General features: G+C 40.3%; 13 protein-coding genes across 23 annotated transcripts; 6 read left to right on the top strand and 7 right to left on the bottom strand.

Annotated features, from left to right (window-relative positions):
* The first annotated feature begins 5,391 nt into the window (after positions 1 to 5,391).
* On the top strand, positions 5,392 to 13,605 carry tmco4 (transmembrane and coiled-coil domains 4). Its single transcript, XM_088291746.1, is given in 14 exon segments — positions 5,392 to 5,462; positions 6,003 to 6,153; positions 6,262 to 6,436; positions 6,928 to 6,955; positions 7,424 to 7,553; positions 7,681 to 7,778; positions 7,928 to 8,071; positions 8,191 to 8,310; positions 9,105 to 9,269; positions 9,396 to 9,532; positions 9,694 to 9,778; positions 10,380 to 10,497; positions 10,645 to 10,762; positions 12,024 to 13,605. Coding segments are annotated over 14 exon segments (2,010 nt in total). The 5' UTR covers positions 5,392 to 5,419; the 3' UTR covers positions 12,522 to 13,605.
* On the bottom strand, positions 11,719 to 19,221 carry htr6 (5-hydroxytryptamine (serotonin) receptor 6). Of its 2 annotated transcripts, XM_088291745.1 has the most exons (4): positions 17,854 to 19,221; positions 16,785 to 16,919; positions 13,952 to 14,290; positions 11,719 to 13,856 (listed from the first exon to the last, which is right to left on the bottom strand). In XM_088291745.1, exons 1-4 carry the CDS (start codon positions 18,739 to 18,741, stop codon positions 13,851 to 13,853), a joined length of 1,368 nt encoding a protein of 455 aa, XP_088147871.1. In that variant the 5' UTR covers positions 18,742 to 19,221; the 3' UTR covers positions 11,719 to 13,850. The 2 variants fall into 2 exon arrangements, with proteins under 2 accessions (XP_088147871.1, XP_088147870.1); XM_088291744.1 differs by having other exon boundaries at positions 11,719 to 14,290.
* A 564-nt stretch (positions 19,222 to 19,785) lies between these two features.
* On the bottom strand, positions 19,786 to 22,582 carry micos10 (mitochondrial contact site and cristae organizing system subunit 10). The gene is made up of 4 exons (XM_088291118.1): positions 22,297 to 22,582; positions 21,151 to 21,198; positions 20,970 to 21,070; positions 19,786 to 19,998 (listed from the first exon to the last, which is right to left on the bottom strand). The coding sequence occupies exons 1-4, from the start codon at positions 22,358 to 22,360 to the stop codon at positions 19,990 to 19,992; spliced, it is 222 nt and encodes a 73-aa protein (XP_088147244.1). The 5' UTR covers positions 22,361 to 22,582; the 3' UTR covers positions 19,786 to 19,989.
* Positions 22,583 to 23,110: 528 nt separating this feature from the next.
* Positions 23,111 to 25,753, bottom strand: sike1 (suppressor of IKBKE 1). Its single transcript, XM_088289582.1, has 5 exons — positions 25,285 to 25,753; positions 24,174 to 24,279; positions 23,955 to 24,097; positions 23,710 to 23,823; positions 23,111 to 23,506 (listed from the first exon to the last, which is right to left on the bottom strand). The coding sequence occupies exons 1-5, from the start codon at positions 25,441 to 25,443 to the stop codon at positions 23,378 to 23,380; spliced, it is 651 nt and encodes a 216-aa protein (XP_088145708.1). The 5' UTR covers positions 25,444 to 25,753; the 3' UTR covers positions 23,111 to 23,377.
* Positions 25,754 to 26,066: 313 nt separating this feature from the next.
* Positions 26,067 to 47,110, top strand: csde1 (cold shock domain containing E1, RNA-binding). Of its 3 annotated transcripts, none has more exons than XM_088289579.1 (21): positions 26,067 to 26,207; positions 32,161 to 32,850; positions 33,985 to 34,248; positions 37,148 to 37,346; positions 37,431 to 37,540; positions 38,657 to 38,743; positions 39,546 to 39,643; positions 39,729 to 39,810; positions 40,791 to 40,919; positions 41,008 to 41,133; positions 41,233 to 41,448; positions 41,587 to 41,727; positions 41,833 to 41,994; positions 43,288 to 43,395; positions 43,909 to 44,090; positions 44,189 to 44,301; positions 44,403 to 44,522; positions 44,610 to 44,788; positions 44,868 to 45,031; positions 45,158 to 45,290; positions 45,755 to 47,110. In XM_088289579.1, the coding sequence occupies exons 3-21, from the start codon at positions 34,123 to 34,125 to the stop codon at positions 45,800 to 45,802; spliced, it is 2,523 nt and encodes an 840-aa protein (XP_088145705.1). In that variant the 5' UTR covers positions 26,067 to 26,207; positions 32,161 to 32,850; positions 33,985 to 34,122; the 3' UTR covers positions 45,803 to 47,110. The 3 variants fall into 3 exon arrangements, with proteins under 3 accessions (XP_088145705.1, XP_088145704.1, XP_088145706.1); XM_088289578.1 differs by having other exon boundaries at positions 37,431 to 37,597; XM_088289580.1 differs by lacking the exon at positions 33,985 to 34,248 and having other exon boundaries at positions 37,431 to 37,597.
* A 307-nt stretch (positions 47,111 to 47,417) lies between these two features.
* Positions 47,418 to 50,132, bottom strand: rassf11 (Ras association domain family member 11). The gene is made up of 3 exons (XM_088289581.1): positions 50,078 to 50,132; positions 49,540 to 49,652; positions 47,418 to 49,453 (listed from the first exon to the last, which is right to left on the bottom strand). Exons 2-3 carry the CDS (start codon positions 49,640 to 49,642, stop codon positions 48,183 to 48,185), a joined length of 1,374 nt encoding a protein of 457 aa, XP_088145707.1. The 5' UTR covers positions 49,643 to 49,652; positions 50,078 to 50,132; the 3' UTR covers positions 47,418 to 48,182.
* Positions 50,133 to 54,267: 4,135 nt separating this feature from the next.
* On the top strand, positions 54,268 to 63,774 carry ampd1 (adenosine monophosphate deaminase 1 (isoform M)). The gene is made up of 15 exons (XM_088290380.1): positions 54,268 to 54,546; positions 56,899 to 57,064; positions 57,537 to 57,684; positions 58,381 to 58,546; positions 58,776 to 58,995; positions 59,181 to 59,310; positions 59,396 to 59,590; positions 60,121 to 60,252; positions 60,804 to 60,967; positions 61,088 to 61,214; positions 61,370 to 61,533; positions 61,667 to 61,787; positions 62,250 to 62,423; positions 62,501 to 62,611; positions 63,530 to 63,774. The coding sequence occupies exons 1-15, from the start codon at positions 54,525 to 54,527 to the stop codon at positions 63,683 to 63,685; spliced, it is 2,196 nt and encodes a 731-aa protein (XP_088146506.1). The 5' UTR covers positions 54,268 to 54,524; the 3' UTR covers positions 63,686 to 63,774.
* A 1,093-nt stretch (positions 63,775 to 64,867) lies between these two features.
* dennd2c (DENN/MADD domain containing 2C) lies at positions 64,868 to 84,397 on the top strand. Its single transcript, XM_088291461.1, has 19 exons — positions 64,868 to 65,161; positions 70,595 to 71,522; positions 72,365 to 72,489; positions 72,908 to 72,990; positions 73,380 to 73,526; positions 74,452 to 74,530; positions 75,534 to 75,578; positions 76,564 to 76,751; positions 76,888 to 76,997; positions 77,429 to 77,498; positions 77,981 to 78,058; positions 78,589 to 78,729; positions 78,915 to 79,063; positions 79,173 to 79,350; positions 79,731 to 79,772; positions 80,483 to 80,591; positions 81,404 to 81,646; positions 83,739 to 83,825; positions 83,904 to 84,397. Exons 2-19 carry the CDS (start codon positions 70,705 to 70,707, stop codon positions 83,933 to 83,935), a joined length of 2,724 nt encoding a protein of 907 aa, XP_088147587.1. The 5' UTR covers positions 64,868 to 65,161; positions 70,595 to 70,704; the 3' UTR covers positions 83,936 to 84,397.
* Positions 84,398 to 88,430: 4,033 nt separating this feature from the next.
* rnf223 (ring finger protein 223) lies at positions 88,431 to 95,321 on the top strand. Its single transcript, XM_088291492.1, has 2 exons — positions 88,431 to 88,695; positions 94,274 to 95,321. Exon 2 carries the CDS (start codon positions 94,351 to 94,353, stop codon positions 95,050 to 95,052), a length of 702 nt encoding a protein of 233 aa, XP_088147618.1. The 5' UTR covers positions 88,431 to 88,695; positions 94,274 to 94,350; the 3' UTR covers positions 95,053 to 95,321.
* Positions 95,322 to 98,080: 2,759 nt separating this feature from the next.
* Positions 98,081 to 125,906, bottom strand: ptpn11b (protein tyrosine phosphatase non-receptor type 11b). Of its 3 annotated transcripts, none has more exons than XM_088290755.1 (16): positions 125,764 to 125,906; positions 114,759 to 114,881; positions 109,855 to 110,049; positions 107,697 to 107,889; positions 107,511 to 107,630; positions 107,033 to 107,146; positions 105,641 to 105,737; positions 105,374 to 105,453; positions 104,993 to 105,148; positions 104,461 to 104,592; positions 103,938 to 104,092; positions 103,574 to 103,641; positions 102,880 to 103,031; positions 102,558 to 102,658; positions 101,022 to 101,149; positions 98,081 to 99,795 (listed from the first exon to the last, which is right to left on the bottom strand). In XM_088290755.1, exons 1-15 carry the CDS (start codon positions 125,775 to 125,777, stop codon positions 101,062 to 101,064), a joined length of 1,788 nt encoding a protein of 595 aa, XP_088146881.1. In that variant the 5' UTR covers positions 125,778 to 125,906; the 3' UTR covers positions 98,081 to 99,795; positions 101,022 to 101,061. The 3 variants fall into 3 exon arrangements, 2 of the variants coding, with proteins under 2 accessions (XP_088146881.1, XP_088146882.1); XM_088290756.1 differs by lacking the exon at positions 125,764 to 125,906 and adding an exon at positions 118,889 to 119,100; XR_015842527.1 differs by lacking the exon at positions 98,081 to 99,795 and having other exon boundaries at positions 101,093 to 101,149; positions 102,558 to 103,031.
* A 3,213-nt stretch (positions 125,907 to 129,119) lies between these two features.
* Positions 129,120 to 342,569, bottom strand: agrn (agrin). Of its 5 annotated transcripts, XM_088289716.1 has the most exons (37): positions 341,951 to 342,569; positions 339,439 to 339,700; positions 267,861 to 267,899; positions 238,771 to 238,986; positions 221,823 to 222,047; positions 219,321 to 219,545; positions 216,962 to 217,168; positions 206,211 to 206,432; positions 199,976 to 200,173; positions 199,557 to 199,757; positions 192,057 to 192,199; positions 191,603 to 191,708; positions 187,520 to 187,630; positions 186,302 to 186,466; positions 185,145 to 185,288; positions 183,171 to 183,295; positions 182,936 to 183,041; positions 177,559 to 177,975; positions 174,021 to 174,146; positions 169,285 to 169,412; positions 165,780 to 165,894; positions 165,020 to 165,139; positions 163,219 to 163,605; positions 160,125 to 160,317; positions 156,801 to 157,016; positions 155,539 to 155,768; positions 153,194 to 153,328; positions 149,152 to 149,242; positions 148,881 to 149,045; positions 148,645 to 148,756; positions 143,904 to 144,020; positions 142,512 to 142,695; positions 141,528 to 141,618; positions 138,357 to 138,389; positions 135,656 to 135,880; positions 133,448 to 133,551; positions 129,120 to 131,448 (listed from the first exon to the last, which is right to left on the bottom strand). In XM_088289716.1, exons 1-37 carry the CDS (start codon positions 342,170 to 342,172, stop codon positions 131,288 to 131,290), a joined length of 6,267 nt encoding a protein of 2,088 aa, XP_088145842.1. In that variant the 5' UTR covers positions 342,173 to 342,569; the 3' UTR covers positions 129,120 to 131,287. The 5 variants fall into 5 exon arrangements, with proteins under 5 accessions (XP_088145842.1, XP_088145846.1, XP_088145844.1 ...); XM_088289720.1 differs by lacking the exon at positions 177,559 to 177,975; XM_088289718.1 differs by lacking the exon at positions 138,357 to 138,389 and having other exon boundaries at positions 341,951 to 342,568.
* Positions 342,570 to 352,781: 10,212 nt separating this feature from the next.
* Positions 352,782 to 424,836, top strand: mtor (mechanistic target of rapamycin kinase). 2 transcript variants are annotated; one of them, XM_088289850.1, is made up of 58 exons: positions 352,782 to 352,913; positions 353,254 to 353,396; positions 353,555 to 353,663; positions 354,110 to 354,342; positions 354,593 to 354,793; positions 354,873 to 355,007; positions 355,145 to 355,420; positions 356,011 to 356,119; positions 356,715 to 356,898; positions 357,188 to 357,316; positions 358,111 to 358,355; positions 359,304 to 359,513; positions 359,579 to 359,784; positions 360,634 to 360,756; positions 360,876 to 360,959; positions 361,383 to 361,475; positions 361,944 to 362,078; positions 364,421 to 364,550; positions 367,731 to 367,981; positions 368,094 to 368,180; positions 370,016 to 370,183; positions 371,681 to 371,793; positions 372,870 to 373,032; positions 373,483 to 373,575; positions 373,893 to 374,039; positions 375,023 to 375,165; positions 376,242 to 376,404; positions 376,547 to 376,692; positions 389,960 to 390,035; positions 391,194 to 391,333; positions 394,936 to 395,036; positions 395,464 to 395,579; positions 398,955 to 399,032; positions 399,570 to 399,677; positions 402,413 to 402,538; positions 404,127 to 404,258; positions 405,963 to 406,078; positions 408,596 to 408,713; positions 409,353 to 409,550; positions 410,448 to 410,536; positions 410,704 to 410,800; positions 411,314 to 411,412; positions 411,519 to 411,641; positions 411,732 to 411,914; positions 412,104 to 412,238; positions 413,201 to 413,375; positions 414,166 to 414,301; positions 414,407 to 414,554; positions 417,320 to 417,442; positions 417,743 to 417,825; positions 417,902 to 417,974; positions 418,054 to 418,128; positions 418,260 to 418,395; positions 419,536 to 419,601; positions 419,680 to 419,760; positions 419,893 to 419,973; positions 421,630 to 421,735; positions 421,952 to 424,836. In XM_088289850.1, exons 2-58 carry the CDS (start codon positions 353,268 to 353,270, stop codon positions 421,965 to 421,967), a joined length of 7,539 nt encoding a protein of 2,512 aa, XP_088145976.1. In that variant the 5' UTR covers positions 352,782 to 352,913; positions 353,254 to 353,267; the 3' UTR covers positions 421,968 to 424,836. The 2 variants fall into 2 exon arrangements, with proteins under 2 accessions (XP_088145976.1, XP_088145975.1); XM_088289849.1 differs by having other exon boundaries at positions 352,784 to 352,921.
* Positions 379,985 to 382,552, bottom strand: angptl7 (angiopoietin like 7). Its single transcript, XM_088290960.1, has 5 exons — positions 382,099 to 382,552; positions 381,365 to 381,465; positions 381,085 to 381,279; positions 380,773 to 380,968; positions 379,985 to 380,655 (listed from the first exon to the last, which is right to left on the bottom strand). The coding sequence occupies exons 1-5, from the start codon at positions 382,451 to 382,453 to the stop codon at positions 380,486 to 380,488; spliced, it is 1,017 nt and encodes a 338-aa protein (XP_088147086.1). The 5' UTR covers positions 382,454 to 382,552; the 3' UTR covers positions 379,985 to 380,485.
* Positions 424,837 to 427,522: the final 2,686 nt, after the last annotated feature.

Below are 427,522 nucleotides of genomic sequence, written 5' to 3'. Positions count from 1 at the left end.
ACTTTCGCCGAAAGGAACAAGAAACCCACAAAATAATGAAGTCTTGCTTTTACCGAAACCACATAAGAAAGGTCAGCAATGGTGACTCATCTACTTCAGCCTGCTGCCTGTGGGAAGCGCCACAAACTGACTGCATTTGTTCGGATTTAACAGGCAAATCTCACACTCATCACAGTCTGCTACTGTGCTGAATGTCACACAAGAGCACAAATAAAACCTCTTTTCTTGACGCGCTTGTTGTTGTCATGCAAGCAAGCGTGAGGCATGGCTCAGGTTTTGTGGTTAGCTCGATAGCCTCGATCAGGCATACACATATATATTAGAAAATATTGAAAAGAAAATTGCAAAAATCATCAAATATTCACATTTGTGGGTGTCGAACTGCGACTATATGTTTAAATTTGTAATATCACCATTTGCCACTAGATGGCAGCCATGGATTTTTTTTTTTTTGCAATTAAACTGCCCCGCACTACCACATGACTTGGCCGAAGTAGGGGATTTAGATTGATATGCACGATAAGCACGGTTGCTATGCAGGATGAGCACACCCCAATAACTTTTGAGTGAGTTGATTTTTGTGGAAAAAAAAAATTCCACAAAATGAGCTCAAGCATGTAATGTTAGTTTGCTGGTCAACAGTTCTGTTCCATCCTTGAATGGTCATTTTCATGCAAGAGAGCCCTCTACACTGGAAATCAAAAATCAACAACCAAAAACAACCAATCATGGCTCAGCCTCAGATAACAGGTGAGCAGTGATTGGTCGTTACGTGAGCCTCGAGTAACTGTGATGTCATTTTCAGTCGACAGAAAGTGACAAAATGGCCGCCCCCTGAGATGGAGATGGCTAAAGACGGGTGGATGTAAGCTGCTTAACACACGCGTAATATTAATTAAAATGCCATGTTTAGAATAGTGAACATATCGCAAAGAAATTTTGCGCGTTGACTTCCCCTTTAACTGTTACTTTTTTCAAGATGTAGGAAGATTTTTATTTCTGCATTTAGAGTATACTTTTATTACTATTAATTGTTTTCATCACTGGTTTTGTGGGCTGTACAACAAGTTATAACTTGCTTCTACAAGCGCTTTCGAAAATTTGTTATCAGCATTATAAGGTGCAACTTTTCAAAACCGAGAGTTCCTGATGCTCTGTAGCAATTCAGGCCACAGAGGATAACAGCTGGATTGTGCATTCATTCTTCCTATTGTGATTCATCCTGGCCTTACTGCTGCTTCACATCCTGCACGCCCTCCACTGCAACCCCAGCTGCTTTCCACCCTGAGTGACGCTCTATACAAAACTCCCACACAAGCCCTCACATGTACCATGACAAGCGCGCATGTGGAATAAATGCACTCATCGACCGAGACATGCATACAAAAAAAAAGCTGAAGTCACTTTTGTGGTATGTGAGTGTGATTTAAAAAAAAAAAAAGGGATATGTTGTAATTACACGCACATTTGCAAAGGAATTTGTCGGGGCAGGTTGAGTTCAGGGCGGAGCTGGTAACCAATTAAAGGTATCAGATAAACCACGCCTTTCGAGACACTAAACTAAAGGAAAAAGGCGAACGGACACAAAAGGGAACAAAAGCCACAATCTCCCACCTGGTCAAATCTTGACTGTTGACCGACATACCAGAGCGGAACCCACAGGTGACGCTGAAACTCAAACTCGTACCCAAACGCCTCACCAGGTGTGACGAACATCCTGACGCCCTTGAAACTGACAGAAAGATGACGAGGTTTCCATTGGGCCTGTTAACACCGTCCCCCTGTCATCCGCTCAACGTCCGCCAATCAAGACTTCCTTGCCCTTTCACTTCCAGACATGTTGTCGTTTTTTAGCTCGCCTCTGTCATTTGTTTCCCAACTTCCTGCATTTACGTTATGTACACACACATACTCACACCCTCCAGGAGTGCCCTCAAGGTCAAAGAGTCCACTCAGTGTTGGTTTCAACTTCTGCCGATTGACAGGGTGACAGATGGGAGAAAAGGCTTGTCATTGTCGGCTCGTGATACAGGAAAAAGGGGGTATTTGTTTGAACCTGTCTGATTTGAGCCGAGCCTGTCTACCTGTCTGCTCACCAATGAGTAAACCATTGTGAGGCTGAGCACACACAAGCAGAGATTATGCAGTGGCGGAAGAAGGAGGTTTTGGTTGGAGTGCGGATCGATGGCTGACGGCTGACAGAGGGAGCTCTTGTCAAAGCATCTGTCTTGATACAAGAATGTTTGTAAAGCTTCTGTTCTTGAAGACAAAATCCATGCTAATGTCAACTGTGATTTTTCATTTTTTTTATTATTATTTTTGGGGGGTGCTACACAAAGTCTCACTCAGTTTCACCTATAGTTGATGTCTTTCTATATTAACTCATTCACTACCAGCGGAGAAAAAAATGGATATTTGACGTCTTTGGACATCAATGGTAATAAATGAGTTAATAACCCTAGCAGTGCTTTTATACAAATAATTATTGTAATTGACATTTGGAGGTACAAACAGTGTGCAGTGACATATCTTAAGATTGATTAGAGGTGTTTTTCATAGTAATATTAATAGTAATGACTTTACTAGTGTGTGAATGTAGTTTAGTCATTCTGCACGCTCCAACTCAGGCCCTGTCGCTGTCGAAAGACTACAACCCAGTCGAGGACCACTTTCATAATGAGTTATTCATCTAATGATTTAATACCTCCAAGTGATATGATGTAGTTTGTGGTAAATCCTAATCAATCTTGATGTTTTCGTGATAGGTGAATCCACTACTTATATAGTGTTTATTATTTCTTTATTCATTCATTTTAGTAGCAAAAGAGAATGCAACACACTGTTGAATTCAACAAAAAATAAATAAAGGTGACTGTACAGTTGTGTGCTGACGTTGTCCCTATAAAGGTAGAAAGAGTGCCTATTTTAGCAATTCAACTTTTTTTTTTCACCTTACACTGCAACACATATTTGACACTTGTCTGCCAAACAATCAGTGGACAGCAGCCCCCCGCCCCCCACAACACCCTTTACTGTAAACAAGGAGACGTACTCCGGTAATGGTCCCAAATGAAAGCATGCTGAAAAGCGGGATGATGCAGGTCAGGCATTTTGTGACCCACTATAATAGAAAGAAAAAGAAAAATGTGTAACGAATGAAATCAAACCGCTTTTTGAAACTGGGTTTCACTGGGCAGTTCTGCAGTATGGATCAGCACTCGTGGTCGGGCTTGTGTTTCCATCACATGGTGAGTAGGTGGGTTTGGTCAAGGAAGAGCTATGTAAATATGTGACACACAGACACAAAGTCTCCAAGTGTCTACTTCACTGATCTGTAATCTCCCTGACCAAATTTATATTATCTGACTGTGGAGGTCTGCTTGGAGGCCCTTATAAATGCACTTTGTGTCATCAGTTTGTCCTGCTGCCAGGAAAAGGACGGTGCCTCTTTTGCGTCAGTTTTAAAAGGTATGATAATCAAGTTGGTTGTGTTCATGCCCAAATTTGGTGCAAAATGACTTTTTTTTTTTTTACTGTTCCAAGATGCGATGCGTGCATCTGCAAAAACATTGAAATTTGGTCCAGCTCACTTCTGCACAGATTAAGCGGACGCCTTGAGTAAGGCTTGCACTGAGCATGAAAATAGAGACCAAGTGGCACTGAAATTGGAAACCCTTACCAGTTTGTCATGAATACAGAGCCGAATCTTAGAATTATTGTTTATTGTATTTCAAATAAGGTGTACAACAGTAACAGTAGTGTGTTTATTAATGGTTTTCAAATTCATAATCACCATCAATCATTCTGAACACTAGACATTTTATGTCTTCTTCTGTATATCACATATACACACACGTTTTGGCAAGATAAAAAGGTCAAGTCTGAGGACTTTGGCATCCAATTTGTCATTTGTGTCTGTTTCTCATCATTGGTTAGTTAAATGAGTAACACTAAGTTTTGTGTAATGTCTAAATCATCACAAGACAGAGATTCCAAAACATGAACCCACTGTGTATCATTTGCAATCTCAGATGAGGTGTTCTGCAACTGCTCAAATTGTGATATATTTCAGATTGTTCAGTTGAAACATAAACAGGATGCCTTTCTAAGATACACAAACTGCACATGTGGTTCTGGAAATTCTTCTTTGACAAGGTAGGGATATTATTTTGACAAAGTACTCTCAATTCACAGTCGTTCCACATGTCGTTTACTGCCTGTCTCCCTCACATGTGGGCTTTTACAGTTTTAGCACTTATTTTTGTTTAGACACATGATTCAGATCTGATCCCCATTAAACTGTCAAATGGATGGGAGCAAGGACAAGTGTATACTGTACCGTGCTGTACTGTACCGCGTTGCACTAAAGAGTGAATTTGGACTCCCTCCTCACGTCTATTTGCAGATCAAAACTGCCCCCTGTTGCACAACAGAGACACTTCATGCTCTAATTGTAGTTTTGTTATCTTATTTTGACTTAACATGCTCAAGAAAAGAAGAAAATGGGCATGCCCACTGCCCATGGAGCAATATTTAAACTCATAATATCTACATAATATCACTTTAGAATACATTTAAATACCCTATTGTCCCAATTACGCTTTTTCATACACTAAAGCAGCAAATATTTTGTTATTGCTTTGGACAATGAAAGCAATACAGGCACATAACTTGTACTAACACGTACCAAAATAAAAGAAAGGAGTAATAATTGAAATAATTTAATAAGACTTTTTCAATTCAGGATTGTCTTCTGTTTCTCCTGTTAGCAGGACCAAAAAAGTCTAACAGCTAGACCAGTGTTTCCCAACAAGGAGAAGCCATTGCAGAGAGTACATGGAAACATTCAATATTTTATTCCCAAATTGATGAGTATTTATTATATTCTAATTTTCATTTGATATAAATTTCAATTTAATTTAATTTAATTTAATTTAATTTAATTTAATTTAATTTAATTTAATTTAATTTAATTTAATTTAATTTAATTTAATTTAATTTAATTTAATGTATCTTAGTTTTGTTCAGTTTATTTTACTTTTGTTTACTTTTGAAAAATTTTGTACAAAACAAAAAAAAAGTTGTGAGCAACTGACGAAAATCGCCCCCTTTTGCTGGCTACGCCCAGTTTTAGGCCACGTGGAAGTACGTCACTTAAACACTTGCCAACTAGAGATGCTTTGAAAGTTAACGTAATTTCGAACATTCATTATGTGAGTTTATGCTTATATCGTTCAAAATAACAATGGTTATAGATTAAAGTTTTTTTTAACCAACCCGTTGAAATTAATATGTTCAGTGGCGCTTTGTATAAACCTTAATTCATGTGGGCGTATGGGTTTGTAGCATTTCCGATTTTAGTTGGAAAACATGAAGGCAACTAAAGTTCAACCGTGTGAGTTGTGACATCTCTCAACCAATGGAGGCAAAACACAGCAGTGCCGACGCTAGTTTTACTCCTGGTATGTGAAATAATCTGTTAACCTCCATATTACGACAGTAGAGTAAGTAGCGAAGCTGTTATAATATATTCAAGAGAAAAAAATAGAATCACTCGTTTTTCCAAGCGCCCGAGACTGCCCGCGCATCTGTTTTGATGTTTGTTTGCTAACTCGAGTGTTACTACTTGTTAGTGCCAATTCGCTGTCTTTCTTACACCAATTGTTTTCTAGTTGGATCTTACATTGTTTTAAATGAACACTTGCAGCGCTCTTGCGTTGAGAAATCAGGTCATCTCTTTAGAGAAGTAGCAACCTAGGTCAAGGGAGCTATTTTAGTTCCTGGCTGGAACATAGCCAAACCATTGTTCGCTTAAAAAGTGTTACTGATATATACATTAAGCATGATAAAATACATTGTCCTTAAAATAACTATGTCTGGTTTCTGTAATCCCCCAAGACTGTCCCTGACACAAAGCTTTCACTTTTTTCACAATGTAGCTGAATGTCACTGCTTATCTGGTTAATAATTAGACTACAGTGCCGTACTGTTTATCTCCACAGATCCAGGAGGTGCCGAAGCAACACAAGATGCCTCCTGTGGCCAAAGCCCAGAAGGAATTATCAGTAGACAGATGAGTGAACAGGGGCGATTTGCCTATGCGGCACTGTGTGGTGTCTCACTGGGGCAGTTGTTTACTGGAAATGAAAACAGGTAAAAACCACAAAATTGTACAGCGTACAAGTTAGGGCCAATGCAAAATCATATATGTCAAAAAGGTGTTACAACTACACATGTGTTTTTTTTCCCCCATGCATGCAGCGCATTCAGGGAACAGTACCTTCAGGGCCTGGTCAGTTGGCTGGACCTGGATGAATCTGTGATGCCTGTCATGGGTGCCTTCCTGTCAGGCCTGGGCTTTGAGGGTTCCGACACCTTCCTGTCCATCTTGCAAGCAGAATCACTGATGGCGACAGGCGCCATCCCTATCATACAGGTACCACTGTAATAACAAATGAGACTAATGTGAACAACAAGGTTTTATATATTAACCTTAATTTAATTTGAGCCATATTTTACTGGATTTAATTCATGCTAAAATAAGAGCAACCTTTTACTCTGCTATTTTATTCCGCTGTGCGGCAGCCTCCCAGTTTCTCCCTTTCTGTAGCCACATGCCAATATATAAACACAGGAGACCCTTGTTCTTCCTCAATGGCTGCTGTTTGTTAGCATGTCTCATTTTTCTGACTTGTTTAATGTGTCAGAGCTTTTGTAGTCTGCTACTGTGATATAAAAAATCAGCAGGGTAATTCACAACACAGCTTTCCTGCAGGTGACAGTAATGTGCACTGTTGTTGACTAATGCCAAAAGAAATTGAGAAGACATATTGGCAGTCTTTTGTGAATCAGCGATTGTACAGTGTTAAATAAACTCACAGTTAATGCACTTGTTCTGTCTTTAACATACTTATTTGTGAATTGCAGGACTTGGTGTCTTTCTCTGTTAAAGACGGTAAGAAACCTTACTAAGTATATTCCCATGGAAATTCAGTAGATTTTTGTACAAAAATTTTGTCTTAATTGTCCCCTAGGGAATAATGAAGAAAATAAAAAAATGTGTTCCACAGTCTAATTGTCTCTACCATGAAACATTTTGGCCAGTTTCTTTCATGTTGAACATTCTTAACACTCATATTAACATAACAATAAGTTAATCACTGCTAATATTACGAAATAAAACCCATGACACAATCATTCTTAATGTTGATTTGAAATGTGTTTTTGGCAAAGGACAAAGCTTTATAAAACTGAGTTAGAGTGACACATCTCAAACTCTAAAATTTTGTTGTTTTACTTTACTTTACTTGTTTTACTTGTGACTTTGCCCAAGTACTAGAGTGCATAATTTTACCAAAATAATATATGTAGCGTTTTTATGTTCTTGTAATGAACTGACAGTTGTTGCACATCATGCTTTCAGGCCATTACGATGCCAGAGCGAGGGTGCTCATCCGACACGTCGTCTGTCTGCTCCGAGTGTCTCTGCAAGAGCTGGAAGAGTTTGAGGAGACGCTTGGAGAAAGGCTGACAGAAGGAGGAGAGGAGAGCGAGTAAGTTGCAAAAAGAAAATAGCTTATATTTTCTAAAGTCTCCCTCCGCTTCACATCAAGAGTTTTTCACGGATTTAGCATTGATACAAAGTATAATTTATGCAACTGATTCCCATGCTTTGTTTAGGGAGGAATCATCCAGGCGACGGAGGAAAGAAAGGGGTCGGAAATTGAGACGCTACCTCCTCATTGGACTAGCAACTGTTGGTGGTGGAACTTTGATTGGTGATTTTTTTTAATTATTTTTCCATGTTGTTTAACATTTAGGGTGAGAGGTGGGGTACACAATGAGGAGATCATATGTCTATCACAATCCCAAGCATTGTTGATTAATGAGGACGACTGTTTTGGTATTTTGCATCCTTGTTTGCCAGGTGTGACTGGTGGGTTGGCGGCCCCCTTAGTGGCAGCAGGAGCCGGCGCCGTGCTCGGGGCTGGAGGTGCTGCCGCTCTGGGCTCAGCCACTGGCATTGCAATCATGGCCTCCCTGTTTGGAGCAGCCGGGGCTGGACTTACCGGTGGGTACAAATCTTGATTATAGAGTTTCATTTTCTATCCATTTATAAGTTGCACCAGCCAAAGAGGTTTTGTTGTCTTTGATGGGTTTTTGAAGTTTTTACATTGTGCTTCTCTTCAGGGTACAAGATGAATAAGTGTGTTGGTGCAATAGAGGAGTTTGAATTTCTGCCGCTCAGCTCTGGAAAGCATCTTCACCTTACTATTACTGTGACGGGGTGGCTCTGCACTGGTAAATACAGTAAGTGCTGATCATCGTCTCGTTTATATTTGCAAATATTAACACAATCACACTGATTAATAAGTTTTCATTCTTTTAATTAAGGCTTCGGGCACATTAGGTAAACCCGAACTCTCGAATGAGATCCCATTGAATTGATCAAATAGTCTGGCAACAAAAGTTAAGAATCACTTATTTTTGTGGATGTAGGTACTGTAAATTACAGTGGAGAGGTATTCAAAGTGGAACATGAGACCCACCGTTTTGTTGGTTTTCTTCCACCTGTTTTAGAGGACTCATTGCGACTGTAGATTGCCTTCACTTTTTATTTGCAAGCATATCATCTTGTTTAGTGAATGTCAACCATTTGACTATCTATTCAGAATGGAACATGTCTTATGAGAAGGACTGAATAAAAAAAAAAAAAATCAACCAGCAACCACACCCCCACCCTCGCCTCAATATTATGATTTAATATGTGATTATTTCAGTTAAAAGCTCAACATATTCTAAAGAAAATGTTTGGGTTGACTCCCCTTCAAGTACTGATCTAACATTACACTACACATCAATCCATCTCTCCATTATCTAAGCCGTTTATCCTCACGAGGGTCATTGGGGATTTGGTCAAATAAATGGATAACAAAAGGTAAAGATAGCAAAATATGTATTCTGAAATCCACGTATCAGCACAGTTATCCCGACCCAACAACACACTCCTTGTTGTAGTCCATGCTTCACACGCACTAGCTAAGTTGCAGTCTATTTGAAATTGCCACCCAGTCGACTTTACATCGGTTGCCGTTCTCATCCAGGTTCATTCCAGGCTCCTTGGTGCAGCCTGGGTGAGTGCGGCGAGCAGTACTGCTTGGTGTGGGAGTCGCGTTTCCTCAAAGACCTGGGCTCAGCCATGACCTCTCTTTTGGATGGACTGGTCAGCATGATGGCACAGGAGGCCCTGAAGTACACCGTTCTCTCAGGTAGGAGAAGGCTGAGAACATCATTGGCTGCCCGAAACATCTGTATTGTGACATAGAATGTAAACCCAATGCTGCTCAACTCTTACTTGGTGTTCAGTGACATCCTTCAACAATGTCGTTGTCCAGGTATCGTAACAGCTCTGACATTGCCCGCCTCTTTGCTGGCTGCCGCCAGCGTCATCGACAATCCCTGGTGTGTTTGTCTAAATCGCTCAGCAGAGGTGGGGAAACACCTTGCTCAAGTTTTGAGAAGCAGACAACAGGTAAGAAAGCTTTTATTTCTTTCAGCTGTTTGAACACTGGCAGTATGTTCAAGTGCATCTTTCTAGAACGAGGCAAATTTGTAATTGATTTCTTGAATTGCTGTGAGATTTATTTCTATCCATAATTATGTTGCAACAAATCAGGCTGTCTTTATTTAAAGGGGAAGAGGCCAGTCAGTCTGATTGGTTTCAGTCTTGGGGCCAGAGTTATCTACTTTTGTCTTCAGGAGCTCGCTAACGATCGAGGTATGAACATTTTGATTCTTCTTAAATCCAGTCTCTTTTCTACAGTGTGGTACTAACTCATGTTGACTTACTAGTTGCACTTCTATAGGCTAAACCGAGTACAATAAGATGCTATTTCTAACCCATGCCTTTTTAAGGCCACACAGCCCGAGGACGTGTGATTGTGCTTGACCGTTTTTGTAGTTGTTGCATTAATTTAGAGTATATTGTGCAAGGTGGTGTTTATCATTAGTAACTTGCTTGGAACTATCACGTTACAGTAACTGGATTACACTATTGCGTGTGTGTGGGCATCGTTGCCACATCGGCTTAGGAGCGCTTCAGAAATCCATTGTCAGTTAACACAGCTCATCACTACATCTACAAATACAAGTTAAAACTTTGTGTGAGTCTTTCTCAGTGACATCCCTGCTTATTTAAGCAAGACAATGCTAAGATGCATTTTGCACCTTACAACCGAGTGGCTTCATAGTAAAAGATTGTGATTAATGTACTCGACCGGCCAGCAGTCCAGACTTGTCTTCTATTGAATCATAAATAACTAGCAAGGAACAATCACATCACATTCACAGGAGAGTTGAGTTTTGTTTTGTCATTCCAGGTAGCGAAGGTGTTGTGGAGGATGTGGTCCTGCTGGGGGCTCCTGTAGATGGCTCGGAGAAGGCCTGGGAAAGAATGACCAGGGTGGTTGCTGGAAAAATAGTGAATGGGTACTGCAGGTAATCTGTGTTTACATATTAGAGTAGAGATGCTGGGTGTCAAGTTGTTATCTTTTTGGACTATTTAACAGCTGCTGTCTTGTCAGGTGAATTTGTGATTTCATTATAACCCACTTGAATTTTCTTTCTACCATGTTCACCTTTCAGAGGGGATTGGCTCCTGGGGTTCTTGTATCGAAGCTCAGCTGCTCAGCTCTGTGTTGCTGGGCTACAACCAATCAGCATCCAGGATCGTCGTATCATCAATGTAGACCTCTCCTCTGTGGTGAGTCATTTTTTTATTACATTTTTTTTGATAGAGTCACTGAAGTGTGAGGTTTTTGAGTGCATTCAACTAATTCTTGAGAGCAGTTCCCGCTGCATGACCATTCAACTGCAAAATGTCACATTTTTGAAATAGGTCAATTATGGCACTATGGATGGAATTTGAATATAATTAAACAGATTAAATAAATACTTATAATTGATTGAGATCATAAAATAATGCATCAATTATAACTGGTTTGGACTGTAGCATTAAAACGAAGTGTATAAGATCTTTCAAAAATGTAATTTGGCAGATAAATCCGTTCTCACGCGATTTGGGGATATTCAGGGGTGGGGTGGCCATCATGTTTGGCAGCAGCTGCCCTCTCTCCGTTGACCATTACATTTTAGCTTGTGACAGCCGCATCCCGTCGCTGACTACGTTCTGGAAAAAGATGGCCCGTCGACTGCAACTTTTTAGCGTAGTTTTGGACAGAAACAGACAAGTTTTCCTGGATTCGTATCAATCAACCAATGAATTAGAAAAGAAACAGAGATCAACAAAATCAATTTGATGAATGAATTGAATCTGAATGTCCCTACGTTCTTATGGAAGAAGTGAAAAAGGGGAGAACTTTTTCACCTAATGAGCAATAAATGATTATATATTTTATATTTATTATGATTATATATGTTTTATTTCTGTAATAGTGTGCTTTTACTTATTCTGTATTCCGTTATATTTCATTTTAACCGCACATTATAGAAATGTAAGTATAACTTAGTTTTGGGGCATGAATGGATGACTTGCATTTCCATTCATTTCAATAAAAAACATTAATTCATGAATGTTTGAAGTTACAAGCAGGCTCAGAAACCAATTAAGTTCATAATTTCAAGTTCCACTGCATTTATTTTCACTTTACAGGGACTTAAATCTGAAACATTTTAGATCTGTGAATTATAAATGCCAGAAAAGAAAACCTTGGTGAATGACGATACACTCATCTTGAAAAAGTATGCAAAAGTAACTGAACTAGCCCAAGTGTTAATACCACAATGATAGAACGCACTAATCCAACCACACACTGACCAAAGCATTAAAAAAAAATGAGTACAAAGATACGTAGACTCAGCACAGACCAAAAAAAGTATTGAAAAAAGTTTTCATAGATAAAGGTTCTTACATAATTGCAAAGAAATGTTGTTCATGAAGAAAAAAAAAGACATTTCAAGAAATAAATAAATTAAAACGTATTTAATATGTTTATGTCCTCCAGGTGAAAGGTCACTTAGACTATATGCGTCAAATGGACACCATTTTGGTGGCTGTGGGAGTTCCCACCAAAGAGGTCCCAGGATCCTCTTTTGTGCTTCCTCAACCTGTAACTATTACTACGGGCACAGCAGATGCCCCGGACCCAACACAAATCAAACAGCAGTTGCGGGAAACCCAAAGTCTAGTCCATGAGGCTGAGACTTGTGTTGCAGACATTGGTGAGGACTCTACAAGGACAACGGAGATGGCAGACGGCTGGGACATACCTGATATCTCAGACCTGTTGGACGCTCTCACTAGTGATGATAATGAGTCAAAAAGTCCACTCAGAGACGGGAACAATTTAGCTTTCTGTCAGGAGAGTGCCACGGACCATAGACTTGTTTTTAATGAAAGTGAATACCAGGCCGAGGCGGATGATGAACATGTCTCATGGACCTAGGATGATGCATAATGGACTGCAGAGCTCGCTCATGAACAAAGCGGACCGAAAACTTAAGAAGGCTGCACTGGGATCAGCTGCTTAATTCAAGATTTTTAACTATTTGTTTTTCTATTGAAGAATCTTTTTTTTTTAAACAAAATTCTCATGTCACGTGAGTCAGATTCTGTACAAAAATTAAGGCACTGGATGATGGCTTGACTTGGCCCCCAACCCCACTCTCCAACTCTCCACTGTCTGGAGGGTTGTTGAAAAAAATGTAGTTGAAAACCCCCCTAAATTCGTTCAAAAAACAAAGATAAATGGTGGTGAAGGGATGCAAAAAAATCCAGGATAAAATGGAAAATATACCAAATACACTTACCTCTTGCTAAAAAGTATAGTGTGGGGAGTCTCTGTGGCCAAAATGCACAAGTGCATTCAGTGAATGGGGCGACTGCCAACAGCCCCTCAAAATAGCCACACTCTCTTTGATTCTCGCCCTTTTTCTTGTGAAAAAATCATACAGTAGAGTATGCTGTACCCAATACTGGATCACAGTTTTTCCATTGTAGCGCTTCTACAGACGTGTGGTTCTCTTGGTTTACTGGTGTGAGTTGCCAATTGCATTTTTTATCTCCATATTGCATTCATTTGCTTTCAGCCTTAAAAAACATTTGACCAAGGCTAACCCCAAAATATTCCACTTGTTTATACGATATAGTGCTTAACCTTTTATTTATTTATTTTATTTTATTTTTTTGCATTTTCTGACCAAATGTTCTGAAAACATACCAGAAATTCCGATAGAGATCATGTCACTTGTGTAGAGATTATGAAGTTTTGTCTAACCACTAAAAAAAAAAATCCCGGTAAATGAAGTGATTTTTTAATTTTAATTTCTCCTAGTTAATTTAAATAATCCAATAATTAGTTCAAAATGAAAAATGTTTGAAAAAAACGACATTTTAAAACGACATTTTTACTTTTTTATATTACTAAATAGAGCAACAACAGTGTAATTATGCTTTTATGCACTTGTGTGTTCGAATTCACAGTGTTGTTGTCACCTATGTCCAATGCATTTCCAGTTACAATATACATTGTGTGGGATACGTTGCAGAAAGACAAATCGCAAGGCATAAAATGTTTGAATATCGTACGTATTGTTGTCTGTGTACAATGTTACATGCACTACCTTTAGACACAGGTCCTGGTTGGGTGGTGTGTGACTTTGATGTGTGTTTTCTGGGGGTATTTACTCTGTTTTACTGTTCTCCCGCCGTTTAGTAAATGGCTGACAAGTTCATCAACGCCTGTAGTTCTACTTCCCCACATTACACAAAGGATACAGTTCTGGCACACGTCACAGAAAAAGGCTCCAAGTGTTGAGAGGTTACAGTTGGACTACAACTACTTTGACCAGAAAAAAAAAATAATAATTGGCTCAAGACTATAACTCATTGTTGATGGTCACCCTTCCCAGTTATTCAGTTTAATGTGGCTACCTGATTAGGAAGTAGAAGAGGAAGTTCAATCCCAGCATGCTCGGCGTCCAGCAAATTCACAGCGTCTGTGGCGGTGGCAGGTGGAGGTGTGGTGTCAGATGCCAGAGGGGACTGGGGTTCGCTGCAGATGTTCGGCTCTCCCGAGTTGCGCAGGGACAGCGAGAGCGCTGGTGATGGTTGTCTTGGCAACCGTGAGGAGGAACAGGGCAAGAGCTTCCCAAGTGCTCGCTTGAAGTCCCTCATGAAGAGCGGGTAGATGATGGGATTCATAGTACTGTTGCAGTAGCCCAGCCAGGTGATGGCATCAAAAAGTGCCAGGGGGACGCACTCGCACACTGCCTGAATAAATGAACACAGAAAAATAAAGTTTTACCCTCCTTGAAGTTCAATAGTCATCGCTGGTTTTCTTAATTAGACAGCAGTGATGCAATATTTTCAGTTTGGAGTTCTGTGAAACAACTGTACTGTATTTGTAGCCTTATACTATTGTGTAATGCAAATAACTTCAATACCTCAAAAGGTAATTAATTATGAGTCACAGTGTGTGTTTTTTAAAGATTTAACATCGGTTTTGTGTTGATGCTTTAAAAGAAATTAAAAATATAAAAAATGCATTGCAATTATGGATAAATGATGGTGACACTCATTGGGTTAAAATTAAAATTGTATTCAGATGTTGCTGTATATTATGAATGTTTTTTGCGTGATTAAAAATTGCACATAAATTAAGAATTATTTAAATGTGTTATTCAACAAAATATTTTCTGGGGAAATTGCAGGAGCAATGGGGGAAAAAAGCTTTTTTGGTTGCACATGATTAAAATTTGTTAAACTAACACGTATCATTTGTTTATTCTCAAAATTATATCGGCTCTCCACATTTCAATTGTGCAACCGATGTACATGTTCGAATGATGTAAATCGAACGTATTTTTTTCAGTGAGTACACACATTTGTGTGAGCTTGTAATTCATAAACATTTAATATAACGATGACTGGGAAAAAAGGAGACAGCTGCTAGAGGAGCGCTTCCAATACCATCAAGATGAGATAGTAGCGGGGCAGTGGAAGAGAAAAGAAGTGTGTGTGTGTTTAACACACCACATTGAGTGTGAGAAGGAAGATGAGAACAGGCACAGTCTGCTGTGTGTGATGCAGTTTTGGGCCGGGGAGGTCGGATGGCGGGGGCTGGTTGTGAGAGGGCACAGATGGGAAATCAAATTGTCTGGATCATTGAAAGCTCGAAAAACAGCACAAGTGTCATCACCAATGAAGGTGGAGCTGTTTCGGACTGCCATTGCAATGAAAATCAACAAGTGAACATGAATAACAAGCATAAGTGGTGACGACAAAGTGTCGTTTTTCTTAATTCTGAAATGAGTCAGGCACTCATCTGAAATGCCAATCTGCAATGCATGTATGGCTTTGTTTGGTCGCTTGGACTTGATGCCGGGGCTGGCAAATGTAAAAATAGACTGGTATCCAAGGTTCTTGATTTCTTGCTTCTGCACGTATTTAATACTGAAACGGTCACGCATACATATTCATTTGAGAGAAGTGACAAAACAACCTCTGACTCAGTTGGACGCCACAGGCTGGAGGGTGGAAAATATCTTCTAATTTGCTGCTGTCTCTTGAACAACAGTGGAAACGAATCATTTTAGTAAGACTGCAGGGTTCATGTTGGGAGATAAGCATTTACGTTAATGGGTTTGAGTTGGCTGTGGTGATTTGAGGCAGGGTGTAGCTTTTAAAGGAAGACAAAATAAGGTAAGACGTCAAAGTAGACTTAGCACTAGCTCAAGCATTACTAGTACTTCTCTGCACATTTTGTTTGGTATATCAAAGATCTGTACTAAGATTAATCAAGTGTCTACATTAGGTATTTAGTTGTCTAATGACTTTTTACTTTTCAAACAACGTTTAAAACATATTTCCTTATTCTGACAACACGTAACCTGCGCCTCCTACCTGCTACTGGGGCATCCCATTGCAAGAGGGGGGAATGTGAAGAACACAATCCCTATAACAATCATTAGCTGGCTAATTTACTATTCAAATCCACTTTTCGTATTATGAACTTATTAAGTGTTTCGTCAAATTGAATTGGGTTATTGGTTTGACTTCCCTTCTGTTCTATCTGTCTGTAGTATTTCGTAGTATTTCCCCTCCACACCTCTTGTAATGGTATGCACCAATAGCAGGCAAATGGCGCGGGTTACGTGATGTCAGAATAAGGAAATACAGGCGCGTTTGAGCGCACACTATTGTCGCACGTCTCTTCATACACAAACAGGTAGTAGTGGCACTTGAAACGTTCTAAAGCAATTTTTGTCGGTTGCCCATTTCGTGAGTAGGTTCATCACACGCACGAGGGCCAATTCGTGGGCCGGACTAAAATCCACGTCCGGCCTCTGTTATTCGAACCCTTTCTTAAAATTTGTCCAGGCCCCCATCTCCGCCCCAAAAATGGGCGTCTGGCCCGGCCTGAAAGTCGGACCGTTCCGCCCCCGGGACAGACTGCCCTGCTCTGGTTGTTTCATTAAATGGTACAGGTGACTGGTTGGGGGTGCGAGTGTAAATAATAGACCCATCCAGGCACTATTAAGAGTGTTATGCAAATTTATGAGAAAATTGTTGCATTTGATGCTCCCATGGCACCACATGAAAGTAGTAGCTAACCGTCCAATCAGATATTATATGGTGCAGATCGCCACCATTAGTTGAGCATACTTGCTATCTGGGGATAGCTATAATGTGCTGTGACGTATTACCCAGCATTAATTTAGTTTGCATTTGCACCCAATGTGAGAAGCACGTGTTCTTTACTGACCTGAGCCATGTTGATGATGAAAAAGGGTAGCCAAGTGCAGAAGAAGAGTCCCAGAAGAACTCCAAGAGTCAGGCTGGCCTTCAGTGCCCTTCGACCCTGTCTGTGAGCCAGATGGCGCTCACTGTTCACTGATGGCTACAGTCAGAAGTGAAATGTAAATGTACTTCAACTTAATTTGTACAAAATATAAGGCCATCATTTATGTAAACAAAAAATGACAATTGTTGCCTTTATGGTTTCAATTTTTCCGTAAAGCAAATTGAATATCATGAGCTTTAGGTAAAAAGAATAATGCTTGAGAGGATAAGGATGTGTCAAAGTATTTTTTTTTCTTTCTTTTGCGTCGTTTTGTCAGAAGTACCAAAATAATCATGATGGGTTGACTAAAAACTACCAATTTAAAAAGTTGTAGCATAAACCGCTGAACTTACACTTTGCACTATAGTATGTTTTTTTTTTTTTTATCTTTGTTCACTGGCAAACGACTGTCAGGCTGCTTAGATGTCACTACAAAATTAGTGGAAACATTGTCTCCACAGTCAAAACTTAGGTCGGGGATAACCAGTGCTAATTTTAAAGTAGCAAACTACAGTAACATATACAATTGAATGGATAGTCATTGGACTCCTAGTAGAGCTGATATGGTTGCTTCTGTCAGCAAATTGGGGAAGCGAAAAAACAAAAAAAACAAAGGCAAAAATCATCTATTGAATTAATTTTCGTTTCAAATTCTAGTTGTCTATGTTACTCCACTGAGGTGGGAACTGCAGGAATTGTTCTCTCCTCTTGGACGGACTGACGCATATTTGCATCACCAAACCTGAGACGTACAGTGCCCCTAAAGGATAAAAAAATGCAGTTCTGGACGGGTTGATGAAACTCTCTACAGGTGGTGCAAATGGCTCACTTCTCTTGTACTCTGGCTGTCGAAAGTAGTACTATTGGACTGAATTGTATTTCTGGTTGTTTAGTTGTACTGTTCAGCTCATGAATGAGCACAGGCATGCAATATTAAATTATTTGCACTTAATCAGACAACTTGGACTAGTGTGAGTGCACGCTTACTTACCGGGACATTCTGTGGTATTGGAGCCTCCTGGTGACTGCAGTCATCTCCATCTTGGTGAGCTCCATCCCCGAGCGAAGGAGGCCGAGACGGTTCCCCGAGAGAGGGATGAGGGTGCGGTGGGTGACTCAGGGCCGCGACCCTCTTGGCTTGTCTACGCGCTGCCAGAAGAATTCGACAGTAGGTGAAGCAGATGGCACTAGAGGGCAAAAAGAAGGTGAGCAAGGATGCCACCAGAGCGAAGGGCAAGGTGACCTGCAGGCGACACTGAAAGTAAAGGCCCTGGAGCTGGAAGTAGGACGCTGGGTACGGCAAGTCCGAGTAGGAACTGATATTGGTGCTTCCGCCTCCCGGAGCCAAAGGCTGCCCGCTCAAGTGCCCTAAACTGTGCCACTTCATCTCGATGGGCAGGAAGGAGGCGAGCGCTGCCAAGCCCCAAGCCCCTCCGACGAGCAGCAGCGCCCGAGGCAGGGTCATCCTCTGCTTGTAGCGCAGTGGCGAGATGATGAAAAGATAGCGGTCCAAGCTGATCACACACAGGTTGAGAATGGAGGCGCTGCAGCACATGACGTCAAAGCAGAGCCAGACGGGGCAGAAGGCCGGCCAAAGCACCCAAGCCCCGCACAGCACGTTGAGCATAGCTGGAGGCATGACCACCAGCGCCACCATGAGATCCGACAGGAACAAGGACACCAAAAAGCAGTTGGAGGTGCACCGTAAAGAACGGTGGGCGAAAACCAACACGATGAGCAACACGTTGCCGCACACAGTGATGAGGATGACGATGGTCAGCAGGAAGGCGAGCAACCAGGGACCACCACCACTGATGTTCCAAGCGCTGTTGCTTGGATAGCTGCTGTTGTAGCTTCTGATTGAGTCAGAGTCGGGCATGATGCTGATTAAGTAAATGAAAGCCAGCACCAGATAATGTTGTCTCTTTGGGGAGAAGCCACACACAAACTAGGTTAACTCGATGAAGGTGCAAAAGTGGACATCTTCCGTCCATCGGGATGTGTCCTCTCGTCCTAGAGTTGCTTTCACAAAATTACTGAATGTCATCAATCCATCCTGACCACAGCAAGAAGCATGAATGAGCAACCCATTGGCCACGAGAGTCCAAAAGAGAAGTGTCATCCAAGAATAGGAAGGAGCAAAACAAGAAATCTTTCCAAATTCCACCTCACCTTACACTTGTAATTGTCTTCACAAGTCTGCGCTGCGCTTGTGCTGTGCCTGCAATTCTTTTCTATTCTGGGAGACGGAGCAAAAAGCGACACAAAATTCATCTCTAACGAGGTGCATAGGTATAACGGTCCTTGTAACGCTGCGTTTCGAGTCTCTCGCTCCCTTTAATCCCCGCATCGGCCACTCCAGCGCGCCTCCCCTCCAAAAGCGCACAGATTCTGAGAAGGAGGGTGTCAAAGCGTTGGGCTGTTAATGCATAAGCATGCACAATCACAGCCAAGACATACTAATTGGACAGCATAGGCACTGGTGTGGGTGGTGGGGCTCCATGTTTGGTCATGGCGTTCTGTACCAAAAGAGGAAGTTGGGATGTTTAATAAAAAGATTCATCTGCAAAGGGATGAGTTTAAAAGCGTTGATTTAACTGACATTGAGGTCATTTCTATTCAAAATATATTGTGATTCATGTTAAGATTTTTTGAGGGGTGTTCTTTATTAATCAAGGTTTTGCTATCCACTGATTTATCGAAAGACTAACTTCAAAACATGCTTTTGAAAGATATTCTATGTACTCCAATTTAAAATGCCGACAAAATTCAATAGAACGGATTGCATTCCAAATTGCAATTATGGTACATTGAGAAGCAATGTTTTAAATCGGTTGCCATTTTATTGAATTTACTCACGTCATACTTGTCGTGTATCTCTTTGTTTCCCTAGCATTTGTGTGGAAATAACACAAGCGTCACATTGTATTGTTTTCATACTGGTTTTATTACATAAACACAGACTGTCCTGATCAAGCATGTGTAATACAGAGTCACACCGGGAGAGCGTCTTCCAATAAGCAGACATTGCTGTCGAATAGGAGGACAGTGCAAATGGCGACTCTCAAAGAAGCAAAACAAAAGACGTTTTAAAAAAAAAAAAAGACAATCCTTTGGTGACTTGTGACTACTGGTCCTGTTGAAGAAAACAGACACTGGTTACATCAACTTTTCACATCGCCTCAACAAAAATAACCAGAAATCCGCCATGGGTTGCAATTGTAAGAATTTTTTTTTTTTTTTCAAAAGCTCGGCACATAATGAATGAATCAGAATTGAAGTACAAGATTTCCTTTTTGGTGCATAAAATGTGCAACATTTTTAAAATAATATGTGAACAAAAAAAAATAAAAATCCATCACCCTGTGATGCGTGTTCTGTAAACAACGTTCCAAATTTTCCAAACTTTAACCAAAACTGTATTTCCTAATTGAACTGGCTCAATGGCATGTTTTTTTTAAATACAGTTAGTCTTTCATTTGATATGGGACCACAAAAACATAAAAACCAGAAGCATTGCTATAGTAGATAAAATACAAGGTAGATATAAGTTAATTCATCTTTTTATTTTTTTTCATTACAAATAATTGACTAGAGTGGCGCTGGACATGCTGCTGTCTAGTCTATTGATTGGTTGATGAATGATTGAATGTGTAAATGCCACACTTTTAAATTCAGTGTGTCCCTTTCTTTTCAGTTTCAGTCAATCATACATACTATTCAGCCGGAGGCAAAACTGCACTGTTAGTTTGTAAAAAGATTAGAAATAGAGTCCATTTTTTTTTGTGGGCTACAGAATGGGAGGAAAAAAATGCAGCGGCACAGACCGAGCCCTTTATTTATTTGAGTGGATGTTACACTCAGTGATTACTGAGCGCAAGCAACTATTTAAGGATATATGGAGAAAAAAACAGGGATCAGTATCATGAAGTGCATGTACAACATTGTCAACAACAATTGCAATAATAAAAATATAGGCTTAAACTCTTAACTGTATTAATTCATGAGGGTCCATTCCGATATTTGTCAACGCAGATGTTTTTTTCCTTTTTAGATCGTGCCGATGTACCGCATGTTGTGATCTTTGTGAGCGTGTATCAAACTTACCTTCTTATGCAGCAAGTAATGTAACCTCATGTCATTCTGACAGTTGGCATATGCCATGCCAAGGCCCATCCCTGAGGCAAGTGTTATAGGCCATGTGCGTCCTGGATCACAGACAAGATGTATTGTAGGCAGCATCAGATGGGCAGTTCTTCAGGTACAGCAAAAACGAAATGTAACTTACGTTTAAAGAAGACGACAGAAAACACGATTCCCAAGCCCAGACCTGTGCCTAGAAAAAAAAAAGCAAGATCGTGAACATCCAATAATGACATCAATGATATACTAGCAACTCTCAGATGTTATCCATAACAATGAATTGTTGCACCACAACAATTAAGTATTTATTTAATAAGTGATGTTCTCAAATAATAATAATTACCACTTCAACAAGCAAATAGCTATTATGGTCTTCCTATGAATAAATGAAGTAGCAAAATGCTGTTGTAGTTAGGGCTGTGCAATTAATACAAATTTAACTGCGATTATTAAACTCAATTACAAAATTGGCATGATTGTAAAGTGATTATTATATATTGTATTTATTAATATATATAAAGAATTGTTGAAAAACTACTAATTTTACAATGTCTGACTCTACAGTGAGTATACTTGATTTCTATTGAAACTGTTTATTTAGATTTTACAATTTACAAAAGTTCTATGGAAATATTAGTGGATATAGTAAGTACTCCAAGACACTGTTTATACAAGAAAACCATACTAGAATTTACACATTTAAATATATATTTTTTATTTTGATATAAAAAAAATTTGATTTGTCTTAATATTGTTTCCATTTAAACATTTTTCTTTTGGTAGAAATCGTTTGAATAATAATGCTACAATAATCGTGATTAATATCTTTTTTTATATTGAAGCAGCCTTAACAACCCTAACAAATAAAATTAATTATGTATCTATCCACCTACCTTAAATGTTACTTTATATATTATCAATTAATTCAAAAGCAAATGTCGTCTCAGAATAACTAAGTTCAAGCCATGTAGCTATTAATATACGTATTTAATTACAAAAACAAAAGAAACACGATGTTAAAATGACCCTTACTTGAACTCCAAACATTGTGGTCTAATTATCCACCATTATCATATAGATTATGCTGTTTAATTTGTGTTATAAAGTTCCAAGAGATAAGTTATTCGTGTACAAATTAAAAACACGACGCTATTTGGTGGTCATTGCCTTGCCCTTCGCTAGCTAGCTACCTCACCACTCAATGACAACTGCTGTTTAAAAGCTGTTGCTCATTCTGTTCCACATCCTTGCCGTAATTACAGTTAACACAGAGAAATATGGGGATATTTACCAAGTTTAATGACACCATCCGCAAGGCAGCGGTCCCACTTCTTCCCCAGCTCTTTCTCAGACATGCTGAGCGTTTAGCTTGAAGCAGGCTCCAAGTGTCAAAAACTGACTCGTGCTGCTTTCATGAACGATTGTAAATGATATAAACGTAAAAAAAAAGAAAGCGGGTGATAGAAATGTGTACAAAGCTCAAGACCAGAATAACATAGACGTAATATGAATCGGGGGTGGAAAGGAGACCACACGCACCAAAAAAAAAAAAAAAAAACAGGTCCAAAATTTAACTAAAGCGTGAAGCCAAAAGCGCTGGTAGCGAAATAATCGCTTTTGCTTGTTCACGTGAATGCAGCACATAGTTCTCGCGATATTAATACATCATCATGCGCCAGGGTGGAACTCCGCGGACTTCGGAACTGCGAAAGAAATAGTTGCTGTCAAAAAAATTATAATAAAATACTGTCGTTTTATTGGTAAGACGTTTGCCACAAAAATTACAGCTTCTTTACCATAGTATTGTTTTTTCATTTCCTGAGACAACTAAGTACATTGCATGACAAAAAAAGTACTTCAACATGAATAAATGTGGCCATATTTGGGGATTACTACATAAACGTGCAGTCATCTAAGGCGAGTAGTATAAATGGTCCGCAGCGTGAAACTAGCATTTAAAAATAATAATAATAAAAATAAACCAAATTAACATGTACGTCGTGTTAGCATCAAGCATAGTCTAGTCTCCCCCACCCTTTTTCGGCTGCTTCAAGTAAAAAGTACAATATGGGTGATTATAAGGAAGTGAATAAAAAGCAAAGAGGTAGAAACAATCGTGTCTTTATAATTAAATATATCTTTGGCCTAAAACAACAATATTCCAATTTGCTCATACTGTACAATTGTTCTTTTCAAAAGTATTCACTAAATTTACATCAACTTGGATATGTACCTACTATAATAATGAAAAATCAACAGCATCCAAACTTGCACTACTACAAAAAACAAATGTGGTTTAACAGATCACCCATTAATCGGGAACATGACACCATGGAGCAAGGTCCTAACAGTTCCAGATGAAGCATTTTAGATTAATCATTGGACTCCGGCTGGGGTTTGTTTTCATGTATTGTTGTTGCTGGCTGGGGGCTTTCCTCTCTTGCTGCAGCCATTGAGTCCTTACTGATGGCCAGCAGGTCTCGAAGCTCCTTGTTCTCAATCTGACCAAGACAGTGTGAGGAGGTACAAATGGTGAGCGAGAACGGAAGAAAAAATGTATGTGGGGTGAAAAAAATGCTTTGTAACTACAAAAATAATGAGAATTTGTCTTTCAGGTAGCACAACACAAACACATCCTTTTTACTCCTCTCCATGCCAAGACCCGTGGGTTGGGTTTGTCACTGTTTGAGACAAATAGAGTTACCTCTAGCTGGGCAAGTTTCTCTCGAATGGAACAATAGCGCTGATCATCCATCTGCACAGCTCGCCTCATCACCTGGCCCATCTCGCAAATTCGCTCTACCTGGGTCTGCACTTCCTGGATAAAAAGCCAAAGCCATAGATCACAATGTAGTAAATTTTGAATTGGAAGATTACGAAATGAAGCCGCAACTGTATTTATCTTTGCATTGGCCTATAGCAAGATGTGAATACTGTAAAGATTTTTACCTTTGCGTGGTCCTGGTGGAGTGTAAGTACAGGTTTAGTGTCCAGCTCCTCTTTAGCCATCATCATCTGGAGCATGTGCTTACGGTAACGGCCCATGATCAACTCTAATGTGTACTGATGCTCTTCAAGCGACAACCAGAGCTCTGCAGACATTAAATACACATCAAAGGATCACATTGGGGATACAGCGAAAAACAGAGGGAATTTATATTTCCAAACCTTTATTCTCCTGCTGGAGTTCCTTGATTTGAGTGTTCTCCTGAGTCAAAAGGACATGAGGCTTGTACTTGATCATCTCCTGGACCTCCGAAGTGTCATCTGCATGCTGAGGAAAAAGAAAGAGAAAGGGTAATGTAAAGCGAGAGTGGAGACCATCCCAGCTCGCCTCAGCATGCCAATCGCAAGACATTTTGGCAGACAACTTTTCTAGCATCTTAGCACAATTCAGAAAAGAATAGTATTGTGATTGAAAATAATTCAGACTCCAAAGGCCCGTGGGTATACCAACTACTGATGGGACGAGCAACACTGCTGCGTCAGTTCTGTGACGAGTGCGCAAGTGTGAAACCCTGAATTTGTGCTGTAGTGCTTTAACACAAAAATCATGTGACCAATACAGGACATGTGTCGTTTGGATGTGTTACTCCAAATTGTATTGATAAGAAACCAAACTGTATCGACATGTTCTGAGATTTTTGGAGGCAGAACTGCTTGCTGTTGCTATACCTGTGTCATTGGCATTGCCTGGATCTGCTTTTTCATGGGTTGTACTAGAAAATCTTCACACATCTGGAAATATTTTTATATTCTGACACCAAATAAGGTATATCTTTACACCTTTGAGCATCGTTTAGTATTAGATCCAAATCTCATACATGTTATATGTTTTAACTATGAATGCTATTCAAGACAAATTCACTATATTTTGCATGACAACTCGTTTACGCATTTAAACAAAGAAACAAATTTTGAATTCTTCTCATAAACAGCACAACTCAATTAACAAATGGATCAAATGAAATTACACAAAGATGATAATAATATTTTAAAAAATAGCAATTGAAAATATTATTTCACGGGCTATTTTGGGATTTGCAACATGCAAGTTTTTCCTTTTTTAAATTTTGTTTAAAGCTACAATGATTTTAGATGTGGTCACTGTTGACTGACGAACACAATATCAATGCAGTGTCAATACTGCAAAATTAATTTGTCAATACCCTCGGTAAGGTCTCATCTGCCCGTCACTAATACTTACACTATGATTATTGCAGTTAACTTTGTTTGTTGCGGAAATATTTGTTTTATCCCTCAAATATGTCCTAATTACCTTGTCTGGAAGAGCATTGCCCACTTCTTTCATGCTCTGCACCCTCTGACTGAGGGCCCCGGACTGCTCGATGAGGCCCTCGGCGGCTGTGTCGTGCTCCTTTAACCTCTCCAGAAGTGTCCGCGCATCACACAACACTTTCTCTAAAGTGCAGGCCATCTGCCGTAAGGTAGGCCGTATATTTCACGCTGACAAACTACTTATACACCCCAATTCCCTTTGGCTAAAACAACCTCAGTGTTAAGCCGACGCTAGCGTTGTGGTTTTCGTGCACGAAAGGTCGCTCCGATTCAGTTGTAGCTCAGCGGTTTTCTATTACATACTAATATTGTAACCTTACAATAAAACGAGCGAGCTGATTGAAAATAAACCGCATAAGTTCAGTAGAACGATGAACACGGACAATGCACTCTGTTTTGCTGTCAAAACTCGTATCAGTACGCGGAGCATAATGATGACGTTGCTTCCGTAATTCCGTTTGTGTCGCTTTTTTTTAAATTAATATTCCCCCTTTATTTTATACAGTAATGTATCTAGAGTCGATAATCAAGGGCTAATAAAACTTCAGAAAACAAATTAAAAATGTTATATTATTAATCGTATCTTACAAATTTCAAATGAGATTGGGAAATCAGATTAAATGCATTCAAGTGTATTTTTAGAACAAATATATTTTTGGTATTACAGTCGATACAATATTAAAGTTTCGTGTCTGAAATGAACTGCACCGATACATGATTGCGAAAGGACTTTGAAGGGGAACACAAACAACAACAACATGTCGGGTAGAAGTTCCTCTTTCCTCTCTGAACTCTTTGGTCTTCGAACATTTGGCAAATATCGCGATAGGAGCCGTCAGACTCACTACGTAATGTGCCGTGCTGCTTCTAGCGGCGCTGGTGACAGTGCTGAAAGCTGTTGGGGTGAGTTTTTATAAATATTTACGGTTCCTTATTGGTTTTAAACACACATATTGGCATATCTAGTGAGTAGATACAATTTGTAGCAATGACGAGTTTAAAATAGAACTAATTTGCCCTCGCTTGGCCGTGCTTGTAGGGCCTTGGTGGGAGCAGACGCTTTCCCCTCGGCATAAATCACCCCACACAAGGACCCACCAGGTTAGCATAGCAGTATAGCTCGAGCCGCTAGCACCGGCTACGGCCTAACCACATTCCGCTGGTAAAACATTCTCGCTATTATGTCTGGATATCACAATGTAGTGGTGACACGACGATTGTGAAGTAGTTTGATTTGATTCCGTGTCGGTGACAATTGACTGGCAACAATGATCGATAAACCCGAGCCTGAGTTCCATTCTCGGCTTCTTTGTTGTCCGGTCCTCGTGTGGCTGGTTTTTTAACGGGTCCCGTTAACCGTAGACTACAGGAATCCTTAAGAACCCACGTTTGGGTACGAATAAGCCACCATTTTAGGCACTCGCTGTCTAAATCAAGTTGTAATTAGCGTGGTACGAGTAGTGTGCAACTAATTAATTAGGATTAACTACAATGAAGTTAATATTAACACAGAACTTGGATTTAAAATGTGAGCAACGAATCGCTTCAAGAAGTGTTTTGCCTTTTAGAAATCCCTTTATTGTCATTGTACTCAAGTGAATCAAGTTTTAGTGTGTGTCGTACCTTTTACAAGTACAGTAGTTTTCAGTTTACTGTGCGACAATGCAGTAAACAAGCATATCCCGTAACTAACTTATTTTGGGACACTGACAGCCCCACTGACGGTTTCATCGATCGGTAACGCCCTGGACATAAGCGCCAATATAGTTAGCTTAATGCTAATATGCGTGGTTCCGATTGTCCAGACAAGGTCATTGAGTGAACGCAATTTTCTTTGTTAAAGCGACTGGCAGCAACTGATAGCAAACCACTTGCTTAATGAGACGCATGTCTTTCTGGAAAGGCTCTTAGTCCTTGCACGGCTGCAGTGTGTTGCAACGTGTTTGCTCAGGCCGTTCGCAGGTCCAGCTGAGCATGGCGACTGCTGGGAAGTCACATGGCGACTTCTGTCAGAGGGCTTGTTGTTCTGGAGCAAGCGTGGGCCCACTGTGTGATTTGGAACTGTTTACATTGGAGCCTTTTTTTAAAACATTTTCCCCCATTAGAGGTAAAGGAACTAAGCAATCGATGTTGGGGGCAGAATTGAACAAATCTATTTTTTCTTAACCATATTCGATGTATAGGCCATGCTGCAGGATAAAATGTATGGTCATACTCATAAAACACAATGACAATCAGTTACAAATAAGAAAATAATTGAAAGCTTTTAACAAGGGCTCAACAACGATTTAAAATAATTTTTAATTGCGATCAATCGGATGAGGTGTTTGTTATTAATCATGTTGAATCCTGTTGTTAAAGACAAAATCCTCAGAATTCCCAATGGTGTATAGCACACTTTTATTTTAAATGCATAATCATATGAATTAAACTCTTTTCTGTCCCTAGTAACTTTACCTTGGAAAATGTGATTCTGCTCAAATTTGCAACGGATGCTCAAAATCATCCCAGGAATAAGCAGAGAAAGTAATTTGATGGTGGTTGGGGTTCATTGTTCTGTTACTTGGGGGGGCTACCAGAATGTGTATGCCCTAGTAGCTTTACATAGGAAAAGGGTATCTTTCTCTTATTTTTTTTTTCAGTTCTTAAAAATGATCTCAGGAATACACAGTAAGTTTTTGGTCAGGCTTCACCCGTTTGGTTTATATGTGCGATTAATTACTGCCACTAGAATATGTATCCTCTTTGTTTTCCTGGAAAAGAGGATACCTGCTAAAATTCACTACACTTCACGTTCACTACTACGTTATCAATAACTATTTCTTTGTAAAACGTTTTTATGCATGAAGTGGAAATGTTCATAACTAATGGTTTAAATTATAGTGAATAATTCGCTGAATGAAATACAGTCCGGACTAGTGCAAATATTTATTTATTTATTTTTAAATAAATTTTGTTCATAAGAATACAAATTAAACTCAAACGTATGTGTTCTTTGGATGAAACAGTCGCCATTAGTAATAGTTATAAAGCCTGCATTGTTTAGCGATGTGTAGTTTATAGTTGTTTGATGCATTGAATGTGCATGAGTTATTCAGATGTCCAAGTGTGTGAGTGGTCATTGAACGCATCCGTTGTCCAATGCAGAACGCAAGTGACTTTATTTAGTTTTTCTTTGGCTTTTGTCGACACAGCCATCAACAGTGTCAAAAACAAAATAGAATGCCATACTGTTACTCAAAACGACTTTGAATATTCACGCACAATCAAACAGTCAATATCCCTCCCAAGCAGTCTGTTTACCCGCCTTCTTGGAGCGCATGATGATGTTTATTTCAAATAAATGTGACCTGGTTGTTCAGACTGCGGTTGGAAAGAAAGAATTCTCCCTTACCCACACGTAGTTCTAATTTGGCCTTTAATGACGTAAAGGTCGCATTGACCTGAGTGGCCGTATTGCAGAAAAAATCAAATCTACCTGCAATGTGTACACAGCCTTCGGCGTTACTATGTGTTTTGTCGCAGCCAAGCACCACAACATTTCTGACGTTTGCTGTCAATCAAATTTCTCTATTTAAATAATGAGCACTCCAAAGCAATAACGCATCACCCCCCGATGTGATGGGTGGGGTTGTGTCCAGTGGTATGTGACACAACGGTAAAGCCACCTACATACAGTAAACTCTTGCCAATACTGCTAATCAGAGTTTGTGCTCCTGCTTTAGTTTAGCTTATCCACGAATAATTTTGTGAATTATTTTTCAACTACACAAATTCAAATAAAGGCTGTGGTTTTCAGTACCATGTTGTACCACAACATGCCTAACCCGGTAAATAATGCACTGATGATGTAGTCGTTTACTTGTCGTGCTCAAATGCATGTTCTATGGGTTCATTTCTTCGCGGACCTTGTGAAAGTTTGTCTGTCCCAATAACCACGTTGACGACCATTCCACGTTGTAGTCCACCTTTCTCCGAAAGTCAGCCCCTACAGGGTTCAGGTCTTTTTCATTTTCATTGCTAGATTATAATTTCGATTTGAATTTTTAAATGTGCTTTTAATGAAAAGTGAACCACATTATTCCTTTATGATGATGTCATTTTATATTTATTTTAAAACCCAAAAGTACACATTTGTTGTGGTGGATTCAGTTTGAAAGTCCTCATTCCTGTCAAAATGGTAAATCACAGCGCTCACTGAAATCGAAAGAGGCCACATTTAAGCCTTTCATAAGTTTTGATGAGATCCTTACCACAGCATGAACATTGTTTGATAAGCAACATACATGCACAAGCAATGCATATAATGATTTGGAAAAAAACCAAACAAAAATATGACCCATCTTTGACCTTGCCTCTCAGCTTGTTTCAAAGCTCTGTACAATATTTACATGACAGTCTCGTGTCTAACCCATTGATGGAATCCTTTTCCTGTTGGCCCAGCCCCCACGTACACTATGACTGAACATGTACTCTTTGGTATGCAAAACATGATTGTGTTCAAAAGTGTTGCGCTAGATCACATTCGGGGAATGCAGCCATAAATATCACGACCTGATCTGAAGTTAAGCACGAGGACTTGTTGCTCCAGGCTTCTTGCTGTACTCGATCTAGTCCGCTACAATCAAGGACATCAGAGGACCTATTTTTATCCCTGCGCGTTGGATTCCCCAAAACACGTATCGGCACAACCCAACAACAACACAATGTGACACAATATGCATGCTGTGGTGGTTTATAACAGTCACATTGTAGTAATTACTGTATTTTTTTCACCATTAAGTCGCTCTGGAGTATAAATTGCAGTTTTGCGCACATTTATTTGATTAAAAACCAAGACCGTAGACCTAGGCACAAAGCACACGTTGCTTCACTCTTAACTATTCGGATACGCAGTGCCGTTCAGTTATCGGTAGAGTCTGGTGTTGAGCGATATTTTGGTGATTGATAGGGTGGTGTCTAAAAATGGCAATAATGGTTATTGATCAATTCAATATTGCTATAGCCATCCATCCATTATCCAAACCAATTCCGGACACGAGGCTGCTGGAGCCTATTCTAGCTGAAATTTGGGCAGTTGGCGGGGTACTTCCTAAACTGTTTACAGGCCAATCGCTGTGCACACAAACAAATGGTAGGCTATAATATTTCTTGTAACTGCAACGGGATCAACATTCTATTAGTCATGTGACAGCCAATGAGACTCTTGAATTTCATTCATGGAATTGGACGATGCAACTTCTGACCACATACAAACATATTTATCCTGATACTAGGTGAGCGCTAACCACTTTGCAGGCCGCTGCTATTTTCCAAATCATTTGATCAGATGTTATATTTGTCAAGTAGCATGCACAGTATAATGTCGGCGTGTGTGCGCATACATCTGACATGTGATTGAAGTCAACCATTTTACTTGACATGGGCAGCTGTGACGGAGCAGCTCCATCAATAAGGACGGTACAGCATGGTCCCCGGGGACGCAATTGCGCACATGCATGCACCGCACATTCCCATACTGATGCATTCAATTCCATCCCGTTTAATACATACGCACCCACCTGGCACCACATCAATACCACGTCAGTCACAGTTTTAATAGAGCGACCGAGGGTGCACAACTTGGTAGTTTTATTATGAATGGGAGCATACATGGACACACACACGCGCGCACGTTCAATTTAACACTCACCAGTCACGAGACGCGGCAGACAACAGACACGACATAACACGACGTAGAGGAAGACCAAACAGTGGGGGAGCTTCCGCGTTTCTTAAATATGTTTGTTTCGCGCGACAATTATGTCAGCTGATGCCCAAGGGGAGGGGCAAATCATATATAGAGTGAGTTGTTTGGAAAGAGGGAGATGAGAGGGGCTGCAGTGAAGGGAGTACTGGAGAGCGAGACAGTGACGCATTTTGCAACGTAGCTGACATGGTAGTTGTGGTTGAACTCCATTCAGTGGTTTTGTAAATATATAGATAGACACCCATATTTTTGTAAATTACTGTATTGTCACTTTTTCTGGGTTTTCGGACTTTTTGGGGACTTTTCACTGTGTTGCACTTTGGAAGGGCTGCACAATAAGCATCACTGTTGCACATATTCTGGCTATGCCATTTGTTTTGGAGGAGGTAAAAAAGGAACCCGCGACAGCAGCACACATCAAACATCCTTGCTGGATTGTACATGGAAGGTTTTTCTCCCTAACTGCTACTTATTTGAACAGGCGGTACAACCCAAAATATACAACACACGTGATTTTATTTTTTTTTTAATCCAGTGAGGCAAAAAAGTCAAACATGTAAGATACCCACCTCAAGGTCTCGTGCGATGGGGAAAATCCCCTCAAAATTATGCACACCTTGTGTGCCAGGCTTTAATAGGAGTGTTGCCGCCGGTGCCTGCTCTGAACCGCTCTGCTCCCAATGACCAGTCAACTCGCAGTCTTTGTGATTGGCATCTCATTTTAGCAAATCGTGATTATATTGAAAATGCAATTAATCGTTCAACCGTTCATCACATTTTTTTACCTTCTGTTTACATGTGCAGTTCAAGTGATGCATAGAACCCATATGTGCAGAAAGCAATAATTCACACAACGCCACAAGCATCAACACCGGGGCAGTGGCGTCAAGGAACTAAATCATATTGATAGTACAAATAATAAACATGACTTGGCATGCCTAGAGTATTTAATTTACTATATATATATATATATATATATATATATATATATATATATATATATATATATATATATTACTGTATTTGGCTCTGTTTTGAATCTAAACATTGTGTATGTTGTAAAGAAATTAATGCATCATCCCTGTCGCTGTGCTTCTTTCCCAACAGTATGAAGTGAAACGGGACTGAATTTTTTGTACCATCCGCAACTGCTTCAAAGTTCAGATCATAAGAAAGAAACCGAAGAGAAATTTCCAAAACAAAATAAGCAACGTTGCAACTCCCAAGACTCCATTATACGTTGGATCTAGGATCATTTCAAGGGTTTAAAACAACACCTGTAACCAAATCCTGAATTTGACCAAATACCAACATCAGGCCAGTCTACAAAAGCAGAAGAGAAGCAATCCTACGCCCAACCTGTTGCGAGAAGACAACTGATCTGAAACCAGAAGTTTGTGCCTACTCAACAGCTTTGACAAAGCACACGTCCCAACGCTGCTCCTAGCTCTCCTCATCCTCACCGCACCACCGACTCGACACTGGGGTGTGGAGTGAGCTGCTGTCTGCTAGTTTATTTTTAGTTTTTTCATAACTCCCCACACTTAAACCCCCTCTGCTCGCCCACTTTTTTCATCCGTTATTTTTCGAAGCAGTGTTTTTCTACATTTTTCTTCTATTTTTTGCGCTACATTTCTTCTTGCTTTTGCTTGACGCAAGCATCTGCAACTTGTGCCACAAGCCTGTAACAAGTGTGTGTGTGTGCGTGTGTGTGTGTACGACCGTGTATGAAGAGATCTTCAAAATCTTATTAATCATCAAGAACCTGCAAATTACCTTCCAAGACAACTAATAAAGGTGGGTCTTCCAACACGTTATCCCGTACTTAGCTATACCTCAAATGTTTCCCCCTTTCAAGCTTTCTTTTTCTCTGGAATTTTAAGTTGTTTAAATCAATTAACTGGTGGTGGTTGTCGTTAAGTCACGTAACTAATACAATGGAGCATTTTTCAAAGGTAAGCCACCAATGTTTGTTTCACAAAAGTATAAAAGACAGTCACAGCAGTAATATATCTCTGTTTCTGCTGCTGAAGCGATGGTATTTATTGTTCTCAACGCATAACTACTAATTTCCTATTGTGGGATTAGTCTGGTAAGAGATCCCAAGTAAACAGTATTACAGTATTTTGTTTCTGTTAGTGACCTTGTAAATCAAGAATGTTATTGCAAGCCAAATGGGAATTCCTCCCAAAACAACTTCATACAAACAACTCAATCGTTAAATTAAGGTATTTTCAAGTAATAATAATTCCTCACGGAAGTGTCCTTGAGCAACACCTCAAACTACAACAGTTGCTGTAGCTTCTAACTTGCTCTCCTCAGGGAATTTTCCGTAGCGTATCAGTACAGTAAACTAGAAAAACATTCAGCTCAACGAGACCTTGGTCAAGCATGGCAACGCTTTCAGGGTATCTCCTTTTACTCTACACCCTTGGCTCAGTACCACACAAATCAATTTGCCTTGGTTTAGGGTTCTTACTTCAAAGTGAGAAACTCTCACTGTTAGCAAAAGCAAACAAAAATATTCATGCTCTACTTGGAAAACGCCTACATTGAATGGGTTCTCCCTTGAACCATGCTCCACCTTTCACCTAAATTGTTAAATGTTTTTTTTTTTTTTTATGCTTAATCTTTTGAGCAAACAGAACATAATGCCCAAAAATTTTTAATGGATATTTAGATGATCTCAACAGTAAACAAAAAACTAAAACACATTTTGTTTCTAATTTTGCTTAGGTTGATTGCCTTTTGTAGACACTGCCGTGCACCTATTGTTGATTCAAGCCATGTTCTCCCAAGTATTAGTTAAACATTCTGTACACTTCATTGTCAGGAAAGAGCCCAAACCTCCTTTCCTTGTTTTTGTGCAATTGTGGCCGGCTGACATATTTGCCTCACCCGTCTTGTTTGTTCCTCTCTTCGCCCCTGCAGACATCCAGCGGTGTATCATTGGGTGGTATCATTAGAACTAATCATTTACCATCAAGCAAAAAAAAACAAAAATCTAATTAAAAATACTTATCGGAATCAGCAAAAGTGCTCAAGTGTGTTTTGAGTTTATGGGAAAATATGGGCAGCCCCTGGAAAGGCTTTGTTGAATTTACCATGCCTGCGTCGCCACCCACCACGTTTGTTAGCGCTGACCTGAGCAGCACATCCCCTGTCGGACTCAGCCTGTCGCCATATGGCCGATCTGTAAGTTCCACTTTCCCACCTGTTTTCTAAAAAGCCCCACCGCCCTTCCATCGAATGCTCATTCACCCTTCCCATCGACCGCCCATCAGCCTGCCTTGCCCCCGCGTCTATTTGCTGTCAGTGGCCTACAACCTTCCATCCCCTCTGGGCTCCAGAGACTAGCCTCTGCTCAGGAGTATTATACCAAGGTGGCTGTTCCAACAAGAGTGTCAAACTTTTCACATTTCCTGTTCTCGCCTCCCATGTCAGTTTTTTCTCTCCCCGCCCTACAAATCAATACAGCTTCATCAATTTCATCTATACACAGGCAAATCACTGCCCGCAAACCAAGGCCAAGAAAATGAGACAACTGGCTGTTGGCCGCCGAAGATCGACTTTGTTCACATATTTTAATGGACAACCAAAATGCGATTCTTCCCATTCTTTGCAATAAGTTAATTCTTTACTGGGCCAACAAAAGAGGCTGATCTCAGACCCCCTCCTCTCCCCATAACTCATTACTCATCACCACCTTCCGCTATAGATGCACTGCTGTTTGCCTTATCATTTGATATTCCCGCTGTAGTGTAATAAATTGACTCTTTCAGTAACCTTTAGGACTCTGCTTTAGAAATGTTGGTGAACTGACTAAACCTGAGTTCATTTTTTTTCTGATCCATTCTTCCATTGTTTGGGGGAAAAACATCCAAAGTGATTGAAGGTGGTATCCTGTTTGGTATCTGTGATTTTTTTTTTCTCCTTTTGGCTTTCCACAGCCTTTTGCTATTGCTTACCATTAAGTTGAGCTGTAACGTGGCAATGTTGTCATATATTTGCCTGGAAGGAAAATGTAAGCCATATTTTGGCAAAGCTTGGAAATTGTGATATTCTGATTATCTTTTGGTACTACACAGCAGTCGCTCCTGTCTGCATAACAGTAGTTATACTTAAATGCTAAATGCTCCTCTCCAACAGCATAGCCAAGCGCCAGGCAAAATGTCAAAATTGGAAAGGGGTACTTCTGAACCCCCAGTGGCTCGCAACACTGGCCCATCCACCTCTACCGCTCCCATGTCTATTCCTCGCTCTTCTTCGGTCTCTTGCCGTCCCCAGTCAGGAAGTAAAAAACACAGGCGGACTCCCTTGTACCAAAGATCAGTAAGAGGGCATGCTGAGTGTCCCGAAGGATTTTTACAGTTTTATAACATCATAATGTGTCATGTGGCTTAACAGCATGGACTGTGTGTGGTGTTGTAAAATCTTGTTTGACAAAAGTGTGTGGGCTGCCTCTGTCGGTTTTGACTGGGTTTTTTTATTGAATAACTACTTGGGTCAGGGTTTCTCCAGCTAGAGGGGTTCACATTGACAAGGTTTTGAACATCATCATGTGGAGCGAGCGTATTTTGAGGCCACTAAACTACCTTATCAAATGAGAACATTCTATAGTGTTCTAATAGTTTTCATTGTTGATTTTCTCATTTAACAAGTAGGCTTGTGAACACATTTCTAGTATTTGTAGTTACATTTTTATCTATTTAACTCAATTTTATTTGTATAGTGCCAAATCCAGACAGATGTTTTCTCAGGGCATTTAAAACACAGAGCAGGTCAAAGACCACACTCCTGTCCTCACTTATTAAAAGACTAACCGATTCTCAACTTCCTCCCACATGAGCAAGCACTAGACCCAATTCAACAATCCCTCTTGAGAATCCGCTGGTTGGTTTAAAACAGACGTGGGCAATTCATTTTGCAATGGGGCCACATGAGAAACGAAATCTTGCTGAGTGTTAACCTCAACTTTGTTCCATATTATTTTTAATACATACACATAGCTTTGTGTGTGTGTATTGTTATAATTAGGCAATACACATTTTGAACAAAATTGTTAGTAGTTGTTAAAATGACGGCTTTACCCTTAATGTTATTATAACATTAATATTTTGCTCCAACATCTAATGTATATTAACTGTTCTCTGTCAGGACTCCCAAATATGTAAATATGCGGGAAGTATACAATTATTGCCTGTTATTGATACCATACTATTATGAAACTGTAGATTAGCATCCTGTGTCCTCTTACCTCCCTCCGTGCGGGAAATTAGAACTACTAACTTGAGAACAGCTGTCATGTTTACTATTCTTTTTTTTTTTTTTTTTTTAATCGCTAGCAGAATCTGAGTAGTTGCTATGTGATGAAAACAAAACTCCCGCTCGCTGGCTCACTTGTATTAGCATCCAGATGTGTACATAAAGCCCAACTTTCATAATAAAAGCATTTTATATTTTGCATTTTGCTTTGACTTAATGGTCACTGTACGTGCTGGTCAGAGACACGATAGACACGATGGTCAGACCCAGGCCCATGTCTAGGTTAGACAGCAGAAAAGGAGACATTTGTGGCCTGTCTGATACCTGGGGCATAAAAACACAAAAAGGTTCATCTGTGCATTTCCAGTGGCAAAACAAATGGGGGCAGGGGGAGTTGCCCCAGTTAAATTACTGTTTTTTCTAAAGTAATCTTACAGTTTCAATCTGCCTATTACAGGATGTTTGACTTTGTAGAGTGAGTGTAACATTAATTTTATTATTTTTTTTAATTTTACTGGAAACTGGAACTATATGGCACTTATTACTGTACTAATGACTTACGACTGCAAAGTGAATTGTAGTTTTTAATGCATGCTTCTTAAATCTTGTAATTTGGTTATGAGAGTAATGTCTGCTGTTGTGCAGTCAGCCTACTCAGAAGCTTCTTGATGAGACTTTAATCCCTTTCCTTCCCACCTTTTTAAGTCTGCTTTATGCATGTTCTTGTAAATGCTTTTTTTAAAATGATTTTCAAGGTTGACAGGAAACAACTACGTTTTCTTTTAGTATTTTCTGCGATGTCAACTCCAAATTCTTTCCTCTTCCCCAGATGAGTTTTGACCCGGGTATGCTCCATAACAATGGGCACACTGCATACGCTAATGGAACAGGTGCCGGCATTCGAGAGATGGGGGTGATCGAGAAGCTTCTGACTTCATATGGTTTCATCCAGTGCTCTGAACGTCAGGCTCGTCTTTTTTTCCACTGTTCTCAATACTGTGGCAACCTGGAAGACCTCAAAATAGGAGGTGCGAAATATTGGAATGTCACAAACGCCGGTGCTCATTTCTGCCTCACGACAACTTATTTTTCCTGTCCTGTTCTCTTTGCAGATGATGTTGAGTTTGAGGTGTCCTCTGACAGGCGCACTGGCAAGCCCATAGCAGTGAAGCTGCTAAAGATTAAGCCAGAGGTGCTGCCAGAGGAGCGCATTTCAGGCCAGGTGGGGCCAGACCTGCACGTCTATCCCTTTACTGTGCTGCATGGTTATATTCATCCAGTTAAGGAACACCGTTTTATATTTGGTTCTGTCCTTGTCTGTCGTCTTAAAATGTCGTCTTAAGTTGTTTAAGTTTTTCAAAGCTACGCATGAGATCACCAGACAATCCAGTATGGAAAGACAAAAATGCAGAAAGAGATAAAAACCCACAAAACCATAGCACGGCAACGTGTGCATTGAGAGCTACAATACAAAAGCTGTATTATAAATTCTGCTGTTATCAAGGTCAATCAAAGTCCCTTCATAGTTGTATTTTATTATTTTAATCTACTCGAGTCAAATTATTGAAAACGCCTCTCAGTAAAGGTACTAGTTACATGACTGTAACACGTCTGTCAATCAAAATTGAGCTTTATTTACATTTTCAAGGCAAGAATTTTCATACAGCTATATACATAATATTGTATTTGATCAATTTTAAGCCTAATGTTACATTCGCATGTTGTCCTTCATACTGGATGTTTTCTTGGGCTATGGGATGTCTGTGAGATGAATAGTCTTGCTCAAGTGGTCTGTAATTGTGGCTTAATGCAAATTTAGTTGGTTGCACATATGACATGGTTTGGTTCCTTTTGCATCTCAGCCGATGTGGTTGAATAAGAATCCATCAAAAAAAGTTGTCATTGACATTCAAGAGGACCTCATACTGTACTCTATACGATTGGTTATAGCCCGCGTGAGATCAATTACTATCTCAAAAAAAGGCAGAAATATTTGAAGGAGGAGTAGATTGGATTGTGCCCTGTGATTGAAGGGCATCGGATTTGACTAGAAATATGGGATGGAAGAGTTGTAGAACATCCCACATCCCTTCCTGTAACACCCCACAATCACAGTTGTACCCTTGAGCAAGACATTCAAATCCTCAATTGTTGTTCTGCTCCTCCATAGTTGACCACGGTGACCAGTGCGTCACCAATGGGGAGCGCTTGTGTTATCGTGATGGGTGGCAGTTAATTTAAGTGTGTGTCTATGTGTTTATGTTTCCACTTTAATTTCACAATCAAATTATTAAGATTGGCAAAGATGTTTGTTAAATAACGGCCATGTTTTGTATAGGTTGTCTCCTCAATTCCTGGAACTTTAGAGGGGAAGTCTGTTCCTGGCCATGTGCCCACTGGAAGTGTTTGTTATGAACGAAATGGGGTAATGTGTCAAGAATATATTTCCGGATTATCCATCTAACCAACCTAATTGCAACATGCAACAGGCAACATTTTTGTTCATGTTTTGATTGGTTTCTGTTCGGCCGAGCTCAGACTACACGAATGTAGCCCAATTTTTAACTCGACAAACATGTCGCAAACAAACATTTACTTTCATGGCAGATTTTGAGTTGTCTTGAAGCATCATACCCAGTGTAGTGTTACATAATCAACGATTAGTTGTCTGGCATCTGGGATGCGTCACGATCATGACAGAAAGTTTGGCGCGTCAGAATCGGGTTTTTTTGCTTTCCGCAAACTGTATTGGCATGATCTACGTGGCCACACGATTTGTTCCTCGACATTGACCAATAGTGAAATGGAGCAAACTGCCTGTAAGGCTCTCACCAGCGTGCTCTAGCCCCCCCAGCAAAAACGATGCTTCGTGTGCAAACAGTGAGATGGCAGACTTAATCTGGAGTGCAATTTCGAGTACTCTAGCATGCGTACCACTTATGTGCAGCCCTGTGTATAACTAACTACACTCCATGAGTCAGAGAGGCGTTTCTAATATTTTGCCCATTTGAAGCTATAGTAGCCAAAATAATAGATCATTTAGTACGTTATATTTTGTATATATGTAAAGGCGCAATGTTTGCACTCATGACGTGGCCGCATGGGTTCATGGAGAACTAAGCATGTCAACAATGGTATAGACGTGTAGAGATGTGGCACGTGATTAATTTATGCAGTCCACATCTCATCCCTTCAATCAAAGCTTGACTGTGGTGTGATTTCCACAGGAAGTGTTTTACCTGACCTACACTACTGATGATGTGGAGGGCAATACCCACTTGGACACTGGTGACAAAGTCAGCTTTTATATGGACACCAACAAGCAGTGAGTTCTGGCTCGTTGTCTTTGTCGTTAGTGTTTGCCTTTTCCAATAAGATTACATGAACTGTGTCCACCTCTTGTTTTTCAGTACTGGTGCGGTCAGCGCTCGTAATATTCAGCTCGTGACGAAAAAGCAAATGAGGTGCCAGGGTGTGGTGTGCGCTACAAAGGTAAATGTCGCTGATAACATTTTAGCTGTCTCACTAAACACTGGACTTAAATAGTCGGGTAAAGATCCTAGGTAGTTTCAACTACAGTGGTTATTTAGTCATATGCAAGGCTGAAAATAACCTTTCTTTGAGAGACCATGTCTCTCGGTTGGCCTGGGAACGCCTTGGGATTCCTTTGGAAGAGCTGGAAGAAGTTGCTGGGGACAGGCAAGTCTGGGCTTCCCTGCTATAGCTTCTGGCCCTACAACCCGAATCTGGATAAGCAGTAGAAAATGGACTGAATTTCTTTGCAGGTTAATCTCAAATACAGCAACGGTTTTATGAAACACTAACATTGCAATATAACAATTAAACAATTGATTTTCTTTCTTATTTCTGATATTCACAATGCAAATAGCAACAAATTGTATTTCTTGTCTAGAAACATTTTCAGTGGGGCAATGTCAAACACAAATATAAATTTCACTTCAATCTTGATAGTTATGAATGGGTTGTGTGGTCCAAAAGGAGATTTTGTTTGTTAGTTTCACCATCCCTGCCAACCGAGGTTGGTAACTTCCCAGTTTGCCTCTGGTATTCATGTCAGTAATGAAATTAGCAGTTACTCGATAGTTGGATTGTTAGATATGGTGATGTGGAGTGGCCTCTCTCATATCTCACACCACTTGCTTTTATCTTTCGGGCCATTTGCAGGCCCAGGAAAAAGAGTGAAAGCATTTGAAGGAAAATCCAACTGTGTTAATATGTTTAATATGCAGTGGAGGACACGCATTGAAATGATTGTAAAACATGTTGAGCATATCATACAAATGAAAATGTATTTCATTAGAAAAAACAGTGTTTTTGTGTGGATGCTTATGGGTGACGATTCAAAAGATATTTGGCATAATTCTGTAAATACCATGACTTATAAAGTTTTTGCAATTATGCAAATTCTTAGACATCTTTCTATGGTATTTAACCATCCATTTTCTTTTCAGGAGGCTTTTGGGTTCATCGAGAGGGCGGATGTGGTGAAGGAGATCTTTTTTCACTACAGTGAGTTTAAGGGTGATCTTGAGGCCCTGCAGGCAGGAGATGATGTTGAGTTCACGATCAAAGACAGAAATGTAGGCATCTTTCACCGTTTTGCTTGTGTGAACACATGATTCTTGATTGATCTATGCTGACCTCTTGAACCGTGTGATTGTATCCTAGGGTAAGGAGGTTGCCACAGAAGTCAAACTTCTTCCTCAAGGAACTGTAATCTTTGAGGATATCAGCATTGAACAGTTTGAAGGAACCGTCATCAAGGTCATCCCCAAGATTCCCACCAAAAACCAGGCAAGTCGATCAAAAGTTGATTGTAGAGTAGTAGTTTTGGGAAAATAATGAGTAGAACGCATCTTTTATAGTTGCTTACTCTTTCTTTGCCTGCCACAGAATGACCCTCTCCCAGGCCGTATCAGTGCTCGAATTGGATTCAGTGACAAAGAAATGCCGTTTGGCGAAAAGGACACAAAGTCAAAGGTGACTCTTTTGGAGGGAGACCATGTGCAATTCAACATTTCCACCGACCGCAGAGACAAGCTGGAGAGGGCTACCAACATCGACATGCTTCCTGACTCTTTTGATATCACTAAAGAGACTCGTGAAATGGTGAGCGAGACAAAGATGGTTGGCGGGAGGTCATGGGCAATTTGCGATGAGCCAACTGAATTTACATTTAAGAGATGCAAATCAGTGGGTTCATGTGGAAGCCACTGTCATCCAGACTGACGGCGAGTCTTGTTTCAGGGGGTGATTGCTGCTATCCGTGATGGTTTTGGCTTCATTAAGTGTGTGGATCGTGATGCTCGGATGTTCTTTCACTTCAGTGAAGTCCTGGAAGAGAGCCAACTGCACATCTCTGATGAAGTGGAGTTTACTGTTGTGCCTGTATGTTACGTTTTTTCCTGCACCGCTGTTTTAGGAATTGGCATGCACTTTGTAATTAATTTACAGACAAAACTCCGCATCATGATCTTATCTTGTCTTTGCCAGGATATGCTCTCTGCTCAGAGGAACCATGCCGTACGCATCAAGAAGCTGCCTAAGGGCACGGTGTCCTTTCATACACAATCTGAGCAGCGCTTTATTGGGGTGGTGCAGAAGGACGTGTCAGCCTCTGCTAAGAATGCCAGTCCCAGCAAGGGCAAGGAGAAGGTACTGTATCATGAATTTGGACCGATAGTGGTAATTTAGGCGTTTTGCTTTTTTAAAGGGGTACTAGTAGTTCATGTTCTTTTACCTTTTTGCTTTCTTTTTCAATGACCTCTTCCCTCTTCTTGTGGTTAGAAAAAAGACAAGGTAGGACTCAGGCTCACTGCATGCAGTAAAACGCAATTATAATACCGCAAGATAACCATTTTAAGCAGGGCTCCAGACATGCGCACGTAGATGAACACGGTCTCAATTCTTTGGGGCAGTCTGGAGCCCTGTTTAGGTTTCAGAATTTCTGTCTAATAGGTGCCTGTTCCTCTCGTTTGTTTGTTTTTTAAGGGTAAAATGGTAGACAAGGTTAGTCTTTGAAGACTCAAAGGTCGCTTCCTTCATTTTTTTTTTACTTTAGCAGTTGACAGCATGCATTTGGTCACCAATTAACTCTTATGGATGTGGCTGCAGAATTATTGATACTAGTGCACAAAGAAATAACTTCATCAAAAGTATGATTAATAAGAGAATATATATAAGGTCTGTGTCACTCCTGGGAGAAAAGTAAACACACTTACTTTAATTGCTATTGAAAGCCTAATTAAAAATGTCTATACATTTCAAAACTTGGTATTTATTTAACTACCAAAACTGAACTTAAATATGCTTAAAAGAGATACACAAATCATGTCACGGCCTTATGTAATGAAGACGACACTGGACAGCGCTAGTTTATGACATGTCGAGCAGCTAGATGTGCACAAGTGGCCCATGTCTAAATAACAAAGCAAGCAAGCACCCATTTAAAAAAATAAATAAATAGATGGTATTTCATTCGTGGAGTGGCACTTAATCATGGAGCTGCCAAAGTACACTTGTTGGACTGCAACAAAATAGTTAATTGCAAATTACTGTCTGTCACATATGGATGAAAAATTTACAATTTCATGCTCAACCACTCGAATCCATTGCCTTCCGCCAGTCTCCTTGACATATGGAAAACTATTTTGACAGAGAAAGACAGCTTCACTATAACAGATGATATCTGACATGCCTATATATATGTTATAATCATTTTTGACTCAGTGCAATAGGAATTTAGCTCACATGCACGTGTTCCTTATAACAAGCTCTTAAACCACATGATCCATTTGTGTGTTTGATGTGGCTGGTTGAGATTTTTTTTTTTGAAGAAATGTTGATGGCCGTTTTGATGCACACGGTCATATACTTACCCTCTGCACTCTAAAAAATAGTTAAATGTGCATAAAATACATTGGATTTAATTTGTTCTCCGCCCTGTAGGAACCCGAGGACGGAGTGATTGCGTATGAAGACTGCGGAGTAAAGCTCACTGTGGGATACCATATAAAAGACCTGGAGGGAGGATATCGCCCACAAGTTGGAGACAAGGTGTCAACTGATTAAATAACTTGAAATTATTTGCTGTAATGATATCCTGAGATTGCTTTTTTTTTTTTTTGATACATTGCTGATTCAGTCATTCTTGACCATATAGACAAACTACAGAATGTGTTAAATGGCTTTAGAAAAGTAAGTTTTAAAATTGTAGTTAAAAAAAGAAAGCAACAAAAGTATTTTAATGATAGTCCACACTTTCCTCTTGTGTTCTGTTGTTAAATATGTATTGTGCAATCAACGTTTCGGAGTTTTTTGCCATGTTAAAATGCATTTTCCTTGGCTCACCCATGTATGTGATTGTTCTGTGCATTTCTTGTGTGAATATGTTGGTCGTAAAGACCAGAAAAGCTGAGAGAAAGCTCCTTTTAAAAAGGCAAAAAAATGCTTTTTAATCGTGCTACTATGCAACATTTTCCACCCGATATTTTAATCTTAATCTGTATATTTAGCTAGATGCCCCTACCTCAGTTGTGGCGACGTTGTATGACATGGTTCAACCCCTAGGTGGAGTTCTCTATCAACGAAGTGAAACGAAGCGGCCAGCAGAGTGCCGTTTCCATCAGGGTTGTGAACCGTAGTAGTGCCAGCGGTGGAAAGAGACTGCAAGGCTTCATTGCCACACTGAAGGATAACTTTGGCTTCATCGAGACTGCAAATCACGACCAGGAGATCTTCTTCCACTATAGGTGAAATTTTAAATTGAATTCTTGTTTGGACGTTGAAGGCGTTCTTTCAGATGCTGTCACAAGTGATAAACTCATAAATTGTCTGTTTTTGACTTCAGTGAAATGTGTGGGGACTTGGATAATCTGGAGTTGGGTGACACAGTGGAGTATACTCTCTCCAAGGGAAAAGGAAATAAAGTCAGTGCAGAAAAGGTCACCAAAGTGGCCGCTGGTATGAGTTTGGATTTTTATTTATTTATTTTTTTCATTTTTACTTGAACAGTCTTCAGTGTTCTTGCATGGGATGAACAAATTGGGATGCACTCTTTTCAGTGAATGGCATTGGAGATGATGTTGGTACGACAGTGTTGGTGGGGAAAGTCATGCGTCCAATACGCAGTGTGGACCCATCTCAGACAGAATACCAAGGACTTATTGAGGTCATAGAGGAAGGTGGGTCTGATCTTGGATGCCTTTAAGAAAGGGTTTTTGTGTTTGTTTTTTTTAAAGAAAATGTTTTTTCATCTACACTTGTTTTAGGGGGAGGTAAAGGCACCAATTATCCCTTTGGAATCATGGGTATGGCCAACAAGGGTGACTGTCTTCAAAAAGGAGAACAGGTGAAATTACAGGTTTGCACAATATCCCAGACTGGACAAAAGATGGCCTGTAATGTGGTGCCCCAGCGTCGAGCTTTGGTGGAGTGCGTCAAAGACCAGGTTGTTGTCACATCCCAACACAATATGACAGGATTCTCGCGAGAATAAAATTAGTCTCAAGTTGGTGTGTTTCTCCTAGTTTGGTTTCATCACATATGAAGTGGGTGAGAGCAAGAAGCTTTTCTTTCACGTCAAAGAAGTCCAAGATGGCTTGGAGCTCCAAACTGGGGATGAAGTGGAGTTCTCGGTTGTCTTCAATCAACGCATAGGAAAATGTAGTGCCTGCAACGTGCGCAGAGTCAGGTAGAACCAAGCTGAGACTTTCATTCATCAAATTGTCCCATTGATCGTTTCTAAAGTGTAACGTTCTATATACTGTAGCGCCGTGCAAAGTTAAACCTCCATTATGTTTTGCCCCTGACATTGCAGTGAGGGGCCTAAACCAGTGGTGACTCCACGGCCTGACCGTCTAGTCAACAGACTGAAGAGCATCACTCTGGATGACGCCAGTGCACCTCGCCTCGTCATCGTTAGACAGCCGCGTGGTCCGGACAATTCAAAGGTACCTCAATCTGAAACATGACAGCGCAAAAGCGTCTTTCCATCGCTTATCTCTACTTTATTGCCACAACACAACCATAGAGAGGTGTTTGTGTTTGTTGAGAACTGTCTCAGGCACTGGGCGGATCGCGCCCACTCAATGCGATGGGCAAATGACCGATTTACATTTCATTCTGCCCAAAGGGAACAGGACTGCCAGAATGAAATAAATAAAAATTGAAAGAAAATACATTTTGAAACAAATAATAAAAACAATAATGAAATACTGAAATAAAAAATCTGTGTAGTGGGAAATATGTAAAATACATAAGTTAAGACCTTTTCAACGACACTCATTCCACGCATTAAATTATGTAACCATAATTGGTTTTCATGGTACTTTTAATGACAGAATCACTCGACTAGAACTTAATTTGTGTGTGTCTGCGTGATCATTAACATGCAACTCAATTGTCTCCCATTCAGGGCTTCAATGTGGAGCGCAAGACTCGCCAGCCTGGTGTCATTGACTGAGCAATACTGTTTGGTACTGGTAGAAGCGGGATGGGGGCAGTTTGGGGGGGAAGACTAGTGAACCCGATATGTCACGTTATGCTTAAAACCCAAAACGTATGCACACAATGCAGCAATTGGCCCACTTAATTCATGGAGCCATGGATAAATGTGGGGCAAGCTTCCCCTTCCCCCGACCCCGCCTCTATTGTATGATGTTCTTGATGAGTGCACATGAGATCTCTGAGCGTGTGCATGTGTGTTGTATCCTCGCTGTGAGTAGGGACAGGGCCTTGTCCCTCTAAATCAGACTGTGTGGCCATCTGTGCCCCCAATTGTTTTGGAATTAGTTTTGTCTGGAATTCTGCACCTGTAAATGTGTCCATTTGTTTTGTTGGCGTGAATGAGCGTGCACGCATTCGTGACTGCATGTCTTTGAGTCTCTTTACCGTATATCTTTTTTTCTTCCTTTTTCTTCTTTTGCGTCTTTACCCACAGACACTTGAAATGGTTTTGTTGTGAGATTTCTGCTACTGTATGCTTTCCTACAAAATGCATAAAGCAAAGTTCCCTCCATAAGGAGGATCATATTTCTCATGTGCGAGCTTCAACCGAGGATTTTTCTCTGCTCGTTTTTTTGGAGCAGGTTTTAAATGCTTGACTTGAGAGCTTTTTGAAAGCATGTAGTGTGTGTGTGTGGTTGTGAGTCTAATGGGATTTAGTTTTACCAATCTGGAGCCTTTAAATACTTTTTTTAGTATTCACAAGCTCCACTAAAGCAATTTCTCCCAGGTGCAGAATTCCTCGTGGCATCTGCAATTTTATTTTTATTATTATTATTTTTTTTTGCACATGCTGCTTTTTCCATATAAACTCAGTCTACTATGAGAAACAAGGTGCCTAAAAACAAAAACAACAAAAAAAAAACCTACAAGCAAAATGAAGGGAGGGTGGTGGGGCTTAAAAAGGCTTGTTTGTTTCCCAGCCAGCCACCAATATAAAGAACAATCTTTGAATGGCTTTCTTGTTAAGTAGAGATAATGATATGCATCCCAAACCTGTGGGTTCAACAATACTGTATGTAATGTGTGCTTTTTTCCCTTAGTTAAAGTCAGACTTCATATATAAGAACAAATTTATGGGGGGAAAAGTAAAGTATTGGAAACAAAGTTAAAAAAAAAAAAAAAAATAAAATAAAAAAGAAGCAGAATCAGGATCAATCAGTCAGCCGAGATCACTGGGTTTCAGTTGAGCCGCGTACAGAGGTTCCCATGTACGTTTGTTAATGGTCTTGAATGAATAAGCAAATTAAAGTTTTATGAAAATCAAGTGGTGGTTTGTTTTTTTTAACTTTCGTAAGTGAAATTGCAGTTTGCCTGGGATCAACAAAAAATAACCCCTGTGAAGTGAAATAAAAGAATGTCTTGCAAGATAAACCATATTTTTTACATTCAATTATTGCTCATTTAATTAATGATGATTTAATTCTATATTTAATTTGTACATGAAACAATGACACCTTTTTCAATTCTTTAATGGTGCAATGGTTCATTTAATCTGATTTATTCAATTCTATATTTAATGAATGAATGAAACAACATTTTTATTAATCATATCGTGGTGTATTTATTTAATTTTGGCACTTTCAGTCCTCCATATTCCCCATCCCCATGTCAATAATTTAGCCGATAATGATTCGCCAAAATCAGAGGACTGTGCTGGTAGCAATGTTAGCCGACGCTAATCTAAACCAACACCTCAGCTCGGCGTTCGTTGAGAGACTGTCTGGGGTCATTCTAATTAGTCTCAGTTCACACCTGATGTGTGGTCAGGCACAGTCCAACCCATATTACGATACAAATATTACTCACTTTTTCGTTAGTCCCTTGGTTCAATACACACACAAACAAAAACATTTCCCTGATTGTATACCAGGGCCCTGCATAGACAACATTCACAGAGTATTGGTGACCTTAGAAAACCGGGGCCGATCATTTTTAAGAATGAGGCCAGATGGGTCCAGAGAACACGGCCGCAAGGCGGAGATTGACCGGCAAAAAAGGGTCAAGTGCCCATCTCTGGGAACGGGCTTATGTGTCCACTTCTAGCCCCCCGGGGACCCCCCCTCCAAATTGGTGTAATACTACAATAGAATACACGTGTGGATTGGTAAAATTAGAGAGGATTACTGTAGCTATAACTTTAAGGTGGTAAATGCAAACATTTTGCGCAAGATTGAAGGGCACACTTTAGACGTCGGACGACTTGCAAGTGTACCTGTGGTGGACGCTGGGTCCTAGTGTCCCAAATTTACACAAGCGATGTGTTACAGCGTTCGTCCTTTCTGAACATGTCATGACAAATAAGAGCGTGCATACAAAAAAAATTGCCCCCTCCCTCATTAATCTTTGGCACTGCCTAAATAAATGGTAAGCTCCGAGCGGTGTATCTCAGTCGTCTTTTTGTTTGATTTTGAGTTTTGGCCTGCAGACCAGCATGCCCACCATTCCCTGAGCTCAGCTGGCCCGGTGGGCCGGCGCTCCTTTATCTGACTGGAAGGAAATAAAGCAGGCGAAGGGTTGAAATTTCTGGGCGGCCACTTCCTGTCACTATTTACATCGAGTTCTGTTTCAAATTGCCGCCTATTTGAGTCCTTGGTCGGATTGTCATCGGTAGTGTGTTGTCCCTCTTTGGAGTCAACATTTAGACCTCCACAGAAGTCCAGTTTTTGCATTTCTGTCTTGTAGTCCTCCAGTTTGGCCTTACAGTCCACAACCTTTGCTTTCATGTCATGAAATTGATTCTGCAAATCTCTCTCAAAATCTTCCTCTGCCTTTAATTCATTCGCCCAGAATTGGATCTGCTCCGTCTCCTCTTCAATCAGTTTCCACTCTTCCCTGGTCCGCCCACTTTCCTCCAGCTCTGAAATCTCATTATCTACGTACCCTATCTGGACCTGCAGCTTTTGAAGGTAGCTGAGCTGGCATATGATGGTTTTTCTCAGGTCATTCTTCTCATCTTCACTGTTAGAATTGGGGAAGCTATCAAGTTTCCCCTTACGTGTTTTCTTGGAATTTTTATTTTCTTTAACCTTCTGCTGGGTTCCCATGCAACAAGATGTCTGTTCCAAGTCGGACTTTGAGTTTCTGTGACCTCGGACTTGACTCTGCTCACGTGGACTCTTTCTCGCAGCAGAAAGTGTGACACTCAGAAAAGTTCGTTGATTTTTTTCCATCTTTTTCTTGCTGCTTTCCTGATCACATGATGTACTATAAACTTGTGTTTTCCCCAGATTCTCCAGCCATTCCCAAGCTTCTTCCATGAGGGTCAGGGACTTTCTTTTGGGTCTTTTCATGTGCTCATGGTTCTGATCTGTGTCATGCCTCAAGCAGGATAGCGGAAAGCTCTGGCGATGCAGATTCAGTGACCCGCTACGACGCCAGCCTCTAGCGCCGGTTTCTTTCTTCCGCAGTGGCGGACAAGGCTGGTGTCGGCCCACTTTGGCCCTGCTCATTTCGTCGCAAACTGAAGGGCCGCTGTGCAGCAAAGTGAGTTGGACCTCCTTGGCGTGCTCCCCATACTTCTTGAGCATCTCCAGTGGGCGCTCATCTGGCGCCATGCACCTCTCAAAGTCTTTGAACGTCTCGCGTAACATGTAGCGTCCAGGTTGGCCTAATTAAAAAATAGTGACAGCGTTTCGTTTTTAACTTTATGAGGCAAAAAAAAATAAATGTATAGCGCGCAATAACGGCACATACCCATGGACTGAGCCAACACTGTGACCACCTCTTGGCATGTTGTCTCCTCTGTAACTCCACAAACCAAACGTGGAACACCGTCCACAGACACTTTGAGTTCCATCGAACACAATCTGAAAATGAAAAAAATAATAATAAAGGAGCCAAAACAAACAGGGTTACTTTAATATTAACATTAATTGATCTAATTTACCCGATGTAAGGTGAACTGGAGTTCAACTGCAAATTTCTTTTTTTGGACAATGCTTCTCGTAAAATTACAGGCAATCTTCCTCTTATTCTTGATACGGCGTAGAATGATGAATGGTTGTAAAATCAGATTCCCTTAAAAGGTCAACTCAAATTAAACCCAATCCCATGGTGAGATCGCAAGTCTTCCACAAAATGTAAATGGAAATCTACCCTACCGTGAAAATAAATAAAACTCACCAGGTATATGACTGAATCAAATAAGTGAATCTCTAAAACATACTCCCATGTTTGAGGTTTCAAATTTTCAAGCCGAGAATATTTGAAGGAAATTCCTAAAGGGACTTACCGTTTTGTGCTGCTTGTGGTAAAGATGATCGGAACTGTCTGCTTGGCTGAGTGCTCTGCTCGGGAGGAAAAAACAGACCAATTACGAGTAATTACGACTTCCGAAGGCATTTAAACAACCCAAAGGCGGCTTTTGATCCCACCCATATTACACTCACTGAATTTAATTTGATCACATTTCTTACATTTACAATTTGAAGTCAAGTTTTTATTTTTTTTAAACCGTATTCACATTTACAACTATTTGTTCGTTTGTATTTTTACAGCATTTAAAACTTCTCAATCATTTACAACACTAAGCAACGGAGGAGTTGTTTTTTATGTATATTTCAAATGTGTTTTCTGGCTCAGGAAATTTTTTTCCATATTTACACAATATTCATTAAACTCAGCTCTTTCAATCAACAACAGTATTTTTTATCATTTATAAAATATTCTGAATAGTCTTTTTTTTTCCAGCTATTTTAGATTTTGTGATTTTAGTATTTTACGAGTTTCTTTAATGTTCCTTTTGTTTTATAGGTTATATATATATATTTAAGAGTCTTGTATGTTACAGCAACCTATAATTACATGAACATCTAGACTACCAGTCAAAAGTTTCTGTACACTTTTTCACTATTGAATGGATAAATGTCACCCAAATTCTGATTAGTGGTGTGCTTTTTAAAAATGAAACCTAGTTTTTCATGAACGCTTGGGTCTACTATGCTACAGTATTTGAATGTTGACTTGGTCATAATAGTGGTACTCTCTTCTCCGGTGCCAACATTATGACCGTTATTGTATTTGAGGTGGTGCTTGATGTAAAAAGTTGAGAACAACATACTATCCATCCGTCCGTTATCCAAGCCGCTTCTCCTCACGCAAGGGTCGTGGGCGTGCTGGAGCTGATCCCAGCTGTCTTCAGGCAGTAGGCGGGGTACACTCTGGACTGGTTGCCAGCCAATCGCAGGGAACACAAAGACAAACAACCACTCATGCTCACGATCACACCTCGGGACAATTTAGAGCAGGGGTCTCAAACTAAATTTACCTGGGGGCCACTAGAGGCAGACTCTGGGTGAGGCTGGGCCGCATCAGGTTTTCCGCAAGAAAAAAAAAAAAAAAAATCTAATCTTCTCAAATGTCTTTTTTTTCATTTTTTAACACAAAATAAGATTTAAAAATAAATAAGGAATTAATAAGAAAATTAATCAGTAATAAATAATAATAATAATAATGAGTCAAATGTCTGTATTAACAGTTCTTTAATCTTCTTTTGAACATGAATTGTCCTGAACATGAGTGGAACATTCATCAATCAAACCCCTACTAAAACATCGAAAAAAAAATTACAATCCTACCCTCGTTTTAAAGCTGAAGATGTGCCCAACAATAATCCGCGGTTCAATTTTATCCACTGTGACCAGGTAATCCTACGTTTTATGATTAGTCCCCGTCTGTGCTAGTGCTGATGCAAAGCTCCGTCAGACTGCACATCCTGTTCGCGCATGGGTCTCCTGTCAATCAAATCAAAATCTTGTCAAATAGCAGAGATCCTAAGCATAAACCAAAGTTCTGGGATGAGTAGGCCTACTTCTGTAGTTATAAAGCTTTAATTACACTGTAATTAAAGCTTTATAACTACAGACTGGCACTTTACAGTGTAAAGTGCCAGACATATCAAATTTGCGGGCCGCACGAACATTAAACTTTCATAATAAGGCGGGGGCCGCAAACTATCATCCCGCGGGCCGCAAATGGCCCGCGGGCCGCGAGTTTGAGACCCCGGATGTAGAGTGTCCAATCAACAAACCATGCATGACTTTAGAATGTGGGAGGCAACCGGAGTACCTGGACAAAACCCACGCAGTAATGGGGAGAACATGCAAACTCCCCCCAGGAAGGCCAGAGCCTGAATCTAACTCCGCACCTCTGCTCTGAGAGAGGGCCACGAAGCCGTCCCGCACTACATACTAGTTAAAAAAAAAACCGAATCTGTGAGCAGCTGTTGTTGGCTACTTGAGGGGGCAGGTGGGGTTACAAAGTAACATGATAGGAGGCAACTTGAACCTCAGAGCTCCATGTTGCCATGTAAACCACATGTCCAGCAGCACCTTGGCAACCATTTAGATCTAAAACTGACCATTCATTCATTTGCTTACCTCTTGTCCTTCAAATTCAAACTCACATGGAAACCTCGGCAAAGACCCCCGAGCGCCAGCCCCTTCACGCTTTTAGGCGTCAGTATCATGAGAACCCACGAAGATCGGATATACGATAACAATTTGTTGTCGTTGGATCAGAATTTTTATGGCACAGATCAACAGCCAAGTTTTGAACTCTTGAAGTATTAAAAGATAGCTCCTCCTTTCTCAGGTTCCACACTTGTACTACAGTGAATATTTTCTCTGCTTATGCTGCATATACTGCATATGCTTTAGGTGAAACCCCTTAAAAGGGAATTCTTGAGCATTGAACCAACTAAATGCTTTTTTTTTTAACTTGATCTCTGACCCGTTCCACTGTAAAACGAACTCTGACATTTAAGATCACATTCCCTAAAAATAGAAGTCCTGCTGACTGTCTTCACACGGCAACGTCTCATGATGGATGGCACAACAGAAGTGTGTTACATAAATGCTCAGTATCGGATGTTTTGTGCTACAGGAACCGTTCACAGCAGAAAGACTACAACACCACCTACTTTATATTTATCCATCCCTCTTTCTCTCTATTGAGCTCTCTAGCGCTCTAGCGATAGATGGATAGTCATAATTAATACCAGCAATTTCATTTTTGCCATCTGCATTAGTGGGCGGTACATCGGGTGACTGGTTAGCACGATGGCCTCACAGTGCAGAGATCATGGGATTGATTCCTGTGTGGAGTTTGCATGTTCTCTCCGTGCCTGCGTGGATTTCCTCCGGGTACTTCGGTTTCCTCCCACATTCCAAAAACATGCATGGCAGGTTAATTGGACACTCTAAATTGTCCCTAGGTTTGATTGTGAGCGCGGATGGTTGTTCGTCTATGTGTGCGCTGCGATTGGCTGGCAACCAGTTCATAGTGTACCCCGCCTACTGCCCGAAGAAGATATCTGGGATAGGCTCCAGCACCCCCGCGACCCTTGTGAGAAGCGGATCAGACAATGGCCGGATGGAGGGCCTTCTTCATGAGACGTTCCTCAGAGGAGAACTTCTCCTTTCTGCGGATTTCTGTTACGTCAGTGTAGTTCAGCTTGATGTGGTGGATCCTCTGTTGACAGAAAACATATCAATGAAGGTGCATTTTATTTAATATTTATTTTCTTAGATATTTAACCTAGACCTAAAGTAGCCTATAGCGAACATTTAAAAACAACACAAACCTATTATCCACCAGAAAAAAAATGCTTTATTCACCAAAATGACTGAATGAAGCGTCCTGCACACTAAGAAAGCCTGGGTGGTGGTTGTTGTTATGTAACAACCAAATTTTAGTTTGTCCATGTAGTGCAGTGACTTGTCATGCCTAGAAGTCAAACCCAGAATGCCTTTTGTCCCAATCAATCCTGCTACTACCCTATAAATATATATATATATATAATTTTCGAATGTCATGCAGGAAAAAGTAGTTTAATAGTCTATTATAATATTTGAGTGAGTTGATATATGTGGAAACATGCACAAAATGAGTTCTTGCATTTAATGTTGGCTCATGCCATTGTCATTCGTTAAAAAGAGTGAGGCCCACATGGAGCGCTGACGAAAATTGTCCCCCCATCGTTTATTTGTCTAAGCACTTGGCTGCGATGGTGGAAATCCGGTCATTAGGCTATTATAATTTTATATAGTATATAATTCCAAATAATATTATTTTGAATTTGATTATGTCGACAAGCACAAAATTCCTGTTGTATAATAAGCTTACAAATGAAAGTGGGTGATTTTTTTTCTGTCGCTCTAGGATCAACTTTATGTTTACATTACAAACGTACCCGGCATAAATCAAATAGAATTATAACACACTTTGCACATTTTTTTTAAACGAATTAAAAAATATATATATATTGTACCTGCTTTTTTAAGTCATCAACTATTACTTCCCGCTCGTTTAGCGGACTCGTTTCTCAATTTGAGTCAAGCAGCAACGTAAAGCGTATGATGCTTTCCCCATAAGTGCTCGCACTCTTACGCGTGTCTTTGTTACTTCGGCGGGACTGTGAGTGCGTTGGACACGCAACTTAAAATAGAGGCGCACACCTCTCAATGCGTGTGATGTTGGGCAGGGGGGCGACGGGTGCCTCCGTTCAGCGTGCACACTTTTCAGGCTCAGCGGATTCCGGTTACATGTGCGACCCCAGGCGCTTCATATTGCCGTGACCCACCACTTGGATTGCGCACTTCCACCAGCACTGCAGTGGTCCTGTGGCCGACCACCCTTCTTGATTTATTCCCGAGGAGACGAGCACGAAACGAGTCACTATGCCGAAAGTTTTGGTACCGGGTGAGTGTGAGCGATGTGTGTGCTTAATATGTATCAGCACGATTTTGGCAAAAGTGGAATTATAGCAAATGCTGCTTAAGTGCCCTGGAGCAGACAGGGGGCTCGGGGGTCCAAAAAATTAGAGTGTAATCTTGTGAATGCATATGTCAGAGGTCACGCCTTTGCTGTGTTGTATATCATCAACAACAGGCCAGATAACAAACTGCCGGTTCTAACTTTAGAAGACCAAGTCATTGTGTGCTATGTTGAGAGTCAACCATTAAGATGATGTGGCAAACTTTTCTTATCCCCCTCAGTGATTTAATGAGAGGGCAAAAAAGTTGATATGCCGTTAAACATGTCAACCTATACAGCACACTACTTTTATGGAAATATTCTAAAGCATAGAGTTTTCTTATAAAACTCAAAATTAAAGCCCTCTTATCATTAAAACGTGCCGGAAAGTGCACATTTTGGCGGTCACACTAGATATACTAGAGAAAGCAAAACTAATTCAGAATCACCGTCATCATGCTTGATGTCACACCTGATGTCAGCAAACTTTTTATCTGTAAGCATTGAACAGATAAAATTCCAAGTGTGATTTTGCCTTTTCTGTAGTTTTTTTTTTAGTGAAGCCACCACAGATCGATAACAGTGATGACTAAGAGGAGTGTGTTATTAAACACAGAACCCAAAATTTGACTTTATTAGACTTCATTTCAAAGCCTAGGTGATCAGTAAGTTTGAATCATTTAATTTTACTTGAAGACGCATCAAACGTGCCTGAAATTAAAGACTTCAACAACACATGTTAAATTCTCTTGACATCTCGACAAAAAGTAAAACATGAAACAAAGATGAATATCAGTGAAAGTCACTATGGAAGAAGCCGCTGCTTCCCCCCAAAAATTGCTACAGGTTAAAATTTGGCAAAAGACCACCGGGGTGTTCCACAGACGGACAGATGGAAGAAACCCACAATGCGGAGGAAAAAAAAAATGCACAACACACTAAAACCTTATCCCAACTGTAAATATATTGAAGGGGGCTTCATGGTTTGGGTCTGCTTTGCTAACTCAGGATCTGGACGCATTACTATCATTGGCAGAAAACTTTATTCCCTGAGAATTTAGAACTACCTTTTTGGCAATTTAAGTTTGACAGAAGACGAGTGATGCAACAAGACAACGCCCCAAAGGACAGAAGTAACTCAACAATAGAATGGCTTCAACAGAAGAAGAATCCCAGTCTTGACCTCAACCTGATGAGATGCTGATTTATTCTGCAACGACGAGGAACTTTTTTAAACCAAAAGTTAAATTACTTCTTTATGATCAGTTTTTACATAACAACACTTATTTCCAAAGTGTTTGGCATTCTTTTCCTTGCAACTGTAGGTTAACATAATTGCTTATGATCTTTTTCCTGGTGACATCACACTTTAGCACAGCCACAAAGTTCAAAGGACTCCATCTTAAGAGCCCCAGGGCTCAATTAAAAAACGGGCCGTCCTAATTTACTCAACTGTAGAAAGAAGTTCACCAAGTGTCTGTACTTGGAAGGGCTATTATTTTTTTAGGGAGGCCTTTCAGTCGCCTTTGCTTGGTCCCAGAAGTGCTCACTTCATCTACAACTCACGTCTTGTCTTTTCTTTGACTTGGTTTGCAAATTAGTTGCTTTTAATTTTTTTTTTTTTTTTGCCAAACACAATTCTCACTTACAAATATTGATTCTGTTATGTCATAAAAAACACAAGAAAATAATCAGAAATGGTATTTTGTTTAATCACATTAAACAATACAAAATAAAACTACAGTGTAATTTTTTGGGGGATTTTTTTACTGATTTTTTTTTTTTGGTGAATATGACGTTCTGGCACAGTCTTTACTCCTGGATCTTTCTTTATGAGATCACCACTGTATCTTTTTTTTTTTAACTCCTGCCTTTTCTAACAATCTCTTTTTTTTTTTACCCTGGGTGGCGCTACTATCTTGCCGGTCATGATCAGGTCAACATAGTAAGTATAGAGGGTGAGGTTCTTTTGACCACATGGGCCAAATCGTGGAATGGTTGTCTTTGGAGTAGAGGAGTGCATGTAGGCCTCGGCTTCATCAGTAGCAGGCATTGTGAGATTGGACTGAGGCCATCGTGTTGTGCATCATCTTTCGTTTCGTGTTATCTTTCTTTTCTCTCTGTTTATACTTTTTGTGTCATCTTGGCCACATATTGATGAAGTCTGATAAGCATCTGGTCAGAATTTTTGCTTGACAGGATTGCAATAGCGCTTTTGTCCTAGAGCTGCATGACAATATGTGGAACGTCAAGCATTTGCACGTGTTCACCGCCATCACCGTCATTGCTGTCCCCCAGAGACCGATGAGAAGATGCGGGCCTTCGCCGAGCAGATCTTTGCATCTGAGACCAAAGGCGAGGACATCCGCGATGAGATCTCCGTCTTTGACGTGCCTGAGGACTGTCCCATCCTCCACCATGAAATGGCGCACCACTTGCATGTTGATGATGATCCTGAGAAGAGGTGAGTTCTCAAATTGTTTGGGAACATGCTCAGTTTTGGAACGATACTTGAGCAACAACGTTGTCTCCTTCAATTTTAATGAATGTGACATCATTTCTCCACAAGTTTCAGCAAATATACTTAATTGTTCTGTTCAAAATAAATCACGCAGGGGCAGTGCTATGTGGTGACCAATGGTGGCCACTCACTGACCACCCCAGTGGCCAGTACTTAAGCGAACAATTTGATACATATTGTTGCGTACCTATTATATATACGGTATATATAACATTGTTTAACCGCCCCCCAAAAATCTTCAAAAAACATTGATAAATATCTAATGTGCACTTTTCACAAATTTAAAAAGAAACAAAATGAAAAAAATACTAGATGTGTAATGCAATAAAGAAAAAATGACCTTTGAAAACACACTTCAGTCAACTATTTATTGGTTGTGAAGGGAATATGGGACTTGATAAACTTCCATCCATAGGAAGAAGCGCTTTCGCACCATGGCCGTGCCGAGGGCCGATGCGCAGGCGGCTGCGGTCCCTGTGGTGTCGGTGGAAGTGGACACACCCACCTACCTGGAAGTGCCCGACTTCCAAAGAGTGGCCATCATCGGGGACTACGCATCTGGGGTATTGTACCGCAGTTCATTCACTTTCTGTGCTCCTAAATTGTTTGCATAAACACGGAGCCACCAATTCTGGTGATTGTTTACAATCCAAGACTTTAGTAGTTACTGTAAAAGGAGACATAAGCTATTCTTTTTATTGTTGGTGATAAATATTTAAAAAATGACTTCATACTTGTGCACCCATTTCCTGATTTGGCATATACATAAACAAATGTGAATTTCTGTTGCGAAACGATAATCTGAATCTGAAAATGGACTTGGCATTGCAGTTTCTGATCCTACATGCACATTGCAAATTGTGTTGTCCACTGACTCGTTGAAATCAAAAATTCTTTTGCGACTACGATATTATGTCATGTCAAAAATCTCTCTTGCCTCGACCAAGCAAATGTGTACTTCTGGAGATCTGTTTGTAGGCTACATGCAACCTCCTGTCATGACAAAAACCGTCATCCAGCTGTTCGCATTCATACAACTGAACACGATCAACTTTGTGTTCAACTAAACAGGCCCTGATTTCACACACACAGTAAGAAACCAGTAAATTGAAACAAGACGTCCGAGATTACGGGATATAAAAATAATGATGTGAGATGCTCTACAGTGAGATTTTGCGAATGTAAAACATGCGGTTTAACTGCCTCAATGACACACACACACACAAAAAAAAATGTTAATCTGTTTTTCTTCTCTTCAGGTTACAATGGACGATTTTGAGCTGTCCTGCAAAGGTCTGTACCGAGCATTGAGCATCAGAGAGAAGTACATGAGGCTGGCCTACCAGCGCTTCCCCCGGACCGCCTCGCAGTACCTCCGTGACATCGAGGGCGAGACTTTCAAGGTGGAGGACCAAGTGCAGCCCGGTGAGGACTTTTGCCCGGTCGTAGAATGATAACGTCAGAAAGTCAAACTTAAAAGCGGCCGAGTTCTTCATGCCGACACCGCACAGAAAAAGCCCATGACGACTCATTTGTTCTCCTTGGATCAATTTGATATGTTGGAAGTAATCTCCTAAGGCAAACAAAGTTTCTGTCGGCAGGTTGTCGGTGCTTCTATATGTTGAACATTTCCGAACATTTTTTTTCTTTCCAGCCTTCACGTCCCCACCAAAGGATGGCGAAGACCCGTTTGATGCAGCGAACCTGCCAGAGAATCTGGGCTATGTTGCGCGTATGAAGGATGGCGTCATCTATGTGTACAATGACGCCGAAGCTGCAGACAAACATCAGCCGCGAGACCTGCCATGTCCTAACTATACCACCTTCATTGACGACATGAACTTCCTCATCGCTCTCATTGCGCAGGGTCCCACGTGAGTCTTTTCTCAAGAGGGTTTTGAGTGTGTTCACGATCAACCAGTCACATTCAAACTCACATTAAATTGTCTGCCATCATTTAAATTTCCCGAGTAATTCAAAATAAAGTTCAGATGTTCTAGTCGACTTTCCTGGCATTTTTCCTTCCATGTACGATATGTGAATAGTGCCCTATTTTCAGCAAGACCTACACTCACCGTCGTCTGAAGTTCCTCATGTCCAAGTTCAACGTGCATGAGATGTTGAATGAGATGGAGGAGATGAAGGAGCTGAAGAAGAATCCTCACAGGGATTTCTACAACTGCAGGAAGGTAGCCATCAACTCAACCCAATCCTGTCTTTTATCCTCCCTTTTATTTCCGGTCAGTCGTCACGTGCAACGTTTGCGTCCTCAAGGTGGACACGCACATCCACGCTGCCGCCTGCATGAACCAGAAACACCTCCTGCGCTTCATCAAGAAGTCGTACCGCGTGGACGCCGACCGCGTCGTGCACAACCTTCAAGGCAAAGAGGTCACCATGAAGGAGCTCTTTGAGTCCCTCCACCTGCATCCGTACGACCTCACTGTGGACTCGCTGGACGTGCACGCTGTAAGTTATTGGCTATTGCTGGAAGTAAATACGTATCGAAGCACGTGTTGTAGAAATCGCAGATTAAGATTCATAGCTCGATGTCGTCTATGACATTCAGATGCATGACGGCTGCCGGCCGCTCTGCCCCCAACCACAAATAAAAGTACATTATGACTTATTTTTAATGTACATTGAATGAATGGCGTTTTCACAGAGATCTCACCAGAAAAAAAAAAAAAACATTTTGGGGCTGGTAGTAATAGCAAGGATTTGGCAACACTAAAAAGAAAAGTGAGTAGTAAGTGTGCGAAAAATGAATGGAAGAATGAGAAGAAACGTGTAAAGCACTTTGATACACAACAGCATTTCTAACCTTACAGTAAATGTAAACAGTTGTGTCTACCAAATTTGTATGCCACGGGTTATTATAACGGCGGCCAAAAGTCTAAAATTGACATTTAAAGACCTCGACGTTGGCCTGTTATGTTTTTTTTTTTTTTTTTTTTTTTTAACAGAAATGACTAAATGTTTTTTTTCCTCCTTTAAAGGGCAGACAAACCTTTCAGCGTTTTGACAAGTTCAATGCCAAGTACAATCCAGTGGGAGCCAGCGAGCTGCGTGACCTCTACCTGAAGACGGAGAATCACATCAATGGAGAATACTTTGCCACCATCATTAAGGTCGGTTGTTGTCGTAAAGAGTATTATACGCATAATATAATAGTAGTAATACGCACACTTATTATTCTCCACCAAGGCCCGTGTGTGCAAAAATCTCCACTATAAATATCAAAGTATGACAGAAAACTTTCAAATAAAAATGTTTTTTATAATAAAATTAATACATTTTTGCACGTATTTTTTACCTTTTTCTGTTAATGTATTTTTTTTTTGCTCTGAATTGCCATCATTTTTCTCTAGTACATAAGCTTTTCAGAATAATAATAATAATAATAATAATAATAATAATAATAATAATAATAATAACAATAATAATAATAATAATAATAATATAATAATAATAATAATAATATAGTAATACAGTATATTTAGTAATATTTATGAAATGCATAAGCTTTTTTTTGGGAAGACTTAAAGCCATCTCTGATTGAAATTTCCTTTTGAGCCATGTAAGCTAAGCGTGTGAGTGTTTATTGGCTTACCTGAAATAAAACTCCAAAACTGACATATCGAGTCTTTCTTCTTGATTGACTCAACATTTGATTCAACAGGAAGTAGCCAGCGACCTGGAGGACGCCAAGTACCAGTATGCTGAGCCTCGTTTGTCCATCTACGGCTGCACGGCCCTCGAATGGAACAAGCTGTCCAGCTGGTTTGTCAAGCACCGAGTCTACTCGCTTCACCTCAAGTGGATGATCCAAATTCCCAGAATCTAGTGAGTCCTCTCTTCCTTGCCATCAAACCCAGCTTCCTGGCAGATCTTCATCCCGCTGTGCACGAGCTACGTATGAATCCTCATTCTCATCTCAATGTTTTGCCCCCTCCTCTCCTCTAGTGACATCTTCAGAGGCCGGGACTTTGTCCCACATTTTGGCAAGATGTTGGAGAACATTTTCCTCCCGGTGTTCCAGGCCACCATTGACCCAAAATCCAACCCTGATCTCAGCATCTTCCTCAAGCATGTGAGCAAGAAGAAAAAAAAAATCTAAATTGATGGCTTTATACACACAACATCATCCACACAATTCAGAACAGGAATTAGCTACAGTTTGAAATGAATCTTCCAATCTTGTTAAATCCTAATTCCCTATTGGGTTGCGACCTTGACCTTGCGCAGGTGACAGGTTTCGACAGTGTGGATGACGAGTCCAAGCACAGTGGTCACATGTTCTCCACGAAGAGCCCCAAACCAGAAGAGTGGGACATTGCGAAGAACCCGTCCTACACTTACTACATCTACTACATGTATGCCAACATCGCCGTGCTCAACCAACTGCGAAGGTCAGTCACCTCAAGCCCTAACAATTTTTGGGTTTGTTTTTTACATTTGTTCTCAGATCTGTCCCAATTATAAAATCATTTTGCATTCATGATTACATAATTATTATTTTTTTTTGTGTGTGTTGTATTTCAGGGAGCGGGGGATGAACACGTTCATGTTCAGGCCTCATTGCGGTGAAGCCGGCGCTATCACTCATCTGTTGGCTGCCTTTATGACGGCGGACAACATCTCACACGGCCTCAACCTCAAAAAGGTCGGTTGGCAGCCAGGATGCAGCGTACACGGGTTGTTTTATTTCAATTCTATTGAGGCGGTGCGGAAAAACGATAACTCATACCAAAAAAGTGTTACTCCTCAAATACTTCTGATATCATCCTCATGAAGATTCTTTGAAAGCTTTTCACCATTGCAAAACAAATAATGCAGTCGAGCAATGTGCTAACGTTTAGAATGACGGCCAATGAATGATGCAAGGTTGACGATTTGCCAAAAAAAAAAAAAAAAGATTCCAGATGTTTATTTAGTGGGTCGAAGACAACAACGGTGCACTTGGTCAAATTTTCAATAATTTAAAGTGAAATACGACACAGTAAAAAAAAAAAAAATGAATATGCTCCACATTTTTAGAATTTACAGGGCCATGTGACTCAGCGTGACTCAGCAACTGTATGGAGGTCATTCTATTGCTGCATAACTTTCCATTTTCCTCAACCAGAGTCCAGTGCTGCAGTACCTGTACTACCTGACCCAGATCCCCATTGCCATGTCGCCCCTGAGCAACAACAGCCTCTTCCTTGAGTACGCCAAGAACCCCCTGCTGGAGTTCCAAAAGAAAGGCCTTGTGGTCTCCCTCTCCACCGACGACCCCATGCAGTTCCATTACACCAAGGTTTTTGACGTGGGCTGAAAAAGTAAAGCAAAACCACTGGATCGGTAGCTCACCCTGTAAATTTGTCTGACCTGCAGGAGCCTCTGATGGAGGAGTACGCCATCGCAGCGCAGGTTTTCAAGTTGAGCACCTGCGATATGTGCGAGATCTCCAGGAACAGCGTGCTGCAGAGTGCAATGTCTGACGAGGTAGAGGAGCGAGCGCTGAAGATACAAAACTAAACTGTCAAAATTTCCACTTGTGTTTTGATAGAGGCAGTGCAGTCAAACGTTGGATAAAAAATGTGGCCTCATGGTGACAAGCTTCCCAGTTTGTATTTCAGCTTTGCTCGCACGGTCCCAAAAAACAAACTATACAGATTATTAAAATTGTCTCTGATATTGATTAAAAAAATGTGAATATAAAATCCCTGAAGTTGAGCACAATTCAAGTCATATGAATTATTTGTTTTATTTTTAACATTCTTAACCATCATGCAAGTGTAAGCAGAAGTGAAGCATGTTAATAAGATTTAAATAATAATAGAAACTTTGAATTTTACTCATGACTAAGGCATAATGCAATGTTAATTTTCACAAAAGTAGAAAATTACTTAGCTACTGTAAAACCCAAGAACAACAACAACGATCATAACATTTAATCAAAAGTTGTGCTTAATTGGTATTTGGGTGCCAATTAACTATGTTGCTGTGAGTTCCAGAGTTTCATTTGGACAAAATTAAGTTCTATGCCACTTCTTGTGGCATCGATAGGGAATCCAAAAATATTTTGGCACTGTGTATTCCTTATAATCTTGAGGCCGCTCATGCTTTTGAAATAAGTGTTGGGAAAATGACATAGTCTATTCTATTCTATGACGGTTGATTGACAGCTGATTAGTTCAGGCTTGACCGTAATTCCCTATTTACTCCACCTTTGCTTTTAGTTTCACTTTCTGTCGGGCAGGTGTCCCAATATTTAAATACAGTCTCAGAGTGGGTCGATTCAAATGATATAATTGTCCAAAGGGTCTTGGTTAGATGAAGCAATAATATTTAGTGGCAACTAATGAGACTAATTGGCACCCAATTAATGAACATTACCTGTGCTCTGTTGTCTGTGCTCAGGAGAAAAGTCATTTCTTGGGTCAGAACTACCTGAAAGAGGGGCCGGAAGGGAATGACATCCGTAAGACCAACGTGGCCCAGATCCGTATGGCGTACCGCTATGAGACCATCTGCTATGAGCTCAACCTCATCAAGGAGGGTCTGAAGGCTGAATAAAACAAACTGACAAATGGTGGGCTGTTTTTTAATCTGGAGCACAGAACAATTGCCAGCACTGTAATGTGTAATGTGTATTATTGGTTGTCTTCCGGAACATCACGGGTAGAAGTACATTAAAAATGGACTAAAATGAATTGAAATGTCTGATGTTTGCACATGATCCAGGATAATACGGCGACATTATTTGCTTTGCAATAGGATCTTGTCCAGTATTGACATACTGACTCAACACTTTATGCTTTATTTTAACAACACTAACCAAATACATTTCAGTGTGACCTGAGAATTGTTAATGTTAATATTTTGTAATTATGAACCATTTCAATATATTTGGTGAAATCATGCACTGAACCTATATCATATATTTTAAAGAGGAGGTTAATTTTTAGATTAGCTGAATATTTTAGAATAACACATTTGCCTCATGGCAGGTGAAAAACCTCTGTGTGGAGTTGACGTGTTCTCCCTATGCGTGCATGTTTTTTTTCCCCCCCTCCGGTACTCTGGTTAATTCCCATATCACAATAACGTTCTCACTTAGGCATAGGTGTAAACGTTGGGTGTATTTAAAATAATTTAGCCTGATGAGACATTACAGTAACCAGTGTGAGACTACAACAATATCAAAGTGCTTGCTGTGACATTGGATTCGTACTGGATGATAATATATTTTTGTTTACATTTAATCAAGCGTATATTATTTAAAAACAGCTAACAAAAAGATGGAAAATATGTTATCCCCTACAGTCTTGGATACTAACAGAAGAACTCCTTTGACAGGAAGGAGTCATGACGTCACCACAAGACGCAGTGCAACTTTCTCATTTCATTGTCAAGCAAGAATTAACTCAAAGCCAGACAGAATGGAATTTTTGTCCGCTACGATCCGTTCGTTTGCGTTGTTTTGGTGAGAATGACTTGTAAAAAAAATAAATAACAGCGAAGGTTTTTAATGCCAAAACTAAATGACCTAATGAGAAAATATTTTTTTAAGCATCCCATGAATTCATGACAAACTTTTGCTCTCATGTGGAAAGCCATTTTAGGGAATAATTGCCATGGAAAACTCGGAAAAGTGAGATGAAAAACCGTGACATGAATGTTATTTTGAAAGGCGTCACGACTTATATATGGCTTTATTTTGAAAGCTGTAAACGGAATATGCGTGACATGAGCATCTTCAACTTTTGTAATTGTCCCCAATAGGAGGAGGGCGAGGGCTGTAAAACTCAATTCGTCTCTTCATTTTTTTCTGTTTTTGGGACACTCTTCTTTGTTGTTGTTGGTCTCCACGGTTAGAAGTGACTCGCATTCACAAAACTGAAGTTTGACCTTATCGTAAGTAGTAGCACTGAATGCAAAATTCCACGTTTCGAAACTTCTCATTGAACCATGAGCGCGACCAACGTCTTCACTTTAAATCAAATATTTGATGGACGAGGGAGACGATGAGTTTTGCACTTCAGTTCACCGGTAAGTCTTTCTTAATACTTTCTTTTGGAATTGTTGTTTTTGTCTAGAAACAAGACACGGTGATGTTAGTTTGGCGTTCTTCGTATAATTATTAGTGATGATTTATAATTATTAGTTTACAACTGTTGGCACTACGCAGCAGCAGCAGCAGTATCGTGCCCGACTATTTTCAGGATCAACAGAGGAATAACTGCTCACAACCTGTCCCGTCTGACGGTGTAGAAGAAGTGAATACTTTAATACGAAGCAACAAAGAATCCAAACTTTTTTTTTCACGTAACATAGACAGGCTACCATTTGAGAGCTCTCTTTAACAACAACAATGGGAGTTTACATACAATGTTTTGTTTGATTCTTTCAAGAACCAGAATATTGTGTTCTGGGACATGGAAAGGGAAGATCCCCCCCCCCAAAAAAAAGTTTCTCCCTTTTTCTGTTCTTTGGTGATCAGCAGCAGTGGAACATGGGATTGTTTCACCCAAAACACCGATTTCTGAACAAAAAGCGGAGTAAATGTGCTTTTTGTGAAAAACATCTCAAGCATTTTTTTTGCAATTGAGATAACCCAAACTATATAGCGCCAAAAACAAGAATACACGGTTTTGATTGCAAAAACAAAAAAAAAATTAACTCCATGAAGGTCAGCATCTTTTCTCACGATTGTGACACACTTTCTACGTCTACTGCAATATATATTCTGTTCATGCGTGGGTGAGCGATTAATTAAATTGATATTGTCATCACAATGTAGTTGAATGCAATTTTCAAATCTCAAAGCAATTGAAAATACAAACAAACTTAATTTTGGTCGTTCGGTAGGCTTAATTTTTTATATATATAAAAAAATGTATTTCTTTTCATGCCTGCATAAATTCAGTCAAGAAATGCAGTCCACACATTTAGCTAACTTCAAATATGAAAATTTGAAATGATAAAACCACAAATTGTATTGCATTATTGATTATCTGATTTATGATTTATTAATTTGAACTCTTTTAAGACTGCAACCAAAGTGTTTCGGAAGTTAACAACTGTAATAAAAACAAACAAAGAAATTGTATGAGACTGAAACCTTTGTTTACAGTATAAAATACTTGTGAGGATAAGCATTTCAGAGGATGAATGAATGAAATCTATTCTTTATCTCGCGCAGATTAATTATTGTGTTTGTTAAAAGAATATGTGGGAAGAGGAGCTTGCAAAAAAATGATTGCATATTAAATCACAATTACCATAAATGTCAATTGGATTAGTTTTCAAAATCATTCAGCCTTAGTTTATAACTTAAGCATACTCTGTTCAAGTGTGAGGTGCCTTCACTTGTCCGACTTTCAACGTGTTGGCATTTTCTCTCCCTTAAGAAAATGAGATTCACTGCCAAAAACGTAATCTTCTACTCAAAATCTGTGAAAGAGTGTTCCTGGTTTTATTTATTTTATTTTTTATTTGCATTTATAATTTATATTTGCACTGGGGATTTATTATTTATATTTGCACTGGGGAGGGGAAGATCTCGAATCGTGTTGTCCACAGAGTGTAATGAGTGAATGAGTGAAAGAATAGCAATTAAATTAATTTATCACCATCATAACATCTTAGCTTACTACAGAGGAAATTTCCAAAGAAACATTTTAAGATTAAGGTGAAGCAATATTAAAAAGGACAGTTGTGTTTGGATTTGAATGGATCTCAGTTTCTGCGCCGTGTGCTGTTCTTCATTTGTCTCTGTTGTCAACTCGTCACTTGAGCCTTATTTTTTTGAGCAACCATGACAGCAACATGTGTTCCAATTTCCTTTTTTGCACATGCATTTCTTATTTGATCGTCATTACAATTGTGATTGCGTCACAGAAAAGCCCAAGAAAAAGCACATGATACTTTCAGAGTTAATCAATTTAGATGCTCACTGAGCTGAACTCTTATAAGATACACTGGCATGATGACTTTTCAACCCCCACGTTTCTGAGACCTATCTTTCCCAAAAAGGCTGCGTTTGAAGGAGCGCTGGGAATGGGACGGCCTTCGCGTTGACTCTCTTAAGACTTGAAATTGCTTCATATGTTGGACGAAATTTCCTTTTCATGATGGCACCTAAACATACCGTATTTTCCGGACCATAGGGCGCACTTTAAAGTCCCAAATCTTCCCCAAAACAAACGAGGCGCCTTGTAAAGCGACGCACCCATTATATGGACTGAGCATCACTCTCGACCATCGACCCTTTTACTAATTGGGCTGTTCAGAGTGCATGTTAGTCATTTATGTTATTGCAAGCAAGAAACGTCCCAGGTTTAGACAACAGACTGCAAAAAGCCCAAAGCACAACAGCATATCTCTCTAAACAGCCATGTGATTGGCTAAGGCTGAGTGGCTCCCAAGAAGCCATTGCTAGAATCTTTTTGTGTTATTTTTATTTCTTTTGGGTATATAGATGGCATGAGAGATACATGTTTTGTGTTAATCTTATTTCTTTTTTTCATTGTTTGCTTGTATGCTGAGTTTTTTTGGTTTTGATTTGAAACCGTGACTCTAAGGAGTGTGGTGACCAGTGAAGTCCCTCCCCTGACGTAGTCTAGTAAACGTATTGCCATAAAACCACGTATTTGGTAGAGTCAGTGTTATTGGCAGTGATTCCTTATAGCTTCAGGACATCTGTCAGTGACTTGGGGTGATACGTCTGGCAGCGGTCCCTTCAGGGATTGATCCTAGTGAGCCAGCTCGCGCGAGCTCAGCTAGCGTGAGCTCAGCTAGCGTGAGCTGAGCTACCGCGAGCTGATCTAGCGCGAGCTCGCGCCTTGTAGTGCGGCGCGCCTAGTATATGCATTAAATAAATAGCACCCTCAGCTGGTGTTGCGCCCTTTGATGCAGCGCGTCTTATGGCCGTAAAAATACGGTAAACATTGCTAATTTGTCGTGTCTGATAAATCACACATTTCCTTGTCCTCAGTATTATTAGCCCATATTTTTTACATCGAGGCCATTGTCACATGGTTCAAATGTATCAGATCTCAACATAGCTCAAATAAGTGGTTGCAACATGTGCCCCATAATTATGGATAGTCTGCTGATCCGTCTTCCTGCAGTGCAGGAAACACAGCTCAGACCTTCCTGTGAAAATGCGCAAATAATGCAAGTGGGTCAGTTTGGGAGACACATTGTCATTGCACGCCACTGGAAGCGCATTCCAGTGCAAGCGCACATTCGATTGAGGTCAGGCCAAAACAAAGGCGACACTTGACTGACAGAATGGCTCTGGTTAAATCTATTCCCCAAATTCCTTCATTATAGCGCCACTGGAATTTAGCACATATCATTATGAAGATCATGAGTTGTGTTGTGGAATTTGGCAAGACAAGCCCCCCCTCACAACCCTCCCCCACAAGTGTACACTGACTACATTGATGTCATGGTGAATGCTGCTGATGAATATGTTTGTATCTAGAGGACCTAAAATATAAAATCATAAATGTTCCTGTCACAATTGCAAACTGAAACATGAAGAGAAAATTGGTATACTTTTTTTTTTTTTTTTTTTTTAGCGCGCCACTCAATATCTTCTAATCTGAGCACAAAAGACTCAATTCATCATTCTTTTGTCATTTCAAATGAATCTTTTTTCAAGAGCCTTTATTCTGTTACCAATTTGGAGCTATAACTGGTTGAGCAGACAATCGTGGCACAGATCAATAGTGAAGAGAGAGATTTTGGATCTGGGAGAATAATACGAACACTAATAGAAATATCAATAAATAATCTCAATTGGGAGCATTGCAAGACGCCGCTGCACTTTTGTTCCAGAATAGCAAAAAAAGGACAATCAGATAGAATGGTTTTTTTTTTAAACGCTTTTCCCCTTCCCCTTCAGTAGGCTGTCGATGCAAACTGCACTGCAGACTTGGCGGTGAACCGAGAAGAGCTAGTTAGTAAAGAAACACCGTTTTGCGAAATGTATTCAGGATTATGAATAACGGGCCACTTTCTCCAAATATCAAATGTCATTGTCATTTGCTTTGTCTCTTCTGTTAAAACTGGAAAGAAAACCATTTTCTTTTAAAGCCAATTCACCCAGCCGCTGGCTACATATATTTGTCACGTGGTTTAAAACGTTTGCCAAAAGTTGCTCTTCGGTAGTGGAACCAGGACCAGAATTGTAGCTGCAGTCCTGAAACATTACTCGTGAGGAGTTACGTTTTGTTTTGTTACCTTGAGACTTGAACTTTGCAATATTTTAATATGAATATGTACTGTCTATGGTGCAAACCTTAACCTCAGGGATCACAATTTGTCCAATTACGACTATTATAACAAAAAAATTCTACCTCAAATAATTTTTTTTTTAGTGTGCCCTTCAATGTTCCTGTATGTAATAATTGATGCAACTTCTGGCATTGCCTCTCTTGATGTTTGTTTTTTATAGAATTTTTTTATATGGATCACTGCAGTTTGATATCCAATATTGTACTCTGACGGATATGGGATGCATTTGTGTCACGTGCACTGTTTGCCAACCAATCACAGGACACATTTCGATTTACATTCGTCACACTCACAATTTTTCAGTCTTCAGTACACTAAACATGCATGCTTTTGGGGTATGTGGGAGGAAAATGGAGAAACCAGGACAAACCCACAGTCACACCTGGAGAAGTTAGAAACGGCACAAAGGAAAAAAGTGCAAACCAGTGGGTCACCATACTGCTGACCGGTTTGTACCTGTAGTTTATTTGATCACGTTCCGGTTTCCTTTTGTAACAGATTTGTCATGAAGTAGTTGATGTGTTTCTCATTTAAGATTATTTAAAATGTTCTGGAAATATTTTTTCCCCTTCATACTGCAAACTACTTGGCAAAATACAAGTATCTTGAGGTCACGTAGTACAAGCATTGGGGACCTCAGACGGCCATACTCTTCTTCGTCAAAAGTGTGGTAAAAATGTTTCCATCTGTCACCTACAGTTATTTATCACCGACTCTTTTTTTATGCGCTAGCATTCCTGTGCAAAGTATTTGCCAACACTTGCACATACAGTCCTCTATTTTAAAGCTCCCGCATGTGAAAGTGAGCCCTGAAAGCACTAAATAAGATTTGATGTTCTGCTGTGTCATTGGTAATTCCGATTTGGTCCGTCTATGTGGGTAAAGACAAAACCGGCCGAATTCGCCCGAGGCCTCAACGAGGCTTGGGTCAGCTCAAGACATGACACGCAGTCATTGTCTTCACTTGTATTTTCTTATTTTTACTGCTTTTATTTGGGGAACGAGGCCTTGACAGGGGTCTGTCCTTCCTGAGCCTCTTCCTGGCTTGTAGATGGCCTCACATGTGTTCACTCTGCTTGATCCTGCAGTGAGCTGTCTGGACTTGTTTTAAACGCACCGAGTGATCAATCGGTGATTTTTTTTTTTTATGTGTGTGTGTGTGTGTTTACTTTTTAGGTTTACAAAAGGAGGGAAGGAGACTCACGCAAGAACTAGAAGGCACATTAGGACTGTGCGCACTCACGAATGGCGAACCGGAGGCGAGCTGACTTTTACCCCCGCTGAACATGCTGGCTCTGAGTGTGGAGCAAGGCAGGAGAGGGCGTGCTAATGTCGATCGTCTGCAGAAGGGGCCTGCAGTAGGATGGCAGGACCGGCATTCTCCCGAGCAGCGACGTAACATCAGGGAGAGGATCTCCCAGTGGGAATGTCGCAGTAAGGATTTTTCCATGAAAGTCAACCCTCTGAGTGGCGCCCGAATTCCGTCTGATGATGTCCTGAGCAACGGGTGTTCGAACAAGGGCCTCCATCCTAAAGATCTTGCTAACGCTAAGAGTTTCGCTTTAGATTTTCGGGAATCCCAAGCACAGTCGAGGAAGTGCAAGATTGGAACAAAGACTGAGTCCTCGCACAAATGCTCCGCAAAGTTTTTCACCTCTAGCACAGGAAACAAGCCGACACAACAACCGCTGTTGCCTTTCATAAATTCCAACGCAGACAAAATCACAGTTGATGGCGAGCTCAAATCAGACTGTCTCTTGGATGTCGATGTCGAGTCCAAACATCTATCGCAGTTAGCCGATGACGACGACGACAACATGCCCGCTGGGAACTTTTATACATCTCGGGGCTTCTGGCGGAGTCTTGAAGGGGACCGATTTCTTTGGGAGAAAGGCAGAACATCCTTGGGTGAAGCTCCTCCAAAACCACAGCGGACGTTTAAGTATCAGGGAGCTCAAAAGGACGTGGTGCCACCTAACGGCAGATCGACTCAAAACAAGCAACCGAGTTGGAGGGGTCGCAGGGTTGCCCTCCCGCCAAGCTTCCCACCCCCTCCATGTCCTGTCGCCAGGACCAATGGACTTTCAAGACGTAAAAATAACAGGTGGGTTGATGTACAAAATGAGATTGCCAATTTAAATTTTAATCAGCATAAAACACTAACTCAACTGTTTTTTTTTTGTAATTATTCCCTCGTGTTATCCTTTTTGATTCAATACTTTGAATACTTAGTCTTTTTCAGTTGCACCTCACCAATGTTTTTCGTTTTGTTGCTATCAGCAGAAGTTGGTGTTTTAGTTGCTTTAATGCCTTGTTCTGACAGAAGTGCTGGTTTGCACCCAAGTGTGATGTCACATGGTATCTGCCAGCATTGTTCCCTATTTTTTGATGAAGATGTAGCGCAGCGTCGTCGTCATCTCCTGGCTTGATCGTGCCGTCATTGGCATTCACTTACGTAACTGTTGATCGGGTAGCACGCCTCCAAGTCCTGACTCGTTTGAAAATGTGACCTCACGTAACGATCACACCCGTGAGACTGTGACAGAACTATGCTTGAGGATTAGCACGGTAGGATATTTCGTGACCGACACTCGCAAATAATCGGAGATTATAGCATGATTGCAGCATAGAAATACTGTAAAATAATACTTGAATATACATGAGGGCGACTTAAATGCTTGAAGGTACCACACAGTTATTAATCATATATACTGTTTTAAATATGGGCAAAATAGAATTTTTCAGAAGCATAACACATTCCGCCACACACAATTGCAGCTTGTTTTATCGTAATGACCGCATAAATTATTTCTAACGTGACGCTTCAGTATATAGGTCAAGTCTATTTATGATCATTTTCTAGTTTTCAACATAAAGATTACCGAGGGGGAAAAGTGCTATTTTGTTTCTGCGGATCGTCTTTGACCACTTCCCATAATTCTACAGGAGGTCCTTCGAGTACGAAGACGCGCTGTATCCCACTGCGAAGCGAGGCACGCTGCAAAACCAAACTCGGCACTCAGGCCTTCACCATGCATATTCTGATGACAATATTTATGAAGACATTGTCTGTAAGTTGAGCTTGTGTGTGTTTTTACTTCTAAGTTAGTGATTGTCGTCTTTGTTTGCATAGTCGTCCGCCACAGAATTTCTTTGGTAGGCAGAACACGGAGAGCTTTTTATTTAGCTCTCACTTACATGTTGTGTTACTTGAGCTCTCATCATGGTTGTACTATTTTGTGTGTTCTTTTTGCGCAACATATCTATACAAATACAGTAACGTCAACAATTGAAGGAGGATCTACTCAAATACACAGCGTGTACGTCATGTTACTTGACTTTACTCTTGGGCCCTCTGCTCATTATTCTTGGCAATTGCCGCTTTCCATTCCACACTTAACAAGTAACACATTGGATTCCAGGCATTTGGGTTGATTGTGTTTGTATTATGTGTGTTTAAATTTCTCCCATTACTTGGTTTCTCTTCAGGTGACGTGACCAGAGATGACCCCTATGAGGATGTCAGGTTACCCCCAATGTGTCTTCCTGTCACCAGGCCACAAAACATAAAGGTAAGGAGGGAATACAGTGAATAGATTCCATTTTGCAGATTTGGTTTGTAATATGCAATACAATACATTTTTATGTAGCATTTTCACAACAGCTGCAATTGGAGCATATGCTCCATTATCTGCTGAAAAACTGAAAAACTCACTTATTTGCTGTTTTTGTGCTTGAGCCCCCCCCCAAAAAAAACTGAAAAGTGTTTTGTCACAACCTTGTGGCATTTATAGGCAATTACAATCCTTTTTGCTGAGCGTGTTCTTCTGGAATTTTTGCTATTCGCCGCAGGCATCCAAGTCTATGCCCAACAAATAATGTCGGTTCACTGTAAAGCAATAGTTCCCTACAGATTCATTATGTTGTAATTACATTGTAATCCGAACAAACTTTGTTACAGCCCGACATAAAAACCCAAGCCATCCAAGGGGGCTCTCGCAAAGTGGAAAGGAGGACAATGCCGCCATTAAGATCAACCATTACCGATGCGACCAAGTCTGGGACCCCCCGACGCATAAGTGCTCATAAAATTCAGAAGACTCCTCTGGTAATAATAACGGCATTTGATTTTCACATTGTATTCCATGTGCCATTCAGTCAGTGAGGCAGTGGTTTTGTTGCAATGTGGTCAAACAAGTGACGTCATTTGCTTCGGTGGAGGATATAAATGGAGGCGGTGTTGTATGTAGACGGAAGTAGCCAGACAGTGAACACAAGAAATAGTGGTTGAGCAGCTTAAGAGCACATTTATGCGAATAAAGACAACATATGAGGCATGGCGATCGAAAGTGACTTGACAGAAATGGTCTTTCCCAATAAGGTAAAATAACAATTTACTATTTAAAAGAGACCTATGTTGGCTGCCATCTTTTAAACCACTTTATGGAACCATAATCATATGTACTTTTCCAATTACAAAAGTGTCTGACGTTGCTATACTCTATGAACTATTTTAAGGGGTCTGTAATTATGGGGCACCTGCCATGACTCATGTTGTGTTAGCCCTATTGTCAGTGCTAATACTACTCGGACTGAGTTCTGTTCAGGAGTCAGTGTAAATGTTGATTTCAAGACATGACGTTATAATTCAAATGAGTTGTTTGTGTGAACAAATACATTCATCAACTTGACTATTTTAACATTTAACCATTTAACAAAGGCACATTTACCACTGACCATTCAATTCAAGCAGAATCTCTTCCCCAAATGCTGGTTGACCCTCTATTTTTATGATATAAAATAACACACAATCAATGTGCCCATTTGAACTTCTTTCAACTTTCAACTCCACTCTGGAGTCTGTGAACAATCAGGAATCTTCATTTTCTGGGGCCGGCTTAACGTGTTTTTCAATGTACTTTGAAATAGTTTTTTTTTCGCCAAATGCCACATGTGCCATGCTTCTCTTTGATTTTAATTTAGTAATAGCCACCAAAGCATGTTCACCTGTGTGTCTGTTTCCTACCACACAGTATGTCAATAAGATCGAGACGATATTTGATGACAAGCGTGGGAGGAAGCGAGTGAAAAACCAAGGAGTTCCAGTGCGAGGTGACCCCTCCCCCCCCCACACACACACGCACACACACACACTAATGTGTTGTTCTCAGAAAGTATGCTCCAGCATTGTGACATGAGAGCCCAACAATGAACGTATTAAAACCGAATAAAAAAAAAAAATCATATATGGTAAATCAAACCTGCAGTGTGTGATGAATAAATATGATAGACCTTTTTTTTTTTGCAAGAAATTGTTGAATGTCGTGGTACGCCATAGTTTCATATTGGAGTGCTTGTTACCTGAGCACCAAGCATTGAGCAGTCGAGTAAAAACATATTTTTAAATATATTATTTGTACACTACCTTCATGCAAAGATATTGAGTTGTAAAAGTGTTACAAATGGCCCTTTATATGTAGAAAATTACCTCTGAACTGAATGATGAATAATCATTCATAATTATGTTACATCCACGGATTGCGTGGACACCACAAGTTAGCTTTTCACTTCGCAAAATGCTTGTTTTTGAACTCTGCACCATTCAAATCTTGTTAACTCAAGGCCAAGAATACACTGAAGAAATAAAAACATTTTATTGTACGCGTCTGACCAATAAAACCGGACACCATGCTCAACACAGCTTACTCTGTCGTTGTAGAATAAACAAAAAGAGTTTCTTAATAAAGCGGGGTCATGATTGCTATATTTCAGCACTCAAAGTACATTCACACACAAACGACAGCACAAATTTCAGAAGGGTTGTTGATTTTATCACTGTAGTGTGTTTGCAATATTGCAAAATCTGGTGATTAAATTATAAAGGGAGAAAAATATTAACTCTGGAAGTGGGTTGACGTTCGGCTACACACTTGCAGCTTCACTTCCTTTTAAACCGCAAATGTACTTCAAATTATTTTGAGTCGATTCGCTCACCTTTTGATAAATCACACACTCGGTCGGCCAAATGCAGTCGACGACGCTAGGGATTCAATTGACTGTGACTCCTTTCCGCACCGCCGCATCTTACTAACCTCTCCTTTCTTCAACTGGCCAGGCGAGACCAGTGGGACTGAGAGTGACCCCGAAGACAATGGCAAAGGTAAGACACTGAATTTTCCATTCAAGTGAAGGATGAAATTATCATTGACACCTAAAGTATCAGCAATCCAACAAAATGACTTCATTTGACAAACAAGTAGGATAATATTAGCTGTTCTGCCTCAGTTAATGTCTCATGCCGTACTTCTTACGTTCCTTGCAGAGGCAACCACAACATACCTTTATACTGTATGTGGTTGTAGCAGAGGTAACACTATACTTGTATGGGCATGAAACAGATTTATTATAACTGTGGCTTCTTTCATCCCAGCAAAAAAAAAAAGAAAAAAAAAATCCCCCACTATATCGTGGTTGACCCATTATGGTTCTATCAGATTTTTGCGTGTTAAACATTCTCTATCGGGGAAATTCTTGGTATATCTCGGTTTATAGCAGGGTTTTTTTTAGGAGCAAGATGCATTTCCCGGCTCAATGAAAGAATATACTGTTTGCCACTGTGACCGGCATACTCTAGGCTAGTTCATCATGTGAATTCTGGCCAACCGCAACACAGACGAGCAAAAAAAATTGCAGACTCATAATCCTGACAGTTGTCCTCTAAAGGTCTTAAAATGCGACAGAGAAAAACATTTCTACCTTTTCTTTGGTAAGATTGGATTTATAATTGGTGTCACTGATGAGACACAAATGTCATACAACTTTTAAATATTGTGATTGTGATTTCACCTCCTAATGAGAATTTCGTGAGAAGTCTCAAATGATCTTTAAATGTTTGAAATTAAAACCTCTCTACCGTTCATCATTTTGATGGTGATTGCTTAGTAGTACAGCATTAGTCCCCGGCTTGTTTTGCTGGTCAAAATTGCTTTAAATGTAGAATAAGAACCAACTTGATGTGCTTTGACCTAAAAAAAAAAAAATAATCAGAAAAAATATTTTCTGCTGATCACAGTAAACTACATTTTGGACACAATTCCCCAAATTTCTTGTTAAAAAAACCGTTAATGTCGTTGTGTGGTGTCCAGCAGGCTTAAGGAGATCCGTTTTCAAACAGTCGACACTGAAGCGAAGGCCAGGCTATCGCACGTTGGAGAAAGATCTGATCCAGGCACAGCAGCAGCAGCTCTTCCAGATCTTTGTGGTGGTGTCTCTGAGGAAAGGTTCCCCAGCCAATACATACTCCCCTGAAATAACGCAACAGTTCCCAAAAATGGTTTGTAACGTCCATGTTTCATTGGTAGTAAGTAGAGATGACCTTTGATTGTTTGGGAATCGCTTATCTGACTTTCGACCAGACACCGCAGAATGGATTGCTTCTGGATTTCAATGCATGAATTGTTCCATTTCAGTTTGAAAAGTCATCCAGGCTCTCCAAGGAGGCCGAAGATCAGCTCAAGGTCATTCCCAAATTCTGCTTCCCTGACATACGTGACTGGAAGCCTTCAGCACACACACCGAGGTGAGCGATAATGAAGCATGACGTTTGACATTTCTGTAATGTTGGTCCACAATGAAAAAAATACTTTGTTGAGATTCCCATGAAATTACAAAAAAATGGTGTTACTTGTGAAATTCTAACATTCTGTCTTCACTTTATTATGAAATGTCAGATGACCAAATGAAACAAAGGGTGTTTGCAACATTACAAACATTCCTTCTCATAGTTCTAAATTGGTCCGTTACGACCATTATTAGGTGCACCACAGTGACCTTTACTTCCCCTTTGTGCGCTTCCCAAAACAACAAAATCCCACCATTCATCCGCATTCAATTTACTGTATCTCACTTGCTTTATGTGTAAAAAGACACGTCCAATCCTCATTAGTCCATTCGGACCTTTAGAGGCCAAGTCATGCCTGACAAAAGTGTTTCTGTATCTTCATTTTCCAGTGAAACCTTCTCCTTCGTCCTGACTGGGGAAGACGGGAGCCGCTGGTTTTGTTACTGCCGTAAGATCCTGGTGAGTCACTTTAGCGTGATGTTTTTGTGATGACATGGCTTCCAGCCACACGCTTGCGCAACTCTGTAGGCTCAGTGCGTGTGAATCGTGGAGCAAAAACCACATGACTGAAAGTGAGAAGCATTTCCCGTCTTTTGTCTTGCAGGGAGCCGTCAAAACACTTTCTCCCCCATGCTGTCTTTTTGGGTTGAAATTATGCGGCCTTGCTGTTGTGTTGTGTGGCTTTGGACTGTTGTGTGCTGGCAGAGATTTTTTTTTTGAGTTTTACAGTTACATATGATTGCTGCCTGTGTGGTTACACGACTCTTGTTAACGCCATAGACGTTTTTTTTTGTTGCCTTTGACTATGAATGCTTTTAAAGCCACCTTTCTGTGCTGTAAAGTCTCATGTTGTTAAACATAACTGCGTGTTCTCAAGTGCTGACAATTGAGCATTGCTACCATGGGTGTGTCTGATATATGAAACGTTTGTCTCCTTAAAGCCCAGCGGAAAGGGCAAAAGGCTCCCTGAGGTTCATTGTGTCGTCAGCAAGTTGGGCTGTTTCAACCTGTTTGCAAAGGTAAAGCAAGCACACACTGCAGCTTTGAGTGCGTTTCATTCAGATTATTTATTTTTTTTCTAGGGCCATCAACCATTTGATAGGCGTGGCCAAACTACGGCCCGGGGCCACATGCAGCAGCCCGTTAAATGTTTTAACCCGCGCGCGAACTTGAAAAAATTAAATAACTAAACCTTGTTCATGTTTTATTTTCCCTGTAATTCTGAGGTGTCCCCACTAGGGGGCGCACTCTAAGACATATACATCGTTGTAATGCATTTACTCACTTTCATTTAAAATTAAATGTATTTTTTTTCTCCGATGAGGTGAGTTACCAAAATACTCCATCCATCTGCTCCTGGTCCGGCTCCTCTGTCAAATTCTAGAACCCATTCTGGCCTGCCAATCAAAAAGTTGCCCACCGCTGGGCTAGAAACTAGGCTATCTCACATTTTCATTACGAGAATGCGGAATTGCCTGTTGTCCCAATAGATTTGAAGTGACAGCAGTACCCGGAAGCACCAATAATTTGCCTGCCTCTTTGTGTGTAGATTTTGGAGGAGGTGGAGCGGCGTCGAGAGATTTCCCCGGCACTAGTTTACCCCTTTATGCGAAGTGTGATGGAAGCGCCTTTCCCAGCTCCAGGCCACACAGTCATGGTCAAGAGTTTCCTGCCTGGCACTGGGAATGAGGTAAGCCACAGGAGGGAAGTGTTAATTAGCAGTTTTGTTCCTCTGTGTCTGAGTTCTGTGAGGCTGTCCGTGTAAGGGTACATTTACACTCTGTCCTGTCGACCGCGGCAGCCCCATTTGCCCGAAATGTTGTGAGCCGTGGGATTTTGAGAATTTTTTATTTTTTTTTTGCACTCTCTTTGCAGGTGCTGACTTTGTGTCGTCCGGTCGACTCCAGACTGGAGCACGTGGACTTTGACACGCTGCTCCAGTGTTTCAGCGTGGGAAAACTCCTGCAGGTGTTCGCTTCGCTTCTGCTTGAGAGGAGGGTCATCTTCGTCGCTGAAAAACTCAGGTGCTCCCCCACCTGCACACGCGTCTGTGTTCTTTTCTCAATTGACCCTCCTCGATGAAAGACATCTCTTCATCTTGCTTCAAAGCTTGTGTTTCCTCTGATCTGCTAGTGTGCTGTCCCGTTGCGGCCACGCAGTGCTGGCGCTGCTGTACCCGTTCACTTGGCAGCACACCTTCGTGCCTGTGCTTCCTACCAGCATGTTGGACATCAGCTGCTCCCCCACGCCTTTCCTCATTGGGGTGCTGGCCCCTTGCTTGCCACAAGTGCTAGAACTCCCGATAGAAGAGGTTGGTCACAATTTATTATCAATGTTACTCAACTGTCTATAATATTGTCTTCAATTATTGCTCTTTATGAATCTATAAGGGGTATCGTTTTTGTCTCATTTTTATTGACGGAAACAATAAAATGTTGCTTTAAATTCAGTTTAAAAGGTGGCTAGAGAAAGTAATTACCGTACTTGTTATGTCCGACAATAGAAATGCAGGTAGCAGAATTTGTTTCTCTCTCTCTTCCTGTCACATGAAATGACAGACAAAACAGTTGAACCTTGCGAACTTCAGTGACAGTCTAGCTTTTGTGTTTATTTTGTTAACTTTGAGTCTTTGCCTTCCCTGGATATGAATGTGAATCTTTTTTTTTTTTTTTTTTTGGACAACTTTTGCAGGTGCTCATTGTGGATTTGTGTGCAGATGAGTTTGTCAGTCAGGTGCGTAAAAAAAATATTTGCCTCCTTTGAGAGTTTCCCCACTTTAATGTTTAAGATCATCAAACAAATGTAAAGATTAGACCAAGCTAACCACCGTAAATATAAAGACATTTGATTCATTAAGGGAACAAAAACTATTCAAAGCTGCCCAGTCTACAGAAATGACTCCTAGAGCACCGTGATGACTCATCCACCAGGTCACAAAGGAACCCAGGACCACGACTAAAGAACTGGTGTCTTCCCTCACCTCAATTAAAGTCCTGCGTTCGTGACTTAAAAAAAAAAAGAAGAGATGGGCAAAAACGTCATCCGTTGCAGAGTTCTAAGGCAGAAACCACTGCTGACCAAAAACAATCTTACTGTTGCGGTTTTTATGGCCGAACAAAATGATGGTTTAGAAACTGCTTTTTGTAGGGTTTTTTTTGTGGTCTTTGACTAATTTTTAAATCTGTTTGATGATGGGAAACTTTTAAGCGTGACAGACATTTAAAAACATAAAATTGGTATGGGGCAAACGCTTTTTCACACCACTGTAGACTGCACTGTATAAAGCGCAAAAATGTTATTATTATATGTGAATCTATAAGATACCAAGACCCACTTGAATCTCTTTACTTTTATTTGGCAAAATAATATTACATTGAATACAACAAAATCAAATGCGGTGTTACGGGAAAGGGAAAATAATCTTATGCCCCCTCGCTGTGCAGCTCGGAGATGAAGACTGCATCCTGCCTAGTAAACTGCAAGCAGCATTGCAGCAGATTCTAGAAGAGCGGGAAGAAATTCTTAAGCAAGATGACGGAGACACTGCTGAAGGTTTGTGTAATGCACATCACAGCAATAGCATTACTTTTTAGATTCGTGAGTCACATTAAAACACTGCCAGATCCTTCATTGATGCATTTTGTAAATGAGTCGAGATCCTCGGTCGAACGATTCACATCCATGTTCATGAACATGTCTATTCATGTTTTTAACATTTGTACACAAAGAATATTAGGATTAAAAAAAACTACTGAAATCCAAACTATAATTGAAAATCGTTTTCGACGAGTGCTTTAAAAAAAAAACAAAAAAAACCAAAATGAATAAATATTCCCGGTTATATAAAACTAACAATAATCAGGGGTGTGGCGGCCATTGGGTGTTTGCGAGAGCTCCCTTACGACAGGTCCATTCCAGGCCGAATTGGTCACGCATCAATGGTCAATGCAGGTGTGGCCTTAAATAAATAAATAAACTCCCCAAAAAATTCAAATTGTTTTAATTGGTTCTCAGGGCGAGTTTCTTAGTTTTTATTAGTTTTTGATTATTCAAAAAACAGTTTAGTTTTAGGTAATTTCAGCATTTTATTTAATTTTTTTGAAGTGTTTTACATGTACATGTGATCAAGATTAAAAAAAAAAAAAAAAAAAGACCATGGTAAGTATTGTGCAGTAAAAATTAAACAAAAAGAAATCAACACATTGTGATGACATAGGGTACAATTTACATTTTTAAAAATCCATAGACTTTGAATCACACGAAGTGACGTGCATACTGCTTCTAAAATTAAATGTCGGCATTCATGGATGTGTCCTAATTCAAATAAAACTAGGATGCCTTTAATGCTTTGGTGTCTCATTCAGATCAGCCGGTGGACGTGTGCTCCCTGGTGTCGGAGGCCTTTGTGCGTTTCTTCGTGGAGCTGGTGGGCCACTATCCTCTCCACATGGCCGAGTCGTCCAACGGGAGCAGGGAACTTCAGCGTGACAACTTCCGCAAGTCTCACCCGTCGCGCGGCGTCCGTCAGTTTTTGCAGCTCTTCATGGAATCTCAGATGTTTGCCGGCTTCATCCAGGACAAGGAGCTACGGAAGGGAGGAGGAAGAGGTAATGCTGACCGTCTATTATTTATAAAAAAACAAAACAAAAAAAAAACAAGGAACTATTACAAAAAAATTTGAGTCACCATGTTAGTTTAAAAAAAATATGGGCCTCATTTAGTAAAGTTAAACCAGGATCATGTCTGACCAACAGGCCAACCACCCCACTGTATTTTCACACGTTTCTGCCTGAATGCAAAAATACTGGAGGAGTAGATGCAAAAAGATCTATTTAGGATGCGTCTTGTGAGTTACTGTATCAGACAAAGAGGTATTGTGGTTGCTGATTTTGCATCTTTAAAAGCAGCACTTGTGTAGCTAACCAGAGCTGCGGCTGCTGTGGTAAGGAGAAGGCGTAGGAAAAATAAGCAATGAGTAGTAGAATGTTTTCTGCTCTTGTGAACATTTTTCAAATGCTAGAAACAACAATTAATAAGATGTACTGGATAGTCTAATGAGCAAGGCAATTTTGGAGCTTCCAAAATGATCTAAAGGCTGACTTGGAACCAATCACATCCGATTACCACTCAGGATGAGTTCAAACAAACCTTAAAAGTAGAAAAGCGCAATACAAGTGAAAGAGGTTGCCGGCGCCCCCAAAATTATGTTTGTTTGTGTTTAACCACCTTTTGGTATTTTATTTATCAAAAAACTGCCACGCACTGTGCTCAGGCCAAAAGTATGGCTCATAAAACTTGTGCTTTGGTGCCATCTTGTGCCATCTTGGTGCCAAGCGCCTACGTTTAATTGACGAGAAGAGCTTCATGTATTTAAGTAAGCCATAACGTTGTCTAATAGGGGAAGCAAATGTGGCTGACCACAGGACACTAGTTTCAAAATCGGAATCACAAGAATGAAAAAAAAAGGGCCTGTCCAAATTGTTGTGGGCTTTTCCAACCAAAATATACATTTCTGGGTATAAGCAAGATTCAGCAACGAAGCCATAAGTAGTGGAAACGTCTTGCCTTAAAAATGACAACCTCTCAGGGAAAAAAAAAACTTCCCCTCACTAAAATTTCTAAACGCTGCTTTGTTCAAGTTATATTATTACTTATATTGCTATCCTACGCCATTGCACACTAACTAACATCACCCAAAACTCATGTTCAACCTTTCATTTATTATGCTGCAAATAAAATTGCCATTTATTACGCTGTCATTGATTTAAATGGTATAAACATAGAGCCAGCGTCAGCCTTTGCACATCAAAGTCTGCAAAAAGCCTTTTACTGTAATGTCCTGTGAATAATACGCCTCCTTACATCATACGCCCCGTCAAAATGATCCTTAATAAGCTGTTTATTCTCTGTACTTGTGTTTCAAATGGTCCCCAGATTTGCTGGTTTCCTTTATTGTCAGAGTGAATAATAGGAATGAATAACAATATTATGCATACCAATAAAGTGTAAATGCTTTGAAATCCAGGTTAAAAACGATGCTCTTTTTTCTCTTGATAAATAATGTTCAAACACGTTTTAAAAACATCTTTTCCAAAATCTTCTTCTTTCACTGTATGCACTTTTAGTAATTTTAGAAAGATTGTTTTTATTTAATTTTTTTACGTTTGAATGTCTTTAACTCTTCTGTTTGTATTTGCTTTTATAAGTTGTACTTTTAATGATGTGAAGCACGTTGAGTTGCTTTGTGAATGACATGCGCAATATAAATAAAGCTGCCCGGGGCTCCAGACTCTCCCACAAATGGTGGTCGTCCGCCCTCAAAATTTGTACAATTTTCCTCCCGTTTCTTCCACCCTTAAAATCTTCTATTGTACCCCTAAGCTTCAGGTTAGGGGCCACCTTGCTCAGAGTTAAAAAAAAATCTATAGCCTTGCACTGCCTTGCCTACAGATGCTTCCGGAAAATTTTGGCACTGACTAAACATCTTAAGAAAAGCGCAATGGCACCATTTGGTGGCTGTAAAAAAAAAAAAAAAATTAACATGATATGCGCAGAACATGCGCAGTACTTAGATTTCATCATGAAACCAATGCTGAGAACATCCGTATGTTAAGTAATAAAGAAGTTATAAGCTCTCATTTCTCTGTACTTCACATCCCCATAATAATTCCTGCCGTAATGTTCGTCTTTCCTGTGCAGGACTTTTTGAAACAAGAGTGGCCGAATATTTGGACTCTTCTCCCGACCCGGAACCAAGCGGAGTCAACAAATTTCTTAAAGGACTGGGTGAGCCTTATTCTTTTATTCTATTATTATTCAAAACGTAACTGCTCACCACAGCTTATTGTTATTTGCCTCTTCCAGGAAACAAGATGAAATTTCTACAAATCAAATGAAAATAATCATCCAACATTTGCAGTTTAATCATAATTTGAGGAGGGACAAGTGACTTTGTAAGAAGTGATTCATTCAAACTGGAAAAGCCTCCTCGCTTTTGTACGTTGATGAGCGACTCAGTACAGAATGTCTCGGTGGATTTGCAACAAATATTCCTTCGAACTGACCTCCAATAAGTTGTTTTCATCTTGGAGAGTTCTATTTGAGTTCAAATGTGCATGCAAGTATAAAGTGGCGTCTTTCGGATTAGCCTGATGCATGTTTTTGTACATAGTCATGTAAGGCACAATCTGTGGAGAAGTGCGTTTATTTGTCTGCCGTCTTGTCTGATCAGAACATTTCAGTGTTAGACTGATTCTCCTCTCCCTCTGCGGAAACTGGATTTGTACATATTTATTGTTATTTTTTTTGGTATACATTTTGCACATTAAGAACCTGTGAAAACATGTTTTGAGACTTTTTTTTAAAAAGATGATTAAATAGTCAAGGGTCCCGCATAAGCGGGCTACAAGAAAAGTATTGCATTCATAGTCGTCTTTTATTTGTGAATGCACCACCATCAAATTTCAAAAAGCTGCTGATTCATGACTCACTACACGATGCTCCAGTGCGCCAATCTTTCACCAGATTTTCACCGTTGTGATCACTAATGCGGCTTTTTATAGAAGTGACTTGAATGTATTAAAAATCCCCGGATGCCCGAGGATTCCGGCACAACAGGTTACATTCTGAAGCCTTGCCCTGTTTTCAGCTCGAACAACCAGTATCTTCAATTGCTCTGTAATAAAATTGCTTGGATAATTAGATTTTAATTAAAGTAGCACAAAAACATGAACTGAATGCAAATCCGTTTTTAGCGCCGGGATCACCCGCTTCAATCAATTGGCAGTTGACTAAAATATTGTGGTTGGGAGACGCTCCTGCAGAACCACCTGTAACTGATCATTGTGAAGGAACCCTTGACGGGAGAACTAATAATCATTATTACAGTCATCATAATATCATTTTTGGAGAAGAACTGTCTAGAGGTATAAAATAGGTGGATTTGGTTTGAAATTTCTCTTTCCACTTCAAAATGTCAACAATTTATAGTAAGCCGTGGTGTTCGTGGGAAAAAAGTTTTTTTTTTTTTTTAAAGAACATTTATTAAAATGAAGTCACTGTACCATTTTGCATGTTTTCAACATGAACGCGGTGTTTCAAAATAGAAACATACAAAAACTTTTACTTAATGATGCAATTCAAATTTATTGCACATAAATCAATTATACATTTTTTGTTTGTTTGTTTGTTTCAAAGTTTGAGGCGTTACCTGCCCACACAATTTTGTGGTGATTTCAGTCAAATTAAAATAGAGGTCAAAATCTGCAAAAGGATTTGAAGCGCAACTCCTCAAGGAAATGTTGTTAAGTGAACATTTTCTGGTTGAAACAAGTACATTTATGTACAATAACATTTCTAACTTCATACGGCACTAAAATGTGCTACATTTTATTAAAAGCTGCCAATGAAAACGTCAGAATGTCTTATTGAGGGCATTGAGATTATGTAACAGATTCAATTGTGGCATGAATTTAGCAAAGTTTGTGATCATTTATTTTATTGACCATTGAAAATAGTCGATTTAAGTGGCACATTTGTCTTTTTATATGGTTAATAATTTGGGAAAGAAGTCGAAAAAACAAAACAAATTTTCAAGTCTTTCTTATGGCAAGGGGAAGGGCGGAGATTTAAAGACTATTATGCATGGGGCGGGGTAAGAAAAGCATCGTCACCTCAATGAATGATGAGTGCCAATGTGGGAGGGGTCAATTGCTGGAATACAATCCGAATATTGTTCACGATAGTCGTGACATGGAGCCAGAAACGTGAACTTGGCAAACAACCTTGACTCATATTAAGGTAGCCATGCGCACCTCCCATGCCTTCCCCGGTATCTCACTCAGGGCAATATTGACTCACATGAGGATATGTTCCCTTCCTTGTCTGGAAGGATGTAAGCAAGTGGAGGGTCAAAGTTTATTTGGCGAAAAACGTGACTGTATTGCAGACCCATAAAGATAAGTCGATGGCCTAAAGCGATATCGAGTAAATGGCGCACTCGAGCCTTGATAGCTCATAAACGATTCTATTTGGATGTTTGTTTGGACCCGAACATGATCACGCTTTCAGACGAGCGATTACGTTTCTAGGCCACAGCCTTCGTCTGGTTATAGTTGGATGAGCTTCAAAAATAATTACCGTGTTTATTGTTGAAAGACAGCTGCGTTAAAATGGATGTTTGTCCGCAAGAAAATAAACGACTACTAATTTGATTTTTGACCGACACCATAGAATTAAAAATGACCCAATCCCATTCTTTCAGGTCCATTGCTCTGATACAGAATGATGATTCTTTGTGTTTTGATTCAACCGGATCAGATCAAATCGGTAAGATTCTCGATTTGGAGTGGAACAACATCTTCATCATTATAACCACCGAATACAGAAAATGACCTCTTGAAATTCGAAGAAGTCATGAGTCAGCTATTCATTTTCAAAAGTCGGTCACTGATGGTGTGGTAGTGCGCTCATCGAGCTTGTATGCGGGCAGCGTGGGATCGGTTCCTGCTGTGTGAAGTCAGCTGGGACAGGCTCCAGTGTTGACGATGACACACACATTTTCCGTAGCATTTTTTCCTCATAAGGGTCGTAGGTGAGTTGGAGTCAGACAGATACTAGATGACGTGAAGATTTTGCAGTCCATCCTCTCACGTGCATAAAACGGGCATTAAAGCAACTCATCCTGATGAATGATTGAGTCAATAGAAAATATTTCACTTCTCTCAGGAATATGTCATTGATCCAAACTGGTGATTTTCCCGGAAGAGGAATCACGGATATTTTTCAAATTGTTCCTCAAAGCGGCTGTGATGCAGGAAATTAAAAGACTTCTCTGCTGATATGACACTGCATTATTTGAGATTGAGTTGATAAGTAACCAAGCCGTAGTATTGGACACACGGACAGTATTTCCATTTGTGGTTACCATGAATTAAAGGAAGAACATTCTCTACATCATGGCAAACAGGGTCCTCGTCACCTTGGGGCTGTGTGGGGGTGTGTTGGGGTGCGTGCGTGTGTGTGTGTGAGATTTAGCGAAAATACAGTGGTGCCTTGACTTACAAGTTTACTCAAAGCACTCATATCTCAAATCACACCTCCCCATTGAAATGATTGATAATTACAATATGTTAAATATTATTTATATCACATTTTATAATATATAATGTATTTATCAATTAAAGGTTAGGTTGAGCAGCAGGTGGAATTTTTTGTTCTGAAACGTCATAGATACAGTATAAATTACAATATGTGGTCGAGCTGCGCAAGCTTTTATAGGTCAGACTTCAAAATAAAAAATATCAATCAACTGATGTGCTAGACAAAAAGTTTTTTTTTTTTAAATCAAGCCATCTCTGATTGTAAATTTCTGTTGACCAAAGTATTTGTTGCTTTTCAGAGATAAATATTACATTGTCTGTCTTCAAGTTTTGCCGCACTGTTTGTGTTTAAATATTCATTAATTTAAGTGACTGCTGCAATATTGGTTCTGTTTCTTTGCTTCTTTGTATGTTGTCTTGAAGGTTAGCATCAAGAGAGCGGCCTTCCACACGTAATATTTTTGAATTTAAGATTCAGCATGTAATTGCCTTTGTTTCACAAGAAACCGCTTGAGACAAAGACTTGACGTCTTTTATGAACAATCTGCTGCTTGTTCTGAGGTTTGCTGGCTAAGACAACCGGTGACGACAGCCTATGCCGTCCGACAGAGTCGGGGTACGCTCTGGACTGGCTAACACTCACACTTACACACAATTAACACCTAAAGGGCAATTAACAAGCTCCACATAGCGACATTAACAATGGAGATTCAAAGCCTGATGTACACACACACCAAAAAAAAAGCTTGACTCAAGCCCTCTGGTTTGTTGTCATCCAGTCAGAGATCAACTTTTGTTTAAAAATAAAATTGCTGTAATTGATCATCTTCGCCACTAGGTAGTGCTACGGAAGACGATTAGGGGCAGTGAAGAATTTAAAAAAAAATAAACGTTGACAGGATCTGATTTTATCCTCAGAAGTCCTGAATTCTGACTTTCTCACTTTAATGTGGGAATAGAACTTTAAAGTCAGAATTATGACTTTATTCTCAGAATTGTGACTTTGAAGTCAGAATCCTGCCAACCTTTTTTTTTGTTTCTTCACTGGCCCCAGTCCTCTTCCTCATAGAGCAACTATAATCTTCTGAAAAATAGAAAAGAAAAATTCAGGAGCTAAATATAATAAGTTTCTTGTTTTTTTGAGTATGCTAATACTGATCTTTGTGATTCGTGTTTTTTTTTAAAAGAACCCATCATTTGAAAAAAAAACTTCCTTCAAGCATCGAGGGGTGGGGCAGGCTTGGAGTGATAATCGTGGGAAACCAAACGTGTATTTTAGTGAAGACTTCCTCTCCTGCTTCAAGTTGCCACCTCAAGGACGGGACACAGTTTGGAAGCATTTGCATAAAGAGCTAAAAGGGGGAGTTGTCAGGCCAGAAGACGTGATAGAGACCAACAAGCACACGCAGGAGGAAGACAAGACAGGAACACCCCACCTAACCCACCCAACAGAACTTGTGCAGAAAAAAAAATTAACAACAGAAGCTGAGACTTGGTGGCACAAAAATGCTTCTTCATTTTCTTTGAGGGGACGCCAAAGATGACTTTGCTTCCAGGTAAAATATTCTTCATACATTGTCGGGAATGACTTATTTGCAGTGTTTTGCAACTTTATTTTTGATAAATCTCAATTTTAATGTAAAAAAAAATGTATTTAGTAGCTGTTGCCGACTTTGAAACTGCACCAAACTGTACCGCATTATACTGAGCTACATGCAGTGTAACCTCCAAAGTCGAATGCCTCAAAAGTGGCGCAAGCTGGTGTTTTACTCAAAATATACCAAGTACAGAAAGTCAAACCAAACTAAACCATGCGTGACATGCATGAAAAGCTCAACTTGGCGTGCATCTAAAGGACGTCACTCCACGTTTCTTTTATTTATTTATTTATTTATTTATTTATTTATTAATGATGCCACCACAGAAGAGCACTCGTGAAAGCACTCGTGTGATTACAATCACAGAATCAGAAGAGTAACAATTAAAAAAAAAAAAAAGAAAGGACACACATTACCAAATTAACATTCACACTCATATTAAAATCTATGGGCATTTAAGAGTCTTAATGAAGCTAACATGCATGTTACCAGGACTCGGTAAACAAAGATTTGAACCCTGAATCCGAAGGGATTTTCTCTTTAATTGAAACTTAAAAATTCAGCTACAACTTTGCAATTATCACTAATTGTGCGCGGGCATTGCATCATTACGATGTCACCATGACGTCATTATTGTCATTACTATCTTGCTGCCTCCAAGCTGTATACAAGTATTTGTTGCAATTCTTTGCAAGTCAAAAACATAAAAATGAAAGAAATTGCTGGGATTTTACAAGAACGAGCTAGACTGTGGGATTGCAAAAAAAAAAAAAATAGAAGTAATGGGGGAAAAAAAATGAAGCTTGTGCAATTTTTTTTGACTCCCCTGGATGGCACTCTGTTCAATATAGGAATTACAGTGACTTGACATTTCGAAAACTCCATTCAAACCAAAAGTACCATTGAGAAGAGTCAAAATATACAACAACTGGTTCATGAAGCAATTTGAAGCTCCATTTTCCCACCACTAAAAAAAATACCCGTTCTAAATGGTTTGTGTCCCTATGAAATTCCAAATGCAGAGCGGAGCATCAACCTGAACCGACTGCCTTCTATGTGTATCGCTGAACGCTGAATATTTTCGCTTACCTCTTGTTTGTTGTGAGTGCTGACTCATCAGAGTAAATGGTGAGCCTCTCGTGTGCAGTTTATCAGCGCGTAGGTGCCGGACTTCCAGATGATGAAGCTGGCAAAAATACAAACAAACAAACTTGAGGCTAGAAACATGACATTGTACATTCGCAATGTCAGTGACACATTTTGGACTTTCCGCTTTCCTGACAGTCATCGTTTTAGTCTTCTTTATTCATTTGGCAAGAAAGTGTTTTTTTCTTGTTTTTCTTTCTTTTCCAACTTGTACATAACAAAAAGGCAGAAACTCCAGAAGTGTGCAACTGCCAATGTGGAGTAAAATTTTTCAACTGGTAAATATGTTCGAACGTACTTGTGAGCTAAATGCCACAAAACGTAGGATTTATTTCCAATATCACCATGACTGCCTACAATATACCAATCATTTAAAAAAAAAAAAAAGTAAGTTAACAATTTAAACATCATTTTACGCTTTTATTATGTCTGCAGTGCACAATGTATGTTCGTTATCTTTACCCATAATGCCACGTGGTTTTGTCTTGCACAACCCGAACTTGGCAAGTAAAAAAAGTATTTTTATATCATCTTTCATTTTTACTTGATGCAAATAAGTTAAAAAATCTGTACAGTAAGCAAATGTAACTTTTTTTTTTTTAACTTTTCTGTTCAGTACTTTTCCCACATTTTTCTTTTTTTTTTTACTCGCGCACGTGCAAGTCAATCACACCGCCACACAAAAAATGTTTTTATGATGAATGGTTAACTAGACATTCCTTTAACTTTGTTCCTTTCAATGTCAGCTTTGAAGCAGCCAAGAGTTTAAAGTAGCACTTCCACCCGTTTCTCACCACGATGTCACTATACTTGAAGGTGACCGTGTTTACTTTATGCAAACTGTGCAAACTCAGCTCGAATTCTATTTCTCCCTCCCGCTACTTAAGTTGAGGCTCTTGAAACAATAGCGTGAATCCGGTTCCAACAGCCCTGAAAACTGACAGGTTGGGCACCTCCACCTTAATCATCCTCACGTTTGGCAGTTGAACCGACGGTTAGGCTCGAATGACACAAAACAAACGGAAAAAAAAAAAAAAGGATTTGAGATTTGAAGTGTGTGTCTAGGTCAGTGGCGCAGGGAAAAATGCACATCAACACATGCAAGTGATAAGACGGCGATCTCGAGACTTGGGAGTTAATATTTGACGGTGCTGTATGCTATTCGGCACTTTGGCCCAAATAAAAACGTAGCCGGTCTGTTCGACAGCATCTCTGACGGTGCTCAAAGCAACCGTCTCCACCTTAAGTCAATAGTATTTAAACATTTGAAACCGGAATCCATTTGCGCGCCAACAGCTCATCCTACGTTTTGAAAAGCAGGCTTTTGATAGTGAACAAGTGTGTCAGTTTTTTGCAGGTGTAGACAAGCTTTACCGGTCATGTGGACCCCACTGTAACGCGTCAGTTGAATTACGATTTGTGAACGCTCACAAAGACTTTCTATTTTCAAGTTTAAGATTCTACAGCCAAAAGACAGAGGATTTGCTGGACACTTCATTCCGTCAAAATAGTCTAAAAGTGACAAAATTATTCAGCATTTAAAAGTATGGGAATAAGAAAAAGACTAAGTAATGTGGGGAAAATTTTAATGACAGTCACAATATTACAGCACGACTTTTTGTTCCAATTCCCTCGTAACACTGTGGTTATGTATTCCCCGTGACGTATTCAACGTAGAGCTGAAAATCATTCCATGTATTTCCTATTAGATCCAACAGAAGCGTATGCAAAATCATTTGCAGATGACACAGACTTCAAAGGCGCAATTTGTTGAAGTTTGAACAAACGAGGAGCAGTTTGTGCTAACCTACATTCCCACAGCCGAAAGATTGGAGAGCTGTCAAGCCATTACATTTTTTTAACTAATTAATCGCAAAAAAATTCATAATCTTGAGTTTCATCTCTTTAATTTTGACAGCCCCAATATATATATATATATATATATATATATATATTTATTTTTTATTTTTATTTTTTTTTTTTACATCAAATGTGATTAATTAGTTTTTAACTTTTTCCTAAAACTTTACTTTAAGATGACCTTTAGACAGTGCGCTAATAATCAAAGCGACTCATGCCGGAGGTACAATGCACTGCACATTGCTGTGTTGTTGTTTTACTTCTCGTGATGAAGGCAGACTTCTTAAACTGACGCTCGTATTGTGTGCAGCCAGTAAGTGCATAAAGTCCCGTGTTAATAGAATGGCCTCAAAGGTCAGACTGTGTTGCTATCACAACTGCTTTCACTTCACTGGCTTCTGACAACACGAGCCAGTGTTGTTATTTGCTTAGTGCGCAGTACAGGGACAGTTTGTAACTCAACGCCGCACATTTGTACTCCCAAATTTGAATCTTCTTGTCTTTGCAAATACAATTCCAGAAATGCTGCTGCTTCTTACTTCAAGGGACACTTGATTGAGCTTAACGTTGGGACTTTGATAATAGATATGCTTGTAAAAATGACATAAGAGCTCAAATGTACGCTCCTGAAAAGGCTTTTTTGGATGAGATTCACGATAAATTGGCACGCCCCTTTTTTGGATATTATGTGCGAAAGGCTGCCTATTTTAAGTCATGGAAAGGTTAAAAGTAGAGATGTCCAAATCCATTTTGGGGACGGTTGCTCTCGTTTTTTTGACATTATTAGCGACATTTATACAATGACTTTGAATGGAGGAATTGTGAAGACATGGAGGGAGGGCATGGGGGCGTGGCCATACTGCTCATTACCATGAAGCATTTTTGAATTCCTTAATTTTCTATTGATTTCTCCAAACAAACTGTTAAAATTGAAAATCCGAGCCAATATAATTTTCCTTGTAAAAGAAAAATAGAGAAATTGAGCTCGCTGTTGAAAAATGGAACAACAATTATTAGCCAATAATGTAGGTCATAATGATCGTCACACTGCAAAGGAACGGTGAAGAATTTTCAAAACTATGGTCATCTCAAACTAATGCTGACCCATTGGACAAAATGGATGAACATGCCGAGGGCTCAAGTTTGTCAACTGATGTTGCCGACTTGGATGCGTGGCAAAACATCTTCGGAAACAAACAGAGCGGTAGAGCAGTCCAGTTGCAATCCTGGATCAGTGAGTCTATCAGCAAAAATAGGAGCGTTACACTGAAACAATTTCAGTTAAAAAAAAGTCTGCCGTACTGTATGTGAAGACCTAATTCATTTTTTGAAGTTCCTCCCAGTGCTTGAGGAAAAGCGCCAATATTTTGGTCACGCGAATGGAAGCTAGCACAAACTGCTGCTAGCTTGTGGAATGTTTTCAAAATTGTGTCTTTGAAGACCGTCAAATCATTTTGCATACGCTTCTGATGGAGATGATTGTAAATAACGGGAATTAATTAACAGCTCTACTTTGTCAGGCAATATTATTGATTTTGAATCTTTGTAAAGTCTCGATCCAGATGCAGGCAACTGTCATTGCATCATAATGGCGTGTTTTTGGGCTCAAACTACTGGAGACAAATTCCTTGTGTCTTCTTCCATGCCATTCTGGTTCTGATTCTTCTTGTGATTTATTTCCACACGTCCTCCGTGAAAAATGGTGAAAAGAATTTCTGGAGTTAAGATGCAAGCACATACCTTAAGAGTCATAAATAGGGAGAGAGAGCGAACGACAGAAAGAAAGGACAACGCAGGAATTCCAAGGTCAGATGGAGCGATTGCGAGAACAAGTGGCGACTTTGTTACGGTCAAGAAAGGCGCACCTGCTGGAAGCAACAGAAACAATACGACATTTGAACGTCACGGAGGTAACGTGGTAACGTCGGTTACCGGAGGCTGGAAGAAAGAGTTGACAGGCGAATGATCTTGCAAACTAATACCGTCAGATAAACAGGAATGATCAGGTGTGTCGGATCCATGTGCAGTACTCCAGCTTTATACTGGTCGTAAGAAGAAAAACGAGTGATATTACACGTTATGAAAAAGGAAAAAAAAAATGAGCTGTTGATGTTTTATTTTAAAGGTTGTTGAATCTGTTACGGGTTAGACAAAAACCTCCCAATCAGAATAGCTTTACTTTCATTGTACCACACGGTGCAATGAAATGGAACCGACACAACCCGTCCAAAAGACAGAGAAAAACCATCACCAACACGGGAATACAGAAAGGAGAGTCTGCCGGGTAGAATAAAACAAAAACGTAAGAACGGGGAGAGGGGAAAAAGCAACCCAGATTAAGCACATGCAAGGGGGGCACAGCGTGAATTTTGAAAAAAAAAATAATAATAAATCAGACGTTCCATCTTAATTACTCACAAACAAAAAGAATGTGTTCAACTGTTCATGACTGGAAATGATGCACGTTTGAGCAATTAAAATGTTCTCAAAAAAAGTGTAATATTAAACTAACTTCCTTTGTTATCTTAAGGGTGATTGAGGAGTCAAGGACAAAGCAGGAGGAGGAGCGAGTTCAAAATCGCAGCAGTTTGGACTCTATTTATCAAGATGGAACAGTCTCTGCAAATTTGGCACACGCAGGCGGAGCACCAGGAGGCTCCAGGCGAGCCCCAAAAGAAGATGTCCACGTCGAGCCAGCTGGAGTGCCCCATCTGCTACAACACCTACGACAACGTCTTCAAAACGCCAAAGTTGTTGACGTGCACCCACACCTTCTGCCTGGAGTGCCTCTCGCGCCTCATGGCGATCTCGCCGGCCGAGGAGGAAGCCGTCGATCGGGGGGCATTGCACCTCTTTTGCCCGTTCTGCCGTCACAGCACCACATTGCCGGACGGGGGGCCCCCGTCTCTGCCCAGCAACCACGAAATGCTGCACAAGCTGCCCGGCCACCAGCATCGGGAGGAGCCCGTGTGGTTGGACGGCGAGAAGTTGTGTTACAAAAGCAACCGGCCGGCGTCCGACAGCCTCTCGGCCTTGTGCGTCTGCATCGACATTGGCGCAGACAAGGGGGGCGCTGCGCCCATTCAGACCCCGAGGCCGAATTTAGGCCTGCTGGACCGGCTGGCAGACTGGAAGAGGATGATGCTCTTTGTGGTGCTCATGGTGCTGCTGGTCGTTGTGGTGCTGTGGCCGCTGCAGTGTGTTTTCAGCACGGGAAACATGCAATGTATGCAGATGGGCCGCCCCAACCGCAACGTCACGGCAACAATGGTCCCCGCTTTTGACCCACTCAGCAGGCCTGCGCAATGAACAATGACCGGCTGGACTTGATTGTGTATCGTTTGCACATCACATCACAGTGATCGCCTGAAGAATATATTTGTAAATAGTTTTGCTTGTGTAAATATTTTTACTTGTGCTGGTTGCACTGTGTTTTTTTCCCCATTTGGTTTTCATCATGCAATACGTGATTGCTGTCCTGAAGTCTTTTTTTTTTTTAAATGATGGATGATAACACCCACTAGTGGTAGTATGAAAAAATACACCTTTTCGGCACAGTATATTGTTGTTCAATGAAAGGCTCATTTGTCCGAATTGTATGAGTTCGAAAAAATTAAATAACGGCATATATTTTATTAATCCCATGAAGGAAATTAGGAAATAAATTATTTTCACTTGTTTGAAGAAATTGAATAAAAAAAATTTAAAATTCAAAACGACCTAGAAATAGAATTGGAGAGATTCTTTTCACTGTAGAGCACAACAGTTCATCATTTAATATCTTGACTTTTTTTTTTAAATGAGCCTGTAAGTGGACTTTCTCTTCGCTGCTTTCCTTTAAATGCACTTTAATCAACAATCTGTGCAGATTCGTGCAGCTATTTCTTTTTAAAATAACAATAAATTAAATGAGAACTAAAATGATGTTTTGGCTGGCTGAGATTTCATTCCCTATTTGGCCATACATCACATAAAACATTTGTGGGTCACCAACTAAAACAAAATTCAAACATGCAGTAATATTTTTCTTTGAAAATTTCCGTTCCAGTGAATACTAATAAGAGTCAAGCAACAATCTTTCCAGAGCTCCATCTCGGTGGCTTTAAAGAGGTAAACAAGAGCATGACGTGAGTAACAATGTGATATGTGAACGTGATCATGGAAAAGTTCTCATCGTAAAACAGTCATTAACTATAATACCCTCCCAAAATGAACCTTGGACTCTGGACGAAACACAACAAAGGCCTTGTCAGGAAGGAGCTAGAACAAGTTCCTGTATGAAGCAAAATGGGTTTTTTTCTGAGCAACCCATCATGACGACAGATTTTATAATGTAAGTCACGAGTGGAGCGTATTAAAAGGACAACTTCCTGAATAAAGCAGAGGGGAATGAGCGTAAATGGGCTTCAATGCTAACTGCAGAGGAGTTGAAAAAAAAAAATGATTCAAAAAATTGCTTCACATGAACAAATAGTGTGGCGCAGCATGACGCAAGGACAAAACAACAAAAAATAATAAATTGAAACAGATGTAAATGCAAGAATTTTGCTCATTTTAGTAAATACAGCGAGATAGAAACTGCTGCTGCTTAAGGGAGTCCACCATGAAAAAGACAGAGTCGGGCTAACATATACAGAAGGTTTATTGTAACAAAGCAGATTGTTGCCACTCGTAGCAACTTTTTGCATCCGCGGGAAGCGGCCTGTACAGCTCGAAGGCATCTGAGCAGAAGCCAGTGCAAGAACAACACGCAGGACTCACCTCAGACATACAAAAGGAACAAGGAACCAAAAGAAATCTCTTCAAGTAAATACACAAGTGAGAGGATACGCAGAAAGTACACTGCAAACCCCCTTGTACACTGGTTCAAAACAGCCGGAGGGAAACGGAACAACAAGAATAATAATATACATTCAGACAAACACAATCAAATCAAAATAGTTGAACATTTGCCAAAAAAAAAAAAAAAGTTTCAGCAGTTTCATACTTTCAAGTATTGATGTTACAACATGTCATAAAGAAAGAGGCAAAGTGGAAGACCAATGAAACATGAAAAAGATCAACAATGTGACAAGATTCATATATGCAGGAACAAAACCAACCATTTCCCAATGAAGTCAGAAGTCAAGGAACACAATTTAGCCACAGTTTGGAGGCGGAAGTGGGAGGGGCTTTGTTCTAACACACACTAGGAAGCAATGCCATGAAGGTTGTAAACGTAGAAAAAAAAATATGTGAAAAGAATTTCAGTATAACAAGGTGACTGTGAATGCAGCACGCGTTAGCAACTTGATCATTTTTAATGTAAGGCTCTCTGACACAACGAGCCTCGTTGGACTGGACCTCACCCTCAGAGAAACGTCGTATTCTTTTTTTTTTCTAGCTTCACCACTTCATTTTAACACTAATCAGGCCTGGATTTACCAACAACGCCCACAATCTCTGAGTCGGCATGCAGTTTACCGCTTGCCCGTTTGAAATTTTTGGAAATCAGGCCCTTAAAGTCTATTAGCAGAGATTAACACTCACCCAGTGTTAACCCACCCAAGCACAAAATGGAACAACCCAGCGAAACATGCTTTTTTTTTTTTTTTTACTTTTCAATGTCAAGACTGTGAGTTAAGATGAAAATATATTTTAATAATATATTAAAGAAAATATTGCAAAAAAAAAAATATATCAGAAGTGAGTTTTAGTTGAAGTGTCAAATTCAAGTGTATAGATCTTGAGCATCAAATGTTTTTCGGTGAAGTTAAAATTATGCCAAATCTTTCTTTTGGATGGGCCCGTCAAGAAACCCGATTCATTTCTCTGAGTTATTAAGAATTTTAATGACAAAACGTGGTGTGTATCAGTTAAAGAGTGTAATTTGCTGCTGATCCAAACTGGACGCATTTCATTCTGGTAAGCTTTATTTTCTCTTTCACGGATGTTGAGTCGGGTCACGTTCCACTAACATGGTTTGCACTTGTTTTTTGCCGAGGATATTTTGGCAGAGGCTAAAAATATCTCACGGCATGGTGGCTTGAGCGCTCCCAACGGCCTTCCTTATCGCATCAGTGACGTGGCCTTTGCGCGCTCAGCTATCATCAAGCCTGGATTACGGCCGTCATCTAAATTACTTTTTGGAGACAAATCTATTCTTCAATCTCGGGAAAATAGCCATCTGGTGCGCCGTAATCGCCATCCCTTTTCCCTCGTCTCCTTGTGACCCTCGCCGAGGGCAGATGTTGAAGCGCGTCAGACTTGATGATTAACAAGGACAGCGAGTCAAACAAAATCCAGAGAAGGCTATTTCGCATTCAGGGATTCAGTCATCCCTTCTTCCTGGTTATTATTGGTTATTATCTATCAGGAATTTATGCAGGACCACACTAAAAACAAAAATGGTAAAATGTAGAGTCAAAGCGTGAGTTTGCAGTTTTCAACCTGCCAGCAAGACTTGACCCCCGCATCTCCAATCAAAAGCCACACCCCTCACTGATATTAGCATGCCCGTTCATAAATGAGACAATCTTAACCATGGTTGTTTCAGTGCGAGCATTTTATATTCATATTGGAAGAGCTGCCAAAAACGAAATGTCACCGGTTTGAAGTTGTATTTTTTAGGAATGTACAACAGAAAGCCAGGTTGAACGGCTGCACCGTGAGGCCGCTAATGAGTGACATGACCCCAACTTCTACTGTCTCTGATTGGCTACTCTTGTTGCAGCATGACATGTTTTAAATACAATTGAAATTAAATTTTCGGAAAAAAGGGGACCAGAGTGGGTTGATTTTTTAAATATTATTTTATTAATATTCTACTGCCATTATTTTTGCTGCAAACTCCACCTTAAAGTCAAACTTGACAATATCCTCACCAGTGCTCATTTGAGCACATTTTACCAAGTATACAGTTATAATATTACGGTTTCCTTCTCTAATTTTATTTTCAAGTCAAAAATAGTTTTTCTAGCAAAATAAATATTTTCTGGAAATACTGCAACTTTATTCTAATAACATTATGCCTTTTTTCACAACTAGTTTCATATAATGTTAGAATTTGAATGGCTTTTCTAAATGAAATATTTTTCTCATCACATTATTATTATTATTATTTTTTTTTTAATATAAAATTGTAAATTTTTCATGCAATACTACAATTTTATTCAGGTGAAATTATGACCTTTTCAGAATATTTTGACTGACTTTTCACAACCTATGAAACTTTTTGTAGTGGGTGTTCACACAACATTTTTCTCATATTGCAAGGACTTTTTTCCAAGCCATAATTATTTTCTCATATATTATTTGTCATTTATATTTTGTGTAATATTACCATTTCAACCTTGTGAAATGATTCTCTTTTCCGGACTTTACCACTTTTTACTCAGAAATTCCAGTATAGTGCTTAAAATTGATAAAATTATGACCATTTCTTATATTAGCACTTTTTATGCACATGGCATTTTATTTTTATTGTAAATTTTTTGGTCTGAGATATTAACTGCTGATAAAAACACATTTGGGTACCAGTTCCAAATATAACTCTGGGCATTTAAAATTTCGCCGGGTCACAATTATAAGAAACAATACAAGAACAGATGTTGATGATATATAAATAAAGATGCAGTGTTGAGACGACAAAACAGTAGCAGCCCCAGTTAGGATGTCTCTGAGTTTAACCTTGCTCTGACCTTCTCTCGGCTCCAATCCATTATTTTTGCGGCGGCACGACCACTGGTTGAACACTCATCTTCCAAGTAAGAGCGGAGATGTAACAGCTTGATTACAGACAACAAGGCACTTTCATTGATTAAGTGAGGGAAAGGCTTTTGGGAGGCAGCAACAGAGCCGCAGGAAAAAGCGAGAGGGCCGTGGGGGGGGGGGGGGGGGCAATGCGTGACAAGTCCTCCTTGTTGGAGATTTTACTCCGGAGGCAGAAGTCCAGCTTGAGAGGGTACGCTCACCACAGGCAGGGTGCACTCTCGTGGGCGTTTAGGCAGTCCACTGTGCTCCCGCCTCCCCCACCGGAGGGATTGTGTGCAGCAGATGAGGCCTCCGCTGACACTGAAGTGATCAGACAAGACAGACAAGTGGTGTTGAAGGCCGCTGTCTCTTTGAATTAAGAAGACGCATGAAACCGACATCCCAGATGAGGCGAAGACATGCACTCGGCCTTAGGATGAGCAAACATGGCGCAAATTAAGACAGATTTCATCTTTGTCAAGCCGTGTTAAGTAGGGCTGAGGAGCCAGATGGGTTAAGATTGGCGACAGTGCATAAAATGAGTCGCAGACAATGTTTCTTTGTTTTTTCTTTTTGCATTGTTTTCAACTAAACCATTCAGCTGCAAATTGTTTTGTTTTGTTTGGTCATTGTTGTTAAATTACAATTCTTATTGCATGGCGCAAAGTAAGTTGTATAAGTCTGTGCAGGTTAATTTACTGGACGATTCTGTCGATCTGCACAGTCCAGATTATTAAAATCGTATATTGAATGTCCAACTTTATAACCAGACAGAATGAAATTGTCTTAATAGGGGTGGGCAAACTTTGGTGTTCGAGGGCCATGTTGAAGTTTTACAATGTCTTATTTACTACGCTACACGGCTTAACAGGACAGCAACCAGAAAATCGCAAAAAAGCAGAAAGAATAAATTACGCTATGTTATGGTGCACGTGAGCCTGCAGGAAAGGCGTAGAAAGTTACAATTATTACCATACGATTTCACAAGTGTAGACTTATAAGGTCTGCACAACAAATCTCTTCTTATTTTTTTAATCGATTTAGCTTTGCTTCAAGATTTGACAATCGATTTAAAAATACCATTTTTAAAATAAAATTTACATTTGTGTTTTGCCCCACTGAAAATGAAAACGGAGACATAAAAATACAGTTTGCTGCTGTGTACAAATGAATTTGAATAAATAAAAAACATTTTTCATATAAAAATGAACTAAATAATCCTTAGTTATATTGTCATACTTTTATTGTTTAATAAAACCAATTCTTCAGGTATTTGGGATTAACCTGTAAGAACATTTCTCTTCAAAATGAGAAATTTTCATTTTTCCGCAAAGAAAAAAGCTATTTCATGCCTTGAAGAGTATTGTTTGCTTTGACATTTGACACAAAAGTCATCCCAAACCGTTCCCGGATTTAAAATATGATATGAGAAATGATTTTCCTATTTGAATGGAAACAATTAAATAGACAAAAAAAAAAAAAACACAGCAGGTTTTCATAATCACTAGATGTAGTCTTCCATAATCCAAATAGCAAACGATACTCACAGAGAGACTTGCAGGAACGTGAAAGTCCGCAGCACTGGTTTTACCTCCTGGTGTTACTGCTGAACGACGTCTGCGGGCTTTTGAAGTTGATGTTCTCGTACACACTTGAAGAATCATCGTTCGTCATTCTACAATTTATACGCAGGGACAAAATGTTGCTCTGTATGCGATTTTTCACTCTCGATTTACATGTAAAACTTTCAAGTGACACATTCATTGTTACGGCGACCGTCGTGACAATGAGTGGCTCGGATATCTATTTACATTTTCTTTTACATGAAATGATGTGCAACTACATGTTGGGACACAAACAACTTGTCATTAAACATGATTACTCAAAGTTATGTAATATGTATATGACAAGCATATGGAATGCACTATTTTCTCGATACGTTCAGATCGTTTTGATGTTTTGTGACAAAACCTTAGTCTGACACAGCAGATCGGAATTGACCAAGACTTTGACAACACCCCATCAAAGTTCAAAATGATCATTCTTTTCAACTTCCCAATCCATTTCCATCTTAAATGACAATACTTATTACCTATTTAAACAAAAGCAGGATAAAGCAATTGCTGCGTGTGACCTTTTTTTTTTTTTTCTTCTTGCTGTTCAAACTGGGGCGAGATTAGTCATATTTGGATATCGAAAGAAAAATCAAAATAAAGACAAGCGATTCAGTTTATTTAATGAATTTTGGCACTAAATACTTTTAGTTGTGCAACCTGGTGCAGGGCGGGCATCGTTTTCTCACTCACTTTACACATTTCAAAGACGCACTTTAAAGTCCCAAATCTTCCCCAAAACAAACGAGGCGCCTTGTAAAGCGACGCGCCCATTATATGGACTTAGCAGGTTTAGACAACGGACTGCAAAAAGCCCGAAGCACAACATGCACATCTCTCTAAACAGCCATGTAATTGGCTGAGTCTGAGTGGCTCCCAAGAAGCCATTGCTATAATCTTTTTGTGTTATTTTTATTTCTTTGTTTCATTGTTTGCTTGTATGCTGAGTTTTTTTGGTTTTGATTTGAAACCGTGACTCTAAGGAGTGTGGTGACCAGTGAAGTCCCTCCCCTGACGTTGTCTAGTAGACGTATTGCCATGACACCACGTATTGGTTAGGGTTTGTGTTATTGGCAGTGATTCCTAATAGTTTCAGGACATCTGTCAGTGACTTGGGGTGATATGTCTGGCAGCCATCCCTTAAGGCATTGAATCCTGGTGAGCTGGCTACAGCTAGCGCGAGCTTGCGCCTTGTAGTGCGGCACGCCTAGTATATGCATCAAATATGAAAATAGCACCCTCAACTGGTGTTGCGCCCTTTGATGCAAGCGCGTCATATGGCCGTAAAAATACGGTAGGTAAGTCAGTCTCTGAAAGTTTTCTGTTGCTCGACACATCACAAGGTACATTATTCTTTTTTTTTGTCTTCTCTATGCTCTATTAAACCATCATCTGGACTTCTGCATGGATTTGCAGACATTCAAACTATGTCAAAGGTCAATTCAATTCAAGAGTCGGAATTGTACTTACACAGACGAAGAGCGTGACGATGCCATGTTGAGTTTGGACCTTGAATTGGCCATCGGAGGATATTTGATGTTGGAGTACTCCCTCTCTTTCATCTTACTCTTCTGCAATGTAACAACATCATTATCATGCCGCTTGACTTCATCATCACTCACTGAATTGAATTAGATGGGAAAGATCCACAATGAAAACAGCGGTGAATCACTTTGGAGACCTCCTGGCATACTTATCACGTCCAGCCCGCGTATTTAGCTGTCATAACATGTACGGGTCTGTTGTGAATATTTTAAAGCTTAGATTTTTGGCAAGCAACTCAGCAGAGTACCTGCTCTTCCTCCAGTCTCTTCTGCGCTGTGTCGATGTACTGCTGCACGGCCATGTAGATGAACTTGTACTGGGCCTCTGTCTGCACCATGCCCGACCTCTGCTGCCGGACCCTCTGGATGGTCTTCGGGATGTCAATATCACAATCAAGGCCTGAGGAGTAAACACACACGCAGTGAAAACACAGACAAAGTTCATCAATAAGAGAAATGGGTTCATGTCATTTCATGTATTCTATATCATTCGTGCAGGCAGGATGTTTGATTGAAGCTCAAGATATGGTTTGGATGTGATTCAAAAGCAAAAAAAAAAAAAAAAAGAAGTAATAATTACATTAAGTTGGCCTGCTACTTTAATGATGCAAATAAAATCGCAGAACCGCTGACACTGACTTGACTTTATTAGGTCGGAAATTGTAATAGCAGCAGTTATGAAGAGCATAATAGCGCTTGGGTTTTTTTCCCGATGGAAAGGATGCACTTGCGCTTTTCCAAAATAGTTTCAGCAACAGTCATTGGCATTTTGTCAAATTAGAGCTGTGTACTTCACTGGTATTCTTTCTGATCCGATTAGTCACTCAGACGACTGGAAGTGATAAGAATACTTAAAGCAAACACCTTTGAAATTCTGTTCCGGTAGCATTGACTTGTGATAAAACAGTCAAACATTTTGATCGTAAGAAAAGGTGATCCTACCTTGCCGGTTTATAATATCAATGAGGATGTCAACGACAATAATGGTGCCAGTCCTCCCTATCCCAGCACTGTGGAAATAAACAAGAACGAAAGCTTACACTATGCATGAAAAAACTAACCGTGTGAACACAGCATGAAAAACACATTTGGCTGATTTCAGAAAGACTTGGAGTTACTTTGAGCACATTTGCTAGGCTCAAGTAGTCGTAGACAATGACATATTTCATTAATATTGGTCATGAGATCAGCTGGGGTTAAGAGGTTAAGAAAATGGTCCCCGAACAAAAGTGCACAAGACTGGACAAAGTCTGTAAAAAAATACACAATGACCCCCCGTAACTTGCCCAGAGCATTTTGTTGTTACCTGCAGTGGACGACGATGGGCCCAGATTCTGGACTGGTCCTCTGGGTCCGGTTGATCTCCTCAAGAAACCAAAGGACCCCCCCGGGCTCGTTGGGAACTCCATGATCTGGCCAACTCAGGTACTGGTAATGCCAGATGTATCGCAGAGGTTCCCTCTGTGAGGAACAAAGTAAGTATAAACCCAAAACAAAAACAGAAGGATAAGGGCATTGGATCAATTCTGGTCTTTCAGTCATTCTCATGAAAGAAAATGCAGTCGGTGTAGGAAACCCAAAAATTCGAATTACTTTTGAAATAGCTTCAATATCAAATTAAACTCGTGACACAATTCAGCAAGAATTGAATTCAGTATTGTGAAAAGGGTGGGTGTTGTCCGGTATTCTTCTATTTACTATATCCTTGAGAGGAAGCAGGCAAACTCCACATAAGCACATGCACGTGTTGAAGGATTTTGTGTAACGGGTTAGATAATCTGACCCCAGGTCAGTGTGTCAGCATTGATTGAGGGCAGAGCTTTCCCTACCCGGTCCAGACGGGCCACCTCCAACTTCCTCAGGATGTAGTCCTGAGCTGCCCGCTCGTCCACGTTTCTCACCAGCACCCTTCCAAACTCCATGGTGGCGTGAAGGTCGGGCCAGTAACGCACACATTTGTTCTACATGGAAGGAATAAGAATGAGGTAGTGGTGAGACGAGGGTGGTTGGGTCGGCGGGTGTTTGTAGGAATTAGACAACCTTAAGAACTAGATCCACTCAAGCGGCTTTTGCAATCTGCTTAACTGTCATACTATCCTTGTTAGCTGTCTCCTCTTCCTTATTTTGGCGCACACACACACACACATACGTGTGCACACATATATGCAAAAAAATAGTAGTAGGTAGAAAATGCACAACCAAACAATCACCTATGATATTCCAGTTTTTAACAGTTTTTTTTTTTTTAAAACAATTGAATCGCAGTTAAGAATATCCACTTATGGAAATTACGCATGCTCTTCATTGTCGAATTTAGTCGACAATTCAATTACAACACGTGAAAAAAAATAGCGACTATACCCGTCCTCTTTCCATCTCCTTTGTGGTCATGACGATGACGTGTGTATTCTCCTGATGCACCATCTTCCAGAAGTCACTAACTGTGTTTTGTAGGCACCCTTGGGTGGCGATGAAGAATTTGTCGTCCTCCACTTGGCGCCCTCCGTCATACGAACCCTGCACGAAAGAACGCGAAAGATCTTGACTCTGGCATTATAGAATTATTATGAAACTAAATTGTGTGACTGTTCCTGGAGTTCATGTTTTACACTTCATGCCAATAGGGGGCAGCGTATAACCAAGATTAGAATGCAGCAAGTTTGACCTGCTGGACAAAGTAGCAGGTAGGAAATGGATGTAAGTTGACTTTCAACTGCCTCCAGCTACACAAAGCAGACTCACTCTAATGTAGTTGGCGTTAATGTAGTCTGAACCAGGAACATCTGGATCTGCGTCTCGAATTTCAACTCGTGTCGTGTCAACTGAAACAAAACATTTGAACGTCATTAACCGACAGTGCAGCTCTCTGTGACCTTACTGATGTTCTGTGGCTGTCTGCAAGTTATCGCAGCCACATCAGAGGCCTTGTCTGCTTTGTCTATTTGTGTCACGCTTTCTTCCCACAGGAAGCCGGTGAGGCAGGAAACAGCAGCATGCTCTGCGACTCACAGGGGAGGATATTCTTGTATCTGTTTTTACTCTTGTTTTCTGGTTTCATGCCTTCCTTCCGGGGATACAGCAGCTTGCACTCTTGTTGTTGAAGAACCTGTGGGGATCAGAGTAAGAGAAATGGTGTTTTCGGTCTGATTATGTGGTATGTAGTGGGTGAAATGTGACAAAACTGTCATATTGTCATACTGACAGAATAGGACACCTGGGCCACACGTGTATATACACAAAGTGAAAATGGAAATAAATCGAATCGATCCACCTGCCTTCAAAACAGCCCCCCCCCAAAAAAAATCACCTTGCTTCCATTTCTACGGAAAGTGGGATTTTCTGGAATGCTGGGCATCGAGGCTAAATATTGGAATGGACTGGATGTATTGTGTCATTTTCCCCTATTTTCTTCACATACAACCAGTCCATGGTGTAAAAAAAGTTGTGTCTGGATAAGATGATCAGTTGAAGAATGAAGGCTCGAAAATTACGGTAACGGGTCTTGCAGTCCTCATACTTTTGTCCATATAGTAGTAGACTGCATGTGTGCAACATTCTGCGCTATATGGCCGGAGGAAATCACATGGTTCATCTGGATTTCTAACTTTAGTGCAAATTTCCGAGATAGCTACATAGATACACTTAATTATTGCTGTGAGAAAAAAAAAAAAATAAATAAAAAATCCCGCCCAAATTTTTTTCCATTATTGTTCACGCGCACATTTTGATTCCATTTTGCAAGTGGGCTTTAATTATTTGGCAATAATGCATCTCATAGTTATCTTAGTGACAAGTGTAAATATAAAAAAAATGTTTAGCTAATGTAAACAGTACCGTGAAATCGGGCTGCACAATAAATCGAAAAAAAAAAATTCGATATCCCGATAATGATCTGTGCAAAATGGACATTGCAGAGACATGCAATGATTTTCTTATCTGAATTTGACCAGTCAAATGCAAACTTGCAGTTGCCACCTCATAGGACATATCAAGGGGAATTACAATTAATTAGGCCCAATCTTGAGAACACGACGTGTAGCGGTCCGATATAAGTAAATTAGGCTGATCTTGAAAGCGGTTGAAAGAAAGTGGTTCCTGTAACTTTAGGAGGTAGAAATATTTTGTGGATATAAGGCGACGCTCCTCAATTTCCTCTACAAAGATGATGTCATGTCATTGCCGTGCGTAATAAATGAACTGTCTGCTTGGCTGAATCGCCATAGCATGCAAGTATCGCAACAAATGTCCACTTTATGATTCATGTTTCCAGTGGAATTAAGTTAAAGTCAAATGTAAAGGCAACAAATGCAAAAAAAAAAAAAAAAAAAAAAAGTCAATAAATGGAATTGAGCTGCACTGTGAACATGATGAAGCTCAGTCTATAGTTTAAAGACAACTCACCTCAAACTCTTCCCAAAATCCTTGTTTGGGCTTCTCTGAATTGTCTGCTACCTTGTTGAGCTCTCGCACTCGATTCTCAATGTTGGCTGCGTTTATCCTCGTGGCATTGAAAGGCTGTTTGGACAAGGAGATAATCAAATATTAAACAGAGCAAAACAAAGACAGCTGAGATCCTCCGCAACCTTAAACAAGGTTCGCAGTCCAAAATGGATGAATTGAGGATTATTTTTGGGGGGTTTATTTGGCTAATTATTGTATTTGAATATGTGCATGTTTAATAGCTAATCTTTTTTTGCGCTTTAGTCAAAGGGTTGAAGGAATGACGACGTCCTGTCCACATTTTCTTTTTTGATGGTCAACTATGTCTTCGATTAAAAGTTCATTGGGAGGATATTGAAACATAATCACAATAAAGCGCGTATCTCAGATGAAAGATTATGGAAAGAATTGATAGTGAATTACTTTTTGTTAATCAAACCTGTTTGAGGTGCACTACGACGCCGCTCTTCTCCACCATTGGGTTCTTTTTATAGTGATCCACCAGGTCCGCCAAAGTGTCAAACCTCTCGCCGCCGCCGACGTCATATTTACCATCGTGCTGGAGAACACCAAACATGATTAGGACAAATTACTCCACTGTCACTGCGCCATCACGCCGAGGTACCTGGTATCGGATCATCACGTGGGTGACCTTGGTCTTGCGGTCGACGTTCTCGTGCTTCTCCTCGTGGGTGAGAACCGAGAGGACAAAGTCGCCCGGTTTGCTCTGGCTCTCTCGAACCAGGAAGCTGCCAGCTTTGCCTTTATCCGTGAGCAGTTTCTCGGCGTCTCGGCCAGAGAGGTGGCCGTGGTACCACCTGGAGAAATCACATACCAACGCGTAAAACGACAACAACACTCAATAGGAAACAACTTGGAACTTTGCTGGTGTGATGTGGTCAGAGGGATTACGTAGAGTAACGACTCCAGTAATGCTTCATAGTACAATTGAGATCAAGAGTATTTTAATTACACATTATTTGACATGAAACATGTTCAACAACAATGCGACATTTCTCTTAAGTCTACCCGCCCCCCCACCGCAAAAAAATAGGTTGTATTATTTACATAACATGCTCATTGTTGCGGTTTTAGGTTGCGTCACAGATGGTGTCGTGATTCACTCACTCTCTCGAGTCGAAGACTTCCGTTCGAGCAGCACGTGGTCACTTCTAACTCATTGATGGTGTGAAAGGGAGTGTGGATGTGGGTGGTGGTCTGTTTTTTAATACACCAGGTGATTAATTGATGCCCAGGCCAAGGTGTAGTCCGCCTTTTGCCCCACCGAGGTCAGCTGGGATAGACCCAGAACAATATAAGCAGTACAGTATACAAAGGCGTTATGAACATTTGCAATGGTGGCCAACTGCACTGCATACTGAAAGTAGTTTCTTTGGTTTGATCAAGCCACAGAAAGGTTTGCCAGTAGTGGTGTGGGATTTCCAAGTGCTCTTCAGCAACTTCACTTTTGTAACATCCTTTTCTACCTTCATACACATCAACAATTCTTAAATTGTAGGTCTTCTGAGAGCTCTTTATGCCATGCTGTCAGGCAATGCTTCTTGATAGCAGACAATTTGAAACAAGTGTGTGTTTTCTAGCGGCCAGAGTAGCTTTAAAACCACACATTGTATCTTGTCTCATTGACTTGACTACAAATTGGCTCCGAGTGTTTATTCTTGTTATTCAGATGAAGATCAAGAAATGGAAGAAATTTCGTTTTTCCTCCCGTTGTAAATTGTTCAAGTGAAGCTCAACTTTTATTTACAATGCAGCATTTTACTGGCATTATCCCCTACTTTAAAGCAAAGCCATGTTATATTACGGTAGACATCTTTTTCATGTTTTTCAAGGTGAAGTCTGCCGCTGCACAACAAGATAGAAAATCGAAAAAGCGCAGCCTGAGGCAAGAAGGTGTTTTCGTGGGAAGACAAATGATCAAGACAAGCAAGAGGATTTGAGATGAGGAAGGCTTAACAATGTTCTTCCTTCCTGTGGGGGAAGCGGCCTCATAATGTTGCTGCGGGGTGTAACAAGTCGTGCATGCCGATTCCTACTTGAACATTAGCGCCATGTCTACACGGAAACGGAGCCCAGTTCGTTCATAGAGGAAAAAAAAAAATCTCTGAATGGTTAGGCTTAATTCTTCATTTCATCAAAATATATTTTGGGCTTTACAGAATGACTTTGGTGTGGAACAAGCCCCATCAAATACATTTAGGATGAATTAGAACCGAGATTATGAGCCAGCAGCGCTTCTCTCAGGTCCATCATCAGTGACCTCTGACCTCACAACTATTTGTTCCCCTGCAGGAGAGGACAACAAAATCAAAAGACACATTCTGGGAATCCTATTTTTTAGCAGTTTAAGAAATACACGTGATCCTGAATTTAAAGTCCAATATTTCATCGAAAAAAGAATTAATTTATATCCAATTTATATTCCATCTCCGTAGAAATGACGAGCCGGTCTGAGGTTAAAGTGCAATCGGGCAATGAAAGGAAAGTGCGCTAAAAGCCTCAGTAATAACACCTCTTAGATGGCTTAACTGCCTCTTCAACTGTAAAAGCAACACTGTGAAATCTACGGCGTGAAAAATGTAACCTCATTCCAATAAAAAAAATAAACTTTCTGCAGACAGAAAGAAACTTCCATGTAGTTTTAATGGGTTTATGTAAAGTAGCAAGACATTCTGCTGACCTAACTGAGGGCTCCGTGGATGTTTGTGCATTACTGGATGCAAATAGAATGCAATTTATCAGTGTGGGCGTGAAGCGGGCACCTCTCAGACGTGGGGTCTTTGCAGTTGAGCGGATACTTGAGCTCGATGACATGGCCGTTCCTCTCGCGCAGCAGGTCCTGTTGTTCCGTGTAGTACTGCACCAGCTCGGCCAGCGTGGCAAACTTCTCGCCCCCGTACAGGTCATAGTAATCTCCGGAGTTCTGGATCTTGATGTGGGTCACCTCATCGTTGCGCCTTAGTGGGCAGAGGGACACAGTTGTTTTATTTCAGAGGTACGCTTATGGCCTGCAGACGTGTGAAAATAACTCCCACACATGTGCCTGCATAAGTAAAATATAGATCAGATTTATTTGCCAGCGCCCACTCGCACGCTACAGTTGGACGGGATGAGCTTGTCAAGCCTTCTGCTGCTTTCCAAGGCTTGTTTTGAACAAGTTCATTTAAAAAGGCTTCCAATTGTTCAACTCTTTAGCAATGCAAGCTATAGTTTTGCGATACAAAATGTGGCGTGTCTCATAATGACACCTTGAAAAGCAAAATTGTGAGCAGGCACAACGCATTACGTCACATACCCACAGGTGGAAATGAAAATATCCGGTTGACGGCGCGGGAATGTAGCAAAAGCGGGGGAACATTTCTGATTGAAACACGAGGCGAGCACGATGGCGTATCAGCCCTAATTATGAGTACTGCGGCTTGTTTATTACCGACTTAATCGGAATACAATATACGTCCCCACATAATTACATCATGCTTTTAAGTTTTGCTGAGTTGTAGGCGCGAACTGTGTCGCACTCCAAGTGGCGATATGTTGGAGGGTTTTCGGTGACGTGAGATGAAGGCAATCTGTATTTGAGTGTCTTTATTATGAGCACAACCCAAACCCCTCGTAGGATAAAGAATATTTGTCTTGTTCCTTGTCAGCTGGTCCAAGCACTTAAACGCACAGCCTTGAACTCACATGTTACATGCTTCAAATGTGTGTGTGTGTGTTTAATTTTTTTAAATCAATCCCTTATGCATGATAAATGTTAAGTTTAAACTAAAATCGACATTTGTGTTTCAAAATGTTTCTAGACAACAGAACAGTCGGCTGCTGTGCACAAGGAGAAATTAAGGAATTTTCTCCTTCGTATTCATAAGTGCTCTTTAATCAACCAAGCAATTTGGTTTTAACGATATTACTTGGCAGTTTCAAGTGATTTCACTGAGCATTGTGGGTCTCAACAAAATTGACTCTGTGTGTACAAAGATACACTGGCTCCAAATCATCTGGAGAATAGATGTTAAAATTCTGCTACCGACAGACTATAAATCACTGAACAGTTTGGGTCCTGAATACATTAAAAAAAAAAATGCTGATGGAATATAAACATAGTCGGCCTCGGAGATCTGGAGATTTGTCTTCATTAGTGGAGCCCGAGTTCAAAGTAAACAAGGTGAAGCTGCATTTGGTTGTTATGCTGCACGCAAATGGAATAAACTGCCAACAGCAGTGAAGTCAGCCTTGAGAGTAAATATTTTGATAATGGCAAATGGTCTGCAGAACTCATTTTGTCACAAGTTGAGAAGTGATTGCATTGTCAATAACAACTCCGTGCAGTCTGCATATTAACAAACAGAAGGGAAACAATGCAACTGTATATTTGTGAATAGGGTCAGTCATTACACAGACTTATGCGCATGCACAAATGCCTCAGGTAAGGTAAGATGAAGAAAAAATCTTCTGGAAGAAGTGACTAAGCAGTGAAGGTCTACCTCTGATTGATTGATTGATATCGCTCGCTTTTGTGTTTCATTATCCTTTTGTCCCATGAGCTATCGCTTTTCTGTTTTTGTATTTCCCGGTAATTGCTTAATAGCTTTAGTATTGGCGGTTGGCACGGTGCAAGAAATCCATAGTCCTGTTCAAGTCCCACTTCGCTGCTCAGGCATGAGACTGCTTTTTATCTCACGGTTAAGCACCGTTATCAATGGAAGAGCCAAACATAAGCGGTTACGTTTGATTTAGTCCCTAATTACTTCACTAAAGTATATTACAATGCAAATTACAGAATGGACACGCGAGTATTTCCCATACATTATGATGAATACGTCATTCCCATGTAAAACCGGGTATATGGATCCGATAACTGTTACCAAACCAACCACGAGGAACACACCAGGAAATAAGGAGAATATCATCGTATCAACAGCGCTAATCACAAAGAAAATGTAGGAGTGCGGGAAGTGGAACCCACCACACTCACCACGATGTAAAACTCCACTTTGGCAAATGCCGAATTTGGGATCACCGTCACCGTGACAACAACCTGAGGTGGACGCAAACTGTTGGCATGATGATGTGTTCACAACGTGAAATTGACTCCAGGCTAGCCATAATTGAAATTCAGTAAATTAATGATCTCCCAATTTCTAGTTAGGCAACGTGAATCATATAAATAACAACAAAAATAAGAGACCTGAGGTACTTTTGCACCTCGTTTGACACGCTCATAATGGACAAAGGTTGCATTAGGACATCTTTTACATCACACGCAAACCACGTTTAAATGTATTTAGTTTGTTTAGTCTACACGTGGGTTTATTTGTTGTCTTCACACCTGCCCACCCAGTGAGGTAATGAACTAGAGTTTGAATAAAACCAGTGCTCGTGTGAAAGCACCCGTCAGCGGCGATAGAACCGAAAACTTTCTAATGCACGCCAAATTTCTTCAAGCAGAAATTAGAATAATTTTGCAATTCTCACTCTTTTTAAACAGCCTTAATATCCAGCAGTCATACATAATTAGTAATAGTGTCTATACTTATACTATTTTACAAATTATCAGGTGGTTTGCAAGCTTAATGTTTAATTACAGTTGAACAAAGAGCAGACAAAATGGGAATTGTTTGATTGCAAACTGTTATTTCGTGAAAATAAATCAAACAATATTTGACCACTTTTGAACAAAGTTGGGTGCAATTTTTAAAAGCAATGAATGACAGATTTTCTTTCCAAATGCAAAAAAAAAAATCAATGATTTTCAAACAACAGCTGTCCACAAACTACAGGCTAGTTACCTTAAGTGTCATGAGATGAACTAGCCAAAAGTCAGCAATAGAACGGGGAAAATGAATTCAACTTTATACTTAAAGTTATGGAAAAAAATCTTTGTTGCGTTTTTATTTTTTTTATGGAGAACAGGAGTACACAGAGACATTTCACCAAGTGAAAATATGAGTCTTAAGAATGCTGCCTTTGGCTATAAAATGTGTCAGTAAAATGTCCCAAGTCAATGTTCAACGACTGTAACAGCAGGGCCACATTTAGCCACATTTAATTCCTTTCTTATTTTTCTCAAAAGGTTTATAGTATTTTTTATTGGGGATTTTATTGTGAAATACAAGTCACGGAAAAGAAAACGTTACAGAATAATAAAATGCATATCAAGAAAAAAGGTGCTTGTTTGAGGAAGTAGCAAATGTTTCGAATGGGACAATCTTTCCCTTCAATTCGAGCCAAGAAAATCCCCGAATGACTTTGCTAAAATACACAATAAAATGTGTCTGTTTCATAACATCATGTCATGAAATAAACATTCTCTGATCATTGAGCATGGTAGTACAAACACGGCCCACAATTCCAAACAGTAATATCAGCACAGATGTTAAGGCTAAGCAAACTTGTGCTTCCAACATTCCCACTTTCACCCTTTGGGTTTCGTCAACCTGTAAATAGATTATATCAAAGAACTAACAACGCAATCATATTTGTGAAACCTCTTCTGCGTTCCTGTTCACGTATATATACACAATGGTGCAGAAAAGAGCAAGGGGAGCAAAAAAAAAAAAAAAAAAGAGAGGAAGAGAAGACAGAGCGAGGACACCAACCTCCCACAGTGACTATTACCATCTGAACTATCATTCAAAGTACTCATACTGGATAATGACTAATTAGCTCATTAAGCTCTCCATGCCTCTGATAACAAACTGAATGTGTGTGCACGTGTGTTTCGAGATGGTGTGAGTACCGTACATTCATATTAGTGCAATATCATTTCTAATATTATATACTATGGGATTATGAACTCTGCACCTGAAATGCATTTAAATAGTTGTATGTGGATTGCCTTTCTTTATGTGAAGAAAAAAGGTGGACTTAAAGTGACACGTTTGCATGCTACTACACCCAAGTTGATCTTATTAAACTTCAACAGTATACGGCACATTTTCCGTTTTCCAGAAAAGTATGCACAACGCACGCACGGTTGTGAGTCCAATTAACCACAAGCACAGCAGATTATGTCATCCGCAAGGGTGGACCTTGCAGTTTACCTGGATGAAGGTGCCATTGTCATGCACGGACCCCAGCGAGTCTATTTCTGTTTCCAGAACATCAAGAGCAGCATGCACTTTGCCTGTCCTGATTTGAATGCAAATGAGGGGAGCCGTTACGATTGGTCGTGAATTGGCTATATTTCTTCCCACGACAGCGCAAACGCCTACTTACACCCAATTCTACTTGCGCAAAGTCTAGGAAGATACGAAGAGAGAAAACTCCAGCCATGTGCTAGACTTGAGCTGGGCATGAAAGTAGAGCCTCAGGAGTGCCATTTATGACATTCTGCAGTACATACACTCACATTTGGAGGATATATTATTTATTCTAAGGATGTGGGGTCTCTGAATTTTGTCGTCTGAGTCAAGATGTTGGTCACACTGGAAATATGCCTAATATAGTATATACACTTTAAATGAATAAACGGTACCTAAAAATACTCACAAAGTAATTTTCCGTGTCCTTAAAATGGCAAACTAGTCTCTCAGCCACATAGAACTGAGGTTTGTTTGCTCTCACAACTGAACTTTGCACCGTTTGAGAAACAGTGAGGCAGAAAAAAAAAAGACTTGTGATCGGCGAGAAAATGTATGTAAAGGAAGCAAGGGAAGACCAAAAATACCTGACTGAAAGGGTAAAATCCCCCGGATTGCTCTTGCTGGGCCGGGCCAGGAAACTGCCGTGGACACCCCGGGTCAACAGGAGCTGCTCTGCTTCGATTCCGGTGATGTTGGGGTGGAACCACCTGAACACAAAAAGCAAAATGGAGCTGCTGTCATGCATGAGGTCGGGGGGGTGTTTGGCCTTTTCTCTGGCATTTTCATGTTGATGTGATGTCATGGTACTGATGGAATCACAATCAGAAAAAAATAAATAAATGAAATGCCAAACATATAACCTGAAATTGTCCTTCCTGTACTCGGAATAATATGGCTCAATAATCAAAATGGGGAAATTGTGCATGAATTGGAATAAATCAGAGGTGATGATTGTGTTCAACTTCAGCCAATCCACTATGTGGCATTTTGCTCACTGTATCAGCTAAAGGTCACATGGACATACGAATTATCAAATCATCACATGCCTAATTTTGCTTAAAATTGTCAACGTCAGACTTTATCTGATGCAGGCCATGCTATAATGCCTGTGAGGTTAGCAAATCTCTCATTATCAGGTCCCGTCATTTGTGCTATTAAAACGATATAACAGGCCTTGATTGCAACCTTTATCTTCCGGGATGCCTCGTTAATTTCATGGTTTCGTCAGAGAGGATGAGGGTAACAACATTAACAGCTCATTTGGGATGTGGAGAAACTATGTTCAAATTGAGAGATAAACATTATTATTTCCACATTGCAGATGGGAGATGCGCACGGAACTGCACGGTTGATCAAAATAAAAATGTAGAGTCTGATACTCTTCGGAAATTCTAGTGTTGACCTTTTTTATTCACTCAGCACACAGACTGATAAGAAAATGCCTCCAAACAGAAAAAAAAAGCAAAAACTAACAAGAGTATTGAAATAGACCTGAATGTAAAAAATGACAAATTCTAAACCTTTTTCACAAGACATTTATTTTCAAGGGGACAACTTTTGTCCAGTTGGTCTGGGTGAGCGGAAATTAATTGCCAGACGCTGAATCTAATATCTGAACATATGTCTACAATGGCTGTTTATCTTCATTCTTCCGTGGCAGCAACATAGAGTGACAGGCAGAACAATTAAATGCTCTTCCACTAAATGGCAAAACAGGTTGTCATTCAGATTACAAAGATTTTCCACTGGCTACCATTATTCAATTATAATATCCCACTTGTGATGATTTGAAAACTAAACTCAAGCCACATGGGCTGGTGCACACTCGCCCCAAACAATATTCGCTAAATACAAGCAGCTGCAAAACTTCAGCTGACTACATAGCAAAAGTGTCCATTTTGAAGTTACGTGTGTGCAGATACGGTATAGCAAGCAAGAACATCGTGAATGGTTGCCACATGTCAGCTGTGCAGACACAGCGCTCACGTTTAAGCTGGGATCATTAGGTTAAACCTCCTTAATTACTATAGGCCGTTGCTGGCTAATTTAATGCATCATAATCTATGTCAGTTCCCATTTGAGGAAGAGAATTGAAAATGAGAACGCAAGTCAGATTTAAATTTAGTTTGCAATAAATGATGTGGATTGGTGTGATGGTCTCCATTTTGTTTGTGTTCAAGAAAAAAGATATTGGGCCTGATTTCGTAAGATGCCAGTAAGCGGGAGCAAAAATTGTGCATTCACTCTCAGTTTGTGCATTGTTGGTGGGCGTTAGATGGGCTAGGCTTGATCCGATTTTGACATTGGTCCTATAACCTCCCAAAAAAAGACCAGTCTTTGATTATATCGCTCAACATCCAAAATCTCCATTATTAGCAGACATATACAAGCAGTCCAGACTCTTGTGGTGTTTCATGTGTTTTGATATCGTCATGACCTTGTCTATGTATAAAATAATGAGCTGTTGTGCTTAAAAAGTCGTTTCGGGTCTGCTATACGAAGGCACGTCACTTAAGCATGGCTGCATAACAGAACACACAAACACACGCAATAACACAAAACAAGAATGGTTCGTTAAAAATGTATTTCAATGTATGCCACGTTGAAAATGTCTAAAAAAAAAATGAGAGAAAGAAAACTACAAGCAACAAGCATATAGTTATAAACACATGCACGACACGACATGACATTACACTCGTGTCACCACACAGCCTCGACTTTATCTAATGTGCAAAACTCTCATTCAGTCATATTTTTTTTTTTAAACTAAATGGAAAAGGCAAGAAATTTCCTTCTGAGAGATAAATGTAAATGTCAAACTGCATTTGGAGATAAACCCTCCGTTATCATTTTGCATTTGATAGACAAGACAAAGTGACAATGATGGCCTGGCCGTCGCTATGTGGTATGTATAAGTATCAACATGGATTACACTTAAAATACACATATTACAAGAAATTGCGAAAAAACGCGTTGACTGCTGGCCTATGAAAGCGAGACAATGGCAACGCCACAATCTGGATCATCTCACAATAAAGACCAGACATCTGTCCCGGAATGCACCTGACCTGTATCCTCATCAGGCTGGAGGAGGCAGCTGATGCAATTTCTGTCAAGTGAAAGTCCAAAGTACAGATTGCAGCAGCAACAGTACAAATGATACGTTTGCGACTATAAGGGGGGGGGGGGGATTAAAGTCTATGTTTTGTGGCCTAATGGGATAAAGGCCTCTGGTGGACTGAGAGATGACGCGGTGTGTGACGAGAGGGGGCTGGACATGGAGGACTTCAAAGGTTACGACTTTGATGACTGTAGGTTATACGCTGTGGTGAATTTTGACAGCAATTTAACGGAAAATAGTTGGGCATGCAACTATGTTTAAAGACACTGTATCTCAAAGCAACAATGCCAAAATGGATTTTATTAGTTGGCAGCGGAGGGAACAATTCTTTAACACCCAACTATTAAGCAACAAAGTTTGCCAAAATGAGGACAAACCAATATCAAAATGGCACAGTTCTCATACGTTATGAGTTATATCGCTCCCTAGTTTACATTTACACGCAGGCATGTCAAAGATGGTCAATTGTAAGTAATACCATAGTTGTAACATTTGTATTTTTCCTTCTGACATTTTCTTCTTCCTTTCCTTTTTGCTGCATGGATCGTTGTCATTCTTCATCACCCAGACAGCAGAGAAGTTTCTTTTCTGTTTTTGTTGGTCTCTCCAAGAAACCGTTCTTCATTTTCCGTAGTCTTAATTAGCACGGTTTACTCATCTTCTCATTCAGTAGGAACTTCATTGGAACTCTCAACTCTATTTCAAGATCTGTTTTTTTAGGCAGCAACCACCAAAACTTTATTTAATCTTGAAGCACAGTCACTATGTTAACGTCACAGGATTATCTACCGTGAAGATGTTTGGATCTTTCACATAGCAAATTTGTATTTTTTTTATTTACGTGTAACAACGGTTATCGGGATAATTTACTGAAAATATACTCTGCAGAGGAAACACTGAGAGGTCATGTGTGTCAGCTGGTGAACAGATTACTCATTGTCTTGTTTTTAATCCTTCACAGATATATACAGAGAAATAATAACTGTAGAGCAAATACAAAAATGTGGTCCATCACTAATCTATATTTAATCCTTCCATGCCAGAACTGCTGTCACTCATGAAATCATCAAAACAATGGGGACATGCTGCCAAAAACGCGACTCTAACACAATTGTACATACCTACAAATGAAGGTCAACCAGATTGGCGTCCAACCGAATATTTTGAGGAAAATATGGTCAGATTCCAAAACAGCAAACAAAAATGGGACTGGGAGTCTATTTCATCTGATTTAACGGAAATCACATTTCACCCGTAACAGACCACCAGGTGATTGTGAACATTGACTGGGAATTGATTCCAAACTAGTTGCACAAATATCTGATATGTAAAACTGTAATCTACAAACGCCTTGAAACAATCCACATACAGTACAGTATTAAAAAAAAAATATATCGCAAAACTTTTCCCACTGCTATGATTTTAATGAATAGTAATTGAGATAAAAGATCGAAATGACTCTCACTATTCTTGGTCACTATTCGACACTTGTTGTATGTTGCCATTAAATGTGACCAAAATGAGACAAACTAAATGCATTAATTGTGAAAGCAGGAACACGGGGGAAAGTTGAAGGGGATTATTTCTGCCTACCTCACCATTCTGGTCGAAGCCTTCCACAAGCCCCTTCCTTCTCCTCAGATTTTAATAATCCAGAACAGTAACACAAGTGAGGGCAAGTGGGAGTCAGGACAATAAAGAGACGAACTGACGGTGTAGGGGGGGCGGGTTTAAGGGGGTGTGCTCGTCCGTGTAACCGTGTTAGCTAGAATGCGACAGTGAGAGAAACGTGGTGCTTTGCGCAAATGTATGAAAGAGAGGGAGTGTGCAGGGGAGCACAAGGGGCGGAGGGTTTGTAATCTGGGATTTGGATGAACGTGAGCGAGCCTGATAGCACAACCCGTCAGCACTATCATCCCCCCCCCCCTTCATTTCCCCACCTTAGGCGAATGTGACAAGCTTAGGTCGACTGGTCAACCGCCTTCCTCTTGAGCGGTCAACAGAAAACAAAGCCCGGCCTCTGATCCGAAAGCCAAGAAAGCTTTCGCTGGCCGTGACAACGACCAGACCATGCCAGACCGGATCAGGGCACCAGCTCTCCCAGATCTGAAAGGTCCTGGCTCGGTCTTGTCGCGGGAGCAAACACAACAGCTGTGTCGCTCGTGCCTGGAGATTACATCTAATCGTGTGTGGCGTAGTTACACCAGATCATAGTCGGCCCTGGCCAAGATAACCCCCGGGCAATCCAGCCAATTCAGCAGTATGCCATTAGGCTATTCATTTTTCAGCCATGGGCTGAACGTGCAATTAAATATAGCAAGAAGTATCAGACTAGACATTTTCAGGCTGAGCTTTCTGTGACCCTTGGATTAAGGCATTATACAAGGCAATTGTTCTAACAATACAACCGTTTACTTGAGTTGACCACGCATGTAGAGCTAAATATTGAAATCCGAGAGGGAGAATTCCATAGACAAAATGTATTCTTTTTGGTCTTGATGCACACCTACTGTGCTGCGTCCCTCGCCTGTCATCATATTGGCAAGAGGAGGCAATGATCAATCCGCCTTAGAGTAGCCAAACATTGTACTCAAGTAAAAGTACGGTTACTTAAAAATACAGTGGTATGCCGTCAGAGACTTCATGGGTTACTGCAGCGCTTCTCAAATAGTAGGGCGGGCCCCCCTTGAGGGGGCGTGTGTGACCCGTGGGAACATGCTTTTTTTTTTTGCCGTGCTACAATAAAGTGTAATTGCACATCCAGTCCAGTAGTTGGCAGTGGCGCTCTCATTGACCATTGTGCACTGCGACTTAACTTTACGGTGTAAGTTTGTCTATATTATTTTCTACACTTAAAATATTTTCTTTTACAGACTAATAATGTTAATAAGCTTATTCTTGTAAGTTGAACTATATTTCTTTCTTTTTGTTTCCTTTATGCTAAAAAGGATACGATGTTAAGTAGAGGTGTACCTATAACTATTTTATAGACAAATGCTTTATAGTTGAGGCAGAGAGTGGGTGGTGGGGTGGGGACACGAATTGTTTTCTTCTTGGTGGGGGTGGGGCGTAACAGAAAATAATAGAGAAGCACTGCGTTACGGGTACATGAAATGGTAATCATTTATTAGCAACAGTCTTTTGTCTTCATTACATTGTGTGTCTTGGCCATGCGGCTACCAGTTGTTTGCGGTTTTTTCAGAGGAGCAGTAGTGGGCAGTCAAGGCCTCTTCTGCTTGAGCAAATGTAACGGAGTAACCTCTGATATGATACACGTCATCACTTATCAACGTTGAGGTTGCATGTTAAGTTATTTCATGACATGTACAAATGTATCCTGTACAGTGGGCTAATAAAGGTTCTGTGATGGCGACCACCCCCGGAGTAATGTAAGGTGAAACAGTTAAACAGCATCCTGGAGCAGGTTGTGTTAGACCACTGCATGTCCACTATAGGCCCACTCTCACACTATCACTCCCTCCTCCTCAGATCATAACTTCTGGAGGCGAGTGAGTCAGGGCTTTCCAAGAATAGGATTTCCTTTGACAGCCACCATGCGACCCACTTCCCTGCAAAAGCCTCGGGCAGTAAACCAGACAAACAAAAATGAGCGGATGAGATTGCAAACTAACCTGGTTTGGCCTGATAAGACGGCAACAGAAGAGAGGGTAAAACCAAATATGTCATGGGATGGACATGGGCAGCTGGGAGCTTCAGGTTAGGCCTCAAGCCGGTTGAAGGAAAATGGGGCACAGTGTGCATCAGCAGCCGCTTAGCCTCTTACGTAATGTCTCAAGTTCAATAAAGCCTCGGCCGTCTATTTACGGCATGCCTGTCTCGGCCCGCCGACAAAAAGGTGGTATACTTAGCAGCCTCAGCATGGCATCAAAGTCCCCGCGAGGGCTATATTGGTCACAGACGAGCCTTGGGGTGTGGATTTTGCTAATGTTGTCTGTATTTTTAGCTGCGGTATTTACACGCAGTGCTAAACTCACACATCCCCCATGACTGGATGATTCTCAGTCTAAGTCCATACATTGCATAATTAACTAAATTAATCATTTGAAATGGGAATCTGGCTCCGAGTCTTTTAATCCTAATATATTTTTCCGTCTGTGCAGAAGTTAAAACACTAGAATTGGTGAAAGAATTTTTTTCCTGCGCATTTTTTTAAAAATTTAGATTGTGACAGAACCCCAGAATATCAGAATGTAATGTCAGAATGTGATATTCAATGAAGGATCACAAACTAAAAGTAAGTCTAAGACATGTTTTTGCTGGCTAGTAAAAAAGAAGAAAAAAAAAATTTGCTTATCGGCATTTGTAATTAACGACATTGGGAAAATTTGGAAAATCGTTAAATATGATTTGTGTTTGTTGTTAGTATCAGGCCATTTCATGGTTCAAAGATGATGACAATGATTGTAAGTTTCCATTTCATAAATTAGCCCAAGTTAAAAAAAAAAAAAAAAAAGAAAACTGTGAAGCTTCGTGGTTTGTTTTACGTAAGCACTTTGAAAGAAATTCACAAGAATTTCTAATCTTTCAACAAAGTTACATTTTTGTTGGGAAAGTAGCTCTTTCGCCGACCTTTTTGGTGCAAGATCTACTTTCCTTTTCACCAAAGGAGGATAGTGAAAGAGCCGTACTCAACACAACTATATTATTTGCCACAAGTTATGTCATGGGCAACATTGCATCCAATTTGGCTCTGGCCTTCCTGTGTGGAGTGTGCATGTTCTCCCCATGCCTGCGTGGGTTTCCTCCGGGTACTCCGGTTTCCTCCCACATTCCAAATACATGCATGGTCGATGATTGAACACTCTATGTCCTTGGGTGTGAGTGTGAGTGTGAATGGTTGTTTGTTTGTGTTTGTGCGACCTGTGATTGTCTGGCAACCATTTCAGGGTGTCCCCCACCTCCTGCCAGAAGATCGCTGGGATAGGCTCAAGCACCCCCGCCACCCTTGTGAGGAGAAGCGGTTCAGATAATGGAGCAATGAACTCAACTGATGCATATTTGAAAGCTTTTAACCCAAATGCTTCAGTACAAACTCACTGACAACAATTATGCTGAACTGGCTGACAGAATTTGATCAAATTCAAAATCAAATAAATAAATCTTTTTTCCCTGCAATGTTTTAGGTGTTATGAAATAAGAAAACAATTGGGACTAAATTAACAGTACAATATATTAAATACGATTTTTTTTTTCCGATTGGAAAACTTCATTGACGCATCTTTGGGAATCCTCCTGAACTCCACAGTGTACATGAAGTGCATAAAAAAGCATGAACAGTTGGTGGAGTGGAGAGCTCTCCTGGAAATGTTGCCAGCGTTATCTTATTCCTCCACACATACTGTTGTTTTCCTGTGGCCCGACAGTGAAAACTGACTCACTCTTCTCAAATGAGTCTCAGTGACAGACGCGGTCTGCTCCATTAACAAAGGGCTCTTGGAGGGTCTATATCGGTGGTTTCATAATGAACACAGAGCACCAATATGACGTTATTTCATAAAAATGGAGCAGCGTAAGCATAAAGGGGGATTTAAATGCGGTCCGACGGAGTGAGAAAAAAAGTTTCATGACGATTGAGCGGCACATCTTCAGTTGTTAATGTGAGATTTGAGATCAGGAAGTGAGGAGGCAGCCTCAAAGCAACACTCAGAAATGTCACGGCCGCTCACAAAAACTGTAGGAACTTGGCAGGGCAGAAAAAAAACAACTTTCCTCCTACCGATACTTTAAATCTCACTCTTTGTGTGTGTGCGCTATATCTGCTTTGAAGCTGATTTGTGATCCACAGCTCTGAAGGTCTGATATTCTGCAGTATAGTGTTTTCGCTCTGGGCTATTGCTCACGTCGGCCAGCTCTCATGAAGTTTATTTGGATTTTTTTATGATAAGTAATGCACTTTATAACTAGTAACAGTTGGCATAATTTAGGGAACCGAACAAGACCACGGAAAGTAAACAAACATGAATAATTTTTTAGCAAATAGCCGAGGATAGATTTCACTAGAAAAAACACAATGTTAATTCATCAATAGCGAACCGCAAATATTATCATCTATGTTTGTGATATTGACTCTGAAGTTGTACAATTTGGAACGCTACAAAAATCTGGGGAAAAATACAACTCTTAAATCACACAAAATGTTGTTGGAACCGCTGTCTTGCATAATTGTCGTTTCTTAATGTTGTTGTCTTTTTACGCTTGTAAGGCAGTTAAATAAGTTGCATTTTTATTTTTTGCTGTTACATTTAAGCTTGAAGCAGATTATTTTGCAGTGCTATCAATTTTGTGTAAAAAATATATAAAAAATAAATGTATTAAATTGAGTATTTTCAAGTCCTCAAGTACCTATGACAGTATTCAACTAACACTGACCTGTTTACTACCCGTACAGTGATTTGCTTTTTGTGTCAACTATCAACTCCAAGAGTGCAAAGAAAGCAATTTCTGAGGAGCGTGACACACACAATTGTCTCCAGAGCAGCCAGCTGCTGGAGTCAACATTTCCCAGGTCACCTTGCAGCAGGATAGAATGCTGATGCACGTGGACAAATAATTAGAACAGAGGTAAAGAGCAAGTGCTGAACATACTTTGCATCGCCAGCGGAGCTTGGATTCACAAAGTATTCATAACATAACAAAACATTTAGGACTGAACAGCACAATCCAAAAAAGCAGGCCAGTATTGATTGGATGTATAAACTTCAGAGTGCTACGATAAAAACTATCTGTAAGCGACACGATTCAGAGACTGAGGAATCCCAACAGCTGCGAGTATACAGGAAAATGTTTTACTGTTTAAATGACAATACATTGATTAAAATAATCTAATTGTGAATCAATTGCAAATTAATATCTTTTTTTTTAATCTTCTTCCCAAATATTCTTTGAACAAACAAGCAATAAATTAATATGTCTTACAATAAACTATCAGATTTATTACACTTAGATGTTTTGTTCTTATAGGTGAGGCCTACGCTAAAATAAAGCCAAATCAATCATGAATTAATATGAAAGACAGGAGATTTATCTACTTCAATGACAGTTAACTTAATAAATGCTCAGTAGTATTTCGTGCGTTCACTGCGAGAACAAAATTCTACCAAACAAGCGTGGCGTAAACATAAAGTCGCCAAATCGTAATCAGATTACAAAAATAATACAAATAAATCTGCGGCTTTATCACTTCAACCTTTCATCTTTAATAAAAACAATGACATGCAAACATGTGGACTGCACTTTTAACTAAATAAATACATGAATAAATAAAATATACATACACATTTAAACATTTAAGTGTGTATTGGTCAATCGAAATTATTATTTTTTTTTTTTCAAATGTGAATTTACGTTGTGCTGTCTATTTAGATTCAATGGGTTGGGTCCTTGTGACATTGTCAGTTGCTATGCTCCTTTATGTTGTCACTTTTCTTTTGTTGTATAGGATTGGGCACGGCCTCGTATCCCTCAGTATTTATGCTCGAGTTTCTTAGTGACATGTTGTAACGTCAGGCTTTCATCTGTGCCTTCTGCATCTACCCTTCCTCTCTTTGTTACTTTGTATTTTTGTATAGAAATACTGTGACTTTTCAACTTTTGTCTCCTGTCTGCATCTGGGTGACATACTCAGCCCTAGTTAATGGTTGTTTAATGTTTGTAAAATGTTTAATAAATGTATAATAATGGCAACAGATTGGTTTTGCAACTGGATGATTAATTTGACATTACTTCCAATGGAATTTTTCAAAACTCGGACCAATCAGAGGTCATCCGGCATTTGGATTGTGTTGGACCTTTAAGATTCCACTGTGAGTCACTCCCACCAACTGCACAATTATAAATCAGCCTCGCAAACAGTTTGTCCTTGACTGTGGGGTAACCGGACTATTTTAATTGACTTGGCAACGAAAGGCAAGGTACACCCTGGACAGGTCGCCAACTTATCACAGGGCACACAGACAAACTCACGTGCACACTCTTGGTCAACCAGTCTTCAATATTAAAAAAAAGTTTATAGTGGTGAAAATTGGTTGTCATCGGTACCTCTGGCAAAGCCAGGAGTGAGTAACAACAGATGTACACTCTGTCCATAAAATTAGGCACACTTGATCTGAATATTGTAATGAGAACCAAAACAACAGATGTGTCCACATTTTACTTCACGGGAATTTGGCATTTCTGCAGCTCTTGGATTTCTCTCATGATCTTTGTCAATTTTTGTTATATGACTATTAATATAATGAGTTGTGTGATTGTTATGAGTGACTTTGTCCCAATTAAACACGACCAAAAAAAACGAAACTGCCCCCTGACCTCGACCAAGTGCAAGCGCACTCTCGATCTCCCAGCCTCAGTAAACTTACCGAGGCTCGGCTCGTGCAAAGTGAAGCAGGTGTCAAACACTTCGGCTGTGACAGGTGACACTTTAAAAGCACAAGATAACAACACCTTACCTGCGAGATGTCATCGCAGTCCCTCCAAGCTGTCAGGAGTCCTCAAACGTTGCTCTTGTCCCCGCACAAAAGTGTCTGGATAGCGGCGGACACTTTCAGCGAGCTCCGGCTCGGGGCTATTTGGCTAACGGTCTCATCAAACTACACACTACAAGTATGGCGGGTGAGTTCCGGCTCTGATCTTCAAAACAAAACTAAAGCGGCAGCGTGATTCTTGGAGAAGCACTGTGCTCAACGTTGGTAAACTTCATTGTTAAAGCACTTGAAAAGCAGATTCAGCTGTAATAAATTACTTTACACGATATAAATCCAACATCAAACAAACAAGATCGTAAAATATTGCACTGTATTTATATCGCTTCTTCTGTTATGAACTACTGTAGTGCAACTTCCCGTATTGACCACCAAAACAAAAGCAATGGTTTTTGTTAGTTGTGTACTGTATACGTTTACCTCGAACCAAAAACCACTTCTGCTGAACTGTATCGAAGAAAAAACTAACATGTGCTACTTATATGTTATATAAGTAGTAATACACACAGGATAATAATTTCCAGACAGCCTAATACATATTTATTTTATTTTATTTTATTTTATTTTATTTTATTTTATTTTATTTTATTTTATTTTATTTTATTTTATTTTATTAGACAATTAATGTATATTATACGATGTAATATTATCTTTTTCCTGAGATGGTGAATTTTGAGTGCTCATTTGCTTTGGGTCGTTGTGGGGTGGATTACAAATAAAAAAGTACTTTCTAGGTATTGGTGCAGATCCTAAAAAGTGAAAATGTAACATGTTTAGTCTTATTCCATATTATTACACACATTCTTTTACAGGGCCAAGGTTTAATTTGCTTTTAGCTCGCACAGGCCGTATACAGTGTGGCCCACTGGCTACAGTTTGTCACGTCTGCCCTTAATATTTTTTTACTCATAATTGTGTGTCCCTTGCTATTGCGCTAACCAATTTATGTATGCATCGAAGTTCATAAGAGAACTCGTACATCAATTGAATGCTTAAAATGACTTTTGAGTGAGAAGGTCTTTCTGGAGTGCATCTTAGAAATAGCTCATCAGTTGAACCCAGGGGTGTCAAAATCCTTTTTGTCACAGGCCACATGGGAGTTATGGTGTCTTCTGAGGTGCATTATGACTACTGTCGGGCGGAATCCTTGTACCTCCCAATCACTAATCACGAGACCCCAATATTCAGCCATTAACACAAGCCATTTTCAGTACAGTAAACTGTTTAAAATGTGTAAAAATAACACACAAATTAGGTTAGAGGGTCACTGATGGTGTCATGGCCTGACTTGTAAATCTGGCGCGATTATTTTTAATTCACCTCTTGTAGCCTGTTGACCGTTAAACCGATAAAGACATAAATGAATTTTTCTCTCCGTTGTAAAATTGTCATCTGGTTTCAAGAGAAAAGATACCAGTTGCATCGCTCAGTTCTGCAGGATGGCGCTTGTGTTCACGGGCAGCATTGACGTCACCGGCCTATCACTACAGCTTAATCTACTGGGGGATGGACAGGCTTATGCAATTGTCTGTGAGCCCAAAGGCTTCACAACTATGGATTTATTTGCCTACCCACAGCTTGACCCCGTGTGCTGCCATAGCCCACACACAAGCGATGACAGGACACAGAGATGGAACATCTCCTCTCCTTGGAACTGCTCTCAGCCCAATGCAACGTGCTGCGGGCTGAAAGGATCTGCTCCCACTGAGTATTTATTGTTTACTTCTGGCCAGCAGTTAAAAATGATGCTGGCACACAATGGGATGACATTACTGTCTGATCAATACACGATGGAAATGGATGTGGTAAGAGACTAGCACTGACTGTATATTTGCTTTCCAACACTAAATGTGATAGATGCAAAGTCATCGCCATGCATCAGGGGATTTAAATCCATACTGTAGGTCTCATATTTGTTTCAAGAGGATGTGTTGCACCTGCGTAGGAAAATATTGCGCAAGATAATCCTGCGTGTGTGTGTGTGTGTGTTCGATGATAATCAAATTTATGAATCCAGCCACTGAAACATCTGATAATGTGTGGTGAATCCCGTTCCTTATTTTCACTTAACATTTTCACATTCTATTCTATTGGTGTACGGGTTTTCTGAAGGTTTCGGAGCAGAAACATTAAAAAGAACCAATACATTGCTGGCACAAAGAAAGATGCTGAAATGAAATGATACAGGCAATTTGAAATAACTTTTTAGGGACCTGCGAATATTGTATAAAAAGACGAGAGGTAACAAGAGGTGTACAAAGAAAATAAAATCACATTACAAACGGACCATGGGCAGGTGGTTATTAATAGCATGCTTCTTTAAACAGATCAATTTAGAATTTTTAAGTAACATTTGAATTGAAATTATTAACTCAGCTATGAGTGTAAAAGAAAGTAAATCATTAATAATATTAAAGGGATGATTAACCTAAAAGAATAATCACTTATCATTCAGGAAAATATAGGGGGGGAAATTACTGGATGTGACCAACAAAAAAAATAATACTGAGAATAGTGACTCATATTTGTATATTTGTTCATGCTGTTTTAAGCAGTGGCTAAAGCACGCACACAAAAAAGGTAAGAATAGCTTCAGGGTTAGCATAGATTAGCATTAGCTAGCAGTGCTACCATCTAAACTTCTGAGCAGCACACACTCAAATGTTTGGCTTAGTTGTCGATGAGGACGTGTGGAGCTTTTGTGTTTGACTTCGTCATGCTCCAAAGGGTTGCATTAATTGTTAAGTGTAATTGTTGACGGGGTGGCCATGCTTTCATTTTAAGGGCACTCACTTTATTTTCCACTTTCTGGGCGGTCAGCCACTGCTCATTATGTCATCAAGTCACATGGAAAATAAATTGTTTTGAATTGTGGGGAATAAATAGGTCAAAACAGCTTTTTATTCAAGAGGTTTCTGTTCTTGGTGCAGGTTCTGTTTAACACGTCGGGGTTGTTTAATTTTGATGACATTTCATCATCGACGGAGGGCTTGGCTTTGTTGATGCACAAATCCACTTAACCTCTTATAGGAGTGAACTCAAAATTACAAGGCAATTAACCTGGGTACAATTAAATAATAATAATATTTTAAGTTTTGATGACGTGAAATTTGGCTTATCGCATTTTACAGCAGAGAAGAAAGAATTTACAGAACTTTTTTTAAATTTTAACTTAAAGATATAAGTAAAAACAACTCAGAAACTTGTTTTGGCGGAAACAACTTGCTAGCTTTGTTGTGTTAACATGCTGCAGAAAATAAAAATCTTCATTTTGACATTGTAATACGGTAGGAATAAAATAAAAAACAATGACAAGAATGAAGTCCATTTTGGTTGACATTTTATTTCATGATGGTAGGAACACAAGACAAAGGTCATAAAGTTAGTAATGTTCAGGTCATGCCACTTTTACTCGGTGCACTGCCCTTTGACGAGGTTTGTGATCAGACAGTAGTTTACATCCACTTTGAGATATAAATAAGGAACAAAAGAGAGGAATGGAACATCCCCTTGCATTTATTTATTTATTTCTTACTATGACAATTTGTCATTATTACTCGTTTACGGGGACGGCGCTTATCAATTGGCTAAAATAAGGACGCTGCTTAGAGTCAAGGTGACTGGTGGCTTTCAAGGCAATTCCAAGTTGGCATTAAATCATGTGGCTTTATTGTTTGGTGTCACATACAAATATACATATATTTTTAGGTGTCACCACCTGAATTGGTCAAAACCAAAGAACAGCATGGCTAAAATAACATATAAAGAGAGCGAGGGCTGGAATTGAAACGGGTCGTGAGACACCAGAAGAGGGCTTCCTGATTTCACCTGATATTATGCACAACAGTTATATTATAGCTTTAGTGACATCCCTCCCCCGTGTACATTTATCAAAGTGTTGTAGAAGAGACATAGCTCCAGTGTATATTACTAAAAAAAAAAAAAAAACACACATTTCGCTAAATTTACACTTAAAACAGGTGGGCTGTACATAAAAATGGCTGCCAGATCATTTCAGAGGGGAAACATTGTTTAGAATGTAAAACGACCGTTTGCTACTCCACCACAAAACGAGCATGATTTGGATCTCCAATATATTGCCAAAGATGTCATATCAAAAGAAGATATCAGTCATCACAGCTTATTGTGGTTCAGCAACTCCTCATTTCATCACTGACTGTTCCACACCATGCGCTACTATAGTATGTTAGTTAGTTAACAAGGAATCTTCAGTGATTCGTGGCTGTTATGGCTTCAACAAGGGTCACAGTCTCTCTCAACAGCCAAGGACAGATTCTTCCAGGAATGTGGAATATAAAAAAAGGAAATCAAGTCTTTTGTTGTTTGTTTGTTGACTGTTGCCAGGCAGGATATGTCCCAAGATAATCGTCTGTTTCTCCTTGCATTGCTCCTTTTCTCATCCTCCATGAGAACAACTTTTGCCCTCGTGCACCATTCAAGGTTCCTGGTAACTTCCGGGAAAAGCTTCGGAAAGATACGCCAAGTGAGCCAATACTTTTGTTATTGTTAAGAAAATAAACAGAGATTTTCTTATTCGTATGTTTTTTTTTTTTTGCGAGTTATTGACAGAAAAACCAACACTGCATACGTCCATGCATTATTAGTGGTCATCATGAGTGATCATTTGTTGAGAAAAAAAAAAATGCAGAGTTCTCTCTGGGGAGAAATAACCTTACATATTCACAGTCTCTGGTATTATTTATAAACTCTATATTTATTTATAAGATTTTATTTCATGTCTTGAAGTGTTAGAGTCAGATGAGGTTTAGATCCTGCAAATATCAGTTTTAATTTGAAATTGATACATTTTTGGTGCTGTGAGTTGAAGAGTGATGAGAGCGGATGAGTTTATTTTTTTCTTTGTGTACTTTGTTTCTGTAGCAGCTTGACGGATCTCAAAGAGTCCCATAAGGGAAATTGAAAGAGCTGGGAGGTGGTGAAGGAATATATTATGGATGTACAGTATACTGTGTATATATATATATATATATATATATATATATATATATATATATATATATATATATTATTGTATGAAAAAACAATGTTTAGGGAATGTAAGCAACAGATATGGCACCATGACAAGGCTTTAAGTAAAAATCAACACCAGAGTTCAAGTAATGAGCAAAGTCAATGAGCAAACTTTTTTGTTACCGTGGCAACGGCTTTAACAGCAAAACTATAACACCAAAAATATGTTTTACGTTGATTTAAAAAATAAAAAGGCAATGTACATGTGAATGTGTAAATGGAGGTGCTGATTAAAAAGAAATGATGAAAAACAAAAAACAAGAAATTTGAAAACATTTTCTTCCCATATAAAAAGTGATGAAAAGTATACAAAAATAGAAAATAATTACAGCAGGAGACATGGATGCTATGGAAAGGGTGGGAGGATTTCTTGAGTATTGACTGATTTGTTTCCTCATTTCTCTCAATGTTTTTTTTTCTTTTTTGTTGCCATGCCTGCTTATTTGGCCGCCGGACAGTGTAATATTTGGGGGCTGTTCAAGGCGTCCTCCACTAGGTGGAGCTCTACGCCGTCCACCACCACGTCCTTGATGCAACCCACAAAGCCAGTGCTGTAGGCCTTGGGCAGCCGACGTGCAACCGCCACTTCTTCCAGGCCGCCTGAGGACATGAGCAAGCAAGATGACCGATAAGCCGCTGAACAGAACGCACACACACACACACTTAAAGAAACAATTGGTCTCTCTGACAATACAAAAACAGTAGTGGTGGGAGGTAACATAGTTTCTGAACTGGACAGTGGATTTTTCAGTCTTTAGTTTACACACCTATACTTTCTTGTCTTTGCATTTTCAAAATAGGCCACGCCCATTACTTTGTATCAATATACTTTTAAACTGAGAGGCCTCTCCTCTTGACTGACGTATGCGCTCCGGTATTAATCATTCACTCATTTAGATACGGGAGAGAGCTGCAGCAGAGACAGCTCTCAGTATGATGCAATGCACTGCACACTATAACCACAAAAAAATTAAATGAACATCTCAGGCAGGGCAGAATTTTAGATTTCGATATCTAAATTGGAAAGTAGCCTTTTTGAGGACAGTCATAATGTGTTTTAATCTCAGTGTGAATAGACTGAAATGGTTATTCTCTAATATGAAATAAGCAATCTTGTGGTTCAAAGCAATTAATTCACTCCATTGTGCTTTCTATTTTAGCACCTTTTCAATATAAGTAAAATTTTAAATGAATTCTTTCGTCCCTGGAGGAGACACAGTGACCAAATTGGCTGCTGTTTGACGCCTCCTATTCTCCCACGATTATGTTTGATGCCAAGTTACGCTTTTGAGTCAGCACAGTCAAACTACTCTTCTTTCTTGACGTATGAGCAAGTTTCCATTATTCATCAGAGTTTGTACATCCTCCTCATTACTGACGCCCCCTCCCTACTTATCTGCTGGACTCAGAGTTCACTTTGCCGTCAAAAGCTCTTTATTGCCTCTGTCCCGCCCATCTTAATCGGATTGTGCACCTTAGAAATCGGGGATCGACAGGCCTAATTTCACGCGCATTAGTGTCAAATTAATGACGGATGGTGAAAAGGGGATTTAAAAAGAAGGGCCCTTGATAGAAGGATTGGAGGATTATGTATTCTTGCTGCAGGGCTCAGTTCTCTCAACTGACTTTGTGTTGTTACCTGAGTGCAACAACACACCTCCTTTGTTTCTACCAAACTGCAAGATTTGGTTCAGGTCAGGACACATCATAATGCTTTTCTACAATGAAAAGACCCAAAATAGTTGAACAAAACCATTCCACTTTTTGGTACGACACAATATCGTTTGCGGTGGTCCGCTGTATGGCGCTGTTTGAGGAAAAATCTGGCATAATTTAAAAACCACCAATTTTACACTGTAAAACGAACAAAATTAATTTCAGAAAACAAACTTAATATATATATTTAAAAAATTTTGCTAATGTGAAAATAGTTTTTTTCTCTATCTCCAACAAAGAAACAAGAATTTACAGAATTAACTGTCACTTTTGTTGTCCCCCTCAACTGAAAGATACAAGTTAAAAACAAGTCAGGAAATTGTTTTGGAGCAAACAACTTGGTTGCTTTGATGTGCCATAAATGTCAATAATTTATATTTTAAAGTTGTTCCCACCTAAATGACTGTTTTAGTTACAAAAAAAACCTTTTTTTTTTCAAATTTACAGCGGAGATTCTTCGATTTAACAACGACATGAAAAAGTCAGGCTGTCACAAACTAATCTTATTGTCATCGATTATCCTATCGATTCCATTGATTACTCTGCGAATTATTAATTATAGTTTCAAGACAAATATTTTCATGCTGACCATTTTTTTCCCCCCGATAATTTTAACTATTCTTTCAAGTGTTGCTTGAATCGACTGGGAAAACTGTTGCACAAGCTCTCCGGTTACGCTGTCATAAATCTGCTTCCAATTTGATTTCCATCCACGTAGAAGTGTGCGATTCCATGCGAATGAATGGGCCACGGGCAAGAAAATCATTGGAGCTGGGTCAGCTGGAGCAAAGACTCCCCTCCCCTTGATGGAGGGCATTTTGCCGACATTCTCAAGATCAAATGACATATTTTTCCATTTCTCTATCCGAGTGTAGCCACCTACCCAACCAAAGCGCTCCGTCTGTGTCCAGCTGAGTTGCTGCCAAAGGCGATGATCCCGTCACTGCTGCCTCATTGCCGACTTGTAGCGATCCATCTCGTAGCGCTCTGCGGAGGACAGGGCTGTTGTTTAGAAGCATGCGTGTCATACTCAATCGCCGTCAAATGTTCTTTAATTTAATCGGAAGCATCATGACTCCACAGCTCCGCTGGCAGCACACTAATCACCCCCATAAACGCCTTTGCCAAGCAGCGTTCTAAATGGGCCCGCCTAGCAGCTAACAGATGCCGCAAGAGTAACGTTCATACAAGGTGGCCCCGTACTAAGCGGTAGCACACACTCAAGAATTGTGACGACGGGGATAATTTGAACCCACTAAAGTGTCATTCCAACAGAGGGGGCGTCATTAAAACGGCAAGCAACACAGATTGCGGCACTATAACTACACGTGCTTTGATTTACACCGCCGTCAACATCCAAATTGCGTCGTGTGCCTCTTAGCGTGCCAAGGATGAGACGTGAACCCATGCTTGGCTTGGTATGGATGTTGAACCATCAATTATTGCTGCTTTCTTACACAATGGAAGCAATGTAATTATCCCCCGCACTTCAATTCACAGCCATGTTGAAAGCTTATGTCCGGCAGGCTGAAGGTGATAAATAGGTCATGCTCCAATTTCAAGCAGTTAATTTATTTCTAATGACAGAATCCTTTAATGTCACATTGCCATGCACGACAATCACTGAACGCTTCCTTTCGTTTTTAAAGCCTTGGACTAAATGAGCTGGATTTTTGGCTTTGCCAATGAGGTTATTTATCTGCATTTTTTTAAACACACAAACCAACATTTTAAATAATCATATTATATTTAATCCTATTGAATTAAGTCTTTTGAGCATCAGAGATGGTGCTTGTGTTCTCAGCGCTTGGGAGGCCGTGGGTGGGAGATAGAGGACGCACTTCCTAACCAGATGCATGACAAAAAAGATATTTCAAATATAAACAAAACACGTGCATAAGTGCGCTTAATACATTTCACTTTTGATGGCATATCATCTACTATCTTAATCTGACAACAAGGGATTTGAAACAAACAAAATAATACACTTCAGGGATGGCACAAAACTGCTGGACAGCAAATCAACATTATGTGCAAGAACTCATTATAGTGCATTTTTCACTAAAATCAACTCACTCAAAATGTTAATATTACAGAGGAACTCTATACCATTCCATATTCCATAAAAAAAAAAGAAATATTCACGTTACTGCTCCGTATGACCAGGGCGGCAACGACAGGAGGGCCTTATTTATGTTAATAATAAAAATATTTCTTATGCATTTTTTAAGTATTTGTCTCTTTTTTTTTCCGTTATTCCCTCGGTATCAAAAATGGTATTGAGTAGCGAGTATTTTCCTGGGTATTGATATCGACCACACTACCATCTAGTGGTGATTGGTGTTATTGCAACTTGAAACAACAGTCGACATCTGTGTATTCACAAATCAGCACCAGAGGATCTACATATTAGATTTCCATCCCCCCTTCCAAAATGTTTTGATATTTTGTATTTTTGCTCCTTATTCTTATGTAAAACATAAAAACGTTTTACTTTTTAAAAACTTAATCAAGAGCCCACTCAGAGTGAGGTCACAGGCCGCCACCAGTTGCCCATCCCTGATATCGATTTTATGCATGTGCTACAGGAAAATGAAAAATATTCTTCTGCAAAACTGGATTATCCAAAGGGGAACGCACACGGCTCACTCAGAGGGTATAAAAAAAGTTCCAAGTTTGCCTCGCTTCATCTAATTTGTGGTAATCTGATTAATTGCAAATGTAATTTAGAACTAAATTCCCAAAGTGTGGCATCAGCTGTCATGCTAGGAGCGTGATCTTCAAGATACATTTGTGTGTGTTGGGATTCCGCCTCATGCAATTTTAATGACATTATTATTTCATTTTCCCATGTGGAGCCTAAGTGCTGCTGCATGTTCTTCCTTCCTCAACATTCATTAGTGCATCCATGGAATTTTGCACTCAAGCATGACCAGGCGCGGAAATAACCTTAATCTGAGACTAATCTGTCAACTCGCAGCGCATCGGAGGATTGATGCAAGGGATCGCAGCGACAGGAATAGAATATGGATGACGTGTAATCCCATCAAAGTGAAAAAAAGCCTTCCCTCGCTGACATGGCACGACTCACCTGCTAGCCTTGATGCGTATCCAGCGGTTGGTGTCGACGCGCACCGATGAACGCAACACCACCGGCTTGGAGCCCAGGTCGTACATCATCTGAACACGGCCGTCCACGATGGCCAGGGCGATGTAGTCGGAACGCTCCACGCCCTTGCCGCTCCACAGCACTAGGCCTTGAGTCGCCTCCGTGCGGATGCGCAGCTCAAATTTGTTCACCAGCAGAGCCTTTTCACTGGGGGGGGGGGAGAACAGCGGAGGCTTGAGTGACATGAATGGTGTCTTTCAGTCGCTGAAAAGAGTTCAAAGAGGAGACCAAAATAGTCCACACAATTAGGGCAAATGTCAATTAAACCTTGGAGTACGAACCACTGCCATTAGACTTCTGCTCAGTGAGCTTCAATAAAGTTTTGGGACTTTTTTGAAAACACTCTTTCCAAAGGAAGGAGTAGATTCAGCAATGCGTATTAAGAGGAAAAATGCCAGAAGAAAAGAACGATAGACATCAAAAGTTAAAGTGGACTTGCATTCAAATCAGTGTCAGTCACCCTATGCATCGCCACTTATCAAAGTTAAGCGAGAGCATTTCACGCGTAAGAATGTTCAGCTTCTTTTTATGCTAATGTAACAATTACGGAGTTAAAATGTTACTTAATAGATTTCCTGCACAGTTAATATAGGTTTTATTGGATGATTTTTATTTTTATTTAATGGAGGAATTTTTTATAAATCAAATCAAGGTTGTCTAATGTCCTGGAACTGGCATTAGAAGTTCCACTTTACTATATTTATTAAAAAAGAAAAATCTGTGGAAGATCGTGGCGGAGGGAATGTGGGACGAGGCAAAATGAATGGCGTTCGTCTTTAGTACAGAACAATCATTGTGTTCTCCGACTTAACTTGGAGTTTGGTTCATTTGAGGGCCAGAGTTCACCGACCTTGTCCCTGAGAGCTTTGCTCGCATCTTTTTGCTCCAATCTCTCGATCAAAAAAGCTATCAGATGGGCTTGTGTTTACCCGCCAAATAAATCCAAACAGTCCTTTGTGCACTTTCAATTTTTCTCACGTTCAAGAGACAAGAGCTTTCCGCCAACTGTTTGCACAAAATCGTAACAATTATCGCAAATGTCGTCTTTGCAAGATGAAGATTAAAGAAGGGCAACTAAAGATTATTAATAAATTATTTGAGCTCCATCTCAAAGGCCTTCATCGGTGTTGACGCGAGGCCGATCAGAATGCAAACCGTATTTGAGTTTAGAAGGGAGGCTGTTTGTCTACCGAGCGGGAGTTGTTCACAACCTCTATTCTTGTTTCTGTTGATGTGTCTTCAGTGGGATGTTTGATCTTCAGTCTCTTGCCTGCCAACACTTTGGGAGGGTGAAGATAAGATACTATCCTGAAGAGGCGCTGCATGGAACGGGCAAGTGTGCGCTTGCAATCACTGTAGTAGTATGTGTTAAAAAATAAATAAATAAGTGCGAGCCTGTGTTCCTTATGTTTTATAAACAGCTAAACATAAAACGTGAAAACTCCTACCTACCAAGCTAACATTTGCTGGCCTGAGTGTTCGTACGTACAGTTTTGTGTGCATGCCATCAATCAGCATCTGTGCAATTGTAAGCACATCTGGCACACAGCTATAATCCACCTTCCTCAAAGGGTATTTAAACACAAAGACAAGGTGAGGACAACAAACAATCCGCGGCACATGGACGAAAAAAACACAACAACAGCAAAGAGAGTGGGGAAAAAAGATTAGACGAGACAGACGACATGGCACGGGAGTCAGCGTGGAAAACAGAGGCTCATGGGAGTGCTTTTTGTGCGAGCGGGTTCACCATGAAGAGAAATGAGGCAATCGTTAGCAATTTGTCAAAGAACAGCAACAATGTGGTTCACCTCAACAGAAACTAATGAATTCAAAAAGTGTTGAATTTGATATTTATTCAAGTCTTGATACAAATACGATTTTATTTCCTTCTTGTGTCCCCAGCCCTCCCGATTTCTCCATTTAAAAAATATGTCCTGGATGTAAATGACATTCATTATCAGAATCTGCTGAGGTGACCAGAAACACCCCCCAAAAAATGGAATGATTTAAAAGTATTGTAATCTTTTGTTTCCATAAAGAAAAAAAACCAAACAAATAAAGCTCAGCGAATCCTCTTCTGGCAAACCCTCAAAGAGCTTACAGGGACCAATAAATCTCCATCCGAGCAGCTTGTCAGTGATAAGTTCAAGGTTATTAAGCGAGCTGAATATATCATGAATAAAACAACGGCGTGCACGCGGGGTTTGGAAATCTCATATTCGCTGCCGACTTCCGAGACTGCTACTGTGTTGTTGTCTCTGTTTTTATAAATGGTCGGATTTTATCTACTTGGAACACGTGTTCAAATTGTCTTAAAGCATCTTCCTCAATGGCTCTCTCCTCCTAGTTTGACTCTAGGTGGCAGCAGAGTGTAAAATACAGTTGAAGAGAGGGCCACGGAAGCTCTGGATTCAGTTCTGTGCCGCTATCAGAGTCATGGATTTGGATGAAATCAAGGTTAGGTGTGACTCATACTCGTAACGCTATCACGATGATTAAAACGATGCCGCATCCTCGGAGGGAGATTTGGCCTGCAGAGCCGATGGGGAGGGTTTGTTTCAGAACAAGAAGTGGAATGAGAAATAATAGACCGCAAGTCTTAAAGCTCTGAGAGACTCACCTCTGGCCAGACGGGTTCTCCACAGACTCGGGACTTAAGGGAAAGTGGGGGAAGGGGGGGGAGAAAGTCAATGGCATGCAACGTAAGCGGAGAGACCAGAAGGACAGAGAGGGAAGGAGGGTTGTTGCGACCTAAAGTTGAAAAAAAGCTAACGGTGCTTCACAGCAATATCCAGCATGGAGATTGTCGCTAGCGATCAAAGAAAGTTTTCGACAAGCGATGGGAATGTTAAAATGATTGATTGATTGTTGAGCCAGGCAATTTTCCAGAGCACATTTAGATTATTTGCATCGGATGCGTGATATTGTGTCATCGCTATCTTGAAGCAATGGCAAGAATTATTGCTATAAATAATACATGCTCAGTTAGTTTGCGGTCTAAAGTTGCATTCGAGAAAAATACAGTCATAGGAAAAGCGCAGTGGAAGTCGGATACATCGCAACCTGAACGTGATGTCACACAAAAAAAAAAATGCCCCGCACAGATAATGTCCATCCATCCAATCCATCTCTCCATTTTCACTTCACCGCTTACTTTTGTTCAAAGGAAATCAATGAAGTGTTTCAGCAAAACTTTATCTTAAACAATTATCCAACGCTGCCAAAAAGGAAACAGTAGCTTGTCATTACCGCTGACGGTCAAATTGTCGATTCCCAACAAAACAAATTCCAGCTTATTACCGTCGTCAGTCATGTGACGCTCATGCTCGAAAAAGACGGCAGATAAAAACAACGGTTGTTGTAAATACTGATGGAAAGAAAATAGAGCGAGCTTGGCTGGCAAATATTTTCTGGCATGCAGGCAGTGGCTTCAACTGGACTGCAACCTGACTGCAATTTTTATTTGATTCCACAAGAACCAATGTGATGCAGTTACTTCATTTTATTACCGTTGATTTGTGCAATCGAACGCAAACACAATTAGTTCACAATCTCTGGGGCCTTTTTGTTTTGCTTTGAACACAGCTTTTTAACAATTAAGAGTGTCTCATTTGTGAAATATAATTACTTGTTGGAAATGGACTTTATTATATGAAAACAGGCAGTTATGTACCACATTTCCCACAACGTGTAATCATTGTGACACTTCACCCCAATGTCCATCCTTTGTGCCTCATTCACACGGCGACCATGAAAGGTGGCTCTCTAGGGCACCGCGATTGGATCAAGGTTGCTAATGTGCCAAAATGCCCTGGGAACAAGCATCTTTTAAAGAAGAACATCAAGATAAAGTGTATTCATAGCCAGCGTCTGCACCAAGCACAAAGACCTCATTCAGCCCGCAGCCAATTTCCTGAAAAACGACTTGATACAAATGAGGCAAGTATGCCACAGTGTAGCATCAATTAACTTGAGCGGTGAATGAGACACACTGGTCCCAAAAAAATGGGGTCAAGTGCCACGGCAGTCATCGCCACATGTGATTTGTCATTGAAATAATAAGCCCGGAGTCAAATCGACCGAAGCTTTTAGATGCGGGCAACGCGGGGAAAGCCATCAAAGGACGCTCCGAGCGGTACGACCATTAACCCGAGGTGAACGTTTGACTTTTGCGCCCTCGCCGAGCCCTCAATGGCCTTTGTGAGAAATGTATTCATTTCCGTTACCAAATCAAATCAAGGCGAATTGATCCGTGCACCTGCAGAGCACTGTGGCCGAGCTCCGCTTACTTAGACTCAAATTCATCGGGGCTCTTTACTAAATGTGACATCCATTAAACTTTTGACAGTCTGGCTCAGAGGAGTCGCTGTCCCCCCCCCCCTACTGTTAAGTGAGATTGATGCCTGTGGATACACACTGTAAGAGCTCTCAAATGAGGTCCCATCTACAAGGGAAGGGGGCACATATGTGATTAACATGACGCTCCTGATATCAGAAAAACAAAACAAAAGGGCAACTATTGGAAATCTGGTCCGAATCAAGTAACGTTTTTCGAAATTGGGCTTCCCGTACTTACCAGGCTAATGATCGGGAATAAATGTCCAAGCGCCTGAAACTAGGTCAGTATATCCTCCTCCGGTTGGTTTTCAAGTGGGGGTCTCGTTCACGTTCCGCAATCCAGCTAACACCATTTAGTGCAGTCCATTTTGTTTACGACACATGCATAAAATATTGCACATTTCCAATAAAGCAATTCAATTTCTCTGGGGTACGGCCACAATGCTTATCATGCACACATTCATGCTTCTCTTTGCAATAGGGGCGGACGGGGGACAGAAAGGATCTAATGACACTGCAAAATGGCGTGAAGATAACGAAATCTGTCAAACTGAAATATGGAGCTGAATGGAAGGGATATTGGACTTGTATAGTTGGTTGGGATGATTATTGTCTGCATGGAGATGAGAACATGACTGGAAACTGGATGTTTTGAGTGTCTTCAGGTATGTTAATTTTCCAAAAATGAACCATTTGTTGCTGTTAGTTAGGCTTGATTTGAGGCTGGGCAATTTCCCAATAGACATCGTCTACTTACTCTGGGATCTCATTGGTCAGTTGGCTTTGGTGGGAAAGGAAAGACAGCGAGGGACATTTTATGTGAGAACAGACACACAAAGACGGAAGAGGTCAAGACTAACACTGGACAAAACAAGCAACACACAAAAGACAGACAGTGTTGGGGGAGCGCATTATGCAAACGTTTGTTATTTGGGGTTTGCTTTGACAAATACGGGACGTAGAGCCATTTATTTGCTTTCTATTCAGAGATTGTTTCAAATCCTCCCTGTGGCAAAATTCACTCTGGTGAAGTACAAACGTCAAACCAGGAGCCTAGAGGGACACAACCTTTTGTTTTCTTCATGTGTAATACCTCCTCTACGAAGCTCTTTTACACTGATGCTATCAGCTTTACCCTTTTGTAAAATGTCAGAAATTGCAGGACTCACACAGCTGTCATCATGCAAAAAGACAACATCGTTTACTCAGGGCAACACTTTGATTGTTGAACGTCTTGGTAATTACTGAAATTGTGTGAAAAGAAGGCCTATTAGCTCGCTGCTAGTCCCCCTGAAGCGTGTGAGCTGATGATATCATCAAGCTTGTCATCGCAGCTTAGTGAAGGTCGGGCGACACAGATAGACGGAGGGTTTATTTGGTTAATACGCCAATTAGGATGGAACTGAAGCATTCGGCGAAATAGATGGCCACATGCTCTTGTCTTCTTCCTTACCTCCTCGTGACGGCGTTGTGGTATTCGATGAACGTCCGCCCGTCAAAGGCAATGGCCTCTGTCTCGGTCCCGGCAGACTTCTCATAAATGGCTGCAAAGGAAGGGGCAGGATGGGAGAGCGGGGGATTGTTGAGTGGATGAGCTCACGCCGATCAATAAGAGGGAAGGTTCAGTCATCAGAGCCGACATGGGAGTGCTGGCGCATATTTAATTAACGTAAAAAGGACAGATGGCCACGTGCACAAGGTTAATGGCAGAGGCGGGAATGTTTTTGCAAGATACATTGAGCCACGGTTCATTTCGAGGTGTCAGGCATAAAAAGCTACATGGAGTCACCTGTTGCAAATGTGCCACTTGATTCACTTAGTCATTTCCCTAAGTGCTACTTAGGTTTAAGACCAAGGAACAATAATACCGGCTGGTAAGGATTAATTACATGTTATATTGCTTAATTATGACCTGCTTTTGTAGAATTCTACACATTGAAATGAATCGGAGCTTCAAACGTTTCAATAGACTTTCACTCTTCATTAAACCCAATGATATTAACTCAACTGCACACATCGTTCAGCTTGCGCTCATCAGAATTTTGAATTGTGCATCAATCCATTTTCTGTAGATTAAGTCAACCTTTTTTTTTTTCAATTCTACAAGAGCGCCATAAAAAAAGAAAGCCCATGCTGCACAAATTCCAAAAATAGAACAAATTCACTATTGTTTGTTGTTTGTGACATGGACATAGCAATAATAATAATAATAATACTAATAATAATAATAATAATAATAATAATAATAATAAAATAAAACAACAATAAAACAATAATAATAAAATAACAACAAATAATAATAAATAATAATAATGTAAAAATAAAACAATAATAATAGAATAATAATAAAATAATAACAACAAATAATAATAAATAATAATAATATAAAAAAAATAACTGCACCTCATAGTTCTCTATAAGGTGCCAAGTAACTTACTGTTCTGACAGTGTCCCCCGGAGTAGCCACTGAGACACACGCACTCATAAGTGTCCAGTTGGGGGTTGCAGCGCCCCCCATTGTGGCAAGGTTCCCGGGAACATGCGTGCTCCTGGAACATGGCCAGATTTTGCGAGCGCAGGGCGTTCTCTTCTCTGAGGATGGGCGTGCCCATCAAAATGATCTATTGCAAAAAAAAACAGAATGACGTCAGGCAGTCAAATCTGATAATGCCAAGCAAAGATTAGATTAAGCAACCCTGCATATCATTTGTATCCTGTCTGAGATGGTTTTAGACGATGAGGGACACTTTGAAATTGTTGGCGGAACCATAGAGCAAAAGCTATTCATCAACTGCACTTTGCTTTGCTTTGGCGGACGAGATATCATGTTTAAGTACAATCACATACACCACTGAAGGAGAAAGACTAACATGCACAGTGTTATCGGCATCGTCCTCAAACACCTTTTCTAAATAATTAACTTCTCTCCAGTGGCCACGCAAGACAAACGCCACATTTAGCTTATAATTTTCTCCAAAGTGTCAGGGGAAACTTTGTAGAAGTGAACTAATGACAAGTTTATGCAAAGAGTAACATCCTGCCTTTGTTCAGCTAGGCTATTTTTGTAATTTTACTGAAAAGCGAGAGACGGGAATGGAAAAGTTGGGGAAAGATCTAAGGGAAAATAAAAAAGGGACTTCAAAATGTGCATTCTATTATTAAGTACATGGCATGCTCATCCAAATGAGCAGAGCCACAGAGTGATCTTAGAATATATATATAAAAAAAAACATTAATATGACAGTGGATAAAGTGACAACTTGACAACGATTATACAATTGCTTGACATTTGTATGGGCCAAAAGAATATGCAAATGACAAATGTATGTATATGTCATTACAGAGTTCTGTGGAACCTTTTCAGAGATCTGTTGCCATGGGTCAATTAGTCGAGCCCAGAGTTCAAAGTAAACACGGGGAAGCTGCATTTAGCTGTGATGCTGCACGTGGAATAAGCTGCCAACATAAGTAAAGTCATCTCAGAGTGTAAATGCTTTTAAATCCATCTTAGATGAGATAACGGATGCAAATATAGGGAAAGAAATCACCTAGCATTGAGCACATATTCCATTCTTATTTTCATTGATGACTTATAGTCAAGTTGGCCACGTCTTAATGAGCACCTGGCATATACTTTTATTTGTTGTCATCACTCATAGAAATACGGTATTAATCTTTTTGATGCTAATGTGATATGTGAAAGTGCAATCATGACATCATAGTTCAAACTCCGGGTTTTTATTCGACTTCAGTGGCTCCACTGTAAAAACGCCAAAGGCAGAGGCAACGTCACAACAGTCCTTCAGGAAATAGACTTCCAAACATTTACCTTTTGGATCGTTCCCTTGAAGCCTTCTGTGAGTGCGGCACTGCGTGCAAGTCGGCTATAGTCAGGAGCCCCACCGACAAGTAGAGACTCTTTCAGGTTAAGGTCCACATGGAGGTTCTGATGAGACAGGATAACAAATTGCTTTCAACTAAGACAAATTAATGATGAAAAAAAAAATCCAAAGATTGCTTTAAAGTGTAATCTGTTCCTGCAGTGCATTTCTATTCAGGACATGATGGTTTATGCGTTCATATGTTTTGTGTCCTGTGAGCCTGAAATAAGTTGCATCCTTTTAGTTGATATATATAAAGAGGGTTATTAATGTAGCGCATTTGCACATATGCCTCTGTAATAAATGGATTCTGCCATTAAAATGATCCACATTCGTTTTGGAGCCCGCCGAGGCTATAACCGCACTTCCTCACCCTCGACTCACATCAGCGCAGTGGATGTATTACAAAATAATTAATTTCTATGTCAGCTGAGAGGGTGGTCAATTATCTTCTAGATGTGAGGCATTAAAAGCAAGTACAAAAGACAATCATCTTGAGATATGAATGTCTCTTAAAGACATTTCAGAAGAGAACAGCACAGAGTAGAACGCAGACCCCCACCAAGGCAGAACAATCCTAATATGCATCAACACAAAACAATTGTAAATCTTCATATCGTCAAAGTTGGCCATTGTGGTTGCATGCATTATTCAAAATGTTCAATCCAATGTTAACACAAATCTGCACCGGAATTGAATTGTTCAACCCGAACCCACTACCACATGGGGCAGGACTATCGGTCAGAACACCATATTATTTATATATATATTTCTAAAGCAAAATGGCTTGGCACACATCGAAGGAAAAGAAAAGTGGGCCACAAATTGCCACAGGAGAAACATGGAGTTAATTGCTGGAAAAATGATGGAAGAGGCCAAATAAACAGGCTTTGTGAAGGCGAGCTGCTTTTATTTTGGCGGGGATTTGGAGTGCAGGAGGCAGAGACGCTTGGCTAAAGCTGAGATTGTGTTGATGCATCCAACAGAGACCTATCGGGGGCTCAGGCCAAGGTGGCTGGACACAGATGTGAACGTATTCGCTCTGCTTCGCCAATGTTGTCATCCGCTGAAGGGCAGCAAATTGGGTTACACAATGAAAATTCCATACGCACACATACAAAGGACAGTTGCGATAATATATAAAATGAATATGAATCATTTATGAATTATTATTGTGCGATGCTCAAATTCTTAAAACGTGACTTGATAAATTTGTTTTGGAGTTCATTTGCCAGTTATAAGCTAAACACACGATATAGTGTTTAGGATACATAAGTACAAGGCTTTCTCCATCTTTATTGTTTCGGAAAACAATTTGCTGTCGTTGAAAAAAAAATATCTAACACTCAGCTTCAAAAAACAGGTGAGTCGTGATTGTTCGTTACCTGAGCGACTGTGATTTTTTCAGTCGACGGAAATGACAAAATGGCCGCCCCCTGCAGTGACTAAAAGCAATATCAATATGGAAGCCATGTTTACACGAGTCAAGGCGCATGGAACGTTTTATAGCAATTATTTTTTTGGGGGTAGTTTGACTTCCCCTTTGTAGTACAAAAAGTAGTAAAAAGTGCCAAAAATAATTCCAGTCCATATTTTAATTGACCCTTGCTTAGTCCACGGAAAGTTTATTTCTGCTAACTCCCAAATGAAATGGCAAGAAAACCTCTGCCTCCATTGCGTGATTATTTCAATCTATGAAAGCCATTACAAAACGTTCTAATTGGATACGGTGCACATTTTTCGGATCTATTGAGGTGCACTCATTTTTGCGTCATGACGCTTATTGTATTTGAGCTAATGGCGCCATGAGACAGAAAGACATACGAGTACGTTTTTTTTTTTTACAGCTTTCCTCCACCACAGATGCCACTGCAGAAAAAAACCCAACTTGTGTTTTTGTGACACTAAAGTGGGATATCATCCAAGGAAATAGTGTCGTTTACTTGGCTCTTGTGAGAGAGGACACAACTGGCTTGATGGAGTGTTTGCAGCCCGCTGAAGTTCACTGTACGTTTGGGGTACTGTGGGGCTGAGCGAGTGGGTGACGGGGGACTTGTAATAGGACGGAGGACTGTTTGTGTTTACAAAACAAGCGAGAGCAGATGACAAAAGAACAACGCGGATTTGCTCCTCTGTACCTCTAACGGACTTGGTGGATCCATTTTTCACCGTCTTTTGCTCTGACTGCCAACAGCTGCACGGCCCGATGTGATATCCCCACCTACGCAGGGCTAATGAAGACGTTTGTTGCCGCTTAAAAAAACAACGATGGCTGCCTCCGCTTCGTTCTTCCCTCCCACCTTCACACCCCATCCGCCCCCGCAGCAGATGGACTGAGGTGAAAGCCAAAGTGTGTTTTTATAGAGCTCCCTGCCTCAGTGCAGTGAGTGTGTGCGCACGCAGGCTTATGAAATGACAAGTTTTTCTGCAAAGCTGCCCACTGTTTTTCTTTCACGACACAAAGAGAGGTGGGAGTGAGAGGACATCGTGAATGGCTCCAAATGAAACATGGGCTAAGGTGTGACTTGTCTTATTACCTTGCGTGATTTCTTATATCCAGACAGCACATCATAGAGAAAGAAAACACAACATAGGGAGGAATAAAGTTATTAGAAAGCCGGTAAAAGTGCAGAGTGAGACATGCCGGAACCTACAGCAACATGCACACATTAAGCGCCTTCATGCACAGACAGGCCAAACATATGCCCAAAGTTTAGTTTTAAAAATGTCTGCTTTTTTAAAAAAAGTTTTTTTATGCCAGGCGTCACCAACATAGAGCCAGTGGCAGCAGGTGGTCCCAAAAGACCACATGACTAGATCGCTGGTCTGGCTAATAATAGCTCACAGTGATGGGATATTGTTATTTCCTGCAAGAGTCGCACAAGTGATCATTTGAAAATGGAAAAACTTGCAGAAATGTATAGAAATGAAGTGAAATCATTACCATTATCTTAATTATAATATAAAACAATCATTTTTCTTCTCTTCATTAACTCATATAAGTGAGAAAATTGTACTTTTATTGACTTGGTTTTTGTCATTCATGTGTCATGGTAGATTGTTAACTGGACAACATCTGTAAAGCTGAAGCTTACTGTCATGTTGACAGAGAAAGTCACGCTGCATGCAGTGAAGAGCAGCAGCTGATAAACAATTCAATAATGACCTGGAAATAATTACAGATTGATTGCCAAAACCAAAAATGTTATGGTGGCTGAAGGCGTTTGCACATTACCGTGTCTCATAAAATAGATCTTTAAATAAGCAAGGGCATAGCCTGAGCTGTACGAATATGAGACACAGCACACAGTCCAGCATTATCATTAGTATCAATCCTGTACATGCACATATAAACGCAAATGAAAATACTTGTTGAAAGATCATGCAAGAAGAAGAAATGTCATTAGGAATAGATGAAAACCGAGCCCTGAAACTGAAAAGTGGCCTTCAATAAGCCTCATTTGAGGACGTGCAGTCGTGATGTGAGGTGAACCAAAAATGTTATTTCTTCTGTCTGCGCCTTTGAAAGTATGTGCTTCATCATGCTGCCAGCCTGAGCTGTCCTTGCTATGATGTACCGTCCCAGCATGCAATATATCCTGTATATAAATATATAAGTCCATTCCGGCATGTGCGTACATTTTATTTGAAGAGTGCCGTCACTCGGCTCTAAAGCTCTTTAACTTGCTTCAGCTCATCCCTTACGGTCCCAACGGACCATCACCATCCTCCACTGCCTTCTGTGCGTTTCTCTCCCCTTATTTTATGAAAATTTTCTGCCTCTATTGCAGGAGTAAGACACAATTACCATATGGATGATGAAAGAAGGCGGCGGCAGGGAAGCAGCGAAGAGGAAAATTTGCTGTGTTGATTGCGAGGAGATGACGGGAGTTAACAAAATGCATGTTCATAATCACAAATTACACAGTTTAATGTAATTGGACGGCTCATGGCGACTTATCCGGCGAAAGGTTGAGCCACCATTTAAATCTGTGCACCTGCTAAAGAGTTTCATGATGCCGCTATCTGCCTCTTAACTGTCTGACTTCATAAAAGTACGGGTGCACTCCTGAGGCTATTTTTCTTTGGGGTGTCTAAGTTACCTCAATGGAATGAAAGGCTGCCCAAAAAAAAAAAAAAATGGAATTACAGGATTCCAAGAATCAAGACAGCTTGTCAAAAGCGTCCTCCGTTATCTGCAGCTCTACCTCTAAATTTGATGGATGTCAGACTCTGGCATTCTGCAAAAAGCCACAGGGGCTGGTTTTCAGCGTGGATTTCAGTTTAAAAACAGCCAGTTTGTTTACAAGAAACTTATGAAAACCATCTCATTGCCAAAGTTGTGAGTTTTAAAGACATGTATACACACGGGAATTACCATAAATCAGATGCTCTTATGCATAAATGTACACTACAACTGAGGGGAAAAAATGCAGCTAAACAAGCTGAATGGGGCGATTTTGCCACCTCTTGCTGCAGCGAGTGTTGAACATATAGCTTAAAAACATACGATCGCAAGAAGAACGCAAACAGTAGCAAGAGTTGATGGGGATTTTCCGTCATGACATGAGAGGAGCAGTTGATGTAACAACAACAGGAAGCGCGCCCCAAGCATGGCAAAGCATCACATCGGCCCAAAAGCTCAGCATGCTAAAAGCAAGACAACATCAGCACGAGCTGCACATTTACCGGCGCCTCTCCTCGAACGGCGTCCTTCTTGTTCACCATGATCTCGCCTTTGCGGTTGGAACGCTCCAAGCTGACGGTGTTCCACACGTTGAGTCGGATGGCTTCTTTACTCCTGGATAACAAACCCACCTCAATGTGTAAGCAACTAGGGCAAACATTATCAGGAAATGTACAAGAAAGTCAAATAAAATGTAATCAATTTGAATATCTTATTATGAGAGTCATTCTATGCCAACCTGATGGTAGCAGGCCCCTTGCCAAGGTCATAGCGAAACTCCAGGAAGCCCTCGCTGAGGGATAAAGAGATGAAGTCTCCTTTTCCGTCAGATTTTTGCCCGTTGTAGAAGATCAGGCCGTTGGAGTCATTGGCCATCAGAACCACTGTCATGCTGACTTTTTGGCTGTATGCAAAGCACATGCAGAGAGGTCAAACGTACGTCCAAGTGTTGCGTGTTGGTTGAGTAGCACAAATTTATGGATGCATGAAAAAAAAAAAAATGAACTCACCGCAGATCATGTCCGTAAAGATGCAGCCCCTTGAATTCCAGGTAAGAGTCTCCATTGAATAGTGGCATGTATGCACCTCGCCTCTCAGCAACTGGAAGCACAAAAAAGGGTACTTTCATTCTGCCTGTTTAAAGCAGAGCCAATATAACGTACGTAATAAGAATCTCCATAAGCGGACACGTGACAATCTGAGGAATGGAGGAAAAGAAGGAAATAATGATAATCAGAAATTTGGTTTGACAACTTCTGACCCTCCAAACAGCACATTTTGTAAAAAGTTGATATTCTAACTTTTATTCAAGTGAACACATTTTTACGTGTATGAAAAAAATGTATGTTGTCAATGTTCAAGTGACAAAAGCCAGTGTATAGAAATATTGAAAAAAAATACTTTAATTGCTCGCTTGAAATTCTCCCATTTTAATTAATTCTAGTTGATGTTTTGCATTATATGAATTAAAAAATACTTTAAAAAAATCTTTTAATCATGCTATTTTTCTTACAGGAAGTTAGGATTTTTTCTTGTGAATTTCATTTCCATAATTCTCAGGTTACAGATTATTTCATGTAATTCTATGACTTTATCAGTATAACCAAATTGTGACAGGCACATCCTTAAACTGTAAAAAAAACAAAACAAAAAAAAAAAAACGGTATCCATTTTGCATAAAACATGCAAATCCAGGATGAGGCACATAACTTCCTTAGCGGAGTTGAGAAAAACAAAACAAAACAAACAAAACAATACACAGCAGCCTGCCATGGTGTCACAAAACACAAACAAACAACATCTAAGGGCATCTGGAGTGCCAATGGAAAGAATGCCACTATTGTATTTTGGCAGCCCTTTTTTTTTTTCTTAAATAATACTCCGTCTGCAGCATGCTCTGTTCCTGGCTAAGACACAAGAAGAAAAAGAAGAACTTGAAGTGGCATGACGTTAGCTACGGAATCAAGTGCAACCAGAGGGTATGCGTTTGGGGATCTTCCTCCAGCCTGACGCATTCACAGTGTCAAAACACACACCTACAGCGTGATTCGTAACGGGCTGAAATTAGTAAGTGTGATGGGTCAGGCATGCTGAGATGAGAAAGCTCAGAAGAAAGACAGAATCGCGATGACGCACGGCAGTTGGAAACATGCAGACAACCATCACGCATGGAACTCATCTCTATTAATAGAAAACGGAGCTGCTTGGAACACAATTTCTGACAGCGGAGAGAGAAGATTGACTTATTTATGTATTTGTGCGTGTGGAAAATACTGAATGTCAAAAAGGGCTGAAAAGAGCGTCCTTTTTTGGCAAAATTTTAAAAATGACAATTTAGACTCTGGAAGACATTACAGTGATTCCTTGAGATACGAGTGACCGGATTTATGACATTTGAGATACAAGCCGTCATTTGGCTTTGACTTGCGAGCGCACATTTGAGATACGAACACTGTAATGTGGCAGTGAAGTCAGTTCAATGTACGTCGTTTGACGAATAAAAGGGCTCAATTATATTGAAAATAAATCTGTGATTTTTTTTCCTTATTGTGATTAAGATTTAATATGCTTTTTATTTTTTCAAGGTACTCTTCCGATGTATTTTCTAACAATAAAGTAATCTGTATTACAATAAACCGTATCATATTTGTTATATCCAATTTTTTTGTCTTATAGTTTAGGTTTAAGATAAAATGCATATAAAATGTTTATCTACTTTAGTTAGAGTTGTTAAGTGATGAAACAAATTTGACAAGCATCTCTTGTAAGCATTCACAAAATTCAGTGCGGCGTAATCACAAAACAGTAAACCGTAAATAAAATTACAACAATATTGTAAACAAATCTGTGGCTTTATCACTTCAACTTTTCATGCTTCATGAAACAATGATATGTAAACGTGGACTGCACTTCTTAAGCGGAGAACTTATTTAGACAAGATAAAAAAAAAATAAGGCAAATGAAGCATGATTGATATGAAAGTGCAAAATAACAGGAATCAACTGGCTTAATATAGTATCAAAGCTGTGAGAATTAACGACATTCTACTCATTTATTTCCAAATTGCGATGACTAACATGTTGCAGGGAAAAGTGGATAATTCCATTTTATTTTTGAAGCTGAGCATTGTCCATTTGCGATCCTTCCTGTATTTCTTCATCTGAACCATTATGTTGGGAGTTGTCAGACTCGACTCAAAGAATGATCAATTTATGATTACGGTGTGAATTCCCAGGATCAAGCAATGGAGGACAAAAATTCTTTTGTGTCATTTTTACGAAGGAACAAAATGTGTGGCTCATCAAACTTAACTTATATCCACCAAAGCACAACGCCACCTCTGATGTTGAAAGCCCCTTCACAATTGTACACTTTTTCAAAAGAAGCAACAGTCACAACTAGAGGAGTTAAGATGGACTTGAAAAGAGAACTGACTAATTCATTGTTTTTACCAGATAATATTTTCTTATTTATTAAGATTCAAACAATAATTAAAAGTTCATTTTAAAATGCCCGTTGTGTAATATAGTCAGGGTGACAGTTTCAATTTAGATGATACTGATTTTTATTTCCACTACTACCTATGGGAAAAAAAAAATAATTAAAAGCCAAACATATCAATTAATTATATAATTAATTAATCGTGGATTTGCAACAACTCTGTGCAAATCAAAACTAATTTCTGGCTAGATTACAATTTCCAGTGATAGTTGAACTAATGCGATTTTATTTGAACTAAACTGAGTGATCAATATTTGTTCTCCATCCGTACTCTGATCAAACTAATCCCAAATAACAAGGAGTGACCCGACTCTCCGCAATTGTAACAGCATTCGTCGCACTGAATGCGTGAACGTAATCACGTTACACTTCTTAACTTTTATTTACGTGAAACCGGCCTGCCTTCTTAACTGTTGTCAGTTCAGTTCTCATGGGCTTTGTCCACCAGGCTGCTGCTTTATCTGCGAGCGCCTGTCGGTGGGGTTGACTGACGCCACCATTAATCACAGCAGTCGGGGGGGGGGGGGGGGGGGGGGGGGGGGAGTGATGCGATTATTCATCTCATTGATTCCTGTGTAGAAAATAAATAAATAAAAATCACCTTTTGGGATGGGAGACGCTCTCAATGGGATGGCATCGATTTTGCCTCAACTCCATCTATTCGATTTGATTCACCTGCTAACAGGGACTCACTATTCCTGTTTGGCTTTTGTGGATTCCCAAATGGTTTGGGGTGCTGCGGTTCATGCTTCTCTTTTGTTAAGAATGTGTTATCTTGTTTTGCAGGGCACCAGTGGTTGCAAAGAGGTTTCGGATTTAGTCAGACATGGCAACAGTGACCATAACATAAAGAATGAAATATACATGCGAAAGTTAATCCAAGACTTGCATTCTTCCTCTGACATGCGGTTGGCTATAACAACATGCTGGTTTGAACATGACACCTGGGAGTGGACAGGCAGGGAGAAAAGGCTGCTGTTCACTAACAACCGTTGCAGTGTCGATCCCGATGGCCCAGCGGGGCCAATCATCTGCAGTAGGCCGTCCTTAGTTCCGACCCATCGTAGCTGTGATGCTCACCAACCCCGAGGGGCTCACACCATTTCCCCCTTCGTGCTCTGGGTAATTGATCTTCCCTTTTGATTCAAAATGGATGGAAATGTCACAGGTTGGGAAGAAATTTACTTTCCAGCCATCAGCCTCAGTTTGGAAATAGGTTTCCATCGTGGGTTGTGTAGGCAGGACGATGGTAACTGTGTCAGTTATGCAAATGGAATCACAGCGTGGCGACATTCAAAGCAGCCAACAAAGAAAAACAAGGGAGAAGAAAAAAAACAAGTTTGGCTTGAATTTTTTTTTTTTTGTGTGTCTTCTAGCTGTGCTTTTTAAAAACTTACCATTGACATTCCAATTGAAGAACGCCAAAATATGGATCTGTTATATACCCAATCAAATATTATGGACCATACTGTATTGAAACAAAATATATTGCTTGAAGAAAAACTGTCTATGATGCGGGTGAGTTGAATCATAATTTTCTGTAACCTTTACCTATCTCGCAGTGCTTCCCTTCACGTCCCATCGGACATTCGCACTTGTAGCCTCCCTCCGGAAGTGCCTGGCACTGAGAGGACGGGTGGCATCTGCTGGGCTCACACGGGTCATGGACGTCGGCGCAAGTTGGACCTAGGGATGCAAACAAATCCATCATGAGGAAATTGCCAAACTAATATTTCGACCGATTGGAGGAAAATTATGGGACAAAACAAGGGGGGGGGGGATTTTCACTGTAATGGAGGTCGTGCTCTAACAGTTTTCAAAATATTATGCATCCACTTTAAAGAGTAGAGGTCATCCGGATTATTATAGGTCAGTGTTGAATGGCTCTTGGATGATGGGTTTGCCCTCAACACCAGCGGAAGTCACCTGCTATTACTTTGGCAGTCAAAGCCTGTGGTGAGGAGCACTTTAATAATCCGTTTCCCTACTGAGCTCACAGCATCTTGCTATTTTTCCCCCCCACTGCTGTCTTTATGTTTGACTCTTCTCCAACACAAATGTTTGTTCACAAATTCACAGCAAAATATCTCAAAAGCATTTCCCATATGAAGGCGACCCAAGGCCATGCTTCTTAAAATAAGATAATCAAAAGAAACCCAACGTAAGCAAGGGCTCACGATGACGGCTTATGGTCAGAAAGTGAATAGATCTTGAATTGACTCAATCTGGAAAATGAACAGGTCACGTTTGACCCACCCTGCAGTAAACGGCATATATGGAATTCCTTCTGTTTGAAAAGCAACTGAAAGAAAGAGACACAATTATAAATCGATCAACAGATTTGGACTGGCGAAAGGCTCCATGGCACCCAAAGTCCGTTATCTTGTCTGACTTAACAATTAATGTTATTAAAGTAGGGCTGAAGTGTTTTCGATCAATGTTAGTTTATCTCTGACTGAATGCTGATACTATTGTTCAGTGGTGGAAATGTATCGGTTAAAATATACTTTGCGGAGCCACAGGATATCCCCATCGTGGGTATAAATCCCTTTAAGATTAAGGCGCAAAAGTTTACCCGAACAATTAACTTGGCGAAAAACTTTCTGCTACAGCCACAGAGCAACCAGCGAGAGGCACGCATGATTAGGCTGCACTGCTGTCTGCTCTTAACTGTGTTCTCTCGGAGCTGCTTGTTAGTTGGCTTCAGCTGCAGGGAGAGAAACAACAAGAAGGGATGTTGAAGTACAGATAGGCCAAAGGCCAATTACTGAGCATTTGCTGGACGTTTTCCTGTTCCTGCCCAGCCTCAACATTTAATCTCTTATGTCTGTGTTGGACCCCCCCCGACTTGATGGTGTTCGCAAACAGACCGCCAGCACTACTGGACTGGAGGCATTTTCAAGCTCACTTGGGATTTTGCAGCGTGACATGATCACAGTGAAACCCTGAAGTGAACGAAAATTGTCAACACAAGATTTCAGGAGCAATTCTTGTGAAAAGTTAAGAAATATGTTGTATTCATTAGTGAACTATTCGTCGGCAGCATGATAGCTGCTTTGTTGACTGTGCAGGAATAATAATAATAAAAAAAATAATAATAATAATAATAAATAACAATAATAATGATGATAATAATAATAATAATAATAAAAAAAAAATAACAATAATAATGACGACAATAATAATAATAATAATAATAATAATAATAATAATAAAAATAATAATAATAATAATAATAATAATCATAATCATAATAATAATAATAATAACTTGTGTGTTTCACACCAGGAAAACATCTTTTTCTTAGTATTCTGACCACACCATTCGAGATCAAGACGAGCAGAGACCAGAACTCCCTGAGACTTTTGGGAGTTGAGACCATGTCAAGACCATGACAGAGACAAGACAAAACCGAAATAAACCGAGACCGTGACAAGCCCAAGACCATGAAACTAATTTGAAAAGGTTGAACAGTTAGAGAGCATTCTCTCTTTTGTTTGAATTTTATTCTAATATATGACAGTCCAAAATATGGTGTCAATAACACTATTAAAAAACAACATAGAAAAATCTCTAATCCTAGCATTTCTTTTCAACTAAATTCTCGCAAATAAATAAATAAATATGATTTTTATTATTATTATTATTTTTAGACACCCAATATATTATCTGTTAGATGAAGCCAATTTAAGGTGGAATTAAATCTTACACCTCGCGACTCTCATCGCTTCCACTTCCACTTGTGTGCTTTTCCTTATTATCACATTAAAGAAGTTGAATAGCAGATGAGTGCTGGCCTCGACCAGCCTTGGAAAATCCTGAGTCTGGCGAGTCCAAGACAACCAAGACCGCCCCCCCCCCCCCACAATGTTATTAGTTCCCTGTCATCAACTCACCCCAGAATCCTTTGCTGCACTGGCAGTGGAACATCTCCGCCTCTTTGACCTGGCACGTGGCCCCATTCTTGCAGGGATTTGGCAAGCAGGGGTTGTTGCCACATTCGCCCACACCGCTGCCATAGAGATTATCAACGCCGTTCTCTTGTAGGTTGAGCACCCGGTTGTTGACATCCAGCAGACGGATGCAGCCCACAAGACCTGAGGCAACAGCAGTCCTCTCCTTAACACTGCAAAAACGAGAGGAGAGGAAGTCATCCCATCACACTCATATCGGAAACATCTTAAAATTACAACTAATAACAACTAATGGTCCCTTGGATAGCAATAAACTTCAAAGGATCATTTCATTTTGATGATCATATCTTGCAGAATGTCTTCATTTTTTGAACACTTTAATTTTAGAGATCCACGACCACAAGTCATCGTTTTAGTCAATGATGGCGTAGTGGTACACTCGCTTGAGTTTAGTGCAGGCAAACATGGGTTCAATTCTGACAAAGTGGCGGTGTGACTGTGAGTGTTAATGGTTGTATGTCTCCGTCCAGGGTGTCGTCCTTGTTTTGACCAAAGTCAGCTGGGTTGGACTTCAGGTCGCCACGAGCTCCAACAGGATTAGCGGTTGAAAAACATGGATCGATGGAAGCCACAGTTTTATTCAAAATACGTTCACATTTTGTGTGCTTGATTGTAACAGAGAGCTCAACATAATCCAAAAATGGTGTCCCAGTTAATTCCAACACATATATCCTTCTTTGGGTTCATGGCACTGTAAGTCATCATTTTCCCACTAGGCACAACAACTATGCTGTTATTGTTCAACCACTCACGTATATTAAAACGCAGAGGGAAATCTAGAAGGTGTCTGGTGGGACACATTGTTCTTATCAACAACTGATTGTCTAAATATGAACATCCAGACATTATTTATCTAACATTATTACTAGCATGATAGAGAGGGGCTTCTTGTCAAAGGGTACTTCATGAAGCAAATGTCAAAAATTATTTTTTTTTCTTCTACATTATAATATATTCCGCAATGATGTGGTTGAAGGCGCCATATTGGATTAAAATGTCAGAATCCATTAGCAAAATTGACAAAGCTAGGAAAATTGGACCTGATGTTCAGAAAGAGAGGGTCAAGAGCAAACGCTCCCAAATAAAACTCAATTGAGGCTGCAGTCAAAAGCTTGTGGCTTTCAGAGCTTATTCAGAATGTTGTTGCATGTTAAAGAATATGCTTAAAGCATGTAAAGACTTACTCCTGCTTCATTTCTTCAGGCACCCCTCCAATGAACAGATTGGTGTCCAGGTTGAGGCCGTCAGTCCCACGCGGACTTTCGCCTTCCACATGCGGCTCGTTGTCCACGCTGAGCATGGCAAGACGCCGATTGCGCGTCACCACCAGTTGATGCCAGCGGCCCTGAGTGATTTCAATGTTGCTGACCACGATGCCTGTACCTGAACCTGTGTTGAACCTGACGAAGATGCAACATGTTAAAATGATTTACAATAACACAATTTCACAATTTATTGACTTGAAAAGATAACAGAAAGAATTTTTTTTTTTTTTAAGTAAAATAAATAAAAAAAACAAACAAAAACAAAAATACATAAGGCCCAGCACAAGTCTATTGCAAAGTGCCTTCGAACTGTGTGCGTGGCTGGAGTTTACTTCCTTTTGGCATTTTTGTAGATGGGTGCAGTTAGAAATGGGCGTTTGCGCTGTTGTGGGTCCGAGCACAGACGACTGATTCCTGGTCAATTGAAGCCGGTCCCCTCAGTAACTTTAAATTCAGTGCAGTAGAGGTGCGCAATATATTGTACGTAGCGGAAGAAAACAGACTCGCTGGAGTCCATGCAGGAGATCCGTGTGCACGATGTACACTTTGAAAATATTCAATGAATTGATTTCTATAACGATTCAGGAGGTTCGATACATGCTGATGTCATATTTACGATCGTAGAATTTGTCTGCGCCTGGATCAAATCCACCAAAAATGGCGTTACACCACCTGCGCCAAAACTTAGACATACTTAATAATAATAATATTCCCTTTATTAGTCCCACAATGGGGAAATTCGAGATTCGAACCCAGGCCTCCTGGGGAGACTGGGTCCTGAACGCGGCGCCTTAGACCACTCGGCCATCCTGGCAGCTGGTCTAAATTCTAGTGTGCACCACCAGGAACATATAGTAGAAAGGGCCCAAATTCCTAAACACAGTAAACTAGACTTGCCCTGTGCCACATTTTATGTCGAGCGCACGTGCGCCTGTCTCCCAAAATAGGGCCCAAAGTGTTGCTTTTTACAGACTTCCTGTAGCGCTTGCAAACTATCTTCCTGTAATGAGGCAACTACTCACTTATACATTTGTCACAGCTTCTTTTTGAAACATTTCCTCTAATGAGGGTAAGGAGAAAAAAAGGACAGCAAAGAAAGAGTCATCCATGTGTACACACACACACACGCACGCACGCATACACCACAGACAAACGCACACACGCCCACATACGCTCGCACACACACACAGACGCACACGAAGCAACCCAAAAGCAATTATTTTCCACAAATAATTTGTTCATCTCCCCACTATTTGGATTTGTAGAGCTGTGAATGGTGATCTCAGCGCTATATTTCTGGAATTGAGCTCCGTTTTAAAATTACGAGTGACTAATCTGATCTTGATTACTTCCCTGTTGTTTGCACTCAGAATACGGTGTAGAAAGAAGGAAGGGATTTCAGGAGGCAGCAGGGGATGCAAGTCCCATTGCAGAAAGTTTTACATTTAATTAAAAAAGAAAAAAAGAAAATAAAGTTTATTGTAGTGGGAAGTGGGAACCTCGTGTAAAGCTACTTTGTCAAAATGGTGCCTTTACAAAGGTGTGTAGTTTTGAGCGACACTTTTAGGGTATAAATTTAAAGGGCCAAAATGCTCCCCTTTTTATTCACCGCAGGCGGCGGCCATTTTGCCACTTGCTGTTGACTGAAAATGACATCACAGTTGCTCAGGGTTTGGTCGTTACCAAAGCCCTGAGCAACTGTGATGTCATTTTTAGACGACAGCAAGTGGAAAAAAAGACCACGCCCCTGAGATGGATACAAACGCGTGGATTTCCATCTAATTTATACCTATGTACAAGTGTTACTCAAGACTACAAATCTTGCCCCTCTGAGAGGCATAAAAATGGATTTTGCTGCTTGATTCAAATTCCACAAACACCATATCAATCAGAATATTGTGTTTAGACTAGAGGGGCTGCATAGAACATATTATTGCAACAATTTAAATTGAAATGACTTAGCCATTAAGGAAATATTTATTATTGAGCTGGTCCTTTGCACACTACATAACACAGTTTCTACTATTTTGGGAACGCAGTGCAGTTCTCCATCCGTTTTAAACTCTACAATAACATTATTAACATATCAAAACTTGTGTTTTAGATCATTTGATTGCATGGGCAATTCCACTGAATTGTGTGGTCTTGCATTTATGAATCCTAATAAGACCTCTTGCACATACAGTATGCATAATGATTGTTTATCTCCCCAAACATGATTATGAACAGCTTTGCTTCCACAGCTTTAACCTGCAAATCTGCCAATAACCTTCTTTGTCAATATTTAGTTTTTCGTCAGTATTGTTTGCGCCTTGCCTCATCACCATCAGTGTCTTCTATTTGTTTTTATTCTTTGTTTTAATGAAAGCCAAAGTTATTGTGATGACCCACGCTCCTTCTCCGGGATTTATAAGCCTTTTAAATTTGTATTGGAACACTTTGGTTGGAGACATCATGTGCTCCATGTACTTTTAGAACAATTTAAACTGAAGTAATTCATTTAATGTTAAAGTAGACATTGTGCATTTTTTTTATTTTAAAAAAAGTTCATCTGGACCTTGTCTGGGAAACTTTGTCAAAATAACACAAGGATAAGGAATTATGGACATAATTCACCTCCAAACACACACAGACACACACTTCCCTCATTATTAGTAAGACTAGAATAAAGTAGTTTCATGGAGATCTTATTTGGGTATGCAAAGATTGAAATAAACTTTTTGAAACTAAAATAGTAAGCAATTTTTCTTCATAACTGCGACAATAGCAGAGAAAAAGAAATAACTGCCAGAAGCACAAATGGTTTCCTCTATTTCCCAGTCCATGTCAAATTAGGATTTGTGAGCATATAAGATTAATCATTTTCAAGTAACTTTGTTATTTGTCAGCAAGTTCCTGACGTGTTTTGTTTCTGAATGTGAAGATCTGCTTAGTACAGTGGGGGGAGCTATTCTTGTGGGATTCAGGACCACGGACCACCCTCAAAACCCTTAAATTAATTACTGATGAACTGTGACGTTTTTTTAAAAAAACATAATGTTTAACAACAATATTGTAATGTGTTTAATAAATTATATGAACGTGTGGCCCACTATGACATTCTTCCGCTTTAAACCATTCATTGCATGCAGCCCTCAGAGGAAAACGTTTGGACGTTTTGGTATTTGAAAATGTCAGTCAAAATCAGTAATGCATGACTTCAGGGATAATATACTGGCACTTGTTCTCTACACGATTGGTTACCTGAGCTCCACTTTGCCATTCACCACAGCCAGAGAAATGAAGTCCTTCTTGTTCTCCTGGCCATTGTAGAGCAGGATGCCCGTCATCTCGGATGCCCTGAACTCCATGGCAATGCGGACTGTGTGGTACGCGCTCATGGTTTGGAAGGCCAAGTAGGAGTGGCCTCCGAATGACGGGATGAAGTACTTGATCACTGCAGGGGAACAAAGTCAATGCTGTCAAACGCACTTTATTCCGGTGTAACAGGTGCTGAATGTGCATCATCAGGGGACAGCGACGTCGGGGCTTGATGATAGCTGAACAGTTTATTTTTAGGTATTATGATTGTTCTGGTTTATCAAAGTGGGATTGATGACAAGAAAAGAGGAACTGAGCCTTTCATTTGCTCACTTAGACAGAAGCAGAAGCATGGGAATCTTTTGTTTTTCCTGACTCTTGACAATTATCATTACCGTATCCTCATTATCCATTTTCTCCCTGGGCTCCTTTACTCTACATCCAGATGTCCTTCTGACTCTCAGCAGTTGATGAGCTCATTCTAATGAATTGATTGATCAGATGAATGTACGTACGTGCTTGGGAGTTTATTCAGAGGCAATCGTGCATTGCCGACTTTTTTAGCGTTCTGTACTGCGGCAAGCTAGAGCAGACAAGTCGCATTCCCACTAAGCTTTGAGAAAGCGATTGCCCAAAATGTCTTGCTTCATCTACACCAGGGGTGGGCAAACCTTTTGATTGGTGGGCCACAATGAGTTCTAAAATTTGACAGAGGGCCTGGACCAGGAGCAGATGGATGGAGTGTTTTGGTCACCTCACCTCATCTGAGAATAAAAATACATTTAATTTTATATAAAAATTAACAAAAGTATTACATCCATCTGGCACACCACAGTATTTAGAAAATAAAACATTAACAAGGTTTATTCATTTAATTTTTTATCAAAAATCGACGGGCCGGATAAAAACGTTTAACGGGCCGTATATGGCCCGCAGGCCATTGTTTGTCCACGCCTGATCTACACCTTGGGTCACAAGGCCTGCTCTAGAAATAAATCACTAGGTGTACAACATTGCGATTTTCAAGGAATGTTGAAGAAGTGATCATTGGAAGATGTGAACACTGTGGCAGAGATTTAAAGAAATACAGTTCTGTAGTGATATTTATCAGATTTCTATTTCTTATGAGAAATAATTACCGTAATTAATTTCTTTGCATAAATGACTATCATTGATTATTAATAATAAGATGTAATGAATACTAACATTATTGAAGTGAAGGTGATTCGAACAAATCTAGTCCATCGTGGACAAAACAGGACGGTCTTGAGACAATCTGGGTGGACGGTACGGGCAGGCCGTGATTGGATGTCCACTGAGATGTTCAAATTGTAATATTCATGATGCTGATGAGAAACTTAGAAAATCGTAGAAAACAACAGTACCTATAGCAGGCATCACCAAATGTCGTACCGCGGTTCGGACCGGACCCATGACCAATCTATGATGATTTTTTTTCAGGGCGCATTCGCAAACGTTGGCGCTGCAATTCTAGTAAATACGGAAAAGCCGTCACTGATTTGAGCCAATCAAATCTTTTGTTTACGATCCACTGCCAATTGCGCAGCAGACCGGAAGAGAGTGCTGCTGACAGTATGCCTTGCTAAAAAGTTAGCGAGGTCGATGCGTCTTGTTTTAAATGAATGGACGGAGAAATTTAGTTTCGTTCTGGCTGCAGCCAATTCAAAACCAGTGTGCATCATATGCTCCGAAACCGTCGCAACATTGCGAAGCGCCACTACGAAACAAAGCACCGCCCTTTTGTGCACAGTTATCCGCTGACGTTTGAGGTGAGCGCACGCAAAAACATCGAACTTCGAGTGCAGTACAACAGATTTTGACATTTTCGTTTAAATCCCAGCGGCATGCAAATGAATATTCAGTAAAAGTATCATGGATTTTGGGGAAACATAAAAAAACGTTCAAGTGATGGGGAAGTTGTGAAGGAGTGCTTAAATGCGGTTGCACAAACATTATTTAAAGGAAAACACAAAGCCCAGATGTGTGAAGTAATCTACCAAATCCCAATGGCCCTGACTCAGTTGCAACCCAGATTTAAGTCACTGGCAGGGCAGTCACAAACTCATTTTTCTCATTAAGAGAAGTTAAAAAAAATATTCAAAAGAAAAAGTGTTGTCAAAGCTCATTTTGAATGAGTTTTTCATGAGGACAGCCATTTTTATTGATTGTGTACTGAACATGTTGACCTGGTTTACTTGGATAATTAGGCTTTCCGTTTGTTTTTTTTTAGGCTGATAACTCTTTGCTTAGCACTTGATATATTTCTGCAGGAGATATTTTACAGTCTTTTTCTGGAAGTGACACCCTTAAATTCCTGGAGCCACATTTTCTTGAATGTGAAATAAACGCTTTATATTTGTTTGACTGGCAAAGGTGTTTAATGGGAACATTGCTAAATATTTAGTATATAAGTGCGCTCTGTTGAAAATGACTAAATATTGAAACTATATAAAAATGTGAACATAGGCTAGACATTTCGGGAAGTTGGACTTTGGTTTGGACCTTTTAATTGGAAGAAATTTTCGTCGTGGACCTCTGTGACTTTTAATTGAATACCTCTGACCTATAGTATGTAATAGGGCGTTTACACAACTTAGAGGCAGTCCGTAGTTGGACAGAAGCATGTATTTCCGACATCTCACACTCGCGGCCGACAACTCTTCTCAAGCTAAGCCATGAATTTGATTTACAGCGAGCGACAGAGTGACACATTCTTGCAAGTGCGGCGTTTGTTTGTTGTTGTTTGTGTAAAAGTGGCCATGGAAATGTGAAAAATAAAGGCTGTTCTAAAGAAATTCTTAAAGTCTGACTTTGCTACTGCTGGCCTTTTATTTATTTATTTTGTTTATAGCTTACTGATTAGTTTTTATACCAGGGTTTGTAAAACTTTAAGAATATGTTTTATGTAGACTATTAGGTTCTCGGTTTATTTAAAAATGGTCAATGCATTAGTAACAAACTGGAGTTAAAGTTTCAAACAAAAATGAAGCAAACACATATCCAAAACAAAACTCACCTTTTTCACACACAGATCCTCCTCGCCCGGCGGGGCACTTGCAGCTGAAGTCATTGCCCTCTTCCTCGCAGGTCCCCCCGTGAAGGCAAGGGTGGGAATCACAGGGTCTCTGATGCTTGTGTAGTCTTTCGCGGACGTGAGCTACGGTAGTGGTTGGCAGCATTCCCGTCGTCGTGATGATCGGTTGTGCTGTGGTGGTGATGGAGATCGGCGTACTGACGGGTCCGGGTGTCGTGGTGGTCCGTCTGCCGGCGCTGGGCCTGCGGGTCGTGCCCGGGGGCCGCCGCGTGATGTAGGGGGAGGTCACCAAACGTCTGGTGGTGGTGGTGGGAGCTTGAGTGGTGACTGACGCAGTGGTGGTGGTAAAGAAGGGCATGGAGGATAGGCCTGCCAAAGCAAAGGATGATAGGTTCAAATGCAAAGCTGGAGTCAAACGCAAAGTCTCCCACCAAGCATCCTCCAATTGGTGAGTCTACATGCAGCATGTAAACTAAGGATCGGGGGCCACATGCGGCCCGTTAAACGTTTTAATCAGGCCCGCCAAACTTGAAAAAATTAAATAAGTAAACCTTGTTCATGTTTTATTTTCCCTGTAATTCTGAGGTGTGCCCACTAGGAGGCGCACTCTAAGACATATATTTTGTTGTAATGCGTTCATTTTCATTTCAATTAAAGCATATATTTTCTCTATATACTGCATGTATTTTTTTTCTCAGAAGAAGTGCGTTTACCAAAACACTCCATCCATGCGCTGCTGGTCCTGCCCCTCTGTCAAATTTTCGAACACATTGTGGCCCATGAATCAAAAAGTTTGCCCACCCTTGATATAAACTAATAATGACAAAATGAAATAACACATTTCAATAATAATTCAGTTCAAATGACGCTGTTAATGGTGTGTATCCTTTATATGCCTTTTCTTCAACCTTACATTAAGTCTCCTTTTTGGTACTTGAGTTGTAAATGGTGGAGGTACATGGTGACCCAATGATGAGATGAGAGATGTTACGGAGTAGAAATAAATATATTGAACATAGTTTGTGGACTATAAGGCGCACCTGTATATAAGCCAGAGCAACTCTTTTCGGGGAAAAAAAAGATAGACGAGATATATACCAGGTTATAAGCCGCAGCTTTCTATGTTGAAAAAAATGTGTTGTTTACTGCATGTACAGAACGATTTTGTACGGTGAATGCACATAAAGGTACATAAACAGAATGTTCAAACATTGCCTTTAACACGGCAACAACTTTGCTAATTAAAACAGAACAGGCCAGAGAGAAAAAAAAAAAATCAAGCTTTATTTAGCGGATTTTCTGAATTACAGAACGAAAAATCCACAGAAAAGCTGCACCGTTGTATTAGCCGCATGGTTCAAAATCGAGGAAAAAAGTAGTGGCTTATAGTCCGGAAAATATGATACATTTTGTAGGTATCTAACACGTATTGGTAAACTGCTGGACATTGATAATATCATGCGTAACCCATTAATAAGCAATTCATGAAAGGAATTTTTAAGAAGGTTTACAAATCATCCTTCAGTTTTGTGAACTAATAAATTGCTCGTGCAAAATAACCAACCGTGGTGGTTAAACAGTTTTAAATCATTTAAACATATTTATGAACGACCCTCAATCATATAAAGTTACCAGGAAGCTTTGTCTAAACTATTTATTAACCAATTTGCCTTTTTTAATCACTGCCTTATTGTAATGTGGTGTCCCCCCCCCACAAAAAGGAACATTACTTCATGAATCAGTACACTATTCATTAACTCCTACACGCTCCTCGATCAATTACCATAGTTGTTGAAGCGAATATTTTCATCCACTGGATTCTTCACTGCGATGCTGGTTTCCTTGGAGACCTTCAGCTGTTTAAGCAGGGCTCCCTCGATGTCCTCGACTGTGTATCTTGTATCTATAATAAACAACAGGCACATCCACTCAGGGCAAGACCTCCAGAGGATCACTTACAGAATAGACACACAGGACTTGTGCTTCTTTAGCGTGGTAGTGGATATACCGGAAAAACCCTGCCTGTGAAATCAGGAGGGTCTCCGGGGACCACTTGTCCTCCACCTGCATGTCGGACTGCTTTTTTTTTTTTCATGTTCCGTATGAAATGGTCTCATAATGTTTGACACAGATGTTCGCTTTAGTGGCCATGGAGGGCAGTTGCTTTGACAATGCCCGTTAGCCCATATGAAGGATGCTAAGCGCAGTTCTTAAAAACTAAAATAAATAAATAAAGTACAGTACAGGGGCGAGGAGGATGAGCTTTCACTCATACATTTCTGTCACACTTTGATAATATTAGAAGCAAAAGTGACATGACAAAAACAATATGAGATAGTTCAGAATTCGGTGTGACTAAGGAGAAATTAATCAATTATTTGTAAGAAAACAGTGACGGCGTTTTGGATTTCACAATCAATTTTGCTTGGTGGCAGCAAATAGTGAAAGCCAATTAAATCAAATCAAACTAGTATGTTGCTATAACAGGCTGTCATAGATATAAAAAAAAGTGAAAGTCAAGAGGAAGACAGTTGTGATCTCACCTGGTTTGAAATTAGCCTCCACAAAGGCCAGGATGGAGTTGCTAGGTGCTAGGTTACGGACGCGAACGCTCATGAAGTCTCTGCGTACCTCCGACTTCCTGAAGAGGTCATTGAGCTAAATAAAAGATGGGACAATTGAGAGCATGTGAGAGGGAAAATTGACATGGAGAAAGGAAAGAGGATAATAAATGAGGCCGGCAACAAGTGCCAACCTATCACGAAGCCAATTTCATTTCTCAACAACGCTACTCTCTGCTTGCTGGAAAGTGTGTGTGTGTGTGTGTGTGTGTATATACATGTGGGTGTGTGATTGAAAAGAAAAAACCCTGATATTTTAGCTCAACCCATGACAGGGGCTAAAGCTTGAAGATAAATGTCGTGCTCCTGATTAGTTTTGCCCCAATATGTGGAAGAAAATTCAAGGAAGGTTGAAAGCTCCAAGTTTATTTAAGGCTACCATACTTTCAACTCTGAAAAGCTGTTTCTGCTCCGACAAAAAGAATCTAGGACAACATTTAGTCTTGAAATGGGAGCTTCAAAAATGTCTCGCTATGAAATGAAAAGGAGAGCCATTTTAATTTTCCTTCAGTCTTCCTCTCACTTTCTTCATCTTGCAGCAGATTCATCATATTCACTCACCTAAATACACACCACATGATCAATTAAGCTGCCACAGGGCACTTACCTCCCGTAACCCCTCACCAAATATCCATAGCATTGATTTGTATGAGGCATATTACGTTCCATTTATTGATGCTGTCAAAGAAATCTCATGTGAAACTCTTTTCATAGTGTGTGTGTGGTGTGTGTAAATAATATATATCGACTTTCTCATTTGAAAAGGTGAACGCTTATTCATATTCAGTAATTTCTCAGCTGTTTCAATCATTTTTGATGATTACTGTGATCCATCATTAACATGTCTTCAAATATTGTGTAGATGAAAATGCATCTATCCATCCACCCATTCATTTTCCGTAGCTGTTATTCACGGGTCACAACGTTAATTATTAGTAATAACGTACAAATTAAAGGTCATCTAACCAAATTTGCTATTCCGTATGAGTGTATCAAACTGATATCCATTCACACTAATTTCATATCAACTAAGAAGCTCTCAGTTTCAAAAAGGTCAGTGACCAGTGGCATGGTATATGTATTTAGCACAAATTATAGCATAATTAAAAAAGTGCTTCCATTTTTATTTATTTATTTTTTGCTAATCCTTGCACATAGGATAGCATATCCACAAAGTATTCTTTTGTTAAATTGTGAAAACTCCAGTCCTAGCGACATACTAGGGCACAAGAGTCCTACTTGATGGATGCCTGCCCCTGGTATAGAATTCTGGTAACAGAAACTCTAGCTTGACTTTTCCCCACTCAATTTTCAAGAGAGGATCTTGTATGTGCACAATGTGCGTGCTATGTAGATGATGGCGGGTGGCAGCAGAGACAAACAAGCTGCGTTTTAACAATGGCAGACACGCAAGTTGAGGTATCGTAGATTAGGTCCCACTAGACGTTTGTGACACGGATACCGCAGTTGGCGCCGATACATCATCAACATTCATCGGGGAGGCGACGCTTGATGACAGTAATGTTGATTTCAAGGGCCGATGATGACAGAGACAACACACGGGACATGTTTAAGCAGCTTGATTGCGTCTCGAAGGACCTCATGGCAAACTGCATCTGGTATTTTAATCACTATTTTCCTTTTTACATGACTTTTCAAATTACTTCACTGCTCATGTTCACACACGATTTACAGCTCTAGTTTTGGAAGCAATTGATTTTTTTCAGTTATTTGTGATTTTCACAATTCAATCTTACTGCCATGTTGCAGTGTGCTCTGCCTTTTTCGAAGGCGCAGGAGGCATTTGTCTTAGACTCAGCACGCCGGCACTACAATAAGTCTTGCGTGCAGCGTATTGAATTAAAAAGGGTAGGGTTCAATGAGCAAAGCCTTGCGAGAATCTCCTTTGTACCAATCCATCTTAAAGAGCCCACAAAACCACTCGATAGAAATGAACAATTTAACAAGAGTCTTGCTGCAAACAACAGTAACTTGTACCAGTCATTTTTGTGAGTAAATTATTAATTAATTAAAATCTAACCTCAGCAGGGAGAAGCTCCAGCAGCCCCGCTATACTAGTGAGGATGTGCGGTACAGAAAATGGATGGATGTTGACTGGACTACTAATGGATTAGTTCGATCGCTCTTAATTTTGAACCGACAAATCAGAGGTTGTGGTGCAGAAATTTTAGAGTTTTTGGAATAATGATACCACCGGGGAAAATGCTTTACTTTATTAAATGTAAAAAAAAAAAAAAATGGCTATCTATTGACCATTTATTTTTCCCCGAATATATCAAACTAATAACGTGAAGCGTACCACAAACACAATACATGAAATTTGCTGCCTGGAATTGATGAGGTAGATTGTCTAACCACCTAGAAAACTTTTACTGAATGCCCATTGCTATCAATGAATGTGTTCTATTATGTGTAAAGAAAACAATCCACAGCTTTTGTTCATTACTGTAGTCACATTCCTTGAAAAATAATACCAAAGAAATTTGTATCATTTTCTAGACAAAACGTCATTGTTTGATGTTAGTGTTTGTGAAAATAACACAACACCTGCAAACTCTTTATTGTGATTTTCATAAAATAATTAGCCAATATGCCTTTGATCAAACATCCACCAGGCAAGCATGTTGGCATAATGTGATATGAATGCAAACATGTTTTCGTCCACTCTCCATCAACCAGGTGCACCTGAATACCATTTAGCAAACCTCAGCAGCGTCAACACCTGCAATGAAACCAGCCTGAGTGGACCTGAAGGAGCTGGAAGAATCTGATTGATCCGCCTCTGAGTAGAGATTTGTCAAATGATGCTTTAAAAGATGACTTAGGGCTCTCTACAACTCAGAAGTTTTCTGCAGGAAAACTTTGAAGAGAGTTGGTGTAGTGGCAAAATGGAGGGAAGGGGTTCACATGCTAGCATTTTTCAATGTCAATTTGGCCAGGAAATGTTCTCGAAATGCTTTAAAGCACCATTTTTTTACCACTTGAATCAGCAACTGAACAAGTTCCAAACACAACTTCAGATGATGATACTATAAAGTTTTATGGCGGGGAAACCGTTTGCAAACTATTCTCACTTTCAACAGCAAATCAGCAATTTTGACATACTTGATGCCGTCCACTATTCATCATACGTTGAGTATTGCTCATCTTGTGTACCAAAACAGGTTGGTCAGCATGTGTGGTGTTTTTTTATCATAAAAGCTTTATTTATGTATCAATAGATAAAAAATGAATTAAAAAAATAATTAATTCATTATATATATATACATATATATATATATATATATATAATGAATTAATGATAATAATAATTATATATATATATATATATATAGAGAGAGAGAGAGAGAGAGAGAGAGAGGCTATGTAGCATGTAAGATGCAAACTTGTGATGTTCAGTACTTACGGCACTCTCGATGCTGCGGGCTGTCTCTCCAAAAAGCTCCGATTTGGGGTCCTCCATCTCGGGGGTGTAGACTATTTCTTGTCCCTCCACCTGGTCCAAGTGCAGGAAACCACTGAACTTCATAGTGGCTAGAGGGAAAGAAGATGAGATAATGAAACGTATGTATTTGCCTTGAGCACACTTCCCCGCTGCCTTCACACACTGTTCATTTTCAGCGACAGTGCCAGTTGTGGGTTAGTGATGGATTGTGTGTTGGCGTGACTCTGACAAAGGCAAGTTAGTGTGTGCTGCTGATTGGGTTTTTTACAAGACTGGAAGTAAAAGTAGGGGCAGGGACATATTTGGTGGGGAATGCTGTGGATGAGGAAGGGGAGGACAGTGAAATGTGAGAGGAAGGCAAGAAAGTGGAAATTTAGGCCATTTTCTTTTCTTTTACCAGACAGCGATTCATCCCAAAAGCTGGCTGAGGCATGGAGGGCTGGGTAAAAAGACAATATGTTATAGACATACACAACACAGGAGGGGAAAAGACCACAACGCTAAAGTTATGTCCTCCACAGTTGGCGTAGACACAGAGGACAATGACTAAATTGTGTAAAAGTTGTAACGATAAATGATTTTGAATTATACATACTTTTATTGGAGCACCTTTTGCTTCATGACATCATTTATTCTTTTTGACACGTAAAGAGAGGCTAAGAGAGAGGCTTGACTTGGCAATATTTTCCCACACTTATGCAAAAATTGCACTTCATGTCAAAGATTTTGAGGGCATCCCGTGTGTACAGAAGCAGATTTTCATTTGGGCTTGGATTCGGGCTACGGCTGACCCATTTCAATGATGTTGACTTTTCTCTGTTGCATCTTTGCTGCTGCTGATTTGCATGCACGTTTAGTGCGCTCGTTTTGTGTACGAAAGCAATACAAAAAAAAAATGTGTTTAAAATATCAGCGATTGTGTCACTCGCAAAAATTCCCCCCTCGGGAAAGGGATGACTCTCTGAATGCAACTTTGGAGGTGACGTCGCACAACATCAATCAGCTTTCTGCACGGTTTTACTCCGGAGACGAGGGCTCTAAATTGAGCGAGGATGTGTGAGATTCTGCGCCTCCACGCTGCTCGTAATCAACAGAACAAATTGCCCAAATCAATCATGGTTGCCTGTGTCTGAGCTTTGGCAAGGGGGGGGGGGCGGAGGGGCCCTTGTATGATTATCGTGAAAGATAGTCTTAATTGTCTCTTAAGGGCAGCAGGGCTGTGACTGATACAGCCTGGCTTAAATAGCACAAAAAACGGGCGGTAGACACCGCACCCTTCCTTCCTTCTGCCGCACTTTTACAGGTGGTGACTCATTGACTCACATCTAATGGTGTCCATAAAACAGAAGCAAAATGAACAAAGTTTGGCTGGTAAAATGAGCAGGGAGGGGAAAAAAAGCACGCCGGTTGAGAGAGTTTCAATGTGCGGGGAAGACAAACATCAGAGAGGGTGAAGATTGGAAGTAAAAGAGGAGCGACAGAGCTATTGGAACATCAGTTTCTACTGAACTGTGAAGCATAATGGATGTCGGATGTCCAGCAGTGTATTGAAGAGTTTAAGAGAAGCTGGAATTTAGCGCACCATTAATGCTCACACAAGCAATTGCAGGCCGTTATCTTTGATGTCATATTGGTGCGACTGCCTTGTTCAAATGTAACACGCTGAGATGGATTTCCCGAGAGGGAAGCCAAGAAAAGTGTTCCCACATATCAGACTGGCATTTCACTAATTAGATATAGAAACAGTCTTCTTCACAGTTTGATGTGTCAATAGAGTGGCGCAATTAGGAAAGTGGGGACAAGTTGGGCTGGATTTAAAAAAAACAAAAAAAAAAAACATTTAGCGTCTGGTGTCCATCCAGCATCATGAAGCACTTGAAAGCAGGCCCTTCTGATGTCAGTGAGCTCGGGATATTTTAGACGTATGGAAAAGCAATGAGCTGTTCAAAATGAATTTACCTTTTGAGACCAACATTTGAGCCGGGCTCACTGGGCTTCTCAATTGCAAATTAATCAAGCATAACATTCAACCACTAAAATAGCCGCTCACAATGCAAGAACAATTCATTTGTATAATTTGACAGTTCACTCAAGAAATGAAAATGTGATTTATTATTCTGTTTTCTGTAAAATGCTACATTTTGAAAATGCCATAAACCCTAATATATTTATTAAGAACTCAGTTTCTAATTGACCGGCACAATATCTATCTGAACAGTTGAAACGCGCATAAATCATCACCCACAATGCAAGAAATAATTGTAACAGTGTTGGATTCTTTTTTTTTTTATTACCAGCAGTGTAACATTTGGGTCCAAAAGTACAGTAAAATGCAGTTATTTCAATGACAACAAGCGCCCATGTCGGTGTATCCGATCTGTCGTTTTACAATAAATTGCAGCCTTGTCAGCAGATAGGAGATTCATATCATATTTCTATCCATATTAGAAAGTCGCCTGAATCTGAGTATCTGTTCTCCCTATGCTGCATTTTCCGAATGAATTTGACTGAAGGGGAGGCCCAAAAAAAATCGAGACTGTGTCACTTGAGCGACACAGCAAAAGTGTAAATCACACCACAGCCTTAGAGCTGTCATATTTTCCTTCCCGGGTGTTTGTCAACTTTTTTGTTGGGTAATGAATTGCCGTTCTTCTGAATCCATCCACCCATCCATTTTCGTAAAGAAACAGTTTTCCTCTTTAGGGACGTAACAGAAACTAAAGCCTTCCTCAAGCGGACGACACCCCGAACCGGTCGTCAGTTAATCAGACGTAAATTGGGAATCGGCAATTGAGTGGAATTGATCGCGTGTCAGCTGACGTAAAATCTGCTCTATTGATCGTTCTTCTTCTTTTAGTGGCAGGTTACACTGTTCACACGACTGTGACGTTGCTCACCATTCCGCCTGCACATTCCTTGGCTAAAACACACACCAAATTGTGGTTTAATATAATGTGACAAAACAGAACTGTATCTCGAGATGGAAATGCGGTTTAGAAAATAAACCGCCACATGTCCTTAGTGGCCACCTGAAGAGATGTTGTGATTGGTTGGTTATGTTTGTACTTTGGTGTAATAGGAGGAATTCATTTCAAAAGAGCCTGCGCGCATCAAAGAAGGTAAATAGTATTGTCGTCCAAACATGGTATGCGATGTGGGGCAGATGATTTTCCTGGTTGGACTTGGTACTTTGGGATACTACCGGGTAGAAATACTGCCCAAAATTAGCTTTTTATATTAACAGTGGTGAAACACTCAAAGAATTGAATTCAAGTAAAGGGACGGAGACGGCACAGAGCCCTTTATCTCTTTGAATCAAGTCTATCAGAGAGCGCTGATTGGAATGAAAGCCCTTCAGTAACCGATCCACTCTCATTCCAGTCCGCCGAGAAATGGAGTGTTACGAAGCAGGATTGACACTGACCCGGTGCCTCTGGAGAGAAAAGTGAGATGTAGCACACCAGGGAGATATTGAAGAGTGCCACTGACTAATAAGAAGTGGTGGTGAGTGTGAATGAGATTAAAACCGAAGAATAAAATGCGCAGGACGATCGAGAGTTCCCACAAATAGAGACAATGGCCTTCACTTCAAATGACAGCAGCCTCAAAATAAATTCACTTGGGGATCCGCGGTTTATAAATATGTTGTCAGACTGAGGTCATGTGACACTTTTTGCACTTAAATATAAGTGCGTACAACAGACACATCAGGAGAATATTTACGCAATAATGACAATTAATTTATAATAAATGGATTTTTAAAGTATCAACAATGTAATACGTATATCAGGCTAAAGTTGACAATTTGACTTTATAAGAAGCATTTCGCACATGTGAACCAGCTGCTCGTCCTTTCGGGTCTTATACTAAAACATATTTTTAATACCGTGTAGAACTGGATTCAAAATTTGACATGTGACTCAGATGGACCCAATTAACAAATGTACACTTTGCATCAGATATACGAAAAACGCCATTTGCTAACTTTCAAACTTACTTCGAATATTGCTCAATTCCATGAACTGCCACGATGTAAGCTTTCAATTAAAAATGGATCACGATTCGAGCACTCAGAAATGTTGTTAATATGTTCGACTAAAATTGATTTCAAATCTCAAACAAGCTCTCTAACTACGACATTTTATTGTCAATTTTTGAAGGTCCAACTGCACGATCCGTTCTCTTTTATTTCTTTGAACCGATCAGTTTTGTGAAAGGCTCATCTACGCTGTCATAACAAACTTTGGTCATATTTTCCCACGTGACATTTGTTTACTTTCTATCCATCTGCTCAAATTTGATGGAGGTGATTCATGAAAGCAGAAAAGATACCAGCTGTATGTCAGTTTGTTTACTGCAGATGGCAGAATATTAGTAACCTCAAAATAAACACAGAAAATGAACACAAAATCTCTTGAATGCATAAATTATAATAATGACAGATAAAAAAAAAACTACTTTTAGAAGGCATAAAATCCCCATATTTGTAAACATTTTTAACCATGCCTAGCACGGTTTGCTTATGAATCGAGATTGTGCAATTTCTGAAAAATAAAGGAAAAAAAAATCTTACTGAAAATGAGATTTGATACTCAATGAATAATTTGACTTAGCATTTTTCAGAACAGATGTGACAACTCTAACATAAGCGTATATGGTACGAGAATAATCAAAAGTGAAAATGACAATAAACTTACGTGGACAGTTCGTTCCATCCGGGCTGCTGGCCGCAGTCTCGCTGTCAGGGCAGCAACCAAATTCTGTGTTGTCACAGAACGACCTGTGGTCAGCAATGGGGATTGCGGTGTTTTCCATTGTGGGTCCTGGATGGCGGGGTGGAGTGCAAATATTAGAAACTCCATCGCACACTACAACCACAACAATAAAAATCTGATTGCATAAATGCCACTTGGAGACTTAATATCATTCAGTATGTCTTGGTGCATTTTTCGAATTTATTTATTTATTTTTTGGTGATTTTGCTTTTTTGTCTTATTTTAAGGCTGCTCGTTGCCATTAATAGAATTTGTATTATTTTCACAAATTCTCAAATGGGAAGCAATATATAAAGCATATATTTAGCACTGTGAAAACGACCATGCCCACCTCTGACGCTCCATCAGGAGCAAAAACAGCATGTTGTGTATTTTAGAATATAATAATATTACATGTACAATATTCAAAAGTCTACAAATATAACACAATAATAGAATACAATAAATGATTATTATGGTGTGTAATCACAAAGTAGGACGTCCTAATCCTTACTGATTTTTGGATGTAAATGATATAAAGTAGTTGTCTGATTTCCTTTTGCTGACAGTTCACCCAGTCTTTTCTCACCTTTTATGTCAGTTGTGAAGTTCTATAATGAGTCAAGTCAACTATTAGTTGACAAATTGGAATTGGAAAAATCCAAGACAGACAGTAAAAGAGTGTTTTGTCATATGCAGCATATCTGACATAAAAATGCCAGAGGTGCTTCCGCATAAAGAGATCTGACCGATTGCTGGTGTCAGGGCTGTCCCTCCCCCTTCTCACGAGGAGAAAAGATATACATGTACGCTTCCCGTATATGCGGCTGTCTTTGAACATAAAGAAATCATAAAAGTATGTGGTCCCGCTCCCTGACCAACTGTGTAATACACTGCACAAGCAGTGAACCTCCATCTTCTCTAATGACGGTGTCGGCGGCAGGGGCGTCTCGGCCGAAGCGACGCGGTTTATGGTCGCGCGGCGATCAGAAATAATCATGGAGGCAAACAGCTAACGGCTAAACAAGTCGTAAAGACGTCAAGAGACGGGGAGGGGGACGTTCTGCTCAAGGACTTGCGGTCAAAGGAAGGAGGGAGGAGAAAGATGAGGGGCTTATAGGGCACGTGTTGGAGTGTGGTCGGTAGATTTATGGGTGCTGGGCTGAAGAGGAAAGGACGGCGAGGGGAAAAGAGGCAAAGAGACTGCACGGCAACTCCATGGGGAGTCTTAGGAATAACTGTCACATAAACATGCACTAACACACGCACATACATTAGGTGAGGATTTCAATAGAGCTCCACTTCACAATGCGCAAGGTATGCACACACCCAACCGCCTGCTTGATTTATATACTATACTGCACTGGTACACTAATGGTTAGTTACCGCAAAAGTAAGGAAGCTTTCAGTAATTCAACAATTAATCTGTTTGGTAAAATAAAAAGTTGATTTCTAGGTTAACTCCACGCTAAAACGAGCAGAACTTCCATTCATTCATTTTTTTTATTCCAATTGTGATATTTCTATTCCCATTTCGTACGCGAGCTGACTTTGGGTGAGAGCTGTGATACACCCTGGAGTGGTTACCAGTCAATCACAGGGCACAGATTGAAAATTCACAGTCACATTCACACCTATGGACAATTTAGGGGTCTCAGCGAAAGCGGTTGGAAGCTGGAGTGCTCGGAGAAAACCAGGGAGAACAAGCAAACTCCACGCAAGAATGCCTGAGCGGAGTTTTGAAAAGAGAACCACTGAAGTGTGTATTGCTGTGAATATGTGGCACATTGTTGAATCCTATCATGTTACACTCTAAAAATATGCGATTGGATATTGTATACTCCCAACATTTCCACACCGTATTGGTAAAATCTGCACTTCACTAGACACACATAAAGCTGAATAGGAATAAAAGGTAAAAGGAAAAAAAAACACTCAGGCATGGTTGGCTACACTTTCATTCACACAGAGGCTCAAGACAGCAGGTCTCCATGGTAGACAGACTACATGCTTCTTGCGTCACCGAGCATTGGTCAGCAGCTGACAGGAGAATAAATCTAAGATGCTGGGAGAGCGGGGAGGCGAGGAAGACGAAGAAGAAGACCACATCGGGGGTCACGCTATTCCAACGATCCTTTACGTTTGTTGCAATCTGACAACTGAGGTGGCTGGATGGAAGGAAAACAAGACAGGATCTGATGGGAAGGCGCCAGTCATCCCCCAGGCACCAGGGCATGTCGGGAAAGATTCGGGACGACTTGTCATGTGACTGTGACTGATTGAAGGTAGCCTATACGCACACACTCGCACCTCAAACCGCCCAGTCATATCATCCTCTCAATTCTGGTTCCAAAGAGACCCCGAAACGGGCCAGTGCTTTCATCAGGCCAGCTCGAAACGTATTCTTTTGCAAGCTGGAAGAATGACAGTATGGGCAAGGGGGGCAGTGACAATGAACCATGCAGATTGCTTTCTCACTCAAATGGAGATATTATCAAAGAGAATCTAGAGAAATTCATGCAAGTAAGCAGCAAGGCTGCAAAAAAATATCGAATTGCTGTCACCTTTAATCCCTCAGGATGCACTCCATTATAATCGGGCATCATTTTGTAAAGAATATTGCCATGTGAGCAAGGCTTAGGTGCTTTGGAGAGCACTTCAGAAAACTATTATCAGTTAGCACAGTTCATTGCTAGAGTTAAAACTCTACCCTGCAGCACTGTATATTAACAACACCCAGATACGCTCTGAGCCCAAGCTCATCTATGATTGACTAATGCAAAGTGTGCTGTGGTCTGACAAGTCCACATTTCAAATTGGTTTTGGAATCAATACTGTGGTGTGTCAAAGACAGATATTTTGTTGCAATGCTTTTGTTCACTTTCATTTCAAATTAAATGCATTTTTTTCCTCCGACGAGGTGTGGTTACCAAAACACTCCATCCATCTGCTCCTGGCCCGGCCCCTCGGTCAAATTTTAGAACCCATTGTGGCCCGCCAATCAAAAAGTTTGCCCAGCGCTGGCTTAAAGTGATGTAACACAGTAGTAAATATTTCCCTGTCCATTCTTTTTTGGATTATGTTGCAGGCATAAAAAAAAGAGTCAATATTTTCCCCCAAAGCCCAATAAAATAATTTGTGTTGGCATTCTTTTGTTTAAATTCATGTTATCACCAAGAAAAGTGTGTAATTGATTTTAATCTGTATGGAATTTGTAGTTCGTGATTTAACACAGCAAAATCTGGCATTACGAACATAGTGATGTATAAATGCGCTTGTTGTAATTTGTCGGGCAGGTGTGGTCAACGATAGGACATTATCAAAGGAATAGGCACAGCTTCACGCAACAACAACATACTTGACTTGAAGTATTTGATGACATGAATATGTTATGATATGACATTAAATATTTGGTCCTTAATCACAATATGCACAGCTGCGAAAGCATTATGGGTGTGATCATGAAAGAGCAAGGATTTACCAAAAGGCTCCTCCGCCCCACTGGCCTCTGTTGGGACGCCGCTACCTGCTTCCTCTTCTTGCTCCTCCTCTTCCTCAGCTTGGTCATCGCCACTCGGCTCCCCGCTGCCCGAACCCTCGAAAGAATTTGCAGCAGCGGAAGGGGCGGGGCTACTTCGAGATGCGGTAGTGGTAGGGGCAAGGGTTGACTGAGATTGGATGTGGATGGAGTGGTGTTGGTGGTTTTTTTGCGCACGGTGGTGTGTGAGCGTGGGTGAGGGCGTGGTGGCAGGGGGCTGCACCGTAGTCTCAGCAGTCTCGGCCGTTCTCGGAGGCGGGATGGCCCACACCTTGTTATGATTTAAGGGGGCTGGCGTTGTGATGGTGGTGGCGGCAAGCGGGGTTGCAGTGGGTCGCTCAGCCCGCTCGGAGATGGTTTCTGGTGGAGGGAAGGGGAGGAAGCAAGGAATGGATGAATGATTGAGCCAAGATGGAAATGTTGGAAACTTATGACATTTACTGTAATTTCCCTACAGAGCAAAACTTACAACAGTGGTAGCAAAAAAAAAAAAAAACATTGTTACTGATTCCAAACAAAATGAGTCAGTGATGTTCAGGAAGGTCATCTATTCAAAAACCTTGAATGAAATACAGTGGACCTTCTAAAGTGGAATGCTTCTGAGATTGTAAAATTTGGAATCAAGCAAGGAGTTGTAGAAATTACACCACTACAGGGCAATTAAGACGGAGGCAATTAAAAATTTTGAACATAATTTGCTGACAGCTAACTGCACGATTCTCACACGATAAAATGATGATGAAGACATAAGCAGATGGTATTTTTGCAATACTGCAATAAGGGAAGAGCTTTTTTCATAAATACGAGGTGGACTCAAACAGACATTGATTTGGAAATGAGCTTCAACAAATGCAAGCGGTGTCGGAAAATGAATGCCATCCGCGACATGAAACCCCAGGAAGAGTAAGTGCTAATTTTGTTGTGTTAATGCCTTTTGGTTTTACGGCCTGAAGCTAATTGTTGCTACTAGTTGTGCCGCTATCCTCCTGTTAGCCGGCGCGGGAAGGGGGGTTAAAGATCCACGCCCGCCTGCTGGCCGCCGTCAGCCTCCTGCGACTTATTTGCGAAATATTTGCGTGCACATTCTTGCTCTCGTCCGCTTCAGCCTGTGTAGGTGAAGCATTGATCGGCATGATATTTTTTATTTTGTGAATCCTGGTTCCCGTTATTTATTTCTTCTGTGGTAGATGTCCCATAAAGTAATGACGAATACGGATGGTGCCAACAGATGACACACAGAGCGAAACGTTTCATCTGCACATTGTTCACACACCATCGCATTGAGTGTCTTTTCTGCCGGTTTTCACACTTACTATTTATTCATGCTTGTGTGGTGCATGTATGCCATCCCAGTGCCTTTGAATTTTCTATCCATATTCACATGCTGCCTTGCAGGAGTAAAGCTTTAATCACCAACAGCCAGTGCCGCTGGTGATGAATGATTGATAGAAATAGGCCATGAAAAAAAAAAAAAAAGAAAAAAAACCCAAGCTGCTTTGACTCAGGGCTTCAAAGGCGGCACTCCGCTCGCTGGCGCCAACGTCGTCAACGCCACCACAAACAGATGCACAGCAAACAAGCGCTCATTGGGCAAAGAATCACTCAGAATATGGAAGAGAGAGGAGGATTGCTGCAGAGAGACCATCATTACCCATGAAAAAAAGGACATAACTGGGTGTGATGAAAGAATGATAAATAGGACAAAAAGTCCCCCTGAAGAAAAGTGAGTACCGGTAAATAAGGAGATGCTACTTAAGCAAGTAAGCTGAGACAAGCAGCTTTTCTTTGCTTCCTCACTGCCCATGGGAATAAAATTGCATGTGGGTGACATAAACATGATCGTCATTAAGATTCGCCGAACATTATGTGTACAGCCTAATCACGCTGCTATAATCGCCTCCTTGACTGGAAGTTCCTCACTGAGGTGTGAAACGCGATACCACCTGGGACAGCAGAGGGCCGGGGAGAGGTGTCAGCTTAGAGCTCGGAACACTTTTTGTTATAGGGACAGATTTGGAGTGGGTCGCAAAAGAAGTTGAGATGGTATCGTAGACATTGTGGCGTTGGCGTTCCCCTTGGCTACACCTGTCACTCTGCATGCAGGCTTAGTGTCAGGTGGCTGGATAGCTGTGCCGATAATGGCAGAGTCTAAGGCAAGAGGGGAGAAAAAGATACACTGCACCTACAAGAGTAGTGGAACTCCTGCAGGAATTGCAAATGGGCAGAAATAAATATTGTATTTTCAGCAGCAGAAACTTCCCGTCTCCTGGGAAAACTTCAGCAATATTTTGCAAAGAGGTTGCGAGGATTGATGTCCGTTTATCCGGAAGGTCAGAGATCTTTAATGCTGGAGCTAAGTCAGAGCGAGTCTACAGCAACATCTGCTAATCCCAAAGGTGTTTCAATTGATTTTTCCACGTCAAACTACAGTCCAAGCATGTCTTTGCGTACTAGGGCACGAGATGCTCTTCTGAAACACTACCCACAAATATAACGGAAAATAAACTAAAATGTCTCGGTAGGATTACGACTGATCAGAGTGATTAATTTCAATCCTAAACCTGTCACTCACACACTATGACGACTTACTCATGGGAAAAACAAGCAATTGACATGATTAAAGTCAGCATTCATTTGTGTGTGTTTTGTGCCACGTTTTTTGTCTCTACAGTGGCAATAGTATGAGATGACTCACTGATCTGTCAGAAGGCTGTCATCAACTAAATGGTCAATGAAGTCAAACATTTCAACACCTCGGAATTGAAAATAGTGTGCATATTGTACGTACAAGACGGAAGGACAGACAGCCCAGCTGTTTTTCTCAATCAGCTTGAACACCCCATTTGTATTCATTTTTCCCTCTCTGGCCAGTTAAACAGACCGAGAGGAGAAAAAAAAAGAAAATCATTGTCATCACGGTTTGTCTGGAACCATGTACTTATTGTTGAAACATGGTTATTAAGATTGTTCGGAGTGTCAGCCATGTTCAGTTGAAAGGAGGAGAGTGAAGGCAAAAGACAGAGGCCAGAAGAAGAAGGGCGACAGAGTGACAAAGTAAACACGTTAACAAAGGCAGCAGTGGGAGAGAGGATGGCAGAGCAAACAATGGAGGAAGGATGAGGGATTGAATAATGAGAAATAAAACCTCTGAACACGTGCTGGTGAAGGCAACAGAAGCCTGACTAACACCCAGGCTGACAATGCCATATGCTAGCATTATTTGCCAATTTGCTGCAAACATACAGGTGATAACGCCATATGGCATTGCCAAGTGACTGGCCGCTTCCCACCAGGGGTATGATTCCTCACTGGTGCAAAGTCCCACCTCTGAAGAAGGCACATTAATATTTTTTTTTCAGGTATAGGACAGGAATTGCTTTATAGTTTGCGATAAAATGCTGCCTGAATCAAGGACTCGCGCCATCGATAATTTCAATTTTGTCCTTTCCATTAAATGGTAAATATCGTTCATTTATAGTGCACCACAGCTAAGATGTTTATATGGAACGCCCAAAAAAACAATAATCATGATGCATTGTGTTTATTACTTTGAAAAAAGTATCGTGAACGGATGGTGTTCGACCTTGGAGCCGCCACTGTACCTCAATCGTCACTCAAATCCATAAACCCTTCGTGTTACATCGGTGACAAATGCACTGTGGTAAGCACGAGCGTTCACAAATCCGGCACGTCTGCAAACTCTGCATGTACGCAGCAGGAGGGGATTGAAGGGCCGGGCTGGAGCACAGCAAGGGGAAGGAGGCACAGCTAATGCTAATTCGCACCCAGCCACACGTGAAATGAGCTCCAGATCGAACCCCTGAAGCTTACAGTAGTGGCGGAGATGCTTCCCGCCACGCAACCGCATCCGGGGGGAAAGAATTAAAAGATCCTTCGTCAGGGCGCCTGTCTGGTCCTTCCCTGAGGGCTTGATAGAATGAGACGGAAAAAAAAAAAAAAAAAAAAGAATCTGCTTGGAGGCGTCTTCTGGCCTTGCTTCCATGTGCGGCAACACTTGGCGAGGGATTACGCACGAGTCACATCGCAACTGCCAGGCAACGGAAGCAAGAAAAAAAAATGGTAGCCTCTTTTCGCTGGTAACACGGCTCTAAGCGATTCTGGCTTGGTGACCTGTTCGCAGCTTATCTTTGCTTTGACCGCTGTCCCTTAAATTTAAAGATCAACTGCTTGGCTCCTAAGAATGAGGACAAAAGAGCCTGACGAGGAGTCACTAATGGTGGATGAATTAGTTATCCCGGTGACAGGTGTGGACTTGGTCACCTGGCCTAAGTGCACAGAGAGATGCAGTGAACGGATCACTTTCAGCCAAGCATGTAAGACATCTGGCAGTGGCTCATGTCCAGAACCATACAGCTGGCCCTCCGCTTCTTCACCGCAACATTTCCATGCACTCCCAACGTGGCGAAATCTGGCAGTCAGCGTGACAACATTACCAGACATGAAAGTCATGACCTGCGACCCAAAACACTGATCCAATCAGTGCCCATTGGCATCTGGACAAAACGAGCGAGGAGCTGTGCCTTTCACTAAGCCTAACACCAATTTCTTCAGCAGAGTAACAAGCAAACTGTCATCACAAACGACTTCTTGTAGTTCCTGGAGTGACCAAGTAAGTGGATTCCATTTGTGACACAGTCATGATGTTGAGGAACTATGTTTGTCTCGTTCAGTTATCCGTAGCAGAAAGATGACGGTAAAACATTCACCTGCAGTTACATGAAAACGTTTACAAGGAAGCGATAGAACACATTTTTTTTTGCATATTGCTGAAACTGGTAGTTTTTTTTTAAACAATGAACATTGAAAAAAAAAAAACACTGTCCCTTCAAACTCAAAAAGTGAACTACTAATCTAGTCTGAAAATAAACAAAACAAAACACATTTTTAAAGAAATTTGAAATAAATTAATATGCATACAAATAAACAAATAAATAAATGTACACATGCATAATGTCCTGCCCATCCTAAATGTCATCATAGAGGTAAGACCCGCAAATTTCCACGGTTTAAAAGATTACACCCTTGGCAGAGGTCTTTGTTTTCTACATGGCTTATCTTGTTCAGGGTCATGAACTATCCATGTTGAACTACACCCTGGACTGGTTGCCATTCTGTCACAAGAATGGGAATTAACTCCACACTAGATGCACAAAGGTCAGAATTTAAGGCCATGAAAAGTTAGTATAAGGTTGGGGGGTGGTGCTTAGATGTGTCTGACGCCGCTGCTTGCTGTCAGCTGGGGAAGAATTTGTCCATCTGTACGATGTGTGTGATGCACAGAGGCTTCATCTGGGCTCACCTGTGCATTGTCCAAAATGTTGCACTGTGACATCCTTGTCCTGCCTACAGGCGATGGTCCTCAGCTGGCACTGGTCGCCATACGTCACCCCATCAGAACCGCACACCTGCTCCACAACGGCAGAGATGGAGAACACTTTAGTCCCTCTTGGCCCACACGAGCAACCCCTCTCATTTCAAGCTGTCACCCCCCACCCCCCAAAAAAAAAACACAGATACGGATTCAAAAGACACACCTTAGTTTTGTTCCTTTCATCACAGTCGGGTGAGGGGCACTCACAATGGGCCTGACCATTCACCTCAATACAAGATGATCCAAAACTACAAACTAACTCATCACATGAATTTGGAGCCTCTGGACCTGAAAAAGAAACGAGTTTGTATTATTGAGAATGAAATAAAACCAGATATTTGGCTTTTATTAAAATCTCCTCACTTTGTGTTCACAATGTCAACATGGTAAACAATAGTCTTGCTTTTATATATTCGCAAAATCAAAACATAAACAAGAGTTACACGGAGGTTTATGTAGGACTGTGCAGGAATGAGGAAAAATTCTTCAAAATCTAGTATTATGTATAAAGGTGCGGTTATAAGTTGGATTTTATTGACATACAAAGAGAATAACTTTGAATTATTGATAGGATACATTATCTATGTATTATAAACTCATATTGCCCAAGGCTTTAATACATTAATACAGTCACAAAGGAGTGTATTCACCTGTCAAGATACATAAATGAATAATTCAGAGTTTTCCTGTAGCACACTATTTCATCCAAGCAGCCACAGTGGATCAAAAAGAATGTTAGATTGTGAAAATGTACTCCACTCTGGAATATTTTGGATAGGCTTTTTTTTCCATGTTTACATTCAGTAAGTCTTCATATTTAAGAAGCGTTTGTAGCCTTGAAGTTCACTGCAGCACAATCCGGCAGAGCCTGGTGTGCACACACCAGGCCGTAAGTGAAAGGCCTTTTGCATCATAGCTACATCATAACAGCTTAAAATGCCGCCTGTCCTTGGCTCCTGCTTTCATGCTTCCACCTCCCAGTGCCTTGTCTTTTCATCTGACATGGTGAGCAGGGAGGGGAGCCCCAACAGTGCGCCCTGTTGCTGACTTGATTAAGCTTTTGACTTCTAGTCAATAGCTGATAGAGCATCTTAATCAAGCAGCTGCGTGCCCCTCCCGCAGTAGGAGCCGACCTTTCTATCAACCTACTTAGAACCCAGTCCGTTTTTATTACTCATCTGAGGAATCAATAGTCCTTATGCAGAAATACAAAATTAAAGAGTTTCTAAGGAGGACTTATATATTTTAGAAGGGATGTGTCGGATGTGTCCAGTTTGCAAATTCTAGGCCCATCTCAAACCTTCTCTTCGAAACCAATATTGTCGAGGAAGTGGTTTTCAATCAATTCAGCAATTTCTTGAACTCAAACTGACTTTTTGTTCAATTCCAATCACTGTAAAAAATCAACTCGTTAAAATACTAAACGGTACAAGATTTGGTGATAAGAAGTTTTAGTTTTATGACAGAAAAGAAACAAAAAGACAATATTCCAATCTACTGGGAAACGATTCATAAATGAAAAAATGTATACCAAGTTGATACATCCATCCAAATCGCCTTTTCCTTAAGAGGGTCGTTGGCATGCTGGAGCCTATCCCAGCTGTCTTCGGGCAGTAGGCGGGGTACACCCTGAACTGGTTGCCAGCCAATCGCAGCGCACACAGACAAACAACCATTCACACTCACAATCACACCTGGGGACAATTTGGGGTCTCCAATTAACCTACCTTGCATGTTTCTAGAATGTGGGAGGAGACCAGAGCACCAGGAGGAAACCCACACAGGCACGGGGAGAACGTCCAAACTCCACACTGGAAGGCTGGAGCCGGAGCCAAATCCTGCACCCGTGCACTGTGAGGCCATCATGCCCCAGGTTTACACATTTATCCAAAAATACAATTTTTAAGTTGCACGTGGACTTAAACTTGCAGATTAAAACAACTGGAGGTAATAAAATATTAATGAGTACTGTTTTGTGTCATTAAAAATGTATATTGGACTATTGTCCTCCTTGCTACTGATTATTGGCAGAGGCACAAAGTTATCCCCAAAATAACAGCGTTAAAGAACAAAAAGTGAGAACAAGTGTGCATTGCCATTTTTGTCAGTTTTGTTTCGGTAATTGCCTCTGTATTACCTTTGTCACAGCCGTTCATGCCCATCTTGCTTCCATCTGGACACACATTACACTTCATGCCCTTCACCCCGGCCTTACAAGAGCACAGACCCGACATCTGCTCGCAGTCGTCACGCACGGACCCGCTGGCGTCGCAGTTGCACGCTGCCCGTGGACAAGGAGAGAAGAAAAAGATTGATATAAGGGGTGGCTCAATTAGGGTTGAGGTCCGTAACTGTCCCGTAACTCACCCATTCTGAAAGCAACAGGGGAATACAAGTGTGTAACAACACGCCAGACAATCACCCTCATCCTGCCGTGCTCCTAAAATCAATGATGTGTGCTTTTCTTCGTCTTTCGGGATCGCGTATTGGCTTTCATCCCTTTCCCACGCTTGCTGTCGGCCAACCTTGTTAAGGGAGGCTGAGGAACATCTCAGTTTGTTGACTAGATATGATCTGCGGCAATAAAAGATTCTGAACTTTGACACTTCAGCTGCAGGAAACTGCATCACAAAGGAGTGAAGCGGACTACGTGAATACAAATGGATGTTTATTGGATTCAGTTTGCTAAAGCAAAGTTCATTTTTAATTTTTTGATTTTTAATCTAAATCCAATGTCAAAATCAAACTAAAACGAGTGTTAAAAAATTGTATTAAAGCTGAGTTTTTGATGCAATTTATTGGCTTATGGAACATCATTTTCCAAATAACACTTTTCAGCCCTTATTTGGAATGTTTTGAGGGAACATTCCTGTCACAAGCAAATGGGGTTACTCATTTGCTGTGGCGCTCACTGCTCACATCTACAGTGAGGTCATGCTGAGTGAATTTTTGTTACCATGACAACCGGGGTGGATCTTCTACATTAATACAAAGCAAGGACCTTTGTCAGCCGACCTGGCATGCCACGGTCAGAAAAGTTTGGTGTAGTGTTGGTATTATGTGCACTAAATCAGTCAAACTGTGGCCATATATATCAGCAAACGCGCTTTCAAATAGGCAGGTAACAAGATTTACGGGTTTTGTAATTTCTCACTTGATGGGTGCGTAGGTAGTCGACAGACTCAATTATTTATACAACCAATAAGACAATCAAATTTGATGCACTTGGCTCTTCAAAATGTCAGATGCCCCCAAAAAAACAAACCCCCCTTCCCAGTAAAAAAAAACGCTTACGTGTGCAGCCGCTCATGTTCTCCGTCACAATACCGCGGAAGTTCCAGAAGCCCGGCTCGCAGCGGTCGCACTTCTGTCCCCCGACACCCGGCTTGCAAGAGCACTGACCGGTGGCTGGGTCACATGTTCCCTTGTAGGAGCCATAGACGTTACATTGGCAGGTGCCTGAGGACAACACAACAACAATATCAAGGGCAAAATGAATTCCTCAACAATAGATTGTTTATTTCAGTGACTTCTTCTCCCACAATGTACGGGTAACTTAAAGGAGCGTTCTGTGGATTTAGCAAGGCTCAGTGTTCCACAAATAGATGGTGCAGAGAGTGAGCTAAATCTCGACTAAATCCGTGTTTATCCCTATTTCAAATTGTGTTTTTCAGCCACACTCCACACTCAAGTCGAGAATTTACAACAGACACTCATTGTCCTATTTTGCTAATTCAATGGGCCTTATGCGCGGCGACGCTTTCAGCATTTCCGGTGGAAAGGTCAGGTGGCATAACAGGATTTGCTGTCAATATGTTACAAGCGACTAGAATGCCATCGGACTGGAATACAAACCTCTGTTGTTAAATGTGTGATAACCCCGGAGATGTGTACGAGTAAAAATATTCAATAAATCAGTGCTAGTCAAAATGACCTCATGAGTTTTTACTTTTCAAAGATTGTACCTGCAACCAACACTTTGGTGTGCCACTAGGTTCAGCGTAAGCTAGGTTTTACCACCTTTCTCATGTTGTCACTCCATGCATGCAGTCCTTTTTGTAGTCTGGAAAAACCGCTAACTTACTTCACTCATTTTTATACGCTACATGACAGAATTGCAGTCTTGCGCTCTTATAAGGTCAAACATCCAAAATCGGAGTAGCTAGCGTTCTCGTTTGTAAGCAACAAGGACAGAGATTTAAGAACAAAGGCATGTATAAGCCTGCATTTTAAGAATTGAATTTGTGAGAAAGTTTGTGTGACTTGAACCTTGTTATGACTCCAACTCAGTTAAGTGTTGACCTTTCTAAATGCAGCAGAACCGCAAGGTTAGCTAATGTTAGCTGAAGTTCCAAATATTCTGGATCTACACCAAATTAATGACACCATCAATTCTTCTAGCTATCAAACAAATCGCCATGGTGACATAATTTAATCTGATAACATAATATTTTTACGATATGAACCCAACGAAAGCCAAAGGGTCATAACATGATGTAGAGGAGGACTCACTTGGACAGCCAGCCTGTGCGACTCCCATGGCGGCTGTGAAGTTGTCGGCACAGCATCCGTACACAGACAGAGAGCAATGTTGGGACACGGCGGGCTCGGGCAGCGATGTGGCTGAAATCACAGATGAGGTAGGGAACAAAAGGGAAAAGAGGATGAGGGATGTCACCGCGAGCTAAAGACGAAAAAAAAAAAAATTGGGTCGTCGCTATACTATATGTCACTATGGTACAGTAAGTTCTGACAATGAGAATGGCTCAAGGGCCAGACATAAAGTGGTGGGCTACTGGTAAGCTTTTAGATAAAAAAAATCCATTTGCGACTTCCGCGACAATGATTCAAAATCAAGGGAAATGATGCGATTACCTTCAGTGAAAACAAACAACAGTGCAACTGACATTTACTGCCTGCTTGGACTGCATGTTCTCTTCATTTGTTTCTGTCAGATATAACAGGATTGGAAAAACTGCCCCTCAGCCATCTCCACAACCTCGAAATGACACACACGCTGCATAACACGACGGTATTGCCAGACAGGTTCCTTCTATGTTCAGTGTGTGTGGTGCTTTTATTTCTAAGGATGCTGTAGCCTTCAAGAGACCAACTGGCAGCGATAAAAAACAGATATTACAAAAAAAGAATGACAAAAAGTATATAAGAGAAAAATGAAAAGTGCCCTCACCAAAATTATTCATTTCTTCGACCATTGTGGTTTTAGATACAATCCAGAGCAGTGAATCAACTGTAAGATTTGTGAAATAAATGATGCACCATCCTTTCATCCTTATTCTTATCATCCATCCATCCACCCCTTATCTGATCTGCTTCTCCTCACGAGGGTCGCGGGTGTGCTGGAGCCTATCCCAGATCACTTCAGGGCACAAAAAGACGAACAACCAGTCACACTCACAGTCACACCTGGGGGCAATTTACAGTGTCCAATCAAACTACGAGGCTTGTTTTTGGAATTTGGGAGGAAAAGCGGAGTACGAACCTTAGATCTCTGCACTGTGAAGCAGACGTGTCAACTAGTGACCCACCGCACCACCCGTATTCTTATTGATATGGTGTAATTTCACATGATGTGTCTCATGATCCTGCACAGTGCTGGATCAGCTTAGTTTGACATTTAAGCCTTGTGAGAGTGAATGAAAAATTTGGCCTATCAGGGAATTCCGCCTCAGACGTATGGACTCAAGTGGACGGGCATATGTGGATTCGTTTTATCATATTAACGCCGACTAATTCATTCAAGTGTTTCTTTTTTCGCTATAGCAGTTGAATTATGCCTAGCAACAAGTGCCCGAGCAAACGTAAGAAGCAAAAGGAATCAAAGCAATGATGTTGCTGAATTGCTGCGCCTGTGAAAAGGTAAACGTTTTCTTACAATGACAAAATAATAATTCAACATTTTTTTTTCCGTTGGTGTAATTGATATTACAGTATTTCCACTGGAAGATAAACTGGCATTTGAAAAGCACAACAGACAGTAAAAGTGTTGTAGTTTCCCTGGTATGTAGCCTATTTTAGTCTACTGTACTCAACGCATTTGGTTTCGGCCAAGGCAAAAATTTCAATCAAAATATTAATCTCTTGATTTGTGCCAAGTTTTATTTAGAGCAGGGGTGGGCAAACTTTTTGATTGGCGGGCCACAATGGGTTGTAAAATTTGACAGAGGGGCCGGACCAGGAGCAGAAGGATGGAGTGTTTTGGTAACCTCACCTCATCAGAGGAAAAAAAAATACATTTAATTTAAAATGAAAGTGAACAAAAGTATTCCAGCAATATATATGTATTTGACACACCACAGTATTTAGAAAATAAAACATTAACAAGGTTTCGTCATTTAATTATATTCAAGTTTGGCGGGCCAGATTAAAACGTTTAACGGGCTGCAGGTGGCCCCCGGGCCGTAGTTTGCCCACAACTGATTTAGAGCAAAATAAAAATGGTACCGGCAAAAAACATATTGCTCCCTCTTTTCTCCCCCTCAATCGCTTTTTCTGGGCTACTCATTTACCGCCGGGGGGCTGACGATACAGGGGTCATAAATCACAGTGGTTACTGGTGTGAATATGATGCTGGGCCTAATGGTGGTGACTGGGCTTGCTACTTTTCCAGTGCTTTCCAGCTCCTTGGATGGGCAATGGTCACAGTTCATTTCACTTGCCACTTTCCTCAGCTCAATTCAGCTATCTCGACTGAGCCTATTAGGTCGAGTAGAACTTTTAAGCTCATATGTTCTTAATGCCCTTCAAGGGTTTTCACTTTTCAGTTGCCATTGTTTGGCCCAATTGAGCTTGCCGCGTGACACGCTATGTTACGCTCACGTTGTCTTGGCCTTCTGCTTTGCTTCCGCTAACGTGTTGCTAATATTTAGATATAACCCTTGTTTTTCTATATATTCAGTGTCAACTTGTTGCATTTTTCTTCTCGGTTTGAAATACTGAGTGAATCTGCGGCAAATTGCTGACTGCTGATCCATGTAACACCTGTATGTACAGTACATCCTGTTTATTTCTGTTGAATCGTCGCACTCAAATTATTCTGATCCATTCAGGTGCACTTGTACTTTTTTTTCCTTCTTTTTTTTAATGAACAATAATATGCTGCAAAAATTATTTTCACTGTTTCTACAACCATGACAAATGAGTTGAATTTGTTTTATTCTATTTAATTCAATTAAAGTATACAAACATGAGGTGCAACTGCAGTCTTTGAAAGCAACGTTCTGTGTACATTCTCCTTCATGAGTTCTTCTCTTAACACCCCTTGTTGTGGTGGCTCCTTCTTTTGGAATAGGTAACGTCCAACAGAAAATAGCCTGACTTTCGGGTTTGTATGGTACTTACTTGTAGGCCTGCTTAGAAAACAAAACCTGTAACTACTGAATTTTTCACAAATCTTTGAATCGGATTTGCAAGGGTGATTTGAAATAGAAGCAAATGCAGCTGAGGAAAAAAAAAAAAAAACGTTCTTTGCACTACCTAAACAGCGAGGCTTCCAATGCTCTGCCAAGCATGTTTTGATGCTTCTTTGGGAGTTGAGGTCAAATGAAGTCTCTCTCAACATAGCTAAAGCGAAGGCCACGGAAATACCCCAACATCCCAGTTTCATCCCATTGTCCAATGGGAGAGAAGAGCCCAGCGCTCATGTGCCCATAGAGGCTTCTTTGGAAAAGGGATTGATTATCCATGGATGGAAGAAAAGCGTGACAGTCAGAGCCCAAAGAGGCTAGCTTAGGAAGCAGAACAATCTCCAGGGATGGGTGTGAAAACACCGGCAATTTTCCCTCTCTCCCTCCATCTTACTCTCTTTTATTCCCGAGGGGAATCAAACAGGCTGAAATGATCACATGAAATCCCTTAAGTGGCTTTTGCTCTGCTTCCAGTCACACGCTAAACGATGCACTCAATTTAACTTTGGGAGGGAGACAACGACGACCAATACGGTTTAGCGGCCGATCCGACTCATCTAACACATGAACACAGTTGCAGACAAAGAGAGGGTGTTGATCCTCAAGTCAGAAAACAAAATGACTCAATAACCTGCATAGGACGGCAGGTGCAACTCATGCAGGTTGGAAAAGGGTTCCTTCTATTGGTTGTTGCCGCTTTGACAAATGCATAAAAACAGCAGTCTGGTATATCATGAGCTTTTAATGGGAGCCAAAATCCTCCCATAAAAATTGCAAAATGTAGGAATAGTAGCAGAAGGTTTGCCAAGTTGCTTTAAGCAGAAGATGAGGAACAATTTTGATTTATTCCAGCGTGTCAAGCATTATCACACCAGGGGGTTGTTAAAGTCAATAAATTCGAATAAATAGCACTGGCAAAATTAAGATGCCTTTTTTTCCCCAACAACATTTCAGTAATGTGTAATTCCTGTGAACTACTGTAAATTCATGGAACACACCCACCTGAAAATCCCCAATACTTTGCAAGCCGACAGTTTTATAGCCTACATTCCGAATACAGCATGGAAATTTCCTAATCCTGCCCCATCAATGGATGACATGAGAGAGCGAGAGATGTGGGATGGTAATGGTGATGAATGCTGGAGATGCAGTGAGGGGATAAACAGACCTGCACACAATCCCAGGTGCTGAACTGTCAATTGCTCTTGTTTCTCACATCTGGCTTTTTTCAGCTCGCACTCATTGCTGTAACTTTTTCCGTCTGAGCCACAAACCTACCACAGAGAAGGACACAATCGATTATGAATGACAAATACTTTTGATGTTTACTATAACATTGTGGGAGGATGTTACAGAACCCCAACCAGCCCAAAAAATTGTAATAATGTATTTTTCATTTGGAATAATTATCATTTAATTCACAGCTAATGAGTGAGTGCTCAATCAATATTTAATATATTTAAAAAAAAAATAACAGTAAAATGAACTACATTAGACCACCTACATTTGAAAACTGACAATTCCTGTTCTGATTTTTTTAATCTAGTTTGACTGCCTTGCAAATGTGACTGGTAGGGTTTCGAATTTGTTTCACAATATATTCAAATTGATGCAATCATTACCTCGCTGTGAGGCACCGTGTGGCAAGTGAAGTCGCACACGCATCGGTCTTCTTCGGCATCTTCGTCCAACGAGCCTCCAAACATGCGACAGCGGTCCTGTTCGCAGCTCTCGGCACCAGAACCCGACCCTCCCGAGCCGCAGTCTGCAACAAAGTGTTCACAGGCGCATGTTAATTTGCAAAGGTGAGCTAGAAACCGATGTGTGTCTCATGCTGAAAGGATTTTTTGAGTTATATGGAAATGATGTGATAAAAATTGTCTCACTTTCAACATTTTTGAGACAATAAATGTACAGTTGTTAAAAGTTTTCTCGGAGCCTACATTCTACTCCCAAAGTGGATTAACAATCATTTTCCAGCAGGGAAATTAATTTCAAACAAATCAAGCCCCCTGCCACTGATTTCAGAGAAACAAGCTGGGCCTCCAACTGTGCCGAAAGAAATGGTGGGAAGGCGTGCTTTATGGCTGCTTGCTTTCAGATATGAGAATTGAACAAAATACAAGACTGAGGTAATTGAGTTCTTAATCTCTAATGAAATCTCAAAATATCCTTAAGAAAGTTGTCCCAGTAGGTCCTTCACAATGACCTTGGAAGAAATTTTATTGGTTCACTTCTATAAGTCAACGAGGTGCTCAGGTTGGCCATATGTTGAACAACGCCCCATAATTCAGACCATGACCGCGACCGGTGGGATCACAAAACTGCTGTTGCAGCTGCTGTATAAACTTTAGCACACGTCGATAAATCCAAGTCTTAAAACCGGCAACGAAGAGGGAAGAAAGAGAAGCTGCAGGATTGTTTGGGGACTCGTTTAGGGGAAACAACAAACCTAACGTAAAACTCCCGAGGGAAAATAGGTGAAAGCGTGTGAAGGCAGGGAATGAAAGCAGCCAGCTTGGGAAAGATGGAGGGAACGTCAGATGCAGAGAATATGCAAGACAAGCACCCATGGGGGACGAGAAAGTTCATTTGAAACATATTTGTTATTCAAAAAAAGAAGAGGAAGACATCCAACCAAATGCGCTCAATGCAGCAATCGAGGAATGCAAGTGTACCGTGCACCGTTTTGTTGAATGACCTTTGAGACAGAAATCCTTTGAATCACAATCAGAATGCCCTTTATTGTCATCGTAGTCAGTGAACAACAAGATTGTACAATTGGCAAGATTACACACAAAAGAAAATATACTAAAGTGATTGGCAAGAAACAAATTCACAGAAATTTCTGGAGACGCACTCCAAAATCGTTACCCGGATAAACTTAGCCAACCTTAACATAAGCTTACTTGTGTATTGCAAACCATGATGCAAGTTCGACCTTCTCAAGTTATACAACATTCTCCCAGGTACATTCTATAACAAATTAAATGAGCAGAAAGAGAATGGAATAACAGCAGAGAAATTCCAGGGTTCGCTGCATGCCCCTGCGATGGAGTCGGCGAGCTCAGCAGTACACAATAAAAGAGAAATGCAGACGAAGCCAATTGGTATTCCGCTCAAGCCTCCTTCCCCGAGACAAATAAATAGAAGAGATAAGACACAGGAATGGAATATAGAAAAGTGAAAAGTAAACGGGGGGAGTCCTAATTAGCTTTTGCTCTCTGATGTGCCCACCACGCAGCTGGAGAACCTTTCAATTAATGTGTGGCCGGCCAAGATGACTACATCAGCTCTCTGCATTGCCCATCCAGTCACCGATACTCAATCTCTTCAAAACCTTCCGTCTATTTAGCAAAGGGAGCTCTATTAAGATTCAGCGGTGAGCAGTGGGAGAGGAAAGAAATAGCACACAAAATACACAGAGGGGAGAACGAAATCATTTTGGGAGCATTTGACAATGTCAATAATAGAGGAGGATGTTTTTGTCTAAAATGTCTCCTTGAGGGGCGAAGCAATAGACAAGGAAATAATAGAGGCCAACGCGAATGTGACGACGTCTGCTCGCCCACGTTAGTCAGTCCAAAAAACAGTGGAATGTGTCTCGGCCGAGATAAACTCGGAGCACGTGCTTAAGCGGTGAGATGCGAATGCCTCTAATTGGTTGTTGTAGCGTCAACAAATTCTATTCAGATTTACCAGTCAACTGAAGCACGACGAGAGCTGAGTATATGTAGGTACCGTATATATTAAATTAGGGAGATACCTGTACTGCGCTCAGAAATTGGGGGAATATGCAAAACTCTCCATCTTGGTATCTACTCCGGTGTCCCACATGGCAGGCAATAAGGATATTCTCAACTATTCAAATAATGCCTCCACCAGGTATTGTTATGTCATAGTCTGACGTTAAGAATGTTGTTTTAATCTTCAATTAATGTCTTCTGTTGGAATTTAACGCAACAATCGCCTTTCAACCCCCCCACTGTACGTTATGCACGACTCTCACTTGCTACTTTTCCTGAGTGGTGAAAATACGCTAAAGCCAGGACAACCCAAGTGTGAAATTAAACAGGTGATAAATTCTCTGTAAGGTGGACAGAGGGGACACTGTCATTTTTCATTACTACTAAATTAAAGCTGAGAGAAAACACGGTGCAATTTATGCTAGCCGGCCTTGGTACTGTCAAGCAAGACTAAAGAGGAGTTGCAAAAAAAAAAAAAATCTGCCGTGGTCTTATCCTAGTTTTAAAGTATAAAAAGTGGGTACATTTGTCTTCGATGAGGAGTGTTGCTGTTGCCTGTAGCAGAGTGAGCAAATGTAGTCTCTGGACTTTTATTCTGTGATTGAGTGCTGGCGAACCCCATCCTGCAGCCAAATTAAGTGTTTTACTCTCATGTTTTCAACTATGTAGCGTTCAGACCTGCACCGAGTAAGTCGTTTTAGTACTTTTGTATGTTAGCATGCATCGGACCTAAAAAGATGACAAGACCGTCCTTTTGGGGTAACTGGAGTTCTGTGAAACTGATCATTTTAGCTGGCTAATGGTGTCAGAAGTCTTAGATACCGACAGAACATACACGCCATTAAGCACAATCCAAAGAAGATGGTCGACGTTAAATTTGTTTGTATCAGAAAATAATGTCTCCTGTAATAAATAATGTAATAATAAAAAAAAAACTTGCTTTGGAAAATACTGTACATCTTGATGTCTGGAGAACCCACTTTTATAAAAAACACAAAATTGAATCAGAGATGTTGTTTCTTGCCTCGACCTTTTTCAGGACAAATCCGCTCATAAGCCGTCATGATTCTAGGTGAGCAATGACAATTACGACAGTCGAAATTCTTAGTAAGGTAAGAGAACTTGTCTTTACAACAAAACATACCCGTGTCTGAAAACAAGAAATCCTGTGAAAGCGCTTTAAGCCATTCTTTTTAGACTTTTTTTCCCTTCAGGCAATTTTTTTCCATCAAAGAGAAAAATCACTTACAGCTTTTATGAAGGCTAAAACTGTCAGTAAGGTAAAACCTTTTTCCTTTACTAGAAAAAAAAAAACAATTGACATGAAGAAAATAAACTTACAACCTAACAAGAAACCCCAGTCTATCAAATGACTTTGTAGATAATACTTAAGAGGTAAATTGCGCGACTGAATAATACATTAATACATAGGGAACAAACTGCTTTAGAAGGAGGATTTAAAAAAAAAATCAAAACAGTGTACATTGCGATTGGCTGGCAACCAGTTCAGGATGTACGCCGCCTACTCCCCGATGATAGCTGGGATAGGCTCCAGCACACCCCACGAGGAAAAGCGGTACAGATAATGGATGGATGGAAAACAGTATACATGGGTGCGCGTTAATTAAGAGTTTCAGTGTAATATCTTTCTGTGTATAGACCAGTGGGGCCGATTATTTTTTTAGTTTTCAAATTATTTGTTGCATCTTAACAGTCCATCTCAATAGTCTGGAAATTACAGTGGTTCAAGTACAATTTTGACACTTTTAAGAGCCATGACATATCCTTGTAGATTTTATAGGCCTAAAAATATAACCACGCTCATCTTAGATGAGGAATAAGATGGGTATAATAGTCAGATTCTTCATTTCCTATTATTTTCATTGACTGTCACACAAGTGTTAAAGTAAGAAATTAATCCAACACTCTATGAACCAGTCAGCGACTAGCTAGCTAGCAGCTGATGTTAGCTGTCAACACCATTGCCAGTTTTTCAACATTACAATCTTCCCTATGCTCACTCATGGCTAACCAACCAAACAACGCACCAACCAATCAACACCCCAAAAAAATCTAAATTAGACTGTATGAGTTTAATCACCTTCAACGAAAATTCTAAGCTAACAATTTCAGAACATACACTCCCCGGACCGACTGAAAGAAACGTCTAGACTGCTCACACAGTCATCTAGTTCAAACTGTTGCTGACTGTCGAAACAAATCAAGGATAAGACAGATCTGTTAAATCTGAATGCTAATGCTAATACAATGCTAACAACAGTTGAGCTTCTCTCAACTGTGTGTTATCTGTGCAAGAAATTCATCTACCGATCATCAGAAGCTATTTTTTCCCTAGTTCCCACTGTGAACTGCCTGACTGATGATGCCTTCCAATGCTTGTAAATGACGCCGATTAAAATTTTTGAGGGCAGTGGAATTTTTTTTTTTTTTTTTGGAATAATGTACGCCCATCTAACTAACTGACTAAGTGAGTGATTGACAGAATGACTGACGAAGATCTAAACAAAGCTAATGATTATGATGAGTAACAATCCTACTGCATTTCTTACAGACAGGTTTGAACGACCAAACAAGAAAGCCAGGCCTCATGCTTCTCCCTGTAGAACTTAATCGATCACAGACAATTCAAGCGCTGTCTGTACCATTTTTCTTCCCGAGGGGCCTGATTTTTTTTTTTAATAGAAAATAGTGCAAAATGTAGAGAGACAAGGGTGGGCGACAAGCCAGGCAGCATCAGTGAGCGAACACAAAAAAGAGTCAAGATTCTATTGTGTAAGCCTCTGAATGAAAATGAGTAAGTGATGGAAAGTGGCGGATGCTCGGGGACAGTATGAACTAGAATGAAATAGAAAAACTAAACCATCAGGCAGCACGACCTCGTGTGGGGGCCCTCGGGGGAGGAGAAGTTTTGTCCGCCTGATGCAGGGCGACTACCAGACAATGTGGATGGAGCAGGAGATGAATGCCAGAGTGTGATGTGGGTTGGGGGAGGGAGACACTTGTGCATTTCTTCATGCTCTATATACAAAAAAGGTCACTCTCTCAGTCAATGAAATGATGTTAAATCTCCCACAAGAGGCTTTGGCATCATGTGTCGCCTCACAGGCCCCCGGCCAATGTGGTAGACAATGGCAATGAAGGAACCGAGGGTGTCGGAGAAAGAGTGAGAAAAAACGTGAAGAAATGAAACACCCGTGGCAAGCTGTAGAATGGAAGTGGATTCATCTCAAGTCTATTTGCACCATCCTCCACCTGCCCCCTCTTTTCTTCTCCGTAGCTACCACCCAACCCTCCTGCTGGCAGGAGTAATCTGCTCCCCTTCACACGTTGTCTGCTTGCTGTGATCACCCACAAGCCACGAGGGGGAACGGCGCGCCACCATCTGCATGACAGCCAGAGGACAGCTCGTCGCTCCCCGCAGAGTCGCGCTCGAGGAAGGGAATGTGATGTCGCTGCCTGGCTCTGTCAGCGCTGATCCAGATATGATTTGCTCACTGAGTTAGATCTAATTCATTGAAAATACAACACTACAGGAGAACGACTGACTGAGCTACAGGCCTAAGAACTCTCTAAGACGTACTTGGAAAGAGTAACTGGATAGCAGGGCTTCTAAAACGAGCCAGGGACAAGGGCCCACTTTATCAGTCAGAGCACAAACAAAATGACGGTCATCTACTATAAGAGCCAAAAGTGAAATTGGAAAGCAAATCAAGGGACAGCAGTTAAACCAAAAAAACAAAACAGTGATAATGATAGGTTCCACTTGAATATTTCAAAGATAACATTAAACTGTTATCCATTTCTTTATGATATTGCATATTTATACACCATATACCACAAAAGTTGTAAAATGGAACCCAATAATAAAGAACAGCAACCGTTTCCAAGCTCATTTGATTGTGTTGCTTTGTTTTCACATGCAGGGTGAACTAAAGGAAGGTACTCGATACACCTTTTGTAGGGATGGTCCAATTCGATCCATCGGAGTCCGATACAGGCAAAAATGAGGATAATTTTTATTAAAATGTGGCCGATCCAACCCATATGCCCACACTACATTATATATCCTACCCTCAACTTCGCTTTGACATGCTAGGAGTATGGGCTAGCGAGTGTCATACTGGAACCACAACTACTTCCTGCTTCTATATCTAAGAATTGTGGGAAATGTAGTCTTACTGGAATCTACTAGCAACTAGCACCTAGCGCAAGGTATGCGACACATTCAGCTTCCGATAACAAAATGGTTGTGAAATCCGGTGAGTGTATTGCCCTGTTTACAGGTGTTAAACTGTCATTTAGCATTGGTCACAGTATTAATACAATCTCCGGTCACCAGATTGACTAATGTTATTCAAACTTTTGTTTTTTTGTCTGTCGGAAGATCCCGTGCTCTTCTCCTTTCGGAGCAAACCACATGTAGATGTACGGTGAACAAAAGCAACAAGACACATGGCCTATCTGATATTTTGGGTCTAGTCTGAACCTAGCATAATCCCACTCCATCTAACAAATCTAGATGGTGCAATTAGAATAAACTATTTAACATACATGCTTCACAAAGATAATGTGCCTAATAACCCATTGCAGTGAACTTTTTTTATAATAGACCCGTTCATTTATGTTTAATTAAATTCAATTCAAAAGACTTTTATGTCCCCGAGAGGAAATTCTAAAGGCATAAGGAGCATCATTAAAAGAACAAGCAGAACACAAACAAACCAGCGCTGCAGTTAAAATATTCCAGATGGCGTCCAGTCCTGCACAAAATTACAAAGCTGCCCCCCAAATCATTCACAAAATTGTTCCGCAAAGAGAATTCTGTATTATATCAATTCTCAGACAGCCTAAAAAGCCTCTTTGTGGCAGTGAGCAGAACAGAGCAACGTCAGTTATTCGAGTCAATGCCAAGGTCACAATTCTATTCCTTGTATTCCTTATTCCTTTTTGCTGTCGTGCGGTTGAGAAAATATATTTAGTTTTATATTTGTTATATATTTCAACATATTTTTAGATGCAAACTAGCATCATGCATGTGCTTGGATCACCAAATTCACGCACAAAAGGAGTAAAGTGTGACAAAATTATTTCGACATGTCCACTTGACCTGCCCTTAATCAGCCAGAATGAATTGTGATTCCCCATGATGGGCTTTATTTATTGCCACACAGTTCCAGCTTATTCTCGCTCCTCCAGTTCATTAGCATGCGGCGGGTGGCATGTGAGCCCATTAGCAAAAAAAAAAAGACACAGATGACCGAATACTGTACGTCAGGTCAGCTGATTAAGATGATTACACAACTTCAACGGCCGGTTGGTTAACATAATGACGCTATTTCAAAGTCCATTTCCTACCTTCATCGCAGCTGCCGGCCTTAGCCACTTCCACTCTCTTCTTCTGAACGCACGATGACAGGCGGAGTTCACACTCATTTTCGTAGGTGGTGCCGTCACTTCCACACACCGGTGAGAATGCTTCACCGGAGCACGGTGGGCACTCGCACTTACTTTGGACACAGCGGGCGCCCCAGGCACACACGGTGTTGCCGCAGGTTTCTGAAGAAGACGCAAGAGAAGAGAGATTCATTGTCTGTGTAACTCAGCATTTTTAAGAGATTTCCGAGGCACGGAGAAAACCTTTTAACATTTGAAGATAATGAACATATTGTATCTACCGGACTGGTGACTCAATCGGGAAATATTATTTTCCTCAAGGACTCATGCACAATCAGTTCTCGGCTCGATCGAGTGAATAAAAAGCCTGCACTACTTACTGCACTCTCCCTGGCTGACCACTCGCAGGTGCATCTGTTTTTTGCAGGAGCGCACATGCAGCTCGCACTCGCTGGTGTAAGTCGTGCCATCGCTACCACATACGGGCTGGTGAGACTCCACACACTCTGTTGCGCAAACACACTCTCCACTTTGGGCGTCGCAGATTGCCCCGAAGGAACAGTTGGCGCAGGCCTCATCTACAAGGAAACAACATCAGATTCAGTGCAAGGCCGAGAATTTGTAATAAATTGTGTATTCTCAATGCAGCGGATAGAGAAATGTAGCGTTTCCACAGTGGTAGTAACACACAACCAGAGTCTACCCGAGGCAAGTTGTTGCTCATTTGAATAAGCACTTTAAAACAAAAACAAGTATGAATGACTGATATACTCTGGCTCTATTGAGATTCAGATCTGAGCACAAATCCTGAAAATTCCCAAAACCAGATTTGCCAGGACATTGAGGCTCAATAAACTCAGAAACAGGTAAAAGTTTTTGAATTTTCTCAGCAAAACAAGACCCATCCCATGAATCAATCTGAAGAGCCTTTTTAAGAATCGATTGGCCCTGTGCGTGATTTGATGATAGCTTGACAGAGCTAAACGAAGATAATGATATGACTGTCACTTGTTCTGAGTCTGATCAAGGTGTAAATGTGCAGCATGTTTGTAAGATCGTTTAAGCTTTGTGGAGCAGTGCAGTTTTCATCCTGGCCGGAAAGAATTTCTAGGTGCAGTCGACGGAGTTTGGTGGCTTTCATATTGCAGATGATGGTGGATTTGTTGGCTTCTTCAAGATGCAATCTCCAACTCTAACTGGTGTGGTGAGCAGACAAGTGTGAAACATTTGGGATAAAAATCCTCCAAATCTGATACGACGGTCTTCAGTCGGAAAAGGGTCGAGTGTCCCATCTAGGTTGGGGTGAGATCCTAGAGTGAGATTTGGTGGCTTGGGTATGTGATTGGGATGCTTCCTGGACACCTTCCTGGTGAGGTGCTGCTGCCATATCCCACCTCGAGATGTCCTGGGGACAACCCAGGACACGCTGTAGAGACCATGTCTTGTGACAGACCCGGGAACTTCTCGAGGTCCCTCTTGGAGAGCTAGATGGAGTTGGTGGGGAGAGGGACGTCTGGGCTTCCCTGCTTAAGACGCTGCCCTGACCCGACTCGACAGTAAATTTCAACTGGGAGTGCTAAATAGCTTGAAAGAAGCACGCCTTGGTTGGTTTTCTAAAAATATTGTGAGCAAGAGTCTTTTTGTTTCTTCAAAGTGATTTTATGCTTATAGTCTCACATGTCTTGACAGCGAGAGTGTATAGAAAGGCACTAAGGATTACTTTAAAAAGTGTGTTTTAATAAGATACTGTGTGTTTTAATGATCCCAGTATTTTTAAAGCGTCTGGGAAGGGTAAAACTATATGCTACTCTAGATCACAGGTTTTTACTCTTCTCCAGTGCGTCCTGAAAGTAACCCCGTGATAAACAGGGGTGTTCACTATAATGTTAGAAGCTGAAAGAAAAAATCTAAATAGAGCTGACTATCATCATAAGTACTCTCAGGTTAGTGCGATCATAAATTAGGAAGCGGTGGTGGTGAGTGTTGTCTGTTAGTCAGATGTGTATCCCGATAGCGGACTTGATCCTCAATGCAAAATGCATCACAAACAAATTGGCTTCATGAGAAGAGCAGTTAGACATGTTTTTCTGATTTTCATTGTGATTACTTGATCGTCAGGCCTATTTGAGCTTGTTGTTTTTGCTTATTTAGGAGCATTTGTCCAGAGTCCAGCCCCAGTTAAAAGAAAAAAATAAAAGTTACACAACAATAGAAGAACAACTACTGAAACAGCAGGACATTGTTTCACCAACAGAAACCGAACCCAGAGCAGCCTATTAAGTGGACTGATAGCCATCAACTATGTCATATCTCAGAAACAAAAACAGGAGAGAGATTGTATCCCATTTTTTTTAATCCATGTGGTGCAACATTAAAAAAAAAAAAAAAAACTTCATTGTCGGTTATTTATGTTGCATTTCGTTCGGAACTATTTTGTTTGTCTATGCCTAATGTTCATCAGCAGAAAATCAAGCAATTTGAGTTTTGATGTGTAATTGAAAATTTGACTGCTGCATGTAGATTTAAATCGACTTCCTAATATAACAGCAACAAATAAAGATGTTGGGTTTAATGACACAAAAAAAAAATCATGATAGCATCTGTAATTTTCATGCTGCATTTAACGCAGGTGTTCCCACAACGCTCATTTCCTTTAATACCCCCTAAAAGAGTTTATCAAGGTGCCCTCGAAAGTCCCTGGGCCTTGACTGGAAACCTCTGATGTTATTTATCCCACTCTGATTAATTCCTTTCTTCTATTTTGGTGGCAAAAGGTTTTAGCTTTGGATGGGTTGGTCGAAAAAGTGGCCTTCATTGCAACACGGATTAAACTAAATTCGTAAAAATAATACAAATACCCTCTTTGACTTTGTATTATTTCAATATGGAATGTAAAATCTCAGCCAAGGCTCAACCATTATCATACAATTTTGGTCATGCTGTTGGTGCAACTCATATACCACCCTCTTCTGTGTGCATCATTTGGAAAACCAGAATGGGGGGGACATATTAAGGTTGAAATATTAAGAAAAATAAATGTCATTCATATTGCTATAAGGTTGGACCCGAGCCAGGCTGATAACTCTTTTTTTTTTTTTAAACATCCCTCTTGGAGGGAAATACAATCATATTGAAGTTTAACGTGCGTACATAAACAAGCAGGAGGCCACACAAAACCTTACAGGAACGGTGGAGACTCTGGATTAGTATCTGATGAATTAAATACACTAACTGTATCGCAAACTATTATAAAAGATTTTGTTCCCTCAGTAATCACCATCAAATACTTGAAAAGATAATTGTTGCATATCAAATAAAGTTTCCCAAGATATCTTCTATAATTTATGATAATCTTATCAGAAAAACTGTAACCGAGATCTACCATTTTGTGACTCCCTTAGCGTAATTACATTTGGACCAAATCTAAGTGGTTTGAAACTGATTTAATTGGCTCTTGTTTTGCACAGGTGCCACATTTTAGAAAAAGAAATCTGGACTTTTCTCAACATCTCCTGTATATACAAATTAGAAAATTCTTCAATAATTACTAAAATCAGTTTCTTACTTTTGCTTCAAATTATTTCAACAGAATTAAAGACTGTGTCGATTGGAACCTCAGTTCAGAAATGTAATTTGTTCCGCCATCTCGGGACGGACATTGTGGAATGTGGCAGCCATTTTGGGCGATCTCAAGGGAAAAACGAGAAGACAAAACTTCACTAAACAAATCACTAGCAAGCAAAGGTGAAACCTAGGTAGACTTTCCCTTCTTTCAGTACGGTAAATACGAGCCAGCTAGGTAGTTGTCATTAGCTAGTCATTGCTAGCAGCTTCTCCTTCGGCGGTGGAAAGACTTCTTTGCTTGCCGAATACACCGTTTTTTTTGTTGTTGTTCTTTTTTTAAACATGCATTTATTATTCACTACCATAGCACAGATGACAGATTTAGCCAAACCAGACTGTGCAGAAACATCACCAACATGAACGCCATCACTTTGTTTCGCTAACAGTAATACTGTACATTTAAACTACTTGCACTATCGTTAACAGTGCTTGCCACTTTCTTGAGAGACATACTAAGTGATAATTGTGAGAACGACAATACATCTTAAATGTGTGACACACTTTGAGTACGTGCTGCGAAAAAAAAAAAAAACAACTGAGGCTTCTGTGTCTACACAGTTCATGAACCCAAATTAGCGTGTGAACAAAGAAAAAAAAATCTGTTCTGAAACTGAACTGTTTTTCAACAGGGAAGTTTGTAAACTGACATTTCACTGTATATTTAACTCAGCTTCTCCCTTTTTGCCTCATAAACATTGTTAGTCGAGGAAATAGCCAGTAATTATTAGCCGGGATTACACGGAATCACGTTATTGCGCTGAATGAAGTTATGCAAAACAGCCCAAAAATAACTCACATGAGCACAGCCAATGTTCCGCAGATGGCTAATTCTGGCAAATCAATGGCTGGACATTTTTTTTACAGCCATACTGCCAAAAAGCAAAGAACCAACCATCCACTGGGCTGTTGCTTTGTTGAATAAGCAATTACGGTATTCATTTGAGTGCAGACGCCTGCCGTTTACCTGTGGCGTGGCAACACATGTGTCAACCTGTTGGCCAATCACGGAGGGCTACTTTCTTTTCTTGTTGCCATGAAACCAAAGACATAAGATTCAATTTATAGCGAGACATCAATGGAATATGAGTGATGCTCTACACAGGCGGGCGTAGAAGCAGTAATACATGATAGACCTCGCCAACAAAATCCCTCGGTTATCTACTCAGTACAGGGAAACATCAAACCTGTCCTCATGTTGCAAAGCAGTCGAGTAATCACGCAAAGTAGTTCTAAATTTAAGGTGAATGTGAAAAGTGAGAATAATCCACCTGTATTGATCTCTTTGCCCTTTATAAGCCTTATTCTCCGCGATACTCTTCAAAATATGCAGAACAAAAATCCATCATAGTAAAATGCTGTGAACGGGATATTGAGTGTGGGTGGTGGGGCTGGAGGAAAAATAACTGCTGTACTTTAGCTCAGTGTGAGTGCGTGTGAGTGTGAAGTGAGAGCACCCCCCCCCAAAAAAAAAGAAGCAAGAAAAGAAAATACTCAATCACCAATGGAGCCTGTGGGATAATTGGCCTGCCAAGATGGCATCGAGAGTATTCACTGAGTGGCTTTAACAAGCTGTAAATCTCTTCTTGGGACCGTGTGTCTGCAAAGTGGATCTGTAGATATTTGCTCTACTTGAAACTCCATTGTCCCCTGTGTGCTAATGATTAGCTGATGCGCCGACACAGCCAGATAATGCCAAGTGACTCATGTAGCCAATTACACACAAGTATGCTCTGTGTTCTCTTTGATTGGGACTAAAGTGCAACACGCCACTTAAAGGTCAGAGGAAGAATTAAGTGTGTAGAAAGGCTGAGAGTCAAGAGTTCGGCCCGTGTTAAAGGACATGGTGTTTTTCTCCGCGATTGAGTCCATACCTTTGAAAGAGTTTGTTTTAATGCTACATGATCAGACTGCGGGGAAGTAGGAAATCATTTACATCTTGGCATGAGTAAGCATGCAGTGGCAATCGTGTTCATCGGGATTTGTTGCCATTTCCAGCTTTTGTTGGGTTGTAGCTGTGAGCCGGTGCTTTTTTTTTTTTTTTTTTTTTTTTAACATGGTTGGTTGCTACGGTTTGGTTCATTTGCTTTGAAATCGGGGCTACAATTTCACATTATTTTAACAATTGATTAATCTGTTGATTAAACTTTGTCAATTCATCAATGAACAAAACAAAACATGTTTTCCTTTCCATAAACAGGATGCCATTTCAAACCGACAATGTTGAAAATTCAAAAACATCAAGTAATTATGGTTCAGTCACTAGTTTGGTCCGAAACATGTCAGACAATAGCCCAAAAATGTTGATTGTTGTAAGCAGATGCTTGATTTTGATTCAACAGAAACATAATCTGCCTGCTTTTGTGGAGGACTATTTAACATATTTCCTGTTGAGAAGCTGAAATTTCGACGATTTGGACAATTTTTTCATGAAAAACGTATCTAAACGGTGAATTGATTTTGAAAAATAACTGTCCACTCATTTGATGATTGATTAGTGTTCCATTAATTAATTAATGGTTGCATCGTTAGCTTGAAATACAATCTTCCTCTTATCTTATCTTTACTTAGGATAACTTGTGTATTCACTGCAGATTGTGTCCATTCATTCACCGGGCAATTTTTAATATTGCTATGAATGTGAATTGATTCCACATCAGCTGCAAAGACAGTCAGCTTTGTGAACCACTACACAACCAAAAGCCCTTCATCATTAGAAAACTTCTAAATACCATACTTGTGATATTTTTAGGTGACATTTCACCGAAATGTTATGTAAGTTTAAGAAAAAGTAACAAGTTCAGCTGCCATTGCTAATTTTTGTATCTCTCTCTTTTGAAATGTTATATACCCTAAAATAGTACAGTATATCAATCAACTAACTAATTTTTCAAAATGTATCTAAATTATCTTCTGTAAAGTGACAGCATAATGTGTGAGTGTCTGAGCCTCTGAATGAGGTCCAAGCATGATTTTTAACAAGCAGATACTCACCACAGGGTCCTTTATGCTGGATGTGGATGGCTTTCTGTAGAGCGCAGCCCATCGCTCGCATCTCACAGGGGCTGCCGTAACTGCTGCCGTCAGAACCGCAAACCGGGTCTGACGTTTGCGGGCAGGCTTCCAGGCATTCACACACGGGCTCATCGTTTTTGACCACGCACACCGCGCCGTGATGGCACACCTTATCCAAGCAGGGGCTCGGCGTGTGGAGATCTGAAGGCCAACAATCCAAAAGACACAACGTTATTATGGAACGGTGATGCGGTTTGGTGAGTTCAGTCAGAGGTTGGAGAACGGTCTTGGTTGAGAACCGGCAAAGGGTGACAATTTGGAACTGGGGAAATGTGACTATGCAATACTACAGTTTTCTCTGGTGCTTCATGTTCCTGTCATTCCTTTTCTGCCTGCCCTGATATATCCTGAATCTTTGAGGAGTCTACTCAAACTGGTGGCATAGAGAACAGGCAAGCCCCCCCCCGCAAAAAAAATGCTGCCATTTGGCACAGAAGAGATGAAAAAGCCTCCAAACAATGATTGCGCAACCAAGTTAACGTCAGGATTAATTGACATTACCAGTGTGCCCCTTCAAAGACTGCCATTTGCATCTCAGCAAGAGCCATGGCTTCAGCCAAAGAGATTAAAACATATAGAGAACAGACAGAAATAAAAAAAAAAATAATAATAACGAGGAAAAGAAAGAAGAAAGAGGGCTCTGCTTAATAATTTAAAAACGGCAAGCTCCCGGGCAGAGGCAGATATGAAATGCGAACATCACAGGGACGTCTCTGCGCCAGTCTCTCCGCTCGCACTCCAGCACGGCTTCATTAAAACGAAGGCTGGATTCGGCACCGACAGTTCTTGGAAGATGGGTGTAGGCGGAGCAGACGCGACCTGAGTTGATCAGGAGAGCGGAAAAGCCGAACAGTCGTTTGAGCGGGGCCTTGCCGACCTGACTCAATCAATTCTTTAAAAGCTTACGAGTCAATGGAAGTATTAGATTGAGGTCTGACGGCGGGCTGGCGTGCACTTCTGCATCCAAAGTACGCGAGAGGCGACTTTCATCAGAGCCTTCAGCCATGAAGGATGGACCTCTCTGCCAAATGTGGAGTGTCTGCAGGTCAGAGCAGCAAATAAATCTTGATGAAAAATTGCCAGTGAAGCCACGGAGCGACTAAGGTCTTCATTTGAAGTCTATTTATTCTCCGCTGCTTTTGTTGGAGGGTAACATTGGCGTGACCATGAAGGGATTAAATAGCATCATTCTTGTAGCATGGTTGGAATCTTATGATTAATTTGTGTCACATTGGGAGTCTGCTAGCAACATTAAATTAACAACTGACAGACACAATGAGCATGCTATTCTCTTTTTAACGAAGAGTCTATGAAATAAACGTCAATGTCTCCAGACAATCTGTTTTTTTTGGGGGGGTGTTTCTGAGATGGCGTACTGGCTAACAAATTATGAGAGACCGAAGGTGCACATGAACACGCAAGCTGTTTAGCACAAGTTGAATTCAGGCTAGTTATGAAAAGGAATGACTGTTTCGCAAGCCTTTTCAAAGCGTGCAAGCTTAAGCTTAACTTGGGCCTGTGCAAAAGTTCAGCAGCCAAAGTCGCTAGCAACCGCAGCCTGCGATAACGCCTTTGTCTCTCATGTAAAAAAAAAAAAAGATAAAAAAGTATTTCTATCCCAAACTGTTTTTATCACACTACCACCTCCTAGGGGCAAGATTTTCGCCTGATTTATTAATGTGAGAGCGTGTAAGGGACAAAAAAAAAAATGAAAAAAAAAAGACGACGACTATTCCCAAGTGTAAAAAATTGGTGCTGCGCAGTCGGAAATTGAAGATTTATTTCCTTTTTCACTCGGATGGAAGCAGAAGCTTTGTGATTGTTCACAACATGGTCCTGTGGGATGGCAATTCTTAATATTTCCCCTCTTCCAAACCCTTAAATCCAACACCTCATCCATGTATGTGTGTTTCTGTTCCGGAATGAACCAAAGCAGCAAGTTATTTATTCATGAAAGTGACAGCTGAATGGGAACATCTGCACAGCCAAATACTTTGGCAGTTGAGCCAAGGCATTGTTGTTGCCGCTCCACAGGCTCAAGCATCGCTCCAACGTGACAGTGATGGAAAGCGAGGACATTGATAAAAACTTCTGGTCCACATTTAGCACCGCCACACAAGTTAAGGTCTTTACAATATATATGCGTCGCATTCATTTGAATCCAAAATGGCAAGTCAGTGAAGCCTCAAAATTCAGATGCTCGGGTTATATCATTTAAAAACTTCACGTGAGATGACAGACTAGTTTCACTGTATTTTCGCCATACTGCTGTTAACTTACGAACTTGCACACTTGCACGAGTGGCCAGCAAGGTTTTACGATGAAGACAACCTGACCTTGGAACTGCACTTGGGAAATTCCAGTTCTAAATAACTGCAAAGTGTGAACCCCACCATTCAAGTTCTAAAACCCGAAAACCAGGCAAGTGGGGATAGTGCAGTCCCATTAAACTCCTGTAACATGTCGGCAAATCGCTGGGGGAAATATTTAGGTGAGTGCTGCTCAATTCATGCATAGGTAATTGGAGTCCAACCTCAACCCTGAGGGTCCAGATGCAATTCAAATGGTTTCTGTTCGTATTAGGCAGTGCGTGGAATTGGCGCAGGCCAGGTGACGCTTGCGGCGGCCAACTGGCTGAGAGGAAGAACTTACAAGCACATTACAAGCCAGCGTTCCAACGGGACACAGCCAATCCACACCAAACGCCACCTTGTCTGTTTTTTTCTTTTAACTTGCCAGCCTTTCATCGAAATCCCTCGTCCCCTTTTTGCATTAAAAGACATTCGTGCGTGATATCAGTGGAGGAAAAGGCTCTATTAACATAAACGAGAAGACATACCCTGTGGGCTGTGTCTGTCGAACACTCCTGAATACTTATGAGGGGCAAGGGTGCCTCTCGACTAAGGCCATGGTGCATTTTGAGTTTAATAGAGAGTAGTTTCATAGGGAGAAGATTTTTAGATGGGCCAATAGAGCCGTTTTGATTTTGTCCAATGAATTCTGCCTGCACAGCAAAAATTGGAGTTAAAATTTTAGGGTTCAATTTTTGAAAGGTGATTTTAACTCCCGAAGAGTCATTTTAGTATTTAAATTGTGTCCAGCGTAGGAGTTATTTTACAGAGTTAAAACTAACACTGTCGAGATGTAATTAAACTCCGTCTTAACACTGGCACTTTTTTTATTTTGAGAGAGACGAGTCGGCATCATTTTTCTCCTCCTCTCTTGTCATAAGAAAGACTGACATTCATACAAAAGTTATTTGGGCCCACCAAGTCATTTTTACTCACAGATGAGACGAAGAGACTTCCCAGCAAAAACTGCTGTGTTAAAGTTTGGGTCTTATACATTTAAATTATTTTTACTTTAGTTTATTGTTTATTTCCGTCTTTGTATAATAGTACATTCCACAATGTATGCACTCCGACAGCCAATTGTCATATTGGGCGATGACAGAATGACACAGGCGGAAGTAAGACTTATTTATGACTAACCACTCCTGTTGTAGTTGATTTTTTTATTTATTTATTTTCTGGCCATGTTAATTAAATATATTCTGATCATCCAGTCTTGGGGTTGATTGGAGCAGTGACGAGGAACTAGGCACAGTGGCATGTTTCCCAACACCTGTCACACATTTCCTATAATTTGGAAAAGTTAAACCAGTCATTCAATTCTACTAGGCAAGTCTCACATTTGACTACGTAAAACAGCTTTTAAATAATGCTGCGGAGTACAGCATTGCGTACAGTGAAATGTGTCTGAGTTGAAAATTTCACAAAGAACATGCCGTGCAAGGGCAGTTAGTTATACAAAAAAAAAAAACATTCCGACAAGATAATATGCACGTAGGTGTAAAGTAGAAACGTTGAGGCTTGACCTACATTTTTCAGTTTTCACATCAACGGAGCCGCGAAAAACGTTTTGTGGTCACAGTTGGGTGTCAATTCAACGCGGGACTTTTTGCTGTGTGGTGACGAGGAAAACGCAATTCTTCTTATCTTTGCTTCTGTAATTCTTAGAAAATCACACAAACATTTTCACTTCAGTTGAGAAGTTTTATCATGAGTCACATCAAAATTGATGTCATTAATTGCCTTACCAACCAAAGTCGACAAAGTGTTCGGAGAAGAAAAGACTAAAAGTGCAATCAAATTAAACCAAATTTGCAAATGTGTGGCTTTGCTTGATTTCATCACAGCCCAGCGGCATGCAGCAACCTCAAATCAATTCTGGCACCCTGCTGACCCAAATAATCTCGACAATTTCTGCCTGCGGGGAATCGCCCGAAGCCCACGTTAAGTGGACTGACAGTCTGCCTGCTGTCAATCTGCTTCCCAGCGCACTTCCTCAAATTAACTTGATTAGGAAAAACAGCACTCAAGCTGATTTATGTACGCTCGCAAAGCTCAGCAATTGCTTGGGAGTCAAACCCTCAAGGGATGACTCTTGGTTACAAATGAAGACCATTTCATCAGGATTTGACATAGGTCACCTTCTAGATAGGCTGTGGCATAGCGGGTGCGAGCATCTCAAAACGGCAAACTTGCATGTAAAATACATTTTCTTCTCAGACACAATTTGAAATAAAAAAATAAATACAATTCTTGAAAAAACACTGGTCAGCCTCCAAGGTGCATTTTCCGCCCCCCCCCCTGGAGTACTTTACGGTTCGGCTTGCAGATTCCTCGACTGCAGATTTTCATTTGTGACCATAACTTCATCGATAGCAGTTTAAGCTCGCACTTTTGCGGGTTTCCTTGCTATTTTTCTTCCTTCTAAGTTGGACCAGTCAAGAAATTAACATTAAGGTATTGTTCTGGAATTCATTTTGTTGCCCGTACACTACTCTGACAGTGTGTGTTTAGAGAGCATTTCATTAATTCCCAAATGCCGCCAATACTCTAAACCAATCAGCAGCTCGTGCTTGAACTGATTCCATCTGGACTGCCTGATGGCACTGGCGCACCGTGTCCCCAGTTGGAGCACCTAGTGTGCGCACCGGCGCCCTGTTTTTATTGCGCTCTGAATAACCGAGCAACACTTTTAAACAACTTTCTTTTTAGAAACTCACAACGTTGTTCAAATGTGTGTGCCGTTTGGTTATTCAGAGTGCCCCCATAAAAGGAACCCGATGCAAGCCGGAAAGTAAACAACTGCACTGTGAAATTGTGAGCTCTGCCTCCGACAGCAAATAAGCATGAAAATAACTATCTTAAAATCTGTTTTACAATCCTGCCGGATTAACGTGCCTTTGAAAATTTGTGTTGTTGCTATTCTGTAAAGCCAAACTAAATTTGTCACCTTTAAAAGAAGAGAGAAGAGACGACAAAGAAGATGACGACAACGACGAACAAGAAGAACAACAAGATGACGAAGAACAAAAAGAACACGTCACCCGCAAAAAGTGAGGGAACGACGTTTCTTTGTTTACACTGCGAATTTATTCATCATGCATTCGTCAGAATGGAGGCAGCAGCAGCAGCAGCTCTAAATGCCAATGAAGGCATGTCTTTGACGCACAGTGACATGCTGCAGATCCAAATATCCTTCCCCCAAGCTGCGGGCGGTACAGACAAGAGCCAAAAAAAGCACATTAGGCAGAGTACATTGCACGCAGGTACAATGACACGTCGGGGACCCACTGAGCCATTTGGATTGTTAATGCCCGGTGCGCTGCGGGGACGTGGCCCACTTACTGGATCTTTTCTGCCAAATTCAGACACTCGTCATCTTCCATATTAACAGGCTGATGATGAAACATGTTGTCGATGAGCCGTTATTGAACTTATCTGGAATCAAAGATGACAAAACGTCTGCTTGTTTCGCATGCGTGTGAATGCTCTTGAGTAACCTCGCTAACGGATGTGAACTCGTCTATGAACCTCAAGCAGTTCGAATGCCGCAAGGCTTTATGGAGCATTCATAAATCATTTGACAATTCGTTGCAATACTTACAACGGATTGCAATGTGTAACGTGGACTGGCAGTCCAGCGGAATAGTGGTTAGAATGCGTGTCTCACTGTCGAGAGGTTTTCGGGATCTCGGCTTAGCGCGTCGGTATAGAGTTTGCTTCCTCTCACGTACCGTAAGTAACTTTACCCAGTCCAACTCCAACCACCTTTCACCTAAATCCTATTCAAACTTTGCAAGAAATGTCTTAAATCAATTTTTAAAAAAAATCCCTCAGAAATTTCCTGCCCCTCGGACATGGTGATATACTGAAAGGCAAAGAAAAATAAAGGTTGCGAGAACACATCTCGACGAGTAATTGGCCATCTAAGAACAGCTGAACAATTGTCACAATCCATCATTGTCTACTTTCCAGAACCAAGCTGTGCTGACATCGTAAGGACGGGAGTGGGGAAAAAAAAAAAGCATCTTTGTATTACCGCAGACTAACATTCATTTTTGTGTTCCGCACAGGGAAATGACTAGCAAAGCCATCTGTGAGGAATTACAATCCGTTATCCATAAATTAACCACAATAGATATGTCTCCCCTTCTAATGAGACGAACGAGGACGGAGGTTTTGTGGTTGGGATGCTTTAATCAATTGGACTTGGCTTGGTGTATTATTCGACTGCACTCTGGCAAAAGCTCAACATCAGCGTAGTCATTTTAACACGACAAATCACAGCGAAGGAGACGAAAGCAGAGTAGTTACGAAAGATCAAACACGTTGGAGAAGGCGTTTTGCAACAAGCCAATATTTTAAGACTCTGGGCCACATGGTTCTTTAAAAAAAATATTACAAGGGGTGCAAAATGTGGACTTCAAAGTGAAGTATCTTTTTTTATTCCGCAGACAAATAAACCGTGTGTATGAATTTGTAGTACATCAGATTAGCGTAAAGTGAAGCATCGTTTCAACCAAGCTTTCCCATTTGGCAATCAATTTATTGCAGACTCAAACCGACTTTACTTCGGCAATGGAATGAAGAATCGAATTTAGATATTCCTTGTCATATTTGTTGACCGCGCTAGAAAGAGTTTTGGACGTTTTCCTCAATTACATGAAGTTTAATGATGACTTGCTAAACTCATTATATGATAATATAATACAACATAATATATATATATATATATATATATACAATTATATCGCATATTTCACAACAGATGGAGCTGTAACAAAGTGCTTTCTATATGGTCTAACATAAATGAACAAGAAATTAGAAAACCAACTAAAACATATATACAATAGATGCCAGAAGAACAGCAGAACAGCGACAGCCTCATGTTGAGTCGAGCTAAAGAATAAAAATGTGTCTTCAAATGGGTTTTAAAAGTGGACAGAGAGGGGACTTGGCTAACATTCAATGGGAGCTCATTCCATAGGGAAGGACCGGCAACAGAAAAGGCACGATCCCACCGGAGGGACACGCTGTGCTTAGCTTTTGCTGTTGGGGAAGAAAGGGCTTCACTTTAGCCAGCTGCTGAGGCAGAAGCTGGATCGGACAACAGCACCGATTTGCCGATCTAATTGAAAATCACTGTCCAGTGTAAAACCCACGTTTGATGGCTTTAGATAAGATGTCAGGGGGCACTGGGACCGAACACCATAATTTCTGTCTTCTTTTCGTTGCGATTCAAGAAATTAAGCGACATCAGATTTTGACTTCCTCTAGACAGGACAAAAGTGTTCTCAAGGAGAAAGTGTCTTTTTTGGTTAAATTCCATTTTTTTCGTAAGATGGAACCTAGGTGAGCATTTTGGTAGAGAATTAACCAATTTAACAGCTTCAACGCAAGCATTGATCCTCATTTTATCCATTTCAGCAATTTTTCGTTTTCAATTTCATCCCTTGAACTAAACACTGTAAAATCAATTTGTTGTTCAGATATCACAAAAGCAATGGCCGAGCTGCCATTAATGTATTATGGTAACATAGCACAAATGTTAAAAAAAAAAAAACAACAACAACATTGCTTTCAAAAACTAATGAAATTGTTGAATGAAAATATCAATGTGAATTGATATTGACAAAAACACTTGAGTGACACGCATCCATCAGCAAGAGCAAATGCAGCTATCACCTAGTATGCATGCCAAACAAAGCCAAACGTTACCTCTTTGACATGAAACTCAGGCCTGGAGGCACTGATTGTGTTTGCGCACTAGGCTGACATTTGCTGACAGAGCTGCTGAACTGTCAAGACGCAAGCATCACAGAGGAAACCTCACATCGCATCGTGTCGCCGGCGCTCGTTGGGTTATGGATTGAGCGCGCACACACACACACACGAGGATCTTGAGCCTTTTCCAAGGCTGCTAATCCCTCCACTGTTTTTAAAGACACTAACCTAATCTGCTCTCAGTTCTATCAAGACCGAGACACAAAAAAAAGTGCAACTGTATATTGTGTGCAACTGTGCATACCGGCAGTCTGACGACGCTAACTGTCTCGGTGGGCTCCTACGCTCTTCTCTTTTGATGTTTAATTAAAAAACCGAATCAAGCTTTGACGTTTGTGGTGTTCTGTTTTGAATACTATGCAAATTTCAATAAGAACGCATTAAAGCGCACACACACACACACACAAACGAGCGGCACGATGCACTCGGGAAGAGGAGATATTGAGAGGGAAGTAGAGTAACGAGACAAAAATGTGGGTGGAGTTGTTGGAAGGCACAAAACAAAACACATCAGTGTTGGCCTTGTCATTCTTACTGTTTCATTAAAGCCAAACAACGAGGGACGCCGCCTGCTCATGCCGACTACCCGGGATCGACTTTGCTATTCAGTTCTGCTCTAACGCTGAACAGGAAGTATGTACATCTTAATGTATTCAACAAATAATCTGCTCCAATTTGGCCTTTGGTCCCGTGGGCTCGCAGGGTAGATGGATGAAATTTTCAGGAGAAAAAAGTGGGACAATATCTTGGAGTTAGAATTAATGTGACAGTACCTCATGAGAATCCACCGTCCTTGCTTTTTGAAGACACATATTCAAAAACAATGAGCAGCTTCAACAGTGGGTGTTTAAAGACTCTCTAACGTGAATTTTGAGATTCTTTTCGGGCTGGCAAGACCACTTGAGCGCGGCAAAGTCATAGAGAGAATGCAGAAGAGCAAGGGGAAAAAAAAAAAAAAAGAAAAGCCCAACATGGCCGCCTGCGTGTGGAAGAGTGAGGCCCTTTTTCGAGTGCCTCGTTGTCACAGGATAGAAAAGCTCATGGCTCAAACATGTAGTTGTGTGCAGGCATAATAAAAAGGCAAGATGAAGTAGAATCTATTTTCTGGGTCTATGTCGTCGTCTTTAGCAGTTTACAGCTGAGTGGGGCGTGGCTTCTGCACATTCAGCAGCCAATGAATTGCTTTTTGAAGCTTCTTTCATCATAAGAATATCTTCTTATGCAGAATCATAACAACGGAAAATAAATTTATTGGGTTATAGAGTGAAATGTACTGTAGTTCATACTAGTACTACAAAAACAATACCAAAATTGCACTGCAAAACAAATGTGTAGGTGAACTCAACATTTCAAGGCGACTTGGATAACAGGTTGTTTTTTGGGTTTTTTTTACGCAGTAGTTTCTCTCACATGACATTTTGTGGACTTTTGCATGCATTCCAAATCACATAAGAGGACATTTGGTAAATGAGTTTCATCCCTTTTTTCAACCATAAATTTAATAAATATTTCCAACTTGTATTGGAAATCATGCCTTTTTAATTGCAAATTGTAGCAATTTTAGAGCTGCAAAATTAACTGTGCACTTGAAAATGTTGTTTGGGAAAATGACGTGAGCTTTAGAAAAAAAAAATAAAGAAAAAACAAATCCGCTCAAATTCTTCCCCGGCTGATAACTCCTTTTGCCATTTTATCCCCGGCTAAGCTCAGTTTTATTAAATTCTGTGTTGCACTTGTATCTCCTTGGAATGAAAAGAGAATTTACTAGTTTGAAATTAAAGGGGGATTCATCCATAAAAAAGGAATGCGGCAGTGAAACCGCCTGTGATGGGCTTTCATTTTCAAAGGACTGCAGCTGCAAGGGTTTTTAATCAATATTTTTTTTTTTTTTTTGTAAAATGGGGAAAAGGCTTATTTGGATAATTTTGAGTTTTAGGGGCTGGCGTGCACTGCAGCATGCAGAACGAAAACTAAGAATTGGGTGGGTCGGTCTGGGAATAGAAGAGAAAAAGAGGCCGACTTCTCCAACCTCGTGGATCATATCAGTGCAGTAAGAGTGAAACAGGAAGAAGAGCAGTGGTACAAGACCCCTCCTGTTCGATCAGCTCGGAGCAAAGCGGAAGGCCTCACCCCCCAGCATCCATCTGATGAGGTCGCCCTTTGGGTGACCCCACTTTCCACCTGCAGCCAGACAGCCAGGACGACACAGCCAACATGGACAAAGACAGACAGACAGACTGACTGACGCACTGTAACAAGAAAGAACAGCTTTTTTTTTTTTTTTTTTTTTTTAGACAACACGCAACACGAGACAAAGACAGACTGAGTCGGACGTGGGTGAATGAGACATGCATGTCGTCGGAGATGGAGGGATGAGTGTCAAAGATGAACAAGTGAAGTGACGGCACAGGCTTGAGTTGCCCCTCCCCCTTTCCAACAGCATCATTAAACCATTTCGGACATTTGTGACTCAATCTTACGACGATAGGAAGTGAAAAGAACGACACTTTGTCCTCCTCCCTTCGGTCCACTCACCACAAGGCCCCGCATGCTTGACGGAGATGTGCGTCTTGCCCAGGCACTCGGCTTTGCGCCGCATGCAGTCGTTGGTGTACGTGTGTCCGTCCTTGCCGCAGACCGGCTTGTAGGTCCCGTCGCACTCGATGGGATCGCACGAGCAGCGAGTATTCAGCTGCTCTACCAGACACACGGCGTTGAAACGACACTCCTCCTTACATTCGTCTGCGACAAGGGAACAGGAATCCATAGTCCTTAGTAATCAGTCAGTCGAGTGACAGAGCTAGCATCGGAGATGGTTGCACAACAGAAATGTTGACATTTTATTTGGAACAAGTACACATGTATGGTATGGTATTGATATTGTTAATATTGATTAGAAAAAGGATACATACTTGCACATGTGCGTAAAATGTGCACAAATGCACATGCGGATGTCAATACTGTGAGGAGTTATGGGAAAAATGCTATGGTTTTAGCAATTAGTTTATACGTTCGAAAGACTTAAAGAAATACGACAAAGCCCATTCAAAAATGTTTACTCCATAATGGATGTTGCACGCATCCGTGGAAATGGATTTGATTGACAATTTACATTTTGTGTAAAGTTACACACTAAAAGTAGATGTATTACAGTATAGTTTTAGTAAAAAAAATATATATAATTTTTTTTCATATCACACTATTTTTGAGCACCCTCAAGTGAAAGTTCAACTACTTGTCAGCGGTAATTCTTACATTTAATTCATGTTTTTGTTTACATCCGTGCTGCTCAATTATTTTGTGTTATGCCCTCAGGAACAAGAACATAGTAAGCACCCCGCCAACTCGCCATCGCAACAATAAATAGCAACACTCGTCTATAAAATTGTCACACCTCTGCATAACACTGAATCCTTGTTAACATTAAAGTAATCCAAACAAGAAATCAAAATTTGCCAAATAACTTTAAAAACATTGTGCATACGCCCAGGGCACACGGTTGACAATTAGAGCACCACTGCCACCTACTGTAGGGGAAGTGAAATTACACTTTTTTTCTAGTACAGGAAAAGAAAAAAAAGGGGGTGTTCCATGAGGTCACATGTGCGCCTCACCAACAACTATTTGAGAAGTCTTGTTTATATACGTCTCCTCCTAGGTCATGTCGTCTTGTAGTCACGGATCCTCTAATGAAGAGCTTAATGTTAAACTTTACATCCCAAAAAAGTTTCATAACACTGTCAACTCTAATCTGTCTAAACTATTACACTCATTACTTTTCGACTCACTAAGCAGAACTTCTCTTGGAAAATGAAGAAAAAGATTAACTGGTCGTGTTAAATGGCAAATTTAGCGGTGAAGTGAGAAAATCCCATTTGAGGCCACTGTTCTCGCAACGCTCACGAGGCCTCAAAATTATTTCATTGCTGGTCCGTGGATCATATTTGTACAGCAATCCAATTCCTTTCCTCGCTTTCTTTAAAAGCATGTCATGCCACACTTAATTACATTGCTGCTCAATCTGAGCGAGAGGGCTACAAGGATGTGCAATAGCATGTCCAAATGGTCATTTTGATTAGTTACCAGCTTGTAATTTGCTAAGGGGTATGATTTCATGGTTTGCTTTTTCAAATTGAATTGTTCTTTCATTTGAAATAGGCATAGCATAAAGCGTTACAAGACAGGCATGAGTTGGCACACACATACTTGTACGCTACTCAGTGAATTCTGAAACATTAATTAGGTGAACAAACTAAAAAAAAGAAATTAATTAATCACAAAAACAAAACTTAACAGCATGCCGCGCTTTCTGTATCATTTCCTACTAAATTCACAGGGATCAAGTTGAACAATGAATGTTGCGGCGTTCAGTTTGTAGTCTCGACGTGTTTCTCAGCCTTTGACACAGTCAACTCTAAAAAGGAGACGGTCACTCTTTGTCTGTTCTTGTTTTTTGATGTTCAACACGCATTACAGTCTGCCCACGCCGTTGCCCGGAACTTACACCGCTGTTCCTGAGCTTGGCTCTGATGAAAACACAGCGGGGAAACTGGTTTTCTTCAAAGGGCTATCTGACAAACAGTACAAGCTGACAGATATTCGTTAACTATGGTTTCCTCCTCCTGTCCTACTTACACTGATAGTCAGCCTCAAGGCTCTTATCAGGCTGGAGGCGGCTAATGTTTGGATGGTACTGACCCGAAGGCCTCCGAACCATTTATCTCTACACCACTGAGAGGGGTTAGATTGGGGTGAGGTCTTAATGCTACCTCGTCAAATATTAAGCAGAAATAGATGTGTGAATGGCTGTGTGCATGAGACAGTTGTGAAGGGGAACGGCATCCTGGATCGGACTGGAGGAAGAGAAAGAGTGCAAGGTTAAGTGGGAGCTTACCCAGCCCTCTGCAGCGTCCCGCGTGAATCATCCTGAGTTTGATGCCTTTCCGCATGCCCGTTGCTCCCATGGCACACTCGCTAGGGTAGGTTTGACCGTCACTGGCGCATAACGGCTCGCTAGCCGGGGGGCACGACTCGGGCAGGCCGAAGACCAGCGGCTGGCGGGTGATGGCCTCGACTCGGCACATTGTGTTGACGCTGTTTTCACTGTCTTGACAAGGGTCTGTGGAGACACGCGTGCCTGGATGTTAACTTACGAGTGCAAGGTGGCAGGAAGAAAATACAGTGTTTGCAACGTGTCAAATATTGCAGATTCCACCGAGGTGAGGAGAAGTGCTGTTACCTGATGCGACCAATGAAGACAGACAGACTGATATCATGTTTTCAATAACATTTTACATTGGTGACTGGTAATGTCATCCTCATATTTCTTCATCCCTGTAAAACTGGTTGCAGTACATTGATTTGTTCCAAGGAAGGAATATGAGCTCTTGATTTGTGAACTAAAAACTCTGCTTCGGTAGCTCAGACTAAAAAATAAAAATAAAAATAAAAAAAAAAGCCCTTGTCATTTGGTGTTTCTGTCAAGTCAGCTACAATTCACTGGCAATGGAAGAAAATCAAGTTGAAAATATTGCAAAATTTGCTTCCAACGTGACAAGAGCATATCCCTGGGTGCAGGCGAGATGATTGGAAGAGGTGAAGAGTGGAGTTGAGCAAGTGGAGAATTGGAGAAAACTCTTCCATTACCGCCGCTCTACACATATATTATATTATCTTTAGCCTAGCAACCGTGAGCACCTCCGAGTGAGCTCTTGATCGTAAAGGAGACAAGGAAGGAGATAAAAGAGGCAGTCAGTTTGATTCGCTCCCCATTGCTGCTGCTTCTTCGCAGGCTATCCTGTTCGGCCTTATCGGCCCGGGATCATAATGGGATTGGTTTGTGGATGAGCAAGAGGAAGTTGTTACGCATCGAAACAAGACTCTGGGCTTTATCCTGCTCGACACATTTTTACAATGAGGCAAGACAAAGGATTTATGTTGCAGTGTGACATTAAAACGCAGCCGTGCCTCGCGCAAGACAGCAAATGCACCGAGTTGTATAATCCAGGAACGCCACAGGCAGGAAAATGAAAAAAGCAACAATGTTTGTTTATCATGTTTTTCATCACGCTATCATTTCTCACATATCTTCACCAAGCAATTAATTGGTTATAATACTCCCCCCCATTGAGTAAACAGCCCCGAAAAAGAAAAAAGGGCAAATGGTTCCCGAGTGACTGTTGGCAGCGATATGAAGAGCAGCAATGCAAAGAACGGAGCGGTGTGACTCGTGTGAGTCACTTTTCGAGCAGCACAATGCAGAGGCTTGAGAAGAAAAGCAAACAAGTCTTTTATTGCGTCGCACGTGGCGAGTCTGCATAACGCAGCGCCTCACTGCCAGCCAGGCCATTACTTGAGAGCAACACCATTACCTCGCATTAAGTGAGAAGAACAGCTTCCAGGTTCCCCGCTCTCCTCCAGCCGAGCAAGGAGGGTAATTACAAAAAGAATGGCCTGTTTGCTGCAGAAACTAGCGGCGCGGATAAATCGGGAAGCACCGATCCCTGTGGGCCGACTCGGGTTGGATTTATGCGACCAGCCTTCTGTCTGTAGACCTCCATATCCATCTTTCGCTGCCCACCACCAAGCTCTTCTCTGAGAGAGAAACTGCTGTGCTCTCTCTCCATCTGGCTCTTCACAACAAAAGGGGGGGGGGGGGGTGATGGGGGGGGTCGCCTTGGGAGTAAACCATTGCTAGATGAAAACAAGTATGTGTGTGTGTGGGGGGGGGGGGGCATTGCAGGCCGTGTGAAAATGACAAGTGCTACTTAGAGGAACAACAGTTTACACTACAGGAGTGCTGGTGTGAAACAAAAAAAACAAAAAAAAGGAATGAAAAATGAGAATTCGAAGGGGCACTTTGTAAGTACGGAAAAAATAATAGCCGGAGGTAGTAGATAAAGTGAAGAAAAGAAAGAACCAAAATGAGAGAAACACAAAACAATTCCTGCTCACAAGAAAATTCTATCATTCGTTTGAGGCTCGTGGAAATAAATAATAATAAAAAAAAGATTTCTTTGTGTGTTGTATGTATTTGTTTGTATATTTGTTCCACATATATCTTCAAGCTCTTTTCACAGTTTTATCCATTTCAATCATTCCACATCGCTAGCAAGTGACAAGTATGCCCCTGCATTGATTGCCCTAACCGCAGGTGTCAAACTCAAGGCCGGGGGGCCAGATCTGGCCTGCAACATCATTTTATGTGGCCCAGTTCTCCCGCAACCCTAATGAGGACCTTTGGTATGGAAAATGGATGGCTGGCTGTTGAAAAAACATAAATAAGAAAGTGTCATATCATTTTCCCCCTTCAGTCGAACTGCATTGAAAGATGACCAATCGGGCGCGAGGAGGGTGGCTTATGTTGAGTGTAATGTGACAAAGTCCAAACTCTTACCGCATCGACCTTGATGTTGCACCCTGATGTTCTTGTGGTGCTTGCAAGCATACTGATGCAGCTCACACTCGTTGCGGTAGTCCTTCCCATCGCTGCCACACACCGTCTGCTCCGGTTTGCCCTCACAGCCCAGCGGGCACATGCATTTAGCCGACAAGCCGTCAGTGGACTGGACACAGGTGCTGCCGTAGCTGCAGGTCACCTCAGTGCACGGGTCTTTGAGAACTGAAGGTGGAGAAAGACAGGGGGAAATAACAGTTTAAGGCCAAAACTGTATGATTATCACTCGCACTGCTGCCGAACAGTTGGACTTGAGGGCACTCGCTGTTACTGTAACAATGGACTGTTTCATAGCAAACGGTCCATCGTATTTAAGTGGCGGCGAGTGCACTTCGGAAGGCCCATTTCAGTCATTCAGAATGTCACGAAGCACTTGACATCCCTCGGAGGGGACGTACTGTCTCAGCTTTGTGTTTCATTCTGATTTAGGAGCTTTGAATTCCAAACATGCTTTTCTGCCATGCTCCAGCGCGCTTTAATCGCTCCGGCCGAGAAGGGACCCATTGAATATTTACCTTGCCACAAATGAGTCCAAGAGCAAGAAGAGAAAAATGGGAAAGGTATTCTCCCGGAGGACTTTGTTTTCACCCTAATTAAACCGTGTGCCACTTGTCGCCGAGTGATTCACTGGTGCAACTTTTAATTCTGCCGATGCTTGCTGCCACCAACGGGCGCCGTTCGAGGGGCTCATGAGCTCCCCATGAGGAAATGGAACACAATTGTCACCCCGCAGAGCAATTCATATTAATGAATGTCACTTTTGACAGAATGTACTCTCATTAAAAGTAATGCCGGTAGCACTCCCCGTTTCCAAAACCTTATGAAATTCTCCGTATTGCAACAAACCTAGCTGGAATTTATACACGGTGTTGAGAATTCACATGTACGCATGCACACCTACACACGTGTGTGGGCACGTGCGCTTCCTTAAATTGCAGCCTCCCCTTGAATAGAGACCACCTTCATTAACTCATTTACTACCATTGACGGCTAAAGACGTCAACGATCCGTTTTTTTTACTCGGCTGGTGGTGAATGAGTTTATTAGTTGGGTCATCCACGTGAACAAACAGATGGGGGAAGAAAATAAACCAGTGGTGCCTCTAAATGGCTGTAATTACGGAGAACACCATGCATTGTCTTTAAAGCTGAAGTTTAGGTTGGAGTTAAAAAATATTTAACGATGACACCAGTCATATTTATCCATGCACATAAATACCCCCCACTTCCATAAGATGAGGAGGGAGTAGTCTTGTCCCTCCTGTTTAAAAAAAAAAAGAGCTTCTTTTTGAAAACATGATCCCCTGCCTCTTGCCTACGGGATGAAATGACACCACTGTCTTTTTAATAAGAGCCGGAGATGTGAGCAGAGATACTTTATGGATGTGTAAGAAGAAAGAGCTTCTATGAAGACTGCTCTTAATCAAAGCATATCCCCACTCGTTCTCTCTCGCTCTCCTCATACTCAAGACACATTTTCCTCCCTTTTATTTTCTGCTCCTGTCAAGTCCTTTGGAGGTTTAGAGAGCACTAAGACTTGCGAACGAACACTTTCGCCTCATTTTTTTTTTTTGTATTTATATTCCCGCAGCATTTCAAAAGGAACTCTAGACCTAATTTAAAACTATTCAAAAGCAACTTTCAAATCAAGCATTAAATAGCAACTCTGACTTTGGAAGACTGATGAAAATCATATAGTCATTGTGAGGCATCAGCAGCGGCCGCTTGATGGCAGCCACTGTAAAACTCTCATTAGGTCGGAACAATGAAGCACTGATGATCCTCGGTTCCTGAAGTAATGACCTCGCTGAAGCTAGCGGAGCAGCGCAAAAGGTCATTGTAAGCCTCAGCAGTAAACAGTACATGCAAAACAAGATTTCCACCATGTTTCAGAACATTTTTTCATTGGGTCGCCAAAGTTGAGGAAACCCTGGTTTTAATGAAATATATTGGAACTCAAATCGCCTAGCCACATATAAGAAAATATAGAGGGAGGAAATTGAGGGGCAATTTTGAAGGAGCAAAATGAGATGATCCATGCTGCCAATTAAATGAGCCGCTATCACCGGGGAAAATCTCAGCGCGTTGAAACTGCGAAGGTAATGACAAAACTGAAGATAAGGAGACTGACAGATAGACTGCCGAGATAAAGATGCAAAGCAATGACATTTGAGCACAATTGAGGTGAGGCAACATCTCCAAAGTCAGGATGAAAGGTATCGTTTGAGATTGGTTGGTCTAAGGCAGGTGTGGGCAAACTATGGCCAGGGGGCCACATGCGGCCCGTTAAAACGTTTGAATCCGACCTGCCGAACTTGAAAAAATTTAAATGAATAAACCTTGTTAATGTTTTATTTTCTAAATACTGTGGTGTGCCAACGACAGCTATTTTGTTGCAATGTTTTTGTTCATTTTCATTTAAAATTAAATGTATTTTTTTTCTCCGATGAGGTGACGTTACCAAAGCACTCCATTCATCTGCTCCTGCTCCGGCCCCCGCTGTCAAATTTTAGTATCCATTGTTGCCCACCAATCAAAAAGTTTGCCCACCCCTGGTCTCAGGGCTGAAATGCACGAGCAAGTTTTTATTTTTTAATTTTTTTGGCTATCATTGTAAATATGATGACAAATTGTATTTGTTCTTAGTATCTCAGTGAATAATGAATGAATTGAGAATGACAAAATTAATACATATAGAGGATTTGGGCATCTTTGAATTCTGTGATCCAAATTATGATTAAATATACTTTTACAAACAGGTTCTGTTTTAGTGGTTGCCAGCCGTCCAGCGAGAGCAAGCAGCCTTTGTCAAATTTCCATTGCCGTTCGACTGATTCTTGGATTGACATTATTCTGATGTTTTCTGTTCGATAAACGATTTCCCAATCTCGTCTAATGAAGTGATTGTGAGCATTTACATGGAAATAATTCGGTAATGTTGTCACTCAGCGGGTTTAAATCACGTAAATCAGAGAGCCCACATTTTCACTCAGTGGCATCAATGGTGATTGCAAGATTTCTAGACGTGACGTTCACCAAATGCCAAAGTCGTATGACCACAATTCAATGAGATCCAATAAAACAGTTGTTACAAAAGCCTTCTTAAAATCTCCTTTGGTTAACTTTACAAAACGATATGAGGTCATAATTGTCAACTTTTGAATTTTTTTGTAATCATTGGTGAGATGTGTCCCTTTGTGGGAGTGCAGTGTGTCTGACAAGCCACACCCCCTGTCATTCTGCACTAAAGAAATAGACACATTTTTGGGGGCGATGACGTCATTCACTCACGCAAACCATCACGCACGCTAAATATATATTTCCCCGTCTGGAAGCGAGCAAGATTTGCCCTCCGCCACGCCAAATAAATCCCCTTTATCAAGTAGATTGTAGCGATACTGAAGCGTCACACTTCCGAGCATGCTTTGGTTGAGCGTGAAGGGGAGGACATATCGGTCCGCCACCGGTCGTATCGTCCAACCTCAAGCCGACACGGACATAGAGAGGTCCGTCTTGTCCCACTGAAATGAGTCATGCTGGAAGGTGACCGGCTATGCCATAGTTACTATGTATATAATAATAATTTCATAAGGGTAAACATAGCAACAGCTTGCAGCTAAAATATAGCAAACATTCAAATAATGAATTTGATCCCAGTTGTTCGCTTTGTTCTGTTTCTATCATTTGTGGATGACTTCATCTTACTCATATGACAGTTAAGAAAGTTAAAATGTCCCTTAAAACATAGCATGGAAAAGAATCTCATCACAATCCCATCATATTATCTTCATATGATATTGTTCTGATGATGTGTCATCAAATCGCTATACAGCGCTGTCACGATGAGTGGGAAATTGTGTCAAAATTGGAACAAATTGGAGAAGTGTTCTGGAACAGATTGTGACCCACCTCAGAGATTTAATTTAAATGACACACATCGGTGCTACTTTGAACATATTTTCATCAAAAGTACTGTATGTTCAAGTTTTCAAACATCATTTTGGATGAGGTGAGAAAATACACTTCAAAGCTTTTCACAGTGATGGTTTATGCGACTTACTTACAAGATGACTGGCAACTGAGAAGAACCAAGAGCAAGGAGAGGATAATGTCTTCCTCAAAAGTGGGGCAGAAGGGCTTTGGAATATGGGGGCGATTACTGTGATCCTCTCCTCTCCTCTCTACTCTCATCCAACCCCGGGCATCCAGGAGGCAGGTGGGTGGGGGTATTAGGGTGGGCTCAGCTCTGATCCACTGTTTGCCACTGCTACTTTATTAATGCTTCATTAGGGAGAGGAAGTTGTCAGCAACATGCTGGTGTGAGCTGGCTCCCTGCCGACACGGCCTCAACATCAGTCTGTGCGTGTGTGTATGAGTGTGTTTGTTTGTGTGTCAATGTGGAGACCGAGTGGCATTGCATGTGCCGGTGCACGTTTAAAGGTGTGTGAAGAGAGTTTGCAATGCGCATAAATGTGTCTTGTGCATGCATGCGAATGAGTGGGCTGCTTCCTGTAGTGCAGGCAGTGATGACAATGGGGGAGTGGGGGGGTTACTGAAAGGGGGGGGGGGGGCTGGAGCTAATCAAATGCAATGATGCGATGTGGGAGAACTTGGCAGTGTGAGTTCTAATCAAGAACCCCCAACCTCCCAACAGCAGGAGAAGAAGGGAAACGTGGCAACAAAGGTGACAGTGACATGAAAGAGACAAAGTCATTTGCGAAACATGGCGGGAAAGGAAAGTGAAAATTCACAGTTGTAGAATGACAACCTATAATATTAGGTAGACCTGCACATCTAATAATAGATCTACAAGTGGATAAAACATTCACAATTTCGGTAAATGACACTGTCATGTTTTTAATCAGGGATCATGGTCTGTTTGGATTTAGAAACACAAAAGTAACCGCCCCAAAAAACATCAACAAAATAAAAGATTTATTAGCTGAAAATTTATATTAAAAACAGTTTACTTTTGCTCATGAAAAAAAAATTAACAAATGTTCATATTTAAATTTAAAAAAACATGACAGTCATAAATGAAACGACAAATGGCAAAGGTGTAATGAGACACCATGTCAACAATGTCAAACAAAAGAACTGTTTTCTTTTGCTATCAAGTAATGACATGAATTATGATGTTGAATTCTTACTTGAATTTATTTGCTTCAGCCTTCCTTAACACTACTTATTGAGGCTGCTTTTTCTTTTAGAATAAGTACCATACAAAAAAAGAAAAGAAAAAGAAAAATACAAGCCCAGAGTTTATGCTTTAATGCTGTACAGAGATATGATATATATATTTTTTAATATTATTTATATTTATGGATAGATATTTTTTTTTTTTTACCCAGGTCATTTTTTTGGGATCTCACTAGTTTGTGCTGGTGGTCTTAATGAGCCTGGTCGGCCTACATTCATTTTTAAATATATAAAAATATATAAATAAGTATAAAATGTGCAAAAGTACTTTTCCCCTCAGGCTGAACTTTTCCCTTTTCTGGAAACTTTTTTATTTCTTGCTTATAATCTTACATTTTGGATTGCTCCCATTAAGTAGAAACGAGGTTGAAAGAGCACATACAAGAAAGTACAAATGCTGTTTGATTCGCCATTCATAGATTCTACTTACCGGTAGATTCTAGTACTTGTTTAGGTTTGGTTGTTTAATCAATAAAATGTGCTTTCCATATACTCTTGTTGTGGTCAGTTATTCTTTTATCATGGAAACATGAATACTTTAACCATTCAAATGCAACGGTGTGATTCAAATGAAAGCATTTACGAATGGACTGTATTTAATGAAAGTATTCTATAATTTATATTTTTATTGGACACATATTGCTCTGGAAACTGCAAACCAGAGACAGTCATTCAGTAAATTCAATCAAATTTAAATGAATAAAGTGAGACAAAAGAGAATGTAAAATGATGTCAGAGTTTGGGATGAAGCGAGAAAAGTAAATGTTAAGTCTGAAGGAGGAAAAGTGGAGAAAGGATGAAGAGCAATGCAAGCGGTAATAAGACTGAAAGGTGCAGAAGCGAGATAAGGGAAAGGGTCAGGGTGGTGTTGAAGTGGACAAACTCGGAGGAAATAAACAAAATTAATGTGGAAAAAAAGTAAATAAGGACGATGACATGAATCCAAAAGGGAGAATTGGGAGTAGGCTGAAATGACGAGAAGGCCAAAGTGTTAATATTGCTTCATCCTTCTCAACGTAAAGTCCACTAGAGGATAATTCTCCATGTTTGATGTCGTTCTTCAAACAGTCCCACTGAACTGGCACCCTTTTATTTTTTTGTTTTGTTTTTTAATCTCACTTTGCTGGCTTGCTCTTGAGAATGCCGAGGGAACCTTTGAATCTTCCTATGATTCATTTTATCTCCAACTAAGCAAGCTGGCGTATGTGTCTCCAACTTAATTTCGCTCACTACTTGAAATTTTGATTTACGTCTATTTAGGATTAGGTTTTGGGATGAACTTTATTGCTGTTATTGGACATGGAACGTTTATAACAGATGAAAGGATGGGATTAAGGTTTTTCCATATGATACTTTTGACACTAAATTTGAAAATAAATAAATAAATAAAACACTATTTGGTAAGATAACATATACATATTTTTTTAAGTTATGAGCCAACATACGACGTTAGCATCATTGCTACTAGCAAACATGCCTTTTTCAAATTATTAGTTATTAGCGGCTAAACGGCTAATATCTACGTGGGCAGACTGTGAAAACTGCAACATGTTTTCAAGCTTTTCAAGTCATCGCTTGGGTGCACTTGTTCAAATTATTGAACAGTTTTGTTGTATTGTCTTGTTTTTGACGGCATACCTTGCACAGCTTCTTTCACGTTGCTCTGGGGATAGCACCACACGAACCCCGGAGAAGGAACTTTGCTTGCTAGCTTAGCTTCATTTACAGAAGATTACGCCAAACCATAGCTGCCCAGCATCTGCGCGATTAGCGGCACTTCCGGTCATTTGTGACTAATACTTTCTGTTTCCAGCTTCTTCTTTCATTTATTGGCAGATTCTGTTTACTCCGATTTGCAAGTTAGAAAAGCTGTGCGGCCTTTTATCAAATGAGCAGTGGACTGGCAATGGTTGGGGAGCCACTGACATGGGGGACAGAAATCTTCTGCAGGGTGGCTTCCCATTAGACAGTACATAATCTTCGCAAATAATTAATATAAATTTATGACAAGAACTACATTAATCCCATTCTCTGCGATTACACGTAATGTACTCAATATGAATGCATTACAGGCTATGCTTTGAGTCTAATCAGCAGCACTTTGCTTCCATTTGCTCCGCAAGAATCCTCATTGAATCAACATTGATTCATCATCTGTGATAACACACAGGCAAACCATTTGCCATTTTATTCAAGCCGCTTTAAACATAATACACAGCACCTTTCTGACCTGAAAAATTGTAATCGTCTTTTCACGTTTTTTTTTTCCCTCACATTGGATGAAAAAAAAAAATATATATAAAGCGCAACAGAGTACGTAATTACTAATTTCTCCAGTCGTCAAGAGAGTGGCTACACAATGGCATCTTGTAAAAAAAAAATCATAAAAAAAAATCAATACAATGTAACTTTACACACGCACATACACCCCCACCGCCCTATACACGTACACACACATACACAACAACGTGGATAACCGTCTCGCCGACGGAACTCCTGCATTGCGTTTTGCCTCCATCTCACAACAAATAAAGTCGGCACGTAATCGGGGAAAAATTATAGTTAACTCGGCCATGTTAACTCTATGCCCTCTTTTTCTATTGTCTGCATCCGTTGTCAACATCCCGACCCAAACAGATACAGAATAATTCACCCTGACTTTTGCAAAATCAGTCAGTTTGCACATGTTCATGAAGTTGCAACTGGCACAGAGAGTTTTAAAGTAGTGCACATATGAGTTCATCGCATTTTGCTTATACACAGAATACATTAACGCAAAAAACTGCCCTCGCAGAGCCGAACATTTACAGTCTGTACCGTACTGTCTCAGACCAAGAAATACTGCCACAATTTCAAGCTTTCGTCTCTTTCTATGCTGGTAAGATAGTTGCTATGTCTTACCGCAATCTGTAGAGTGTAGATTGTTTAGGACGTTGGACCTTAAACAAGAATGTATCTTTAATCTGTGAGTGCGTGTCCACACGCATAAGGGTAAGACTCGTGTATTCATTCCATATATATTCCATCGACACACGCGCACACGGACAGACACACACACTGTTAGTCTGGCCATGATCTGGTTATGAATACCAAGTGAAAATCAACACCTTTGGGAAATGAGAGCGGGGAAATGGAGTTATATACCATGACCCCGTGCCCTCTTTGTGTTAGTGTGAGCATGCATAAATGTGTTAAATAATCCCCCAAGAGAAATATGATTAGCCTTGTTTGTGTATATCGCTGCATGCACGTTAGCGCTTGCGACAGCACGAGTAAGACATGAGGAGATGGTATCTTTAAGAAGCAAATGAGGAGGATGGGAGAGAAGAAAGTGGATCAGACGGCCGAGCGCTAATCTGCATGGCTAATTTCTGCTATCAAGATTTTTCGGGAGTGTTGCTCACTTTTCGGTCGCAGGGTACAGACTGACCTTTTCAAGACCTTTTGCTAGGGTGCTAACATTGCCTTGTTTTATAATAAGGAGAAGCTTATCAGTTATTGCCATGTCGGATGATTTACTTACTTTATGTAGCGACGACGTCTGTGATTAGAATTCTAGTTACCACTGTCTTTTTTTTGTTTTTGTCTCTCTCCATTTATTTGCACGTCATACTGACTCCAGCTGCAGTTTGCGCAATTACTTATTTATTTTTCTCATGAAAACACATCATATTCCCGTAATCCAAAAATTAATCGGTCGCCTCCCAATTTTTTTGATATCATCATTTTTTTTTTTTTTAATCTCTATATGCGTTAATCTTGCAACCAGAAGTTAGCATTCCAAAGTACGGAAACGCGGAAATGGTGCGACCATCTTAGGCAAAAGACAATGTGAAGACAATACCATGTTTGTCAGAAGGTCAGGAATAAAAATAAAAATGGGCGAGATGAAAGACATCAAATGGTGAAAGAAGGAGAATGGACGACTAATGGCGCGAGACAAAGAGGGACAGAGAAAGAAAGGCAATAAATACGAGGCATACTGTGCAAGGAAAGGAAAATAAGACAATGATGCATCTCCACCATCTAGCAGGGGGTGTTACCAAACCAATATCACAAGTGGGGAGACGGGGGATGAAAAAGAAAGGACTCATGGAAGATACAAGGCTCAGAGATACTTTTGCTTGGAGGTTTCCTGACCTTCGCCGTAGCCAGTTTAGAAGGGCATTCGAAGGGGGGGTAAAGCTGCTCTTTATACAACCCAGTTAAAAAAAAAATAAAATTCGATCCAAACCATAAAAACAAGAAAAGCAGCCGAGGTAACAACTGCTTGATTGAAGGTGTCTTCACTTGATTGGTTCAGGATCTTGGAAGAATTTGCCGTCTTTGGGGGACTCCGATTAAATGTATCCGTTTGTTTGGCTGCATTAGTGGAGATGGTGTTGTTCTCAAATCTTCCATCAAATGTGGAATAGGAACAGTAAGGAAAGCGGTATCTTTGGACTTGAGCACTCGACGCAACACAAGTTAACTGAAGTGTCGCCCGATGTTTGTGTTTCTGCAACTCGTTTGAATGAAAGGCCATCCTTTGGGAATTAGTTTTGCTACGATTCAAAATTTGAATAGCAGGTCACATCTGGTGTTGTAATGACCCAGATAGAACGTCCAATCACACAATTCACAACAGAAATGACATCCAGCTGGCGACTGGCAAGCTGTATCAATACAATTCATACATTGATGTATATTCATATGCACCGGAAGCAAGCGTCGCTGGATAGTTTAGTCGCATTCGATCGCATGACTCGCTGCACAGCGGGCACAAATTGTCGGCTAGAATTGGGGCCACCTTTTGATTACCCGCAACCTGAGCAGTAGTCATAATGTAATACATTAAGAGTTCCAAGTGGAAGTGAATCAACGCATAGCAATGTTGATGATGTGACATCAGCATAACAATGTAGGTCACATGAGGCCGACAGATTTGTGCATACTGCGGGTCAAACATCTTGCTGTGTGCAGAGTGGCATGCAGTCGCCGCAAGCGGAGTGTCATGCGCTGTCTCGAAAAAAGAAGCTTATTTCAATGACGGTGACACCAAAGTACGACATGTGGAGGATGACATGTGACTGCTTATCTGCTTCTTGGTCATGTGACACCGGCACAGTGCTATTGCTAGTTGTTCACGAAATATGATTCAGTCAACTAAAACTTTTTTTTTTAAAGGTATTTTTCATGCTTTTCAATGTTATTTGTCCCTTCAGTCACAGTACGTTTTATGTCATCTGAACAATAGCAAAATGAGAAAGAAAAGATATGAAAAGCAAAGTAAGGAGCGGCGCATTCAACCCGCCTCCAGCAGGGTAGCCTGGTTTATTATTTTTATGTTTCACTTTTGCAGCGGTCAACTTGATCATTTTTAATAAAACATGCCTGAGCTGCAACGCATTAAACCTTTTGTCACTCATCATCGTAACAAGAGCCATGTCCACCATGAGCTAATATAAAACTATTATACATCGTTTCAAAGTTTTGCAAATTAGCTTTCTGAGATGAACAAAGATATATCCATCCATCCATTATCTATACCGCTTCTCCCCACTAGGGTCGCGGGGGGTGCTGGAGCCTATCCCAGCTATCTTCAGGCAGTAGGCGGGGGACACCCTGAACGGGTTGCCAGCCAATCACAGGGCACACAAAGACGAACAACCATCCACGCTCCCACTCACACATAGGGACAATTTCGAGTGTCCAAACAACCTGCCATGCATGTTTTTGGAATGTGGCAGGAAACCGGGTTACCCGGAGAAAACCCACGCAAGCACGGGGAGAACATGCAAACTCCACACATGATGGCCGGAGCCGGAATCGATCCCATGACCCCTGCACTGTGAGGCCATCGTGCTAACCAGTCGTCCACCGTGCCGCCAACAAAGATATATGCAAGCGTTTATTCACAAGTCCACCATTATCGAATTTAAGTTTTCTCCTGTTCCTTATTTGAATGTGTTAGTGTTCAGCTATTGTCATGAATCAAATTTTGGGTACTATAAGATTTTCTGCTCATGTACAGTATTTATCCAATATATCTTATCATTCTTATTTCATATATCGGTTATCGAATGACATATCGGTAACTGCTTATCAGTATTGCTGGCCATTCAACATTTCTACCATTTTCCTACTATCCCTTGCTAATATCTCAAGTTGACAAGAAATAGACCACGCTTCTGTCTGGGCTGCAAGCAGTATGTGAGCAGATCGAGGAAGAGGTGAAGGACCCAGATGTCTTTCTCCACTCACAATGTGGACATATACAATAAAAGTGCTGCTCCAGGCGAGATATAACTATCTACAACTCATTGAGTGAGAGAGCATGCACTCATCGAGTGGAAGGTAGCAGAAGAGCAGAAGGCTTGTATGCACGAACGCTCTCACGCGCACACGCACACACAAAATCCCAATGCCATCTTCAGTCCAATTCATCCACATGCACACTTGTATTCGGCACGACCTGCTGTGCTTACACAAAGTAAAAGTAAGGCCGAATGCAAAGTCCTTGTTCCACAACAGTGACTGCACAAGATGAGTTCTCCAAGAATTCACGGCACGTGCGATGTGGGAGGGTGTACACTGTACTGTATATTTTTGGTGGCCAAATCAGCCCCGTTTTCCCAAGAATGAAAACCCGCATTACATAAATGGCATGGCTGTAAAGAAAGAAGAGGGAGTTTACAAAAGGAGCGATCGTTTTGACAACTTTACAGTCCCATCTAGAGACAAGCTAAAAAAAAAAAAATAATACGAGCAACATTAACTCCTGCTTTAAAAAAAAAAAAAAAAACATTTGCATTGACATAAAAATTTTCAAGTTGAGATATGGCTGCAAATATTCCACCAAGGTCGTTGTAATTCTACATGAGAAAAGAGCGACCTGGCGGTGCTGGGTTACTCTTTGACAACAACGTTATGCATTGACAGCTTTTTAACATTTCATCAACAGGAAGCACTTATTTTATTCTAATTCTGGGAAGGGGTTGCCTATAACATCTAAGTTCAATAAAGTACAAATTATTGTTTTGTGCTTTTTTCCCCCCTTTTCCTAAAAAAATCCCCGTACAGTACAAAATGATTGTATTTGTAAAAAAATATCCGACAAATAATTGAAAAGTTTTAAAGTAGATCCAAACTGTGTAGTGTAAACCAGCAATCAATATGAATAGGTAAATACAACATATCCACATGCATTACTTGTGATGGGAAAGTCGGACCCTGCCAACATGGCCGCAGCCGGACAAACATGACCAGTCTCTGTCTGTTGTTGCCGTCACTGCACATTAAACAGCCAATTACGGTCAAGTGCGGCCAGTTCTGGAAGTAACGGACTTCCATAGGCACTGTACAAAGGGGCGTTATAAATGAAATTGGAAATTTAGTTTTGATGCCGTATCACCCCACCCTAACACAAAAGTAGCTAATTTCACTTTTGTTTCTCTTTTCATCATTGCAGTCATGGTGGATCTACTGAGGAGCAATTGTGTCTATCTAACATTTTAATGTCATCTGGATCTATGAATGAGGAAAATATCAAATAATTACAGGACATATATCCTTATTTTGAAATTTTATAATATGGGCAGTACTTTTCCAGAAAATAATACAACATCTAGGGCATTTCATTTCTGATGTTTCTTTTCCTTTTTATTTTATTTTTTTCCAACTTGGCCGTTTCCAGCGCTCTACAGAGAGCGTTTCTGGTTTATCGTCGTTATCAGGCGCTCACTTTAAACATGGCCTCTCCTTTTAATTTTGATCATATCTGATGCCATTGTCTTTTTATTGCGTGGCCGTCAAGAAATGGAAACCAGATGATTTTGAATCATCCATTATAAACCAAATGAGGATAATGAAGAAGCCTGCCCAGTGCTGGCCAGAGCCATTAAGAAGCGGGCGATGTAAATATTACCTGGCTAAGTGAGGGCAAAGAGAAGCCTTCATCTCAACAATACGTGGCCCTCAGGAGAGGACTAACATTATTACCTGGACACGTTAAATGTTCTAATAGCCTCTTTGCTGAGATGAGTGAATGTGATTGTGACGATTTGTCCACTAGTCAGCTTAAGGGCATTGTGCAGTCAGAGCACCCATGTTGCCATGACAGTGATGATGTGAGGTCCAAACCAAGCACAAGTAGTGATGCACGGATGCCTTTCTAAGGGCGGAGGTAGATCTGTGAGGTCTGTATAAGGGGATCAGTAGCTTGGTAGTAGAGAGGGGGGAAAAAAAATCCAGCATGCACTCAAAATAGCTTCCTTGCATATTCAAATTCCTCCCAAGGCTTGTCATACTTTTTTCCTCATTTGACTTTATTCAGATTTCAGTCATGATTTGACTTGCTGATTATTTTAATTGCTGTATAAAAATAATGACAAAACAACAATATCGATAAATTAAGTAGTAATGCCATCAGACCAAAAAAAAAAAAACACAAAATGATGATTAAATATATTTGTTTAAAAACTGCAAAAATGTTGCCATCATTTCAGAAATTTTGGTTAGCTGTTCAAGGAGAGATTGCGATGTTAAGAATGGGGGATATTATTTCGGGCTGCTACTAATGGTTATTTTAACAATCGATTAATCTGTTGATTATTTTGTCGATTAGTTGATTAATCTGATTTAATACACCTTAATACCCTTATTCAAAAACTTAAATCAAATTATATTATGTCTAATGGGCATATCAGAAAATGCACAAACTAAGTATGATTCAGTCAGAAAAATGGCAAAAATGTTGATCATTGTTTTACAAGGCCCAAAAAAAGCATATGTTTTCAAAAGTTACATTAAAAAAAAAATACAAAGAAAATCAATCTGCTTCTGTAGAGGACTGCATATATCGGAGAATATTTGGACGATTTTAAATTAATGTCTGTTAATGATTAATGGATTATCAAAATACCGTTGGGTTCATTTAGGAATATATTGCTGGTTAATCCATTATCATATTATGTGTAATAATTGTGCAGTTTTGTGGAAAATGAAGAAGCCGAGTGAGATAGCGATAAAGGCAGCCTACAGATGCGCTGCTTCCAAATGGAAAGGTGACAATATGAGGAAAAATGTGCATCTTCTTTGGTAACTGCACTGCAGACAGGATTGACTCGTTGATTTGAATCAGACATGACAGCTTCTCAAAAATCTTGCCACTTCATTTACCTCCATGAAAAGCTGCCAGTCACTTTCAAAGCGGCGAATGAGGCCATTTGCAAGATAATCCAACTGACAGGCTACTTGGAATAGACCCCAGTCCGTCAGATTGTTCACCTTGTGCATGCTCTGTATTTTACAATCCTGATCTACGCTGATACGGCCAGAAAGTCTATAATCTCCGGCAGTGTGACCCGCCCAGACCTCTCAATGCTGTTTGAATTTTCAAAGAGAATAAGAAACACTTGACTTCACATGACCTCCAAGCGTCACATATTTTCCGCTCACACAAAAATATACAATGACACACACTTACAGTAGGCCGATTGTTGAATTCGAGGGAAATTATATTGATGCCAACTGATCGGCAAATTACGGAGTACAACTCAAGTCAAGCACACTGTGTTCCAGGAAGTGCATTTTCGATATTCAAAATCCATTTCCCTTTCAGAAGCCATTTAAATACAACGTGTCCATTCCATCATTGTCTGTGTTCGCATAACTTATTGAATGTGGCATAGAATAAATAGTTCAGCAAAAGGATGGATGGATGTATTAAAGGGGAAATCAACCCCAAAAATTATCGACAAGAATATGTTCTATGCAGGCTCACTAGTCTCGATATGACATTCTGATTAATATTACATTTGTGGAGTCTGATTTAAACAGCAAATTCCACCCGTTTTTGTCCATCTCAGAGGGCGGCCATTTTGCCCATTGTTGATGACTGAAAATGACATCAGAGTTGCTCAAGGCTCAGCTAACGAGCAAGCATAGCTCAGCTTCAGAAAACAGGTGAGCCGTGATTACTTGAGCCCCGAGCAACTGTGATGTCATGTTTATCAAGCATTAAAAAAATGTTCATGCATTTCTTTTTTCCAGGTGGAGTTGTGCAGGTGACGTCAGGCAACCTCGGCTAGATCTCAATGACTTGGACGCACATGCATCCAGTCAAAATTCTTCACCATGTCGATAAGCGACTTTCGCAACGTATAATTATGAACCATGTCTTTGGAAACTTTTAGCGCAATTGACTCCATAATTGACATCCACTGAGCTTTTATGTTGTCATCCACAAAAGAATGAGAAAATGATTCAGCTCATGTTGTCTGTGTCTTCGGCGAAATTAATGTCGCTTAAAAAATGGCTTTTGAACCTCAGCTCTCACCGTGGAGAGTACTTCATAGTACCGGTCTACAATTAATAAAATAACTGTGTCAATATTATGGTCACCTCCCTCACAACTTTATTTAATGGAAACGAAAAAGGAGTATCTATCCATGTTTTACATTCAATGTCTTCAAAGCCCCACTTGAGTACTGCGAGCCTGAGGGGGCTTTGAAGCGTTTGGTGCGGTTTGTTTTCCCCGCGGTCTAATTGCGACCTTTTTAAAAACAAGCATTTTAATCCCCAAATAAAATTCAGCAAGCCAGCCATCATCGTTATCATCATTAGGATTGTTGTGCTTGTTGTGCGTTGTTTTTCGCAGTGACCACATGCTGTTGTTGCCTGCAGTGATTGTTCTGCTTCTACTGCACATCGGACAGATTTGGCTCCCAAGATTTATTTTTTATTTTTTTTTGGTGGTTCCTCAATCATTGGCCGTCTTTTTCATCTCCATCTCCAGTGAATGTTTCAGCTGATGCCCGTTTCAATGTTATTGCTACCCTCCCTCGTCAGCGGCCTGGTTTCTCTTGCCGCCACTTTCATCTTCGACGTCTCTTCTCCGCCTGCGGTGAGCACTCACCGAGCTTGTTATTAGTAGCAGAAGCCAACCTGCAATGTAATCCCACCCTTGGAATAAGCAGTGGAACCACACTGGCTGGAATATGTGAGGCTGACAAAATGTTGGAATGGAAGACTTGGTTGGTGAGGGTACATGTGGCGTTTCAAATTTGGCTTTGTCGTCATAGTGGCAAAATATATGAAAAAGAGATTGGACATAATTGAGAAGTTGTTATGGAAGAAAGACCAAATTGCAACTGCGCTGGGTCAGGATAGCACGCAATGGGAATTCATTAGGACAACAATAACAAATCAAAAGCACCACTCATGGACCTGCAGTGCGGAGGAAAGAACAAAATGCCTTCGACATCAAAAATGCCACTACTAAACATCAAGATTTTTACTCTCTGGAATGATGCTATTAAATTTGACTGCCTTAATGTTATTTAAGTGCTAAAATGCTAGCATGTTCTCAGATTTTGGGGAAACTGTAACCACAACAAACATAGTTAAATTAAAACTAACCTTTTTGAAAAGGCAGAATTTCTCGTACAGTTCTTACATACGAGACCATTTAATTTACAAGCATAATTTTGTGGACTGTAGGAATTCATACAGTCAATTTTTGAAAAGAAATAAATACAGTAGGTGGCCCGTAATCTCAGGAGACTAGCAATTCGATTATTGCCATTGCAATCTTGCAACACCTCATTAATTCAAATATTAGTGGACCTCCCAAGTTGCGCACCACAAAATGACTTGTGTTCCATTAAATGTCAACTTTTTGGTTTGTCTATTTGTTTATTGGTACTTACAGCACGGCCCCTTCCGCAGAACCTTGATGCGTCGCTGGGTCTGGCACTGGGCTTTTTCCAGCTCGCACTCGTTGGTGTAGGTGGACGAATCGGAACCGCACACGGGCGCCACCAAGGATGGGCATTCACCTCGCTTGCACACGCACTCTGCGTTGGCCGGATCGTTCGGGTCTCGCTCGCACACGGCGCCAAAGCCGCACAGCTTCCCTCGACAGCCTGAAATGGAGACAATTAAGAAGGTCTTAGGTGTAATTTGGTTGGTTACAACAATGCAACACTTTGTCCTTAGTTTCATGGCCGGATAAAAATATGACACATGGCTGCAAACCGGCAGAATATAACACGTGCATGCGCTAGTCTTTCTATGTAGTGCGACCATAAAACACCAAGTTAGAAACTAATTGACCCGTGTAGTGGCAGCTCCAGCTGGTGCCTTGCTGCACTCACTTTGAGGGCCGCTTGCCAGCCAGCTGGCGATCCATCCTTGCAAAAAAAAAGAAAACAAATACTCTCAAAGGTACCCGACCTGATCATAACTCAGTGGACGTATTCACACTCACGAGAGTCTTCAAAACCAAAACATGAAACATGTCACATTAACGCACACTTGCACACACACAGCCACGTCTTATCACTGGCTCTCAGGCTGAGACTTGAAGCAGTCCAGCATGTCCACTTGGACCGGCTGCTGGGTTTTGCTCAAGTAGAGCGACTGTTTGATACATATCGCACATACCCACAAACACAGAGAGGGTGTGTGTGTGTAACCAGTGCAACTTCTCCCCAAGGTATCTTATTCTATCCACAGAGTGAGTTCCGTGTGTTTGTGGGGGTGTGTGGGTGTGCGTGTGCGTGTGTGTGTGTTGAGACATGTCCACCTATTCCCTGTGGGTTAATGCCTGACAGCTACCGGAGCTCACATGCTTTTGTATCTCGGGAAAAGATATATGTGTGTTTATGTGTGTGTGCGTGTCGGGGTGAGTGTGTGTGTGGTATGCATACGTGTGTCTTTGTGTTTCATTCACACACTCACACAGACCGATGGTGAGAGATTGACTGCCAAACAAACAACTCTGCGGCTGACTTCACTTTACACCACATAGGGGTGTGTGTGTGTGTGTGTGTGTGTGTGTGTGTGTGTGTGGCACAAAGTGTTAACTCAAACTCTGGCACGTTTGAGTGAGAGTGTAAGAGAACACAAAGAGAGTTTAAGATCGTGGTGGGGATACAAGTGCAGTGCAAAAGCCATGAACAGGTTGTATGCGGTTGACAACCGTAATGACAATTCTGACTTTTTAACATGAGATTCTCAGCATTCTTGTTCTTGGTGCAAAATCGAGCTAATATCAGACAAAAGTAGAAATGTGGTAAACTTTGCGACTGAAGAACAACAATACTGTTTGTGTATGTTTCAGTGGTGTGCAGTCAAGGCTTAATACTTAACACAGTCAGATGCACTGACCTACATTTACGACTTACGTGAAATTGCTTTATTTCATTTCCAACAACCTATTATTTTCAATTAGTAGAATGTGTCTTGGGCAGCTTCCCGCTGTGTGTTTGTTAGACTTGTTTTTTTTTCCTTTCAATCTGAGTTCAGCTTCTGTGTTGCCATGTCAAATGTCATCTGCCGACCTTGAACAATGGCTGTTTTTTTTTTTTTACCAATCACAATTAAGTGAGATTCATAATTACGCGCAGGTACATCAAGTAGACGAATATTGGACACTAATAAAAATTCAAGGGGGAATTTCAAGAAAAACGTAAGGGAGAGAAGCCGGTGATTTTTCAAAATGAAATATTTTTCAGCCTTGAATATTAAATAAACCGGAAGTGCTACAATCTTTTTTCTTCTTTTCCTCGGTGTGGCCCGCCACGGCCTTGTCCAAAGTGGCCCGCGGACCGGCACCAGGCCGCGGCCCGGTGGTTGAGGACCACTGATTTTAAGGACTTATGTCAAGATATCTCGGGTGCCTTCTTAACCCGCCTATCTCACTTTTGACTAAATTATAAGACTCTAAATGTGATCAGCACACAAACAACACTGCAGTATACGGACGATGAATCCAAAGAGGAATACAACAATGCTCATCTTACATGAGCATTGCCTAAAAAAAAAAAAAAGACTGCTTTCTTTTGACAGTTGACACACCACCTGGAGAGAAAAAAAAGACCAAGAATGACGTTTTGCAACCAAATCTCCTCTGCAGTGTTTTGCTGTGAATTCTGACTGTCGCCTCGAGCTGAGCTGAGTGAAGAAAGACTGACATTGAAGTTGCGGGCACGGTCAAAGCGAAGGCACAGTATCAGGTGCATTCAACGGGCTGAATGTACAAACTGAATACTTATGTCGTTCTTTCCAAGGTAGACCAAGTATTTGATGATTACGTTTCCTTCAGATCGAAAACACACAAGATACTTAGCTGCAACACCACATCTGAACAACAAGAGCCCCCGAAACTTTGTCAACAATAAATAAGAAATGTGCTTGCTCCGACCCAGTCAGATTGACAGGGGTGATCTTCTGTAACGTGTAAAGAATGTGAACAAAATAGAACAGGTCGACTTATTCAGGAGGAAGAAAGTTTCAGTTTACAAACATCCATCCATCGATTCATGTTCTACCGCTTATCCTGTTCAGGTTTACGGGTGAGCTGGGGCGAGGTGGAGTGAGAAGTGGAATATGGTAAATGTAACTGACAGAGAACACAAGCAAAGTCATATGTGTTATTTTTCACTTAGCAAATGAATGCTATACTAATAAAATACAAAATCAGGACATTTTTATCTGAATATTTTCCAGCACTGAATTTTCACACCTGTATGAAAATATTTTCTGTCTAAAATTGAGGATTTTGGCAGAGCGGTCGTCTGGACTCTACCCAATAGCCATATTTGCCATAAGTAGATAGTGCGTAAGGGCTTATCAATATGAATAAAAATGCTTTCCATCATAATGATTACATTTATTTCAAATAAATGTTCTATTCGACTTATTGCAATGTACTTTGAGGAGATGATACTACTAAATGTTCATGTGAACAGGCTTAACAAGAATGGTTACTCATGCCATGCATAATTTATAAAAGCTCTACAGCGTTTTCTACTTCTACAACAATTCTACTTGATTGATGATTCCCCAAAGTCTAAGAGCCTTGATCATTCAACCAACAAAAATCACAATGTTTTTTTCATTTTAAGCTTAAGGTCCTTGGAGGATGGATGCAATCATGCACCCCAGTGGACAAGATGACCAAGTACAATCCTGAAACAAGTAAAAGTGAGTATTGAACATAAAGGCGAAATATTTTTTCTTGGGGTTACTACCAGATGCGCTGGTTTAAAAGGGACAGTCCCCATTTTGAGCCTTGTGTCCCGAATCCTAGCAGATTTTTGTTTTATTACACTTTTATGCAGGGCTGGTCCCAGAATTTTTTTAAGCCCTGCTAGCAAGCCAATTATTTTGGCCATGTGTAGGTCAATGACACATTTCTCATAGTAACTGACACAATAAAATAATTATTACTTTCACATTCACATTTGCATTCCCTTTCTCAACCGCATTTTATGGATTACAGTCGTAATTTCACCATACCGGAAATAGAATTGTTTCTAAGAATCATGGGAAATGGAGTTCTAATAGCCGAATGCTGTGATCGTCTTTCGAGCGTCTAATGTTACGAAGCGGGACCCGCACGAGGTAAACGGCACAGCCAGCTTCCAATATCTGCCGGGAACAAGCAAAAAAGTTTGGATAATGCTGACTGCATTATCGTGTCAATGCATCGTGTCACGGATGCATTGACTTGTTTAGCACTGTTGAGCTGTCACCCAACACAGCATTTAGCATTAGCTAAAGTGATAACACCCGTCACCCGCTTGACTTGTGATTAAATGTGTTAGAAATAGCGAGTGAGTGAGAATTTATTGTATGTTTGATTTTCAATGTCCTGAGCTAAAGGAGAAAACGTGAACTATCTTTAAGTATATGTTAGTTATAACTAACGAGTAACCCTCCCTTGTTGTACGTGGTAATAGTGCACATGCAAACAACACACGCGTCCAAACGTACATGGATTCAGATAGCCAAATTTTATGCAAAGTTGACAGAATTAGCTGTGCTTGGATTTTCAATGTATGTTTGGTTGTGTGTGTGTGTTGGTGACGACAGAGTCTGCTGTGACTGGATGGCTGGACCATGCCGGGTTTACACTTTGCTCACTATTGATTAATAATACAAACTCGTACCCTTTCCGATGTGAATACAAGCTTTGCAAGTCTTTGTCCAAAGGTCTTACAGAGCGAAAATGAATGTGCGTATGCATGTTTGCTCTTCCATGCACTCACAGGGTGTAAGGTAATCTCCCTTGAGCCCTGCAGCGTTACAAGCTTCACTTCCATGCTGCTATTTTTTTTTCTTTTCTATTGGAGGCTGAGGTAGAAAATCCCATTGCAGAGAAAGACAGCATGTCCAGTTTGTACTTGTTAGAGCAAACATCTTTTGCAGGTGTTGAGGCTCATCCATGAAACATGATGGCTCAACGGCGCCTTAAGTATCGACAGAATGAGTCATGAAAGCAAAGGGATAGTACTGTTGTGATTTAAAACATGCCGCACAAGTGGCAAGATGTGCTATGATTTAATATCATAGCTGCAGCCAGTGTTGATTTAGTATTTTACAAACTTAAAAGCAAACATTTCCGGCTCAAATGGCACCGTAAAATACAGTGATTTATTTTTGATGGAAATTTGATGAACGGCTTCTATATTGCAGAGTGAAAATATACTTTTCAACACATATGTGCTCTATATTGCACAATTGGAAGTTGGATTTTGCATGACATGGCAGTGTGTGATTTATCTCCCGACATTATTTCATTCATTTTTCAACTTCAGACTTTTGTTGTGCTCTCAATTGTTGTTTTTGTAAATTTCAATTGTCATATTAGGATGTAGCTCTACTTTTCAATTTGTTTATTATTCCTTAATTAACCACTGTGTGCCTTTTGCTGAACTGAATTTATTTTGCTTCCAATTTGTTTAAATGATCTATGGCTCCAGGATTACAGTGCCACCTGCGTTTTGGAAGCCAGCGAACATGTGGCATATGGTGTTTTTTTTTTATTTAATCAAGGTGGACAACACTTTAAAAAACAAATAAATAAATGATTGAAATTATGTAAGCCACTCTGCCTGATCCCAGTCGAATAAAATTATTTTGGTCATGTGAAAACTTCAAAAGTCTGGTCAGAATTTACTTAATTTTGCATACAGTGTCAAGAAACATTTTGAGGAAGGTCATGACAAGAAAACATTTTCAATCTTTATCGCGATTAAATGCAGCAAGCAGTTTGTCCTAATTCCAACATTGGTTCTTCTAAGAATGCCTTCCATACAAAAGTAAAATTGCTACGGCGTTTACTTAGACAATCACGATATCTCGTTGCCTGAAATCATGATCCCGACCCATCCCTAAATGATACATCGTTCAGTATGCAGCTCTATGCCTTTTCTGACTTAAGCACACGGCGGGATATGCCCAATTGTGTGTTCATGCACAAGTGCATGCACTGAATAAAAATGAAATGCCTTTTAATGGACATACATGGCGGCCAGTCGTCTGGAATAATCGTTAGACATGTATTTACTGTATTTAACATCAGAAAGCCGGTACATGCTAGCTGGTGCAACCGCTGCCGCGTATGATTCTATAAAGCTCGGAAGGTTGGCCCTTAAATGTCTTAATCTAAGTGGGGCATTCTAGGTATTTGAAAGATTCCATAGTTTTATGTCAGACTTCAAACTGAATCAGAAAAGGAGTTGAGAAGACCAAAAGGAAGCAAGTGACGGTCATAAATAATTGAACGTCACGAACTGAGAGATGACAGGAGCCAAATATCTAAGAAGCACATGGGCAGCGATGCACAAATGGCAAATGAGTTGACGTCAATGTGAACCCCCATATTTGATGAGTGACACGTACACTGATGAACAACCTGCCAAAAGACAGGCGATCACAGAATGAAATTGGATGTTGTTTGAGTGGGAGACACAGCTCAGTGGCATCCAAGTGACGTCGCATCAATGTTGAATGAGTGTAAATTCATTACACTCCAGCACTCCTGAGGGACATCTACTTACTGCCCAATAAATGGAGCCACTCTTTTTCCCCCCAGCTGATGCTAAGTAATACAGAGGGGCTCTTTTAATGCTTCTTGTCTTGGCTCTTCTATTTATAAGCAGCGCTCCTATTAGTGGCGGTGCCTGAAAACTTGAGGCATTGGGGGGCGGGGGGGAGATTGCCATGACGACGGCCGGTGATGCAATTAGAGCCGCTTGCATCATACAGTCGGCGAAGCAATACTCTCGGTGGTGCACACAGGTGGTTTAGGTTTAAAATCACAAAACTGACAGTCACGTTCTGACTCCTTCTAATGCTTTATGGAGATGTAGACGGTTCATTGCAGCAATATTCATTATCTCGGCGTTTGTAAATTAAATTGACTCACAACTTTGGTGTAAAACTGAGATTTTTAAAATTTAATCCAGCCATGGTTGTTCTAAGTTTGTAGTGGCTTTAGAGGGAACAAAAATTTGCAGAGAAACTACATACATACGTCAATTCTGATTCAACTTTCTACATGATGCTCGTTCAGATTGACAAAAGAAAGAATCAGAATGAAATTTCATTCCGATTCGGCCTTTTTATTCCCAATGAGATGTTTAGATGGAGCCATTTCATTCCGCGAGGACATTCGGATTCATACACAACTCCTTATAAACCCGGCTCGTGTAGCCTCAAGAAATGTTCTGAATCAATTACAAACATGGTTTGATTTGATGAAAACTGAAAACAAAATCAGGCTTGATCTCTTGCGATCAAATTATATGAGATTTTTTTTTTTTCAATTATTTTTTATTTTGGACATTTGTCATTTATTTATTTGCAGTCGTGTAAAAAAGATCCAACAGAGTTTCCAATGAAAATTAAAGCGTGCATTAATCCACTTCATGATCTCAGGGACAAATAGGGGGTGGTAATAAATCTGCTGGGTGCCGTATACGCCTTCTGCCAGTTGCTGCAAGCGGTGACACCCATGAAGCCTCCATTGCCTATTACTGGCTGACTGCTCAACATGAGGCAGTAAATTAAAGATAAACACTTTATGATACATTTATTTAAGAAATTAGAGTATCTATGTATCACTCGGTCAAAAATATAATAAAATGGCCAATGGGAACGTAAGAAATTCCCGTGCATTTTTTTTTTTATCCAATTATGTGAACATTTGTTTTAAAGGTTTTGTGGCAAGATAAATTTAAAATGCAATCTTGTTTTTTTTTGGGGGGTGGGGGGGTGATAATATCATGGTTTATAGAATATTTAGGTTGCAACTTTTAACATAGTCAATGACTCACATTTTTTTCACTATGCAGATTGAGGTTCGGCATTCATAATGGTTCCACTTAAACAATTTCACCTGACTACAACACCCACTCTCACAAATGAGCCATCTGTTTCTCACTCAGCTAACGCGCAGGTTGAACACATTTACCAAACAATAGACCCTATACGCCGCACACATGGGCTAGATTGGACCACTGCAGTCAGTAAGGCAATTTCGGAAAAACAGAAGTAATCTCGGCGAAGGGGGAGAGGGAGGAATGGACTTTAGCTTCATTAGGAGTATTAGGAGAACATCACATGTAGGGAAAAAGAATTCGTGGATAAGAAAATTAGTTTGCAACAAGGAAGTCGACTTCAACTTTGAAAAGCGGCTCGTTGCTGACGTTCACTGTGCCAGAATATAATTCTGAGCATCAATACAATTAGAACATCTCTAGAATACATATCGTAGTATTGTGCTTATTAGGATACAGTGTATCTTTAAAAACAAACCCAGATTTGTCATTCCCCTACGCTAATGTTGTTTCCTATTGTTGCTGCTCAGGGATCCAGTCATTTCTATTTGTAGACTCCCTCGGCTAATGCTACTTCGTTCCTTTAATTATGTCCCACTGGCATGGAGTGCAGCTGAACACACCAAACAAAGAAACAAGGAGCATATGAAAACCTGCGGCGCATAATTATGTCTAAAGGCAACGGCATTAGAAGAAACATTCACACTATAAAAAGTTGAGGCTGAGCGCTTTGCAGTAAAGGGATGATCTTCTTCTAAATACATGTTAATAATCACAACATTGCTATAAAAATATTTGATGTGGAGACTGACAACCATGTAGCATTCTATTGTGGGGATATAGCGTTAAACATAGTCGGCTAGATGGGCTGCGTTTAGAGTGCCTCATTGTTGGCCACGAATGCACACAGAGAAAGGTGGCGCGCAGCATAACAGCTAAATGCTGCTTCGCCATGTTTGCTTTGAAACTCAACCCATTATTTGTGGTTTCTGGATCAGTTCATTTGTATTTTCAAGATTTCCTAATGCAAAAATTGTTTACGGAATGGATGATGGCGAGAATAAATAGACGGAGAGGAGACATCATTTATAGTCTAGTACCTCGCCGAAAACATGAGAAATAAAATAGTTACCTAAGCAAATGACCGGCATCAATCTCTTTCCTCATTTGTTGTTCTTCTAGTCTTGGAAGCAAGCAGATGCTGCGTCTTCATAAATCATCGGTGAAATATGACAGTGGTTGACAGCAAATAACATCTGCCTAATCACGCTTGTTATGGAAGAAAAAAAAAATGAAGGCTAAGACACACAGCTATATGTCTTTGATGAGCAACAGAGAATGACAACTGCGTCACATCGTATGGATTGCAATTATTAAAGTGTAGTAATCCACATGAACAATGTGTCGGTCTTCTTCCTATGGAATCCTGATAGTACAAAAAAATGAAAGAAAATAATACGTTATTATATTATTCCCACCTAGTGTAGGATGAGGATAAAAAAATATAAAATGTTCAGAGATCGCTTAAAATGATGAATTCATACAATCATAAGTTTTCACTGCATTGTATAATCATGATGACTGTCATTATAGAATCAAACTAAAATGAAATATAATTGTATATCACATGGACAATTCATCTAATTACCGACTAGAGTTGACCTGATATGATCATGCGATTTTCAGCTGATCGGTATTGGCTAAAAAAGATTGGCTTTTCACATTTTTTTTAATTTTTTTATTTCAAAGTCAAGAATAAAATATTTTATTTATTTACATGATTGGAACCCCTGCTTACTCACAGACGAGTAACAGTTACAAAATTGGGATAACTTAATTCAAATTAAAAAAAAAAAAAAGATAAAGACCATTGCTCTCTTTGCGCTCTTTTTTTTCTTTTTTTTGTGATGCATTACCAAGGCATCAGATCGAGACGCGATATCAACAGATACTTCAAAGCAAATGATGGTCTTGGGTGCAAAAAAAAAAAATTGTGATCGGTACATCGCTATTACAGACCAATTAGAACTTCGGATATTAAAATTTGGGTATTTGTAGTTGTGCCCTTTACTGGTGCTAGTTAATATGATGGAGCAGTTTGAAGTGAGTTGCAAAACTTGTTTTCAACTATATTGTCTTCCTGCTCTCCCGCGTCTTTTTTCTGAACGTTATCAATAATGCAGCCATGGATGACAGAACCCGATTCCGTCACCTCCTATCTCCTGCTCCAACTCAGCAGCAGTTAGCCACAGAACTGATTTCTGCGGCTCTGCAATATGCATGAAGGAAGCCAGCACTGCTGCCAGCACACTGCTGGATGCAATTATTCAGCCAAGCTGCTATTATGAGGAGAAAGAGTGCCTCTTTGTTCACATCACTGAGTGGGACATCACTTCACAAAGACCTCTGATGGTCGAAAATATTTTCTTGTCTCTTGCCTTGGGTATTTTTATTTTTTTATTTTTTTTACCCTTTCCAATAACAAGCAAGGCATTGTGAGCGAGTGTGAGGGACACTTTTTAATGAGGAACAACATACTTAAAGACATGCAGCAAATAGATGCAAAGATGCAGACATCAGACCAAAATTGAATCTGAATCAATTTCAAACTCCGTAACATGAAAAGAGTTGCTGCTGCGTGGTTTTTAAATATTTAAACAACTTTGAATCGAGCTTTGGAAGAGTTCCCCCTAGTGACTTCTGTCCAGTCGACGCTTGGCAGAGGGAAGCCGTGCCATCAGAACTCTCCTTGTAAAAGGAGCTGGACGGGAATCTAGACTCCCGCATTGGGCATATCAGGGCTCTCTTTTTATATATAAATATATATTATTTCCCTGGAAGTTTGGAGGCAGCCCAAATCAATAGCAGATGGCAGCAGGATGCAACTCACAGGAAACCCGGGGAGGGCTTTGGATGGCGAGCCAGGAAGCGTCCGTGTTCCTAGATGAGAGAGGCAAGCCTCCTCCATATGGTCCTCATCGCAATGCCTCAGCACAGCAAAGTGCACGCAGACTCATTAACACTCAGGATAGCTTGGAGAGGAAATGCTTCTAACTTGTGCATTAGTGCCACCATATGGGAAAAGCGGAATTAGGACAGGAGTTGCTTTCTGATGGCTCCATTACGAAGACAGTTTGAGATCCTGCAGGTAATGGACATTGTCTTGCATAAAATGTTTCCACCAAGTGGGACAATTCAGTAGGCTAAACCTCGTGTATGGTATGCTAACACGCAGACGCCCAAACGCTGTCAAGGGGAAAATTAGTAAGCCATGAAAGATGTGCTGTGTCCGGTTTTACTTAATTAATCTGAAAATGATTAAATATATACTCTAAATGCGCTCCATCTTTGTTTGTGGGCGTCGTCGACAGGGCTTACAAGTGGGGCACCAATTTTACCATCCATAGAACAATTGAATACCTTTCGGCGTTATTTTATTCCGAGTGGACTTTGAATGCATCGCAAACAGTCTGCGCGCACATGCACAAGATCAACCAGCAGATGAGACACATATGCTTGTCATGGCAGAGCTGACAAAATATTCAGCACACCAGCCTGCAAGAGGCGAAAAAAAACTTGCATGCATTCTTACAACAAAGATGGCATGACTCCTTCTTGTGACGGACTCCAAATCAGCCCTTAGATCCTTCAGAAGCACTGTTGCTGACAAGACTATATGTCGGGATAACGGTTGTTCAGTCAGCGTGATTCGTATTAGGTTTGACACATTATGTGGGCTAAATTGATTAATTTGCATAAGCTCCTCCCACAACACGCATAATTAGGTGTGCATCAATTTAGCAGATCAGATTCCACATCAGTTTGCATATGCAATCAAATGAGTTCCCCAGACTTCTAATTAATAGCTACGCACCTGTCTCTGGGGGTGCCTGATAGTGTCATGGTACAGATTACTACTTCGTTAACTCAACTTTATTCCGACAAAGGAAAATGCGATTCATTTTAATTGCCGCTGTCAAAAGGGTAAAGGCCACATTAGGATGCGTATTCATGCGTAAAATGTAGTCATCTCATCGGCAGTGCGCCAAAATAGTACTTCTGGAACTTTTACGATGAAATCACAATCTACCAAACGATTATTAAGTAATAAGGGGGACTCAATAGGTACACAGAAAGCTCGTTCACTTATGCATCAAGGGAACGTGACAAAAACGGTTATGTTAAGATCAGGTCTGGATGACCTGTGGCTGGCCTAGTTGTGGAGGCACCTCCAATGAGACCCATAATTCACCTCCCTTCTGTGCACCACCTCATTCAATTGCTTTAGCTCTCTGATCAATAGCCCCAACCAATGTGGCTACAAATCACTTCATTTTGTTCACCGCCTCCCTCTCTTTCATCAGCTTCTCTGCAGGGAAAATAAAAAGAGCCACCAGGGGGACGCAGATGGGAAAGATTGACCTTTTCTTTAAAGCCAGTTCAACTGGAGGACTCCAAAGAGAGCAATAGAGAGAATTAGAAGTGATTTTCATAGGAGCGAAGCCTCACTGTAGATCCCGTCACTGTTTGTAAACTTTTATCTCAGACTATCTCTCTGTTAATAGCCCTGAAAGTTGAATGTGGCATATAATTGCATCCTCCCAAAAATCAAAATGCGACATTGCCTTGATAACCATCACACTGAACTTATTTTCTGAGGTACCTTGAGGGCCTTCAGCGCACATAATTTACAAAAACACACATTTGGGGAGGATTGGTAACCGTAAGGGACAGAGAATGGGTGTGGATTTGAATTTATTGGCAGTATACAGCACACGCACTGCTGCCTTTCAGCGTAATATTGGAGCGATGTGAGACGCCACCAGCGGTCGCTGCGGAATTAATTGAGGAAGACACAAAAGTATCTCAAAAAATGGCTACACATTTATGCATTTCATTAGCAAGCTAGAAGTGTTTGTCGCGATATTTTCTCTGTGGGAAAAATGCAAAACGGGAGACAACTAGAGTTAGTGTGTAGTTTGGAATGTGGCACCAAATATGAGAGAGAGTGTTCAGCACCACTCAGATCATTTGTCTTCATTTTCTCTCTTATGAGCACTTAGCTCATCCTGACCCGCAACATTATGCCACCGCTATGTTAACTGCTGTGTGCGCGCACATGCACTTAAACTCTTGAACACACACTTGCAAGGACTAAGGAGCAATCAGATTCAACAAATAGGTACATAGTCACAATTGGAGCCACATCGGAGTAGCTAGCTAGCTAGCTAGCTAGCTAGCTAGCAATTAAGGACAATACTGCTACACCGTCTAATGAGATTCAACAGTGATGGAAACTTAGGTCTTATAATAATTAGTTAATAATGCAAGCCCTTTATAGACACTGTCAGAATGTTATGGAATCAATAAAATCTCAAAATTCTGAAACAAACAAGCTAACCACTAGTTTATTTTGTCACCCTAAACCATTAAGCATTAGTCTGACAAATGGGTACAAATCCAGTTCTTTAGTTCAGATCCAGATTAGGAAAAAAAAATCATCCTTTCCTTATATTGAAGCCACAACTATGTATTTCATCCAAATCCATTCCCAACAAATAAATAAACATGCAAGGCATAAAGAACAACGTGAGTTCTTGTCTGTTTTATTCACACCATAAAGAGCACTAGTAACCGCACAATATTAAACAATACCGGCAGATTTTTAAACGTATTTCTCTTTGCTCAACCTCCCTCGAAAATTGCTCCTTTCGCTGAGCGCTTCTGCTCACTAGGAAATAATAAAAAAAAATAAGAGACAAAGTGCTTTTTACTCTCGCACAGAAACTCATTTTCAATAGTGCCAATCAGAATAGATTGTCTTTCAGAAGTGCTGTTTGGTTACCCTGGGCAAAAAGATTTTTTTTTTTTTTAGCTCACGCATGCGTAGCGTTGCCATTAGACACTGCCATTTGTCTTTGAATGTGTCTCTGAGCTTGTGCTTGTTAATTATCCACTCCCAATATGTGCTCCATACTACGGAATTCTTGAACACATGGCTCGTCTGCTGTTTTCAAATAATTCAACAAACAGATTCTTCTTCGGTGCTTTCTCGGACCAGGCCGTCATTGGATGAAGCCAACGGATTTTTGTTCACATTGAATTTTATTGTTATATAAGGTTCAGCTAAGAACATTTTTGTTTGATACAAAATTTGGAAGCAAAAATGAACGTGGATATTTGTTTTTTTAACTAGAATTTATAACATATTACGTACAAATACATTATAAAATTTAGTACTAATATTATAAGCATTTATTGTTATTTTTCTTTTTTTTTGTGATCTACTCGGCGTATGCAACAGTTGCTTTAAATCTCAACTTCCCGGCCATTAAAAATGTACAAGTAAACATACCAGCGTGAAATAGAGACTGGCTCATTTAGCGGGTGCCTTTCTTTCCCACACCGCTCGTTTTGCTTCAGAGCTTATCTATCATACCTTACGTTGAGCAATTTATATGGAAAATACTTTTAATGTGCAGCAAAGTAGCACGTCGCCGGCAAACGAGACATCCGTTTAAAATACATGTCAGCAATGTTTCATCTATTAGAGGCTTTTTGGCTCCTCACCTCCCGATGTTCAACATATGGCGATGCAGATAAATGGCGCTCATTGTCTCTACAGCACCACGCTCGCTCGCTATGGCCGTCTCTTGCATAAAGGGGAATCTCGTAGAACGGGAACGTAGTCATTTATAGATTAGCAATTCCCCAGGAAGGTGCGCTCACCATCCATAGCACCAATGACACATCCTTGAGGCTGATTACGACAGCGCATCCTCTCAGCAAATCAACCGGGATCACGTCAGGCTGAATTAGTTCACCTGCAATTAGGTAGTTGCAACATATGCACAGGCCTCGTGGGACACTTTGGACTCCGCCTGAACTTTACCGTGCAATATCCAATTCCTAAGCCCACGTTTTGTGTGGAAGTCATAAAAACGGAACGCCACGCCTACCTCTGTGCGAACCTTTTGTTTCTTTCACACATACACAGCTTCTCTGAACAATTTGAACTGGCAAGCGCCTCTTAAGCGTCACCTTCCGAGTTCAAACTGTGAACATAGCCTATTCATTTTGTTTTGAATAGAGCAGCTAAATGGATGTGGCATACAACAAAAGGCAGTTGTGAAAGTGGGCAAGCTACTTAGTGCTGAAGCAACACAACAGAGACAAAAATACAAATGCAACATTGTTGTTTTGACTGCCACTTTCCATAAATTAAAGTTAAAAATGTCCTAAAAGCAAACAAAAGGCGTACGATCTATCGTTCAAGTAATTGTCACTTGAAACTTGTAATACTGAGCGCTATAGTAATTTGCAATACGTTGACAAATGTTGTTGGACAATGTTTACAATGCCAATGAAGTATTTTATATATTTGTTTTAATCAACTAGAATAGTAAACCCGAAAAAATGTGTCCCTCTCTAGCGCAAAATTGGAGAGTTTGGACGGCCATCATGCTCATCCCAAGACCTGAACACAGTCAGTCTGAAAGGATCAATTTTGGTCTTTGCTTTGCTTTTTATTTGGCTTTTGGGGGGGAAAGGAACAGCCTAGAGATAAGAGAAAAAGAAAAATATGCATAAGAAATTAACAGTAACCAGGCTCTCTGTCAAATAGAACTGCAGCATCAACAAGACGATGCATATTTTGTGTTATACTTAAAGGGTAATGAGATTTTATTTACACAATTAAGCATGGTATAAAATCAAACATTTGAGGTACACATGAGTCATGCATTATGATTTCGATTTCATTGAAGTTCTAAAAGCTCTGGCAAACTTTTGTGTAACAGTTAAGACTGGCAAAACAGTTTCTATTAATTCCTACGGGAAAACTTTTAAAATCAAAGAAATCACGGACATGAGAGGTTGCCTGGCACGACTAAAGGCTCATCTATTTGGACCAATATATTAATGGCATAATAGTTGAATTTAAGAGATGATCGAGACACATTCCAAAGGTTTTCACGATAATAACCAAAATCAGTGGTTCGGAAAAAATTCCATGAGAGTGAGTAGAGTAGACAGACAAAATCATACAATTCTAAATATACACAAAGGCAAGAAGGTCATACTCACCTTCCTTTGCTAAACAGTTTTGATCAGATAAAAAGCCAACTTATATATATAGGAGGACAAATGTCATCCGTTAATGAGGCTACCTCGTAAAAAGCCTTGGAGGTAAAATAAGGGGACAGCAGTAAGTGGTTTACTGATGCTTGTGCATTGAGTGTTTGTCATCGCACGGCGAGGCGGAGTGGCCTTCAAGTAAAGATTGCATCAGATTCACTTTGCATTTAATGGAGTGCCATAATGCATTAAGTACAATCTTTACCTTCTAAATATAGGCCGACTCATATGCTGAGCTGCGTTGGTTGTGGATATATGAATATCGGTGTCGTAAAGAAATGAGCGGCAATAACAGCCTATGTTGAAGAAGAACAAGTGAGCACGCAATTGTGCATGTCCTCCGTTTGCTGTGCTGCAGAACATAACCGTCAAACAATCCATTCATTGCGCAAACAAACCAACGAAGCATTCAACCGTACACCCCGAGCCATCAATCCATCACATCGGCTTTGTCCACCGTATCGATGAAATCAATCTTGTCATTTTATGTTATACATTTATTCATTCATCCTGCGATCATACTTCTATTTATCCAATGTGACGGATTGATTTTGTGGTCATGGTGAAGGATGGGGGGAGGATAGAGCTAAAAAAAAGGCATTTATTTAAACAAAAAACAAAAAGGCAAACAAGGCCCGGGGACTGCTCAAAATATAAAATAACAAGAGTCCAACAAATAAAAATTCTAAATAGCAAAGAAACTCAAGGAAAATAAAACAGTCACCGTGAAAGGTAAACATGACAATTGACAGCAAAGGAACATCAACAGGGAACCGACAATGAAAGAAACTCAAACTAGTCGGATTGTCCTGGTTTCGATCTCAAAGCCTTCGAGTCAAATGTAAACAACAAAAATGGCTGATTCTGATCAATTGTTTGCTGGTCTGGCTCATCACAACTCATTTTGACCTTCAGCAAACCTGACTCAGGTAACATCATATCTTCACAGTCAGTACAAATCATGCTAAATATTTGTTCAGAATCTTCTAAATCATGTTTTGCCCTCATAGTCTCTGTCTCCATGGTGTCGCCATTGTCAAGTGACGTCACATTAACGTTGGTCACTGAACTTCTTTTTTTCCCGACTTTGCAAAACAGACTCCCCCGTTTGTTCGACTGCACTTTTCCTAGTCGGAAGTTGGAAAAGTCCGACTTCCCACTTTCCTTGAATACAGCATAAATCCAAGCAAACTGACGAGACAACAAGGAACCTCGACAAGACATGAGTGGCTGGAGGGAGTTGATTGACACGAAGGACCCGGATGATGAGAACAGGTGGACTGAAAACGTGACAATGTGAGGCAAGGTAGCTTCATTTGTAGAGCACTTTTCATACACAAGGCAACTCAATGTGCGTCACAAATTATCAACATGACATCCAGTGCCCACCAAATACATTCATGAAGGCATCATTCATCAACAACCCAAAACTTGCATACATTACCCAGGAACCTCCCCTGACCTTGAATCCCCAAGATGACCAGGCTGCAATGAATGTGGAGTGGGCAACATTTAACACAATCTGGTGTTACACAATATTAGTTACAATTATTTAAGAGTCCATCCATCCATCCATCACAGCCTGTAAGATCTATACATCAAATCAATCAATGATGACTCAATCCATGAAACCCAACCATTCACGACTCCTCTCAATCTTCCCGTCCACCCATTAACCGTGCCTTCACCCGCCAGAAATTCATCACGCACCCACCACCCACTGACAATCGATGCAAATTCATCCAACCTAACCTTCTCCCACCTTTGCATCCATCACCGGAAGCACGTTTCATTCTGGCTTCTTTGCACTCACTCACTGCTGCGTACACATACTGTACGCAAACACATTAAACGGCAAGTGCAGGTGCAGGTGGGAGCTGTGGCTGGACCAGTCCATGAGGCTTTTCCTTGGGTGTGTGTGTGTGTGTGTGTGCGTGTGTGCGGGTATAATAGCAGCAGGGCCGATGGAAAGGGCATCATGAATAGTGCATTAGGATGGGTAGGGTCAGACTCTTCAACGTCTGTAACCTCTCAGCTGATGATCTCCAGCTGGTTTGGGAGGGGGGGTCTTGACTGGTCAGACATTAGTGCGTGTGTGCGTGTGTGTTTTTGCACGCCTGTGTGTCGTCTTTTTCTCCAAGAACTGTTCCATATTCATTTTTCACCCATAACCGGAGTATTGAGTGCCACATGAGGCCATTTACATCCTGAAAATTGGGCTGGAAATTATAGGGGTGAAATCGGGGGGTGGGAATGCGACCTTTGAACCTTGCTATGTATGTGAGCATTAGTGCGGAGGATTTGTTGAGTGTAAATTGAGGCTTTGCTCGATAACACAAACACTAACAAAGATTGTTTTAATAAAGCCCTCCTGGATCACGTTTCAATCTTCGGTCCGTCCGCTGATGAAAAGATGAATGGACACATATCACTCTCTTTTGTGAGTCTGATCTATTTCTCTTCTAATATTATTGTGTTCCACACTGAATAGTGTTTAATAACAGTCCAGGCAGGCAGGTAAACAGCTTCGACCGATCTGTTCCGTCTCAGAAATGAGAACAATCTGAAGCGGGTCAGAGTTGATGCCTTAGCTCGTGCTGGAAAATATACGCAGGAAATTACACCAATGGATGAAATACAAGAAAATTATAAAATTGCCATCCACAAATGGGGCTCAGGCTGCTTGCATTGTATGAATACTAAACGACAAGCAATTGTTTTATATTAGGTTATTTTTTTGAACCCAGAAGTTTTAAAATGACTTTGGGCGAGAGACCAACCAACGGCGGGGCACAAAGAACCATCCAACACTGACGTGCACATCAAAGGACAACTTCTAGTCTTAAACAAACCTATGCCTAAACCTCATAGATAACTCCTAGATAATCCAGACAATCATAAAACGAACATACAAAAAAAGCCAGCGCCCAGATTCGAACCACCAACCTCAGAAATGTGAGGCGCATGTGCCTTCTTTCAGTTTTGTATCTGCAACCTCATCCAGGTTCTTCGAGCCAGCTTGCTAAAAAGTTTCACGAGAATCGTTTCCAGTGTAATCTTCCTAACCAAAGAGTTATTTCTTTGCGCATGCTAAAAGTGAAATATAGCATGACCGTTTCACAGCACTGTATGTAATGATACTCCCTCATGCACAAACACACCCAAAGAGTTCTTTCTTCACTTTTCTTTGACACCTCAGTGTTTTATTATTCATCTTTCCACGGATCCTCTCTGCACTCAGAACTCTTCCAGTCTCCAACTCTAAACAGACTCACACACTCACGTACACACTCCGCCTTCAATAATTGATACATTTCCCAGCTCTCTCACTAAAAATAGCCTGATCATCTTTGCGTTATTCAGGATGCTTGCCTCTCCACAAAGTACCAAATTCAGACTGCATGGACTGAAATAATGCACAACCACATTTATGAGCAACACACACACACACAAACACACAATGTGAGAGATACAAGTCCTGAGGACAGGAATACTAATAACAAAATGTTTCCCAAGCACATCGAGCTCCTGTTGAGCCCTCGGGCAGGAGCACAAGAACGCAGCAACCCACCCAAACACTCACAAGCAGCCAATCAGACGCAATATTGTCTTATGCAACGCACGGGCAATCCTTCATAATCCATCACTATCCTTGAGTCTCTGTCCAGAGAGCTTTAATAATTACTGGCATAAAGATGGACTTGTAGTTCCAAAACTGCAAAATGTATTCAGAATTTGTATTCAGCCGGTTCAGCTCGGAGCCAGGCTGAAAAACATTTGGGAATATATTAGAGGACGCACTTTTGTTTTCCAATTAGTGAAGGTGAGAGGTGCTTTTTTTGGGGGGGGGGATAGATTTGTGTTGGTGGCTTTGTTAGTGAGCAAGATCATGCAAATAAATAGCGATAAATACGTTTTCTGAAAAACTTTGTGATGACGTTGCCCTTGAATTTGGGTGTAAATATATTTAAAAATCCAAAGGGAATAATTACTTGAACAGTTTCCCCTCCCCAGAACTGCAATCTTATGACTCCAACATTTTTTTTGAGGTTTTCATCATGACATTAGAAATGCTACTAGCCCGGGATGGGAAATAAATCTGTTGGTGATGTGTTCCTTTTTGGCATGCTACCTCTTTTTTATGGCTTTTGACATAGCAACTCTGTCTTTTTTTTTTTTAAACCCAAAACCAATATTTACAGCTTGATGAAAAGCAAACTTGCCAAAACTATCTTCCGATAATTTGTGCTTTGTCCATTAGTGGAATTGGACCATTATAGTCTAAGGAACCATATTTGGTGACTTCAACTCTTGTCAAATTGTACACCACATGCCTCACTACATTTCATTTGCTCCAGCCAATCAGCAAAGAAAACTAAGCATAACTATGAAAAAGTTGTACTGAATTATAACACAATGTATATTTGAAATTATATACATTTTTATGTGTAATCTAAGCATATTGGGTGCTGGAAAAAGCATCCAACTGTCTTCCATAAATGTACGAACATTATTACTGGTAGTATTAGTTGTAGTTGTGCTGGGAGTAGGCGCAGCAAAAGCGTTTGAAAAGTTCCAGAAAGAAATTTACCATATTACAAAAAAAAAAATAGTCTGTGTTGTGCAAATAAATAAAGTGATGAAAAGTAGACAGTAGGTCGTTAACAAGTATTTCAACTTGCAGGAAGAATCAATCTAACCAGCAAGGCAAATATATCGTGACAATCTGTGAATCTTCCAAAATGACTTTTATCTTCCCCCAGTCTGTATTTATGCTGCGTTCTTATCTCCGATGCGTCTCAGCAGTACTACAACGACGCATATTCATCCTATCTGATCCAAATGCATCGCGTTCTCCCCAACAACAATATCCCGGGCAAAGGTACACCGGTCACATCCAAGTGTATCTTGGCAAAACCTCCTGATATTTATTTTATTTTTTTATGTACGATGTGCACTTGAATCTAAAATTTGCTTGAATAAGCATGTCGAAATGTACTCTGAGTCAAATCCCCTCTCATGCACCTAATGGGCTGCATGTCATCTTGACAAGTGTCTCCGCTGACTTCTCTCTTCTCCTTGCTCATTAAAACTCAATGAAACTAAAATACTCCTTCAAAAAAAAAACGGCGGCGTTTTGACGGCAGCTCTGACCTTTACCACTGTATCTTTTCACCCTTTAGTAGATGGAGGACAATTAAATGAAACCTGTGCATGGTATCAACCTGCCACATAACTAGTACTGAGTATTGACTAGTAGCTTTAGTAGCTGTTTAAAAGAGGCAAATATTTTCTGTCTCTCAAGTGGAACTTGGTACTTGTAATGTGCCATTCCTTGCAGAGTTGCAGAGAAATTAATTAAGTAGCATTTGTGGCAGCATTTTGTGTGTGCGTGTGTGTGTGTGTGTTGCATTCTCCACTAATATATTGAATTAGAAAACACACACCCTCTACACTAGTGGTCATTCACATGCAAAACACACCTAATAGGGTATGTGCGGCGCAGATGAGTATGTCGATTGTTGCGCTTCTGTGTGGAAATATGGTGCCTTCAGCGTAAGCTAGATAAAAACATTTATGTTTATTAAATCTGATTGTTTATTGTAATACTAATTAATTTAGAGCAGGGGTGGGCATACTTTTTGATTGGTGGGCCACAATGGGTTGTAAAATTTGACAGAGGGGCCGGACCAGGAGCAGATGGATGGAGTGTTTTGGTAACCTCACCTCTTCGGAGAAAAAAAACAAACATTTAATTTTAAATGAAAATGAATGAAAACATTTCAACTAAATATCTGTGTTTGACACACCAGAGTATTTAGAAAATAAAACATGAACAAGGTTTATTAATTTTATTTTTTTCAAGTTTGGCGGGCCGGATTAAAACGTTTCACGGGCCGCATGTGGCCCCCGGGCCGTAGTTTGCCCACGCCAGATTGAGAGTATTGTTAGTGTTTCTTAAAAACTACACAGTGCATAGTTTGCCTTGCATTACGACAGTCGAGGTAATGAGAAGGCCCGAGGATTCAGACTTGCATGAACGTGAGAAATGCTCACGTACCCTTCTACCACAGCTGATTTAACTCTGACGTATTCAATTAATACCCAATATCAAATCATCGCATGTAAGTATCACTTGCAATCACACCCTCATCAAATTGAAAAAAATAAATAAACCGTGCGATGATTAAAATTAAATGGGGGGGAAAACTCAAACTCAGACCTCAAAATAATAAACTCGTTACTGGCGTTAAGGCGATGTGCTGACAGGAAGCAGCTGTTGCAAAATTGGAGCCTCCTGACACCAGTGGCTAATGTCACAGCTAATAAATCACACATTGAAGCACTCACACTGTTATTCCGCAAATTGTATGTGTGAGCATGTGCGCGCCTGTGCGAATCAGCTGTCCGGGAAGTCCGAGCAACGGCAATCTAGAAACACCACCTGGTCAAGCGCAGACCTCTGCCAAGGCTGCTCCAGCAATATTGCAGACTACAAATGTATCTGAACTGGGGTCACCATGGCAACAACACAGATACATTGCTTTTCTTATTACCAGCCTGGACAGCATCAACACCGTGCCAAAGCTGTTATTCTGCTGTCAAGTTATTACCGACCGTAGATTTCAAGTTACAGTACATATATATTTATATCTCCTTTAAGGTAGTAGTGCCGCTCCAACACAAGATGTGCTCTATCGCTATAATGAGCTTGGAGCAAATATCCATTTTCAGTAAGTGTAGCTGCTTCCTCTTCTTTCAAAGAGCACAGATACACAGACGGCACTTGCACTGCTGACACTAACTCCTAATTATAAAGACAGAGGGGGGGAGGCTTAAACTGGAAGAGTTTAGCACTACCAGCGTGCCTGCTCGCTGACTGTATGCGGGGAGCTTTCTATTTCTCAGGACTTGTTTTTATGCCTGTCACATTATGACCATGAGCAGCTAACTCTTCACAGAGTGAAGCGCAGTTTAAATGAGTTTGTTGGTGTTACAGCGCGGCTGTTTCATAGGGCGTACTTAGTAGCTCCATCAGCAGAGCTGTTTTTTCTTTTTCTTTTTTATTGCGTTTGGAGCGACGGCGGCTGTGTTTCCAACAACATTGGAGAAAGATCGCTGACATCGACTTCTGTTCCTTCTTAATTTTTTTGGAACATTGGCAACCGCTTTGTAATGTGCATTACCAAATGATGTATGTCTCGCCTATTCTCCGCACATTCAGCAATTTGTCAGTCTTCAGTGGCAAAAACTAACCACATGATAGCTGTGACGCTCACGAGCGGATTCAAGCCGAGCTTGAAACGCAACTCCAAATCCATATCAGTTTTAGGGGAACATCATTTTAGAGTACAGGTTTGTAACACACAGTAAGGTGCCATGAGTTCCACGCGTCCAGAGTAAACAAGCCCCAGGGATGTTTATTAAAGCCATTTTAGGCATGGACAAGCGGGTAAACAACATAATGTGTCTTGATCGTCGCCTTCGCTTCAGGCTGGCTGTCACGTGACAGCACACAATATGTTGCCCCTCTGCACAAATAGCAAATATATTATTTCCTTATTGACGTCTTTCTGTACACTCAAATGTGAAAAGAAAATGTGTAGCAGAAGCATTAGCATAATTGTGATTTAGCAGCGTTCTTTCCTTGACTTGCTCTTGCTTTTTTTGCTGCCATAAATATTGTTAGAGAGGGCAACAAGCAGCATATACTGGAGTGTGAGTGTGTTTGTGCTGTGGACGGGTTGAACGTAAATGGCGACAGTCACATGCCGCTGTGTTGTAATGGTGAGAGGCAGAACACATTGCGGTTGTCACGTTAGCCTCTGTGAAAATAATACAGTTCATCACACGAAAGGAAAGAAAATGATCATTGCGCCGTGAACAATTTCATTAATAAAGACAAAAGAGTAACTGCCATGTACGGTAGCAATCACAAAAAAATATATAAGTATAGATAAGGAGGATGAACAACCATGCCTGACTGCGTACGTCCTGAGACTTAACATAGCTTTAGCGTAGCTAAATGTTCAGAAAACTACAACCGGTCGCCATTAATGCTCTTGTCCACTTGAGATTTTCTTCAGTAACTGAAGAAGCTACTGACATGGTGTTTTTGATTTTGAGAACATGATTATGCTTTTTGCTCACATGAGCTCATGTTTCATCCAAAATATTGTGCAGAACACTTTTCATACTTTCACAGGTTGAAGTGGACAAGATTAGGAATGTTCATTTGAATTTTGGGAGGGGGGGGATCAGTCGCTGTTTCGGACAACAGAAGTGACAACCAAGTAACATTCCAATGCTTATTAATTCCCACCCTGCTGTGACGTGGACAGCTGAGAAGAAAATTACCAGCCGCGATCCAAAAAGAGCTTCGTGCCAATTCGTCTTAAATCTTATCCCCCCCAAAAAGCCCTTAAATCAGAGAATACACGCGCAGCTAGTTTTCACAAGGGACACGCTCATTTTAACGTCGCTCCAAGTAGTACATTGTGTACATTTCATGAAGGTGCCGAAATGACACAGTTAAATTGATGCGAGAATGTGTGCAGTCCAAAAAACTGTGCAGCAGCACACAATTTGAGACTTAAGCACCCGGGAGAATATGCCAACGATGTTTGTTGTTGACCTGAAGGGTTTTGTTGCTCATTCTGCTAGTTCAGATAATAATAATAAATATATTTTGGGAAGTAAACACCGGAGGATTATTTTAAATATTATACTGAGGTCTGAGTATGTACTACAGTTCTATGTATCCCCAAACTTGTATATAATCTCCGCCTATTTATAAACAAACCTCTTTACTTTCATTGTAACTATTAACAGAGAGCATTGAACTGCAGAGCTCTGTCTTTATCGCAAGACCCAAACCTTCAGGACTGTGCGTGCGTGAGTGTGTGAGATGAGTTTTCTTTTTTCCCCCACCGCTCTAAACGCTTAAATAACTTCACACTGCCTCATTATGGAAGACATTGACTGTGATGGAGGACTCCGTTAACAACAGGAAATCAGAGTACGATATATTGTTCAGCAACATGGTGACATGGCAAGACATTTCCTTCAATCTAATTATCATATCTTACCCTAATTAACATATTAACAATGACATTCGTCATTCTCTGCTTTTTTTTTTTTTTAACCACGTCTGTCAACACGACCCAGCAATTTAATTAGAGCCATCGCTGCCCGAACAACTCTCATTTGAATGTAATCAACTAATTATGATTAGTAAGGAGGAACGAGAGGAGTCGAGATCGCAACATGAATGAAAGAAAACTGCCCGAGAATATTAGCACTTGTTAAATTTGCTAACAACATATATATCAAGGTAAAATGGTTACTTTCACCGTGAACCACCATGTTGAGTGATAGAAGCTTTAATAAGCAGGTAGGAATATTTAAATATCCCACCCTTACAACTTTTGTTATTTTTCTTTAATATATAAATATATTTATGAACTAAATGATGAACAGTTCTATAGTTACCACAAAACTTCCAGGCTTCTGCAAATGTCAGGAGAAGACTACTAGAACAGCTAAAAATTAGTTTGGTGTTAATCATTTCACCTATAAGAGCGTGAGGACACATCTCACTAGTTTTTTTAACTTTACCTTTTGATTTTTTTAATTAAGTCATATCGGTGATATAGGCAACAATACCTTAAACCGTTTTGATTGGCGAGCCACAATGGGTTCTAAAATTTGACAGAGGGGCCGGACCAGAAGCAGATGGATAGAGTGTTTTGGTAACCTCACCTCATCGGAGAAAAAAATACATTTAATTTGAAATAAAATGAACAAAGAAATTACAACAAAATATCTGTGTTTGACACCCCAGAGTATTTAGAAAATAAAACATGAACGAGGTTCATTCATTTCACGTTTGGCGGGCCGGATTAAGATCTTTAACAGGCCACATGTGGCCCCCGGGCCGTAGTTTGCCCACGCCTGCCTTAAACTATATAGGTTGTATAAAAATATTCATCCGGACAATTAGCAGTGTTTTTCCTTTCTTATTGCACTTGCAGTATTTTGCCAGCGGATCTTAGTGAAACTCAGGAGAATGGACGACTAAAGCGATCAAAACATTTGTAGACATGTTTTGACATGCGAGGTTAATTCATTTGAAACTGACCGCTACTTCGACTCTAGTGAATGAACCTCAAAACATGACGCCTAGGATGGGGTCATGAAATGAAACAGATCAGCCCGACCAAGAGTTTTGTGTACTTTCAGAGGGCATTCAACTTTGTTTTAGTGGAGTCAAGGCCTCCACGGGGGTCAGACGTGAAAAGACTTTTGTGAATTTGTATTTGTGGTGGCACAGCATACGTTTGCCAACTTAATGTGAGACTTTCTCAGCCAGTAAACCCAGCCTGCCTCTGAGATGCAGAAGATATTTTGTCTCTGTTGTGAGAAATCTATGATGTGAAAAGATTTAATTAAGATAGGCTGAGGAGTCATAATTAATTCCGCTCCTCTGTGAATCTCGCGTATTGCCAAGAACATAGGAAAGACTCAAGCAGAATAAATTGCAATTTTGTGTACGTGTGTTTAAATGTGTGCCCGACCTCCTCCCGTCTGTGCTTTCTCATGATGCGTTTAGGTTTTTGTATTGCCCCTGAGCTGACAAAATTGGCGATAGTGTCGTGTTCAAAGTGCAAGCAAGCATGCAGGTACATTTTTTTTTTTTTGCAGGTGTCCCACCGACTTTGATCAAATCTAATTTCAGTCCTACAGGGTATACTTTGCCCGTCAGTCAGAAATAACCACTGCTGTTATACACCAAAACTGACTGCTGTCAGGAGAGCTGTTTGCAAAAGTTTGCAGAGCTCCAACTATAGATTTGTCATCCGAGAAATTAAAGAGTGATCGATCCATGAGTGAGATCGGCTGATCAAAATTCTCTTACCGATTAGATGCATGTTTAAATTTCAGAGCTTCAATAATAAAAGATGATTAATCTGTCAATTCTTTTTTTTTTTTATTAATTGATACAAATTTGATCCAAATTTTCCATTACTTTTTTAATGCAGAAATATTAGTTCAAATTGACAAAGCAGTGAATGCACAAACATTTATTATGATTCCGTTACTGGTTTGGTCTGGAACATGTGCAGTGCGACGGAAAGCGTGAAGGAACATTCTTTTCCACGGAAAGCACTTCGAATATAAAGTCTAAAATTAACCGATTCACTGCTAACCAACTTTCTTGGTGGCTTTTCCAGAAAAAAAGGATAATCTTGCATAAAACAACCAAAAATATTGATCTGCTTTGTACCAAACAACTTGAGAAGGCGGGGCAAACTGACCTAATTAGTGGATCGGTCACTTTTTCACCCAAATTGGGTTCTTGTGTTTTTAGATTGTATTATTGAATAAAGCTTTGCCTATTATAAACGATTCTTTCTTAATGTTCGATTCTTTATAACGTCAGCAATGTGTTTTACCAAAATGAAATTTAAAAAAAAATCCTTGAAAGAAAATAACCCCTAATCAAAACTAATCCAAATACTTTATCAAAAGCTGCAGGCAGGAAGTTGCACAAGTGCTGCACCCTGGAGGTTATTTCCACAGAACCACTTGCACCAAAATTAAGAAGCGAGCTCATTTGTTGTCGTCCATAAAGAACTTTCTAAAGTACACTTCTAATACCCCAAACTGGCTTTTAGCGGAGCTTTCTATCTTTGGCCAAACATCTAACAACTGTCTTATCATTAAAAGACAACAGGCAGTAAAGAACATAGCTGAGCCGAGCTAATTAAATGCTGTTTTGTGACTTTTATCATTGTTGGGACTGGTGATTATAGGTCATTCATCTGGCAGGGAGGGAGACTTCACATTCATCTGTGGGTGGTGCGCAGCATAAATATCGAAGAGCTGGAGTCATTTGTCCCCCAAGACCAAAGATTCTCGCGCTGTAATTCGCAAAAGAATTCCTTTATAATCTGTGAGGCGAAAAGGACGTCTCCGTTCCAAAACAAACTGGGCTGTTAAAAATGCACGCTCCCTGGTATCCTCATCTTTGATTTTATGTAATTAAGAAGCAAGGAGTGGAGTGTCCTTGGCGTGAGGACAGATTCTGCGGAAGCCCTGCTTGTGCTCTTTGGACCAGATTTGACTAATGGCATGGTTATATTAGCCGTTGGATGCTGGGGAGCGTCTTCTAAATCACCCCTCCACGACTACTAAACCTCCAAATAGTGGCCAACTCTTCTATTGAGGCAGACTGTAATTGTCTCACTAATCTCCCCAGCGTTAAATGACCCACAGAAACAGCGTCCCGCCGGACAGGCTTAATCCACTGATTGGAGGCTGGCCTTTTTGTTTTCCTTGGGATATTAAAAAAAAAAAAAAAAAAAACATAGGCTGCTGATGGAAAGCCTACAGAACTATTGGAAAGGTAATTAAGAGCTAGCAGCAGTTTTTAAACACTTGACTTGTGCAGAAACAAACGGTGCCCCCAGACACGGAAAATACATGGCGAACGCTGGGCTCGGTCCATCAGCGGGATTTGATTTCTTTTGTGCGGGTAAAATTAGATCAGTACAAGGCAGGCTTCCCAACTGAGACTCACATTCTGTCACAATATTTGCTTTTCAAAACGTGTGCAACTGTTTGATGTCATTAAAATGTAAATAAATGACGTTTGGCGCACAACATCTCAATAAGCAGAGCTAGGCGGAAGGCAAAGTCAAGAAATGATCAACTGATCTACTTGAGCTATCTCTCCAGAAGGTGAGCGGCCCATTAGCGCAAAGAGGACAACATCCTCTGATGGACAGCGTTCTGTCACGAAAATAAACTGGCCTGCGTTGGGCAGGATGGAGCACTTAATGTATCAAAGCAGCATTCAGCAGCATCAACTATCTGGCTGGAATCATTATACTCGTTCGCCCTTTAGGCCGCCAGCTTTGGTGCCTACCAATAAGCAGGATGATCCATTACCTTTAGAGCTTGCAAAAGCCCAGCCCAAGGCGTTGAAAAACTACACAACGAAAATCTATCAAGCACTAGCACACTGTGCTACAGCTGATAAATATTCATGCCAAGGCTTGCAATAAAGATGTGTTGGCTTATGTTAAACGTTGAAAAAAAAATGCAGAAAACAACTGCAAGAACACTATAAAATGGGATGAAATATATGCATGATGACCCTAAAAGTGGACAAATGCTGTATTATGCTCATATTATACGCGAGTATAGAAACAAGGCCCTGTTGACAAGTATTAAACAGAAGTCCAACTTGCAAAGCAGATCCCATTCATTTGATCTGAGATCCATTTAGTGACTTCAAGAAAAATGTCCAGATCATTTCCATTTGTTAGCACATTTACGTTTACAGCAAATATATCTAACTCACATTACCATGAAATGAAGGAGAAGGCAAAGAGCAATGAGGACGTAAGGTAATGAGATTGATCCATGCTCATGTACATTACAATGACTGCAGACAACTTTCTGGGCAGAGTTATCTGTAATATCTGCAAAAAAAATAAAAAATAGTGGTCAACAATGCGACTTACCATCAGGAGGCTGAGCAGGTGTAAAGTGAGGAGGCTTGTCTGAAAGAGATAAGAACAAAAATTACTTTTTTGAAACCGTGCAGCAAAGATTGTGTAAGTAAGACACATTTTGTCAACAAATGACTGTTAAGGTTTTTGTAAATGATATACTGGATCGGTGTTTTCGGGTTACAGGGCATGGGTTTATTTGATTGATGTGTCACAAAATGTTTTATTTTGGGGTTAAAAAGTAACATTTGAGAGATCCGCTTGTATTTTTCAGAATTGAACACAAAGAAGATGAAGAAAATGAAGAAGAAGCCTTTACAGCCACAATATGTCTGACTTCAGACACCAGACAAGGTCAGCATATCATGAATGTTTAAAGGACATTTGTCATTGCACAATTAATAAAGTTTGCCAACAATTTGACTCTAAAACATTTTTTCCATTATTTTCAATGATAAAAAAAACTGTTTGGAAATACAAATGAACCTGAGGCCGACCACAAGACACCAGCATGAATTATGTTCAACCTCGGAGGCATAATGGATCGAAACGTCGCGAAACAAAAAAACACGTGGCGTGCCCCTCAATGATGCATGGTTTAAAGAGCACCAGCTAGCTGGAGTGCAGAACTCAATAAATCCCCCATCAACACTCGGATGTCTGTCTCACTAAATAGAGCCCCCTAGTGGTCCGGGCTGCCATTGCAACACATTTCACACCCTGACACCCGTCTGCACTGTGAGGGTTAGCGAGGACGATAAAACACATCAATTAAACCACCAACATGACACATTTATGCTGGGATGCCCGGACTTTCCAAGAATCCTGAGACGGGGCCGACTTTTAAATGGAGACTGACTGAGAATTGCTTGTCAACAGCTGGGGGCTTCTGGGGAAGAAAGAGAGCGGGAACAACAAGAGGAGAGTGGAAAGACGATGCCGGGGCTTGAAGTGAATAATGAAGTGTCTGCTGAAGTCGTGTCCCAGTCACTCATGACGGGAGCCTATTCCATTGGGGTGGGGGACGCTTTCGAGAGAGGCAGACAGCGCTGTGAGATGGCGCGCTTATGGAAAGGGTCGGGTCAAAAGTCTTGGGACACACTTCTTTAGTAATTAAGCAAAGTTTGGTTACAATTCCCCTGAACACACTCCATTGTCACTCCATCTTTCCTTTCCTCGGGTTTTACCTGTTTGACAATTGTGCTGATATTCCAAAATCACATGACCACAGAAGATACACACAGACGTTGAACACTTTGAGCACACAAACACTCAGCGAGAAAGGCGACGTACAGTAAGAAGCAAGGAAAAGGGAGTAGAAGCAAGTGTTTTCAAAAACATATTAGACGTCGTACTTTCTTGACACAGTGGCTGCCCGTGTGAATGTCACCGCATGAACATCATTCGGCCAATACCGCTCGTGAATCAATACGTGTCTGAGTGTGACATTTAGCCAGTGAAGGGAACACGTTTGTTGATGTTTTTGTGTGCTTCACGTTCTCCTTTGAGGTGTAGCGAAACACGTTGACAGCGTGCGTGTGTGTACGGCAACAGACAGTACCGTAGTAGAATCAGTACAATCCAGGACACATTTTCAACCTCCAAACACACACACACACACACACACACACACACCGATGTGTTCATTTAAGAAGTGCCAACTGTGTGAGAAATTCTGTCTGTCTTGAAATGAGGTCATACATTATTCGCCCTATCCCAGTTAACCCCCCCCCCACCCATAAAATAATTTAAAAAAAAATGCAACATGAGGAGCTAAGCCTAGCACGGATTAAACAGCATAGAAACAAAGTTCGACTGACAGAGACAACTGTTTTTTGGCCAGCTCAAAAACTTGTCTCCATCTCGCAATAACATGAATCGTCTTCTAGATGCTTTGACAAAGCAGAAAATTGAGTAGACGCTGAACTGGAAAAAATTACTTTTAAGTGAAGGTTTTGAAATATAGGCATGGTAGCTGAGTTATTATTGTAGAAACTAGAGAAATGGGAAATGCTGTGATAAAAGAACCAATGTCTTCATTTATTATTTGAAGTCTCACTAATTTTTCTGTTCCCATTCCAGTGGTCACTTTCTGGAGCCCAATCAAGATTGTGTCAAGATCCACCATCCTCCCTCCTATTGGTGTCAAACTACTGCATGAGGTGCTTCAACAAAAGGGTGCGATAAAATAACAGTTTAAAGCGTCCTCAGTTGCGCCCCTTAGTCAACTGAAGGCAACTGTACTGCTGTGCAAATGAAGTTTTTCCGCTTGCGTTTTAGGTGCAACAAGTAAAAAAAAGAAAAACGGAGTAATCAGGCGAATGCGGGATTCAAAATGGTATAAACCTACAGTTGTTGAGGAAGAGGAGCACGGCGAATCCCAGCGTGGACGTGGCCAGCAGGATCAGGCAGATATTGCAGGGGATCATGAAGTAGCGCACCACCAGAGACACCTTGTGATGGTACCTCCGGTCCCGCTCCGGCGGTGTTGGCGAAGGATAATGGCACCCGGCCATGGTCCACTCCATTGACCCCCGTCCCTCCAGGGCGGCCGAGGAGACAACGGGGCGAGGAGGGCGTCGAGAGGCGCCCAAAGTCCCGTTGGAGAAAATGATGGCGGTTGAGTAAACGATGCCCAGTGAAGAAAGATCACCAAAAATGGAACTGTAATGGTCCGGTTTTCAGGGGCGTCTCCGGCTGTCAACTCTGACGGGAACGCAGTGATTGTTTGTGGCTGAGAATTGTGGCTGCAATCTTTCAGCTGTATCCAGGCAATGCATTTTTAAACACAATAACATCCACGTGAGGGGAGAAGGCTGGACAGAGGAGGACTTGTTGGAGTCAGCCCACCACCTGTCCATACTACCTCGTACTACCTACATCCTGTCGTGGCCGCTTGGGAAAATCCTTTCACTGTGGAATATGTATGAGTGGAGAGAATGTGTTAATACTTACAGTGAATATAAAAGTAGGACAGAAGTGAGTGGAGATAATGAGGTTGTAAATATGCGTATGACAGTGTTACACTGCTATGTCTCTGAGTTATTGAGAAAAAAATGGTTTCAATTGTAATATATCCACACGGAAAACTTCACCTCCGATGGGAATCCTCTCGCGTCCTTAAAGTGACCCTGACTGCTGATTTGTTGGTTGATCAGGGGGATTCCCTTTTCCAAAAAAGCCCTCTGCCTCCGTTTCAAAAACCCTTAGAAACGGAGCCAAGGTCTGGTGTTCACCAGAATTTCCCTAAGAGCCAGGGATGTTATTCCAACCTCTCCACGGAATTTCGGAAGGTCTCGCTGTGCTCATGAACAACAATTTGCTCCTCTAACTCGGCGCAGCTGTTTCATTGTATCCCGCGGACGAGCTGGTCACGGTGAAGTGATATACAAGCGTGGCACATGAGAACCTGACACCAGCGCTGGCGCGTGTTTGTTGCAGCCGATTAGCAGCTGGATGCCTTAAAAATCAAAAAAAGGAAGAACATATGCTATGGCTTGTTATTCTTCCTCTTCTGCACCTCTCCACATCTTAAGAAGTGTTCAAAAGCGAGAAAAGTTGAGGAGGAGAAACAAGTTCAACGCCCGGAAGAAGAAGAAAAGTGAAGCACGGTTAGAGGTGGAGATTTGTGGTGCTTCCCGACAGCATATTACTACCCCCAACTAAAAATCACAGCAATCAAAAAGAGAGGAAAAGACTCTCATTGCACCCTGATCCGATTAATCGTCGTGTTGGGCGAAGGCTCCTCACAGGAAATAACTTCTTCACTCTCTGCCCGCTTTCATCAGTTTATTGTCAGCTGTTTTTTTACGCTTCCCTGAGCATCCATTCCTTTGGATTGTCTGGGTCAATGCCTGGTGTCTTGCCCCACGTGGAACGATGTATCCCTTCTCTACGGTGGATCCTCACAGCGGTCAGCAGCCAAAGCGACAAAGCAGACTCTGGGTGTTCATAGCAGGCTTAATCCCGCGGCAGCAGGTAGCGGTCCCAGTGTCAACACCCTCAGTCGGCTGAGGCAGCCGCGAGTGAGCCAAGTCGGCGCACAGATGTGGCAAGAGAGAGAGCGTGAGTGAGAGATGGAGGGGTGGGAAGTAAACGATAGGGGAGGAGGAGTGTTGCCAAAAAGCAAAAAAAAAAGGGGGGGAAAAAAGCTCCTCACACTTTAGTCCGCTGTATCAATTTCTTCCCCAAGAAAAACAAGAGCAGCGTGTTGCTGGTTTCCCAAACACGCTCTTCCTGGGCGCACAAGCCCTGAGCCGGTGGAATGAATGAGTCCAGAGAGAGAGAGAGAGGGGACGTTGGACGAGAGGCTGTCTTAACAAAAGGGAGACGGGAGGAGGGGTCGGGAATCGAACGAGCAAGAATAAAGGCTTGCAGAATAGCGCTGTCGTCCTACGGGAGGGGAGGGCGGCAACAGTGTAGCGGCTAAACAAAAGCGATTCGAGGTCTTGGGAGATGTCAGCCAACTCCATTTGTTTGGAGTCTAATCAAAAGAATCTCTTGTACAAAGGTGTTTTGACAAACCATTAGAGCGAGGTTCGCCAATTGATTTTGATTAGCTCACTGACAGGTCAAAGCATCGGAAAATAAAGTCTGTCTTTTTTTTATATGCAGTAACATTCAACTCAGACGGACCTTAATTTATGACAAATAACCAAAAAATGCATTACATTTCACAGGAATTGTGCTAATTGTAACAAATTTGTGATTGTTTAAGAAAATGAAGACACCAGCTACCAACTTTCAATTTCGGTGCCATTTTGCCATCTTGGTACTATTCGCATTTGAGAAAGCTCACTTGGGTTTGTCTGACATTTATCTGCTAAGTCCGAAATTAATAATCATGCATAACATTCAACCATTAAAAAAATATTCATTTCCATCCTAGATAATAATAATAATAATCTTCATCAAGAAGCACAACAAGTTATCAGCATCAGGCTGATCCCAGCATTATTTGAATGTATCAGGTACTAGCGGAGGCAGCTGATACCAGCCATCGATACTCAATGCAAAAAAAAAAAAATATGCAATTTGCCCCTGGTTATGGGGCATGCATCAAACGGTATTCAATTTCTTTGGAGAACACAAACAAGCAAAGCACTCGACAGGCTCATCTGATTGCCATTCGGGGGTTCCGCAGAGGTGTGCATGAACCAACTTGTCAGCAACGAAATCAACAGCGCCTCTGCTGTTTGCAGCTAAGCAGTGCACTCCGTTTTGCCTCAACGCAAACAACAGTCAACAATTCTGCCTCGCCCTGATACAAATATTCCCAAATCATCAGGCTTCTCCTATTTACGTCTCGAGCTAAATACAAGAAGTGTGGAGGCATTTGCATCCATAACATAGCGTTAAATTTTTAAAAAGGTATTTTTAAAAAGCCATTCCTCACTGCTCGCCTAATGCGATAATGAGGTCATGCTATGTTTCGTCTTGGAATAAACTCAACGACAGCAGGCGGCAGATGCGAGGCGGGATCCAGCATCAATTATTTATGTTTCTTCACTCTCTCATGTTCTGTGTCTTCTCCAGCTCCATCTCTGCCTCCATCTTCATTCCTGCCATTCGCATCCCCGCCACACATCCCAATATACCCCCTCATCATCGAAATCCCTCACCTAAAGGTGTCTCAGCAGCCTCTTTGCTCCTTAACAGCCTAAACAAATAAAATGGGGGTGAATGAAAAAGAAAAAAAAAGGTCATTATTGTAGTTTGTTAATTGACTTCTTCACTTTTACAACTGTTGATATGCACGAAAAAAAAAAGGGGGAGCGACCGCATCCGGTCAATGAAATGCTTCATCCTCCCAGTAGAGGGTGACAAGGATCTGGCGGGAGCCCTCGTCCACATCAAAGCGGAGCCGCTTTGATCCATTTTTAATGCCACCAGCACCGCACAAGGTTAACATCTCTTTCATGAAGCCTTTGAAATTACAAATACTATTAAAGGAGCCAAAGGAGCTGCTCTCCCCCGGTTAATGATGAACATGAAGATGATGACGGTGAGAGGGGGCGAAGAAAAAGTTGCGCGCGTGTTCCAGTTTGAGCGCCAAGAGAGACATTTGTCGAGTTCAATAAGTGATTGGCAGTGATGGGTCAATAAGGCGCGTGGGCTGTGTGCGTGTGTGTGTGTGTGTGTTTGTGTGAGTGTGCGCTTTGTGTGTCAAGGCTGCTGCCGCTGCTTTACGACGCTCACAACAGCTGGCCGTGCTGCATGATGATTTCTTCAGCGAAATGTTGCAAGGCTTATCAGCAGTGGAAGCAAAACTGGCCTTTCAGAATCATTTTAAAGAAGACAATGACAGATGAGAGACCCCTAACGTCATTTGGATGACGTTAAACGCCCCCCGGTGCAAGTCATTCCATTGTGAGTTTCATCATCATCGTCGTCGTCATGATTCTCTGGGGGCACTCTGTTTTTGTTTTTTCGAAGGCAACGCAAGGAGGAAATCTCCGAGAATGAATGTTGTTCAATAAAATGATGTTTATCCGTTGCGGGTGTATATTTTCAACTTTAACGCATCAACAGTAGATTTTTAAACCTCCCCTAAATCGTATGAGAGGCGCCAAGGCATCGTTACGCGTTGATTTCCTCATGGTCAAACCAAATATTTGCAGGACTTGCAAAGCTGCACCCTGAAAGCGAGGATTTTTAAAGTAGAAAAATAAGTACATGAAGATGACTAAGCACACGAGGGATGTATTTCTTAAGAAGCAGCATTAATTTTCTGGGTTAGACCGGGTCAAAGCTCTTCCGAAAGTATGGAGTCAAACTCGTTTTGACGGGTCTACAGGCTTGCTTGTGGAAGATTCCATTTCGTCTGAGGTTCTGTGACTGTTCCGAAGCTTGCTAAGTTAGTTAATGCTACAACATCAATCCACCTCTCATCTTTCAATCAAGACCTCTAAGCCACAAATGATGCTTTTGGGGTCATTAGTTTGACATGTGCTGAATCCCTCGTGTGTATTCATTCCAATCATCGTTAATCTGTCCTACGACACAGCTTTAACCTCTGCTCAACTACACTTTGCTTTAGCCTATTTGAAGGCCTTTTACACACACGCACGCACTTAGCCATGATCGCTCATCTGTGTTAACTCTGCTCCATATACATTTTAGCCCGTTTATGTGTGGCAGCACTTCTGCTGCATCACCGCAACTTTTCCCACGTTGGATGATTTCTCATCCTTATGTTAAGTTCTTATGAGCAAGGTGGCTGTTGCCGAGGTTCACTGGGCAGAGGCGTAATCATATTAATCACGAAGGGATGTAAATTGCATGTGACTGTTCTCCCGTGCATGACTGGAAATTTGGAGGGAATATTTGTCGTTTTGTTCAATTATATTGTGCAAGGTGGTTTCTGATGGTAAAAACTAATTCAAAATCAAATTAATTTGCATATTGTTAAAAGGTTATTCTATTTGATTTGATTAAAACAAATTGTTCAAGGAGTGTTCAGACAAAACTTTGCCAGCATAGTGGCCAGACCCGCTTGCAACATGACCTCAATGGAATGTATTGGAATGAGTTTTGTAAACCGTAGAAATCTGATCCAAAAGACATTTTCTTAGTGAATGGGGCACAGCATGAAATTCCACACTAGGACTTTGTATGGCCGTGTGCATTTATCATCTTGCTTTCATTTGCACTTTTTGTGAACTGATCATGAACTCAAATTTAACATACTAAGTACAATCCTCAAAAGCATGAAACATGCTTAAAGAATAATACTCATGACGCAATAAATAATTTGGAAGTGCTCAGCATTAGAGCCGAGTAACGGTAAAAATAGAAATAACCACTGACAACATTTTAGCATCTCCCACTCATTAAAATGCATTAAATTTCATATACAAAACAAGCTAATGTCAGAAAAGAAGACAATAGCTGATATGACAAAGGAAGAGATGACACAAATAAAATGAGTTAACGGCGTATAAAACAAATTAATGAGGGCGACTGAATAACATTGAGTTTGAGAGACAGAAAGGTGGGGGAGGGGAGACTGATTGGCTGCAACAATAGCGAATGTTGACACTTGCGACTGGCATGTGATTGTAGAATAACTTTAGGAAGCTTCCAAGCTGGGAAACTAAAAAGGCTGGAAGGTCAGCACTGAAAAAGGAGGCTGAAGGACGACACAGAGGCCGGTTCTCGGAAATCAGTCAACGGCGATCTGGCACGACGTTGAATCCATTGAGACGACCAGTCATTCAAAACTGGAAGCTGACCTTCCAAGAACGAAGCAGCTAGTTTATCCATGACGGTTTAATACATCTGCTCTCGTCAATATTTATAAAAACACAGAAGGTGGTACCGTGTGAATTAGCTTGATTAAGCAATCTGTGGCAATTGTACTAGTACAATAATTGTAAGAAAAAGTGCTGGCCCCTGATTGGTAGACAAAGAACGCACCTTCCACGAAACAACAGGAATGGAAAGTAAAAAACACAAATTGCACCATGAAATGAATTCAGATGGATTCAAATCAGTGTTGACGTAATCTAGCACCTGATCAAAGTACCCAAAGCAGGCTAGCTAGACAGTTTAGCTCACTAATCACAATTATTCACTTCAACGAGCCGACAAGTCTCATCTTGTGTTCTAGTGTAGCGTGTTTTAAGATGGGAGATCAGAGCTATGCTCCCAAAATAGATCAAGCATTTCTTTGTGTCACGGATTCTCTCACTAGTTATTTAGGGATATACTTGTATAATTTCAAAGTGACCATGCCACCAGTCTCATTTTTGTTCAAACATTTTCACACGTTTGTAGCGCAATGCTAGCTGTATGCAGTCGTGTGACCGTTATGTCACAGTGTCGTAGAGTGACACAAGTGTGATGTTGGTTTCTTCTACGATGAATAAAGATCCTTAGCACTTGGAGTTTTTGCCCTCGCTAAATGACAATTTTAAGATGTGAATGGCTTAGTTTAATTGACATCAAAATGCCCACTGGGAAGCTAGCATGGCTAACCGCGATTCTCATTAACAACCAGCTTATTTTCGTACCCTTGGATATCTGAAGTCTGTCGATGCTCTACAGACCGTTCAAGTCGAAAGTCCTCTGTAAATTGGCCAATTAGCTATCAGTCAATTTAGACCTTTAAACATAAATGTGTGGTAGGGGAACTGTATAGTTCGTCTACCTGTTTGACAAATCAATTCAACCCGAACATCCTTAACTAGAAACGTACCGGATCGATCCATAAAATAATCACATTTACTGAATCTACGCCAACTTAAAGCTTCATATACCACCATGTGGACTTGAGGAGTTGGAGTCTTCATTATATACATACCGTGAGTCACCTGTCCTCTTAAGCCAAAACTGCTTTGGCCAAAGGAGTGTGCTTCTATTCACAGATGACAATCAGTGTGGATGCACAAAGTGAACAATTCTTTCATGCACAGCTCCTGTTTTATTTTAATGAGTGTCACGCCTGGCAAAATATTCTATTTTCCATTCCAATTCCATCAAAAGCCCTTATGTGCAACACCCCCCCCCCCCACACTCTTGCTCGTCAGTGTTGGTGCTTTCTCATTGTTTGCATGCCTGGATCTTTCTCTGAACATACACATGTAACACAACCATGCTGTATCGCTGATCATCGTTGTCCTATTGAAACTGACAGCGAGAAGCGCTTTCGTAGCAGTACCCATTCATTTGCATGTAGAGAACAGAGTCGCTCTAGTTTCCCCCACCCCGTGGTTGCTTGCTGCCTGTCGAGTTGGATCTTCTCAGATAGAGAGAGAGGAGCTATATTAATTGGCCAGCTATGTTGAGATTCAGTCTATAAATGAAACTGCCATAAATTTGACTTGCATATGCTCATGTTGCTCTTTCAAACGGGACCAGTCACTGTAGTTTCTGCGCTCATCTCTTTCACCCTCATAATTCCAGTTCTTTCTAATAGCGGTGCCGTCTGGCAGCATGCTGGAATTGTGCCTAAATGGGGAAATGGCAATTATTGTTGCGGCAATCGCAGAGACGGCAAATGAATGGCTTGTTTAGCTGCATTTATTCAAGCTTAACAAGCGTTGGGAAGGGTTAAATTGAAGCAATAACAGATACAGTACAAAAAGTGAAATACAGTGACCATTTGCGACTTGGTGTGAAACTGGAAATGGATTTTTCACATTTTACAAGAATCATTAGAAAACATGAAAATAAATAGACCATTTTTCCTCCATGCACAACGCATGCACTCGGTCAAAGTGTTCTCACAGGAATTTGCAGTGGGAAATCAGTGTTTTGCCCCTAAAAGCGCCCTTTTTTGATATCATCTAAAAAGCATTAGTGGTTAACCGACGGCGGTTCGAGCGTTATGGTTATGACATTAAACCACTTGCTTCATAAATATTGACTGAAGACGTTTATGTATTCAACTGTAGAGAAGCCAAGTTGTCCACTTGGAGGAGGATTGGATTTGTTCAAATGCACTTTGATATAATTCTAAACATTATGATAATAATAATAATTAAAGCAATATAAAAACTATAGTACCCACACAAAGCATCCGGAGCACTTTGTGTTTGAGTATTGTTTTGAAAGCAAGAGACATTTTTGGCATTGTATTTGTCCATATTTCTGTCTTACAGGGTGTAAGAGTTCCTCACATGAGCGAGCCATTCTTTTTTTTTTTTTTTTAGGCTAAAGAAATTCCTAAATTCTGACCCTTTGGTAAAGAAAAGCACAAAGCAAAGTAATTCATTGGTCAAAGGGACTTGCATTGGCTTAAATGTTGACATGTTGGTCAATAAAGGGAAATGTGATGTTTGACGTTTATTTATTCATTTCATTATTAAACTAGATGAAAGCATGTTCTGGAGAAATTGCGTGCGAATGCTGAAGTAGAAATTATGGAAGCATGTTGACTCATCTGGAATGCTTTGGAATCATGAAATAAGAAGAAACTAATATTGAATGATCTGGAAGGATATTGAACAATGTGGAATCGTGGAGATATATGGATTAAAAATGGAATTAGGTGAAATGGTATTGAACAATTCTGAATGATATGGAATGTTTTGGAATATTATGTCATAACGTTGAATGATCTGAACAGTTTAAAATTGGTCATAAATTGTGAAAATAGGAGGGGGAAGAAAATTACATTTTTGTTTTTAATTTTGAATTTTTGAAGAAAAAAAAAAAAGGCAGTTGGACTAAGATGAACAGTTCAAATTGGTTGGTTGTTGATCATGTCAGGCGAGCATGACAGTCACTACTGGATCTTTTTTTTTTTTTCAATAAGTCTCCACGTCTGCTGGCAACAGAGCAACCAATAATGGCGGCGAGAGACACTTGTGTTTGTGGACAACACAAGACTCTGTCATATATGAAAAGCAATCATAAAATCTTTACTTTAACTCAAATGTTACGCAGTTTTTAAAAAAAATATTTTATGTTACATGTAGAGGTGTCGCAGTTTTTTTTTTAATTAGTTTATTTATTTGATGTAGTAAATCAAAATATACAAATAAAACAAGCGGAGATATAAAACCAATGCAAAGAAATATATCTCAGAAATATCTGATTAAAGCGTGTCGTCACCAGCAGGCGCGCAGGCCCCTGATACAATCTTCCAGCCCGATCACAGAAAGAAAGAGGCCCCCATGCAGCCAACACACTCACATAATCCAGAGTAGTTCTTTAAGAGTGGCGACGTACTCTGAACATCACACAACAAAACACACAATGACTTTGCATTCACCAGAGAACAGAGAAACATCAACCGGCATGTCCCTCTTGTTATTCTACGAGGTGTTACGAGGTACACGATGAAGAGAAATGTACTGGGGGCAAAACTACAACAGGGCTGAAACGCATTTGATACAATGGGTGCTTTTCATGGTTTTCTCCGGGTACTCCGGTTTCCTCCCACATTCTAAAAAAAATGCACGGTAGGTTGATTGAACACTAAATTGACCCTCGCTGCGAGTGTGAGAACGGATGGTTGTTTTGTCTTTGTGTGACCTGCGATTGGCTGGCAACCTGATGCAAATTAGTCAAGCTGTAACATGCCAAGGAGTAAATATGGAAGACCCTCAATCCCCTGACTTGTTAATATTTGTTAACATGCCCTGCTCCAACAGATAGAGTATATGTCAAGTCTTTCATGGCATATTTTTGTAGTAGACTCCCTGCTACTGTGTAGTGGAAAAAAAGCCACGAGTCAATTCCGCATCCCCGACCTTGAAAAAGTTATTCGGTCATGCAGCTGAACTCAATATGAATTATTGATTTAGAACTTGGGTTCATTAAGACAATTATTGTTATGACCTCTAGTTTGTCCAACACACAACACTACTGTTGAATATGTGCAATATTTGGGGTGAAACTGTTTATTGATAAACCACGCTACAAATTCAAACGGTATAAATTAGCCACTCATATTAAGTACACAACACAGGAGCAAAAATATGGATGAAAAACTGAAATAATGGCGACAACACCGTAGAAGAAACAGAGGAAGAAGTCAAACATGTTTGTTACGGGGCTCGGAAACATCAAAGTGAAAACCGAAAAAGTGAGGACATTTGTCTTTTGTAATTGTAATTTTTCTTTTTTTTTTTTTAAATTCAACATAATTATCCTGCGTGTTGTCATTATTCTTGTGTCTAGCATAGTTTAGTTGTGTAAAGTAAGTACTTTGATGTGTAAAGCGTATTTCTCTGCATGGTTTCCAGGTCCATTGTGACCATGGGTGATTCTTCAAGTGTGATATCTGTTGAAAGCAATTTTTGAAAGAAAAAAAAAAAAGGTTCAACACATTAGTGTTGAATGAGCAGCAATTTGTAGCATATGTCCCTCTCTAGAAGCTGACAGAAGCTTTATGTGCACAATGACAGAAAGAAGCAATTCCTATACGAGCTTCTCTCTTCATCCAGAGCACGGCCAGCAAGACTCAACAGCCAGCGAGCGCCTATACATCAACTCGTCTGTCTTCCACAAGTGGCAGGGGCGGAGTCAGAGGGAGGTCAGCGGGCTTTGATATTTTATTTCATTTTACGAGCAAGTGCATCACAGCGATGTGCTTGGCGTGTTGCCGGGGCCACGAGCCACCTTATCCATTATTCAAGTGGCTTAACAAACTGCTAAACGAGGTAAACCAAGAGGAACAACCAGAGTGAAAAGTACGGCCATGGACCGAGACCAGTGACTGCAAATGTAGACTGCAGGCGCAGGAGCATAACTACTGAAGCATAAACACACATGACACTCGGGGAAATGGAAGCCTCCGAGGACAGACAACCCTGACAAATACGGTCCCACTGTTTCAGTAGAGGCAGGTGCTGGATCTTGTGGATCACTTGGAGCCGAAGCAAGCCAAAAGAAACTGAAGGTCAGGAGGGGTAAAAATATGCGGAGTCTCACCAAGACTTCTGGCACTATTTGCAAATTGAAAATATTTATGGATTGCGATACAATTGCCTCAGTCTAATTTGTTTATTAACTATTAAATTAAATGTAAAGTATTTACTCCCAAAAAAAAATCTCTATTGTAAGGCTTCATTCACAGCCATCTCCTGGTCTGAATTTTGTAACTGACGGAAAAATGAAGAAATACGAGAAGGAGGGGAGAAAAAAGAAATCTGGGGTTGGGGGTCCTGGATTTTATTCAAATCTGCACCAAAATGGAATGGTTTCTCTCTTGGCCCATGCCCCTGTCCTCATCAAAGTTTCATGGAATTCAGATAAGTCGTATTTATTTTGCATAATCCTGCAAAGTAATAAACCTTCGATAGCAACATCACCTCCTTGGCCGAGGTAAAAATGTGAAGACAAAACGAGGCAGGTTCCCCTTCAGTCGGCCGTTATTCAGAAGATACGTTTCACGCAAGTCTATTACTGTCATCTTGCATGCAGCCGGCACACCTGACCCCGTCCCCTTGACCTCCTCCATCCTCCCCAAAATGCAAAATGGCTCACTTTACCGCAGACGGCAAGCACATGTTCCAGAGAGCACGAACAATACGGTTTTTCACATCTCACAAGTCAGGCCAAATCCATGCATCCATGATCTTTACAAGACAGCGGGGGGATGAATTATTGCCCCGTTACCACGGCAACACCTCGTATGGCGAAAACACCACGCTGCGGCTCGAAAAAAAAAACAGTGATTTGTGAGATTTCATTTTGAACACCATCCCGAAGACGAGGAGGCAACGAGACGAGAGCGGAGTGAGAAACGCAAAAGAGTGCGGGCAGTGGTCTGCTCGCAGCAATTTGCGGGAGTACGTTCCACAATTTGGCTCGCTGTGTTTTGCTACAAGGCGAGCTGGAACACCTCTTGTGACATTCATTTCATTTCCATTTCAACACCTGCGAGCTATTCCTCCACAAGCGGAATGATAACCACGCCATGCTGGAACACGACACCCAGCATCCAAAACAGGAGGAACGTGCCAGACCTTTTCTTTACACATGCCGATTGTCCTCCCGGTCGTCCTCTCAGGTTTCCACTTCCACCCCCCACCTTCACCTCTTGATCTAAACCAGATCTTTACCATGTGACCCGTACAAGCCCCCACAGTGCCCAGTGGCACCCTGGGGACCTGAGGCCAGATCGTATGTCTTGACTCACCACGGCAACGAATGAAGCAGACGCTCAATAGCTCGCTTGATTGGACCGTCATGGGCCGTCATTCCGGACAGCTGACAACCACCACCAAGGTTTTGTTTTTGTTGCAAAAGCACAGGCAGAGGTGGAAGAGCTTTAAATCACACTTCCATTCACTTAGAATGCTTTTATGGTCTAAATTTACATAACAACGAAAGAGAGATTTAATCCTAGAGAAGTGGTACTCATGACAACAGTTGTCCAAACACAGGCAGATAAACACTACATGGCATTTTAGTAGAGTATTTTTGGTCATTTTTGCCTCAGTAGATTTTGGCACAAGTCATCAAGCATAAAATCACTCGTATACAAGATCCTTTCGAAGAAAAAAAAAAAGCTCCCTGGTATCAAATTATTTTTCCATTTATTTTGGCATCATTAGCATGCAAAAAACAACATAATTCAATGGAGTGTTTCAGCACCATGGATAGCATCATTATTTTGCCATCCATTTTTATATCGTGTCTGTCCACATTTGGCTCACAGGTGAACTGTCGATTCCATTCTCAGTGGACAAGAGACGTGATCCACCCTGGATTGGTCGCCAGCCAATCACAGGGCGCATATGGACAAATAAGGATTGACTCTTTTGGCCAATTTCATCTTCACTGAACCTAACGGGCATGTTTTGGTATGGAAAAGAAGCAAGCATGGATAGAAAATTAAAACTTCATACAGTAAAAAAGCCTGCAGCCAATATTTGAACCCTGGACTATATAAATGTGTAGCAAGCATAATGTTGGATATTCTTATTTGACTGAAGGCAGCAAAAATAACAAGACATGAATTTTAGTAACAGGATGGTCTGCAGCGTCTCAGAGATACTATTATTAATAATGGCAGCCTTTTGGTTTATTTGGACATCATGTAGGGAATTTAAATAGTTCCCCAAGCGGCAGGTGAATTTCCCGACCATCTGGGCTATCACAGCCAGCAAGTCAGTCGTCCAAATTTATCGCTGCTTGACTTATTGAAAAAAAAAAAAAGAAAAAGACGCATCTCATATACATGTATCGTATTCCCATTGGTTCTAAAGATACATTGAGAGTAGGTGGTGCAGAAAAAGGAGAGCAAAAAAAATGGTGTCTCTTAAACAATGTTGTGTAAATCCAGCCTATGAAAAAAAGTATAAAGTGTGACCTCGGCTCACAGCACAATGAAGCCATTTAAGCCCAGATAGCCAACAACAGATCCTCCTCAGCAAAGTTTATCTTTGCTCAGTCCCATATTGGTCCCCAAGTCAATAATTTTGACTCATCGACCGTCAATAAAGCACAACATAGCATTTAAGCTAGCGCTCTTCCTCGAAAGAAAACGCAAAGTGGATGACCTCCAAATCCAAAAAAAATGAACCCAAAAAAAAATAGTTGCTTTTAATCCATTGGTAGGTGTGGATGTTCGCCTGCAGTGCCCTTCAAAGGCATTCTCTAGTCGTAGTCGCGTTGCACATTTCGCAGTCCATAGCACAAAGGTTGCAAGCAGGAAAAATAGATGTGAAGTTGTGAGATGACAGCCATGCAAACACTTGAAAATGATATTGAAATTGACAATTAAAGCACTCCAGAGTGTCTGAAAGATGAAACACTTTTTTTTTTTCTTTCTAAACCCGGGCCACACACACAAAATAACTCACTTGAAAATCAATTTTCAATTTTCATCACATCTATTACCGACTGAGGTAGGAAGGAGCTTTTCTCCTTCCAGTTTGTCCTTGTTCAATTTCCCTGTTTCATCAGCCACTAAAGTTTTCACACACAGACCATACTGACCAGAAAAAAGAAATATCAAAACCTTTGCAAGGAATAAGGAGGAGAGCTTTTCTAATCCAATGAGGTGATCACATAATTATAAGATGATTGGTATTGACTGAAAACAAAAGTTTTTTTTTGGTTACTATGTTTTTATTTGATTTATTATTATTTCTTAAAGTTCATGAAGTGACATCGTAGCCCTGAGGTGCCGAGATATCAAATGCAACAGCAGCTGCTGACTTGTATAAAACTCTATGAAACATTTCAAGTTTGTGCAGTAGTACAAAAAAAAAGAAAAAACAAGAGGCAGAAAACCAAGACCCCACAAAATTCCATAAAAAATGCCCGTTTTTTTTTTAATTATTGTACTGCACCTACTTGTTCATATACAAACTCCCAAAAATAATTTAAAGACATTTTTGGGGCATTCTTGTAACTACCTAAAAGTTCCTGAACTACTGCAGGGAATTATTACGGAACATTACAGACGTTTTTAATTTATTGACTACTAAAAAGTGGCATAGAACAAACTGAAAATATCAAAATAACCATATTGCATTTCTATAAAACATGACTATAATCAAGTAAAATAATGCCAAACTACTACTACTATAAAAACTGGCGGTCAAAAAGTCAACTTAGAAGACAATCAGCATCACGGAACAGATTGTATTTGACAATTGTGGATTCACTATATAATCATCACAGGTCTTTGCTCATTGGCTGAGAAAAAAAGAAAATCACGTGATTTGGCGGCCCCATTGTGAGACGTACGGCATCAAGTCGGCAAATATAGTTCTGGGTGGATACGAATTTAACAGCACAGATGAGTTCCAAATTTAAAGCCATTAGAACAACATTTTAATTCATATAAAAATCATGTTTTGCTTCATAACTACATCAAACAAGATGGCAGACATGTTTTCTTCTTTAAATAAGTGTTACTGCCACCTACAGCTCAGTCATCTCCTGTCTTACACAGAATGGATGTCAACAAAAATATGAGAACTCTGTCAAAATGAAAATATTTTATGACAAATGTCTCTAAAAAAATAGGACTATGTACACTGACGAAAGCTAAAAAGATGGAGAAAAAAAAAACTCCACTTGAACTGAACAATGTTCGCGCACCAAAAGGCACTTGATAAAAACTAGCAAGTGAAGCGTTTCATTAAAGGGAGATCAGGATTGCCAACTGTCACAAAAAAAAATAAAATAAAAATATTTCTAAACCTTCCACCATGAAACTGAATTGAATCCAGCCGAATTGTGTACGTAACAGTCGGCGTGTGCGTCGCGAGGACAACGGCAGCACGAGAAAAGACGGCGGTGAGGGAACGGAGGCTGTCAGCATTTGTAGGTCAGCGTAAATGTTTAATGCTTTATGCAAATGAGCTGATGCTCTATCCGCCTCTAAAAGGATACACTCTGTCATTCCACACAAACACTTTAGAAGCCTCTTTCTCTTGCTGTATATTTTCCCCAAGCTCCCGACTCACCAATTAAGTGCCAGAAAGTGCCAATTAAGCTAATGGACCTCTGCGACACAGGACCACCTAATACTTGCATGACTCATTTCCTTATCAAGATGCCTCATTCTTCTTAACCACACCTTCACAAGTCTTCCAGTTCTCCAGTCAGCCTGCTGATGTCACATGCATGTCCAAATAATCGCATTTTAAACAGGCAGGCATTCACATTCAGCTCCTGATTTCAGGCACTGCATATTTACCCCCCCCCCCCCCCCATATACACAAAATGACTTAAGCAGTGTTCTGAAAAGGCCTTGTTACGTGCACTCCATTAGGGAAGCCAGGGATGGATTAGTGTAATGTGACAAGAAGGAAAAGACTGGAGGTGAACACTGAAGGTGGAGCGAATAAATCCCGTAATGGCCTGCTTATCTTAGCAATTAGGGAACAATAATACATGTTTTGGTTTTTTTCGTTCTTGTTTATGCATTGAATGAGGAAGTGCCAGGGTTTGGCCCCAGGTACAATCGTATCGTAAATTAATTGAATTTCATTTGCGTATTCTCAAAGGAGTGAGTTGCCAATGCAAGGTAGTGCATTGTGAATGTACATTTTTGGGGGGTGAAGGTTACTTGAAAAAGCTTTTTAATTAATCAATTCTTGTTTTTCAAATTATGTTCCGACGCTAAACCCAGAGCCACTTTCACATTGTTAGAATATACAAAATAAAGCCTACAGAGCCTGAAAACAAAGTCTGAGTGGGACCAACATTTTTTTTTTTTTTATTAAGACTAATTTTTTGGGGAGTTTTAAAAGTGAATGTTTTTATTGCGTTGATATAAGAATAGCAAGGTTGTTTTAAGACCTATATGACTAGCGGAAATGTGAAACATATGTACGTAATTAATTGTAAAAAAAAAAAAAATAAAAAAATTGCATTTATAGTTAAAGTTTCATGATGATGCCAATTTGATTTAATCCGAGAAAAAAAATGCATTGCAATAAAAACAATTTTTTTAAACCTTTCATTTTTGAGGCGTTTTGAATTGTGCCTTTATTTTTTTTAACACGAACTGAATGCGAAAAGGACACTGCTTGAATTGGACGTTGTTGTCTTTTCTCTCTCTCTCTCTCTCTCTGTGTGTCATTTTTCAACACCTCGTGAGTATTCAGTGAAATCCAGGCCATTAATGGCTTTTAGATGCTGCCTCCCACACGCGTACTTCCCAACGCAGTGCGATTATGTTGGGCCCTCACAGTGGTTTCATCAGAGCCCCAAATGTTGCGTGGTTATGCGCCCGCCTGTGTCACAAACGACACTCCTTGTCACTGCACGAAAGCTGCCGTGTCAAAATCCAAACGCTGCACTGCCGATGACAATAATTGGTTGTGATCTCATCAAGGGATGTTTGGGAGATGGCTAACAAAGAAATAAGACTCGACTTGTCGCCTTCCATATATTCATGTATTTTGTAGATTTTACATAAACATTTTTTTCAACTGTGTCTCTACACTATGTAAATATTAAGAATTTTAAAAATTATTTTAAAAAAAAAACCGTCAATTCTACCCATATTATGCATTAAAGTAAAGACTGATTTAATGTTTTCATTAGGCATGGGCAAATACCAATACCAGCTATCAGCCCCATGGCAACTTTATTTCAAGGTTTCGGGTACCCGTGAAGAATGACGATACAAGTCATCGATATTGATAGCATGTCCAAGAAGTCATCCTTGCCAGTTGTTAGTGCTACACGTTGCTAAATCATCTCGTGCATCAGAAAGACAGAAAGGTCTTTCTTTCCAATTATCTGTCATTGTTTGAATTGAAATTTCATATAGCATCTGTATGCCCTGCGATCGGCTGCCAACCCAATGTACCCCGTCGACTGCCTGAAGACAGCCGTGATAGATTCCTGCACCCGTGTGACCCTTGTGACGAGAAGCGGCTTAGCTCATGGATGGATGGATATCATCAGTACTTGTGGTAACGCTATTTGGTATCAATAACGGAGAGCACTCTGCTGGTATCGGTCTGATACAAAGTGGTATCGAAGATCCCTAAATTTCATTCAAATATCCATTTTCTTCACAGCCTATCTTATTTAGAGTCATGGGTGAGCAAACAATTTACACTCATCGTTGCATCCGCATTCTTTTGTGATGTGGGCGGTGAAGCCAGAATATCCGGAGGAAACCCACACAAGCAGAACTTTGAGGCAGATGTGCAAACCACTAGTCGACAGCGTTGGCCTCATTTTTTACACTTTTATGACAGAATGTAAAGAAAATCCATCCATCCATCCATCATCCAAGCCGCTTATCCTAACGAGAGTCGCGGGCGTGATGGAGCCTATCCCAGCCGTCTTGGTTTTCAAAATTTGAACAAAATCGGAAGTGGACTGAAATAGCGTTGTGCGTTCAAGGTTCCAGTGCAGTCCATGCATGGACATACTGTAGCGTGCTCAGTGGACAGGACCATGTCGAGGCTTGTGAATGATGTTTGCTGAAGCTTAACAAGGCCTTCAGCCCCCAACCCGCATTGAGAGCCGCAAGACATAAATTGGGTGTGGCCTGGATTCAAACAAAGCCAACCCCCCCCCCCCAGTGGATCAGAGCCTTTTGCGTGGACTGTACGGACGAGCGAATTGGGGCCAGCAGAGAGGATCCAGGGCAAGTCGGCTCTGCGGATGGGGAACGGAGGAGGGAGTGGGATAAACGCCGTCGGGTACATGCGGGGGTGTGGGATACTTGGATGTGGAGGATCTGGATTATCGTTCAATTAAATACAAATCTCTGGGCAGGAATCGGAGCAGTTATCAATGCATGCTTATCATCTTATCTTAAGGTTCTTATCAGTATCAGCATACATAAATGTTACCCTTGAAACTATAATATATGCATCTACAAAGCTCTCCAACTTCAATGGCGGGGACTTTGATTGTCTGCCATCTCGATATGGATTTTATATTTGCTTTATTCTAAACAATCTGCACCCTTTAACATTTTTTTTTCCGTTCCGCCACCACCGGCACCACTACTTTAAAGTCGCTTTTTTTTTTTTTTTTTCTGTGGGGGGTTAGGCTGCTGATGGAGAGCTCACCCCAAGCCTGTCCCCTGAGCTTGTCCATCCAAACCACAAAATGAGGATGACAGTTGGGGGCATTTAGTGAAGGAGGAAGTGGGGGAGGGATGGCGAATAATCTGGGTCAGACACTGGTCTCTTAATCTGGGCATGGTCAACATGCGCACGCCTTGTACGCCAGACGGGACACCCCAGTTTTTATTTATCTTACTTTTGCACACGCCGTTGTACTTTGTCTTTATCAGTACAGTCGATGCAATCAATGATATCATATTATCATAGCCTAGATACTGTTACCCCTCTATCCCAGACCCCCATACTGGGTTACATTGGGAGACAACGCCCCTGTCTATACAATAACCCCAGAGGTGCACCCGAGCGATGAAGATTCCACACTACGCGACTCAAATGACATATTAATTATGAATGGGCATGAACCAGCGCTCTCCATTTTAGAGTTCTGCCTCCCCAATTAATCTCTTTTAATGATCGTGGCTGTGTATAATGTGCTAATAATTCCACTTATTCCCCATTCTCATCACTCGCTATCCAACGACCAGATGTAATATAAAAAAAAAATACAAATAAAAAAAATCGAAAAACATGATAAAAATTGAAGTAGCTCAATGACAATGTGTTGGTTGTTTGTCATCTGCCACGTATGTGAGAAAAAAAAAAAAAAAGTGATGTCCTTGTGTTAGCAACTGATTGCGGATGAGCAGTGGCAATTGCCCCTCCCCCGAAAATTGGTGACATGAAACCGTTTTCTATTTGCCAAAGCCGTGACCTGTTAATCACAGCCATTTATCTCAGAATTTGCACACCCTGGTGTAGCCACCCTCTGTTGTAGAGATGCATGGTGACTCGGCATTTCTCACAAAGTGTGTTTAAAACTCTGACGCTAAAGCAAAGTGAAATCATTAGCTCCAATCAGAGTAATGAAACTGATTCTAATAACTCAATGCCATCATTAGAATTGAGCAAACCCATTGCAAAAAACTAACAGGGTGGTCACCTAACAGAATAATAACCTCACACATGAGACAAACGGAATGTCAGCGCAACAAAAAGCAAGATAAAACATAAATAAGCGCTACTACAGGGAATTAATACCCATGTTAACAATTAACTCATCATTATTTTCACTATCCATAAAATACCGCTAGGCAAATACGCTAAGCTTTGCCTGTCTCCGACTCTTGTTGCGATGATAAAATTGTTCGCCGTAAACTCTCCTTTTTTATTAACGGGCCACAGTTAAACATTTTAAAACAAAAAGGCCAGGCGAGTCGCTGAAAACAACATGAAGCACATCGCAAGTGTTAGCGAAAGGAGCTATCAATTCATCTCTAGAAAAAAAAATAGACAATTTCAAAACTTTCAATTACATTTTGACCTGGGAAAGTACCCGCACAAAACTATTAATTGAGCGATTATAAAAACGTACTCCATTAAACGATGAGTTGAGGTTAGTTTTCCATCAGATGGCGTCCCGTTAGCTTGAAACAAGCAAACACTGGAAGCTGTTACGCTGCCTAATCTTTCCACGGGAAATGTTTAATAATAATTCATCTTATTCCATCCTACGTTAAGTCGATGTTCTGTTTAGTGATCCCCCATCATTATGATAGGCTCCTTGTCAGATTAGTTTTGAAAATTCTTTTGCCAATTAAAGAGATTCTACCCAAAGCAAAGCTGAAATGCTTTTGCTCATTCTGTGGAGCGACTCAGAAATCCCACCGCAAGCTGTCCTCCTATGGGTTGGAAGGGCGGGGTCCACTTTAATTCAAAATAACCTTGCAAGATGTAAAGATGATTTTGCAAACTAATTGCTAGCAATTAAAAAAATGAAAGACCAAAAACTATAATGTTAGGAAATTATGTCGGAATTATATGCATCCTTTTTGTTTTCTTCAGTTCTATGTCTCTTTCATTTGAATTATAATTGTTTTGCTGTTTCCCCATTTGTTTATTTGTCCACTCCACCCAGTGCATGTGTGCACGTTTAGGTGTTTGTGTATTGTTTCTGGGTTGAGGATTAGGAGGCGTTATTGAAGCGAGAAGGATGAGGCTGGTGGAGCTCAGAGTTCACATGTTGGAGCAACAGACTCCTCTAGTGGAGCCGCTTGTGATTGCAGCTCTCTTTTTTTCTTTCTTTTTTTTTTTTTTTCAAAAATGTGGTCATTATCTCATGCAGCAACTAACTTTAGAGGATGAATTCAGCTTCCCTTTGATTTTGCACACTTACATTGCGAGCTGGGCGGCTGAGTGGCCGAATGGTTTGCACGATGTTCCTCACAGCACAGAAGTGCAGGGTTTGGGTTACTGGCTTTGGCCTTCCTGGGTGGGATTTGCATGTGCCTGCGTGGGTTTTCTTCCACATTCCAAAAACATGGTAGGTTAAATGAACACTCTAAATTGTTTCTTGGTGTGATTGTGGGCACGGATGGTTGTTTGTGTGTGTGTGTGCCATGCGATTGGTCGACAACCAGTCCTGGGTGTACCCCGCCGACTGCCCAGAGACGGCTGGGATAGGCTCCAGCACACCCTTGTGAGGAGAAGCGGCTCATATCATGGATGGATAGAAATTGCACCCTCTCTAAACTGGATATGAGTTGGCAAAGAAAAAAAAAAAAAAAGGAACTTTTTTTTTTTTCAACAAAAATGTTAAATGCTGTTTCACACTTTAACTAGGGGTTTCAGCTTAAAAAATGTATGTAATTATAAAACACAAGAAACCGCCAGGGCTCAAATGAACGAGTTTGCCTCTGCATGATTCAGTGGCAGCTAGTCTAGGAAGTAGTTTGCCTTTCATCCAAAATCAGCCGGGATAATCTTCATATCTCCACAGCCCTCAACAGGATAACAATATTTAAATATGGATAGGGACAATAGACAAATATTTTTTTGCGATTCCTCCCTGCTTTCAGCAGCAGGCAGTGTTTGCTCACTAGATCCATGTAAAACATACATACATCTCGCCAATAGATGGCAGCACTTGCAAAGAGAAGAAAACGTTGCTGAGCCATGGAAGGATTGCTGGGAAAAGCACTACGACCTTCCAATTACGCAAAGAGCTTTTAATCCTTTTGAGAGGCCTTCAATTTTGATGGCTGAGTCTGCACAATTTACACAGCAAGAAATAAAATGGAAGTATATCATTTGAAGCGATGTGCTACATAAGCGTGCCAGGCTTTACAATGTGGTAAAAAGAGACTAAAAGCAACATTACTGTACACACAAAGCACTTTTTCAAATTAAATATGCAAACTGAGTTGAAGAAATGATGTTGGACACGTGGCAGGTCAAAGCTAGTCAGAGGCAAGAGCAGACATTTCAGGAATATTTCAGCAAGTTTGATGAGACCTTGCAGATAAGAAGTTACATGGGGGTTGGAATGAGAAGGGCTAACGTCACATTGTGCTATCAGCATTTAGGGGGGAAAGCGCATTCGATTGTTACGCTGCTCGAATGAGAGAGAGGGAGAAGCTCAATTGTTAAGCGAAATGATACAGTGCACAAAGACTAACGCGGCAACGCAATAAACATGACCGTGAGTGACAATCATCTTACAAAAGTGAATCGCTAAAGTTATACGGGAAACACTGGGAAGCCTTTCATTTAATTTAATTTAATTTAATTAATTACTTTATTTATGTGTTTATTTATACATTGAAATCACAAACCATGAGGTCAAATAAAAATAAAAAAAACATTCCATTTGTATTCTAAAGTAATAACTTTTTGCCCAAATGGCTTTTACAATAAATTAACATTAATTGCAACAGTCAAACTCAATACAGTGTGTTAATTGGATCATCCTAAACAAATGGATGCATGTTTTTAACAACACATGCCACGTCTCGATATTCAGTCATAAATATACATTTTTTGTGGGGGTTGGTTGCTCAAAAATCTGGTCATTATTCACGACCACTTTTACATGACTATGAAATGATCAAATGTATGGCCGCTCCAATGACTGCCAAAAAACAGATTAGCGTTGATTCAAATGAAATCTAAAATTATAATCCTTTCCAATAGCAACACTTTGCCAGAGGCGACTGCTCTGCTTCGAGACACTTCTGGAAATAAACTCTCAGGCTCACACATGTGGAGCAGGAAATAAACAGTCCTACGTGCAATTGTCCATGGAAATAAACACTCATAAGTCTTTTGTAAAGAAAGTACTCGTACATACCAGCTTGCAAGAACTAACATGTTTATATTCCAAGGCCTTGACACCATGAAATGGACACAAACTAGGCGGAGTTGATACAGGTAATAACTGACAGATTTGTCACAGAAGACTTGAAATAACAACCCAAGAAAAACAATAACAAAGAACCAAGAAGATAAAACATGTCAAAATCATGCATGAGTCAAATAGGTCTTTTTTTTTTTAAGGAATTCTGACATTGACGCCCCCAGGGGTCACTAAATTTGGAAAATGTCAAAATTTCTCCGAAAGGTACGCGAAAGACCTCCACATACAATGATCATCTGTAGGTTTAACTTCACAATTGTGTTGCGTTATGCGGAGAGGTCAAATAATTGGCAAGATGAGCACTTAACAGGAAAAGTAAAGTGAATTTGAAAATGGGAAGAAAAAAAAAGAGCAGAAGATACATCACAAGGTGCGCGGTTAGCTCTTTATAAGAAGAGACTCACCTCCCAGGCAGCAGCAGTCCTAACCATGATCTTATTTTTACACTTGAATTGTCGTTATGAAGCGTAGCGTCACCAAATGCGTCGAGTACATATTTTACTCTGCAGCACTTTGAGATTGCTGGAATATTAAGTGCATTAAGAATCAAATGAATTATTATTATGATTAATATCGATGGAAACTGACCGCAACGGAGGTGAAAATAGTAAGTGCTAACGTCAGGGTTCATGAACACCAATATCATCCTCTTATCACGCAAGAAGGTAAATTTGGAGCAACTTTAAGATTTTTAAATTTCAAGCGTTTTCTATATTTATTTAAAATAACTGCATAAAGTAATGGGCATTTGTAGGCTACGAGAAAAGTACGAAACAAACATTTTTATGTTAATGTGATGGACGAATGACTCGAGCAAAAGAGACCCCTTCCCTTTATCAGTCCGTCGAATCGACTGAACTTTTCATTTCGTAAAGACGGAATTCTTAACCAAACTAGAATGCTCAGTGTTTGATTGATTGGATTTTTTCTTTGAATTTGAATAGAAATTCAATGTTTTGAAAAGCTGCTCTGAATAACTTTGCCCTTATCATTGCATTCACATTTGGAGATTTCTTTTGGGTCTAACAATAGATTTAAAGGTTTCTACAAATACTTTTAACATATTCCAAAAAACGACAATACCTTCACCATCTTCATCATGAAGGTCAGGCAAATAAAGCCCTTCTTGTTGAAGTGTAACAAAGTGAGCGAGTACGGCAGCAATGCCAAATGTGACTGATACGCCGTAAAGGGGCTGAAGATTGGAAGAGACAAGTCCAGTCCTTGAAAACGTTGGTGAGTGTGTCACTTCATTAGCCTCTTATCTGAACAGACCGCAGAAACACGGGGGTCAGTATGACCCTGACTGCTGGGAGGTTTTCCAGATAAATGAGGAAGTGTCTCGTCCAAGGCTGGACCTCCTGGGCGGACTTTAATCTTACCTTACCTAGGATAGAAGGAGGATAGGATGCCAAAAAGAAGGGCAGATAACACGAACATGATAAGGTGTTGCCTGATTGGCCTAAAATGGGAAGTACACAATAAATAAAAATAGGGGTGTGTTATTGCTGATATTTGATTAAATAGCAGGCATTCAGTGACTGCTCCATTGAAGGTCTGATGGGGGCGGGGGCCAATCTATTTTTGGCTAAGGAAATCACAAAAGATGTCCTGGCGTGCATTGTTGATGGAGTGTAACTATTGAAACAGCCCAAACTACCTGCTCTTTGTTTCCTAATGCTGGAGGGGAAGCGCACAATATGCTGGTAATACTGTCTGTCAGCAAAGCACCTGCAAACTCAATGTGCTATTCATGGGCTTTTTAAAGAACATGGCCAGACACAAAAAAAAATATTATTTGCCAGAATACATTGCACAGAGGTATCGAACAAAACACTGCAATCCTTAGTTTTATATTCAATTCAAAAAATGAATGAGGAGAAAGGCTGCATGTTAAAGCTTATTGGGGATTATCCTAACGGTAAGCAAGCAAATGGCGCATCTATTCATAAATGTTTCTATGCACTGGTTTCAGTGTTGATCTTGAAGGACCTGAGGTTAGATCAGGGGTGGGCAAACTTTTTGATTGGCGGGCCACAATGGGTTCTAAAATTTGACAGAGGGGTCGGACCAGGAGCAGATGGATGGAGAGTTTTAGTAACCTCACCTCATCAGAGAAAAAAAAAATTGCATTATAACAATATATATGTCTTTGAAAAACGACAGTATTTAGAAAATAAGACATTAACAAGTTTTATTAAAAAAAAAAAAAAGAGGTGATACCCAAATTGGCGGCATGTATTCGCATTGTGAGATGGGATATTTACAGAGAAACCTGTGATGTTGATTTTTTTTTTTTTTTAATTACCATAGTTTCTCAATATAAACACTCACCTGTGCACATTAAAAATCACCCGTCAAGCTATACAGTCCTCTGACTGGCTGGTATCTATACTGAAAAAGTCAAGTATTATCCGCATATTTATCTGAATGGGATTCTTGAATTCAAACATGTCATTTTTGTTCAAAGAGATGATCTTTAACCTTACTAATGGTTTCGGTTGTCATAATTTTGATCCTAACCAAGAATCATGAGTGACTGCAAGTAAATTTGTCCCAGAAGGGGGCGGAAGAAGGAAACGTCCACTAATAAAAACAACTAAACGATTTGTTCTCAGCTCGGATACACTCCGTAAACATTAAAGACGATCAGCGTATATCCAGGAATTTTTCTCTTCTCCGTTTTTGCGATGTCACATCAGATTAGGCTGCAATTCAGGACCTTGCGGGTATGTCTCGGAGCTGTTACTGCTTCCTGATGTGAGTGCAAGCCCACTGAGAATTGGGACACCCCTTTGTTCTTGTCAACGGGCACAACCAAGGACCACGGGCTAGAATTGGAATTGGCCTTAAATGTATTGGCGGCATAAAATTAGTTAGCCCGTAAAAATCCTAAAATTAGCTTCAGGGTTCAAAGCCCGCCAAAAAAGTCACGGCTTACAAGACTAGAAATGACAGTAATTATAATTTTATGACGGGTGTGTTGACTTTTAATGGTCATCAACCTAGTTTGCATATGGATAGTTCTGACGTAAAGCGTGAAGAACAAGCCAACGTTCTTCCTACACGGCAGGTAGGCAGCTACATTGTCTTATCTTCCTGGAGGTGATTGTTTGCTCGCCTCTGGCCACCAGAGTTGCAGTTAATAAGATCCCCAAGGAGACCAATTGCAATAACCAGAACCTTCACCGCTCAGCCACACATACTATTTGACCTTGCCCTCACTCTTTTCCAGAAAGTCGTGTGAGCATTTAAAGCCTCACTTGAGGCTCCATACCACACACAGAGGCATACGCAGGTGAACACAAGCGAGTTTGATTTAAAGTATATTTCCACAATACATAAAAGGTTACACGTGTCACTATAAACAAAGAGAAACTCGTTTCACAAAGTTCATAATGATAAAAGAGTTAACGAGGAACCAGAATAACTTGGTTCAAGAAAGTTCTTACCTGCAACGATATACTTGTGAGCTTCCGTAGCAAAAAGAGAGGAAGAAACAAGAGTTATTGGAAGTTAGCTTGAAGAAAAAAAGAGTGAAAAACTAATTTAAAAAATGTGATTGAGGGTGTACAAGACGAGAATGATTTCGAGATGGCAAGAAGTAGACTGTCACTTGTTCACTTTGTTTAAATCTGTTCAACTTTTGGAGTGTTGGTTGTTTAGTTTTGATCGCCGCTGACATACTCCACCTGGAGCTAAACTGTCCCATATGTTTCCAATCGAATGTGTGACCACCATAAACAAGAGCGGAAGGCTATCAAGCAGTCGGAAGAGGGCTGGTTTATTTCCTTCAAACTAGCTGGCAAACGAATTGAGGAAGAAACCCACTGGTGGGACTGAGGTCATCAAAGTTCATTATTGATGATCAGTGACAAAATATCAGTTCACAGAACATGATAGATCAGAACACTGTGGTTCCTATTTGGCATCAACAGGAATATAACGACAGCAAAATGCAGCGGTCCCCATAAGGAGGTAAAACATAACCGAGGTTGTACATTTCAAGTATTTCCAGGAAAAAATTAGTCTCTGAACTTGTATCTCACTGAGGGGTGAAAGTTAGTGAGTGTTTACGCATCGCCCGAATTCATTCAAGGTCGCGAACGGTGGAAAAGACATTTGCTACACGGTGGTAAATGGTGGTGAAATTTTTACCACCTTGAAAATTTCATTGTGACAAGAAAAACTGTTTGCGACCTTGAACGAACCATGTCGAAAAAACATTATAGGTTATTTGTTAAACATTTATTAGTTTAAAAAAAATAAACAGTGGTTAACTTATTTTTTTACACTTTCATGGCCTTTAAATTAAAAATTTCATGTCGGCAACAATTGGTAAAAATAAAAATCAGTTTGGGGTGCCAATATTATTTTTTTCACACATATTGGATGTCAGCAGTCATCTCTTTTTTCTTTAGCATCAGTCAAAATGTTCCAAATTGTCATCTGATTTTCTAAAAAGTTTAGATCCAGCCCCCCCCCCCAAAAAAGCAGCAGCGATCCGCCCTTCCAAACAAAAGTAGTTTTGATGGAAGTTGTCCCAGGGTGGGTATTAGCACAATGTCCTTGCGCCCTCTCTGTTCGCCCTCTTTACTCTCTCTCATTTTGCTTTCTCTGCGCTCTTCTTGATCCTCATTATTCCAAACTGGGGTCTCTGAGGGAGCAAACAGTCTATTATCCAAAGATGGAGCTTAAGACAACTTAAATCTCCGAAGGAGTGGCTATTTAGTCAAGTTGAAAGAGGGAAAGAGAAGGAGGCAGTGTGTGTCTGGCCTGGCGTTCCCATATCACTTAGGCTAATGTGATTAAGGGGGAGCGAGGCGAGGTGGTGGGAGTGGGGGGCAGGCGGGGGTCCATTTAGCTCAGAGTGTGTTAGTTCTAAGTGATTCATGTCAGGGAGAGTTGCGGCTATAGATCGCGAGAAGCGGCTGATCTCATGACTTCCTTTCGCTCAATCAAACTAAATAAATAATCTCACAGAAGCAGTGAAGAAAATACAATAATAGTGCTGCCGCCCTTCAACACAGTACATTTTTTTTGTTTAGCTGTAACACTCGAAGGCATGAATGTGGTCCAAATCTATTAAAGACACCTGGGGCTATACAGCAGTATATAGGAAGGTGCATCTGCTCTTGTTTTTGTAGTAGTAGTCCAATTTGAAGGGATCAAATATGACGGTACTCATTAGTCCATTCCTGTAATTAATTTTACACCTACAGGATGTATATTCATTCTCTTTTTTTTTTCATTATTTCCATCAAATCATCTGCTCCAAGGGCAAATATATGCCATTTTAAAACCTTAATTAACTATACAGGCAACGTTTTTAGTTTAATAGTTAAGTCAACTCCAATTTTTTTGTTAGAATTTTTGTTATGGTCTATGTAGGCCCACTAGATCCCACCCATTTTTAGCCATCTAAGTAGGTGGCCATTTTGTCACTTCTGTCGACTGAAAATGACATCACAGTCGCTCAGGGCTTTGCTAACAACCAATCATAGCCCAGCTGCAGAAAACAGGTGAGCCATGATTGGTCATTACCTGAGCCTTGCGCAACTGTGATGTAATTCTCAGTTGACAGAAGTGACAAAATGGCCGCCACCTGAGATGGCTAATAATAGGTGGATTTTACAGCATAACTCATATTCCAGAAACGCATTATTAATCATAATGCCATGTATAGACTAGTGAAGGTGCATAGAACTTTAATTGCAAATAATTGGTTGGCGTTCGTTTCCCCTTTAAGCATTTGTAACTACGCCATTTACATTTCGAGGTTTGTACAACTTTGTTACTTCCACAACATGGCTTGATCCAAGTGAAGAGGATTAAAAGGCAAACAGTTTTCTGTCATTCATTCTACATTCCAATGAGAATCCAGTCACAACGTCTTTGTTAAAAGTTGTGTGTCGCCAAGGAAGGGGGTCTTTGTTCCTAACTTCTGATTCAAGTTTACCACATGGAGTGAGCCCACTGAATACTGTCCCCCTCTCAAAGAGACACCCCCACTCCATGGACTTTCAAGGCAGGAAGAGAAATTTGTCATCCGTCCCATTCTTTCTCATTCCATTGTACACACCAAAACCTCCCTCACCTCACACTGGTCAAGGGGAACTGCTTTCTTGGCAGGAAAGGATTTTTGTAAGACCCATCCTGCCAACGACTGACTTTGTAAAGCACTAAAATCTTTAACGAGCTAACAACCCACCAAATACACTTTTAATCAGAGATCCGCACCGGGCATCGCAAATGAATGAAAAAAAAAACTTGCTGTACTTCTGGTTTATTTGCAAACATACTCGACGAACATGCCGCCACCGCAATGGCTAACTTCAAAAGAAATCGTAACAAATAATAAATTGAGTATTTGATGCGATTGCAATATAGTCTTAGTAGACTTTTACTTTGAAATTCGCCCGTGTGGCGGCATAACGGCTACGTTTACTTCCGTTTACCACCTTTTAGCTTGCTATATCGCAGTTTTGTCATTGCAAAGTTGCCACTTACATCAACACGTCGTCCCGAAATCATATTCAGTCGCTAATTTACGACGCTAACACACCACTAGCCACTTAATTATGCTGTCATTGTATGACACAACATAAGTCTCCAGCGTTAGTGGCTACTACTGGCTAGCAGCTAGCTGTTAGCATTTGCAACTAGTACCAACTACCCCCGCACCCGCAACCCTGGTTGCCGATCCACAAAAGTTATGGACTTGTATGAACCGGTCCGCGGCGGGGGGGAAAAATGCTTTAAATGATCGGCTTTGGTCAAATTGTGAAAAATCGTAATAAAGCCTTTTTAGGCCCAAAAATTCCAAAGAGTTTCAGAGATGAGTTAATGAGTCGGGGGGAAAGTGTAATGGGACACACATCCACCACTGCATTTTCTCACACGCAGGACACCGTGTTGTAAAAAAGTGCTATCAGTTTCCAGCTGTGAGGCATACACAAGCCTTTCACAATATCTCCTCTTTTTCTCAAGAATAAATAGAAGCTGAGAAATAGGCCAGGGGGCAAGAGTAGGAAAAAGGGAGGGATGGGATTCCTTTGCTTGTTGTTTACTTCATGCAGCGTATCATTCAAGTGGCACCAATTGCCGTGGTGGCCTTTGCCAAAACATGACTAGCCGGAGGGGAAGCAAAAAAAAAAAAAAGAAGAAAAGTTTGGGAAGTGAGGTGTTAACCACTTATATCCACCGTTCCGGTTATTCATTTGTGGGTTTTCTTAGGTAACAGAAGTCTAGCAAGAACTAATTCATGTCAGTGCAACCTGGCCTGCAGTTTGTGATTATGTGCAAATGAATGTTTTTTAGACCTATCTGAAGCTCCGATGCATGCCACAGAGGTTTATGAGTTCTCACAAATCTCCCCGCATGTATTCAGCTTCTCGTTCCGGAGTGAGAGTTCCCCCTGATTTGACAAGAGGTCAAGAAACTTTCCTCCCACGTGCACAGTTTGATGATGAGCATGCAACTCCTCCTACAATCTGCTTCCACTGTGTTGACGAGTTGAAAAGTAGGAGCTGCCGTGATTACATAGAGGTCCAAAGCGGCTGGTGCGATTGAGACGGTGTGAAATGAGATTATGACTGCTGACTCCCTCCTTTTCCTTCCAACGTTATCCTGTGAAACCGTTAGCTAAAGAATCCGAAAACGCAGAAGCTGTGTTATTCCCGTTGCTCTTGATCGACTGCACACAAATGAAGAGATCAGAAGTGATTTGGAGATGGGAGGCAATGTCAACTCGGGAGAACATGATTAAATCAAATAATGGGATTAGAGACTAGAGGGAATGTCCTTGAGGTCATACAAATGCAGGATTCAAACCAAATTCTTGAGACAAAAATACACCTCTAAAGTCGCACTCAATCTTTTCACCTGGCTTTCATCATGATGGAGCAAAAGGAGCATTTTATAATGACAATTTAATATTTAGTCGTAGAAAAAAAAAAAACCATCTCAATCAAAACTGTGTTTTTAATCATGTACGTTTAGTATAAAAGTGTAGTTCAAGTGATATTAGAAGGAGCACATTGAATTACATATTTGACGTTCAATAATTGGCTGTTAATTATCAACATAGTCATCAATGAGTATGCCAAGATGTGCAAATTATATTTTTTTTATGAGTATACAAGGCCACTAGTGCCGATTGTGGAACGGGGACTTGTTCCACTCCAGTAGGGTCTACCTGTGGTCGCACTCGATCGATCAATTCAGACAAGTTTGCAAAATGGTGCTTCCAAATATTCCATATTCCGATAACGGCCTGGCAGTGACACCATAAGAGCAACGCTCTCACATTGACCTTGTCAAGCCTTCCATGAGGCAGCAGAAACATTGGAGGGCTTCGCCAGGATTCATTTATCTAAAACGCTCGTCCAGTGCTGAATGCCGACTTGGCATGAGCAGAATTTCCAAAGGGTTATGCTGCGCAATTAAAGCAAGCAGATGTCGTCAGTGTTTCAAAGTCAAACAGGCATAGGGAAATGAAAAAAAGTCTCATCATGCTTCCTGGTTTCAGCAATGACATCATTGTCTTATCTCCATCATAGCGTATGCGGTCGCATTATTTCGTTTTGGCCTTTTTTCCAAATATATTGCGCAGTTAATGGCTTTCAAAGCTTCCACTATAAGAGGAAATAGCTTTCGACGTATGTTCATCAATTCACCAATGGAGCAAGATGAAAAAGAGAAAATGATGATGTGGGCCAACATCATCTATCAAGGTTTAATGCTGGAAAGCACATTTGGAGAGGGGTGCTGCTCTGCGCTCAAGTCCGGCAAACACTGTGATAAGCATCATGACGATAATGTCCTTGGTTGACGACACACTTTGGCTTTTTACGGATGAGGGATTTTATTTTAGGCACCTGCACACTACAAGATCCTTGCACTGTCTCAAGATGGTTTGATAAAAGAACGACATCAAGTGGTGATGCAGTCAAGATGCATTGGGAGGAAGGTCAGACGAAGAAGGGACGGACACAAAAAGAAGGCAACTGGGGATTGTCAACAGATAAGCCAATGGCGGGCGGTTAACACATAAGTGTAGCGGAACCTTTCCGTTGAATACAAACCGTTCAACTTTCAATTTGTCAAAATAGGTGATCGTCGTGATTTGGATGGGCAAATTCAGCAAAAAAGGATCTTTCATATTTGCGCAAAAGACAAATAACACAGATACAGCTTAGACTTTAAATGAATGCGGGTCAGCTCAGTCTGGTGCCATTAATATCCATAAATGTCACCGTCCTGCCACACATTTTCCTGAAGTGGTAAAAGAGAATGACGTTTGTACAAAAGGGCTGTTTTTTGTTGTTTTTTTTTTTTTTTTTGCTTGGCTCGTGGAGGCCAAGATAAAGAGCCTTGTGTAAAGGTTGCCATCCATCTTCATCCGCCTGGCATGTGCTTTACTTTATTCTGCCCTCAATGTGTCTTTTTGTCTACGCCTTGTGTGTATGTGTGTGAGTGTGTTGCATGCGACATTAGGGTTAATGAAGTGTATCCAAGTCTTCCTCCTGCAACGAACAAGGCTTCATGAAGCAGACAAGTGACTACACTGCCACTCTGAAGAGGTGACACATACGTTGGCACATGCATGAACACACACGTGGAACTTGAGGAAGGCATTCATGCGCTCGCATTCAAGGCCCTCTAAGAATGTCTTGTTTTGACAAGGGTTGATTTACAAATTGGTCTATTTTTGGTGAAAAATAAATCCATATATTTAACGTTATATTTAACGCCATGTAGAGTAAATTAATTTTGCTCAAGCACTCACCATATTAAAAAACTTTAGAAACGGTACACACAACTATTTAAGTAATATTTTAACAAAGTCGTCATACTGTTTTTAACAACTGAATCAGTAAAATTTCTCACCCGTTCAATGAAGATGCCAGACATCCAGTAAGTTCAGTGACTTTCATGTTGATAATTTTTGCTTTAATCACATCTCAAACATCTGAACAGTCCTTTAGTTCTATAAAATACCAAAAACAATAAAAATGTGCTTTTGTGGCAAAATAATGTATTCAAAATGAATTATCAGTGTAAGAATTTTACATTTGATCAACATTCCAAACTATTTGGATGCTATTTAGTAGCAGTAGTAGTATCAAGTAGTGTGTGTGTTTTAGTTATGTTCCATGCATATTTGTGTGTGTGTGTGTTTATGTATGTGTCGCTTCTACAACCACATTTTAAAAATCTCTCATCTTTTCTCTCTTCAGTGACACAAGTTGTAGTAGATTTAACAATCACATTTCCAAGGGTCCGCCTTATTTTAAAAGCTTATACATTGTCGTGATACTCCTCCAAAAGAGACCCAATGCTGCCATCTGCTGGCCATAGTTAATTTACCCGCTCAGTGAGCAAACTTAAGATAGCCTAGAATTGTTCTCCGCCCATTCAAAAAAGATAAAAAAAATGTAGTTGACAGCAATTGACATCGACGGGTCTCCTGGTTAGGATTCCGGTTGATGGCATTTCACTTTTTTTTTTTTTCAATGTTGCTCAAAGAGTTAAAAAATAGAAGGTCAAATGAATCTCCAAAAAAAAGAATAAATGCTGATCCAACTCATTTGTAAAATGCAACACTTTTTTTTTAAGAATCAGATCAAGGAATCTGGCTCAGAATCATCAAATTCTAACGATGCTAAACGCTAACTTTTGCTCCACTGTGAATGATTGCCTGTCCCGTCTCCATTTCATTACATCACGAGCGCCACTCGTTCCTCTCTCTTACAGCGTCCTTTCCCTTCGACCTCCCACATAATTCAGGTCACGGGGAAAGCAATCATCTGAAGTGTTCTGGCGGTCAAGAGCTGATGAGAACACATGCAGCTTGAGTCATCTGGCTAAGGTAAGATCCCGGCTGGATCTGTGACGCATACTAACAGCGCGTTACATAATTTAGCGATTTTTCCGACGCTATATCACAAATGGATTAAACATGATAGTAGTCAGATCATATTTTCCAATAGGATGAACCTTTTTCAAAGTGTTCATTCCAAGGTGACGCCTCAAGTGAAGAACTAAAATTTAAAATATGCCTTTCTGAGTCCTTAAAATGATCATATAAGACACTATGTGAACACATTCCTGCCTTTCAGTTGTATGATTTGCTTTATTGTGAGTCATTCATCCCTCTAATCAGCTGTCACATTCCCAAACAGTAGGTGTCTCGACCCAAAGCAGGATCTCCGTCATGGACAAGCCCCAGCAAAGCCCGGATGATCAACTCTGAAAACCTTGCAGTGTCATGCCTGAATAATAACACCACGGAGAGAGGATATGACAACAACAGCATCAGAGGACTCTCAAATCGCAAATCCGATTGATTAATGGTCACTTGCTTGCCCGCTTTGATCGTTTGTCAACAAACCAACAAAGAAAGCTACATGCTTGAAATAGTCCAAACTCTCTCGGGCAATCTTGATGATGTTGATTAAGTTTGAAGTTTAAACCAATTTGTAGAATAATTCAACCGGAATTAAAAAAAAACAACAAAAAAAACATGCCATGTGAGCCAAAACAAACATGCAAGTCCATCTTCTGGGAGTGATGTCAACTGAAGGTCCTTTTGAACTGGCTGCCTTGTGATGATGTTGCGACACTCAGTTACAGGACTACAGATTCCAGACGAATTTTCAACCTTATTAGTATTAGTCATTGTTCGCTTTATAGAAAAAAAAAAACAGTTTTTGTTAATTTTCTTAAAACATGTTTGTTTTTCATTAACAAAAATAACACGGCTGTCATGTGTGATTATTTATGTTTTCATTATTTCTTATGTATTTATTTTTTTAAATAAAAGGTAGGAACAAAAATAAAAACTAATCAGTCATTTGGACTTGGAGGTTACACTCTAACTCCTGTCGTCATTTTTAATCGTCTCCAACATTTCCAACAGCATTGCCAGAGAAAAAAACGCAATTGTAACCACAGGTGTTGGCTGATTGGGTACATGTTTGCAGACAGACTCATTTAACATCGCTTAGGTTCCCAGAACTCGGGCCAGGCCTCACACTAACAAAATACCCTTTTTTTTTCTCCTTGCTTATTCCTGGTGTGAACATCTGCATCCATGCCATTTGGCTTCCCACAACGGCTACATTCCTCAATTCCTAATCTTCAAGGTGAGAAATTTGATATGAGGGCCTAATTACCGAAGCAGCAATCCTGACTGATGTAAGGTGACAACTGTGAAAACCGCTCCAATGACATAACTACTGAACAACACCTCAACATCCTTGAAAACAGCTATTAAAGCTAACACTAGAGCCTAGCATCGCAGCTCCCGGGGCTATCTTTGCTAATCCCCTACTTAAATTCAGTCAGAGGTCCAAGTCAGCTTAGTGTGGCATGGCGATGGGAGCTCGTCTGCATATGCTGCATACAGATAATTGGACCAAAGCTGGAATGAAGGAGGATGGGTCTGGCACATAGGACGCTGCACCCGCTTGCCCCAGTATTTTTGGGCTTTCCTCCATCGTTACGTCAGCAACTCCCATCCCACTAACGCCTCCCCGCCCGCTGGCATGTGTGCAGCCAACAATGGCCACTTATGTTCCCACAGGGGAAGTAACGGATGGCGCAAGGGCCCCACTGCCTGCACGGAGAAACACACACACTCACGACCCAAATGAGTAAAACAGGCTTGAAGCGCACATGCACACATAAACGAGGATACACACACATGCAAATAACAAACACACACTTTGAGAGCTGAACACTTTTTATAGCTTCAAAACATTGTGCACGGACGGGCAGTGACATGGTGATGGATTGTGGTGAAGCGGCAAAAATGAGCGGGATGGTTGAAATTAAGTGAGAATGTGAAAAAGTGGAATTGCACTGTTGCAACCATCTGGTTGAACAATTTCATGAGATGAAGATTTGGGTTACAGGTGGAAAATTTCGGTTATCGTATTATTTCTTTTACTGTATGGATGAATGGATTCATGAAAAAGTTTTCCATTTCTTGATCAATCCACAGAGTACGTCACTAACTATCATTTTGCCTAAATGATGGAAATTCCCCGAGTGATGCCTGTTATTGAGTATCCAAATGTTGCTTTGGCGTACATACGACAAAAATTGGACAGCCATGTCGTGAACGAAGCCAGTTTCCAGCCTGATTTCATCAACTGACTTTTGACTTTAGGGCCGGTTTCTGGTCTCATCAGGCATCCTTAGACTTCAGGCCAGGGAAACCAGGAGAAATGGGTCCGATCTTTTCGAGAGTGTGTTTTTCATTAACCGACAAGAAATTTCTGCAAGAGACCATTGGCCAAGGCGTTGTTATTGTTGAACAGCTAGCAAATTGTGGGATTTGAAAAAAAAAAAAACCTCAAAAAGCCCTGATTGCATTTACGCTATTGTAAAATTCAAATAAAGCAATCAATTTCCATGTGACGGCCGCTGTGAACTTGAAGCATTAAGTAATAAGCGCCGGCTTATGATTGCTGATCATTCTACTGTCCCTCGATTGAGATGGCGGTCTCAGCCCATCGAGTAAAGTGTTTTATTGAAAACACTCTGCGAACAGAGTGCAATAATCAGGCAAAGATTGCGATGGAGAAGGACAGAAAGAGAGCGCATGCAAGAATGTCAGTGCAGGCTGACACAGGATCAGTCGGAGACATGCCTGAACTTGTCTTTTGTTGAGCTGCATCATTCCTTCCTGATGTCTCGACTCTTTGCATAGGTGTGCCTCCCTCCCTCCCTCCCTCTTTGAAGTCTCGCTGTGCATCATTTTCTAGTTTCGCTATGAACCGAGTAAAGGAGGTCTGGGAAAGGTCTACTTTCGGAGGTTCACCCATGTTGAGAAGGTGTAAAAGGTTTTGTGAGTTGCGTGCGTGTTTTTTTGCCCTTATGGGTGAGTGGGCATGAAGGGACTGGAGCTGTTGTCACATGGAGGAGCTTAAGTTGCTCCCACAGAGTCCCACACATATATGGTCAAGTGGTGGGTGTCCCCGATGTTTACCACCGCGTGAGATCATCATGCCTCGGCATTACATTGGTGCACAGGCATGCGTTTGACACACATGCATGCACACAAACACACAGCCAAGCACTCATGGCACTGCAACATTTATATGAAGCGTGCAAAGATATTTTTTTTATTGCTCTCAATTCCGTTGGAGTTTTACAATGAATGAAAAGAAATGTATGTGGATGTGGGTTCCTGGTTCCAGAACTTATTAAAAAAAAAAAAATCAGAAAACACATGTATTGGCTTTCAAGCGCATGATGGCTAATCAGAGTGATAAACTTGCTTCGGCAGACTTGGTGTCACATTCCATTCCTAGATTTATATTATGATGCACTGTACGTACATGACAATATGATTTTTTTTTTGTCATCATCAAATTATTATTATTATCTTGTATACAGTAAGCTATAATAAAATCTTATGGGACACTGCCATAACTGCCCTTACCTCAGTGCTTCTCAATTATTTTCTGTTACGCCCCCCCAGCAAGAAGAAAACAATTCGTGTCCCCACCCCACCACCACATCTCCCCCGCAACTATAAATAATTTTCATTTCGTTGCAAAACAAACCTACACCGTAGAGTTAATACGCGCTGCGCACAATGGGCAAGGAGAGCGCTACTGCCAACTACTGGAGTGGATGTGCAATTCCACTTTATTGTAGTACGGCGGAAAAAAAGCATGTTCCCCAGGGTCACACGTGCACCCTCAGTATCGCACCGCCCCACTCTTTGAGAAGCACTGCTTTAGCTTAAGTAATTTTCTCTGGTGCGCTCATCATTACGTCCACCAAGCACAATTTGTTCGTTTTCCATGAACTACACATTTGTCAATTTGCATTTCGTACACATTTTTACACAATTAGAACCTCATAAAATGAGACCATACATCTCAAGTAGATACCGTGATTAATGAATAAAAAATAAAAGGTGAAAGCTCCACCTGCACTGCCGCAGCTCGCCGTTTTCAGAGCACAGGACTACAAATGGGAATAACTCAAATTCCTTCCTCAGATGGTGTGGCCCTGATCTTATTATCTGGAAGGATATGAAAACTGCATTCCTGCCTCCTCTCTCTCAATCTCTCAGGCCCCTCTCTCCGTCTTCCACTCTCACAGAGGTATTACTATTTGAAATAAGGACAACAAAGTACACAACTAAAGCGCCTTCAGGAATGACATCATATTGAACCTCACTGACCTCATAAGAAGCCGGTTGTGCATTTTGGCTTTTTCTTTGGATTTTTTAGCTTTCTTTTCCAAAAGAAGCAGCCTCGCATTCAAAGCAGCAAAATAGTGAAAGTATTTCAAAAATGAAAACTGATTTCAAAAAAGAGAATGAAAAATGTTAAAAAGTTTCTATGCTGATGACCCTTCCAACCTGGAACAGATTCCAATATTTGTTATGGTTAAAATAGTTTCATCCAACATTGCGCAACAAATTGTATTCAACCTTACATTTTCCATTTTATATGTCATACATAAAGAAGAAAAAAAGCAGCTGATACCGAGGGACTGGTTAAATAAAAAACAACCTCCATCTTCCTCGTCCAAGGAAACGCAAGTTTGGAAGAGATGGGGGCGCCGCACAGAGTGACAAGAGGACCTCCCACTTTAAAGAGGCGCAGCGATGAGGCGTGACCACTCCTCTGACAGGTGTTTTGTCTCGCTCAGTGCAACGTGCTGTGGCCACTTCCACTAAAATGCCACACAAAAAAGGGGGAAGAGACCGAAGCGACACCGCAAACACACCCGCAAAAATAAGCGTCAATCAATATGGCAGTGTGACAATAGCGTGCGTAAAAAGCCAGTCAATCGCGTGACGGTACATCAAAGACTTGAAGGTTAAACAGAGATTCTGTATTTTATGGGGCTCAGGCGTGTTTGTTGGGAGAAAAATTCAATGAAATAGCCGTCGTCAATTCTTACGAGCAGGCTGGAATTTAATCAGCAAAAATCTACTGTAAGCCACAAAGAGAAGCTATTGAAATCCTCTTACAAAGTACAAAGCCCCTACTGTTGGTTGGTATTACAGTGGAAGGTACTTCATTTTTAACGAACAGTCACTCGACAACCCCATCAAAGATCTGAAATTCTTCAATCTGGGAAACGTTGACGACTCTGTGTCCTTAACCGTGTTTTTGAATATTTTTTGTTTTGTCATGTTTCGTTTCGTCAGCCCGGTGGTCCCTTGTGTCTACCAATCCGCATCCTCCAAACACTCAGGTCTCATCAGTTTATGTGTATTTAGTTCCCTGGTTTCCTTCTGGCAAGGTTCACGGTTTGCATGGTGGGGGTAGAAAACAAAATGGAGGACCCATGTGCAGGGAGGCAAGGTGGGAGTGCAGGATTCTCAAAGAGTATTTATTCACCAAAAAAGGGAAACAAGGTGAGTTGAGGAATAAAAATACAAAATGAACAAAGTGCTAGTAAAAAAGATTCAAAGTAACAAACCAAAAGTGGGAAGTAATTCACTAGACATGAAATCAAGACATAAATTAGGGAAACATCCCTGAACAACAGAAATAATGAACAGACACGGGCCATGTAAAGTCTTAATAAGGCCATACGCGAGAACGTTGAATGCAAGTCTCTTTGTAAATTGGAATGGCTATATAGTTCACTTCCCCCTGCCCTCGACTCTGACGTATAGCTGCACAAAATGCTTCTTGAGATATTTTCCTAGCCAAGCCTTCACAATGTCACCTTTCCTCTTCCTTCTGAACAGGACCATGACAACATCAATACCAGACAGAAGAAACGGGATTCAAGGGACACTGTTTGACCAGCTAGAAGACCAAGACACTGCTTTCCCAAAGATACCAGCAGACGCAGGATGAGACAACACAGCTGGCAGCCACCTCGTCACGAGTTGGCCTCAAGATTTATCAAGAAAAGAGCAAGATCCTCAAGATCAATACAACAAACGAGGGCCCAGTAACGCTTCATGGGAGCGAGCTGGAAGAGATAGAAACGCTCACATACTTGGGCAGCATCAGTTTGGCACGGACGCAGACGTTTGCCGATTCTTGCTCTGAAGAGGACAGCATACTTGCATCTTAAGGACATCTGGAACTCCAAAGTAGTGTCAAAGATCTGGCTGTTCAACATCAATGCCAAGCCAGTACTTCTGTACGGAGCGGGAACATGGAGGACTACAAAGACCACCATCAACAAAATGCAGACCTTCATCAGCAGCTGCCTGAGAAGGATCCTCCAAATACACTGGCCAGAGGCCATCTGCAACGCAGACCTGTGGCAGCGGACCAAGCAGCTGCCAGCTGACGAGGAGATCTTGCGCAGAAGATGCAGATGGATCGGGCACCCTCTGAGGGAGGAGGCCAACAAAATCACAAGGCAGGTGCTGAAGTGGAATCCACAAGGGAAACGAAAGAGAGGAAGGCCAAGAAACACCTGGCGCTGTAACTTTGGGAAAAACCTGCGACCGGCGTGAAAGAGCGATACAGGACACGGTCTGTTGTCGAGGTCCGATCCTCCAGGGGGAGCGACGGGTTTAGATCAGATAGAAGCCTTCACAATTATGCAACCGATGCATCATTAAGCTAGTTGACAAGAACACCAACCAGGCATTCCGTGCATTCTTGGCTCATTCGGACTTTCGATTGGAAAGGTACTTGGGCCGCAACTGATAACCTTTCACAAGATCTCAAGAACAAGAACGCAAATTGAGAAATAGCTCCAGGCTGACAGAAAGCAATGTAGTAAAAGAACGATTTGTAATTGACAAAGCAATGAGGTAGACGGGGACAAACGCAATTGGCTGAAGAGCCACCCCCCCCTGGTAGAGTCAACAACATTTATCCAGCAGCCAAAATTGTCAAGTCAAATATGCACATGGAAAACAGTCAGCATTTGTTTTGTACTAAGCGACATGGCTGGTTACAGCCGAAGAGCAGCTTGGCTGCGAGTGCGCACGCAGGAAGGGAAGAGCAAGAGAGGCGAACACATGAAAGGACATCTCTGTCATCTGGAAGCTTTAATGACAGACTGGAAAGCTTTTGTTTTGACTGAAGAGCTCTTTTAATATGCATAACAAAAGACATCCTTCCGAGACCTTCCCCGGCAACAGCTCTCCAGCCCCAGACCGAGTCTTGTTTTGCTCGGCCGCTACGTTTTCATCGTGTCATCATCTGCGGTGGTTGAAAGCGCCATCAAAGTGCATCTGCCTTTAGCCCGAGCAACGCCATCTGCTCTTCGTGGCCCATTCAGAGAGTTGGAAATCAGTGTGCTTCATGCACAATGAGTTTCAAACAAAAGGGGCGCACAGTTCAACTGCTTGGCCCGCTGAAATTGGGAAATCAACCAACCTCGCTCGCTCACTGTAAGCTTTAAAGCATTTTTTCACTCACTGTTCTTCTTTCGCCTCTTTTACACAGCGATCCCGTGCAAAAGCCGTAACTGAACACCGGTGCCTTTTGATAATCAGACGTGTGACGCGACCACGTTGCTTCCGAAATCGACTATGCTAAGTATTCTGTTATGGGTCGGACACGACCTGTCAAGACGGAATATCGGTAGGCAAGTGATGTGGCATAATATTGGCTATGACAGGTTGTGGGAAAAAAAGGGCCTCTATTTGCTTGAATTATACTGACTTGCCAGTTGCCACCACAACCACAAATAGATGTGTGACATGTGTCATAATGACAGCATTAGTTTCAGAGTGAATATCAAGCAACAAAGTATTAAGCAGAGAAAGACAAGAAAGACGACAGCACTTTTAGAAGAATTGCAGAATGTTACCCACTTAGTAACCAAATGCATTTTAATGCACACAACACTCAATCAAATCAATTTGGATTTGACCAAAGATGCCCCACGAGCAACTGTAGGACATCTCATGAAGCAAGCTGTAGAGGAATGACGATGTGCAGGACATACTTAAAAGTGCCCCAATTTTACTGCAGATTGTACTGTCAATCATGATGTTCTCAAATAAGAGAGCGAGAGAAAGAAAATACTTCCATGGTATGCATGAGTATATGTCACATGGTACATTTTTTAGATGATGTCAGCCTCATATTGGCGGGGTATATTGGATCTGTTTGTAGGCTGCAGTTCCTTTGCCAGATATAAGATTTTTATCTTGTATTTTTCTTCGGACCAGTGTTATTTTAAGTGTTTTTTTTTTTGTCTTCATGCTGTCACGACCCAAATCTAATTTGGACTACATGAGCGTAATAAATTCTAATTGCGTCACTTGGACCATGAAGAGTAAAACCAGCCAGCAGTGTTTTCCTGTGTCATGATTGATTCCACAAATTACCAGAGTGACACGAAAAATACAATACCGTACAATGAATCGACTTATTTTTGACACAAAACTCCATGTCCCTGATATATTTCATCCCGGGTTAAAGTCTCATTTGTGAAAGCTGATCTGGACCATAACAAGACTGCTGGCCATGTACATGATACATAATTATTGCGCGACAGACCCACCTGGAGGAATACAAATTCTGTTCACATTTTAACAAGGATATACAACATTGCCCCAATTCAATCCTTTCAGTGAGCGGAGGGCATAAATTGTTGGGAGGTATAGATATTTTGAGACCAGGGTCATTATGATGGAAAGGATAAAGCCAAGGGAGTGAGTGGTCTTACCTGGCCGATGCGATGACAGGAAAAAGGGAGACAGCACATGAAAGAAAAAAGAAAGAACACATTAGGAAGTGTTTGCCAAGACTCCAGGCATTCATCAATACGGGCATTGGACTAAAAGGCTGCACTGTCTAGACTGGAGGTACATTTAAGTTCATGGGCTTCACATCAAACAATAGCCATGGGAAAGTTGTCCCGGAGTCGTGATTCAGGAAATTGTATTCCACCGAATCAAATCTTATGCTGGAAGAGGAGATAAAAATAAAACCACATTGTGGCGGCGGAAGCGAAAGAGCTACATTTCAATTGAGCTTCCGAGTGCATTCTTGTTTGGATTGACTTTTCTGATACTAAAATCAGATATTGAAGCAGCTACATAAAACAACATTTGACAGAAGGGCCACAATGATTATTGCCCAACAGACAGCAGCAATCACTGGGACGATTTTTCAAAAAGACTGCAACATACTCGATAATTGTCCATTTCATGTATTGGTGTGGTTTGTATAAATAACGCTCTTACGATATTCCTCCTCAATTCTTCTAAACAGATGAATATAATAATTAATACAATGACACAGCAATGTGCTAAAAAAGGGTACATGACCGATTATTGGGCTTTGTTGTCTGAAATTGAACCTTTTTGCATCACCCTTTTGTGAAGATATTTCAAAGATGCCAACGGCGAGAAGAAAGATGGTGAGTGTGGATTCCAGGAGAAGCTCTTAGTTTATCACTTGGGATGGTGCCTTGATGGAGAGATACTGTGTGGTGGGAAACAGCTCTAGACAAAACAGGAGCACTATCGACCCCTATCCATCTTGTCAGGGTCACAAGACCAGTTGGTGAACCCGGCAATGCCCGAAAGCCTTTTCTGACCCAGAAGAAGTTAAAAGAGATGGACTGGGAGGTGATTCGGACACACCTTTTTTCTTGAAGAAGGGAGTAAAAAAGCGGAGGTTCGATTAGCAAGTTCCCTGTAACACTTCAAATTTCCCCATTGTGGGACTAATAAAGGACATCTTTATCTTTTATCTTTATGGAAGAGAACAAACTTTACTTGAAAATCACTTTGTGTCTGTAAAATCAACACAAATGGACAATTGGGTGTAAACTAACGATAAAGTAACATTGTCTTATCTTATCTTATCTTATCTTGTCTAGGGACAAACACAAATAATGATACTTTATTATACTTTTGGAATTTTAATTAGTTTTTATTTCATTTTGAGTTTTGTATTTCAAATTAAGTTAGCTTTAATTAGTTTTCAGGGAAGCTTTGTTAGTTTTAGTTTTTTCAAAATCACTTAGTTTTAGTATTAGTTTTTGTTTTTAAAGAAATTGGTGTACTTTTTGCATACTGTATACTTTTCATATATAAAACAAAAAAGGAGACTACTTTTGACCGAGCATTGACGTTTCAAGCTGAGAGCAGGTGAACCATTCGATCCAAAAGACACACGCAAACTCGTCTCCTTGGAGCGACTCTGAGACGACTGTTCGACCTTCTCCTTTTCTGGCTCACGGCGGTGAAGTAATATTGAAATAAATAATTAAAATCAACCCAAAAGGCTCGTGCATTAAATTGATTGCCAACAATGAACATGAAGGACATTTTGGCTGTTATTAGACTTAGTTTTAGTAGTTTTAAAATCGTAAAATGTAACTTCAGTCAGTTTTCATTTTTTAAAAAGCAATTTCATTTTTATTTTATATTGTTAATGAGTCTGTTTTTTTTTTTTTAATTTTAGTTTTTTATTTCGTTAGTTTCTTTTAATTAAAATAACCCTGCTCAGTCATTAGCCCTTTATAGGCAGCCTCTTCAAGGAGGACATTAAGGTTTTGTTTTGTTTTCTCACAGCTTAGTATTTGAGAAGATGGGATCTTTCAAATATGTCGACTCACTAAATGTTCTATCATCTTTATAATAATAAAAATAATAATGCATATTTTCTGAAAGTTGCTAAACCTTATTGGCACATATGGACAACACATAAAAAGAGCATCTAAAAGGATCACCTTAAGTTTGATGGCACTAAAGGTAATCAAGTTCATGAGCAATCTTCATTACTCTGAAAGCACTCAGCTTTATTGAAATTCAGAGACTAGGGGAGGTTGCAAGCACACAAAAAAGATTTATTGATTGCACTTAATGCAATAACCATGAAGGCTCCATGGCAGCCATTTCATTGGAGTCCTGCTCTGCAGGAACAGTGACGCTGACTTTTAGAGGAAAATCACAGAGTAAGGACAAGAGGAAAAGCTGACACACAAACAATACAGATGCAAAGACAGCCATGGCCCTTGAATGGGTCACTTTGAACTCAGTCACTTACACAGTACTCATCAGACAGATATGTGCAATAGAGTTTCTCATTCGTACTCATCTTATAGTTATCGATCGGAAGAAATTGAATCAAGCAATCATTCATAAACAAGCAGTCTTGAAGCAATGGAGGCTTCACAATCAATTGTGGGAGCAATTCATTCAGACCAAAACCAGTTAGCGAGCTTAAAGGGTTGCAGTAGAAAACTAAATATGGGTATTGTTGATATTTTACACTAAAATCAAAGTTCGGTTGCAAATATTGCAGTACTGTATACATCTAAACCACCAATTGGTAGAAAGGGAATGGAGTGACATTACGTGACTGGTAAAATCAACAAGTACTGTAAATACCAGATTAATAATAGATTCCCCACAATTTGTGTCGTGTTGACAAAGGTAAAGTACATCCAATTAAGGCTGTGCAATTACGATTGTGATTATTCCACTCAGCGATTACAAAATTGCATAATCATAAAAAAAATATTATAATAAATGCTCACGCTATATATATATATATATATATATATATATATATATATATATATATATATATATAATACAACTCATTTTACAAAAAATTACAATTGTTTATTTTAAATGTTACAACTGTTGCATGGCAATTTTGAAGTGCATAACAAGTAAACTCTTTTTTTTATACAAGGAAACCGTACTTGAGTTAATTCAATTTTTCTTCGTAATGTTTCCATTTATACATCTTTTTTGTTTTGCACAAAAAATAAATACGCGTTTGAATAATCATGATTTCAATTATTACTAAAATAATCGTGATTAGTATTTATTTTCCTTAATCAAGCAGCCTTGCCCCATCCTTTTTCCACATTTGACTCATGATTTTGGTGCGCGGCAATATTAGCTTAGAACATCGTCGCCCACGTTTCTTTTTTGATCCATCATTCCGTGTTTTTCCAAATGAAGAGAATTGCTCGAACATCAATGCTTTTTGGCATGAAGTGACATGTTAAGCATGAATCTTTCCAAGAAAACACATTTTAATCCCTTTACCTAAACTGAGCAGATTTTGGGGAAATGTGCTCAGAGAACATAAACCCATCAATGAAATTTCCAGACCTTCACCAAGTATACTTTTAGAATAAACACAAGAGCTGCAATCATGTCAAGGACAACATCATCTCTCCAGAAAAAGGCCTCAACATGAATGATTATAGACAAGCTTGATTCTTTTTTGAAAATATAAATTCTAGTGGTGTTGACGTAAGAGTTGCATTTGCCTTCGTTTTGCTATTTAAATCATCTCCCTTCTCATTTACGGTCAGCTGGATCTTCGCTGTCCATAAACAGAGAGGAACCAGTGAAATAAACACTCCCGGAGTCGAGCTGGTCATGAGGAACAGGCGACGGCAGTCGACCATGTGTTCCAGCTGTTTGCTTTTCTCCCAGTGCACCCCCGATGGAAAACGCTAGCCAGACGACCCCCAGCTAGAACTGCTGTCAACTCTTCATTCAACTTTCCCATCTCCATCCGCCCGCCCTGCTGTCCCCCCCCCGCCAGCCCCTCTCCTCGCTGACCCTTTACATTTGGGTCAGGGCAATAAACTGTGGGTGCTGCTCTATGGAGGCGTCTTGTCAATTCAGCCCCTGACACCTGTACAAAGACTGAGGAAACTTGAGCAAATGAAGAGAGCAAGCTTGACACAGTCAGAGTAAATCTCCATTTTTTTTTTCAGGGGATTTCTGGGGGTTTCATGTTTTACAGAGATTTCATGTTTGTGGGTCTGTAAGTCTCCTGTTGGCTTGCTGGGTTTGAAAGATTAGGACTATTTCCAACAAGGCGAGAAGGCGGAACATTTTGAGGGTGGCGTTATTGTGGTTTAAGTTCTTGACGACAAGACAAGGAGGATGTTCAAGGGGAATTTGCTACGGAATTCAAGAGTTCAAGAGGTTGAAATAGAAGCTGAAAACGGCAACAGGAACTTTTTGCAGCCATCAATCAATGCCTGATTGAATTCCAGCCACTCTTCCCTCCTGGTCCGCGTTGGTCAACTAGTTCTGACTTTTAAGCAGTCACGCTCCACCTCACTTCAGTGGTTGTTTGCCAACTCCCGCGGTGGTTGGAGAAACAACATCAAAGCTCATAGTCAGCGTAAAACAAACACCAGGCAAAATTCTGAGCCAAAAAGATGAAAAGCATTTGTTTTATTGACGTTCTCAACTCGCCACCATCATATTTTTCTTTTTAGTTTTTGTTACCTGTGGCTATGATTTACAACTTAAATACTTAAAAAATGATAAGACTTTTGAGGGTTGATCCCCTTTTACAACATTGTAACTGTATGACTTTTCCGTTGCAGTTGCACACTTGACATTACCTCATATAAGAAAAAATGTATTGCGATACTTTTTGTGCAGAGACCAAGTATCGATACTTTTGATTTTGCGCTCAGTAATTGGAGGTTTTTTCTTCCTATCTCGCACTCCCGTGTGTCGCAAACAATTGAATAAATATCAAATGGCACCTAAGTTAAAACTTTGGAAATATACGCCTACATTTTTCAACTCATTCGCTGCCAGTGACGGATCTAGACGCCAAAAAGTACATTAATTTTCCCGGGCCAGCAGTGAATGAGTGAATACATATTTTATAACCTTTAAGTACCGCAATACGTATCAGATCGACACCCAAGTATTGGGATCAGTATCGGATTGTGACAAAGGTGTATCGTCCCAGCCCTACCTCATATCATGACCAAAGACACATTTTTAACTACGGCCCACATCTTGGGTCTTCTGTGATTTCCCTGCTGAGGCCGAGTGGCATGAAGCTGTTCACCCATTCATCAGCCTTGATTAGACTGCCAGCCGAGTATTGACCTCCCCTTGACACGCTCAAGACATGTATGCCAAGTGAAACGAATGGACCGACGGAGGCCTGCTTTCCCTGAGATGGATGGACATGCCTTACACGCCCACCAAGTTTTGTTTCCCTTTCACCGCAATAGTGTTGTTTGAAGAACCTGACTGGTATGGATGAATATGCTCATGTCAGAGCAGGTCAGCCGCACAATTGAGATGTTTTAGGTTCAGTGCTCCAAATGGAAAAAAAAAATTACATACGGCTATGATTCCCACATACTCGCAGCGTCACACGGACTACCTGACCCGATACACGACTAATCCCCCCACCCTAGCCACCACTTCAAGGCTTTGACCTTTGACCTTTGGTGGTGAGAACTTGCATGGCTCTGTGATGTTTCTTCATACTTCTCTGTTTCCGACCTTCCTCTCTTCGGCGCATACGTCCCCCCTCCTCCGCTCCTTAGACCCCAGCCCTGCTACTTTGGTGCTCGTCTGCGTGTGAAAGGGTTTTTTTTCCCCTGAAGATTAAAGATCTGATTTCTGGGACGGATCTGGAGCTAGTTGACCAGTAATTGGATGTTGAGAAAGCTTGTAAAAAAACGAGACCAACTGTTAAAGCTCATTTATTTATTTATTCATAAGATATTAATTTGGCCAATCCCCCCGCAATCACTGCAGAATATGATCCAGAAGAAAATTGGGTCAAGCCGAGGGTATTGGCATAGTTTAGATTTAAAAACACACAAACTGTAACATACATTATTCAGACGCCATCTCTTTCCCCTCTTCAAAGTGAGAGCTTGCACAAAATCCGATGACATGAGAGGGTTTAGCAAACAAAGACTTTTCCGATCAATGTCTGGGGTCAGATTGGGGGCTTCTCTCGCCTTAGCTTTGACCTCCACAAAATCTGATGTATATTAAAACTAAGACCTATTTTGTACATAATGACCTTCGATAAAGAACATGGGATTTTATAAATTCCCCTCTAGTATCTAAAACTGGCTATCAAACGTGTCTTTAAACTTGCTTTACTTGACAGATTGTCCCTGCTGTCATCTGGGATGGAATTATTGAGAGTCTTGTGTTTGAACATTTGCTTTGACTTTTATGCCACCCAAAAAGGGCACTAATGTTGGTCAAAGGTTTAAGTGGTGAAAACAAATAACCATAAATTAAACTTGAAAGTTCAATATCATACAAAATGGGAAAATCTCTGCCTCTCTCCAACCTGTAGAATGTGAAATAAGTAACATGAAAAAAAAATGGGCTTGTAAGTCAGCTTTATTTTGTGGTAATGGACAAAACTATTTTTGGTTTACCGATATTACTATGCCATATCTATTATTGGTATCGGTTTAGAGAAGCAGTAAGTTATCGGTTCTCGGCATGGGTGGAAGAAAACTGTTTTTGTATATCCTTAATTGAAAGTTACTACTCCCCGTCCTCGTATTTAAGGTAATGTGGTGGTGATAGTATTACTCTGGTACAGATTATTTCCGCTCCTTGTATTTGCACTGGAGAAAACAATTAGAAATCCAAACAAATTGGAAATGGGCCAGTGTCGTGGAATGGAGTGTTTTCAACCTCCAAAATTCCATTGTCATTGCAAATTAAAATTTGGGCTAATTCAGACAAATAATTCCATTCAAGTCCAAGTTATTTAAACTCATCAGCAGTATTTCTTCACTAATAAACCATCGCCCAATTCAGCAAGCACAATACTATGTGTTATTTTATGCCCAACCTAAAACACTTTGAACCATGGCAAAAAAAAAAAAAAAAAAAGGCAAAGCATTTCAATTGCCACAAAGTATATCCGCCATCTTTGTGGAGTCTTGCCAGTACCAAGTGAGTATTTGACCTTGCTTGCTTTACTTTATAGATTGCCTTCAACATCAGAATACTCTTTGAAAACCATATGTGTGATGATGGTTGCCACAGTCCAGTCCACACTGGTATTTTCGCTCTTCCATTCCAAGTCTGTCCTCAATTCTGTCTTGGGCAAAACTTGGCCTCATGAGAGACATGTTTGACCTCAGAGCACTGCCCCGTGAAGGAGAAGTCTGTAATCTAATATCTAATTATGGGAAACAAGCTCAGACTGAAAAGCGTTTATACAGAAACAAAAGCACACTCCAGGAAATGTGAGCAAACTGACGGGCACATTCTTAGGCATCGCTGTTAAATCTGAAACATGGAAAAATCTCACAGAGGAAAGCGATTTCGAGCAAATATGTCAAGCTAAAAGCATTCCGTGCATCATTTGGGAAACCACACACAAAAAAAAATGACACAACCTTTGACATGCATGCATTACAAGAGTGCATACCTTCCTTTTTTTTGCATTGCCTTCATGTGGATGCGGCAACGGCTTGTAATTTGGTGGGTGTCTGATGACATAATCTTTCATGTACAGCAATGAATGAATGCATAGCTAAGAGGTGTCATTGTGTCATCATTTAAAAAAAAAAAAAAAAAAACACGCCTGTCTGCTTGAATCCCCGTGGGGGGAAAAGAGTTAAGCAGGGAGCTGACGAATGAGAAAGAATCCCATTGTTGGACCTTGAAGTAGAGAGGCACGGTGACACAGGTATTCTGCTCAATAAGGCCCGCATTGTACTGTACAGAGAAAGCAAAAACATTGCAAGAGGGAGGGGTGAGGGGGGGGTCGCTTTCCGGGGCTACAAAATGTTTGAATAATGACCTTGGCATGGATTTGAAATCGTCATTTGGAGAAACCTCTGAGGAAGTGAAAAGGAATTCTTTATTTTCTGACATTTATTTCTTTTAAAAGAAGCTGAACAACATGAATGACTTCAAATATGATTTGTGGTTAAGGTGGAATACAAAATTCCAAGTCTATCAAAAATAAAAATATCGCAATCTGCAGGAAGGAGAGTCCGAAGTTTTTTCCAAATCTAAGTTTTGCACATTTGAAGAAATCCAAAAGCACAAAGGAGCATCTAAAGAATCAGTCTAAAGTTACTCCCTGCTGCCATGATTCAGGTCGCCACAGCAATTCCATTAGAGGCTTCAATCCTCATCGCTCACCCCACGTACCAAGCAAAGGCAGATACAGTGGCACTGATTCATCCGTGGCAGCCCTGTGCCGTTAGAAGCCAATGTGCTTTTCTCTGGCTCCACAGCAAGCGGTGGCTGTGATCTAATTACCGTTGGAGAAATTAAGTTGTCTCCCCCGAGCCAAACTGAAGGGACCATTCTTCTTGTGAATAAAAACGAAGGCTGATTCTCACATCAAGTCATCTTACCGGAAAGAAGCTAATGCGAGAGTGTATTAGTAAAGACCACGGTCCATTGATTAAAGCTCAGTTGCAATCGACCAATAGATTTTACGTCAGTTCATTAGGTAATGCTATTCCAGGGCTTTCTTCAGATGCGACTTGGGGAATTGTAGTAAAAGCCACATGCGACTAGAATGGATTTGGGTCTGGCGCCAAAACACAGCCACAAAACTCAAGCAAGTTAGAAACATGACTCAGTGTGCATGGTGATCCTGCCAAAACGGTAGCACGCAAATGCAGCCATTCATACCCTGATGTTGGACACCAACTACAGTGGAACAGTTAGTAAGGGTGGCGCTAGTGGATCTAAAAAAACAGTAAAGAACAAAAGCAAATTCTATTAAAAATTTTCATAATTTATACCAAATATATCTTTGTTTAAATGTTTATAAAGCAATGTTTTCAACTGGAATCTATTGTTATTATATTGTATTCATTGCTCTTATTTTTAAGAATTATTATTTTATATATTTTTCTTTTTACTATAATACTACCATGGTTTTATCTTAAATAGCCTGATGCATTTTTTTCTTCCAGTGCTGTGATCACTGCACATTTTCTGTATCATTATATCATTGGTAAAATCGGTAACATTTGTGTGTAGTTATATATATTTGTATTGGAGGTCATGTGTTTTTCCTGTTTACAAGTATTTTAGTGTTTACGCTTTGTAGTTCATTTAAATGCCTTGAGTTGGGATGACATAATTTAAACCACACACTTTTGGCTGTCACCACAAACCGTACAATGGCAAATTGAACTAAACTGTAACACTTGGTAAAAACTCCGTTGGGGTAGCCTAAATGAGGCTAGCAAACTATGGTTATCAGCATCAGCTTTTGAAGTGGAAGTCGTCCCCATATACAGTCGTTAAAGGAAAACAAACAAGCTTTATTGAAGGTGTGTCCATCTAATTACATCTTCAAATTGGATTTTTACCTGGGAACGCAACCTTATTGAATTTTCACACGATACTATTGACATTGCTCCAAGTCAGGAGATGGGTTGTTTCCAGCCCTGCGAATGCCAAGGGTTCAAACACATGTCAATGAGATGAAAACAAAGCTTCCCATAGACAAAAACCGTCACACTGACACTACGGTTGCATTCCTCCGGCTTGTCCCTCAACAGGCAAGTGCGCTCACCTCGAGAAAACGGCTTGACCTGCTTCAGCCAACATGCACACTCACCAAGTGCTTTGTTCGGCCATTTTCTTTACGACTGACACAGGACCACACACACACACACAAAGTCTATGACTAGTGCGGGTATTGTTTCCCGTGGTTGCTAAGGTACCTTTGAGGTAAAACAGACAAGGGATTGGCCACAGTTGTTTCAGGCTAATGAATGTTTTTTATGTATCCTGCCATCTCTGCTGGCGATAACTGTGCACTAGCTGCATGTTTACAAGGAACAGTTGTTTCTCTAGCGAAAGGCTTTGGGAAGCCCACGCTGTTTCACATTTGTGTTTCGATAATCAAACTGCTCGTGGGTTCATATAGTTATCTGTGGTGATTATGCAAAGCCCCAAACAGTCGTCATATGTGACAATCTCCACAGAGTCCTTCTTAGGAGGTATTCAGATGAAAGGGATTACTTTTGCTAACTCAAGGCAAACATGTCAAAATGTTCTAATCCATTTGGCAGACACGTTTGTCTTAATTACCAAACTCATTCATTCCTCGTTATGTATTTCATGGTGCAAATCAAGCTCTAGGCCGTTGCTATGGTGACAACCTCCTATATATTAAACACTTTCTGATAATGGCTGAATACAGACAGGCGACAGAGTAGTGTAAAGCAGACCTTGGGTTGATCTCTTGCATTTGCATTGCGAAACAATGCCTCCACGGGGATCAAATTACTTGTTTCAAATTGTCATTAGCATCATGTCTGCTGGTGTCGTGTTAATCACGGTTTAACATGACAATGAGGTTTCCAGAATGAGCAGGCAAGGGAGGAGTAACGTAGTTATAAAGCAATCACAGCCAGGCCGTCTGAGGGTGGAGATACAATGTCCACACATGTATGGCAAACAATAGACTGGCAGAAATACTTTGGTAATATTACAGTACTTATAGCAGGTGTGGGCAAACTACGGCCCAGGGGCCACATGTGGCCCGTTAAACGTTTTAATCCGGCCCGCCGAACTTGAAAAAAATTAAATGAATAAACCTTGTTAAAGTTTTATTTTCTAAATACTGTGGTTTTTCAAAATCATATATATTGTTGTAATGATTTAGTTCACTTTCATTTAAAATTAAATGTATATGTATTTTTCTTTTCTCCAATGAGGTGAGGTTACCAAAACACTGCATCCATCTGTTCCTGGACCGGCCCGTACGTCAAATTTTAGAACCCATTGTGGCCCGCCAATCTAAAAGTTTGCCCACCCCTGGCTTAAAGGAATATAAAATATACTGAGTTTGCATTTCCATTTATGTGTTTGTGTCGCAGTTCATTCTTGACGCTGAACCAACCGACATGTTTTAAAAGGCGCAGCCTCTGCTCAAAAACAAAAACAGCCGTGATAAAGGCGGAAAGGGGACAGGAGTGAGCACTCAAGCTGTATATTTACCAGTGGAGATCATAATAAATGTCATCAACTTGACGTAACGGGATGAACCATAAAGATAGGCGCTTCACGTGGCACTTTGGACGCTGTTGTGTCTCATCAGTCTTTTGACCCTCAGAGCGCACGGAAGATTTGTTGATAGCCGTCCCGGCAAACAGACGATGCCAGCGGGAGATAACGGGAGGCACTAAAGACAGAGTCACATTTTAACCAAGCCGTAGTGAACTTCAGCTTCAAATTCATCCATAAGTGTTGTCGGGAAAAGCAAACAATTGTGGACGCACAATTCCAACGGGCTCCACTATTGTCAGAAAGCCAAAATATAAAATTCACGGGAAAAAATATATATATATTTTTTTTATTCATTTTTTTTTTTTTTAACTGTCATTTGGTGGTTGTCTGGAACTATGCTGACCTAAAACACGATGTATTCCTAATATTTTGCTAACCCAAGCAGTAAAAAAGAGGATGTACCAAATAAAACAGCACCACAAATTACAGACTCAATGTCACATCCAGAAAGCGAAGAGAAAAGATTCCAGCGAGTGATCATTTGTGAGTGCAGATATATTTCACGTTCAAGTCTCTTTAATTAGCAAGCCGCCGTTGGCAACCGAGAAACACGGGAAGCAAAGCAAGCAGGAAAAACAAAGCAAAAACAAAGTCTGTACACTTGAAGGTGGCTCAGACAGTTGAATTATCTAAGCAAAATATTTTCAAATAAATAAATAAATAAAATAAAATGAAATAAAATAAAATAAAATAAAATAAAATAAAATAAAATAAAATAAAATAAAATAAAATAAAATAAAATAAAATAAAATAAAATAAAATAAAATAAAATAAAATAAAATAAAATAAAATAAAATAAAATGAAATAAAATAAAATAAAATAAAATAAAATAAAATAAAATAAAATAAAATAAAATAAAAAAAGAAAAGAAAATATAAAGAAACACATGACTGTTACACTAATGTTTGTTTGGATCCCAGTTCAAGCAGCTACCTAACAACAATTTTGGCAGGTATAACTACCTCAAGACAAGTTTCACGATCTGGAAAATACAACGTTTCCTCTCACTGACGCGCCGGGGCTTTTATTGAACAGGACCATATGTTTTGGGAATCTGGTTCTTATTAGGTATAATAGCTACAGGCCTAAATTGGGCTGTGGTGTGTCGTGCTTAAAACCACGGCATGAGTGGATTTGAAACAGAAAGCAGCTGCTTCGGGCAAGTTAGGTTGAGCTACAAGACATTGCGCCGCTGAAGCAGGTTCAGTTTAGGAAACATCAATTTGAAGCCGTTATGTAATAAGTTCTCTTCTTGCAAGAATTTCTTTCACTTTAATTTAAGGAAGATGATTTTTGATCTCTCTCTCTCTCTCTCTCTCTCTCTCTCTCTAAGCTCTTATCAGTATGTTTTCTTGTTGGCTCTGGACAGTCATGAAAACATAGCCGATGTCTCTAAAAGAAGAAAAAAAAAAGTTTCGCACCCACTGGCGAGAAAAGTGGTGGAAAAACAATGTTGTCTATTCACCCTCATCTCCTAACCTTTCCTCAAAACTCGGCTGAGTGCATTTGTCACACTGATATAAATCATTAGCGAGCCGTGTTAATGAACAGGATGTTGACCTTGCTCCCTCACCCACTCTCACTCCCTCTAACCTCCTCTGTGATGCGTCATGTACTGTACAGTATTCGTCAAATGACATATCCACGCCAAAAGTAAAAGACTTAATGTGTTCGTTGCGCTTAATTATCAAAAGTAAGGTTCTGGTATTAAATGTAGTAAAGCATTAATTTAAAAAGTGAGTGATTCATGATGATAGGTCTCCCTAAACACTTCATCATTACAAGCAGGAATATTGATCCACTTTGTGCTTCAGGCTTCATGTCACCAAAATAATTTTTCGGACGTCAGCGTGGGTCAACTTTGAATCAGGGAAGTTGCGAAAACAAAATAATAAAATAAATAAATAAATACAGTTTTAAGATAAAATAAGAAAGCACTGACACAAAAAAAATCAAGAACATCAATTAATCATTCAGTCGTAGTGGACCACCATTATGATGTCGCTGTGGGACCTTTTGAGCGAAGTGCATTTGCTCACATGTTTTCTGAAGCTGAGCCCAGAGAGGGTGTGATGTCATTGTCAGAAGTGACAAAATGGCCGGACCTGAGATGGCTAAAAACGGGTGATTTTGCTGATTAAGTCATCTTCCGCAAGCACAATATTAATCAGAATGCCATATTTCGACTTGTGGACCCACATAGAACATATTGTTGTAAGGAACATATTTGGGTTGACTTCCCCTTTACGTCTGTGATAGGCCTCTCAGCGAATCACATTCTAGGTCCAAAATGCATTAGAATGTTTAGATTTTGATCAGATTTGTTTTTTCTGCATCAGTGATGGGAAGTCAATTTTAGTTTCAACATGACAATGTTCTTACGTGCAAAGAAAGATCAGGACTTGTGTGTGCAAGAATATGACTGTCCGCCACGTGGCCCGGACCTCAACCGCATTCACATTGCAACTGAACAGGAATTCAGTTGCAAGTCAGTTCTCATCTTCGTGCTTTATGCTTCAAAGGACAAGCCCCTGCAGCAACTTTGGGGAAAGTTGCGAAAGCTACTCAATACTATGAATATAATTGCATAATTGTGTTTTATATAATTTACTGCACATATGAAAAAAAGTCATGTTTTCCAGAAAAAAAAAAAAAAAAAAAAAAAAAAAGTTAGACTGTCATGAAATATACGTGAAATAAAAATGGTGTCATCATTTGTTAGGCAAATTATCCTTCTTAAGATCGCTCTTATCATGCTCCTGCGCCATCAACTGTTGCCAAAAAGCTGACTTCCATTCACCGCTCTTTATGGGCCTGCATAATTAACCCTCGGAACCTCTTCAGACAGGAACTGGACTGTATGTGAACAAAAAAAAAGCTTACCATATTCATCAATAATTATTTCTGGTAATTGATGAATCATTTAGGTAACTTTTTTTTTTTTTAGTGGACTGATTATCTTTGCGTTGATTCCAAACAATTGCTTTTACCTCGGAAAACAATTCTAAAGATGTTTGCCTATTTTTTGGACCAAACCAGTAACTGAATCATAATTAATTTATGTTGATTTATGCATATTTTCTGCACTGTCAATTTGAAATAATGCCCCATTTTTTTAATAAAGGGGTGGGAATTAAAACTGTATTTTTAGCCCTGATTCATTGATTGATTGACAAAATAATTGACTGAATAATTTATTCTGACAATAATCATTAGTTACAACCCTAGTGGAAACCACCGAGGTAGATTTGAAAGATATAAAAAGGTCACATTGTTTGGTCTGTGCTCCATTCCCATTTCCGACAAATCCACACAAGTGAATGCCGCACGATACATTTATTCTATCCAAGTGATGGAGACAATGCAGAGTTGAAAGTTACACCAGAACAAGACCGGCGCACTGGCACGTGACGACAAAAGAACAAAAGCCATCAATGGAGGAAGGAATTTGAGAAATGTTGAAAAGTCAACAGAGGTGTACACACACAACTAAATTGAACCTCAGGTTTCTAATCCTAACCTGCTGTTATTTAATGCAGGAGCATGCAACAAATTTAAACATCCTGGTGGCTGACTAGACAACAGCATTGTCTGTAGAGGGAGCAAAACACTCCGAGGTTAGGACAGGGTGAGAAAGAATCCGAGGACAGGGCTCATAAAACAAGCGCAAAGGTCATAAATTGTGACAGGCCTTCAGGTAATGGAGTTGAAATGGTTACAAGCCTCTGAAGGTAATGAGCATGTGCTGCTCTTCATGCCGTATATATTCTACATGTCCCACGAGTAAGCTGCGTCTCTGGGAAACAGAAGAATGGGATTGACCAACAATTGGTGGGAAATTGTTTCAGAGAAGAACACAAGAGAAGATGGCCGCAGCAAATATCCACCATAAGGGAAACTAAACTATGTTTCTTTAACTTGTTGTAACACTTCTTGATAGTTTCACACATTGTTCGAGATGTTATTGTTGTCGTTCCATTATTTCCTATGGGAAATTCTCACCACGAGACCTAACGCTGTTTTGAAAATTGTCATTTGTCCCAAAAATTGTAACTAACGTCACAAATCCAGACGGTGACATAATTCTATTTGCTATTATTTTGCCCTGAGACATTTTCCCCAAAGGCCCGTGCTCAGATAATGGATATGTGCCAGCTCTCCCAGCCCCCAAACACCCGCCTCTATTTTGCAGCAATTCCATGCTATGTGCTTAGTGTTCACTTTGGCCGATTCCCAGCTCTCGCTACTTTGCTCCAGTTCCCATTCCCCTCTCACTTGGCCCCGCTCTCTCAGTCTCAGCACAATCAAGTGGCCCCGTCGGCCATAGGCATTTCATTAGCTAAGTGCCAATTCCTTAGCAACCGGGCAGGTATAGCACTTGACCACATGCTGGATGTTGAATTTGAATAAGGGCCCGAGCCTGTGTCTAGTGCTTATATAGACAAAGTCTAAACAAATTGGGAAAACCAAACAAGCAACTTGAGATCATGGGGTATTTAAATAACTGAACTCAGATGAAGCTCTAACAACAGTGGGACAGAGATTACAAGGGGTGGGTAGTTTCATGGAATATGTTTATATGCTTATTCCTGGTGAGAAAAAAAATGTCCTGATCTCTTCCGGTATAAAAAATGACTTTCTACACAGTCTTCATTTGAAGGACGATCAAACTTCAAACTCTACCCACAATTTATGACCAACAAATCAGTTGCAAAGTGAAACAAGACTAATAAGAATAAAGATAAACAGGACTTTCTTTTTATTAGTGTAGCATTTCTCTGCTTTTCATAAGTGTATCTGTAGAGTAACTTGAATGATATTGGATTGGAATGAATTGTTAACGACATATCGGCATTTTCTGACACTATTTTATGTGAAGCGAAAAAAAGCGCAATGCAATTTGAAATTAAACAGGAATGCAGCACTAACAGAGTGAATTTGCTTTAAATACCTTCTTGTTTTTCACTAGTAGAGTTTGAGCTTTGAGTAATATACCGTATTTTCCGGACAACAAGGCGCACCTGTATATAAGACACAGCAACTCTTTTTCGGGGGAAAAAAAAACAACAACAACAGCAAAAATGTGCAAAACAATTTTGTATGGTGAATGCGCATAAAGGTACATTAACAGATTGTTAAAACAGTGCCTGTTAATACGGCAACAACTTTGCTAACTAAAACAGAACAGACCCAATTCGATTTATTTAGCGTATTTTCTGAACTCTTGAGCGCCCGTACCGGTGAAAGTAAAATCCACAGAAAAGCCGCAGTGTTGTATTAGCCACATGGTTCAAAATCTATAAGAAAAAAGTAGCATCTTATAGTCCGGAAAATACGATACTCAAAATGCAGTGCAGTGCAGTACTTGACTATAACCAGCAGAGGTGCTGTTTGTTCCGCCTCTAAGAAGAACATGACTGCTGCATGACACTGCCCTGCAGTATATCCACGCAGCCCGCTGCTTTGGCAACACTTTCAGGCAGCGTTATTCTGCATATCACGTCAATATAAAAAAATAAAAAAATAATTTTACATACTTTTGTGTGTATGTGTGTGTGTGTGTACATATACATACATCTAAATGTGACCCATAATGTCCCCTGAATGGAGCGGCTAACTTTACACGCTCAGGTTATTATGGAGACAAAAGGGCAAGCAACCGCTCCTCCTGATTCCCCTCACACTTCCATCTTATGCGAGCAACAGTGCAGAACCTTCCCAAATTGGTAAAAGACAAGTAGATAACAGTGAGATGGAAAAAATTAACTGGGATGTTTGCATTTGGCTAGCGTTCAGGTGAAGTATTCCGCATGGCTGAAACTGCATTAAAACTGCTTGGAGTCCTTTTGGGAAAGGGCTGACAGACATCACATCGAGTATCCTAAAAATGTTTGCAGATGGCTAAAAGGCCAGCAGGGAACATTGACGATAACCTTGTGTTTGTGCGCATTTCCTATTGGCACACTGCAAACGCACAAAGAGCACTCACAGAGCGAAGATTATTTGTGTCTTACTTGATTGTCTTCAAAAACTGAATAATGTCTTTCTCGGCGATCAAGGTCACGTGATGGCTTTAAAAAAAAATGTAATGTCTGAGTGTAGACAGCAACGTCCAATTCATCCCTTGAGAAAGAATGTTGGAGTTTAGTGTTAAGTTATGCTAACTGAGAGATGCCATACTTCTCGTTTTCGGCTTTTCAAATGGAACTTGCGCCTCTGTTTATTAGCTGATTGATCTATTTTTGACCATGGAACTCAAAACCGGCCACTGGTGACACTGCATACATTGTATTTTTATTAGCACACCGCTAATCGAGGCTAATTCTTCATATACAATTAGAGTTGTTAAAAATGAATTGCAAAACAAGTCCAGTTTAAAAGGGGATATCATATAGAAAATTGACTTTGTTATGTATAAATAGTTGGGCCACCAGAAGTTCCAAGAGCAAAAGAAACTTTGTATCGGCTGCCAAAGATCAACGTAGTTGGAAGGTGAGCACAGATAAGCGTTAGCACACAAATTCTCTTTCATTTCCACCTAAAAGTTAGTCATTAACAATGTGATTTATGCCACAGAAAGGACGCGACCTCCTGTTTAAAATCTTGCCATTTGGCACATTTTTCTCTAGAGTTGCATTAGATTTTTGAAAATACTACCAGCTAGTCAACGCAATGGAATAATCTGGAAGGAAAATCAAAACGATTACCTACATTTCAGTGATCAAAAAGCATTCCTGCCAAGTATTGATGTCTGATTTAGAGTCAGTCAAATTTTTTGTAAGTAGAAGTGCCTGTGCAACCAGCACCGCTGAGCATAACCATGGAAGGGCAGGAAAAATGAGTGGCAGCAGGGAGAAATTTTCTCTAAAAAGGGCTTACTTGGAGCCAGTCACAAGGAGTTCACCTGCCTAGCTATGACAAAACTCCTTTCAACTCTGCATTTCTGTGCTTTTCCAAGTGAACCATTGGGAGGTTTTAACGCAATGTTACATGAGGTGGGCATTAGGCAGTAGTTTCTTAAAAGTCATCCTGTTCATATGGAAATGTGTTGCGTATCGGATAAAGTTTTTTATTGATTCGACATTTCGGCCACACGCAGCCAGTATTTTGGGAGCCCGAAAACGGTCGTTTTTTAAGTCGGGACCAGAGTGGATGGTTCTCAAAACGCTGCCGACGTGATGAAAAGTGGTTATCCTGCTTCTTGCGTCAAAGCGACAAAAAAGTAAAAGCTTCGCTTTGTTTCAGTGTGGACCGGGTATTAAAAGGTCAAAAATGGCGCCTGACGGCTGATTTACTCACAAATCATCCCCAATGTATTACTGTCAGCTCCGACTGATAGTTCTAACAAAATTGAGAAAAAAACGTGAGGTTAAGTGGTAGTCCTGCAGAGATGGATGGATGGATGATTTTTTTTTTGACAATGGCAAACTCCCTCTAAAAAAAATGATGAATGAATGAAAATAATCACCACATTTAACTGAGCTAAAGAAGCCTCACTCCAACTGAAGCAGTCATCATCACAATTGTTCACCGCTACAGCTGGTTTGTTTTCAGGGGGAAAAAGATCCTGTCGCCTTTCGTGTCACATTACGCTGAGCAAGCCAACAAAAGGGAAGCCGAACCAAAAAGAAGGTGCTCAAGCTCTGGAAGTGACTTATGAAAGACCCTTTTGACTGAGAGAAATAATTTCACCTCATTTCGAATGAAATCCCCGGAAGTAATCGGCCCACATGAGAGCCTCACGCCGTAACCCAGAATGATCCGGATGAAGTATGCTGTGGTGAGTGTGAGGTTTGTAAGCATCCCAGAGGACAAGAGAAGTTCTTTCTGACCCTGAACCCACCTGACACTGTCCTGCAAAATCCCTGTTAGCCAACAAAACAGCACGCTATGTTCTCCAATAATGTTGGGAGAATACAGAAAGAGGGATCGTCCTTCTTTTATTTTTTTTTGCAGAATCTCTCTAAATCATCCAGCAAGCAGGAGATTTTTGGTGGATTCCCGGCTCAAACATCTGTTATTAATTTTTCCATTCAGCTCTTTGTTAGAGATCAACAGGATGTACAAAAATTCTTCAAACATTGGGAATTTGGACGTGTGCATTCAAACGTTTAGAGAAAGGCAAGGTTCAGCTTCTAAGTCTTGCTCATTTTCTGGTCTGACTCGGAGTTCTGATGCCATGTTGCTGATGACATGTTTTCTACTTTGCAGTATCTACGATAAGCACCCGTATGTAATTCGAAGCCTTGTCTCCTCCAAAGATTCACTTTTAGGCGCTACAGTTGGCTTTAAGGCAGCCCAACTAGTCACCTGTTACAATGACTGATGGGAGAGAGAATGATCATCTCAATGCGAAATTAGGACTCCAAAAAATAGTGCAAATCTCAGTGGATTACAGTTCTAATACCATGGCGAGCGCAACTGTATTGCTTGGTGGAAATGATTTGGCTCAAGTGCACTGACAGACTAATATCAGCCCGTCCTGTTTTACTCGTCTAAGGACAAAAAAAAAAATGAATCGAATGTTAAAGCTTTAAACAGGAACACATTTCCCCTGTCCTTTCTTGCAAATCATATGCCATTAAAACTGACACTAATTACAGATTTTGAATCGCACAAGTGCCCCTGACAGGCTGATGACATTTACAATTTGTTAAAACATGAAAATGTTTTCGTTCTGAGTGCTTCACCCTAATCTGGGATGCATTAGAGCATTCTGTCAAACAACATCAGTGTCTTCATCGCAGAAGCCTGAATACGACATTACGGATATTGGCAATGCCGAGTCCTCATGGCACATGTTAATGTGTCGGTTAATGTGTGAGTATGTAAAATAAAGTGTGCAGCTCCTCGGTAGAAAAGTGTCACCTTTGTGATCGCTGATGAAGTTCTGTCACATTTAGTTCAGTCTGCTGCCTCCATCTTTTGTATCCCGTCTTTTTTAAGACATGGCTTTACCAAAAGAACAATGAAAGAGGAGGCGCTGGCTAGGACAAGACAACAGAAGAAGGACAAGGAAGAGGAACGGGAGGTTCAAGGAGGGGAAAAAAAAGAGACCACGCGATGAGAAAGACTGCTTCTCCACTGTCGTCATTGTCTTCATGTAAATCGGAGCTGATCAAGATTCTGCAAGTGTCATGAGTGGTAACTTCAATCTTGACCAACTTCACAGCAAAAGGTAGCACTGCCATCCTCACAAGAAACAAACAGACTAAATGAAAAATTCACATCTACATAACCCCAAGCATGAGTTGCAAACTAATAAGCAATGAACGCAAGAAACAGTCAAAGTCCACTTTGGATATATTTATATATTTTCTTTTCATTTGTGCCTGTACCTTTTAATAAAATCATCTAAGTTCAGTTTTTTTTCCTATGTTTAAGCTTACTGATCAAGTTCAAACTGTGCATAGGGTCACTGCGGCTTACAATAATAAATTTACTTTTTTTAAGAATAAAATCGTGGCTTAGATTTTGATGAACACTCCGACCGAAAGCTTTACAGTATTTTGTTATTGTTCTTTTTTTTTTTTTGGGAGTAATTGGTGTAAAATGTTTGAGAACCTCTGTACGATAGAATAATAAACAAAACAGACCGCGCTACATCGAAACAAGGCGACGTGTGAAGACACTTTAACGACTTGACAATGAGGAAAGAGGGGCGGGTGGCCGTTACACCAAACATACTTTTGGTTAGAGTTCAGAGTCTGTGAAAGAAGTTCTCCCCTCAGGCAAAACACCTTTATAAGTGGCTTTGTTTCTGCAGCAGAATGTGAATGCTGCTTTGAAGTGATTGGCAACAAGATACCATCAGGTTGTAGCACACAGACAAGCAATGTAGGCATTGTTTAATAATGCTCATAATACAGACGGAGGCTCGAGCTTATATTCTCAGATGAATTGTAAAATAAAAAATAAAAATAAAATTAGTAAGAATATGTTCATAATATTTTTCCATAAAGGGAAAATCATTCAGAAAATAAAAATAAATAAAAAAATAAACTCTCCGCACAAATACCAATGCATATTTCAGAACCATATATACTTTTCGCACCAAATTCCACAAAATTTAGAAAAAGCTAGCTTCACGACATTAAAGTTGACGGGCAATAGCAAGATATTGGGAAGTAAAAAAAAAAAAAAAGCAGGCATTAAAATATTCACATGCTGGGTCATGTTTTACTCTGATTTACATGCAACTTTCTAGGTTGAGTGGAGTAAATGCATCTTGTGGAAAGGTCGAGTGGGTGTGGGGCAATAGTAACTACTGAGAGATGCATCATTGGCTCCACCTAACAGGCTTTATCATATTTTTTTCAGTACGTCATATTTGACTTCATTGCTAGTTTTGTATGTGTAAAGGATTTTTTTGCACTCTCCTAATTCTTGTGAACAGGCTTCCATGTTGCAGGGCTAGGGAAAAAAAAAGTCCACCAACTCGGTCGTGTCGACCACAAAAATTGGTGCCTCAAAATTTGTTTTTCATCATTTAAAAATGGTGCCACCCAGAACGAATATTTGGCGACGTTCGTGTTTCCGCGCGGACATTTGTTGCTGACTGACGCACGCTTAGAGCCGCAAACCTACAATAAGATGTTGCCAAGAGTTTGTGGTCACTCTGAAGGTGGAAACATATGATTTTATGCATTATTTATTACGGCAAAGCAGAGCTGACAGCACTTGGACACTTGAACATGACAATTTGACCGGCGTGACGACGAGCCAGCGTCTTTCTCGGTGGACGCCTGCTGCTAGACGCAGCAGCACGGGAACCAAGCAAGCGTCGTGACCGCCCGGTGTACTCCGGCTAACTTAGCTTAGCATAAATTTCTACCTGTGTCTCGTTGCTAAGTGCTGAGCTGTGAGTGAAAGGTGACGTGATTATTTTTGGACATGTGAATGAAAAACAAAGCGGGCCAGATCCTTTATTGTTTTATAATTAAATGGGTTGTGCGTGTTGCTGTTTGTGGTTACACGCCATGTTCTGAACAAGGTGATTTCCGAGTTTTGGCGTCGGCAACGGCCCACAGTGGCTGTGTTTGTTATTTATAATAAAAGGTGAGACAAACAACAGTCTGAAGTCATATCCTTGAGAAATGTCACATTTGTTTTCTCGCATCCACAAAGGACCATGGGAACAAACACAGAGAAGACAAAAGCAGACATTGTCTTTCAATTAATATGAAATTATTGTTTGTGAAAATGATGTTAAAAAACGTAAGTGCTATTTGTATATGTGAGCTTATCAATGTCAAACATTTTACGAAAAAAAACAAACGCCAACTGAGCAGTGTTTGTTGTGTGTGGGGAGGTGGAGCAATTACTCGAGTCTTTGAGCAAATAATCGATTCTAAAACGATTTGTTTGTGACAGTCCTAGTATAATGCAGCAATTACATTTTTCTTGTAAGAGGGCAGAAATGTGAATGTGTGCATGTGCGTGTGTTTGCATGTGTTGTGTCTGTGTTGAGTGTGTGTGTGTGTGCGTTTATGTATACACAGTGATGTGGTCAAGTTGGTGAGACATCCTTTCCCCACTTATCTCAGTTTGACTCAGAAAGCCATCATGTCCTTGCCATTGTTGGCTAAAACAACACAACGGGGCAGGAGAAGTTCCTGTCATGAGACTGGAAGGGGAATTGGTATGAGTTCCTATCACATTTAAGTCTCAGAAGTTCATATTGTTGGAAGGCAAGAAGATATCGTACAAGTTTATTTTAATCATGTTACTAGTAACTAGTGAAGTTTACTCATAACACATCCCTGCACCATTACAAAATACTTAACACCAACTTAATTTCTGTTCAAAGGCACTAAAAGTGTTCATCCATTCACTATTTATCTTTCATGCTGTTTCATTTGATTTCATAAATCATATGACTAATGATATTCTGTACATGCCCAGTTGGCATGCATTGCAGCCTGGTCATCCTGGAAGGGGGATTCCCCCATCTGTGGTCCCTTCTCAAGGTATCTCACTTTTCCCCTAATGAGGTTTTGTGAGTTTTTCCTTGCCCTCCTGGGGGTTAAGATCGGGGATGTCGATTGTGGCTATGTAAAGCCCTTTGAGACTGTCTGTGATTAAGGGCTATACAAATAAAATTGACTTGACTTGACTTGACTAGATCATCTGAAGAATTGAAGATAACGAATGAAAGTTGGAAGTAAGGCAAAGCGATGAGAGAAGAAAATATTCAAACATTCAAAGTGGCCTCGCCATGGCAACTCATTAACAGAGGGACGCATGAGTGGGTGGAAAGGAAGTCACAGAGACTGAGGTGTCGTCCGAAGAGCTAAAAACAAGCCAGCCATCCCGTGTTTGTTGATAAAAGTGCGACTCCCAACTGTCAGGTCTGCTGTGCTTCCTGTACGTGCAGAAATATCATTTTTTTTTGGCATCCAGCAATGCATTTGATTGTATTCTTGTTACATCTTTTGTGGGATTACCGTTCTTATTTATTTAAAAAAAATATACATCTACAGTTCTACATAATGCAAATTTCATTAAGGCTTCTACAATCTCTTGGGTGTCCCAGCCAAACTTTTTCCCCCTAAATCCGCTGGTTTTGGCGTGATGACAGTAAAAAGCCGCACTTGCCACAGCAGCTGCCCTGCTTTAGTAATGTATCCCAGGAAGAGGAATTCAGTTGCCCAGAGGGAGTCCAACTCTCATGCAGACTCCTGCTCTGATTTCTTTACGGCTCAGACACAAGAGGGACTTTTCCGGGTCACTGTCCATGCAAGTGACTGCCCAGAATCACTTGGGGCATTTCAACTTGCCTGTTCTTCACCTTCAAAACCATTCAAAAGGCACATTTACGTCGACTAACTTTGCACCTTACAAGTTGGTCGTCTTCAAAACATCAAATGAATTAATTGAGAGATCTCGCACCGACAGCGACAAGGCTATTTTAGTAATTCTTTAAAATGTCCCATGCCTCACTTATTGTTTTTTATAATATAGTCTTGCAAGATTATGTGGGTTGAAAATGCCCATATAAACTTTTTCAGATTTAAATGGTGATGAGCGAGTTGAGCCACAAAAGTGAGAAAGGAGCGAAATAAAGGGTTGTGTCAACCCGCAAAAGTGCTGCCGCAATGGTGACTGTTACAGTGGTTAACCATTCAATAAAAAAAAAAAGTCTACTTTTTTTCCCCTCTTCACTCATGTAACGTATCTGAAGGAGAATCATATTTAATGTCATAATATAAAGGGGGGGGGAAACGACCAAGCAATGGTTCTTTAGCAAGAATCAGCATCTGATTTTTTTTAATTCTCATGCCATCCCGACCAAATGCTCGGGAAGGCATGGATGAGATGACAAATAAAAATTAAAAAATAAAAATCATTATTATCAGAAAGAATTGATGTACTAGTTATATATATATATATATATATATAATTATATGTGTGTATGAAAATCTGCCCTAATTAAAGCCTTATTCCACAAAGAATGACTTACTCAAACTAAACTAAAAGAGAAACAATTTTAAAGAGGCCCCATTTGTGTATAAAAAAAAAAAAATCACATAAAATCTTTGTAACATCTTGTGAAGCCATGTAATGATTGATGAGGTGAAGCTGCTAAGTGACCCCACGTATTTAGAAAGTCTTGTGCTTTGAAACAAAATATTCGGCAACGCTCAGATGAAAAACTGTATTAAATATTCTGGATATCATACTTAAAACTGAGAACTTGCTATTATTCCTCTCATATAGGGAAAATGCAAACAGGTGTCTTGAGCAGGTTCGGCATTCCAGACAATTCCGTGCCTCCACCTTGCACAAACAGTGGGAAAAGGCCAAGACTCATTCACAGAGGGAGCAGCAGAGGCACAAGGAGAGAGAAGGGAATGGAGCGAAGGGAGGGGGCTTGACTCACGCAGGTCTCAATCCCACCCACCCCGAGAAGAATTCCACAGACCTGTCTGCTTGCACGTCATTAAGCAGGACCACCTGCTGGTAAATCAGGACCCCCGTCATGATCTCAGCAAGCCCGGCTAACACAATCGCTATGGAGCCCGATCGGAGCCGTCGAATGACTGAGCAGAAAAATGCCTCTTACACATATAGTGCAAAGAATGTTGAATTTGATTAACTAGTGTAGAATTTGAAACAGTAAACCCTCATTGGAATTGTGTTTTCACGGCTGGGTGTGTTGGCGGGGTAATTGTTTGCGGAAAACAGTTTGGTTCTGTTGAAAACAATATAAAATTATAAATGTTTCCACTGTCATGCATCCCAAGTGATCGCACCGATACCATCCTACTTTTCAGCACTCTTTTGTTTGGAGCAATGGTCTTTGTAGAATAGTACGGGATGTGCATTTCTCTTTACTTCTCCCGAATTCTCAAATTCCCAGTGTCAAGTATCTCACACAAAGCCCTTTTCTTGAGCGCATGTCTCCCAGTCTAGCTCCCTGCCAGGCATTCCGGAGACTATCCAACATGTCAAGAATGAGGAGAAAGCACGGGAGCGCACAATGAGTTGGGTGGCAGGTAGAGTCTTGTCCCATTGCTAACATCCAAATCTCTGAAGGTGGTGGTTGCGCGCAATCTGATGGGACTTAACTATTTTCATTCAAATGTTACACTAAAACAAACCTAAAAGACGTGCGATATATATATATATATATTACTTGCCAATCCACCCATTCGGAGGAGAGAAAGTGAACTTGAAATGTAAAAGCAAGCTTACTTTTAACCATTGACTTCTTGAAGTGTTCCGTGTATTCATCCAGTTGAACGGTGACATGAGAAAATGTGTTTGTGAAGTAAACCGTCCTCAAATACAAGGGCCAAAACAAACCGGGACAATAGTAGCCAGTCACTCAGAGCCAAATAGATACTCACTCCAAAGCAGCAAAGAGAAGAAAAGTGGAGGTGAAATGAATACCAGCAACAGGTTTCACGGCAGGATAGACAAACTCGACTTTATACTTAAATACCGCACTTTGGACTAGAACTAAAGATATCTCAAGTGAGAAATGGCCCCCTATTCACTTATTTGCACCCCCACTGCTATTAGTTTGATCCAAACTTTGAAAAGCTGCAAACAGTAAAAATTAAACAGTGGCAAGCTGACTTTCCAATGCCATAGAGGCACAGGTGGCAAACACCTTCATGAACTCAAAAGATAGCTACGCTGTTCATCTCATAACAAGAGAGATTAACTTTAAAACAAAATCATGGCATTCCGAGCTAATGTTTAATATATGAAATTGAAAATGGTGCGAAGCAGTCGTAAAAAGTTGGATCAGGCAGATTACATTGTTACGAGGCCATAAATGGTAAATTGTTTAACCCCTGATTTAAAATAGCAAAGCAATTAAGTGTAAAGGTCAGGAATCACTCTTTCACCACACAAGTCTGATCCTTCAGGTGTTCGTCAGGCACACCCACCAAAAAGTCACCATAGTAACAAAGCTCCTAAAATGACTCAAGCGTCCTTGATTCATAGATTTCAGGGAGCCCGAGGCTATGTTTATCATTTAAATGGAACACGGTGTAGGATATCTATGTTGCTTTAAATGATTAGAATTAGCTTTCAGGATACTTAAATATACAGTTGTGACAGAAAGATCTCAAATCACAGGAAATAATTTTCAGAATTTGGTTTAGCATTTTTTTGCTTACCTTCCACACAGTGTTCCACATCCTCCAGATTCCGCAGCGTAATCCTCATCAGGCTTGAGTTGAGCATCAGTTCATTCTTGTGTTCGGACCCCATGGACTCCGGGGCAGGGTTAAGGAAGAATATGCGAGTGTCACCCGTGGCAACCTGATTGTCGCAGATTCCTGAGTTGCCAAAGCCACCAATCATCACCTTGTTGCCACCATCCAAAAGAATTTCACGGTTTATGCTGGTCTTTCCTTTCAAGTAGCGCCACACCCTGACCTATTAGTCAAAGGATGACAGGAAAACACAACTGAGAACAAAACAATGGACTTTTCTAAAGAGGCTTGTTACAATTGGACATGTTTGGAAGGATGTGAAGTGCAAAAAAATATGAATTACTTCAACAATACATCATTAGATCAGCACAAATCGAACGGTTGTGATCGGCACAATCTGAATGCCATTGAATCTATGAAAAAAAATGTCATAACATCAAAATTGAAGAAAGAATGCCATTTTTACACACACAAAAAAATGTAAAAGTGGTCCAAAAAAAATGCTCTGTGTTCTGAGAACAACGTATGCTGAAAGTTCCTTCAGTGTGATACGATTGTAAATCTTATCTGAATCCACAAAGGCTCCAGAAAATCTGGAGTTGGGCAACCGCTGCAGTCAAAGATTGCTTGACATTACAGGAAGTGGCACAAGGTCTGATGTATGCATTGTCACAGGGTTACCATTTTCATTTGGAAGGAAAAGTCTCAGTTTAGCAATTGGTGGTGGTTTGCAAGAACCGTGTGCCTCTAATCTACTCGGATCATTCACTTGGAGACGGAAAGCAAGTTGACCAAACATGGTTGTTTATTTTGACAGATTATAGAGTGGTCTACCACAAGTCTACTGCGGTGTAGAAGTTTCACAATGAGTGCCCATAAAATGGGGAGAGAAGATGACTTCTTCCAGAACGAAGCACCAGGAACAGATATTTTTTTTTTCCGAATGCTATTTTAAAGGGGAAGTCAACTCAAAAACAATTTTTTGCAATAAAATGTTCCATGGGCCTTCACTAGTCCAAACATGGCATTCTGATTAATATTGCATTTGAGGAATATGAATTAAGCGGCAAAATCCACCGTCTTTAGTCATGTCAGGGGTCGGCCATATTAACACATCTGTCGACTGAAAATGACATACCAGTTACTCAGGGCTCATCTGTTGTCTGTTTTGCGTTGACTTTCCCTTTAAGTACCATACTCAAAATTTGCAGCCGACGTTTTGGAAATCGCATTTTATAGCTGATTTGGACTATTATTAGTATTACACATACACACATACATCCCTATAAATAAAATTTGTTGACACATATCCATGCAGTACATACAAGGAGCCGACCCATCTGACTTTGGCTGAAAGCTGGAGGACACCCTGAACTAGTCGCCAGATAATTGCAGGGCAAATATAGACAAACAATCATTCACACGAACAGCAGTTTAGAGTCAATCAACTAATAACTAATTAAAGTGGACTAAGGTAGGACAACCAGGAGAAAAACAACACAAGCATGGGGAGAACATGCTAACTACCCCAAATGCAAGATTCAGGGTATTAAACCCGAACCTCAGAAATGTGAAGCCATTGCTCTAAATTACAGGCAGCGTTGTCAATATTCTGTCCCAAATAATCAATTGTTGTACTCTTGCACATTAAATATGTAACTTCGGTCAATGATCAGATACTCTGGTCTCATGGTACTCCTTCAAGGCATTTTTATTTTGGAGGGGGGGGCGATGCTGGGATCTTTCGTCTCGCCTTAAGAGCTATTAAAGTTTAGCACAAATATTTTGATTTTAAATGTTCAGTTTCGAAATTACACTAAATCATCCATCCATGATCCAAACCATGTTCTAATTTGTTACACTAATTATCCAGCAAGGGGGAAATTAATTTCACACTCCACACTCTTAAAACTCCAGGGTACAAAATAACCCAATATTTGTCAAAAAACGTTTTTGTTTTTTTCTCAAAAAATGACTTTGTTCAATTTGACCAAACGTTCTCATGTTTTGTCCAAGCAACAACCCCCAAACATTGTGTTGTTTTCAAAACAACCCAATCTTGGGTCATATTGACCCTAGTAGGGTTGGTAAAAAATAAATTGAGCCAAATTGCTTCTTTGTTTTTGTTTTCGTTTGTTTGTATTGTTTTTGTTGCACACCACATAGGAAACCAGATGCCAGCTATTTATACCCAGTTAAACATTTAATGTCAATCATTGTATCATGCTGCCTTCACGTTAATCTGGTCTCATCTGTTGCTCGTGGAAAAGCAAACCGAAAAAGAAATGTCCTATCCAATTGTGTGACACTGTAGAAAAACGAAGTTGTTCCACAAGGTTCAAACAAAGTGTGGCTTTATAGTTGCACACGCTCGATTTTACGTTTTTGTGCAGGCAGCAGGTGTACTAATTTGCCTGGCTGCCCCCCCCCCCAAAAAAAAAAAAAATCACAAACCGCATGGAGACGAACTCACCTTGCAAGAGTAGGTGTTGTGCACCGGGTCCATGTTTATGATTTCGTCCACTGTGCCCGTCAAAACTACGTTGGCCTCTTCTTCACGGTCCTCCAAGTCTTTCTCCGGGCACCTTGCCGCACAAGACCGCAACAAGACCGCCAGCAGCCCGGCTAGGAGCAACGCTACCCGGCCGGCTCCGACTCTCCGCTGCGAACTCATGACCACCGCACGAATTTGCATTAGTTAACTTTTCTTGGAAAACGATCAATTTGATCTCGAATGTTACCCCCCGGAGTGTGCGACAAGTCCGAATGGTTTTGAATGGGTTTAAATTTTGGGAGCGAGGCTCTCCACAACTTCTCTACCGACTACGCGTGGGTTCCACTCCGCAGCCCAGTTTCGTGCATCTGCAGCCGGGATTGAAAATCTCCTATCCGCCGCCGCCGCCGGCTGGAAGAGCTGGATGGAAGAGAGCGGAAGGAGGAGAAAGGGGAAGAGGGGTCTCTACCGCGCGCTCTCTCTCGCTCTCTGTAGGAATGCTACAGCACTTTTCGCTCCCCCTCACACGCACGCGGATTTGCATGCAATCTGAATAGCTGATCCCTCAAGTGTGTCTGTGTGTGTCCTCTGGGGGGGTTGCAGGGATGGCCGAGCAAAGTGGCTGATCAAGGGCGCCCCCAGTTGCACAGACGATGTCTTTACCATTTTCAAAAGTGTCAATTCAGGAAAAAGTCAAGAAGTGGGCTGCATCGGTAAACTACTGCAATACTATGCTATCAATAATATTGACTAACATGCACGGTTGACTGCAAGCAAAGAAAATTCATCTTGATGTTTTTTTCTTTTTTAAAAAAATTTTTCTTTATAAGTAAATCTTTCCAAGTGCGCTATTAAAATTATCTCTAAAATGAAACAATGACCTGCCATTTATGGTAAATGGCTAACCTTTTTGTGGTAAATTGGGTCATTTCAACCTTGAGTATAAATATGTATAAAACATTTTTTCAAGTGTTTTTAAATATATTATAAATCATGTGCAGGGTTTGATTCCGGCTCCGGCCTTCTTGAGTGGGTTTTCTCCAGGTACTCTGGTTTCCTCCCACATTCCAGAAACATGCATGATAGGTTGATTGAACGCTCTCAATTGTCCATTGATATGAGTGTGAAGCCGGATGGTTGTTTGTCTATGTGTGCCCTGCGATTGGCTGGCAAACAGTTCAGGGTGTACCCGCCTTCTGCCTGAAGACAGGAGGTAAACATCTAAAACATGCATGATAGCAGCCTTGGAGGCCTGTGGGTGACACCTGCGGGTTAGGTGTACCCATGCACCCTCAAAAACCCTGTCGAGCTGGTCCACTACTCCACGACCCGGACGGAAACCTGACTGTTCCTCGTGAATCTGAGATTGGACTTGCTGCCAGACGCTTCTCTCCAAATGGTTGACCACAATTGCCTCAGTCATTTTGTACGGCTTCACCTATTCCCCGAATCCAGGTGCAATTTTAGCATTAACATAGAGTATGTCCATCTAATTAGCGAGAAGAAATAAAATGAAATTATTTTTATTTTGTAAATGACATCAACTTTGGGGATTTATTTTTTAATCCTCAAAACAACTTCTAAATGAAGATACTTCATAATACAAGAAGCTTGATGGTTGCAGGAAAGTTTTGCCAACTGTACAATTTATGGTTGATGTGCCTTGAGAAACCGAATTCTAATGCTGCACAGACCTAAGCTAAATGCATGCTGTGTCGTATGTCATTTAGGATCCGTGCGTATATCATAAACCTTGTATAAATGTATAAATGATACCACATGGCGATATTCTCGGGGCTCCAATTGAGAACAGACAGTGCGTCAATTTCTAGTCTTTAAAAGCTGTAATTTTAACTAGGCGTCTATTCCTGGGGAAAATGACAGGCTTGCTCCTGCACAGTTGCTGGAGAAGATATTTGAAGAAATTTGTTCCTGAACCTCACTTTTGACAACTGAGTTAGTACGACTTTCTTGGATGAAATGGAAAAAATGACACGAAGTGAAATAATACAAGGGTGAGTTGCAGGGGAAACTCACTTGGTCATGACAGTCTGTCATTTCTAAGTGTTTATTCAGCCATGAACCACGACCATGAATAATTTGCCATAAGATTAAGCACAAAATAAAAAACACCATCAACATGTGTGGCCTGGAGCAGATCCATGCGTCCAATGTTAGTCTTCAATCCAATTTTGGGGGGTTCTAAATGTGCGTCACTTCAGGGCTGTAAAGACTGGTATAGAGCCATATAGAAACATTTCCATATATACAAAGACAAAACAAGAAGCAGCTCTATGTTTTGTGAGTTGTGTCTTCTTTAAAAAGTAAATCAACAGGAAAACACAAATTGGCATGCTGACATGATGGGATTTTTTTTTAACAATTTAAAAGCATTTTTAAGCAGTGGTAAAAGCATAAACATGTCACAATAATCTTAATGAGTTGATGTGTTATTTGCGTTTTTTTGTTTTTTGTTTTTTTTTGCAGCCATAGTCTGTAATTTAACATTATTTTGTGTGCATTGCCATAGCTCACTTCCGAAGTTGCCTTTTGGCCACATACGGTGATCTTAATTCTTTGTATTCAATGTTTATAATATAAACAATGACTGAATACATTTAAATGTACATTTATTTAAAATTTGAGGAGACACATGCTTTGTACTAAATACACAAATATGACTAACATAGACCGTACACACCCACTGACATGACCAGCATCCCATCAATGTTGTGACATTTATTTTCTACAAGGACATGTATGGCAGACGATGCTGTAATTGGAGTCCTGAAATTTTCTGCAAATCTAGTGGGAATGCTCGTGACGAGAAGCAGCTGCACTACTACCCCCCTCGTTGCTCAGTGCATCATGGGATGTCGAGGGCTCGCTGTGCATCGCCACGTCAAAAGACTCCCTCAGCGTCTATTTGCCTCGTTTAAGCGATTTCACACACTGTGTAAAGCATAAATAACCGAGTGCATCTGCTGAAGTTGTGATCTTGCGCTCGTCATGCTTTCTCAGATTTTTGTTTTGCAGTGCGATATGTGACTGAGAAATCCTTGAAGATGTTTGCACAAGACCTTTCGGTCGAGAGAAGAATTTGGAGCAGCATCAAACAATATCAGTGAGCTTTTTTTTGTGACTTTAGTTCAAGCAGTATACTGTATTTAAAAAAGAGTGACAGATGGAGAGAGAGAGAGAGAAATACAGCTGTCAAACCACCTTGATCAAATGAGCTCAGCAGTAGACCACTGGAAATGGAGGCTCCAGAACCCCTTAATGAACTGATAAAAATGTACATACACCCGACAAAGTAAAGACCAGCTGGTTTTATTTTAAGGCAACACCCACAGGTCAAAGTCGGATCAGGATAGAAGAAAATAATACAGAACTTTATTAGATTTTTTTTTTTTTTTTAAAGAACGTTGGCTCTGGTCAATAAAATCCATTGATAGACTCCATAAAAAATAGATAATCTGAGATCTCATCACAGGGAGCTGTAGACCATTTTATTGAGAAAAACTGGATAAAGGTATCTTCTTCTTTGTTAATAATACTGTGAGTGGAAACAGTAAAATAATAGAATAAGAAGAATTTAGAGCCGTGTATGGTCCGATTTTTTTTCAACCGATTCTTAATGGATGTTTAAAAGAATAATAATCTGCCAATCGCAATTTGCACCAAATTGCAAACTCATTTATTGAATGGCTACATTTTTGTAATGATCCTTTTAAAGCCATTTTTGACTTGGAAATTTGAGAAGAAATGTGGGGGAAATATTTTAACAAATATTTTTTTATTTATTTAAGTATTTTTGCCAATGCCCCACTTTTTCATTTTGTGGAAATGGGTTCAAGAGTTTCTACACTGCAAAAATGAGAAGTGACTACATTTGATTTTGTCATGTGATTGTAAGTAGACACTACATCTATTCAAAAATGCAACTAAACCCAGATTGTGTGCAGCCTCTTGACAAAACAAAATTATGGAAATTCAACACATTTTTTTGGTGTAAATAATACTTGCAATGCAAGGCAACAGATAAATATATTCAAGACATGCCTTAGGCTGGAGTTACATTGTATCTTTCAAGTGACACTTTTTGCTTGTGGCAGAATTCAGGTATGCATCCTGACAGGAGCGTCAAGAGAAATAAAATAGAACAAAATCAGATATCCTCAGATTGGAATCATGCCTCTTCCAAAGCTGGATAAAATGTCAATGTTATTTGCAATCGTCAAACTTAGCATTAGTTTGTTCTTCGTACATCACAATACGCTGATTGGTGACATACATAAATTACCGTCTGCGCCAACACAAATAAGCAAATTTTAAAAAACACCTGAAGTAAAGATCATCTAACTAAGGTACATATAAATAAGGTTAATAATAGCAGGTGGTGAAGTTATGTGGACAAAGCGTCAGTTCCAAAGACTCCACTTACTGAAGACAAACAATTAACCCAAAGGAGTTGCAACACACGTTGTTGTTTGTTTTGCGTTCTGACAGTTTGCCAGATGGCCCTCTGCTTCGTGGTGTCAAGTCCACACACGAGAGATTCACACCTGGTTTTATCCCCGTGCATTTAAGTGGAATGTAAAATGCTTGCGTTTCTCATGGGGCTTATCCCATTTCTATTTGTCTTGGTTTTATTCAGAGTCTACTTTTGGGGTTTGTGTGTTTGTGGGTGTCAGGAATACGGACTAATGGATGGGTTCTCAACGCAGGACTAAGTTTTGCAAAATTTCACAATGTGTCACGTTGCTTTTTTCTCATGGTACAAAAACAATGAATGATAGTAAAATATTGATATTAATTTCATTTTGGTATTGAAGCTAAAGCCACTATACCTACTCAGTATTACACATTTTTTTAAATGCTGTACTGTGTGATCCTTGGGGGAAAGAAAAATGTCATGTGGTCATTTCTAAGTTCAAGAATCCCCACCAAATCTAACATCTACTCAGTCTTCCAGTATGATCCTCGAACCAGCTGTAAACAGTTCCTGTCCAATAAAAAGGCTTTATGAGCCCCAGATCAGGGGCTCTTATAACCTCTAAAAATAAATCACTGGATGGACTTAAAAACATCTGAAATCTGTCAGGGGGCAATATTTAGGCTTTGATAAATTTAAAAATATTCACTTGGCGTATCCTAAAGGTCTCACCTTCCAGAAGTGTTAGTTAACTTAAAATAAACCCATTATTTATTTTTTACTGTAAAATAATTACATTCGCTAATACATTTCATTAGATTTACTAATATAAAAATAGTCAATGATTAGAAAGTGTCATAGCAAAAGGGGAAAATTAACACAGGCACTGGAAAATATGAGGGGAAAATGAAAATAAAAACAACAATTACATGAGAAAATAAGAAAAGAAAATAAAGTTTATACAAACTGTTACTAAAACGGAAATAGTTCAAAGGAAATAGTTTTAAAGGCTTCATTGCTTTGTTCAATAACATATGCCCACACACCTCTTGTTCTGCCTTTCCATTTACAAAGTCAGACAGACTTCATGAAATCAGCATTGTTGTACTTTTGCAAAAATGTAGCTTTGTGGGGTGGATGGCAACAATTTTGTCTTCATTTTTGTTTAAAATATTTATCTACAACAATCCCGACAGGCACAGGGCTGGATTCTCCTTATTGGAGCTTGTGAAACTGATGCAATATGGCCACAAATTCAGCAGAACCACCATGTTGGATCACAACAATAGCGCTGGTATCTTCAACTAATAACCCATGCAGCGCCCTGGCCCTCGTGGCTTACACGTGAAAACATTAACGCATTTTGCAGACCACGTTCGGTTCCGCAGCCCCATGTTTACCAGTAATAACATTGCACTTGACTACTACATTTTTTTTTACCAAAAAAAAAACTCATCCATCTCCCCCATCCATTTATAATATGCCTCAAACACAATTTATGCTGGCTTTTTGTCTAATGGAACCCATAATACATTCCCCACTTGATCTTTGGCAGGTGTTCCTAGAGTCCATTAAGAAATTAGTCTACTGTAAAAGCCTGCAACCACCGTGAAGCTATACAATATATATAGCCCGGTTTCCATCAGTTCAGTTTGCCATTGTACAATTTGTAAAGGTAAATATAATAAATAAAATCAAATCATATATCAACATTCTTATTTCGCAATGAACTGAACCAAGAGAAAAAGGAAAAGCTTTGCTTGCTAAAAAGCCTTGTTCGATCGATATTCTGCTATGCTTAATCTTCACAGGGCTTTAAAGGGGCTCCAGTTTACCAAATGCGGTGAGAGGCAGAATTCACCTGTCTAAAGTTCAAAATAGCAGGGATCAAAGTGACTTGACTTGACACAATGAACCCACAAGTACTGAAAGAAAGCTTGGAAGACAACGATGAACACCTGGACAAGATGCAAAAATTTGGAGGGAGCTGATTGGTTCAAAAAGGGATTGGGTAAACGAACCCAAGTGGACACAATTAGCTTGACGAGACAGACACTCAAGGCTGAACATTAAACGGAAGTCAAAATCCTGAATCAGCAAACCCGGACCATGGCAGTCACATGTTTTAAACACGGAATCTTCCAATGAGCACGAGAAATCTATTTATCAACAAGAGTTGAGGGAAGGTTTGAAATTAGGATTAACTAGTTTTAGTTTTCCCCATAGATGGATCGGCAATAGTACTTGATCGGTACTGAATTTCTCACGATGGTGAGAACGAGATTTTTACACAAGAACTCTGTGTCTGCCCTTTAAATCAGCACGTTGGTGCGTGTGTGCCAGAAATGAACTCAGGCAGGGACTAAAAAAAATGCAGCATCATCATGACTGTCTCCTTTACGTACTTGGGTTGGCTCTAAATGGTTGTCCACTTGCATTATCTAATTGCACACCCCAGTGTCATTGTACCACTTTATGCCCTGTCATTACACAAGCTGTGCTGACTCAGCTCAGAATCAAAGAAGCTTGGCTGAATTAATAGTAGGTTTCACGTTGGACTAAAGAGGAAATAAAAGTTTATTTGTGGCGCTAAAATGATATGAGATATGCTTTGAAATCAATGCAGAAGCCGCATTGAAAAATATAGAAAACGGAGAGATAATATTTGCACATTTGAATGCAAGGAGTAATTGTCATTCGATATTTGCTAAACTGGCTTGACATTTGTTCGTGATTCTTTTGTCTGTGTCGTCAAAATGGATTGATGGCGAACGTGATCTGCCTGTTCTCTTTTTGCGTTCGTCCAGGGTATAGTCTCTACTTCTCACCCAAAGTCAGCTGGGATAGGCTCCAGCTCACATGAACAGGATACGTGGTAAAACGCGGATTCATGTATGGTTTATATTTACCGGACATTGCACCAGCACTGCCTGTGGATACAACCGAGTTTTCCCGTGAGACAATGTGGCTAGTATATGTGAGTTATGTTTCAAAATAACTGGTGAGAGTCAGCACCGCCTGTGCTGGTGGATATATGAACACGTCTGGATACACTTCTGGGCTGTGTCCAGGTAGGTGATGAGAGCCGCCCTCCCAGGGCCCAGAACAGATGTTGCCATGTGAATCTTTACTCAGGAATCTGTGACTCATACAAACACCACATCCTTGCTTAAGAAGACCTCCTAAAATAATAGATTATATGAATGTGATTGTTGGGGGGCAAGAACGGGATGAGGTATATGACGATGGGAGGGAAGTGTGAAGGTGTGAGTGATTAGCAGAAGAATCGGGTTGGCCCATCTTTTCACTGAGTAAATTCCCTCTTGTTTAGGTCGCTACTTAATGATAGGCTAACCAACTGGCAACATTTCAAAAACACATTTGGGTGAGGAGGCAAAATGGAAAATAAACAGACTCATGAAATCAAAGCCTTAAGCTGATTAAAGTTGGCCCAACATCCTGACTGCTGCATCCCGTCCAGAGGTGGCTGTTGGGACAAGAGCACTTTGTACACTTGAAGAGCTTTTTGAAGACTAGTCATTCTTTCCCTCTCACTCAACCATGAACAAAAGCTCCACAAGAAAGGTAAGACCCGATGATTGAGTATGACGATGTCTCATCAGTGAAAAATGTTTGGCTTGTCCAAGATGAGGCGACAAAGGAATCTGCTCCCCCCACCCTCTCATTTTCCCACCAAGTTTCCACTCTCTTGTTTTTTCCATTTTTAATTTTGCAAGGCTGCTGAGGCCCAGTTTGCTTCTGCTGCCTTTGCAAAACCACATCACAAAACAAACACTTGCCTTATCAAACAGTGATGCTGAAAAGCACTTGCTTTATCATCACAAACGTGTCATTTGAACCAAAACGGGTGAATGCTGTTGGAAATTATGTACTACTGTATATTCCTTATAAAATAAATTGTTTTTTAAATTACACTCGAAATAATTGGTAGTCCACATTCCTGATTCATAAACCCATCCATTTTCTTCAACCCCCATCCTCTTCAGGGGAGCTGGAGTCGATCCCAGCTGACTGTGAGCGAAAGGCAGACAACCCCAACAAGGCGCCAGTCAATCACAGGGCACATTGAAAGATAGGAACGCATTAACGGTGACATTCACTGTCTCTGCATTCACCGCACAAAAGTCTGGCAACTGAAACACTGCATTATCAAAGATGTTCTTTTAATCCATTGTATAATTATTGAATTAGCGGTAACAAAAGCAAAACGCTCCCTCTTGGTACCATGGTGGAGACAAGCGCTTGCAATCATGTTATTGTGTATCAAAAACTATTATGTTAATGTTGGCTGACAACCATTCACCTTGAATAATAATCTGTGTGGTGTAGTATTGTGTGAATAGTTGCATTGTGTTAAACATACAGTGCTTGGTAAATGTATTACTCCATCTGTCATGATGAAAATGAAGAGTCCATCCAGCTTCATGATATTATTCAATTCATATTCTTTCAATTTCGACGAGCTCTTGAAATCATGCCATTTTAAATGGGAATGAGGAATTTCAAACACAAATTTTAGGCAGCTTAACAAGTGCAGTATTATAACATTCAACCACTAAAAACAAGAATTTTCAAAAAAAAAATACATTTGACTTGTCAATCATTTCATATTATATAATTATATCAGTTTCTTTGTAAACAAGTAATTTGAAATTTCAAAAATAACAAAAATAATTATATTTCAGTGTTAAGAATTCTATTTAGGAGGTTCTACTGCTGTATCAAAAAGTCATGAGAATTACATTAGTTTGCTGCTTCAGGTTTTATAATTTGAATGTAGTCTACAATATTATGAATGATTAGATTCATTGTAATCAGAGTATTTGTAATTACAAAGCCTTTCTGTGCCATAAAAATCAACATAATCTACAAACAACATTTCCACTTTTTTCAGCTTTGCCACAAAGAGACAACAGACGCCTGGAGATCACTCTGTCATGGTGATTGAGTTAGACAGAATAAGAGACTTGAAGCTTTCAAAGTGGGGATGTTGCTTGAATTTAATCTTCCTCTGTCAAGCTTGGTTACCTACAAGGAAACATATGCAGTCACCTAAGATTTTCCCAAAAGGGGCCTTGCAGGGAAGAAATATTTCTGCACGTGAGACTGTACAATTTATTGGATCAGCGGGAACGTAGTTCGATTGATGTAAATAATGCTCTGGGACGGGTTCTGAGAGTAGATACTGCTTTGGCATTGGCAAGCATGTATGGGAGTTGCATGTAGAGTGAGGTGACGACTGCTGAAGACTGAACCCAAACAAAATGCTTCACATTTTGTTTATGGTAAATGTAAGGAAAATAAAGGCAAAGCCGTGCATTTTTTACTATTTCTAATTGGTTACTTTAATTTGTTACGTGAGTTAGTTAAAATATAATAATAATAATAATAATACCAATATATACGTGGCTTGCATCACGATACAATATAAATACTGGTATCATTCTGACGGTGTCAACTAAAACTGAACATTATCAGTCTTTAAAAGGCAGAATATTTGTAACAGGTTTTCCATTTTGTATAACACATCTTGACAAATATGTATGCAGACATGCGATTATGCATGTCATATAGCACAGCTACACAGTATACCATATGCTATAACCACTGCTTATGCAATTGTTAAATGCAATCTACATTTTGTTGCTCCCTGGGTGCTTAAATTTAAACATGGAAATGCAAGTTGGAAAACTTTCATTTTTATTTCATGCTATGCTATGGCGAATGTAAGTCAGTTAAGGTTTTAAATGTTGCAATTGTTTACTGTCTACAGATACAATCACCCCAGCCACTGTAAATTATAAACTTAAAGTTATTTTTTTTTGTTTCATTTTATTATAATAGCCTAATTGTCATCGTCATTATTCATGTTTCATGCAAGGCTAAAGCCCTCGTGTATGTAAAAGATGGCACAGTTGCAGATGCTCTTCAGTGGCCACAAGTGGCCACAATCATTCTGGCAGGACCTGCTATCAGTCTCAGCTGACGTCCAGTCACCTAAAATATTGACTGACTGTTTATGTATACATTCAAGCTCTCCTACCTTTCATCTGCAAATTTCCTTTGATCCCTTGAATCTCCGTTCCGTGCTCTTCCATCTAAAAGACATCAACATTCACACAACTGGCGAAGCAAATAAAGAGGAACTTAATACACTAACTGCATATAAAATGATATACAACAATATGTGGGGCTTCAATCTCGCTACAATGTCGAGTTATTATTTAATTTACAATTTTAAAAATAGTCTAAGTTAAATGCATTCATATTGCGCCTCTTTGAGCTTTTAGTGGTAAACCCGTAATAGTGTAGTCTGCGCAAGCTGTGCGCAATATTTACTCTCGTTAAACGTCCCTTAGAAGTCCTGCAGGACGTCAGCTCTCGCTCCCTCTAAACAGCTAGCTAACCTTGCGCCCAGGTTCAGCCTGAGTGTCCTATCATGAGGGATCTTCTGCAAGTGACGATTTGTATATAGGTTGTGTGCCTGTAAGCGCGTAAGCAAATTTAAATATGATTGTTATCTGAGTGTTCTGCGACATTGGCGATGATTGCTTCACGTTCGCGCTAGCTGACTTTCGCTAAACATAAACAGCTGTGTCTGTGTTTAATACCTATACGTATCCCGCAACAATCTCAGTCATAGTGTGTGCCAAACAGTGTATACATTTTCGAGATAATACTTTCATTCATTTTTAGTTATAAACTTATTAACACGAGTCACTAGCCGGAGATGAAGCTATTTCATGTCAACTAGCAAAGCACACTCACACCCGAAATTTACTATACCACAGCATATATATTGTTTTTGATATTTTTTTTGATGCAGATTAGGTCATCGAGATGGTGATCTTGTCGGGCACAGCCACTGTGTTGCAGCAGTTTGTCAGTGGGCTCAAAAGTCGAAATGAAGACACCAGAGCCAAATCTGCTAAGGATCTGCAGCACTATGTGACAACGGAGTTGAGAGAGGTAAAGATCTGTCAGTGATTCAAACTCTACATTCACTTAGTTTTCACTTGCACGTGTTTAAGTATTGCTCTTAAAATGACTATTTATTTACACTACACGCTGGTTTTGTTTTTTGTGTGATGGTTTGTGCAAACACTGGTTTGTGTTCTCTTCAACAGTTAAGTCAAGACGAAGCCACCACATTTTATGATGAGTTAAATCACCACATATTTGAGCTGGTGTCCAGCTCCGATGTGAACGAGAAGAAAGGAGGGATTCTTGCAATAGGTAAACATGCTTAATGTTTTTTTTTTTCTTAATCTAGTCCCCACATAATGGCCTATCCTCCAAATGGATGTCCTTTTAAAGTCGGTCTGTTTTCCGCATGCACGCACCACACTTGCCCTAAGAAGACAAGGTGCGCTTCGCAAGAGCAGCATACTCAACAAAGCACATACGCACCGCAGAAAGTGGCACACACGATTTATACATAATACATATCATATATTGTGCAGCTATATGGAGTACAGTATCATTATTCAGTTCCGATGATTAAAAAAAACGGATAGTGCAAATCAAGAAGGGCCCCTAGCAGTTGAATAAATATACATCTCTTTTTACTATATGAGCAAACTCAGAAATTACTTCAGGATTATTAATTAACCGCTTGTTGGAAAAGCGAGTGCTTGTTGCATTATATGAAATATTCTGTCTGGCTATTTTCCCCCCCACAGTCAGTCTGATTGGAGTTGAGGGAGGCAATGCCACCAGGATCAGCCGTTTCGCTAATTACCTGCGCAACCTGCTACCCTCCAGTGACCCAGTGGTGATGGAAATGGCTTCCAAAGCCATGGGCCACCTGTCTATGGCAGGGGACACCTTCACAGCTGAATATGTCGAGTTTGAGGTGAAGAGAGCCCTGGAGTGGCTGGGAGCAGACAGGAATGAAGGCAGACGCCATGCTGCAGTAAGTGGCAATGGTTTAAGACCCTTTTATCGTCATTAAAAAAAAAAAAAGTAAAATATGATTTAATGACAATAAAACAGTCTTAATCTCTATCTAATCTCTTAGTCATGTTTTAAAGTGATCATAGTGCAGTGTAGTTGAAGTTGTAGCATATTTGAAGATCAGTGGTGTGACATTGTTGGATTTACACTGTAGAGAGAGACTAAAAAAGGTGATAATGGCATAAAATTATTTCTCTCTTCTATTTCAGGTATTGGTGCTGAGGGAACTGGCTGTGAGTGCACCAACCTTCTTCTTTCAGCAAGTGCAGCCCTTCTTTGACAACATCTTCTACGCCGTCTGGGACCCCAAGCAGGCCATCCGAGAGGGTGCTGTGTCTGCACTGCGGGCCTCCCTCATCCTCACCACACAGAGGGAGACGAAAGAAATGCAGAAACCACAGTGGTACAAAGTATGGCCCGTTTTGGTATCCACTCGAATAACCTTTTGATGGAAGTGTCGCAATGCTATTGATTTCTTTTATGTGACAGCAAACCTTTGACGAGGCAGAGAAGGGCTTTGACGAAACCTTGGCTAAGGAGAAAGGCATGAATCGGGATGATAGGTTCCACGGTGCGCTTCTCATCTTGAATGAGCTGGTTCGCATCAGCAGCATGGAAGGAGAGGTGAGGCACTCACTCAGTAAGTTTGCTTGCAGTTAGGTGAAGTGAAAGTTACATACAACTACTTTTGTTCCAAGGGTTTGATGTAATTAGATTTTATTGAATGCCACGCACATGTCCTAATTATAATGTTCCATCAGCGAATGCGTGAGGAAATGGAGGAGATCACGCAGCAGCAGCTGGTGCATGATAAGTACTGCAAGGAGCTCATGGGCTTTGGAACAAAGCCCCGCCATATCACCCCTTTCACCAGCTTCCAGTCGGTGCAGCCACAACAGTCTAACGCTCTCCTGGGCCTGCTGGGATACAGCACGCCGCAGGGCTTCCTCAGCTTTGGAGCCACACCCGTACCTGCGAAAAGCTCGCTGGTGGAGAGCAGATACTGCCGTGAGCTCATGGAAGAGCGATTTGATCAGGTGAGTTTCACCACGTATTTAAAAATTTTTTTTCCGCTTTTGTTTTTGTTGCTCCTGCCCATCGATCCGTTGAATCCGTCACCATTACACATTTATTGTGTTGCGTACGCAGTCCTTGAGAGCTCAACATTGGCTAAAAATAACTCGTTTTCCATGGTGTTAAAAGTTCAGAATTTTTTTTTCTCATTGAGTCAGTCTCTTTCAAAAGACAGCTAATGCTTTAATCTGATCTAATGACTGCAACATTATTGTATTATTGTTTAGTTGAACACAGTTTATGTTGCATCAGTATATGTTTGTCTATTATTGTTTGTGTAAAATATATCCTGTTATATTCAGGAAACTTTGCAGTTGTCACTGATATTGACGTCATCAGTCATAAAAGTTTTTTTTTTTTTAATTACAAAAAATACAATCATTTATAAATGGATTCTCTGAGCAGTCCCGTTTCTTAAATCATTCACAACCAGCCCAGTAAAAAAAAAAGGATTTTGACATATTTATCCGTCAATGGTATTGAATGAGTTAAGGACAATATTTTCGTTTTAAAAATAATGTTTTGTTTCAATACATTGTTTGTTTTCCCGTAGGTGTGTCGATGGGTGCTAAAATACAGAACCAGTAAAAATCCCCTCATCCAGATGACCATACTAAATCTGCTGCCACGGCTTGGTGCCTTCCAGCCACATAATTTTACGGGTGGGTTGAATACATATTTAAAATAAATAAATAAATGATGTGACCATCTGGAGAGTTTATTTTTTTTTATTTTTTGATCTCAAAACCATAGAGAATCAATAGCAATAATACGATGGATGCTGATGTAGTAAGGTCACTGTGTTCCCATTTAAATATGAAAAGGCTGGGGTGGGCGACATGATATACTGTGGTTAGCACGGTGACTTTTTGGATACGTCTTCCTCAGTTCTCAGCTTTGGCCTTTCTGTGTGGAATTTTTCTCCCTATGTGATATCCTAACATGTTAGATCTGATTTTCAACCAATGTGCCATGGCACTTTAATGTGCTGTGAAAGATCACCAGGTCTGTTGCAGGAAATTATCCAATTACACTTAAAGTTGACGTAAAAGAAAACAAAAAAAAACTTCAATCATATTGAAATTGACATCAAAATGGCCTCAGATCGCATCACGAATGTTAAGGCTAAAATAAGGCTTAATTATTTTCTCTTTGTCATCTCAATAACTCTGTTGATAGACTACAACTTAATTTTGCCTGATTGTTTTCTCATTGCACACAGGTTTACTAATAGAATTATTTGCATGTGCATTACAGACCAATATCTGTCGGACACAATGGGCTATCTACTAGGCAGTCTCAAGAAGGAGAAGGAGCGAACAGCAGCCTTCCAAGCTCTGGGCTTACTGGTGGTGGCAGTCCGAGCCGAAATACAGCCGTATCTTTCCAAGATTCTGGAGATTATAAAGGCGGCTCTGCCACCCAAGGACTTCGCTCACAAGTCAGTACCAGTGTCTTCAGTTAACATTGTTCCCCATATAAGACCTTTCAAGGTTGCAAAAGTTGTGCAGTGGCCTATTTTTTTTTTTTTTTTTGGCAGTGGTGTGAAACTTTTGTCATTAGATTGTTTTATATGCATGGCCTAGGAAAGTGCATTCACTCGGAAGTGTCAGTTTTCCCAGTAAATAAGGCAGTGATTTCCTTTTTCTTTTTCCAAAACTTCAATCTATTTGGTCTTGTTGGAGAACTTTTACAATACGACATTTCCCTTTCCCATCTTTCATGTACAGGAGGCAGAAGTCCATACAAGTGGACGCCACTGTGTTCACGTGTATCAGCATGCTTTCCAGGGCTATGGGTCCCAGCATCCAACCAGACATCAAGGAGCTGCTGGAGCCCATGCTGGCTGTGGGCCTCAGGTATCAGACGTACTGCAATCTGCCTTGTATCGCTGCATGAGGTCTCGGTGCTCAAAGTTGTTGAATTTTTGGGGGGAATTGTAGAAGAATTTGGAATAATGTTTCTTTAAGTGCTTGAAAAATAACTTTCTTGAACAACAAATGTTCTCAAGGGTGTCAAAGCTTTTTTCACAAAGGGCAGCATACAAAAAATATTTAGTTGTTTGAGATATTCCTTAATATTTATTTGAGTTTAGGCAGTTCTGGCCCAAGGATTTTGGTGGTCCAAAACATTTACATCACAGCCGCCTAATCAAACTGCGGTCACACGACCACAAATTTGTTCTGTTAGCTAGATATTGTCCCGTTTTCTTCCAGTGTCATGCATACTTGAGGGAGCAAGCAGAAATGTTAGGAGGGCGTTATTTGATAGCATTATTATTATTTTTTTTTATTTTGTTTTACTTTTTATTTATTATGCCGCCACCTTAGTGATTGCTACTTGGCATCTTTCACTAATTAGCAGTACTTGTCATTAAAGATCAAATGACTCATAGGTGTCGTGGTAGCGCTCCATTTAACACAGTTGGGTGACTGTTGCACTAAAACAAGGAGAAATTTGGCTCAATTGAGAAAAGAATCAACTCTTTTATCTGCTAGAATCCTGAGCAAAAAGCTCGTGTTTTGTGTACTTGGAAAATTCACAAATCAAATGTTTTTTTTTCCCTGAACATTCTTTTTTTTCTCCAATTCATTAAATGTTAATGCCACAGCTGTAGTTTTAGTCCGTAACGTTGGCTTTTCTATTTATCCAGCCCTGCACTGACAGCGGTGCTGTACGATCTGAGCCGCCAGATCCCGCAGCTGAAAAAGGACATACAGGACGGGCTTCTGAAGATGCTCTCGCTGGTTTTGATGCACAAGCCGTTACGGCACCCAGGCATGCCCAAAGGCTTAGCTCACCAGCTCGCATCGCCAAGCCTTACCAACATCCCGGAGGCCAGTGATGTTGGCAGCATCACACTGGCCCTGCGCACTTTGGGAAGCTTTGAATTTGAAGGTATGAGCCTTGACATTGACACAGTCAAAGTGTATGGTGTTGTATTGCTTACCTTTCATGGACTCAGGTGATCCATGAAGGTTGAATTATTGCAATTGATCTAGCGTCAGTGTGTATAGAGTGCACCCAGAAAGTTTTCATGGAGTTCCACTTTTTCCACACTTTGTTACAATTTGACTGAATTTTTCAAAATTATAAACATTTAAAAAAATTTTTTTTGCAAATTTATAAATATATAAAAAAGACATCTCATGTACATAGGTATTGTAAATAAGTACTGTACTTATTTTAAAGAGTAGTCTGTAATAGATGCATTATTCTAATTAGCTTCCTGGTTGCAAAATAACCATCTAATAATCAAAACAATCTAAAAAAAAAAAAATGAAAAATTTGAGTTAAAAATTTTCTAATTGATTCCTAAGGGTACTTTTGTGTTTTGTTTTTTTGTTTTGTTTTTTATTTCTGGAGTACTTAAAACCCTGACTATTGTCAAAAAGTTAAGGTTTCTAAATGAAGAGAAAAGACAGAAATAATATGCTGCTCCTTGTGTAGATAAACACTGACACTAGTACTATCATTAGTTGAAACAATCTAACGATAATTTTATACATACTGCATATCTTTCGATGTTTTCATGCTAATTTAAATTCACTGTTATTGCACTTTTGTTTCCTATTGGGGATGTTTTAATGTTTCAAATATTCTTTGAAGTTGAACACATTTTGAAAGTACCCATAAAGAAAATGTCATTGTCTTTTAAAGAATTAAAATAGTCTAGGGAAAATGCTAATGAATTTTCCAGTTCATTTCATTCTCAAGGCACTGAATCCATCGCACCCGCACTGTTGCGGTTGTCTTAGAAGTATAGAGACGTTGTATTATGATTTTTTTTTTTAACACACATCATCTGGTTGGATTAAACGAGTTTGTACTCTGTTCTTTCATCAGGACACTCCCTTACTCAGTTTGTGCGGCACTGTGCCGACCACTTCTTAAACAGTGAGCACAAAGAGATCCGAATGGAGGCAGCTCGCACCTGCTCCCGTCTCCTGACCCCCTCCATACACCCCATCAGCGGCCATGTTGTGAGCCAGACGGCGGTACAGGTTGTTGCAGATGTGCTGAGTAAACTTCTCGTGGTTGGCATCACAGACCCAGGTAAATTCTGACAAAATTCAACTAAGGATGAACATGATCATAAAATTTGTCGCCATCCGCTTCAGATCCAGACATACGGTATTGTGTGCTGGCGTCTCTGGACGAGCGCTTTGATGCCCACCTTGCTCAGGCGGAGAACCTGCAGGCGCTCTTTGTGGCCCTGAATGATGAGGTGTTTGAGATCAGAGAACTGGCTATCTGCACAATCGGACGGCTCAGCAGCATGAACCCGGCTTTCGTCATGCCCTTCTTGCGCAAGATGCTCATTCAGGTAGGAGATGTTGAGCAAAAAAAAAAAAGTTGTATGAGCAAAAAAAAAAAAGTTGTATGAATGCTGAGAGATGGGCACTTAGAAGTTCTATGTGCCTTTACTAGTCTAAACACAGTCATCTCAGGGTGCGGCCATTTTGTCACTTTATGTTGACTGAAAACGACATCACAGTTGCTCAGGGCTTAGGTAACGACCAATCACCTGTTTTCCGAAGGTTTTGCTGCTTATAACTCATCTTCTACAAACATCAATATTAATCGAAATGCTGTGTTTCGGCTACTCGGGCTGCGTAGAACATATTCTTTTATATATATATATATATATTCATATATTTTGGGTTGACTTCCCCTTCGATTAACGACAAGTGTTCTCCTATTCACCTTTCAGTATTAAATACACCTTACATCAGTCTTATAAATATCAGCAACTTCATAAATGTTCAGATTTCGTTGTTGTGCTATGCTTATTGAACACCATTAGAGGGCAGTAAATGCAAATCTATCAAATATTGCAACGAGGAAAGTTTTGATAGTTACTAACAAAAACAAAAAAACACTGAGTACTAAAATAGCTTCATATAGGAAAAAAAACAAATATGTATTTAAAAAAAAAAATCTAACTGGAATAATCCTGTCTCAAAGAGACAGTACAGATCTGAAGCAAATGTCTACAAAATATCTACTTGGGTGGAGGGGGAAATGTTACTCCATAAAAGGTTCTGAAATATTAACATCTCTGAACACATTTCATTTTTATAGGATCTAACACAAGCACACGTTGCTTTACAACAATTTTTAACGATAAAAAATGAAGTATGCATTATTTGTTGATGATTTTGTGATTTTTCAGATTTTGACAGAGCTGGAGCACAGTGGTGTTGGCAGAAACAAAGAGCAAAGTGCACGTATGCTCGGTCATCTGGTGTCTAACGCCCCCCGGCTCATACGGCCCTATATGGAGCCCATCCTCAAGGTACAACTTTGCAGATTTGTTTTTGTGATGATACATATGGCTATAAATTTAACCTTTAAAACTGAAAATTTAAATCTATACACCTTGTCACAAAAAAAAATCCTCTCTCCGTTCTTCAGGCTCTTATCCTCAAGCTGAAAGACCCAGACCCCAATCCTGGAGTAGTTATCAGTGTCCTAGCCACCATTGGCGAGTTGGCTCAGGTAAGGGTTAAGGCACTCTGTACAAGTCATGAATGAGACTTCTAAGTAGGCAGCAGAAGGAGCCAACTGCAACCAAATTGAACTGAAAAAAAAAAAAAGAGTATGACCATCAAGTGGCATTTTAACTTGTCTGCTGTAGAAAATAAGTAAGAGGTGATATATACAAACTAGAATTATGTAAGACAATTTTAATTTTGGAAGTCAGGACTGTAGGATAGCAAAAAGAAATGCATTTCAAATGCTTTGAGTTTATTTTATCAAGAAACGTAGAACATACTGTAAGGACGCATGTTTCACAAGGAAGGAAGTGTCAAACGGATAACGTGTGCATCCTATTAGCAAAAGCAATTCTAAGAAAGAAATAAATTGAGAGGACACTATAAGGATATAAATGTGACGTATCCCATGTGTTCTCTTGTGTAGGTGAGCGGTCTGGAGATGAGGAAGTGGATGGATGAGCTTTTTCCTATTATCATGGACATGCTGCAGGACTCATCCTCATTAGCCAAGCGACAGGTATGTGTGTATTAAAAATGTTGCCATTATTTTTCTCTTTTACTTAGCGCTGAAGAGCATTTTTTTCCTGTGTAAAAAAATATAGAATAAAGAAAACAAACAGTTGCATTCTGAAGCTAAAACTGTGTTTGAATTTGTATTTATAGAAATAAAAGCTAAACAAACTGAACAGAACCAACTGATCACCATATGTTGTTCCATGTAGTTCTTTGACTATTTTTTTTTGCGTTTCAAATTAAGTTTCTATATAGAGAATAAAATTGAATCAACTATTTTCTCGTCAGTACAAGGTAACATTTGAAGAAGCATTTTAGCATAGTTAATTGTCATTTAAGTGCAGAATGTTGTTATACAAGTAACTATTGATGCCCAATAAATGGCAAATTAGCTTTGCATGGAGAAAAAAATCTTCCAATTGCCCATTTTGTAATGGTACATTTATTAAATCTGCTTCTGACATTCCACCAGGTGGCGCTGTGGACTTTGGGCCAACAGGTGGCCAGCACTGGCTATGTGGTCGAGCCTTACCGAAAATACCCTTCGCTTCTAGAGGTGCTGCTCAACTTCCTGAAGACAGAGCAAAATCAGGGCATCAGGAGAGAGGTATGCACGAGTGCCTCTGTCCTTTTGTGGTCTTGTGTTTCTCACGCTTTCCTTAGTAGCAACATGAGCATACTTCAGGCGTTCAGCGACACCTAATGAGGCCTAGCAGTTCACATATGCTAAACAAATTAAGACTTGTCTGTGTGTTTTGATTTCAACCAATGAGTCATCATCACATGGATATAAACACTCCAAGATACTTTTCTACTTTTCCATAGAGACTTGAAACTTTTTGTGCAGTGATGTAATTGGTAATTGTTTGTTTCCCTACCTGTTACATAATGAGAGATTCAGGGGAGGCGGGTCATTATATTGCCTGTGGTAGAGTACATGTGATTTTTAGGAGGAAAAAATGCCCCAATGACAAGTAAATTACCGTAATACATACAAATACTTATAATATAGAAGACAAGACGAAAAAAAAAAACACTACTGCATTATCTATTTGTTACTATGCTGTCTTTGTTAATAGATGTAACTGAGGAAAATATTGTATTGTTTCTTACTTCATGAGAGCTATGAGTTTATTAATTGACAACACGGCTTTATTTTCATCATCGTTTTTTTTTTTGTAGCCTTTCCAATAGTTTGAGTGAATCTTTAAAAACATTTGTTGAAAAGCTTTGAAGATGGCAGATGGTGGGACAGTGTGTGTGGCTATGCTCCTGCTCCTTTATTCACGGTGCTTTGTGCGATTCTGACTGCGTCTCTGCTGATTTATGATCGCCAATTGTCTTAAAACTCATTTTTATTCTTTGGCTTTTGCCTCAGCATGAGTCTTGGTTTTTGGTTTTACTGTTTTTGTGCTTTTTGCTGTCTTCATTGTGAATTTATTTTATTGTTTTTTGTCCTAAAGTGCTTTACAAATACCATTTAGTTGAGAATGTAAAATTACCTTATTATTATTTTATATGAAGTTTCATATATACACACATACAAAGCTTGAAATATTTTTTGAGATCAATTTTTAAATTTTTATTGGCAGATTAATCTCAGAGAACTGAAGTAAGGGTTTTATCAAGATTAAAAATGTGACAAAATCATGAATGAAGAATTTTTTTGTTTTTAATGTATACAATAGTAAAATTTTTTAATTTCTTAAATTCACATTGTGTATAACAGTAAACATTATGTTCTTGTCCAGAACTAAAAAAACCCACTGCTGTAATGTAATTTTATAAACTATAAAATGCATTAACATTATTTAAAAATTATTCTTTTTTGTATTTACTCTGTCGATCTAGAAAAAAACTTTGAGTACCAAAAAACGTACAAAAACAGCACCCAGATAACTTTTGCGTATTTAAGATTTGCAATGAGAAAAATGAAGTGCCTCTGCTTTGAGCCGCTGATCCGTGTGTCCTGATACAACTCCTTTTCCTCTCTCATTTTCTTCACGCTTCCCTCCGAACATTGCCCCTCATCTGTGAGCTCTAACTGTGCGACTTCGGCTTGTGCAGCCAGTAATTAATTGACAATCATGTGTAGGCGCTTTCTAGTGAACATGAGAGGCTCCCAATACACATCACTAATTTTGACGGTCTGCGTTTGAGTCTCCGTTTTGCTATTCGATTTGTATTAATGAGGTGCAAAATATTAATTTTGATGGGAAAAGAGTGATACAAAACTGCTTATTTTGAGCCTTGATGTAGAATTCTTCTGATAAAGCTGTCAAATTTAACAATTTAAATAGATTATGAGGTCTTGGGTAAGATCTATCCCCACAATTGAGGTAAATTTGGACTTTTAGAGATTTTTCTTTTAACCTATATTTATTTTTTATTTTTTTCTACTACGATATTTGAACAGTAATTTTCCTCATTTATTTATTTATTATATATTTTTTTAAATCCGACCTGGGCCTCTTATGTGGATATAAAATCAGATATGTATCCAATGTGTTTGCAGTATGAACACTTATTTTGTATACATCTGACCTGTATGTCATCAAAAGCCAAATATATGCTCCGCGCGGGCTACATCTGCAAAGTTTACATCATGGATGTTCAATTCACATTAGTCACGCTTGTTTTTTTTGACTGAGTCACTGTAAAAAAAAAAATCTGATTTGGGACTCCTGCCCTGCATTGTTAACGTAGCCTTCGTCCCGAAAAAGAGGTTAAGTTTCATTCAGAGCCTTCATGTCCAGTTACAACGGAACAAATGAGGAAAACATTTCAGGTGCTGTTATGCCCTAATAACTTTGGCGCGGGTCTGTGCTCTGTGATTGCTCTTGGGACTTGTCTGTTTTCAGAAAATAGTCATTCATGATTGCACATTTCCGCCACTTAGACGATGACTTACTGTCATGGTGTGTATATCCCCCCCCACCCCCACCCCAGGCCATTCGTGTCCTCGGTCTGCTTGGAGCTCTGGACCCGTACAAGCACAAAGTGAACATTGGCATGATCGACCAGTCACGAGACGCCTCTGCAGTCAGTCTCTCTGAGTCCAAGTCCAGTCAGGATTCAGGTATGCCTATAAACACTGTGACAAATCTCCGCGTAGGCAGCACTTTTTATTGTGTTTTGAATATTGATTAGTTACACACTGCATTGTTTTGTTCTTTTAAAAGAAAAATAGTGATGATAAATTCTCAGCAGCTGGAAAGTTTGTTCTGTGCACCAAAATGATGGACCTTTCCTAAATTTTCACTCTGATCATTATTTACAAATGGGTACAGAGAGACATCTTCTTTTTTTTTTTTTTTTTGGTATAAATAGGTTATAGCTTAGCTGACGTTTCACACTAACCATAATGGAAGTGTGCAGTCCCAGATTTTAATACGCATGCCGACCAAAGGACATTTGTAGCCATAATAGATTGTGTTTGGCAATACATTTGAAAATATATATTTCAATGACGCATGGAGGTTACAGTGCATTTGCAATTGCAAACCTCCCGTGGATGGCCGCATGTTTTATGAACACTTAGGGTTTTAAAAACAGAACACGTGAGGGGGCAGTTAACATCGAGAAAATGTGTGTCGAAGCAGTTTCATTCAATATGTAAAATAAAACATTTTAAATGGACTGGAATGGACTTCATCAACTCTTTTTTTTTTCCATTTTGGGTTGACAAAATCCCATTTAAATGATGGTTCTGAGCTACTGGACGTTTTGGGATTTTTATTTTTTTAAGTACCAGTAGTATTCGTAGTACAGGACGTCTCAAGCACACAGTCATTGTTGGCAGATCGTGTGTAATTCATTCGACTTATTTACAAGACACTTCACGTTTTGGGAAGAGTGAAAAGCGGTTTTGCTTTGTGTTGCATTAGATTTATCAACTAGAGTTTTTGATACATTTACATAATATAGTTAATAATGTGACCGTCTCCAAGGTTGAACACAAACCCATCCGGGACCTGGATTGACTCCCCAAGATTTTTTTAACCAAAAAGTTATCAGCATTTTCTTTGTTTTCCTAAGGTGGGTATTCTGCTGTAGTTTCAGAAAAGCTCTTAAAGCCCAAAGAAACAGGTCAGCGCCCACAATTGAGTGTGTCACTTTGTTCTCTGTCTGTCTCAATTTTCATGTGTACTGTATGTGTGTGAACTTTGTGAAGCACTTTGTACTGTAACTGCACATTTTAAAACGTTCTTACTGTCAGGTCAGACGGACATCTTTAAAAATAGGGCAAGATTGTTTTCTTTTTTTAAATTGCAAAGTCGCCCTTTAAATTTGAAATGATAATGTTGATACTTGTAAACATACGCATGAACCTCTCTGCCTGCATCCTAGTTCATCTTGACTTACAATATGGTAATAGTCTTACCAGATTGTTCTCAAACTAAATGGAGTCCAGCCAGATCTGAAGGATCAGGTTGTATGTGTTGGCGGATTTATTAGGGTCATTTTGTGGAGTGTGGGTTTTTTAGGGCACCGATTTCGCCTTGTCACGTTTTTCATTGGTTCTGCCCATCTCTTTTAACTGTCTTAAAATGACAAAAACATTTTTCTTTTTCTTCATTTAACCGCACTGATTGCTTCTTTTAAAATAAACAGTCCGTTAGCCGTCTTCTGCGCACAATTGGTAGATTTGAATAAAAAAAGGCACAGAGAGCAAAACTTCTCACTTTTATCTGCAGGCCTATTGACAATCTTATGTCCACAGCCCCCGAGCCTCCACCGATATGAGCGCTCTTGCAGAAGCTTAGTGAGACCCTGAATATCAGACATCTGTCTAGTATCAGACATATGTCTAGTATCAGACATATGTCTAGTATCAGACATATGTCTAGTATCAGACATATGTCTAGTTCTCCACATTTAAATGGACACACCAACACCATGCATCACCTGTGGGAAAAGAAACATACACAAAACTGCTTAGTAGGACATAACAGCTGTCATTTGAACTTTGAGATTTTGGTACGTCAAGGTAATGAAGCAACAATTACCGTAAGTTCTTCCATAACGAGCACTCGAATATTATAGCAAAAACTAAAATACATTTTGATTGTGTTTATAATATACCATTAAAAAAAAAACATACTTATGTAAATGTCTGGATTCCTAAAACAGAAAACTGTGTCATTAACAGTGAATTGCTCTGGGTTGTGGTATATCCAGTAGATAGTTAAGTTGATGTACATTTTGTATGGAAATGGCAGCATATAATGTACAACGGTCTAGCTCCATATGATTATACATTACCTCATGAAGCTCGAAATGCTAGAAAAACATAACCACGTCTGCTTTGGCAGACACTTCTCCACATGAACGTAGGGCTATGAACATGATGAAACACTCATAGGATATAGCCATGATCAAGCAGTGATATATCCATCCATTATCTGCACCGCTTCTCCTCACAAGGGTCGCGGGGGGGGGGTGCTGTCTTCAGGCAGAAGGCGGGGTACGCACGCACGCACATATATATATATATATATATATATATATATATATATATATATAAGACTTCACTCTTATGCAAATTACAAATAGAAAAGCCATGTGTCTTGCCATCTGTGAAACATTTCTCACAAATATTTGAATTTTTGGGTCTGTTATGAGAACACATTGGTCGTGTGTTTTTTTTTTTTTTTTAAACATAAATTGGGACTTAGGCTCTGTTTAAAAGAAATGAGTGCAGAGCTCTGACTCTTGCACTTTTACCTTACGTTACGCCCCTCAGCTAGTCAACTCGGCTGTGGCAGTATCATGTGTGCTATCATGGGGTTTGGCCTCTCTACAATCCATTAACAGCTCATTCGGTCAGCTGTTTTCCAGCGTCTTGATTTACTTTGGAATGAAAGTGATTTTGATGTCACCATCCGAGGGACATCTTATTATTAAGTTCACAAACGATGCATTCTTTTGAATGGCTCTTTTGAGCGGTGAGAACTGATTCATAGCGCTTCATTATTTTGAGCCAATTTGGGATGGTATGAGGTAACATTGAAGCTTGACTCGTACTGTAGTACATGAAAAAGTCCCGGGGAAAATAATCTCAACCTGATAGTGGTTCACATAGCAGAACTATGGAGCTGGTGTGGGCTCAGTCTCCATTCAATTTACGCTTCACAATGGAAGGCTCACGCTGCGCGGATTTACTGATAGCGACAACTTGACTGTCCCTGATGTATGTTCTGGTCACTCGTTTTTCCATCCTGACCTGTAGATGACTTTCGTTTTCTCCTCATCCCAGCTGACTACAGCACCAGTGAGATGCTGGTCAATATGGGAAACTTGCCCCTGGATGAGTTTTACCCCGCCGTGGCCATCGTTACTCTGATGCGCATCCTGAGAGATCCATCCCTGTCAAACCACCACACCATGGTGGTCCAGGCTGTTACTTTCATTTTCAAGTCTTTGGGCCTCAAGTGCGTCCAGTTCCTACCGCAGGTCATGCCCACTTTTCTCAATGTGATTCGCGTCTGTGATGCCAGTATCCGAGAGGTAGGTTGCATTACAGATGGGCTAGGATGGTATCACGTTCCTTCGAGTTAATAATACCGGTAGTCTCACAGCCAGTCTGAGCTTACTATCTTTCCTCTTTGTGTTTCTCCAGTTCCTTTTTCAGCAGATGGGAATGGTCGTCTGCTTTGTCAAGATCCACATCCGCCCCTACATGGATGACATATTCACCCTCATCAGAGTGAGTAATTATGTTTACGTTCCGTCCTTCTAATCACAGTCTCCCCTTTTCCTCATCACTGAGGATGTTCCAATGATTTAATATGTCACGGATGTCATGAGCAACGGGGAGGAGAGAAGACCTCAAGAGAAGCTTAGAGCAAAGAACTAGCACTGGTGGCAGATGTTGTTGGAAATTATCTCATTTGGAACATGTTTATTGATTAGTCATCTGGTCCGACTGGACAGTAAATTGTTTTTGGAGTAGCCGAGCCTAACTTCACATATTTCATAATAATAATAAATAATTTTCTCCAATGTTCAAACCGTGATCACCTAGTCTCTTTACGCAAACGCCTGTAAACCTGGGTGGCGACGGTCGCACTCTCCATTGATTCTTTTGTAACTCGATCAGGGCCTCTGTGAATGACGTCTGGCCTCCACGTCATATAGCAAAGCACATCATATGCAATTTATTACGAAACGTATCAAGCAGGTCGCACAGAATCACGTCAAATGTTCAATCAAATTATTTCCACTCAGGCTTTTTCAGACTCCCACTTGTTTGGAATAAAACACTTTACACTCTAAAGTACACGTCATTAGCAGTCACAGTTAAGAGCTCTGAGGTATGATTACCACTCAAAACATCCAGTTCTTTCTTCCTCTATGACTCAAGCCATTCACTTTCATCACATGATGCTGAATGGCTGCTAAAGCCATAAAGTCCTCTGTACTTGCACAAACCCACCTGTCATGCACATCATTAAATTGCAAGGCACGAAATATCAAATGGCTGTCTTGCTATTGGAACTTGCTCGCAACTTTAAAAGCACTTTTTCAATAGCGATAAATCTTAAAGAGAAATAATTGAGAGAGCCATGCTACCGTTTCTCACATCCCACTGAGTTCATAAAAGGTGAAACAAAGAATCTATTCATTTTTTTTACTACAGCCTAACCGCTGTGTCCAGATGAGTGGGCTGCAATAGTCATTCCGGATGTGCATTCATTTTCTCAGTAGTCAGTCGCTGCAGGCGAGGCACACAGTCAGTATTTGCCCTCTGGACATGTGACAAAAAACACCTCCACCAGTTAATGGTACTTTAGGTACTTTGGTTTAAATCCAACGGCTAGTATCTCTCAGGAACACAGCGGGCATGTCTATCAACTATTCCTAAAATGGTGTCATAAGCCTCCCAATGGTGTGACATCATCTTACTTCCCAGTAAATGTCCCCACCGCCCTCCCACGCCCGGCTGCACCTAATATTGTGACACTCCCTTTTTCCTGGATTCAACGCTGGAAAAGATCTGAAACTCAGAGGAAATAGATTTTTTTTCCCATTTTCTCAGACCCCTACAAATCCTCATCACTAAAACAACGCTGGTTAAATGCTTTGGAATCCACACTCCGAATATTATATACTGCCCATAAAACAAATTGCATATGTTCCATAATTGGAATAGCATTTAATGGGGTCACTCAGATTTTGGAACGACTTTCAACTCAGTTCTCTGTTTTTTCACTTAAACATCATCTGCCATATTTGTGCCATCTTTTTGATCGTGTCATAGACTTTAGGACAATTTTTGACCACCGATGGTTGTTCTGCTGTTCATTTTTTTACTTTTAAGATGCCCATAACTGATATCAATGTACACAGAACATTACATTTAGTTAATCCCCAAAACAACTCATTGCACACATGCCCCGAATACATGTCAACAATGGACAGCGACAACAGAGGTTAAAAATTCAAATTAAATAAAAAATATCATCGTGTCATGCTCTTATCTAATTTTTTTTTTTTTCAATGATGGTTATGCAGGAAACTTAAATTAACTTTGTTTTGCAGGAGTACTGGACACCCAACAATCCAATGCAGAACACCATCATCCTTCTAATTGAACAAATTGTGGTGGCCCTGGGGGGAGAGTTTAAACTTTACCTGCCTCAGCTCATCCCGCACATGTTGCGTGTCTTCATGCATGACAACAGTACCGGGCGCAGTGTTACTATTAAGGTAAGTGCAGGGTAGTGCTCCCAACAAAAGCAATCTTTGTTTGAAACGACGACTGCTGCTGGAAACATTAGCCTCCTATGTTGAGGTTGAGGTTTTTATTTGAAACATGTTCACGTTTTGTGTTTCTGACCGTTTTTGAAATCTCACCATGGGCTGAAAGTGTATTGCCATCAAGTTGGAAAAGCGTCAGAATCCGAATAATCAGAAAATCTTCCCTTTTTGTTATGGGGTGAAGAAAGAAGGATGGTTGAGAAACGACACTCAAGCTGCTTTAACGCTACATTCTCATTAAATTAACACTTTTTAAAGTTGAACACAATCTGTTCAGAGAAACTGGTTTGAGTTACTTATGTGTTTGGATTTTGCAGGCGTTATAATTAAAATACAAAGAATTTGTTTCTGGGTCAAACTGCCACCATCATAAACTTTTTGTTAAATCTACACTTTAGTTTTTACGTTAAATTTCATGCAAGTGAAAAAATAAGTAAGCCACAGATATTACGTAAAAACAAGAAACCATTCTACCTTAACTCGGATATGAAGTGAAAACACAGCTGCTGTCTGACTGTATTGAAAGCAGTCTGGTTACGTCACGTAACCTCGGGTATACATTCTTCTCATCGCACGTTCTTTTAATACACCTTGTTGAGGCTGATCATTTCTTGAGTAACTGCAACAAAAAGTGAAATTATCCTTTCATGCTTATCTTATGATGTCATGCATAATAGCTGTTGCCAAACTCTCAATGATTGTGCATATTCTTAACAAATACTTTCATCAAATTCACAATGGCTGCTGTGGCGTGTTCCAATTTTGTTGATATATTCCAGTTCTGTTTTCTGTTGGCTGCGCCAAATTCATTCAGAGCTCAATTGTGTGTAATGAAGTAGTTAAAAGACAATGTAAACCTGCAACAGCCACTCACTCATCTTTTAAGTGCTTCAAGTGTTTGTCTGTTTTTTTTCCTGCAGATGGTTCAGGGTAAAGGCCCCGATGACATTATTACATGCAAAATGGTCATAGGGTGTGCATTTGCCCTCGCTACTGGTTATTGTAACAGCAGTCTATAGACTGGCTCACCTGAGTTAGATCTGGGTCTGGATTTCGCTTGAAATGATTGGGGGTGTCTCAAAATGTAGGGAAATGGTTACTCCGGATACTCACTCATCCAAAGGAGAGGCAAAGAAAAACATACCTCCATCATTCCACGGAACTTCTCATTCTGTCTGCAGCCATGTCTCAGAATACACATGCGCACTTGCCCACCTCCACATCAGATTCCTGCCGTCGTGCCTTCTATCCATCCGTTATCTGATCTGCTTATCCTCGTGCAGATTAAACAGGAGTACCTTTGCTCATGTGGTTGGAGCTATTCTATATTGCATTTAGACTGTTGCTAACAAATCGTTTTGAATCAATTATCGATGACTCGAGTAATTGTTATAATGGGGTGGCCGATGAAGATATTTGTGCTGAGTTGTGTGTTTTGATCTGCAGCTGCTAAATGCCATCCAGCTGTTTGGTGCCAATCTCGATGACTACCTCCACCTGTTGCTGCCTCCTATTGTCAAGCTGTTCGATGCACCCGACGTGCCCCTGCAGGCCCGCAAGTCCGTACCACCTTTCTGTGCATGTAGTTTTGTATTGTCCTGAAAATGCTTTTTCAGTCAGCCATTAATCTCAACTTGCATAAGAACATGATATCCTTTAAAGGGGAAATTAAGTTTAACTTTTATTGCATTTGTGGAATATATATCTTTTTTTTCCCGATCATCATACTGCAGTATAATTCACAATACTCACTTTAACAATCAACAGTCGTACTGGTTAGTGACAGAATGACAAAAGCTTATTTTTTGTTTTTTTTGTTTTTCCTTTTAGAAACATGACTTAATTGCTCATGTTTCTACTTTGAAAACTTAAGTAAAAAGAAAATAAAAATAAAATCATCAACATCACAGGCAATTCATTAATTACAACTTCCAAAATTAGCTTTGCGAGGATTTACATCATTCCAATATTTAACTACATCTCCTTTTAATTCCTTTGACTGCTTTTTGTACAAAAAAACGACCAAACACCCACCCATTTTTCCCCCTCTTGAGGTTGCCATTTTCCCATGTACTGCCATTTGCTGGCGACTGAAAATGACATCACGCAAATTATCCATTTGGTCATGTGGTGTTGGGAATTTTTCTGCATATTCCACAAAATGCAATTTGAATCATAGCACTGTGTTTAGACTAGTGGGGGCGCATCAAAACATTGTGAAGAAAATGTTTGACTCGACCTTCCCTTTAATTGCATTAAGCATTATTATTAATACTTATTAAGAAAAACATCCTTTGTAATACAAGTATTATTATCTATGATTACTAGTAATAAAATAGTATACGTATTATATAATGGGAGTCATTATTATTAATGTCATCTTTCAATTCAAAAACACAATATAGTCATTTTGAACTCATGCAGCAATAGTAGGACACACATAAGTTGAACATGATTGAGAATTCCAAACTATTTTCACACAACTTGATAGTTGTGCATGGACCCGTCTAAATATTTTGAAAGAAAAAAATGGAGCAAACATGGGGTAGAATATGGAAATATATATTACATTATATATTTTACAGTTTTACATTTATGTTAGATTCACCCCTCTCGCCTTTTTTCTGTGGCTCAGGGTTGCCTTGGAGACTCTGGACAGGTTGACCGAATCCTTGGACTTCACTGACTACGCTTCTCGAATTATCCACCCCATCGTCCGGACGCTTGACAGCACGTCCGAATTGCGCTCCACATCCATGGACACCCTGTCCTCGCTCGTCTTCCAGTTGGGCAAAAAGGTAACTGTTTGCTCTCTGTGGGGCTCTCAGATGGAGCAATTATTCACTAGGACGCTTCCCGCCTTCCCACTGCTGGCTGTGTATGAACGGTATTTCAGTTATTCCTACGCCCCTTGCCCTTTATTACTTCCCGTTAGACTGCTTACGTCATGGTCTGTTTGTCAGTGGGGGGTTTTTGTTTATGAGCGTGGATAAGGTCGCATTTACTCGGTCTCCTCCCATGCTTTACCCCTCCTCATTCATCAACACTATCGTTAGCATTCCTCACGTAGCCACGTCTGGCAACGTGTGGAAAAAGAAGCTTTTGATGTAAGCCCCATAAGTAGTTTGATCCTCATTTATTTAGCTTATGCGGAAAAGGATTTTTAGAGTAAACAAAATGAAGTATCTAATTATGCAGACGTATAACCTTTTATTTCTTACCCCCCTTCACCTTGCTTCCATCTGCAGTACCAGATCTTTATCCCCATGGTAAATAAAGTGATGCTGAAGCACCGGATCAACCACCAACGCTACGACATACTCATATGTCGCATTGTTAAGGTGAGTCGTCGTATGAAGTAAAAATACTGAAAACTCTACTAAAGTGATGAAAATACACTGCAATTATTAAATATTTCAAGTATAAACACTTGGCCCCTTAACATTGGGTCTACTACATTTTTGAGAAAAAAAAAACGTTAATCAGAATCAAACAAAACATTTTACATTCAGTCGTAACACATTTAGTAAATATTTCCCCAGAATAGCACTAGTTAATTCAAAAAACGTTTTTGTGGGTAAGCCCGATGCAACTGTTAGTCTGCACGCGACCTCTCTTTTTCATCTGTGTGGTCCTTGCATGTCTGTGTTCGTAACAGGGTTATACTCTGGCAGAGGAGGAAGAGAATCCTCTAATCTTTCAGCACCGCCATCTACGTGGTAACCAAGGTGACACGTTGGTCTGTGGGCCAGTGGAAGCAGGACCAATGAAGAAACTTCACGTCAGCACAACAGCACTTCAGAAGGTCAGAAAGAATAGTAACTCAAACTGAATTTGGCTTTGTTTGCATGTTAGATAAAGTGAATAAATCAACTACTTGTGTGCAAGGCGTTTTTGTTCACTTGCGGTGGTGACTTAAGAACAGAGTATGAAAATTAAAGGGGAAAAAAAAACCAAGACTAACTGGGAAATAGAATGCCTTTATGTAAAAGATCTGCAAAAACTTTGCAAGAAATGATGCGACATAGTCTAAGATCGCTCATCTCGTAGCCTTAGCAGAGATATAATACTCTATTCGAAAGAAACGGGGAATTTTTGTATTGCCGCATGTCAAAATAGTTGACAATAAGAGAAATCATGTCCGCTGTTTTCCTTTGATCTGAGTTTTCAAAGTGCAGAGCTTTTAATAGAAGATGAAAATAAGGTGAAACATTAGTTTGCTTCTTGTGTTTGTTTGTTAGCTGGCGAGTTTCTAGTTCATAGGAGTTGATGTAAGACATTAGGAATGGCCGGGACGAGCCATATGCGTTGAGTGAGACTGTGGACAGTGGGCAGTTCCAGTGATTCAAACACTGCACTTTTATTCCCTCCACAAAGTTTTGTGGCAAATAAGTTACGTAGTATTTGCATAATTATCGGACAAACTGACCAACAATCCAATGCCTCTCAATGTGGCTTTTCCACTCATGCTGACTTGGGCTTCTAAAACAAATGTGACAAATAAGTCAAAGTATGGCTTAAGTTTTTCTTATGATTGTGTGAATGATGAATGGCAAAGCATGGAATAAACATCAATTCCCGGTGTAACTGAAGAACTGCAACCATATTTGGTTTTGGTTTGGTTTGCCACTGCTTTGCAACCATAACCAATTTAGAATCAATCAAATCGCGCAATCTTTGAGCTACTTAATGCCATAAATGCATGTGTGCAACCGTGCGTGGCGATCATCCAACAGACTGCTCCCACGTAGTTCTCAAAGCCCTTAGAAAACGATCTGTTCCTCACAGGCGTGGGGCGCCGCTCGAAAGGTTTCCAAAGACGACTGGCTGGAGTGGTTGAGACGCTTAAGTGTTGTCCTCCTGAAGGAGTCATCCTCCCCGGCGCTGCGATCCTGTTGGTCGTTGGCTCAAACCTACATCCCACTAGCCAGGTACACCACCACATTAGTCATGCACAGACTAAAGTATTAGGACACCTGGTCATTATACGTACGGGAAGTGAAGATGGAAGAAAATATGGGGTTGATTTTCTGTTACTCAAAGGTTTTTAGTTTGTCTTTTGCCATTGATCCACGAAAAAAAAAGCCTTCTGAAAGCAGTCCAGAATGGCTTTGTAGCAGTTCAGATTTGAGCTGTCTATTAAAGGGAAGTCCCAAAATTCGTTGCAATAAAATGTGCCTTCACTAGTCTAAACATGGCATCCTCATTAATGTTGCGTTTGTGGAATATGAGTCAAGTGGCAAAGTCAACTTTATTTAGCCATCTTTGAGGCTAGCCATTTTGTCACTTTCTATCGACTGAAAGTGACATCTCAGTTGACCAATCACGCTTATCTGTTTTCTGAAGCTGAGCTGTGATTGGTCATTATCTGAGCCCTAGGCAACTTTGATGACACTCTCAGTGGACAGCAAGTGGCAAAATAGCCGCCCACCTGAGATGATGTACAAAAAAGGTGGATTTTTAACGGTTAAATTCTATTCAATAAATGCAATATTAATCAGAATGCTTTGTTTTGACTAGTGGGGCTGCGTGAATCCTATTCTTGTTAAATAATTGTTGGGGGTTGAGTTCTTCTTTAACTTCTATTTGATCTAATCATTAATTAAGTGGTGTGACTGTTGTCCATATGTCATCTGACTCTTTAAAATTCTACCTGTTACTAAGAATTAGAATTTAATGGAATCTAGAATCAGAATGCCCTTTAATGTCATTATGTGCAACAAGATTGGAGACCTGTTTCCCACAATAATGTAAAAAAAATCAATTGAACTCTTTGCAGCGCTTGCATTCTGAATAGCTACCACTGTGCATTGCAAAAAAAAACCAAAAACTGTTTTGGATCTGTGTTCTGGTTGTAGCTTCCAGATGTGACCATATGACTGTAAATTTGAAACAGATTGCACTTGGTTAATCAGCGTGTTTAGAAGGTAGTTGAAAGACTGTGTCCTCTTCAACAACTCCAAGTCTACCAGATGTGTTTTTAACATTTCTTTATCTCTATCCATAGGGACCTTTTCAATGCGGCTTTCCTATCTTGTTGGTCTGAGCTGAGTGAAGACCAGCAGGATGAGCTCATCCGCAGTATCGAATTAGCCCTAACATCGCAGGACATCGCAGAGGTCACGCAGACGCTTCTTAACCTGGCAGAGTTCATGGAGCACAGTGACAAGGTGGATATTGAGCACTAAACCACCAAAACTCCTTGGTGTTTGCTAACCTCGCTAGCCCGTGTGCTGTGTCTAGGAGTGAGTTGATGTGGAGCAAGTTCCTTGGCTGACTCGTTTGCTTGTTTTGGTGTAATCTCCTTCCCAGGGTCCTCTGCCACTGAGAGATGACAACGGCATCGTTCTGCTTGGTGAGAGAGCCGCCAAATGTCGTGCATACGCCAAAGCTTTGCATTATAAAGAGCTGGAGTTTCAAAAAGGCCCTTCACCCCTCATCCTGGAGTCTCTTATCAGGTAGGACGTCTGAATTCATTTCCTCATTGAAATTGCCTGTGAATGCTGAGAGGTGCTGTATCATCGCCAAAATGTCAATGACACAGTTGAATTAAGAAGTGGTTAATATCAACATCGGATTCTAGCCATTTGTACGGCACAGACTTGTGCCAAAGCTAAAACTAAGATCGAATATCTTCATTTCCTTGATTTCCTCTATGTGATTAACAAAGAACATCAAGCTAATCGCAAAAGGGAGGTGAAAAGTCATACAGATTCTGAATATTCTTCTGGAGCCAAGAAAACTAAATTTAATAAAATCTTCCCTAAGTATAACAAATAACCTCCATATCTGATGACATTCCACAGTAATATACGCACCATGTTATTTTTTTTCCATTGCTTTTGTACTTATTATACTTAAAATGAATTGTAATACTTGAATGACAGGATTTAACAAGTTTTCATCTTTACCCGTAATTTTGTGAATTGTTACCAAATGGAAACTTTGAAATATATGTCAATGCTGACAAAAAAAAAAGAGAACAGTGATTATTTTGAAGTGATTGTATTTAATGCGTTGTAGAATTACTCTCTGTGATTGGAAATATTGGGATTGTATGTCAGTTAAAAGAACCAATTTCTAAATTTCTTTATTAACATTGAGTCAATTTAACTTATTGATTATAGCTGTCTCCTTAGGTTATTAATTGTTCCAAGTAGTTCAACAGTTTTTGTCACAAAAATCAAGTTTGGCAGGTGACTGTGACGTGAGCCAACTGTTAATTTCTAATGAAAACGAAAAATAGAACATTAAATTACAATACGTATGCCATCAGTTCCAGAAACTTTAGATATAATTTGTCATGTTTTCCACCCTCTTTATGTTTGCATTATTTCTCTGTTTTCGGAATGGCACGCAGAAAGCAATTTTCCAGGCATCTAATTGGACATTTGCCCCTTTTTCAGCTCTGAGTGTCTGGACTTGTTTCTCAAGGGCCTGTTTTCAATTTCTCGGGAGCCTTGATGATGATGAATGATGGGAGCAGGCATTCTAGTGTTTTCAATATTGCCATCTGGTTCTCACCTCTCCAGAAGTAACCATTTATTAAAAAAATAAATAAATAAAAAAAATACGCCTGGTTTGCAAAAAGCACTTGGTAAACCTGGCTCTAATGAGTCACGACTTCATTTGAGAAGGGAAAAAAAAGACTCTCATGCAGTGTCTGATTGCCATTCTGATAATATCGAAGGCAACATGCTGGTGCTTGAATAAGTGAGGGGCCAAAGTCTGTGTTAATGACCTCCTGATTACTGCCGGAGTTGTGGATTTTATTCTGTCACGTCTGGTCAAATTTTAACATGATTCCATTTCTGTTAGTGATACACCAAGACAAATGTGCAAAAAAATATATATATTGTATTTCATTATTGCTGCTGTCCATTTTGACTAAGTTACCAAGTTTGATTCTTTGACCTATAAATGGTTTTGTTTTCATGAGTACATTTGTAGGCCCCATCGCTATGGCTAATTTCAGAATATCTTTGTACCATTGTCCTCAACTGCAGAGGTCTGCTGTTCATTGAGCATGTTCATTCCATCGTCATTATAATGATCAAAGTGGGCAATGTTATATGGGGCAATGGGCTGCATGATCTGAACCACATGTTAATAATAAATGACAAGCTATAATACTTGTGGTCACAATGGAAATACTTGAAAATGGAATTTAGAATTAGGGGAAGGTTGTTCTAATCTTTTTAGATGGCTCCAATTCCTGATGAAATTGCCATCTTATACTCGCCATCCAGTCTGCCCTTTTAAGCTGAATTGGTACTGCGAAAAATCCTTCATTGAATAGGAAATCAATCAAAGTGAATCAAAATTCAAACAGAATCGGGCCCTTGTGCATAAAATCGAATCAATTGTGGATATTTGAATCGATACCCAGCCCTAGTCATAATATAATACTCGCAACGAGCCATTGACTGCAAATGCGATCTGTCAGTCTGGAAAGTCATATGTCATTTTCCCATGGCTGCAGCGCAGCATGGAAAGCGCCACACTTTTCTTTCTCGGTAAAATGTTATTAGCTAGTCCACATCAGTGAAAATCAAAGATCAGAATGTGTACCTCAAATTCAGCTCTGGTTAATGTTAATGTGGAGTCGCATACAGCAGTTATGTCCCTTGCCATTTGTCAATGTGTCAGTGTCCATCACACATCAAACACTTTTATGCTAATTTGGCAGTTAAAAAAAAGGTTAAAATGCTGGAGCATGTCACGGTATATTATTTCCTTCTTTCACCCGTAAGCCAACTATGGCGATAAGAAGCACGCAAGCATCTAAGCGAGTGCGCTTAACACATCTCTGCCGACATTTAAAAGTGCTAGTAGAAATACAAAACTCCAAATTACTGAGCTTTTGTACTCCAAGCCAAAAACACTCAGTTAACCACAGCACAGTTTCCGCTTTGTGTAGCAGCAGCGGCGGCCCATTGCCAATGTTTTTAGACCCTGTCGCCTCTCCTGTACAGATATATAGAAGCCTTTCATCGCACATGTTTTCGGGATGAGGTCATATACCTGCTGGCCCCTGTTGAAATGCCACTGTAGTCTTTTGGAAAGCAGGCTGATAAAATGACTCCAGATGCCGTTCATACACAAGAGAAATGCATTTTTGGTTCAACTTAGTCAAACCAATTTTATTATTAAAATCTATGTGACTCGGCACAGTCCAAAGTGCTGACATTATTTCTGGTAATATTTTCCACAATGTTTTTGCAGTTGGTTCCACCAGTTTAATTACTTTTCTAGACTTGGATTAGTCCGTCTTCCGCCACAATCCAAGGGTCTTTTGGCGGACCTAATTCCACTGGTAATTTCTTCCAAAAGGGAAGGGATACCATTACAGCCTTAATTAGATGTTTATCGAAACTTAATGTGGCACCTTGTAAAATGAAAATAATCTGTCTAAGCCTGCCACAGAGCTCCTCGTGGCAGGAGATTCTTTCAGAGTTCTTTTTGTTCGAATGTCAGCACTTTAACAAACTTATTTATCTCAAAGCATAGCAGAATTGAATCGTTTTCAAACCCATGAAGCTAGCTGACGAAGCATGCTTTTTGATGGCAGAAATGTGTGGGTGGTCTTCATTCCTGCGGTAGCAGCCTTAAGACCTTAGGTCAGGAGGTGACCACAGGTCAGTCAGAGGTCAGTAACTCAAAACAAATAGGTTTGGTATGAATGGTGAGGATACTTTTCAAAGCTATGTAGCAATAGAAGTAGTAAAGTTAATTGCCCGAGGCATGTCATTTGTTTTAAAAAATATCTTTATTTTCTGTCACATAAAAACAGCATACTTACAGCTCTGTACACATTTTACACATTTCAGACATCAATAGTTGGTTTTAAAATCAAATGCAGCATAATCCCATTTGAGCAATTAAAAAAGAAATGCATTGAAATTGAGTTTGACCCACACATGACATCAATTTCCTCCTCATGAAGGCAAACTGATCAAGAGGAGATAAAAAAACAAAAAGGCTTTCTTGATTTTGCAAGTACTATAAATGAGTCGTAATCCAGCCACCCTTGTGTCACGGTGGTAAAAGAACATCCATTTAAAATACAATATTTTACTGATAAATACAATCACACCCAATAGCAACAAAACATTCAACTGACTTGAACCTAATCAGGCTCATTACAAACAAATTGCCTTCCTTTGGCAGCTGAGGGAAAGCCATCATTTGGTTGCTTGTGTATAAGTGAGATCCTGCGTGATCCTCATCCAAGATCTACAGCTGTAGAATTTATGGCTGGAAACCTACTGGCCGGACCTTCATCTCCACCTTTTTCAGGGAATAGTTGGGACCATGCCATCCGTACCAAGTGATTCCATCTGTGCCCTTCATGTGCTCACCGTAGCGGTAAAAAACTCCATTCAAGTTTGAGTCAGTGCAGCAGTTGTACCAGTAACCGCCTGCAAAGAGATGACATTGAAGTGAGACAATTTGCTTCAACATTGGTGTTGAGTTGTTTGACAGTCTCCTTAAAAGCGACAGTTTCATTGTTTGTTGACGTCGGTGTCATGAATTACCTTTGCGTAATGAAGCGCAGTTATCCACACACTTGTCATTGTCTTTGTTGAGGGTGCTGAAGTTGGTGTTGTTATGGTAGCGCAAGGAATCTCCGGCATTCCCTCTGTAGTGGGCAAGTAAGAGCTTGTAGCTGTTGAGCTCATTGGCCACAGTGAAATACCCGTACTCGGCATAACGAGTCTCTCCTTCCCAGTCCTGCATTGGAAAGGTTTAATTGAAGCGTGGTCATTTTTTTGCACTCACACTGTTAGACATATTTTTTTGTTTGTTTTTTTAAAAAAGTGTCTAGACCTATCTTTGCCAACACCTACCTCCATTTCAATCCTGAGCACACTGGGCTGCCTTGTTAGGCGGAATATGTTGTCATTGCCAAGCCAGAAGTCTCCACGGATGGATCCAAATCCGCTTTTGTACTGCTTCCAGTCACGGTTAAATCCTGTCAGACCAACTTTACGCCTTTGGATCAGAGTCCAGCCGCCTCCGTTTGTCTCCATATCACAGAACACCTAATAGGTGAAAATTGTTCATAATGTTGTTCCAAATTTATCACCAGCTAGTACACATAATACAGAAAGCTTCAGTCTTACTCACATTGAGCTCAGGTGTTCCCAGGAACTCGTCTTTTGGAAGTTTGTACTCGCCAGAGATCTTGTAGTTCTTGCTGTAGAGTGTTGCGCAGTCATAGATGGCATCTGGATTAAAGAACATTGTCAGTCATGTTTGATTTAACGACCACCCCAAAAGATAAATATGAATCCTGTAGTTTATTCTCCTTTTCACCTTCATCACTGTGTTGTGAAAACTAATTACTCGTTAGGATGGAATAGTGTAAAAGAAGTGGGAATGGACCCTCACGATTTCTTCTAATCTCCAATCTAGCCCAATCCAAGTCCCTTCCTGCTGTATGCTCTTGTCTGATTTTCTCAAGTTGTCCAAAGGTTCCCTTTCCCAGTGACATAAGCGTAATCCTGCGAGACTGCACAGTTGAAGTACTGAAAAAATAAATGACATCACACCTGGTATGTCTTGCTGTGGCAGGCAGAACTGATTAGTGTTGTTTTAATGCCGACATTATTTGGCTCTGACAGACGGTCAGATTGGCAGTTCTGTAGATCAGATTTACAGTTCCAAAGAAATGATTTTGGTCAAATGTCGACATGACTAATTAATTATTCTGCCAGGCATGTGTAAATGGGTAGCGGCTGATGATCACTAGTGGTGGCTTCAAATAGTAGCGATACAAAGTGATATTTTGTAATACTTGCATACTAAAGTATTAGAACTGGGCTACTGTTTACATCCTCGACGTTACTTTGGATGCTCACCTGATGTCGTCTGAGGAGCAGACTGCAGAGTCTGAAGCTGCATGATCTCCACGCGGTTGTTAATTTCAGAGTACTTGCCCTCGGCCTCGGTGACCCTGGCTTCCTGCTGCCGGTTCTGCTTGTCCAGGTCCAGGATTTGCCTCACGACATTCATCAAGTCTGCCTCCTGCTTACGACTCAGCTCCCCGAGGAGGCTGGTCAGGTTGGCTACTTGAACCTTGAGAGAACGCACCTCATCGCAGCACTGAGCCTTGCTTGGCTTTGGTGGTTTCAGAGTCTTCCTGGGATTCTGGGCCCACGTCCCCACTACCAGAAGAATGCTGACTGCCACAATGCTGAATTTGACTTTTGACATATTGAAAATGTTCTAGATTTTCACTCGCGTTGTTCCTGATTGCTTTTCGAGCCCGGTCTTCTTGCTCAGTAGCTCTTGTTTGAACGGCAGCTCACTCGTGTTTCCTCAATGAAGTCGTCCTCTCCCAGAGCATCTTAAATATTTGCATGTGGACCCTCCCCCTTTCTCCCTGTGCTCAACCCTCTGTGTGCAAGTCCTTTCTCATCCCTGCCCCTCTACCTTTCCTTCCAATTTACTTTCACTTATTCCATAGAGGCGATACTCCTGTTCTGCTTGGTGTTTGTTTCCTGGAATGTAATTTTTTTGTCCGTTTGTTCATTTTTAACCTCGGCGGCATTAAAAAGAGTTTTGCGTCAGCTTTTTGATTCAGTTTTTTCCTTTAAATAATTGAGATGCACAAAATGAATTTGAACGTTATTCATGCTTATTGACGGTTTTTTAGCAGTAGTGAAATCTTTCTTACTGAATTTTAAATTCTTCTCACGTGCCAAGACCTGTGTCAAGTACACTACTTTAACGGTTGAAGCGCCTTTCTTCTAGTCATAGGCCCGACACAAGAAAGAAAAAAATATTCTAATTATTTCTTCTTGTGAAATGTAGTAAATACTTTAAAAAAATCTAACATGTTAAACAAAAAAATTACCATTAAACTGCAATTTGATACATTTTAATAATCGTTTGATAGAATTGAAAAGGACATTTGTGATCTGAGAAGTTAATTCTGATTTATTTTGTTTGACATGGTGGACTATATCAGATAGCGTTTAAATTGGCTACTTTTAAAGTAGTCCTCAAGTTCATGTGAAATACTCCATAATTGAACTTTGTCTCTGTTGTAAAGAAAGCTTGGTGATGTGATCATACATGGCCCTTGACTCTCTTCTGTATCCTATAACCTTAGGTCACTGATGTGCATCAGTCTCTCCACACAGAAAAACGGGATTAATTTGCCTTCCTGCATTTTCTCATTTGCCTAACTACTCGAGTCACATCTCACTTGCCAGCAATGCGTCCCAGCGGCATCACTTTCCTCTATACTTCCCCCGGCCTTTGTCATTTGATGCTAACACTGCAAGAACCAGCTGGATGTTGTTTTAGTATGTTTACAAGCGCACTGTTTTTCCTTGGAAACAGCAGACTTCAACACTGTTACCTTCTATGCGTTTAATTAGACGCTACATGTTCACCAAAGCACTGTCTACTGTGTCGCTGCCAGATTTTTTTTAGTCACTTTGGCCACTTGTCAAGTTGAGTGCATTTACACTAATATGGTGAGTGACATAACACTGTTATTACAATGTGCTCACTGGAGGCTTTTTTGTCACTATATAGCCTGGAAGATGTTTTGGTATTATGTAGTGACCGCTGGAGCGAGGCTGTCAGCAGAACACTCATGGGCTCAATTACATGGGGTTGAAAAAAAAAAAAAACTGAACAGATTCTTTATCAAAATTTTGAATTACATTATGCTTATTAAAATAAACTCCTTTTTACCTGTCATGCCAATCCTTCCCTTTAATATATTTTAAGGAATCCTTTTTTTCCCTCCCAATTCTGACACTCAAAATATCATCCAATTAGTGCAGTGATAAGCATGGCTTCCTCACGATACAAAGTATTCTGTTTGAACTAGTGGCTTGTTGAGTCCTCTTATCTTATTATGCCTGGGTGCGCCTGTTTCTTCCGACCACACAGACGCAGCAGATTTGGTGAACTGAAGCATTCCGTTGCTCATATGTGGATGTTTATCACTACGTGTCCAGCCTTGGTTGACTGGCAGACAGTCTCTGCGGCATACCCCACCTCTTGTGAAATATCAGCTAGGCTTGGTCCCAGCTCTCTCTGACTCGGTATAGGTTAAGCTGTATCAATATTCGATGGGTCTCAAAGCTAAAGATAACGTTTTAGCAATATGGTTTTTATTAAACCTAAGGTTGGAGATTGAGGTAGGCCTCTTTCCTGAAAATTGATAGTAATTTGAAACGTTGTTCCGACAGTGAATATTTTCTCCACCGACCTTAGTTTGCGTAACATGAGGGTTTACTATTCTAAACTGTACGATGGCAAACCAAATTGAAGTGTACCGTGTTAAAAATGTCCCAGAATTTTGTAGTTTAAAAGAACCTTTTCCCATTTTATGGTCAATATGAGATTAATTAATGTTGACATTCACTGAGCTCCACTTTAAAAAAAATGCAATAGATGATCTGCAACCCATTTAAACCTTTTGACTTCCGCTTGAAGATCCTATTGTACTATTTTCCATGACGTGGAGGACTATGACTACACTGGGGGTATTGTGCACTGGCTGACTTCATGCCTTGGCAGACCTTCGAGCGGCCCGGCGGCGTAAGCTCGTGATGACTGCCAGGTGGTATCTGTTAGAGAGCAAATGCAAGCCACTCTGTCAGCTAACAGTTTGCCAGCCTCCAAACCAGTAGATCAGACAAACATCCTGGGTGAATAGATCATAGATTATCCACAATTCTCAAAAGTATTCTCAATGATTTGAATGCGGATGCGCAATATTTCGGGTTGTCATTCATGCATTCTATGTTAGAGGGTCAGCTCTGTCAATTAAATATTTTATTTATTTGTTTTTTAACACGTGCTAATAATTTGTGTCACATCATTTTCATATACATTGAGCATAAAGTAATGCGTATTTCTGCAACAAACCTACTGAGAATATTGTTAATATGCAAGTCGAGACTTCTTTTCGCACAGTAACAACAGCATTCCAATGAGGTCATTTCCAGTTTTTTCAAGGGTGGGGGCACCAGAGACACTTTGTTGTGCCGGCCTTTTAACCTGAAGGTGACGAGCCCAGGAAACACGATCTGCTCTGTTCTCCCAGTTGGTGAGAGTGTTTCAATGGTTTCTCCAGCTGAAAGTCCAACAATGCTCGAGGCAACATACCAAACGAAAAACAGAAACTGTTGCCTGCTTTCTGTTCACAGTGTCGGAAAGACCTGATGTTATCCCCTCATTTACGAAAGAAGATTCGAAGTATTGCAGAAGTAGCATCTTCGCTCAACAGATAATGCCCGCTGTTGGCGGCAGGTGTTAAAGTGGTGGTCGTCGCCTTTTTCTAAAGAGGCTTTTGCACTTTAGGTCTGATGATTTTCACCGTGAAACAGCATTGCATGTATTACAAGTTCATTTTCCTTTTTTATTTGCGCTCGTAGTCTAATAATGCTTATGTTTTTGCTTTTAATGGGGGTGGAAAAAGTTCAGAACGCCAGTTTGGAGTTGATGGGCAGATGTTCACAGTCTGGTTTTTGGGAATGTATAAAACATATGTGCTCCTTATCACCATCAAAGTTGCTAATCCCTGATCCACATGTGAAAAGGTCCATCCATCAATTCTCTGAACCACTTTTCCTCAGTAGGGTCACGAGCGTGCTGGAGCCGATTCCAGCTGTCTTTGTGCGAAAGGCGAGGTACACACTCGCCAATCACTAATATAAAAATTTCTCAGTATTATTGAACCAATTTTTACACAAATACCTGTACATTTGACGGACTCATATTCATTTCGGAACTGTGCTTGCCGGTCCACGTTTCAAAAGTTTTATTCCACGAAGGTTTCGTTGTGCATTTGGCTGGCCTGAAATATCCGGGATCAAGAGGATTTCTTTCTAATTAGATTAGGTCCAGTAGTGAGGTCTGCTATTCCTTTCTGTTAGCTCTGCATACGTAACAGGATTTCCAATTAGTAGACGGGGTTGTTTCTTCCATTTTTAGTAAAGTCGATCAAGAGTTTTTGAGTCAAATATGATCAAATGTATGCAAATAAATAATTGAGTCAGAGTCTAGCATAGAGCTACAATCCTTGTATTAATTGTGAATAGCTACGATTTTGATGATTCCCTATTTTATTTGACAGTAAATGTACAGCACAGTCACATTTTCCTCTGGATATTTGCAGAACAAAAGTGGAGCAAAGATCTGCTTTTGTCATCAGAAGGGTATTACATATTCTGCGTCATTGAATCTGAAAAGCGAATCCGTTTGTTTAATAGGTGAAAACCAACTTTGGGGAATATACGGCCTGAAATTGTCCTTTTTGAACTTAATGATCTCTCCGGTTTCTTTATGTTGTTTACATTCTAAAGTCAATTGGCCGGCCATTCCCCTTCACAACTGGTGTCAGTTTTCATTTTCTCTTCTCATGGAGGACTCACTTGCCAATAATCCTGAAGGAATTCACCGTCTAAGTTATTTGATTTTGCATACACGGCACATTTTCAAAATTTCCTTTAATAGTTAATTATTCTGAAGTTGCACTTGGCAGAGCTTTGTGCTTTGACTGTCACCTCCCAAGGCCTCACCTTTCAATTCCAAACTAAGATTGTACATTGTCTTGTTCCATGGTGATTTTCCTCCTGTACAAAGAGAGATTTTTGACACTAGTCTTGAAGTTCTGTCCTTGCTAATAGCTAAGATGGAGAACATGATGTTTGAGCCGTGTCATATGGATGTGATTAGACCGCATGTGTCCTGGAAGCTGGCAGCCAGATGGTTTTAGCTGTGGGCCAGTTAAATCTCCCGGGTCCACGAGAGAGAAGACTCTTTTTCATAGTTGTGTCCTCTGATGAAAACCCACATCTGGGCAACTTTAGCATACCGGGGCTGCTTCTGTGTTGCACGGCAAAGATACCCAGTTGCTCTGTGGAAATCGTAAAGATCTACTGTGGCTAGATTTACATGAACAAAAATTCTAAAAATCTTGATCGGATTTGGACTTGGGTGTTCATGCGTCATTCTTTCGATCAGAACAAATTATTTTGACATGAGCTGATTGACAAAATATACCAATAGAAAAAGAAGAGGCCGCAGAAACTTCTTTGTCAACAAAACATTGCTCCGTCCATTTCTACTCTAAACGTTAGCATTATTTGGCATATTTTTCCCATTTGTGCTGTTAAGTTAACACTTCCTAATGGCGCTGCAGTGTAGCCTCCAGACCGCACCTTTCAGTTCGCCCGCTCTAGCTTTCGAAAATAAGAGAAATGCATATACTGACGTCACGTTTTCTTCTGAAATTTCTGAATAAGTGTTTTCATGCGCGCCGATTGGATTATCAATTGACATAAAACCACCCCTCTCGTTCGGAATAAAATATTGATCAGAATGTGATTGATCGGCTCAGAATATTCTGAATGCATTTTTATTCCGACCAGGTTTTAAATCCAAATAAATGTGTCCTTGTAACCTTTACCAAGATGTCTTCAAGATCTGCCAAAGATTATCATCTACGATATATAGGCTTCATTATTTATATCATATACATATGTATAAATAAATACTGCTGTATTTAACTTTTTTTCTGAAAATGCCATCGATAAACATCATGAGAATAGTCAACATGATCTGTTTAAGCAAAAAAATAAATAAATAAAATTATCCAAACCCAGTTCCCTTTTGCTATTTACTGATCCAAATTAAGATTGCTATGTTGTGTAGCTTGTTGTTCTGCGTTCTATGTTTTAATCACATTTCGGTAGATGTTAAAATCAGCTTCATGACTTTGTCCTTCCCTGTACTTTTTAAATTGGACCCGCGGCTAAAAAGGTGCTGACGTTCACAGTGCTGATGATTGATTTGATAATCCTTTCAGAGTTCAGTCTAGCATTTACATGGCATACAGTGGTTACATTTGGTTTCTACTCAAGTCCATTCCAGGCGTGTATATTAATTGTACCTGTCACACAGTCACATCTGCAACAGCAGCTTTCGATCATTTATAGTGGTCACATGCAGAGCTATTTCATCACATTGAGGCCTCAACTGTGTGCTCAGGTATCCTTCATTGAGTGTCCTCAGGAACTCCACTGCTTACCAGCATTTATCAAGCGCTTCATTTTACAGACAGATTGGTTGTGACTTCTCCTGGGTTTTGCCATTAAGGAAGTACAGAACACTTGCCCTTCACAGGAGTGTTTCCAGATGTGGTTCAGAGTGTTCAAACAGCATCCGCGGTGAATGATAACACATTTAGGAAAGTGTGGCAAGTGTCAGTCATTCTGTTTAAGTCAACAAAGTCTAATTTACATACCATTGCTAAGACATGATAGAGATTCTTAGTAATCAAAACTGTATTATTGATTGCAACTTTCTCAAGCCCAATAATTATTACAGTGTAATTAATTATTATTTGTTGTCTGTGTCTACTCTGGAGTGAGGGTTTGCATACCAAAATAAGTAATAATGTCTGTTAGTCTGATTAGCAGATACGTCTGAATTAAATTCTTAGACGAATAGATCTTCTCTTTCTCAAAACCAATATCTGTCATCAGCTGCAACAGGCTTACAGCCCATTAACTGTAATACTCGACTAAGAAGTCATGTTACAAATGAATAATACCTACTAGGCATTATCAAATTAATTGATAATTATTTTTGCTAATTGATGAATCGTTTAGATATGTTTTGTAATTGAAAATTTTAATTTCAGCTTCTCATGATAAAATGTGATCCAATTTCTGTAGTTCTCCATCGATTATCTTTGTGTTGAATCAAAATATACTCTGTTTTGGAAAACCATGATAAACATTTGGTCTTATTTTATTTTTTTATTTAAAATTATGTAATTATCAAATTTTTCTGCAAAAGTGCATCTACTGTATGCTTGTTAGTATTCTATACATTAATTTGGTGTCAATTTACGTGAACCTTAAAGCGAAGTGTGTATATGGTTAAAATTCACTGGCAACAAATATTAATGTCCAAATAAACCAGATATACCACAGTAAATCTTGCCACGTTCGAGATGTAAGGAATTCCGAGACGAGGCCACCGGGGGAGAGGCCCTTCGGCCTCGTCAAGGAAAAACTATCGACAGTGGAATTCCGACACCCACCGGGTCATGTTTACAAGTGATATTATGTCCAATGCGAAATTCTGAAGCATTATTTTTTGTCTTTGAGTATTTAATATAACAAATAGGAAATACAAAAACAGTGGTCGAGTAGAAGGATCAGCTCTGGGTCGTACCTCCGTCTCCCGTGGGATCAGGAAGTCAGGCCCCCCCACTTATGAGATAATGTTTTATAAATCAGTGCCAGCCCACTCCTTTCCAGGAAGAGTTGCCTGCTCTAAAACATACACGTCGTTATGTGATTGCATTATTATTCACGGTCATCAGTTATATCAGAACAGCTCATCTGTATGTGTCCTAGTTTGCAGCTGCAGCATAAAAATACGGTAGATTTCTAAAGCCAATGTTTTGTTTTTTTTGTTTCAATTCCGTGGAACATTGGTTTACAAATGACCTGGTTTATGTACAGTTTGTTTTCTAAACACTTTTTTTAAAAGAAAAATTACCTTAGGTTCAACACCATTTCCAATTTATGAACAATCTTTTGAATCAAAGCAGTTGGAAGTTATCATTGAAGCTTTGACTCTGATTACACGAAAAGCAAAAGGCATCTGATAAAGCTCGTTCCAAAAATACATTTGTTTAATATTCATCTGATATTCTGTATATGTTTCATTTTTCAGTATCAACAATAAACTGCAGCAGCCAGAAGCCGCATCAGGTGTGTTGGAGTATGCCATGAAACATTTTGGTGAGCTGGTAAGTATTTTGTTTCCTAAATTAAATGTAAATTTTAGCAATAAGTCATGTGTCATGCTCCTGAATCCTTTCTGCTACTATTGTGTGTGACTAGATTGGTATATAAATACTGGATACATTTTTTGTACTTTAAAAGTTTGGAGTACTCTGTTGCTTCTCAGCTTAATCAATTGAGAGAAATGTTAGCATATTCTTATTTATTTTTATTTTAGTTATTTTTTTATTCCAAATATATGTTAAGGTTAAGGTATGTCTTTTTTTTGGGGGGGTGGGTTGTGCTTTCAAAACTTGGAAGTTGATTTGGTAATTCTTTGTCAACGCCACCTTCCCTTCTCATAATACAATACAACCTCATTGAACTGCGCAGTGGGTGGTCTCGTGTCTGCTTACACCTCTTTAGAGGGTATCGTTGGTCATTCCAGCCGTATACCCGTAGAACACCTTGTTCTCAAAATGCAGCATGTGGGAAACCCATTTGCTCGTCTGACTTGTCTTGGGAAGTTGAGGGGGAGTATTTTCCCAGTTGTACAGACTAAGATTTAGTTGAAAAGACACACTTTGGCAAATTGATGCTGACTTGCAGAAATCGTGTATTACCTCATGAGGCACCTTTTTTTTTTTGTATTTTTTTTTTTTTATGTAGCACACTAAATGGAGCCGTTATTTAGTTTTGGAGCACTACCTAGGGAAATAGTGACAAGTGCAAACTATTTCCATTTAGTCGCCAAGTGTGACTGTTAAACATGTAAATGTGTGATGTGGATAATCCTTGCTTCTGCATTTAAGTATTACCATGCACATGCTCAGTGACGCAAGCAATTAGCGGTGATGATATAATGCCTGACGTTTAGAAAGTCCAATAATGGAAGAGTCCTTCAGCAAAAAGTTAGCTAGTGACACAGCACATTTTTACTGCTCTCATGAAGACAGGATGAGGAGAAACACAAACCACGGGGCGCCACAAGAGTACAGGCTGACTCACGTTTTTTTAAAGTCTTAGACCAACCTTGCAACGTGTATTACTAAGATTGTACTGGACCATTTGCGATCAATCATGTTGGATATTTTACTCCCCAAAAAAGTCAGACTGTAGTTGCCTTACTTTTTGTAACATATTGGTCCAAACAATTCTGTTTTTTACGTGCACTTTTTGATCAGGAAATCCAAGCAACTTGGTATGAGAAGCTCCATGAATGGGAAGATGCTTTGGTGGCATATGACAAGAAAATCGACATGAACAAAGAGGATCCAGAGCTCATCCTGGGAAGAATGCGCTGCTTAGAGGCCCTAGGAGAATGGTATGAGATTTTTTATATCTTTTAGTTTGACATCACAATTGCAATTCTCTCACTTGCTCTTGTCTGTCACCTGTGTGCATAAACACTTGAGGTGAATTCATCAGCTTTGTTCTCTTTGTTTAAGGTTTTTATTATTATTTTATGATTTTTAATCTGTCCTATGTAGGAGAGTGAGTCGATGTGGTGTGGATACATTAATTATGGGTTAGGGTGTTATCTGTGATCTCTGCTTAGCAGCCCTTTCCAAATCTCTTGACAAAAATCTCTTTTGATTGGGGTGAAAAGATTGAAACAAGGTTCCTACGAGTGGACTGAAGTAATTCAATCTGGAAAGTATGAACAGACATCTAGCTCTGGTTAGAGGTGCAGCCACTCTACTGAAAGCTCACCATAGCGACAGCTCACCCTCAAAGAGCCTTCTTGGGGGAAAAAGACAGTAATGTCAAAAAAATCCAAACGCTGTGTGTGGATAGTCATCGAAATTATGACACTAAACAGATGGCAATCTACTTATGTAACTGTCTTGTCTGATTGTTGTCAATGGTGTCATTTCGGTAAATGATATGATATTTATTTTGTAAGAAAATGATTTTGCTGAGGTTGGCGTTTGCGTGTGTGAGAACCTGAAGAATCTGTAGCTTATATAACATTTGACAGGGTCAATTAAGATCGGATTTTGAGAACACATAGTTGGGTCAGGTTAAGGGATATTGTTCAGATCCTTACTGTGCTATTCCCATACTGGTGTCAAAGAGTTTAAGTACAGTTATTATAATAATAATAATGGTAATAATAATAATAATAATGACAATGATATTATTATTATTATTATTATTAATACGGGAAAACATTTGATGGCTATATTAGAAATGTCAATTATAACTTTTAAGAAGACATATTTAAGTTGTAACCCTTTAAAATTATCAATAATTGTGCTGTGAATTGTAAATTTTTGCAGCCTCTCGTAACCTCTCGATTGAACACAATCTGCTCTCTGGCACTGGAGGACCTCTGATTTGTTGGGAGTTCAAAAACGATTTAGATAATTCATATGTGATTAATCTGCTCCATTATTAAACCTTTTTATATAAATTTATAATGGTTTAAGTATCATTTAGCTTTCTGTTCTAAATTCAGAATTAATTACAACCCCAATTCCATTACATTTGGGACGTTTAAATAAAAACGAACACAGTAAATTGCAAATCATGGTCAACCTATATTAAATTGAATACCTTACAAAGACAAGATATTGAATGTTCAAACTGATGAACTTGTTTGTTTTTAGCAATTAATCGTTAAACTTAGAATTGTACAGCTGCAACACATTCAAAAAAGCTGGGACAGGTGGCAAAAAAAATGATTGAGAAAGTTGAGGAATGCTCATCAAACAGCTGTTTGGAACACGCGTTCTCTGGGCCAAAGAGGAACTGAACCATCCGGACTGTTATGGATGCGAATTTCGAAGGCCAGCATCTGTGATGGTATGAGGCTGTTTTAGTGCCAATGTGATGGGTAACTTAAGCATCTGGTTTTGGAGAAACATGCTTCCATCCAAACAACGTCTTTTTCATGGGCGGCCCTGCTTATTTCAACAAGACAAATCCAAACAACATTCTGCACGTGTTACTGCAACGTGGCTTCATCAGTAAAGAGTGCAGATACTCGACTGGCCTGCCTGCAGTCCAGACCCGTCTCCTGACGGGCGATTGACTCCAAGGCTTTATATCAGGTGAGATTTACAGTATTTTCTTCTTTGAGCTCTTTAACAGAAACTAACCATAATTGTGTCATTTGCTCGCTCGTGCTTCGTAATTTTTTTTTTCAACCAAAATCTATTTGACGTGAGCTGGCTCACACCAAACTGTTTTTCATATAACCTGTTGATTGATTATTTTTTTTTATGTAATTGCGAATACTGCTGATGCAACTTATTTCCCTCTCAGGAGGAATAATGTGTCTATCAATCTATTGAACCACAAAATGTCTCACATGTTCCTTTATTTCTGAATTACACCCAGGAGGAGTCCTGCATTGTTGAGGCGTACCCAAAGCACAATATATTCCAAAGAAGATTCCACCAAGGAATGCGTGATGTCATCCTTACAAGTTGGAGAGGAAGATCCATTACATAGATAACATGTAATCTAGGCCCAATTAAGAAAAGCTTACACAACCATTTTCTGCTGGTATGAAACTTAATATGGAACTTAAAACACATGCCACTGTGGTAACAGTGACACAAACAGCTTTATTTTGCTTTTTTTTTTTTTTTTTAATCTTTTGTTCTGTCACATATTCTTTTTCAAACTGAAACTATTAGTTGCTTCAAACACAATGTGCATGTTCGCGTGAAAAGAGCCAATTTATAAGTTGCCCGTCTCCACGTTTATTCCTAATCCAGGAATAGATCATTAGATAAAGATGTACTATTATCGTATGCTACTATCGTCACGTTACAAGACATTTTGTTTCTTATCGATCAAAACAAACACAATGTCAGGAAAAAACACATTTTCAGAATATATACATATGTTAGAATGTTTGGGAAGTTTCTTCAGCAACATTCTGAAATTTTTCCAATGTTTCCAACACAAAAAAAAGAAAGAAATGCCATTTTTCCAATGTCTTGGGCACTGAAAAAAAAGAAAGAATGCACTGTAAAATACATGAAGGCTAATTTCACAGTCAACGTTGGGAAATCTTGACATATCCGTGGAGCAAAATACAGTTTGTTGCTCATTCCCCATACCACAATCATCACTGATTACCAAATTATTTTTTTTGTGAATATCCTACTATATAGTGTAGTCAAGTCATGGAAGAAAAATGTTTTGTGGACTGTACTGCAATAGCTGCGGTCATTTGTTAGCTAAGATACTTTATTGGGCTGTTTTTGAAAGTTACTTTCATCTGAAATGTTGCTTTTTAAAGAACAATATAGGAATGAAAAATTGTAATTTTTCTCCCAAGTGTCATTATTTTCCTATTAAATGTGATGTGCGTGTGCGTGTGTGTATATGTGTACGCCATGAAGTAAATCATTGTCAGTTCATATTTAAATTTTAAAAGTAATTTGTCAGGGTGAACCATGTGACAAATACATCAAATTTGTGTGGATCTCCGCTAAAATAAAATGGGTTCTTCCTTGGCCCTTTTTCCCACTCCTCGACTAATCTTTGTTAGGACGTAACTTGGCAGCCCTCCACCATGACTGAGCAGTCCAATTTAACGGTCGTGATGTGTCTTAAATTTGTCATTGAGATTTATACACTCTTCACAGCGAAATTGAGGAAAATTGTTGCAGTGCTAGATCTGGAGCCACGCTAAAATTTCATATTAATATATGATGGATGTGACAAACTTGCCACTGCAAAAATTCTGTTAAAGCAACCTCATTGAGTGGGTCTTTAGATTGTCACTCAAGTCTTTTTCTGTACAAACATTTGCAGCATACCTGCACCCCCCCCCCACCTCCCTTTCTCCATTTTCCAAATTGTGTTGATGTTGGAGGCATTAAGAATTTTGACATCCCGCTCTGTTTTTCTTGTATATGCACAATTGTAGCCCATGCTGATTTTTATCTGATTTTTTTTTTTCAGGGGTCAGTTACACCAGCAGTGCTGTGAGGAGTGGACTCTTGTCAGTGAAGAAACCCAGGCCAAGATGGCTCGTATGGCTGCTGCGGCCGCTTGGGGACTAGGTAACTGGCATACCTTTCAATCTCATGCACATAAACTCAGCAAAATTAATTTAATGAGGAGCAGTTTTTGTAAATTGCACACATTTCGAGCCGCAGACATTTCGGCAACTGGGTGACTTAACGATGCAATGGGTGGCACTGAGATATAAACATTCGCCTCGCGTAACTTGGAAGTGGCCAACCACAACATTTTAATAATATCATGCATCATAGTGGAGGAAAAACGTGCCAGTCACGAGCATCCCTTGAGATTTGTGGTCTGTGGCTTTGCCTTGAACCAGTAAAGTTGTCTATAAGAAGACTATCCTTACTGCGTATTATTTACAAGTCATGTTTGGTGTCCTTGTGGCCTAAATAAAGGGCAGCTCAGGTGAACCAATCATCGCATCCTCGAGCATTTATTTTTATTTGATTGTTTTTCCTTCAGGACACTGGGACAGCATGGAGGAATACACATGTATGATCCCACGAGACACACATGATGGTGCCTTCTACAGGGCCGTGCTAGCCCTGCATCAGGACTTGTTCTCATTGGCCCAGCAGGTATGTTATGTCATCGTATTTGAAATACACACAGTGGAGTGAACTTCCACCCCCCGTTTACAGTGCACTGCATTAAGACTGTATTTTTAGAAATCCTAAAGACATGCCATGGGAATGCACAATGGCCTCACAGTTTCTGGAATTTCCATTAGTTTTTTGAGCAAGCCACTGAAAGTTTACCTCCTTGGACAAATGACCCTAAAGGAATAAAAATGTGTATGTATATTCCAGATGCTAATTCCCTCATTGCCTCATTAAGTTCACATGTTTTTATTTTTTTTTTTAATTTTTATAATGTGATACCTATATGGTGTTGAAATGTTATGTAACTTGCCTTTGTAGCATTAAATCACAGTTTCACAATCAAAGGCTGTTCCTGTCTGCAGGGCGTGGTGGAAGATAAGATACAAAGAGTCTTCTTTTTGCCGTGCATTAGAACAACAGCTTACTGTACAAAAATTGAAAACACATATCCACTAGGAGTAAAATGAGAATGAAGAGGCTGCAGTGTTGCAGCTGACCAGTGGGCGGTTTGGTGCGCGACCAAATGCAGGAGGCTCCTGTTTGCCAAAACACAAATCAACCAGAAGCTCATAAAGCGTCAAAGCCATGGACAATAACAAGAAATCTTCCCGTTCCTGACATTTTTCATGATGCCCTGTCTTAAAATGGCAACTGTGTAGAAAATGCATTTTATCTGTAGTTCCGAATCAATCCGATTCATACCGTGTTAAGTATGCTTCATAATGTGTTAAGTAAAATAAGTATATTTGGAGTCTGCCCTCACCTAAAACCACCCGGTCAAATAATCTGATAAAAGGCCCGTTAATTAAGTAAGTGTAACTTAGCTGACTGCGTTGTTGTTCCTTTTAGTCACCCATCACATCAGCGTGCATCAAGTTGTGACTTTATCTACTTGTCGACGTTTGATCCAAGCATAGAAAGGCCTGTTTGAACACTAAGCCAGGGCCGTATTGTGCTGCCTTTGATTACATTTTTGCGTAAACACAACTTTAAATTCTGCTGTCTATCAAGCATTTCACATGAAACTTGGTAAATAATACAACTCTATGCATGTATTTGTAGTATCTTGAACCTGCAGCCTTCCAGCCCCTACCTCCATGTCCTTAGAGACAAGTCTTCGATGCAAATGAGATGAGCTCATTGGAATTGATTGCCAGCAGTTTTTATGAATACAAACTTCACCATTGACACCTGTTCCTCCACTTTCCTGGGATTCATCCACTACGTCCCCTTATCACTACAAACCCCCCCAGACTTGCTCTCTGTGCTCCCTGCCTCACCGCCTCAAAGGCAGAGATTAGAACCAGGTGTGGCCTATAGGATGTGGCGTCAGATAACTTTTTACTCATACTGACACGAGGCCTTTCAAAATGAATAATGAGCAATGAAAAGCAGATGCAGCACGGGTGAAAGATGAAATGTCAACATGAGCTCAGTCTAGTCTTCCGGTTGCGGTTCTTAATCCTCACACTTAAATTCGTTTGATTTCATATGGGCTGGTTGTTTTGCCGCTCAAGCAGACATGTGCTCGCCGAATCCCAGAGGGCTTCTGTGTCTGGGAGTAGTTTGAGGTGGCTTTGTAAATGGTCTGTTCCAGAAGTGATGCATAGCCACAGCAATCCCAGGGAAGCAGTCTTCTGTAACAATACTGATGATATAAGTGGACCTCTACCATGTATTTGTTTAATGTATATATGTTTTTAACCTTTCCCGAGACAGACTTTACTTTATTTCTTTGTGTTGCATTCAAGCCAGACACTGCATTTATCAGGAGCCGTCTGGGCTGCACAAGTCCAGTGAGGTTGGGAAGAAAAATCCTCACTGTCACCTTTTCACCATTTCCCTCTCACATCTCTCTTCTTGCTGTGCATGCCTGCACAGGTGTTTTGGCACACCAGTCTTTCCTTCACTACCTCTGAAAAATAATTGCTGGTAGTTGGTCTCAAACAGCTGTTTGCCCTGGCTTGTGAGGACTTCCTCAGTCAACGGCCATCATTTTACCCGTTTTTCTAATGACAGCGCCACAAAACTTTTACAGACAACAAAGGACTATTTAATACAAAGGAATGCTATGCTTTGGGCATGACCATCTTTTGAATACTACACATCTTAAAAGATGCCCTTTTTTCATCCCGCTACAATTGTTCACACATTCTCTTATTCTGCAATCTGGAGCTTGTACTCAGCAAGACACAGCATATTTTTTTGCTTTTCCTGTCTGATCAGTGTTTAGGACCGCAACAGCATTGGCTGCCTCCCTGTATACTGAAACCAATTATGAGTCTAAACTCGGATTTGCGGATGCAGCAAAAGAAAATAGCTTGTGAGCACGTAAAAAATATATACTTCCATAATGAACTGTGGATAGGTGTCATAAATCCTTTATTAACTGTAAAGTAAATGTTTGATAAAATTTTGACATAAACTGTCATGCAAACATGACAAGTGTAAAAATAAATTAACCATACATCAAGGTTTAAAACCAGTAACTCGATGTCTAACAACGCTAAATACAAATGTGGTTCATGTAACTGATCCATATGAACAATCAATTAACCACTATTAAAACATTAAACCCTTAAATTTTACATGTTGGAATTTTACTAGTAACTGAATGACAGTTTGCCCACTTTATAACACTTGATTTACAGTTAAAATCCTATCCTAAAATCCTCTTAAGTATATTTCAATTAAGATATTAACTGATTGTTAAATGAATTGCTTTGGGAAAATTTAATTATTCTTGTTTAATTAGTTAATTGAAAAAGTAGTGCAAGACTGTAAATTATTTCCACTGGAGGGTGAAACAAAGTTAGTATTTTTCATTTACTCTTACATTTCTATTTTATGAACATCACATGTTAAGGTTGTTTCTTATTTCAGATAAGTTTCACACACCAAGTTAATCCTTTGTGCTCACTGGGTTGAGGTCTTGCAAAATAGGGACATCATGCGGAGCAGTGGTTGGAACTCAGATCTGTTGTCCATATTCCTCATAAGCAATTACATTATTTATTTATTTATTTTTACGCAACATGGGTGGTCAAGTGTGGATTGCCTTCAACAGTCCATTTTGAACAATTCATCAAGCTGCTTTGATGTATGCACTGGCCGAAGTAAGTCGCATTCCTCTGTCACTGTTGGCAATGGTTGCGAACAAACTTTTGAATTAATTCAGAATTCCGTTTGTAGACAAACATGAGGCAGGCTTACTTTTCAGTGACCCTGCAGATCAAAGAACATATTTTCTGATTTAAAACTATTATTACAAACCAGAAGGGTGCATTCTTGTGCGTGTGACAACATTGTTGTCAATATCCAATCTGTAATTATATTTTATTTGTCTTGCAGTGCATCGACAAAGCAAGAGACCTCCTTGATGCTGAACTGACAGCCATGGCTGGAGAGAGCTACAGTCGAGCCTATGGGGTAAATTCAAATACATTTTATATTTATTGCAAATTCTATGAATTTCTGTTGGCATGTGAAAGGGCGACTATGAGGTATGTCAAAAGTTTTGAATTGTTAATCTTTTATTTTATTTTTTACTCTTTATGATGCAGGTTGACCGCACATCCCTGGCATATATTTCTCAACTTTGTACCTATTGTTGAGATTTGCCTATTTGCAATAAGTGCCGCTCTTAAAAAAAAAAAAGAAAGAAAATTCAAAGCAAACTCTGAGGCAATCCTTAAATGCTTGCTGATCTGAGGTCAGCAACTCTCAAGTTCTTTGTGACTTAAAGACCTAGTTTTCCACACACTTTTTTTGTTGCATACCATACAGTTTCTGTAGAAATTGCACACTCTCCTGTGTATTTCCAAAAAGGTGACTTGTGAGGAACTCGTAATGACCATGTTCTTGCGACAGCCACACGTTCCCTTTTCTTTTGTACCGTACACGCTTGGCATAGTGTCCCCATAAATTGAAATAAAATCCTAACAAATGTGTTCTTGTGTTTCCCAGGCAATGGTGTCGTGCCAGATGCTGTCAGAGCTGGAGGAGGTGATCCAGTACAAGCTCGTGCCAGAGAGGAGGGACATCATTAGGGAAACCTGGTGGGAGAGGCTTCAGGTAACCTCAGCCTTTCAACTTGCTGTATGGAGGTGCATACAGACATGAGCTCGCGTGTGAAAGCGCAAATGCAGCTTAAAGCAGATGTAAAGGATAGTATTGCTCAAGGGCGGCATTGGATACCAAACATTGTGCAAGGATACACGAGTAGTTTCCCAGCAAAGCTTTCTAGTCTGTCAGGAAGAATGGAAAGCTCCTCTGCCTCTGAATCTAACTTTTGCAGAACAAGTTCACTTGATTTTTTTTTCTCCTGGATCTTTGTGTGTGGGCTCCTCTCCATAGGTGTACTAGTTTTAAATACTATAACATTGATATTAAAAAAAGAAATAAATTCTATCATGATTATTCCTATTAAAGCTGCACTCCGCAGGATTTTGACCCAAAATAATTTCACAATAGCCTTTTTATTTGATTTATTTATAACTCACATATATTATAAATAGCAGAGTAACCCTTAACCTGTTCACAATGAGTTAATTCTTGTAAGCCTCTGGAAGATAATTTTCAGAATTGAATCGGGTTCGAATTTCCCGCTCTCTTTCTGTGGAAGTGACATCATGTGCGTTCTCGTCGTTGTCTCACAGAGTCACGACGAGAAGCTATTATTTTGCCGTAATGCATTATACATCTGCTAGATCTTGCAGAGTAGTTGAAAGTGCCTTCCTGCTGACATGCGGTGCGAACACTGATGACATGGCGGCAAACGGTGAGCCGCTAGTTTACAAAAGAGGCATAATCTTGCCAATAATTTGGAATTGTTTTGGGTTTGCATTGTCAGACAATGAGCAAAAATAAGTCAGTTGCAAATTACGATCAAAGGCTCTCATAAAGAAAGGGCATTGCGCGACTAAATTATTTCAACATTTTCAAGTTGCTCTGTACGTGACTTGGAAGAACACAGACGGACGGGAGCCCGAAAACTCCTGCTGACAAACAGACATGCTGAATCCTTTTCACATTGTTTTGTGCATGACAGAAGGAGCTTTGTGAGGGCAGTCACTGTGTCGTTCACGTGGAACATTTCCCAAAGACACATGGTGCCCATATATATGTGAGAAAAGTCAACACACTTCAATAGCGGAATTAAATTAACTCCCCGCCGTTATGTTTTACCTGTAACCTAGAGAAGAAATGCCTCTCAGTCCGCGCAAGTGCATCAGAGAGCGTTCTCAGTGTCACTGGTGACGTAACTTGTAACAGGGGGATGCTCAAGCTTCATATTGTGGACGGGGTTCTTTTCCTTGCCAAAAACATGCACACCAGTACCGAGAGTGCTACAGTATATCTGGTAAATGGCATTTTGTTTATACTTTAGTGGGGGGGGGGGGTATAAATGTTCAGTTTGTTTTCACATAGTCTGTAAAGAAAAAAAATGTCCTGAGGAAAAATAAAAGCCGGTGTTTTGTTTTGGTATTAAAATTTTTTTTTTAAAAATCCCAGAAGAGAAACTTTCAATAGAGTTATTGCTTGTTACTTTTTAGATTTATTTAAGTAAGGGAAATTATTAATTGAAAATTAGATTTTTTTTTTTGGGTGGGAGGAGGAGATTATATTTTAAGGCCCAATAATAATTTGCATTTGTCTTTATGAATGCCATTAATTGTTCCGATTCTTATCTGTAAATCGCCCAAAGTTCCAAACTTCCTTTTACCTGTTGAGGTGGTTGAATTTATTGTGGCTAAAAAGTGTTTAATTTATAATCTTACTATGTCATCCCATGTGATATTTTGACCCATTGTCTTTTTTTCATTTTGTATTTAAAAACCGGCATTGTGAGTGTCTGCGTTTCCTTTCTCATATTTGATAAAGGAATAATTACATAAGTGGAAGTTTGACTTTGTTGACAAAAGCTTGCTGGTCGTCTCGCCAATACACCTCCAAATGAAAAGCGATTTGTTTCATCCCGATCCATCCATTTTCTTCTCACGGTTTGGAATGGCACCTGGCAAATTCCTTTCTGTGACTTTTCAAAGCTTTCAGACTTGACAGTTGGAAAGCAAGTATTTCCAGACACACGGAATTCCTGCCGCAGTAAAATGAAGGTACTCTTGATCAGACTGACTTTTTTTTTTCCCCCCAATCATAAAAATTGAGATTTGCTTTGGGATCCTGTGATGGCCGTGCGGAGCAAAACACGCTGACCTTATAATGCTAACACCAGAGTTGTAGGAACTGACAGCCTTTTTTCCTGTCATAATAATTAATTTGGACTGACCTCACCCATCTGTCAACGAGTCTCTGTCTTACTCCTCGACTACGCTTTGTCTTTCTAAGTAGCATGTGCCTTCTTAACCTGTAGGCGACTATCGTGCATTACTGTTTTTCCAGACATTTCTTTCTGTCAAGTTGCCTCAAAATTGTAAAAATTGAGATCCCCTCAGAAACCTTTACGCAACAAGGTTTTTGCCCATCTCTAAGATGAATTGAAATATTGTCATCACTTTATTGCACGACTTAAGATATTCAGTTACACTATTTTGCTCGTTCATGCAAAAAGAATTTAGAATATTGCCTCCCTTCATGTAAATCATGTCCGAGCAGAGGATGCCAGCGATTAGTTCTTGAAAACACATAAAAGACGACCTATATGTCTGTTTTTTACTCTGGCACGCGGAACTAGTCATGTGTGGTAGTGTTGATAAAGGCAATATTAGCATCCAGGGCTTTCACTACATAGCTTTAAAGACGGTATTTCATTTGTGCTTTTTTGCTCGTGTGTGTTTTTTTTCTCTCAGGGTTGTCAGCGTATTGTGGAGGACTGGCAAAGGATCTTAATGGTCAGGTCACTGGTGATCAGCCCGCATGAGGATATGAGGACGTGGTTGAAATACGCCAGCCTCTGTGGCAAGAGTGGACGTCTGGTAAGCAGCCACGTCGTTCGCTCTTGTGTATTCACATTCAATATAAAAAGTGTAGCTTTATTTGCCACTCTGGTCGGTCGTCACATGATCAGTAAATACAAAGGAGTCAATTACTGTACATCCTGACTTCTGTTGCCAACTTGTGAAGGTTTTTTTTTTCCCTTTACCAGGGAAAGAATTCTTCGGTCATCTCCCACAGTCATTTCCTGTGGTCTTCCGGGTCTTTTGGTTTTGCTTAGCTCTCCGATGCATTCTTTTTTTTTTTTTTTAAAGAACTTTCCAAGCTGTTGAATTGTCCTTCTTTTTGGGCAGCTGTATAGCAGGATTTTTGTTTTTCAGCATCATGATTTCTTGCATCACAGATAATCAGAGTTCTTCGGATCTGAGCAAGTTGACAGCAAAATTTTCAAATGCCTATAGTACGCTTGATTTGAAATATACTACTGGGATAATAAGGAAATAACACACACATGGCAATGGTGCATTTGAGCATACAATTGTCCCATTTCGTTTGGTAGTGTGGGTGCGAGGCATTAATTCCGACACTGTTTGCTTGATTTGCATTTAAATCCCCTCCTATCTTCAGTTAAAACAGAGCTTTTTTTTGTTTATTTCAAATCCATGGTGGTGGTGTTTAGGGCCTGAAAGATCACAATTGTGTTGGACGTGATTGAATCTGAACTAGGCACATGAAACAAACTCACTTGTTCCATGGAGTGGAAATTTGTGCTAGATTGGCTACTTGTTATCAAACTTGTAATAATTGGCGTTTGGCCCATTAATTAATCTTTTAAATAACAGAAATAACTCAGCCTGCTACATACCCCCCTGCCCACCACACACACACCACGATAACATTGACACATATTCATTAAATTGCTTAATATTTGTGTTTTACTTTACTCATTCGCTGCCATTGACGGATATTGACGCCCAAAAGTACATTCATTTTTGGGCTGGCACTGAATGAGTTTTCATTTCTGCCCAATTTTGTATGATCATGTGGAACTTGATAGGAATGCTTGATTTTCTTTCATCTGCTATCCCAAACACAAACGTGAAGTCTGCATTTGACGGAATCAATCTTTTTGGAACCTTGATCAAGTGGCAAGGGGCCCTTAAGCTGTGTTTAAAAACAGCATTTGTGGCTCTTCTCTTTTCAAGTAATTTTCCATCTTTCATCTCAGTGTTACTGTCACTGGTTGCAAAGCATTGCAGACAATCAGCACACATAAGACACAACATGCTTGAATGACTAACTGTGATGTAACTGAAAGTGAAAGCAATGGCAAGCGTAACGGGGAATATAAATACGGTGTTGGAAAAAATTACCCTGCTAAGACTGTTCCATTTTCTCCTTTTTTACCTTCTTTGCTTCCCAAAAGCTTCCTAATAACTTATTCATGCCCACTTCTCAAAATACGTGCCATATCTGTTATATAATGAATGTCTGTAAGGTCTCAACGTCTTTATGTTTTTCTAAAATGACAAGGGGTCATCGTGTCTGCTTTTATGGTCTAGAAACTTGCTCTTCATCGTACTGTGACGCATTTGCCCATCTTTGACTTTGTCACTCCGCTCCCTCCAGGCGTTGGCTCATAAGACCCTGGTGCTCCTTTTGGGTGTCGACCCCTCCAAGCAACTTGATCACCCGCTGCCCACAGCCCACCCACATGTCACCTATGCCTACATGAAGTATATGTGGAAGAGTGCTCGCAAGGTAAGCGCAAACAAGCTCTCTTTGTGATCACCCTTCTTGATGGAAGTACACTAATGCAAAAAAGTAGGAAGTTTCAATCTATCAGTCTTGCGACCACTTCATGTTATTTCTGCACATCCTGTCTGAGCCCAGCCGGTTTGACTCTGCATGTCGGCCTGAGGCCGCAGACAATTATATTTCCATCACAACTGTATCCCACCATAAAGACAGCCGGTAACATTAGACGTGCATGAGTCAGTCATTCAAGAGCAGCGGGTTTATGATTTATGGCTTTAAAGTTGGATTAAAAAACATTTTGTTTCCAATAAATTCCTTGCAATTAAAATCCTCAGGGGAAACTTTGAATCAGGGGAGAGTTGAGACTAGTTTTTTCATGTCATTTCAAAGCAAGCACTAAACTAAGACTCATGAGTAATTGTTTTCAATTTGCAAATGAAAAGATATTTGGAATTGAAAAAAATGTAGTTTGGTGTACTCGAGCAACACAGATGTCAAATTCATTTTTGCTTTGGGTCACGTAGTTACGGTTTCCTCCAGTTTTGACTTTGAAACCATATAAACGTTTAATAGCCTCATCATATTATTTACATGTGGAAACTACTTTTATTATCTGAAGTCAAGGATAGTTTTCAATACTGCTGTTGGAGATATTCAATAGTAAAAAGAACATGTTGTTTATTACAAGGAGTCTGCATCTCTCTACAAAAGCTGATTTGATACAATTCAAGGACGTAACAATTTTAAAATGTAACAATTTGGTCCAATTCAGCGGGACTTAATTCCATATGGCACAGCTGTATCTTTTGCCATGTTTATTAATATGCAACAACATGTGAAAGCTCCCCAAAAACTAAACTAGTCAAGTTAATTCATTTCAAAGAAACAACTAATCCTGAGCAACGTCACACAGAATTTTATTTCTCTTGTGTGTATTTCTCAAAAAAAGACGATTCCATAAGTGTCTTGATGCATTTTACATACTTCTCTTTGTATCGTGTGAATAACTTGCGACGAGTGTAGGGTGCATATTGCCTCTCGATCAACGTGAGCTGAAACAGGGCCTGCTAAATGAAGAGGGCAGTAAAATAAATGTATGGCCGCTTGTTGCCAACATAAGATAGCTGAGTTTCTAAAGAAATATTACAATTCATTTCCCATTGTTTTTCATCCTGCTGTCTGCCGCTGTGCTCGTACATATGTACAAAATGTTTGTTCCTCCCAAAACCTACCAAATTTTACTTGCATCCTCGGTTCAGAAAGCATTGAAAGATTAACTGTGTTGTTACTTGCCTGCGTCTTTGGTTTATTGCCTTTTTGCGACTACGCCTCAAAAAGGTATGAGAAAAGATGATTGTTTTTTTTCTCATTGAAAGCACTTGGGTGTTTTGTTTTCCTATTTACTAGTTACAGTGGTGAACGTATGCACTGTTGTGACACAGAGTATTTTACTGTTTTGAAGTTTTAATCCAGAGTAGATGCAATCATGAAGTCACTTTTACAATTGAAAGGTGCTTAGGATTATTTGTCTGTGCAGTCGACCGGCATTTTCACAGTTTACTTGCTGCGTGTGCAATCAAAATGAATTCTTAACTTTGTTTCAGCCTTTCCCTTATCTTTCTCTGTTTGATTCAGAGTGACACTCAAAGGCCAGAAAGCCCACCACTCAACATTTCTCTCTGAAATGCTCATTTTGTGTCTCTTCAGATTGATGCCTTCCAGCACATGCAGCATTTTGTGCAAGGGATGCAGCAGCAAGCCCAACATGCTATTGCGGCAGAAGACCAAAAACACAAACAGGAGCTTCACAAACTGATGGCAAGGTTTGTCCCCTTAAAAAAAAAAAAAAGCTTTCAAATTCTATACAAAATTTCTAATCTAGTTCTTGCTGTTTGACTGGCTTGACGTTTGGTTTATGTGAACTGCATTTATGGAAAAGTTGTTCAGGAAGCATTCTTGCGATAGTAACTGTTCAACTCATTTGAGTCGGTTTCCTTTTTTTGTCATGACAATGTCTGTCTGCATTATTAATGCTATATGATGTGCCAGCTGTCATACAGCCACTCAGCCGAATGCCCAACTTTTCATGCTAATTGAAGGAAAATGTAGCCTTGTCTTTTTTTTTTCCCCCTTTTTTAAAAAGCACCTTAATGTTCATTCCCAGGATCTTTTTCAAGGTGAGCCAGTGACTAAATAATAAACGTGTGAAGTGCAAAATTAGCCTTCTTACGCACTCTGTCACACACACGGCTACTCATCAGCAACCAAATCGTGGCACCATGCCGTCAAATGTCATAGATGCGGTGTGCTTCCTCCACAACGCTGCCGGTTTTTCACCTTCACGCCTCCCACTGAATGCTTGACTGACAGCTCTGGCACAAAGGTGCTGCTCACTGTGGGAAACCATGCACAGCATGAAATCTTTAACAAAATGTTGTCAGCTTAACTGCAGCTTATCAAAGCCTGACATTCCCATGACTTCCTCTGTTGTCAGACGCTGATTACAAAGATTCGATACTGATTTATAGTCATGGAAAAAGGAGCTCGCAAACCTGATCTGAATATTACCTTAGATAGCGATATAGTTCCATTCGTAATTTTCCCACAAATCGTAAATGAAGTTCTGCACTGCGATATTGGAGTAATAATAATAATACATTTTAATTGTAGGCGCCTTTCAATTCACTGTACAACATAATTAAAAATCAGTACACTGTAATAACAAAACGTAAAACATCAATTAAAATGGCAAATGATTTGGGCAACATTAAAGTGAATAAGCAGTCTCCTATATGTGTGTGTCTATGTTTATATTAATATAAAACACTATTTTAACAAGTTACCACACGTATGGTGAAGCTGTATCCCTATTTTGTTATATTCAAGGAAAAGCACAAAAAAAAAGAAAATCCCGTGCATCCATAATTCTTTGATGACTAAACACGCATATTGAGTGATGGTGAACGTAATAATAATTGGTTGATCTAATTCTCAACATTTGGATTTTGGGGGCGTTCAAGTTAGCGAGACCTGTGGTCCCAAACCACCGGACTGCTGTGGGCCGCTTTGAACCGGGCTGCACTGGGCCACACAGATGAGAAAAAAATAAATAAAATAACTGTTGTGGACCAATCATATAGTTTATTTAACTTGGGTTGGAAATTGATTTTGCACAGTTTGCAAACTTAAAGTGGTTTAAAATGAGCTGTCAAATCATCTATTATCCTCTTTAAGTAGCTCAACACAATTAGAGTAGAGGGATGAGGAATGTATGTGTGTGACAACAACAGCATCTTGTCAGACAAGGTCCGGCTTCTTCCAGACAAGCTGACACAGTCTAAAGATTAGCGGTCCAATTTGCGGCATGGGGCACACCTGGATGGCTCGACACACTGTGTCCGCACAATCACTGGGACATTCTTCCGCATCTTGTGTGACTAAGCTTTGTCACCTGGCGTCACCTGTACAAATGACACACAGTTCTGACCTCCTCCAAAATCCAGCCCCCCCCCCACTGCTATTTTCCCAAAAGTCAACCTGTTAGACATTTTCTACAGTTTTAGGAAACTGTGAAGCTGGAGTGCCTGCTCACATGGAAAAGTGCTCAAGAGAAATTACATAATCTCCTTAAAAACAATTTAGTTTAGGTATTCTGCAAATGGGCCTTAGACTGTTGCCCTCTTGATGGAAGGGATGACAACACCATGTGTACCAAGTGCTCACTTTGATTCAACATGTGTGAGCGTTTTATTCAGCAGTTTGCTTGTGAGCGTCTTACCATCCAGAGCTTGACGGATGAAGTGGAATGCAGCAGAGTTCCCTGTAACTGAAGAAAAAGTCGTTTGGATAATTAAGCAGATCCTCTGGATGTACTCCCAGAACCTTTCGTCACATATGTGAACTTTTTATTAGTGATAGATTTGAAATATGGGCCCTTGCTTCCCCCAAAGTCAAAACAAAATTGACTCTTTTTATTTTTGATCGGCTGTCCTAATTACTCTGAATGTGACTTATTACGTGTGTTTTAAAAGCGGGGACATCATAATCATCATTCTATTTCTCAGCGGGACCGTTTTACTGCTCCTGCGGTCATGTAATAGAGTGGATCGAGAATTTGTACGTGTCCCTTGTTAAAATAGCAACAGGAGACCCTGAATCATCATTCCTTTTAGAGCATTCAGAGCAGTTTAGTGAATGAATTTGTTATTGCAGATCAGGGCTGACCTCCTGCTCGCTACAATTTGGCGTTTTTGCTTAAAAGCATGTAGTTTAAAATGAGCATGGCTTGTTTTCTTTTTTGAATTTCTTTCTGTGAGCTTTATTTTTCTTCTTTTGCACAGATGCTTCCTGAAGCTGGGAGAGTGGCAGCTTAGTCTGCAGGGCATCAATGAGAGCACCATCCCTAAGGTCTTGCAGTATTACAGCCATTCCACCGAGCACGACCGCAACTGGTACAAGGTCAGCCCCACCGCTGCGAACGCTTCACTTTCAACCTCTCTGGCCACAGTAAAAATAAATTTAAAAAATCCTAGCTATGTAGTTTGAGCTGCTTCTTCTTATTCCACACAAGATTCTTCAATGTGATTTTTTTTTTAAAGAGGTTGTCCTCACAAGAGAGAGTCTCCATTTTGAATGCCTTTCAACAAACACGCCTCCTAAAAACGATGTTTAGATTCAGTCGGTGCATGGCCCATTTGTATAGATCAGTGAGTGGTTATATTTAAAGTGTCAAAAATTTCACAAAATTGAGGTGCTTGGAATAAGACCGTTTTTTTTTGGGGGGGGGGGGGGGGGGGGCGGGGGGTTGTTTTGGGTCCAATCCAGTGCTTTAGGCTACAGGGATGTTTGCATTTTATACTCAGCTAGCCAGCTTCCGACCATCTGTCCACGCCAACTCCCTTAAGCTTTTAACCTTTTAATAGGTGGTTGCATAACCCAGCAAACATCACACTCACTTACACGTTTGGATCACCACCCGAAGACTTTTTGTCCCACCCTAAACTGGAAAAATTACCTCATGAGCCATCACCCCCGTTGAAGTCATTTCCAGTTGTTGCCCCCTTCCTTTTTTGCCCAATTTGTACCATCTTTTGGCAGGCCTGGCACGCATGGGCTGTAATGAATTTCGAGGCAGTGCTGCACTACAAACACCAGAGTCAGGCTCGAGATGAGAAGAAGAAACTGCGGCATGCCAGTGGTGCCAGTGCCAACAGCGAGGCCAGCAACAGCGACAGTGAGGTTGACAGCAACGACCAGAGTCCTGCTCCCTCGCCGGGACAAAAAAAGGTTAACGAGGTGAGGATGGTGCAGAATGAAGCTCACGTCATTCGCTTTAACAAGAGGGGAGTATTCAAATAGTGACTTAAGATCATACCACAGTCCACTGGACCTGGCGGTCGGGTACACTGGGGAAAGAATAACTTTTGATTCCACATGATTAGAATTTAGTAAACTGACGTCATTTTCGACTTTTTCCCTCAAAAACATTGAAATGTTACTTTCGCACATTTTAATCATGCAAAACCAATGTACATGTCCGAATTAAGTAAATCCAACGGCACCAAATGATTTTTATTTTCAGTCTATGTATAATACTTACAATTTTTGTTCATTGTGTAGAACTGATTATTGATTATATTTTCAGTTCTGCTTTGATCTTTGTCGCGACTGTCTTGTTTGAACATTTTTGGATCAAGATTTGTAAAAATATGCAACCAAATAACACCATTGTGCCACAGATGACAATAAGACTGGCTACTTTTACATCATGTTCACAACCAAATGTGCTTTTTTATGCGAGAAAATGGCCGATAGAATAAGGCCTCGGACCCCAAATCTGCTCCCAAATTAATATTGTTGACAGCTGCAAATCTTCGTTATATAGACCACGGTCTGTAATAGTGATATAGATGGATATGGTGCTTTAGTGAAATGAAATTGTCACAGCAGCAACATTCACACATAAACAGTCTTATAATAATGGAGTACAACTATCAAAGTACAAGCAGTACGGTATTTATCCTCTGTGGTGGACTCCATTACTTCAAACAAGGAATGATTAATTAACAAGATTAATTATTGTTAGATTTTTCTAACGCTCAATCAATGTGAAGATGGCTTATAATAATGGTCGAGTGATAATTCTCGATACAACACCTTCCTAAATGGGTCTTTTTTCTCTCTCTCTCGAAGACATTGCTTCTGTACACGGTTCCTGCTGTTCAAGGCTTCTTCCGCTCCATTTCTTTGTCCAGAGGAAACAACCTGCAAGACACACTCAGGTGAGTCAAATAGCTCAAGTGGCTCATCACAAGATTTATGCGGGTTTAAGAGGACCTCTAGTGGTTGGTTGTTGGGTCTGCAATCACTAGAAGAGCTCTTGTGTCTTCATCCATCCATGGCCTGTCCTGCTCATCCTCACAATCTGTTTTATTATTGTACTTCTTAGGGTTCTGACTTTGTGGTTCGACTATGGCCATTGGCCTGAAGTAAATGAGGCTCTGGTGGAAGGCATCAAGACCATCCAAATAGATACCTGGTTGCAGGTAACACTTGCACACATACTATTGTCATCAATTCATGGCCAGAACAAAAGCTATTGTTTTTTCCAATCAACAATGTATTGTCTGTGCATTAGTTTATCAAATGTTTGTTGGTGTTTCATTAATTATATTAATTATTAGTTACATTAGTGTTTGATTTTGATAATCAGTTGTGAATATACACATTTAGGAAATTCTACCATTTTTTTCGTTTTGGAGCTTTAAACACAAAAAGAAAAAATCACATATAGTCGATCGCCGCTGTTTGCAGAGGGCAGCAACAGAGAATAGTGAAAATCCACATATAATTGCCGGCAATTGAAATGCTATGTGAGGGCATAAAAAGTCTACCGTCATGCTAAACCGATTTGATCTGAACTATATGAGGCATTTGCAAGCAGTTTAATTTCATGTATGAAATGAATTATTTTGTATTTTCTCTGTTGACTCCTCAGCTCAAGTTATTTGTTGTAGGCCACTTACTTATTAGAGCTCTTCTTTGTGTTTGCCATTTAGGTGATCCCACAGCTCATTGCTCGGATTGATACTCCTCGTCCTCTGGTGGGTCGCCTCATCCACCAGTTGCTAACAGACATCGGGCGATATCATCCACAAGTAGGTTTGCACTTCTACTGCTAAATGGGCTCCCCCCCTTTTTTTTCCCTAAAACAATATTTAAAGCAGTAACCATTGATTAACTATAAACCACTCATATCTCCAGGCGTTGATCTACCCACTAACTGTGGCCTCAAAGTCTACCACCACAGCTCGCCACAATGCTGCAAATAAAATCCTGAAAAATATGTGTGAGCACTGCAACACTTTGGTCCAGCAAGCCATCATGGTATGGACGTGATTGTCATTAGACTTAAACTTCTGAATGACAAAAGTGTATTTTTGTGTTATGAGTTATACTTTTGTGACCTTTATCCAGGTTAGTGAGGAGCTCATCCGAGTTGCCATCTTGTGGCATGAGATGTGGCACGAAGGCCTCGAGGAGGCGTCACGTCTCTACTTTGGGGAGCGCAATGTCAAGGGCATGTTTGCTGTGCTGGAACCTCTACATGCCATGATGGAGAGGGGGCCGCAGACCCTGAAAGAGACCTCTTTTAATCAGGTGTGTGTCTGGCAGATGAAATCTGTCCTCTTCATTCTAACACCAGAAAGTCCACCTAGTTCTCTCTTTATGACAAAAAAATTATTAAATAATAATATATAATATAAATAAAGCATTCTTATCTGGGATTATTAATTAAGGTACATTTAAGGACTAAATCTCTTTTTTTGGTTTTAATCCATGTTGAAGGCTTATGGCAGAGACCTGATGGAGGCTCAGGATTGGTGCAGGAAGTACATGCGCTCTGGAAATGTGAAGGACTTGACCCAGGCCTGGGACCTCTATTATCATGTGTTCAGACGCATCTCCAAGCAATTGCCACAGGTAAGCAAAGCTGCACCAATACAAACTTTTTAAAACAAGTTCTGACTTTCTCAGCTTCTGCAGCAAATCAGAGAAAAGACAATTAACAGTGATTATTATTTTGTAAAAAAAAAAAAAAATCCCTTAGCTCATCTGTGACGGGAAAACGTTTCATCAAACAGCTGCGATAATGAAAGTGTAAAAACAGTCTACTGCGCTAAATAGATGACAACTCACGTGAAGTTTGCATTGCGTGTCACATGTAAAATGGCTTTTTTGATTCACATAGTGACTCATAGAAAGAGCAGACCAGAATAGATCACTTCGCATGCAAACATTTAACCAGAGATCCTTAGTCGGAATGACCTAAAATGAATCCAACAGTTTTGACGGGGGGATTTCGCTTGAGTTCACTCACACTGTGCCGTAATGCAGCTCTTCAAGCTGCGACATTATGAAATACTCAGCACAAGACGGCCGTGCTGAGAATGCTACAAGTATATGCCCACAGGGTGTTCACAGAAATAAATCCTCTTTGGGGTATCTCCAAGCTGGTTGAGACAGTGATGAAATGACCTTACATTAGCTTCCAGAACTGTGGCAAGCCTTTAAATAACTCATACGTGCATAAATAAGTATACTGATGTGGTGCCATTTAACCCTCATTTGATTTTGTGATGTATTAAAAAACTTTTCGCAACAATACACTGAACCGCTTTTCCACAAAAGGATTGCAAATGTTAACTAGTGGATAAGACAATTTAAAGACTTCAATGAACCTACCATTCATGTTTTGGGAATGTGAGAGGAAACCGGAGTACCTGCAGAAAACCCACGGATTCACCGGGCTAACATGCAAATCGTGCCGTGAGGGAGACGTGCTAACCTTTGCAGCTTTTTTTATCCCTTCGACACAAAGATTTTCTTCATGTGCTGCATCATCAGCCCGTCTCATTAATTGCTCTCATCCAAATTCTATGCAGCTTACTTCTTTGGAGCTGCAGTATGTTTCCCCAAAATTGCTGATGTGCCGTGACCTGGAACTGGCTGTCCCGGGCACCTATGACCCCAACCAGCCCATCATCCGCATCCAGTCCATCGCGCCCTCCCTGCAGGTCATCACCTCCAAGCAGCGACCGCGTAAACTCACCATTATGGGTAAGGACTGTTGGCCGTTTGCTTTTAGCCCAGTTATCAGGCTAGGAAAACCGGTTTGTGATTTTTGGACTTAACTTTAACTATTAAATTGCATAATGGATTGGTTGACGTGAGCAGTTGAAAGTTTCCATTCACGCATAAACCAGAAATCGTCCCTAATACAAATTTTTGACAAGTCTTTCATGGCCTAAACAAATAAGTTACGCTTTCCCATTTGCAATACTATATGGTATGAAATACAACACTGAAAAGCCGTTACAAATGGCACGCCACCGTAAAGTCACCTTGTCTCAAAGCCAAATCACGGCGCTATTAATCACAAATGGTTCACTTTACCTCCCACTTTCCACCGGGCAGTGTCGTACCCTGTTCTCATGTTTTGCCATCAGTGATACACAACATGGGCTGTAAAAGATGAAAGGTAATAAATCAACTGACCACTCGAGCAAGACATCAGATTAAGACCCGTCACCCACTACTGGGCTTCTAGATTTACTGTCAGACCTCTCTGGCGACGGGAAATGCGTTTTGTTGCTTTGCTTTGAAGGTCTTGAGGCGAAAACAACTACAAATCTAATACCATTAAAGGTTGAGTGCAAATTACTCCCTGGGAGACCACAATAATGCAGCCACAACTCTCTCAAACTGCGTGACTCTTAAAATGATCACAGTGGTCCCTTATAGAACTGTAATAATATTCACTGTGTGCACTAAAGTGTTGGGAGACCTCACCACTGATTCCATCTTCAGGTAACATTCTCAATGTTGTGTTTTGTGGCTCCCTCTGCAGGCAGCAACGGCCATGAGTTCATGTTCTTGTTAAAAGGCCATGAGGACCTCAGGCAGGACGAGCGAGTCATGCAGCTATTTGGTCTGGTCAACACTCTGCTGGCAAACGACCCTGCGTCTTTGCGGAAGAATCTCAGGTAGGCTAACTGTCGCGTTTGCATGCTTGCACCTTCTCGTCTTTGTTGAAAACCCATCCCTGATGCAATTAATAATTATTACCCATCACGTGTTACACTCGTTAGCATCCAGCGCTACGCAGTGATCCCTTTGTCCACAAACTCTGGCCTGATTGGCTGGGTTCCCCACTGTGACACGCTGCACGCTCTCATTCGAGACTACAGAGAAAAGAAAAAGATACTGCTGAACATCGAACATCGCATCATGCTCAGGGTATGTAACCACTGCCTGGAGTCATCTTCCCTCAAATCTCTTAGCAAAGGAGTAAGAATGGGATTCAGGTTATAATAATTGTATTTATGTAGTGTCTTTCATGGGACTCAATGACAACTTGTCCAAAGTGGTGCTATGTCATCTCTGCATCCATCACCTCTGTGAGTGTGAGTGCGATTCTGGAAGAATTTGAAGAATTTTTTTTTTCCTCTATTAAAATTTACTTGCAACCTGTGAGCTGTTATCAGTCAACTTCGGGAAAGATGCCAGGGAAATTTTAATCAAACCATATCGGATCTATGCACCAACTGGTGATTCATCACTCTTATGTAATATATGCAAATATTGCAACTGTCAGTCGTCCTAAAGTGCCCTCATTGATTGTGCCCTTAAAGACTTTAGGGCATGATGCCTACTGAAAAACACTATAGTTTTTATTTATTTATTTATTTTTATTCCACCCCAGAAAGCTTCTGAAGCATTGTGGCGTGACCAGTGTGTTGAACAACCGTCCGTATTGATTTCTTTTTCGCATTTGCCCCTAACACCGACATACTGCTCCTTCTTAATTCCCAGAGCAACACTGAGACGCAAACACATTTGTGAAGCAAATTATCCTTCATTTTGTACAATGCAGATTTGTGTTTAATTAAGCAAATGCACGGCCATCTGCTATTTTAAAATGACAATTTTCAAATAAGACATCAACTGTTACATTTCAAATCGAGTCATTAAAACATAAGATGCTATTTACATTTGTTCACTAATGGAGCCCAATCCGCCTTGAACGAAGATGCATTTGGACTCCTTTATTAGCAATTAAACATGCATGCAAAAGAAAATGCCCAATTAACTCATTCACTGCCATTGACGGAAAAAGACGTCAAAAATCTTTTTTCTTTTTTCGACTGGAAGTGAATGAGTTAAGCAAAGTATATCAAGCGAATCCGTAGCTGTGATATCTATAGCGCAGGATTTTCTTGACATATGGAATTGAAGATATTTTACAACAATATAATGCTCCAATCATTATGATATCGAATTAAGAAGTAGTTACAACAAGCAATTATCTAGTTTGTTAATTTTGCTTGGAATCTTCCTTGGTTTCTCTCGAGTTTCTTTTTTTTTGTTTTGCTTTGTTTTTTGTGGTCCTTGACGTTGCGTTTTTTTGGGCAAATTTCACTTGGTACCCTTCGGTGTAGTCGCTTGGCGCGTTTTTGTATTGCCCGTTATTATGTGTTCTGTTGTCGAGTCTTCACGTTGTGTTGATTGGCTGCGTCTCCTGTCTGGGTTGCAAGGTTGCTGATGAGCTGTGTTTTGTCTTTCCTGATGCTCCTTTTCACTTTGCACGGGAGTATTCAAGCTGTGCTTTTGCTTTTGTGGCCGTTGTTGAGGGTGTCCTTCACTTTTTTCCTGAGTTTGCAGTTTCTGCAGAGTGTCCCCTGATATCCATTCCAGATTCTTTCTGCTCCTTCTCCCACATGTCGTCCCATGCCGCTATCCTAGCCCTTTCAATTGTTTACCACTCACTATCGGTTCTTCTCCCAGTTCTCTCTGATGTTTTTTCTCTGATGTTTTCGGTCTGGCGACGGGTGACGTTGAATGTTGTGCTTTTTTTTTTGCTTTTTTTTATACCAGAGGTCTGCCATGAGGGGTTTGGTGATTATTACATAGTTGTATTTGCAAAAAATCTTTTTACACTTAAAATACTCAAGGTTTGTTTGGAATTTATTGCTGAGGAAAACCAATGTAATTTTTTATTTTGTTATACGGGCTGGCCCATCTGGTTTTGTGGACCATTTAGTGAGGGAAGGCATTCCTTCCTATTACCAAGTTCTGAAAAAACTCCTCCCCCTTTTCACATGTTATCTTGACCTATTTTGGAACTGAAGTTCCATGTCAGTATAATAATAATAATAATAATGTTTGCTTTGTTTGTAATTGTCTTTTTGTCAGATTTTTGCTGCTGTTTCTGCCTTGTTTGTCAGGGCGTAGATGGTGATTTTCTTGGTTTTGGTGAAACTTTTGCTGGCATAATAATTTGTAGTCCCCCACTAGGAGTGACTTGGCTGCTTCTTTTAAAAGCACAATTGCTAGTCCTCCCATGTGTGGGACCGCTTCCTGGTCGTGGCCTGAATATACTATTCTTTCAACGCAGAAAAGTTGCATTCTGCATGAGCGAGTCCATCTTGTTTTGCTGAGCCCCGTTAATGGTAGATTGTTTGATTTTGGCCACTTTCTGGGATGCTTTACCATCTTAGTACATTGTATTACTATCCCAGTTTTTTTTGTGATGTGTTTGGTTGTGAGAATGGAAGTCTTCTGGTTCAGCGTCATGTCTTCCAATTCCAAACCTTGCTGGATATTTTTCTTGAGTGTTTTCGTAATCATCATATTAACGACAAGTGAATGATTAGTCCATCTAACTACACTAGAAGCTCATTGGTCAGCAAATTTCCAGGTTGATCCTTTCTGGCTTTCAAGGCCATCTTAGCAGCCTAGGTGGCCCGGCAATCCCGTAGTGAACATATTTCCACCTCTTACCAAATCTATAAGGCCTAGTTGTTACGGGACCCCTGTATTAAGACGTTTGTATTTTTTATTTTTTTTATTTTATTTATTTAGTTTTTAATAATGATTACACTTTTAATATGTTGCATCGGTTTCTGTTCGCTGTAATGGTGTTACTTTACCGGAGTCCTTGCTAACTGAATATCAAGGCTAAACATTCTAACAAGTCATTCAATAGCCTGTTTTTCTTCCAGATGGCGCCTGACTATGACCACCTGACACTGATGGAGAAAGTGGAGGTGTTTGAGCACGCCGTCAACAACACGGCCGGAGATGACCTGGCGAAGCTCTTGTGGCTAAAGAGCCCCAGTTCTGAGGTGAGATGCTCTCCTTCTTTCTTTGTTTGCACCACTGGCAAGGATGAATGAGTGTACATGATCTTTTCAGCATCCGTCCTCACAGTTCAGTGCTTTAGGGGTAAAATGTCAAGGACACTTGACAAAAAAAAAAAACATCTGTCTAAAATCTACCCTTGTACCTGCAATCTATAAAAAAAAGTTTGTGTCCCCTTATTCGAATGTGCGGAAATTGTTGAAAAAAAAAAGTATTTGATCTTATCATCTTCCACATCTCATTTGGATATTTTGTAATCTACATAGTCATCATTTCTCTTCTAGGTGTGGTTTGATAGGAGGACAAATTATACTCGCTCCTTGGCTGTAATGTCAATGGTTGGTTACATCCTGGGACTGGGCGACAGGTGGGCTCATCAACCATCTGAAAGTTACCACCGCTTGACATTGTTTATAAGGACATTATGCTTTTATTCTTCGCAGGCATCCGTCTAACTTGATGTTGGACCGGTTAAGTGGAAAGATCCTCCATATTGACTTTGGAGATTGTTTTGAGGTAAAAGGAAATGATTTATGTGACATTCACGCATCATCCAATTATTTGGCCTGAAATTAACCAGAATTATATTGATCAGGTCGCCATGACTAGAGAAAAGTTTCCTGAAAAGATTCCCTTCAGATTGACGAGGATGCTGACCAATGCCATGGAGGTAACTGCCATCATATCTTCCTCTCTCTTTACGTCAACATTTAGCCTTTCGTCCGTTCCAAAAAGTGGACTGTCATTTTGCGCGAGGTTTGTGGTTGCGGCCAGTAAATTATATGTTTGATTGTGTGCAAGGTGACAGGCTTGGACGGTAACTACCGCATCACATGCCACACGGTGATGGAAGTGCTGAGGGAGCACCGAGACAGCGTCATGGCTGTGCTGGAGGCCTTCGTCTATGACCCGCTGCTCAATTGGAGACTCATGGACAGTAAGGAACCATTCTTGCCAGTTTAACGTAGTCCTCCGTGTTTCTGTTAACTCATTCACTGCCATTGACGGATAAAGACGTCAAAAATCCTTTTTTTTTTTTTTTTTTTTTTTTTATGACTGGAAGTGAATGATTAACAACAGCGCAATCAGCACTCAAGTTCTGTAGGCAGACGTTCCATTAGGAAAACAAAAATGCACAGTAGCACTGAAATAATGTGAGATAAACTGACAAATATGGAATTTGCTGAAATGAATATTGACAAGGCTTTTTGGAAAGATGAGGTGCTGAATCTTTTGAGCTCCATGCTTATGTGCAAAAATGAAGTACACTTGGAAATAAACAAACAACCTTTTTTTATTGCTTTTTTAATGAATGCTAAACTAAAAAAAAAAATGTAACGCTAGCAATGTGCTGTCAGCTAGAAGGGAGATTTGTGTCACCGTACTGCGTGTGTGGATTTGATGTGTCTCTACTGCATTCTGGCTCAGTGTGACCGTTTTCACGGCCTGTGATAAAATGACACGTTATTACTTTATGAAATAATGTCTCTCAACTGCGTGACTGGACCAGGGAACAGTATGTAGGCGGTTTAATGGAAGGCCAGCAGGCATCGTGATGACACAGAGCAGTGAAAGTATGAATTTCTACTTTTCCTTGCATTTTCAAGAACAGATTTACAGAACAGATGGTGACGTACTATTAGACACCCAAAAAATTATTAGTTTTCAGAAAATGAGTGATGTAGTTGTAATTGGTCGATCACATATGCATTGATGTAAATCCTTACACATCTGGTTACTGTAAATTAGGCTCTTTGTTGAAACCTAAAAAAAAAATGAAGGAAGCTGTATTCCTTTTCTGTTGCCCTCGTTAAAAAAAGGGGAAGAGTTGATTTGTAGCTTTTGTTTTTGCTCTTTAATTATGATTGATTGTCTGTTAATACCGGTGAAAGCTCCACTACTAACTGTAACTATATGTAGTGTAATAATGACTTTTTTTTTAGAGCGCTGAAGTCTTTGTACATGACAGTGTCTGGAGTCAAAAGTCAAATTCCCAACATTTTCTTGAACAAAAATATAAATAAAAGCCAAGTTGTTGTCGTCATCGCTAACAAACATGACCTGATTTGCCCCCCAGCTAACACTAAAGGCAACAAGCGCTCACGCACCAGGACAGACTCATACACGGCGGGTCAGTCTGTAGGTGAGTCATCAGTGTCGCTTGATGTTGTACAAAGATGTCCTCCCACTCCCATTGACGGTGGTCTGTCCTCCTCCACAGAAGCCCTTGAGGGAATCGAAATGGGTGAGACCACGCACAAGAAACCAGGGACCACAGTGCCTGAATCGATTCACTCTTTCAGTGAGTTATGTCTTTTTACGTATTATTTGCTGCATTTGCTCCTGACTGTGAAACAAGCCCTCTTCTGCCCACTTCTCAAGAGTCTACAATTTGAATTTTCAACTTTGTAGTCAATATCTCTTTCGGTTTCAGTTGGAGATGGCTTGGTGCAACCCGAAGCCCTCAACAAAAAAGCCATTCAAATTATCAACAGAGTGCGAGATAAACTTACAGGTAAATTCTGCAGCCTACAACCAGTAAGCTTCATGTTCTACTGTGTGTGTCATGTAGTCAAGATAAACACGTCTCCCTTTGCAATCGGGAAAGAGAGGCAAACATAATAACGTTCACACACAGACTTTGAGTTCTTTGCTCAGCTCCAAAACAGCAGCACCTATCCATAGGGTTGGGCAATCGATAACTGGCAATCGAGCGGAATCGGTTCTCCTGGAATCGTTCAAATTTTATTTTAACGTCAATGCCCCTCAAATGCGGCATTGTGTTGGTCAAATGTACATTTTTTTTCTTTTAAAGAAAAACAACATAAGGTTTGCCTGACGTTTTAACTGTAACTGCGGCATTATTGTATTTTCTTGACGTTCTCAAAAATCAAGCCCTTGTGAAAAATAATGTAAAAATAAATATACAGGTTAAAAAATAATCACATAGTAAAGTTTGCAAACAGTAAAAAGTTAAATAAATGAAAGAAAAAAAGATGTTCATACAATTTGGCCAAAAATAACTCAACCTTTTTTTTTTTTTAATTGATTAAAAAAATTGTATCGAGAATATTTATAAACCGCAATTGAATCGAAGAACCATACTTGACAACGATGCCCACTACCTATCGAGTTTCGGATTAATTGACGAGTGGCGATTTATTGCATGTTGTTGAAGACTTAACTGCCCTGTGCCCAGCATTAGTAACTATGATCTTTCTAATAGTATTTTTTTTTTTTTGGAAGGAGTCACACATCACTAAAAAAAAAAGATCTCCATTGCTGCACTTTATTTGCTGTTTTGGCTTACTGCCATGTTGTTTAGATATAGCTGGCCCATCTCTGCCCTCCGACCTATACACCCCTCACTGGGAAAAGAAGCCAAATCAAAGTTTATTATTACAAATCATTTGCTTTGGAGGACTGAAACGGACAGCTTAGGTAGACTGCATTTACTCAGCAGGTCTCAATGCTCAATTGCAAGTGAGAGCCCATATATGATAGCAACATGCTTCCATTTCTTTTTTAATTTCTTTAAAATGCAGGAAACAATTGCGCACACAGAAATAGATGCATCGGCATTGGGTAGTGCCATCGTGGCATTAAAACATTAGAAAGAGGGAGCAATGGCTGACTCACACATTTGACTGTTTTTGTATATACACTATATGAACTGTCTGCTTAACCCTGCATTTATAATGGATGAGATATCCTATACCGTAATTCATATCTAATATTTATCCACATATGCTCAAAGACTGCGCTATTTAATGTCATGCATTTGTGTCTTCTTACTCCGTCTTGATGTACCGTACATCACTGTACCACAAACTGAGTCATATAGTGTTGATATATCCTTAGTGTAAATGTGGCTGGACTGAATTTGTGTTGGTATGGAAATTGGCCACGTCAATGATGGACTGCTTTATCACCCTTCAAACGTCATGGAATTTCACACTGTAAACACAGAGGATGCCAGCTTTCCTCCTGGACACTTTATTTAACTGTGAAGGAAATGAGGCTTTATGTCAATCTTCATGTTATTTTTATTGAACTTGGCCTCGCGCAAAGCTTGCTGTAGATCTTCTTGGCCCGTCTTTGACCAATCCAAACAAATGGAATTTGACTTTCACCATGCGAAGCATTTTAATGAGGCTGTGAATCCCTCCAGGTCGAGACTTCTCTCATGACGAGACTCTGGATGTGCCAACACAAGTCGAGCTTCTGATAAAGCAGGCCACGTCCCATGAGAACCTGTGCCAATGTTACATTGGATGGTCAGTACCACTCTTTGTTTGTGCATCTGCTTGTTTTTGTCTGTTTTTTGTTTTACAATACAAGCGGCAGTGTCATTGGTAATTTGTGGCAGCCATAATAATGAATTGAATATTAAATGTAAGTGAACACACTCTATTTAAAAGAAAATGTGAATACAAAGTTGCGAACACGAATTTTGTCTAATTTGTTTATAATATTTTTTTCCCTCTCTTTAGGTGTCCCTTTTGGTGAAGAACCATTTTTGGGGGCCATTTTTACACTCAACATTCTTAATGTCCAATCATGAAGACATTCTCAAACTCAATCCACACAGTAAATCCCGAGATTGAAATTGTACAGCGACACCTTGAAAGTCGACCGTAATTTGTTCTGTGATAATGATGAACTTGAATTAGGTTCGATTTTTAAAGCAACATTTCCTATTGCGAGCATTACAGCAGGAACAATTTGTTCCAAACTCCACACTGTCATCATCATGAAGTCCTGATTGTGTAAGCCATTTTTAAAATAGACGTATTGTGAATTATTATGAATTTAAAACATTTCCCAGACATCTTATTTGTGATATGATTTCATCAAAATACATCAATGATCAAGAATTCTAGTTAGAATTTTACCCTTTTTATTGGAGAAAAAACTAAAAGTTTAACCTGGGCCGACTTAAACGAGGACATAAGCAACCACCTTCGCAATTTTGCAAACCCATAATGACAATGTGAAATAGAAATAAAATTAAATTAAAATAAAGGAGAAATATTGTGGGTGGGCAAATTTCTCAAAAATAAGAAACTAACAAATCACATGTACATCCATTAAGTAATGTCAGTTTTTGCTGCTCCAAATTGAGCCCAGGTGTATCTTTGTATTGATCATCCTTGAGAGGTTTTTACAGCTTCATTAGAGTTCACATTAAATTCAGTTGATTGGACATGATTTGGAAAGTCACACACCTGTTTACAGTTTCTAAAGTTCCACTGTTTCCGGTGCGCATCAGAGCACAAACCATACACTCTCTCAGAGCTCACCTGGTCCTCTTTGGAGCGAGGAGAACCTTCCAGAAAGAATACCATCTCTGCAGCACTCCATCAATCTGGGCTGTATGGTGGAGTGGCCAGACGGAAGCCACCCCTTCGTAAAACGCACATGAGCGTCAACATGGAGTTTGCCAGTGGGCACCTGAATCCAAAGCCATGAGAAAGGAAATCCTAAGATTGAACTCTTAGTGTAAATGCCAGACATCATCCATCCATCCATTATCTGTACCGCTTCTCCTCACTAGGGTCGCGGGGGGTCGTGGAGCCTATCAGTAGGCGGGGGACACCCTGAACGGGTTGCCAGCCAATTGCAGGGCACACAGTGCCAGACATCATGTTTTGAGGAAAGCAGGCATCGGTCATCACCTGACCGACAGTGTCATGCCGACCGACAATGAAGCATGATGGGAGCATAATCATGCTGTGGAGATGTTTTTCAGAGGTAATAACTGGGACAATAATGAAGATTAAGGAAAAGATGAATGCAGCAATGTACAGAGGCATCCTGGGTCAAAAAAATCACCATAGTGCTCAAAAACGTCAGACTGGTACAAAGGGTTGCCTTCCAGCAGGAAACAGACAAGACAGTGAATTGGTGGCTTCAGGAGAATTTGAAGTGGCCCAGCCAGAGCCAAGACTTGAATCCGATCGAACATCTCTGGAGAGATCTGAAAATGGCTGCACACTGACGCTCACCATCCAACTTGATGAAGCTTGAGAGGTGCTGCGAAGAGGAATGAGCAAAACTGCCCAAAGACTGTGCCCAGCTTGTAACATCATATTCAGAATCAGAATCAGAAATCCCTTTATTGTCATTGTACAGTGTGCAAAAAGAGTTTCATGAACAAAGTATTGAGCAAAGGCTGTGAATACTTCCGTACATGTGATGTCTTAGTTTTTTATTTTTTATTAATTGGCGCATAAAGAAAGATTTTATTCAATTTTGGGATGACGATATAAGATAAAACTTGGAAAAAGACGAGCGCTGTGAATACTTTCCAGCTAAATTGTATAGCGCATTACCGTCACATTTTCCAGAGACTCACATTTACACCCACGTTCATACACTAACAGGCGGTTGCTGTCATCCAAATTAGGCTTCAGAGTCTTGCCCAAGGACTCTTCCAAGCTGCTTCTTAACTCTAATCTGTGCCCATATTTAAGCTCCTTTTGGACGGCATAGTTCTTCGGCCACAAGTTCAAAGTGGTTCTTTCGCTCTGGAAGTTCATCCAAGCTAGCTGCCAAGTCAGTGTCTGAGAAACTGTCCATTTGCTCCACTTCTATGTCGCAATGGGGTAGGCATGCAGAACAGCTCGCTCTCAAATATATTTTCTGAATATTTACTTGGTTGTTTAATTTCACACATAAGTGGGCAAGCACTCCAGGAATCCAACTACACTACAGTGGACTCCAGCTATTCGCGGGTGACCTATGGTGAAAATCTGCATATAATTGACAACCATTGGAGGGAAGTTCTTTTTTTTAAATCCCAAAATAATCCTGAATATTCTAAGATAATTTTCCATATGTTCCCTTCAAGTCACGCTTTAACTGTATTGTCATTCACGCAGCAACAGTATTTAAAACAATAGAACACTTTTTAAACACTCTTAAGTTAAGAAGCTCATATTGCGATCTACAAACTTCACGTTCAGTGTTCCTTCCTTCTTTTTTTTTTTCCCTCCATTGTGGAGCTTTGTGATATTTTTCCACAGCGTGTTTTGGAGAAAAGCGACTTGCAAGCTGAGTTTGTACCTGATTATCCTAATTGAAGTCGACTCGCTGCGTGCCCCCCAGCAGCAGCATAACTCCTGGCTAAGAGCTTTCTACTGTGGCCATGTTGCCGGCGAGTAACACCATTTTTACTTTGCACGCTGGATGCTTCTTAGACACCCGGTTGTCATGTCGTACTGTATTACTGTGACGTTTCAGTAACACGGTAAACCTTTTACTGACTTAAACTCAACGTGTAAATCCATGACACTGTCACATGGTATGAATGAAATTGGAAATCGTCATGACACACTGTATAGGCATTGTGTGCCATTAAACATGTACAGACACACTTTTTTATTGTGTTCATTTGGTCGTCTGCGCAGAATCAAGAAGAAAAATGAAGGCTTGCACTTTTGATTCTATTCTTTCCTTAGTTTTTCTTTTATTGCCCACAGAGGGCACCCTGACTCCTAAAAAGATCGTCCTCCCTCCATTTTCTCTGGCACAGAGGATGTGGTTATCATGATGCCGATAAAAGACAGAATGTGTTTTGGAACGCTTCAGAGTCATACGATGCATATGTTGCTGAACATTTGGCCCAGAAATGAGATTAGATGACTTGTCATAACAGCAGCGACGCGGTATTTACCCTCACCCCAAAGCCAAGTTGCTGTTTTTTTTTTTTTATATGCCCTCATTGTTATTCCCTCTCCATCTCCCACATTCTCCTTTTTGAAGGTTAATTACTTATAGATACGTAGTTAAGGATTACAGATCAACAAAAAGCAGCTCATTGATCTCTTCCCTCACCTCTAAAATGTCCCAATCTTTACTCATTGGGACGGAGCCCTGGTAATTATCTGTGCCCATCGACCCATCCCTTCTCATTTTCCTCTCTTTCTTCCTTTCACGCTCATTCTCCTGCCGCTGCCAAAACTTCATTGGCCAAAATGTGTCTTTTCATACGCCAACTGCCGCCTTTTCTGTTGTTCTTCCTCACTCGTCTAATTTGTTTTTGTGTTTTGTCAGCACCCGCCACAAAGCCCGTTGAGGGACAGGTGAGTCAATAGCTCATGGTAAATAGGCTCCATTGATTGAGGGAGGGATTTAGCTGTGTGCCAACTGTGGATATGGACTGGGGGTCATCGCAAAGCAGTGCTAGTTTCAGTGGGAAGTAAGTCAATGTTGATAAATCATAATCTCAGGGAATCAAAGTATGCGTCAGTGGAGTCAAGTCATGACAGCAGTCTGGGGATTGAGCTAGCCAGTGACCAGTTTCCACTTTTTATAAGATATTCGGAGAAAGAAAGCAACATTTTTAGGTTTAAATAATAACAAAAATCTAGAGCGATTAGCGAGCAGGTAAAAATGCAGATACCCACGTGTACAAAAAAAATATATATTTAAAATAAATAAATAAGTACAATTAACCTAATCTTCTCAATCCTTATTAATAACAGTTCGGAACATGAAACGGTTCTACAGAACATAAACAAGATTGGTGACGCAGTCCTCGTTTTCTTCTCCTTGTTGTTTTGCACACTCCTCACTCAGCCTATCGAGTTGAGTCATGACATCTGATTTTATTTTTTTTTTGCACTGCAACTTTCTATGTGCAGTCAAAACAAATTGGTTGGTGGAAAAGAGAGGGAAAACGTATGGGTGGTTTATACCGATGATGCATGTAAGAACAGGCCAAAACAACGGGTGGCGCCATAACCATTAACTAGAACATGGATGATGAAAGTAACTTTAGGAAAATGTACAAATGACGACCCTTTCCTGACTCACTATATGGCGTTCTTTTTAAAATTGGGATTATATTATCTCTCATGCATAGCCATATTGTGATTTACAAGTAAATTGAACGCAGATTTGTAATTTTATAAGTATATGTTACATAAATGAACGCACCTGCTAACATTAAGCGTGTTTCATGCGTTAGCTTTGAATCGGCCGGGTAGAAACAAAAAAACTGCCCGAAAAATTATCCGAATGATTGGCTGTGACACCTACTGAAAAGACGTTGATTATATGGCTGATGCTCTAAACCACAAACTTCTGCATTGATCTGTACCGAAATTCCCGAAAACCCCAAACAGCCTCACAGTCACAATTTGAGAAATGGAACCAGAACTTTGCTTCAATTGCACAATAACTGTAATAGCTAACCAAATTGCGGACTCACTTCAGTTTCCGGGTGCTTTTTTCGTCACATGTACAGTTGTACATTAGTCACACGTTTCTCTGGCATTATGGAATACTGGACCCAATCATTGAAGGCTTCAACTGCAAACAACAAGTGAACTAAAATAAAAACGGGGAATCCAACTAGTGAATGGGAAAACACAATTCATTTTCACCTCAGGGATCACCGGCAAAGCAAGACGGAGTGCAGGCCTTTTTGCTTCAGCTTGAGGCCTGCGCATTGGATTTAATTAAGATGTCATGAAAATGTATTGCTCTTCTAAAGAGGCATAGATCAGGTGTGAAAGTGTAGAGCTCCAAGAGAAAATGGTATTTAAGTACTACTTTCAAAGTCGCTCACAAAGAACCTGAGACATCAACCCCCCCCCTCCCCTCCCACCAACACAACCTTCCCACCTCCACGTCTCTTTCTTCCGGCAGCTTCGAAGCAGAAAGACGGTGGCCAAATTGACGGCCCGCTCTAGGAGTTTGTTAGCAGGCTGTGAAGTTGTTAAGAAGCACCAGACTGCAGTCTGTAGTCGGGCTGTCTTTGTTCACTGTGCTGGAAAGCCTGTATCGATGAAGCTGACAGCGGTTTAGGCCACCAGAGATCTGTTGTTCTCTAAGGAAGCTTTTGAACGTGCCTTGTTTCCCTGCCTGTTTGTCTTTGCAACATGAAATCTTCAAATGCTTTTTTTTTTTTGTTTTTGCACAGATCGTCTGTGGAATTACTGTGTTCAAAAGTAGGGACAAAATAATAGCTGCAATCCTGTGAGCCTGTTCCGACAACTGGTATCAAGGGGGCACAGGGAGGCATAATTTACAGCGATTAACAAATTGAATAGAAC

The sequence above is a fragment of the Idiotropiscis lumnitzeri genome, chromosome 3, assembly GCF_059441095.1.
Source record: "Idiotropiscis lumnitzeri isolate Australia: NSW breed Sydney's pygmy pipehorse chromosome 3, RoL_Ilum_1.0, whole genome shotgun sequence".
Lineage (NCBI taxonomy): Eukaryota > Metazoa > Chordata > Actinopteri > Syngnathiformes > Syngnathidae > Idiotropiscis > Idiotropiscis lumnitzeri.
Note: the sequence above shows the minus strand (reverse complement) of the source record. Positions and strands in the feature narration are given on the sequence as shown.

Bases quoted from the DNA above. Each gene is read 5' to 3' on its own strand.
- dennd2c (XM_088291461.1), top strand. From the start codon at position 70,705: ATGCTGGCTCTGAGTGTGGAGCAAGGCAGGAGAGGGCGTGCTAATGTC. The intron at 80,592-81,403 runs GTTTGTGTAATG...TGTCTCATTCAG, and splicing joins TGACGGAGACACTGCTGAAG to ATCAGCCGGTGGACGTGTGC. The intron at 81,647-83,738 runs GTAATGCTGACC...TTTCCTGTGCAG, and splicing joins ACGGAAGGGAGGAGGAAGAG to GACTTTTTGAAACAAGAGTG.
- micos10 (XM_088291118.1), bottom strand. From the start codon at position 22,360: ATGTCTGAGAAAGAGCTGGGGAAGAAGTGGGACCGCTGCCTTGCGGAT. The intron at 21,199-22,296 runs GTAAATATCCCC...TTTTTTTTCTAG, and splicing joins GGATGGTGTCATTAAACTTG to GCACAGGTCTGGGCTTGGGA. The intron at 21,071-21,150 runs GTAAGTTACATT...TCTGTGATCCAG, and splicing joins TTCTGTCGTCTTCTTTAAAC to GACGCACATGGCCTATAACA.
- rassf11 (XM_088289581.1), bottom strand. From the start codon at position 49,642: ATGGAACTCAAAGTGTCTGTGGACGGTGTTCCACGTTTGGTTTGTGGA. The intron at 49,454-49,539 runs GTATGTGCCGTT...TTTTTTAATTAG, and splicing joins AGTGTTGGCTCAGTCCATGG to GCCAACCTGGACGCTACATG.
- ptpn11b (XM_088290755.1), bottom strand. The intron at 105,454-105,640 runs GTGAGTCGCAGA...GTTTTGTTTCAG, and splicing joins ATACAAGAATATCCTCCCCT to TTGACACGACACGAGTTGAA. The intron at 104,593-104,992 runs GTATAGTCGCTA...CCTTCCATGTAG, and splicing joins AGGAGATGGAAAGAGGACGG to AACAAATGTGTGCGTTACTG.
- angptl7 (XM_088290960.1), bottom strand. From the start codon at position 382,453: ATGTCAAAAGTCAAATTCAGCATTGTGGCAGTCAGCATTCTTCTGGTA. The intron at 381,466-382,098 runs GTGAGCATCCAA...TCTTTAATCCAG, and splicing joins TGCTCCTCAGACGACATCAG to ATGCCATCTATGACTGCGCA. The intron at 381,280-381,364 runs GTGAGTAAGACT...TTCACCTATTAG, and splicing joins TGGGAACACCTGAGCTCAAT to GTGTTCTGTGATATGGAGAC.
- htr6 (XM_088291744.1), bottom strand. From the start codon at position 18,741: ATGCCCGACTCTGACTCAATCAGAAGCTACAACAGCAGCTATCCAAGC. The intron at 16,920-17,853 runs GTAAGTAAGCGT...TTCTGACTGTAG, and splicing joins CAATACCACAGAATGTCCCG to CCATCAGTGAACAGTGAGCG. The intron at 14,291-16,784 runs GTCAGTAAAGAA...TCATTTATTCAG, and splicing joins TCATCATCAACATGGCTCAG to GCAGTGTGCGAGTGCGTCCC.
- rnf223 (XM_088291492.1), top strand. From the start codon at position 94,351: ATGGAACAGTCTCTGCAAATTTGGCACACGCAGGCGGAGCACCAGGAG.
- ampd1 (XM_088290380.1), top strand. From the start codon at position 54,525: ATGCCGAAAGTTTTGGTACCGG. The intron at 59,591-60,120 runs GTAAGTTATTGG...CCTCCTTTAAAG, and splicing joins ACTCGCTGGACGTGCACGCT to GGCAGACAAACCTTTCAGCG. The intron at 60,968-61,087 runs GTGAGTCCTCTC...CCTCTCCTCTAG, and splicing joins ATCCAAATTCCCAGAATCTA to TGACATCTTCAGAGGCCGGG.
- mtor (XM_088289850.1), top strand. From the start codon at position 353,268: ATGGTGATCTTGTCGGGCACAGCCACTGTGTTGCAGCAGTTTGTCAGT. The intron at 358,356-359,303 runs GTATGAGCCTTG...TTCTTTCATCAG, and splicing joins GGGAAGCTTTGAATTTGAAG to GACACTCCCTTACTCAGTTT. The intron at 367,982-368,093 runs GTAGGTTGCATT...GTGTTTCTCCAG, and splicing joins GTGATGCCAGTATCCGAGAG to TTCCTTTTTCAGCAGATGGG.
- csde1 (XM_088289578.1), top strand. From the start codon at position 34,123: ATGGGCAGCCCCTGGAAAGGCTTTGTTGAATTTACCATGCCTGCGTCG. The intron at 44,523-44,609 runs GTGGGTCTGATC...CACTTGTTTTAG, and splicing joins TATTGAGGTCATAGAGGAAG to GGGGAGGTAAAGGCACCAAT. The intron at 45,032-45,157 runs GTAGAACCAAGC...CTGACATTGCAG, and splicing joins TGCAACGTGCGCAGAGTCAG to TGAGGGGCCTAAACCAGTGG.
- agrn (XM_088289716.1), bottom strand. From the start codon at position 342,172: ATGCAAATTCGTGCGGTGGTCATGAGTTCGCAGCGGAGAGTCGGAGCC. The intron at 199,758-199,975 runs GTAAGTAGTGCA...CGTCTTCTTCAG, and splicing joins GGTCAGCCAGGGAGAGTGCA to AAACCTGCGGCAACACCGTG. The intron at 141,619-142,511 runs GTAAGTTACTTG...CTTCCTTTGCAG, and splicing joins CGGGGGACACTGTCAGAACA to CCATTTATGAGAAGTCTGCC.
- sike1 (XM_088289582.1), bottom strand. From the start codon at position 25,443: ATGGCCTGCACTTTAGAGAAAGTGTTGTGTGATGCGCGGACACTTCTG. The intron at 24,280-25,284 runs GTAATTAGGACA...CTTTTTCCTCAG, and splicing joins GCAATGCTCTTCCAGACAAG to CATGCAGATGACACTTCGGA. The intron at 23,507-23,709 runs GTAACTCTATTT...TGTCTTGGTCAG, and splicing joins AGAAACTTGCCCAGCTAGAG to ATTGAGAACAAGGAGCTTCG.